Here is a 576716-nt window from a genome sequence, read left to right on the forward strand (position 1 = left end):
ACAAATTAACATCAACAATTTTATAAGATTGCCTACGAACAGACGTACCATTTCTTTCCTCTGTAACAGTAGTGTTTTTGGTTATTTCTCTCCTTGTCTGTATTCATCCAATCAGAAGGTACCTTACCTTTACCTAATGCTAATTCTACTGCTCGACAGTATATTAAAAAAACATTTATTCCCTCCTTGATAGTATAATTCGTTATTCTGGGTAACTTCGACTGTATTGTACAATGCAATTTATTTGCCATTCTATTTACTTTCTCTAACACATTTTTTACAAAAGTACGTGTTTCAAAATCTAATTAAGTAGGGTCCTCTTCAACAATCGGTAGGTTTTCGAAATATTTTCTCCACCTATTTAAGAGGTAAACTCGCAAAAGTTACGAATTCGAAGATATGGATTAGCTCTGGTCTCGAACACAAAACCATCCAGTTATTTAATCACTTCACCAAAGAGATTATCCCAAAGTGAGCACCTAACAAGTTGTGAGTGTACAGGACATTCAAGTGACAAATTAGACCACCACCTCTCGGCTCCGAACCATGTGGAACCTCGTAGGAAATTCATTACGATGCAGCGCACTATTTGTGCACTACGTTATGGGTCCCAACACATCAGCGCCTTGCAGCCGTTGACCTAATCGAGTAATGCATTGCTTGAACATGTGCAGCAACATCCGTGTGTACCTCATCCTAATCTCATGTTACCAGTGAGAAGTCATTGTTTCTGTCATTTATAGCAGGGCTAACATCTGGAGACAATATTTGGTCTCATTCATAAGTACGTAATTTATACAACATATCGTGTTAATATCAACTAATAGACTTGTACATATTATAATAAGGGTATTCCACCTTTGTGGTTTGCTCCTCTCTTCCCGACTGTCTGTACAGTCCCCGTCAGTTTCCAGATAGCTCCTCAGCACCCGTTATTATTTCGGAACTCTTGTGAAAGACGTATATAACACAAATGAGTGATGAATTTGAACTGTCATGTTCTAATATTGTGAAAACATTCTTATCAAGGAATGTTTTCACTTATTATTGCCAAGCTGATATTATCGTTTCGTAGAATGATCTTATTTCGGACAAAACTTATTATTTGGCGATACGGGCTGCCACTCTAGGTCCTACGATGCCGATATGTGAAAGATCTCGAGCAGCACATTCAGGTTTATGGAGTAACATTAATTAAATGCTCAGCAACTGGCCACCCAATAGAGTTTTGGTTTGTCTGCCATTTCCTACAACAAAATGGAACGTCGAAATTGACAAGCACCGGGCGAGTTGGCCGTGCGGTTAGGGGCGCGTAGCAGTGAGCTTGCATCCTGGAGATAGTTGAATCCCACTGTCGGCAGCCCTGTATATGGTCTTCCGTGGTTTCCATTTCCACGCCAGGCCTTAATTAAGGACACGGCCGCCTCCTTCCCACTCCCAGGTTTATCCCATACCTTCATCGCCGTAAGACCTACTTGTGTCGGTGCGACATAAAGTAACCTAATTGGCGTCAAATTAAAATGCCTGCATGTAATAAAAGGCGTCATACTGGCAGAACGTGCCCGTCGTTACGATGGCGCAATACACTTGCATTTGTTCTTCGTACTCCCAAGAATTGGGCTCAATAAAAGTTCCTTATAATTAAAGAAAATGATAACCATGTTATCAGCTTTATGTTCCACAAAATACTTTTACGATTTTCGGAGACACCGAGGTACCGGAATTTAGTCCCTCAGGAATTCTTTTTACGTGCCAGTAAATCTATCGACACGAGGCTGATGCATTTGAGCACCTTCAAATACCACCGGACTGAGCCAGGATCGAACCTGCCACGTTTGGGTCAGAAGGCCAGCGCTTCAACCGTCTGAGCTACCCAGCCCGGCCTTTAGAATTACACGAAATCATTTTAATTCTATAAGATGTCTTCGTAAATCCAATAGCAATAGAGATATATGGAAATATGTGTTCATAAAAAATGTTATTGGTTTTATAACACACATACTACCTTTTCATACCAAGCGAGTTGGCTTTGTGGTTTGGGTCACATAGCTGTGAGCTTGCAGTAGGGAGATGGCGGTCTCAAACCCCATTGTCGGTAGCCCTGAAAATGGTATTCCGTGGTTTCCCATTTTCGCGCCATTTAAATGCTGGGGATATACGTTAATTACGTCCATGGTAGTTTTCTTCACAATCCTAGACTTATACTATCCCTTCGCCGCCATAAGACCTGCCTGGGTCCTTGTGACGTAAAACAAAAAACGAAGGAAGAAAACGGGTTTCTAATATTTTTAGAGAAGCTGACTTGCAGAATTTTTGTCCTGTATGAGTTCTGCTTACATCTTCAAGTACCACCGAACTGAGCTGAGATCGACCCGCCAAGTAGGGCGCAGAATCCAGCGCTTTTCTCTCCGAGCCACTCAACCTGGTAAATTCTTGTCCCAAGCTTCCTGCAAATCCCCAGAACATACAGTTTTCCTCCTTTAAGCGTACGCCGGACGGGGCCTTAAAACAGTGGGAAACGTACAAAAATCGCCAAATGTGGAGTGAAACCTCCACTCCCAGAAAACAGATAAACTTTGAATTGTATACTTTGTATGTAATGACTAGTAGCTAGCCCTCGACCGCTGTTTGTAGCATTATAATTGCGAATGTTAAAAAGTTGCATTCGCTGAACAAAAGACCCTTCAAATATGACTGTGCATTCAACAGCTCATTTGAACGGCGAAAAATCGGTCATTTTCCAAAGGAAAATTACTTACAGGACAAAGTTAGAAGGGATAAGGGAGAAGTGATTTTTTTTTTAGATAGATATGACTGTAGTGTAATGAAGCACTCTATAGCAAAACTGCGTTATATCTGAGAAGAAATATCATTCTGACCTTACATCAAATATGACGAGATGAGGACTACAGCGGAAAGTTCTTTTGGCTCGTGCTTGGTGTATGGACAACTGTAACCATCATTTCCTCCTCCCCAGGAAGTCTGGCAGAAGCACGACTGTCCCAATCCCCAGCAGTCCCGCTGTTAATGCGTACCCAACCCCATTCCCTACAAAGCCAATAATGTAATTTAGTACTAAGCCTAAATGTTTGCATTACTATGGCCCGTCAATTCGCGGACAGATGACTTAGCAAGTGATTAAACCATTTTAGAAGAGCCCTGAAAATTAAATTAAATTAAATTAAACAATATCTTACGAGATGTTATACATTAGAGTATAGGGTATTATAGTATTAGAGTGCTTCATTACACTACGGTCATATCTATCTACAAAAGCAATTCAAATATTTGGGGGAAACAATCCCAGGAAATGATTTGGAAAAATCTGCTATAGAGGCAAGGATTCACAAAATGGGAAGAGCATATCGTCGGCTTACTTCTAAAACCTCGTATGTCCCAATGGTCTTTCTACCCATTATATTCCTTAAGACTGGTCACGCCTCCCAGCCACACATTTATATGCAGTCCATCAGAATGATTTTCGTTGTGTTCATTTTCCTTTGCTGATGTGTAAAGGAAAATAGACCTTATCATACCGTACTGTAGGGATGTTGTTTGCAAGCGAATTTATGCACTCCGACAGTATTCTGTATTTAAGGTTCATTTTCCTTTACAAACGACCATAGGAAAATGAACACAACGAAAATTGTTCTGATGGGCTGATTATCCACATGTGGCTGGAAGGCGTGATCGGTCTTAAGGGATATAAAGTATAGGCAGAATATTGAGACATACGAGGTTTTAGAAGTAAGCCATCGATATGGTATAACAAAAAATATATACAATAAAAAATGTTTATCTAAAAATCTTTAAAAAATAGTACAACACAGTTGTGAAACCAGTGAATGCTTAGTACTCAATTATAAACTTGAAAGTTTGGAAGTACTACAAAGAAGAATTATAAGAAAAATATTAGGCCCTCTAAAAAACTACAGAAGTTTTGAAATGATGAAGTAATAACGAAATTTATCAGAACATAGGAAGCATATCTATAACATTACGGAAGAGAAGACTGCTATTTTTGGACATATTTACAGAATGGATGACAATAGACTAACCAAAAAGATCTTCACTTATCTTTGGAAGAAAGAGTCTACAAACACCTGGATTCAAGAGATCAAAAATGACTCGGAAAGAAACAACTTCAGAGAAGAAGAAGTAATGGAAAGAGAAATTTTCAGGAAGAAGCTTCTAAAGATGGAAGGATTCCAAGGGAGGGAAGCAAAGAAAACCGGCACAAAGTGGCCTGAAGAAAGAAAAAGGAAACATGGTGAAACAATGAAGGAATATTGGAATAAAAGGGAGGAACAACAACAAAGGATGAACAATTGAAATTGGAACGTGGTCCCTAGTAGGCCCGAACGCAAGAAGAAGAACTTTTTTCTATTGGCTTTACGTCGCACAGACACAGATATGCCTTATGGCGACGATGGGACAGGAAAGGGCTAGGAGTGTGAAGGAAGCGGCCGTGGCCTTAATTAAGGTACAGCCCCAGCATTTGCCTGGTGTGAAAATGGGAAACCACGGAAAACCATCTTCAGGGCTGCCGACAGTGGGATTCGAACCTACTATCTCCCGAATACTGGATACTGGCCGCACTTAAGCGACTGCAGCTATCGAGCTCGGTAAGAATAAGAGTAAGAAGAATAAGATATCTCTTCATAGTCGACTCGTTGGCTGAATGGTCAGCGTATTGCCATTCGGTTCAAAGGGTTCGGAGTTCGATACCCGGCCGGGTTGGGGACTTTAATCACTTGTAATGAATTCTTCTAGCTTGGGGTATGGGAATTTGTGTCTGTCCCAACACTCTTCACTTCCTAATAAAACAACGCACCATACTACCAACCCCCACAGAAACACGCAATAGTGATTACATCCCTCCTTATAGGGTTGGCGTCAGGAACGGCATCCGTTGCGTAAAACAGGACCAAATCCACATATGCCACGCAGTTCGCACGCGCGATCCCACAGGTGAGGGAAAAGCATTAGAGGAAAAATAATATTTCTTCATAACGTTTCGCCCCCCCCCCCCCCCCCCCCCACAAGAACACATTCTTCAAAATATCAAAAAATTGTGTACATATTTGAAATACAACCAGAAAAGAAATGACCACATACAAATTAAATTTACTTTCTTGTTATTGGCTTTCTGCTTATGGAGTGAGTCTAATACTTCGGAAAGTGATTCACAGAACTACAAGTACATCCTTTCTGAAAACTCAGAATTCACAAATTAGTTCAAACCAGGAAGGAGTTTCTCTCTTGTTATAGGACAGTTGTAATAGTCATCGAACTGATGACTCGAATACGCTATGCAGCTATACTCTTTTGTAGCCTTCTCTGTAAGGGTCATCGGCTCGAAAGGGATTGCGGATGATTGTGAAATGGAAAATTGTCTACGATGAAACTCGACGTTGAGCACTGGAAAATGCAAACCGTGAGAGTAGTTTCCCTCTCAATTTCTCTTCTACAAAGATGTTTCTTTTTTACCGGGCGAGTTGGCCGTGTGGTTAGGAGCACGCAGATGTGAGCTCGCACCCGGGAGATAGGGGGTTCGAATCTCACTGTCGGCAGCCCTGAAGATGGTTTTCCGTTGTTTTCCATTCTCACACCAGGCAAATGCTGGGGCTGTACGTTAATTAAAGCCACGGCCGCTTCCTTCCCATTCATAGGCCTTTCCTGTCCCATCGTCGCCATAAGACCTGTCTGTGTCGGTGCGACGTAAAGCAAAGTAGCAAAAAAGTGATGTTTTTTCAAAGGAAATGCTTGTCATTTCATAATAATTAATAATAATAATAATAATAATAATAATAATAATAATAATAGGCCTAATAATAATTTTGCTGTTTGCGGATACTCCGAGATGCCGGAAATTGTGTTCCGCAAGAACAGATCCTATATTTGCCGGTAAAACTATATAGCTAAATGTAAGTCATATGAAATGGGTCACCCGCCAAAAGTTATAGTAGAACATTTCGTACCTCAAAAGTAATCACCAAAACTTTTAAGATATTTATCCTAATGGGTCATGAATGATACAGTCAATTCCATTCTTGTAAAAGCTTTTTGAAGAATGCGATTGAGCGTCTCGTCGCCCAGGGCGATAAATGTCTTAAAATTCTGGCGATAAATTACTTTTGAGGTACGAAATTGTGAAATTTTCCCCTGTAATACTTGGCAGGTGACCTGTTTTCATTAGACTCTTATGAATGTCCTGCGATAATATTGCGTCTACTTCTGTTGTCCTAAATGAGCCGGCTCTTGTTCTCCGCCCTGCTTTGGATAGCTGTTGACGTTTCGTCGTCTTTCAAGTACACTTCGGGTTGATGATCTCGATGTTTATCCCTCAAAACAGTATTCCTTATCGCTATTTGTTGATGCAAACTGGTTATTTTCTAACGAGCGTACGTATCCCATGGTGTCAAAATATTTTTAGATTGTTTGTGACGGATATCTTCAAAATAAGATTACTGGTGGTTTTGTTAGTTATTTTGGGGAATTCGTGCAGTCTATAAATATATTTCCCAACTTAGTGAATGTGTGAATTTTGTTCAAAGATCTGTGTTGTTTCAACTGTTCTGATTTGCGGAAAAGTTTCTAATCGCGTATTGTTTTGGAAATGAAGTGACCGTGGCGTTAAGTGTGCCACTATCTGAATATTCTCCTTCTGAACTCCTTGGCTGAATGATCTGTTGTAACGGTTCAAATCCCGTTACAAGCATTCATCTGTGTTATTATTATTATTATTATTATTATTATTATTATTATTATTATTATGCTAGGGGCTTTACGTCGCACCGACACAGATAGGTCTTATGGCGACGATGGGATAGGAAAGGACAAGGAGTTGGAAGGAAGCGGTCGTGGCCTTAATTAAGGTACAGCCCCAGCATTTGCCTGGTGTGAAAATGGGAAACCATGGAAAACCATTTTCAGGGCTGCCGATAGTGGGATTCGAACCTACTATCTCCCGGATGCAAGCTCACAGCCGCGCGCCTGTACGCGCACGGCCAACTCGCCCGGTATTTTGATTATGATGATGATGATTATTATTATTATTATTATTATTATTATTATTATTATTATTATTATTATTATTATTATTATTCTTGTTCGATTCAATTCTATAATCTGATTTCGCTATGTATTAATTAATTATCGCTTGATTTGTTGTATTGAATTTATTGTATATATATATATATATATATATACTAGCAAGATACCCGTGCTTCGCTACGGTATTATACTGAAATGTATAATTGAATGCTTATTGTTTTATATATAATCCGCCGAAATTCGCGATCTGACTCGTTCTCTGAGAGAATCCGCCAAAATTCGCGATCTGACTCGTTTTCTAATAGATTACGGCAAGTTTCCTCCCATCCTTCAATCTTTCTTTCCAGCAATCGATTTCGTACTTCCCGGGCTAGGTCCAGGTATTCCACCCGGCCAGTTGGGTCCCTAAATCTTTTCCATCTTTTCCTATAAGCATTTTTGATATATATCAAATCCTTCAGCAGATACGGGGTGGTGTCGTCTTGGGTGCCTTGGCGGTACTGAACCCGCGGTCGGACTGCATTCTTAGTCATTACCCATCCAGGACCCGTTTCCAGCGCGGTCCGCACATTTGACGACGGCCCAGAACATTATTATTATTATTATTATTATTATTATTATTATTATTATTATTATTATTATTATTATTATTATTATGTTCTGGACCCCACAGCAAGATGCAAGACCGCTACTTGGCGGTAAATTACATGTGCTGCCATTGTCATTGTTGAGAATATGACCGGCACCATTGTCGCGCGTAGGCAAGTGTGCGGGATTTCTGGCGATACGAATGACATACTTCCGTGCATTATTGACCTTATTATAGAGGTGAACAATAGGACGGTCAATCTCATTCCTATCGTTTATTTCAAATGTGTTTAATTTTTATTTATATGCCAGGAGAATCTACTGTAATCTAAGAACGTTCTCCGAAGGAAAAGATGGCTCTTGAAAACGAACCCAGGAAACATTAATAATGATCAGTTTATAATCAGAATAAGTACATCGAAAATCTACAGCCTGTTTCCAGTCATTCCACAGGGTCAGGAAAGGAATGAATAAAGCCCCCATCTAGCGGCGACAGTTGGAATTGTGCCGGCTGCCGAAACCTGTCGCACTCCTCTGGGGCAATGATTAATGAATGACAAATGAAATGAAATGATATTGGACAGTGTTGCTGGAATGAATGGTAACAGGAAAAACATGTCCCGCTTCCGTTTTGTCCAGCACGAATGTCACATGTAGAGACCAGGATTTCAACCACGGAACCCAGCTGTGAGAGGCCGGCGCGATGCCGCCTGAGCAACGGAGGCTCCTCATAAATACATTATGAACAGTAAAATCACTTGGTCTCACCTCCGTTTACACCCCACCGCCGTTAAGTTTATTTACACCCCCCTCCCAAAAAAAACTAAATGAAGGCGTGTTTCTTTATGTTTAAAGGAGATTCCAAACACCAATGTTCACGTCTATTAACTTTAGTTTTCAGATAAAAATAATTCACATTTTTCAATTTCACACTCCCCCCCCCCCCCAAGTGAATTTTCCGGCAAAAAATACTTGTTTCTTTAATAGAAAAGGATCGTCTAAATACCAATTATCACGACCCTAACTTCTTCAGTTTTTGATTTATGTGTCCTCATGAAAGGAATTCAATTCCTTTTCACTCCCGCCCCCCAAGATGATTCCCCCCACCCTAAACGGGTTTTTCTTTTTTTTAAAGGAGAACCAAATATCAATTTTCACGTCTGTAGACCATAACAACTTTAGTTTTATTAGATGTTAGTATTCTCATACAATTAAGTCAATTAATTTTACATTCTTTCACCTCCCTCCCCCCCCGCATTCATTGGATTTTCCGACAATAGGTGTTTTTTTTACTTTTAAAGCATATGCCAAATATCAAATTTCACGTCTGTAACAACTTCATTTTTGAGATAACAGTAGCCTAATTAAAATAATTCAACACCATTTTCAGTCCCTTTTACCCCCCCCCCCCTCCACCCAAGTGGTATTTCCGAAAACTAAAAATACACGTTTCTTTATTTTTAACAGAGATAAAAATACCATTTTTCACTTCTGTAACATGTTAAGTTTTTGAGATATACTGTATAAAAATTAACCCCCTTTGTCATCCCCCATTAATTGGATTTTCCCAAAGAAAAATAATGTTTCTTTTATTTTGAAAGGAGATCCCAAATACCAATTTTCAGGTCTGTAATATCTTCAGTTTCTGAGATTTAAGTATCCTCATTAAAGGCATTCAACCCCTGTTTCACCCCTCCTATTGGGATTTTCCGAAAACAAAAAAAATTAGTGTTCCTTTCTTTTTAAAGCAGATTCTAAATACCAATTTTTACATCTGTAAACTTTTAAATTTTTAAGATATAGACACACTCATTTTAAAAATTCACCCCCCTTTTCACCCCCCCCCCCATTATTTGGATTTTCCAAGAACGAAAAAATACGTGTTTCCTTATTTTTAAAGTGGATCCCCAATACCAATTTTCAGGTCTGAAATATCTTCAGGTTCTGAAATATAAGTAGCCTCATTAAAGGCATTCAACCCTTTTTTCACCCTTTTCCACCCTTCCTATCGGGATTTTCCGAAAACAAAAAAATACGTGTTTCTTTATTTTTAAAGGAGATTCTAAATACCAATTTTCACATCTATAACTTTTAAAAGTTTTGAGATATAGATACACTCATTTTAAAATTTTCCCCCCTTTTCACCCCCCCTTATTTGGATTTTCCAGAAATAAAAAAATACGTGCTTCTTTATTTTTAAAGGAGATCCCAAACACCAATTTTCAGGTCTGTAATATCTTCAGTTTCTGAGATATAAGTAGCCTCATTAAGGGCATTCAACCCCTTTTTCACCCCTTTCCACTCCTCCTATTGCGATTTTCCGAAAACAAAAAAATACGTGTTTCCTTATTTTTAAAGAAGATTCTAAATACCAATTTTTACATCTGCAAACTTTAAAAGTTTGGCGATATAGATTCACTCATTTTAAAAATTCACCCACTTTTCACCCTCCCATTATTTGATTTTTCCAAAAACAAAAAAATACGTGTTTCTTTATTTTTCACAGCGATCAAAAGTACCAATTTTGAGGTCTGTAATATCTTCAGTTTCTGAGATATACGTAGCGCATCCGGATTAAAGGCATTCAACCCCTTTTTCACCCTTTTTCACCCCTCCTATTGGGATTGTCTGAAAACAAAAAAAATACGTGTTTCCTTATTTTTAAAGAAGATTCTAAATACCAATTTTCATATCTGTAAACTTTTAAAGTTTTGAGATATAGACACACTCATTTTAAAATTTCACCCCCCTTTTCACCCCCTTAGCGACGGAATATCAATAAATCCTCTCTTAGCGAGCACCTACATCTTAATATGAATCTATGCCCAAAATTTCATTTCTTTATGTCCAGTACTTTTGGCTCGGCGATGATGAATCTGTCAGTCAGTCAGGACAAGCTACTTTATATATATATAGATATGTATGTGTGTGTGTGTTAGCATTCAAGTCATGTAAAGTGAGGCTAATTGCCTAATATCAGATATGGATATGTTTTGTGAAACGTTCTGACATTGCAACATATGGTGTAATACTGCTACCGTAACTGTCGAGTCATCGCTCTGTCATTGTATGCATTTAGCGATGAGATCAGGTTTAGGAAACTCCAAATGTGCCTTAGGCTATTTCAACATTATATGTAGCATTTTTAGCTGGGTGGGAGTGATATCACATCTATTCTGAGCTCTGTCGTGGGTGTTATACCATGTGACAACTAATGGCTATATGTATGGACTGTATCCTAGAGCGGCAGTCATTTGGATGGTGAGGCATCAGTCGGTCAGATGAGTTGGAAGGAAAGTGAGGCCACAGATGATCAGTGAGTTCAGTTGGAGGAGTGAGTTGGATAGTTCAGTTGGCTGGAAGCAGTTGGTTGGAAGGAGATGAATGGAGAGACTTGCCATGAAGTCCATTTGAGTCAATTGGAAGGAGAAGAATGAGAAACAGTGATATGGATACGTAATCGTCAGTGACGGATTATATGTTCGGTGTGTGTTTCGTGCATCTGTTTGGTCGAGTTTTGTGTCAGTTCGGTGACAGCGGAATATTGAGTCGTCGTAATGCAGGCTAACAGTTATCAGTGAATTACTCGTAAAGTTCATTGTGAAGTGTGAATATAATTTCAAGCCATCCTATATCTCGTTTGTGAAACTAAAAGGATATATCACCAAATTAGACTTGAGATACCTAGAGCTGATACCAACTCAAAGAAATACTTCGCAATATCACTCAAAGTGTTGAAGGTACTGTTACGTAAACAAGTGGTGAATAAATTTCTTGTACAACTTTTAAATGTCCGGTCAAGAGGATTTCAAATTTTATGCCTAGAGTTTCCTTCAGGTATGATATCAGAGTTTTATATTATCTTTTGAATTATGGCAGTAAATCTCACTCGTTAAAGTCAATCAATCAATGCAGATCAGTATCGATTGATTGATTGATTGATTGATTGATTGATTGATTGATTGATTGATTGATTGATTGATTGATTGATTGATTGATTGATTGATTGATTGATTGATTGATTGATTGATTGATTGATTGATTGATTGATTGATTGATTGATTGATTGATTGATTAAGATACCTACAGCTGATACCAACTCAAAAGAACACTTCGTAATAACACTCAATGTGTTGAAGGTACTGTTACGTAAACCAGTGAGGGATAAATTTCTTGTACAACTTTTAAATGTCCGGTCAAGAGGATTTTAAAGTTTATACCTAGAGTTTCCGTCAGTTATAATGTCAGAGTTTTATATCATCTTTTGAATTATCGCAGTAAATCTCACTCGTTTACGTTAATTTTTAAAGAATATATATTTCGTTTAGTATCACATACAATTGTTTGTTTCAATTCTATAGTAGCTTAGATTACCTCAAGTTTTAATGGGGAAACCGAACGCCAATCTCCTTTTCCCAGTACCTATATGTTATGCTGTCAAAGTAAGCTTATTACCTCACACCCTAGAGATATGCAAGACTCTGATTCTATTATCACTACATCTATTTGTAGCTGGCGCCCATCAACTATTGTGTGTGTAAGCCCTGACGTAGCCAAGGGGGGGCAGCCCCCCCCCCAAAGGAAAATGTTTCGAGGAACTAGGGCGAGGATCAGCCATTGTTTTACGTACGGCGGGGCCGACGACCTTCGATATTAGGCACCTTAAAACAACAAGCATCATCATTATCATTTACATACGGTACATACAACTTAAAAACTTACGCTGAAATGTTAAATTAACGTAGCGACAAAGAATCTACTAACAAGGCTCAGTAGGTCATACATAATAATAATTCTCCATATTTGTACTGGTTAAATGAAAGGAAACCATTTAGGATCGTGATGCGCAGGGGTATTTCCCTGTAGAGGCCTCAGTACTGGGAATATAACCGTGTGTTGACAAATGGTAAGAGGTGAGGAAAGGGCAATTAGCAAGGGATTACTCAGTAGGGGACCGGAACGTAACCACCGAGAAAACGAGGGCCACGGCCAGAATCAGTTGCATGCTTACAACATCGCATCAGCTTTTTTGCATCGGTTCCAGGAAACAATATTCTGGAAATCCTGGGGTTGTACCGTGGTTGAGAGATGTTCTGTGTTTAAGTTGCAGCGTTGGGAAGACTGTGACAGGACTGCGAGCTACACGTTAGTTCCTCATCTTGTGTCATGTAAGTAACTATTTTTGAAGATGGACCGTTTTGTCATAAAGAAGGCAAACTATATGCATCCTCGGTAAGTTATGAATTTTTTTATTCTAACAGATCGTGGATGCGTGCCGAAGTTCTATAGGTAGACCTATATATGCCCGGGGACTGATTGGAACCTCAAATGGCACCATCAAACGTTATAACTATTTTGTTATTAGCAGGCGTGATAACCCAGTTCCAATGGTTCTGTCTTTTCATCAAGACGACCGAAGCTTGAATCGCAGTCGATGCATAAAACATTTCTAAAATGGGAAGTCACGTTTTATTGATTCGGATTCTACTTAAAACACTAGATCCCGTCCCTTACTTTTCTTTAGTACTTTTGAACCATAACCGCATCATTTATGGTGGTGTATTTTTAGTATCCAACCATTCTTCGGGCTTACCTTGTACCTTAAATGGTGAGTGGATGCAGTGGCGTACCCACAAAATAATTTCAGAACAGTAGCCTGGATACAACTATCCTTGGAAGAGGTTGTGAAAAGGTTTTTTATTTTTTATTTAGAATTTGCTTCACGTCACACCGTAGATCTTATAGCGACGATGGGAAAGGAAAGGGCTAGTAGTAGGAAGGAAGCGGCCGTGGCCTTAAGGCGACACTACGGAGATAACCCCACGTAGCATATGTTGTGACGTGTATTTTTCTTTACCAACTAACAAAATATCTATAACCTACCCCTTACATACTATATATATATGTTGTGTGTGTATTTCTTCACCGCATTATTTGTATAAAATACACTTCTTTATAGCTTATCACATGACCATTATTATAATAATATTACTGTATTTAATGTCCGACTCGTTGGCTGAATGGTCAGCGTACTGGTCTTCGATTCGGAGGGCCCCGAATTCTATTCCCGGCCGGGTAGGGAATTTTAACCTTAATTGGTTAATACCAGTAGCCGGAGGCTAGGTGTTTGTGTTGTCCCCAACATTCCTGCAACTCACACACCACACATAACACTATGGCAGATGCCGCCCATCATCATTGGAGGGTATGCCTTACAAGAGTTGCACTCTGCTATAAATAGCCACACGAAATTATTACTAGCGTATTTATTCTAAACCAGAATATTGCATATTTACTCGAACTATTTATTCCTGCACTCATTTCACTTATACTCGGAATAAATAATAATATACAGTTATGTTGGGATGGGAATAATAGAGGCTGGCGGGGGTCGTCCAAGGAGTCCAGACACCCCAGAAGTTTTAACTAACATACTTTTATGAAGCCCTTTATATATAACTAGCAAGATACCCGTGCTTCGCTACGGTATTATACTGAAATGTATAATTGAATGCTTATTGTTTTATATATAATCCGCCGAAATTCGCGATCTGACTCGTTCTCTGAGAGAATCCGCCAAAATTCGCGATCTGACTCGTTTTCTAATAGATTACGGCAAGTTTCCTCCCATCCTTCAATCTTTCTTTCCAGCAATCGATTTCGTACTTCCCGGGCTAGGTCCAGGTATTCCACCCGGCCAGTTGGGTCCCTAAATCTTTTCCATCTTTTCCTATAAGCATTTTTGATATATATCAAATCCTTCAGCAGATACGGGGTGGTGTCGTCTTGGGTGCCTTGGCGGTACTGAACCCGCGGTCGGACTGCATTCTTAGTCATTACCCATCCAGGACCCGTTTCCAGCGCGGTCCGCACATTTGACGACGGCCCAGAACATTATTATTATTATTATTATTATTATTATTATTATTATTATTATTATTATTATTATTATTATTATTATGTTCTGGACCCCACAGCAAGATGCAAGACCGCTACTTGGCGGTAAATTACATGTGCTGCCATTGTCATTGTTGAGAATATGACCGGCACCATTGTCGCGCGTAGGCAAGTGTGCGGGATTTCTGGCGATACGAATGACATACTTCCGTGCATTATTGACCTTATTATAGAGGTGAACAATAGGACGGTCAATCTCATTCCTATCGTTTATTTCAAATGTGTTTAATTTTTATTTATATGCCAGGAGAATCTACTGTAATCTAAGAACGTTCTCCGAAGGAAAAGATGGCTCTTGAAAACGAACCCAGGAAACATTAATAATGATCAGTTTATAATCAGAATAAGTACATCGAAAATCTACAGCCTGTTTCCAGTCATTCCACAGGGTCAGGAAAGGAATGAATAAAGCCCCCATCTAGCGGCGACAGTTGGAATTGTGCCGGCTGCCGAAACCTGTCGCACTCCTCTGGGGCAATGATTAATGAATGACAAATGAAATGAAATGATATTGGACAGTGTTGCTGGAATGAATGGTAACAGGAAAAACATGTCCCGCTTCCGTTTTGTCCAGCACGAATGTCACATGTAGAGACCAGGATTTCAACCACGGAACCCAGCTGTGAGAGGCCGGCGCGATGCCGCCTGAGCAACGGAGGCTCCTCATAAATACATTATGAACAGTAAAATCACTTGGTCTCACCTCCGTTTACACCCCACCGCCGTTAAGTTTATTTACACCCCCCTCCCAAAAAAAACTAAATGAAGGCGTGTTTCTTTATGTTTAAAGGAGATTCCAAACACCAATGTTCACGTCTATTAACTTTAGTTTTCAGATAAAAATAATTCACATTTTTCAATTTCACACCCCCCCCCCCCCAAGTGAATTTTCCGGCAAAAAATACTTGTTTCTTTAATAGAAAAGGATCGTCTAAATACCAATTATCACGACCCTAACTTCTTCAGTTTTTGATTTATGTGTCCTCATGAAAGGAATTCAATTCCTTTTCACTCCCGCCCCCCAAGATGATTCCCCCCACCCTAAACGGGTTTTTCTTTTTTTTAAAGGAGAACCAAATATCAATTTTCACGTCTATAGACCATAACAACTTTAGTTTTTATTAGATGTTAGTATTCTCATACAATTAAGTCAATTAATTTTAAATTCTTTCACCTCCCCCCCCCCCCCCGCATTCATTGAATTTTCCGACAATAGGTGTTCTTTTTACTTTTAAAGCATATGCCAAATATCAAATTTCACGTCTGTAACAACTTCATTTTTGAGATAACAGTAGCCTAATTAAAATAATTCAACACCATTTTCAGTCCCTTTTACCCCCCCCCCTCCACCCAAGTGGTATTTCCGAAAACTAAAAATACACGTTTCTTTATTTTTAACAGAGATAAAAATACCATTTTTCACTTCTGTAACATGTTAAGTTTTTGAGATATACTGTATAAAAATTAACCCCCTTTGTCATCCCCCATTAATTGGATTTTCCCAAAGAAAAAATAATGTTTCTTTTATTTTGAAAGGAGATCCCAAATACCAATTTTCAGGTCTGTAATATCTTCAGTTTCTGAGATTTAAGTATCCTCATTAAAGGCATTCAACCCCTGTTTCACCCCTCCTATTGGGATTTTCCGAAAACAAAAAAAATTAGTGTTCCTTTCTTTTTAAAGCAGATTCTAAATACCAATTTTTACATCTGTAAACTTTTAAATTTTTAAGATATAGACACACTCATTTTAAAAATTCACCCCCCATGTCACCCCCCCCCCCATTATTTGGATTTTCCAAGAACGAAAAAATACGTGTTTCCTTATTTTTAAAGTGGATCCCCAATACCAATTTTCAGGTCTGAAATATCTTCAGGTTCTGAAATATAAGTAGCCACATTAAAGGCATTCAACCCTTTTTTCACCCTTTTCCACCCTTCCTATCGGGATTTTCCGAAAACAAAAAAATACGTGTTTCTTTATTTTTAAAGGAGATTCTAAATACCAATTTTCACATCTATAACTTTTAAAAGTTTTGAGATATAGATACACTCATTTTAAAATTTTCCCCCCTTTTCACCCCCCCTTATTTGGATTTTCCAGAAATAAAAAAATACGTGCTTCTTTATTTTTAAAGGAGATCCCAAACACCAATTTTCAGGTCTGTAATATCTTCAGTTTCTGAGATATAAGTAGCCTCATTAAAGGCATTCAACCCCTTTTTCACCCCTTTCCACTCCTCCTATTGTGATTTTCTGAAAACAAAAAAAAATGCGTGTTTCTTTATTTTTAATGAAGATTCTAAATACCAATTTTTACATCTGCAAACTTTAAAAGTTTGGAGATATAGATTCAATCATTTTAAAAATTCACCCCCTTTTCACCCTCCCATTAATTGGATTTTCCAAAAACAAAAAAATACGTGTTTCTTTATTTTTAAAAGAGATCAAAAGTACCAATTTTCAGGTCTGTAATATCTTCAGTTTCTGAGATATAAGTACCGGTATCCTGATTGAAGGCATTCAAGCCATTTTTCTCCATTTTCACCCCTCTTATTGGGGTTTTCAGAAAACAAAAAAATACGTGTATCTCTATTTTAAAAGAAGATTCTAAATACCAATTTTTACATCTGTAAACTTGGAAATCTATATATATATAAAATAACTTGTCCTGACTGACTGATTCATCATCGCCGAGCCAAAACTACTGGACATAAAGAGATGAAATTTTGGGGATATATTCATATTAAGACGTAGGTGCTCGCTAAGAGAGGATTTTGGGATATTCCTTCGCTAAGGGGGTGAAAACGGGGGTGAAATTTTAAAATGAGTTGCTCTATATCTCAAAACTTTAAAAGTTTACAGATGTAAAAATTGGTATTTAGAATCGTCTTTAAAAATAAGGAAACACGTATTTTTTTGTTTTCAGAAAATCCCAATAGGAGGGGTGAAAAAGGGTGAAAATGGGGAAAATGGGTTGAATGCCTTTAATCAGGATACCGGTACCTATATCTCAGAAACTGAAGATATTACAGACCTGAAAATTGGTACGTTTGATCTCTTTTAAAAATAAAGAAACACGTATTTTTTTGTTTTTGTAAAATCCAATTAATGGGAGGGTGAAAAGGGGGTGAATTTTTAAAATGAGTGAATCTATATCTCCAAACTTTTAAAGTTTGCAGCTGTAAAAATTGGTATTTAGAATCTTCATTAAAAATAAAGGAACACGTATTTTTTTGTTTTCGGAAAATCACAATAGGAGGAGTGAAAAGGGGCTAAAAAGTGGTTGAATGCCTTTAATGAGGGTACTTATATATCAGAAACTGAAGATATTACAGACCTGAAAATTGGTGTTTGGGATCTCCGTTAAAAATAAAGAAACACGTATTTTTTGTTTCTGGAAAATCCAATTTAGGGGGGGGGTGAAAAGGGAGTAATATTCTAAAATGAGTGTATCTATCTCAAAATTTTTAAAGGTTATATATGTGAAAATTGGTATTTAGAATCTCCTTTAAAAATAAATAAACACACGCATTTTTTCGTTTTTGGAAAATCCAAATATTGGGGGGTAAAAAGGGGGGAGGGTAAATTTTTTAAAATGAGTGTGTATACATCTTAAAACTTTAAAATTTACAGATGTAAAAATTGGTAGTTAGAATCTCCTCTAAAAATAAAGGAAAACGTATTTTTTTGTTTCCTGTAAATCCCAATAGGAGGGGTGTAAAAGGGTGAAAAATGGGTTGAATGCCTTTAATGAGGATACATATATCTCAGAAACGAAAGATATTACAGAACTGAAAATTTGTATATGGGATCTCCTTTAAAAATAAAGAAACACGTATTTTTTAGTTTTGGAAAATCCAATTAATGGCGGTTAAACAGGAGTGACAAATTTTGAAAGACTATATCTACAGAATATCTTGGAAACGTAAAATGTTACAGACGTAAAAAGTGGGTGTTGGTAATCTCCTGTAAATCTAAAGAAACATAGGTGATTTGTGTTTGGAAACTCCACTTAAGGGGAACTCAAAAGTGGTGAAATTTTAAAATAGGAATTTTTACAGTTTATCTCAAAAAACTTAACATGTTACAGAAGTGAAAAATGATATTTTTTTATCTCTATTAAACATAAAGAAACGTGTATTTTTAGCTTTCGGAAATACCACTTGGGTGAAGGGGGGGGGGTAAAAGTGACTGAAAATGGTGTTGAATTCTTTTAATTAGGCTACTGATATCTTAAAAATGAAGATGTTACAGACGTGAAATTTGATATTTGCAATCTGCTTTAAAAATAAAGAAATACGTATTCTCGGAAAATCCAATGAATGGGGAGAGGGGGGTGAAAGAATTGAAAAATTAATTGAATTAATTGAATGAGAATACATACATCTAATAAAAACTAAAGTTGTTACAGACGTGAAAATTCGTATTTGGATCTCCTTTAAAAACAAGGAAAAACGCGTTTTGGGGGGAAACCATCTTGGACGGCGGGAGTGTAAAGGAGTTGAATTCCTTTCATGAGGACACATAAATCAAAAACTGAAGAAGTTAGACTCGTGATAATTGGTATTTAGAAGATCCTTTACTATTAAAGAAACAAGTATTTTTTTGCGGGAAAATTCACTTAGAGGGGGGGGGGGAGTAGTGTGAAATGAAGTGAACAAAGTAAATTATTTTTATGGGGATACTTATATCTCAAAACTGAAGGTAAGGTAGTAGACCGTAACATTGGTGTTTGAAATCTTCTTTAAACATAAGAAACAAGCCTTCTTTTAATTTTTTTTGTGGGGGGGGGGCCGGCAAATAAACTTAACGGCGGTGGGGTGTAGAAGGAGGTGAGACCAATTGATTTTACTGTTCTTAATGTACTTATAAGGATCCTCGGCAGCGCGCCGGCCTCTCACAACTGGGTTCCGTGGTTCAAATCCCGTTCACTCCATGTGACATTCGTGCTGGACAAAACGGAGGCGGGACAGGTTTTTCTCCGGATACTCCGGTTTTCCTGTCATCATCCATTCCAGCAACACATAATAATAATAATAATAATAATAATAATAATAATAATAATAATAATAATAATAATAATAATAATAATAATGTTCCGGACCGTCGTCAAATGTGCGGACCGCGCTGGAAACGGCTCCTGGACGGGTAATGACTAAGAATGCAGTCCGGCCGCGGGTTCAGTGCCTTCTAGGCACCCAATATGACACCACGCCGGATCTCCTGAAGGATTTTATCCATATTAAAAATGATTATAGGAAAAGATGGCAAATATTTACGGACCCAACTGACCGGGAGGAATACCTGAGCCTAGCCCGGGAAGTACGAAATCGATTGCTGGAAGAGAAGATTGAAAAATGGGAGGAAACGTGCCGTAATCTAATGGAAAACGAGTCAGATCGGGAATTTTGGTGGGTTCTCGCAGAAAACGAGTCAGACCGCGAATTTCGGCGGATTATATATCTAAAACAATAAGCATTCAATTCTAAATTTCAGTATAATACCGTAGCGAAGCACGGGTATCTTGCTAGTTTTGAGATATAGATACACTCTTTTTAAAATTTCACCCCCCTTTTCACCCCGTTAGCGACGAAATATCCAAAAATCCTCTCTTAGCGAGCACCTACATCTTAATATGAATATATCCCCAAAATTTCATTTCTTTATGTCCAGTAGTTTTGGCTCGGCGATGATGAATCAGTCAGTCAGTCAGGACAAGTTATTTTATATATATATAGATGTATATTATTAATTAGCTTCTGGAATCCGTACGAATCCACCATTCTTACTTGGATCCAAGGACACTAATTTTCTTTTTAGTTATTCTATACCACCTAAACTCCTGAAGTCTGGACACCTATCAAAATGAAATTCTGGAAGAGTGACCCCCCCCCCAAAAAAAACTGAAATCCTAGCTACGCTACTGTGTGTAAGTAATCAGGTAAGTACTAAGTGTGAGTACATAGTCCGACGATTGAGCATTTTATTTTCATAAATATTTTAATATTGTTTCATTCATTAGAAGTCACACTGTGTAGCGGCATTTGGTTCAGGAAATCCTGGGTTTGATTCTTGGAAATGTAGGGAATTTTAGCCGCGTCTAGTTAATGCCTCTGGTTTGGGGTCAGGATGTTCGAGTTTGTTTCTATGCACACCTCTTCATAAGATCCATGTGTGGATGAACCAGCCTCTGGAAACCACGGTGGCAGATTCAAATCTGGTAGGAGTAATTGGAGTTTTGAAACGCGGGAAAAATGCAATTTGTAATCCATGTTGTGCGATGTCGACATGCGAAAGATCTCTGGTGACACGTTTCGTATTAAGACGCAAAAGAAATATTAAAACTCAAGCACAGATCACCCAAGAGCCTCCGTGGCTCAGGCGGCAGCGCGCCGGCGTCTCACCGCTGGGTTCCGTGGTTCAAATCCCGGTCACTCCATGTAAGATTTGTGCTGGACAAAGCGGAGGTGGGACAGGCTTTTCTCCGCGTACTCCGGTTTTCCCTGTCATATTTCATTCCAGCAACAATCTCCAATATCATTTATTTCATCTGTCATTCATTAATCATTGCCCCAGAAGAGTGCAATAGGCGTCGGCAGCCGGCACAATTCCTATCCTCGCCGCTATATGGGGCTTCATTCATTCCATCCCTGACCCGGTCGAATGACTGGAAACAGGCTGTAGATCTTTTTTTTCTTCTGATACATCACCCAAGGAAAATCTGCTTTGCTCCGCAGTCTGGTAAAGTGAAACGGAACGCTAGAAATGCCAGATCAAAATGTCAGATCAAAATGCCTAGATACAATACCTGAGGACATACGTTCTTTTTCTTCTCGTCTTCTTCGTATTATTATTATTATTATTATTATTATTATTATTATTATTATTATTATTATTATTATTATTATTATTATTATTGTTATAATTTACGGGCTGATTAGCTTAGGCGGTAGAGTGCTGGCCTTCTGAGCCCAACTTGGCAGGTTCGAACCTGTGTCAGTCCGATGATAGGCTACTTGAAGGTGACCAAATATGTCAGCCTAGTGTCGTTAAACTTAATGACTAGTAAACTAACTCCCTGCGGGACAATATTCCAGCACCTCGACTTCTCCGAAATACACGGAGAAGTAGATACTTAATGGGATATAAAACTAACAGTATTATTATTATTATTATTATTATTATTATTATTATTATTATTATTATTATTAATATTAGCTGTTCATATACACATGACACCACGACACCACAGAAACATGCAATAGTGAATACATTGTACAGTACATAATTCGCTGGTGACAACTGGGGCTTCCAGGCGTAAAACAGGGTCATGTCCACATGTACGACATTGTTTTCATCCACGAACTCACCAACGTGTGAAGAGAGCGGCGGAAGAGGAGAATTAGAATTTTAGCATTCTCCTGAAGTTGGACTGAGACAGTATAGAAAGGATTATATGTAAGGATATTAACCAGCCTTTCTCCAGTGTACGTGGATACACGCTACCTAACGAACTGAGCTACCCTGGTCAGGCCGAGAATGACAAAATCTCTCTTGGCAGTATTAGCAAGAATTATCTCGCGTTTTGTGTTGTGTATGATATTTTAGATAGCACTTCCCCTGGAACACATTCACGAGCTTATTAATTGTTGCTTCCCCCCACCCTCCTTTTATTCATATCCTTGTTATGGGCATAATTCTCGAGCGAGAGTGCCTACGAGACGTTCTGATCCCCCATCTCGCGTCACGAGCAAGGCGGGGTGGAGGTGATGAGGTGATAAGAGTGAAAGTACGGCACACCCTGATCGACTGATTGCTAAAGTTTATCTCACTATAGGAATCAAGAGAATTATTTCACTCGATTTCTCAATAGTTTATGGGATGATTCTGTAGTAGATTTATTACTTTCTTACTGGGCCGCTTTGGTAACGCGTTGACCCAAGTGCTTAGTTTCCCTACTCAAGGTAAGACACCGCATCGTCGTTTGACATTTATATCTACGTTTGGAAGATATGCATCAGTAGATAGTTCTGGTGCCTTTAGGAACCACTTTAAGGGCACAATTCAAGCATTACAGTGTCTACGAAGGTCAGTGGTAGTTTAAGATATTGTCGTTGAAGATACAACACCTTGTATGTCAAAATGCTCTCCCTATTCATTATTTTCCTCAAAACTGGTCACGCCTCACACCCACATACGGATATGCAGTCCATCAGAACAATTTTCATTGTGCTCATTTTCCTATGCATACTTTTAAAGGAAAATGAATCTTACCATCCCGTACTGTTAGAATTTATGTTTGCGTGACGTATTTGCGCACTCCTACGGTATAATGTCGTCGCTTCACCGGTAAAACGTTGTATCCCACAATACTCTTCCTATCCATAATTCTCCTTAAGACTGGTCACGCCTCCCAGCCACATACGGATACGCAGTCCATCAGAACAATGTCCGTTGTGTTCGTTTTCGTATGTCGACAATTAAACGAAAATGAACCTTACATGCATTGTACACTAGGAGTGCGTAAATACGGAATGCAAACGTACATTCCTACAGTACGGTACGGTAAGGTTCATTTTCCTTTACACGTGGGCATAGGAAAATGAACACAACAAAATTTGTTCTGATGGACTGCATATCCATACTTGGCTGGGAGGCGTGACCAGTCTTAAGGAGAATAATTGATAGGAAGAGCTTTGTGGAATACAACCTTTTACCGGTCGAGCGAAGATGTATTTAAGGTTAATTTTCCATTACACCTCCGCATAAGAAAATGGACACAACGAAATTTGTTCTGATGGACTGCATATTCATATGTGGCTGGAAGGCGTGAACATTCATTAGGAAATTGATAGGACGAGCATTGCTACACACGAGGTTTAGTTTCTTCAACAATGATATGTGGCTGGGAGCCTGACCACTCTTAAGGAAAATAATGGCTATGTATATTATTGTCAGATACGCGGTAATGCTTCTTATGCAACGATATTCCTACACTACGGCACGGTAAGTTTAATTTTCGATTACGCGTAAGCATATAAAAATTAATACGACGAGCATTATGCTGGTGGATTGCATATCAATGTGTGGATTGGAGGCGTGACCAATCTTAAGGAAAAACATGGATAGGAAGAGCATTGTCAAATACTCGCTGTTGTTTCCGCAGCGACGATATGATTATCGGGTGGTTTACGAGAAACAAATAGAGAACCAAACAAATTGATTCGTATAGGCTATGGGGCTTGTAACTATACTAGAATTTCTCCCAGGAAAGGTTTTAAGGCGTATAATTAATATGTACAAAAGAATCCCTTTTTGAGTTTGTTGGGTAACTTATTTCTACAATTTGTAGTCAATGTTACCGCTGTTTTTAAGTCGCGTAAACATAGGCCGGTCTTATGGCTAGGATGGAATATTAAAGATCTGGGACAGGGAAGAAAATGGTCGTAACTTTAATAATATAAATGAAATGAAATGAAATGGCGTATGGCTTTTAGTGCCGAGAGTGTCCGAGGACATGTTCGGATAGCCGGGTGCAGTTCTTTCGAGTTGACACCCGTAGGCGACCTGTGCGTCGTGATGAGGATGAAATGATGATAAAGACGACACATACACCCAGCCCCTGTGCCAGAGAAGTTAACCAATGATGGTTAAAATTCCCGGCCCTACCGGGAATTGTACTCGGGGCCCCTGTGACCAAAGGCCAGCACGCTAATCATTTAGCCATGGAGCCGGGTACTTTTATAATGATACAGCCTGATGCGAAAATGGGGAATCCTCAGAAAACAATATTCGGAGCTGCTGACAGTTTGTTTTTTGTTTTTGGTTTTTCGTTTCCTTTTTCTTTTTAAATATTTTAACTGATATTTTCTTATTTTCTTCATTCTTTCCTTGTTTTCGTTCCATTTTCTGCTTAAGGACGACACACACACCCAGTCCCCGAGCCACGTTTCGAACCCTCTGTCTCTCGAATTCAAGCTGACAGCTACATGACGCAAGCCGCGTTGCCAAATAGCTTGGTGTAATACACAAGTTAAATTGGAACTTGCAAACCCACGAGGGAATGGGTCATTCGTGCTGATATTTGAAATATGGAATATTTGCCGGATTAGTGAGTTAAAAGATACCGTTTTCATGACAATTGGATTGTCCATTTGGCCCTTCCCATCTGATTGGTCACAGATGAACCACCTTCTGCAGGCGAAGTCCAGGAAAACATAGTTGGTGAGCAGTCTGTGACGTGCTGTGACGTGAAGTGTTTGCCTGTGAAACATAGCCTACCTCGTACGAGCACCATATCAACAATGTATTTGATTGTCTCCTGCCGAGAGGGCCCGGATAATTTGTATGCGTGAGAGTGGGTTACCCGTAGCTGTATATATTGGCTAAAAGGCATCTACTGTACAACGTATATAGAAAAAGTGATGAAATGAGGGGACACGTACTCGGAGACCAGGGATGGATAAACCGGACAGGCATAAGTGCTGTATTATTATAACTGCTGTATTATTCGGATGTTCCGGACAAGCCTTCGAGCAACAATTCAAACTGCTGTGGGACCACGCCGATCTTACTACCGAGAGGCAAGGGTCAATCCCAAGTAATACACTCTAGGGAGCTATTGACTTTCATGCAAATTCGCCATTACTGATTGTTGAGGGTGAACGACTGCTCGACGGTACGTGGACAGGATTGCTAATTCAGTGGATGTCTTTTAGATGGCGATCGTCGTAAACGGGATGTCATAGCAGCGACCACCCACACATTACAGGCATATCCGACGAAGTTCTCCAAGACATAACGCTTGCACAGTGACCCATCAGGTCCACAAACGTAAGCCCCATTGAACATGTATGCGACATGATGGGTCGACGCCTGCACAACTCTCCGGTGCCATTCCAAATCATGGACGAATGGACCCTCGTGGTGCAGCAAACATAGAATGTAATTCAGCAGAACGTTATCAATGGCCGTAGTAACCCCACACCACAAAGGATACAGCAAGGTATCACCGTTCACCTGTACTGACCTGTGTCCACGTGTGTGCACTATCTCATTCACGTTGTAATATTTCACATAGCGGTATTTTTTAGCCACAAGGAGAATACCTCATCACCGAAAAGATACAGGACAGTAGACTGAGATGATATGGACCTGTTATGAGGAAGGATAAAACAGAGAATGTAAACAGAAGATGGAATATACCAGTCGAAGGTAAGGCGTCCAGGGGTACACACAAGATGCGATGGGAGAACAGGATTGGAAAGGACCTAAAGGAGAAAGGACTTCGTAATATAGACAAAGGACAAACAAAAGTGAAAATGAAGCAATATTGCAGCAGATTCCTAAACTGGGATAAGGTGGTGAAGAAGGAGACAATACAACATTGTATTTTGTCCTATAATTATACAGAGTGATGCAGAATGTATGCGACAACGCTTAGCATGTTGTATCGTACGGCAAATTGATGACATTATAAGAGGGATCCCACCTCCGGTATTACACATCGTGGCTGTTATGTCAAAACCACGAATGTAACAATGCTCTCCCTATCCACTATTTCCCTTAAGACCAGTAACGCCTCCCAGCCACATATTGATATCGTCACTCCTACGCCCAAACCGCGAATATGCCATGGCTCTTCTTATCCATTATTTCCGTTAAGACAGGTAACGCCACCCAGCCACATATTGAATGCAGTCCATCAGAACAGGTTTCATTGAGTTCATTTTCCTACGCACATGTGTGAAAATGGGAAACCGCAGAAAACAATCTTCAAGGCTGCCGACAGTGGGGTTCGAACCTACAGTCTCCCGAATGGCATAGAAGTGACCACGTTGTAATGTTATTGGTTGTACGACCCATGAACTAAAGTTTTATGTTTTCGGAGACACCGAGGTACTGGAATTTTGGCCTCCATGAGTTATTTTACTAACCAGTAAATCCACCAAAACATGGCTGACGAACAGTACGTGAGCACATTTAAATATCACCGGACTTTCCAAGTTGAGCTCTACCACCTTAGCTACTCAGCCCAGCACTGTAGGCTACATAGTTTACAAGATTGTGTCATCTTAATTATGTATTCGGGTGCTATATGGTGTCCAAGTTTGGAAACGCTTCGGATATCGTCGCTTCACCGGTAAAACGTTGTATCCCACAATACTCTTCCTATCCATTATTCTCCTTAAGACTGGTCACGCCTCCCAGCCACATATGGATACGCAGTCCATGAGAACAATGCCCGTTGTGTTCGTTTTCCTATGTCAACGATTAAACGAAAATGAACCTTACATGCATTGTACACCAGGAGTGCGTAAATACGTAATTCAATCGTACATTCCTACAGTACGGTACTGTAAGGTACATTTTCCTTTACACTTGGGCATAGGAAAATGAACACAACAAAATTTGTTCTGATGGACTGCATATTCATACGTAGCTGGGAGGCGTGACCAGTCTTAAGGAGAATAACTGATAGGAAGAGCTTTGTGGAATACAACCTTTTACCGGTCGAGCGACGACATGATGATCGGTGTATGTACTTCGATTTGTCAAAAATCTCCACCAACCTAACCAGAGCATCACTTCGTAAATTAAATTGTCGACCTACAGTTTGATTACAGATTGGAGGTTGGGGTACATGATCTAAGACATTACTGCTTGTGGTAGTATTAAGTGTATAACGTATGAGACCCCTGTATCTTAAAAATGGACATCACTGCAAGAATCCAAGCAGGACTGAAGTCCTGTGCACACACCCACACGTCCTTGACCATGAACACCACTCCCTGGACCAACGATGAAGGCCCTGTAATCAAGTTGGAGCTCGACAATTCGAACAAATTTTGTAATTTAATGCACTTATGATGCTGTTGTTAAGTTGGTGGAGGTTCCTTGAAAAAATATTGAACACTCACTAATTGCCATACCCGAAGCGTTATCAAAGGTTGACTCCCTACACTAAAAGAACCATGCATTTTCGGACGTGGGTCCCCGGTTAAAATTCACCGGTTAACCTTCCTTCGCTAAATGCTAATCGTTGTAGCATTCATTCTGAACCACCCTGTTTAAGTTAACAGATGTCCATCTCCATGGCTAAATGGTTAACGTGCTGGCCTTTGATCACAGGGGTCCCGGGTTCGTTTCCCGACAGGGTCGGGAGTATTAACCACAATTGGTTAATTTTCCTGACACGGTGACTGGGTGAATGTGTCGTCTTCATCATCATTTCATCCTCATCACGACGCGCAGGTTGCCTTTATTATTATTATTATTATTATTATTATTATTATTATTATTATTATTATTATTATTATTATTATTATTATTATTATTTACAGTTAACAGATATGTTGTTCGGAGCCTACGGAGCAGTATACAAGATTATGTCGTCATATAGGCCTACAGTCGTATAAGTCGGTATTATTTTCATAATGAAAATAGTGAGTATTGAACTAGGCCTATATAATAATCACCCATAGTTTGAAAAAGCGACTTGAATGCATGTACAGAAACCAAACCGTGCCTTTACGAGGGTCGGACTGAGTGGCACAGGCAAAACAGAACTGGATTTCTGAGACAAAGACGATTGGTTCGATTCCGACTAAGTCCGGTGATATTTGAAGGTGCCCAAATTCGTCAGCCACGAGTCTGTAGACTCAACAGCAGGAACCCCTGCGCGACAAAATTTACGACACCTCGATGTCTCTGAAAACCGAAATATGTTTTTGGTGGGGCGTAAAATATTATTATTATTATTATTATTATTATTATTATTATTATTATTATTATTAAAACATTTACAATGTACAGTAATGTGTTTGATATTTTTACATGGATGTCAAGATAGTCACTGAAATCGGTTACTAAAAGACCTCCTATCAATCCGATTCTTTCGGGATCAATTAATTGCCCAGATCTTCACCGAGTCGTCATCGTAATATTCGATCTGCACATTTGCGTAAATATCCTTTATGATTATCTCAGAATACGTGGTTCGACAAGACGCTTTGGCGAGTGTTTGTTAGACTAAATGTATTTTACGTCAAATCCGTTTTGGATTCAATATTTTTCCTGGCACAACATTTCCACTGGTAATGGCTGAGATGTTTTTGTAATGCAGAGTTTGTTAATAATAATAATGGTAATAATAACATACATACATACATACATACATACATACATACATACATACATACATACATAGCCTACATACATACATTATCATTATAGAATGTTATGCCTTTCAGCGTTCAGTCTGCAAGCCTCTGTGAATTTACTAAACGTCGCCACAATCCTCGATTTGCAACTAGTGTTGTGGCCACATTTAGTTCTATACCTCTTATCTTTAAATTGTTAGAAACCGAGTCTAACCATCGTCGTCTTGGTCTACCTCTTCTTCTCTTACCCTCCATAGCAGAGTCCATTATTCTCCTAGGTAACCTATCCTCCTCCATTCGCCTCACATGACCCCACCACCGAAGCCGGTTTATGCGTACAGCTTCATCCATCGAGTTCATTCCTAAATTAGCCTTTATCTCCTAATTCCGAGTTCCTCCTGCCATTGCTCCCACCGTTTTAACCAGCAATCATTCTTGCTACTATCATGTCTGTTACTTCTAATTCATGAATACGATATCCTGAGTCTACCCAGCTTTCGCTCCCGTAATGCAAAGTTGGTCTGAAAACAGACCGATGTAAAGATAGTTTCGTCTGGGAGCTGACTTCCTTCTTACAGAATACTGTTGATCGCAACTGCGAGCTCACTGCATTAGCTTTACGACACCTTGATTCAATCTCACTTACCATATTACCATCCTTGGGGAACACACAACCTAAACACTTGAAATTATCGACCTGTTCTAGCTTTGTATCACCAATCTGACATTCAATTCTGTTGGATTTCTTACCTACTGACATCAATTTAGTCTTCGAGAGGCTAATTTTCATACCATATTCATTGCACCTATTTTCAAGTTCCAAGATATTAGACTGCGGGCTTTCGGCACAATCTGCCATAAGACCAAGTCGTCAGCATAGGCCAGGCTGCTTACTACATTTCCACCTAACTGAATCCCTCCCTGCCATTTTATACCTTTCAGCAGATGATTCATGTAAACTACGAACAGCAAAGGTGAAAGATTACAGCCTTGTCTTAACCCTGTAAGTACCCTGAACCAGGAACTCATTCTACCATCGATTCTCACAGAAGCCCAATTGTCAACTTAAATGCCTTTGATTGATTTTAATAATCTACCTTTAATTCCATAGTCCCCCAGTATGACGAACATCTTTTCCCTCGGTACCCTGTCATATGCTTTCTCTAGATCTACGAAACATAAACACAACTGCCTATTCCTCTCGTAGCATTTAATAATAATAATAATAATAATAATAATAATAATAATAATAATAATAATAATAATAATAATAATAATAATTTCACACCAGGCAAATATTGGGGGTGTGCCTTAAATAAGGCCACGGCTTCTTCTTTCCTAACCCTAGGCTTTTCATAAATATGATTGTTAATAAAGGGTACAGATCTCTGTACATGGTTATGAGAGTATTTAGGACTTGTAGTAAGGATGTAAAGGAGAGGGCATATAAGTCTCTGGTAAGACCCCAACTAGAGTATGGTTCCAGTGCATGGGACGCTCACCAGAATTACTTGATTCAAGAAACCGGAAAAATCCAATGAAAAGCAGCTCGATTTGTTCTGGGTGATTTCCGACAAAAGAGTAGCGTTACAAAAATGTTGCAAAGTTTGGGCTGGGAAGACATGGGAGAAAGGAGACGAGCTGCTCGATTAAGTGGTAGCCTATGTTCCGAGCTGTCAGTGGACAGATGGCGTAAGAGGACATCAGTAGACGAATAATTTTGTGTGGTTTCTTTAAAAGTAGAGAAGATCACGATATGAAGATAAAGTTGGAATTCAAAAGGACAAATGGGGGCAAATATTCGTTTATAGGAAGGTTAGTTAGGGATTGGAATAGCTTACCAAGGGAGATGTTCAATAATTTTCCAATTTCGTTGCAATCATTTAAGAAAGGCTAGGAAAACGAGAGATAGGGAATCTGCCACCTGGGCGAATGCCCTCAATGCAGATCAGTAGTGATTGATTGATCGTCGTCATAAGACCTGTCTGTGCCGGTGCGACGTAAAGCAAGTTTAAAATAATAATAATAATAATAATAATAATAATAATAATAATAATAATAATAATAATAATAATAATAATAATAATACAAGAGCAAGAAAACCTATTAAATGTAAGTGACATTGCCAAACATGATTAATTCGTGATGTTAAGTCTTAGGCCGACTTTGCTGTACAGGAGAAACTACTGGATGAATTCGGAATATCTTAGCTACGTAAGTTTCAGGTAGACCGTAACAGTAGCGATTGTGATTATTGGCATCAAGAGATGGGAAGATGGTAGGATATTATTCGTAACGATGAGATAAAGGTTTAGTTATTAGGCCTAATTAACTTGTAGAGAGAAAATGTACGATGTGATGTGAATTTATCCATGAGGTTAATAGACGCGGTCATGGAGGATCTGTCTTTCTGACCCCAGATTAGCAGGTTCGATCCTGGCTTAGTCTGGTGGTATTTGAAGGTAATCAACTACGTCAGCCTCGTGTCAGTAGATTTACTGGCTCGTAAAATAACTCCTGCGGGACTGAATTGCGGCATATCGGCATCTCGGAAACCCGTACAAGTAGTTGGTGGGGCGTAAAAACAAATGAAATTATTATTATCATCATAAAATATATTTCTTTTCTTGCGGATTCCTTGTACAGAACTCAAATATTGATACAATGCATTACAGACTTGTGAACTACCAGGCGTAACATCATGATTCAATGTAGGCCTATATAGAAACAGCTGGGATATCAGACACTGAGGAACCAATCAGGATTAGGTTATCCCAATCGTTAATACAGGCGATACAAGACTTTTAGTAACATAACACTACGTGACGTATGAATGTCCATTAAATAACCTATGTTAAAGTAAAATATTAAAAATCAATATTTACTGCCTTTTTGAAAGAAGCTCTTCAGTTATTTCTGCGTGTGTTCAGATCTAGTTTGCGGGGCAGCTTGACAAATCGTGCTTCAGTGGCACAGATAAACAGTCATCAGGACTACAATTTATGACGCTGTAAGTTTCACAGCGTGGTTTGAAAAGAAAGGTTTTTTTTATATTTTATGAATGCAACACTGTCATTCCATCTACTGCAGTTCTATCAACAGAAAAGTCCTCAATCTGGATTTGAAGAAATGATAAAGCTGCAACACGGACCCTTTCGATGCTTGAGGCTAGATTTCTTAGTCTATATCCTCTTGTAAATAAACACAAATCTTACAGGAAACCCTAAACTTTTAGTCAAGAGTCAGTGTCATTTAATGTCTATTGTTAGTCTACATTACGGTTAAGTTAGACACTGAAATCGGTCGTTGACAAGTTCAAGTCCTTCTATATTTCCGACTTCTTCAGGATCTCTTAATAGACCAGATTTTCACTGAGTCATCATCGCGAGGTTCGTACTCAACTTTCGAGCTAACAGTATGATATTTCTTTACCTTTTCCACTATACATCTCTACCAGCCACCAACACACGGTATAATCCATGCAATTACTAAACTCGGTTAGTGTTACTTTGCAGGTCTCATCGGATTGGGCGGTTGGTTACGTCCCCACTGTGTCACCCACCCAAGTCTCTAAAATGTTGGCCGTTTCTTACTTTTTATACATTAATTGTTGCTAATTGTGCTAATCGTAGGCTAACCCTACTTGTTTAGTAGTATGATACATCTTGTAAACGGGGGACGTTCGAAGAACTTCGAGTTCGTCAAGTTAAGCACTATACTACACTGCACTCCGGTGGAAGGGTAGTGAGTCATCGTGCCATTGGGAAAGGGATTATTTATCGGGCTGTATTATGTTATTGACTTACGAGTTCCTCTTAGTGGTGCCTGGACTTCACAAACAAAGCTGATGATAACAGTAATGTCACTTGTTACGTCCCTTCAATTGTCTCGGATTTTGAGTGACTTCAGAAGGACTGAATTTTGTTCCAGTTCTTGATCGTGCCGGAGATCAACGATACGTAGTTCTGGCATTTTAACTCTACCGATATGGACTGGGATTGAAAAAGGATTAAAGAATATCCGACTACGCCAGTGAGGCTGGCTTAATTCATTAGTTTAACACAGCGTCTATTATATGCTCAGTATTCATGACCAATAAATTATTGAAATATGTACATGTACCTTGGTACATGAGTGACTCATTAATACATAATTTTATTGACTTTTAAGTCCCACTAACTACATTTCACGGTTTTCGGAGACGCCGAGGTGTCGAAATGTTGTCCCGCAGGAGTTCTTTTATGTGCCAGTAAATCTACCGACACGAGGCTGACGTATTTGAGTACCTTCAAAGTACAACCGGACTGAGCCAGGATCGAAACTCCCACGTTGGGATCAGAAGGACAGCGCCTCAACCGTTTGAGCCACTCAGCCCAGCGTAAGTTACTTATCTGGATGTTTTCTCTATTAGGAATCATCCGCACGAACTTAAGGGAGGTGTCCGTTCAGATATGAACAAAGAAGAGGAATTTAGTTTGTTACGCATTGACAGTCTGCAGAGGAACTTTGCCATTTAAAAGGAATGAGTGTGAGAGTCCTTTTAAACTTACTTTATTCTTAATTTAGAAATTATATTGTAGCAAATGATATTTACAGAATTCATCAACAGGTAATTCTCGGACATCGTGAATGAGCGAGATCTCGGGAGAAGACCTCGGCGTGAATGAGCGATAGGTGCTGAAGCGCGCTCTTCCTGCCACCTGTTGGCAGCAGAAGTAATCCAGGTGAGAGTGCTCATGCAGGGCCCTGCTGATTGGCTAGCAGTGACATCATGGCTTATCTGCCAGGCTTCGATGTGGTGCGACGTTTGTGGCGGGCGGGCCCTCCACTTAGAAAGAGGGAGGTCCATACCGGAGACTGGAGTTAGCGTAGTCTCGTAAGGTGGTTCATGAAGAGAGGTGGGGGATATTGGTAGGGTTTCAAACAAGAGGTAAAATGTTTTTTCCATACCCTTTCCCTTCCTTCGCATCACGGAACATCTCCCATAGTCTATGGTGGTAAGACATACACCAGTCGTATGTTAACATCTGGACACTGTTTACTAGCAGTTTTCAGACCTCGTGTTGGGCATGTTTGAGGGCGTGCCATCAGGGTTAAAGAGAACCCCTTCCTTAAACTGAAAAAGAAGTGGCATTTTGAGTAACTTTAGTATACAAGAGAATCTTCAAGGAAAATGAACATCTGCCGTGAACAGTGAAGTGACAGTGTGTCTGTTAGCGCTCAAAATTTAGTACAAAGTTGGTGCTGAAATTCGCCAATTTCTTGCTTCTGTTATTGTTGTCGTCAACTACTGGTCATGTGTCTACGTCTCCTGGAGGTTCTAGGCCGTTGTTAACCAAGATCCTTGTGACGGGCGCCGCGTCCATGTCGTCGGGAGCTACACTTTTGCCGCCGTCCCTGAAGCCAGCATTGGCCCTGCCGTTGCCTCTCACCAGAGTTCGACACACCATGTCCGATTTTACGGATGTAAGTGATCTACATTTCTCTACTTCTACTCACGCAAGCACGAGCACACTTATAGCACATGCACCTACATTATTACATCTTTTCACTACCTTGCGGAGCTGAGACTGCGAATTATTTATTATTCATATAATTTTATTTCAGGATTATTCATTTTCAGAGAAAATTAAAGCACTTTAGACCACCAATGCAGTAGGACAGTAAAAATTCATTAGACTTTATCGATTAAGAAATAGAGGTCCCAGCACTTCTGAAAGAGTAAAAACGTAAAACAGTTACCGCTAGTATTGAATATAATTGAATAGTTATAATGAATCATCGAAAAATAAGAAGTAGGCTACTTGAACAATGTGAAAGATGGTACTCGAAATAACGAATAAATGTAATGATGAAATTCCTCCTCCAATAATAATAGTAATAATATGAGAGAACTGAAGTGTTCTGGTGACGGCGCTGAACCTACCCTTCTCCGTGAGTATACAAACACTATGCACTCAGAGAAGGCGGTTCTTTAAATATGACGGGCGACTCATACCATGACATATGATCAGGAGGCTGGACAGGGAGAGTTAAAAGTAGGCTACTCATGACGGTGATACATAAAAAACTAGAGAGTTGAGGGTCTACATAACATGAACATCTTCCTTATATTACCTTTATGTTTCGTCAAACAACTGTAAAAGCTTTTTATATATACCTACTTATGAAATGTATGGAGAATAATAATAAACTGGGACTTCAGTTTCTTCGTCCTGTGTTTGACGAGTGTTGTTCATCCAGTCTTAGCGGACGAATTGTAAAGTTTATATAGAGTAATATTTTAGAAATCTGGTTAAAAATATATACATCCATATTACTTCATTGACGATATGAAGATTACGTTGATCATACTTTTTTAAGTTTCAGCTATATCCAAATCTATTACTCTCAGTAAACTCCGGGTAATAAATGTGATGCGCTAGAGGCTTGTAAGCAGATGTCTTTACTCGGTAGTACTTTTTTAATAACCTCTTACTTTTTTGACAACGCTCTTTAATTTAATTGCTGTGTTAGTGATGGAATGAAATTAGGATTGAGAAGCTTTGTTCTCTAATTGAACCAAAAAGTTTTCTTGAAAAATCGCGCGAGAACGAATAAGTTATTATAATAGACAGGACCGGCATAATTCATGTTCCAGTTACCCTTACTTCTCTTAAAGAATGAATGGTGCATTGAGCTACTGGGTGTCATTGCGAAACGATGCCTAACGTATCTGCAAGCATGCTTTAATACCACAACACTTCTTCTGCTTTAAAATTTTACTGACTTAAAATGTGCTTTCTAACACTGCACTATGTAGCCTGTCTAATAAATATGTTTTGAGTGCTCTCATTGAAACGCGAATATCAATTTCAGTTAAGCTGCTGATATAAGCGTACTTAATGCATAATGAAGGAAATTTTTCACATTAGTGGTGTGAAGCATTGCATTCTGATATTTCTTCCTTCTTGTATTAATCAATAAGTTTTCACCTACTAGTAAACTAAGAATAAAAATAAGGGCCTGGTGCATACAATTTGTAATAGCTGGAATGTCAGAAAGTCCGACATACGAGGGGGAGAGGGGGGGGGGGAATGTTTCATCTCGAAAGGGTTGTCATGTTGCCTAGGCAGAAGTTGAAATAAATCTCCAGATGTGCGTATCCTGTTCTATTATGACTGAGAACATTTAGGACATAAGGGAATTTCGTTACTATTCCATGTGCATTCTCATGTGATTTGTTAAAGAAAATTATAATCTTTTCATAATATTGCAGATAAATTTCTGGCAGAAATAATACCTCACACATCTCTACTGTGACCAAATGACACTGACTGCAAAGAAGGGACTTCCAAGTCCACTACCAAGATATTTGAAATCAATTCACAATCCAAAGTAGACTACGCCTTCTGAGGCTAAAATGTGCACAGACGATTTGCGAGGAAAGATTAGGAACTTTAAGTATAAATTTAGAAAATTATGCCGAGTTAGTGATGAATTATTTTATAACAAATTAGTAGATTAATGCACCGTGTGAGGAATATTTGTGTACATTACTTGCGAGCTTGCGGAATAAATTATGTTGATGATGATGTTTGGTTTTTAAAGGGGCCAAACAGCTAGGTCATCAGCCCCTAAGAGGAATAAATTATCATTGAAATATGATACTATAAACTCTGATATATTATTATTATTATTATTATTATTATTATTATTATTATTATTATTATTATTATTATTATTATTATTATTATTATTATTATTATTATTTTGCTAGGGGCTTTACGTCGCATTATTATTATTATTATTATTATTATTAATCTATAAACGTACCAATACCAGAAACCCATGCTCATTTTTTAGATTATAATTTTCTTTCATATTATAATATTTTTCATTGCCATCTTTATCATAATATTCCTGAAGGTCCTAGCCAGTCTTGCGTCTATCATTCACGTGAACATGCCTTAAGTTTGATTAGCAGACTACGCTTTGTTTTCCCCAGAGAACATTCTCTCTCTAGATTCGGATACTGGATAATGAGGTTAGCTTTTGCGAGTTTGGAGTAAAGAAACGCATGACACGGATGAATGGTGATGAAATGATCAAAATTATACCGTCTATAGTCCGATCACCCGTCTGATTGCACCCGGCACTGAGTGCTTTGCCTGCCGCTAAACAAGTGACGAGCGGACGCGCGCGTCACAACCACCTTGAGACACGACCGTTGGCGCGAAGACTACGTGCTGGCTAGCTCCTTGATAGCAATCTGACAGCCAGGTATCACATCCAGCCCATTCATTAAACACACCAAGTCCACGACATTAGTTAAGAAGTGAGAAAGAAGGTAGATGCACAGGAGTGTAACAGAACTGAAAAACAGTACCCCCAGTAATTTAACAGAGAAGCAAATCGGTTTTTCGTTTCAGAGAAATTAGGTTAATAATGTTTGTAGCGTTGATCTTTTAAGTCAAGGTATGTTTGTAACTTCCCTTCCAATAATTAAATATCCCTTGCTCGGTGTCTATGCCACTAGTTGAAAAAGATACCACGATGCTGACAGTTTCCTTGCTACATAACCAGAGCCCTGCACGGACAGGAATTTCCGAAGTTGGTGTCTTGGCGGATGCAAACTGTATGGCAGTGCGGATAATTTTGCTGATAATGTCTAAAGAATTGTATTCATTGATTTTCATTCAGGTACGCTATACTCTAGCAATCTCAACAAGTCCGTCTTCCATACATCCCATGCAGTCATTTTTGCTTGTGGTGAGACGAACCTTGAACGGGAGAATGCTGACATATAAAAAGCCGTGAAAAGCCGTAAATCTGACCTAAGCCTAACTTGCTCCTACCCGCAATTAGTGGAAGGAAGGAACAAAGGTTCCGAAAGAGGACCGCTCAATATGTCGGTAGCTGTCGCAAGAGGAAATTCCTCATAAACCTGTCACTATGGGGTTTATAATGCCAGGTATGAGGCGTATTGCATTATGTTAACATATCAATCGGTTCCAATACCTTGGGTGTAATACAGTTAAATAGTTGCAATATCCACGGATAAACATTCCTAGATGCGAATGCGGATAATATATTGTATATCCACGCAGGGCTCTATACATAATATAAGTTAAACGTGACGTAAAAATGCAAGACCAAAGGAAGATAAAAATCACTCTTCCCTAGAATCAGAGAATTCGGATAATCATACATAAAATAAACCTTTATAGTTACTCTTCTCACAACATACACAATTGTATATCGATGGCTTACTTCTAAAACCTCGCATGTCCCGATGCTCTTTCTATCAATTATATTCCTTAAGACTGGTCACGCCTCCCAGCTACATACGAATATGAAGTCCATCAGAATAATATTTGTTGTGTTCACTTTCCTATGCCTGCGTGTAAAGAAAAATTGACCTTATCATACCGTGTTGTAGGGATATTGTTCGCAAGGCAAATTTACACATTCCTACAATATAATGTATTTGAGGTCCACTTTCCTTTACACGTTAGCATAGGAAAATTATCACAACGAAAATTGTTCTCATGGGCTGCATATCCATTTGTGGCTGGGAGGTGTGACCACTCGTAAGGAAAATATTGGATAGGAAGAACATAAGGAGATACGAGGTTTTAGAAGTAAGGCGTAGATATATTCTAGTTGAAAATTAGTTCTGGTTGTAAACACTTGCAAAATAATTTATATCTCCAATACTATGAAAAGGAAGTCATGAGGTTATTCTTGTGAACTGGCGGAAATTTGAGATAAATTTCATTATTGATACATTCTTATAGATTTTACCCTATAATTTACATCAAACTAAAAAAAAAAAAATCAAGAGCAATTCTCGTTGAAACGGTACGGAATGTAGACTATTCCAGATAAGCATTTTGAAATTGTTACGAATTAATCTTTCAACAACATGTTTTAAAATACAGCAGCCTACATATCGAATCATTTTTCATACACAAAAAACTGGACGGTAAATTGTCGACAGTAATAATACTATTAAGTGTTGCGGCCTTTCAGAAGTGCCTGGTTTCTCCATCTTATTCGTTTGAGTGATAAAAATACCGTATAACTTAAAGGGTTTTAATATTATTCGACCAGCGGTGTGTTAAGGGTTAGTCTGTGACGAGTGGCAGCACTTTAAATTAACACTTGATATCGACGGCTTACTTCTAAAACCTCGTATCTCCCTATGTTCTTCCTATCCAATATTTTCCTTAAGAGTGGTCACGCCTCCCAGCCACAAATGGATATGCAGCCCATCAGAACAATTTTCGTTATGATCATTTTCCTATGCTAACGTGTAAAGGAAAATGGACCTTAAATACATTATACTGTAGGAATGTGTAAATTTGCCTTGCGAACAATATCCCTACAACGCGGTATGATAAGGTCCATTTTCCTTTACACGCAAGCATAGGAAAATGAACACAACGAAAATTATTCTGATGGACTTCATATTCGTATGTGGCTGGGAGGCGTGACCAGTCTTTAGGAATATAAAGGGTAGAAAGAGCATTGGGACATACGAGGTTTTAGAAGTAAGCCATCGATATATTGCATAGAATTATCATCGCTACAATTCCAAAACCGCGAATGTGGCAAAGCTTTTCCTATCCATTATTTCCCTTAAGACTGGTCACGCCTCCCAGCCATAGGCCGGTATTTATATGCAGTCCATCAGAATAATTTTCTTTGAGTTAATTTTCCTATTTGCTCGTGAAACTTAAATACGTCATTATCTAGGAGTGAGTGAATACGTCATGCAAACATTCATTCCTACAGTACGGTACGATAAGGTTCATTTTCCTTTACACATGTGCATAGGAAAATGAACTCAACGAAATTTTTTTTCATGGACTGCATATCAATACATGGCTGCGAGGTTTGACCAGTCATAAGGTAAATAATGGACAGGAAGAACGTTGTCACATTCGAGGTTTTGGCATTTTACCGACGATGTGGAGTCATTTATGAATTTGACAGGTATTTACTTTGTATTGGGAAAGGCCCTATAACAGGTTGAATTATCATAGTTAACAAAATGGTAAATTTATGTGATGGAAACCCCCTGTTATAACTTGCTTTGCTTTGGAGTCTGTAGCCTTGAGTGTAAGTCTAGTTGTGTTTGGCGTAGGAGTTGGATAGATACCCTGGGACTCAAAGTATTTTATTAACCCTGTGCCACTTCGTGTTATATTAAGTAATTATTGCATAAGTGTCTATGTCTAACAGATTCAGCGCTTCGATTTAGGAAAGAGGTTCGGTGATTTTTGAAAAGTAATCATTTAATTTATCCTGTCCGATCCTACTTTAGATGGAAGATTTGTTACATTTTCCTGCGTCGCGTCGCGAAAGAAAGTTCATGTTTTCGCCAAATTTCAACCAACTTACAAACAAAATAAAACCATTATAACGGAAGCAAATTATAATCTTCCATTATGGTAGTCAATAACATAGTAGACTATTGTTAGTCTGAAATGTTAAATATTTTATTATTAAAAATTACAATATACATACGTTTGTACTGTCAGTTATAAACATTAGCCACTGAAACGGAGTAGACAACAAAATCACGAGATGTTCTATAGTAAAATTCTGTGTGGTTTAATGTAAGTGACATGTTGTAAATCAAATCTATGAACATATTCACAGAGTGTATCAATTAAAACCAAAACGAGACAGTCAAATACCTATATGGTTAAATATTACTTTTCGTTGTTTCACCTTATTCCTGTTGCTGTTCTTGATAACATATGACAGGAACATCCAAACCATCAGCGTAGTATATGTTGTCCATACGCAGTCAAATAATCTGTAGGATCTCAATGCGATAATTTGATGCTGGAACTTTTCACATTACTCAAGAACTAGAGATGAGCTTCCACAGCAGTAATTTCCAAGAAAAACATCCAGAGAATATTCACCCTCTGTGCGAACATCGTATGTCTCTGTAGTACGGATTGGATCTGCTCACGTCTGGTTTCCAAGTACTCTCAGCAGTTAATGGATGACAGATTTTTCCAGAAATTGTGAATCGTAATTAACTTAAAATTAACTTCGTGTTATATTAAGTAATTATTGCATAAGTGTCTATGTCTAACATAAAATTAACTTAGATCTCACCTCATTAATATAACACAAATACAAACTTATTCTGGTCGAGAATAACTGTATCAGCACTCGTCTTTTTAGCCGTCTAGATAAGACCGATGCTAATGCCAACTATAGAAAAACTTGGCGCATTCGTATAATCTCGGTAATGAAGACGGCATGAAGTTTCTTTCGCATGTATTCAAAAACCACTAGTTTATCGAATTGAAATATTACCAACAGGCCTACCAATAATCAGGTAATTGCTGTCGAGAAATTTGCGCTTCAGTTATTAACTTTTTTTTGGTTTTATTTCGTCGTTACGCCTGCAGCAACTCACAACTCTGGCCAGAAAGCCCCAATCACTTACCAATGAGTAATGTAAAAGTTCCAGCAAAGGAACTTCATCCTGAATGATATATTTGCCGTGGGTGTGTATATCCCAGACAAGAAAGCATAGCCGGTTTTTCTAACGTATCAACGACTAAATCTATATATAAAATTACAATCCAGGACACAATATGATAGACACATTACTCAAGAACTAGAGATGAGCTTCCATAACAGTAATTTCCAAGAAAACCATGTATTAATGTATTAATGTATTAATTTCATTAGGCCTATGGATGTTTTATCTGTACAATTGGAGTGCTCGTGCCTGAAAATAAGGGGAAATGTTCGTTTAAATTCAAACTAATTGCCGAAAAGCTATTCTCTCTAGATATCAACGAACATCCGATGAATTCAAACATTCCAAATGAAAGTGACTTAGATTATAAAACTATTGAACGAAGCGAGGTAAAATCAACGTCCTGTTTTCCACGCAAACGTGATTACAAAGTTAAATTATTTATCTTGCTTGAGTATTACTTGATTTCCGAAGAGCTGTAGTTTTAGTGATATAGAGTTCTCTGTTGATGTTTCCATGTTCAGCACCAGTAGTCACCTGTCCACTGGCAAGATGACGTGATAATTATACCCGTCTACCGTTTGAGGTAATCAGGTAATCAGAGTCGAGAAGTTGGTGCTTCAGAGAGTCTCATTTACCTTGGCTTTCATAACTGGCCTTCTGCCGCCAAGTTTCATGAATACGAGACTTTACTTCAAGGAGGATGGGTGTTGACAACTTTCTGGGTGAATGAATTGCGATACATTGCCCAAGACATATTCTCGTCGCTTCCATCCCGAAACCGCGAATGTAACAATGTCCTCTCTGTCCATTATTTCCTTTGAGACTGGTCACGCCTCACAGACACATATTGATATTCAGTCCATCAGAACAACTTTCATGGAGTAAATTTTCCTGTGGGGGTGTGTAGAGGAAAATTAACCATACTCTACTGTACTGCAGGAATGTATGTTTGCATGACATATTTACCGGCTCCTAGAGTTTGATGTATTTCAGTTTCATTTTCCTTTACAGGTGCACATAGGACTGAATATCTATATGTGGCAGGGATGCGTGACCAGTCTTAAGGGAAATAACTGCCAGGCAGAACATGATCACATTCGTGGTTTCGGAATACGAGCGACGATGTAATAGCCAGCTTTCTAACTTTTGCAAACGGCACTCGGTTAGTTCGAGGCATTATCACATGGAATAGTCTTCATTGACGATGTCTTTAACACATAATTAATTACATTTATGTTATACAATTTATTTATATTTTCTCTACCACAATAAGCGACAGTAAGAGGATATTTTCTATTGTTCGTAACTTCAAATCTGTGCTAATTTACCAAGTGAAAGCAATGCAATACGTAATTAAAAGTTTCCCTTGAACAACGTTCACATCCAATGTGTAATCTAGTTAATTACAAGTGAAGTTTGTGGTGGAAAAATCAGAGGTCACACTGGTATCTACCGTTGTCTCTGATTTCTCCTCCTTACAGTAAATGCCAAATAATTGTTCACCTATCAATCGGCAAAGAGGCGTCTTACCGACATCCGTATCTGATATCTTATTATATTTCGATGCTGGTCAGGATTTCACCCTCTTACGAACAGATCTGTATGCACCGATGATATACCTCAAATGATAGTGTCATACTGAAACCGAGGAACGAAGTTCAAATCCTACTCAACAGAGTGGACATTTTATCGCGTTCGTTAAGGTAATTACATAAAGAATACTTTCCAGATTCCCTCCCATGTAAACACTTACTTGGGCTATTATATATTTCATTTTCATATTTATATGAAAAATAAATAACATTATACATACTCTATATCTTTCACTGGAAAATTATTTTCAAGCAGCACATATCTACCTACTTATGCCCACATTTTAGAGCCTATGTTAGAACTATCATAAGGGAAACCCAAAGGTTTTTAAAAGGAACCAAGGAAGTTGCATGCGCGTTGCGGGTTTTGTAGCCATAAAGCAGCATTCGGAAAATGGTCGCCAGAAATGAAGCTCGTTTGTCGCTACCTACCCCTTCCCTATCCAACGTTGTGTCGCCTAAAACCTGTGTGTAAGTGCGACGTTAAACACATAGCAAAAACGAAATGTTTTAAACAGAGGTACTCTATTAGCTGGGAGAATATCATAGGCCTATACTAAATTTTGTATTATTATTATTATTATTTTCGTTATTACTTCCTCCCTTAAGTATATTTTAATCGTTCAAAATTCCTGAAAGTTTTGCCTTTAGTTTGCAATGCGTCAGTCTTTATATAGACGAACTGCGGTTCATACGTTTATGACCGCTAGTTTTTCCGAAGTGGGTACTCGAAAGTAGCCTACCTAAGAACATTTAATTAACAATTATACGGAACTTTTAAATTACATGTTGCTAGTTCATCATGAACAGACTGCATTTTCTCACAAAGAAATCGTTATTATACAATTAATGTTTGTTGTGTAAGACTTACGCATTCTCCCAAAATAGTTGTACCTTATAGGTCTCCGGAGTAGATTACTCCTGTCAATTACTAGCTACTTCTCATCTTTTTAAGTTTGCCGCATTCAAAGGCTATAGGTCATACCTAGGTCTTTCACAAAACAAGAGGGATAGAATGGTAGATAATTGGGGAACCAAATATCAGAATGAACAAGACGAATTTTATGGATTAGAAATTCAGTCAAACTGTGCATCTTCTTAGTTGTTCATTGAAATTTCAGTGTGAAAAACTATATTTGGATTCTTAAATGATAACTCACAGGTTACTTGTGAAACTGAATTTAGATCTAATACACCGCGGTGCGTATTACTGTTCCCACAGTATGTTGTATGCTAACAAGTATTTGGTGCTCACAACCGTATGGAAACTATTGAAAGGAATCCAGTGAAGTCCGGTATGAATGTACGTATTATTAAGCAGTTGCAAATGTGCACCTTATCTGTCTATATAAATTAACATGCCCAAATTGACTGACTGACTAACTGACTGACTGACAGACAGATTCATCATCGCCGAGTCGAAACTACTGGACATAAAGAAATGAAATATTGGGGGTATCTTTATAATTAGAGTGTAAGTGCTCACTAAGGGAGGAATTTTGGATATTCCATCGTTAAGGGGGTGAAAAGAGGGGTTAATTGTTAGAACGAGTTTGCAGACGTATTAGCAATCTCTTTTAAAAATAAAGAAAGACGTATTTTTGTTTTCGGAAAATGGCATTAACGGGGGGGGGGGGTGAAGAAAGGTGAAAAAGTGGTTGAATACCTTTTATGAAGACACTTATATCTCAAAAACTGAAGATGTACAGACATGAAAATTGGTATTTGGAAAATCCTCTAAAAGTAAAGAAACATGTATTGGTTTGTTTTTGGAAAATCATATTAGTGGGGGATGAACAGGATTGTCAATGGGGTGAATTTTATAAAGAATATATCGACGGCTTACTTCTAAAACCTCGTATCTCCCAATGCTCTTCCTATCCAATATTTTCCTTAAGAGTAGTCACGCCTCCCAGCCACAAATGGATATGCAGCCCATCAGAACAATTTTCGTTGTGTTCATTTTCCAATGCTAAAGTGTAAAGGAAAATGGACCTTAAATACATTATACTGTAGGAATGAGTAAATTTGCCATGTAAAGAATATCCCTCCAACACGGTATGATAAGGTCTATTTTCCTTTACACGTCAGCATAGGAAAATGTTCACAACGAAAATTATTCTGATGGACTGCATATTCGTATGTGGCTGGGAGGCGTGACCAGTCTTAAGGAATATAATGGGTAGAAAGAGTATTGGGACATACGAGGTTTTAGGAGTAAACCATGGATATCTACAGTATATCTCAGAAACTTAACATGTTACAGACGTGAAAATTGGTATTTGGAATGTCCTGTAAAAGTAAAGGAACACGTACTGTTTTGTTTTCGGAAAATTCAAATAAGGGGAATGAAAGAACTGAAAAATTAATTTAATTATTTGTATGGGGATACTTACATGTAAAAAACTAAAGATGTTACAGACGTTAAAATTGGCATTTGGAATCTCCTTTACAAATAAAGAAACACGCATGTTCGTGGAAAAATCAACTGGGGGATAGGGTGTCAAAAAGGTGTTGAATTATTTTTATGAGGATACATATTTCTCAAAACTAAAGATGTTACAGGCGTGATGTTTGATATTCGGATGCTCCTTTATAAATATAGAAAATCTCTTAGTTTCCGGAAAATTCACTTAAAGGGGGAGGGTGAAAGGAAGTGAAAAAATTCGCTGTATGAGGACACTTATATCTCAATAAGTATAAATTTTACATACGTGAAAATTGGTATTTGGAATGGCCTTTAAAAATAAATAAACATGTACTTTTTTTTTCGGAAAATCCATTTAGGTGGGGTCGGGTCGGGGAAGGACTGATAAAGAGGTTGAATTCTTTTTATGAGGATTCTTCGAATATATCTCAAAAACTGAAGTCGTTATAGACGTTGAAATAGGTATCTGGAATCTCCTATAAAATAAATAGACATGTTTTGTCCTTGTTCTTTTTATTTTTTCCGACTTAAGAGAAGACTGTTTCTCACATGTACAGTTCTATGTCGCATGATCATCTTAGCCCCAAAAGGCAACACCACAAATATGGTTAACAAATAGTTTCTGGTGTAAATGAAACTCAATTTTCTGGTGAATGTTTATACTTTAGGGATTTTCAGATAACGCCTTGGTACAGTACCGAGGAACGATATGATTACTTTTATAAAATTACGAAATCCACGCCTGCGAAGCCGCGGGTAACTGTTAGTAATGAATATTGAAGTAAGCAGAATAGTAGAACAATGATCGATATCAGTTTTATGTCGCACTGAATCTATCGAGTATTTACTACATATACTCAAAATATTCCTCTCTAAGGAATGAAGTGAGCGGGTAGGTCCATATAAATTAGAAATATAGCGATTGCAGATCTGAAAAACCACTGGCCGGCAGAACTGAGATATTTTCGGAAATTATCTAAAAGGAACACTGCATATTAATGTAAAAACAAAAACGTGCAGATATAGTTTGATTCATAGACATTCATAGAGATATCAAATCGAGTTGTAAATAGTTGTGCTTCATTTTAAAAACATTTTAAAGTATATTCCAGTCCATGACCCATGATTTTACGATTTTGTACCATTTAACTTACATCTTAACTCTAGCAATGCGGTACTTTATGCCCAAAAATGAAATCATTGATTAATTTTAATTGTTTCCATTACACGCCAAAACTTCATAATTTCCGTGGTCGATGTCAAATAGAGCTCTCGTTAAAGTGTTCATGAATTATTTATCAAGTTCCTGTTCCCGTCTCACACTTCCGGTAGGAATGCTTAGGCATGGAACAGAGGCATGCGTCAGAAATCGATTTACAGGTATGTGCTTCACTTTGCACAGAAACAGGTATTTGAAGCACTATGGCACATGGCAGGGTCGATGTTCGCTACAACTGATCTGTATTATTATTATTATTATTATTATTATTATTATTATTATTATTATTATTATTATTATTATTATTATTATTATTATTATTATCGTCGTCACTGAATGTAGATCAAGTCCAGTTCCATGGCAGGATGCTTTTCTCGACGCCAACCCCATGTGCAGGGGTATATTGACTATTGCTTAAATATGTGGTGGCTGGTATAATGGTTTGTAAGACGAAAACAAACACTCCATCCCCGATCTAGAGGAATTAACCTGCTGCGCCTAAAATCCTGGAACGGTTGGTAATTGAACCTAGACTGTAAGGCTCTACGCTGACCAATCAGCCAAGGAGCTTGACTATAATTATTGATCCTTGTACCTGGGGAACAAAATCTTTGCAACATGACACTAGCCAAAAGTGTGAAGATAAGTGATATTTCATTTCCCTTTTCTTTCAACGAAGTGAAGTGAGAAGTGTTAAAATCATATTCCCAAAGTTCCAAAGAAATGCCAATGAAAACATAGTAAACACCCGAAAATTGATATTTTCAAAATTTAATTTCGTTTGGCTACTTCTAGCTTGGTACAGCCTTTGTAAGGCAGACCCACCAAAGATCGTGGGCTGCATCTCCCGTGTATAGGATGCTACGTATTATTGTAGTGGAGGATTGTGTTGGGTGCGGTGTGTGAGTTGCGAGGATGTTGGGAACAGTACAAACACCCAGTCCCCGGGCCAATGGAATTAACCATTTAAGGTCAAGGAATCGAACCCGGGCCCTCTGAACGGAAGAGTACTGCGCTGACCATCCAGCCAAAGGGCATGAAATACTTTGATATAATAAAATCTGTTAAACCATACTTTATGTAAAATTCATCTCCTTTACTGAAAATGTTTTGTTTACAGTTTTAATTTTATAAATTGAGTCCGGCTCCATAGCTAAATGGTTAGCGTGCTGGCCTTTGGTCACAGAGGTCCCGGGTTCGATTCCCGGCTGGGCCGGGAATTTTAACCATCATTGGTAAATTTCGCCGGCAGGGGGGCTGGGTGTATGTGTCGTCTTCATCATCATTTCATCCTCATCATGACGCGCAGGTCGCCTACGGGTGTCAAATCAAAAAAGACCTGCACCTGGTGAGCCGAACATGTCTTCGGACACTCCCGGCACTAAAATCCATACGCCATTTCATTTCATTTATAAATTGAACCACGTGGCAAGTTCGATGCACATCATGACACCTGTAGGCACACCTCGAATCAAATAATGAAGATACGCCTATTGAAGGAGAACATGTGACATCGCCTCCCTTCCTTATCCCGGACAGTTTCTATCAAGTTATGTCATGCTGGCAGTAGGGAACTGTGATGTTTGTCTGAAGACACTTCTTTATTGATATCTTCCTGTCGCTTAAGTGCGGCCAGTATCCAGTAATCGGGAGATAGTGGGTTCGAGCCCCACTGTCGGCAGCCCTGAAGATGGTTTTCCGTGGTTTCCCATTTCCACACCAGGCAAATGCCGGGGCTGTACCTTAATTAAGGCCACGGCCGCTTCCATCCAATTCCTAGGCCTTTCCTATCCCATCGTCGCCACAAGACATATCTGTGTCGGTGCGACGTAAAGCAAATAGCAAAAAAAAAAAAAAAAAAAAAAGATATCTTCCTGAAGCTCCAGAGCAGTACAGAGTAGATTTCTACGTATTCCTTGGAAATACGGAACATTTAGTGAACTGGAGAAGTGCTGTTCTCTGAATGCAGATACAACACTGGTCAGGATCAAAATGTAAAATGATTGATTTCACTTACTCCAGAATATTGTCGCTCCGCCAGCAATACCGCGTATCTGACAATGCTCTCCCTGGTCACGCCTCCCAGCCACATACGGATATGCAGTCCATCAGAACTGTAGGAATGTATGTTTGTATGACGTATTTCCGCACTCCTACAGCATAATAACACGTGGAGTTAATTTCTCTGCGAAATGTTAATAACTTCACCTTGTTTTCTTGATACGGCAAAAGCCCAAAAGCTTATTACCATGTCTACAATTATGGACCGTGACAGGATCAATATAAATTATATACTAAATAGTTATAAAACTAATATTAATATAAATGATTTACATTTTCTGAGCTAGGTTTCGAAAATAGACAAAACGAAAGCAAACGCTTTATTTCTCAACGCCACCTTCTTCAATGGGTGGAGTTTCCAGTCTCAGTTTACTCCTAAACTTCCCAAATTCGCTTGGTTATGCGCACGAGAAACTCAGTTCATCACCCTCACGCAACCACCACTGATCTGTATTTATGGCAGCCTCCCAGGTGGAAGATACTCTATAAGTTGTTTACCTGGTCTTTTCTTGTAATTTAAGAATGTTTGGAAATTCATCGAATATCTCACTTAGTAAATGCTACCAATCTCTAATTGAAAATCCCACCGTAATGTGCTCTTGAATTCAAACTTTATCTTCATATTGTGATCTTTCCCACTTTTCAAAATACCACTACTAATGTCATTTAACGCCATCTCTAAGCTACTTTGACTACGCGAACCTTCCAGGCATAGTTTTGTTCAATGTCCTTCCGGTTGCCTCTCGCTGGTTTTATTAAAAATTCTCATCGAAACTCCCTAGGTTTACAGTAGGTACGGAACACAGGCATGCGTCAGAAATCGACTTATGAGCTTCATTTTACAGGCAAGCAGGTTAGTGAAGCATTCTGGCACGTGGCATGGACGATGGTTGTTATAACTGACTTTTACGTCTTCTTCTTCTTCTTCTCCTTCTTCTGTATTACTCGTTGCCTTCTTCTTCTTCTTTATCTCTTTATCCACCAGGGTCGATTTTTCCCTCGGACTCAGTGAGGGATCCCACATCTACCGCCTCAAGGGCAGTGTCCTGGAGCTTCAGACTCTTAGTCGGGGGATACAACTGGGGAGGATGACCAGTACCTCGCCAGTCGGCCTCACCTGCTATGCTGAACAGAGGCCTTGCGGGGGATGGGAAGATTGGAAGGGATAGACAAGGAAGAGGGAAGGAAGCGGCCGTGGCCTGAAGTTAAGTACCATCCCGGCTTTTGCCTGGAGGAGAAGTGGGAAACCACGGAAAGCCACTTCCAGGATGGCTGAGGTGGGAATCGAACCCACCTCTGCTCAGCTGACCTCCCGAGACTGAGTGTATCCCGTTCCAGTCCTCGTACCACTTTTCAGATTTCGTGGCAGAGCAGGGAATCGAACCCAGGCCTACGGGGGTGGCAGCTAATCACAGTATCCACCACACCACAGAAGCGGACTTGTTGCCGTCACTGAAAGTATGTTAAGCCAAGTTTTACAGCAGGATGCCTTTCTTGACGCCAGCACTCTGTGGAGGGAAATATTCACTATTGTGTGCTTTATGCGGTGGTTTACAGATTGGTGAGATCCCGGGACCTCTGTGAACAAAGGCCCGCACGCTAACCATTTAGCCATGGAGTCGGACAGTGTAAAGGAAAATGGACCTTAAATACATTATACTGTAGGAATGTGTAAATTTGCCATGCAAGCAATATCCCTACAACACGGTATGATAAGGTCCATTTTCCTCACAGTAAGTTTAAAAGTGGATATTTTCGGATATTAAGCTTCAAGTACACTAAGCTAACAATACATTGTATCTGTATAAGATGACAAAGAAATAAAGATAAATATTTCGTGTTTTGAAATTTAGGAACTATAATGTCATAGTCCAGGAAATTGAACAGACTTGTACGGATTTCACTTTTCATAAATCAAGCCACTTTTCCTATCCAATTGCACCTCACCATTCTGCCCTGTCTACATCCGTGTGGACTAAAAGTTAATTGGTTATTGATAGAACTGAGCAATCAAACTTTTAGAGTTCGATCCTTAGGCACATAAATTTCCGTTGACTATATCCCAGATATTCCGCTGTCGATAGACGCTATCAGCGTATTCATTAACACAGAACTACGTCACTTATTTAGTGTCAGTATATGTAGAGTATATTTTAAAGGGTTATGGTAGGTTTTCTTCTTCACACTGAAAATTATTTAGTGTGTACGACAATTAGCTACTCAAAAACGGCTAACAAAAATCTGCAAAATATCGTGAACGTCGTATTTTAAATTTGTTTATCGTACATCGTTTGATAGTCCTATAGTATAGGATGACACATTTTTCTAAACTTTGTTCCGAAGTAGTCTTTAATAACTAATTTACAGAACTCGTCTCCGCATTCCTCTTCCTTGAGAACATATCATGAGTACGATTACTTTCTTGCAATTTGAAACCTTGGATCATTTCAAAATGTTGCAATATTGCTATTATTCGTTTTGTAAATTATATATCGTGCGGTATATCAGTGGAAGGAGATGACGTCAGTATTTGTCTGAACGACTTTTGTCTAGCAGATTGCGAATGAAACATATCGATGGCTTACTTCTAAAACCTCGTATCTCCCAATGCACTTCCTAACAATTTTCTTCCTTAAGACTGGTCACGCCTCCCAGCCACATAGTCTATGGATGTAGAGTCCATCAGAACAACTTTCGTTGTGCTCATTTTCCTATGTCGACGTGTAAAGGAAAATGAACCTTAAATACATTAAACTGTAGGAATGCTTAAATTCGCCATGAAAACAACATCCCTACTATACGGTATGATAAGGTCCATTTTCCTTTACACGCTTGCACAGGAAAATAAGCACTACGAAAAAGGTTCTGATGGATTGCATATAAATATGTGGCTGGGAGGCGTGACCGGTCTTAAGGAACATAATGGGTAGGAAGAACCTTGTAACATACGAGGTTTTAGAAGTAAGCCGGCGATATATATAATTTTCATACCGCCATTACATATTGCATTATCGGGTACACAATGGGTGCTTTGAGACAAACATTCAATTTCATGATTTTTTTTTTTTTTTTGACTCTATGAAAACAAGAGGTTACTCTGAATATCTAAATTCTACAATACTATAGTTAAGAGAAGTCATACCGCAAATTCCATGCATGTTGTCGACAGCTGTAATATTAGCCTAGTTTTATATTCTTCCAATTCTAATCATAATATGTCTCATCTTTCCCGAAAGAAAAGTCATCATAAAGAGTTTTCAGTTTTTTCTCTAGTAAAAACTAACAACATTCGCTCGGGAATAAATAGCTTGTGTGTGAAGGTAAAATAAGGATTACTACAAGTTCATCTAAACTCCTTATCATTCAGAGTTTTATTCTTAAGTGCATGTGTTTCTTGCAGTTGAACGGCATTAGATATACGTTATTTTGTATTTAAAAATGCTGTTTATTCGGGGCGTCGACCTAAGAAGATCTTTTTGCCCCTACTTTGCACCATATGTTATGAACCTGCATGTATTTGGAAATTGCGGAAGTGTAAAGTGTTGAATGTGAGGAGAGGAACATTAAGAACGACACAAACACCCAGTACCCAGGCCAGGGATATTAATCATGTACAATTGAAAACTCCTGACCCGGCCAGGAATCGAACCCGGGACCGCCGGGTGACAGGTGGACGCGTTGCCCCTTACACCTCGGGGCCGAACTTAGGTATACACTGTACATACTCATCTCTTGGTTTGTGGTAGTATGGACGTTGGAATTAGCCTGTGTTTTCGAATTTTTTCGAACATTTTACTGGGAGTATTTCAATTGGTGGTGTTGCTGGGACTTGGGATGCAATCGGACGTAGGTATAATGGGGAAAATAAGGTGCGCCCCGCCTTCTTTATGATCCCCTATCACATATGTATGTACACTGATAAAATCCATATAAGTGTATATACTTAAAAAAACCTCTTTGAATTAATTCTTCAGACCCGAATGTGACATGGAAAGTGTTCTGGAAGCTATGTCTATGCCCAAATGATTTGCTAGAACCAATCGGCTACAAGAAGTCAAAGGAGAGTTGCTACTACTGGGTGAGTTGGCCGTGCGATTAGAGGCGCCCGACTGTAAGCTTGCATCCAGGAGAGAGTGGTTTCGAACCCCACTGTCGGCAGCCCTGATGATGGTTTTCCGTGGTTTCCCATTTTTACACCAGGCGGATGCTTGGTCTGTACCTCAATTACGGACACGGCCGCTTCCTTCCCACGCATAGCCCTTCCATATTTCCTATCCCGTAGTCGCCGTAAGACCTATCTGTGTCGGTGAGACGTAAAACAAAATGTAATAAGAACTGCTACTTTGATATTCATATTGGGAAAATACCTGTTAAGAAAGGCCAGTTTAATTTTCCGAAATTCATCTTAATGTAAAAATTATTCTTAAAGTCGACGTTTCTAGTGACAAACACGCTATGACAGGTTTGTGGGGAAAATTTAAATACTATCCTGGCCCACCTCAACAGCACATTAAATGTGTTCTAGGTCCGCCACTGGATATAATGTTCAAAATTCACATGTCCTTACGGAGAGTGAAATATATGTGTACGTTGTGCTCCTGACTAGTGCGTATATTTGTAACTTACAGGAACTAGGAAGTGACCGTAGGCCACGCCTTGGTGCCATCTCTGCACTCATCCAATGGCTAAAGAAGAAAGTCGTGGTAGAATTTTAACCCACTTACCTACTTCTTCAGATTAGGTAAGACTGAACACACCCCATTCTAGTTCCTCAAATCAATCCTATATTCGTGACAAAACTGGGAAAACAACCATGCTAATATCTAGATTCCACGCAGGTGGATACGAGGATTTCGAACGTTCACTCTGATCACAGGGCACAGAAGACCGAAATATACCAGGTCTCATTGAATCCATTTACTCTCTTACTATAAGGTAACTCACTGCTGTTCCATTTAAACGTTGGATATTGCGTTCACTCTCTGTGCATACTTACGTGAGCGTTTGTGAGGTTCATATTATTCCGCACGGTGCCAAATACTCAGGATAACCTATGGATTTAAGGCTTCTATATCGAAGTATGCATTTTAAACTAACAGTTGTTGGAAATAGTTCAAATAGGAAGCCTTAAGACGCTAAGAATGGCCAATATTGTAGTTATTCACATAATCTCACATAATAATAATAATAATAATAATAATAATAATAATAATATATTATATATTATACATAATATATTATATAATATACAATTATATTATAATAATAATAACTATTATTATTATTACTCAGACCGACAACAATGACTGAATATCAAAACATGCCTTGGCTCAATGTTAAGTATTAGGAAAGTCATCACATTATCTTCGTACATTTGGCTGTGGATATATATCTTTAAGAGGTGTGTCCGACTCGTTGGCTGAACGGTCAGCGTACTGGCCTTCGGTTCAGAGGGTCCCGGGTTCGATTCCCGGCCGGGTCGGGGATTTTAACCTTCATTGGTTAATTCTAATGACACGGGGGCTGGGTGTATGTGTTGTCTCCATCATCATTTCATCCTCATCACGACGCGCAGGTCGCCTACGGGAGTCATTTAGAAAGGCCTGCACCTGGCCAGCCGAACCCGTCCTGGGATATCCCGGCACTAAAAGCCATACGACATTTCATTTCATTTTTAAGAGGTGTCCTTCCAGGGACGACTAAAAGTACTGCCAAATGTGATAATCAATAGCCATGAGCTCGGCACTGTTGTCTACGGTCAGCATATTAGCTTCATACATAGTCAGATTGGCTTCGATTCTCGGCTATACCATGGATAATTTAAGTCCTCGTGCGTAAGACACGGACACGTTAAGCTATGTTTTGTGAAGACGACTGAGTAAACAAGGGTTATACCTGATTTTTGGCTACGGCTGCCCCATTCCCAATCTTAACCTGACTTACTAACAAATACACTCACCAGTAGAGATGCCATAACCAAAATGGTCATCAGAAAGTCTTGTCTCTCACTCATTACAGGAGAATCATGGACACGATGACTCAACTCCTACAGTAAAGCAAAATCATTCACGAAGACATCTTCAGAACTTTCATATATCTACACATATACACATTAATTGAGCATAATTATATTATACATAAGCTTAAAACCCTATTTTTTTAGATTCATTTCTGCTGGCTGAAAAATTGTCACATTCTAACTGGCAAACAATTTAGATAAACATGAGAGTGGGGCTTAGGCCTAAGGGAGATCTGGAGGTGTTCTACGACGCCTAGATGAGTACCGTGAAGTAGTACTAAAGTAATGGCGTGCAGAGGAGGGTGACTTAATTTGTGTGAAGGCTAATTTTCTTCATGTTAAACTGAGGGGAAACGTTTCTCCTATTTGTTTAAGCCGTGTTCCCTACCTTAGCTGCACAAGCGTGTCCTTGCTTAGCCAGCTGTAGCGGACAATTTCCGACACGTCTTACAGTAGTCATAGGTTTTAAAAGGAGTTGTGCTGTTACCGAGCGAAGATCGCTGATCATCTAAATCTTAAAAACGTAACATGTTACAGACGTTAACATTAGTATTTGGAATATCCTCTAAAAGTAAAGGGACACGCATAATTTGTTTTCTGAAGTGTTAAAGGGGGTAAATTTTTAAAATGAGCGTATCTGTAGTATATATCAAAAACTTAACATATTCCAGACGTGAAAATTGGTATTTTAATTTCTTTTAAAAATAAAGTTACACGTACTTTTTGTTTTGGAAATAAACACTTAAGAGGGGGTAGAAAAGACTGAAAAAGGGGTTTAATTATTTTTATTAGAATGCTGGTATCTCCAAAACTGAGTATATTACAGACGTAAAAATTGACATGGAAAATGATTTGCTAGAACCAATCGGATACAAGAAGTCAAAGGAGAGCTGCTACTACTGGGTGAGATGAAATGAAATGTCGTATGGCTTTTAGTGCCGGGATATCCCAGGACGGGTTCGGCTCGCCAGGTGCAGGTCTTTCAATTTGACTCCTGTAGGCGACCTGCGTGTCGTAATGAGGATGAAATGATGACGAAGACAACACATACACCCAGCCCCCGTGCCATTGGAATTAACCAATTAAGGTTAAAATCCCCGACCCGGCCGGGAATCGAACCCGGGACCCTCTGAACCAAAGGCCAGTACGCTAACCGTTCAGGCAACGAGTCACTGGGTGAGATGTCCGTGCGGTTTAACATACGAAGACAAAATTCCAAATAGCAGTATATATTTTAAATCCTGGAAGGTGAAAAAAGAAATATTCTTTTAACGTTCCGCCCCTAAATTGTTAAATGAGGTTAGCTCCGTAACCGAAATTATTCATCCCTCGAAAACACGTTTAACGTACAAAGTTGTAATTTTACAAGGTGGGTGTTCTTTTATGTCCTAGGTGTAAAATATCGTATATTTCAAAACATTTCTGCCCTAAGGGGTTTAGATGGTGGTTGACTCTCAAAAACATAATATCCATTTTTCTCAAAACCGTTTCAGGCAAAAACCTATTTTTTATGAAGGGTGGTCTTCTATATCCTAGATGTTATTAAATATTTGAAAATATTCACCATTAAAATATATTCATTCCTCCATTACTGTTTGACGTACAAAATCTAAATTACACAGGTAAGTTGCTTTCACATCCTAGATTTTAAATCAAATAGGGTATGAACTTCAAATTCTTCCGTACGGTGTTAAAATGAGTGTTAGATCAGAAAATACATAATCATTCCCCCAAAACCGTTTCAGGTACGAACTTAGGGCGTATTTTACAGGCTCAGATGACAGTGGAGTCTCCAAAAGGTAAATCTTTCAATAATAATGTTCAGTTTAAAACCGTAGCGAAGCACGGGTATCTTGCTAGTATTTATATAGACCTCACCATACCGTATTGCAGGGATGTTGTTTGCAAGCCAATTTACGCACTCCTACAGTTTAATGTATTTAAGGTTCATTTTCCTTTACATTCAAACATAGGAAAGTGAACACATCGCAAATTGTTCTGACGGGCTGCATATCCACATGTGGCTGGGAGGCTTGACCAGTCTTAAGGAATAAATCTATAATGTATAGGAAGAGCATTGAGGCATACGAGGTTTTAGAAGTAAGCCATCGAAATGTTACTCCTTCCATTGCACGCGCATTCTGTAAATGAAGATCAATAAGTTGCTCGACACTGACGAATAGTTGCACTCGGATTATCCTTAACTGGAGCGAGAATATGTGAAGTTTTCTATTGCACAGCGGGAAGAGAAGAAGAAGAATGATGTTTTACTTAATTCATTCCATTAGTGTTTAGGTAGAAAATAGCTAAGGGAGGTAAGATGCTATGCCTTTTTGTGGTTAGTGCCCAGCGGAGAGTTAATTCTGGTGGGCGGATAAGCAGTTTCCTGCTCCTTTAGGAGCTGCAACTACCTTGTCACCCGCTGAGCGTATATAACGTCGACATCTTTGGGGAAAGAGGAAAATGAGATTTGGTTAAGAGCCCATTGTGGCCTGGTAGATAGTTCTTGAGACGGAATGGCGTAGAAATGTCATTTGTATTCATCGTTTGAGTCTAACCTGAAGCTCGGTCAGAGTAGGGATAGGTTGTCCTTTACAGGGAAGACTTCCCAGCATCGGCGCAGGAAATCATACTCAGCAGGCGATAGGTTTCTGTTTTTTATTATTGGCAACAACGGAAGAAAATTGTAGATGAATATGGAGAAGAATTCGTGTCGTAGATTCGTTTCGAATTCAAAATTTCAACTAAACGTTCATAAGCCACTCTCCACAATAATCCATACATTTTCATTCTCCATATTCACCTCCTGCTTCCCCATAATATGGTGGGTTCGCGATAACAGGTAATATCGTACATGTGGATTTTGGCCATATTTAGTGGAGAATGCCTTTTCTGAAGTCAACTTTCAGTGGAAGAATATATTCATGTATTACGTGTTCATGTTAGTGTGTTGCATTGTGTGTATACCAAAGGGTAGATATTGACACTAATACAAACACCTAGTACCGAGCTAAAGGATAGGCTAGAATAGACGCAGCTGAAACCTACGACCTGGTCGGGAATCGAACCCAGGGCTGTCTGAATCGAAAGCCGTCTCCCTGACATTTGAGCAAATGGGTCATCTATAAATTCCATCATTTACTGTTATATCTCTCAGCATTTAGTATAAAAATATTTGAGGATGAAATAAGCACAGCCCTTCGTATTTGAATATCGAATTCAATCGTCGTCTCGATGGCTTACTTCTAAAACATCGTACGTCACAATGCTCTTTCTACCCATTATATTCTTTAAGATTGGTCACGCCCCCCAGCCACATACGAATATGCAGTCCATTTTCGTTGTGTTCATTTTGCTATGCTGATATGTAAAGGAAAATGGGCGTTATCATACCGTATTGTAGGGATATTGTTCGCATGGCAAATTTACACATTCCTACAGTATAATGTAGTTGATAAAGAACAATGGGAAAGTCTTAATACACTTCAGATATATACAAAAGAGATACATTTAAAACTGAAACACATTAATGCTAAAAAGAACCTATATGCAAGTAGACAAAAACCTATTTTCAGAATGAAATATTTGAAAACATGAATAAAATGATTCAGAAATTTAACATAGGTGTGTATGTTCTATTCATAATAATTACATTTCTGTTTCTGCACCCGCACAATCACTGTGTGTTCAAATACTATACTCGAAACACATTACCAGTAGTTCTCCCTTTGAGTCTTCAGAGAAAGTCCTTTTTCACAAATCATACAGATAGCACCCTTGAGATATTTCAAGCTCGCTTTTCTCCCCAGTTAGAGAAGGTTCGAACAGTTATAAATTAACTGAATCGAAATAGAAAAGGGATGGCTTCAAATATATAATAGTAGCAAGATACCCGTGATTCGCTACGGTATTATACTGGAATTTATAATTGAATGCTTATCGTTTTATATATAACCCGCAGATTTTCGCGATCTGACTCGTTTATTGAGAGATTCCGCCAAAATTCGCGATATGACTCATTTTCTGAGGGATTACGGCAACGATCCTCCCATTTTTCAATCTTCTTTCCAACAATCGATTTCGTACCTCCCGGGCTTGGTCCAGGTATTCCACCCGGTTAGTTGGGTCCCTAAATCTTTGCCATTTTTTTAATAAACATTTTTATTGTGGATCAAATCCTTGAGGGGATCCGGGGTGCTGTCGTCTTGGGTGCCTTGACGGTACTGAACCCGCGGCCGGACTGCATTCGTAGTCATTACCCGTCCAGGACCCATTTCCAGCGCGGTCCGCACATTTTGACGACGGTCCAGAACATTATTATTATTATTATTATTATTATTATTATTATTATTATTATTATTATTATTATTATTATTATTATTATTATTGTTCTGGACCCCACAGCAAGATGCAAGACCGCTACTTGGCGGTAAATTGCATCTGCTGCCATTGTTATTGCTGACAGTATGACCAGCACCATTGTCGCCCGTAGGCAAGTGCGCATGATTTCTGGCGATACGAATGATATACTTCCGTGCATTATTGACCTTATTATAGAGGTGAACAATTGCACGGTCAATCTCATTCTTATCGTTTATTTCAAATGGGTTTAAAATTTTATTTATATGCCAGGAGAATCTACTGTAATCTAAGAAGGTTCTCCAAAGGAAAAGATGGCTCTTGAAAACGAACCAAGGAAAGATTAAAAATGATCGGTTTATGATCAGAATAAGTACATTGAAAATCCACAGCCTGTTTTCAGTCATTCAACCGGGTCAGGAATGGAATTAATAAGCCCCAGCTAGCGGTGAGGATAGGAATTGTGCCGGTTGCCGAAGCCTGTCGCACTCCTCTGGGGCAATGATTAATGAATGGCAAGTGAAATGACATGATATTGGAGAGAGTTGCTGGAATGAATGATGACGGGGAAAACCGGAATACCCGGAGAAAAAACCGTCCCGCCTCCGCTTTGGCCAGCACAAATCGCACATGGAGTGACCGGGATTTGAACTACGGAACCCAGCGGTGAGAGGCCGGCGCGCTGCCGCCTGAGACACGGAGGCTCCTTATAAGTACATTATGAACAGTAAAATCAAGTGGCCTCACCTCCTTTTTCACCCCACCGCGGTTAAGTTGATTTACCCCCCCCCCCCAAAAAAAATAAGAAGGCGTGTTTCTTTATGTTTTAAGGAGATTTCAAATACTAATGTTCACGTGTGTTACCTTCAGTTTTGAGATATAAGTATTCCCATAAATATAATTCGCTTCTTTTCACTTACTTTTCTAACTTCCTCCACCCCCCCCCCCGCCGTTAAGTAAACTTTCCGGCAAAAAATATGTGTTTCTTTAATAGTAAAGGATCTTCTAAATACCGATTATCTTCAGTTTTTGAGATATGTGTCCTCATGAAACGAATTCAACTCCCTTTCACACCCGCCCCAAAGATGATTCGCCCCCCCGCCCAAACGCCTCGTTTTATTTCTAATAAGACCTAAATACCGATTTTCACGTCCGTAAAAACTTTAGTTTTTATCAGATATAAGTATCCTCATACAATTAATTCAATTAATTTTTCAACTTTTTCACCTCCCCCCACGCTTCATTGGATTTTCCGCGAATACCTGTTTCTTTACTTTAACAGGAGATTCCAAATACCAGTTTTTAAGTCTGTAACATTTTACGTTTCTGAGATATACTGTAGATAGTGTCTTTCTAAAAATTCACCCCAATTTGTCACTCCTGTTTAATCCCCATTAGTTAGATTTTCCAAAAACAAAAAAAAATGATGTTTCTCTATTTTAAAATGAGATCGCGTATACTAATTGTTCGGTCTGTAATATCTTCAGTTTCTGAGATATATGAATCCTCATTAACATTCAACCCCTTATTCACACTTTTCACCCCGCCTATTGGGATTTACAGAAAACAAATAAATTCGTGTTCTTTTGTTTTTAAAGGAGATTCTAAATATCAATTTTTACATCTGCAAACTTCTAAAGTTTTGAGATATAGATACACTCATTTTAAAAATTCACCCCCCATTCAACCCTCCACTATTTGGATTTTCAAAAAACAAAAAGTGTATGTTTCTTTATTTTTAAATGAGATCCCAAATACCTTTCTTCAGCTCTGTAATATCTTCAGTTTCTGAGATATAAGTATCCTCATTAAAGGCGTTCAACTAATTTTTCACTCCTTTTCACCCCTCCTATTGGAATTTTCTGAAAACAAAAATAGGTGTTTCTTTATTTTTAAGGGAGATTCAAAATACCAATTTCTACGTCTGTAAACTTTTACAGTTTCGAGATATAGATACACTCATTTATAAAATTCACCTCCCTTTTTACCCCCATTATTTTGATTTTACAAAAACCAAAAATACGCCTTTCTTCACTTTTAACGGATGTTCCAAATTTAAATTTTCTTCAGTTTTTGAGATATATAAATCTCCTCATAAAAGGTGTTCAACCACTTGCCCCCCATTTTTCACACCCCTTCATGGGATTTTCCGGAAAAAGAAATACGTTTTCTTTATTTTTAAAGGAGATTCTAAATACCAATTTTTGTTACTCTAAACCTTTAAGTTTTTGAGATATAAATATCGACATTTTAAAAATTAACCCGCATTTTCACCCCCTTATCGACGGAATATCCAACAATTCCCCCTTAGCGACCACCTAAATGTTAATATGAATGTATCCCCAAAATTTCATTTCTCTATGTCCAGTAGTTTGGGCTCGGTGATGAAGAATCAGTCAGTCAGTCAGTCAGTCAGTCAGTCAGTCAGTCAGTCAGGACAAGTTATTTTATATGTCGTCGCCTTACTTCTAAAACCTCGTATGTTACAATGTTCTTCCTACCCATTATATTCCTTAAGATTTGTCACGCCTCGCATCCACATATTTATATGCAATACATCAGAACCTTTTTCGTAGTGTTCATTTTCCTATACTAAAGTGTAAAGAAAAATGGACCTCACCACACTGTATTGTAGGGATGTTGTTTTCATGGCGAATTTAAGCACTCCTACAGTTCAATGTATTTAAGGTTCATTTTCCTTTATACACTCCCATAGGAAAATGAACACAACGAAAATTGTTCTGATGAACTGTACATCCATATGTGGCAAGAGGGCGTGACCAGTCTTAAGGAAGAAATAGATATGAAGTGCATGTGGAGATACGAGGTTTTAGAACTAAGCCATCGATATATCGATATATATAGGCCAATATATCGATGGTGCGTGAGCAATACCTCGTATCAATCAATGCTCTTCCTGTCTATTATCCTCCTTAAGTCCGATTTCATGGCTAAATTTTTAGCGCGCTGGCGTAAGGTCAAACGGATCCCAGGGTCGATTCCTGGCAGGGTCGGGAATTTTAACCATAAATGGTTAATACCCCTGGCAGGGGGCTGGGTGTATGTGCCGTCGATAAAGACGACCCTCATCATGGCGCGCATGTCGCCTACGGGACTCAAATCAAAAGACCTTCACCAGGCCTCTCCGGAGACCACACGCCATTTATTTATTCATCCTCCTGGGAGGCGTGACCAGTCTTAAGGAAGCTAATGGATAGGATGAGCATTGTGAGATGTGATCTTCTGCCCGAATAGCGACGATATAATGTACAGGAAGAGCATTGAGACATACGAGGTTTTATAAGCCATCGATTTGCTACGTTTGTCTTACTATATCAAGTATGTGGTGTAAACTTCAAAGTAGTACCTACATCAGCTGATACATGCACATAAAAGGAAATAAACATGCTCTCAAAAATATTAAGCGCAGTGAATCAATGAAAAAAATACGTTATAATGCACTACTTGCTTGTTAGTGACCAACTGCTCCTGTGTATTTTCTTTGTTCAGAGTAACTATTTAACGTTATTTACTCCATGCTACCACACCAACCGATACGGTACGTTCCCTAGACATTATTTAGACTTTTGCCGATATTTGGACCTTAATTATTTCACTACGCTGCTGAAACATTTTCCCCATGTCTTTATTTTGAATAATGTTCTTTAATAATTTTGGGACACTGAAAGCGAATATGTTATCTGTTTCACCAACACGTCACATTTTCGTGGAAATAGGAACATCATATTTTTTTGTTTTTATGTATCTTTTCATTGTACATCCGTGTTATAATTCATACTATTGCTTACAGACTGGCTACGAACTGTCAATAATTTGAAAGAAAGAAGTCACTAATGAACTCCGGTTCTCTGTGAAGGAACGAAGCACAGTCCTACTGCGAATTCCTAAAAATAAATCAAATGTTTATTAGTGGGAAACGTGACGATATAGGAAGAAAACGGATAGAAATTTTCATCTGTACCTGAAAAGATCGTTTAGGAACATTTATTCAATGCTAGACATAGAAATCCATGCAAATACAGCTTACAGCGATATTCCCGAAAATTATATAGGCCTATTTGGAATTACTGGACAACGTGACGTTGTGAGAATAAACGAATTGCACTTTTGGATGCTACGCAAAATTACGTTTAGAAACAATAATCCATTGTTAGACATAATAATCAATGCAGAGCAGTGTAATAATAATAACGATAATAATAATATTGTTTTTACGTCCTGTTGACAACTTATGCAGTTTACAGAAGTGCTGATGTGCCAGAATCTTGTGTCGGTAAATCTACCAGATTGCGTATTTGTACATCTTCAAATACCAACGAACTGAATCGGGATTGGACCGGCCAATTTAGTCTCAGAAGACCAGTGCACAGCCGTCTGAACCATTCAGCTCAGAACACCGACAAGTAGGCCTACTTGTTAAGGTTTTCACACTGGTAAATAAGTAAGCTACAGTGAAATTGCCGGTACTACGTTAATCAAGGCCAAAGCCACTACGTTCCATGTACTATATTTTTGATGCATAGCAATGGCTTTCTTTTAAAACCTCCTATGTCCCAATGCTCTTCCTACCGATTATATTCCTTGACTGGCCACGCTTCCCAGCCATATACTTACATGCAGTCCATCAGAATAATTCGTCGCTATTATGGCAAAAGTCATGTCGCACAATATTCTACCTACCCATTATTTTCTTTAAGACTGGTCACGCCTAACAGCCACATACAGTATGGATATGCAGTCCATCAGAACAAATTTTCATTGTCTTCATTTTCCTATGCTTTTGTGCAAAGGAAAATGAACTTTAAGTACATTGGACTCCAGGAGCGCGTAAATAAGTCATGCAAACATACATTCCTAGAGTACTGTACGATAAGGTTCATTTTCCTTTACAACTGAGCAAGGTAAATGAACACAACGAATATTGTTCTGATGGACTGCATATCCATATGTGGCTCGGAGACGTGACCAGTCTTAATGAAAATAATGGATAGGGAGATCATTGTGAGATATGACCTTTTGCCCGAACAGCGACGAATTTTCGTTGTGTTCATTTTACACAGCTAGCGTCTAATGGAAAATGGACGTTACCATACGTACTGTAGGGATGTTATTTGCGTGGCACTACTGTAACATGAAGAATTTTAATAGGCCTCAGAAGTCTAGGAAGCTCCGTTCTTGTCCATGCTAAGATTTTAAAATAATTTCTCTGTGAGGAAAAGAGCGTTGCCTTCTCGAGATGTAGCATATTCTTGTAACGAACGCGGTAATCAACTTGATTTCTACACTATACCAATTATAATCCTTGCTTATATTAAGTGAACAAAAAGGAAAATACGGCCTAAACTGAAAGGACATGAGCAGAAGAACAGCAACCAAGTCAAGAAGGGACACCTCAGAATTACGGTGAGCATACTGATCATTGTTAATGAAACGCTTCAGGGGTTCGATGGTGCTGTATTTCACATAATTCGACGGGCTGTATTAACTTTGTTACCCAGCGTGGTAAATCATCCGTCAAAATCAGACAGAGAAGTGACACCATTCCCTGATGTGAATTTCGAATGGCGGCGATCACACCGAATATCGCTGCAGACTCACTCTTCAGTATCCTATTTCAACTTCCTGCACTTCTCCCAAATCTAATTCCAAAGAAGAACACAATTGAATAAGTTATCAGAAAGTTCCTACAAATACGAATGGACGGGTTGGGGGTGGGGGTGAAGACTGAAGTCTTGTTGTGAATAAGCACCAAAATATTAACCTTAGAACGGATTTTTTTGTGTGTATATGCACACTTCTTCGTTTGTGATATCTGAACCATCTCTTTTCAGTTTTGACTCAGGTAATTTATAACTGTCAGGCTCCTCAGTTTGCCGAAACTAACTTTGATTAAATCAAATTTATAATCTACCTGAAAGAGAAAACATATCGTCACTGCTATGCCAAAACTGCGAATGTGACAATGATTTTCCTATCCATTGCTTTCCTGAGACTGGTCACGCATCTCAGTCACATATTAATATGCATTCCAACAGAGCAATTTTCGTTGAGTTCATTTTCCTATGCGTGCATGTAAAGTAAAATGAACCTTAAATACATCATACTCAACGAGTGGGTAAATATATCATGTAAACATGCATTCCTACAGTACAGTAAGGTTCATTTTCCTTTAGACACCCACAGAGGAAAACGAACTCAACGAAAATTGTTCTGATGGACTGCATATAAACATATAGCTGAGAGGCGTGACCAGTCTTAAATGAAGTAATGGATAGGAAGAGCATCGTCAAATTCGTGGTTTTAGCACAGGAGCGACGATATGGTAACATAATTACACCTGAAAATGAATCAACTTAGTTTTAACAACAGTTATACATTTGCATACTTACACGGCAATTCGTGAATAGAGTCAGACTACCTACTTCATTTCAGAATATGTAGCTCAAAGAAAGGTATTTTCCTTAATTATTATTTTAGTTTTTAAAAGACAACACAAAATAATTGACACAACCCGTTTCAATCATCAATGATCTGCATTTAGAACTGCCTCCCAGGTTGCAGATTCCCTATCAGTTGCATTAAACGTTTTCAGGGAACTTCGAAATTTATCGAACATTTCCCTTGATAATTTATTCCAATCCCTTACTCCTCGTTATATAATTGTGTATTTTACTAACCCCAAGAACAATGCATTCGTGAGATTTATAAACGAAGCTAGAGGGACGATTACCTCTTTCATTGCCGACTTCAGCAACGGATTCAGAATCAGTAACGGTTTAATCTCTCATTGGATAATGAGAGACCATTTACACTCATCCTCTTGTTATTACGTTCAATGTGTCGCAAATGAAAAACATATATTTTTTGTTCTAATATTTCATTCCTTATATCCATAACTGTAGGCTATTAATTTTTAAATTTGTCACAGTAATCAGGATTCTGGCATATAGATAAATAACATTTCATCTTATAAAAATTAAATTCATATTATTAAAACATGCAGTCCAACACATGCGATTTCTCCTCCTGGGATAACAAGTACATTATTGACATGGATTAAGAAATATCATTCATCCTCTTTTAAAAATTTCTTTATTGGATAACGGATGTATATGATAGTATGGCGATTACAAAAAATGTTGTTAAAGAACTGGAAATAAGTATAAGCCTATATTTACTTTAATTTCGTGTCCTCTACTAGTATTTGTGAAATGATTTGAAAATTAAACGTGTGATATTTAAATCATACTAATTCCTTACACTTCAAATATTTAAAAATTTATTACGAGCACGTTCACAATATTAACCATCGGAATAAGCCAGGAATGAACCTGTATATAGTCTACGGTAGGAGTACGTAAATACTATGACACACAAACATACGTTCCCACAGTACGGTACGGTAATGTTCATTTTTCTTTACCTACACCGCCGCATAGGAAAATGAACCCAACAATGTGACATACAAAGTGTTTTTTCTTCAACGATGATTTCAATTTTCAATTTAACAAAGAAAAGAATGCGAGAGGGTTACTTCGAGATTTCCAGTTTCCTTTGCCAATTTAATTCCACTTCCTAGTATATATTTGAAATTCCTCTCGAGGACTGAGACAGAAATCACCACGTGACACGTCCCAATACCTTGGTTCTAGATGGGGATTCATCAACTGACACGACACTTGGTTGGAAGCGGATTCATTCCATTATCTGTAGGCTAATCGATGAAATTCACCTTAATTTAGAATCGAATCGTATAGCCTTGGTGAGTCTTCCATAACATTCCTTAAACCCTCAGCTGTAGAGGTCGATAACGTTAAAAATGCATCGACTTGATGCGTAAAGTCAGTCAGTTTCTGACCGTCCATCCCCATGATTGGAGGCATTGAGGTAGTCGATTGTTTTCCAGCATGTTAAAGACCTCTTGCAAGACAGAATTCCAATACCACGACGACTCATAAGACAATTAACTCTTTCACAAATAACATTTCCTTAAACTGAAGCAGGTACCGGTCATGTGAACTTGACTGGAAATGAGGTCGAACTACAATGACTGGAAATAAAGAAAAGCAAGCTTTTTGGTTGAACCTGACTGTTCATATCGTGATCGGAGAACAACATAAATATTTGTACAATTGTAATTACTCGAAAATACTTCCAAGAAAATAATATGTAGATTGTTTTGGTCATTACTTCTTAGCTTGAAATACAGTCGTATTAGGTCCTAGAGACATTATGATCATCAGCCTTGTGTGCATACAGTAGATGTAGGACCTACTTGATAACCTGGGTTGCTGTTGAACCTTTGCTGGTGATTATGCCAATATTTAAACTCAAAGTTGTAAGGTAGTGGCAATAGTTTAAGAAAACATATCATCTCATCACTTGTCTGGAATGAAATTCACAGACACCAACAATCTAGTTTCAATTTACGAATAGTAGCATCAACACTCCGAGTTATCATGTTTCTCCTCAATTAAAATTCTACATTGGCGAGATGAGTTGCTCAGACGGTAAAGGAATAGGCTAATCAACCAAAATTCACCGTGATTTGGAATCGAATCATACATGTTTGCCATCCGAGTCTTTCTATAAAACTCCTAGCGATAATGTTAAAAATGCGTCGAACTCAATCGCGGAGTCAGATAGTTGTTGACCGTCCATCCCCAAGACAGTGCGTTCTGTCAGATTCATGATTACCTCTTCTGATTTTGTTTGAAGAGAGTTCGTCAATATATCGATGGCTTACTTCTAAAACCTCGTATGTCCCAATGCTCTTTCTACCCTTTATATTCCTTAAGACTGGTCACGCCCCCCAGCCACATACGAATATGCAGTCCATCAGAATAATTTTCGTTGTGTTCACTTTCCTATGCTGGTGTGTAAAGAAAAATGGACCTTATCATACCATATTGTAGGGATATTGTTCGCAAGGCAAATTTACACATTCCTACAATATAATGTATTTAAGGTCCATTTTCCTTTACAGATTAGCGTAGGAAAATGATCACAACGAAAATTGTTCCGATGGGCTGCATATCGATTTGTGGCTGGGAGGTGTGACCACTCGTAAGGAAAATATTGGATAGGAAGAACATAGGGAGATACAAGGTTTTAGAAGTAAGCCGTCGATATATCGTCGCTCTTATGTCAAAACTGCGAATGTGACAATGCTCTTCCTATCCATTATTTCCCTTAAGATTAGTCACGCCTCCGAGCAATCCATCAGAATAGATTTCGTTGAGTTCATTTTCCGATGCCAGCATGTAAAGGAAAATGAGTCATACTGTATCGTACTGTAGGAAAGTAAGTTTGCATGACATATTTACCTGCTCCTTGAGTATGATGTATTTAAGGTCCATGTTCGTTTACACGTGCGCATAGGAAAATGAACACAACGAAAATTGGTCTGAATGGACTCTATATCAATATGTGACTGGGAGGCATGACCAGTCTAAACGGAAATAATGGATGGGAAGAGCATTAATTTGCGGTTTTGGCATAGGAGTGACGATATGTCTGCCAATTAACATCTACGAAAGTTCATGTAACCGTTACAGTTTGTTTACAATCATGTCACAAATTTTTGTAGTTGCAGATTCGTAACTGACGTTTCGGATGTTAGGGTAAACATTGGTAATTTCGTGATAAGTGTTTGAAATTACCTCTCGAAGTAATCCTTCGTATTAGAAGTACAAATCGATGGCTTACATATAAAACCGCGTATGTCCCAATGCTCTTCCTACCCATTATATTCCGTAAGACTGGTCACGCCTCCCAAGCACATATTCATATGCAGTCCACTGGAATAATTTTCGTTGTGTTCATTTTCCTGTGCTGAAGTGTAAAGGGAAATAGACCTTACCGTATCGTATTGTACCGATATTGCTTGCAATCTAATTTACGCACTCCTACAGTATAATGTATTTAAGGTTCATTTTCCATTACACGCAACCATAGGAATATGAACACAATGAATCATGTTCTGATGGGCTGTAAATACACATGTGTCTAGCAGGCGTGACCAGTCTTGAAGAATATAATGTATAGGAAGAGCATTGGGACATACGAGGTTTTAAAAGTAAGCCATCGAAATATTCGTTCACAGAGTGCGCTGTATGTATTGTTTATGGAAACACCCCCGTAGGATTCGTAGCGTGGGTCACTGAGGATTATTACCACGTGGAGGAAGTTTGCTGTTGTCTTTTGTGCTGTGAAATGTTTCCGTTATTTTAACAAGAGATATCTACAAAGAGAAGAAAGACAAGAAGTTATAATTTAGTATACGGGTACATTCAACAATATCGTATTTTTTGAACACTTTTCAATATTATTGTGAAAATCGGTTTGTATTAATATCCTTAGCTTTTAAGACTGAAATTTTGGCATTTTGTGGAAATTTTTTAACCAGCATGGCGTTGATAAAATGTGATTCGTTTTACGCTTATTTAATACCATATATTTGCTCTGTTTGACACGTTCATACATAATAGTGTCAATATGCTATGTTTTCAACATAATATCTATTTAAATTAACATATCACGTATTAACCAATGTATCACGAACCTACCACACTCTTTTTTTCTCTGCCATGTTAGATGCCTCCGATATACCGACAATACAAAAAACAACCATTTGTTTAAATCAGTAAAACTAGTAAAGGATCAAAACTACTTGTCTTATGAAGAGTGTGAAGTGCCATGGTTCACTCTAAAACATATTTTTTGAACGGACCGCAGATGATGACGATGTCAGGCACTGCGTCTATAAACTAGGCAAACGGTTTGCTTTATCGGTGGGGATCGAACAAAGAATATATTCTCTGGGTGCAGGAATTGGGATTCAGTTTGACAATTTTGCAAATATGAAAGTTTCCTCTTGTTTATTTGATGAACATACAGGATGCTGTGACATGATGTTTATAACGGGTAGTAGCACCGGGCGAATTGGCCGTGCAGTTAGAGGCGCGCGGCTGTGAGCTTGCATCCTGGAGATACTGGGTTCGAATCTCACTGTCGTCAGCCCTGAAGATGGTTTTCCGTGGTTTCCCATCTTCACACCAGGAAAATGCTGGGACTGTACTTTAATTAAGGCCACGGCCGCTTTCTTCCAACTCCTAGGCCTTCCCTATCCCATCGTCGCCATAAGACCTATCTGTGTCGGTGCGACGTAAAGCCACTAACAAAAAAAGTGTAAATGGTAGTTGCTTTATCGTTGTTAATTGCATCCTGCCACGCAAATTGTATTTTTCTGTTGACGTCTTTGAAATGCTTGTTTGATAAAATAAGGGATATTTTAATTTTACAGAATAAATAACGGTGATATTGTAATTTTAATAGATTTATTTAAGCTATCACGAACTTACCAAGGTACTACCACGGAATTACCAAATATATCACGAAATAACTAACGGTAGTCAGATATGACAAAAGTCTCAATTTGCATAGAACAATTAAGTTAAACTATTATTTTATCCACAAATATTAACGACCGAAATATCAGTCTAATGTAATATAACTTGCAAATTTTTAAATATGTGCACGATTTTATGATATTTAAATAATTTTCAAATTATCATGAAATAACCAGTGTTTACCTTATTTCACGACAGCTCGCAAATGTATAACTCTTTCAATTAAAATCCATGAAAGTTCGTGTAGCCGTTACTGTTTGTACCAAGGGTTGGTGTATATTGTCGCTGCGCGTGTAATACCGCGTATCTGACAATGCTCTCCTTAGGCATTATTTTCCTTAAGACTGGCCAAGCCTTCCAGCCACATATTGATATGTAGTCCATCAGAACAATGTTCGTTGTGTTCATTTTCTTATGCGTAGGTGTAAAGGAAAATTAACCTTACCGTACCGCACTCTAGGAATAGGCCAATATGTTTACTTGACGTTTATACGCACTCCTATAGTCTATATAAATAAAATTGTAGGGGGTCCGCTGTCTGTAATTTCTTTTGTTTTGCCAATTTTTTAGATATTTATCCGTTTTAGGTCAACTCAAGACCGAATCGGTGGTTTTTACGTTTCGTGTCTGTTTGTTTGTCTGTTTGTCTGTTCCACCATCACGTCGAAACGGCTGGATAGATCTCAACCAAACTTCATAGTTAGAGTAAACTCATCCCGGGGATGGTTTCGATATGCATATCATTTTAAAATCTTTCAATACTCGGGGGGTTTATAGGAAAACCAGAATGGTTTTTCCACCATCACGTTGAAACGGCTGGATAGATCTCAACCAAACTTCATATTTAGAGCATACTCATCCCGGGGAAGGCTTCCATATGCATATCATTTTAAAATCTTTGAATAGACGGGGGGTTTATAGGAAAACCTGAATAGTTTTTCCACCATCACTTCGAAACGGCTGGATAGATCTCAACCAAACTTCATATTTAGAGTATACTCATCTCGGGGAAGGTTTCTATATGCATATTATTTTAAAATCTTTGAATAGACGGGTGGTTTATAGGAAAACCAGAATGGTTTAGGAAAACCAGAATGGTTTTCCTCCATTTTCTCTTATACTATTGATTTTCTGTAAACTTCGTTTACCGTACGTGAAACGTCTCTTCATTATAAACAACTTTCGTTATGTTCATAATTTACCTTTCTCTTCACATGACGGAGAAATTTACAATTTTCCGCTGGTATCATGCTCTGCATTGAGTGACCGACAGACCGACAACGAACCTACAGGTTACCATGGCAACGTCTCTGACTGCATGCCAGCAGGGAAGTAACGTATTGCCATTTTCCTCATCATGCTTTTAAATTCGTGGTTGTTCCTTGGGTAGAAGGCAAGAGAGGCGTCAATCGGCCTATCTGCGGGATATTGGCGGAATATCGTTGGATATTATAACCGCCCTCGAATAGATTAAGTAATAACACCATTAGTCATCTTCTTATTATTTGTTTACCTAAGAATCACTGACCTAAATTTCTCCTCTGTTACCGCTTTATTATATCCAGTACTCACACTAGCATAATTTATTGAGGGGCATTTGATTTTCCAATACATTCACTTGGCATTTACATATTTGTCGTTATCCGGCTGTCCTCAGTTATAATCCATTTTCTATTAATTTCAACTTTCTTAACTGTATTATTTCTTCCTTAATTACGCCGTATGTACGCGAGTGCTACAAACTACTGGATGTATTTCCACCAAGACTCATATTTAGAATACACCTGTCCTTGATAGGTTTTAGGGCAAATATTGTTTCTAAATCCCTGAATTGACTGGGGGTTTATACGAAACCGAAACAGTGATTTTGCACTTTCACAAAATATACACAACCAAACTTAATGGAAATCTACCTACCTTGGTAGATAATAATTTCTAAACCTTTTTTCTCATGTGCATCATTTCGATACGAGGATTAATAAGGGAGATATCATTAACGGACCGTTTTTCTGTACAAGTCCCATCGGACTTAACTCCCGAGCGGGTGCGTGTAAAGCGTACTCCTTACAATTGGAAAACTACTGAAGACATTCGAACCAAAATTTATATTTAGCATCCACCTGTCCAAAGGTAGGTTTTAAACGTAAATAACATTTCATGTTCCGGAATGGACTGGCGGTTTATAGGGAACCGAAATGGTGATTTTACTATTCCACAACATATACAGAACTAGACCAACCTGACTGGAAATCGACCAAACGTGATGGAATTCCACCTCTAAACCTTTTTTTCATGTGCATTCTTTCGTCAGGAGGATTACTAAGGGAGATATAATGAATGGTCACTTTTGCAGGTTAAGTCCAGCGGACATAGCCCAAAAGGTGATTTACATGGAGCAGATTCCTTATCTACATAAATCAAATCGTAACGACTGTGTGCCTCTACACTGACTATTTTGGCAAAATTTTCGTACAGCTTTCCGTTTAAGGGGTAATAATGACCATCTCCATAATTTTTGGTTTAGTTTCCTGAAAGTACTAATTTTTACCCGCCACGCCCAAAATCCAAATTGCGCCATAATCTGCCAGAAGAAAAAGAAGATAATTGAAATTTGACAAAATTATACGTTTTAGCCTGTAACGAACGGAAAACATCCTAGATCATTAAATTTTTCACTTTTTATCCCCGAAGAATATCGAAATATGCAGGCAATTGTAATGATGGTGCAGACCTTCGGAAATTCCTATCACATAACGGATTGCACCATCTCCGTTCAATTTGGAATGATCTACAACCGTGGTCTTATGACTTTTTGCCGTATATGTATCCCTTTTACGTTTGATTTTTCTCTATTAATCGATGTTAAGTCAATTTGGAATTTTCACATGCATAATTCATACTTTCAATTACTTATATGAAATACAGAATCATTAAACTCTTCACGAAAATTGGCCCACCCAGTAGCCATATGTGAGCCAAATGCTATGTATGTATCCGAAAAGTAATGTAATGTGAGATAATCTTACAAAACCTTTACCCTGTTCCACGTTTCTCACTCAATCTGACCCAAGAATAGATGACTTATCATAGGACCAGCCATTTAGGCCACTAAATCCGGCGTGTCTTATGGTATAATCCTTTGTCGATATGACGTACGTTTAGTAGCAGTTAATCTGTAAATGAAGGTCTTCAATATTGTAAACACGCATATACTTTCGTATGTCGATCTATATATATTCACTGATGTCGATTTGTAGCGATCGAGAAAGGGTGGGTCTGCTATTGTAATCAGTACTCCCCACACCGACTTTTTAGACTGGCAGTAGGAAAGGGTTCCTTCTCCAACTCCTGTGTAACTGTCATTAGTAAGGAAAGCCTACAATTGTAATGAATAGTTCCCTTCTCGATTTGACTTGCAGAAGGCAAGTGAGCATGCAGTTTTGTTTAAAAATCCCCTACCCGATTGTGTTTGGCAGTAGGCAAGGGTGCCTATCATTATAAAGAAATGTCCTCATCTAAAATGTGACTGGCATTAGGCATAGTGGCCTGCTATTTTGATGGAAACTCACCAAATTGGTGTGACTGGCAGTAAGCTGGCTGGCAGTAGGAAAATGGGCCTGGCATTATAATGATAACTGCACAACTCAATTTCGAGTGATATTAGGGTAATTGCCTGCCATTAAAATAGAAACTCCTCAACTGTAATCTGTCTGGAAGTAGGAAAGGGGGCTGCCATATTAACGAAAACTCCCCAAATCGATTCTGTCCGCGTAGTAGGCAATGGGGCCTGCAATTATAACGTAATCATCCCAACTCGATTGTGAATGGCAGTAGGCAAGTGAGCCTGCCGTTATATCACAAATCCGTAACAAACACTTTACATTGGAAACAACGTACGGGGAAATTCCCATGCTCTTTCTCGGATAACGCTAAGAGACATGCAATTTTAAAACAATCTTATTTACTGCATGTACACTATTTACTTCGATAAACGAATACAATGTGGAATACCGTAGCGAAGCACGGGTACATTCGCTAGTATAATATATTTTTCATTTTCATTTTCACAGAGCGTAGGAAAAATGAAACAACGTATTAGTGCCGGGAATGTCAGAGGTCAAGTTCGGTTCGCCACATGCAGGTCATTTGATTTGACTCCCATAGGTGACCTGCGCGTCGTGATGGGGATGAAATTATCATGAAGACGCCACATACACCCAGCCCCCGTGCTAGCGAAATTAACAAATGATGGTTAAAATTCCAGGCTCTGCCGGGAATCGAGCACGGGACCCCTGCGACCGAAGACCAGAATGCTAACCTTTTAGCCATGGAACCGGACAGAGCGTAGAAAAATAACACAATGAAAATAATGGATCAGAAAAGTATTGTCAGATAAGCAGTATTGCTCGCGCAGATCTTATATCGTCGGCTTACTTCTAAAACTTCGTATGTTACAATGTCCTTCCTACCCGTTATGTTCCTTAAGACTGTTCACGCCTCCCAGTCACATGTTTATATGCAATCCATCAGAACCTTTTTCCTAGTGCTTATTTTCCTGCGCAGACGTGTAAAGGAAAATGGACCTTACCATACCGTATAGTAGGGATGTTGTTCTCATGGCGAATTTAAGCATTCTCAAAGTTTAATATATTTAAGGTTCATTTTCCTCTACACGTCAGCATAGGAAAATGAGTACAATGGAAATTGTTATGATGGACTGTACATGAATATGTGGCTGGGAGGCGTGACCAGCCTTAAGGTAGAAAATGGATAAAAGTGCATTGGGAGATACGAGGTTTTAGAAGTAAGCCATGGATATGCTTCGGGACTTCAAATTGGAGAGTATTCCAATGTTTATGTGCAGTGATTACGTACAAAACCGACACCATTGTTAGCGCCGTGATTTAAATCTGTACGATGTACCTTCACAGCCATATTGTGATGTGTGAGTTAAAGTGCTCGTCTACGCTGATGGGTGGTTGTTATAAGCTCTGCGTTTTTTTCAAGATGATCCTGGGTAAAAATGATTAGTAGTCTTTGCCTTTTGACGTACTAGCCAGGCGGCATTTATTATTGAATGACAAGTAGAGTTAAATTATGGCTATTGAACTTAAATTTGGACTTTGTTCCTTGATCTTGTTAGTGAATATTTAATAACTGTAGCGTAATGAAGCAGTTCTGAAATCTTAGCAGTTAGAACATTTGTTCAAAATGTTTAGAAGTTTTATAACTTGAATAATTACTGATAAAATATACTCTTTTGATACATATTCAAATATACATATCGCGGGTTGACGAAACTGATGCAATGTACCAGATACTTTCTTGACCAAATGTTTGGCACTGAAGGACCAGTACAGTATATTTTCTGTAAGAACACCTACTTTTTCTTAACATATTTCTGATGCTTGACTACATGAAGAATGTCCCAATTGAAAGTGTACGTTAACTTTTGTTTTCATTGAATAGAAAATTATTACATAGTGTATACCACGTGTCAGACAATGCTGTTCATACCAACTATTTTCCTTAGGACTGTTCACGCCTCCCAGCGACATATGTGTATGCAGTCCATCATAATAACTTTCGTAGTTCATTTTCCTATGCGTGAGTGTAAAGGAAAATGAACCTTACCGTACTGCACTGTAGGAATGTATATTGCTTGACGTATATTCGCACTCCTGCAGTATAACGTATTTAAGGTTCATTTTCCTTTTCACATTAGCAGAAGAAAATTAACTCAATGAAAATCGCTCTGATGGACTGCATATCAATATGTGACTGGGAGGCGAGACCAGTCTTATGGGCAATAATGGATGGGAAGAGTATTGTCACATTCGAAGTTTTGGCACAGCAGCGACAGTATTTGTGTACAAATGTCCTATAATGAAGATGAATTCAAATAAATTATACCAATCCATCAGCAGCGTTTTCTTAGACTAAATCATTCAAAACATTGATGCAATAGGAACACTAATCTTCAGGGAATCTTACTTCAGTTCTGGTTTATGAAAACCTGTACTCTACGATTGTAGGATTTATATTTGGTACCACTTGTAGGTTGTGTATAGAGGTTTATTAGTTGTTTGTGTCAGGGTATGCAAATTACAAGAAATTACATATTCATGATTTTGTGTATAAGAGATGAAGTAGCGATGCGATGTAGAAATATAATTTTTGGAATAATCTTTGTTGATGCGTCGTTATTCAAGGTGATTCATCTAATGTAGAGAATTCTATGACTGTTTTCTCCAAATATTCCAGGATTGCAGAAGTGTTCTGTATTTCATTGGACAGGTCTCCCAAACTGAACACTATCGAAATATTTTCAAAATAGCGTAAACTAACAAAATGATTTCGTTTCTAGTGAAATCAGTTTGAGAGTTTTCCTTGTAATGGGCCCCTTGTCTTGTATTTCAATGACTGAGTGGCCCTTACACTTGTTAACGATCCGGTTTCTGCGCTACTTGCTGGCTGTTCTGAAGTTTATTTCCTCGATCTGTTAAATATAGCAGCATATACTACGTAGTGTTGTGAACGCCTACAGAAAGCTGAAGAAAGATTTATCGCAAGTTGTTTTCTAACTCAGAGAACTATTAGTTCTGCCAAGTGCGTAGGGTGCACCGTACTGAGCGATTGTATTATTTCTCCTCCGTATGTTTTAATATAAGAATAAAGAGCCTGTTGTTTATTACTAGTACACTAGAGATAAATTTATGTATTTCTATTTGAAACCTGTGAGGAATATCATAATATAGAATAATACCTATTATTTTACATTTCTAAGAATATAAAGAAATAAGGTTTGACAGTGCGCACACGAGTACAAAACGACAAAAACATCCATAATTCTCATTTGGTAGAAGTCAAAACTTGTATACATTGCACTGAACGAGTAAAAGGGTAATAGATAACAGAATGAAAAATAGTAGGAATAATAGGAAAATGTATGATTCTTTCTAGGCTATATTTTGTTTGTCATATTCAAGGATCCTGTCTCATTACTGGGTTATTTAGCAGAAAATTAAGGATATCTTATAGCATGAAATTGCTATTCATGGTCCATAGGTACACCGGATTTTCCGCTAAAAACCTGAGCATTTGACTACGGACTTTGCGTTCTATTACGAATTCATTAAGGATCTGTTTATACTTCTCTGCTTCATTTAATGAACTTTCTTCCTTTTGATTTTTTATTACTTCATTTTCTTTTTTTCCTAGTTGTTTTACGTCGCACCGACACAGATAGGTCTTACGGCGACGATAGGATAGGAAAGGGCTAGGAGTGGGAAGGAAGCGGCCGTGGCCTTAATTAAGGTACAGCCCCAGCATTTACCTGGTGTGAAAATGGGAAACTACGGAAAACCATTTTCAGGGCTGCCGACAGTGGGGTTCGAACCTACTATCTCCCGAATACTGGATACTGGCCGCACTTAAGCGACTGCAGCTATCGAGACTTCATTTTCTTAGTTCTTGACTTTTCAACCCTCGTACACATGCCAGGAACTTGATGTATCATTCTGGTAGAAGAGCTGTCCTTCTTAGCTCAAGTTGGCTAGATATTGTTAGTCCGTGATAACTGAATGTGCTCAAATACGCCAGTCTCTTATTGGTAGAACTCCAGGTGGACATAACTCTGGCATCTCGATGCCTCCAAAAACTTTCATGTAGATCTAATAGCGTCATTGTTGTGAAGTCTCTCAAATACATGTGCCATATTTCGTGGGTTACATTTAATTCACCCATATTTATTTCTGTAGAGGTCACCCTGTCCCCAGAGTATCGATTAATGTATAATTTTATTTTACTCATATTTGATTGTATGAATGTCGAATGTCAAGTATGTCTTTCCTGTGAGTGTCACGCTACTTCTTTCAGTGTGTGTAGATTCCAAAGTTTGCACATTCCTTTTTATGAATGGTGCACTTAAGTAAATTGATCAGAGGTTTTATTCCTATCCAGGAAATGAGAAATGTTACGGTGACCAAATCTTGAGATTCGTGATGAAGTGTGATATAAGAGTTTCCTTGTGAGCTGTAACGTACTCTAAATCTGCACAAGTGTGGAACGTTTTACCTGTTCTGTAGTTTTAGAGCCATAAATCTTTCTTCTGGAAACATAAATACTACTGTAAGTGTACATGTCCTTACTAGACGAAATTAGCAGCTTTACAATTGTGTTGTTCGTTTTACAATCTCGTATACGAAAGGAGGAAAACAAATTATGGTGACATAACTTTTGAAATATTCAAAGTAGGGTATTGGAGATCGTTACAAAGACATGGGTAAAGTACTGAAGGCTTACCGGCTCTAGATATTGTTAGTCATATTTCTTATTCCGTATCATTCTCGTCTTACAAGAGATGTTATCACTTGTGTCGTATATCATTACATGGATCTTAAGATAACTCATATAAAATCTTGCTCTCTGAGGTTGTTGCTCCTTATGTTCCTGCAGATCAACAGCATACATCATCTTCACATAGATCAGTTAATACTAATAATACACAATATTTTCCAATCGGATACCTTCGTTGTATGTACCTGCCGCCGACGAATTTAAAAATTCAGCCTTGTCATTGACGAGACAGAGTTTTATAAGTGCGTAGAATATAAATGCTCAATTTTACGTTGCTTGTATAACTAATCTCAGAAACAAGGTCAACCTAACTACTATATTACTTTATTTGAATTGCATCTGACAAAATTTTAACTGTAAAGTAGGCTACATTGTGAAGGGTTGCCACCTATTTATTTCCTGGTAGTAGTCCATTTCTGTGTCTAACTGGTTAGGATACTGATATTCTTCAAGAGGTCACGGGTTTGACTCTCAGCTGGGTTGTGGATTTTAACCGTCATTAGTTAGTTTGTTTGGCTCAGAGACTGGGTGTTTGTACCATCTTCGTCATCAAATTTCATCCTAGATAAGGTCGCATCCTCATAGATGCGCTCCAGAGGCCATATGCAATTATGCTATATTATATTTGATGATGTTCGTCGTGGTGGTGATTGTCTCAGTTTATGCGTACTAATAGGGAGATACAACAATCAGGAAGCACAGCTATGAATCGATTTCATAGGTACTGACGGCCTTAAGCGATTATTATACCAAGCAATGAATGTTATAACTATTGAGAGATAGTTGTTTTGAAAATTAGGCTTTGGTGAGAATAGATGTAATGTGAGGCTCAGTCAGGCGTAAATCGGTTTTGTAGTAAATGATTGTGCCGACGACTTCGTTATTATCGCAGTCTCTATTGAGTGCTTACAGTCTAACAGATCGAAGCCTTAGCATCCTGCAGTATAAATATGAAATATTACTTGGGATCTACTGCCTTATGAAGGAAGATACTATACTGAACTAGACATACAATTTTCTGTATTCGGACTGGTACTGCCGTATGTGAGCGAAAGCGGGATAGCCTCTGTTTATTGTTAATGCGAAATGCTACTCACTTATTACGTTATCAAAGGAACTAGCTAACCGAAGAGAGTGAAACTTGAGATAGAGGTTCCGCATAGGTCATAAGGAACAATTGAGAAAACATTTTGGAAAATGTAATTCGAGAGGGATAAAAAATGGAGGAAAACACACAAAATGGGTAATGTTTTGGAGCCATAATACGCAGACCGCTATAATAATTAATATTTTTACTTTGTAGCGTTAATACGTAGAGAGCTGCAATAATAACTTACTGTTTTGCCGTTAGATAGCACTCATACCTCTTCCCGTGGCTTTCTCTGTATAATGGTAAGAATATCTTATTTAGAGTTGGAGCAACTGGCCACTTCTTATATTATTGTGTTGGCTGTAAATTAAGGAATTTTACTTGTTTGATGTCGCAGATATACCTGTGTGTTACGCATTTATTGACGGGTAGCAGTTCCTCACTGCAATATAAATCGTCCCTGCTGTGTAAAAACCGCGAATGTGACAATGCTCTTCCTATCCATTATGTTCCTTAAGAGTGGTCTCGCCTCCAGCCACAAATAGCTATGCAGTCCATCAAAACAATTTTCGTTGAGTACATATTCATATGCTAATGTGTAAAGGAAAATGAACATTAAATACATTATAATGTAGGAGTGCGAAATACGTCTGCAAACATACATTCCTACGGTGTGGTACGGTAAGGTATTTTTACACATAAGCATAGGAAAATGAACACAATGGAAATTTCTGTGATGGGACTACATATCCGCGTTTGGCTGGGAGGCTTAACCAGTCTTAACGAAAACAATAGAAATGAAGAGAATTGTTACATTCATGGTTTTAGCACAGCAGTGACGTAATGTACTTATTCAAAGTTAATTACATGTAGAACCATGTATTCTTTGCCTGTGACTAACTGACACTGCAACTTAAAATTATAATTTAATATACAAAAATCTAGTAACAAGGAAGATAACAGATAAAAGACCGAAAGCTATTGTCACTCCTGGCCCACAACCGCGAATGTGACAATGTTTTTCCTATTCATTATTTTCCTTAAGACTGGTCACACCTCCCAGTCATATTGATATGCAGTCCATCACAACAATTTTCGTTGAGTTCATTTTCCTACGTGCGCGTGTAAAGGAAAATGAACCTTACTGTACCATTCTGTATGAATGTATCTTTGCATGACATTTACCCAATCCTATAGGTTGATGTATTTGAGGTTCATTTTGGCACAGCAGCGACGATGCAGGTGCATACTGAGGATAAGTTAAGATTAAACCTGAACATATAAAACATATCTACGTAAACGTTAAGGGTGTATTCTGCCCGAAGGCAGGTCTTAACCACCGCGGAGGTGTGCCTCAGCCGGAGTTTACGTACGGTAGGGTGGTCAGTTCCTTTCCGCTCCTCCATTCCCTTACCCCCCACCAACAGTGCGTGGCCATCCATACAAATCTTGACCATGCCCAATGTTGCTTAACCTCGGAGATCTCACGAGGTCCGGTGTTGCAACACGGCTATGGCCGTTGGGATATATCTAGGAGGTTATAATATTTATTTTAATATTCTAGAAACAGATTGTAATAGAAACAAGGAGAACACATAAAATGACCTGAGAAATATTTTAATGCAGGGGATAAATTAAGATTAAAGCTAAGCATCTAAAATATATCTAGGAGGTTATAACCTTTCCTTTCACGTTTCAGAAACATTGATCAAAATTCAGTTACACGGCTTAGTAAGAGGAAAGGTAACGGTATTTAAGATTTTTTCAGAGTTTTGACACTACTTAGCTATATTTCATGTCCGACTCGTTGGCTGAATGGTCAGCGTACTGGCCTTCGGTTCAGAGGGTCCCGGGTTCGATTCCCGGCCGGGTCGGGGATTTTAACCTTCATTGGTTAATTCCAATGGCCCGGGGGCTGGGTGTTTGTGCTGTCCCCAACATCCCTGCAACTCACACACCACACATAACACTATCCTCTACCACAATAACACGCAGTTACCTACACATGGCAGATGCCGCCCACCCTCATCGGAGGGTCTGCCTTACAAGGGCTGCACTCGGCTAGAAATAGCCACACGAAATTATTATTATTTAGCTATATTTCATATAGACCTAGCTTAATGTCACCGTATAACTAAGAGGCAGTGACAATAAACTACTTATTTCAACTTACTGCACTTTACTCATAATATTAACTTGGCCAAATATGAGGGAGCATTAGATTTTAAAATTCTCAGCAGTAACCAAGAAGTCGAGTATAATCGTCTATCCCGCAGCTTCAACGACTCTGACGCCTTGTAGTTAGATGTTACATTACCATCTTTACGAATATAGAAGACAAAACGCACACAGTCATTCTGAACTCGCTGGAGCTTGTATTATATTTCTCTGAGATATCGTTGTAAATTACAGCACAGTAATCCAAAATAGGAAATACTATGGTTAGGATCAATATATTTTTTACCGAAAAACAAATATACGGCAAGTTTCGACGAAACTGATGCAATGTACCAGATACTTTCTTGACCAAATGTTTGGCACTGAAGGACCAGTACAGTATATTTTCTGTAAGAACACCTACTTTTTCTTAACACATTTCTGATGCTTGACTACATGCAGAATGTCCCAATTGAAAGTGTACGTTAACTTTTGTTTTCATTGAATAGAAAATTATTAAATAGTGTATGTTGATGTAGTCTTTCTATCTCTAGCTATATTTTACTAATATTGTCATTACCACGATTCACAGGAAAATGGTAATAGGTCTGTAACCATCACTTAAAAACAATACCACGTATAGTCAATGCTCTTCCAATGCATAATTTTTTAAGACTTCTCGCGATTCCCAGCCACAAATGGATATGAAGTCCACGAGACCAATTTTCGTTGTGTTCATTTTCCTACGCTGCCCTGTGAAGAAATATCAGCCTTAAATACATTTCACTCTAAGAGTGCGTAAATATGTCACACAAACATACATTTCTACAGTACGGTAAGTTTCATTTTCATTCATATGTAAAGATAAGAAAATCATTACAAAGAAAACTGCTCCGATGTACTGAACATCAGTACGGGGCTGGGAAACGTGACAAGTCCTAAGTAAAATTATGGATAGGAAGAGCACTGTAAGATTCGCGGTATTTTTTCCGCACGACGATATGTCGTCTCGTGTGGTACAAAACTACTGTGAAAATGAAAGAGGGCGCAACACGGGACCCTAAGGTACTCTGTGAGGTGGCGGTCGCGGTCTAGAGAGCTAAGAATAACGGCCGTGAGGATTCGTCGTGCTCACCACACGACTTCTCGTAATCTGCAGGCCTTCGGGCTGAACAGCGGTAACTTGGTAGGCCAAGGCCTTTCGGGGCTGTTGCGCCATGGGGCTTGGTTTGGTTTTTACCAGAAGTGTTAGCTTCTTGCTGTCCTTTGCAAACTTCATATCAACGGCCACTTAAAGAAGTGCCGTCATAGCACAATGGCTTCTTCAAAAAACATACTGGAACGTTTTAAGAATAGAATGAGTATTTAATACGAAGTGAATTGTTGATAAACAATCTTCTCTAACCCTTTATCGTAGACAAAACACTGATGGGTCTGAAATCATCATTTTTTTAGAGAAGGAACTTTAGGTACGCCTATGGGTCGGATATTGGACATTTTGCAGACAGCTGAAAAGACCAATGATTGTAACCAGGAACTATACTGGAGAGGTATGACCGGAGTGATTATTTCCAAACAGTTCATTGGGATAGAGAGTGTGATACCAGCTGGTCCAACAGCCTTGGTATACACTTTGATTATATCCTCAGAGTAAATATATGAAAAGTGAAATAGATTGTGATTTTGTTTAGGTTCATATTAATGTCTATGTAACTGAATATTTCGGGATATTCTGTGAGAATTGTTCCTCCTGGTGAAATTTTTAACGAAGAATATCAAAGGAAACGATAATTCTTCTTTTCTCTTTTTCTTGTTCAATATACGGCACATACAAGCGCAACCAAGATGCTAATGTGGGTGTAGAAAACTATGTAAATTCCTCCTGGTGCAAGTTCATGTCATATTCTACAGAGACCACCAAGCAAGAGTTTACAGCAAACTCATTCGAGGCGTGCATAGCGAGTTGACGGGGAGGAAAGGCTGTATTTCCCCACTCAAGTGCTACTTACTGGGGGAAAACAGTGTTTGTCCCATCCTCTGTCGTGTAAGGCTTGATCATTAGCCTTTTCACTCCCAAGTTCCTTTCAGCCTTATGCATGCCCCATACCAGATTCTTCTGGACGTTTCGACAGTGGTTGTAGTAGGCCATGAATACTTTGTATTTGCACAGCTACTGAAAAGTCATGGAACGACAATATTAGCAATAGCTTTCTCCTAACACTTTTCCCAAAACTTGAAAGAACTTGGCGTGATAAATGTCGACAGCTTGTTTCACTGAATCTTATCTCCACTATATTCATAAAAAATCAGACTCATCATCATTGCCAAAAATTTCTAAGATATAATCTTTCGTTAAGCTTTCTTTACACTCCCGTGCACCCATCTCAGAAGATAGCAGTGAAAGAAAAACACAAGGCACATAATTATCGTGAAAAGACGGTAAGGCGATTTATGAATCGTCCGTCGTCTGAACAAAGCATGTCAACAGCGTTGGACTGAACTCGGAAGTGAACAAGAGCGCATTGCTTTAAATCCGAATTAACTCGTGTTTGGGACAGCGGGGGAAATGTTGACATCCGAGTTAACTCGGGCATGGGATGGAGAAGGTTAGTAGAGCTCTGTACTTGTGCTACTGAGACAACGTTAGTTACTTCACGCGCTCAGTGATTGTGATTAATATGTCCACAATAACAATTGTCCATCATGGTAAAATACACCATTGAGCAACGAGTGTTTACTGTTGAAACATACTTCTTTTTAAGAATTCGTATGAAAGGTGTGTGCGAAAGCATTGAAAGCAATTGCTTGAAAGTTCTGTACCACCAAAACCATATGTCCGTGTTCTGTTTGAAAAGTTGCGCGCAACTGGATTCGTCTCAAACAGAAAATTGAGTTCTATAAACAGATTCTTAACTGACGAAAACCTTGAAGATATGCAAGCCAGGTTTCAGGTTAGCGCTCGTAAACTGTCTAGCCGTTTAGTACAGGAGTGTGGCATCTCGCCCATCTCATTGCTGTGAGGGCTTAAAATTCTGCACAATTTTCCCTACAAGGTTTCCGTAGTGCAGTGGCTTGCGGTGAACGTATTTGTTACCCCAGCTGCAAAATTGCTTTTAAAAATAACCCCAACACACACTGTAAATTCAACAGTACCATTTAATAAATTCACTTGGTAACTAAACGGAATTATAACAAACAAACAAATCAGAAAATACATAAATAAATACATACATCAATAAATAAATAAATAATAAATAAATAAATAAATAAGATATTTTAGGTATTAAAAGAACTTATGAAATTATAACTCACATGCATGTTTATGGAGTTGAACTCGGCAGCGTATTTGCCCAGTAGCTTCTACTCTGCAGACGGCAAGTGGGTTCAAATCCAGTCGAGGTTCGTAATGTGTAAGAGAGTTTGATGCACCTTGAAGAATTCCTCCGAGATGATATTTTGCCATTCTGCCAACCTCTTTTCCACTAAGGTAGTGAGCAGTAAATAACGATAACATTAATTTCATGCAAATTAGTAACAAAGTGGTCATTAGAAAACGCTATCCTGGACCATGTCGACAACGTTGATATTCTTATTTAAATGTGAACTCCATTCTTCTCTTCTACGGAGCAAAGTAGCCAACAGTTTTTTCGAAAAGTCAATCTTTCTGGCGAACGTCTTTCGGTAATACTGCTTCAGCGGAAAGCAGTGACAATTCTTTCTTCTCCCGTCCTGTCCCTTGAGTTTCTTTTTATTATTTTTAAATTTGAGAAGACCCTAAACACTGTCGCAGTAGACAGTGGTATGGTACAAATGATCGCAATCAACTTAGATAGTTGTGAGAAACAAGAACTTAATGATTTTTCTGAAAAGAGGCTCATTGATTTAAACGGACTCTTTTCATCAAACTTCTCGCAACTGTAGAACACCGTTAGTTCACTTCTCAACCTAATTTCGTCAAAATTGTCAGGGTATGAATTTAGAAGGTTAGAAATTTCAGCTACAGGGATATTTTCTGATAAGCTTCATACATTCCCTTCTCCTCAGATATTAGTCCTAAGAAGTTACATTTCCCATAGTCCTGAAAACTTATTACAAGTCGACTGTCAACATTATCAAATATTTCACAGTAAATTTGTTTCTTAAAAGGACTGTTTTTTTTTGTTGGCTCACCTATATCTTGTGCTGTTTCTGCATAGATGGAGCCAAGTTCGTCCCTTAATGAATTAAAGACCTTCCGAATTTCATCAGTTTACTTCCGGCAGAAACTTTTCTTCTGGGGGATATCGTACAGAACATCATTGAAATGTCCTAAGGAGAAATCAAAATGTGAAATCATTCAACGTGGGAAGGTGACCTTTCACTGGAATAAAAATTTCATTCTAAATTTCGAGAGGATTGCGTAGCATTGAGTTAAACATTTCATACAAATCATTTCTGTGTACGAACACTATGCTGACTAATCCCTTTGTATAGTTTCACCAGGTAGGTGAAATACTAGGAAGTCTTCTCTGAAAGTACTCTTCCAGATCTTAGACCGTTTAGGTGAACGCGAAAAGAAATCAGCGATACTAGTAAGAGTAATAAGAAATATTTTGCGTTCAGACAACATCGCAGTATGGGACTAAACTTGATTAAAAAAGTGCGAACAGCAATGAATGAATAGTGCTTTAGGATGTGTTCTTTTAATTAAAGCTTGCACTCCATTCATATGTCCGGCCATTGAAGCGTTAATAACTTTTTATTACAGTCAAACTCAGTCAAATATTTTCTTACTATTTCTGAAAATAATGCCTAAAGGTGTTCTATTTTCACTGACCTCGCTGTATCCGACAAATCTTTCCTTTTTTTCGCATTGTAAATGAAACGTAGTACAACAGAGAGTTGTGCAGTGTTGGAAACATCAGTCGTCTCGTCCACTAAAGTGAAACAAACTTGGCTTCTTTCTATTCAGACTTTAATTCTTCCAGTAACGAGTTTGACACTGCATCAATTAAATCATTCTGAATTACACTTCATACATCTCTGAAAACTGTGAAAGTCTCCAAGTGGATTTTCAAGAGAGGGTCATATTCAGCAGGGTATATTAACAGCTCGATATCGTTGCCCCGATTAACTGAGGTTCCACACTCGTCATGCCCACGGAAAGATAGTTCTTGCTTGCATAAAAAGCATACAGAATTAATGAAACCCTTCAAAAGTTCCCTGTTATATTTTACCCTCTCATTAAGAAATGATATTTCCTGTTTAAGCTGGTCGTCTAGTTGAGTGTCCATCCCAACTTTGCCAAAAGACACTGAAATATAAGATGCTGGGATGTGTCCTATAGACTGTTTGTGAGAAACAGCTGCTTTGGTAAAATTTCCCAGATTGATAGAGGCCTACCCCGTTTTAGTAAAGTTTGTGTTTCTGTCTTGACCAAACAGAAGGCAAGGCCAACAGAACAAATCAATCATTGAGTTTGGTGCATCCTGCCAATCAAACATAGTTTTCGTACGAAGAAGCAATGCAGTGCTTAGTGAACGTTTTCCTTGTTTTGTTAATCCTGGTAAATCTGGAGTCGGCCTACCTTCTTTTATAAGGTAGTTCTCCTTCGTGGAAAGGTCTACCTGAGAGACCACACACTCGAAAGTAATATTCACAGCAGTGACGGTGCTATCATAACTTAAGCTACAACAGATTTTAAACAAGGTGACGCTTTGTAATAGTACAGTCATGGTTTTCACAAAAATACACTGGGACTAACTATTTGTTTTTAACTTAAAAAGACTAACCTAAATGAATGAGCAAAGTTTAGCAGGTAGTTTACAGTCACCGAAGTTTTACAGTTTCACTCGCTTACTGAGTGTAGGTGCAGCAACGACAAACGAGGGAAAATAAACCTCATGACGTATAATACAGATATATTTACGAAGAATGCAACAGAACTCACGAAAACTTCGCGTATAATCCAAGATGAACCATATACAAATTTACAATATACCGCCATTACAGGGAACAAAATACAAAATTCTTTTATTTCGCGCTTGTCTCTGTGTTCATCCTGGGCAACCTAAATATTTTTCCGCGCGTATCGGAAAACATACACTACACGTGCCATCAATGAATTGCTCCCAAAATATTTCTTCTTCTTTTGCTATCGCATTTTCCTACACACCTGTGGCCTGTTTTACGGCCGGATGCCCTTCCTGACGTCAACCCTATATGGTTGGATGTAATCACTATTGCGTGTTTCTGTGGTGGTTGGTAGTGTGGTATGTTGTCTGTATATGATGAAGAGAGTGTTGAGAAGGAACACATCCACCCAGTCCCCGAGCCAGGAGAGTTAATCAGAAGCGATTAAAATCCCCGAACCGGACGGGAATCGAACCCGGGACCCTCTGAACCGAAGGACAGTACGCTGACCTTTCAGCCAACGAGTCGGACTGCTCCCAAAATATTTATATATGCCGAAATCCAAAAATAAAGTAATTACCTTCATTACAATTGATTTCATAAAATGGTGCTATTTTTATTTGCAAGACGATGTGCAAATGGCTATGCTGTTAACATGATATTTTTCCTGTAGCCTCAGGTGTGCGGCGCTGAACAATTCGAGTGTTAACTATTGCAACATATTTTACTCAAACTAGCTGGTCTCTCGCCGTAAGATGCTGTGAAACTTGAGGGAGGCCCACAGCACCACCCCGCTTCACAGGACAAGGAGGCTTCAAGCGCATGCGTCAATGCTGCGATTTATATTTCGCTAGGGTAGCTCTTTTTTCGCGCCGGCAAAGAACCCCGACTCACTGCAGAGAGCTGAACTGAGGTAGTGCGAGCGGATTGTCGAGACAGCTGTACTTGGCTTATCATACCTGTTTGCAATTTTTTTAAACTTGATGAAAAGCGTTGTAAAGAATAATAAGGAAATGGAAATAGAAAATTCTTTGTCCAGGCAGCACTGGGGTGGATGGAGTTCAGTGCACAAGTTAAATGTTGCAGATCCTGTCGCTTCGTTAAGTGAAATAACGTCGCTGCGCGAGCAAAACCGCGTGTCCCACTACGCTCTTCCTATCCGTTATTTCCCTTAACACTGTTCACGCCTCCCAGTCACATATCGATACGTAGCCCATCAGAGCAATTTTCGTTGTGTTCATTCACCTTTGTTTATGTGTAAAGGGAAATGAACGTTACAGTACCGTACTGTATTGTATGTTTGCATGACGCATTTAGGCACTTCTACAGTATAATGAATTTAAGGTTCATTTTCCTTCACACATAAGCATAGGAAAATGAACACAACGAAACTTGTAATGACGGTCTTCACATCCATATGTGGCGGGAAGGCGTCAGCAGTCTTGAGGAAAATATGGATAGGAAAACATTGTCAGATACGTGGTATTAATCGCTCAGTGATCAGAATGAAATTGGTCTATTTGTCTGATTTAGTAAGTTTATATGAGACCAAATAAACGTAAAATTCTCAGTCATGTTTTATCACAAAATGTGTCACATAGCTTCGTAAATACAGTGTACTGTATTGTCAGAGATTATAAATGCAACATCGCAGGTATTTACTAGCACGTCTCGGTCATCCCATAAGACACATTAACATAGGAAAATGAACACAACAAAAATTTTTCTGATGGGCTGCATCTCCATTTGTGGCTAGGAGGCGTGACGACTCTTAAGGAAAATATTGGAGAAGAAGAGCATTGGGAGATAAGAGGTTTTAGAAGTAAGCCGTCGATATACAGGTGAATGATAAATTTTGTGGTCGTTACATAGTCTTGATATTAGGATACCTGTTTCATATTATGTACGATACACACATTTATCACTAAATAACTACCTATAATGATGTCAGAAGTATTGTGCTGAACTATAACTATTTTGGTCGGTTATAGGAAGAAATTACCCAGTATTCTCGGTGTTTACCCAGTGTGAGTGAGGAAAATGCCCGGAATGATTTATATCATTGCTGGAATAAGCAACTTTATTCTAGGATGGTTACAACTCCCTTGTCTGCAGTTGAATAATGGCACTGAATGGTCAGTGTTGAATGATAAACTTAGGTCGTTGGTCGTTGGTCACAAAGACAACCATCCCAGCTCATAGCCTACCTTACGAGATATTGCGCCCATACATATTGGCTTCGTAAGCAGAGACACTATGCAGCTTGTCATTTAGCTTCCCAAGTGTCCTAAAGTGGAAACGTCATTGCTGCTCGAGATTAACAGAAAACCTTAAAACTTGAATAGTTGCCCTAATCATCCATAATCCTACCTGCAATAGCTCAAGTATCAGTGAACACAAACCACTTGATCACGGTAGCAAAGTTCTCAGATGTTTTGTCTCTACATTACGTTACTTGCTTCACATAAATAAATTTGCGTCGGAACATTTTACGCATGACCGTAGATCTTATAGTTCATAAATAAAATAACAAGTCTCGTTCTCCCTCACTGTTAAAATAAAAATAAATGCTCCTCTAGGTAATTCTTCAAGAAAGACGTTTATTTTAATTTTGTTAATCAGACAATATTTGAACCATGTTGCGTAGGACAGTGTCACGTTTGAAGCAGCACATATTCAGAAATCTATTCAAGGTGGCTAAATTTGCATGCATGAAGAGAAACGACATCTACATCTTGAATCCAGTCAAGTCTTCTCTTGCTGGCTACATAATATATTAACGTATTCCTAGTAACTACTCTTAATTCAAAACGTTTCCAATTCCAAAACTTTGTCCATAGGAATTCTCTCATATTCGAACACACGTTTTCAATCAATCAATCAATCAATCAATCAATCAATCAATCAATCAATCAATCAATCAATCAATCAATCAATCAATCAATCAATCAATCAATCAATCAAACAATCAATCAATCAATCAATCAATCAATCAATCAATCTTTTTTTGCTAGTTGCTTTACGTCGCACCGACACAGATAGGTCTTATGGCGACGATGGGACAGGAAAGGGCTAGGAGTGGGAAGGAAGCGGCCGTGGCCTTAATTAAGGTACAGCCCCAGCATTTGCCTGGTGTGAAAATGGGAAACCACGGAAAACCATTTTCAGGGCTGCCGACAGTGGGGTTCGAACCTACTATCTCCCGAATACTGGATACTGGCCGCATTTAAGCGACTGCAGCTATCGAGATCGGTAATCAATCAATCAATCAATCAATCAATCAATCAATCAATCAATCAATCAATCAATCAATCAATCAATCAATCAATCTATCAATCAATCAATCACCACTGATCTGCATTTAGGGCAGTAGTCCTATGGCAGGTTGCCTATCAGTTGTTTATCTAGTCTTCTTTTAAATAATGTCAAAGTTGGGAATGTACCATTATTTTCCTTAAGACTGGTCACGCCTCCCAGCCACATATGGGTATAAAGTCCATTGGAACTATATTCGTTGAGTTCATTTTCCTATGCTGAGTTGTAAAGGAAAATGAACCTTACCGTACCACACTTTAGGAATGTATGTTTGCATGATTTACTTACGAACTCCTACAGTATAATTCACTTAAGGTTAATTTTTCTTTACACGCTGGCATACGAAAATGAGCACAACGAAAATTGTTCTGATGGACTGCATATCCACATGTGGCTGGAAGGTGTGACCAGTCTTAAGGAAAATAATGGATAGGGAGAGCATTGTGAGATATGACCTTTTACCCGAACAGCGACGAATTCTTCTAATCTCTCACTCCCTCTTCCTATGAATGGTCATTTAAGCCAATTCTTCAATTACAATTACAACCTTACATTCATATTGTGATCTTTCATTATTTTAAAATCTGCCCTCAAATTCATTCGTCTCTGCTGACAGTTCCATACATACCGCTTTGTCGGAAATCACCCAGTACAAATCGTGCTGCTATTATTTGAATTTTTTCCAGTTATCGAATCAAGTAATCCTGGCGAGAGTGTCATACACTATTATGGTCTTACCAGTGACTAATATGCCCGACTTTTTACATCATTACTACTACCCCTAAAAATCCTCATAACCATATGAAGAGATCTGTAACCGTTATTTACAATCACGTTGATGTGTTTAACCCAATGGATATCTTTCCTTATATTTTTACCTAGGTACTTGCGGTGATCCCCATGAGATACTCTCACCCCATCAACACAGTAATTAAGACTAAGAGGACTTTTATTCTTGGTGAAATACAAAATCTGACTTTTCACCCGTTTACTATAACACCATTGTTTTCTGTCCATCTCAAGATATTTTCGAGATCTTTTTGTAGTCAGTCACAAACTTGTAATAGATATACTACTCTATACAGTACAACTTCGCTGCGCTAGGTATACCGCGTATCTGACGATGCTCTTCCTATCTATTATGAACATTACAAATATATTATACTGTAGGAGTGTGCAAATACGTCATGCAAGTATATATTCCTACCATACGGCGCGGGTAGATTTATTTTCCTTTAGACGTACGCATAGGCAAATTTTTTTTTTTTTTTTGCTATGGGCTTTACGTCGCACCGACACAGAAAGGTCTTATGGCGACGATGGGATAGGAAAGGCCTAGGAGTTGGAAGGAAGCGGCCGTGGCCTTAATTAAGGTACAGCCCCAGCATTTGCCTGGTGTGAAAATGGGAAACCACGGAAAACCATTTTCAGGGCTGCCGATAGTGGGATTCGAACCTACTATCTCCCGGATGCAAGCTCACAGCCGCGCGCCTCTACGCGCACGGCCAACTCGCCCGGTCATAGGCAAATTAACACAACGAACATTGTTCTGATGGACTTCATATACAAATATGGCTTGGCGGCGTGACAAGACTTACTCACATAACATAACGGATTGGAAGAACATTGGGAGACAAGAGGTATTGTTTCTTAAGTGACGATATAAGGCATATTTATGGTAATTTAATTTTCTCATAGGGAAATTTGACATCATTTTTGTGTTTGTCTTTCTTTGGTGTATTTGTGCAGTTGGTGTGTTTCTCATTGTAAGTCTTCTGTGTTATTTTAGTGAGCCAGCCGACGCTCATTCTCTAAATGTTTCCGAAGAATTTTAATCCTTCGTTTTCCTATGACGTCTGATATCCTGCCGCACACACAGATTTTTCTCTTTTCCTTGCTGTGTGATCGGTGAGTGTAAGCACATTTAATGGGTCTCATAATTTTCTTAGGATTTTTCCTTCCTTTCTTCCCGATTTTTCCGATATCTTTTCTGGTTGTTAATCCTAGGCATTCTGAAGAGGATAGGCACTCTGGTTGGTTAACTGTCTGATAGTATTTTAGGTTCGTCTTAACTGAGAACGTTTTCTTGTTGTACATGTCCTTCGTAAGGTGAAATGCAAGTTCCATATTTCCGGCTCTTTCATGGTTTACATTTTTATGGAGTTTGTTTGTATGCATGATCTCACCAAGGTATTTGAATTTAGCAATTTTATGTTTTTCTATCAATTTTTTATTATAATTTGTTTCGGCGATTCCTTAATGCTGGTCATAAATTTCTTCTTCTCAAAGGAAATCTGCAGGCCGTTTTGCTCTGATATCTCTTCCAAGATTTTACCTTACATTATAGCCAATTCGATGTTCTCTAATAACAGTACGAGATCGTCAAAGAATGTTAAGCAGTTAATAGCGATGTTTTCTTTCTTGTAACCTATTCTTACCTGTCCTTAATGCCTTCCACTGCAATTAATTTTCTCATTCTGTCTTGTTCAGGATGAAACTGAACAACAATGGGATTATTATTATTATTATTATTATTATTATTATTATTATTATTATTATTATTATTATTATTATTATTTGTAGTAGTAGTAGTAGTAGTAGTAGTAGTAGTAGGAGTATTGAATGAGAACAGGAGCGGAAGCAGAGGAATTGACAGTAATAACCACGGAAGGGTGATTTCGTACGTTTTTAGTAAATTAACGGAGGCTTTCTGACTGAAATGAGAATGAATATTTTTAATACGTAGGACTCTTTATGTATGTACAATGAATGAATTTATTCCTTACTTGAGGTGAGTGGTTGAAGACATTCGAGATTTAATTCAAGTTGGGCTTACCTGTATTACCATTTAGCAAGCTTCAAATATACTGCTGAATAGTAATAATATTATTTGTCTCCGTGATGTTCGCGGAGCAGAGAGAGAAAGAAGCGTGAAGGGTGAATAGATGAACAAAGCATGAATCAAAGTTTAAGTTTTATCAAGAATATCTAGTGAAAAATGTATTTTCTGTCTTTCATTATCTTTTCAAGCAAGAACAACAAAGATTAGACAATATGGAGACCTTGATAATAAATGTAGGGGGCTTATGAGCTCAGAACATCTACAATATGGGGAGAAGAACCCCCTTCTGGTTTTTAAATTTCGTGTGGCTATTTCTAGCCGAGTGCAGGCCCTTGTAAGGCTGACCCTCCATGGTGGGTGGGCGGCATCTGCCATGTGTAGCTAACTGCGTGTTATTGTGGTGGAGGATAGTGTCATGTGTGGTATGTGAGTTGCGGGGATGTTGGGGACAGCACAAACACCCAGCCCCCGGGACATTGGAAGTAACCAATGAAGGTTAAAATCCCCGACCTGGCCGGGAATCGAACCCGGGATCCTTTCAACCGAAGGCCAGTACGCTGACCATTCAGCCAACGAGTCGGAATCCCCTTCTGGCATAAGTCAGAGACCAATAGGTCTTATGAATTTACAAAGTCACAGAGACAGGCTAGCCTTTGCATAGCAGAGAAAAAACAGAGTCAATTCTAGTATAAAGTTACATAGGACTTGTCTTGAAGCACAGTTTACAATTTATACCTTATATTATTGGGTCAGGAGGTTACATTCCTGTTTATAGTCAAACACGACTGACATTTGTGGCAGCAAATATATTTTGCTTTAAGAATTTAAGAAGGCCATACCGTACTCTAGGAAGGTATGTTTACATGCCGTACAGACACTCCTAGAGTATGATGAATTTAAGGTTAACTTTCTTTTACACGTTAGCATAGGAAAATGGACTGAACGAAAAATGTACTGATGAACAATATGTGACTGGGAGGCGTGAATTTTGCATTCAGTTTATTAGTGGCGACTTAGTGGTGATTGGAAATTAACGGTTCGTTTCATGAAACAGTGTCGTTCAGCGTAGTATGTTTTGTAATTCCATACGCACTCAGAACTATTGATCAGTTCATCGTACAGGTAACCACGAATGCACTGCAGTGAATGATTCGCTTCATTGAGCTATCAGTCTTAGCAAGACGGCCATGATACGTTGTAGGTCAAAGTTGTAATTAACTTCTTCTACATCTTCTCCTTCTGCAAGTAGTACCCATTTGGCAACGTAGCCTATGGTAGCACCTACTGTTAGGTTCATCTTTAAGAAGGTGCTTAATACACCGTTTCCCTCAAGACAATACAGGCCTATATCATTAATTTTGAAAATCGGTCATCATGTTGTATTCATTGTAGGTAGCCCTACCAACAAGGCTTTTTATCGTACACTTCTTCCGTGCTCTAGTTTTAATCCCCATCAATGCCTTAAAGAAAATTTACTTCTCTACCAATTTTCTTTTGCTTCTCTATTTATCATATTCTGTACCTTTAATTCGCATGTAGTCCACATCGTAATATCATTGTTATATAAAACAAACTTTGTATACCTTAAGCAAAAAAAAAAAAAAAAAGAATTCCTTCATACTGGTCCAATTCGTTGAGTGAATGTCAGTGTAGTGACTTCCCATTCACAAATTCCATGTTCGATTCCTAACCGGGCCGAAGACTTTTGAAACGTTTAGCCAATTCCTCTAGCGTGGGGCCTACATGTTTAAGTTCCTTTTAATATATCGATGGCTTACTTCTAAAACCTCGTATGTCCCAATGCTCTTTCTACGCATTATATTCCTTACGACTGGTCACGTCTCCCAGCCACACATTTATATGTAGTCCAACAGAATGATTTTCGTTGTGTTCATTTTCCTTTGGTGACGTGTAAAGGAAAATAGACCTTATCATACCGTATAGTAGGGATGTTGTTAGAAAGCGAATTTACGCACTCCGACAGTATAATGTATTTAAGGTTCATTTTTCTTTACATAGGACCATAGGAAAATGAACACAACGAAAATTGTTCTGATGGGCTAAGTTATCCACATGTGGGTGGGAGGCGTGATCGGTCTTAAGGGATATAATGTATAGGCAGAAAATTGAGACATACGAGGTTTCAGAAGTAAGCCATCGATATATCGTCGGCTTACTTCTAAAACCTCGTATGTTACAATGTTCTTCCTACCTATTATATTCCTTAAGACCGTCACGCCTCCCAGCCACATATTTATATGCAATCCATCAGAACATTTTTCGTAGTGTTCATTTTCCTGTGCAGGCGTATAAAGGAAAATGGACCTTACCCTACCGTATTGTAGGGATGCTGTTTTCATGGCGAATTTAAGCATTCCTACAGTTTGATGTATTTAAAGTTTATTTCCTTTACACTCCAGCATAGGAAAATGAGCACAACGAAAATTGTTCTGATGGACTGTACATCCGCATGTGGCTGGGAGGCGTGACCAGCCTTAAGGAAGAAAATTGTTAGGAAGTGCATTGGGAGATACGAGGTTTTAGAAGTAAGCCATCGATATATCTTCGCTTATACACAATAAACTTTCAATCTATATATATAAAATAAGAGTTTTGTCTGTACATTGCTCAGAATTTGAAAAGAATGCTATTTCTGTATCGGTCATGTCCACAGTAACAAGAAAATGCATTTTTTACTTTTCCGTAATTTCTGTCTGTCTGTCTGTCTGTCTGTCTGTCTGTCTGTCTGTATGTATGTACACGCATCACGAGAAAACGGCTGAAGAGAATTTAATGAAAATTGGTATGTAAAGTCGGGGGATGAGCCGCTACAATCTAGGCTATGAATAATTTTATTCATGCCGAGTGAAATGGTAGTTTAGGGGAAGGCCTTAAATTTAATTATCGAATATATATATTATTAGCGGTCCTATCGATAAATACTATATAACTAAAGTTATATAGAATTAAATTTCCAATCAGTTATGTCTTATACATTTTTACCGTACGGGCTCTGATAACACAGATATTCATGAATTTGTAGTTTTGTTGCTAAGTCCATATCAACGCCTAGCCACGAGAAAATGGTTTAACAGAATTTAATGAAAACCGCTATATAGAGCTGGGGAATAAGGAACTACAGTCTAGGCTGTAAATAATTTTATTCGCCCGAGGTGAAATGGTAGTTTAGGGGAAGGCGCCTAAAATTTAATTTTTAAATACCGGTACCTATGTTATTGGTGCTATCGAAAAGTACTACACATCAAAAGTTATAGACAATACAATTTCCGATCATTTATGTTTCATTCAGTTTTACTGTACCGACTATGATAAGAGTGGTATTTCAGAACGCCTACAATATCGAAAGCGCATAACACTGATCAACAATTACTTTACATTGACCATTGTTTGTTACTGATCAACAATAACTTTACATTGACCATTGTTTGTTGTCATGTTCTCCGTTTCTTATGGTCCCGCTCAACTCCGATAGATGGGATTACTAATGCGTACCGAGTATAACAGCCCGACTGAACATTGGCGGGAAATAGCTGGGGAGTTGGAAAACTTTCTTCTTTAGCATGCCATTCCTCTGGTTCATGTAGCCTCCGTGGTTCAGAAGGCAGCGTGTCGGCCTCTCACCGCTGGCTACCGTGGTTCAAATCCCGGTCACTCCATGTGAGATTTGTGCTGGACAAAGCGGAGGCGGACAGGTTTTTCTCCAGGTACTCCGGTTTTCCCTGTCATCTTTCATTCCAGCAACACTCTCCATTCTCATTTCATAGCATCTATCAGTCATTAACATATCACTGGGAGTGGCGACCCCATCGTACTAACAGCCTATATATATGCTTCAGTTATTACATCCCTGACCCGGTCAATGACTGGAAAACAGGTTGTAGGTTTTCATTTTCCTCTGGTTCATACATTTTCTGATACTGCAGGTTCGTAACACACTGGTTCATCATAGTATTCCAGTTATTCGATCCCTACTCTGACGCGCTGTTTTGAATGAGCTGTATGCACACTTACGGCAGAGGCTCACTTAATAGTAGTAGTAGTAGTATGACCTGGTCTAGAATTACAATTTAAGCCTATTTCAAATTATAGCACAACAATTCACTAAATAACTCAAAAGTCAACCCTGAAAAGAGCCGTTTCTTAAGAAAAGCTTCTTCCTCTTCACTTTTATTAAATTCTACATTAATTTAATTCCAAATTACCTGTGAATTCCAAATTACCTCCTCTGGCTTGGAGGGAAAAATTGCCTCCAAATCAGATAGGTTTTTCCGTTGCCATTGTAGTGAATTGAGATTTTCCGACTCATCGGGTACTCCTCGGAAACAGATTAGTAAAAGGGCATAGTTTTTGCTCTGCGACTCTACTATTCGCCTTCCCTCCCCCTTCCCCCCGCACCGCCGAAAAAGGACGAAGAGTGTTCACGGATCAGAGCTGTTTGCGACTTGGTCATTCCAGCTCTGGAATTCCAGCATAGTACTGTTCGTTAAAAGTGAGAAGGTGTGTGGTCTTTCATTTGATGGAGTATTTCATATGAAAGCATTGCTTTTAATCGCGCCATTCCTACTGACGTCATTGCAATGACCTATGTTCATTTCAGTTGGAAAAACCACTAAGATAGTCTTTCTGAGGATGTGAAATGGCTGGTAGAGAGTGAGTGTCTGCCATTATAATGAAAACTCCCCTAACCTGGTGGTGACTGATGGTAGGTAAGCGGGCCTGTCATTACAATGAAAATTCCCTAACACAGTCATCATAAGAGAAAAGACGTTTGGTGACTTCCCCGTCGCGTTTCTAGGGTAACGTTAAGAGCTATGCAATTTAATACAATCTTGCTCACAACGTGTACACTACCTAGCCTAGAATTCTGTATACAATGCAGAATTCCGTAGCGAAGCACGGGTACATCAGCTAGTCACCAAATAAATACGAAACTGTTCAGTACATCCATACACGTGAGTTTGGCATCAAGGAGGGCATCTCACCGTAATACTGGTCAAAGTTAATATTTTGGACATACCCGCAATTCCACCAGGTTATGGGAAGAAGGACACAAGAAGGATAGCTGCTTCATACGTTTTCGCCTTCTTCTACTGATTTTTCACGCACCTGTGGGGTCATGGGTGCGAATTTTGTCGCACATGTGGATTTGGCCCTGTTTTACGGCCGGATGTCCTTCCTGATGCAAACCGTATGGAAGTATGTAATCTCTATTGCGTGTTTCTGTGGTGATTGGTAGTGTGGTGTGTTGTCTGAATATGAAGAATGAAGTATTTGGCAAACACAAACACCCATTCCCCGAACCAGAAGAATTATTGAGATGAGATTAAAATCCCCGACCCAGTCGGGATCGAACCCAGGACCCTCTGAACCGAAGGCTTCAACCCTAATCATTCGGCTAAGGAGTCGGACAACTGGTTAATAAGTATTATTAATTAATTTTTGTGTAATGGTGTAGGAGCTCGACTTCGAACCAAAGGGTGCAGTGATTATGTTTTTCTTACCATTTCAACAACTGGGAGACGAAGAAGCCGTTGTCTTAAGGTATATCCCCAGACTTTTGTGGTGTGAAAATGGGAAACCAGGGAAAACATATTCAGGACTTCCGGTGGTGGAGCTCGAGCCTGCCATCTCCCGAATGCAAGCGTATACCTACGTGGTTCCTACCTCGCAGCCAAATCGACATGCAGGTGTGTAATAGCCGAGTAATATTGTCACCAACTCCTAACTAAGACGACCACAGTTCGAGTCCAGGCAAATAAACTAGGGGTCTTTGAAATGAAAAAGCATACCAATATGGTTCGCATTCACGTAAAACTGAGGATTGCATGACTATGACTATGACATCAGCAGTCACACAAAACTACAAGCCAGCTTGACATATTTTTGTTGTTCGACTTTGGAACCGAGTGTCCCCTATTCAAATTACTTCGGGTGTTGCTTTTAACACGACCGGTGTGTTCGGCTGACTCCGTACAAACATAATAAAAATGATATGGTAAAGAACAAGTAATTGCTAATGGCGTGGTTCTGTTCCGAATATAGTCTATGTGTCTCCCTGAAGCAAACCTTGTTCTGGCGAAGTATGGGGGTGAGCAGGCCTGTTCTTGAATGATGAATGCAGCTACGAGATGCATCGTATTGAAACTGAGAATTGATAACTGACCTTCTCAAGAAACAAAGCGCCGAAACGGGGAAAGGAACAGGTACGCAAGTGGAGGGAAAGGACCACCTGAACATGCTGTCACTAATGGTATTCTCCAACTGTACGCGGTCGAAATATCTTGACAGCCGAACTAGAAGAAAGGTAACAGACACAGAGCAAAAAATATCAGACCGTGTTAGGCTTAGTGTTAGGAATTTAACGACCGGGTCGAAGCCTAGCCCAGCCACATCTTTAGATCGTATCATTAAATACTACAAGTACCATCCAAACTAATTGCTTATTCTGTTTGTGAAGGCACGGTAATTTATATCGTATTAACCAACAGTGGTCTGAATTTCGCAGAACACTGCGGATTAACTTATATTTATAAGCTAAACTGCATTTCACCCAGATGATCAATTGGGTATTTTTCCTCAACGTCGCTGTAAAACACACACACACACACACACACACACACACACACACACACACACACACACACACACCTGGGATGCAAACTTTATGGGAAGAAAAATGCAATATTGTGTTCAATAACTTCGTTTATTTCATCTCTGGAAAGTTTATCTCACATTCATACTGAAGTTATCATTGTCAGAAAACCTAATATTTTCTAGTAGTCTACGTTTTGTTGTACTCACTGACTGAAAATCAATGGAAAGCTTTAAAACACGTAAAGGACCGTCATATCTCTCCCTAAAAAAGCAGAATGTCCTCGCCTAGGGCAATTTCGTGTAGTTGACGAATAACGTGGCAAAGGATGTTACACAATTCCTTCAAGAGTTGGAGCGTGGGACCGTGTATTTACTGAAGAGCCAAAGCCTTCAGCCAGCAGTGTCATCCATAATGAGCATCAAACGTACTTCCTGAAGCCAACCCTATCTGGAGGGATGAATTCAACATTGTGTATTTCTTTGGTGGTTTGTAGGGCGTTGTGTTGTATGTAAATTATGATGTGTAGTAAGACAAATACAAACACTCAGCCATCGAGCTAGGGGAATTGGGGAATTAACCAGACGTAGTTAAAAATCCCCGCCCAAGACGGGAAACGAATCCGGGACTCTCTCAACCAATGGCTACTACGCTAACCGTTCAGCCGAAGAGACGGACGCATGTATAACGTACAAAATATTGAATATAGTTATTTGAAGCTAAGTTTAGGATTATTTCTTTCTTTCTTTCTTTCTTTCTTTCTTTCTTTCCTTCTTTTTTCGTTCTTTTTCCATTGACGCTGAATACCACATAGTATTATAAATGCGTGCCTCCATTGTTTAATGCTTCGTTTCTGGAGTATTCTAGTGTTTCAAACATAGCAAATTCAAGGACATCCTTAGTGCTTGTCAGCAAACATGGGCCCCTATGTTTTATGATCAGTGAATTTGGCAACATTTTGTCAGTACCCCTATATGGAGAACGGGAAATTTGCCTTCAAGTTCCTAGGGGGACATATTTTCAGCTCCAGAAACAGCTGGTTTAAGATAAACTATATTCTAAGTACAATTCAGAGAGTCATAGACCTACCGTGTCAGCTTAAGGGATAGATTCTCTGAATGTAGTTGCACGGACAAGGGAAATACAATTTTGATCTTTTGTCTCAGAGCCTGCTCCACAAGCAGCTACTCAACATCTAGAAGTTGAAAGAATGAGCTGTGCAGGCCAAAATCTAGTGTACTGTATACAAAGATTATTTGCAAGATGAGAGAGCGTTCTATTTCCGCTCCCGAATGCAATTAAAACACTTGATCTCGTCTAGAATGACAATGTGGCTTACTTCAACGTCACACTAACACACACGATTTCAGTGACGCTGAGATGGTAGAGGGATACGACTTGGGTGGAATTGGTTATGAAGTAAATTATTACATAGCTACGAACTTGCCTGGTGTAAAAATGAGAAAATACGGAAGAACTTTTTCGGGACTGTCGACAGTCGGACTAGAACCTACACGTTCCGCGAAGCCAAATGATTTGGTCAAATTTCGTCTGGTATATTCCATACACATACCGTCGATACTGTGCCAAAACCCCGGATGAGACATTATCTTTCTATCCACTAATTCCCTTAAGACTGGTCACGCCTCCCAGCCACATATAGGTATGCAGTCCATCAAAACAAATTTCGTTGAGTTCATTTTCCTGTGCACGTTTGTAACGAAGAATGAACAATATATACATCGTACTCTACGAGTAGGTAAATATATCATACTGTAGAAATGCCAAAATACGTCATGCAAATACACACTGACTGAGCAAATGTCATGGGATAGCGGAGCACTGATGCGCAGTTGTGTTGTCTGCTCACCACACGCCCCCTGTGCCAGCGGCAGTTGTATAAGAGACCGATGTGCATGTGACAGATGTAACATGGAACGTCGTCGTGAGCTGACACCGTTCGAACTGGGTATGGTGGTCGGTGCCCGACGGATGGGAAGTGCGATTTCGGACCTGGTGCGGGAATTCGGCTTCACACGATCAACCGTGTCCAGAGTGTATCGTGAATTGTTGAATGCGGGTGTCGCCATCCACAACAGACGAATGACCGACCGTCCAACCTCCCTCGATGACCATGACCGGCGACATCTGAGACGGATTGTCAATAGTGACAGACGGGCAACCGTGCAACAAATCACGGCTCAATTTAACACAGGCCGTGCTAGACACGTATCCCAGTAGACAATCCGTAGGAACATGGGTTCTATGGGGTATGGGTGCCGGCGCCGCGCACGAGTGCCACTGTTAACCGAACGTCATCGGGCACAACGACGCGCATTCGTCGCCAATCACCAGGGATGGACACTGGAACAATGTTCTGGAAGAGACTTTGAATGGTACGCGGTATGTTGAACTGCTCGGAGACCATCTCCACCGATTTTTGGCCTTCCAGCGCCAAGACGGGTCTGCGGTGTTTCAAGATGATAACGCGCCGCCACATCGCTCCCATGTCGCCCGGGAATGGTTCCAGGAACATGCAGCGGAGGTTCAATGACTGCCATGGCCACCCAGGAGACCCGATATGAACCCAATTGAGCATATCTGGGATGTCGTGGAACGCAGGCTCCGTTTCATGGATCCTGCACCCACGAACAGACCAGCATTGGCGGCCGCTCTGCAAACGATTTGGTGTCAGCTGCGTCCAGAGGACTACCAGGGACTTGTCGACTCTATTCCACGGCGTCTCACTGCAGTTCGCATGGCCAGAGGAGGCCCCACACGCTATTAGGTGACTACCCCATGACATTTGTTAAGTCAGTGTACATTCCGACAGTACGGAACAGCGAGGCTCATTTTCCTTTACACATGCACATAGGAAAATTAACTCAGCGGAAATTGTTCTGATGGACTGCACTTCCATATGTAGCTGGGAGGCGTGACCAGTCTCAAGGAAAATAATGGACAGAAAGCGTATTGTCAGACGCGCGTTAATCCTCGCGCAGCGATGAAATGGGTATGCAAGCCATAAGAACAATTTTCTTTGTGTTCATTTTCCTATGCAGTATTGTGAAGGAAAATGAACCATATCGAACTCTACTGTAGGAACTTAAGTTTACATGACGTATTTACGCACACCTATAGTTTAGAACAGTGTACGGTATAAGATTCGTTTCCCTTTAGACGGAAACATAGGAAAATGAACACAACGGAAATTGTTCTGATGAACTGAATATCCATATGTGGTTGGAACAGTCTTGAGGAAAGCAATGGACGATAAATATCACTGACCTTGTACTCGTATTTTTTCAATATTTATATCGTTATTTGCTAATGTCTAGGTTAATACGTACTCTGCAAAAGTGTAACAAAGTGGTTCATTTGATCTTTTCTGTCAGCCGTTTCACATCAAGTTAACATATCTCAATTATATTTTGCCAAATTCGGAATTGAATTTCAATGTTACAGACGCAGCAGATTAAGCTACCAGTTATGTGATTTGTGTGGAGTAGATAGATAGTTTTAAACATGGTCCAAAATGAGTGCCCAATCTTAATATTAGTCGTATTAACAACTTACAAGCAAAAGTCGAAAAGCATATTGTTATTTACACTACGTGCGATACCAAATGTTTTAAAAATATAACTGGATTAATTGCACAATAAACTATAAGAAGAATAGTAGATGTATTATACTAGTATTTGTCCACAGAACGAGAAGACAAAATAGTTTATCATATCGTCGTTGCTAGAGCAGTGCCGCGTATCTGACAATACTTCTTCCATCCATTACTTTCCTTAAGACAGGTCAAGTCTTCAATATATACTGTAGGAATAGGAAAATACGTCCTGCAAACCTGCATTCCTACAGTACGGTAAGGTTCATTTTCATTTACACCTCCGCATAGGAAAAAGAACACAATGGAAATTGTTTTGATGGACTGCGTGTCCGTATGTGGCTGAGGCGTGACTAGTATTAAGCAGGGTAATGGATAGGAAAAACATTGACAGATACAAGGTACTGCTGTAGGGATGGCGAATTTACGCACTGTATACAGTATAATGTACTTAAGGTTCATTTTCATTTACACTTTAGCATAGGAAATTTGACACAAACAAAATTCGGTGCTCTTCGGGCAAAAGTTTATATCTCACAATGCTCTTCCCATCCATTATTTTCCTTAAGACAGGTCACGCCTCCCAGTCACATATGGATACTTATTCTGTCAGAACAATAACCGTTGTGTTCATTTTCCTTTGCTTTCGTATAGGCCTAAAGGAAAATGAACCTTACCGTACCGCATGTAACATACCAAATTCCCCGCAGCTACTTCCTGCGAAAACGTGCAGCTCCTACAACTCTGTATTCACGACGAGAGCGAAGGTTCTCGCTTCGTAAAGTTACTGATGTGTTACAGGCTTATGACCCTCTTTTATGACTTTATTCAACGCTGTAACGGTAGTAATTACTTGGCGTAAGCTATCACATCATTTGCGTCCATGGATTATTAAAAAATATGAAAAATACGTTTCTATCAATTTCGATGTGATAATACTGTACAAAAGGGCGGTGAATTGACATATCTGTAATTGGTCCTAAACTATCACGTTTTCTATGATACCGTGACCACCCATTTCTATCAAAAGTGAATGGCCTCTTGAACCAATCAGGTAGGCAATTCTCTACCGACAACTAAAGGAGTGCCTGTGGTTTGTACTGTACAGTACAGGAACATTTCGTAAATATGACTGGAATATTAGACTCCGCTCTATATAAAATGTTAGCCTACAGCGTTTTTGAGATGGGCCTCACTTACTGCCTCTTGTACTCATTTTGCATTGTGCGGGGAAGTCTATATCGGGCTAGCTGCACATAAAATTTCTGTAAGATGTTGCGCAAGTTAGGACTAAGAGACATTTAATTCGTATTTGGTTGCATATGTTCGGGAAAAGTAGGGGCAGCTGTAACACCCGGTATATTCCTACAGTACGTTACATTAAGGTTTATTTTCCATTAAAGAGATGCACAGGAAATTGAACACAACTAACATTGTTCCGATGGAATGCATATCCACATGTGACTTGGAGGCGTGAGTTACGAGGTATTGCATCTTCAGCGAAGATAGGCCTATGCCGGGCTGAGTAGCTGAGAGAGTAGAGCCTTATGAGCTCAAATAGGTGGTTCGAACGTGGCTGCTTTCGGTGATTTTTGAAGGTGTACAAACACGTCACTTTCGTGTCCGTGGATTTACGGGTACGTACAGAATCTCTGTAGGACAAAATTCCCGCACCTTGGTGTCTTCAAAAACCGTAAAAGAATACTTTCTTCAGATTTTTCGTCTTCTTCCAGTCCATTTTCCCAACTTACGGGGATCAGCACATCATCTCAATTTGAACCATTTTGACGGCAAGATACCCTTTCTGACGAAAATCCTATGTGGAGGGATGTACTGTAATCTCCATTGTGTGTCTGTGTAGTTTTAATAGTATGGTTTATTCTGTGTAGACGAAGAGAAACGTATTACGATGAACACAACCCCGAACCTGTGAAATTAACCATATGCAGTTAAATTCCTCACCCGGCGGGGAGTCTAGCTGAGGTCCTGTAAACGCTGACAAGGAGCCGGAAAATATCAACCATTTTTCAGTCCTTCTCACGTATTTCAGGGTCGCTGAGACACCTGGCTCAATTTGGGTTTACAACGGGCGCCCTTCTTGACGCTACATAACTTTTCAGGAGAAAATTCCAACACAGGATCGACCAGTAATCCAACCTCAGCCGTTATCGTAGACCGCAAGCGGCTAAGTCACTACGCTAATCCGCCCCCTCTGTGGGCCACGGATTTGTTCCTTGTTTTCATCAACATATTATATTATTAATATTTTCATCAGAATTAATCCACGTATAGGTAATATTTCGTATTTGATGTTAAGGAATGGGTCACGACACACTATCTTCCTTCTCTACGTTCCTATTCCTTCTATGCAATTTTCCTATTTATCACGATGTAGTTCACGTCGCCAAGGCAGGTCGTCAAAGGAAAGGTATTATATTTAATTTGGAGATAATGCTAATTTACTGACATTCGCTGCGATGTTAAGGTAATTTGTATCAACGTCGATAATATAGGATGTACGCAAGCTAATTATGTTTCTCCAAACGGAATCGCAGCCCGGTCTGTCAAGCCTTAGAGGATTAGTTTCGTAAGCCGAGATATGAACAAGGAGCAGGGGAACAATATCCTTGCTCCTCGTCTCACACTACTTCTCGATGTTATCTTTTAAAACCAGTGTACATATTGGAGGAACTGCTCAAGTATAGCTTTACAGACCTTCCTCTGTAACGTGAGGTGAAGGTTTGACAACCATGACGCTTACCTGTTTGATCCTTACACATTGCCGCCTCATTTGACTCGTCACAACCACAATATTTACATTCTTAAGCCGTGAACAAATATTACTTTTAATTCTTTCGGCTTTTCACCGATGATAAAAATGGTATTGAAGGTTGTTGTTGCTATGTGCACGTGCAATTATGGACAGGCGCGCTTGGCTTTTGTTCCTCGAAATGGTAGAGGTAAGTGTCCAATGTAAAATGGCACGACTGTAAGAAACGTTTCTTGGGTTGTTAAGCAGCTGAAGCGTGATGAGAACCTGTCTTTCATATTTCCTTTTAACATCTGTGTTTCCTTTTTGATGGTATTTGCAAAACACAAGGTAGGCTCTATTTAGTAAAGCGGAAATGCTCTTCCAAGTGATGTAAGAACCTTATCAATGCTAATAGCCCTAACTGACTCCACTGAAACATGTAAACACACGCCGAGAGTAATTTGAGAAGATAAAAATCGAATTTTGTTCGCAAAATTGTACATTTACACATTTTCTTGGTTATATTCAACTGCCGTGTATATTTTTATCTCCAGGCAAATGTTGAGACAGTTTCTATTCAAGGGTCACAGCTGATTCCTTCCACCTCCTTACCCTATTTCGTTCACCATAATTTATTTCTTCTTCATTAGCTCCTCAATTGAGATTGGCGTCAGGAAGGGCATCTGGCCGTAAAACATGGCATATAATTTCATATTACTTACAGTATATAGCTATTCCGTTCGTACGGGCTGTTTGCTTCAGTATCTCAACGCACTGCCAGAAAATAATAAACTGTAAAGGATTTTTTTTTCAGTGAACATATACTCAACAAAGCCTTCAGAAAACATGTATCTACTATATCTGTTTGCAACCATGTTACCAAAATATACAACTTCTAATAAGAAAAGCGTGCCCATAATCCTGTATCGTTCCTACTCGTCCAAGCGAATTTAACACCCAACATAAACAAACAATAAAGGGTTCCTTCAACAGCTTAGTATCTAGTGGAATGTCCACTAGCCTTTATAACTGCCCGACATCGTCGCCGCAAGAATTCACTAATTTCTTGCACAAGTCCGAGCTGATTTTCTGCCATTCCTGGAGAATCGCACGTTGTTCCTCCTTCGTACGCACACTGTATTACGAGGTGCTGTTTCTATAATTAAATGAACCCGTACCCATTCATTAAATTAAACATCACTTCTTTCTTCCTTTCCTGTCCGGCTCAATGGCTATATGGTTAGCGTGCTGGCCTATGGTCACAGTGGTCCCGGGTTCAATTCCCGGCAGAGTTAGGAAATTTAACCATCATTGGTTAATTTCGTTGTCACGGGGGGCTGTGTGTATGTATTGTCTTCATTATTATTTCATCCTCATCACGACGCGCACGTCGTCTACGGGTGTCAAATCGAAAGACCTGCACCTGGCGAACCGAACTTGTCCTCGGACACTCCCGGCAATAAAAGCCATACGCCATTTCACTTCACTTTTCTTCCTTTCTTAATCCGTTTACCCTCAAGGGCAGTGTCCTGCAGCGTGAGATTTTTGGGTTGGTGTTACCACTGGGGAGGTGGACCGGTACCTCGTCCAGGCGGCCTCACTTTATATGCTGAACAGGGGCTTTGTGGCGGGGATGGGAGGATCGGAAGGGAGAGGGAAGGAAGCGGCCATGGCCTTAAGTCAGCATTTGCTTGGGCAAGAAGTGGGAAGCCACCGAAAACCACTTCGACGTGGAAATAAAACCTCCTATACTCAGTTGACGTCCCGAGGCTGAGTGGATCCCGTTCTAGCCCTCGTACCGATTTTCAAATTTCGTTGCAGAGCAGGGAATCGAACTCGGGCCTCCGGGGGTGGACGCTATTCACACTAACCACTACACCACAGATGCTGACATTAACTATAACAATTATTATATCGACGGCTTACTTCTAAAGCCTCGTATCTCCCTATGTTCTTCCTATCCAATATTTTCCTCAAGAGTGGTCGCGCCTCCCGGCCACAAATATATATGCAGCCCATCAGAACAATTTTCACTGTGTTCATTTTCCTATGCTAACGTGTAAGGGAAAATGGTCCTTAAATACATTATACTGTAGGAATATGTAAATTTGCCATGCGAACAATATCCCTACAATACGGTATGATAAGATCCATTTTCCTTTACACGTTAGCAGAGGAAAATGAACACAACGAAAATTGTTCTGATGGGCTGCAAATCGATGGCTTATTCAACAACCTCGTATCTCCCAATGCACTTCTTATCCATTTTCTTCCTTAAGACTGGTCACCCCTCCCAGCCACATATGCATGTATAGTCCATCAGAACAATTTTCACTGTGTTCATTTTCCTATGCTAACGTGTAAGGGAAAATGGTCCTTAAATACATTAAACTGTAGGAATGCTTAAATTCGCCATGAGAACAACATCCCTACAATACGGTGTGGCAAGGTCCATTTTGCTTTACACGTCTGCACGGGAAAGTGAACACTACGAAAAATGTTCTGATGGATTGCATATAAATATGTGGCTGGGAGCCGTGACCGGTCTTAAGGAACATAATGGCTAGTGAGAGCGTTGTAACGTACGAGGTTTTAGAAGTAAGCCGACGATATCCATTTGTGTGAAAAGTAGATTTTGTGGTCAAATTAAAAAGTAACATTCATTCAGAAGTGCTTAAACATTTTTTATGATAACATGGTAAGACCTGTAAATGAAGCTCTGTGGAAATATTTGCCACTGCATAATGAACTTTCGGTAACATAGGGAACGCAACTCGAAACAATGTAAACAGGCCTATAGTAAAATTAAGAACAGAATAACGCTATGGAAATGAAGGAACATTTACCGTTCCAACTGGCGTTTAATTAATTTACTAAAATTTCAAGGATATGTGGATGATGCTGAAATTAATTCGAATTTTAGTCGTGAATAGTTTTACAAAAATAGACATTCAAATATATTTGTACAAATATATTTCTGTCAATGTCATTATAGCTAAATTGTTGTGTAATACTAAGGACACAAAGTCTTGTATGTTTTATGTTTTGTCATACTAGTAATCCATATACTGGGAAGCGATTAAATACGCACAACCGAGCTAGTTCGCCGTGTGGTTAAGGTCACGCAACTGTGAGCTTTCGTTCGGGAGATGGTGGTTCGAACCCGACTGTCGGTAGCCCTGAGGATGTTATTTCGTGGTTTCCCATTTTTACACCAGGTAATGCTGGGGCTGTACCCTAGTTAAGGCCACAGTCGATTCCTTTCTTTTCCTATCCCATCGCCGCCATAAGACCTATCTGTGTCGGTGCGACGTAAAGTCAGTTGTAAAAGTAAATACGCCTAGTCCTTTAGGTTAGTAGAAACAGAACAAAGCACACAACTGAGCTCAAGACTGATAACCTTTTTAAAAAACAAATATATTTGAAGAGGCATGGAGGATGCAGTAGCTTCAATGCAGGTGACATGCTTTATCATACAAGTTGCGAATGGTCCATTTCTTGAGCTCTGACCACTGTGTTCGCCTAACATTCAGATCACAAAATCCCCACACTAGCGCACCATAAACAAACTGTAGACGAACAGTTCTTCCTCTTGATAGAATAATGTAGAGTACAAACACAACTCTACTTGCAAATATGCCATATTGGATTGAGGGAAATGAAATTGCATATGCAGTTACCATTACCACACTTTGGTTGAATGATTAAGTTGTCATATAAATCGTAACTCAAGCACCGCCTTTGTCCCCTCCCTGGAAGACTTATCACCTCTATAGTTCAATTTTTCTACGCAGGTGACTTCTATAGACGTGACATTTTCAGTTTACCTCCAATACAACATGACCTCTGAATTTCTCCGCCTTAAAGTTTTCCTTAATAATTTTTTTTAAAATTCGAAGTGGGGTTGATCTCCACCATTGGCTGTCTTGTGAATGGTTCCCACTTACACTTTCTGTCAACTGCCGGGACAATTCCTTCCTATTCATAGCTCACAGCTGATTCCTCCCACCTACATACCCCATTTCATTCACCATTATTCATTTCATCTTAATAAGTTCCCCACGTGAGGTTGGTGTCAGGAAGGGCATCCGGCCGTAAAACATGCCACATAAATCCATATCACCTCATCCCCAAGCCCGTATCAAGAAACGGGACTCAGGTTAAGACGTACAATTTCGAAATCATGTAGGTGACAATCAATAAAAGCGCAGCTCATTTTACGTATATTTCTAAAAGGCAACTTCAAATAATATCTTAGCTAATAGTACAAGGATTATCACACTTCTTCTCCCTATGAACTGGGGTCTAGACCTATGTTGCCTACTAGCACGTTTTTACTTGATTATCAAAGCAGATCCACGAAGGTGACCCAGCTAACCTGGACATACATTTGTGGGTTTTGTATAAAATAAGCTGATCTATTTCTCGTTCTGATTTATCAAAAGAAAAATAAATGTAGTTGTAAGATTGTGAAATAAATAGTCTAGACATATGTTATTCTGCAAAATAAATTGTTAAATAATTCAAGTGTTTTTGTGAAACCACGATGTGGACATTGCGTGGACGTAACATACAGCGTCGGCCCTATATAACCGATATTATGAAATATATTTCTGAGAATATTAGCAAATTGTTACTGCCTGGCTCTGGGTAGTCATAATTCATTTGAGAATAAACAGCGAAAATCCACTTAAGGTAATAAGGAAAACACAATTTAACAGAGGGACACATATTTACACTTAATTTCAGAACCACCCACGCAATATATTTTTTTCATTCATACTCATATAGACATTTCTCGGGCTTGCTTTCAAATCTCCAATATTTCTTACTTTCTAAACGACATTATGACCTATTCGTCCCAATGCAGGTCTGCATATTTGAGCGTGCTTACTTCTCAGCAAGCTATTTACGTTCTATTGTTCCTAAATACCCGCATGTTTTGTGGCCATTGTTTGTTTCCGTGGATGAGTGATTTAATAGCTAACGTGCCTCCATATCTATAGTGCTCAGACGAAACTCCACGTCATGCAGAACAATTTCATATTTTATTTGTATTTCTCACACCTTAACGGTCATTACATCCTTCTACACTTATTTTCCAAGTTAAAAAACTGCAGCGTGATATTTACATCAGTCTCACGGTACGAACAAAACTGCTTTCTCCTATAGGCCTAGTTTCTAAATATTAAACCCTAAATCACATGCTTTTCAGTCAACCAATATGTTAATTTTAACGCTCAATCTCCTTGAGGACAAAGGTGAGTTAGCAAATTATTATCATCGTTCTACAGCCTTTTTGTGTTCCAGAAGGAGAAAATTGTAGAGGCTTCTGCTATCCTTAAACTCAGTAGTAACAATAAATCTAGGTAATTAATTCCATCCTATTTTAAGGAAACTTTGAATAACAGTAAAATTATGGCAAATGTCTTCTTTATAGTGCAATGCTATGGGTGGATACTACCCCTTTTTATGTAGGTGGAATTTATTGAGCATAAAATAAATCAATGGGTTTTGAAATCAGCGAGATTAAAAGTACAAACTTCAAAATGGCGTATCCTATAGAGTGATCCAATAGTTGGCCGTGCGGTTATAGACGCGCACCTGTGAGATTGCATTCGGGAGAACCTCACTGGCGGCAGCCCTGAAGATTTTTTCCCGTTTATCCCATTTTCTCACCTTAATTAAGGCTACGGCAGCTTTCTCTATACTCCTAGCTCTTTCCTATCCCATCGTCGTCATAAAGCTTATCTGTGTCTGTCCGACGTAAAGCTAATTTAAAAAAAAAAGATCCGATAAGGTCGTCGCTGCTGTGCCAAAACCGTGAATGTGACAATGTTCTTCCTAACCTTACCGTACCGTTCTGTAGGAATGTACTGTTCGTTTTCATGACATATTTATCCACTCCTACAGCACGATCTATTTAAGGTTAATTTTCCTTCACACACCTGCGTAGGAAAGTGAACTGTACGAAAATTGTTCTGATGGACTGCCTATAAATATGTTGATGGGAGGCGTGACCAGTCCTAAGGGAAATAATGGACGGGAAGAGCACTATCACATTCATGGTTTTTGCATAGCAGCGACGATGTATTCAATGTAGGTCTATCCACTGATGCATGCTGCCAGGTGAATATCATTAAATAATTGTAATGAAAAATCCAAAAGGAAGTGAATGAAGCCCCATCTAGTGGCGAGGATAGGAATTACACCGGCTGCCAATACTTGTCGCACTCCTCTGAGCCAGTTATTAATGATAGACAGATGAACTTATATTGGTGAGTGTTGCTGAAATGAAAGATGATAGGGAAAATCGGAGTACCCGTAGAAAATCCTGTCCCGACTCCCCTTTGTCCAGCACAAATCCCACATGGAGTGATCGGGAATTGAACCACGGAACCCAACGACGAGAGGCCGGTGCGCTGCCGCCTGAGACATGGAGACTTCATTAAATAATAATATTAATAATAATAGAAACACAAAAATATAAAAGTAAAAAATAATATAAAATATAAAAAAAGTTAAAAAACAGCACCTAAAAGTAAACTTACTAACCAGCTCGAGTCACGCCAACGACAGAGTACCGGTGTTACACCAACTTGCATTCTATGCTAGAGTGGGGGTAAGTGAGGACTTAATTAAGTTTCAAATTTCAAGTTTTTAAGGATTTAAACAAAATGTTTAATCATTTCTAAATGTACATGAAAGTTATTTGATAGAATCTGGTGATGTCCTTTCAAGAACGAAACGTGTCATACTGTTTTATTTTTTTTCTATTGGCTTTACGTCGCACAGACACAGATAGGTCTTATGGCGACGAAGGGGCAGGAAAGGTCTAGGAGTGGGAAGGAAGCGGCCGTGGCCTTAATTAAGGTACAGCCCCAGCATTTGCCTGGTGTGAAAATGGGAAACCACGGAAAACCATTTTCAGGGCTGCCGACAGTGGGGTTCGAACCTACTATCTCCCGAATACTGGGTACTGGCCGCACTTAAGCGACTGCAGCTACGGAGCTCGGTAAACTGTTTTAATTAAGTTGCTGCTTTTTCAGATATAATCTTTCACCATACTTATATTTTCTTCTTCATGTAGTTATAAACGTATTTATAAAATCAGTTTCGGAAGGCTGAAAAACCTAACAGTTATAAATTTAGTAGAAAATGAAAAGAGATGGCTTCGGACATCACAAACCAACTGAGATTCGAACCGCTGCCGCATTGGTTAGAAGCCAGTGACGATGTCATTCGGCTGCCATCTACTTCAGGTATGATGACAGGCAGAGAGAGCGACAGAAGAAATAGTGTTGAATGATAAGACATCACTTAACAGATAAGCATCGTCCCCTTAAAAGTACTGAGAATTATGCGTACCTCTGTCACCAATCTTGTAATCCTAAGCCAATTGTACTTTATACGAAAAAATTTCGAAGAACCCTCAGGACGATATTACAATAAGAATCTGGTCAATGTTTAAGAATGTAACAAAGCAGATTTTGCTTTGCGCAGAAGGAGGTTCTATGAAGTTCTTCTGATATAGAGGTAGAATCTTACATGAGGGCTTCTGTTGTTGTTATGGGTCTGAGGTTGAGAACAGTTCCCTCAGCCTCGTCAGGTCAAAATGAAGAGCTCTCTATACAGGTTGGTCCGAAACAACGTGAACAGATTATATGAGCTTTAGTGCGTTGGTCATACTGTTATGTATTTTGAAAAAAATAAGCCGATATCTCGCACTCTTCTCAGTTATCAGCTGCTGCAATTAGCCGTTGAGATTGCTTCGCGGGCGAATTCAAAAGGTCTTTACATGGCCTTATTGCTAAGTCTGCAAGAGGCTTGGTCGGGCTTGAGTGCCATAGCGATAAGTGAGCATCAAATACTAACACACCGTTGTTTTCAGCCAATACTACAGTAGCGTGCTTGCTGTGGGTCGAGGATGATGTCGGCAGCGAGGTCCTTCTTAAGTCCCTCCCTTGGAGAAGTTTATTTCTTCTATTGGCGCTCTCAAGCCGGTCATAAGCCAAGTGTAGACTCAGCAACATCGCTTCTCAAAGCCCAACTGAAATCACCCGCGAAGCTATCTGTTTGGCTGACTTCAGTAGCAGATAAAATGAAAACGGGGCGAGCTATCTAATTATTATTTTCAAATTACCTATCATTATGACCAACACTCGAATGTCCATATACCCTGTTCACGCATTTTCCGATCATCCTGTATAACAGCCATCGAACTTGTTCAAGAATGCCAAGTAATATACAGGGACATTATTTTATCTATTCGGGAGATTCTCACTCTCCCGGTCGCCTGCGCTGCGAGACTGTCTCCCGTCAATCAATTTGCCATTATGTGCTTCTCGGCGCCACAAGCTCCTCTCCCATATAGTTTGCTAAGATATTTATCAGCTTAAGGTTCAGTTTGTGTGTTGTTCCAATACAATTTTCATTGCGTGAGCGTGAGTATATACATAATACCTTCATAAAGTACAGGAAATCTTGTGTGAAAACTCGCGCTGGCAGCATTACGGCCAAATGCTTGGCGGGAGACAGACTCGCAGCGCAGGCAACCGGGCGAGTGAGCATCCCCCGAATAAATCAAATAATGTCCCTCTAGCTGAGTAAGTTATAATGCTGACACCTGAAACCAATAACTAGAGGCCATCCAGCTGGCCCAGAGTCGCCTCGGCGGGTCCAGGAAATTTAATAGGCTGTAGAGATCACTCATTTAGTTCTTTTTAAAGTTATATCAGTGTTTGGGGCTTACAGTCAGCGATTGCTCTTATTCTCCCTTAAGGTTCATTGTTCAGGAATATTGTTGTTAAGGGTATTACATCCACTGAACGACATTTTACAATAAAAAAACAAGACAAGTAATGACGAAGCAGCATAAGTGTAGTTGTTCTACGTTTTACATGCACCCAGGAACCACGTGAAATGAAATATTTTCAGAATAGGATTTCACCAAAGTTGGTCAAACGCTTCGGACATAATACGAACTGATCCGTGCAAAATAGTAATATAAAATTAGATTAGATAATATTAGATTTATTTTATGTTGCATGATTAGAGTCATTCAGCACTGTCGTTCGTCTAAGCAGATTACGAGATACAATGTATATACTGTACAACTATAATCGGAAATAGCAATTACAACTATTAACTAAATAGAATGCAACTGCAAATGATGATAGTAATGAAGCGATGGGTGATGATGATGAGGAGGAGGAGGAGGAGGATGATCCTAGTCATAAAACAGTAATTACGTCAGTTACGAAACTTTATTGTTACTGAAAGAAATTAATGCTTATACAATTATTATTGTATATTATAGATACACACGTATGCATAATGACAGTTTTTCTTGATTGCTTGTTTGCTGCTTGAAGCGGCCTAACATCTAGGTCATCGGCCCTTTTTCATGTTTAGTGTTCCTTTACGTCTTCACCGAGATATTGCTCCATCATCGTAATATAACCGAGCTCAGTTTGTCCGCCGGACTAAATAGCTCAGACGGTAGAGAGCTGACATTTTTTGCTCAAGTTGGCGTGTTCAATCCCTGCTCAGCCCGGTGATATTTCAAGGTACGTCAGGCTCGTATAAATAGATTTATTGGTACGTTAAAGAACTCTTTCGGGACAACGTTCCGGCACTTCGGCGTCTCCGAAAAAGGTAAAAGTAATTAGTGGGACGTAAAACCAATAGCATTACTATTATTACTCAGTTTTTCCAGTGTTGTCGTAAGCGAATGTGGCCGAATTTTCAGAATAACCAACATAAGAATGCAATGAACTTCCGTTGTACACAGCGTAACAAAATATGCCCGTGTATACAGCACGGTTTGCTCCGGGGGTAGATAAAATACGATGTTGCCTATTAGGCACTGGGTCCTCCATGGACACTGATAACATGTTCCATACGTGATGGCATCGACGCGTATCAGGCGTGAATGTCATCCATAGTCATCCATGCTGCATTCACCTGGTTCCACAGTTCATTTTTGGTGGTTGGCATTAGGTCACAGCGCCCCACACGTCGTTTCACAATATCCCACATTATTTTCGATTGGCGACAAGTCCGGTGATCGGGTGGGCCAGGGCAACAGTCTGACATCCTTTGACAACAAGAAGGCACGTGGTCGTGCAGCAACATGTGGTTGGGCACTGTCCAGCTAAAATATGGCGTCTGGGGTGTCGTGCAGAAACAGTATGGCTGCGGGTCGCAGGATGTCGTTCACGTATGACGAACTGGTCACAGTGCCCTGGACACGCAGCAGCTGTGACTTGTGGTGGTACCCAATAGCACCCCACACCATAAGGCCTTGAGTTGGCACTGTATGTTTTGAGCGAATACAGTTAATGTGATGCCTTTCCCCCTGTCTGAGGTGAACCAAAATGTGACCATCGTTTTTAAACACACAGAACCTGGATTCGTCCGAAAACACTATCTGCTGCCATTCTTGTCCTCAGTGACGTCGTTTCATACATCATTGCAGTCCAGCATGTTTATGCACATTAGTCAGACCGTAATAATCGGCGACGGACTGTCACTGCTGATAGTGTACGATGTGTTACAGTTACAGTGTTCCACTGTTGCGCCAGAGCCGAGGAGGACGCAGACCTTTCCTGCAATGCCATTGGAATGAGGTGTTGATCTTCTGGAGGGGTGGGCGGGATGGTGCGACCAGGCTCATCTCGTCGTGTTCTATGGCCTTATGTAAACCACTCTGTACACACCCGTTGCACTGCCGACACACTTCGTCACACACTAGCTGCAATTTCCCGGATGGATGCATCACATTCTCTCATGCCAATAATGCGCCCTCTTTCAGACTCACTCATTTGACGGTACGGTTCTCGCATACGTCTAAGTGGCATCCTACACATCTGCTCAAGTCGCAGGTTTATAGCGACAACGGGAGCCGCAGACACATTTTACCAATCGGTGGCGGTACGCCGAGATATCGATGTTGGTTTTGAATCCGAGGGCCGACATAGTTCAAATGCTAATAATTTCCTCAGAGCATACTAATGCATATGTCCTGTGAATGTGAACTTCCTATCTCTAGTCCTTCAAAGTGTTCTGTTTTTTATGAACATGAGTGTATTTAAGACATTCCTTCAGAAAATACTTTTTGTTAATACTTACCTTTCATATCAATTATCAACATTTTTTACAATCGCCTTTAAAGTTAAATTACTCATGTCAAATTAAATAGACCAGAGTATGGCGTTTATGTGAGTAAAATGTACAGTTCTACCGTGAACAGTTCAACATAATATTCCTTAACAGCTTTCTAATAACGTTGTATGACGAAAACCATGTTTAAAAAGGAAAGTTAGGGAATATGAGCAAGAAACACATGATAGAATAGGACAGACAAAATGACTTACATGGACATCTATCAATATACAGGGTAATTCACCTAACATGTTACACGCAAGTAACTTCTAAACCATTAAGGATATCAGCATTCAGTTTTCATATTCATGAATGGTACGTGGGGTCTTGTAAAATAACATGCCACTTACTCTCATGGGGTGATTAACAACCGAGATATTGATACTAACTCAATATTTTTAAATGGAACGGCACAAATTTATACACCTGATTTAAAAGTTCATCTGCGGACAAGTTCAAATATGTAAGTATTTTCAAAATCGGACAATTACTTTTTGAGATATAAATAAGAACAGCATGCGCGGTTTTGCATGCCGCATCAGACGGCGTGAAGTCGGGCAAGGACATATTGAGGAGCAAGCTGCTTCCTGGCCTTGATTCCAGCCACAGAACGGATACCAGGCATGTACTGTAAACATAATGTGATGTACCGTAACATACCCTGGGTGTGCAACGTTATTGTATGACTGGCGAACACACAACGGGGAAGGGAGATTAAAGTTGTATTGTTTTGTTTTGGCATGTAATAGACTGCGCTCATTTTAGCGTTTTTTCTGGGAATGGGAAGGATTTGGAAAGAAAGTCGGCCGTGGCCTATCACAAAGTTAACTATCCGGTAATTGCCTGAGGTTGAAGATGGGACACCATGAAAATCAATGTCAGGTTGGGCGAGGCAGGACTCGAACCTACGCTCTCCCGAATGCACGCTACTACAGTCGCTGCGGAGATTAATGCGTGTAAAATAAAACATAAATAATAGTGTTGCTGCCATCTCACTACGATCAGCTCTGAACATTTGCATTTCCAGAAGGAGCTCTTCCAGTGTTTTGTGTTATTTCTCAACTCATAGAGTAGTATGAACCGTACACTAAAACCAGTATTACAAGTTGTCCATTTCATGACCGTATCGAGGAATATAATCAAGAAGTTATTAAAATAATCACCTAATCGATACTTTATTATTGCCTCAGGCAAAATTGAATATAAATTAGCACTTACAGGACATGTTTCGACCACTTAGAGGTCCTCTTCAGCTGTATAAAGGAAGAATTGAGAAGAAAAAACATTAGGGCAATAAGCACAAATAATGAAACATTAGGACAATAAGCACAAATAATTCTCAATTCTTTCTTTATACAGCTGAAGAGGACCACTAAGTGGTCGAAACATGTCCTGTAAGTGCTAATTTATATTCAATTTTGCCTGAGGCAATATTAAAGTATCGATTAGGTGGTTATTTTACTAACTTCTTGATTCACTAAAACCAGTGACAATTATAGCTTTTGTTATGTTCCTTTCAAGGCAAAGTACTTATTTTATTCGTTCTAACACAACCCTTTCCGTCCTGTCATGTGTTCGCCTGTCATACACACTTTGCAAACCCGTCACATGTGTACGAGGTGCTTACATGCCTTGTACCCATTCTGTGGCTGAACTCACTCCCAGGAAACTGCTTGCGCCTCAATATGTCCCGGCCCGTCTGATGCGGCATGCAAAACCGCGCATGTTGTTCTTACTTATACCTCAAAAAGTAATTGTCCGATTTTGAAAATACTTACATATTTGAACTTGTACGCAGATGAACTTTTAAATCAGCTGTATACATTTGTGCCGTTCCATTTAAAAATATGAAGTTGGTATCAATATCTCCGTTGTTAATCATCCCATGAGACTAAGGTGCACGTTATTTTACAATACCCTGCGTACTATTTACGAATATGAAAACAGAATGCTGATATATTTAATGGTTTAGAAGTTACTTGCGTGTAACATGTTAGGTGAATAACCCTGTATACATTGAAGTAGCGGAGAGAATTCAAAAAGCACTAGATTAAAGAATAAAGTAAGTAAAACATGTTTTAAACTAGTGAAGGTGTACTTCCAACTATCGACTTTCTTGAACACATGATCGACTCCAGCCTCATGGCTGAGCATAATGTGAGTTTTTGGTCATTTATGTGGTCCAAGGGATAGAGATAATTCTCAAGTCCTTAGATCCATGAAGTGGTACTGAAAGTAATTAAACACTACAGACCTGAAATTCCCATAACCATAAAGTAAATACATAATACTAGCAGTAACCCGCGGCTTCGCTCGCGTCGATTTCGTAATTTAATAAATGTAATCGTTCCTCGGCACTCTACTAAGACATTATCTGAAAATCCCTAAAGTATAAAAACTCACCGAAAAGAATTTCATTTACCCCAAAAACTCTTTGTAAATCACGATTGAGGTATTGCCTTTTGGGGCTAAGACGACGATGCGACACAGAACTGTACATGTGAGAAACAGTCTTGTCTCAAGTCGAAACGTTTCTTTATTTTTAAAGGAGATTCCAAATACCAATTTCCATGTCTGTAACATTTTCATTTTATGAGATGTAAGTATCCTCATAAAAAATAATTAAACTGTTTTTTTCTACTTCCTTTTAGATCCGTTAGGTGAAATTTCCGAAAACAAAAACGTACCTGTTCCTGCATTTTAAAAGGACATTCCAAATACCAAGTTTCTTGTCTCTAACATGTTAAGTTCTTGACATATATACTGTAGATATACCGGTAATAATTTTAAAAATTCACTCGATTTTAAAATTCATTTCAGCCCCTGAAATGGATTTTTCCGAAAGCAAAAAATCACGTGTTTCATTATATTTAAAGGATATTCCAAATACCAGTTTTCATGTCTGTGCGTCTGTAACACCTTCAGTTTTTGAGATATAACTATTCTCATAAAAAGTATTCAAATTCGTCTTCACTTCTTTCCACCCCTCTATCCCCTTAAGTGGACTTTCCAAAAACAACGAGTACGTGTTTCTTTTTGTTTAAAGGAAATTCAAAATACCAACTATCACGTCTGTGACAGCTTCAGTTCTTAAGATATTAGTATACTCATGCACGGAATTCAACTCAATCTTTACCTATTTTCGAACCCCCTTAAGTCGATTTTCCAAAAACAAAAACGGTGTTCTTTTTTTAAAAAAGGAGATTCCAAATGCCAATTTTCACGTCTGTAACACCGTTACATTTTGAGATATAAGTATCCTCATACAAGTAAATCAACTACTTTTTTAATTCATTCCTTCCAACTCCTAGCCCTTTCCTGTCCCATCGTCGCCATAAGACCTATCTGTGTCGGTGCGACGTAAAGCAACTAGCAAAAAAAAAAGAAACATGTTAAGTGGCTGAGATATATTGTAGGCCTAGACATATTTCTTTAAAATTCCACCCCGCTTGTCACATCCGTTCACCCCCCCCCCCTGTTCTTTGGAATTTTCAAAAACAAAAAGTACGTGTTTCTTTATTTTTAAGGGAGATTTCAAATGCCAATTTTCATGTCTGTAACATCAGTTTTTGAGACACAAGTATCCTCATAAAAGGTATTCAAGCACATTTCCCCTTTTATCACCCCCCCCCCCTCCATTAGTGAGATTCTGCAAAAACAAAAAACACACGTGTTTCTTCGTATTTCAAGGAGATTACAAATACCAATTTTTACGTCTGTAAACTTTGAAGTTTTTGAGATAGGCCTATAGATATCCTCATTTCAAAATCTCAACCCGCTTTTCATCCTCTTAGGAACAGAATACCCGAAAACCCTTCCTTATTGAACACCTGTACCCTAATATAAATGTAACCTCAAAATTTCATTTCTTTATGTCCAGTATTTTTGGCTCGGTGATGATGAATCAGTCAGTCAGTCAGTCAGTCAGTCAGTCAGTCAGTCAGTCAGTCAGTCAGTCAGTCAGTCAGTCAGTCAGTCAGTCAGTCAGTCAGTCAGAGCAAGTTATTATATACTTATAGGTTAATGGTACGTACCTCAGAAGAAACTAGAAAGAAGGAAGGGAACTTCGACGTTTACTGAATGTTGATATATTGATCACAAGCCAAACGATTAAGAGATTTAAAAAAACAAAACACTAACAAGACGTGTCAAATCATTTGAAAAATCACACAGGTATTGGCTCGAAATCATACAGTGACACATTGATGAGAAATTTGCGATTTATCAAGCCCACCGCAAGAAAAGACAAGAAGTAATAATCTATCGTACTCCTTCAGTACTGGTTACGACAGAAAATAACGGAAAGATGAAGGCTACAAAACCCATTACTGAAAACTTAAGTGATTCCAAAATATGGAAAATTGACCTTCAATCACTGCCGCGTATCACTATACAACTTTCACTAACCAAAAGCACGGTGTTTCCAGCTGTTCTTAAACATTATTTAATTTCAGGGCTCTCTGAAACTGAGTTTCTAGAGTTAAAAGTTCTACAATATGACGTATCTTTATTTAAACTTACTGAAGGTTGTTTGAACGATGCCAATCGTTTTCTCCCGTAACGGCTCTAACAGACAGCATTTCTCAAACTTAGAACCGAAGATTTTACAGCGCCTAAAACGTTGAGTGCCTGCAAAATCAATTCGTGCCTGTAAACGAACAAATTCATTAAGTACAAAGGGAAAGGTTTTGAATTATCCGCAACCAAATGAAGATCGATGGGAAAATAATTCATCTGCATTGATCCGCTTTATAATGTGAAAAGAACGTAATTAAACTCCATTGACATAAATCAGCGAGAATAGATGAAATTAGACCAGAAATGGTGAAATATAATGGGAAAGCAGGGATGAAAAGGTTTCATAGAATACTAAAATTAGTATGCAATATTAGTAAGGTACCTTATGATTGGACAAAAGCGGTCATTTCACCCATCTATAAGCAAGGGAACAGGAAGGATTGCAACAGGTAACTGCAATGTATTCGAAACGTCAGAAAACCGTACGTAATGTACAGATAACAACAACATGGTTCAACCTGGAAAATAAACTAAATAAGGTAACAAGGAATTTCACTGATCAGTTGGCCCATAACAGTAAGGTGTCCACTGACATTTTGGAAGGGAGGATGCGATCAGTGGTTAAGAGTAAGTTGGATGAAAACCATTGTAGTTTCAGACCACAGAGAGGCTGTCAGGATAAGATTTTCAGCATGCCCCAGGCAATTTAAGAACACTAAGTGAGGAATAGACAGTTATGCTTCTGTTTCGGAGATCTAGATAAGGCATATGGCAGAGTATAAATGGGAAATGTGTTCGCCGTACTGGGGAACTAACGGATTAAGGTATAATATTAAAAGCAATGTCCCGCTCCTTGGCTAAATGCCGTTCTGGTCTTTGGTCACAGGGGCCCCAGGTTCGATTCTCGGCGGGGTCGGGAATTTTATCCATCATTGGTTAATTTCTCTGGCATGGGAGCTGGGAATATGTGTCGTCTTCATCACCATTTATTCCTCATCACGACGCGCAGGTTGCCTACGGGAGTAAAATCAAAAGACCAGCACCTGGCGAACCGAACATGTCCTCGGACACTTCCACCACTAAAATCCATACACCATTTCATTTCATTAAAAGCAATCACAGGCATATATTGGCAACTGGGCTGCGGTGAGGATTTATGGTAGAATGAGTTATTGCTCAAGGTACTTACATGAGTTAGACAACCCTTTAATCGTTCACCTCCGTTATGTATAGTTTACATTGATCATCTACTGAAAGGTGTGAAGTGGCAGGGAAGGATTCAGTCAGCTGAAAAAGTAGTAAGCAGTTTGGCGTATGCCAACGACTAGGTCTTGGAGCTTGAAAAAAGGTGCAATGAGTATGATATGAAAATTAACCTTTCCAAGGCAAAGTGATGTTAGTAGCTAAGAAACCTAAGAGAATTGAATGTCAGGTTAGTAATAAAAAATTACAAGTATTTATACTGTGTATTATCCGAGAAGTGAGAAGTGAGATTGAAAGTAGGCGCAGCAAAGCTATTCGATGGCTTACTTCTAAAACTCGTATCGATGGCTTTCTTTTAAAACCTCGTATGTCCAAATGTTCTTCCTACCCATTATATTCCTTAAGACTGGTCACGCCTCCCGGTCATGTATTTGTATGCAGTCCATCAGAATAATTTTCGTTGTGTTCATTTTCCTTTGCTAACGTCTAAAGGAAAATGGAACTTAACGTACCGTATTGTAGGGATGTTGATTGCATGGCAAATTTACACACTCCTACAGTATAATGTATTTAAGGTTCATTTTCCTTTACAAATCGGCAGAGGAGAATGACCATAACGAAAATTATTCTTTAGGACTGCATATAAATATGAGACTGGGAGGCGTGAACAGTCTTAAGGAATATAATGGATAGGAAGATTATTCGGACTTACGAGGTTTTTAAAGAAAGCCATCGGTATGTTCCAATGCTCTTTCTACCCTTTATATTCCTTAAGACTGGCCACGCCTTCCAGACACATACGAATATGAAGTCCATCAGAATAATTTTCGTTGTGTTCATTTTCCTATGCCTGCGTGTAAAAGAAAATGGACCTTATCATACCGTGTTGCAGGAATATTGTTCGCAAGGCAAATTTACACATTCCTACAATATAATGTATTTAAGTTCCATTTTCCTTGACACATTAGCATAGGAAAATGATCATAACGAAAATTGTTCTGATGGGCTGCATATCCATTTGTGGCTGGGAGGTGTGACCACTCTTAAGGAAATTTTGGATAGGAAGAACATAGGGAGATACGAGGTTTTAGAAGTAAGCCGTCGTAATGCAGTGAGCTCGCAGTTACAGTCAACAGAAAGAAGATAGCTCCCGCACGGAACTAAATTTACACCTGTCTGTTTTCAGCCAACATTGAATTACGGTAGTGAAAGCTGGGTAGACTCAGGATATCTGACTCATAAATAGAACTGGAGGAGGATAGGCTACCTGGGAGAATAATGGACTCAATCAAGGAGGGTAAGAGAAGTAGAGGGAGACCAAGATGACGATGATTACACTCACTTTCTAATGATTTAAATTTAAGATAGATTATAACGGTTTTTTTTTGCTAGTTGCTTTACGTCGCATCGACACAGATAGGTCTTACGGCGGCGATTGGACAGGGAAGGGCTAGGAGTGGGAAGAAAGCGACCGTTGCCTTAATTAAGGTACAGCCCCAGCATTTGCCTGGTGTGAAAATGGGAAACCACGGAAAACCATTTTCAGGGCTGCCGACAGTGGGGTTCGAACCTACTATCTCCCGAATACTGGATACTGGCTGCACTTAAGCGACTGCAGCTATCGAGCTCGGTATGATTATAACGGTTAGGTTGTTCAGTCGGCTTAAAGCAATTTTAAATAACTACATTTATAAACTTCCTGAATAAACCAACATATGGTAACAGAATTGTATCTGAAAAGAAGCAAGTTACAGTAATTGAAATAGAATTACATGTTTCATTCTTCAAGGAATATCATCATATTCTATATCACATTCAGAAATATTTAGAAATGTATAACCAGTTTTGTTTATTTCTGTTTAAATTTTCTGCAAGGAAGAAATCAGCTCGCGGGCGAAACTATCTATGCTAGAATGGAAAGATTTGAAGACTTCCATTAAGATAATTTCCGAAGTTCAAATCTTTAAGGATGTAAACAGAATTTAGACCTTAGACCACATACAGTAGGTCTGGCAACTTTTGATAGTAATGTAATTTTATTGTTCAAATGATAAATTCCGTCGATCTACCCAGTACTGTGATAATTGAAACATCAAATCGTCGCTGCGGAAACAATACGGTGTATCCGCCAATGCTCTTTCTGTCCATTATTTTCCTTAAGAATGGTCATGCCTCCCAGCCACATATGAATATGCAGTCCATCAGAGCTAGAAGGCTGTACATATGATGAAACTAATCACATTCATTCATATTATTGTTATTGTTAGTATAAGTATTATTTTTTAATGATATTTGTTCGGGGCGTCTTCCTCTGTAGATCTTTTGTCACTACATTCACCATATGATAGGAACCTGGGTGTAAGTGGAGTTGCGGAAGTGTAGAGTGTTGAACGTGAGGAAAGGAACGTTAAAGACGACACAAACACCCAGTCTCCAGGCCAGCGATATTAATCATTTACAATTAAAAACCCCTGACCCGGCAGGGAACCGAATCCGGGGCCGCCGGTTGACAGGCGGACTCGTTGCCCCCTACACCGCGGGGCGGACCGTATTCTTATTATTACTATTTAGTAAGAAAATAGTCTCTTACACCTCATCATACAAGGTAAGATTGAAGATTGAGGATTGAAGAACATCTTGACTAAGGAATATAGTAGGAAAAGTCTACCTTCGAACTCTTTCGAGCAGCAGTCGATGAAAAATGATTAGCTTTTGCTAACCGGATACTTCACTTGTTAATTTAACAACTTTCTGTTGTTGGTTACATGGGATTAGTGAAGACAGTTCGCCGTGAAATGACCTAGACGTTGACAAGGGACGCGTATTTAATAGGTTAATCAAATGTATCTAGATTATCATTAAACGTGGCGTATTTCACACATTGTATGGATTGAAATAAATGAAATATTGCACTATTAGTGGCAACGATATCACTTTTGAAAGATTTAAGAAGTGTTCTCTTACGATATATATTTAGACTCTTGTCAAAATAACTTCTGTGTGAGTCGTCTTAGCAGAAAGGACTGTACTAAAGACGTCCATTTTAGTGGCACATTAGATAGACTTACCAATGTAAAGTTTATATAAATGGTGGTTTTTATTGGAGTCTCTCTTGAACAAGGATAATATTTAAGGAGGTCGGCGGACAAACAAAAAAGGGCGGTACAAGAGGTGTTATTGGAGGGCCTGAGGCCGTATCTTCGTGTTAAGACCATTAAGCCACAGGCAAGTGTACGGCAATAATATTAGGAGTGCTGAACTGTATAATTCAGTCCTCTATAAGCACATTTCAATATACTATACTGTAATCGGTGCACCAGTCGAAGTAGCCATTGTGGATTGTAACTCTACAGTGCGGTGATGCAAGCGCATCATTAAGTACAGGAAACGCTTTTATTCCAAAACTGAAACAGAACCATTGTAATAGGCCTATATCTACTGAGAAGAAAATAATTCCAATGTGCGACAAATTTCCAATTTAATCTCATCTCGGGGCCGATGACCTCGATGTTAGGCCCCTTTAAACAACAAACAAGCAATCTCATCTCAGAGGTAGAATGAAATAAATTTCATTTGAATCACACATAAGATAATCAGACACATTCACATTGTTTATAATATTCTCTTAAATTGTAAAACTAATTTTATTTATTTCCTTTATTTATGCATTTCTTTGTTTATTATTTTTGTTCATTTCTGTTGATTTATTTACGTTTTTAGATTTTTGTAAATAAACCTATGGAATATTTAATTAAACTACACAAAAATTTCAGTAGCAACCCATAGTTCCTACAGATAATATTTGCAATCTGTATGCAATAATATGCATTCAACGCCTCTTTCACTTTGTAAGTTGTAAGAAATGTTGGCTGTGAGAAATGTCTGAGTATAGATACTTGCCCCAAAAATATTCACTGAGGTACTAATAAATCTGTTCACTCGGATCTCTCACACTTCAACCGCCGCTCTGGGTCGGTGGTAGAGTAGATCCGCACATCACAGATTCAAATTCAACAGGGGGAGCTCTGCAATCTTGAAAGGCGATGGAAGGTCCACTCGACACTGCAGGTCGTACGATATCGGCACGCAAAATATATCTAGTGACATATTTTATGTTTACTCGAAAAAATTAATTTCATCTCAGCCGGTGATACCCAAGAGAAATCCGGTTTACTCTGTGGTAGAGTAAAACGGAATGTCCAAATAGACTCACAAGAAGCATATTAAAATGTTTGCACACAGCAGCCGAGGCCACGCCATTATTATTAGTAGTAATAGTAGTAGTATTCTCACATTTAAGGCATATTGAGAGCCGACCGACTGTGTCAATATTATTTTACCCCACTACCTGGGCAAATGAAACTCGTATTAAACCAGTTGGGACCATATATTGATAGTTTGTCACGAACACATTATCAGATATTAACAGAGCATAATCGATACTATGACTAGTTACTCGAAAAGCTTGTAAAACAGAATAATATAATGCAATATGTTTATGTACCCACGAGGACAAAGGTCGTCGTGGAAATGTTGCTCGGTTAGACACAGCCTGCGCAGATGGAATCTGCTTTTGTAAGTCAGGCACTCACCCTGTTACACATAAACAATAGGATGGGAACGAAGGGATTACGAAACTAGAATTTATACTTAGCAGTGTTGTTTAATGTGTGATAGCAAGAAACGTAATAAAGCCGAGTGTTTATTTCTTATTCATAAATTCGTATTTTCCGATAACAAAAATGTATATTCCTATGAAAATGTATGTATTTTGCACCGACGATTAGATCTTATTTCTTTGCTTGATGAATGAGCACGTGATGGCTATAACTATAGAAATAAGCTTATCAACCGTCCGTCTTGGCCGTGCGGTTCGATTCGCGCACGTGTGAGCTTGCATTCGGGAGATATTGGGTTCGAATCCTACCGGCGGCAGCGCTGAGAATGGTTTTCCATGGTTTCACATTTTCACATCAGACAAATGCTGGGGCTGTACGTTAATAAAGGACACGGCCACTACCTTCCTAATCCTAGCACTTTCCTATCCTTCCGCCGCCGAATACCTTCGGTGTGTTCGTGCGACTTTAAAAGAATTAACAACAACAACAACAAAAATGTTTATGACTCATGCGAAGTTCATTTAAAAATAGAAAACAAATACGAGAGCTAGAAAGAAAAGTGGTGGCAACATATGCTTATGTACGAAACAATTTATTGTACGTCTACAGGCACCGAATATAATTTCTTCTGCAACGTGTGGCACTCATTGCCAGATACACCGGCGGAAAAATGAAATCCATTGCCAAGAAGGTTTTGTACTAGATAAACGAAATCTGAAAGACGACGCCCATTCGAATTTGTGCTTTATTCGACGAAGAGTCGTGCTAGTAGCGCCACTATGACATTGGAGAACAAGTCTGTTTAAAAACGCGGTGTACACTTCGTAAGGGTTAGTCGTCGTCCGGTGTTGACGTTGTGAGGTAGGTGTGAGTCAAGCATGGCTTTAAGGAGACGAAGAAGGGAGTACCAGCAGCTTACTGAGTATGTACAAGGCCATGTAATTGGGCTACGAAAATGTAGATGTTCTTTCCGGGATATTATAGAAAGACTATGCAGTGATGTATCCACAGTGCATCGGTGTAGAAAACAAGGGTCAGGAGAGGTCACTGTCTAAAGAAGACCGGGGTCCGGCCTCGCACGGGGGGCTACTGAGAGGGAAGACCGCCGTATTCGCCGCATGGCTGTGGTGGATCGTACTGAACCTGCAGCAGCCATTAGAGCTTCAGTTGGCACCAGAGTGACACAGCAAACTGTAAGGAATAAATTACTTGAGGGACAGCTCCAAGCCAGAAGTCCTGTAGCGTCCATACCATTAACTCCGAATCACTGTCACCTGTGACTTCAGTGGTTTCAAGCTAGAGCTCATTCGAGGGCAGAGTGGTGATCTGTTGTGCTCTCAGATTACAGTCGTCGTTTCTGTCTTGGTGCCAGTGATGGCCGTAGATTGGTAAGAAGAAGGCCAGGTGAGCGCTTGGAACCATGCTGTCGGCACACTGGACCTACACCAGGAGTTATAGTCTGGGGAGCGCTTTCGTCGTTATCCCACTTATCTTCACAGAATATTTGTACGTCAGACTGATGATTGAACCGGTTGTGCTGCCATTTATTCGCAGTATTCAAGGAGGTATTTTCCATCAGGTTGAAGCTCGTCATCATACCACTGATGTCCCGCAACGTGCTTTACAGTGTGTCAACCAGCTGCATTGGCCTGCGAGATCACCAGACATTTCGCCCATTGAACACGTATGGGGAATTATGGGATGATAAATCCAGCGTCATCCAATACCAGCATTAACCGTTGGTGATTTGACTGACCAAGTGAAACAGGCGTGAGCCTCCATCACACTAAATTTCATACGGCACCTCTACGAAACAATGCTTGCACGTTTGCATTCTTGTGTTCAAAATCGTGGTGACTACGGTGCTTCTCAATGTACCAACATGCCACATGTCTTTTCACATCAACTTGAACGTGTGATCTGGAAACTTTAATCAAATAAATATGTCACCTAGCCAATTGAAATTCCACAGCCTGTTTCCAGTCACTAGCCCGGGTCGGGAATAGGAATTGCGGCGAGGATAGGAATTGTACCGGCTGCCGAAGACTGTCGCACTCCTCTGGGGCAATGATTAATAACTGAGAGATGGAATGGTATTGGAGAGTGTTTACTGGAATGAAAAATGGCAGGTAATACCGGAGTACACGGAGAAAGATCTATCCCGCTTCCGCTTTGTCGAGTTCAAATCCCGCATGGAGTGACAGCGATTTGAACCACGGAACCCAGTGGTGAGAGACCAGCGCACTGCCGCCTGACTCACGGAGGCTCACCTTGACAACTGCCTAGACTAAATTGCATTCTTCTGAAGTAATGTCTTCTTGGTGTTGTGAATTTTCAGCGTATGTGGATGGTACTAGATACCAGTAACAATGCCGCCACTCACCACTTGAATTATGGCGTCTCATGTATGAAACGCTTCCTTCGAAGTGGTTCATTTAGTTTGGAGAGCAGATCGAAGTCATAGAGACTCATGTCCGGTACAAAGGGTGGATGCTCCGGAACTCCCAGCTCCACCATGCTAACAACTCCCTCACTGGAGCAGCATTGTAAGAGCCGGCATGGCCGTGCAGGGCAATGGGCAGATGGGTTTAGAAATAGGGCGACTTCCTGGGTAGGGCAGGACGAAGATTATGAGTCCCTGTGAATTCGATCTGTTCCCCAAACTAAAGAGAGTACTTTGAAGGAAGTGTTTCCATACACGAGGTGCCATACTTCAAGCAGTAGGGCGCTCCTTCGTGCATATAAAAAAGAGGTGGCACTGCAAATGGTGTCTTGCTTCTTCCACAAATCTGACGAAGGAAAGTGTGCAATATATTCTAGAATCTAGGGGATTACATTAAAGGCCGGTAGAAGTATCATGGTTCTTCAATAATATTGTTTATATATCGTCGCTACAATACAAAAACCGAGAATGTGACAATGCTCTTCCTATCAATTATTTCCCTTAAGACTGGTCACGCCTACCAGCCACATACTGATATGCAGTCCATCAGAACAATTTTCGTTCAGTTCATTTTCCTATGCACGTGTGTAAAGGAAAATGAATCTTACCGCACCGTACTGTGGGAATGGATATTTGCATGACGTATTTACCCACTCTTGGAGTATGATGTAGCCTATTTAAGTTTCACAAAATAGTGAAAATAATATATCTTTCAAGTCGGCCCAACGAAGTGGGGGTAGTATGCCTGCATCTTACCAGGAGGACCCGGGTTCGATTCCCGGCCAGGTCAGGGATTTTTCCCTGGTCCTGAGGGCTGGTACAAGGTTCACGAAGCATGTGTGATTACAATTGAGGAGCTATCTGGCGGTGAGATGGCGGCCCCAGGCTAGAAAGCCAAGAATAACGGCCGAGAGGATTCGTCGTGCTGACCAAATACGCCTCATAATCTGCAGGCTTTCGGGCTGAGCAGCGGTCGCTTCGTAGACCATGGCTCTTTGAGGCTGTTGCGCCATGGGGTTTGGTTAGGTTTATATCATTCATACTTTTCTCAACCCAGACATACACTCGCCGATGCAGGGAGAGGCAGACAGAAGGAATCGAAAGTCCATATTAAACGACCAGAAATCCCTTCACTGCGGAGAAGTGAGTATTTTTTCTTTATCCGTCATTGCAAGCAATGGCATTTTTTAAATCTATTCATAAATAAAGTCACTTTGTATATACTACAAGGTTTTAATTCATTTAATCAAAGAGAATTACTATTTTTACTTAACGCCGCCGGAATTACGGCAGATGTGGTAGGTATCTGTAGAAATCTCAAGAGAATTACCGGTATAGTAAAAGCACAATGTCGCATTATGAAAATGGTACTCTTTTTAACAGTGGGAATTCTTACTGCCCAATCCTAACTACACTTCTGACCATTAAACTTATTACCGACATTGTTTTTTTGTAATCAAATTGTGTTTTCTAACCGCATTGTATGAGAATTTACTGAGGGTAATGTGAAGTAATATATCGATGGCTTACTTCTAAAATCTCGTATCTCCCAATGCACTTCTTATCCATTTTCTTCCTTAAGGCTGGTCACGCCTACCAGCCACATATGCATCTACAGTCCATCAGAACAATTTCCATTGTACTCATTTTCCTATGCTGACGTGTAAAGGAAAATGAACCTTAAATACATTAAACTGTAGGAATGCTTAAATTCGCCATGAAAACAACATCCCTACTATACGGTACGGCAAGGCCCATTTTCCTTTACACGTATGTGCAGGAAAATAAGCACTACGAAAAAGGTTCTGTTGGATTGCATATAAATATGTGACTGGGAGGCGTGACCGGTCTTAAGGAACATAATGGGTAGGAAGAACATTGTAGCCTACGAGGTTTTAGAAGTAAGCCGACGATATCGTCGTTGCCGGGACAAAACAACCTATGTGATAATATTTTTTGGAGATATTCGAGAATTCCTTGACAATATTCACACAATATTGCACCTTTAGATGACAGAACCTTAACGGCCAAAGTTCTAAGCTAAAATATGTCACACGGGAGGTTTTGTCACGGCGGCGACGATATGCTGAGAGCTCACCGTGCAGAATTTTCAACTTGCCCAAGAATAGCGTAGCACATCGCATTCATGTCATGTATTGTGCCATGAGTGAATGATCAGCGGATTTCACGTTCATCGTTGGGCCCCTGGTTCGATTGGTTCGCTTTCCGACTGCAGCTATGAATTGTAATCTTAAATGATTAATTCACTTGGCTCGGGGACTGGGTGCTTGTGCTGTCCCCAACAATCCTGCTACACACACAATATATAAGACCATTTTCCACCACACTAACACACAGACATTACCCTATACATTTTAGACACCATTTACCCTCATCGGAGCCTCTGCCTTATAAGGGCTGCACCAAAATAAAAAAGCCTAATGAAATTACTACTATTGCTATTATTATTATTGTTACGGAGTTATGCGTGGAAGTCAGAGGTGAAAGAAGGTGCGGGCTGGAATGGGTCTAACTTCAAGTCCGAAAGATGAATTAACATTTCAATAAAGGTTATATTTTCAAAACTTAACAATGGTGATATAGAATTTTGAGCGTACAACAAATAACAACAAGTTAAATCAGGTACACAATCAAAAAGTCCAAACTTAAACCAGTTTCCACTAGGGGAAATAACAAAATCAGGTACCAGAGTAGATTTACAAGAAAAGCCCGAGTTTCGGGTTCTTAAAAGTTTTGGGCTTCGAGCCCCAAGTTTAATTTCTGAGCTCTCAGCTCACAATCACAAAATAACAAAGGGCAGAAAACCCTTAATTACATGGAGCATTAGCTCCCGACTTTACCCCTCAAGCCTCTCTAAAGCACTTTTACCACAACACCATAAAGAGCTGATCCGCTCTCGATCTTTCAAGCCTATAAAGGCACTAACAGACTTTTACACAAACTGCCATCAAGGCATAATAAAGAAACAGGGGGTATCTCGTACCCAATCTACTGGGCCTTAGTGTGCAAAACTAGGTTAATTTAAATGGCCCAAAACAAAAGGATGGAGGCGTGTATTTGCACTCCTAAATCTACATTTTAAAACCTAAGTGGCTCTAGGCCGATACACAGGGGCTAATCCCAAGCTAGGGAGGTGACTCGTATGAGAAAACTTTAATACATTAAGGAAGAGAAGAAACGGTTATGAAAACGTAGTCACCTCAATTTCAAATATGAAGGGGAGCTCGAGAGGGTAAAGCACTCTCTATCCCCGACTTAAAGTTCAAGAAAACTGAAGTTTACCAGGAAAGGGGATTACATGTTTAATAGTTTACATATTAAAGGCATCGAACCCTCCCCGAGAGTTAAACTGCTGAGCTAGCAAGAAATAAAGATGTTAAAATGCCATTACCTTGTTGAAGAACTGCTGTCCGAAGAAAGAGGCGCTTCCCACCCCCTGCTACATATTCACACACTACGCTAGATGTTACTGAAGTGGCGCGTAGACAAGAAAATCAGCAGTTTTTATACCATCGTGGAAAATTCGAGACCTTTCAGGAATGAGTAGACACACCCTCTTAACTTTATTGGATAGCTTAGAGCTACATATCCATATCGAAGAAGACATACATGATTGGCTGAGAATTAATTAAAGAAATTCGGGATTGGCTAAGTTCAAACCTGGCGGAAGGAAGGATTAATATTGCCAACCCAAAAATAAAAGAACAAAATTTAGTAAAGACAACAACTTTTGAATACAAAATTTCTTCAAGAAGGTTCATTCCTTTGCACCAGAGTGCATGATCATAGTTTTTTTGTAGAGACATCTGGTAGAGAACGTCCACACTTCTTGATCAATGACAAACAAAAACACATCAAAATTCACAGAGAGCCATCTTCTGAGAAACTGTTGAGTTAATACAGTTTTTTAAAGTTCAGGCTTTCTCCTGTATAGGAGTTTCAATTGGCGCAAGATTTGAACTTACGTCGTAGAGGTGTGCCGCCCGTTACAATTATTATTATTATTATTATTATTATTATTATTATTATTATTATTATTATTATTATTATTATTATTATTATTATTATTATTATTATTATTATTATTATTATTATTATTATTCCACCTATCCCACACCTCTGGTGTCGCGGGCGCGAACTGCGTAGCACAAGCGAATTTGGCCCTGTTTTAAGGCCGGATGCCCTTCCTGACGGTAACTATATATTGATGAATGTAATTACTTTTGCGTGTTTATACGGTGGTTGGTAGTGTGGTGTGTTGTGTTGTCTGAATTTGAAGAGGAGAGTATTGGCACAAACACAAACACCCAATCCCCAAGTCAGAAGAATTAATCCGAAGCGGTTACGTACAATCCCCGACCCGGACAGGAATCAAACCAAATTCCCTCTGATCAGCTGGGCAGTAGATGCCCTTGTATGTCAGTAGTCAAAAATTCCTTAAATACGTAAGCATTATAAGACCAAGCAAGAAAGGGGTAAGGGCGTTCTCGGTTCGATTCCCTGTGAGGAAGCCAAAATATCTAGGCATGTGGCTTCCATGGAAAGACATGGATTGGGGAGGTCACATGTAGATATCGTCGCTGTTCGGCAAAAGGCCGTACCTCCCAATGCTCTTCCTATCCATTATTTTCCTTAAAACTAGTCACGCCTCCCAGCCACAGATGAATATTTAGTCCGTCAGAACAATATTCGTTGTGTTCATTTTCGTATGCCAGCGTTAATGGAAAACCAACCTTGAGTACATCATACTGCAGGAGTGCGTAAATAAGTCATTCAAACATACAGGTACATTCCTAGAGAAATGCACGTTAAGATTCATTTTCCTTTACACGTAAGCGTAGGAAAATATACACAACGAATGTGTACTGATGGACTAAATATCTGTTATGTGGCTGGGAGGCGTAACCAGGTTTAAGGAAAATAATGGATGGGAAGAGCATTGTGAGATATGACCTTTTTCGAGAACACTGACGATATTATCTACAAACTGACAGGGAAATATATTCACGTCGCGATGTATTCATCTCTGACAACAGAACATTTACTTTATTTCGCCGATTATGAATTTAAAGGTAAGAAGTTTAATGATCAACTTCCTTAACTGCATCTAAAACAGTACATGCGATGTTATTATTATTATTGTTATCATTATTATGATTATTAGTTATTACAACAGTTCTCAATATGATATTATCAGGAAGTTGATTTAAAATTTATTGGGGATAACATATCGACGGCTTACTTCTAAAACCTCGTATCTCTCAATGCTCCCCCTACTCATTATTTTCCTTGATAGTGGTCACGCCTCCCAGCCACAAATAGATATACATTATACTGTAGGAATGTGTAAATTCGTCATGCAAACAATTTCCCTACAACACTGTATGATAAAGTCCATTTTCCTTTACACACCAGCATAGGAAAATGAACACAACGAAAATTATTCTGATGGACTGCATATTTGTATCTGGCTGGGAGGTGTGAGGAGTCTTAAGGAATATAATGGGTAGGAAGAGCATTGGGACATACGAGGTTTTAGAAGTAAGCCATCGATATATTCCTTTTGTAATTAAGAGACACCGTGGGAGTTGACAACATGATACGGGCCGTGGATATGGTTTTCCGTGGTTTCTCATTTTATCACCAGGTAAATACCAAGACTGCGCCTAATTAAAGCTCTGACCACTACTTCCCTGGTCCCAGCGCTTTTCTATCTCATCGTCATCGACTACAACAAAACATTGTTCGACGTATATCCAGACAATGATCATTAAGGTACGGTACACTCAGGTCTTCCGCCGTTCCTTACTCCTGCGTCTTCGTGACTAGGTTCTGGTACTTTCTAACACATTTCTCTAATTCACTGTACTTGACGTCCTCCATATTCATATGCCATTCATAACTTGGAAACAACATCAGATTTTTATCCAAACTGTTCTCTCATATAAAACCAAGAATGTAACACCTGCCTTGAAGTTCCTCAAGCATGAAACAACAAATCGTTAGCACTGATTTTTTTTTATTTCACAAGATGCTCGTGTAGGCGTTTTGGTTGTTGCTATTATTAGCAGGTTGCACACCTGGGTGACGAGGCGTGCGTTTGGCTGTAGGGCCTGGCAAGCCAGAGCAAGGCTAAGCGAGGCAAGTTCGTCGGCCGGCTGTGGCGTGTGGGCAGCTCGGACACATGGTCACCTGGTCCGCGCCGCACCTAGCGCCTGCCCTGCGCACGGCCAGCCGCAGCCGCGGGACGAAAGGGAGGAAGGTCATGGTAAGGAACCGGGTCCCTGCCCATTCACTGCTCGCTGGCTGGACGCGCGCGCGCGCGCGTGCATGTGTGAGTGTCAGCATTCTTTCACTCGAAGAAGTTATTCCCGAGCGGAAGGACCTAACTAAACCCGGACTTGCCTGAGGATATTCCCTTAGCCTATGCTGGTCACTAAAACAAGAAGATATGAATGAACCATTTCCAATCCCGGCGACAATTCTTAACAAGCTTTGTACAAAACGAGTTCTAATCATTCATTTTGAAAAAATCTCTTCGAATATGTTTCAAATCATTGTTAAAGAAAACAATGCTAGAGGTTGAAATCGACCTTGCGACCTCTGACAACGGAGGCTCGTGTTTGATCTATTTATTTACTAAAACAGTTTGCTATCAAGCGCTCCAGTAAACAAGGAGAATTTAACTGACATGAGGATACTCACTTACTGGATGCAGTAGATGACACGTGATTATATTCATTTATCAGACGAAGGTACGCTGTGTGAATTTTATAAATTCTGCTCGTAACGGGTAGCCCTGCCATCACAGACTCGTAGTTTGAAAAAGAAAACTCTCTTTCTTGTAGTTCGAATGTCACGTGAAATTGGAGCTCTTGCTGCTTCGATCAAAATATTAACGGTCACATAAAGCTGCTGGCTCACTTACTTTTTACTGATAGGTATCTGTTTTGGGAAGTGCTAGTCGGGGTGTGGCGGATTAAAACCTCACCATCGGCAGCCCTGGAGATGGTTTCCGTGGTCTTCTATTCTTACACGGGGCAAATGCTGGGGTTGTAGCATAATTCAGGCCATGGTTGTTAACATCCCAATGCAACGCCTTTCCATCTTTGCGTAGCCAAAAACTTTATGCTCATATGTATTACTGTGACGTTAAAACACCAGCAAGGTAAGAAATCAAAGTACCATACATGTAATCGTTTATAAACCTTAAGTATGAAGGGTGGATGGAACAGTTATTCTCAAAGAATAGGCCAAACTAGTTATATCGGAAGTACACTAACATTAATAGGCCTACTTTCTACCTATAAACTTACACTAAGGAAATGATTGAAAGATGTATTTTGAAATAATCAGTAAATAATTTAACTCATCCTTTGAGTTAAAAAGGTGTCCTCCCGAAACACGTCCTTCGAGTGGAGTAGGGATTATCAAACACTGCATGAAGAGACTTGGGCTTGCCAAGACAACTGGTGAACAACCAGATGTCCCCGCAGTTATTGCAGTGTCACAGGGTTAGTGAATGACTTCCTCAGCTGCGTAATTTGGCTTGCTCCACCTGGTTCGTATCCTCTCAAGTCACACCGCTCCTCATTTCGGGAAGGCGGCTGACTGATCCCCGTTTCAAACTTCACGTGTAGATTAAAATTCTTGGACGGGGTGGGAATCAAAGTCGGGTTCTCCAATTAAAAGGCTAAGCCACCACTTCTCTTCAAACAAATAAGATACTAACGCAGATAACAAACACTGTAAATTGACTTTTGAATACATTGTCAAGAAATGTATTATTTCGATCATTGTGCTTGGCGGTTCATTTAACACTCATAGTATCAATCGAATGGTCTCTTCACAACGCAAATTATTTCAGGTATTTGATTTAAAAATGTGGTGTCGTGCTGTTTTCCAGAAATGTCCATCCAATCATTTCCTTCTGTCGACTTATACACACGGTTTATGATCAAACATTGGAATTGTTACTGCGGGTAAATTTTTATGTATTTACTGGCGTATTTCCACAGGGAGTTTACCCTTGTCTTCAGCCCCCACACTTGGCTTCCTTAACGTTCCTCCCCACGGCCATTCACTTCTCATTAGCCAACAGCCAAAATAAAGACGGAATTCAGACATTTAATCGTTCTTTTCTGTTGAACCCAATTTAGTAGCACCCAGTGCATACATATATACATACAAATATATATATCGCACTCTTCGGCTAACCGACCGAGTGGCTGAGCGGTTTTTTAATCAATCAATCAATCAATCAATCAATCAATCAATCAATCAATCAATCAATCAATCAATCAATCAATCAATCAATCAATCAATACTGATCTGCATTTAGGGCAGTCGCCCAGGTGGCAGATTTCCTACTTTTTGGTTACGTAACTGTTAGCTTTCATTCGGGAGATAGTGAGTTCGAACACAAGTGTTAGCAGCGAGCTCCAAGGATGGTTTTCCGTTGTTTTCCTTCTTTACACAAGGCAAATGGTGGGGGACTTAATGAAGTCCACGGTCGCTTCCATCCCATTTCAAGCCCTTTCCTATCCCATCCTCGACGTAAGAACTATTTGTATCTGAGTCGATGCGACGTAAAGCAAATTGTATAAAAAATGAAATTAAAAATATCCGGCTAGTTGGTCACGGTTTGACAAGCAAGATACTTGCCTCTCTTCTGATCTGAGGGGTGTACGGTACTTCTTCAACGTTGGCAGAAAACAATTGAGGGAAATTTTGGTAAGAAAGATGTAGAGTCCCTTACTGTATGAATTTATTAAGCGAAAACAAGTTTATTTGATTCATTGAAAAAAAAAATGGAATCTGTTGGGTAAACATTAGTTAGAGTTTGATCCAGATCCACATTCAATCTGGAGTTTGATTTTCATAATACACGTCAAGGAATGTTGGTGTTAGTAATTGTGGAAATTTTAGGGGTTTGTAGATTGAGTTGAGTTATATTTCCAACACCTTCTATGGTATATTTAACAAGTGGATTGAAGTTACTGGCTTAGGTTGTAAGAGTGTTAGGAGGTTGATTAGGATACGAAATTTTCTAAGTTTTCTTTATCTTATAATATATTGTTGTTGAGGATATGTTATCTAACCTTTTAGTTTCTATGTGATTTGTACCTTTTATTAGAACATATGGAGTAAGTTATTTACCTTTATTTTTTGGGAAGAAAATTTATAAAGCGATGAAAACCCAACGGCAGGTAATACTCAAACCGGGTTCAAGCGTTTCATGAACTCTTCACATTTGATAATTGTAAAAGAAAATAATTCAATAGCATCTGGTGATTTAATTAATTATCCTTCTTCATTTTTGTGTAACGTAACGCGTAAGTTAGAACCTCCATGGATCAGGTGGCAGCTCGCCGGCCTCACATCACTGGGTTCCGTGGTTCAAATACCGGTCACTCCGTGTGAGGTTTGTGCTTGACAAAACGGAGACGGGTCAGGATTTTCTCCGGGTACTGCGGTTTTTCCTGTCACCTTTCATTGCAGAAACACTCTCTACTATCATTTCATTTCATCCGTCAGTCATTAATCATTACCCCAGTGGAGTGTGACAGGCTTCGGCAGCCGACACAATTCCCATCCTCCATTCCTGACCCGGTCGAATGACTGGAAACAGACTGTGGATTTTTAAAAAGTGTGAGTATGTCTTACAGTTGTTAAACTAAAATTTAAATTATTTAATCATGCACCATTTGCATGATGATCGTAATAAGGTGAGTAGGCCTCTCATTACATGTAGACCTCTCACATGAACAACGGCGAATAGTCAGGCCCCGCGGTGTAGGGGGCAACACGTCCGCCTGTCACCCGGCGGCCCCAGGTTCGATTCACGGCCGGTTCAGGGGTTTTTAATTGTAAATGATTAATATCCCTGGCCGGGGAACGGGGTGTTTGTGTCGTCCTTAACTTTCCATTCCTCATAGTCAACACGCTACACTTCCGCAATTCCACTTACACGCAGGTTCCTATCATATGGTGAAAGTAGTGGCAAAAGATCTGCAGAGGTCGACGCCACGAACAAATATCATATAAATAAACGGAGAATAAGTCAGTACCCAATATCGCACGTATCGCACTTCCTCAACAGATGCATAGCACTGAAAATCCAAGACTCCGCACATTAATTACCATATTTTGACCCTAACGTGATTTTATGATGATGATTATTATTAATAATCATAATATACACTGGGAATCGATCTACTTGTCTAGCAATCTGTCAGAAAAAACTACTTACACAAGTCTACTTCAACCTCAGCTTACAAAATTGGCGAAACAGCGTAACCAAATCACTACACTGAGCAGTTGATCTCAGGTCATTGACACACAAACGTTTGCACTGATCCACACTACCAGTGCTGGTATAGAAAATAAAACCTTATAAATATGAATAAAATCATCATTCTTCATCTTTAATTTAAGTACAAATTGGTTTACGTCGCAATAACACAGATAGGCTTCATTGCGACGATGAGATAGGAAAGGGCTAGGAATGGGATGGTAGCGGCCGTGGCCTTAATTATGGTACAGCCCCAGCATTTGCCTGGTGTGAAAATGGGGAAAAAAACTATCTTCAGGGCTGCCGACAGAGGGGTTAGAAGCATCTATCTCCCGAGTGTTGGATACTGGCCCTGCTAAAGCGTTTGCATCTACCGAGCTCGGTATCAGGGAGTTAAGATTTGAAATATATGGGCACCATTATACTGTATAACTGAATGGCACTAACATTGGGTGGTTCATGAGCATCTTCACATAAACGCTTCCAAGGAAGGGCCGATGACCTAGATGTTAGGCCGCTTTAAACAACAAGCATCATCTTCATGATCATCATCATCAAGCTTCCCAGGTATGACACAACACATGGTCGCTGCTGTGCCAAAACGCGAATGTGACAATGCTCTTCCTATGCATTATTTCCATGAAGACTGGTCACGACTCCCAACCACATACAGTAAGTATTAATATGCAGTCCATCAAAACAATTTTCGTTGAGTTCAATTTCCTGTCCGCACGTGTAAAGGAAAATGAACTTTAATGTACCGCACTGTAGAAATGTACGTTTGTATGACATATTTTCCTACTTCTCGATTATGACGTATTTAAGGTTAATTTTCCTTTACACACGCGCATATGAAAATGAACTCAATGAAAATTATTCAGATGGACTGCGTATGAATATGTGGCTGAGATGCGTAACCAGTCTTTGGGGAAATAATGGATAGTAAGAGCATTGACACATTCGCGGTTTTAGCACAGCAGCGACGACATCGGGTGACTAGGATCTCTGAATGATTTGAAAGGAATAACTGACATTGAACTTGCACATAAAAAGTCTCTAGCTTTATTAACTAGATATTTTCAAAGAAAACTAGCTCCTGCTCTGATTGCTTAATAATAGCATACCATAACCGTATTAAGTGGTGATACAGGTCTCGCTTCAGATATTCATACTATTTCCAACATCCATCAGGGCAATGCATCTATTAAACGACATAAAACTATGCCTCAATCTACAAATATGGGCTATAGACTCTATACCATTTTCCTCACGACTACTCACAAACAGTGCCTCAAATCTCAGCAAATATTTATCAATAGTTCTCCTCCACTACTCAACGAAATGTTGATTGGAGTAAGGTAGATATCGATGGCTTACTTCTAAAACCTCGTATGTCCCAATGCTCTTTCTGCCCATTATATTCCTTAAGACTGGTCACGCCTCCCAGCCACATACGAATATGCATTCCATCAGAATAATTTTCGTTGCGTTCATTTTCCTATGCTGATGTGTAAAGGAAAATGGACCTTATCATACCGTGTTGTAGGGATATTGTTCGCATGGCAAATGTACACATTCCTAATTTAAGGTTAATTTTCCTTTACACATCAGCATAGGAAAATGAACACGACGAAAATTTTTCTGACGGACTGCTTATCCATTTGTGGCCGGGAGGCGTGACCACTCTTAAGGAGAATATTGGATAGAAAGAGCATTGGGAGATACGAGGTTTTAGAAGTAAGCCGTCGATATGTAAAATAGTTAATAATTGCAAGAAAACCGACCTGTATAAGTTATTCCGGTTTGATTTATATTGCGCTTGATATAAACAGACAGTTTTATTTTTCTTATATTTATACATTCAAAGAAAACAGAGACGTTAACATATTTGTGTTGCAATTTACGAATATACAGGGTTTAAATATACACACAACGATTTATAATCCCTTGAATGGGAATGACAGTATTTCCATTTTAAAAAGTAAAATCCCTGTTATTCATTCAGCAAAACGTAATATATTTACATATTTCAACAAGTTTACTGCTTGATTTTGCACAGTGTTTTTGTGTTATATGAATTCCCCTGTTGACTGATGTTCTTAAAATAGTATTTAACACTTATCAGACGTCCGATGATGGCGAGGGAGTTTCAACACGAGTGAGGACATAGGTATTTACTATCCAAGATTAAAGTACAACAATGTAAACTCATCTACCTTATAGGTATACAGTATGTCTTTAAACAAAAACTCGCGAAATCGGGAGGTTGTGGGTTCGGATCCCACTGGTGTCTGGTTGGCCATTTTTGTTCTGTACATAACATCTCTTCAACACGTACTAAATGTACGTAACACGACCTAATAGGTTGAAAGTTGGTTTCGTATCCAAATGATGTTATTCCCAGTAAGCATAGTTGGATTGATGGTCAGTTCATCAGATAATTTAGTCCCAAGCAACCATAAGCCACAGCTTACATATCTTAACTCCGTATTATATTAGAAAATTTTCTAAATCATCTCTTAAAATATAATATTGAAAAATGTAATTCATTACGTACAGTACTAAAATATTTGAGGTAGTAGGCCTAACTCTGTACTCTATCCGGTCAAAATACATGAACTGCAATGCACAGAAATAACTTATTTCCTACAAGAGAATTTGAAAATGACGTAGATTTCTGCCTTCTTCCCTTCATTATTTACTGCATCCAATTTAAACTTGATATCACCGCAGTGATCAAGAGTGTCTGGGAGAAATTCGCACAAACTTCACGGCCTGTAGCGTACCCACAACGTCACTGTGGCTGAGGAGCGTTCGTTCTTCGTGTGCCCGCCCGCCCGCTTACAGTGATCTGCGTCTGCGGGTCGAAATGCCCAGCGTGAGCACCTCTGTAGTAAATGATCTCAAAGGTCAGCCCATCGAGGGTCGATTTTACTTCGAAGGACTCCGAAAAACTCATTATCCAAAGAACTCTCTTGTAGAAAGGTGCTACAAAAACGTGGCAAGCAATTTTACGTCAAATTGCTGGACTTTAATTCTACGCTTAGTTCTTGGATTAATCAATGCGATCTCATTTAAGTGTCAATGAGTCTATTTTGTTAATGTAACATTTTTCACTCAGCCGACACAATTACCAAACTGTCAAATTGTCAATTTTCCGTGTTATATAGAGCAGCTGAATAAGATGTTACAGTATGTATATCAGCATTTCTTTAACAGATTAATCAGTCGCTTCAAATGTCAAAAATTCTATTATTCAAAAATTTCAAGAATTCCCCAATTCCAGACATCCAACCAAACGCCAACACAGTTTTACACTTAAACACCATTCCCTGTGTAGCAATAAGGCAACAATTTTGCAACAGAATTTCGACAATGTTAACACTTCACACTTCGATGTCTCTTCCATTTGCATTTTTACAAGTAAACACCCTTCAAATATAACAAATTCCAACATTCGATACATTCCAAATTTCGTCAGACAACACTCGTCAAATCAGGTAAACACTCCAAACACCCAAACATCCAACCCTACACATCCCAAAAGTGTTAAAAAATCCAAAATTCACTAAACACGTGTAAAATCATGTAAAACTTACAAATAATTCAAGCATCGAACCCTTCAAACGCCAACAATTCCAAACATTGCACATTGCACATTTCCATTCGACATGCACATTTACCCCCGCCCTTTTCCTACTACTCAAATGCATTGCAGTAAATTAAATTGCCTGACATACGACAATAATATTTTTTTGTAGGAACGTAGACAAAAATCAGAAAATAAACCATAAAACATGGTGGCAAACTCACATGTCATGTTGTTTAGGGATTTATCTGGTAGAAGACATCATTGCTCCCAGGATCACGAACAGCGAGCATTTCTCTATACATTAGTAAGCTGTAAGGTTTCTTCTTGAGGTCATCATTTCTTGAGCACGTATCTCACAAACACTTAGGGACTATCCACGACATTACACTCAATTCACATGGCTGGCCACTGAAATAGTCACTGCGATTGTCAAGTTGACAACAAAATGATTTATATTTCACAAACAGAAAATACCGTTATCAGATTAAACAACACAGTTGGCACACTTAACTATACACATTATTGTTAGTTTACGCACTCAGCGTGTTGTTGTTGTTCTATTGTAAAATTTTATGGTCTCTAGTTCACTCCTCGGCAATGATGCATCATTTACTTTCGACACAATACACAAGATGCTTTCATACCACTGGAAATGAATACTCTTGTGTCCTTCAAGTTAACATGTAGTCAGTTGCCTGAAAATGTACAAGTCCCTTTGCGGCTCACAGGGAAATTTTTCAAAATTTTACTGGACCGGACACAAAATTATCCAAGTCATATTATCGATGACTGGAACATATTCTAAGTCCTTTGTATGACTTCGCAGTTTAATGTGACGTGAAGAGCTCCTCGTTCAGGCCTACAGAATGACAAAATTGTGAGGGAAAAGGGGCAGTTTATGCGTTCACCCTTGACGCGCTACTCTGTGATACAAATCCTAACCTATTCTCGTTGTTTAAAGACCCTTTAAACAACAAGCATTATTATCAACATCATCATCAAGCTTCCCAGGGATAACACATTGTCGCTGCTGTTTCAAAACGGCGAATGTGGCAGAGCTCTTCCTATCCGTTATTTCCCTCAGGACTGGTCACGCCTCCCAGCCTCATATTAAAATACAGTCCATCAGAAAAAATTTCGTTGAGTTCATTTCCCTGCGCGCGTGTGTAAAGGAAAATTAAAATATATCATACTATAGGAGTGGGAAAAAATTTCATGCAAACATGCATTCCTAGAGTAGGGTCATACTTCTTCATATAAATACACCACACTATCAGCCACCACAGAAATGCTCGGTAGTGAATACATCGCTCCACATAGGATTGGCACAATATTATTATTATTATTATTATTATTATTATTATTATTATTATTATTATTATTATTATTATTATTATTATTATTATTATTATTATTATTATTATTATTATTATGTTCTACGTCGCACTATACACTTAATTGTGGTGTTCGAAAACACCCATGTGCCGGAATTGTGTGCCGTAGGGATACTTTCGCTTGCAGGTAAGTCCTGCGGCTAGAGTCTTGCATACATTCATATACCATCGGAGTGATACGGGATCGAATCCACAAGCTTAACAGAAGACCAATGGCGTCTCCGATAAAAGATTGTAAAATAGTTAGTGGGACGTAAAACCCATTATGTTTTACGTATATACACTCACAAAAATTGAACAATATATATGTTTATTTCAGACTCCGAGAGACAGCGTAACTTCTAACCACATGACTATTGATTTAGCCTGTATCGGTTGGCCTAGGATGCTGTGGTGTGTGATATATTTGTACAACCTTTCTTCAGTCCGCACTGCTCGCAGCTCCATATAGACTCCAGCCGACCGGTTTCCTGGCCCACACGAGAGGTGAACATGGCTGATCTCGAAGTGACAAACCGTGGACATTTCAGGACAAGCATTTACGGACGTGAAAAAACAATAAGCACATAGACACTGATAGTAGGATTCATTATTTGACAGTAAAAGTGAACAGTCATTAAAAAGTCAAAAAAGCTATGAAGTTCATTTCTAGTTCAAATATCATAATGTACCCCAAAGGTGGAAATATTTAATTTGTTCATACGGATTAGTCGTCTATAAATCCTAAATGTCTCATTCTCATGAAGAAGGTACGTCCAGGTTGATGGTGCAGGATTCAAACATTTATTGACCGAATGAATGACATAAATGTAATACCTAGGAAATACCGGTGGTCATCAAGGATGGAATAAGTAAGTTAAATTTTGTAATATGCAGAAAATCAATACAATACTGTAAGCCTGGTACTTGGTTAGCTTCTTGATTTTTCGATAATGCTGGTCTAATTTTCTGATAGATCTCGTTTTTTCAGCCAGCATTTCGTCGCTGCCGGGACAAAACCTCCTATGTGAAATATTTTAGCTTAGAACTTTGGCCGGTAAGGTTCTGTCATCTAAGGTGCAATATTGTGTGAATGTGGTCAAGGAATTCTCGCTCTTCATAATGCATGTGCTGCGGGTCAGTATTATCACATAGGAGGTTTTGTCCCGGCAACGACGATTTGCTAGTTAATTGTTGTGTTAGACCGTCGAAGACGACTTAATATTAAAATTTTCGTGTGAATTTCAGTTACTCACTGAATAACTTAACTTTTTATTTTAGTGACAGGTGCAATTGCCCTAAATCATTTTCATAACTGAGCGAGTTAAACCCACTCACCAAGATAGTACGTAGAAACTGTTGACTGTTGCTATTCAAATGTTCTGTCATGGTGTTAACAACAGCTTTCCTGAAAGTGATCTTCGCCAGCTCCAACATATTCTGTCGCAGAACAATACTTAAGGCCCTGCTTACATATATTATTTAAGGTACGTACGTACAAAATAAATTACATAGCAAACCGTAAAATATACAAAATATTAACGTTATACCGCAAGAATTTGATTCATAAATATTATATCGGGTGTTTCAAAAGGATACGCGGGAACTGAAAAAGGACATAGAGGGATTATTTGCCTTATGTCCTTCAGCGCCTGATCTAATGCCTCTACCACCTTTGTAATTGCCATGGTGCACTCATACCAGAATATCAAATTGCATTCTCTCATAACCTGAGAAATCCCACTGTTTCTTCATAGACGTTTCATTCCGGTAAAATCTACTGGAATTTTGAACATAATAGCTCGAATATTATGATCATACAGTGTGACAGGTACCAGTTTTTATCATAATATGATGATCCCGAAGATTGGCAAGGTAAAAGAGAAAGTTATGAAAGTCCTGAGGACTTCGAAGAGAAATAAAAAATATAAATACAAAATAATATTCCTTTATTACTCGTCATAGAATCAATTATTACACTGCACGAGGTCGAAAATTGCAGTTTATACAACGCTTGCCAAGTGCATATTTTGGTTAAAAATTTTATTTGCGGATATATTTGGAAGTTTGAGAAAAGTACAATAGTCACGAATACCTTCGTTATTATATCTCGAGGGATAAAATTGCGTGAAACATAAAAGAGTTAGGTATTATTTTATGTACAGTACAAGGTTTGACCCCTTAATATTGTCACGCCACTGTATAGTACTAAAAACGTAAAGCATAGAGAACAAACATTGTAGTGAACCCATTTTCAACGTCTGTGTGTTCAATTCGAGATAAAGACGAAGCGAAGAGAAATGAAAATTTTATTTCTGCTTATAAAGCACAATTTCTGCCTGCTGTCATTCTTGATGGATATAGTACGTTTGCATCCATCTCATGATGCAGGCCACAGCAAAGTGTAGCTTTCACCCAAGTCCCAGCCTCATCCATGGCTGTGACAACATGGAAGCTGCGGGGGTATGGGTGGTTCTGAGTAATGATAATAGAGCACAACCAGTGTGTCTGAGTGTTATGAAAGGTGTAGCTTATAGGGTTAGTCGTGCTGCAATAGCACTTTCTGACCCATTGCGGAAAGCAATGGCAAACTACCTTAGTCCTCACCTTGCCTAGTACGCTTCATTTTGGTGCTGCCATTGGTTTTTGTGGTTTTCCTATAACTACATAGCCTTTGGTGGTTCTATTTGAGGATCCAATCAGCATCTGGGCGGATGATCTAACATACATAAAAAAGCACAATTTTTAATCTGAACATGTCATTTAATGATGTATGCATAATAAATTAAGTTAGATATTATAAAGAGAAGCTAGGTAACAAAACAGATGAAGTGTAATGTGGGAAAATAATTAGTTATGAAAATGAATAGGTTTGTGATAGGCCTACATTCGTGTGGGCTAACATACTCACAAGCTGTTACCTGGGAAGTCGCTGAAGATAGTGTTAGCCGTTTGGTAACGACTTCATTGGCCTTCAGCCAGTTCAAGTATGTGTATGCTGTGTTGTCTTTTTCTTTAGATACCTAACTATTTAAATACACGTCTGAAATTGCATATTAATGCAGGCGTATATGCTCCTTTAATTCGGACTATTAACATATTACGATCACGGGCCTTAATTAGATTACGTTCCCTTGTCCACTCATTTAAAATACACAATTATACGGCACGACACGTCCAAAAGTGGACGGTATCAAAGTGTTGTGGGTCCAAATCAAACTTGTTTCGCTAAGCCACATCGTGCTCGTGGGATTTACTGATCTGTAGAGTATTCAGGAGTTGTGTCATGAATGTCATATATTTGTCGTTTATTCCAATTCATAAATTGATTTAGAAAATATTTGATGTAACCTGCCCATGATAGATTTTAAAGATACGCCTGCATTGATTAACCCAATTTGAAGAGAGACTTTAAGAAACAACGGATAATTAATTCGTTATCATTAATTCTTCTCGGCACCTATGTAGGCAGAGAGCTTGAAACTCTTCGAGAAATCCGGGAGAAGCTTCACATTTTCCTTTCCTTTGTGAGTTTCGCAAGCATAATACATGTTGGTTACCTGTTGCCATCTTAGAAAAGATCGAGTATTATTTTTTTCCATTACATTTTGTCCATTGACTGAGTCCTGAACAAAATGTGGCTTCCACTGATACCTGCCATACTTGCAACTGTAGTAACATTGAAGTTTCTGAGAAATTGATGATAATGAATAAGTAACTGCAGTGTGGATTCAAGCAATGTCTGTGAATTTTGTGACCTTTAGGTCGTGTGACATTTTCTTGCTAATGGTTTAATGTCGCAAAAACACATTGAACGTTTTCGTCGACGCAAGGATGGGAAAGAGCTAGAATTGGGAAGGGAGCGACCGTAGCCTTAATTAAGGTACAGCCCCCAGCATTTTCCTGCTGTGAATATGGGAAACCACGGAAAACTATCTTCAGCGCTGCCGACAGTGGGATTCGAACCTGATATCTCCTGAATGCAAGCTCACATCTACGCTATCCAAACCGCACGGCCAACACGCTCGTTAGGGCCAGTGGAGCTGCAAAAGTACTGCCTAAATTAGTCTAGATGAAAGTAGGAAGAAACTACCGATCTTCTCTCTAGTATGCCTCATTATAACCTAAGCTTGAGGTGCAAGAATTTGATTCCCTGTTCAACCATGAATGTACTGTATGTTTGGTTTGAGTACCGGGGCGCATTTAACAGTTAGTAAGGGCAACTGAGAGAAGAAGTGAGTTGAAACCTGCTCTCTATCTTACTAGAAGTGTTCTCCCGTGGTTTTTCACGTTAAATACAAGAGAATGCAGCCGATTTCTTCTCAGTCCTAGTCCCAATTAATTACTGACATACAGACTAGTACAGACGCAATTATTCATGGTGTCTGACTTACCTCATATACTTTCAGAATTCGTGGCTATTGTCCGTGACATCCTAGAGTCCCTCATTTGAAGAAAGAATGTAAAGACACATGCTTATTTTATCTCTCGATTTGGATGCAGGTTAAATAAGTACCGTTTTATATTGTCGAAGTTCGTATGTTCATCTGCAAGGAAACATTTATAAGCCAGCGTTTACATTAAATATAGCAAATATATTATGTTCTCTTATCATTTCCCCTAGATTTCGTATTTCTCTACCACAGTATGAGATAGGACCATTGACCTTCAGCATTGGATGTGAGCCTCGACGAGAGTGGCCGGCAGACGGTTTGGTAAATCAAATCTAAACGAGCAACAGACCCTCTTCCGAACGGCGAATCACAGATAACTGAGTGTAGAATAGGATATTAACGAGTAAAATAATTACATTATTTATCATGTGAAGGAGGTCATCTTCTAAATTAATTTAATCGCTATTCGCTAATCGTATTGTGAACTACTATAAATCAGTATATAGTCACACATACATTATGGAGTGATATTCAGGTGTATATTTTCGAATATTTTGACTATTTTTAATAATAATAATAATAATAATAATAATAATAATAATAATAATAATAATAATAATAATAATAATGTTATCGGCTTTAGGCACCACTAACTACTTCTTTACGGTTTTCTGAGACGCCGAGATGCCGGAAATTAGTCCCGCAGATGTTCCTTTACGTGCCAGTAAATCAACAAACACGAGGCTGATGTATTTGAGGACCTTCAAATAGCACCGGGCCAAGTCAGGATCGAACCTGCCAAGTTGGAGTCAGGAAGCAGCACCTCATCCGTCTGAGCCACTACGGCCGGCTTGACTATTTTTTACCTACAAGTGAAATAAATACCCTTTAGATTGTCTGGAGGATTTTACATCAGTTACTTGATTGGGTTATGGGCTGTTACAGCTGGAATGAATGCATGCTTTTCCTGTATGATGTACCGGTAATTTAAATTTTATTGGGTTAATTGTTCAGAAATGAGACAAAATGAATCCTGAAATAAAAATTTATTTCACATTCCACACTCTGTTAATCGATAACAATATAGCTTTGTTGAGTTATGAAGTATCAACTAATATAAGATTTACTATTGTATATATTGTGCACCGTATTATGCTGAGTATTAAAAAACTTTTAGAAATCTTAACAAGATATTATTCACGCCGAATTGATTGGCGCAATCGGTTAGCCGTTGTCCTTCAGTTCCCGGCAGAGGTCAGTGGTGCTCGGGGTGTCAAATGTGACAACTCCGTGTCATTGGCTTCCAGTACGTTAAAGAACTCTCGGGTACACGTTTTTGACACCCTTATTTAAGGAATATTAAATTGTGATTATTATTATTATTATTATTATTGTTATTATTATTATTATTATTATTATTATTATTATTATTATTATTATTATTATTATTATTCGTTTTACGTCCCACTAACTGCGTTTTAGGTTTTCGGATGCTGAGGGGCCGGAATTTTTTTCCACAGGAGTTTTTACATGCCAGTAAATCTACCGACACGGGAATGATATTTTTGAGCACCTTCAAATACCACCGGACTGACCCAGGATCGAACGTGCCAAATTGTGCTCAGAAGACTCAATTATTCATCGTTTCTAGTACGATGCAATCACTTTTGTATCCAATTCCTAAGAGAAGCATTTAAGAGAACGTGTGACAGGATACTCTACTGCACCAAATTGGAAAGACTATGTCTGTAAGTAGGGTTTACAGGACCTGTCTTCGGTTCGACTTGTCGGCTGAATGGTCAGCGTACTGGCGTTCGGTTCAGAGGGTCCCGGGTTTGATTCCCGGTCTGGTCGGGGATTTTAACCTTCATTGGTTAACTCCAGTGTCTCGGGGGCTGGGCGTTTGTGCTGTCCCCAGCATTCCTACAATTCACACACCGCACATAACAATATCCTCCGCCACAATAACACGCAGTTACCTACACATGGCAGATGCCGCCCACCCTCATCGGAGGGTCTGCCTTACAAGGGCGCGCCCGGCTAGAAATAGCCACACGAAGTTTAATTTATTTTTAGTACCTTCCTTAGGGTGATTGGCTTCATATTTTTCTTTCCTAGGGCATGCAGCATAATATCGTCGCTGTCTATCCATTATTTTCCTTAAGACTGGTCACGCCTCCCAGCCACATACGGATATGCAGTTCATGAGAACAATTATCGTTGCTTTCTTGTTCCTATGTTCATCATTTTCTTCTTCCTGGCTTTCTCCTGAATTTCTTGGGGTCAGCATTTTATGTGAATTTGGTCCTGTTTTAAGCCGGATACCCTTCCCTACGCCAAACCTACACTGAGGAATATATTGACTATTGTGTGTGTCAGTGGTGGTTGGCAATGTGCTGTGATATATGAAGATGAAGGTGTGTACTGAGACGAATAGAAAATCCCAGTCCCCGACGTAGAAGCATTAACCACCCGCAGTTAAAACCTTGACTTGGCGGGAAAGCGAACGCGAAATCCTCTTAGTCGAAGGCTACTACGCAGGCAATATAACAATTCATTTTCTGTACATTCAAATTTGTTATCGACAAGGGCCATGTACTCTATCTGGCCAACTTAGTTTCAGTTACGTAAATGCGAAGGTCTTCCGTTCATCCACTATTGTATGTTACTGTAAGTCAATATTGAAAGATCCCGCTCTTTCGTGGTACATACTGGCCATTAAACTCTTTGGACTGCCAGGTGACTACTGCTCTATTTCCTTCCTCTTTTCCTTCTAATTGGCCTCTTCGGAATTTATTAGGGTCGACATTTAGTGTGAGTTCGGTCCACATTTACAGCTGGATGCCAACCCACTGTGGGCGGGGTGGGATTTATTCGTACATGCATACATATATCTTCATTATAGGCTGTTATGCATTTCAGCGTTCGGTCTGCAAGCCTCTCAGTCCTAACTTAGCCTTTATCTCCTCTTTCCGAGTAACCTCCTGGCATTGTTCTCACCTGTTTTTACTAGCAATTATTCCCGTTACTTCCAAGTCTGTTACGTCTAACTTGAAAAACTCTGTGGAATAAGGATGTAACCACCAAATTTTTGAAAAGTGGGATTTCAGTGGAAGTAGAGTGTATCATTACGCCTATATGCTGCGGCGTCATTTTATGTCTTATAATAATATTGAATCCCAAGCTGGTTTACAGTCAGCAGAACGTTGTCCTCCGTGGTAAAATGAAATGGCGTATGGTTTTTAGTGCCGGGAGTGTCCGAGGACAAGTTCGGCTTCCCAGATGCATGTCTTTTGATTTGAAGCCCGTAGGCGAACTGCGCCTGGTGATGAGGATGAAATGGTAATGAATAAGGTCTTCCGTTTATCCACTATTGTATGTTACTGTAAGTCTATATTGAAGGATCCCGCTCTTCCGTGGTACATACTGTCCATTAAAGTCTTTGGACTACCAGGTGGCCACTGCTCTATTTTCTTCCTCTTCCCTGCCGGGAATCGAACCCGCGACCCCTGTGACCAAAGGCCAAGACGCTGACCATTTAGCCATGGAGCCGGACTCCTCCGTGGTGTAAGGATGGAACATCAGTCAAGGTAGTGAACAGTGCTTGTGTTGGTTCATCACCGAGTGCAATAGGTTACTTAGGCCTAAATAAAGGCCATAGACGAAATCACCTCTATATTTGGAAATATTTTCTTGCATTCTTTATTGTTACTGTTGTTGCTGTTATCATTACACTAATATTATTTGCTGTAATTTGTGTTCCAAGTACAAGTGACAGATTTCTCTTCTGTTATATAAAAATGTAAAATATACCTTCAGATAATTTTCAATTGTAGGCCTATAACTTCCTATTCACATATTAATTTTAAAACTTTAAGTTATAGCAACAACATATTGTTTTTCTTCTTTCTTTCTTTCTTTCTTTCTTTCTTTCTTAATCTGCTTACCCTCCAGGGTTGGCTTTTCCCTCTGGCTCAGCTAGGGATCCCAACTCTACCGCCTCAAGGGCAGTGTCCTGGAGCTTCAGACTCTGGGTTGGGGATACAACTGGGGAGGATGACCAGTACCTCGCCCAGGTGGCCTCACCTGCTACGCTGAACAGGAGCCTTGCAGGTGGATGGGAAGATTGAAAGGGATAGACAAGGAAGAGGGAAGGAAGCGGCCGTGGCCTTAAGTTAGGTACCATCCCGGCATTTGCCTGGAAGAGAAGTGGGAAACCACGGAAAACCACTTCCAGGATGGCTGAGATGGGAATCGAACACACCTCTACTCAGTTGACCTCCCGAGGCTGAGTGGACCCCCTTCCAGTCCTCGTATCACTTTTCAAATTTCGTGGCAGAGCCGGGAATCGAACCCGGACCTCTGGGGGTTGCCGCTAATCACACTAACCACTACACCACAGAGGCGGACACATATTGTTTTTAATAGGTAAAATCACTTGTACACTTACATACGCAATTGGTTCAAGAAGTGTATACCATAAAATAAACCCCCGAAAATAATTTTCCTCTCTCTTGAAAATTACTGCTTTGTTGGTTACATCATTATTCCTGGGAGATCTTGATTCCACCGAGCTTTCACTCCCTTAAATTAAAGTTGGTCTGAAAACAGACCGGTGTAAAGGAAATTTTGACAAGGAGCTGAATTCCTTCTTACAGAACACTGTTGAACGCAAGTGTGCACTCACCGCATTAACTTTTTGCTCCTTTATTCAATCTCACTCACTATACTACCATTCCGGGAGAATATGCATCCAAAATTATCAACCTGATAAGCTTCGTATTTCCAACCTGACATTCATTTCTCTTAGATTACTTACCTACTGACAGCAATGTGGTCTTCCTAATGCTAATTTTCATATCATACCCATTGGACATATTTTAAAGTTCCAAGTCCGGCTCCATGGCCACAGGGGTCCCGGGTTCGATTCCCGCCAGGGTCGTCAATTTTAACCATCATTGGTTAATTTCGTTGCACAGGGGCTGGGTGTATGTGTCGTCTTTATCATCCTCTCATCCTCATAACGAAACGCAGGTCGTCTACGGTAGTCAAATAACAAGACCTGTACCTGGCGAGCTGAACATGTCCTCGGACACTCCCGGCTCTAATAGCCATACGCCATTTCATTTCATTTCATTTCATTTCAAGTTCCAAGATATTAGCCTGCACGCTTTCGGCACAATCTACCATTAAGACCAAGTCGTAGGCATAGGGCAAACTGCTTACTACATTCTCACCTAACTAAATTCCTTCCTACCACTTAATACATTTCAGTAGATGAAAACCTACAGTCTGTTTTCCAGTCATTGACCGGGTCAGGGATAGAATGAATGAAGCCCCTCTCTTGTGGCGAGGATAGGAATTGCCCCGACTGCCGAGGCCTGTCGCACTCCTCTGGGGCAATGATTAATGACTGACAGATGAAATGATATTGGAGAGTGTCACTGGAATGAAAGATGACAGGGAAAGTCGGAGTACCCGGAGAAAAACTTGTCCCGCCTCCGCTTTGTCCAGCACACGTCTCACATGGAGTGACCGGGATTTGAACCACGGAACCCAGCGGTAAGAGGCCGACGCGCTGCCGCCTGAGTTATGGAGGCTCCACATTTCAGTAGGCGATCCATGTAAATTGTGAACAACAGAGGTGAAAGATTACAGTCCTGTTTTAATCAAGGCTACCTTGAACCAATAGCTCATTATACCATCCATTCTCATTGCAGCCCAATTGACTACATAAATGCAGTTGACTGCTTTTAATAATCCAAATTTGAATCCCATAATCCCCCAGTACGCCTAATACCTTTTCTCTCGATGCTCTTTCACATGTCTACTCTAGATGTACGAAACGTAAACATGACTGTCTATTCCTCTAGTAGCACTTTTCAGTTATCTGGCGCGTACTGGAAATCTCATCGTGATAGCCCCTCTGTGGTTTGAAACCACACTGATTTTATCCAACATACTCTCAGCCGCTGATTGTACCCTCCCGTTCAAAATGCCACTAAACACCTAGTGAAATAACACGATAATTGTCGCAATCCTATCTCTTCCCTTGCTTATAAATAGGAGCTATTGCTGCTTTTAGTCCAATCAGAAGGGAACTTACTACCATACCATGCTAATCTTATTACTCTATAAAGCCATTTTATTCCTGACTGTCCACTATTTTTCACCATTTCATGTCTAATTTCAACTATTCGTGGTGCTAGGCTGCTCGCGACGTCACCAGGAAGATTTCCTTTTGCGTTGAGAAAATTTTCATAACATTCCTTCCACCTCTCCAGTAGATCAATTTCTATTATGTGTTCACCTGATTTACCCAAAACACTTTTCATTTCTTATTTGCTTTCCTTTCTAAGATTCTTTGTTATTGTCCAGAAACGTTTCCCTGTTGCTTGATCTACCTTTTCCATGTTATTACCGAGATCTTCCCAAGACTTCTTCTTGGATTCAACAAGTATTTGTTTCACACTGTTTCTTTCCCTTGTGTTTTTCATGGTGGTTGGTAGTGTGTTGTATTATGACGAACGCAAATACTCAGTCAGCGAGCCACAGGAATTAATCGCACGGAGTTAAAATCCCGCCCCAGCTGGGAATCAAATCTGGGGCCTTTGAACCGTAAGCCAGTACGGTGATCAGTCAAGTGATCGAACGACCGCTGCTCTTTCCCCTATTAAAAGTCACAGCCACCTACGTAACTTACTTTCCGTTACTGCTGTAGATGAATATTCACGGGATCAGTTCGGGGTTAAGACATTTTGAGGACACGTCAGCGGTATAAGTAAAGAAATGAAATATGCCTAAATATCACGATAGAGTAACCACGATGATATTAAACACTTTCAATTCTTCAGCATAATTAATGACTATGAAAACAACTCGGAGACTTGATCATGATCGGTACTCCCCCATTCATCGCTGATCAGGCCGTAACGTTTCATTTCCACTTGTAAGACATTATACATCCTTGTGAAATCTTCCACACATGTTCTCGACTTTGATAAAGGGAAGAATCTTTCTTCCTGTGTCAGAGAAGACATGTTTGTGCGAAGTGCGATAGAGTTTTATGGTACATATTATAATGCTACAGTAAGCAAACAGAAAGATTTCGTCACATGTGCTCTTTAAAGCCTTGCCGCCCATTCTAAGATATGCCTCGATGTCAGTGGGTGTTCTTTTTCTATTCTTATCAGTTTACTCCGCGACATATTGACGTACCGGTGTGTGAATCATGCTCACTTTCTTCTTTTAACGTCTGAACGAAATTCATTTGATGTTGAAATTACTTTACTGAAATTATAAAGATGGGGTTTTACCGAGTTTTAATTCATGAATAATGTTGTGTTTAAGGATCGTTTATTATTTGTTCGGATACCTATTTTGTACATAAAAATCCTTAACTGAGACTTGATGTCAACACGATATTGGAAAAATGCAGACTTCGTTCTATGTGTAGGTAGACTTCTATAAATTATTGAATTAATAGCTAAACTTCTGTACAGTAGAAACCTGAATGTTTGAGGTATAGTAGATCACTGTCACATGAGATGATGAATACTCAAGTAATATCGATAATCATTGCTACTTTTCATATATTTTATGAATGTAAACGTATTTGTTTCTTTCCGGTTCGTCCGGCTCATTGGTTGAATGGTCACCCTGCTGACCAGGCTATTTTTCTTCGATTCAGAAGGCAACGGGTTCAATTCCCAGCCTGGACCGAAAGTTTAACTCAGTATCACTGTTGCGCGAACAATACCGCGTATGTGTCCATGCCCTTCCTGTCCATTACTTTCCTTAAGACTGGTCAAGCCCCACAGCCACATACGGATATGCAGTCTATCAGAACAATTTCCGTTGTGTTCATTTTTCTATGCTCAGGTGTAAAGGAAAATGAACCTTCCCGTACCTCACTGGTTCGTCAGAAATTAATTAAGTGTATAGGAAAATGAACCTTAAATACATTCTATATTTTTGGAGTCCGTAAATATGTCATGCAAGCATAAATCCCTACAGTACGGTATAGGAAGATCCATTTTCCTTTACACAACAGCATAGGAAATTGAAGACAACCAAAGTTGTTCTGATGTATGCTTGCATGTCGTATTTTCTCATCCCTAAAGCGTAACGTATTTAACGTTCATTTTCATGTACAGAACGTATGCTGCACAGAACGTATTAACAATCTCTCTTAAAATATTAAAAAAGAAACGAAGGCGTCAGAAATGAATTAATTGTAAAGGAAAATGAACCTTAAATACATTATACTCTAGGAGTGCGTAGCCGGCCCCGTGGTGTAGGGGTAGCGTGCCAGCAGATTACGAGGTGTCGTGTGGTCGACGCGACGGATCCTCTCGGTCTTTATTCTTGGCTTTCTAGACCGGGGCCACTATCTCACCGTCAGATAGCTCCTCAATTCTAATTACGTAGGCTGAGTGGACCTCGAAGCAGCCCTCAGGTCCAGGAAAATGAACCTGAATGTACCGTAGTGTAAGAATGTATGTTTGCATGACAAATTTATCCACTCCAATAGTGTGATGTATTTAAGTTTCATTTTCCTTTGCACATGCGCATAGGAACCTTAACTCAACGAAAATTGTTCTGATGAACTGCATATCAATGTATGACTGGGAGGCATGACCAGTCTTAAGAGCAATAATGGATTGGAAGAGCATTGTCACATTGGCGGTTTTTGTTCAGCAGCGATGTTATTACCATGCACATTTGCAAAGGGTACCGGTAAAATTCTCAGCCTTATTTAACCGATGTATTAGAAATAGCTTTTAACTGGTTGATTAATTCATTGAATAGATGTTTTGTGTTTTCAGGTACATAACGTATGCTGCACGGAACTTAACGATCTATCTTAAAATGAAAAATCTAATGTGTCAGAAATAAAATATTTTAATTAGTATATTATGAGAAACACGCTAAATTCTGTTTTGATTTAAATATTCACCCAAAATGTAATAAAGATAACACAAATGACATTTCTTAAGCTATGGTGATGATTATGATGCTTGTTGTTTAAAGAGGCCTAACATCTATGGTCATCTGCCCAACCTGTCTATGACAAATATAATTCTGAACACTACAATAGAGTGAGTAGCTCAGTCGTGTATAACCGGTGCACTGTACACTTCATTTAACTGTTTCATTGTTAGTGCCTTAAAAATTGCATTATTAAATGCATGTACGTCACATAGTATCAATTATTAAATAATTAAAACATCGAAACTGCTCTATTATATACACTACCTGGTTGAATTTTTAATTACTGTTAATCCTAAACCATGACACTGTTTTATATAGAATCCATCCTACTGGGACTTAAATATCGATTTCAAAAATAGCTCTTATATCTTGATGTGAAACCAGTGACTTACTCAACTAACACACCTCAGAAAGTTGAGAAAACTTTATTTCACACGACACTCGTGAACATAAGCAGTGCTCATGATAAAAATGACCTGTAACATCTTGATCGACAACCTCGTGTACCTTACTTGGGTGTGACGCCTGAATAGCTGTGGTGTCTATATCCAGGTGTGCATTAGATATACACTGACTGACAGAGCAAATGCAACACCAAGAAGGAGTGGTTCGAAAGGGATGAAAGTTGGGGAAAAAACAGAGACGGCACGGACGAATAATTGATGTTTATTTCAAACTGATATGCAGGTTACACAATGCGCACGGCATCGACTCAGTAGGATGTAGGACCACCGCGAGCGGCGATGCACGCAGAAACACGTCGAGGTACAGAGTCAATAAGAGTGCGGATAGTGTCCTGAGGGATGGTTCTCCATTATCTGTCAACCATTTGCCACAGTTAGTCGTCCGTACGAGGCTGGGGCAGAGTTTGCAAACGGCGTCCAATGAGATCCCACACGTGTTCGATTGGTGAGAGATGCGGAGAGTACGCTGGCCACGGAAGCATCTGTACACCTCGTATAGCCTGTTGGGAGATGCGAGCAGTGTGTGGGTGGGCATTATCCTGCTGAAACAGAGCATTGGGCAGCCCCTGAAGGTACGGGATTGCCACCGGCCGCAGCACATGCTGCACGTAGCGGTGGGCATTTAACGTGCCCTGAATACGCACTAGAGGTGACGTGGAATCATACGCAATAGCGCCCCAAACCATGATGCCGCGTTGTCTAGCGGTAGGGCGCTCCACAGTTACTGCCGGATTTGACCTTTCTCCATGCCGACGCCACACTCGTCTGCGGTGACTATCACTGACAGAACAGAAGCGTGACTCATCGGAGAACACGACGTTCCGCCATTCCCTCATCCCAGTCGCTCTAGCTCGGCACCATGCCAGGCGTGCACGTCTATGCTGTGGAGTCAATGGTAGTCTTCTGAGCGGACGCCGGGAGTGCAGGCCTCCTTCAACCAATCGACGGGAAATTGTTCTGGTCGATATTGGAACAGCCAGGGTGTCTTGCACATGCTGAAGAATGGCGGTTGACGTGGCGTGCGGGGCTGCCACCGCTTGGTGGCGGATGCGCCGATCCTCGCGTGCTGACGTCACTCGGGCTGCGCCTGGACCCCTCGCACGTGCCACATGTCCCTGCGCCAACCATCTTCGCCACAGGCGCTGCACCGTGGACACATCCCTATGGGTATCGGCTGCGATTTGACGAAGCGACCAACCTGCCCTTCTCAGCCCGATCACCATACCCCTCGTAAAGTCGTCTGTCTGCTGGAAATGCCTCCGTTGACGGCGGCCTGGCATTCTTAGCTATACACGTGTCCTGTGGCACACGACAACACGTTATACAATGACTGTCGGCTGAGAAATCACGGTACGAAGTGGGCCATTCGCCAACGCCGTGTCCCGTGTCAGTGTAAAATGGTGCTACAAATTCCAAGGAAGCTTCCGTCGTTTATATGCTATATAATAATAAGAGAAATGCTTTTACGTGCTGGTAGGTCTACAGACTCATGGTTGGAGTACTTGATCACTTTCAAATCGATGGCTTACTTCTAAAACCTCGTATGCCCCATTATATTCCTTAATCCTTGTCACGCCTCTCAGTCACATTTGTATATGCAGCCCATCAGAACAATTTTCGTTGTTTTGATTTTCCTATGGTTACGTGTCAAGGAAAATTAACCTTAAATTATACGGTATGAGTGCGTAAATTCGCTTGCAAACAACATCCCTACAATACGGTATCGTAAGGTCTATTTTCCTTTACACACCGGCAAAGGAAAGTGAACACAACGAAAATTATTCTGATGGACTGCATATAAATGTGTGGCTGGGAGGCGTGACCAGTATTAAGGAATATAATGGGTAGGAAGAGCACTGGGACATACGAGGGTTTAGAAGTAAGCCTTCGAAATACTGCTGGACTGAGCCGAGATAGAAAACTGCCAACTTCATCCCAGAAAGTCAGTGTTATACTGTCTGAGCCACTCAGCCCGGCACACAAATTATGATCACTGTTACATTATTATTATTATTATTATTATTATTATTATTATTATTATTATTATTATTATTATTATTATTAAATTAATTATTTGTTTCTTCGTTATCCCTGACTAAGGAGCGCAATCTAACTTCTTTGTCTAATGTCGTTGCCTTTTTCTTCTCCTAAAATCTCTTCATCTTCTCGCTGTGGCTTTCCTTGCGATCTTCTGTCAAGGTATTTTTGGTGGAAGTGCTATGATGGTATGTACAGCGGTGATTGTCTACTAATTTCCTGAACTTAGACATGTCTAACACAATGAAATCGGTGATGCCTATTTCCTAAAGATGTTTTCCAACTTCGAGCAGCCATTTTTTTTTTTTTTTAACTTTCTCGATGGGGCAAGGCTCAGAATTCTTTTGATCCTTCTCTGATTACTCATTCTGAGAATATGTCCGTAATATTTCAAACGACTTTTCCTAAATTTTATATGAGGTTTCTCTGAGTGTTGGTATATGTCATGAGATTTCCTTATCATCCAGATTTTCCCTGTAGAGACCGATCCAAAAATTTTCCTTAAGATTTTTCTTTCCTGCTTCTCTACAACTTTAATCAATGATCTTCCCCAATAATTAGTGTTTCAGATGTATATAGTGCTTCAGGCTTGATAACAGTGTTGTAATGCCTTACTTTTGCATTTCGACATATGGACTTTTTATTACATCTGTTCCAAGTGAGTCTGTATGCTCTTTGTATTTAGAGATCCGTTCTTTGTTTCCTTCACGATTCAATTATTATTATTAATGCAGCACAATTAATTTAGTAATATCATTTAGTACTGCTAGTATCATTACGGTTTGTCCAAAACATATAGCGTTCATTATCGCTACCGCATACATAATCGCAAGGCTTGGACTGGCTAACCTTGCATTGCTCAGGTTAATTTGAATTACTCTTCACTTGTCTGAATAGCGTTACATGGAGATACTTAATTTATATTAACAGCAAACACTTCAGTGGGGTCCTAATACGTACTTGGCACCACAGACTGATAATATAACAATTTAGTGTGGCCGTTACTTGGCTGGTGCAGCCCTTGCAAGGCAGACCCTCCGACGAGGGTGGGCGGCATCTGCCATGTATAGGAAACTGCGTGTTATTGTAGTGGAGGAGAGTGTTGTGAGTGATGTGTGAGCTGCAGGAATATTGGGGATGTTATAAACACCCAGTCCCAGTGCCAGAGAAATCAACCAGTGAACGTTAAATTCTCCGGCCCGGCCGGGAATCAAATCTGGAGGCCTCTGAACCGAACTACACTGACCATTCAGCCAAGGAGCTGGACACCACGAACTGCTAGAGTGGTACAATTTCAAAAAGATTTGACACCCTTGGTTTTAAGAGTGACGTAACTGTATAAGCTATCATCTCTGCGCGAGCAATACCACGTATCTGATAATGCACTTCCATGGCATTATTTACCTTAAGACTGGTTACGCCTCCCAGCCACATATGGATACGCAGTCCACCAGAACACTTTTCATTGAGTTCATTTTCCTATGCTTACGCTTTAAGGAAAATTAGCCTTACCGTACCTTACTGTAGGAATATGTTTTCAAGACGTATTTGCCTACTCCTACATTAAAATGTACTTAGGTTCATTTTCCTTCCTTTACATGGAAGCTTAGAACAGGGAACACTGCGCAAAATTGTTGAGATGAACTGCATATCTATATATGGGTAGGAGGCTTGACCAGTGGATAGGAAGAGTACTGTCAGATAGCGCGTACTGCTCGCGCAGCGACGTTATTTAGCATCGAGAAACGGATGAAGATTCCTTTAATTGTCAATGTGAGTGGAAAAGGCATGTTTCTTAGCTAATGGCCACCGATATCTGCAACACAGGTGCTATTTCCTCCGGTTTTGGGAACAGATGACTCGCCACCCATTGTTATAATAGTTTTGCAGGTACTTTTAAAGACCGGTCTTAAAGAGCAGTATTCTCTTTCCTAAATGTTGAAAGATGTATATGTCCAAAATCTCCAGATCATTAAAAAATAAGTGACTTTGTCTCTGACATTTACTGTTGTTTTGGGGTCATCAGTCCAGAGACTGGCTAGATGCAGAGCTCTCCATGCCTCGTTGTCCTGTGCTAAGCTTTCCATTTCTACGTGTCTACAGCTACTCCAATCTGTTCGTCATATTCAGGCTTTGGTATTGCTCTGCAATTCTTACAGCCTGCAGTTCCCTCAAAAACTAATTGAACAAGTCCTGGGTGTCTTAAGATGGGTCGTATCATTCTATCTATTCTTATGGATAAGTTTCGCAAATTTTTCCTCACTTCAATTTTATTCGTGATCCCTTCATTCCTGATTCGATGTACCCATTTCACCTATAGAATTCTTTTGTAACACCACATTTCAAAATATTATATTCTCCTTCTTTCTGATACAGTTATTGTCTATGTTACACTTCCATGCAGTGTGACTCCCCAGCCGAATGTTTTCAAGAACATCTTTCGAATTTCTATATCAGTGTTTGAAGTGAGCAAATATTTTTTGTTAAGAAAGGCCTTCCTTGCCTGTAGTAGTCCGCATTTACTGTTCTCGTTTAGATTTTAAAATTTAGAGTTTAGAGACGACCTGGTCTACCCGTGCCGTCCTTACTGCCTTTCAGTTCCTCCAAAAACTAATCGAACAAGTCCTCGGTGTCTTAAGATGTGTCCTATCATTCTATCTATTCTTCTGGTCAGATTTCGTCAAATCTTCTCCCCTCACCAGGAAAATAACCTTACTGTACCGTACTGTAGGAATGCATGTTTGCATGGCGTATTTAACTACTCCCACAGTATGATGGATTTAAGGTTAATTTTCCTTTACGCACGTGCATAATGAAATGAACTCAACGAAAATTGTTTTGATGGACTGCATATCAGTATGTGGCTGGGAGGCGTGACCAGTCCTAAGTTTTTTTTTCGTGTGGCTATTTCTAGCCGAGTGCAGCCCTTGTGAGGCAGGGCCTCTGATGAGGCTGGGCAGCATCTGCCATGTGTAGGTAACTGCGTGTTATTGTGGTGGAGAATAGTGTTATGTGTGGTGTGTGAGTTGCAGGGATGTTGAGGACTGCACAAACACCCAGCCCCCGAGCCATTGGAATTAACCAATGAAGGTTAAAACCCCGACCCGGCCGGGAATCGAACCCGGGACCCTCTGAACCGAAGGCCAGTACGCTGACCATTCAGCCAACGAGTTGGACCAGTCCTAAGTGAAATAATAGATAGGAAGTGTATTGTCATGTTCTCGGTTTTGGCACAGCAGCGACGATAAGTATTCGTGAAAATGCTTAGAAAAGTAAAATGACCAATTCCGTGGAATATCTGACGGCTCGGTGTAAGTGATGCTAGTGATACAATTATATTTTATTCTTTTTCTTTCTGCTGCAGTATGTTACACTTCTATACAATGTCACACTCTTCGCAGATATCTTCAGAAAGTAGAAGGCATTTAATCACATATTTCATACCAGCGATTATAACTACCTGTACTTATAATTATTTAAATGAACAAGTACATCAAATATCTTGTAACGCATGTGGTCTGTTAATTATAACATAAAGTATTGGCGTAGAGCTTCAGTTATTTCATATCTTTATTTAATCTCAATTCCTACTTAAAAGGAACAATGAAATGTTTTATTCTAGTATCAACACTCGTGAACTGAAATCCGGATTACATTAGCTACTGAAAACATGAATGTTGAAATACATTCCTTTTATGTATTATGCGTGGGTTCAGTAGGAAAATGTGTCATATTCTACGTGTTCCAATTCTCATTCAAGACTTGATCAGTTGGTCGCTCAAACGTTTAAGTTTTCGTTGGCGGAATGATGCTGAGGTCAATGCCACCTTTTACTACCGTGTGGTTATTCTGGCAGGGTGCCGAGGAGTAACGACGGTGGCAAAATGTTGACTGATTTTGAAAGACAGATTTCCTCATAAATTATCAGCAAATCATATTCCTACTTAAAAGAAACAATGAAATGTTTTACTCTAGTATCAACACTCGTGAACTGAAATCTGGATTACATTAGCTACTGAAAACATGAATGCTGAAATACACTCCTTTTATGTATTATGTGTGGGTTCAGTAGGAAAATATGTCATATTTAATTGAAGAAATGTCGAAATGGCTTCTAAGATACGTGTTATCTTAATACTTGTTTCCAACTGGTTGAATTCAACCCGTAACGCAACCCCATTCCCCTCACACACACATACTAAAAATGAATTGAAATTGTGAAGGAATACCTCACGATCCATTAAGTTCAACTTGAGGAATGATGGTGAAATGTGGAAGCTTTTTCATGAACATCTGGAAGCCTTCAAGACTACTGGTTTGAATCTTTATGGTAATCAATACAGGTTTCGTGTGTGACTTCCATTGTGCTCAGAATTCTTCTGTCCGATATTTATTGGCTAAGCTTCATTAGTAAGTGAAAATATATTAAATTTATGATAATCAACTGGTCCGAAAGTGCTGTTCGTGGAGTCAAGATAATCCAAATCATGCGAAGCATGAAATACATTAATCTTTTCGTCTTAATCCTATGACTCACAGGCAGAAAATAAAAAAGTAAAAAAATGAAATAGAGCGTAGAATTAACTGAGTTGCTATCCATCACTGTTTCATACTTGAGCATTTGTTGGTATAAAATATGTGATTCAATGTCTTCTATTATTCTGAAGATCTGTGAAGAATGTGACATACTATTGAAGTGTAAGAAAGATAAAATGTTATTGCCTTATACGTTACTCTAATCCCGCACAGATGTTTTCAGAAATTTTCAGAAATATCTGACGAATTCAGTGACTTTTTTCTTGGCTGAATGGCCAATGAAGTGATTTTCGATCAGAGGACCCAGGTTCAATTCGCAGCTAGGTAGAGCATTTAAGCGACTTCTGGTTAATTTCTCTAGCACAGGGTCTGGGTTTTTGTGTTCGTCTCAATGCACATCATACTACTAAATACCACAGAAAAATGTAACAGTGACTACATCCCTCGGTATGGAATTGGTTCGACCGTAACACTAGGCTTAATCCACATCGTCGTTGAAGAAACAAAACCTCGTATGTCACAATGCTCTTCTTAACCATTGTATTTCTTAAGACTGGTAACGTCCGCCTCTGTGGTGTAGTGGTTAGTGTGATTAGCTGCCACCCCCGAAGGCCCGCGTTCGATTCCCGGCTCTGCCACGAAATTCGAAAAGTGGTACGAGGGCTGGAACGGGGCCCACTCATCCTCGGGAGGTCAACTGAGTAGAGGTGAATTCGATTCCCACCTCAGCCATCCTGAAAGTGGTTTTCCGAGGTTTTTCACTTCTCCTCAAGGCAAATGCCGGGATGGTACCTAACTTAAAGTCACGGCCGCTTCCTTCCCTCTTCTTTGTCTATCCTTTCCAACCTTCCCATCCTCCACCAAGGCCCCTGTTCAGCGTAGCAGGCCAGGTCGCCTGGGCGAGGTACTGGTCATCCTCCCCAGTTGTATGCCCCGACCCAATTTCTCACGCTTCGGGACACTGCCCTTGAGGCGGTAGAGGTCTGATCCCTCGCTGAGTCCGTGGGAGAAACCAACCCTGGAGGGTAAACAGATTAAGAAAGAAAGAAAAGAAGACTGGTAACGCCTGCCAGTCACATATGGATATGCAGCCCGTACGAACAATTTTCATTGTGTTCGTTTTGCTATGCATAAGGGAAAATGAAACTTACCGAACAGTACCCGAGGAATGTATGTTTGCGTCACCTACTTACGTACTCCTACTGAATACTGCATTTAAGGTTCATTTTCCTTTACACCTTCGCATAAGAAAATGAACACAACGCACATTGTTCTGATGACTGCATATCCATGTGTGGTTGGGAAGCGTAACCATCCTTAAGGAAAATAATGGATACGAGACATTCGAGGACATACGAGGACACACAAGTTATTGTTTCTTCACCGACGACAAGTAGTACCAACACCCATTAATTAGAAAAAGTCTAAGTTGAAGAAGAAGCAGAGGGTCAGGAGAAGAAGACGAAGAGGAAGAAGAAGAAGAAGAAGAAGAAGAAGAAGAAGAAGAAGAAGAAGAAGAAGAAGAAGCATTTGAAGAAGGAAAAGAAAAGAAATTCTGATGAACTCAGTTTTACCACTTGTATTAATGTTATCAGTGCATGCATATACAAAATGTGTTCATGCGAACGGTCCAACATTGTGTTTTCAGAAATTCGTAAAGGGGTGGTACAATTGCAGAATAGCAATTAACTAATTACTTCCGTCAGGTATGTGATACTTTATCCATCTAAGAGTGTGTCAATGGGTATATTAAACCCATGGATTTTGTTAAACATCCTACTAAATAGTACAATATGCAAACTAGATTGAAAAGAAAAAATACTGTTATAAAAAGCAAGCTTGCATTTTTATGTAATTGTTACTATAGTGATCGCAACCACGGAATCTCGAGTTTTGCATGGTATCATAATTAGGGGGACACTATTTTATATTTTTAAAATCCGAAGGATATTGATCGGGATTCGAAACGCAGTCGCTATGGCGAGAAGCGAATAACGGTGCCACTCGGCTATCACGCACTATTCTAATACTTGTAAATTATATATCGTAGTTGCGCCGGCTAAAACCTCTATGTGACAACGTTGTAAGGGGAATTCTGACCCACCAAACCAAAAACCAAACCCCATGGCACTACAGCCCTTGAAGGGCCTGGGCCTACCTAGCGACCGCTGCTCAGCCCGAAGGCCTGCAGATTACGAGGTGTCGTGTGGTCAGCACGACGAATCCTCTCGGCCGTTATTCTTGGCTTTCGAGACCGGGGCCGCTATCTCACCGTCAGATAGCTCCTCAATTCCAATCACGTAGGCTGAGTGGACCTCGAACCAGCCCTCAGGTCCAGGTAAAAATCCCTGACCTGGCCGGGAATCGAACCCGGGGCCTCCGTGTAAGAGGCAAGCACGCTACCCCTACATCACGGGGCCGGTTTTCTAAAATATTATCTGCGTTTAATCGTATAATCCACTGTCAACTGGTAGGATAGACATGGCAATTTCCTTGCGAAACCTAGCTCGGTTATTTCCAATTTAACTCACTAAAGCAACACGTACGTACGGCAAATTTCATGTGAGTAATAAGTACATGAATTCAATTACCATGATATCACCGTCTCCTAAACGATTGAGAAAACATTACTTAGTTGTTCATTGAGATGAATACATCAATGCGTCGCCATAAGACCTATCTGTGTCGGTGCAACGTAAAGCCCCTAGCAAAAAAAAAAAAAAAAAAAAATACATCAATGCGCTCTAGATGTTAAGTGGAGTGATGACAAATACTTAGTAACTACGGATGTTACTCTCAGGGTGGACAATTATACGACTTCCAGCATTTCATACATTGAAAATAAATAACTCAAGGCCAAGAATTGGCAGTACTTTCATGCTGTGGCGGTGAAATACAAGAGTATTGGTATCTTGAAAGGAAAGCCAACAGTTATTTGCGCTGTACACAAATAAGAGCGGATTTGCATGAACGATGCTTAAACAGAGAGAGCTAAAGAGAGGGACAACATCCAGAAGCATAACATCCGTCCTTTTTGTGTCGTGTTCCGTTGGAATGGCAAGCAGGCATTTCCTGGCTCCACTCACTGCCAATCTGACTGGAGTCACGGTAGTTGGTCTCATAGCCCTAGTTCCGAGGCTCCAGGTCACAACCCTTGACTACATGAGACTTTTCCTTTCCTCTACTGTTCATCATCGCGCTTTGGACTGTCAGGTTTCATTACATCTCACATTTTCAGATGGGGATAACACTCAGACCTAGGCAAGACGACACTGGATCAGAAAAGGCTACGAAGGCCCTCGATTAGATAGGAGTGACAAGCAACAATTCATATATTTGCTGGGAAACAATAAAATTATATTTTTCTCCTCCTTCATCCACCCAGCCCTTTTCCAAATAATTGGGCTCGTTACTAAATACAGATTTCACGCTCTTTTAAACAACAACTATCATAATCATCATCCATGTATGTTTTGTGATGGTTGGTGGGGTCGTGTGTTGTACGTATATGAAGAGGATTATTTCAAGGCGAACAGAAACACCCAATTGCCAAGACCGAGGAATTAATCAAACGCAGTCAAAATGATTGGTCAACCGTAAATCGAAACAGAGAATCCTCTGAACCAGAAACCACTATGCTGACCATATATCCAAGGAGATGGGTAAAAATTTTATTGGTTTTACGTCCCACTAACTACGTGTATGGTTTTCGAACACGCCGGAAATTTTGTCCCGCAGGAATTTATTTCCGCGCCAGTAATCTGTTGAGACGAGTTGGCTTATTTGCGCACCGTCAAATACCACCGCAGTCGTAGCTTCACATCAGAAAGCATGTGCTTTACGATCTGAGCAACTTAGCTCGGTTATGGAATCTTATCTTGAGGGTGGTCGACGTAAAGCCAATAGTGTTCCGAATGCAGGCCTCCAGCGCTAACTCGACAGGCTGAGTTAAGCAGGACGGTGTACATTAGAATTACCGCAGTATTCATTGTGCTTAGTCGACATAAATCTGACAGGGACCTGGTAGGTCAGCGTAACAGCAGCTGACCTTCAAGCCTGCCAACCGAGATTTGAATTCTAGCGACTTGTGAATGGAACAATTCACTACTTAAATTACCTTATGTCAGAGGGGAACGGGGTTTATCTATATGTAAAGATAAGTTTGATTCATCCAACGGTACGCATGTTTGATTCCCTGTCAGGCAGTCTAAATATTTGGAAAGGATAGTTCGTCTTCTAGTAAGGATTCATTCAACCTGCGTCAGAAATGAGAACCAGAATAATTTCTGGAGTAGAACAGACCGTCCTGCACCCATTTAGCGTCGAAGTTGCGGATCGGAGCCTTTACATTCCACTCAAGCTAGGTGTCCCTTTTTTGTACAGAAATGGTTTTACTTTTGTGTCAGAAAAGGAATTCTATCTTAAACCTGCAGCCAAAATCAGTATTCCTCAGATAAGCTTAAGTGACCTCAGACATATTCGAGACAAGTAACGTGTGCCAACCGTTCGTAATGTTTTCTAAAACGTACCTTTCTTAGGCTTTCCCTGCTGAGTGTCAATATGTGATTGATTCGTGATCATACCTTTGCATCGTCGTGGAAGCCACCATAAATAATATAGCATACATGAAACTATGTTACCGGACTGCGAAAAGCCGAATGTCATCTTTGCCCATTTTGTCACCACTTTAAAGTACTTATTTTCCTCTGAGTTTCTGATATAACCAGTGAATATATACATATTATTATTGAACACAAGTGGGCATTGTGCGACCAAGAACAACCTTTTCTGGAGACAACAGTTCAGTCATAAAGAATCAAAACACATTCTTATCGAGACTTAGGTACTCAACGGATCTCATTTTGAAGAACGTTTCTTAGTATAAGATTTAATTTGTTATGCGAAAGACCTTAAAAACCTTGACGTTGAATAAGGGATGATCCATTCATCGTATCCATTGTTATATTGGAAAGGGAGAATTCAGAATTCAGTGAGAATTCTCGCCCGAAAATCGCTCGAATACCGAGATGAAAAGACCACTCCTTCGCCAGCTAGGTCTCCACAGCAGTCCACAATGTACTGCAAAACGTTATGGAGTGGCCGCGTCGATCAGTTGGCTGTAGAATTGAATTCGCATATAAGAGTGTTTAAAGTACTCTTTAGTCTTTTCGGCCGATGGTAGTTAAACGATTATAAGCAGAATAACAATGTATAATAATAATAACAATAATGTCCGACTCGTTGGCTGAATGGTCAGCGTACTGGCCTTCGGTTCAGAGGGTCCCGGGTTCGATTCACGGCCGGGTCGGGGATTTTAACCTTCATTGGTTAATTCCAATGGCCCGGGGGCTGGGTGTTTGTGCTGTCCCCAACATCCCTGCAACTCACACACCACACATAACACTATCCTCCACCACAATAACACGCAGTTACCTACACATGGCAGATGCCGCCCACCCTCATCGGAGGGTCTGCCTTACAAGGGCTGCACTCGACTAGAAATAGCCACACGAAATTATTATTATAACAATAATAATAATAATAATAATAATAATAATAATAAACCTTATATATATTATTATGTAGGAGTGCGTAAATTCGCCTTGCAAACAATATCCCTCCAACACGGTATGGTAAGGTCCATTTTTCATTACACACTGGCGTAGGAAAATGAACAGATCGAAAATTATTCTCTTGGACAGCAGTAATACTCTCTCTGGTTCCTCCCTTTCTATTCCTGTTCACCGATCCTCTATGTACAACAATTCCTTTGTTGTGGCAGGTTCTAGACTTTGGAACTCCCTGCCAGTCAGTGTCAGAAATTCCACCTCATTACCTAAATTTAAGACTGCTTGCCGAGACTACCTGCTAAATGCAGCTGACTAACTTGTGTATGACTGGAAGATAGAATGAATGTGAGTTAGAAAAGTGTAATGTATTTTTGTGTAGGTTAGTATTTACTATATAATATTATGTACTCGAACTCTGCTCCCAATGATGTATAACTACAGTGGTTAAGTGTGAGAGAGGGTCAAGAGTCCTAACTTCGCCGCCTACAAAGGCATAAATAAATAAATAAATAAATAAATAAATAAATAAATAAATAAATAAATAAATAAATAAATAAATAAATAAATAAATAAATATGTGGCTTGGGTACATGACCAGTCTTAAGGAATATAATGGGTAGGAACAGCATTGGGACATACGACGTTTTAAAAGAAAGCCAAAGGCGGAGAAACCAGTTTGGTCAACGGCATTATGATGCAGAAGGCAACGGGAAACCAATGCATTCAAGATCCTGAGAGATATTCCAATAAATCCACATGGCATGGCTGCAACGTCAATATCAGTGCTGGCCGTGTGGTTCGTCTACCTCCGTTTGGAGACGACGTCTTAAGAAGAAGAAGATACGTTCCTACATTGTGATATGACAAAGTTCATTTTCCTTTGCACGTAAGCAAAAGAAAATTAACACAACAAGAAAAAAATGGATTGGAAGAGCATTGTCGGATACCCGTCACTGCTCCTGCAGCGACGATACACCTGTAATGTGATACGTATGACTGAATTTAAAATCACATCTCGCCACAAATTGTTGTTGGAGATGGAGCGAAATGAAGGCAATTGGAAATATTTCCCCTTTAAAAAACTGACTTTTTAATGTATCATTTCAAATGTGTTGTTAACATAATGATGCTTTACTACATTTAATTTGTGATTATACCGAGCAAGTGGCCGCGTGGTTTGAGTCACGAAGCAATCAGTTTGCATTCGGGAGATAGTGGGTTCGAACCCCACTGCCGGCAGCCCTGTAGATGGTTTTCCGTGGTTTACCATTTTTATACCAGGCAAATGCTGGGGCTGGACCTTCATTAATGAAAAGGCCGCTTCCTTCCAACTCCTGGCCTTTTCCTCTCCCATTGTCGCCATAAGACCTATCTTAGTTGGAGCGACGTAAACAGATTGTAAAAAATATGTTATCATATTCATCTGATGAAGTCCTCATAAAGTACCATTCATTTCAATATATTAAAGAGAAACATATTGAACGTAAGTCACTGTAACATCTAAGTTTTCTTATCGTGACCTAAAAACGCAAATCAACCACCATACCGTGGAGATTTGAGACCTCTAGAAATCCAAGTCCTGCAAAGACAACTCCTATCCATCTAGATGACCTGCAGGTAATATAGCGTCACATGGTCAGCATTATGACTTTTGAGCCGTACGAATTGACTTCCATGACCGGATTCACTGTCTCTCTTCTCAGACAGTTCATTGGCTGATCTCTTGTGGGTCAGTGAACTATGCTACTAAATACCACACCCTAGGACAAGGTGAGAAGAGACAGAGGCTGTACCACTTGGTTCACCTTTTCGAGACTTACTTTTCGACAATTTTAATGAAAATGTCCTTTATCATACACCTTTCACCGGGAGTTTTGGACCGGATACACTTCCTGTCAACACGTGATTTTTTTCAGGTGAAAATTCCTGCGTGGGACCCGTCGGGATTCGAGCACCTGTTGCCGGGCTGAGTAGCTCAGATTGTAGAGCTCTGGCCTACTGAGTTCAAGTTGGCGGGTTCGATGTCGGTTCAGTCCCGTGGTATCTGAAGGACTTCAGATACGTCAGCCTCATGTCGATAGATTTACCTGCACTCTCAAGAACTCCTGTGCTGCAAATTTCCGGCAGCTCGACGTCTCCTGAAACCGTAAAAGAAGTAGTTAGTAGGACGTAAAACCACAACATTACTCTCAAACACCGGGTGACCATGTGGAAGGCAAGCAGCTAATTAGCTGCACAAATCATTCCATAATAATAATAATAATAATAATAATAATAATAATAATAATAATAATAATAATAATAATAATAATAATAATAATTTCAAGCACGTAAGCAACAGAAAATGAACACAACAAGAAAAATGGATTGGAAGAGCATTGTTGGATACCCGGCACTGCTCCCGCAGCGACGATATAGTGTGATACGTATGACTGAATTTTATTATTATTATTATTATTATTATTATTATTATTATTATTATTATTATTATTATTATTCGAGCTTAACTTTCCTCCAACTACTATCGACCCTATACACACTTATACGTCAAGCGATATTGCTGGAATTCAAACCTTTGACCTTGAGCTCATGAGGTGAGTACCTAACCAAGTACGTTACTCAGTCGGCCTACTGTATGTTACCTCGAGAATGATCTCAGCCTGTCCTTTGATTTTCTTAGAAGACCATTGCTCGGTGTTACACTAGCATGAGAAAGTGTTGCAGCATTTCATAACACCGTCTCTACTATCCTTTGTTATTTACTAACTGTCGAACCCATCGTTGACGTGGTAGTTCTGTATAATTGCGCCAGTAATTGCATCTAGCGGTGATGAACGGCTACAGAAGAGAAAGAGCGCACCTCAACTAGCAATAATAGTCAGTGCAATGTTATTGTTGATAAGTTTTAGGGACTTAGGACATTGCAGACCTTCGAATTGTGTTTTGTTCCGGTCCAGTAGCTTTCCAACAATTTTTTTATGATTCCTTTTTTTCCTCATTCTTCGATTGATATTTCCCGCTTGTTTTTCTTCCCGTTTCTTTATGAACTTCCTGATCAATAAGGGTTAATGACCACGTTGCTTATCATCTTATAAAAAACCATCACAATAACCACCACCATCGCCAGCTTGTTCTTTACTATGATGTCTGGAAAGTATTCCTACGTCAGCGACGCTCTCCGGTGATGGACTTGGCAAAATATCTTAAGTTTTATATATTCTCATTGTTGTAGCTCTAACAATGAAGAATTCAAACAATATACTTTATACATTTGTTATCATGTACCCTTTTAAGATTCAACTAATATTTCCGGAGATATTTTGAAATTCGCAAAAATGGTAAATATCGCAATTATTATTATTATTATTATTATTATTATTATTATTATTATTATTATTATTATTATTATTATTATTCGTATGCTAAAAGTGCATAAAAAACAAGACTGGAATTTACACAAGTTTTACAATGCAGGGTTTTTCGATAAAGCAAATATTAATGGACAAATGGACATTTTATGTCATGGTCCCCTTAATATTGATACGCCACTGCACACAAATGAAATAATATTTAGCCTAATGTACTCTCCGGGTATCCTTAAACTTAAATACAAAGATTCAGGAGATTCCGTACAGCCGTTTTCCCGTGATGTTGAGACAGACAGATAATCAGACGGACAGACAGAATGGCTGATAAAAATTGAATGGAATATTCTTTCAAATTTTGTATACCCAGTCGGAGATATACGAAGTATCAGGCCAAAATCTGAAGTATACAGAAAAAAAAATATTTTATTTGTATAGTTAACCAGGATGTAGTAGGTATCATTCACTTTTGAACATGATACAGATAATACGAGTGGTTCCTAGATTTATCAAAAAACAACAGATTCTTCATAAAGAGACGAGTCATAATAGCAGTAATAGCAGGAGACCAGTAATACAGGGATAGTGGTACTAGCTCATCCAAGTACTGATATATTTTGAAAAGGAAAATCACATCCCATGTTTCAGATTCCACGTAATACTGTAGGTCCCCGGTCATAGCAAGCAGCAAGCACGCGGCATTACGTGAATATTGATTTAGTGATAGCATTTCTAGTTGTATGTGGCATATGATATTATAGGATGTGACCTTTCATTTCAGAAATCCCAAATGTATTGGCCGTGATTTGAACCACAAATATTCGAGAGAGTCCAGTGCCTTCACACCCCGGTAGGCCCCGTGACTTATAATCACAATATTATAAATATCGTAATATGATGCAGGCCATTCCGATATTCATGCCTGGTTTTAAATTCTTTATAATAAAATTGGGAGTCAAAGCCAGGTCAGCAGGATGAAGTATCTCTGGTAGAAAGTGTCTGATGATGTATTTTAATCTCAGGCGATATTACTTTGCTTAACTATCATCATTTTGTGTGTCCGACTCGTTGGCTGAATGGTCAGCGTACTGGCCTTCGGTTCGATTCCCGGCCGGGTCTGGGATTTTTTTCATTCCTTGGTTAATTCCAATGGCCCGGGGCTGGGTGATTGTGCTGTCCCGAACATCCCTGCAACTCACACACCACACATAACACTGTCCTCCACCACAATAACACGCAGTTTTGTATACATGGCAGATGCCGCCCACCCTCATCGGAGGGTCTGCCTTACAAGGGCTGCACTGGGCTAGAAATAGCCACACGAAATTAAAAAATCATTTGGTGTGGAATAGTGAAAGGAATGATAGAATTAGAATTAAGGAATTATCCCAATCCATATCTGAAGAGAGTGTGAAAGAAAAAATCCACGATATATATTCTATATTACCACTGTAAGCACAAGGATGCGAAACTCGTCTCCCTGAATGGTTCGATTCCTCCCATTGTATCATCATACTGTTCGGATAGGATGGCGAATCGTAAGAGTTTTTTGTTTGTTGCTAACTTTATAAATATTTTGTTAAAAATGAAGCCATGTTTTCTAGTGTTGACTTAGTTAAATGTAACAAAGTTTTTTCAGTCTGTCAAACACACAGCAAATACAATGTAAATTAAAACACTATAAACATATCTGTAAAACACACACTAACATACAAAGAATGACATGTTTCGTTCTACAAGAACATCCTCAGATTCTATCAAATCACTTAAAAACAAGCTTGTATATGTACAGTATTGTACTTTATAAATATACAAAACTGCACTTAAAATGAAAATTATGAAAATTAATATTCATTAAATAAAATACACAATCGTCGGACCTTGTACTCACACTTGGTTCGTACCTGATTACTTACACATACGTTATTTGACGGGCGCCAGCTACAACTCAGTGCAGCAATAATAGAATGAGAATCTTGAATATCTCTAGGGTGTAGGGTAATTAGCTTACCTTTGACAACATACCATATCGTCGCTGGAAAGGTAAAAGGTTGTATTCCACAAAGCTCTTCCTATCAATTATTCTCCGTAAGACTGGTCACGCCTCCCAGCCACGTATGGATATGCAGTCCATCAGAACAAATTTTGTTGTGTTCATTTTCCTATGCCCATGTGTAAAGGAAAATGAACCTTACAGTACCGTACTGTAGGAATGTACGTTTGCATTACGTATTTACGCACTCCTAGTGTACAATGCATGTAAGGTTCATTTTCGTTTAATCGTCGACATAGGAAAACGAACACAACGGACATTGTTCTGATGGACTGCGTATCCATATGTGGCTGGGAGGCGTGACCAGTCTTAAGGAGAATAATTGATAGGAAGAGCTTTGTGGAATACAACCTTTTACCTTTCCAGCGACGATATACGTTCTGGGAAAAGGAGATTGGCGTTCGGTTTCCCCACTAAATTTGAGGTTATGAAATTCTACTCTTGAAATAAAACGAAAAATTAATTTGATAGAACAAAAAATCTTCTTGAAATAATTTCACTAAAATAGTAAAAACTGCTGCGATAAAATAGGTGAGAATATAAAATTATGACATTGCAACTGAAATAAACTCGGCATTAAATTTGAATTCATCTTGACCGGACATTTAACAATTATACACGAAATTTATCCCTCATTGTTTCACTTGATTGTACCTTCAACAATTTGAGTGTAATTACGACGTATTCCTTTGAATTGGTATTTGCTGTAGATGTATCAAGCCTAAGTTGGTGATGTTTCACTGACGACTAAGTATCCATGTGACTACTTCTTATCCATCCAGATGACTTCTTGGTAAGTCTGTAGTATGTGACTTCATGGCAATCCTATCCTTCTATGACTTCGTGGCAAACCTTTCCTTCCAACTGCACTGACCGACCAACTGTGGCCTCACTCTCTCAATGACCAATTACTAATGACTCACTGAGGCCTCTCCATCCTTTCGACTTCTTCACTGTTCACCTTCCGTTGGCTTAATGACTGACGCTACAATATACAACCACCTTATATAGACATTAGTTGACACACTTACTCAATATCCAGAAATAACTATGATCTACTCCCACCCTGCTCCAAATGTTACATATGATGGTGAAATTGTCTGGGGCACTCTGGTTTTCTCAAACAAAGTGAGCTCACCGCTAAATACGCACGATAACAGAGCGATGGCTCGGCAGTTACGCTAACAGTACTGCAACATGTGCGTTGCAATGTCAAAACTTATTACACAGCATATCCATATATGATATTATGCAGCGAGTCTTACTTTACATGGTTAAATGCTAGTATTCACACACATATATACACAATTTAACTACAATCACGCAAGCGACAATCATTGCAGAATTGAATGGAATAATAATAATAATAATAATAATAATAATAATAATAATAATAATAATAATAATAATAACATAATAATAGTAGTAATAATACGGATATAATAATAATAATAATAATAATAATAATAATAATAATAATAATAATAATAATAATACAGATATCATCTTGTAACGGGATTTGAACCGTTACAGAATACGATTGTTTTCGTCAAGCAGACTCTAAAATTCCACCCCAGGCAATCAGATGCAGTAATTTCCGTCAATAATTGTAGACCCGGTATATGTAAACAAGGTTTTCTACAACTTTGACCTGGCCGGAACCTCTCCCTGCACTGACATCATGGAGACATTTCTTTACTTCTTGTTCCTTCAAACACAGGAACGAGCATCATTTATCTTGTACAATTGGTTTTCACATTTAAAACCAGAATTTTACCACTTTCCACGTAGTATATTATACCTCTCGAAGGTGAGGTATGGACTTTCTAATGATCCAGGATTTGGAAGTAATGAAGTGTGGCTTCCGAGGAGGTCTGGTGCAGGTCTTTCGAGTCGACGCCGTATAGGCGACCTGCGCCTTGATGAATTCTAATCACACTCAGCCTCGAGCCATCATAATTAACCAATGAAGGTTAAAATCACCTACCCGTCCCGAAATCGAACCCAGGACCGCCTGGACCAAAGACCAGCATGCTAACCATTTAGCCATGGAGCCGGACGATTTAGAGGTAACATGTACGAACATTAACCTCTTTGCTTTCAAAAGAACTATGGGCTTCTGTGAAATTTCATGGTTAGATTCTATAATATACTGAATGAAGAATGAATACATTCGTTCTGAAACTACTGGACAGACTCGCTCACTATATTTTGAATGTCATTTCATGCAAGTAAGCTGCGTTTGTCACCATTCAGTAAATGTGTGGGTACTGGTTCCTTACAGAGCACTGTAAACTATCACACAAATTCAGAGTCATAGTTATGCTGTACGGGTTGGATTCCTGAGAGCAGTTACTCCCACAGATCCATCAGAAGCCGAAGATACAGCAATAACACTTGTTCAGCCAGTTGCACCTACGATTTTTCAGTAGCTCCACAAGAATATCTGCTTTTCAGACTCTAGAAAAGCTATTAAGCAAGCCATTTAAGAATGAATTTGCATACAGACTTCTTATATTTTAAGCATGAAGAACGATTCAAATATTTATTTTACTGCCGTGTGTCCCATTCACTTGTAGGTAGTTGATGTAAGACCAGCGTTGCAAATTCAAACTAGAAGAGTGTTGGGTGTCCTTTGAACGTCGCTAATAAACACTCTTTTGTGAAGTCTAGTGAGAGGAGAATTGTATTACTTCCTAGGTAAACGACAAAATTTTGTCACGCCTGTTTCATCGTATGGAACTGCTGTGCCATATCGTTCGATCTTACCTCAGTATCGCAAGAAACTGGGCTCATTAGAACTTATGGAAGACATTACGCTTTAGTTGTTACTTCATTTAAGGGTGAAGGGAATCCTATGAATCAGCTTTCTGTATTTACTTAGTGATTGGAATCTAATGCCCTGTATTATTGTGACTGCCGTATTAGCAGTAGAATCTGAAACTAACTGGGCTAGTAATGGAAATATTACCCCCAGTATTCAAATAGCCCGGCTCCTTGTCTGCATGATCAGAAATTGTAGGCTCCGGTTCGATTCCCTGGCGGGTCGAAGGATTCTAACCGCGTCTGGTCAATTCCTCCATCTCTGAGGCTAGATGTTCGTTCGTATTAAAACACATCATAATTTTCGATACATACAACACATCACACTACAACCCATTACAGAAGCACTCAACAGTGAATATATCCCGTCAAATGGGGTTCGCAACATGAAAGGCATTTTGTCTTAAAACTGGGCTAAATAGTTACTAAGTGTCAACCTTCAGATAATGGGAAAAGGCCAGAAAGGAGAAGGACCCCTAGACTGAAAATGAAGGATTTCTACAATCATTTTTCGGAGTAAATATGTAGGAAACCCGCAGAAGACCCCTTCTCAGGATGACCGTAAGACGTTCTCCGTGATCTGGGATCAACGTTTCATAAAAGAACAGAGAATATGAAGTGAAACTATATCTTCATTCTATTTACTTTGATTGGCCACAATGCTAAAACATGGAGAGGAGACTTGTAAGCACGATGGTTCCAGAGGTAAGACGTTTGTTTCACATTGGGAAGATCGAGGTAAGAACGTATAAGCAGTAGAATCTGTAACTAACTGGACTAGTAATGGAAATATTACCCCCAGTATTCAAATAGCTCGGCTCCTTGGCTGAATGATCAGAAATTGTGGGCCCCGATTCGATTCCCTGGCGGGTGAAAGGATTTTAACCGCGAATTTAAGAACTATTTTCCAGTAGGTTCGGAGCTCTCAGTCCTTTCAGGTACCCAAGGAATTATCCAGGAATTGCCTTTACCGGCGAACTCTTAATGAGAATAAAACGATATCGGGACCCAGTGTCTTAATCTCTCAGAATGGAGGTCAATGTTATGTGGCCCTTTATACTCCTCATCTCTCATCTCATCTGCTTGAATTAGGAATAGGCTGTTTTATTTCAGAGAAATTGTTATCTATGATCGTCCTTACAAGCCTGGAGTTATTTTTAAACTTATAATTCAGTAATTAGTTAAGGAGCTGTGTTTAATGAAAATCAGTCGTCCAGCTTCATGCCTGAATTGTCAGCGTTGTGGCCTTCGGTTCTGAGGGCCACGGGTTCGATTCTCTCCAGGGTATGGGATTTTAACCGTACCTAGTTAATTCCTCCAGATATTTTTGCGTTCGTATGAATACACACATTCATTACATACAACACGTTACAATACAGGCCAGCGCAGAAACACGCCATAGTGTATAGATCCGTCCACAAAGGGTTGGCTTCAAAAGAAACCCGGCCATAAACCTGGGATAAATCCGTACAAACTGCTGACCACAGATAACTGGAAACAGGTTAGGAAGAATACCATTTAATGGGAAAGAAGCATATAAAAAAATCATGTAGGCCTATGTTGTATGTTGGGTATTCAGCCCGATGGCTGGTTTTATCCTCAACACAGCTCTGCCAGCAGCTGTTATAGGTAGCCTAGGCACCACTGAAAAGATACACTAGGGATATCGTTTCGAGTTGCTTTCCCTACCGAACCAGAATTTGCTATTACATTTCAATATGCCAGGCGTACAGAAATGCACGTACCAACCGACCTCATGAGCGACTTTCTTCACACCATTCACAAAGGGACTGGCTTCATTAAGCAATGACATTACAAGCATCGCTCATACCTCAGTCACTTTCATATAGTCAAAGCCAAGGATGGTACTGAGACAGGTCAATGAAAGTAACAACAATTTAATCTAGCCCATGCACTACTCCATCTCACCAGAAAAGGCAACTGTTATTCATATCGCTGCTAAGTGACTTAATGATGTAAAATTAGGATAAAATGACCGAAGAATTTCACCAGAAGAGCTAACTCAGGAGTTCGCATCAGTTATTGCGAAATGCTATGTTTTTAGGCTGAAGATTTGATTCTGTGACATACTTATACTACGTTTTTTCTTATATGGATTATATTCATAATCTTTGTCTGGAGAACATAAATACAAAGTTTTATACCGTAATGAAATATCGCGTTTAACTGCTAAATGTTTTAAGGGATTTTTATTTATTATAAAAACGAACTACCCGGATCTAATACAGTGGTGGGCTGGCAGTACGAATGTAAAGAGCGAGAAATTTATTCTGAAACCAGATTCCACGCAAGAGAAGGATGAATAAAATAACGAATCAATTAATAAAAGTTTTCTTTTGTTCAAACAGTCTTGAGGGCAATGTATCGGTAACGGAGTAGTGTATGATGGACTTAATAAATACTGTGTGTTCAGTGTTACAGTAAGCCTATAACATACTATGAACTATACTATGAACAGAAACTGTTCTTGAAATACCTATGCTAAAAAGGCATAAAATGACATTATGAAATATTCCTAGACAATGGTACAAAATTATCGTTTCTGATCTCAGCAGTAGCCTACGTCGTATATCTTCCACATACGGTATATAAAAATTCATTACCACTTTGTTCATATCTCGGAAAAAGTGTACATTGACTGTTCTTTTGTTACATTTTGTCCGTTTGTGGAATAATTACCACGTTACTGGATCTACGTTTCACTGTTTCCTTTAAATGTTTTTTGAACGCCAGAGTACCAGAAATTTTGTACAGTGGGAGTTATTTTCTTGCCAGTAAATATACTGACACGAGGCTGGAGTACCTTCAAATATCACGGGATTGAGCCAAGGTTGACCGGCCACCTTGATCGTAGAAAGCCAGCGCTCTACCGACTCAACCACGGATTCCAAAATAATAATAATAATAATAATAATAATAACATTAATAATAATAATAATAATAATAATAATAATAATAATAATAATAATAATAATAATAATAATAATAATAATAATAATAATAATAACTTTTAATAAACGACATTTTTGTTGACCATTAAATACTGTATAATATCATCGCTTGATAAATAATACCGCGTATCTCACAATGCTCTTCCTATCCATTACTTTCCTTCATTCTGGTCACGCCTCCCAGCTATGTACAGTCCATCAGAACATTTATCGTTGTGAACATTTCCCTATGCTTCTCTGTAAAGGAAAATGAACCTTACGGGACCGCATTCTATGAATGCATGTTTGAGTGGCGTATTCACACACACCTACAGTATAATGTTCTTAAGTACTGTACCGTACTGCAGGAATGTATGTTTGCATAATATATTTATCCACTCCTAGAGTATGATGTATTTAAGGTTCATTTTCCTTTCTACACGTGAACTCACCGAAAATTATTCTGATGGGCTGTTTATTAATATGTTGCTTGGAAGCATGACCAGTCTTAAGGGAAGTAATGGATAGGAAAAGCATTTTCACGTTCGCGGTTTTGGCACAGCAGCGACGATACTTTCTGAATTCTATGCTACAAACCCGTCAATGAGTTTTCGATAACGAAATCGATCATTCTTCACCAAAACTACTTAACTTCTGCTTCAACAGAAAAATCATCGACACTAAGTTAAACCGACGTTCCGACGTCGCCTATAGATCCTTGCCGTCCAGAGTACTCGCTGTGGCAGATCTGTTCTCACTGTAGATTCCAACAAAACATTTTCTACGGGATCTGCTGTACAGCGGTTCTTGTCTTAATCAGAATGTTGGGGCATTGTTATAATTATCCTCCATGTGCATGTGAGAAGCATAATAAATTACCGGTTTTACCTAGATGTAGGTGTAAGTGTAATTGCACCTATAATTGCAACTATACCTGTGTTGGAAGTGGTCATGACCGTCTTATACTTGTCCGACGTTGAATTGGAAGAGGGTGAGAATTAAAACCACATGTCCGCTCAGCCAATTGGTAACCGCCTTCCTCTCACTAAGGGCTTAAATTCCCAGTACTGTTAGAGATTTAAGAATGGCAAGAGGGCTGTATGTGATTAGAATGGTTCATGTAGCTTACCTCCATTTTGGGTGAGCCTGAAAGGAGCTGTACTACTCAGAACACCAACTGTATATCCAGCACCGTCCTCAGTTAGCAGAAGAAGTTTTGTACATTCAGAAAGTAGCATGGCATACATTGGAATACTTATTGAAGGATGCGCAAGAATAAGCTGAAAAAAGTTTAGCCCTTGTTGCTGACAGCAGACAGCACCAACTAAATTGAAAAGGAATTTCTGAGAAGAACTATAGCAACACCTCGGTCACTCAAAGTTTCATTGAAATTAGAATCGACAGTCGTACTTACTGGAACACATGCAAATTGATTCTGATGCTATTGGTGATAACACTGAAATAAACGAAAGCTGTACAAGTTGATATCCGTGAAAGTTACCTTTCCTTGCTAGTTATTTAAAACCACTCTGTGAGAATCAGGTTTTGGAGATGCTGAGAATGGAAATAGCTGGGTCTGACGAAGTGGCCCCGGCCTCAATAATGGTACAATTGCGTTCAGAAAATCTGGCCTATACTCGTTGATCGCAATAGTAGTTCTCCTTCTGTAAGCTTTCTACGTTTACATGACCGTTACTTGACTAAACCCAAGTACAGTAAATACTTCCCTGTATGGCTGGCTTGATGCCAATCCGGAGAAACAAATATGAAGCAATGAGAGATGTCACATTCGGTATAAAATGAAGCGTGGGTTAGAAATAGAAATATGATGGGAGTGAATAAAGAGAGGTGGGATTAAACCAATGTAATATAATTAGAAGCTCAACTTTTCAGAAGGCGGGAGTGAGTGTTATCCTCCGCTAACCTTTCGGGGATAGGTAAGTAACCTGTCAAACGAGCAGTTTGAAGCATGCTAGGAGGGTAAAGATGTGGACACTAGAGAAGTGGGGGCTATAAGACGCTTCATAACGCACCTAAATCACCGTTCCTACATGGGTCACTTACTTCGCTCACGAGTGTGCCTTCTCAGCATTTACCTTATATGAAAATTAAGACGACACGGAAAACCATTTTCAGAGCTGCCGAAGGTGGAGTTCGAAACCACCATCTCCCGAACGCATGATTGCAGCTACACGACTTGTACCTCATTCGGTATGAATTATTACTAACACTATACCAGGAATGAACTGTCCATCTCCGTAGTTCTGTGGTTAACGCTATTAGTTGCCGTCTTCGGAGGCGCGTGTACGATTCCCGGTACTGTTAGAGATTTAAGAATGGCGGGACAGCTGTAAGTCATTAGAACGGTTTATGCAGCTTACTTCTATTTTGGGTGTGCCTGAAAAGAGCTGTACAACCTCAGGATGATGACACGAATTTATATTAGTCCGGCTCCATGGCTAAATCGTTAGCGTGTTGGCCTTTGGTCCAGGGGTTCCCGGGTTTGATTCCCGGCCGGTTCAGGGATATTAACTTTCATTAGTTAATTCCGATAACTCTGGGGCTGGTGAGCGTGCCATTACATTTATAATTCATCATTAGTAGGGCTCCATATTCACAGAAGCGCAGGTCGCCTGTAAGGCCTCAAATTGAAAGTCCTGCACTAGGCCTCTTCGGACGCCACACGCCATAGATAAGAATTAGTTAAAATAAACCATTCTGTCTGAAAAGAATCCAATAACTATCCCCACACAGAGCTTGAAGGCCCGTGGATGATATCGCCACTCCTATGCCAAAACCTCGAGTATGACAATGCTCTTCCTACCTATTACTTCCCTGAAGACGGGTCAACCTTCCCAGCCATATATATATATCTTCGTTGAGTTCATTTTCCTTTCCACGTGTGTCAAGGAAAGCGGACCATACTGTAGGAATGTATGTTTGCATGACATATTTCCCCATTCCTAGTGTCTGATATACACTGAATAAAATGGAAATTGCAACACCCAGAATGAGTGGTGCTAAATTGCTGCAATTAAACATGCAGGGTGAGTGTTCGGTTGTGATTCGATGATTACACTTTCAGGTTCCTCTGACCGCAAGTTTGGACAACAATCAATACAGGATGTGCCCACCACGAGCTGCAATACATTGATGAATTCGTAGAGGCATGGAGTCAATAAGGCCCTGGATCGCTTCCTGAGGAATTGTGGCCCATGCTTGCTGCACTGCACTGGTCAGTTGTTCCAGAGTTGTGGGTGGCTGAGGTCGGTTGGCCAGTTGTCGACCCATCATGTCCCACACATCCACAATGGGACTGAGGTCCGGGCAAAACTGCCGGGCCATTCTAAGGTTGTGATGTCGTGGAGAGCTTCTCTGGAGATGCGTGCAGTGTGAACCCGTGCATTGTCCTGCTGAAACATCCCATTAGCAATGTTCGCCATCATAGGGACAACCACTGGATTGAGTACCCTATCAATGTACTGTCGAGCAGTCATAGACCCTCAACAATCGCTAATTGTGATTTCACATTAAAGCCAATAGCTCCCCAGATCATAATGCTTGGTGTTGGCCCTGTGTGCCTCTCGACAACAAGATCTGGGCGGCTCCTCTCCCCGGTACGTCGGCGCACACGATTCTGGCGATCACTGTGGGCGAGACAGAAGCGCGATTAATCACTAAAGTCGATCCTATGCCATTCGTCGACCCATGTCGATCTTTCTCGACACCAGGCCACCCTTACACGTCGCTGTTGTGGGGTCAATGGACCACCTTCTGCAGGGACACGGGCTCGTAAGCCAGCTGCACGCAGGCGATTACCAACTGTTTGTTGTGTAACGTGGGGTGCCACAGCTGCTCGAATTTGCGCTGCTGTTGCATGGGGTTCCATCCGGGCCATCCGAATGATGCGGCGATCCTCTCTCACAGTTTTCCGTCGCGCTGGGCCTCTGCCAGGTCTACGAGTGTGGGTACCTTCATTTGACCACTGCTGCCATACCCGTTGTACCGTAGACGCCTGTCGGCCAACACGTGCAGCGACAGTCCTTAGCGATAATCCAGCCTCACACAGCCCAATTATCCGTGCCCTCTCAAACGGCGACAGTAGTTGATAGCGTGCTCTTCCCTGTCGTCGAGGCATGTTTGACGGGGAAGACTTCACTGCACAGACTGCAAGTCAATTCCGCTCCACCAGAGTCCGTATACTGGAGTTGATTCCTCCGCGACCAATCACGTGGGGCGACCTGTAGCAACAATCCAATGGGTCTGAAACTTTGATAGTTTACATACCTACATGGCATCGTTCCATATCTTGAAAATCAACACAAACGACCAATGCCTTCATGGTGTTGCAAGTTCCATTTTCTTAAGTGTATTTAAAGTTCATTTTCCACATAGCAAGATGAACTCAACGAAGATTGTTCTGATGGACTGCATATCCATATGTGGTTAGGAGGAGTGACCAGTCTCAAAGAACTTAATAGACAGGAAGAACATAGTCACATTCGCGGTTTTGGCATAGGAGTGACGATATGCAGGGTGTAGTCTCTCACTGCCGTTAAACTCGTCCGGGCGCCCTGTAGGCTGAGTGGATTTTAGCTCATATGTCTATGCTGATGAGGAAGCCTGGTTTTAGAACATTTCGATTTGCTAGTGGAGAATATAACTCGTGTCCTTCTTCATGAACCGATCACTCCTTTACTGCATCGGCTGGGCAGCTCCTGTCTGAAAGGAAAGTTTGCTGAAAGAGTTCCTCGGGCTATTTGCAAATAATAGCACTAAACCAGTCGTAGTGGCAAAAAATACACATACGAAGGCAACATTATCTTCATACAAATAGAAATACGAAATATTATTAATATTCATACACATAGAAGGAATTCATAACACTACTTCCGATGTTTTGGAACGTGGGTAAAAATTTCGCATAATACTGAACATGGCGTTAGTACATATTACAAATGTTTTCATTCTACTTTTGTATTCAGTTGGTTAGGAGCAGTCCGTTAATCAATTCTTTCAAACTACGGAAAGTAAATATTTGTTGTGTAGTAAATTGCTGCCTCACAACTTAATTTCTTTCTTTCATAGATTGCTCATTGAGGGAAATAATAAGATGACATCAAAATGAAATTTTTCTCACCAAACTAACATCAGTAGGTACTTTCGCAATCAAGTAACAAAAAGTTCCCTAAAGTTTACGATTGTACTATTGACCAAATACTCAGTATCCTAGTATAGTTGACGATAACAGTGGTCGGCTATTGATTGTTTCACTATCACCATATCACATTCACCTGCCAAGCTCGCTTTCACTTCTGATTGTGCTCCACCGTGCTATCTTGTTATTGCCACCTCCAAGCCGTTAGGTTTTACAAGACAATCACTCATGCTGGATTACAAGTAGATTGTTCAATAGGTCATAGACCAAGTAGAACATGTAGATCCAATGAATGACTTGGAAAATCGCAAAATATTAGACCTCTTAATGGCATAATTTTACAGCTTCTAGTCTTCTTCTTCTTTTCCTACCAATTTTTCCCATACGCCTGTGGGGTCACGGATGCGAACTGCGTCACACATATGTTGATTGGGCCCTGTTTTACGGCTGATGCAACCCTATTTGGAGGGATGTATTCACTATTACGTGTTTCTGTGGTGGTTGGTATTCTGAAATGTTGTCTCAATATAATGAAGAGATTGTTGGGACAGACAAATATACCCAGTCCCCGAGCCAGAAGAATTAATCAGAAGCAATTAAAAATCCCCGACCCGGCCGGGAATGGAAACCGGGACCCTCTTAACCGAAGGCTAGTACACTGACCATTCAGTCAGAAAATTCAACAGCTTTTAGTCTTAAGTATAAAATATTTTGCTGATGTAATCCAATGGATGCAGCGATAAGAACGTTATGATGTCCGGCTCCATGGCTAAATGGTTAGAGTGCTGGCCTTTGGTCACGAGGGTCCCGGGTTCGATTCCCGACTGGGTCGGGAATTTTAACCTTAATTGGTTAATTTCGCTGGCACTGGGGCTGGGTGTATGTGTCATCTTCATCATCATTTCATCCTCATCACGGCGCGCAGGTCGCCTACGGGAGTCAAATAAAAAGACCTGCACCTGGCGAGCCGAACTTGTCCTCGGACACTCCCGGCACTAAAAGCCATACGCCATTTCATTTTTCATTACCCTTATGATGATAATGGTGATTATTATTATTATTATTATTATTATTATTATTATTATTATTATTATTATTATTATTATTATTATTATTATTATTAATACTAATAATATAGTGTGGTTCCATGGCTGAATGGTCAGCAATGATATCTGGGCTTCAGAGGCTTCTGGGCTCGATTCCCGGTAGGGCCGTCGATTTAGATCGCGTCTAATTAATTCCTCTGATTCGGGAACTGGGTATTTGTCTTTGTCCCAACATACTCTTTATCATCTACACACAACCCACCACACTACTAACCACCACAGAATCACGCAATGGTAAATTCATCCCTCTATATAGGGTTGGCGTCAGAAGGGCATTCGGCCATAAAACAGGAGCAAGTCCACACATATGAAACAGTTCGTACCCGAACCCCATTATGATGTTGGAAATGTAGTGGAACAAGAATATTATTACCAAGCCAACTTCCACTTATAGTTGAGTGTTACTTCGCACTATCTCATACGAGGGCTTACTGTTAGCAAGATGAAAACGGAATGAAGGTATGGATGCTAAATAGAATCATTCTGCTTTTTTTAAGCTCTTCCCAAAAACTTGTACCAATTTAGAGGAAACTTTTCTTTCAGATTGGCTGAAGAGCGCAGACGGTGGAAGCGCTGGCCTTCTGAGCTCAAATTGGACGATTCAATCCCTGGTCAGGCCGCTGGTATTTGATAGTATTCAAATACATGCTTCGTGTTGGTAGATAGGGGACGCAGAACCAACAACACAATGATTTATGTTCCTTCAGTCATATATTATAGGGAGTCGATAAAGATTTAACTTACATTTTGGAAGTTCATATCGTAGCTTAAGAGACAATACCTCGTACTGGCCTTCGGTTCAGAGGGTCCCGGGTTCAATTCCCGGCCGGGTAGGGGATTTTAACCTTCATTTGTTAATTCCAATGGCCCGGGGGCTGGGTGTTTGTGCTGCCCCCAACATCCCTGCAACTCACGCACCACACATAAGACTATCCTCCACCACAATAACACGCATTTACGTACACATGGCAGATGGCACCCTACCTCATCGGAGGGTCTGCCTTACAAGGGCTGCACTCGGCTATAAATAGCCATACGAGATTATAAATTATTATCTAACAATGCTCTTTCTATCCATTATTCTCCTTAAGACTGGTCACGCCTCCCAGCCACATATGGATATGTAGTCCACCAGAACAATTTTCATTGTGTTCATTTTCTTATGTTGCATTGTAAATGAAAATTAACCTACATGAAAATACAATGCATTGTAGGAGTGCGTAAATATGTCATGCAAACATACATTCCTACCGTACGGTAAGGTTCATTTTCTATACACGTCAGCATAGGAAAGTGAACACAACGATAATTGTTCTGATGGACTGCATATTCATGTGTTACTGGAAGGCGTGACCAGTTTTAATGAAAATAATGGATAGGAAATCATTGTCAGATACGCGTTATTGTTGCTAAAGTGACAATATGCAGTTTCGGTACAATTCCACAAATAATAGAGAATTACTTTTGCAGTCTAATTTTACGCTTCCCAGAAACCAAACTCAAAAGACAAGGGCAAGCAAGGTGTTGCCGAACTGGCTCTCCACATACTCATACGTAATTACTGATATCAAAATTCAGTGTTTTTGTGCTTTCTGTTAACACAAAACGTATTGTTATGAGAACACTTCGGAATGGTTTGAAATTGTGAAATTGGGAGAAATTCCTTCATTTCACACGAAGATATCGGGCAAAAGTGACCAGTCTGTGTTGGGGACGAAAAAAAGGGACCCTGCAGTAAATTCAGTGTCATTTTCAATCACTGCTTCTGCCACCAACAGCACTTGCACGCAAACAGGGACCTTTTCGCGATTCTCAAATATTTGTATCTCATTGTTTCTCAAGTACTGCCTTGTACTTCTTTGGAAATAATTACTACTTCCTTCATAACTTACACGGAAGTGTGGAATGGAATATTCATTGCTTCCCGGTTTGTTATGTCGATAAACGATGATGCAACTTTTAGGCATATATAGGTAAATAAGCATTTATTAGTCAAATAGACAATTATACGCATTGTGGAATTTACATCATACTCCTGATACATTAAAACAAATAATTAATCCAAAATATCACTTTTCAATTCAAAGATTAAGACAAGCATTTACGCATAAATCCTCAGCCTATATGCAAGTTTAATTTTCTTGATTGTTACGTGAACTGAAGAGTATTGGAGGGACAGGAAATTATGATTGCAAGAGGAAAATAATTATGGGTCACGAAAAAGACTGTAGGTTGTAAAACATTGCTTTATTAGCTCAGAGTGACACTTGAGTATTTGATTAAACTTTTGGAATTCTTTGAAACTGCTTCTGTTGCCCCTGTACTTCTAATCTTCGGCTATGTGGTTGGTTTGAATGAAATAATAGTGCACAAACAATTTCCATTCTCTGATGAAAGGTATCGATATCGCCATTTTCTATTCTCTTTGAGTACCTACCATCATTAAAATTGGGTAATGTATTTTGACATATGTGGATGTTGTATATTTTACTTACGTAACTTACACTTTCGAGTACGATTCCCAGCACTCAACTAACTGCAATATTATAGATCATCTGTTCTGGAAAGCTGTTAACATGTTTCTACGTCCTATGGGACTCTTTAAATATCATTTCTTCTCACTGACTAGCAAGTGAGGCTGCAGGTGGCACTAACTAAAGTACTGCATAAATTCTAGGATTTTTCACAATCCCTTAACCATGACATGCATCTCTTTGCGTTGCGTATTGCTTTCCTTCCGCATGATTTAATTTTGTCTCTGAATTATGTTTAGTTATGAAACAATGCATCTCAAGATATACAACATCTGAACATTACCTTTCCTCACTACTCCGTGTTCATTAACTTCGTATGGCAACACGTCAAATTTTAAAATTAATTTTCAGATAATATGAATGATTCTAACTTTTGAATTAAATATGATTTGTATGTGATACTAAATCTCCCCTACCCTAAAGAAACTGAAACTTGTAGTCAGGTGTTTAAAGATTCTTGTCTCTTAGATAGCATATATTAGGAGTGGCGGGTCCCTTGAAATCATAATTCAAAACGACCTACCACTCCGACAGCTGGGGAGAGAACTAACAAAATTAACTGAGAAGTATATGTCTCTCCTAAGCTAATATATCGTACATCAACGTACGGTATATACAAGCTCCCACATGGACTCCCCTGATTCAATAGCAAAGGATGGTTGTGTTGTTGGTGGTCCCAGAAGAGTCTTTAGCTTTTAAAGGCATGTCTTCACAACTAATTACAACGGTTTCTAAGTAACTACGCGTGACGTGAAACCCATAGGTGGGGGGGGGGGTGGAGGCATTGATCTGCGGATACTCTTTTGCTAAAGGAGTAATAACTTATTGCCAATTCGACGTAAGCCACTTTGAACACACAATAATTCCTTGAAAATAGTCACTTATATGAAAAACAATTTTATATTTTCTCGGAAAAATGAAATGGCGCATGGCTCTTAGTGACGGGATTGTCCGAGGACAAGTTCGGCTCGCCAGATGCAGGTCTTTTGATTTGACTCCCTTAGGCGACCTGCGCGTCGTGATGAGGATGAAATGATGATGAAGGAGACATACACACCCAGCCCCGTGCCAGCGAAATTAACCAATTATGGTTTAAATTCCCGACCCCGCCGGGAATCGAACCGAGGACCCCTGTGACCAAAGGCCAGCACGATAAACATTTAGCTATGGGGCCGGATTCTCGGAGGGAATATCCATGTGAAGTACACTTCGTCTTGGGCAGAGGTGGGCGTAAGGTACCGATAATTAATGAGCTAAAATTAATGTCCTTAAATAATATTTTGCAGTATATAAAACGTGTAAATTAACAAATGAATGAATTCCGAAGGTATTCCAAAATAAAGAAAATATAATTTCGTGTTAGTCTTTCGTGACTTTAATACCGTAATCATAGCCACAGATCCTCCATTTTACGTGGAAGTCGACTCACAAGGATGTGAAGATTCATTTCAAAACACCATATATATTGCCCGCTATTCCGACCACGACCAATTTGAGAAGCCATGGATGTCATTTTATGCAACGCTATCTCTTTCCTCTACTGGATCTCTAAAAAAGGAAACATAATTCCTTACATTTTGTTCTGTACCAGGTCCACTCCATGTCGCCCTTTGAGGAAAATTTCATTGAGATTGTACAGTCTTGAAATATCTTTCGACCGAGCGACTTGGCTGTGCAGTACGGGCCACATAGCTGTAAGCTTGCATGTAAGAGATGGTGGGTTCGAATCTCACCACCGGCAGCTCTGAAGATGGTTATTAATGGCTTCCCATTTTCACACCTTAGTTAGGCCCCGGCCGCTTCCTTCCTAGTTGTAGCCTATCCCAGCGTCCCCGGAAACCCAGTATGTTAAAATCACTAAGAAAGGAAAGAAAAAAAAAATACATCGAAGACATGTATGTGGTTCCGAGTGAGTTAGCTGTGTAGTACTAGTCATGCAGTTATGAGCTTACGTCCGAGAGATAATTCATTCTAATCCTTTAGCCGAAAGCCTTGATGACAGTGTTTGTGGTTTTCCATTTTAATATCGAAGAACTATCTGGGCTATATCTTAATTAATATAAATAAAGACGCCTGGCCCTTTCCCCTCCCAGTGTCACAGAAAATCTACCTAGCCCATTCAGTGACGTTAGACAGCTACTACTACTACTACTACTACTAATACTACTACTACTATAACTAATAATAATAATAATAATAATAATAATAATAATAATAATAATAATAATAATAATAATAATAATAGAAATACCGAGCTCGATAGCTGCAGTCGCTTAAGTGCCGCCAGTGTCCAGTATTCGGGAGATAGTGGGTTCGAACCCCACTGCCGGCAGTCCTGAAGATGGTCATCCGTGGTTTCCCATTTTCACACCAGACAAATGCCGGGGCTGTACCTTAATTAACGCCACGGCCACTTCCTTCCCACTCCTGGTCCCTTCCTGTCCCATCGTCGCCACAGGACCTCTCTGTGACGGTGCGACGTAAAGCAACTTGCAATAATAATAATAATAATAATAATAATAATAATAATAATAATAATAATAATAATAATAATAATAATACACGAATTAACAAACCGATGGCCTAGTTCTAATACCACGTATCTGACAATGCTCTTCCTATCCATTATTTCCTTAAGTCTGATAACGCTTCCCAGACACATGTGGATGGGCTGCCCACCAGAAAAATTTTCGCTGTGTTCATTTTCCTATTCGAATGTGTAAAGCAAAATAAACGTTACCATATCGTACTGTAGGAATGTATGTTTGCATGATACATTTACGCACTCCTACAGTGTGATATATTTATCACTCATAACATTTTGTCCCGCAGGAGTTCTTTTACGTTCCAGTAAATATACCGACACGAGGCTGAACTGAGCCAGGATCGAACCTGCCAAGTTGGGCACAGAAGTCGATCGCTCGAACGTCCGAGCTATTCAGCCTGCCTTGAGTTATGCCAATGAAAAGAATAGCTGAATTAATGGTACATGCAGTCTCTGCCAGGTCGTCATCAAGTAGTGTCAAGCAGCCAGCTTCTAGATTGTCTCATAAGAAACGTGTTTGAACCGTGCTCAGATACGCCAACTTCATGTCGGTAGATTTACTGGCACGTAAAAGAGCTCCTTCCGGACTAAATTCCGGCACCTAGGCGTCTCCGAAAACAGTAAAAAATGTAGTTAGTGGGACGTAAAGCAAATAATATTATTAGGAAACATGTTGTTGAGCTGAACTCGGATCACAAAACCTCGTCAAAGATGAAGTTAAAAGCAAGATTAAATGATTTCGGGGACAATGGCCAACTTGTGGCACTCCACATCGAACAGCTATCTTTTCGGAGTATTGATTTTAAATTACCAGGTGTATGCCAAAGTCATTTCCGGTTTCACTAAGAAATGGCGCCAGCAAACAGTACGCAGCGTATGAATTAAACACATACGTCAGTTTATTCGTCTGACATTAACCTACCAACACACACAAGTTGAGTCAGCCAAACACTAGCGTCTGTGTTGTATCGTTCAATGATCAGGTCGAGGTTTGTGCCTGAAAAAAATTTGCTGCAAGGCATAGCTTTTCTTATTTAATCAAAAGAAAAAGGCTGTGGGAAGTCCTCGTTTTCTGGCAGGAACATACGGTGAACACTCTCCATCTATTAGAACATGTGAGACATGGTTTCGACGTGGTCGAAAGTTCGAAGACGAGCATTTGCAGGCGTTATTGGAAGATAACTCAACTCAAACTTAACAGCAATTGGCGCAAGCATTAAATGTGTCACAAGAAACAATCAGCAGACGTGTACGAGCAATGTTCTTTTTGTTTATCAACTGAAGATGCCTTGTGATAAGTGAATAGTTAACCACGCGCGCTGTTTTGAAGCTTACACCACATAGGGGCAACTGCTACTCCTTAAAGCAATTAGTTGACAATTCAGCAACATCCGCTGTTACTGTCTATTGCGAAGCGTTGCAACATATTACTCTATATGAATATTTATTCCCCTCTTGGTAAAGCAGTTTCCGCAAATAACAAAAGTTACCAATGCAATTCCACCAGTAGACGTAGAAGGAACCTTTCTTAACATCACTCAAGTATGGACGTTTTTGTCCGCCTCTGTAGCGTAACGGTTAGTGTTATTAGCTGCCATCCTCGGAGGCCTGGGTTCGATTCACGGTACTGCCAGAAATTTAAGAATAACAGGAGGGCTGGTATGTGGTTGAAATGTTACATGCAGCTCACCTCCATTGGGGATGTGTCTAAAAAGAGCTGCACCACCTCGGGATGAGGACATTATTCCCGGCTGGTTTGGGGATTTTAACACTTATTCGTTAATTCCTTTGGCTTGGGGTCTGGGTGTTGGTGTCGTCTTCGGTATTAGAATTCATTTTAGTTAGGGCCCCATCATCGCAGATACATTGGTCGCCGATACGGCGTCAAATCGAAAGACCTGCACCAGGCTTGTACAGAGGCCACACGACCTTTATAAAAAGAGGGTTGACTGTAAAACTTGCCAAAATTATTCTGAAAAGTACTAAAAAATAGCATCTAACTCTTCATGTGACGTAAACTGATTTTGACATTTACGTAATTGTACTTAAGAAGTATTTCATTGGCAACCATAGAAACAAATAAGAAATTACTTAACAACGGAGGAGATGGATGAAAAATAATTATCTTTTGTAGAATATATTAAGTCTACCTCTGTGGTGTAGTGATTAGTGTGATTATCTGCTACCCCCAGAGGCCACGAAGTTTGAAAAGTGCTACGAGGGTTGGAACGGGGTCCACTCACCGAGCTCGACCTGAAGATGCTTTTCAATGGTTTCCCATTTTCACACCAGGCAAATACTGGGGCTGTACCTTAAATAAGGCCACGGCAGCTTCCTTCCCACTTCTAGCCCTTCCCTTTCCCATCGTCGCCATAAGAACTACCTGTGTCGGTGCGACGTAAAGCAACATGCAAAAAAATTAAAAAATAAAAGGATCCAATCAGACTCGTGAGGTCAAATGAGTAGAGGTAGGTTCAATTCCCACCTCAGCCATCCTGTAAGTGTTTTTTCATGGTTTTCCACTTCTCCTCCAGGTAAATACCGGGATGGAACCTAACTTAAAGCCACGGCCGCTTCCTTCCCTCGTCCTTGTTTATCCCTTCCGATCTTCCCATACCCTCACAAGGCCCTAGCTCAGCATAGCAGGTGAGGCCGCCTGGTCGAGGTACTGGTCATTTCCCCAGTTGTATCCCCCGACCCAATGTCTCACGCTCCAGAAGATTGCCCTTGAGACGGTAGAGGTGGGATCCCTAACTGAGTCCGAGAGTGAAACTAACACTGGAGTGTAAATAGATTAAGGAGAAGAAGGTGTTTATAAAGATAACACCTCACAATCTGAATTTGCTGTACGTCGAACAGACAAATATAGGCCTTATGGCGACGATGGGATAGGAAAGGGCTAGTAGGAGGAAACAAGCTGCAGAGGTCTTAAAAGTACAGCCCCGCCATTCACCAGGTGCGAAAATGGGGAATTCACGAAAAATCGTTTTTAGGGTGGCTGACAGTGGGGTTCCAACCCACTGCCTTCCGAATGCAAACAGGTAGCTACGTGACTTAAACCACGCAGCCATTCGCTCGATGCCTCACAGTCAAAATATCGTATAAAGCTAATAAACAAAGCAAACGCATTATAATTGGATGTTGAACTTTACATGCATATATCGTCAGTGAAGAAACAATACCTCGTATGTCACAGTATTCTCTTCCTAACCATTATTTTCCTCAATACTTGTCACGCCTCACAGCCACGTATGGAGATGCAGTCCATCAGAACCATGTTCCTTGGGTTCATTTTCCCATGCGATGGTGTTTCTTCCTTTCTATCTTTCTCTACTTGTTTAAAGTCGCACTAACACATCAAATGTTTTCGGTGACGGAAGAAGGGGAAAGGTTTAGGATTGTAAAGGTAGCGGCCGTGGCCCCATGATTTTGCCTGATGTGAAAATAGGAAACTACGGAAAACAATCTTCAGGGCTGCCGACGGTGGTGTTCGAACTCACTATTACCCAAATGCAAACTCACAGACACGAAGGTCTATAGGAAAATGAACCTTAAATACCCCTTTGTACGGTAAACTGTAGGAGTGCGTAAATATGTCACGCAGACATACATTCCTACAGTACAGTACGGTAAGGTTCGTTTTCCCTGATACACATGCATAGGGAAATGAACACAACGAAAATTGTTCTTATGGACTGAATTGGCTCCATAGCTAAATGCTTAGCGTGCTGGTCTTTGGTCACAAGAGTCCCGGGTTCAGTTCCCAGCAGTGTCTGGAATTTTAGCCATCACTGGTTAATTCCCCTGGCACGAGGGCTGGGTCAACCAAATCAAAACACCCGCACCTGGCGAGTCGAACAGGTCCTCGGACACTCCCGGCACTAATAGCCATGCGCCATTTTATGGACTGAATATCCATATATGGCTGGGAGGCGTGACCAGTCTTAAGGAAAATAATGGGTAGGAAAAGCGTTGTGACATAAGAGGTTTTGTTTCTTCAGTGACGATATATAAGAGCAGGTCCGTACCAGAAAGCAAGATTCAATTCACTGCCTTTTGTTCATAAAATGTATGTAGAACATTCTGTAGAACGCTGAGAGTCAGAAAACATACATTCAGCATTAAATGTATGGAAATAAGGGAGGTGATGCTGAGGAGAAATTAGTACCTCCAACTACTATATTTTTCTAAGATATTATTTCATAATTTAAAATTTGACCCATATGTTTGCTGCTTGATTTCGCATGGAATGTGCTATACGACAGTTTCTCAAAAGGCATATCACAGACGCAGCTGATTTCAATATTCACTCCTGAAGTCTGGAAGATTAATCCAAAATCTGGGTAAAACTTCGAAGCCCATTTTTTCTTAAGATACTTAAGGTAATGCGATTACAGGGAAGGCTTAATATAACAAACTGTATTTATTGTGTCTGTGTCCTGCAGCTTGTCAGTGCTAATGTGAAAGTTATCACCACCAGCCGGTCAAGGAAGGATTTAGGCTGGGTGCGCCTGCAAAGAAAGTGAGGACAATCAGAGGTCGGAGGGCAGCATGGTCCACCAGATCTAGATTGTGTGGAGCCACACATCATTCAAGATTCCTCACGCAGCGTTGTCATTTACACTCACTTTTAAATTGGATTTAGGCCTTTGTTAAGCATGAATGTTATTCTAAGTTATAGGTGGCAGGCCAGTTACTATGAATGAAAACTTCTAAACGTATGTGTCGCGTAGTGGGCGGTTAGGAAGGGACAGGTAGGGGACGTGGTAAGGAACAGGAATAGCAAGAGCTACGATGAGTCCAGAATAATAAATAAGTGATTGCGTAGACGAGAAGGGGAGGCATGTATCTAAACAAACCAACGAAAAATAAAGTCAACAGTTTAAATGGATGTCAGATGACATTTGAGAGACGGTAGTTGCGGAAGAGCCCATGTGTTCAAACTTCAATTCAGGTGACTAGTGACTGAGTGGAAGGTACTTGAACTATGTAATACTCAACTGCATTGCATTTTCCTTTGAAAATTATCATTAGAGGGAAAGACTGAAGGAAGCAAATTCGTGACTACTATTAATGGACTTAATTCGCCTCCATAGTGTAACGGGTAGCACTATTAGTTGTCGTACTCGGTGGCACGGGTTCGATTCCCGGTACTGCCAGATATTTAAGAATGGCAGGAGGGCTAGTATGTGGTTGAAATGGTACATGCAGATCACCTCCATTGGGGTGTGCCTGAAAAGAGCTGCACCATCGCAAGGTGAGGACACGAGTTTCCTTTATTTGTAATGGATTAAATACTCAACAATTACTTTCCTTATTTGAAAAGAAAATAGAAACAATTAGACATTGTTACTGGAGATGGAGGGATAAATGTCGTGATGATACAGGGTCAGCATTTCGCGCACTGCAGAGCTGAGTGACTCACAATGTAAAGTGCTGGTTTTCTGAGTTTATATTTGGGGGGTTCGATCCCCTTTCAGTCCGGTGTTATTTGAATATGCACAAATACGCGAACTTCGTATCGGTAAATTTATAGTCTTGTAAAAGAACTTCTAATGAACCTTATCGTACTGCAGGAATGTGTTTGCGTAACGCTTTTACGCACCGCTAAAGTATACTGTTTTTAAGGTTCTTTTTTCTTTACACCTTCGCATAGTATAGTGATCATATCGAACATTTTTCTGATGGACTACATATCCATATGTGGCAGGGAGACGTGAGAAGTCTTAAGGAGAATGACGGATAAGAAGAGCACTGAGACTTACGAGGCATTGTTTCTTAACCGACAATATGCAATGTGCTTCTGTCCTAACAATACCTCGGTCTCTAAGGTACCCTATGAGGTCTCCCGTGAACGACGACATTAACCTCACTGTACACGAATTTTGCAATATGACCAAATTCAAACCCTGCATTTAAAGATAATGTCGACTTTCACGCTAGTTGCTTGTATTTGAACTGTGTGTTTTAAAGAATGAAGGGTCACATTAGGTGAAGTTATGCGTATGAATCTGGTTAGACTGTGGGTTTGCATGGTGGGAATTAAAGGGGTAAATATATGAAGAGTAATGGATTCGATCTTAGAGGTTAAACGAAATAGCGGGAGACTCAGGTAATGAAGGAACGAACGGAACATTCCAATATTTCAAACCAAGATCTATCGAATGTTTTATGGTTGCGAGCCCAAGCTAAAATATCTTCTTGGCTCCACTTTATTTTCTGTATGATTGGGCTCTTGTCTGTAAGGTTACTGTTCTAAAAGCGAATTTCTTACTAGAATAGCCCTTGATGGATTGATTTATTAATTGAATGCATGATTTATAATAAGCGGAGAAGTATTGGCAATACGGGCAACTTCTTCTTTTACCGCTTTTTCCACACATGTGGAGTTGTGGGTGTGACTCTGTCACTGATGTGACTTTGGCCCTGTTTAACTTGCGGGTTCCCTTCCTGATACCAACCCTATGAGGAAGGAGGTTATTACTATTGCGTATTTCAGTGGTGGTTGGTAGTGTGGTGTCTGAATATGAAAAGGACTGTGTTCGGACAAACACTAACCCTAGTCCTCGAGCGAGAATTAATCGCACGCGATTAACATCACCGACCAGGCTGGGATTCTACCCCGGGACCCCTCTGTTCCGAAATCTTCAGCACTGAACATTCGGCTAAGGAGTCGGACTATAAGCAATACGTGCAATTATTCCTTTGAAAGGGAAAGCCGCCATTATGAACCGAGGATAAAGGGGCCTATGTGATTAGTTTGGGAGAGCAACGGCATTCTAATTAATCTGAAAGTAGAAGCACCCCTACGCTATACAATACTACAAGTAAAATAAACAATAAGTTTCCGACATATTCTTCCCGTTTTAGTATTATATTGAACAAAATTTGGGATTTTCACGGATCCGGGTGTTAGAGGCACCTACATTTTGCTTTATAATTGTTTTATAAGTCGCTGTATAGGCAGTGCATTTTCGGACATAAATCTTGATAAGTGCTTGTGTGAGGATAAATCGAGGATGTAGGAACTAAAATTTCATGGTGTTTTAAAGCCACAAATATTGGAGAAATTATTGAAGAGGCCAATATCAAGTCTCTCCCAGTATTTGTTTTTTTTTGCTAGTTGTTTTACGTCGCACCGACGCAGATATGTCTTATTGCGACAATGGGACAGGGAAGGGCTAGGAGTTGGAAGGAAGCGGCCGTGGCCTTAATTAAGGTACAGCCCCAGCATTTGCCTGGTGTGAAAATGGGAAACCACAGAAAACCATCTTCAGGGCTGCCAACAGTGGGATTCGAACCTACTATCTCCCGAATACTGGATACTGGCGGCACTTAAGCGACTGCAGCTATCGAGCTCGGTCTCCCAATAATTGCCCTCAAAAGAAAAGCCTTTCTATTTGTCATCGTTATTGCTGCTGTAGTAGTTTTCATTGATGTGTTGTGGGGCCAGCAGAGCTAATTCAGGAGAGCAGCACTATTTTATATGAATGAACATAGCCTTCAGTTACAAAAGATTTAAACTGAAGTGACTATGGGGCATTAAGGTTTTCATTTCCTTACACTCGGATGACAGACTGGTAGCCTGTTCCATTATTGAGCGGGTGAAAATGTAGACCCTACTTGTCTGTTGTTATAGAGAGATAGGTATTCCAAAGCTCAACAAAACTATTTTTCTTGAAATTTAGAAGGAAACTACACTCAGAATGCCACAGGCAGGTTATGTAATCATACCTAGAATATTAAGAAATATACAGCAAACAGACAGGTCTGATTAATCACGCCCTTTTAGTTGTTCTATTGAATAGTTACATTCTCCCTTACAACAAGGTAACTGACAAGATAAAGGCCCAGCATGATTTAAGCATCGAAGTAGTAAGACAGCTCACGAAATATCACGCTACCACACCTTATTGTATCAAGAAGCTTAAAAGTTGCAAGTGCGTGGTATTTCTGTTGGTTGCTTACAGGAGAATTGTTGAAAGTATGTCATCATTCAAAGCGTCCGGCTCCATGGCTAAATGGTTAGCGTGCTGGCCTTTGGTCACAGGGGTCCCGGGTTCGATTCCCGGCAGGGTCGGGAATTTTAACCATCATTGGTTAATTTCGCTGACACGGGGGCTGGGTGTATGTGTCGTCTTCATCATCATTTCATCCTCATCACGACGCGCAGGTCGCCTACGGGAGTCGAATCGGAAGACCTGCACTTGGCGAGCCGAACTTGTCCTCGGACACTCCCGGCACTAAAAGCCATACGCCATTTCATTTCATTTTTTCATCATTGAAAGCATTAGTTGTAAACGCAGTTAAGAATCAGGTTATTTAGAAGTTTGAAAAATAATAATAAGCTGATATTCTCACGGACAGAAAATAATTTTACGGCAGGTTTATTGAAAGTTGCTAGAGGATCAACGGTTATGACACCCATACCTTATATATTTAAACATATACCACCAATAGAGACATCCTCTACTTACAGGTGGCTTTTATACAACATACGTATTCCATTTTATTAAGAATCAGAAGAAATAAATACAGTGAAAACAAACAAAAATGGAGAGAAATATTAACACCTTAAATATTTAATAATATAAAAAGTATTTCCTCTTATGGAAAATATTTAGACAGAAGGATTATTAACTTATTGCGGTGCTTCACTGCCGAACACCAGTGTTCAGTATCTTGGTGTGTTGTTCCATTCCACTGATAATAATAATAATTTCGTGTGGGTATTTCTAGCCGAATGCAGCCCTTGTGAGGCAGACCCTCCGGCGAGGGTGGGCGGCATCTGCCATGTGTAGGTAACTGCGTGTTATTGTGGTGTAGGATAGTGTTGTATGTCGTGTGTGAGTTGTAGGGATGTTGGGGACAGCACAAACACCCAGCCCCTGAGCCATTGGAATTAACCAATGAAGGTTCAAATCCCCGACACTGCCGGGAATCGAACCCGGGACCCTCTGAACCGAAGGCCAGTACGCTGACCATTCAGCCAACGAGTCGGACATTCCACTGATGATAACACGTTTTGCTAATTGTTTTACGTCACCGACACAAGCAGGTCTTTTGGGGATAGTGGAATAGAACAGGGTTAGGATTAGGATGATAGCGACCATGGCTTTCGGTATGAAAATAGGGGACCACAGAGGAGACCCACAGTGGGGGTGCAAACCCACTATCTCCCGAATGCAGGTTAAGAGCTACGTGACCAAAACCACGTAGCCAGCTCGCTCGGTCAATGAAAATATAGGTCCAACCCTAGGTTACAGTCATCACTTAATAATCTAGCTTCAGAAACCGTTCACTCGAGGTAAAGCAAGAGTTGTGCTGTTACTTGTTCAACGTCACTCTCCATGGCTAAATGGTTAGCATGCTGACCTTTGGTCCAAGGGTACTGGGTTAGATTCCCGGCAGGGTCGGGGATTTTAACTTCCATTAGTTCATTCCTCTGGTTTAGCGGCTGGATGTTTGTGCCGTCTCCAGCATTAAAAATAGATCTTGAGTAGGGCCCCATCCTCATAGACGGGCAGGTCACCTATTTGGCGTCAAATGGAGAAAACTGCATCTGGCCCCTCCAGAGGCCACACGCCATTAAAGAAACTCGTTTAAATTCCTTTCAATTCCTATAGGATTTATGAGACCTCAGGGGTCCGAACTTTGTCCCGTAGGAGCTCTTTAACTAGCAGGAAGTGAACGACGTGGAGTTGTCACATCTGAATAATCTGAAAGAAAACTATTGCACCACGGAGTTCGACAAATAAATAGTCTAAGCAAATAAATAAATGAACACATAACTAAATAATGCCCATTACATGGTCTTTTCAAGGCAGGTAATAGTTTTAAAACTTTAAACGATGATTAACAGAGAAGATGTGTTCAAAATCCATTTAAGATTTTATCGTCCCATCGCAATTAGAATATATAATTGTGTACTTCCTATTCAGCGACAGCTGGCAGTTATGTTACACTCAAGTTAGCGGGGAACACAACTATGGTCATATTTACCTATCTACAAAGTCGTTTGAGCTAAGGCAAGACAATCTGAGTTGCACAATTGGTTTGGTGATCGCTTTGTGTGCAGAATTCTAGCGTGGTTGGCTGTCATTTGAGGTTCCTTAAATACGAAAGAGCTGTGTCAATAGCTTTACTGACACATAAAGAACCCCTCTTTTCAGATTAAATTTCTGGAACTCTAAAGTGTCTAAGGAAACATGAACGTATAAGAGTACATACATACATAATGTACATACATACATACATACATACATACATACATACATACATACATACATACATATATACATACCGATGGCTTACTTCTAAAACCTCGTATGTCCCAATGCTCTTTCTACCCTTTATATTCCTTAAGACTCGTCACGCCCCCCAGCCACATTCGAATATGCAGTCCATCAGAATAATTTTCGTTGTGTTCATTTTTCTATGCTGCTGTGTAAAGGAAAATGGACCTTATCATACCGCGTTGTAGGGATATTGTTCGCATGGCAAATTTACACATTCCTACAGTAAAATGTGTTTAAGGTCCATTTTCCTTTACACGTTAGCATAGAAAAATGAACACAACGAAAATTTTTCTGATGGGCTGCATATCCATTTGTGGCTGGGAAGCGTGACCAATCTTAAGGAAAATACTGGATAGGAAGAGCATTGGGAAATACGAGGTTTAGAAGTAAGCCGTCGATACATATATATTCATTATAGACTGTTACGCCTTCCAGGGTTCAGTTCACAAGCCTCTATGAATTTACTGAACGCCTAGAAATGTATAACTAGCTGTGTGTCCTCGTTAAGTTTCATATCCTTTATCTTCAAATATTTTACAACTGAATCTAATCATCGACGTCTTGGTCTCCCCTATTTATCTTACCCACCATGACCGAGACCATTATTCTGTTCGGTAACCTATCTTCCTTGAGTTTCCTCGCATAACCCCACCGCGGAAGCCGGCTAATGAGTACAGCTACATTAATCGAGTTCATTCCTAACTTAGACTTTATCTCCTCATTGAGTGTGTCCTCCTGCCGTTGTTCCCAGTCGTATTTACCATCAATCATTCTCTCTAATTTCATGTCTGTTACTTCTGACTTATGAAAAATATACCCAGAGCCCACCCAGATTTCATTCCAACAAAGCAGAGTTGTTCTGAAAACAGGCCGGTGTATATGTAGTTTCGACCAGGAGCTGATTTCTTTCTTACGAAATTCTGTTGATCGCAGATGCGAGCTTACTGCATTAGCTTTGCTGCACCTTAATTCAATCTCACTTACTCTACTAGCATCCTGGAAAATCATCCTAAATACTTGAAATGATCCACCTATTCCAGGTTTGTATTCCCAAACTGACATTCAGTTCTCCTACTGACATCATTTAAGTCATTGAAAGTCTAATTTTCTTATTATACTTATTGCACTTATTTTCAAGTTCCAAGATATTAGATTGCAGGCTTTCAGCACAGTCTGCCATAACTGATTGCTATGCTACATTTCTACTCAACTGAATTCCTCCCTACCACATTATATCGTTCGCTACATAATCCATGTAAACTATTGACAACAAATGTGAAAGATTACAGCCTTATCTAACACCTTTACTTACCTAGAACAAAGGACTCATTCTACTCTCTATTCTTACCGCAGCCTAATTTTCAACGTAAATGCCTTTGATTGCATTTAATAACCAATCCTTAATCGCAAAATCCACAGCCCCCCTGTTACACTGCCATAAGCCTTATAGATCTACGAAACATACCTGTCTATTCCTCTCGCAGCATTTTTCAATTAGCCGCTTTCACGCAGGCAGAATTTACCTTACTAACACTCCATGCTAATCTTATAAATAACGCATATCATCCCTGCCTTTCTATTATATTTCATAATTTGAAATCTAATTTAATCAATTACAGCTTCTTTATGACAGTCTAGTTTATTAACCGTCCCTTCCACTTCCTCAAGCTTTATTTCAATGACCCCAGAGAGGTCGGTTGGTCGAAACGTCACCAGAAAGATTTCCTTTCAGGTTGAGAAGATTTTTAAAATATTCCTTCCACCTGTCCAGTGATTTCATGCGATCTGCTATGAGTTCACCTGATTTTCCCTAACACTCACAGTGCAGTTTATTATTCTACTCCCTTTCGAAGATTATTACTGTCCAGAAACGTTTCCCTGCCGCTTGACCAAGGCTTTCCAGGTTATTTTCTAAATCTTCCCACGACTTCTTGGTTTCAGCAATTATGTGTTTTGCTCTGGCACATCAGTCTTCGTTTGGAGCCAGTTATGATATGTCTTCCCTTTAAAATTACAAGCTGCCCTCATGTCATCATTCGAAAAAATGTTCGTTTTCACCCATCTTTAAACACAGTTGTTCCCTGATTTCCCCTTCTTCGTATTTCTAACGCTCGCATCCAAATCGCCCATTAACAATATCCAATCCTTGCTGTTGACCCTGACTACTTCATTCTCATATAAACCCTACCATGGTGAGTAGACTGAGACAATTTTCGTCCTAATTCCTCCAACACCAGTTAATAATATTTTACAATGACCTTCTATGTCTTTCTCGGTATCTTACTTGACCTGAATAACATTAACTCCTAACACATCCAGACGCATCCTCTTAGCTGACTCCACCAGTTCTACTTTATTTCTCCCACAAGCCCCATTAATATTGATGATTTCCCATCGAAATCTATTTCGTTCCTCAAATTTTTTCAAAGTAGTCCCTCCCTGTGAAATGGAAATGGGAATCCGTTACTCCCACAGGACCGAGGCTTGCTTAAAATGCTCTGAGTTCGGTAAATTCTGTGAAAAAGTATGTTACCTGATTTACACGGGTTAGGGATAAACAATGCATTGTAAAGTCTTAGCCGCCTGAGCACAAGGAGGGCCATGACTCAGAATATGTCCGAGATGCCAACTCCTATTTCATTGCAGCTGGTATCCCGACTCTCAGGGCCACTTATTACCCCACTCATTCGTCGCCCAGTACGTAGGACGTGACTCTAGGAGTGCGTAGCTAAGTCATGCACACAAACATTACTAGAGTGCGGTACGGTAAGGTTCATTTTCCTTTATATGCACTCATAGGAATATGAACTCAACGAATCTTGTTCTGATAGACTAAATATCCACATGTAGCTGGTAGGAGTGACCAGTCTTAAGAATATGATAGATAGGAAGAGCAGTGGGAGATATAACCTTTAGCCCAAACAGCATCGAATTGAAGTGAAACTGGCAGAGATCTCAGAGAAAACCTGTTTTCCCTTGGCTTTGTCCCGCACGAATTACGCACGGAGTTAAAATTAAATCATTACTATAGTCCTAATTTCAACTTCCTGGTGTCATATACCAATTTTCAATAGAATTAATCTCTGAACTTGTTAAATTCTTCTTGATCTTTCTATTGAGATTAGTCCGCAAGGAAGAGTTGTACCAACCGCTCCAACTCCCTGATTTGTATGAAACATTTAAACTGTTCCCTACTTCATAGAGTTATTTAGACGTGGTGTTAGAAGAGTGCTTGTTTACCCGATAGGATTTGTGTTCAGTTTCTCTTCAGCAAGCCCAGACATTTAGAAGTGAGTCTCTAGTTTTGTGGACAAATATGGCAGCAAGCTTCCAATACTTTGTAGTCTTGTAAGTAACTTAAATTCTTGTTCAGCGATGACTTCCATTTCTTCAGCTGTTGCGTAATGGATGTTGTGAAAACGTTTCTTCCCTGCAGAGGCACTGTAAGATTTAGAACATGAATTACTTGTCCCCAAAGCTAGAATAACGTTTCTAAATTTCTTGGCTTTCCTTGTGGGTAAACCATGCGCTCCTCTACCACCCCGTCTACATAACTCAATGGAATAGACAAAAAGTTAAACATTTCACATAAATCAGGGGTTAGGATCAGAGAGTACACCTCTCATTTCTAGACTATTCTCAAGAGAAATTTCAGAAAATATTAAACAAGTCGTGGACACAAGTCATAAAGCTTTCCCATAGCCTCATATTCACTGAAATAGCCTGAAGCTTGGAGAAGTTCAAATTTACTTCATTATGAAAACATATTTGTGAAAATAAATGACGTATTCAATAAGCAGAGGCACAAGATAATGTTTCATTCCGACAAAAGCTATCAATTAAAGGAAACACTCTGGAATACCTTGAGTTACTAGCGCCAAAACCTTAGTTTGCGAAATAGAGTTACAATCGTAACGTTAATAAAATAATTATTCGTATAGATAATTCTTGAAAAGTTTTAAAGTGTTTTTAGCGTGCAAAATTTGGAAAAATGTAATTCTTTATTTGCCCTTGTAAAGCAGACCCTCTGACGAGGGTAGACATGTTATTAATGTGGAAACCGTATACCGGGTGGTACAGCTGCCTCTATTTTTCCCGATCATATGCAACCAGCTAGGAGGTAAATGTCTCTTAGTCCTATCTTGCGCAATATCTTACAGCAATTTTATGGACTTCCCCGCACAATGCAAAAACGGTACAAAAGGCAGTAAGTGAGGCCCATCTCAAAAACTCTGTAGCATTTTATGTAGAGCGGAATCCAATGAAAATTCAAATGCACAGACTGTTTCCAGTCGTTTGACCGGGTCAGGAATGGAACGAATGAACCCCCTTGTCCAGCACAAATCTCACATGGAGTGACCGGGATTTGAACCACGGAACCACGCGGTGGGAGGACGGCGCGCTGCCGCCTGAGCCACGGAGGCTCACCGGAATCCAATAATCCTGTCATTTTTATGAAATGTTACCGTACTCAACAAATAAAAGCCACTCCTTTACCTGTCGGTAAAGAATTGCGCACCTGATTTGTTCAAGAGGCGATTTTCTTTGAGAGAAAGTGTGTGGTTACGGTATCGCAGAAAACGTGATAGGTTAGGACCAATTACAGGCATGTCAATTCACCAATATTTTGTATAGTATCATCACATCGAAGTTGAGAGAAACGTGTTTTTCACAGTGTTTTATAATCTACGGCACGCAAACGCTGTACAGCAGATGCGATAACATACGCCATGTAATTACTACCGTTACAGCGTTCAAAAAAGTCATAAAATTGGACCACAAGGCTGTAACACACCAGTAACTTTACGAAGCGAAAAGTACAGAGTTGTATGACATCGATATTCGAGCTGGAAGTAGCTGCGCGGAATCGGGCCTGTTAGATTTATCTGGAAAAGATACATGGTGCAGGGAGGGTTCGAAACGATATTGAGTCGTGCACTTTTAAATTTCATTTCGTACTCTTCTAGGCATCCTTTACGAAGACGTGACTTTTCTGAAGTCTCAGATATTCTTCTAAGGAAGTTATAATCAACAGACCTAATAATTATCGTCCGCCTCTGTGGTGCAGTGGTTAGCGTGATTAGCTGCCACCCCCGGAGGCCCGGGTTCGATTCCCGGCTCTGCCACGAAATTTGAAAAGTGGTACGAGGGCTGGAACGGGGTCCACTCAGCCTCGGGAGGTCAACTGAGTAGAGGTGGGTTCGATTCCCACCTCAGCCATCCTGGAAGTGGTTTTCCGTGGTTTCCCACTTCTCCTCCAGGCGAATGCCGGGATGGTACCTAACTTAAGGCCACGGCCGCTTCCTTCCCTCTTCCTTGCCTATCCCTTCCAATCTTCCCATCCCTCCACAAGGCCCCTGTTCAGCATAGCAGGTGAGGCCGCCTGGGCGAGGTACTGTTCATACTCCCCAGTTGTATCCCCGACCAAGAGAGTCTGAAGCTCCAGGACACTGCCCTTGAGGCGGTAGAGGTGGGATCCCTCGCTAAGTCCGAGGGAAAAACCGAACCTGGAGGGTAAACAGATGATGATGATGAATAATTATCGCCGTCCGCCTCTGTGGTGCAGTGGTTAGTGTGATTAGCTGCCACCCCCGGTGGCCCGGCTCCGATTCCCGGCTCTGCCACGAAATTTGAAAATGGTACGAGGGCTAGAACGGGGTCCACTCAGCCTCGGGAAGTCAGCTGAGTCGAGGTGGGTTCGATTCCCACCTCAGCCATCCTGGAAGTGGATTTCCGTGGTTTCCCACTTATCCTCCAGGCACATGCTGGGATGATACCTAACTTAAGGCCACGGCCGCTTCCTTCCCTCTTCCTTGTCCATCCCTTCCAATCTTTCCATACCCCCACAAGGCCCCTGTTTAGTATAGCAGGTAAGGTCGCCTGGGTGAGGTACTGGTCATCCTCCCCAGTTGTATACCACGACGCAGAGTATGAAGCTCTAGGACACTGCCCTTGAGGCGGTAGTGGTGGGATCCCTCGCTGAGTCTGAGGGAAAAACCGACCCTGGAGGGTAAGCAGATTAAGAAAGACAGAAGAATAATTATCGCCACGCAAGCACCGACTACGGACAAATTCATTGTGAATACCAGCTGATACGTAATGCTTGACTCATTTGACCAAGTAATACGTACATACTCTAATTGTATGGAATGGTTGCAACTATCTGGGCTTAAGAAAGACATGATTCTTTTATCATGGGGTTTGCAGCAATATAAACCTGTCTGCATATTCGAGTTCAGAACTTCTAATATACAAGATCAGTTTCGAGGAGATAGAGTAGATTATTCCACTAGTACAGAGATACGAGACGTACTCCTCGCCGCATGGAGTGGCTACATAGTACTAATCGCAGCCAGCATGTGATTTTTCTTACGGATGCAGAGTTCGAATCTACCTACGGGCTTTTCATTTTTTATTTTGATACTCTTAAGGTATTCGTAGTTAAGGTTTAACTTATTAAGATTCAATTTCCTTAAGTCTCAAAAGTCACTTTTCACATTTAGAAAGGCGTCGATGAACTTCGATATATGGCCCCATAAAACAACAAGCAACATCATCATCAGCAGCACATATAGAAAGAAAGCATACATCAGAAATGAGTAATAACATGCGACTTTTATATGGCAAACGGCTACAACGAATTAAGCGCACTGCACTTATTGTCAGCATTATGACACACCCATTCAACCAAGTAACTGCATACGCTCGACTCGAAGAACGACTGGATTTCATACGTAGGGCGCATGAAACAGCACATAGTAATCTTTACAGCAAAGTGCAGGCATGATCCACTACATATGTTGCAGCAAGTAAGAATGACTCACCTCTACCTTACTCAGATATGCATTAACTAAGGAGGTGGTCATTTTGAACATTTTCTTCATTAATGGAATGGCCATACACAAGCCCATTGCACCTCTGTCGGTAATAGCTTATTTTACTGCAAATAGCTCATTTAAGAGCTGCTTGGAAATGAACATAACAGAGTACCTGCAACACAAGAACTGATCATGATTTAGATTTGTCGTCAACAATGCGACTCACACGAACATTTAACAACTAAATAAAAAGTCGTCCTATATCGGACTCGAACCAACAACTAACGAGTACAGCTTTCCTGTTCTAACTTCAAGCACTCTCGGCATTACGAGGTGTCATTTGCGTGCGTTATATCAACACTACTTCTAGTCATTCAGCCATCATGTTTTATATGAATTTTCTGTGATACAGAATTTTCACGATATTTTACAATCATACGGTATTTTATAGTTAATGCTGATTTCGTCAACACGAGTAAACGAATTATAGAAAGTGTAGTAAAAAAGACCGCTGTTGAGTAGCCAAGGTCAATGTTTTTAGGTTAGGCTATTATCTGGGGGTTGCATAAAACTGATTGAATAGGGACAGCTGTACCATTCGTTATTTCAATTTCAGTAATATTCTGCATAGGAAAGTAAAAGTCCGCCTCTGTGGTGTAGTGGTTAGTGTGATTAGGTGCCACGCCACGAAGGCCCGGGTTCGATTCCCGGCTCTGCCACGAAATTTGAAAAGTGGTACGAGGGCTGGAACGGAGTCCACTCAGCCTCGGGAGGTCAACTGAGTAGAGGTGGGTTCGATTCCCACCTCATCCATCCTGGAAGTGTTTTTCCGTGGTTTCCCAATTCTCCTCCAGGCAAATGCCGGTATGGTACTTAACTTAAAGCCACGGCCGCTTCCTTCCCTCTTCTTTGTCTATCACTTCCAATATTTCCATCCCCCACCAAGGCCCATGTTCAGCATAGCAGGTGCGGCCGCCTAGGAGAGGCACTGGTCATTCTCCCCAGTTGTATCCACCGACCTAATGTCTCATGCTCCAGGACACTGCCCTTGAGGCAGTAGAGGTGGGATCCCTCGCTGTTTCCTAGGGAAAAGCCAACCCTGGAAGGTAAATAGATTAAGAAGCAGAAAAAGAAGAAGAAAAATAGATCGAACTGTGTGCTTTAGTCTCACGATTTGATACGAAAGTCACATTAGCAGAAATTATTTTGCATTCAACAATATTGTAAGTGAATTTGTGAACAAACATATGTATAGTTGATATGAACGTGGATGTCCGTAAGGATTCTAAATAGAAATAAAGTAACTGGACTCTTGATTGTTGTTCTAAATACTCATTCTTATGAATCACTGAACTAGACTTATACAGACCACCACGTTTATGTTCCTTAAAATATATACTCTTAACATGTCTCGTACGTTACACTTAAGAGCAGGCGAGCAGCCGCTACAAAACATTGCAGTGTTTAGAGCTATGAACATGACTAATTTACATGGTAACAACTCAACTGCAGTGCGACCCTTGTTACACAGGAGTGTCTAGCAAACGGCGTAACTTTATACAAACACAATATGCTGTATGTACGAACAAAGGGCTGGATAATAGCAACAAACCTCAAACCTGAAGGCATGTTTATTCAAAGAGCTGGCGTCCTGTTGAAAGTTAAGTTACACAACTCTCGGTCACTATTCCCATAATTTTTTTGAGATTGAAGTTCGCTTTTTTTCTAATTTTTTTAACGTCGCACCGACACAGCTAGGTCTTATGGCGATGATGTTATTGGAAAAGGCTAGGAATGGGAAGGAAGGGATCGTGTCCTTAATTAAGGTAGGCCCACAGCCTACTTGGTGTAGAAATAGGAATCAATGGATAATTAACTTCAGGACTGCCGACAGTGGAGTTCGAAGTCCCTAACCCCCAAATGAAAGCTGACAGCTGTGTGACTCAAACCTCGTAGTCAACTTACTTAATAGGGGAGTTCGATTATGACTTTTATATTTCATTTCTCTGATAATTTGTTGAGTAAGCTTGGAATAGATTAATATTGTGTACTGATTATATTGAGAATAGTATTTCACTAACTAGATAGGTCAGTTCAAAATTGTTCTTATTGTATAAATTACGCTGTAATTCGGGTTGACTCTAGACAATCAAAAGAGAATGAGTTTCCCCTAATATACGATGGTGTAGGCGTAGCGTGCCTCGGGAGGTACGAGGCTGGATGTCCAATTTCCAAACAGTCCACGTATTTTAATTCTGGCCTGAGGGCTGGAACAGGATACTGCCAGCCTCCTTAATTCCAACTGAGCAGCTGCACGACAGGAGAGGCAGTGAGAGGCCATGCGGGTGAAGATGTCGTAACGCTGACCACGGTCTACACCAACATCTGCAGGCCACCTAGCAGTTCAGTTAACTACTCAGTATACTATGGCAATGAACTATTCAACTAACAAGGGACGCCATTGACCTCCTAAGTCATGGGCAACACAAGGTTGCACTACTGTAATATTGTGTTCGCTCATCCCTGTCTGTTAGACGCTGAGTAACTTGAATGCAGACTCCATCCAGTTATTTAAGTATCCGCGTACAGTCCTATCACTCAAACCGAGTTTCAGCGATGTTCTGTAGTAGTCTAGGCTCTGTGGACTCTAAGATATTTCGGAGATGACGCACATGGTTCTCGATTGTGGTGGCAGTGCTTGGGCACCCTCTTGCCTCCTTTCGTTGAAATAAGACCGACCTCGTTCGATGGAACTTGTCAACGGCAGCTAACATTGTTCTGTTATTTGGTGCCTCCTTGTACTGTTCCTTAATGTGAAGCAAATTCGGCCAGTACTGACCCCCAATTCCGTATGACTGGAAATTAATAGAAAGAAGTAAATGGAATGTATTACGGCTTTTAATGCCGGGAGTGTCCGAGGAAACGTTCGGCTCGCCAGTTGCAGTTTTCTTGATTTGACGCACGTGGGTGGCACGCGCTTCGTGGTGAGGATGAAATGATGATCAAGATGGCACATACACCCAGCCCTAGTGCCAGCGGAATCAACCAGTAATTTTAAAATTTCCGAACACTGCCGGGAATCGAACCCGGGAACGCTGTTACCAAAGACCAGCACATGGAGCCAGACTTTCCGGAAACAGTGTTGGTCAACAAACACCTTCTCCTCTGTTATGGAACCATAAATGCAGAAGTCAGCACAACACTGAATTCACATCATGTCAAACTAGTCAAAGTACTACATCGTCATTTAAGAAAAAATACCACATATCTGACAGTGCCATTCCTATCCATTATTTTCCTGTAAGAATTGTCAAGCCTATCAGTCACATATGGATATGCAGCCCATCGGAAGAATCGTCCTGTTCATTTACCTATGCTACACTGTAAAGGTAAAACAACCTTAAAACCTTCATACTGTAGGAGTGCGTAAGTACGTCATGCAAACATCGCTCCTACAGTACGGTAAGATAACGTAACCTTAGGAAAATTAACACAACGAAAATTGTTCTGATCGACTGCATATCGCGGGTTGGAAGACAATACCACTTATCTGGCAATGTCCTTCCTATCCATTATTTTCCTTAAGTCTGGCCACACCTACCAATCACGTAGAGATATGCAGTCTATCAAAACAATATTCGTTGTGTTCATTTTCCTATGCTTACGTGTAAAGAAAATTCAACCTTACCGCACCGTACTGTAGGAATGATCATTTGTATGACGTATTTACGAACTCGTACTGTATAATATGTTTAACGTTCATTTCCCTTTACATACAAGCATAGAAAATGAACACAGCGAAGTTTTTTTCTGTTGGACTGCATACCCATACGTGGCTGGGAGGCGTGACCAGTCTTAACGAAAATAATGTATAAAAAGAACGTTGTCAGATACGTGGTATTGTTCCTCAACGCGTTGGAAGGCGTGACCCGTCTTAAGGAAAAAATAATGGATATTAAGTTCATTGTCAGGTACGCGGTATTATTTCTTAAGTGACGATATACGGTAAATACTTGGTTGTTAGGGAAGCGTGGGTAGCAGATAAGCACTAACTTCAGTATAGCTTGTTTTACCTCATACGTCATAATGGATAAAGGGAAACAGAAATCTTTGGATAAGTATCATGTGTCCGCTGGAGCTATAAAGACCAATGCAAGTAGCTAGAGGCATGTGTTGAGAACTCAGGGAACTAGTAGTAATGTTGAAATGCTTAGCCTGACATAGGGAAGTTTACGATACATATTAAAATATTTATGACGAACTTACTTGTATCGCGAATATACCCCTCCTTACCCTATTCATATTTCTTCCAGCGCTTATGCTTTAACCATCTATTCATATTATGAATTATTCGGGTGCTGGTCCTTGGCTTTCTTCATAAATTTATTAAGCACATAAGATACACGTAAGTGATAAGTCAATCATAAACAGTATATTCTCCTTCACTATCTACAACCGTCTGCCAGCGCTGGAGTAGTCGATATCTTGTGGTTTTGAGGTAAAACGTCGTCAAACCATGTTCGAAGCGTACTTCCATTCGAAAAGGAAGTGCCTTGAACGTTATTCTATACAGAGTGGAAAATATGAAAAAATGCGAGCAGATGGCCAAGTGTATAACGTGGGTGTGGAATGACGTCCCAACCAAACTCTAGGATCGTGCTGTTTGTCAGTTTAGCAGAGCGCGGACGAGTGTTATCATGCAGTAGCTTCAGTTAAGTTGACTTCTTGGACGTTTTTCTTGGATTGCGTCTCCAAGACGTCTTAGTTTGTGGCAATAAATGACGGCAGTGATGGTTGCACCTTGGGGACGCAATTCGTAGAATAGCACATCTTCTTTGCCCTACAAGATGCAGAACATAATCTTTTCTGGATGCAAATTGTCCTTTGCATAGGAAGTTACTCTCTTGTTAGAGCTCATCCATTCCTTTATGTTCCTTAGGTTATCAGAAAAGATATTGGATAGGAATGGCCGATGTTGTTTATGAACCAATTAAAGACGAGCAATCACAGATGCACAGATGGGCGCCCCGCTGATTTTAGTGGTTTTGGCTCAGAGCATGCGGTAGACATACACCCCGTTTTTGAACCTTAAGTACATTATGTAGGAGTGCCTATATAAGTCATGCATACATTCCTAGAGTGCGGTACTGTAAGGTTAATTTTCCTTTACACGTAAGCATAGGAAAATGAAAACAACGAATATTGTTCTAATGGACTGAATACCCACATGTGAGTGGGAGGCGTGACCAGTCTTAAAGAAAATAGTGGATAGGAAGAACATTGTGAGATATGATCTTTCGCCCGAACGGTGACGACATGGTTTTCATCAAACTTTGGAATTCTCCCTGAACGTCGAGTGTCACTCATGTCTAAACGATCCTCCTTAAAACGAGAAAACCCGTGGCATTGTCCCCGTACACGGCGTAAATGTTCCTATCCGCCTCCGCTATCTTCGCCTCCATATTGAATTCAAAGAGAAGAATATATCGGAAATATTCCACTTCCTTCATTTGACATTCCATTTTCTGAGGTCCACAGCAACACACTGTCTGCAGGAATGAAAAATTCAATACCTAACCAGAAGCACAAAACTTGCACTTCGAAACAAAAAAGACAATCGATAAATAAACCCATAGCAACCAGAGTAGCTACTCGCAAAACAAAAACGCTACGTACTTATGCACCAAACGTTCGATTGAATTAAATTTCCCTGTTAAAAAGTCAACATTTAAAGGCATGAGCGGATGCCTAGCTGAGGCAGAAGAGATGTGTTCAGTTCAACCGGAAGTACGTGGATTCGATTGCCAGTCAGGCAGTCGAAATATTTTTAAATGAGATTTCTACTTGTAGAGAGGTATGTGGCTTCAGGTGTACGCATCCTACTCCAAAAATGAGTATCAGTTTAATTTATAGGAGCAAAGGTACCTGGGCATAATTCTAACCACTCCAACCGACCTAATGCCGAGGTCCGCGTCCCCATGAGCATTCATGATCTTGCGTTGTTTGATACAAATCATGGCTTCTTTCCAGTGAGATTGTACTTTATTTTCTTTCCCATCCGTTTACATTCCAAGTTGACCTGCTTTGTTGCCTGTTGGTGACTTAATTGTTTCCCTGATGATATTCTAACCACAAATTTAGACTAAGAGGTTCTTATTTAGTTCAGATTGAACGCTTAGGTGGTCTTAACTGATATAAGCACTCACTGATGTTGACATGTTATGATTTTTATATGAAGCACCCAAAAATGTATTTATACTATGTGTGGTTAATCACGATTTCTGTAATGATATCGAAGATGACATTCAATCAGCTTCTCTAAGGAATATTTACCGAAGGTTGGTTAAACTAATTTTGAAAGAGGTCCACGTTATTTTAGAATGATAGAGAAGATAATATCGATAAGTTCTTTTATCGTGTAGCATACAGTGATTCCAAATGACCCATTCACTTACATCTGATGGTTCGAGTTCAAACAAATCTTTCTCACCTATAATTGACGGGTAACAAGAAGCCTTTCGTAAACGAAGTAGCTATGATAACATATGGTACCTGAATAGATTTTTAAACTTAAGTTGACTTAGAAATATATTTATTTAACAAGATTATCTGTAGTTATAAACCTAAAACAGGGGTGAGGCTGGATAAACAACACGAGCACACAGAGCATGAAATGACAAGCTGCTGCAAAGACAGAAGGAACGTTCAGAGGACACGAAATTCTAAATATGGACAATCCATTTTTTATATTTTAACAGTTGGCCTATGTGTGTGTATTTAAAAAAAATTAAATGCAAAAGTACACATTTCCATTGAAGTATAAGGAACAAGTCAAACTGAAATCTACTCAAGATTGTTTACACAGTTAAAAATTATTTGGACAAAGAAACTATATCTCACTCTGTCTTACGCTAAGAATTCCTTTCTTTCTTGTTTTCCTATCACCTATTCAAATAGGCAGCAGCACTGTCTCTGTTGCTCTTTCATTCATTGACTCGCCCATTTGCCACCGCCCTTCACAAAAGCCTCTGTTCTTCCTCCCCATTCCTTAAGTCTTGCCTACCCACACCTTCCTCAGAGAGCAGCCCACCTGGGCTAAACTTAGCCTGCGTAATACCATTGTGTGGTTCCTGGACCACTAAAAGAGTGACTAAGCAAAATCAAGTAGCGCATCGCTTATTGCTGATGTCGTATCTCAACCGCACTTGAACATTTGTTATCTTCAATTGAAGCATAATATGGAATTGGCTTAATTCATTCAGCTCGATGCAGTTTATGCAGTCGATATCAACATACAGTACTGTTTATTTTTCTTTCTGTGTTCAGATAAATTTCAAGGAAAGACGCGGAAGTTAGGGTTGTATGATTCGATCATAGGTCTTATTGGTGTAAATCCCGTTTATAGTGTCTCAGGAGACCCCCGGTGTAGTATAATATACCTTAGGTTGGAGGCATGATGTGGCCTCTTGTATTGTCACTTGCTGCATTTCTAGCACATGCTGACATCTGTGGGAACTAGAGAGAACTATCAGTGCAGAAAAAATCAGAATATGCTTTAACTCTTTCCTTAACCCCAGAACCTAATTTAAGTAAAATCTTGCAAAAATCGAAGTCCAGGGTCTCAAGAGGTTAAAGACACTATAAACGGGATTTACTTCCATAGGCACTCAACTCAAATACGGTGGATGATGATACCATCATTTCTGCCCTGCCACTCCCAAATCAGTTTTAGGCCTACGCACTAATGTAGGCACCACAATAACTCAGATTATTTACCGGTACCCATTCGCACAAGTAGAGACGGACAATTACATCTCCATACCTTAACTATTACATAAATAACAAAAACTATTTAATATTGAAACATATCGACAGATTTCTTTTGAAAACCTCGTTTTTCTCAATGCTCATCCTACCCATTACATTAATTATGACTGATCACGCCGCATTTTCATTTAATTTTCATGTTCATTCTCCAATGCTAATGTGTAAAATAAAATTAACCTTAAATACATTAGACTGTAGGGGCGCGTCTCTCAATGCTCTTCCTACGCATTATATTAACTATGACTGATCACGCCGCATTTTCATTTAATTTTCATGTTCAATTTCCAATGCTAATATGTAAAGGAAAATTAACCTTAAATACACTACACTGTAGGGGCGCGTAAATTCGCCGTGCAAAAAACATCCCTACAATACGGTATGATGATGTCCATATCAGAGATGGAAAACAAAGCTACAACGTATTTATAATTTATATCAGTACATAGAAACGCATATGAAATAGGTAACTGCATTCAAGTTCTTGCATTAACGATCTTCGTTATTGAGTAATTGCTGACGTAATGTTTTTAAACCATTGGATCTACGATATTAGGCGACCTTTAGATATCGTCAAGGCCATCATCATGAACTGTGAGTTAAACCTCAATTTTTATTCTGCATAGATTATAACGTCCCTGCGGGAGCAAACGTCAGATGCACAGTATTGTTTCCGCAGTGACGATAACAAAACTGTAAAAAGAAGTAAGTAGCATTTTGAAATGGTATTTCATTGTAAGGTTCGCTGTAAGTGTCAAAAAAAGGTTTTCAAATGAAAAGTTTAATGCTGGAATTATCTCCTCTCCGAAATTCTTGTAGTCTACCTTCCGGACAACTACGAAAATACCTCCAAGGCACGTTTCACGACGGGACAAAATTTCATCCCGGCCCCTAACATCTTTCGTGATTATTTTTGAGAGTGGATTCTCCGCGAATAATTTCACACTCACTGGGGTAAAATGCTGAAAGAGAAGAGAGTCTGTTCAAAAGGTGCTATTTCCATTCCAAAAATTAAGTCAGTATTTCGTCCAGTAGTTGAATGTTATCTATTGACATGAATAATTCAGACCAGGAAGACGCAATTCCTTAAAATTTCAGCTAAACCAGATCGTGGGTACTTTGCATATGCCTTTTATTTTACGTCCCTTGCGGTTTTCTCACAATATCCTTTAGGCTGAAATAGCACCTTTTGAACAGACACTCCTGGGATGTAGTACGCACTTCCTAAAATATCGTAACTGTCCTCGTGATGAAAATATGCGTACAGATACTAAAGTTATATCAATTTCACCTGTTAGTTGTAGTGACAAACTATTAGACCAGCAAAAAACTTTTGGGGATGCTATAATTGAAAATATAGTTAATCCTGTAAAAGAAAAGCTAAAGCTAGTGTGAAATTTTTACCTTTCCATCAAATAACATTACAGTAGACTGTAAGCTAATGAATCTGAATTTCGCCTCTCTGCCACCTACGGATATGCAGTCCATTTCAACAATTTTCATTGTGTTCATTTTCCTTTGCTCACGTGTAAAGGAAAATGAACCTTAAATACATGATATTGTAGGAGTGCGTAAATATGTCGTACAAACACTCGTTCCTACAGTTCGGTACGTAAGGTTAATTTTCCATTACGCATGAGCATAGGAAAATGAATACCATGATAATAGTTCGGTTGGACTGCCTATTCGCGTGTGGTTAGGATGTATAGAAAGAGCATTGTTAGATACACGATACTGCTATCGCAGCGACGATATACAAATTTTACCAATGAAAATTGACGATATTTCTTACGAATCAGATCAGCCCTTATGCGTTTTCTTTTGCATTTACTTTCAACCTTTGTAATGGGTCGTTACTCACTCTCACAGTTTGCTGCATCTTTGAGTGGTTTAGAAGCATCGAGTCCTGAAACCACTGAGATGTCCTTGGTTCGACCTCCTTATGAGAACATGTCCAACGAACTCATACCGTGTAACGCTAGCCTTTATATCACCATCCTCTTGTGTGTAGTTGAGGGTGCTGCTTTTCTAGACCTGATAGGTACGGTAACTACTGACGTGTAGTGCCGTGTAACCTGACGCATTTGATGAAAATTGTCAAGCTATTACCATACAGTCCAATAAACTGTGCAATAATCCTAATACTATGACCGAATCATGACAAAATCCACACTTCATCCTGCACTTATTCTATGAATAAATATCACTGGCAACATGACCGTTTTACAACAGTTCGTACCTACTGGCACAATGAAAAATAATAACTCAGACTTCACAAATACAGTATATGATTGACAGCATGACACACTGACAGCATTTATGATCTTGAACACAAAGAGTGTTCAGGAATCGGTGAGTCCAGAGTACAACTGAGTAAAAATGAATCCACTGATAGGGTAGGGGGAGCCAAGCTCGCCCCCCCCCCCCTGCGTGGCAATCGACACTGATCTACATTGCCTCCGACATGCTATTAATTTCTAAGGAGAAAAGAGATAACAAGGAGGAATGGGAAATGGTACTACAGGAGTACCTGCCGTTTTGCACCTCAGACGCGTTACCAGGCAACGTTTATGTTGGAAAGGTGGTGTGGAACCGTGGTATAAAGGGTCAGGGAAAAGCACATAGGCGGAAAAGAAAGAGCCTACATGTAAAACCTGACACATTTTGATAGCACATGCAAGTTTGTGGTTTCTGGATAGGTCCAGGTTTTAATGTTAGTTGAGAAAAGGTATCATGCACAAGTCATGAGCCATATTCTAGCCAGTCCAGTTATCAGGGGATCATTCCATCTGGACACTGCTGTGACTAGCGTGGAACCGTGTGTCAATAATCACTGAGGGCTGTCGCACCGCTTCGTCCCCTTGGGGTCCCTCGTACCTAGTCTCCGATCCCGGAGAGTGAGGCCAAGCCCGCAAAGACGGGGGCCTTCAGGATAGGGGTGGGACATGACGCCGGGCATCCTTCCTCTCTGCCCGCGCCATGGCTCGATAAACAGGGCAAATGCGATGAGAGGTCGGGTGGCCCCCCGAGCAGTTGGCGCACACCGGCGCCTCCTTAAGTGCTGCGAAGGCCGTGTGGTGATGATCACCCCCACAACGGCTGCAACTCACTAGGAGCCCACACCTATCCTGACAGTGGCCCCCACGTCAAACAGCAGAAACACTGCAAGAGCTGCTGAACGTGACGATTCGAACTCACCTGACTACCGCTACCCGCTGAGGTACTTTCCTGATTCGCTCTTCGGTGGATTGCTGTCCTCGGAGCAGTCCTGGGCTGCGTCTGGGTTGCCCTCTCCTGGCGGGCCGGAGTCTCCTTTTCCTGATCCGGGGGCGGCGCCTGATTCCTGGCGGTGGCGATCCCCACTGCAAAGGGTGGGCCTGCTACAGAGCCGGCTTTTCCCTTTTTAAGGCTGGTGGCAGCGGGGGTGTCAGTCGCTGACGACACCTGATTGCGTTCCATGTCCTGAGGGGGCACACATCGATGTCTGCATGTCTGCAACATGACAGACTAGCTGGCATACCGGGCCCGTGTAGCAGCCTCGGAAGGCCAGGGGGCATCCACCTCTACTGCCGTGCTGCCGTCCGCAATCTGGAGCACCTTCCTGGATTGCGCCCTGTTAGTAGGCTCTTCCTGGTAAGCCTTGGTCTGCGTCCACTTCGCAGAGCCGAGCCGCTCGGCCTTGGTCTTGCAGTCGCGGTGCTAGAGGGGGGCGTGCTCTACCTCCGTGGTGGCGTCGCTGGTCACCGGCGTGGACGGCAGGACTAAGTCGGTATTAAGCGCATTTTTCCTCATCCATCTGTCCTTCCTGGCCGTTTGAGTGGCAGCTGATCTAGTCTCCGTCCTTAGGGCACCGGCGTTAACCCCTGGTGCGCCGTCCCTTTCTGGTAGTCGGACGACCTTCAACCTGACAGAAAGCTCCTTCGCGATGCTTTAGAGGTGCTCCGCCCTGTAGTGTTGAACGATCAGCCATCCCGGGAGGAAGCTCTCGATGTACCGAGAAGGGGATACATTTGGTACCCCGGTAGAGGGGTTGCGCATTATATACAGGAATATGTCCCTTTCTATTAATGCTTCGCACTCCTTCTTGTAGTAAACGAGAAGAGCCTGGTTCTCCGAAGTCGCTCTGGTGTCCCGGAACTCGAAGCCATAAGGGGTGTCAGATCCGTCCCTGTAGGCGTCCCACTCCGTCTCGTTGTCCGCTGTTGACATCCTGGTCCTCCTGAGATAAAGCTCCTGAAAGAGAATTTGAACATTGATAGGTGCTTCAGCCTATGCTGGTAGTGTGTACTGAAAAGTACGCACTGTAGACATAGCTCTTTCAGAAATGTACTAACAAGTACTCGTACCGGACTAGTACCTGGAAATTACAGATAGCTTGGCGAGGAGAGTGATTCAGCGTGAAGCACGTACGTCCTCTCGCTGTGACTGCCAAACTCATCCTCATCCACTGAATTCTTTTTTCGGGGAGGCCCCAAGAGCCGCTCCCCCCGCGTGGCAATCGTTACTATTGTGCATTGCCTCCAGACTGCTGTTAGTTCTAAGAAGGGAAAAATAGCAGGGAGGAGTGGGAGTGTGATACTACAGAAGTATCTGCCTGTCCCCATGCTCAGCATGTTACCACGCTAGATGTGGTGATGGGTATTAATAGGGGTGTAATCGGGCAATAAGGGTCAGGAAAAACACGTAGTCGGAAATAGAAAGGTGCGAACATGTAAAATCTAACATTTTTAAATAGCGCATGAAAGGATGTGGTTCTGAAGATGTACAGGTAATTACGTTAGTTGGGAATAGGTATCACGCACAAGTCCTAATCCTATTCCTCGCCAGTCCAGTTACTCAAGGGATCAGTTCTTATGGGCACTGCTGTGGCTAGCGCGGGCCTTGCCGGTTGCGGAATCATGCTCCAATAACCACTAAGGCCTGTCGCACCACTCCGATCCCTTGGGGTCCCTCGTACTCAGTCTCTGATCCCGGAGAATGAGGCCAAGCCCGCAAAGACTGAGACCTTCAGGATGTGGGTGGGACATGACACCGGGCCTCCTTCCTCTCTGCCCGCGCCATTGTCCGGTATATAGGGCAACTGCGATGAGAGGCCGGGTGGTCCCCTCGGAATTGGGGCATACCGGCACATCCCTAAGTGCAACCGTGTAATGGTGATCACCATCACAGCGGTTGCACATCACTTGGAACCCACAGCTAACCTGACGGTAGACCCACCTCAAACAGCGGAAAGACTACAAGAGATGCTGATGGGGACGTTCTGTTCTCACCTGACTGCCGTTACCCGCTGAGGTCCACTCTTGTTTGGCTACTCGCTCGACTGCCTTCCTGGGAGCAGTCCTGTGTTGCGGTTGGGTAGCCCTCTCCTGGTGGACCGGCGTCGTCGCCTTCGTCTTCCCCCTGATCCGGGGTCGGCGTCTGCTTCCTGGCGGTGGCGATCTATTTGTGGCGAGGGATGAGGCCAAATCCTGGTAGCCCTAAGCCCGGCCTGGTGACCGTGGTATGGCGGATGGCCCCACTGCAGTGCCTCTTCTCCCCTCCTGGCTGGCGGTGGCGGCGGCGGCGTTGCTCGTTACTGGCATCTCTGTGCATTTTCTGTTCTGTATGGCGCACATGGATGTCTGGATTGTAATCGAGGCGTTAGCATGCCTTCCGTGGATAGCAGCCTCTGGTGGCGCAGGGGAGTCCGTGTCCATGCCGAATTCCGCCGTCCCGGTCGCCTTCCTGGTCTGCGCCCGGGTCGTAGGCTTTCCCTGGGTGGCCCTGGCAGGAGGTGGATGATCCTGGTTGGCGGCCTTGTCGGTCTGCGTGTACTTCGTGAAGTACAGCAATTCGACTTGTGTCGCGCCCCCGTGGCGCTCGAGAGCGGTGCAGTCTTCCTGCTTGGTCCTCAGCTCCGGAGGAGCCAAGAAGCGTGGGTCCGTGCCCACCTCCTTGTTCCTCTGCCTCCTTGCTGTCTGCGTCTCGACTGTAGATGAGCTCTGTGACGTCTGGGTGGCTGCCTCTTGACTGCCGGTGCCACCAGGGCAGCTTCTCCTTCCTGGTATCCGGATGACCTGAAAGTAAGCAGAAAAGCTCCTCTCATACTGGAAGTTCTGGCCTGGGTCCATGGGGCGAATGATTATCGCTCAGTTCAGGATATTATCGATGGCGTCGGTTGAGAGATACTTCCATGCTGCCCTCTCTAGGCTGGTGGGGAGTTCAAAGATGACGTAGACCTCCCTGTAGCCTTCGTATCCCGGTCGATATTACACCATTAGAGCAGGGAGGGCCAGGTTCAGCGGGACGGTCCTCCCACCCTCCCATCCACTGAATATTATTCGGTGGGGAGGTGCGAATCCCACTCCCCCGTGTGGCAATTGACTCAATCTACATTGCCTCCGACATGCTGTTAATTATAAGAAGAAATATATAGCAGGAAAGATTGGGAACTGATACAAGGAGTATCTGCCGTTTTCCAAGTTAGACTCGCTACCACGTCAGCCTGTTTGTACGTTAGACGCATTACCAGGCAAGGTTTGTGTTGGTAAGGTGGTGTTGAGGCGTGGTATTAAAGGTTCATGGGAATACCAAATAGGCAGAAAGAGTAAGAGCCTACATGTAAAGCCTGACAAATTTTGATAGCACATGCAAGGATGTGGTTTCTGGATAGGTCCAGGTGTTTGTGTTAGTTGAGAATAGGTATCATGCACCAGCCATGGACCGTAGTCTCGCCATTCCAGTCGTTAGGAGATCAGTCCGTCTGGGCACTGCCGTGACTAGCGCGGGCCTTGCTGGTTGCGGAGCCAAGCTACGAGTACCACTAGGGCCAACCGCACAGCGCCACCTCCTTGGGGTCCCTCGTACCCAGTCTCCGATCCCGGAGAATGAGGCCAAGTCCGCCTTGGCGGGGGCCTCCTGGATGGGGGTGGGTCATGACGCAGGGCCTCCTTCCTCTCTGCTCGCCCCGTGGCCCGGTGTACAGGGCAACAGCGTTGGGAGGGTGGGTGCCTCCCCCCGCGCAGTTGGCGTACACCGGCGCCTCTTTTACGTGCTGCGTAAGCCGTGTAGTGGTGATCACCCCCCACAGTGGTTGCAGCTCATTAAGAGCCCTCACCTCTCCTGCCGGTGGCCCCACCTCAGACAGCGGAAACACTGCAAGATATGTTGAGGGGAACGCTTCAATCTCATCTGACTGACTACCTGCTGAGGTCCTCTGCTTATTGGATCGTCGGTAGGCTGGTGTCCTTGGTGCAGTCCTGGGTTGCGACTGGGCGGCCCTCTAGTGAGGGCTGGCGGCGTCTTCTGCCTCCTGGTCCGGGGGCAGCGTCTTCTTCCCGGGGGTGGCGGTCTCTTATCGCTAGGGGAGAATTCCTCGTCCTGGTGGCCCTCCTCCCGGCCTGGTGACCCTGGGGTCGCTGGTGCTCCCGCTGTAGAGAGGGCGTCTTCCTACACCTGGCTGGCGGCGGTGGCGTCGGTCGGTACCGGCACATGACTGCGTTCCCTGTCCTGTGGGGCGCACGTCGATATCTGCAGCTCGACGGACACTCTGGCAGTCTGGCCTGAATAGCAGCTTCCGAACGCCAGGGGGCGTCCTCCTCTACTGTCGTGCTACTGTCCGCCGTCTGGAGCACCTTCCTGGATTGCACCCTAGTGATAGTCCCTTCCTGGAAGGACTTCGTCTGCGTCCACTTCGCGAAGGTGGTCCATGGAGGAGCGGTCTGCGTCCACTTCGCAGTGCCGGGCCGCTCAGCCTGGGCCACGCAGTCGCGGCGCCAAGGGGCTTCATGCACCACGTCCGTGGTGGCGTCGCTGGTCTCCGGCTGGGTGGCTTGGACTACGTCGGCGTTAACCGCCCTATGCCTTAGCATCCTCTGCGTCTGTGTAGTGGCCTCCCTCTCGGCCCTTCTCCTGAGGGCGCCGGCGTTCATCCCTGGCACGCCGTCCCCCCTGGTAGACGGATTACCTGGAACAGAGTAGAGAGCTCCTTCTCTGCGTAGCGCACCCACTCTTGGTCGTGATACTTGATGATGAGGCCTCCTGGTAGGAAGCTCTCTACGGGCAAGGTCATGTAGATGATCCTGCCTCCGTATCGAGGGCACCGCATTCTGTCCATGACTAGGCCCCGTTCAGATGATACAGGGCGCTCCGGCCTGTAGTAGACAAGCAGTGCCACTCACTCCGGGTCTGGGTAGCCCCCGGAGAAGAAAAAGCCGTTAGGGAGGTCCAACCCGTCCCTGTACGGCTCTGTCTCCACCTCGATCTCCGGCGATTCCTGCTCCAGCTCCGGCTCTGGTGCTGGCGTTTCCGGCTCCATATTGTTCTACGGCGCCGGTGGCACTCGGCTGAATAGGTTACGGAGCATGAGCCCGAACTCCTTCGCACATTTTCGGGCGTCTTCGTTTCCATCTGGTTGCCCTAGTCGTTGTCCGCCGTAGTCCACCGGAAATAAATCTCCTGAAAGAGAAGGAGAACACTGAGAAGTGCTTTAGCTCAGACAAAAGCTCCTTCAGACGTGTATCAACTGTCTGTCTAGTACATAGAAAGTACAGATCGCTTGGCGAGGAGAGAGAGTGCGAGTGAGAGGAACACGTCCTTCCTCTACGACAGTCAAGCTCGTCCTCATCCACTGAATAGTACTCCCCAGGTTTATATATTCTGGCATATTTTCCGTTTATTGTCTTTTCGACATGATTTCAGTATAAATTTCGTTCCGTTCCATCGCAAGCACGTTTTGCTAACCAGTTGTTTGGATAAACCCAGGCTTACAACTTCCCCTTCTGCAGTTTTCACATTTTCCAAAACTACTTTGAATCTCAGGCCACACGCAATTCAGTGCATTCCCAGGATATTCCTGATCATGGTTTTACCTAAGATTAGAGTCTCTCTTTTGCACACAAGTAGGCTGAGTTGAAATTTCCCAAAAAATGGCTGCCTGATTCTTACCATGTGCGTACATAGTTCTAACGTATAAATACATGCAACTCTTTACTTAATTAATATAATTAAATGTACTTTACGATACTAGAAATTAATTATGCTATAACAATAACGTAATTGCGGCGATGTATAATAAAATAATGATAAAATAGTATAATAAAATTATTTTGACTTACATCCCACTAACTACTTTTACGGTTTTCGGAGACGCCGAGATGCCGTAATTTAGTCCTGCAGGAGTTCCTTAACGTGCCACTAAATATACCTACACGAGGCCTTCAGCACCTTCAAATACCCCAGGAATGAACCAGGATCAAACCAACCAACTTGGGGTCAGAAGGCCAGCGCCTTAAACGCCTGAGCCACTCAGCCCGGCCGATATTTACTCACATATTATAATGTTACATATTAATAATGTACCTGAATTGCAGTACTCTTAATATGGTACATATTACACAACTGAGCTTGCAATTGAATTGTGTAGAGTTATTGTTGCAGATTCAAACTCATTTCACTTCAATTCTTCCTCCACTGCTTAGATTACCGTATATCCCGATGTAATAAAGTAATGCTACGTAGTGTACATTCAACATTAAGAAGTACATTTTCTGAATTACTTTCTCTTTGGAAATGAGACAAATTCATTTCTATAATAATGATAATAATACAGTAGTAATCGAAGTAATTAAACAATGCATTGAGCACTTTAATTATTGTTGAGATTTTAGGCACTACTATATTTTCATGGATATTGGAAAGCGGAATTTTTTTTGCGTTTTGCTTTACGTCGCACCGACACAGATAGGTCTTACGGCGACGATGGGATAGGAAATGCCTAGAATGGCAAGGAAGCGGCCGTTGCCTTCACTAAGGTACAGCCTTGTCTGTTGTGAAAATGGGATACCACGGAAAACCAACTTCAGGGCTGCCGACAGTGGGGTTCAAACCCACTATCTCCCCGATGCAAGCTCACTGCTGTGCCCCCCTAACTGTACGGCCAACTCGCCCTGTAATACGAAAATTTGACCCTGAAATAGGTACATTAATATTCCAATAAGCCTACTGATGTCAGTTTCTTGGATTTAAGTACTCTAAAGGTCGACTGACAATATCTGGACACGATCCTGTAAATTTGGAAGTGAATGTCTAAACAGTTACATCACACTCCCATTTCCTTCTCATTCTGTTATGACGTACTTGCTCGGAAAATCTGCTGAAGGAAGAGTAATGTCGATATATTCATCAATCACTCCTGAATGTGATATTTTAATAAGAAGATCTACATTCTCATCATTGGGCATCTTGGATGAAAAGTGAGCAATGGAAATATTGGCCCTAATATTACTTATCCTACCTTAATAATAATAATAATAATAATAATAATAATAATAATAATAATAATAATAATAATAATATATGTATACACAAAAGCAATGTAGTGAGTTTCAATTCTGCCAGGCATGTAGTCCTTTGAAAACGTCCTCGTGGGGCCACAGTGGTGGTTTCGCTAAGCTCACTTCTTGTTCTTCTTACTAGCTTTTCCCAATTATCTGAGATCGGCACGTTGTATGGATTTAACCCATTTTTACGGCGGATGCATTTCCTGATGCCAAACCTACGTGGAGGTATTTATTCACTATTGCGTGTCTCTGTGATGGTATGTATTGTGATGTGTTGTTTGTAAACTAAGATATGTTACAACATGAATACAAACACTCATCCCCCAAGCTATAAGAATTAACCAGACGATGTTAAATCACCGACACGGCCGGGAATTTTCGTTGTGTTCATTTTGGTATGCTAATGTGTACAGGAAAATTAAGCTTACATACCTTGCAGCATAGGCCTGCTGCAGAAATGTTTGCATGATTCCCTCCTACAGTATAATGCATGTAAGTTTCATTTTCCTGTACACATTGGCATAGGAATATGAACACAAGGGCAATAGTTCTGACGGACTGCATATCCGTACGTGGCTGAGAGGCGTGACCAGTCTTAAAGAAAATCTGTAACGACTGTGAAAAACCGGGTAAGTGACAATGCACTTCCTAACCATTATTTTCCTTAAGACTTGTCACACCTCTCAGCCACGTACGGATATGCAGTCCGTCAGAACAACTGTCGTTGTGTTCATTTTGATATGCTAATGTGTACAGGAAAATGAACCTTACGTACCTTGTAGCATAGACCTGCTGCAGAAATGTATGCATGATTCCCTCCTACAGTATAATGCATGTAAGTTACCCGGTTTTTCACAATCGTTACAGATCTGTTTTGTGACTATGACACAAGAAGAGATTACACCAGTGTCAACCACCTGGCCCACGTGTGACTTCGGAGAGCCCATGTGACTTAATTTACCAGATATCAGTTGCGAAGGAAATGCGAACGACAGGAAGCATGACCAACAAATGGCAAATAAGTTAATATGGGAAGGACAGCTGATTCAGAAAGTGATGGAACCAACCAGAGGGAAAAATATACTTGATGTGACGCTGATAAAACCAGATGAGCTCTATAGAGAAACTGAAGTAATAGATGGTATTAGTGATCATGAAGCTGTTTTTTGTTGTAGTTAAAAATAAATGTGATAGAAAGGAAGGTTTTAAAAGTAGGACTATTAGGCAGTACCGTATGGCTGATAAAGCAGGCATGAGTCAGTTTCTAAAAATTAACTATGATCGGTGGAAAACGGTACATAAAAATGTAAACAGACTCTGGGATGGGTTTAAAGAAATTGTTGAGGAATGCGAAAACAGGTTTGTACCTTTAAGGGAGGTAAGGAATGGTAAAGACCCACCTTATTATAATAAAGAAATAAAGAGACTAAGAAGGAGGTGCAGACTGGAAAGAAATAGAGTTAGAAATGGCTGTGGAAGTAAGGAGAAATTGAAGGAACTTACTAGAAAATTTAATCTAGCAAAGAAGGCAGCTAAGGATAACATGATGGCAAGCATAATTGGCAGACATACAAATTTTAGTGAAAAATGGAAGGGTATGTATAGGTATTTTAAGGCAGAAACAGGTTCCAAGAAGGACATTCCAGGAATAATTAATGAACAAGGGGAGTGTGTATTTGAGGATCTTCAAAAGGTAGAAGTATTCAGTCAGCAGTATGTAAAGAATGTTGGTTACAAGGATAATGTCCAGATAGAGGAGGAGACTAAGGCTAAAGAAGTATTAACATTTACATATGATAACAATGACATCTACAATAAGATACAAAAGTTGAAAACTAGAAAATCGGCTGGAATTGATAAGATTTCTGGGGATATACTGAAGACAATGGGTTGGGATATAGTACAATATCTGAAGTATTATTTGATTATTGTTTGGTCGGAGGAGCTATACCAGAAAAATGGAGAGTTGCTACAGTAGCCCGTGTGTATAAAGGAAAGGGTGATAGACATAAAGTTGAAAATTACAGGCCGGTAAGTTTGACATGCATTGTATGTAAGCTTTGGGAAGGCATTCTTTCTGATTATATTAGACATGATTGTGAAATTAATAACTCGTTTGATAGAAGGCACTTCGGTTTTAGGAAAGGTTATTCCACTGAAGCTCAACTTGTAGGATTCCAGCAAGATATAGCAGATATCTTGGATTCAGGAGGTCAAATGGACTGCACCGTGATTGACCTGTCTAAAGCATTTGATAGGGTGGATCATGGGAGGCTACTGGCAAAAATGTGTGCAATTGGACTAGACTATATATAAATGACTAGCAAGATACCCGTGCTTCGCTACGGTATTATACTGAAATTTATAATTGAATGCTTAACGTTTTATATATAATCCTCCGAAATTCGCGATTTGACTCGTTTTCTGAGAGATTACGGCAGCAATCTATTTCGTACTTCCCGGGGTAGGTCTAGGTATTCCACGCGGTCAGTTGGGTACCTAAATCTTTGCCACCTTTTCCTATAAGCATTTTTAGTATGGATCAAATCCTGAAGGAGATCCGGCGTGGTGTCGTCTTGAGTGCCTTGGCGGTACTGAACCCGCGGCTGGACTGTATTCGTAGTCATTACCAGGCCAGGACCCGTTTCCAGCGCGGTCCGCACAATTTGACGACGGTCCAGAACATTATTATTATTATTATTATTATTATTATTATTATTATTATTATTATTATTATTAGATGTTCTGGACACCACAGCAAGATGCAAGACCGCTACTTGGCGATAAATTGCATCTGCTGGCATTGTCATTGTTGACGATGTGACCAGCACCATTGTCGCGCGTAGGCAAGTGTGCGGGATTTCTGGCTACACGAATGACATACTTCCGTGCATTATTGACCTTATTATAGAGGTGAACAATTTGACGGGCAATCTCATTCCTATCGTTTATTTCAAATGTGTTTAAATTTTTATTTATATGCCAGGAGATTCTACTGTAATCTAAGAACGTTCTCCGAAGGAAAAGATGGCTGTTGAAATCGAACCCAGGAAAGATTAAAAATGATCGGTTTATGATCAGAATAAGTACATCGAAAATCTACAGCCTGTTTCCAGTCATTGGACAGGGTCAGGAATGGAATGAATGAAGCCCCATCCTGCGGCGACAGTAGGAATTGTGCTGGCTGCCGAAGCACTCCCCTGGGGCAATGAGCGATGAATGACAAATGAAATTAAATTTTGGACAGTATTGCTGGAATGAATGATGACAGGGTAAACCGGAGTATCCGGAGAAAAACCTGTCCCGCCTCCGATTTGTCCAGCACGAATATCACATGGAGTGACCGGGATTTGAACCACGGAACCCAGCTGTGAGAAGCCGGCGCGCTGCCGCCTGAGCAACGGAGGCTCCTTAAAAGTACATTATGAACAGTAAAATCAATTGGTCTCACCTCCTTTTACATACGAACAGTAAAATCAATTGGTCTCCCCTCCTTTTACACCCCACCGCCGTTAAAATTACTTACCCCCCCCCCAAAGAAAAATTAAAAGAAGGCGTGTTTCTTTATGTTTAAAGGAGATTCCAAACACAAATGTTCACGGCTATTACCTTCAGTTTTGAGATATAAGTATACCCATAAAAATAATTAACTTTTTTTCAATTCCTTTCAACCCCCCCCCCCCCCCCAAGTGAATATTCCGGCAAAAAATTACTTGTTTCTTGAATAGTAAAGGATCTTCTAAATACCAGTTATCACGACTCTAACTATTTCAGTTTTTGATTTATGTGTCCTCGTGAAAGGAATTCAACTCCTTTTCACTCCCGCCCCGCAAGATGATTCCCCCCTAAACGCGTTTTTAAAGGAAATCCAAATACCAATTTTCACGTCTGTAACAACTTTATATGTATTAGATGTATGTATTCTCATACAATTAAGTCAATTAATTTTTCAATTCTTTCACCCCCCCCCCTTCATTGGATTTTCCGAAAATAGGTGTTTCTTTACTTTTATTGCAGATTCCAAATATCAAATTTCACGTCTGTAACATCTTCATTTTTGAGATATCAGTAGCCTAATTAAAAGAAATCAACACCGTTTTCACTCACTTTTACCCCCCTCCACCAAAGTGGTTTTTCCGAAAACTAAAAATACATGTTTCTTTATTTTTAATAGAGATAAGAAATACCATTTTCACTTGTGTAACATGTTAAGTTTTTTGATATATACTGTAGAAATTCTCATTTTAAAATTTCACCTCTTCTTATTTCCCCTTAAGGGGAGTTTCAAAAAACAAATCACCTATGTTTCTATAATTTACAGGAAATTACAAATACCCAATGTTTACGTCTGTAAGATTTTCCTTTTCTCAGATATTCTGAAGATATAGTCTTTCGAAAAATTCACCCCAATTTGTCACTCCAGTTTAACCGCCATTAATTGTATTTTCCAAAAACAAAAAAATACGTGTTCCTTTATTTTAAAAGTAGATACTAAATACCAATTTTTACATCTGTAAACTTTTAATGTTTTGACATATAGATACATTCATTTTAAAAATTCACCCCCTTTTCAACCCCATTATATGGATTTTCCAAAAACAAAAAAATATCTGCTTCTTTATTTTTAAAGTAGATCCCAAATACCAATTTTCAGGTCTTTAATATCTTCAGGTTCTGAAATATAAGTAGCCTCATTGAAGGCTTTCAACACATTTTCACCCTTTTCCACGCTTCCTATTGGAATTTTCCGAAAACAAAAAATACGTGTTTCTTTATTTTTAAAGGAGATTCTAAATACCAATTTCTACATCTATAAACTTTAAAAGTTTTGAGATATAGATACTCTCATTTTAAAAATTCACCCCCTTCCCCCCATTAATTAGATTTTCAAAAAACAAAAAAATACGTGTTTCTTTATTTTTAAAGGAGATCCCAAACACCAATTTTCAGGTCTGTAATAACTTCAGTTTCTGAGATATAAGTATCCTCATTAAAGGCATTCAACCCATTTTTCACCACTTTTCACCCCTCTTATTGGGATTTTCCGAAAACAAAAACATACGTGTTTCTTTATTTTTACTGAAGATTCTAAATACCAATTTTTACATCTGTAAACTTTAAAAGTTTTGAGATATAGATGCACTCATTTTAAAAATCCACCCCCTTTTTTACCCTTCCATTAATTGGATATTCCAAAAACAAAAAACACGTGTTTCTTTATTTTTAAAAGAGATAAAAAGTACCAATTTTCAGGTCTGTAATACCTTCAGTTTCTGAGATATAAGTATTCTTATTAAAGGCATTCAACCCATTTTTCGCCCCCTTTCACCCCTCCTAATGGGATTTTCATAAAACAAAAAAAGTGTTTCTTTATTTTTAATGAAGATTTGAAATACCAATTTTTACATCTGTAAACTTTAAAAGTCTTGAGATATAGATGCACTAATTTTAAAAATTCTACCCCCCTTTTTACCCTCCCATTAATTGGATTTTCAAAAAACAAAAAAAATACGTGTTTCTTTATTTTTAAAAGAGATCAAAAGTACCAATTTTCAGGTCTGCAATATCTACAGTTTCTGAGATATGAGTACCGGTATCCTGATTAAAGGCATTCAACCCCTTTTTCACCCTTTTTCACCCCTCCTATCGGCATTTTATGAAAACAAAAAGTACATGTTTCCTTATTTTTAAAGAAGATTCTAAATACCAATTTTTACGCTTGTAAACTTTTAAAGTTTTGAGATATAGATACACTCATTTTAAAATTTCAACCCCCTTTTCACCCCCTTAGCAAAGGAATATCCAAAAATCCTCTCTTAGCGAGCACCTACATCTTAATATGAATCTATGCCCGAAATTTCACTTCTTTATGTCCAGCAGTCTTGGCTCGGCGATGATGAATCAGTCAGTCAGTCAGTCAGTCAGTCAGTCAGTCAGTCAGTCAGTCAGTCAGTCAGTCAGTCAGTCAGTCAGTCAGTCAGTCAGTCATTCAGTCAGTCAGTCAGTCAGTCAGGACAAGTTATTTTATATATATAGATATGAGTAAAGGAGTGGAATCAGAAGAAAGGCTTTTTGCGGATGATGTTATTCTCTATAGAGTAATAGATAAGTTACAAGATTGTGAGCAACTGCAAAGTGACCTCGAAAATGTTGTGAGATGGACAGCAGGCAATGGTATGTTGATAAGCGGGGTTAAAAGTCAGGTTGTGAGTTTCACAAATAGGAGAAGTCCTCTCAGTTTTAATTACTGCGTTGATGGGGTGAAAGTTCCTTTTGGGGATCATTTTATTTTTTGCTAGGGGCTTTACGTCGCACCGACACAGATAGGTCTTATGTCGACGACGGGATAGGAAAGGCCTAGGAGTTGGAAGGAAGCGGCCGTGGCCTTAATTAAGGTACAGCCCCAGCATTTGCGTGGTGTGAAAATGGGAAACCACGTAAAACCATCTTCAGGGCTGCCGATAGTGGGATTCGAACCTACTATCTCCCGGATGCAAGCTCACAGCCGCGCGCCTCTACGCGCACGGCCAACTCGCCTGGTTTTGGGGATCATTGTAAGTATCTAGGTGTTAATATAAGGAAAGATCTTCATTGGGGTAATCTCATAAATGGGATTGTAAAAAAGGGTACAGATCTCAGCACATGGTTTTGAGGGTGCTTAGTTGTTGTAGTAAGGATGTAAAGGAGAGGGCATATAAGTCTCTGGTATGACCCCAACTAGCGTATGGTTCCAGTGTATGGGACCCTCACCACGATTACCTGATTCAAGAACGGAAAAAAAAAAGAAAGCAAAGAAAAGCAGCTCGATTTGTTCTGGGTGATTTCCGACAAAAGAGTAGCGTTACAAAAAAGTTGCAAAATTTGGGCTGGGAAGAATTGAGAGAAAGAAGGACAGCTGCTCGACTAAGTGGTATGTTCAGAGCTGTCAGCGGAGAGATGGCGTGGAATGACATTAGTAGACGAATAAGTTTGAGTGGCGTTTATAAAAGTAGGAGATATCACAGTATGAAGATAAAGTTGGAATTCAAGAGGACAAACTGGAGCAAATATTCATTTACAGGAAGGGGAGTTAGGGATTGGAATAACTTACCAAGGGAGATGTTCAATAAATTTCCAATTTCTTTGAACTAATTTAGGAAAAGGGTAGGAAAACAACAGATAGGGGATCTGCCACCTGGGCGACTGCCCTAAATGCAGATCAGGATTGATTGATTGATTGATTGATTGATTGATTGATTGATTGATTGATTGATTGATTGATTGATTGATTGATTGATTGATTGATTGAACGCAGAGTGGTCAGGCGTTTCAGTTAGAGAGAGGGACAAAGGGACTGTCTCCCTTTGTAGTAGGCACATGCTTTCCTGTACATAGTAATGCTAGTAGTTGTATAGTACAGTACTCGTCACCGCTAGAATTAAACATTCCTTCATGAATATTTACCATCACTGAACGGTTACGTTTCTTTGCAATTAGATATGGAATTTTAAAACTCAATCGAACTGTTAACTGAATGATCCAATGCTCGACAGGGTTACTTAATTTACCTTTCAATTCTGCAATTACACGTACCTGTTGTTCGCCTTGATACTGATTATAATCTGTAGCGTGACATAAACTGTAGTGGCGTTGTAAATGTTATACTTTTACATACTCTAGCTCTTCTCTACAAACTAAATATTTAGTTGTAGCATTCCTATCTTTTTTCAACGAATAAATACAGATCATCCCATAAAGATAAAAGGATCGGAGGCATAGATAGCTTGCCACACTGTGATGTGCTCGGTTCATTCATGTTTATGTAGTGTTCTGTACAAATACTAACAGCACTATGTACAGTGCAGCATGTGCCTACTAGAAAGCGAGGCAGTCCCTTGGTCCCTCTCTACGACTGAAGCGCCTGACTACTCTGCGCTCTTACGTCACAGGGCTCTCCGACGTCACACGTCAGCCAGTTGGTTTAGACTGGATTACACTTTGCGTCTTGATTTGGACGACTGACATTCGACTAGAGCAGGGCCTCTCAAACGCCCAAAAACTCACGCATGCAAACCGAGGCGCAGAGGATCCCTACACTGTGCATCGGTCCAACTTGCCTCGGTTCAGACCAGCGTTTTGACTCGGGGAGACTCGGCTAAGCTCGACTCAAATCGGCTCGGATTATGGAGCGCTGCAGTGCATGGGAGGAAGGGGGAGACAGGTGGAGCGAGCGAGATAGGCGTAGAGAAAGAGCGAGGCAGCGCTATTGCTCAAAATCGAGGAGTGGGAGTCTGCACACTCTGGTCGACCTAGCAAAGTCATCTTTTGCACCTTACACCACGCAATGCACCGGCGCATGCACACTGAGAGGCCCTGGAGTAGAGTAGCTTCCAAATTCTATCATCGTGAAGTGTCTCTGAGTGTGTTCAGTTTCGAAACTGTGAAGGCAGGGAATCCGTTTGACGTCGTTCCACAGTATTTTATATTGATTTTACCGCCTGTTACAGTTTTAAGAATTTTCATCTAGCACGCTTCTTGGAAAGTATACTACTGTACAAGCAATGAAGCCGGTATCCATTTCTGATAAGACATAGTTTTTACAGTGCTCCATGTCTTGTAATATGGACGAGAACAAATTTGATACTTTCATTGAACTGTCTCAGTCTCAGGCTTGGCTTTGACAACATGAAAGTGATTGAAGTATGAGCATATTCACATTCCATTCCTTATATAGCTAATCTCTGTGATGGATGGTGCGAAAATGTTGCTCATAGTGTCTGTTATTGTCCTTTTTGCAGTGTGTTTGACAGACTGATCCGTAATTGTACCTTCCAGTTCAGTGGAGGAAACAACTGAAATTTCTCCCTTCCTTTTTTCCCTAATACGCCCCACAGTAATGTGTAAGCTTTCTGTGACAGCTAATAGTTGAACTGTTGGGAAGCCAAGCAGCGCTCGCATTGAGGACTCTACTCAACATATACAAACCACAAACACTTAATTCATAGGCTCTTTAGAATAAAACATACCGAAACTAGTTCTTTAGAAGGAGGCTGTCAAGTTACGTCTGATATAGCTCGTGATTGGAAAGCATACTTAGATAGTCTTTGTTCGCATTTATTCCGTGAAGCACTCAAATTGTATATTAGTAGGCCTGGCACGGCACTTTCTATCAATACATACGATTTTATTAGGAGATAGTTTTCTTAGTTAATATGCACGCTCCTCTCGCGTTATTGTTCCTCCACCTGTCAGCACAACGTGCAGCTCAAGGCAAGGATGTTCGTCCCAATCAATCACCCCAGGAGATCATTTATCAACGCTGCTGGGAAAGCCATTCATTCGTAGAGACTGGGAGCTGGCAGCAAGGAGTGTCTTCTTGTCTGGCAACTTACCTGACTTCCTTCGTACTCACCGTACTCCAGTCAAAACTATCTAACGACTACGTCATTGGATGTATATTTGGCTTACATAAATGTGAGAATGTAAGGGATGTCTCCAAGCATCCAGAGGGCATGACTTTATACTAAGCTATCTTATGAATTATATCGAATTTTAGAAATTCATTTTATTTCAAACAGTATAAATACAATAACAATTTTGTCCGTACTTTGGTCAGAATTTAACAAAAATGGTATTTGTGTGCCAGTCATGTTCGGAATAAGAAAGAAATTCAGTTTGGACATTTCCACCATGTCTGTCTGTATGTTTGGATGTACGTCCGCATTCGCATCACGAGGATTCAGCTGAACGACTCTAATGAAAATTGGTATTTAAAGTCAGGGGATGAAGACTACAATCAAGACATTAAATAATCGTACCCCGGCTGCTGAAGTAGCAGTTTAAGGGAAGGGTTAAAAATCAATTAGAATAAAACCCACCGAAACCAGTTTTATAGAAGATGGCTGCCAAGTTACGACTGATATAGCTCGTGATTCGAAAGCATACTCAGATAGTCTTTGTTCGCATTTATTCTGTCAAGCACTGGAATTTTTCATTAGTAGGGCTTGCACGGCACTTTCCACCGACACATACGAGGAATGGGGAGTTCAGACACTGAACAGAAGGCAGCAGCGCAGTCTTCACCGTTGTCTCGGCCAGGTCATTCTAGCCCTAGTGGCCAAGTGCACGATCCCTGTCCAGCTCCATGGCTAAATGGTTAGCGTGCTGACCTGTTGTTAAAGGGGCCCCGGGTTCGATTCCCTGCCGGGTCGGCGATTATAACTTTAATTGGTTATTTCCACTGGCCCGGGGACTGGGTGTTTGAGTCGTCCTTAAACAGGAAATACAAGGAAAACAAAGAGAGAATTACAAAAATAAAAAATATATATCAATAAAATGTCTAAAAATGTATAACCGTTCAAGTTAAGCAGTAACGTTCGAGCTGTTACCAAACATAAACTCTGATTATGGAAGATTAAATTTACAACATTATATGCACTGAAAATTGATTCTGCGACGATATAATGACGGAAATATTTAAGCATTTGAAATTTATTTCCTGCGTCCTACCATTGTTAATGTTAATTTTACCCAAGAATCCTTTGTAACAGAGATGAGAAATAATAAATTCTAATACTCGATGGTTCACATATTTTTATCGTAGTAGAAAGGTTACCCGATAATCGAATATATTGTCTGTCCCAAAGCGGTCCGTGAGCGTATGATGTAGCGCGATCTAAGAGTACTGTCTTGCCAAGTGGAACAGCCTGTCTCAACAATATTGGGGAAGAGGAGCTGGGCAATTATACATGAGGTTTGTAAAATCTTTTCTTTTCTCTAAATCATACCTATTTCGATAACTGCTGGTGCTTGGCACACTAGTCCATCATAGTATTCTAGCTCTGGAGGCGCTGGTAGGAATTGGGAGTTCAGATACTGAACAGAACGCAGCAGCACAATTTTCACCGTTGTCTGGGCCAGGTCATTCCAGCACTAGTGGCCAAGTGCACCAACCACGTTTAACGTACGGTAATCAGCGTTTAAGATCCTTCCTCAACCTTGTTAATAAAGTTGCGGAGCATTATTCCCGATTATTATTTACATTACTGATTATTGTCTGTTGAAGTTAAACAGTCAAGTTCGAGCGGTTACCAAACATTAACACTGATTAGCAGTTAATATAAAGTGGCTACCAGATTTGGAGATAATTTCGAAATTTACCTGCAATACCTGGAGCAGAAATGAAATGAGAGCAAGGGTATAATGTTGGAGAGAGGCAATCCTTTTTAAGAACTAAGTGATAGAATATTTGTGATAAGATTTCGTTTATCTAAAGAAAGGAAAAAATAAGAAAGGGAGAGTCATTTCTTCTGGAAATGGTGTAAAACAATGTAAATTTTCTAAGCCAAAGAAATCATCCTATTTCTGATATAAATAGATTTGAATTATTCTGACCGGGCGAGTTGGCCGTGCGTTTAGGAGCGCGCGGCTGTGAGTTTGCATCCGGGAGAGAGTCGGTTCGAGCCCCACTGTCGGCAGCCCTGAAGATCGTTTTCCGTGATTTCCCATTTTCACACCAGGCAAATGCTGGGGCTGTACGTTAATTAAGGCCACGGCCGCTTCTTTCCCAATCCTAGGCCTTCCCTATCCCTTCGTCGCCATAAGACCTATCTGTGTCGGTGCGACGTAAAGCCATTACAAAAAAATGAATTCTTATGCAAGTTTGTTTAACGTTCCTTCTTTCTGCATTATGGTGACTCCACCTGTCTTTTTAGTTTTAATGACGTCTGTGTGTCTGATAACTATAATAATTCTGCTACAATATCGGTTTTAAAATCGGAAACTTTTGATGACCTTTTCCTCTTTTGATCTTCCATGTTGTTAATAAGTACTTTCAGCAATGAAGAAATGGCTATTCTTACCTCTAACAAAAGAAACATGAAAATACCGGAGCGCGTATATTATTATCCGTTTGCAACCAAATTTCAGGTAGTGTTAAATTCTACTACCAGATAAACATGCCGAAACAATAAATTATTCGAATGGTGCTCCAAGATTCATTGTAACCAGTCGAAATTTTTTTAAAAATTTACGTACAGACTGGTTAGCCGAATCTTAAACAACGTTGAAGCACGTCGCCATATAACTGTAGTACTGTTCGTGAAAAGTGAAAATCTGTGCCACTTTTTATTTGATCGAACATTTTATACGACAATAAACCAAACCGAACCAACCAAACCAAATGGCACTACAGCCCTTGAAGGGCCTTAGCCTACCAAGCGACCGCTGCTCAGCTCGAAGGCCTGCAGATTACGAGGTGTCGTGTGGTCAGTACGACTAATCTTCCTGGCCTTATTCTTGGCTTTCTAGAACGGGGCCGCTATCTCACCTTCAGATAGCTCCTCAATTCTAAACACGTAGGCTTAGTGGACCTCGAACAAGCCCTCGGGCCTAGGTAAATATCCCTGACCTGGCCGGGAATCGAACCCAGGGACCTCCGTGTATGAGGCAGGCACGCTACCCCTATACCACGGGGCCGGCTATATGCGACAATGCTTCTTTTAACTACACATTCGACTTGTTTTATGACTACTTTGCTCATGGGACTACATGGGACTACTGGACTGAAGGAGGGCAATTCAAATTCAGATTCCACGGATCAGTCTTTCAAAGTGATTTTCATGTCAAAACACCACATTTAAATGTATTTAGATTCATCGAACACCACGTCCAGCTTCGCGGCTAAATGTTTATTTTTCTAGCCTTTGGTGCAGGAGGTCCCGGGTTCTATTCCAGGCTGGGTTGGCGTCAACTCGAAAGTTCTGCACCAGGCCTCTTCGAAGGCCACACGCTATTATTATTATTATTATTATTATTATTATTATTATTATTATTATTATTATTATTATCATCATCATTGGACACCATCCATTTATGTGAATCAGTGGAAGAGTCTTTGCTTCCGGGCAGATTCATGCACGATAGAGATAGATAGCTTTATGAAGGGTGAAAAGGGAAAAGTCCATTCGGCCCTTCATGTCGGCAGGTGGTATTTACATTAATTTTAAAAACCCGCCAGTAGGTCGTACAATACAGGTGCGGTTTTCTGCCATCTCGTACAGTGGAAGTTCGAAATTCATTCGCAAACGGCCTAAAAGACATCAGATCAAAATGTCTGCACGCAGTAGCACAACTCATACGAATATTAGTCCATTATTCTTCTGCTTCTTCTTCTTCTTATTATTATTATTATCGTCATCAACTCATACACCACATAACACACAATCCTCCACTGTAATAGCACGCAGTTTCCTATAAACGGCAGATACCACCTACCCTCGTCGGAGGGTCTACCCTACAAAGGCTGCACCAGGCTAGCAATAGCTACAATAAATTCTTATTATTATCATCCCCATCATCAACATAATGAGGACTGAAAGAATTACAAGAGACACGTATTCTACACAAGTCATTTATAGTGACGCTGGAATAAGGCTGGAAAATTAGCTGCCATGGCCTTAATTAAGCCTCAAAATTTGCTTGCTGTAAAAGTGGGAAAGCATCGTCAGGATTATTAACGGTACCCTCCGAACCTGCCATCTCCCGCACAAAAGATCAACGCTCATGAGTTTGTTATAATATATTGAAATTACGTTAGACCCCACATATCATTCCGTACACTGATAGCTTTTATCCATGACAATTTATATTACGTGTATACTTAATTCCTGAATAAATTCCATTCATTCCATTCCTTTCCATTCGGTCCTTGCCGAAAAGCCAACTCTATATTTGACAAATCTCAGTAAGGTTTATTTGTAAAAGTGTAATTTATGATATTTATTGATAATGAACTCCATTGAGGCGTTGAGATAGAAAAAATGGCCACATCATTTCATGCAAAATTTCTTAAACTAAACGCTTATTATTATTTCCCTAAGAATATTCGTGGCACAAGAGAAGACATTGATCCCGTAAGCGGCCACATAGAAGCAGGGCTAGTTATGAATTAAATGGTCGTTAACAACACGTTAACTAGAATTGCGGTCACACTGGGATCTCTTGATAAAGAATAATGCGGCGATGTAAGAATCGAATCATGACTAATGATCATACTTCCGACCTCCTTGTTGATATACCGACATCGACTTTGTGTGATCAAGGTATTCATCAAGCAATTGTGTTCTTTATGATAGCACGACGGGTTTGTTGCGGTCTCTTGCCGCATCCGTGTCTTTCTTGCCACTTCTGGATGTGCAACCGTAATCGCTTCACTATAAACAATAAAATTCAGTTCTTCTGATCAATCACAACCAATGGTTTACAAAAATTATAGCATGGTATGTAAGGAGCAATTACGCTTTCACTAACATTGAAACATTTATGGGCTGATTTGAACATTGCCTTACTCCTTGGGTATTTGAAAATATTTAAAAATCGAAACCAATATAATCCATTTGTGCAAGGTGGAGATTCACGCTTTTGAGGTCTCTACGTAGCGTCCTTTTCCAGAAAACATCAGGTAACAGTCTTTTTCGAGATGGTGTCTACTCCTGATCGCATCACATGCCCACACCATCGATTAGTGCAACACCACATCGTTTTGCTTATTCTTTTATTGAAGAAGCTATTCAACCTGGTGTTGACAGTTGCCCATCTGAATATTTTTGCCTCTATGACGCCTAGACGTCGTTATGCATCTCTTGTGGTCGGCCAGCATTCAGTACCGTACAACGCAACGGGACGAAAGATAGTACGGTGTTTCTTCGATTTTAGGTGATCTTTCATCTGACGATCGCACGTGACGCCCGTCAGCGTTCGCCACTTCATCCATGCAGCATGCATTCTTGCGAATACCTCAGTGACCGTAGACACCATTTACTTAAATTTCGTCATTCAGGCAAGTTCTCACCATCATCATGGATTGTTTCAAATTCACAGCGATATGACGTCGTATATTCCGTCTCCCTTCTACTAAGACTCGCCCCATACTGGCCTAGCCTGTCATTCCATTTCTGCGTTTGGAGTTGAAGGTTTAGCTTGTTTCCGACGACTAAAATGAGGACGCCGGAGTAGGAAATTGTCCAAGGTAAAGGTAAGTGAAGGTCAACCATAAACAGCCCATCACAGGGTATAATAATAATAATAATAATAATAATAATAATAATAATAATAATAATAATAATAATAATCATAATAATCATAATAATCATAATAATTGTTCCGTGGTATTTCGTGGATCGCAGACGTGAAAGAAGTTGCCGGAGTGAATGGGTCTAACTAAAATGTCAAAAATTGAATTTAAAACTTAAACTGAATGTTATATTTCATCGGCTTACTTCTAAAACCTCGTATGTTACAATGTTCTTCCTACCCATTATGTTCCTTAAGACTGGTCACGCCTCCCTGTCACATATTTATATGCAATCCATCAGAACCTTTTTCGTAGTGCTTATTTTCCTGTGCAGACGTGTCAAGGAAAATGGACCTTACCATACCGTATAGTAGGGATGTTGTTCTCATGGCGAATTTAAGCATTCCTACAGTTTAATGTATTTAAGGTTCATTTTCCTTTACACGTCAGCATAGGAAAATGAGTACAACAAAAATTGTTCTGATGGACTCTACATGCATATGTGGCTGGGAGGCGTAACCAGCTTTAAGGAAGAAAATGGATAAGAAGTGCATTGGGAGATACGAGGTTTCAGAAGTAAGCCATCGATTTTCAGAACTTCACACATGACAAGATTTTATGACAATATTGCAGGTACAAGAAGCAATCATTGAACAATATTGGGAAAAATCCAATATTAGTGGTTTTAACAGATCATGGACTTGTAGCCCTCGCTTCGCTTTTCCTGAGCTCCTAGCTCAAATTTACAAAGAGCACAAATTTACTCAAGGGCAGAAATCCAACAATACATGGAGCACTTGCTCCCATAAATTACAATGACAGGCTTCGCAGAGGCACTTTTACAACACTTGAAAAAGAGCTAACGTGCTCTCAGTTTTCCAAGCCTACTCAAGGCAACATGGCATGAAACTCTTGCTAGCGGCTTTACGTCGCACCGACACAGATAGGTCGTATGGCGACGATGGGATAGGGAAGGCCTAGGAGTTGGAAGGAAGCGGCCGTGGCCTTAATTAAGGTACAGCCCCAGCATTTGCCTGGTGTGAAAATGGGAAACCACGGAAAACCATCTTCAGGGCTGCCGATAGTGGGATTCGAACCTACTATCTCCCGGATGCAAGCTCACAGCCGCGCGCCTCTACGCGCACGGCCAACTCGCCCGGTATGAAACTCTTATAATCTCTGGCCTTACCAGGCACAATTGAAAAAAAGAAAACCTATTACACAGAGGTATCTAGTACCCAACATACAGGGCCTTAGTGAAGAGGAAACAGGTTAAATAAATGGCCCGAGTACAATTTGAATGGAGTCGAAGACTGAGTTCCAAAAACTTAAAACCTATATGGCGCTTGGCGGACGAAACAGGGGCTATTCTCAAACTACTGAGGTTGCACGCATGGAAATAACTTTAATACATTGCAGAAACAAAACATGGCACCTCAAACCAAGATGAAGGGGAGCTCGAAAGGGTACATCACTCTCCATCCCTGATTTACGGTTGAAGATTTTATGAAGTTATTACATTAGCCGGCAGAAAGTTACATTTTTAGAAAAGAAGGTTACATAATTATTGATGCGGACCTTTCCCTCTGGTTAAACTGCGTAGCTAGCAAGAAAGAAAGAAAGATGTTATGTGGCCATTACCTGGTAGAAGTTCTAGCAGCTGATGAAGAAGCCTCCCGCGTCCTGCTTGACACACACACTCAGTAAGATGACGATCAATTGCCCAAGAGACGTGAAAATCCGCAGTTTATAAACCCTTGGGGAAAGTTCGAGACCATTCAAGATTAAACTAGCCACACCCTCTCAATTTTATTGGTTAATTTAAAAGTTACACTCACAATCGAAAAATAAGACTGTGATTGGTAGAACATTAATTACAGAAATTATTGATTGGTTGGATTCAAAACTGGCGGAAAGAAAATATAAATATTGCCAACCCAAAAATAAATGAACATTAATCAGTAAAAAAGAAACCTTTTGAATACAAAACTTCTTTAAATCAAAAGTTCTTTCACTTCGCACCAGGGTGCAAGATCATTGTTTTTAGTACTGACTTCTATGGAAGAATGTCCAAACTTCTTGATGAATGGCAAACAAAACAAGTAGAAATACAGTCAGTTCAGGAAACTTCACAATAACAAAATTACGTCATATTTTAGTGGTGACTTCTTCTGAGTAAATTTATAAGTTGGTGCAGGTTCAGTTTCACTGTTTCACCAGTAGAGGAGTTCTTTTAGGCGCTAGATGTAAATGCGTGGCGTTAGGGTGTACCTCCCGGTATAATAATAATAATAATAATAATAATAATAATAATAATAATAATAATAATAATAATAATAATAATAATAATAATAATAATAATAATAATAATAATCAAAGTCATCTTCATAATAGTGGTTCATCGTATGCGTTATTATTGTCACGTCCTAGTACGTGAGCCGTAGGGCAATGGCTAAATGACCTAGCAAGCGGTCCTGAGACCCGAGCTCCTGAGCTCAGACAGCTAGGGCTATGCAATCCATCGAGGTCCCTAACCCATTAGAGGAGAGATTCTTAATGTGACTACTGTATGTGCAAGTTTCACTCTTCTTCACAAAATTTCCACCGAGCACACTCAGAACGTTTTAAGCACGCCTCTGACGTATGGGAGTAACGGAGTCCCACTATCATTTGACAGACGAGGGACTCCTTGGAAACAGCTTGGCGAACGAAATGATAGTCAGTGGGGAATTATCAATATTAATGGGGCTTAAGGAATAAATAACGTAGAACTGGCTGAGTCAGAAAAGAGGATGCGTTTGAACGTGTTAGGTGTTAATGATATTCGGGTAAAGGGAGATAACGAGGAAGAGGTTGGAGATTATAACATATACTTTGCTCTTCAGCAATACAATTGCACACATAATACTTTGTGTTAGACACGTACATGAACGAATGATGTGGGAAGAGTTGGCTATTGGAGGAATTAGGGAAAGAATTGTCTCAGTGTGTCCACCATGCGAGGGTGCAGATGAGGATGATGTTGGCATGTTTTATGAAGCACTCAGTGACCTTATAGCCGCGGTCAACAGCAAGGATTGGGTAGTATTCATGGACGATTTCAGTGCAGGAGTTGGAAATAAAACTCTAGGCTACGAAAAGGTGATGGGTGAATGTGGGGAAGATTCGAAGCTTAATATGGAACGTTGAGCGACTTCTATACTAGTATGGGATTAACAGTAACGAATACATTTTTCAAGCATAAAGCTATTCGCTGAAACAAATTGGAGTGGTAGGGACACCAGATCCATAACAGACTGTATCGTAATCAAATTTGAACTCAGGGCTCTGTAGGAATGTGTCATATTCCGTAGACTTTCTGATGACAGAGACCACCAAGTGAACTAAGTATCTTTAGGCCTAGAACAGAAGACAAGAAATCTTTCTGCTGACGAATAAGGGTAGAAAACCTCCAGAACGAGGAAATTGGACAGAAGTACTTCGATATGATTAGTGACAAGTTTAAAAACAATAGACAGGAAGCAGGTTCAGGAAATGGAAAAAGAATGGGTGGCATACTGATTTACTGTAGTAGAAACAGCAACGGATATCGGGGTGCAATAGTGTGTAAAGATGGAAAACGTGAACATCTTGGTGGAATGGGGAGCTAGTAAACTTAAAAGGAGGGCGAATCAGAAATGGCTCCAAACAACGTCTGATGCAGACGGGTATTGTACGTAGGTAAAAGAAACGCAGCGAAATAAATTATTTTTGATTCCAAGAAGAAGTCGTGGGGCGTGGCGTGCGTTAGGGAGGGACTCAGTTAGGCGGAAAATCAGTAAGCAGTTTGGCTTAAGCAGACGACTTCGTCATGGCAGATTGTGCTGAAAGCCTGCAGTATAATAACTTGGAAATTGGAAATTGTTGGAAAGGGTACAGCCTCTCGAAGACTGAAGTGATGTCAATAGGTAAGAAACCTAAGAAATTTGAATGTCAAGAATGAAATACAAAGCTGGAAGAGGCAGATCATTTTAACTATTTACGTTCTGTATTGCAAGAGAAATTGAATAAAGGTGGAGCAAAGCTAATGCAGCGAGCCCGCATCTGCGATCAACAATATTCTGTAAGGAAGAGTTGAGCTCTAGGACGAAACTTATCTTTACACCGGTCTGTTTTCAGGCCAACTTTGGTTTACAGGAGTAAAAGCGGGGTGGACTCAGGAAATCTTATTCATAAGTTAGAAGTAACGGACACGAAATTAGCCAGGATGATCGTTGGTACAAACAGGTGGAAACGATTGCATCAGGGTACTCGGAGTCAGGATAAACAGGCTAATTTGGGAATGAACTCGAAGAGTGAAGCTGTACGCATAAACCGGCCTTAGTGGTGGTGTCATGTGGGAGAATAGTCAATGCAGTTTAACAAAGGATGGAAGGTTTTGTTACATATGCGAATTTAAGGATTTATTTTATTTTATTGACTAGCATGAATCTGCATCTTTTCATGACCTAGGACAGAAAGAAATGGAAACAGCCGTCCCACATAGCCGTCCCTGCCACTAGACGGGACAAATCCTAAAGCTGTTTGATAGACCAAGATATTTAGAATGCGTAATATTGCATTACAATTATAGAAATACCTATAAATGTAACAATGACTGGAATAGCAAAAATGTGTCACGTGTGAGGCAGGTTACTCAGAGCTGCAAAACTACCAGCGTTGGTCAAGCCGAGAGTCACCGTAAGAAGTACAATGTTTCTTGTTTACGTCCCAATAACTACTTTTACGATTTTCGGGGAAGCCGAGGAGCCGGAATTTAGACCCACAGGAGTTATTTTACGTGCCAGTAAAACTACCGACACTAGGCTGACGTATTTGAACACCTTCAAATTCCACCGAACTCAGCAACGATCGAACGTGCCAAGTTGGGGTCAGAAGGCTACCGCCTCAACCATCTGAGGCACTCAGCTAGGTAGGTAGGAAGTACAGGAATGCCATCTAGCAGGAAAACAGAAGGCCAGATCGAACTTACTTCGTTCTCCACGTAGAGAGCAGCATTCACACGAATTGCTTAAAAACTCTAATCAATTATTTGACTACAATACGACGTTATTAGATGGTAGGATAAGCAGTGCGAAGCGATGATTAAAATAAGTTGGTCTGTTTCGATTACTTCGGGACAATTTTAATTTATATAATTATATTACCTGTAAAAAATATACACCCCATACGAGACAAACTTTTTAGAATAAAATAGGGAAATCAGATCGTTAGATGCAGAGGGGGTCTCGGCCCGTAAATATCCAGAGCTGGTCGGTGGTCCAAGAGCTCTGCACTCTGACCGACCAACCGAGCAAAGGAGGGGGTGTCCACGGTTCTATCGTGCCTCTACACCTCTGCATTCGGGAGCCGGAACAGTGCTGGACCTCACGGCTGTCTCCAACTGTCGGCTGTCCTGAGAATGGTTTCCGTGGTTTCCCATTCTCCTGCAATAAGGCGAATGCCGGGACAGTTCCTCGTATCGGCCACGGCCGCCAAACCCCTCACCTTCTACGAGCACCTTCTTCACCGTCATAAATCTCCCGGCCTGAGAGACGTCGTCACCGTCTATGAAGCCAGCCTCCGCCTTCAGGAGAGGAATGAAAATATTTTAGTAGTGGTAGTAGTATAAGGGAATCATGGAGGAGCTTTATATCAAACACTAATGCATCTACAGCGCCACGTGATATTTGGCCAGCAATATGATCTATCAGTAACACTAGAAGCTACCATAATTTAGAACATCTGCATCCAGAAAGTCTACAGCGATTTTATGAAGCACCACTCCTGATTTTTCGATACCAAATTTTATAGTAAATTCAGGAAAATTATACAATTTTCCAGGTACTTATTCAACCTATTAGCTTTCAAGAATTCGAAGCACCAGGCGAGTTGGCCGTGCGGTTAGGAGCGCGCAGCTGTGAACTCGCATCCGGGAGATAGTGGGTTCGAACCCCACTGTCGGCAGCCCTGAAGGTGGTCTTCCGTGGTTTCCCACTTTCACACCAGGCAAATGCTTGGGCTGTACCTTAATTAAGGCCACGGCCGCTTCCTACCCATTCCTAGGCCCTTCCTGTCCCATCGTCGCCATAAGACCTATCTGTGCCTGAGCGACGTAAAGCAACTAGCAAAGAAAAAAGGAAGAATTCGAGGCCACGGCACATAGGGAAATCACAACCTCCCCTGGTTCTAATAATATTAGCTACATGATGATACGCTACTTTCCATATAAAAACAAAAAATTATGAATCGACTATTATATAATAGTATATTTGCCCTTCTTAAAACTCACAATAAAGGAATAATTTTGACCTCACTACAATTTTTAAAAAGAAGAAGTAACCTAAAATCTTTCATAATTATCGTGGAATAACCTTGGTATCGTGTATCCGTAAGGCCTTTCTTCGAATAGTCCTTAACAGTCTACTTTGAGCGTTGACTACTACAACTTACTCCCTAAATACCAATTTGCTTTAATAAAGGGAGGTAGTACCTCTGAGGTAATTAGCATATTTATGACATACCTTCTTTTAGAATTTAAGAAAACACGATGCAATAGCAGTATCTCTAGATATTAAAGGCTCATATGATATCATCGATATTCATATGCTTTTGCGAAAACTTCAACGAATGCATCTTCTGAGCCTATTTATAAATATTATGGGACAGCTGCCACTGAATATACGAGTTCGGTTCAAGATTCATTGGCAACACGAAACCGTCAGGTATGCCTTTAACGGCCTCGCTCAAGGAGATATCATAAGTACACTTCTTTTTGCATTGTATTTAATGGATCTAGAAACAATAATTATTCGGGATGCAAGGATTATCCCATATACCAATGATATTTGAACTTATAATAATAACAGTAATTTGAATGAGCGTCGACAGTGCCTCCCGTCTTTCCAAACATTGCCACATACTTACCATTAGAAAATTACTATATGATATGGACCAATCGAGCAAAAACATAACCTTCGTTTCGATGCCTGGACACTCCAATACTGCAGGCAATTTACTTTGAAGAAAAGCATATCACATTGAATTACGCTGCCAAATCAAAACACAAGAAAGTAGTTTTTCGTTTATTGCGATCAAATCCAAACCAATTAATACGTTCATAAAAAAATTTGAAATTCATCAGCGAGGAGTAGAAACTGGGTAAAGTGCATCGCAGAGTCCAACAAATCACGTAAAAGGAGAAAAAGTAGATGAAACATCTAAATCAACTGGTTCGTGGCTTACACTCAAAACTTCTGTGGAATTCTTTCTGATATATCATTGTTACGGTTGACTTTGTGGTAGAGAATTAATCTACAAACTTCCTACAAAAGAAAGTAAAATGAAATGGCGTATGGCTTTTAGTGAAGGGGGTGCTCGAGGACAAGTTCGCCTCACCAGATGCAGGTCTTTTGAGTTGAATTCCGCAGGCGACCTGCACGTCGTGATGAGGATGAAATGATGATGAAGCGACACATATATTGACCCCGTGCCAGCGGAATTAACCAATTATGGTAAAAAATTCCCAACCCTACCGGGAATCGGACCTGGGACCCTGGTGACCAAAGGCCAGTACGCTATCCACTTAGCCATGGAGCGGGACACAAAAGGAAGTGTGTAAATGTTATTCATTAAGTATGGCTGTTATCTCACATGTATCTCGGAAACATTAATTTACGAATACTTAGTACAGAAATACTGAAAGTTAGAAGTGTTCGTAGACTCCGTCGACTTCATATGCGAGGGCAAAACTTCACTATGACCTTTTCAACATTAATACCAGTAGTTATCACTTGCAGCGCAAACATGCAGGCGCGGTTGAGTGTTCTTAGTTTGTATCCCTCGCAGACGATGTGGCAGTGCACTGCACATGGCTGCCTACTTAAGAAATACGGAAAAACATTGGACTACATTGTTAGGTCCAGTTGGTGACAAAAGCATTGTACTTGTGGCAAGCAAGGGGGGGGGTGTATTGGGGGCGTAAGCCCCCTTATGACCGATAGTATTTCCTTTATTGGTTTGCGTACATTCTAGCTAGTGACAAAAGAAACGATTGGTCTAACGCGTGGGACATGCTAAGAGAAAACCCCTCGAAAGGAGCAAGCCCCCGCGTGGTGGACACTGTTTCGTATCAACCATAAGCCCGTAGGTTGTGTTTGGGGCAACGGAAGCTGATCTTTGATCTTTGGTCATAAAACGATTGGCCTAACACGTCGGGGTTTTTAAAATTAAAATGTCCCATTGTATACGCACATTTACGAGCTATTAACGAGCAGATGCTAGGTGACAGAGGGAATTCTACGTCTCATAGTGGCGGACAGCTTAATTAATGGAGTATGGAGTAAGCTGGAGTTTCGTAGCAAAATATTGTTGTCCTGTATTCCACATTGTTTCCTGTATAGCTTTTATATACACGTGTTCTTATTCTCTGCGGGTTGGTAGTCTATCGGAATCTGTGAGTTTAATTTTGGTAACTACGTCATTTCCCATTATATATCAGCCAATGGCAGTTCTCAACTAATGAATAATGGCACGTGCAAGATTTCATAGGTTAGGCTATGAAAGTACTTCTTGGAGTGGGCTCTATTGGTCCCTGGCTATCGCAATGAGCACATCTCTCCTCTAAAAGCACTTGCAGGTAACATTTCCATCATTTAAACTTCCTTATTATGTATTAAGGATGATGAGCACATAGTGGAATTTCTACTGTCCAGAGGCTATGCCACTCAGCTTTCACTTCCCATCATCATCACCAACATCATCATCGTCGTCGTCATCGTCATTATCATCATCGTTATTATCATTAAACACTCGGGAACACAAGTAAGCGAACTGTGCATATTTCTCTTTTCCCTTCTGGTTCATAGTCTGCTTGTGACCGAGACCCTCTCATTACAGAAGGCCACTTCTCTAAGAAAGGTAGGAAAAGGCAACGTTGGGAGACCATGTTCAAAAGTCTGTTGTACGGTCATATGTGAAAGGACCTGACATATATGATTTTACGTTCTACTCTGAAGCCAGATTTTGCACCTTCTTCATGAGCTTAAAACCAGCGTCCTTTGTGTAACGTATTCAGAAGTGAAACCGAAGTAATAAATGGCATTAGTGATCACGAAGCTGTTTTTGTCGTAATTAAAAATAAATGTGAAAGAAAGGAAGGTATTAAAATTAGGACTATTAGGCAGTACCATATGGCTGATAAAACAGGCATGAGGGAGTTTAAAAAAAGTAACTATGATCGGTGGAAAATGGTAAATAAAAACGTAAACAGACTCTGGGATGGTTAAAAGAAATTGTTGAGGAATGTGAAAATAGGTTTGTACCTTTAAAGGTGGTAAGGAATGGTAAAGATGCACTATATCATATCAGAGAAGTAAAGAGACTAAGAACTAGGTGCAGGTTGGAACGAAATAGAGTTAGACATGGTTATGGAAGAAAGGGGAAATTGAAGGATGAAGGAAATTACTAGGAAATTGAATCTAGCAAAGAAGTCAGCTAAGGATAACATGATGGCAAGCATAATTGGTAGTCATACACATTTTAGTGAAAAATGGAAGGGTATGTATAGGTACTTTAAGGCAGCAGCAGGTTCCAGGAATCGTTAATGAACGAGGGAAGTGTGTATGCGAGGATCTTCAAAAGGCAGAAGTACTCAGTCAGCAGTATGTAAAGATTGTTTGTTATAAGGATAATGTCCAGATAGGGGATATGAGTAATACTAAAGAAGTATTAAAATTTACCTATGATAACAGTGACATTTACAGTATGATACAAAAGTTGAAAACTAGAAAAGCAGCTGGAATTGGTAAGATTTCTGGGGATATACTAAAGGCAATGGGTTGGGATATAGTACCATATCTATTATTGTTTGCATGAAGGAGCTATACCAAATGAATGGAGAGTTGCTATAGCAGCCCCTGTGTATAAAGGAAAGGGTGATAGACCTAAAGCTGAAAATTACAGGCCAGTCAGTTTGACATGCATTGCATGTAAGCTTTGGGAAAGCATTCTTTCTGATTATGTCAGACATGTTTGCGAAATTAATAACTGGTTTGACAGAAGGCAGTTTGGGTTTGGGAAAGGTTATTCCACTGGAGCTCAGCTTGTAGTATTTCAGCAAAGTATAGCAGATATCCTGGATTCAGGAGGCCAAATGGTCTGATTGCTATTGACCTATCTAAGGCATTTGATAGGGTAGATCATGGAAGACTACTGTCAAAAATGAGTGCTAATGGACTAGAAAAAAGAGTGACTGAATGGGTGGCTATATTTCTAGAAAATAGAACTCAAAGAATAGGCGGAGTTTTATCTGACCCTGTAATAAATAAGAGGGGAATTATTCAAGGCAGTATTATTGGACCTTTATGTTTTCTTATATATATCAATGATATGTGTAAGGAAGTGGAATCAGAGATAAAGCTGTTTGCAGATGATGTTATTTTGTACAGATAATAAATAAATTACAAGATTGTGAGCGGCTGCAGGGTGACCTCGATAGTGTAGTGAGATGGACCGGTGGGCAATGGTATGATGATAAACGGGGTTAAAAGTCAGGTTGTGAGTTTCACAAATAGGAAAAGTCCTCTCAGTTTTAATTACTGTGTTGATGGGGTGAAAGTTCCTTTTGGGTACCTAGGTGTTAATATAAGAAAAGACCTACATTGTGGTAATCACATAAGTATGATTGTTAATAAAGGGTACAGATCTCTGCACATGGTTATGAGGATGCTTAGGGGATGTAGTAAGGATGTAAATGAGAGGGCATATGGGTCTCTGGTAAGACCCCAACTAGGGTATGGTTCCAGTGTATGGGACCCTCACCAGGATTACTTGATTCAAGAACTGGAAAAAAATCAAAGAAAAGCAGCTCGGTTTGTTCTGGGTGATTTCCGACAAAAGAGTAGCGTTACAAAAATGTTGCAAAGTTTGGGCTGGGAAAACTTGGGAGAAAGGAGACGAGCTGCTCGTTTAAGTGGTATGTTCCAAGCTGTCAGTGGAGAGATGGCGTGGGAGGACATCAGTAAATGAATAATTTTGATTGTTGTCTTTAAAAGTAGGAAATATCACAATATGAAGATAAACTTGGAATTCCAGAGGACAAATTGGGGCAAATATTCGTTTATAGGAAGGGGAGTTAGGGATTGGAATTACTTACCAAGGGAAATGTTCAATAATTATCCAATTTCTTTGCGATCATTTAAGAAAAATGCTAGGAAAACAACAGATAGCGAATCTGCCACCTGGGCGTCTGATCTAAATGCAGATCAGTAGTGATTGATTGATTTTGAAAGTGAAAATAATAATGCATAGTGTGATAGCATGTGAATCCGTGATCTTTTGGGTCGATCGGCTCTGAAATACTCCCAAAAATATGACTCAGAATCTCCAATACTCGTTTCGATTCAACTACCACAAACTGAAGAAAAATAACTCGTTACAAACTCTATCTCAAGCTTCACATTACTGATTGTCTGGTACACATGGTTAATAGCCAAAGATTTCTGAATCCATTATACTGCATTCAAAATATAGCAATACCTATAAAAGATGCAACAACTAGAACAGCAGGAAGTATATCACATATGGGACAAGTTACTTGGAGCTGCAAGAGTAGAAGCGTTAGTCACACGGAGAGTCACGGTAGGAAGTACAGGAATGCCATCTAGCGGGAAAATTGAAGACTGCATCAAACTTCCTCCGTGCTTCACATAGAGAGCAGCACTCGCACGAGTTGCGTAGAAACTCCAAAGAATATAAATCAACTGGTTCCTGGCCTAGACTCAAATCTTCACTCTACGTTTTCCTAGTTTATTATTGTTACGGTTGATATGGTGGTAGTGAATTAAACTGTAAAGTGAAATGTATACATATATTATTCATAAATTATGGCTGTTATCTCACATGGATCTTGGATTTTTGAATGCTTGGTCCAGGAATACTAAAATGTAGAAGACCGAGCTCGATAGCTGCAGTCACTGAAGTGCGGCCAGTATCCAGTATTCGGGAGATAGTAGGTTCGAATCCCAGTGTCGGCAGCCCTGAAAATGTTTTTTCCGTGGTTTCCCATTTTCACACCAGGCAAATGCTGGGGCTGCACCTTAATTAAGGCCACGGCCGCTTCCTTCCCACTCCTAGCCCTTTCTTGTCCCACCGTCGCCATAAGACCTATCTGTGTCGATGCGACGTAAAGCAAGTAGCAAAAAAAAAAAAAAAAAAAAAGGGTAGAAATGTGCATATATTCCATTGACGTCAAATATGAATTCATTCTTGAAATATTACTCTTTGGGCCAATCACCTTAGATGTTAGACCCCTTTAAACAACAAGCATCATCTCATCATCAAAATATTACTCATTTTGTAGAAGGAATAATAATAGTAATAATAATAATAAAAATAATCATAATAATAAACTAATCGAAGTTAGCTTCTAGCTTTCTGTGACTGATGATACAGTGATGAGAGCCATCTACAGCTTTATCCCGAATTGGAACCACAGGCAGGTAAATTTTCATGTCAGTAATCCCACATGCATTACCTCGAATTTCAACCACAGCCGTATTGACGAGATGCCCAGGTTGTGCCAATTTGCTTTCGGGTTCCATACCGAGCGGAGGGACCACACGTGTTAACGCGGTAAGTCTAAGAAATCAATCTCAGCATTCAGGGCACGCCTGGTTTCGAACCCTACCGTCGGCTATCCTGAGAATGGCGAGAAGGACGTCCGGCCGTAAAACTGGACCGAGTCCAGAGGTGCTATACAACTCCCACCCACAAGCCTGCCAAAGTCAAAGAAAAATCAGACGAAGTAGAGAAAGAGGAACATTATTTTTTTTAGAAAGCAAGTGATATTAGGTCCTAGCCTCACAATCTCGAACCACATTACCTGTCACGTTCCTCACCCGATATCAAACTCGCAATACTGGGAACAGTTGGACATGTAATCGAAGACTCCACAGAGCCCGACTGATAAAATTGCAATAACGTTTACATTTATACTTGATTGCATTTCATAACTGGATTATTTTTTCTTGGAAAATATATCCCAGTATATTATGCACAATTTCTTCTTCACAATCGCGCCGGGCCTTGATCGTGTATTTCAGTTTCTCAGACAATTCTCCCAGTTTTCGAGATTGATTTGCCCATGTCATTATTCGTTCAGTTTACTGTAGTACGCCGGAATAGTGCCAAGTTGACATGAAGAATTTTAATCAGTTTAAGGCTTTGTGCATTAATCAAAGAGACAAGCGATATCGTGGATTCCTATTAAATCAAGTACCATCATTTTATGCAGCAAAATATAATTCCGGAAAATACATTATGTTCCAACATCTACATAAACGGAATCAGGAATGGTTTCCATTCGAAAAGTTTATTTCTTAGTTATTTTACAAAGGCCCTTCGAATATGGTAGTCCTATTCAGACTGTGAGGTGCAAATTCTTGGGGGAACTCTATGTTGCGTAGGGGAGGCGCGAGAACTTTGTACTAATTCAGCAAGATCATTATTTCTTGAGTTAATAAAAGCGATTTATCAAGTTGTAAGTGAAATTCATTAGTAACAAATATAAAAGGCTAGGGGGAGGAAGACTCAGGCTATGAAACTTGATGTTCTGCCCGACAGGCATTTCCTAGCCATGCTGCGGCGAGCTCTCCATGAGCAGATATGGTTTCCGGTTCACGATAGATGGATACAAAACACATCTGCCACTGACTGAATTCACATCAGCTAATAATATTCAAAAAAAGTATTTTACCTACAGTATATTCAACGCATAATTTTATGTGTATCAATATGAGTAGATAATAAATTACACCTGGTAAATCAGCCGTTCACAATGATTTTCGTATTTATGCAACCCACAGTTTATAACCTAGTGTGGAGACATCTCTCCTGTAGTCTTCTTGTGTAGGTACCTGGCTTGAAATGCCAGTAATCGTAACTGAAAGACCAGCAGTAAGGAGATGAAAATGAAAGAACGCTTAGAATCATGCTACGCGTGAAAATGGAACGCCCTGTTTTCAACAGAAACTGAGTTGAAAAGAAGATGTAACGATATTAGCTTAACTGCTAAAGAGTTTTCTGGGGCCGCTGTACTTAACAACCAACGCTGTGTGTTTTGTTCAGAGAAACTGGCCCCGTGACGGCAAAATATGCATTTATTTCTATCTAATGCGAGCTTAAAGACCAATAGTAAGTATTCACGCATCACATTGTCCGACTCGTTGGCTGAATGGTCAGCGTACTGGCCTTCGGTTCAGAGGGTCCTGGGTTCGATTCCCTGCGGGGTCGGGATTTTAACCTTAATTGGTTAATTCCAGTGGCACGGGGGCTAGGTGTTTGTGCTGTCCCAACATCCCTGCAACTCACACACCACACATAACACTATCCTACACCACAATAACACTCAGTTACCTACACATGGCAGATGCGGCCCACCCTCATCGGAGGGTCTGCCTTACAAGGGCTGCACTCGCCTAGAAATAGCCACACGAAATAAAAAAAATAAACGCATCACATTCGACGCACTCTAATATGTCTGCATAATAGATTACGCTTCAAGAGCTCACGAACTGCTTACCTGGACAATGTTAATATCACCACTTTTACTTACGATTGGATTAAAAGTACTTAAAACTTTAGGTTTCAAACTGTGCTACTGGGATCTGCAGTCAATAATCTTCGTCAAGGAGATCGTTCTTTGTATGGACGTCGTGGTTATACATTACTACATTTCGGTTTGAGATTCTTTGAAATTTGATATTTGTGAATTTTTATCTGAGTTGTCAAAATGCTTCACACAACATAATGACATTTTTAGGCAAACGTTTCCAAATTACATTTCTGTAAGTCTCTTTAACATGTTGAGTTTTTCCATGTAAGGACTTTTTCCAGTAAATGAGGGTGGGCAAGACTTCATATGAAACGTAACTCCTTTAAGTGTTTCAAGGTGTTTATAGGTTTCCTTATTTCTGTTGTATTTGCACCATGAAGCACGCAAATAGCCCTGGGATCTGCAGTCGATAATCTTCGTCCAGAAAATCGTTCTTGGTATGACTGTCGTTCTTTTCATGCATTACGGGTACCTCATGCTTCTCATATGCATGGTTGTCTGTACGAGGTTTATTTTGCATCGAAGACCACAGTTAGCTGAGTCATGTCCATTTAAGCCCAGATAGTTGTAACCTTTCACAATCAGAAGAGTATGAAAGTCAAATGAGTTAGGCATAATGCTAACAATGCCATATATCGTATGTTACAATGTTGTTCCTACCCATCATGTTTCTTAACACCGGTCACGCCTCCCAGCCACATATTTATATGCAATTCATCAGAACCTATTTCGTAGTGCTTATTTTCCTGTGCAGACGTGTAAGGGAAAATGGACCTTACCATACCGTATTGTAGGGATGTTGTTTTCATGGCGAATTTAAGCAGTCCTACAGTTTAATGTATTTAAGGTTCATTTTCCTTTACGCGTCAGCGTAGGAAAATGAGCACAACGAAAATTGTTTTGATCGACTGTACATCCATGTGTGGCTGGGAGGAGTGACTAGTCTTAAAGAAGAAAATGAATAGGAATAGATACGAGGGTTTAGAAGTAAGCCACCGATATAATGCTTTTTCCGTAGTCGATATTAAAGTGGCGATATTTTTTATGTCATTCTTATTTATTAAAAAGCAATATTACAGATATCTGAGACTTCAGAAAAGTAAAATCTTCATGAAGGACGCCTACCCGAGAATAAAATCAAAATTAAAAGAAATGCATGGTTAAAGGAGTTCTGGACACCCACTGCCTTAAGTAGTCAGTTGTGTTCGTGTCAGTACACATTTCCATTTAGGCCTACATAAAACGCATCACTATACTATCCATCACAGACACATGCAATAGTGAATACATCCTTCCTAATAGGGTTGGTATCAGAAAGGGCATACCCGCTGTAATATTAGGCTTAATCCACACATAATGCCGACACCAAGTGATTGGAAAAATGCCCCGGAGAAGAATGAATACCATTTTCTTTACGGTACGCTTGCTGAAACAATGAGCTAATAATACTATTTTCATCCTATGTAAGAAAGATCAAGAATAAACAGTAACTTAGGACATATCGATGGCTTGCTCCTAAAACCTAGCACTAGCACAGGGAAATGAACACATCGAAATTTATTCTGATATGTGGCTGGGAGGCGTAACCAGTCATAACTAATATAATGGTTAGGAAGAGCATTGGGACATGCAAGGGTTCAGAAGTAACCCATCAATATCCTTTTAATCCACCTTTTGAAATTCAAGAAACATTGTTAGTAAGTACTCTGGCAAGTTCACGAAACTACTGCAAGGTACCTCGACTTCTTTTAAAATCTACTATAGTACTTGAAGGAATGTTAAATAAATATGATTGAAAACCTACAACCTGTTTTCCAGTCATTGACCGGTTCAGGGATGGAATGAATGAAGCAGATATAGGCTATTAGTACAATGGGGTCGCCACTCCCAAAGTGATTCATTAATGGCTGATAGATGCTATGAAATGAGAATGGAGAGTGTTGCTGGAATGAAAGATGACAGGGAAAACCGGAGTACCCGAAGAAAAACCTGTCCCGCCTCCGCTTTGTCCAGCACAAATCTCACATGGAGTGACCTGGATTTGAACCATGGTATCCAGCGGTGAGAGGCCGACGCGCTGCCGTCTGAGCCACGGAGGATCAAATAAATATGAATATGATTATTATTAATATTAATTTGTTAACCAGGAATGTGACTGGACTAGAATATATTTAAACCATGATTATTACAATGACTAGCATTGCCTGCAGGCTTAATTGCTAGATATAGATTCCTGTCGTGTAATGTTGTGATCTAAATATAATCAAAAACCACTGCTGCTGATTGTTTCCAGACCTAAATCCGCCAGCACGGCTTCGTGATGTGGAACGTGACTTGTCAGGTTCGTGACTGTATGAGATACATCCACTGGATCCAGTGCTTCAAAATCAGACACGAAAACTGGAACCGGTTGTGAAGATGAAAAGATAACATGTACTTTACCTTGAATATCTTCTCATTTGAATATTTTTTGTATATTTTCTAAGTTTTGTATGTTTACTAAATTTACAAAGTTGATTTAAATATCTAGGAGTACTTCATTTTTTAATATATTGCATGCGTGCATCTATCAACTGCGTTCACACTGAAACAGTCATTGCACCGAACGGTTTCGTTCATTGTAGACTGCAGAATTCATGACTGGTGCTTTGATTTTGTGATGGTATCCTATTTTCTTAACATTCCTGCCATGAGGCTTTATGTTTCGTAATTATTGGAATGCCTAAAGCGACGAAATTGTTTCAAACCCACAAATCGGTTAAATGAATGAGGTAGAATGATACCTGTAAAAAGGTAGGTAGGGCCTACCTGATAAAATAATAATAATAATAATAATAATAATAATAATAATAATAATAATAATAGTAATAATAATTATAATATTTTTCAACATTTTTGGTTCAATAATGATGATGATGAAGGTGATGATGGCGAATAGATAGATGAAGAATTCAAAGAAAGAAAAATATGGAAATAGATGGATAGTTTATCAAATTGGTAAATAAATTTTATTATTATTATTATTATTATTATTATTATTATTATTATTATTATTATTATTATTATTATTATTATATTTTCGTAGTAAAGGTTAGTCCGATTAGCTGCCCTCCTCGGGGCTCCAGCATACATTCCTGACATTATATCGTCGCTGTTCGGGCAAAAGTTCATATCTCATAATGTTCTTCCTATCCATTATTTTCCTTATGACTGGCCACGCCTCCTAGCCACATATGGATATCCATCCGAAGTTCATTTTTTTTTACACTTAAGCATAGGAAAATGAACACAACGAATATTATTCTGATGGACTGCATATCCACATGTGACTGGGAGGCGTGACCAGTTTTAAGGAAAATAATGGATAGGGAGAGCATTGTGAGATATATCCTTCTGCCCGAACGGCGACGATATATCGATGGCTGTCTTTCAAAACCTCATATGCACCAATGCTTTCCTACCCTTTATATTCCTTACGACTGGTCATGCCACCCAGCCACATATTTATATGCAGTCCATTAGAATAATTTTCGTTGTGTTCATTTTCCTATGCGAACGTGTAAAGGAAAATGGACCTTACCACACCGTATTATAGGGATGTTGTTTGTACGGCGAATTTACGCATTCCTACAGTAAAATGCATTTAAGGTTCATTTTTTCTTTGCACGTGAGCACAGGAAAATGAACTCAACAAAAATTATTCTGATTGACTGCACGTAAATATGTGGCTGGGAGGCGTTACCATTCTTAAGGAATATTATGGGTAGGAAGAGCATTTTGACATACGAGGTTTTAGAAGTAACCCGTTACAGTGACAGTGTGGCCAATGAGTGCTTCGCCATGTTTTAGCCAAAAGCCCCGTCAGCTGTTTTAAAAGTATGCATTCCGCACAGGGTAAGATCACTTTTTATGCAATTTCAGAGAAGTACAGGCTACATATTTTAACTTTAATATTACCGAAAATATATTTTTATTAAATACGGGGGATTATTTGGTATTATCAGTTTCGAAATGTGTGTGAATTTACGTATTTGTGAGATCTGAGGTTTGAAGAAAATTACGCCAGGCTGTTGTGCTTAAGAATGCAAAAACTGCTCCGGAAAGTGTTTTAAAATTAAAGTGGACTATTGCTTGTTTTCAGCTTTCAATGTAGCACGTTATAAGATGCTCCCAGCAACGAGTAGAGTTGCCTCATGCATTATAATGGTAGCAATAATAACAAAATGGGTTCGTAATTGTATGAAGGCCAAGGCAGTCTATTTCAGATTTCTGCGTTAGTACTCGTTGTATTGAAAACCTGTACACAACGAAAGATATTTAGAGTATAATTTCCGATCTTTTACTTTTTGTGCGATTTTATCGTGTAAGGAAGAACAACAGATTTTCACGATTATTTTCACGATTATTTTTCATAAATTTCCATATATCCCAGAAAATATCTGTTTCGTCTGAAAATTGTGCATAACAAAAGTTTTAATTGAAACGTGTACATAACCAAAGTTACAGGAACGGTCACGCCCGATAATTTATATCCCATTTATTTTCACCGTATGAGCTATTATCTTTCTTTGTTAACCTTTCTACCCTCCAGGGTTTTCCCTCGGACTAAGCGAGGAATCTCACCTCTACCACCTGAATGGTAGGGTCCTGGAGCGTGAGAATTTTTTTCGGCGTGATAAAACTGAGGACGAGGACTAGTACCTCGTCCAGGCTGCATCACCTGCTATGCTGAACAGGGGCCTTGTGGAAGGATGGAAAGTTTGGAAGGTACAGATAAGGAAGAGGAAAGAAAGGCCGTGGCCTTAAGTTAGGTACCATCCCGGCAGAGTGGGAAACCACTAACAACCACTTCGAGGATGGCTGAGGTAGGAATCGGACCCACCTCTACTCAATTGACCTCCCGAGGCTGAGTGGAACCGGTTCCAGCCCTCGTACCTCTTTTAAAATTTCGTGACAAAGCCAGGAATCGAACCCTGGCCTCAGGCGGTGACAGCTAATCACCCTAACAACTACACCACTGAGGCGGACATGATCTATCATGATGGATATATTCTCGAATTCAAGCCCTTATGGCTATTCATCTCTTAAAGGACGTGGTTATAAATGCCGCCTATCATCAAGTTGAATTTTCCCATACATTATAATGGTAACAATAATAGTACAACTCCATGGCTGATTGGTCAGCGCACTTCCCTTCGGTTCAGGGGGTCCCGGTTCGATTCTCGGCTGGGTGAGGTATTTAAATTACTCGGCCTTGGGGACTCAGAGCTTGTGTTTGTCCCAACTCTCTCGTTTTCATATTCATATTCACACCATACTGCAAACCACCACAGAAAACGCAATACTGATTACATCCCTCAATATAGGATTGGCGTCAAGAAGGGATATCTACCAGTACTAACCGACTCGGGGCACAGAATTAGTCGCACATCCCGCGGATCGAACCGCGTGTGGTCGGTAACACAGTCCTGAATACATGTACTCCGGGACCAGGATAACTGCTTGTTTTTACCGAGCAACAAGTAGTCTTTTCTCAAACTATATTTTATAGTGATGCCAATATTCAATTGCTAATTGCGGGGATCAAACCGTAGCTGTACCGTACCGGGAGACCATGACAGTTACTTGGTTTCGCTACTAAAGAGTAGCAGGTTTTCGTCATTATTTATATTAGTATCATGAGTAGAATGGTATAATATACACAGTTCAAAAAATTAGGGGAACATGTTTCGTAACGTCTGATAAGTGAACGTTAATTAGGTAGATGGGGTTCCAATGGTCGTACAGCATACCTTGAGATCATAGCTACTCAGGGTATGTCAAATTGAAGTAATACTCCATCTGTGGGCGTAGCCATGCATTAAACTGTCAGGTGACCCTCAAAACAAAGTGAATAGCGGTGCGTCCGTGTGTCGTTGTCAGGTACACAGACTACTGCGGTCGTTTGAGCACGTTGTACGTCAACCAGCGCATCCCATGAGGCATCTTAACGAGGTTCAAGTCACAAGGACCGTCAGTTTGATAAAGGAAGGATGGACTTTTCGTCGTGTTGCTGTGGATCTCAATGTCTCTCCGTCAGTTATTCACCGCTTGTGGAATCGCTACACTGAGACAGGCCATTTCACAAGGAGGGTTGGACAAGGTCGTGGACGCATGACAACCCCACAGGATGACCGATATCTGACCATCTGTGCGTTGCGGCGTCGTTCAGCAACTGCCAGAGAACTGCAACAAGACCTCAGGAGGTTCACTGGAGTCGTGGCGTCTGACTAGAAAGTTATCAACCTGTTAAGAGAAGTGTCCTTACGACACAGACGTCCTGTTCGAGTGCCCCATTTAGCGCAGCAACATCGCGCAGCTCACCTTCCGTTTGTCCGTACCCACGTCAGCTGGGAACTCCGCCAATGAAGACCTATGTTGTTCACAGACGAGTCCAGATTTCCCCTGACACAGCGTGATGGACGTCAACGTTTATGGTGACTACGTGGTGAGCAGTACATGCCAAATGTTGTCCAGGAAGGCGACCGATTCGGACAAGGTTCTGTGATCGTGTGGGATGGCATCAGTATTGATGGCCGTACGGATCTTGTCGTTGTCCGTGGTAATCTTACTGCTGCGGGGTACATCGAGCAGATACTGCTACAGCATGTCGATGGCTTAATTCTAAAACCTCGTATCTCCCAACGCACTTCCTATCCATTTTTTTCCTTAAGACAGGTCACGCCTGCCAGCCACATATGGATGTACAGTCCATCAGATCAATATTCGTTGGGTTCATTTTCCTATGGTAGAGTGTAAAGGAAAATAAACCTTAAATACATTAAACTGTAGGAGTGCTTAGATTTGCCATGAAAACAACATCCCTACAATACGGTGTGGCAAGGTCCATTTTCCTTTACACGTTTGCATAGGAAAATGAACACTATGTAAAAGGTTCTGATGGATTGCATATTCGTATGTGGCTGGGAGGCGTGACCAGTCTTAAGGAATATAATGGGTAGGAAGAACATACGAGGTTTTAGAAGTAAGCCGACGATGTGTTGGTTGCTGCATTCGGTGATGGCCCTGAATTCGTACTCATTCACGGCTCGTATAGCATACATCACCAGAGCTGTCTTGCGAGAACTGGACATTCAAGAGATGCAATGGCGATCAGTGAGTCCCGACCTTAATCCCATCGAGCATGTGTGGGATAGGCTCGACAGAAGTGTTCGTGCCCGTCTTGTTCCACCACAGACTCTCCAAGACCTCGATCAGGCCCTCGTTAAAGAATGAGACCTGATACCGCAATGTGACATCCGACGACTCATACGGAGCATGCCACGTAGGTGCCAAGCTGTGATAAATGATCGTGAAGGACATACATACTGAAGGTCTCCAACTGTGATAAAAATCCACCCTGGAGGACTGTTATCACTTTGGTTTCGCTCCTATTTGGACATTTCCGTTTGTGTTCTGAAAATGAACGCGAATCCATCGATGTTCTTTTGTATACTTCAACGGTAAAGAATAAAGGTTTAGTTGGTAATATACCTGGGTGTGAGGTATTGTTTTGTGGAGCATAGCATACATTCAAAAATATGTTCCCCTAATAGTTTTGAACTGTGTATGATGTTAAATTGTATTATGTTAAGACAAAACCTGCAATATGGTAAGGTTATTTTTTAAATTTAAATTTAGGCTAACTTTACAGTCATCACATACAATATTCAAGACAATGAATATACAATTTTAAGCCACACGTATTATGATGTAAGTTTGTTACTATAGGCCTAGCCGCCAAACCAGAACTTCTAACCTCTTAAATAATTGCGATTTGTATACCACATATATATCTAAAGTTTTACATAAGGTAGTCAGGTAGTCAGGCTCTGAATATAAGGAATACAGATAGGTCTGTATACACACAGTATAAACAAAATAAATAACATCTTAAAATATTGAGCTAGTCTATTCTTTATTGAAACAATAACAATATCACTCTCCTTCATCTATCAGCTGACTGAGTACTTGGCTAAAACATGAACTGGACTTGGCCACACTGTACATATAGAATCACTGTACTACCCATTATATTCCTTACGAAAGGTCACGACTCCTAGCCACATATTTACATCATACGCTGTCCATCAAAATAATTTTCGTTGTGCTCATTTTCCTGTGTTAGCATGTAAAGGAAAATAGACCTTACCGCACAGTATTGTAGGGATGTCGTTTGCAAGCGAATTTACGCACTCCTACAGGATCATGCATTTAAGGTTCATTTTCCTTTACACCTTAGCATAGGAAAATGAACACAACGAAAAAATTGTTCTGATGGGCTGCATATCCACATGTGGCTGCGAGGTGTAACCAGTCTTAAGGAATATAGGAAGAGCATTGGGACATACGAGGTTTTATAAGTAAGCCATCGATATATATGACTTACCGATTGGAGGGGCTAATATGTGCTACGAGAGGTACATTCGAAATCTTTAGTATCTCGTTGCGAGAAATGAGTACAGCCCTGCTTACCTGCTTACACGCTCTCTCTCATTGTTCACATCTATTAGACGCGTTAACACATGCACACATCTGAAGAGTGATGGGGTGGTGGAAAAAACGAAGTACGCGGATATCTTGCATGAACGAAACACACCCGGAGGGGAAGGAACTTGCTTCACCACCTACCCACATGTCCCGCATGCTTGACAATGAAAGGAGAGGGCAATGAAGGGAGGAACCACACCCCTCCTTCAAGGCAACAGACGTAATGTGAATGTCAACTCATTGAGGGTCAAATTCTCCAGTTTCTTCGTAATTCTTGTGTATGAGGTCTGGCTGAAATGTTAGCGGCCTCGACTATGACTTAATTATCAAATGGCATCGCGCTCAACCACTGTAAGAAAGAATGACCCTTATTTTTGTCAATATAGGCCCTGTTAAATACTACTACTAGCAATAATAATAATAATAATAATGGTTATCCTCAAAAACCGAAATAAAAATAACCTCCCATTAAGTAATTATGATTATCAGAGACCCAAGGGCATTTGGAAAACCGTTCCTATGAAGTTATTTTCTGCACTGATCAAACAATTAAACGCCATATATTGGGATGGGATTACATAGTGTACACTTCATCGCAATTACATTATAGTTATTAAATTGTTTTCCGTGATTAGAGAAAGCTAGTATGGCCAGAATGTTTAACCATAGCAACACGTTAATCAGTTCCCTAAAAAATGGACTTGGGAGTGGCCTCGGAGTGCGCAACGTCGCAAACCACACCTCCTGCAAAACGAACACATGTGACGTTGTCTTGGTTACTTCTCCTTCATCCTCAGGGTTGGCCAAAATCTTCGCCCAAACCTTACCTGTTTCCTTTCCCACCCGGAATTCTTGTGATCGTGATTGTACATATAGGCCACCTGCATTGGAGCTGAACTTGAACATTTTTTTTCAACTCGGTGCTTGGTTCTCCTGTAAGGTCCGGCTCCATGGCTAAATGGTTAGCGTGCTGGCCTTTGGCCACAGGGTCCCGGGTTCGATTCCTGGTAGGGTCGGGAGTTTTAACCATAATCGGTTAATTCCGCTGGCTCGGGGCCTGGGTGTATGTGTCGTCTTCATCATCATTTCATCCTCATCACGACGCGCAGGTCGCCTACGGGAGTCAAATCGAAATACCTGCATCTGGCGAGCCGAACTTGTGCTCAGACACTCGCGGCACTGAAAGCCATACGCCATTTCATTTTTCTCCTGGAAGGACGTACATTTTTCTACCGTCAAGACATTCCGAAATTCCGAAACGAGACTTCTACTCCTGGAGGGGCCTAGAGTTCTGGAGTTCGCTCAGCCTACAACAAAAATAAGTGTCTGGTAGTCATGCATAAGGCTAACGACTCTATCACACCTGTGGGAATATGGACGCCTCTACGTTAGGCCTATGTTTCGCTGTGGGCCTTCGTTGCTCTCCATGGATTATTAAGATTTGCTTTACGTCGCACGGACACAGATACGTCTTATGAAAACATTGGGATAAGAAATGCTACGAGTCGAAAGGAAGCAACCAGAATTTTGCTGCTGTGAAAATAGGAAACCACAGAAAATGATCTTCAGGGCTGCCGGAAGTAGTGTTTTAACCCACTTTCTCCGAATGTAGGATGACAGTTAAGAGACAAACCGCGTAGCCACTAGCTCGGTAAGCCTCTATGGAGAACGTTTCCTTTGTTATATTCTATGCTTTAGATATAACTCTGAAAACCGAGTCCACTGTACTTGCTAAAATATTATTGAACTGCAAGAGCTATTTTGGTACAAACTGCTAACAAATATCGTCAATTAGAACAATATATTTTTTATAAACTTTGTATTAAAACACAGCTATTTTAATGAAGTGCACTGAATACCATTATATGTTTCCATCTGAATGACACTAACAAGCAAAATAATTCCGACAGTTGGCAGGTATTGGAAAAGAAAAGTGGTGTTTGCTTCTCAAAAAATTGAAACCATATGTACTCCACAAAAATTGAAGAATAAATGAGTATCGACTGATTACCAGTTCCCGGTGACAGTAATAAACACGCAAAATGAAGACAATGTCTTTTTCACGTGGCTGACGGGCATTTCAAGAGTGAGGGTTGCAAGGAACAAAAAACCGAATTGAAAAATGGAGAATACAAACAAAAATAGTGAAATAGGGGGATGATTTACTAGTTGGTGAAATGCATTGGATGGAAAATAAAAGTGTTGGTTGTCAAATATGGAAGAATGGCAGAGAAAACAACTTAATTTTACAACCAAGTGCGATAAAATTTCCCATGGATTTGAAACAGCTATGAGGAGCCTGAATAGTCTCTCGTGTTCATATACCGGCCTTCGTAACGGTTTTCACATACACTCGATTTTTGACAATGTCTTCCCTACGTACATTGAGTATAAGAGACCACTTCCTTAAGCATCAGTACAATACACTGTTTATGATACTTGGGGAACGATGAAGGTTCCTCGGCTGCAAATTTATCAGGTATATTGTTAGAAACCATGAATAAAAGACAATAATTTATGTGAACGAGATTATTTAGAATCCATATACGGCTCGCGTTAATAACCATAGATCCCGTTTGACTCTTCATTCTGCAGTTCCATATCTAAAGAAATTTAACACCTACTGAGGTATATTGAGATTCTCTGCTGATGTTCGAGGATTCATGACCTTAAGTCAATTCACGAGAGGTGAATACAATAGAATAAGCGGTCTTCTCAAAATCATCCTCCAGGATTCTATTGTAACAGATGTGGAAATTTCATCACTTCACATTCCATCACGTTCGTTATTTACTTGTTCATTTACTATAGTTAGTTAGTTAATTAGTTATTCTATCTGGTTTAAAGTGCAAGTTTTAGTATACGGTATTTTAATGCATCTGTTCTCGCGCAATGAAAAACCTTGTTAAACGAAGCAGTTATGCAGTGTTAAATAAAGAAGGAAATGTTTAGGCCTATGCATTTGATGAATAAGTAAAGAATGACACGCTATATTTAGAATACGGAGAGAGTTAGCTTGAATTAGGGAGAGAGTCGATTCGTATCCCACAGTCAACAACCATGAAGATGAATTTCCGTTGTTTCTCATTTTTTACACCAGGTAAGTGCTGGGGCTGTAGTCTACCTTTATCAATACCACGGGCGCTTCCTTCCCTGTCTTAGCCATGTTCTATTCCATCGTCAATGTAAGACCAGTCTATGTTGGTGTGACGTAAAACAAATAGCAAAAGTATCTCCAGGATAAGCCTCCGTGGCTCAGGTTGCAGCGTGCCAGCCTTCGCCGCTGAATCCCGGTCGCTCCATGTGAGATTTGTGCTGGACAAAGCGGAGGCGGGACAGAATTTTCTCCGGGTACTCCTGTTTTCCCTGTCATGTTTCATTCCAGCAACACTCTCCAATATCATTTCATTGCATCTGTCATTCATTAATCATTGCCACAGAGGAGTGCGACAGGCTTTGTCAGCCGGCACAATTCCTATCCTCGCCGCCAGATGGGGGCTTCATTCATTCCATTCCTGACCCTGTCAAATGACTGGAAACAGGCTGTGGATTTGCATTTTCATCTTCAGGATACATCAGTATATCAAAATTGGCTTTTATTCAGTTCCTTAGACGTTCGGGCAATGGTGATCAGAATCTAGAATTTCAGCAGTACACATTTCTCAGGAACTGTGTATATTACTCTCATGACTTGTGGCAAATGCTTGGCCTCTACTTTGATTATGACCACGGTCGCTTCCTTCTTATTCCTAGACCTGACCTATCCAATCGTCGACATCGTCACTGCCCTCTCGCCATGACAAAATATGTATGGTATTCCCAAATTTCCACTTAAATCAATGTTGTACACACCGTATCGCTGCGGCGAAGCGAACATTACTCGTTAATAACAGTAATGTGTTGGTTAGCATGTTGCTCGTGAGTAGCGTAAGACGGGAGCGGCTCGCGGCACGCGGACGACGGGAATACCTCGGCGGGTGGCGTGCCGGGGTGAAAGTTCATACATCAGGTAGCCGTTAACACTATCATCTTCCTGCCATGAGTTATTCATACCGCACGTGTTGCTTGGCCAGCTGCTTCTAGCCTAGACAGGAACACCCAACTTCTGTTTTTTAAATATACCATAAAACTCGGAGGTTTCCATATGATATTCTCATAACGTCGGTGAAGAAAATGTACCTCGTATGTCACAATGCTCTTCCTATACAATATTTCCCTTAAGACTGGTCACGCCTCCAAGCCACATATGGATATGTAGTCCATCAGAACAATTTTCGTTAAGTTCATTTTCCTATTTCGCCGTAAGACCTATCTGTGTCGGTGCGAGGTAAAACATATAGCATTTTCCTATCCAGGTGTGTAAAGGAAAATGAACCTTGCCGTACCATACTGTACGAATGTATGTTTGATGACGTACAGTATATACGCACTCCTACACTATTATGTTTTTGAGGTTCATTTTCCTTTACACGTTCACATATGAAAATGAACACAACAAAAAAATTTCTGGTGGACTACATATCCATATGTGGCTGGGAGGCGTGACCAGTCTTAGGAAATATAATGGATAGGAAGAGCGTTCTTAACACGAGAGTTCTTAACAGGTCTTTAACACCCGCGCATAGGAAAATGAACTCAAAGAAAATTCTGATGGACTGTATAGGCCCTATCAGTATGTGGCTGGGATGTGTGACCAGCCTTAAGGCAAATAACAGATGAGAAGGGCATTGTCACATTAGTGATTTTGGCACAGCAATGACGATATCCTTTGGGTGTAATAATAATAATAATAATAATAATAATAATAAGAAGAAGAAGAAGAATACATTATCATTATGGACTGTTATGCCTTTCAGCGTTCAGTCTGCATGCCTCTGAAAATTTACTAAACGTCGCCACAATCCTCGATTTGCAACTAGTGTTGTGGCTTCATTTAGTTCTATACCTCTATCTTTAAATCGTTAGAAACCGAGTCTAACCATCGTCGTCTTGGTCTCCCTCTACTTCTCTTACCCTCCATAACAGAGTCCATTATTCTCCTAGGTAACCTATCCTCCTCCATTCGCCTCACATGACCCCACCACCGAAGCCGGTTTATGCGTACAGCTTCATCCATCGAGTTCATTCCTAAATTAGCCTTTATCTCCTCATTCCGAGTACCCTCCTGCCATTGTTCCCACCTGTTTGTACCAACAATCATTCTTGCTACTTTCATGTCTGTTACTTCTAACTTATGAATAAGATATCCCGAGTCCACCCAGCTTTCGCTCCCGTAAAGCAAAGTTGGTCTGAAAACAGACCGATGTAAAGATAGTTTCGTCTGGGAGCTCACTTCCTTCTTACAGAATACTGCTGATCGCAACTGCGAGCTCACTGCATTAGCTTTACTACACCTTGATTCAATCTCACTTAGTATATTACCATCCTGGGAGAACACACAACCTAAATACTTGAAATTATCGACCTGTTCTAGCTTTGTATCACCAATCTGACATTCAATTCCGTTGAATTTCTTACCTACTGACATCAATTTAGTCTTCGAGAGGCTAATTTTCATACCATACTCATTGCACCTATTTTCAAGTTCCAAGATATTAGATTGCAGGCTTTCGGCACAGTCTGCCATTAAGACCAAGTCGTCAGCATAGGTCAAACTGCTTACTACATTTCCACCTAACTGAATCCCTCCCTGCCATTTTATACCTTTCAGCAGATGATCCATGTAAACTACGAACAGCAAAGGTGAAAGATTACAGCCTTGTCTAACTCCTGTAAGTACCCTGAACCAAGAACTCATTCTACCATCAATTCTCACTGAAGCCCAATTGTCAACATAAATGCCTTTGATTGTTTTTAATAATCTACCTTTAATTCCATAGTCCCCCAGTATGGCGAACATCTTTTCCCTCTGTACCTTGTCATATGCTTTCTCTAGATCTACGAAACATAAACACAACTTCCTATTCCTCTCGTAGCATTTTTCAATTACCTGGCGCATACTGAAAATCTGATCCTGACAGCCTCTGTGTGGTCTGAAACCACACTGGTTTTCCTCCAACTTCCTCTCAACCACTGATCGCACCCTCCCTTCCAAGATGCCAGTGAATACTTTGCCTGGTATACTAATCAATGAGATACCTCGATAGTTGTTGCAATCCTTCCTGTTCCCTTGCTTATAGATAGGTGCAATTACTGCTTTTGTCCAATCTGAAGGTACCTTACCAACAGTCCGTATTAATCTTGCTACTCTATGAAGCCATTTCATCTCTGCCTTCCCACTATACTTAACCATTTCAGGTCTAATTTCATCTATTCCTGCTGCTTTATGACAATGGAGTTTATTTACTATCCTTTCCACTTCCTCAAGCATAATTTCACCAACATCATTTTCCTCCTCCCCATGAGCTTGGTTGTTTGCAACACCACCAGGATGATTTCCTTTCACATTGAGAAGATGTTCAAAATATTCCCTCCACCTCTCCAGTGATTCCCTGGGATCTATTATGAGTTCACCTGAATTACTCAAACACTGTTCATTTCCTTTTTCCCTCCCTTCCTAAGATTCTTTATTACTGTCCAGAAAGGTTTCCCTGCTGCTTGACCTAGCCTTTCCAGGTTATTACCAAAATCTTCTCATGACTTCTTTTTGGATCAACAACTATTTGTTTCGCTCTGTTTCTTTCATCTACGTACAAATCCCTGTCTGCCTCGGTCCTTGTTTGGAGCCATTTCTGATAAGCCTTCTTTTTACGTTTACAGGCTGCTCTCACTTCATCATTCCACCAAGATGTTCGCCTTTTCCCATCTTTACACACAGTTGTTCCTAGGCATTCCCTTGCTGTTTCTACTACAGCATCCCTGTATGCCACCCATTCACTTTCTATATCCTGAACCTGCTTACTGTCTACTGTTCGAAACTTCTCACTAATCATATCCATGTACTTCTGTCTAATTTCCTCGTCCTGGAGATTTTCTACTCTTATTCGTTTGCAGACAGATTTCACTTTCTCTACCCTAGGCCTAGAGATACTTAGTTCACTACAGATCAGATAGTGGCCTGTATCATCGAAAAATCCCCGGAAAACTCGTACATTCCTAACAGATTTCCTGAATTCAAAGTCCGTTAAGATATAGTCTATTATTGATCTGGTGCCCCTAGCCTCCCATGTGTAGCCTTATGCTTGAAGAATGTATTCGTAACAGCTAATCCATACTAGCACAGAAGTCCAGCAAACGCTTCCCATTCCCATTAGCTTCCATATCTTCCCCACATTTACCAATCACCCTTTCGTATCCTTCAGTTCTATTCCCAACTCTCGCATTGAAATCGCCCATTAGAACTATTCTATCCTTGCTGTTCACCCTGACCACGATGTCACTCAATGCTTCATAAAACTTGTCAACTTCATCCTCATCTGCACCCTCACATGGTGAATACACGGACACAATTCTTGTCCTAATTCCTCCCACTGACAAATCTACCCACATCATTCGCTCATTTACGTGCCTAACCGAAACTATGTTGCGTGCAATGGTATTCCTGATAAAGAGCCCTACCCCAGACTCTGCCCTTCCCTTTCTAACACCCGTCAAGTACACTTTATAATCTCCTATCTCTTCCTCATTATCTCCCCTTACCCGAATATCACTTACTCCTAGCACATCCAGATGCATCCTCTTTGCTGACTCAGCCAGTTCTACCTTCTTTCTTCCATAAGTCCCATTAATATTGATAGCTCCCCATCGAATTCCATTTCGTTCGCCAAGTTGTTTCCAAGGAGTCCCTCGCCTGTCAAATGGGAGTGGGACTCCATTACTCCCATAGGTCCGAGGCTTGCTTAAAGTGTTCTGAGCTCGGTTAATTCATGAAGCAGGATGCTGCCCTTCTTGCACATAGTCCAAGTGAGGATCTCTCCTCTAACGGGTTATGGACCACCGGTGAATTGTATAGTCCTAGCCGCCTGAGCACAAGGAGGGCCACGACTCAGAATATGTCCGAGATGCCCACTCCCATTCCATAGCAACTGGTATCCCGACTCTCAGGACCACTTACTAGGCCACTCAGCCGTTGCCCATGGTCCACGAACTAGGACGTGACTACAGTAACCCACAAACATGAACCATTAATAATATTATTAGTAATAATAATAATAATAATAATAATAATAATAATAATAATAATAATAATAATAATAATGGTTTTACGTACCACTAACAACATTTTCGGCACAAGAGAGGTTTCTCAAGTGTAAAATCACGTCATAATAGTTCAGTTTCCACAGAAAGATTTAGGTCCAGTAGTTTATTGGTTACGTAAGTTTAGTGAAATTTCAAGCAAGTCTTCTTACGTTTGGGATGGTTTTTGCCAATATAATTTGTTAGCACGATTTGTAGGAGGGGAGAGAGTATACAGGTTACACGGTAGACATGTTATATAATTACAAAGACATCCACCAGCACATGTTATCAGGTAGACTTCACACGCGCTCAGTGGTACAGCCGATTAGTCGCTGACCATCCGTAACGGGTTCGATCAGGGCATAAACGTGTTTAAATGTGACAGCTCAGTAGCGTTGGCCTCCGACAGGTTCGAGAACTCTTGCGGGACACAAATCCGATGCCTTGGCGTCACTTAAGTTATGTATTATGGATGAAGGGACGTCAAACAATATGCCCAGCATCCTGAGTGAATGGTCAGTGTAGGAGCATTCAGTTCAGAGGGTCCCGGATTTGATCCTTCTCGGGCCGCGTCTGATCAATTATTCTGGCTCGAGGATTGGCTGTTTGCATTCGTTTATATACACATCACTCCATGCTATCTACCACCAAGTGTAAAATCACGTCCTAGCAGTTCAGTTTCCACAGTTTCCATACAAATTATAACATAAAAGAAAAAGTGTTCCGGTCTGTTTCCTTTTAATTTTAAGGGCACCCGGGGTAAAAATGTTCCAAATCCACAAGTAGTGCCGGTTTGGAAAAGACCAAGTAGAAAGAGGAAAGCGAAGGAGTGATATAAAATAACGTTATTTGTATAGAATTCAAACGGACTAAGTTCATGGAACTGTTGACCATGTTACACAAGGTCCTTTACACAAAGCAACAATAACAATAAAGCCATTCATTCACATGCAGTTGTGTAACTCTCTTATCAGACAATAACACTTGACTGCAGAGGAAGATCGGATGTAGATAACTTATTTACCATTTAGGGTTAACACTGGCCTCAGCCTTACCTTATGTGTAAAAATGAGGAATTCTTCAGTCAGTGGATACAATTGACAACATAAAAGAAAAAGTATTCCGGTCTGTTTTCCTTTCATTTCAAAGTGTGTTTACTGACAAGACTTAAAACCAATCTAAATGATGAGCGATAACCGGAGGTCCGCCTTTCTGAGCCCAACGTGACGGACTCGATTGCAGCTCTATCCAGTGGTTTTATGAAGATGCTGGTCAGCCTCGTGTCGATATTTACTGGCATTTAAAAGAACTCCCCCGGGACAATATTTCTGGTATAAGAACTAGGCCATCGATATACGTCTGTCTCGTGCCGGTAGATTCACCGGCACGGTAAAGAACATCCCCAGGCCAAAACTCGGCCATATCTCCATCTCCAAAGACAGTAAAGAGCTTGCATTCGGGAGAGAATGGTTTCGAGCCCCACTGTGGTAGTTCGGAAGATCGTTTTGGATGGTTTCGCATTCCATGAGCATGCTGGGGCTATAATGTATTAAAGCCACGGTCGCTTCCTTCCTAATCCTAGACCTTTCCTATCCCATCGTCAGAATAAGGCCAGTCTGTGACGGTCTGACGTAAAGCAAATATCAAAGTAATAATACTAATAGAGGAGAAGGTCCATGGGCTAGTGTTGATACTGGGGCTGCACGATGCTGTAGCCTGGCAGGGAGTATTGGAGCTTATAAGGCGGAAAGTCACAAAGCAGGAATGTAAGCGACGTCAATCTGGTGGAGGAAGGGTTTCTTTCCTACATTTCCTGCTATATTGCATAGAGTCAGCCGAGGCGCTGATAAAAGTTTTAGAGGTAAGAGTGCAACATTCTTTTGCTTTTCATTCATCGTAAAAAGAGATATCGAGTTCGGGAAATACATGAGTCTGTATATAATAACTGTAGACCACCTCAAATGCTCAAACGTCATTGACGTCATGATCTAAATTTGGGCTACCGTGCGTGGTCCGAATATGAGTTAGTGAGGGAAGTGGTTTAAGGAGGCTAAAGAGATTGCGTAGTGAGTACTTTTGACATTGTATCACATTCTACATTATCGATGAAAACTGGTAACCGAGGACCTAAAGCGCCTGGTTCTTCCATAATATCCGCAAATCCTTACAAATCGCGACTGTCCGAATTAGTTGGGAAGCTGACAGCCAAACCTCAAAGAAAGATGAGCAGCAGGATGCTAGATTTTGATCCAGGAACAGAAGGTGAAAGAAGAAAATTGTTGGTCAAAACGATAAAAAGGTTGAGGGTAGGGAAAAGCATACCTGCAAACGGCGGAGGCACATTCCAAAGAAACGTAAAATGGAAACTTAGAGAACGCAGTTGAGATACTGATTCGAAAGAGTCTGTAGACATATCGATGAAATTGCATGATGGTGGAGATAGTTTTATGGATTATCCTCTGGGAGATGCATGGCCGCGAGATGGATGTTTTGCGAGGGAATTTTTTCCGACGACTCTTCCGGTGAATTGTTGATAATGTGTTTAATGTGCTGCATGTGGGCACAGAGTGACTGTTCTGGTGCAGAAAAGGAACAATACATTTGTGATTTTTGTAAATAGCGTTCCCAGTATTACTCGTATATTTTACGTGTATTTATTAATAATTGTCTTCGGGATCATTACTACGACTTTTCATTATCTTGTGCTTAATGACTTGATTTCAAGTTTTTTCTAATTAATTTTAAATATAGCCCATATTTAGACTACTGAATAAAACACTAATAAAGTGACACATTTGATTAAATCTTGATGTGTACTTAGATCATTCCTGCATTTCAAATGTTCATGTTTGTATGCTATGGCTAATAGATCCATTTAAAATTTGCAGTCATTTCTTAACTTGTGTCTACAATGGTTTCCAGTAATTTCACAGAAAGAAATTGGTACCGGACAAGTTGGCCTTGCGCGTAGAGGCGCGCGGCTGTGAGCTTGTATCCGGGAGATAGTAGGTTCGAATCCCACTATCGGCAGCCCTAAAGATGGTTTTTCGTGGTTTCCCATTTTCACACCAGGCAAATGCTGGGGCTGTACCTTAATTAAGGCCACGGCCGCTTCCTTCCAACTCCTAGGCCTTTCCTATCCCATCGTCGCCATAAGACCTATCTGTGTCGGTGCGACGTAAAGCCCCTAGCAAAAAAAGAAAGAATGAAATTGGTAGCTCATATTATGACCTTCTCCATAATAATAATAATAATAATAATAATAATAATAATAATGATAAAATAAACTGGTTTAATGACCAGTGAATTTAAGCACGTAATTCATATATTAACCAAGGCCCCTGTTCAGCATAACAGGTGAGGCCACCTGGACTAGTTACTGGTCATCCTCCCCCGTTGTACCACCGACCCAGTGTCTCACGCTATAGGACACTGCCCTTGAGGTGGTAAAGGTGGGATCCCTCGCTGAGTCCCTGGAGGGTAAGCAGATTAAGAAAGAAAGAAATATATTATATTTTCTTGAGATGGGTTTAACACCACACCAACTCAGATAGGTTTTTGTAAACGAAAGGATAAGAGAGGAATAGGTCTGGCAAATATCTAGCCGTAGGCTGAATTGAGGTAAAGCCCAAGAATTTGCTAGCGTGCAAGGGGGAAACCACGGAAAACCATCTGCAAAGCTTATAATAGTGGGGTTCGAACCCATCATCTTCCGAATGTAAGCTCACAGCTGCATGGCTTGTGCCACGTGGCCAACTTGCTCCGTAAGCACATAACTGTCGAGATAATGTTAAGTAATTCAGTGTAGGTAATAAACACTATGAATGGTAAACTAGAATATTACTCTAGTTATCCTGTACTTTCGTTTAAATGTACTGGCATGCTGTACACTAACAGAAGAACTAGGGCGATTTGCAAACTGGCTTACATAACTTTTGTGTCCAATGTAACCTTTTGAAATTTCAGACCTAAAGTGATATTTGACGGAGTGTTTGTATTTGAGGAGTAAAACTGTACTGGGTCCCTTACACTAGTTCCTAAATATGTTTGTTATAGAAATTGGAATATTAATGAAACGTAGAGTATAACAGTTTTGCACCATTACTGTGGTTATAATAGAGTACGGAAATGTACGAAAATAATCTATATATTTGCTTTACGTCTCACCGACACAGATAGGTCTTAAGGTTGACGATGGAATAGGAGAGGCCTAGGAGTGGAAAGGAAGCGACCGTGGCCTTAATTAAGATAAAATTAAGGTAAGATGAAAATGGGAAACCACGGAAAACCATCTTCAGGGCTGCCGACAGTCGGGTCTGTATCTCCCGGATGCAAGCTCACAGTTGCGCTACTCTAACCGCACGGCCAACTCGCCCGGTGCGAAAGTAATTATTTCAATACGTGCTGTATGCGTATATTTTGCTTGCGGTTAAACTTTCCACTAACCCAGAAAGGTTTCCGACAAAGGTAGAATGGATAGGGGTAGAACTGAGAAGATAGTAATTCAGCCGCAGCACTTGACTGCTGTTCTATACAGTACAGAGATCCGGTATTGTTTCATCTAATTTTATTATAATTCATACCTACATTTTCTCGGACGCATGTTGTTGTTTGTGTCATCGGTCCATAAGCTAGAGTCTTGCAGCTGCCGTAACACCCTATCCAGTACTAAGCATTTAATTTCTACCTAACTACTATATCCTAGGCTACATATATTATAATTTGTCCTATTCATGCTTTAGTCGATCTCTGTAGTTCTTGCCCATTTACTAACCTCAGACAACCACTAATAGGCGTTCGGTGCCAAGGGAATGGAAAAGACTAGGAGATGTGAAAATTGGAAACCACTCAAAACTCTCCTCAAGTCTACCAATGGTGTGGGATTTCGAACCCACCATGTCCTGAATGCAGCCAACTGGCACGCAAAACCAACTCTGCTAGGTATCTCAAGTTATCCCCTCTACCTGTCGAATTTCGACGAATCGTTCTCCTTTTTCCACATTGATACAGGATCTCTTGATTTGTGACCCGACCTACGCTCTCACCTCCAGCATTCTTCTATAACACCACATTTCAAAAGCTTCTATTCCATTTATTTCCCAGTTAGTAATTTTCCTTGTTTCGCTTCATTACACTGCCATGCGCCACGAAAGAATTCTTCGAAAACATCTTCCCATTATACAGTGGAATATGAAGTTAAAAATGTGTTGTTTATTTTCTTAAGGGCTAGTGGTTTTACGTCGCATTTTCTTAAGAAAGATCATCCTTGCTTGCGCTAGTCTGCATTTTATGTCCTCATTATATTTGACACCTCCTGCTCTGCGGTCTAAGTGTAGACAGCCTTCCTCTCACCGGGATGCCCCGGACTCAATTTCTGGCCAGGTCAAGGATTCTTACCTGATTCTGAGGGCTAGTTCGGCATCCACTCTGTCTAAGTGGGAACAATTGAGGAGCTAACTGGTGGCGAGATAACGAACCCGGTCTAGGAAGCGAAGAATAACGGCCCAGAGGATTAGTTGCATTGACCACGCGTAACCTCGCAATCTTCAGGCCTTCGGTTGAGAATAAGTCGCTTGGTAAGCTAAGGGTCACTAGGGCTGTGACGTCATGGAAGAGATGGCTGGGGTTTCATTTGCCACGTTGGTTATTCCATTACCCATGTAATAATTGTCGTGAATTCTCTTAAAGCTCTCATTTCCTGAAGTTGAACTACATTATTTTACTTCAATTTGTACGTGTGGCGAAATGCATGTGTACCGCGAATTGCCCCTGGAAATGTATTATGTTATGACGAGAATTTAAGGGAATATTTCTAAATGTTAATGTATCTACGAATGTAGTAAAAAAATTTGTCACAGGTTTAACGTCGCACTATTACATCGAAGGGTTTCGGCGACGGAAGGATGGGAAAAAAGGCTAGAACTGTTGACGTTAGCGGCCTTATGTAAGGTAAACACTCAGCATTTGCTTAGTGTGAAATCGGAAACCATGGGAAACCATGCTCAGGTCTGAAGACGGTGGGAATCAAACTCATCTTCTCCTGCATGCAAGCTCACAGCTGCGCGACCATAACCGCACGGCCAACTCGGTCGGTGAATATAGTAATGTTCTTCAGGCTGTGATAGATAACATGCTCACACCACTGTACATACTTTAAATGATTCGAATTCATCTTTTGGGTACTTACAGTTTTATCATTCCTGTTCTCTAAAGCCCAGGAGGGGTAAGTAGTGAGGTGGCCAAAGATTCCTAGTTCTGTAACGGAGCCTGACTTTACAAGAGATATAGAACAAACGAGCGAGTTGACTACTCCATACTAAACAGCTCTTGATATGGTTCTGGATGGTTTCCCATTTTCACACCAGGTAAAGAACTGAACTGTACCTTAATTAAGATCACGGTCGTTAATTTCTCGACCTTAGTCCTTTCGGATCCTTGCCTCGCCAAAATCCTTCAATGTCACATGATCTCGTCCCACTTTCATATAACAGGCAAAGGACTCTCGATTGGAAGTTATCGATATTAATGGCGCTTATGCAAGAACAATGCTCTGGCTGATGACCCAAAGGACAGACAGAAGAAAAAAGTAAAACTGGCTGAGTCTAGCAAAGATATGTTAGAAGTCAATGTTGTTGTTTGAGTCATCAGTCCATAGACTGGTTTGATCCAGCTCTCCATGCTACCCTATCCTGTGCTAACCTTTTCATTTCTACGTAATTATTGCATCTTAAATCTGCTCTGACTTGTTTGTGATATTCATATCTTAGTCTACCCCTACCATTCATACCGCCTACACTTCCTTCAAAAACCAACTGGACAAGTCCTGGTTGTCTTAAGATGTGTCCTTTCATTCTATCTCTTCTTCTAGTCAAATTTAGCCAAATCGATCTCCACTCACCTATTCGATTCGGTATCTCTTCGATCTATCCATCTCACCTTCAGCATTCTTCTGTAATACCATATTTCAAAAGCTCCTATTCTCTTTCTTTCTGAGCTGATTATCGTCCATGTTTCGACTTCCATACTATGCCACGCTCCAGAAGAATTTCTTCGGAAGCATCTTTCTATTTCCTACATCAATGTTTGAAGTGAGCGAATTTCTTTTCTTAAGAAAGCCCTTCCTTGCTTGTGCTAGTATGCATTTTAAGTCGTCCTTACATCTGCCATCGTTATCTATTTTACTACCCAAGTAACAATATACATGTACTCCCTTTAAGACTTAATTTCCTAATCTAATATTTCCTGCATCACCTGCCTTCGTTCGACTGCACTCTATTACTTTTGTTTTGAACTTATTTATTTTCATCTTGTACTCCTTACCCAAGACTTCGTCCATACCATTCAGCAACTTCTCGATATCTTCTGCAGTCTCAGATAAAATAACAATATCATCTGCAAATTTCAAGGATTTGATTACCTCTCCTTGGATTGTCATTCCCTTTCCAAATTCCTCTTTGATTTCCTTTACTGCCTGTTTTATGTAAATATTGAAATGAGGGGTGAAAAACTGCAGCCTTGCTGCTCTCTTTTCTGAATTGATACTTCGTTTCCAAAGCCCTCGATTCTTATCACTATAGACTGATATTTATACAGATTGTAGCTCACTCTTCGTTTTCGGTATCTGATGGCAATCACCTTCAGAATCTTAAATAGCTAGGTCCAATTAACATTATCGAATGTCTTTTCTAGATCTACGAACGCATGTACGTGGGCTTGTCCTTCTTAATTCGAACCTCTAAGATCAGACGTAGAGTTAGGATTGCTTCACGTGTTCCTACATTTTTCTGAAGTCTAATTGATCGTCTCCTAATTCAGCTTCAACTTGTCTTTCCATTCTTCTGTAAATAACACGTGTTAAAATTTTACAGGGATGAGATACTAAACTAAAGGTTCGGTAGTTTTCACACTTGTCAGCACCGGCTTTCTTGGGAATAGATTTTAGGAACATCCTGCCAAATATCGGATGGCACTCCTCCTGTCCCATACATCTTACACACTAAATGGAATAACCTTGCCATTCTGGTTTCTCCTAAGGCAGTAAGTAATTCAGAGGGAATATCATCAATTCCAGGTACCTGGTTCCTATTTAGGTCTCTCACAGCTCTCTCTAACTCTGACTTCAAAATTGGGTCTCCCATATCATAAGCATGAAGAGCCTCTAAGGTACAATGATATTCTGATAATGGGGGATAACCAGGCAGAGGTAGGAGATTATAAAGTAATCTTAACAGGTGTTAAAAATGGAACGGTAGAGTGTGGGTTGGGACTGGTGATCAGTAACACTAATGCAGACAAAATGGTTTCTGTAATACACGTAAATGAGCGAATAATGTGGGTAGATTTAGCTGCTGAAGGAATTAGGACAAAAATTGTCCCAGTTTTTATTCAGCATGTGAGGATGCGGATGAGGATGAAGTTGACATTTTGTAAACACTGAGTGACATCGTAGTCCGGGTCAATAGCAAGGATGGGATAGTACTATGGGGGATTTCAATACGTGGGTTGGAAATAACGCTGAAGAATGCGGAACGGTGATGAGTAAGTGTGGTTAAGATCTGGAAGCTAATAGGAATGTGAATCGTTTAACAGATTCCTGTGCTAGTATGGGGTTAGCAGCTACGAATACATTCTTCCTGCATATGGGTATTAACCGATACATGTGGGAGTCTAAGGGCACCAGATCCGTAACAGACTATATAATAACCGAATTTGAATTCAGGAAATCTGTTAGGAAAGTGCGAGTGTCTATGGGAGTTTTGATGATACAGGCCACTATCTGATCTGTAATGAACCAGGTATCTCTAGGTCTAGGATAGAGAACGTGAAATCTCTCTGCATGCGAATAAGTGTAGTAAATCTTCAGGACGAGTAAATTAGAAGTACATAGATAATAGCAGTTAAACGTTCCAAACAATAGACAGTAAGCAGGTTAAGGGTATAGAAATAGAATGGTTGGCATACAGGGATGCTGTAGTAGAAACATCAAGGGAATACCTAGAAACAACTGTATGCAAAGGTGGGAAATTAAGCCAATCACATGATTTGAGTTTATATTTTCTGATATGACTATCATGAAGTTACGGAAGCTGCGCTTCATCATAGTGAGAATATGGAAGATGCATTTTACAACATATCAATTGAGCAGTTGTGGTTACTCCTCCAGCAGAAACAGTTGAGGTCATTAAATTTATTAAGAGATGAAGGTTGAACTTTGAGTTTATTTTAAAGGTGAAACATACATCTCAGTTGTTCAGTAAGATTTACTGCAAGGTCCATAACTCAAAACGATATTGTATATTTATTACAGCCCTCATCTGCAATCAATGATAATATCCTAAATTCACCTGTTGAGCTCCGTACGTTTAATGGAGCACAGGGAACTGTGTCATGTTTCAAGATAAGACAAGTAGAAATTGGATGAGATTTACATTTCGGTATTTAACCGAGATACATTCAAACACGGTTTCAAACCATTTCTACTTCGACGACTGGTCTTCACTGAACCGCCATGGCTGATGGCTTAGAAAGTCCTGCCCATTCCCAAACTGTTTTTGTTACGGCATGTTACGAGCTGGTTAAAAGTAGCCTTCCGGATCGTGAAAATAAATTGGTGGTCTGACTTCTTCACTCCATGTCCCCTGAAGCAATGTATTCTATTTTGCACTTAGTTAACTGCTACACTGCGCCAAATTTGGTGCTGTTGTGTAGATGTTAACTGATTTTATTCCCATTATTGTGTACCCAGACATCAAAATTTAGAATAAAACCGTCAATAATGTGTGAATTATTTATGTTCATTTCATTATTTTCTCTCGTTCGTATGGCTCATCCAGAATTGTAAAGTGAGGTAACAAATTCTGTTGTCAAGTCGTTAAAACTCAACTCGTTACATTTTTCACAGTGTAAATATTTTATTAAGTGTACGACCGCGATATACAATATAATATCCATAAGTCGTAGCGATGTCTTGCTCTCATATCTATGCATAAAACAATCTTCTGGCACTCCATCAAAAATAAACCAATTATTATAAACTATAGCATGAAGAGATCGAATATATATACTGGCGTTTATGAAACTGGACCATAAATCACTTGAGTTATGTATTGAATAAAAAGGAGTAAGGCAACTAGTGAGTGCTACAACACAATAGTGGTCGTGACATGCACCTTCCACTCATACATCATCCTAGTGATTGATTAATTCTAATTCAATACAATAGCAATGATGAGATGAGGAATGAAGACAAGCGAGGTCGATCCATTGCAACTTAACATTCTGGTCCATGGTGACAGCACGGAAACCAGCGTCGCACCGCACCACTGAGCCTTCCTGTCTGCACAGGGACGACAGGAATCAGTGATGAAGTATTAGCTTACGTTCCTATGCACAGTGGACACTACAACATTAACGACCTGAGCATACAAAGTAAATACACGGCAATAATGATTAAAACTAGAGTTTCCAGCGCTACAACAGAGCAACGCTACTGTATACCATAATCACAGAATGAGTGGGTATCAACAAGCGAAATAAATTGGATATTCATGAACAGATAATTGGAGTGCAAAATGTGTGCCGACGAGAGGCTTTGGACTAAGGTACAATGACTGTGGTACCGCAGCGATCATTCCCCCCTCTGAAGGCGAGAGGAAAGAGAAGTCAGTGAAGGTAGGTGTCGTCACACCGACGTGATTGAGTTACATTATCTTCCTGTCGTTGTTTAGCACTATTGTAGCATGAGAAATCAAACGTGCACATAACGTCGAGAAAGTAAATTGCAGTTCACCATTTTCCAGACTCATCTCTAGGGACTACTTGAGAAGCATCGTACAGTTTGGTTACATTGCTGTACATGGGTAAGTACGTTTGAGAATACGTATTTCTCGTGCAATGAACTTCTGTTAAAATTGTTTATTAGTCTACCCTACTCACTGTGCTGTGGAATAGAAACTATGGTGATTCTAGTTATCTATATATATAAAATAGCTTGTCCTGACTGACTGACTGACTGACTGACTGACTGATTCATCATCGCCGAGCCAAAACTACTGGACATTATGAAATGAAATTTTGGGGATACATTCATATTAAGATGTAGGTGCTCGCTAAGAGAGGATATTTGGATATTCCGTTGCTAAGGGGGTGAAAAGGGGGGGTGAAGTTTTAAAATGAGTGCACTTATATCTCAAAACTTTAAAAGATTATAAATGTAAAAATTGGTATTTATAATCTTCTTTGAAAATAAGGAAACACGTATTTTTTTGTTTTCAAAAAATCCCAATAGGACGGGTGAAACAGGGTGAAAAAGGGGTTGAATGCCTTTGATCGGGATACCGGTACTTATATCTCAGAAATTGAAGATATTACAGACCTGAAAATTGGTACTTTTGATCTATTTTAAAAATAAAGACGCACATATTTTTGTTTTTGGAAAATTCAATTAATGGGAGGGGGAAAAGGGGGGTGAATTTTCAAAATGAGTGTATCTATATCTCAAAACTTTGAAAGTTTACAAATGTAAAAATTGGTATTTAGAATCTTCATTAAAAATAAGGAAACACGTATTTTTTTGATTTCGGAAAATCCCAATAGGAGGGGTGGAAAGGGGTGAAAAATTGTTGAACGCATTTAATGAGGATACTTATATCTCAGAAACTGAAGATATTACAGGCCTGAAAATTGGTGTTTTGGATCTCCTTTTAAAATAAAGAAACACGTATTTTTTGTTCTTGGAAAATCCAATTAATCGGGGGGGGGGGTGGGGTGAAAAGGACGTGAATGTTTAAAAGGAGTGTATCTATATCTCCAAACTTTGAAAGTTTACAGATGTAAAATTTGGTATTTAGAATCATCATTAAACATAAAGAAACACGTATTTTTTGTTTTTGTTTTCTGAAAATCCCAATAGGACGGGTGAAAAGGGGTGAAGAAAAGGGGTTGAATGTCTTTAATCAGGATACCGGTACTTATATCTCAGAAACTGTAGAAATTAAAGACCTGAAAATTGGTAGTTTTGATCTCTTTTAAAAATAAAGAAACACGTATTTTTGTGTTTTTGGAAAATCCAATTAATGGGAGGGGGAAAAGGGGGCGAATTTTTAAAATGAGTGTATCTATATATCAAAACTTTAAAAGTTTGCACATGTAAAAATTGATATTTAGAATCTCCTTTACAAATAAAGGAACACGTATTTTTGTTTTCTGTAAATCCGAATAGGAGGTGTGTAAAAGGGTGAATAATGGGTTGAATGCCTTTAATGAGGATACATATATCTCAGAAACTGAGGATATTACAGAACTGAAAATTTGTATATGGGATCTCCTTAAAAAATAAAGAAACGCGTATTTTTTTGTTTTTGAAAATTCCATTTATTGGCGGTTAAACAGGAGTGACATATTGGGGTGAATTGTTTGAAAGATTATGTCTACAGAATATCAGAAAAACGTAGAATGTTACAGACGTAAAAAGTGGTATTCGGAATCTCCTGTAAATGTAAAGAAACATAAGTGATTTGTTTTTGGAAACTCCTCTTAAGGGGAACTAAAAAGTGGGTGAAATTTTAAAATGAGAATTTATACAGTATATCTCAAAAAACTGAACATGTTACAGAAGTGAAAATGGTATTTTTTATCTCTATTAAAAATAAAGAAACGTGTATTTTTAGCTTTCCGGAATACCACTTGGGTGGAAAGGGGGGGGGGGGGAGTGACTGAAAATGGTGTTGAATTATTTTAATTAGGCTACAGTTATCTCAAAAATGAAGATGTTACAGACGTGAAATTTGATATTTGGAATCTGCTTTAAAAGTAGAGAAACACGTATTCTCGGAAAATCCAATGAAGGAGGGGGGTGGGGGAGAGGTGAAAGAACTGAAAAATTAATTGACTTAATTGTACGAGAATACTTACATCTATTAAAGTTGTTAGGGCCTACAGACGTGAAAATTGGTATTTGGATCTCCTTTAAAAACGAAGAAAAACGTGTTTTGGGGTGCAAATCATCTTGGGGGCCGGGAGTGAAAAGGAGTTGAATTCCTTTCATGAGGACACATAAATCAATAACTGACGAAGTTACAGAGTGACAGTCGTGATGGTTGGTATTTAGAAGATTCTTTACTATTAAAGGAACAAGTATTTTTTTCCGGAAAATTCACTTGCGCGGGGGGGGGGGGGGGGGGGGGGGGAGTGAGGGAGGAGGGTGAAAGTGAAAAAAGTGAATTATTTTAATCTCAAAACTGAAGGTAATAGACGTAAACAATGGTGTTTGGAATCTCCTTTAAACATAAAGAAACACGCCTTCTTTTAGTTTTTTTTTCGGGGGGGGGGAGGTAAATAAACTTTACGGCGGTGGGGTGTAAAAGGAGGTTAGACCAATTGATTTTACTGTTCATAATGTATTTATAAGGAGCCTCCGTTGCTCAGGCGGCAGCGCGCCGGCCTCTCACAGCTGGGTTCCATGGTTCAAATCCCGGTCTCTCCATGTGACATTCGTGCTGGACAAACCGGAGGCGGGACAGGTTTTTCTCCGGATACTCCGGTTTTCCCTGTCATCATTCATTCCAGCAACACTGTCCAATATCATTTCATTGTATTTGTCATCCACTAATCATTGCCGCAGGAGAGTGCGACAGGTTTCGGCTGCCGGCACAATTCCTGTTGTCGCCGTTAGATGGGGGCTTTATTCATTCCATTCCTGATCCTGTCGAATGACTGGAAACAGGCTGTAGATTTTCGATGTACTTATTCTGATCATGAACCGATCATTTTTAATCTTTCCTGGGTTCGTTTTCAAGAGCCATCTTTTCCTTCGGAGAACGTTCTTAGATTACAGTAGATTCTCCTGGCATATAAAATAAAAATTTAAACACATTTGAAATAAATGATAGGAATGAGATTGACCGTCCAATTTTTCGCCTCCATAATAAGGTCAATAATGCACGGAAGTATGTCATTCGTATGGCCAGATATCCCGCACACTTGCCTATGCGCGTCAATGGTGCTGGTCACATTCTCAACAATGACAATGGCAGCAGATGTAATTTACCCGCAAGTAGCGGTCTTGCATCTTGCTGTGGGGTCCAGATCATCTATAATAATAATAATAATAATAATAATAATAATAATAATAATAATAATAATAATAATAATAATAATGTTCTGGACCGTCGTCAAATGTGCGGACCGCGCTGGAAACGGGTCCTGGACGCGTAATGACTATCATTGCAGTCCGGCCGCGTGTTCACTATCGCCAAGGCACCCAAGACGACACCACGCTGGATCTCCTGAAGGATTTGATCCATATTAACACGTTGAGTGCCAGGCCGAATTTCATAGGACTGCCGTCTAGTGCCGTGAGCTAATAACATCGAGTTACTCCCTGGTGCCAAAACGTTCACAGGCTTAACCAAGCAAATGATCGCTGAAATGAGGATGTATTTATGATATATTACGTCAACTTATTATGTATATTAGGTAAAATATTGCGACCCCATATGGGGTCGTATTGGTCATTACGAATTGTATACGAACACGCGCCCCCATATGGGGTCGTACTTATACAGTAGTTACTGTCCCGACGCTCGGTCATACTTACCTTTTCCTTTGCAGGGGCGCGTTATACGCTGTTGATTATGAGAGATGTGTTAGCTTGTTCATACTGGGGCCGTAAAAAAGTAGGATCCCCGATTTTAGGTCAGGAAATGTTTGTAAATGGCGATCTTCCATTTTAGGTTAGGAAATTTTCGTATAAAATGTTGTTATATAAAGTAGTGAAAATCATGTAAATTTGGTTAATTAGAATGTAACAGAATATTATTATAAAAAGAATTAGTAGTAACGGAATATTGAATAAGTATATAATTTTATTTGTATAACATTTAATTTGAGTGAGAGAACCCAGCAGCGATGATCGTGCAACATGGGAAACCAGTGACTATATTGTTGAAGACGGTCATAATTGTTGCAAGAGCTGGCTTGGAAACCCGGAATACAGCGGCGGTGTGTTTGCTGAAGACTGTAATTTATCAATATGGATGAACATGCGAGATCGCTATTTGCTCTGTACTGAGTTCAAAATTAATATAACTATATACTACGTTTGCATCATTGTCTGACTTGTTCGATATATCGTCCAGACTATTTGCACTAAGTATTTTACTGCTCGATTTGCTAGTAACGACTTAAAAAAGAAAAGGAAACTCGCAGCACTGCACAATTACATAAACGATCCGTGCGCGGGATAGACAATGAATTATTCACCCTACATAGCACTCTTGACGTACCCATATGGGGTCGCGCCAAAACAGGAATTGAAGAATGGAAGGTGGACTATGCACGTACATAAATAGACGACCAGCAGATGGCAGGAAAAGAACTTATACAGCTTCGAATCACATACTTACTGCGCACCCAAATGGGTTCGCACAGTTCTCGATTTAGAACGAACGTACGACCCCATATGGGGACGTGAAGTTCAAAAACTTGACTACTCTCACGTACCCATATGGGGTCGCTTGGCACTCAACGTGTTAAAAATGCTTATAGGAAAAGATGGCAAAGATTTAGGGACCCAACTGACCGGGTGAAATACCTCTACTTAGCTCGGAAAGTACGAAATCGATTGCTGGAAAGAAAGATTTAAAAATGGGAGGAAACTTGCCATAATCTATTAGAAAACGAGTCAAATCACGAATTTTGGCGGATTCTCTCAGAAAACGAGTCAGATCGCGAATTTCGGCGGATTATATATAAAACAATAATCATTCAATTATAAATTTCAGTATAATACCGTAGCGAAGCACGGGTATCTTGCTAGTATTTAATATAATTTCTGCAAATCTTAATGCCGCTTTAGCACAATTTCACATCTCTCCTTGATACAGTCGGAGATAAATGAGAGTTGTCTATTGATAAATATTTCTGGGAAATAACGAAACTACATGAAGTTATTTTTGGAGAAATGCAATGTCTTGCCACTTTGTGCACTTCTCTCCTTTCTTACAAACAAACAGAACATCTTACTGTAAGTATATACTTAATGATTGGGAATCATCTCATTGAACACACGGTAACCAGTCCCTCATTATGGAAGATGGTCGTCAGTATATAAGACCAGACAGAAAAGAACTGAAGTTCTAAGTTCTTTGACATTCTGTGTAATTTAAGGAACTACATTTATCCCGTCAAGAGTAACCTAACTCCGAAACTGGTAATCTTGAAGTGCTTACCAGTCCTTTACTGTTAGCCGGGCTGAGTGGCTTAGACGGTTGAGGGCATGGCCTTCTGCCCCAATTTGGCAGGTTTGATACTGGCTCAGTCCGGTGGTATTTGAAGGCCCTCAGATACCCCAGCCTCCTGTCGGTAGATTTACTAGCATGTGAAAGAACTCATGTGGGACTCAATTCCGGCACCTCGAAGTCAGTGAAAACCGTAAAAGTATTTGGAGCGACGTAAAGCGAATTTCTGTTTGCTAGTTGCTTTACGTCGCACCGATACAGATAGGTCTTATGGCGACGACGGGACAGGAAAAGCCTAGGAGTTGGAAGGATGCGGCCGTGGCGTTAATTAAGGTACAGCCCCAGCATTTGCCTGGTGTGGAAATGCGAAACCACGGAAAACCATCTGCAGGGCTGCCGACAGTGGGGTTCGAACCCACTATCTCCCGGATGCGAGCACACAGCTGCGCGCTCCTAACCACACGGCCAACTCGCCCGGTCGTAAAGCAAATGACATTAATATTATTATATATACTACTACGCCAATGACGAGTCGTAAACAGAAAACCACTGGTTTGGCTGCAAAATAATATACTATTGGTTATTATCAGGCAAATTCACGAACAGAAAGATAAAGTATTTTCTGAATCAACTTCCATTAAAATTGTTCCTCATGCGATGTTGTTCTCTGGTTTACACTCGATCAGAATATAGTACCGTTTGTTACTTTGTAAAACATTCTGGTAAAATGAAACTTCCAAAGTGAACTCTTCAAATCTGTGCGTTATTCAGAACTGCCGTAGGTCTGCCATCCTGATGTAAGGTACATTATTTTAACTGTATGAAGGGCTAAATCCTGTGTTGAGATTTTCTGCCAAGGACGTCATGTTCGTCTGTTTTGTAATTAAGTACGAATTACTCAGATGTTCCGTGAATATCCGGTAGTCTATTGCTGTCCTTGCTGTTCGCTGTTTGAACTGTGGGATATATTGTTTGCTTCAGTGTGTTTCATTATGATTTGTGTTAGGCTTGAAGTAGACAATATGACTTGAGATTTTGCTCTAACTTTCACCCCAATATTTGCTAATGTTAATAAATAAAATTACGGTGAAATTCATCAAATGGTAATTGTGTAGCTTTTCTGACCCTATATTAAGCTGTCACTGCTTACCCAACCAACGTTTTCCCAATCGAAACATACCAGTAAGATTTTTTTCAAATTAGCTTTTTTAAGATAATGTACAAATTTTGGTCAACACTAGCGTTTACTTAATTTGTATGTGGTCCGTTTGGAAATCTGGGCTACTATTATGTTAGTACTGGTGTGTGTACTTGAAATTGCCTGGATGGGGATTGGAGAGGGACCTCTCGTGAACTATATTTTAAGTGTTATCTCAGCATTTAGCTGGAGTTGAAGTGCAAAGATGTCAAAGACAATTTCTAGGACAGCCTATAATGGGATTTTAACCCACTCGAGGACAAAGGGTCTCCATTCCAACTCGCCAACTAGACGAAAAGCATACTGTCACTCTTAAATGGCACTAGATACCAGAAATTTGCCGTGTTGTGATAAGAAACTTGAACTTTCTTCTTGGAAACAGTACAAAGTGTATCGCTCAATGTTCAATGCAGATCTGAATTAGATGATTATTTTTAGATTGGCTAAGCAGGTATGTTTAATGTTAAATGGTACATATGATATAGTGCGTGCATGTTAAGCCATGGAAAATATATTCGAGTGGCATTATCATCGGCTTCTCATGAAGGTAGCCGTAGTTTGAATTGAGGCCAATGCATATGGGATTTTTGAATTGAAATGCCACATCCCTGTGGTACGGATTCCACATAAAAGTGGAGGTTCCAGGCTATGATAACGATATCAACATTCACATAAAACTACAAGCTTGCTTGGTCGCTTGCTCACATGTTTGGTAGACAGCAGCTGAAGTGTTTTCTTTTGGGATTTCGAGACTCATCGTGGGTAGACATATTCTGTGATTGTTTTCCCGTGTTCTTCCACACTCATCACAGACAAACAATTGAAGAGAAGTGTAATTTGTTTGATTGTTGGAACATTCATAGAACACTTCTCTTAGCGATGCTACAAACAATAAAATACGACTACTTGATGTTTCGTTTCCAGAGGACACTGTGATCAGTAAGTAAATCCGTCATACCCATTGTGTGCGAAAATTCAATCTGATGACCTATACTGCTGCGGTGTGTTGTAATTAATCGGGGTTAGGATGAGAAAGGTAGCGAACTTATATTGAGTATTTCTTTGGAAATGTAGTTGGAAGCTCTGCAGAACAGTGGTGGAATTCGAAGAACGTCAAACCCCTTAGTAGTTTTTCCTTCCAATGGCTTAAATTCGCACCTACGTTTTGGCGACGATTGAATGGGGAAAGGTCAGAACTGGGAAGAAAGTAACCTGACTGGATTAAGGTAAAGCCAGGACACTTGGTGTCTCCATAGCCTATGGCTTCTGTATACACTGATGAACGTTTTCAAACTGTGGGCTACAACAAACAAATATACAGAACAAACATATAAGTATACAAACATACGGATGGTAGAACGAGAAGTTAAGTGCACAGAAAACAAAACAAAGCTAATTCCCAATAATAATAATAATATTTACAAGAATAATAAGAATAATGACATTTCTCAAATTGTCATAGAGTTTAAGAGACATGCTGTCATATGAAACACTTGCTGACGTTACGCATAATGGCATCGCGTTCGAGGCCCTCAGCAATAAGTACATGTGAATTCTGTTTAATGACCTGACACGGTAGGCTGTGTGCGCTGGCACTTAGTTTCAATTAATTGGGCTTAGGATTGAATATTCCCCTAGAGTTGAACTGGGAAAGCTACAGCTAGGAATATTACTCCCTTCTCTACTCATTTCGTTTGTCTGAGACAGTGCAGTAGGTTACAAAACAGAATGTCATTCCTAAATTCGTGGTTAAACTATGAATTGAACCCGGGCCTGAAAGTTGAGAAAATAATATTTTATGCCAGTCATGGTAAACTCAAATGTCAACAGAACGAAGAACGTGCAAGCGTGATAGTTCAGGGCAGATGAAGCAACGACAGTAACTTCAGCCAGTAGAGATGAAATATAGCAGTGTAGCACTGTTTATGTTGGCGACCACATGGCTTTGTCCGAATGTAAAACTTTATCACCTCCTGAGGTATATATTCAATAAATGCAATCACAGGACAAAGAGATGCAGGGCAAAAGCAAGTATTTTATATACTTAAGCATATGATATTTTAACAGTTCAAAAGTAATTCTGATTAATGGTTCGAAGAAGTGTTGTGGGTGTGCCTCGGCTTTTTCTCAAAGGAGATCCATGAACATCCACTCGCGGGCGTGCAGGTTCATTTGACTACCGGTTACGGGTCATAGCGTTCATCATCAAGTTTTTGTCGTCACCATGAGTATTTGCATCATATGAGTATTCGAGGCTATACTAATCTACAAATGAAAATACAGAAAAATTTATTTTATTTGGAAGGAGGTTCCGATTTAATGAAATCAATTCTAAGATGAAATATAATTAACAATAACAATCGAAGCGTGACAACATGATTGGATGAACAAAAATATAATATGATAATTAACACAGTTAAAATAAATATTAATATGCTTTGGTTGGTTGTTATATCTTTCGCAAATAAAGCGCTACAATATTTTATAATAAATTGACTTGTTGGCAATCAATCTAACATGAAATTAACAGACCAAATAATTCGTTAATTTCAGCATGAAAATTGCTGAAAGCTTAACTATTTAATTCACAATGTGATTATATACATTATTCATTTATGTACGCCGACAAGAAAATAAAGAAAAGATTTGTTCGTTCACATCTAATCATTTGTTGATCAAAACCTTGTCCTCATATATTCTATTAAAGTAATGTCGAAATCGTCGCGTAAATCAGCGAAACCCTAATTAACAACTTGAGTGTTCATCAATACAATGTATACAACGCCGTGGAACCTAAGAATGAAATAATCATGGATATTCAAAACAAAATTCGTAGTTGGTCACTAATAAATATTAGCCAAAACTGTAGAGTAGGAACAGCATAATTATAGAATCCTCAAATCGAAATAAAACAAACATCAGACTACATAATACCACTGAAAACGGTCAAGATTTAGGATTGTCATGACACCACAGGACTTGGAACCGCCTGTAGATTCTCCTTCAAAAACCTGCAATTCTCATAATATCTACAAGACATGTGCAATAAAACAACTACTTAATAGGAAATGCTATGTTGTACATTAGACAATATGACTCTAATTCCATTCCCAGTCATAATATGTTTCGCATATCTCGTTAATATCACTTGATGTCGAAAATCTTCCTGCCGCAGTTACCTATTCAACTAAGTAACATTCGTTTCACCATCGTATCTCGGATTAATACTGCTGATGACAATTCACGTGTCCAATGTGCAAGAATATTTTCTTTGAACATACAATTATCAACCTTCAAGTGCTTGTCTATATCTTTTTTTTTGCTAGGGGCTTTACGTCGCACCGACACAGATAGGTCTTATGGCGACGACGTCTATATCTTAATACCATTTCAATATATTAGCATGATGATAGCTTATTTCAATTCCTTCATCATTAACATCGTTAGGATCCTTTCAAAACTACATTACATTGCTGGTAATGCTTATTCCCCAACAAAATTACATATACCATAAACATTGCACATACTATCATTTCCATTATCTCTAAGACCCTATCATTCAATATATCCCATCATTTCGCACACGCATCATCCTTAAATTTTAAATCTTTCATTTAAAATATACAAGCTTAAAATCACCGAAGAAGACTACCCTCGCTCCTAAAAACATATGAAATTCACCATTATATCAACGCGAATGAATCAAGTATTTCTCTTATGAAGACTTATTCGCATAACATGAACTATTATTTCATAAGAAAATCTCAGATCTCTACATATAACGATTGCTTGATAATTACTCCGATAAGAATTATCCAGGTAACGATTGGTATGTAAAATCCATTATGAAGACGGTACTTCCGTAAATATAGTAGATAGATTCATAGTAAAATTCTTATACAATAACTCATAGTTGAGTGCTCGAAATTAGATGAATAGCACATGATAATTAATGGTTCCAATTACGCCATTATTTAAGAGGATAACTACCTTTCCACGGATATCATGAATTGCTTATCGATGATCTTACGAGGTCGCTCAAGTTATATTTTATAAACACGTCACATTAAAAAAATGTGAAGTAAAATCTACAGTAATGTAATGTACACACTTAATAATATAAAGTAAAGGGGCAGGTTTTTGCGTACTCATCGTGTTTGACGGACTCTTGAAGACAGCTCCATCGTCTGGTCGTTGGAATATCATGAACATTACTCGAATTAATTCATATATTATTTACAAGCATGCGAAAGGTAACTGTAACATTCAAAGGAGTAATTATTTGAAAGAACTAAACCAACAGCTATGCGTGAGATATTTGCAAGAACGGTATTCAAACTCTCCCAACGGGGCACAAAAAGGAACATTTGCTAAATGTTACGATTGTCTGAAGAAGAGCAGCCCTGTGCAATACACCTACTGCAATAGAAAAAATATCCAACAGAAGAAACCAAGACTAGATGCCATGTATGCCAGTGACATATCTACAAAGAACACTCGGCAGTGACATGGGTTTGGTGCAGTACGGAAATTCAAGAATCTAGTGATGACGCAGAATGAACGTCAATTGTTTAACATCCGACTTTTATATTGCCGAAATACCTTTGAACATTATTTACAAGTTCGTGCAAAATTATTTACTAGTTTTGAAACATTAAACATAGTTTTTGCTTAATTTGCGCTATTTTTTCATGACCCGGTCTAAAACACCGAGTGAGCCTTCTCACGGGATTATTTTTACGCGCCCTCTCCACGGTTAATAGAACATAATTCTATTCTATAATATCAATCATATGCTGGCACGCGTTTTTATAATTAATAACAAATCATTGCCATATAACCTCCTTTTATATATTTTTGACGTTAGAGGAACATTCTCTTTGACGTAAGTCACTCTCACAATCGGGAACTCTGATAAAGGAACACGCTTAACAATTTCACGTCATCCTCTTCTTCAACTACGTTCATAAGCGAATTCTGGAACACTCGTAGATTTCTATAATAGTTAGATAATGCATAACCAGCGCAGATGAAGTTGAACTTGACATGTATCATTTATTCCATTCCATGGCCTCAGTAGTATAGACCGTCATTGGAACTAAACGTCACATATAAAGGATCAATTTACTCTCCCGTCGAATATAACATTGTTATTTAACATTAATGGTTTGTACTTCGATATCACATTTCTGGACGTAGGGTTAATTACTTAGTTACCACGGGGTTCTGAGCTTATGAGTTCCTACCTATTCCGTTTTTATTAATCTTATCACTCAGTTGAGCGAGTTATTTCGAGTCATCTATGTGTCTGGACGTAAACCGACTGGACGTTCGCTTTCGCATGATTTCCGTTAACTTCTTTACCATCATAACCTTCAATGGTTCCTTTATCTTCGATCCGGAATTAATTGAAAGGTTATAATACTTTCATGTAATAATAATAATAATAATAATAATAATAATAATAATAATAATAATAATAAAAATAATAATAATAATAATAATAAAATGGCTGGACGAATTCATGAAGCAGCTTGAATGTTTATAATGCTTGCCAAAATGATGAATCACCCGTGGTGGAACGGCGATTTTAACGTAGCCCTGCAGAAATGGCCCAAGCCATGGAATTCGTGGTGTTCTGACCATTCAAGTGTCGAAGAGATCAAGGAACAAAGGAAAACAAATGGCAAAAATAATTAGGAACACGAAGACAAGGTACGAGGAAGAACAACTACTCCACATAAAGGAACATTTCAAGAAAGAAAACACGAGAGATTTCTACCCAATATTCAAGAACAAAATCGAAGGATTCATCCCCGGAAATCTGTGTTTTAAAAATGAACAAGGCAAACTCGTCCTTGTTGACTAGAAAATCTGTGAACTCTTGGATAACTGTTTCCAAAAACTTCTAAAATGTGAACCTTACGAGGAAGGATTGTTCTTTGGAATGAAGGAATTCACTCCCACCGTATATAGAAGATTTTTCTTTCTTTTGCTAGTTGCTTTACGTCACACGGACACAGATAGGTCTTATGGCGACGATGGGATAGGAAAGGTCTAGGAGAAGGAAGAAAGCGGCTGTGGTATTAATTAAAGTACAGCCTCAGCATTTGGCTGGTGTGAAAATGGGAAACCACGGAAAAATATCTTCAGGGCTGCCTACAGTGGGATTCGAACCCCCTAACTCCCGGATGCAAGCTCACAGCCACGCGCCTCTAATCACACGGCCAACTCACCTTGTATACATAGAAGAAGTTAAAGATATCATTAATGAACTAGGAAAACAAACAATGTTCGAGGAAAAGGCCCGATTACTGCAGAGGTATTCAAATGTGCTTGTGTGAAAATGTTTCGAATAAACTACAGGAACTATTCTTCCATATTTGGGAGATAGAATAAATTCCAAGTGAGTGGAAGAATGCACTAATTCTCACTTTGTACAAAGATGGGGACCGAGCCAATGTCAGCAACTACATAGGTATCTCCCTACTTCCAATAGCATACAAAATCATCTTACAAGCCTTGCAACGTAGGCTTGAAATACATCTATACAAACAGATAGCTGAATATTAGGCTGTGTTGAGGAAAGGGCATCCGTGTGCGGAGTAAATATATACCCCAAAACATTAATCAAAATAAGATCAGTGAGAAACCAGAAGAGGACCATCTTAACCTTTGTAGATATCAAGAAGGCGTCTGATTCGGTAGATCATGGAGTGCTCATGAACGTTCTCCGGGAGTATGGAGCTGATCAAGAATTCTCGGCTACAATTAGGCGAACCCTCACAGACACCTTTGGGCAAGCTAATTTTATGGGTGAAGACTCTAGTCCATTTGAGATAAAAGACGGGGATAGACTTTCTCCACTCCTAGTCAATTGTATCCTAGGAACGGACATCAGGGAAAGGAACTTGAGAATGACTGAAAGTGAAACTCGGAGTGGGATTAAGATAGGTTGTGGGAAGTATGCCCTCATGTCTTATTGCCTGACTACCCTCACAGAGGCAAGAGGCAAGTGGAAGAACTTCTTGCTTCTTTGAAATGAACAACATTCATAGACTCAGACAACGCGGATCACACGGACAGAATTGGAACTCTATTTTGGGCATCCATCGCGTTCATAAATTGAAGTACCTGGCAAAAATTCTCACTCGCAATGAAAAGGAGACATTAAAGGAGTGGTTGAGGAGTATGGACCCACAAGTCCAAGTCCCTCTCCATTCAACCCAAATTGAAACATTACTGCACAGTGGTCAGAACGGAGTGCCATTATGGAGCGGAAACACTGACAAGGGTTGCGGACTCAGACCTTGAAAAAGAGAAGAAGATTCCTCCAAAAATCTTGGTTCCAAAGAATTCACAAAATGACCAACATACCTTCCGGTGGAGATTGAACCATGAACTCTATAAAACCATCGAAAAAACTACGAGGACGATGGGGAAAAGGAGAATGACCTTTAATGATGAATCAAGAGAGGTTGGCCATCAGAATACTTCCACAAGGGAAGTGGAAAATACAGCCTGGGTGGCTTATTCAGGTGCACAAAGACCTAGCAGATGTGGGTGTCAAGGATAAAAAGATACAAGACAGAGCAACATTTGTTTTCCAATTTGCTTTACGTGGCACCAACACAGATTGGTTTTATGGTAATGGAGAATGGGAGTGGCAAGGAAGCCATCGTGGTCTCAGTTAAGTTATAGTCCGAGCTTTTTCCTGGGAAATGATGGAAAACCACCTTCAAGGTTGCTAGCAGTGTGTCTCGAACTCACCATCTCCCTAATGCAAGCTGACACCAATGCAATCCAACCGCGCAGACACACGCTCTGTCAGAACAAGATTCACTGGCCAAGTCACGGAACATCTCAGCGGAGAGCGAGAAAGGGGCAGCCAATGACTTAAAGATAATTTGCGAAAGAGCAAAGAGAAAGGCATTAGTCTGCTTTACAGAAGGGCAGGTAGATTGTGTAAACGTAGCCCAAAGATGGCCTAATCGATGGATGATATAATAATAATAATAATAATAATAATAATAAAAATAATAATAATAATAATAATAATAATAATAATAATAATAATAATAATAATAATGTGTATGTTGGGTATTCAGCCCGAGGGCTGGTTGGATCCTCAACAGGTTCACCATTAGCTGTCACAGATGGCCTAGGTGTCACTGAAGATGCGTACTAGGGAAATGAGGAGTGAGGTAGTTTCCCGTTGCTTTCCTCACCGAGCCGAAAGTTGCTAATGCACATCAGTCTGCCAAGCCCAGTGACATGCCTGCACCAACCGCCCCTATGAACGACATATTCACACCATTGATAGCAGGGACTGGCTGCATAAGGAATGGCATTACTAGCATCACTCATACCTCAGCCAATTTCATATTGTCAAAGCCAAGGAAGAGACTGAGACAGGTCAATGAAAGTAACAATTTTATTCTAGCCCATACCAGAAGACACAGCACACTGTAAATACTACATCTTACCAGCAAAGGCATAATAATAATAATAATAATAATAATAATAATAATAATAATAATAATAATAATAATAATAATAATAATAAACGCAATCTCTTTAGCACGTGAAACCTAACTGCAGAAACACACACTGGCCACGCGTATTAAAATGGAAAGGAAATAGAACAGATGTTAATCTCATTGCTACCAGAGACATGGCACTGTCGTCGAGCTTAGAGCAGCAAGTCGAGCACAAGAACGACGAATACCAGGGTGGCTTCCGGAAAAGGTGATCGAGCACGGAACAAATCTGGAACTTCAAGGCAATACTAAAGGATAGTGTTGCCAGATGGAAACAATACGTAGTAGTTTTCTTGTACTTCCGTAAACATTATGACTCATTTCGCAGAAGTACACTTTATGCCTTCCTTACAAAAATGGGAAGTGATAAGAAGACATTACAATTAATAAAGGAAACTCTAACTAGCACACACTCAAAAGTTAAGTTCATGGGGAAAATATCGGAGCCCTTCGAAATGAAAACAGGAAATAGGCAAGGAGATGGCCTACCCCCATTGATGTTCAACTGAGTCCTTGGCAATGTTATCAAAGAACGGAAAAAGCACTTGTAGAGGAAGGCATTAAGAACTAGCCAAGAATAGATCACAAGAATGGAAATATCGTCATTAACTGCTTAGCATTCGCTGACGATCTTCTGCTGTTATCAGAGAACGTCGAATCGGTTCTCATACAAGTTAACACCTTGAAAGGGAAAGCATACTACAATAATAATGTTATTGTATTTACGTCACACTAAGTACTTTTGATGGTTTTTGATGACGCCGAGGTGCCGCAACTTTGTCTCGCAGGAGTTCTTATACGTGCCAGTAAATCTACCGACACGAGGCTGGCGTATACAAGCACCTTCAAATACCATCGGACGCAGCCAGGATCGAACATGCCAAGTTTGGGTCAGAAGGACAGTTTCTGAACCGACTGAGCCACTCAGCCCGGTCGCATTCTACAAGACAGCGATCTCAATTAAATTAAGACTAAGCTAAGTCATTATGAGACAGTCAGTGCCTACAAGGTTGAGAATGCTTGGGATTAAAAACCAGAAACTTCATCGAGGAAATCGAGAAAAAATAAACCCTAAGAAAAATCCTAGGACCCAGAAAATTCGCTGGCATTGAGGTTGCTGATTGCACAGCAACAAAGAAGTGTACAAAGCATGCGGCAGAATATAGGGCGTCATACGAAAACGAAGTATTAAATTCTTCGGATAAATTTTGAGAGTGTGGGACGATAGGCTCACAGAAAATTTCAACCATTTTACAAAGTCCAATAGAAAAGGCAACTCGTTTGAAAAAAATGATTTAATGACACCACTATGAATCTGCAAGAAATGAAAATCATGGAACAAGGCATCCACGCAGAACCACATTCAGAAACATGATACTAAAATTTGAGGGGTTCCAGTAGCCAGAAACAGCGAAGTAGAAGAAGCAACACTGGACTAATAAAAGGAAAGAAACTATAATAAAGAGGATGAAGGAAAGCTTTTCGTGCGTTTATGCCATTATTCCAGCAGTATAAGCCACCAATATCTGCCGTCTAACAAGTGGCGTGATAAAAGAATGGCCTTCGAACTTGGGGCACGAAGTGCTTTGGTCATAAAATTCTTGCAAGACGAGTCCGAAAGACCCCAATGGCCGTTTTTGACAACGCTGTGTAATGCTAACTGTGGACTCTATTTAAAAATGATTTATAGAATGTTATCATTTGCGTTTCAGTGTCAGTGAGATCAATATGCATTTAACAATTACAAGCTGGTCCGGTTCCTGGGCTGAACAGGTCTTCACTTTCGAGGGCTCCAGGTTCGATTCCCAACTGGGACGGGAATTTTAACGAGGCATGATTCAATTCCTGTCGTTCGGGGACTGAGTATTTATGGTCTCAGTAAATTTAACTTTATTTACGCAACATCACTCTACCAATCACCACTGATACACGCAAGAGCGTAAATCTGCGCCAAATCCACATCACGTGCTTAAGCCATTAAATTGGAAGAAATGTTAAGGAAGGACATGTGATTCAAAACCAGTGGCATTTTTGAACGATTCACCATTGCTTTATCGTCTCAGTGAGACTTTCATTTATCATGTTTTACACTGCAGTATTGTATAAGACTATCTAGAAGAGTGTCTACCACCCAAGGTACATAACGATTAACAACATTAGCTGCCGTCCTCCGAGGTACAGATTCGATTCCCAGCCCTGTCAGAGAATATGATTGGTGGAGACTTATAAATCTAGATTACCTCCTTGAAGTTGTATGTTATAACAGCTGCAGCATATCAGCTGACTCTGAGGACACAGAGCAAGAATGGGTGATTTCCGAACATAATTATATTAGAAGATTTACATAACTATCTGAATAGGTGAAACAAAACGCAAGCACACTTTTATTTTACGTGACTTTTGATATAGTGATAATAGATACAGGAACCTCAGTAAGCACAAGAATGCCAGTTAATAAATACCACTTTCGCGTTTTTTAATGTATTTATAGGACGAGAATACATATTTTTGTTTACACTCAACCACACAAAAAATGGTCAGAATATAAATATTTGATTTTACACATTATCGAAAGCGAGGATATTCGTAAACTGTGACCGAAGAGATGATACTTGAATTACTACCACCTCCACAATATATTCATCCTGTTTCAAACAAGAGCATTTTTAGAGAAAGTCACCTTCTGCGGCGGCCAAAGTTTTGAGCGGTTGAGTGTACATGCGGATCATTTCTGACGAATTGTGTCATTGCGTAAATCGATCCGATGTTAAACTTTAATCAGTAACACTTACGACATAGCGTGTTCAAAATATAAATCAGTACCCCCTTCACCTCATTAAGGGACTTCGGCTTTCCACGACAATTTCTGCGCAGCTACATAGCCAGCATAATTGTCGCTGCGCGAGCAATACCGCGTATCTGACAATAGTCTTCCTAGACTTTATGTTACTTAAGACTGGTCACTCCTCCCGGCCATATATGGATATATAGTCCATCAGAACAATTTTCTTTTTATTAATTTTCCTATTATTATCTGTAAAATAAGACGAACCTTACCTTACCGCACTGTAGGAATGTATGTTTGCATGACGTATTTACACACTCCTACAGTAAAATGTATTTAAGCCCCTGGACCTTAAATTAAAACTTAGGCAACACTTCTGTTTCCAATCTTTGACTACAGTGACAGTATACTGATTGATCTAATCAACGAACAAGCAACAATACAACGATGTGTACAGAACTCTTGCATTCTATATGCCTTCCAGCTTCGACATGGTGCTCATATAACACCATACTACAGAACGTTAGCATGATCACGTTTAAACGACCGTAGAAATACCGACCAAATTATCCCCGTCTACCAGTTGCTTTCTACATACAGTCCCACCTATCTATCGTCCTATTTTAGACTTCTTCCTTCATTCCATGAAATTAATACTCGTACTGGAAGACTACTTGAAATAGCACCCCATCGAACAAATACCTACAACGAATCATTCCTGGTCACTGCTTCGATGTTATGGAATACGATCCCGGTAGATATTTAAAAGTCTTGCTCGTCTAGGAAATTGAAAACAGCCTAACGTAAATTCCTAAAAAGTATATACAGTTGACTTCAATCAATGTAACTGGAAATGAAACCAAATATTACCCACGGTATTTAGTTTTAAATATCTTAGGCTGACCTATTTAATATTTTACTCTTCTCATTCAAGAATATGCACCGTTCCCAGAAATAGATAACCTATTGACATAGTTTTTATTGAACGCAGAATGAAAGAGTAATATTAAGTTCATTTCATTTTGTCTCATATTGGAATAAGTTTTACTTTAATCTAGTTAGTAGATATATTATTGAGTTATTAATTTGACATTTTTTCTGTTACTGTCTGATTGCTATTCATCCTATACTTTTGTCAACAATAGCAATTCTAATGAATAGTACTATTGTTATTCCTTATCTGATTTACTCTTCTCATCTCATGAACTCTAGTTGATTTTCATGATATTTTAATTAATGCTGCAAAAATCTTAAAAAGGTGGTTAAGTGTAACAGAGGGCCAAGAGTCTTAACTTCACCAATAAATAAATAAATAAATAAATAAATAAATAAATAAATAAATAAATAAATAAATAAATAAATAAATTAAGGTTCATTTTCCTTTACTCCTAAGAATATGAAAATGAACGCAATGTCAATTTCCTGATGGACTGCATATCCATATGTGCTGGGAGGCGTGACCAGTCTTAAGGCAAATGATGGACAGGGAGAGTATTATCCGATACTAGGTATTGTCCGCGCAGTGACGAAATAGTCCAGTGTTTGGTGCTCAGCGTGCCAACTTCCTTACGTTGGGGAATCTTGGCTTTGACTGTGAGGAAGAGGAGGGGGTTACGATGGCCGAGTCGTATATTCACTAGACTTCCCCTGAGGTTGCAGTAGTTCGAATGTCGACCAATGCATGTGACATACACTGAGTGGACAAACGTCACGGTGAGGGGTGTCTCATTAGAAAATATGCCGTGTATGACCCCAGAGCATTGAGGCGTAGCTGAGTAGTCTGTCACAGGCACCCGTGTCGTGAAGTTGGCAACACGTCGCGAGTTAACCGACTTGGAATATGGGATGATCATAGGGGCACGGCACATGGGTCATAGCATTGCGGAGATTACACGCGAATTCGGGTTTCCGAGGTCAACAGTGTCGAGGGATTCTTTTCAATATCGCAGAGAAAATGTTACTACCCGCGCAAGGGAAGACCAGAGGTGCTGAACGAACGGGCATCACGTCGCCTCCTCAGAACCATACAGGGCGCTCGACGGGCTACCGTGAGTCAGATCACCGCCCAGTTGAATGTTGACAGTCAGGAACCCATTTCTTCCAGGGCTGTAAGGAGGCACTGCACCGCATTGGCTTCACCAGACGACTACCAATTCATGTCCTTTTGCTGACACCTCGACACAGAGCTCAACGACGTGCATGAGCCAGCGAACATCGGCAATGGACCATGGAACAGTCGCGGCGTGTGGTATGGTCCGATGGATCCCAGTTCCAGTTGTATCGAGCTGATAGGCGGGTCAAAGTGTGGCGTATGCCCATGAAGCTATGGATTCTGCGTGTCAACAAGGTTGTGTCCAGGCGGGAGGTGACTCAGTTCTGGTCTGGGCAGGCGTTCTCATGGTCTCAATCAGGCCCCATTGACCGACTGCAGGGAGCGCTGACATGTGCACTTTATGTGGCCATACTTTCAGACCATCTGCATCCCTTTCTGGCCCTAGAGTACCCTGATGGAGATGCCATGTTTCAACAGGAAAATGGACCATGTCACCGCTCTGTGGTGGCACGCAGGTGGTTGGAGGAGCACTCCAGTGAAGTTACGGCCATGGATTGGCCCTTCAGATCCCACGACCTTAATTCAATAGAACGTTTATGGGATGCTGGCAATGCTGGTGAACACTCCATAAACCCCGCACAAACTACACAAGACCAATTATGGGTAGCAGTGCAAAATGCGAGGGTGCAGATCCTCCAGAACGATTCCAACATCTTGCAGAGTCGGTGCCTAGCCGTATTTCTGCCTTTTTTGTGGGCTCGCGGTGGAGCAACTCTTTATTAACATAACATCAGTGTCTTCCCATGGCTTTTGTCCACTCAGTGTATGTAAAATGTATTGGACTGGGTTTATTTTACTATTTCCCTATTTTCACCTTTTATAGAATAAACAAGTGTTTTTGTATTAAAATGAAGATCATGTTATGAACGTCAGTCTGGAGAATCATGGTGTAAACAAGTATGAAGAATAGCACCGAAAGTCATGATAGTCCATGAAAAGTAATTTATTCACGGTGCTTGAATACATTTTGAAATACGTCTAATATCATCAGATCATTTCATGTTTTTTATTCTTCAGAGGTTTCTACTTCATTCACTACAGATAATATTGGTTAATAACTTGCCATAACGTTTATTTACGCAATTCTTCTCTCATTTAACGAGAGACACACCCATCACCACAGGCTCCCCAAGTACATCAAGATAGCCCTTAGTTATTTATGTCTTCTTGAATAGAAATAGAACCAATGTTAACAAGAAATTTGGAGTGTATTTATCATTGGCAGGGATATAAACCCGCTTACCGATCGAACCTATAAAACATTATGCAGATTTGGCAACACTGGAAGGCATAGTCAAGAGGCCGTAAGCAGCCACACTACCCGTATATAACGGGGCTGGCTCTAGGTGACGTGTAAATAAAGACGTGAAAACCGACACGTGCTTTACCAAATAGGAGTTGTTCACTCCTTCTAATTGTTTTTGTACATAATGAAACAAAGGAAAGAAGTCATTTAAACGTTGGGATTAAAAAAAAAGTTTCCCACAGTAGGATTCGATTATTTAGACTAGGTGCCTCTTGAATTGGTGGAAAGGGATCGAAAGGATGTCTCCGATGGTTAGATGAGGTGTCATATGACGTCACTGGCCCGGATGTAAATGCAGCTTTACCCAGTGTACTCAAGCTTGTGTGTGTCTTATTTCTCCTCTTCCTAAACTGCATACTAATTAATAATTACCCAATCTTGCGGTGTGGTGGAATGTAAGAAAGAACACGTTGTCTGCGAGTAGCCATTCGTTAACAAATGTTCTCCCAGCCCAGGCCACTGAACAATGTGGCTCATAGTTCCCTTTGCAGGTGTTGCTTTCTCAGTCTGGATACCTCCGTCTTAAAATAAATATTTGCTAGAATTACAATATGAAGTCAATTCTTTTGAAAGTTTCTGCTAATCATGTCACCCACGTGATGTTGCCGCTGAGTACGATGCCGGCTGTGGCCAAGAAGTTCGTTGTCACATCTGAAATACTAGTTTCGAACTAGATACTAGAGTCCAGAGAAACGAGAATGAATTTAACCTTGATGAAAGTACATTGGAAGCGCCGTACAGTATTATGTTAGCACTTATTAAGTTAACCCGTTATTACTAATTTCAGAAGTATTAAATGTACAAGAATTTGCTATCGAGTTTAAGGACAATTAAAGCCATCTCTTTAGAGGCAATAAGGGCTGCCGGGCAGGAAGAGGTAAAGACTTCCAGTAACCTCCGCGAGCTCACATCTAAGTCACTAGGTAGAGTATCAGTATGTCCGAACGCCTTTGCCGCTACGAAGTACCTTGGTACTTAATATCAGTTCATCAGAATTTGTCGATATAATTCGTAGTAGAATAACATTAGTACGTGTTTCATTGCTATAATGCAATATTCATGAGATATACAATGATGTATTAATTATAAGACGTTCCAAATAACGATACCCAGACATAATTTAAAGTTCAAGCTCTTCCATTCTCCGTCTTTAAAACCTTACAAAAACTTAAATTGAATTGTATTTATTTAATGTTAATTACAGGTAGGATAATAAGGTCCCTTTAGCTGTAACGCACTGCAATTACAACTTGAATTACTAAAGTAGTATGGGACAATGAAATACCCAGGATAAATGCACTTGAAATAACTTACGATGCAATTAAATAAATATTAAAACTGAAAGCCAAAAATAAGTACCCTGAAGTTAGTAGTTTTTGGCAGAGCTCGATAGCTGCAGTCGCTTAAGTGCGGCCAGTATCAGTATTCGGGTGATGGTGGGTTCAAATCCCACTGTCGGTAGCCCTGAGGATGGTTTTCTGTGGTTCCCCATTTTCATACCAGGCAAATGTTGGGGCTGTACCTAACTTAAGGACACGGCCGCTTCCTTCCCACTCCTAGCCCTTTCCTCTCCCATCGTCGCCGTGAGACCTATCTGTGTCGGTGCGACGTAAAGCAAATTGTAAAATAAGGTGATTTTTGAACATGAAACCTGAATCAGATTAGTAAAATTCACTTTGATAGCTGAATATTTAATGAGATATGCGTATTAGAGACATGGGATTGTCTGTTAAAAAGCAGAATCATGATACTGAGAGAAGATTCTTCGAAAAATCTTAAGCCATTTGAGATGTGGTGTTATTTCCGTATGCTCCTGATCAGCTGGGTAGATCGGATTCGAAATCAAGACATTTTTCCATGAAAGAGAAAGGACCGGGAGATTATCAACATCATCAAGACCCGGAAACACTCGTACTTCGATTATGTGATGCGACACCCGAGAAGTAGATTATGCTCCATCTCAACGTGAAGGGAAAGATGTGCGGAAGACGCAGCTCGGGCAAAAGAACGATTTCGTGGCTCGGTAACCTGCGTCTGTGGTTCGGCCTTTCAGTAACAGCTCTCTTCAAATCAGCCATCATTAAGATGACGTGGTCTAAATGATTATCAACGTACGGTTACGAATATGGCCCTTCAAGAAGAAGATTTCAGACAACTTTTCAAGGAATCAATTGGCAGCTACAGCAAATGGCTTGCCGTGTTTCATTATTCTATGCTAAGAAACCTGAAGAGACTTACCTGGACTCATGTGATAATAGATATAACCAAACCTTCCCAGTACAGTAGTAAGCAAGCTGCAAATTAGGATAGTCCGTCCCTGAGTTTCAAAAACTCTGTGGTTTTTAGTATGTTGTTTGAAGATAATCAAGATATTCTTTAAGAATATTGAGCAATGGATTCATCCACCTTAATCCAAAATAGGAAATATCACTATATGCACCATCATCTCCCTCAGAGGGAATGGAATATACCAGAAATGTCGATGGAACTGATTCATTATACCAGACACATACTTAATCAAATGTTTAGAATGGTAGAACTAACAGGCAGTATTATCCAAAAGAGTTTCTAAACTCTAAATTTTCCTGATAGGTCATTACCCCGAAAGACTTCAGGGGAATGGAATAGGTGGGAAAGAGAAGCGTACAGTGGTAGAAAGTGGTACTGGGTGGATTTCATAGGCTGAAATAATAATGTTATATTGACTGAAGGTGAAACAAGGAAAATTCAAGCTAGAAGCAACGCTGTTTATAGGACTTGGCAGAACTTACGGAACATTATTAGAATAAGTAGATCTAAATATTATCGATCACGACGCAGAAAATTCCAACAAATTGCATTATTGCATTTCAAGATTGAAGCCTATATGTCTCTCACGAATGCATTTACGTGTGTAAAAGCTGGGCTGAGCGCTGCTTATTTAAGCCCAAGCTGGCGAGTTCGATCGTGACTCGGTCCGGTGGTATTGGAAGGTGTACAGAGTAGCCAGCCTCATGTAGGTAGATTTTCCAGCACCTGAAAGAACTGCTTGAGAAGCAAATGTCTAGTACTTCGGTGTCTCCAAAGAGCACATAAGTAGTTTGTGGGGCATGAAATTGATAGGATGATGATGATGATGATAATGATTATTATTGTTATTATTATTATTATTATTATTATTATTATTATTATTATTATTATTATTATTATTATTATTATTATTATTATTATTATTACTGTTAATGTAACCAAAGGTGCAAAGTGTTGTGTGTAGAGGTCAGATGAGCTAAGCGACCTCTAACGCGAACTTTTTTGTTGCTATTTTGCTTTACGTCGCACCGACACAGATAGGTCTTATGGCGACGATGGGATAGGAAAGGCCTAGGAATGGGAAGGAAGTGGCTGTGGCCTTAAATAAGGTACAGCCCCAGCATTTGCCTGGTGTGAAAATAGGAAACCACGGAAATCCATCTTCAGGGCTGCCGAAAATGGGGTTCGAACCCACTATCTCCCGGATGCGAGCTCACAGCTGCGCGCTCCTAACCGCACGGCCAACTCACCCGGTCTAACGTGAACTACACATTTATTGTTACATATTTCATAAAGAGTAGAGCATTGTCTTCTGACTCCAAATTGGCAGATTCGATCGTGGCTCAGACCGACGTTCTTTGAAGATGATCAAATACGCCAGCCTCATGCCAGTAGTTTACTGGCAAGCAAAATAACTCCTGTTGGACGAAATAATACAAGCACATTATCCCAGAGATTTCTCTACTAGTGAATAATAATAATAATAATAATAATAATAATAATAATACCGGGCGAGTTGGCCGTGCGGTTAGGGGCGTGCAGCTGTGAGCTTGCAACCGGGTGATAGTGGGTTCGAACCCCAGTGCCGGCAAACCTGACGATAGTTTTCCGTGGTTTCCCACTTTCAAACCAGGCGAATGCTGGGGCTGTAGATTAATTAGGGCAACGTCCACTTCCTTTTCAAGCGTAGGCCTTTCCTAACCCATCGTCGCATTAAGACCTATCTGTGTCGTAAAGCAAATAGTAAAAAACAATAAATAAAAATAAGAATAATGTTTCTTTCTTAATTTCTTATCTTCTTTGTTTCTTTCTTAATCCATTTACCCTTCAGGGTTGGTTTTTCCCTCGGACTTAGTGAGGGATCCAATCTCTACCGCCTCAAGGGCAGTGTCGCGGAGCGTCAGTGGACCCCGTTCCAGCCCTCGTACCACTGTTCAAATTTCGTGGCAGAGCCGGGAACAGTGTAGTGTCTAGGAGCGTCAGTGGACCCCGTTCCAGCCCTCGTACCACTATTCAAATTTCGTGGCAGAGCTGGGAACAGAACCCGGGGCTCCAGGAGTGGCAGCTAATCACACTAACTACTACACCACAGTGGCGGACAACAACAACAACAACAACAACAACAACAATAATAATAATAATAATAATAATAATAATAATAATAATAATAATAATAATAATAATAATAATAATAATAATAATAATAATAATACTGGCGTATGACCTTTGAAGAGGCCTGGTGCTGGTCTTTCGAACTGACGCCTATAGGCGACCTACGCGTTTGTGAGGATAGGGCCCTGCCTGTGGTGAATTCTAATGGCCTAGAGGGCACACACGCCCAGTTCCTGAGCCAGACGAATTAAACAATTAAAGTTGAAATCCCCGACCCAGCTGGGAATAGAACCCAGGGACCCTGGGACCCTGGGACCAAAGGTCAGCATGCTAACTATTTAGCCATGGCGCCGGACCTATCGTAGTTAATAGTGTATTATATTTTGCCGATCAAAGTGAGCAGTTTGCTAAAAATTGGCTTAAAAACTGGTTGTCACTTTTCAACAAAATAGAATTATACACGTTCCTTGTGTACTAGATATTGTGCCTGTCTTCGACAGGACGACCATGTAGGTGATTTAGTTGAAACGACGTCAATATTATTGTCGGAATATAATTCCAAGTTGAATGTTGGGGTTAAAAACGAAGCTACCAGATGAAATGCCGCACAGATTCCCACTTTTGACAACTAGCACTACTCTTGTGATCTACCAGTGGCAAGTTCTAGTGCTAAAATGACTTGGATGCAGTCAATGTGTGAATATTGCTCTGTCGTGCTTCGGTCAGTGTGAAAATTCCCCATTCCTATCAGCACCTCTATAGCACGGATCGAAAAGCTGGAATACCATGATGGACCCGTGTGTGAATTTCCAGCAGTTATCGGAATAGGCCTGTATTTGATCCGGAGGAATGAAAAGATAAAAAAGGCAGTTATCTAACTCCCCAACTCATTCCCGCCAATATTCAAACAGTCTGTTCCACTTGACAGGGTAGCACACCTAGACCACGCGTCTAGCTCACGGCCCATATAGGGACATAAAATACATTTAACTATCGGGACAAGATACCTGTGCACAACGATACAAATTAAGGGGCATTACTATTCCTCCTCCCATTGTAACAAAGCAAAGCAAAGTCACCTCCGTACAGGCCATGAAGTCCCTTGGAGGAGTGGAAGGTAAAAGCTTCCACCGTTGTTAACCTCGGCACATGATGGGGGTACAGTTGTTAGCTTTACGCCCGGCCGCCTTTGCCCCAGGAATTAACCTGGTACTCATTTTTGGAGTAGGCTGAGTGAACCTCAGGGCAATATGTACCTCCAGAAGTGCAAATCTCTTTTCTTAAATTTTACGACTTCCTGACGGGGATTCGAACCCACGTCCTTCCGGGCGAACGGAGCACGCCTTTACCGCCTCGGCCAGGCAGCCCCTAATTGTAACAAAGGATTATTAATTAATCCGTAAGATTAGCATTAACAACGGAAGGATGCTGGAATTAAAAATAACAATGGTAAATGTTCCCTCCTTCTTCTTCTTCTTCTTCTTCTTCTTCTTCTTCTTCTTCTTCTTCTTCTTCTGATGATTAGTATTATTGGTATCAATTTGTACTATGCATACGATCGGTAATTCCTCTACAACTTTTCATGTGTAAGACGACTATTAACGAAGATACCCGAATTACATTTTTGGATCTTTCACTGAACTACTGTTTCTCTGAGCGTGAACAAAAAACTATTTATATTTTGTTCAGTCGTTTTCTTGTGGTGAGCGTACTTACGTACAAACAGAAGGACGGCAGACATGACGGAATTTAAAAAATGCATTTACTTCTAATTACGGACATTAAACACAAGGAACACATTTAAAAAATTCTCACTATGGCACAGACAAACAAAATATGTCGTCTGGAAACATGTATATTAAAGAGTGAAAACCTACAACCTGTTTTCAAGTCAGTGACCGGGTCAGGGGTGGAATGAGTGAAGCTCCCATCTTGCTGCGAGGATAGGAATTGTGCCAGCTGCCGAGGCCTGTCGCACTCGTCTGGGGCAATGATTAATGACTGACGGATGAAATGAAATGATAGTGAAGAGTGTTGCTATAATGAAAGATGACAGGGAAAACTGGAGTAACCGGAGAGAAAACCTGTCCCTCCTCCGCTTTGTCCAGCACAATCTCACATGGAGTGACCGGGATTCGAACCCCGGAACCCAGAGGTGAGAGGCCGGCGCGCTGCCGCCTGAGCCACTGAGGCTCTATATTAAAGAGTAAGAAAGGAAATATTTTATTACAAACGACTGTGGCTCTGTACGAGGTGACGCTGATTCTTCAGTTAAAATGTCTACTCAATTTTGTGTCAGGAAGTGTACAGAACAACGGCACTGTACAACCCAGACGAAGAACGTAGTTTATTTCAACAAACCGAGGAAGCATCAACTCTAATTTTTTTGAAAGAATGTTAGATCAGTTTTCAATCTTCCTCACGAGTTCGAAATACAATGGTACTGTTCCAACGTTAAATAATGCCACACCATGTTTCGTTTAATATTACAGACATACAGTACTTTACTATAGTATAATAACAACATCACAATAACTGACGATTTTGTTCTTGTTAACGTGTTATAAAATGTAGAACACTTCTTACAAAAATCTGAATCCTCTTTGAATTTTGAAAAGGTAATGGCACATGAAGGAAGGAACTATATAGATTTTACCCTAATTACTTCATGAATCTGAACACGTCGATCTATCAGTTATTGTACATTAGCAATGTGCATCTAACACTAGGAAGCACCACATAGCCTACTTACAGGGAACAAACTTAGCCTTCAGTCACACCTAATCAGAGTCGTCATGGCGACGATGGTATATGACTGGGATGGAGGTGGCCGTGCCCGTAATTGAGGTACACCGTCACCATTTGCCTTGCGTGTAAAAGGGAAACAAAGGAAACCCATTTTCAAGGTTGCCGATAGTGAGGTTCGAACCCACTAACTTCCGAATTAAATCAAACAGCTACACCAGGTTGACCACATAGCCAACTCGCTCGGTGTCTGTCATTTACTCTGCTGGGGAAGACGTAGCCCAAGACGACTTAAGTACTTCACCGAGTACATGATCATTTTACTTTAGATCGTTCATGCATATCGTAATGCGTATTATAAATGCGAGTTCGATTCAGCTGAGGCGAAACAGGTTAATATTGACAATTCACGATTTCACATAAGTGGTGAAGTCTCCCCCTAACTTCTGTTAGCATTATGCCTTGGGACGTAATCAAACAGCTGACACCTTTCAAGTTTCCTCTTGGGCTCATCAATCGAAGAAGCCACATTTTAAAGAATGATCCACCGAATTCGATAGCTACAGTCGCTTAAGTGCGGCCAGTATCCAGTATTCGGGAGATAGAGGGTTCGAATCCCACTGACGGCAGCCCTGAAGATGGTTTTCCGTAGTTTCCCATTTTCACACCAGGAAAATGCCGGGGCTGTGCCTTAATTAATGCCACGGCCGCTTCCTTCCCATTCCTAGCCCTTTCCTCTCCCATCGTCGCCATAAGACCTATCTGTGTCGGTGCGACGTAAAGCCAATAGCGAAAAAAAAAGAATGATCCAATGGAAGAACATTAAAAAAGTAACGTAGGAGAAGGTTGTTATTGATCCATTACAGGGGCTAGGATCAGCTTTCGTAATTTTCACCGTAAGTAAGTAGCATGTCTGACACACATATCTTGATTCGGTCCAATAGATTTACGCTCTAAGAATTAGTAAAACACTTTAAGTTCTACGTAAGTAATCGTAGGCTGTACATATAAAGTACATCTTCCCACGAATGAGACTACTGGAAGTATACTGCTAGAAATTTGCTTTAATGATCGACGCTATAGGTGCAGATTACGAGATATGAAGTGGAAGGCAACTGTTAAGAAATGCGCTATTACACACGTATATTATCTCAGCCATTTCTGCAAGACATTTGGATTGAAACGTATCATATTTGAGACACTGCTCTGTCAGTAATAAAGGGCTCATAGAGCATATTCAAGAACCACATATTTGGTTCGTAAAATATCTCTTTTGTCACAAATCTTCAATAAAAGTTTATATTGTACTGGTGCTATTAGCCCTTGCGGCAACTTTCCTTTTGTAAGCAACAAGAAGTTGTATATATGCCAGATATCGCGAGTTAGGAAGACATCGAAAAATATACAAGCATCTAAGTTCAATTTTGAGTTATTATTAACCATATTTAGCCTCCGTGGCTCAGGCGGCAGCGCGCCGGCCTTTCACCGTTGCGTTCCGTGGTTCAAATCCCGGTCACCCCATGTGTGATTTCCCTGTCATCCTTCATTCCAGAAACAGAAACAGTCTCCAATATCAGTTCATTTCATCTGTCATTCATTAATCATTGCCCCAGAGGAGTGGACTGGCTTCGGGAGCGGGCACAATCCCTCTCCTCGCCGCTAGATGGGGCTTCATTCTTTCCATTACTGACCTGGTCGAATGACTGGAATCAGGCTGTGGATTTTCATTTTCATTAACCATATTCTGTGCTTAGATTATTTTAAATGGCGTACCTCGTACACATTGACTGCTAAAACTTATTTTTATGTCAAAGAGAATACACTAATTCATTCTTGTTTCATGTTGTGCATTCTGATTGTTGGATGCATTTCTTCTCAGTACTAGACCTAGGCCAACAATCCAGGAAGATCCAACAGCACGAAATTGTACCTTTCTATAAAGTTTCGGTAGCATACAGTGGTACGTTAGCACAATGTCTTAAATTTCTTGGCATGAACTGAAAATGACGTCTTGGAAATCGCTATCACATATCCGATAAGGATCTCCAAACGAAACATTGGAGAATTGTACACGTTCAGAGATAGTTCCTTCTCTCCGTAAAACCGTCATATGCTGATGATATCTCTAGGAAAATAGAAATAGAATGTTACTCAAACTTCAAAGGGCAGGGACGTCGTTATATTTACTATGCATTTTACCAGTTATTGTGGTACCATGGACGAAGGAGTGTTATTTTTTAGCAACGGGGAAAGTGGGCGGTATAAAACTTTGATACAACTATTTTAAGAACAAGGAACCTCGCATATCATTTTAATTTTTCAAATTGTAGCGCCAAATTAATCACTCTCTTCCTTCTGTCATGCAAATCGTAAAAATGGAATATACTGACTAGGCCATACCGAATAACATTCAACGCGATGAATAATGCAACATTGTTCTTTATTCAAAACTACTCAAATATTTTTGATATCCATTTAAATGAACAGATATTAGGATAAAATCTGAAAATAAGCCTTTCCGTAGCTTGGAATTATAGAGGGTCGCTCGCCCGTCCATTGCGATCTCTATTTATGCAATCCTCCGTGTTTACTAGAATTATGAAAAACATCAGTCCCTTTCCTCAATCCGCGGTTATATAACGAGATGTGTGGTTTCGGGCTAGACAACAGCAGGAATCGTGGGTGCCACTATTAATTCATTATGGATACCTCGAAGGAACCCGTAGAACGAGCACAGATACGAAGAAAATGTACTTGAACAAACAGACCAGGAGCAGGTATTGTATACGCCGGGAATTCTCTGCTGTACACGGTACGGATGCTCGAATCCCACGCGAGTAAAGTATTTTTCCTTTTTATCGCCAATCGCCGGGGATGATGCGAGTTTTCATACAGTACTTCATAGTTTACGAAGACTGATTTGTTTATGTCGCCCTGAAAAAGGCCGTTGTCTTCGTGGCATAGGGTATGGAGCATGGCTGGGTGAGGATAAGGCGGTTGATGAAATAAGACTAGGACACAAGCATCCAACATTCCAGTTAGCTACGTCGCACGTGTTCCAAGCTTCGTAGGACACAGGTAGGGTAAACTATGCCACTTTGGAACGATAAAAGCATTCGACAGCAGATAGCTATGTAGCTCCGCGAAATGCCCTCCTTCGAAACTGATTATAATAGAACAGAAAGCTTATTCACGCCCTGGTTATGTATTCCAGCGACGAGTATACGTGGATATGTTACTCATCTCTAGACAGAATGTATACCAGGCACAACGACTGTATCATGAACGATATCCGGGTAGACGAAAACCGACAGGCATTATACACTGACTGACAGAGCAAATGCAACACCAAGAAGGAGTAGTTCGAAAGGGATGAAAGTTGGGGAAAAAACAGAGACGGCACGGACGAATAATTGATGTTTATTTCAAACCGATATGCAGGTTACACAATGCGCACGGCATCGACTCAGTAGGATGTAGGACCACCGCGAGCGGCGATGCACGCAGAAACACGTCGAAATACAGAGTCAATAAGAGTACGGATGGTGTCCTGAGGGATGGTTCTCCATTCTCTGTCAACCATTTGCCACAGTTGGTCGTCCGTACGAGGCTGGGGCAGAGTTTACAAACGGCGTCCAATGAGATCCCACACGTGTTCGATTGGTGAGAGATCCGGAGAGTACGCTGGCCACGGAAGCATCTGTACACCTCGTAGAGCCTGTTGGGAGATGCGAGCAGTGTGTGGGCGGGCATTATCCTGCTGAAACAGAGCATTGGGCAGCCCCTGAAGGTACCGGAGTGCCACCGGCCGCAGCACATGCTGCACGTAGCGGTGGGCATTTAACGTGCCTTGAATACGCACTAGAGGTGACGTGGAATCATACGCAATAGCGCCCCAAACCATGATGCCGCGTTGTCTAGCGGTAGGGCGCTCCACAGTTACTGCCGGATTTGACCTTTCTCCACGCCGACGCCACACTCGTCTGCGGTGACTATCACTGACAGAACAGAAGCGTGACTCATCGGAGAACACGACGTTCCGCCATTCCCTCATCCAAGTCGCTCTAGCCAGGCACCATGCCAGGCGTGCACGTCTATGCTGTGGAGTCAATGGTAGTCTTCTGAGCGGACGCCGGGAGTGCAGGCCTCCTTCAACCAATCGACGGGAAATTGTTCTGGTCGATATTGGAACAGCCAGGGTGTCTTGCACATGCTGAAGAATGGCGGTTGACGTGGCGTGCGGGGCTGCCACCGCTTGGCGGCGGATGCGCCGATCCTCGCGTGCTGACGTCACTCGGGCTGCGCCTGGACCCCTCGCACGTGCCACATATCCCTGCGCCAACCATCTTCGCCACAGGCGCTGCACCGTGGACACATCCCTATGGGTATCGGCTGCGATTTGACGAAGCGACCAACCTGCCCTTCTCAGCCCGATCACCATACCCCTCGTAAAGTCGTCTGTCTGGTGGAAATGCCTCCGTTGACGGCGGCCTGGCATTCTTAGCTACACACGTGTCCTGTGGCACACGACAACACGTTCTACAATGACTGTCGGCTGAGAAATCACGGTACGAAGTGGGCCATTTCCCAACGCCGTGTCCCATTTATCGTTCGCTACGTGCGCAGCACAGCGGCGCATTTCACATCATGAGCATACCTCAGTGACGTCAGTCTACCCTGCAATTGGCATAAAGTTCTGACCACTCCTTCTTGGTGTTGCATTTGCTCTGTCAGTCAGTGTATTTCGGAGTGTGGGAAGACTGCTGCGTGCAAGTGCCTACCTGGGAAGGACATGGCCTTATCGAGATCATCCTGCGACGTCTGCTCACATTCAAGATATTGCGTTGGACACCATCCTGCATAACCCTCACACTAATAACAGCGTTCACGATTCCTGCCGTCATCTAGCTCGTAACTATACACCTCATTATATTGTCCAGGATTAGGGAGACGGACTGACGATTTTCAGAATTACGTTAAACACGGGGTGTTGCATAAAACTAGATCGCAAGGGGCGGGTGGGCCACCCGGTATGAACATACAGTATATACGTCTTCAATGTAGACTGTTATGTCTTTTAACGTTCAGTCTGCAAGCCTCTGTGAATTAACATTGCACCTCCTCAGTCCTCTACTTGCAAGTAGTTGCTTAACCTCGTTCAATTCTGTACCTCTTATTTCTAAATCATTAAAAATTGACTCTTTTTTTCTAGTGGCATAACGTCGCTTGGGCACAGATAGTTCTTTTTTTTTTTTTTTTTTGCTAGTTGCTTTACGTCGCACCAACACAGATAGGTCTTATGGCGACGCTGGGACAGGGAAGGGCTAGGAGTGGGAAGGAAGCGGCCGTGGCCTTAATTAAGGTACAGCCCCAGCATTTGCCTGGTGTGAAAATGGGAAACCACGGAAAACCATTTTCAGGGCTGCCGACAGTGGGGTTCGAACCTACTATCTCCCGAATACTGGATACTGGCCGCACTTAAGCGACTGCAGCTATCGAGCTCGGTACAGATAGTTCTTATGGGGACGATGGGATAGGAAAGGCCTAGCAGTTGGAAGGAAGCTGCCATTGCCTTTATTAAGGTACAGCTCCAGCATTTGCCAGGTGTGAAAATGGGAAACCACAGAAAACCTTCTTCAGGGCTGCCGACAGTGGGATTCGAATCCACTATCTCCCAGATGCAAGGTCACAGCCGCGGGCCCATAATCGCACGGCCAATTCGCCCTGTAAAACTGATCCTTAACATCCTTATCATGTTCTCCCTCGGCTTTATGGTCGATCCTGTATTCTCATTGTTAACGTATCCTCTTCCATTCACCTCACATGATCACACCATCAAAACCAATTTATCCTCACTGCTTCATCCGTAAAGTTAAATCTTAGCCTTTTCTTTATGTCCTCAATCCAAGTACCGTCCTGCCACTTTTCGCACCCATTTGTACCAGTAATCATTCTCACTACAATGTCTATTAGTGTGGATTAAATTATTTTTTAATATTTACTTTATTTATTTTATTTTTTTATCTCCAATTGCTTTTGAGATATTAGATTTTAATCATAAAATGATTTTCCATACTACGTTCGATACGATGATCTGTCATGAAATTTTCTCATCAAGTATGATAAAGCTAGAGATATTGGATAACGCTTCACATGGAATCAGTAGTTCTGTAAATTTAGCCTTGTGTACTTTTATTTCCGTGGAGCTCACTTATTGGCTTAGGTTTTTATTCTGTACTCCGTATTCTGTACACCAATTGTACGTTTCTGAGGATCTAGACTCAAGGGATCCTTTTCAAATTATATTAGTCTTTATTTCTCCTTTCATGAGGTGTTTCTTTGGTTTAGTCCTTCAATATCATCTAGATATAAGTTCACATTAAATTTTGTTGCTACAGTGCCTTTGAAGGTGGCCATTATTTTATAATAAAGGTATAGGCAATTTATTTTGAGTGATTTTTTAACCACTGATGTAACTGTAACTATTTAGCCTATAAGCTATTTTATTTTATTTCTTATTCAGTCAAAAGTGTTAATGACTTGTTATTAACTGATTACAGAGCACATTGTAAACGTGGAATTCACCCCCTCTACTAGTTACACACTCGGATAGATTTACTAGTTAGCACCAGAAGGCAACTCTCAGAATCGTAAGTAGTAACACAGCGGGACTGCGAGCGCAAAAGTCGACCAATTATAAAAATATCCTATGGACCATTTAACATGTTAATAGAACGAATTCATGTCAAGTATTTGAATGCACAGACTCCGGACAGATTTTAGGGCCTATGCACGCACTGATGTACAAAATTGGGCCAATTTCTTCAGTTCTGTGTCTTGTGAAGTGTTGGTCCACTTTTGTGCTCAGGGCTCCTTTATTGTGCTTATTTTATAACGTTTTAATTTATATGATTTTTGTTCATGATTTTCTCAAATTTTTAGCTCCTTCATGAAAATAGGTTGATTATCAAAACTCATTATGACTACCACATTAGTACAGTGTTGATTCTCCACGTCGTGTTTACTTTACCTGTAAGATATTCGAATGTACCCATAGGTACCTGGTGTCTACATTAACTGCAAGTTACAAAGAATTAATTCAAACGAACTTACTGGTACAAGAAATTCCATAAGCACGCAATCAAGTTCAGGTATAGTAAACGCAGTAATCAGAATGAAGTACGAAGTTTTCTTGATGTTCCTCAAATCATCGTAGACCGAATAAACCTGTGTGTATGTCTACCAATCACTCTTGTATCCTGATACGGGGTCGGAGATGGGATGATCTGAAATTAAAAGGAATGTTTTTACGACAGGATGCCCTTCGTAACACCAACCTCATTTTGAGGAACTAATGAAGATGAAAGTAATGATGGTGAATCAAACCGGAAAGGAGGTGATGGGAATTGGCTGTGACTTATGAATAGGAACTGCCCCGGCATTTGCCTGGAAGAGAAAATGGGAAACCACAGAAAATCATTCTTAGGACTGCCGGCGGGGTGGTTCGAACCCACTTGTCTCCCGAATGCAGAGCTTGGATCCACAGCCATATTGCGATCACATGCATGGCCACTCCGCTCGGTAGGTCCCTACCAACTAAACCTCTGTTAAGTGTCAGATTGCACTTTTCTGCTGAAAGATGCAACTCCCATGGCTAACAACTGTTGCCGTGAACATTAAGGTTCGCTAATTAATGCTGTTTGCTTTACCTCCCACTAACTACTTTTGCGTTTTCCTAGACGCCCGCGTGTTCCAATTTAGTCCCGGAAGAGTTCTTTTACGTACCAGTAAATATATCGACACTTTCAAATAGCAGCGGAATGAGCAGGATCGAACCTGCCAAGCTGAGGACAGAAGGCCAGCTCCTCAACCGCCTGAGGCACTCATTCCGGGATTAAGGTTCGCTGCACTCGTCAAAATACATCTCAAATAAATCCTTGACGCCACTAGATCCATAGTACCAAGCAAAATGGCAATGCAATGTGTGTCGTGTAGTTGTGAGCTGGCATTCAGGAGATGGTGAATTCGAGCCCCATCGTCGGTAGTCCTGAAGATGGTTTCCCATTTTCGAATGGGATAAATGTCGGTCCTGTAATTCAATTGACGCCTATTAAGGCCTGCCTTTCAATGACTGTGAAATTAAAAAACTTAAATCAAATCTTTGAAATCACAGAAATCAACTAAACTAGGCCCAATCTTTCCCGAATTCGTTATACTTGGGGATAATGGCTACGGAACTTTTACACAGATATCGTCAACAGGGTTTAAGTACCAGCCGATTTTAGAATTGAAACAAGGAAACTGAAATACGATCCACCTACCTACCGACCAACTGATCTTACAGCGTGTGCATCAAACTACTTGAAAAACTTACCTACAGCAAAGTGCCTTCCTGTCAATCAGGGTTCAGACAAAATCGCAACCTCAGCGAAAAGTCCTCAAGCTAATACCTTGTATTAAAGCAGGCTTCCAAAAGAGGCTGGAGACATCTGTTGCATTCATGTACCTAACTGCTGCTTACGACACGGTTAAGCTGGATGGACTGATGCAAACATTGAAGAGCACCACCCTCTACTCAAAACTAACCACACTGCTGCCAGGAATGTTGAATGACATGTATTTTCATGTGTGTATAGGTGACAAGATGAGTAAATCGTACTTGACCAAGAATGGTCTCCAGCAATGCTCTGTCTTAGTTCCGTTACCATCCAGTCTGTAGATTAGTGACATGTCAGAAACAAAATCTAAGATATTCTGCTATGCCAGTGATACTGTTATAGCAGTTCAAAATAGGCACTTCGAAGAAGGAGAACGTACTCTATCACAGGACTTGGTAAAAATCAATTGCTTTCAGAAGCAATGGAAATTATATCCAAACCTAGCAAAAACTTAGGTTAAAGATTTCCATCTCAATAACCACTTAGCGGTAAGACCATTAAGTGTGGCTTTATATGGTGAAGGGAGAGTAATCCTTGATAGTGCTTTAAAATATTAGAAACATCTCAAGAAATTTGAAGAAAAGCTGGAAACAGGGATAAAAACACGAGAAAACTATCAGATACTACTTGGGGTGTAAAAGCGTAACCTCTACGGACAACTTCACCTGGCACTGGTGTATTCTGCTGCAGAATAGAGCGCTCAAATTCGACACTAAACTCTTCACGTTAATGGATTCGACATTAACACAGTGAAACAATGAGGATACTTTTTGGTGTCCTAATACTTATCATTGCTTCATTCCATAACAAATATTGCTCCACGCTTTCCACATGTGATATTCCATCAAGAAGCAGTTTATGGGTGGAAGAAACTCAGTAACCAGCATTTTCGCAACATATACCCATCCAAGAAACCGTGAACAAAGTACCAGCTCTTGGGCTCAAGTCATTGAAGTCATTCTGGATTATTAGCCAGCACGATGGATTTAATAGATTATCAATGATGAGTGGAAGTCAATATGAAAGAGCATCCCAAAGTTCAACAACAAAACAAATTGACTATCCCACATATTTACCAGGACTTGAGTTACCTTGAGATATTTGGGGTCGATTGAACCATTTAAGGACTGGTCATGCCCGAACTAAGGCAACACAGCATAAATGGGGAATAACCGACTCTCAATGTGTGATTGTGTATTTGATAAACATGCTATCCTCATGTTATTGAAGAATGCACTAGTAGACGATCTGAAGGTAGCCGAAACGAACTGATGGCAGCCAGACCGAGTGCGGTAGATTATATCAAGACATCGTACTTCAACCTGCTCAGAGAAAAATGTGTATTAACGGCATATTTTGCATATATCTATTAATTATTCAATGCATTGTAGATATTTGTCATGTTACATAATAATACTACTACTACTACTACTACTACTACTAATAATAATAATAATAATAATAATAATTTGGATTTATTGAACCTCACAGACTTCCGCCCAATACATAGTTCAAATCCGAAATAGCCTAAGCAATACACAGAGAAAACCGACCAGTGGTACCAACTATACATACGTGCAATGACCAAATAACAGAATGCATAAAATAAAGTATAATAAAATTAACGTCAATCTGGCACAACAGGCACTGTCATATGGCCTATGATCAACTCCTTATCGATGGTCCAATGGCTATGGCTAAGCGGAAACAGAATAATAAAATAATAATATAATAAATCATAAAAGGGGTAAAATAAAAGGACATCGGCAGTCAGCAAGTGTGGTTTAAAAAAATCTTCGTATCCCTTCCGGCTGGGCTCGCAACCTAGCACAATCCAGACCGTACGCTGACCCCTCTGCTGACCAACTTAGGTTGCAAACCCAGCTTTATCGGTACGTCATCTGCCGTGCTGGTGTGCCACATTCTCCATACGTGTCATTTATAATATGCACTATTTCCTATTTACTAAGCACCCAGACCTAACTACAGCTCAAAATATATTAAATTCCCAACCGTACATAATCACGATACCAACATATTAAATATATTAAGACCATATTTACAACTTCTGCATACATACCAACACATCACCGAATCACGACCATTCTCCTCTTTAAATTATAGACTTCTTATTCTTTCACTAATTGCCGTACCATATCTATAACTTAATCACTCATAACTCAACCACAGTAATCACTTACATACAACACTACGAATCCTCCAAAATATTACTCACTCTTAGCCCCAACTACTCCTAACATATTTCATCTTATTATTTCACTACCTCTCTTATAATCACATATTAATTTCGACCCACCAATTAAATCACTATATACCATTTTACCTATTTTTACCTATTTCTCATCATCTCTCTAATCATTAACAAAGACACTTATCCACCATGAACTTGCTAACAAAGTCATCCATAATTACCAAGTATACTTCACTACCCCTCGTATCATTCAAATATAATAACTCAGATCACTCTATGACCGACCTCCAAACACCCCTCAGCACCATCAAGAAACATTTCATACATTCACTTGATTTACCATGCACATCTACTTAACCATATATCATATCAAGCTCACTTACATTTCAATTTCAATATACATACCGTTAGCAAAGGCACAGGTCCAACATTACACTCGGCATACAGTTACAAAAGCCACAGATCCACCATTAACTTAAATTATCATATCTGACTCTTAACCGTCAACTAGACTTCACTATCTCTCTTCTCATTCAAATATTCACTACTTATAACTCAAATCTACTAAACTATAATCACACCTCCAAATCACACTTTACCATTAAATTCACTATACAATTCGAAACCCAATTAACAAGCACACTACCGGGCGAGTTGGCCGTGCGCGTGCGCGTAGAGGCGCGCGGCTGTGAGCTTGCATCCGGGAGATAGTAGGTTCGAATCCCACTATCGGCACCCCTGAAGATGGTTTTCCGTGGTTTTCCATTTTCACACCAGGCAAATGCTGGGGCTGTACCTTAATTAAGGCCACGGCCGCTTCCTTCCAACTCCTAGGCCTTTCCTATCCCATCGTCGCCATAAGACCTATCTGTGTCGGTGCGACGTAAAGCCCCCTAGCAAAAAAAAAACAAGCACACTCCACCACCCACCAATTTCTACATACTCTTAACAAACCAGACCGTCTTTCCTTATTTACAATAAGTCAAAATATCACTCCAAATATCACCCCTCCAACTTCACTCTCCTTCCAGCTTAATCTTTAAATCTACTTAAATATAATCACTCCTAACGAAATCACACTTAACAACTAAATTCACTATACATTTCAAATCCAATTCATTCTGCATTTCAATTCCTCACAGCCACTACAGCTTCCTCATTCTTAACCATCCGAGACATCTTTCCTTATATTACCACCATGTCTTCATCCATTATTCCCTTACCTACTTACTAACTTTGACATTTTTGCTTCTTGTTACTATGCCCTCATCATTTGTTCATTCTCCACAGATCCCTTAAGCTCCTGCTCCACCCTTTGTCCATAAACAGTTCTATTCTCTCCCTGTCTGACCTTTCCTTTTCACTCTTCACGTCTTTTCCTTCACGGTGTTCACCTGTTTGCCTTTCCTCTTTCCTGGCTCTGTCCATAGCTGCTTACCTACACATTTATTTTCTCACCCTGTTGTCCACTGCTCTTTCCTTTTCACTATACACGACCAGTCTTTCACTATGTTCATCTCCCTGCCTTTCCTCACTCAACTTCCTGTTTCGCTTGGTTGTTTCCTTATCACCATTTCCGTGTTTTCCGACATTGCTTTCTATAACTTATCTTTTTGCACTCTCTTCCCCATCACCTCTTCTTGCTTTAAATTCTCTTCTAAATCCCGTTATTAAGTCACTGTCCAAAATTTGGTCCATTGGCCATTGGTTACCACTAATTCACTAATTCCTGACCCCAAATGTGTGCTCTTAATCCTTGAAGTCTGGCCCTCACTAAATGTTTCTTAAGGGTTTTTATATTCTTAATCCATTCTCTTCCCATGTCTCTCTTAATCCAAATTTTTGTGCTCAGTAGATTACCCGCGTTTCTTATCATTATTTCCGCCATCAGGGTGGAAAACAACTTCACCTTTATCGGCCTGTTACCCTATGCTTAACCTATCCTTTCCACATCGTCTAATAAACTTCACTGAAGTTAATTTTCATTCTGTTTTGGATGACTTCCACAACTTTGTAAATTGTCACCACTTTGTTCTCTTCTTTTTCTTCCGGCACTCCATATATAAGTATGCATTTTTTCCTGCGTTCATGGGTACTGTCTTCTATTCCTGCCTTCAGCTTCGCCACCTCTTCTTCCATATTTCTTATTTTCTCTTTGAGTGACACAATTTCTCTCTAGTTGTTTCACACTTTGGACATTATTTCGTCTGTTTTCCCCTGGATCCATTGTCTCATACTTTGGAACTCTTTCACTTGTTTCTGAGTCATACTTTTAATCTGTTCAAATGGGGGTACTTCTTCCACAAAATCCTTCAACACCCTCCTCATGACCTCCACATCTACTCAGCTCATTTTGCCACTGGAAGTCGGGCCGGGGTTTAATTCCATGCCCCCTATAATTTGCAGTTCAATAATCACCGCTACCGCCAATATCATCTCACCCTACAAACTTATTTCCACTTTATCTCCTTCTGTTTTCGCTGTTTCCTTCTTCCTTCTTCCCTTTCATCTTCCAAAAACTACCCGATATTGTTCCACACCAATCATCTCCCCCTTGACTCTCGTCTTCCCTCTTGCACTCACCGCTCATACTCCACTCCCGCTAGACAGGCACACCCGACCCAGCACGACTGCACTCGATGCTTGCTTAGGCTAACTGAATAATAATAATAATAATAATAATAATAATAATAATAATAATAATAATAATAATAATAATAATAATAATAATAATAATAATAATAATAATGCAACAGCAGCCCAGAAACAATTGAGCACATCATTAGCAACTGCAGATTACTAGCGTCAACATCGTATACTGATAGACATAATGATGTCTCCAAAGTTATACATCAAGAAATTGCCCTGACCCGATATTTGATCCAGAGCAGAATGCCTTACTAAAACATACTCCCCGCTGAGTGTACTGGAAAATGAAAATTTTAAACTCTACTGGGATAGAACTATACAAACAGACAAAACAACTCCGCACAATGGACCAGACATAATATTAACAGATAAAATATCTCATCGGCAACGCTCTCCCAAATGAGCACAATATGTAACAGAAATGCAGGGAGAAGGTCTATAAATAAACTCCTCTGTCTATGGAAGCAGTAAAGATCTGCAAACAAGACAGAGTGACAATTCTTCCTTCTCTCCTTTCTCCTACTGGACTCACACCAAAATCATTTCCAGAAAACTTAATGAAACTACAGCTCCCTCTCTTCTCTCGCAATGTGGCACAAAAGGCTGCAATTTTGAAGACCTGCATCATCGTCAGAACATTCCTGAATATTCAGTTCGGACCAACCTCTGCAAGGAAGAGAATAATGAAGGCGTACATTGTAAAGTTTATAAATTTTGATTGATGTCTACTTATTATATGTAAAATATCGAAATGCGTGCTATATTACCAACTATAAAGTTGTGAAATAATAATAATAATAATAATAATACCACAGGCACTTCTTTCCTTCGCTGCTGTAAGTATTCAATACAATATTAAATACTCCACAAAGAGGAATCTTGACAGAAATGTTGGAAGATACCTTCTGGTCTTCAAAATACCGTTCACTGAAGTTCTCCTTGTCCTTAACTCTTGCAAGATGTACAGAACATTTGAGACCATTGTAGCACTTTGTTTCGATGATTAATTCTGATCCATTATGTAGTTGTAGTCATAATGATTTCTGATCACCAGCGTATTGTTGCATTGTATAAATGAATGTGAGCAGATTAAAGATGTTACTGATTCATTTTGGGACTAGGGGCACCGTACGTCATTAGCCTCGTGTTCATGAGTGAGTGATGCCTGACAGATGGCCTGTACTATTGTCACATATAAAATAACGACCTGTTATTCTTATTTATTATTACGTGTGGTTCGTGGTGTGGGTTACCGCAGTCATTTCCTAGTTCGTGAATCAGGAGCAACGGCTGAGTATCCTAGTAAGTGGTCCAGAGAGTGAGGATACCAGTTGCTATAGAGTGGGAGTGGACCTCTCGGACATATTTCTGAGTCGTGGCCCTGCTTGTGCTCAGGCGGCTAGGACTATACATTCCACTGATGGTCCCTAACCCGTTAGAGGAGAGATCTTCGCTGGGACTATGTGTAAGTATGGTAGTATCCCGCTTCAAAGAATTTTCACAGAGCACGCTTAGAATTTTTAAGCATGCCTCGGATTTATGGAAGTAACGGAGTACTACTACCATTTGACAGGCGAGCGGCTCCTTGGAAACAAGTTGGCGAGCGAAATGGAATTCCATGGAGAGCTATCAATATAAACGGGGCTTGTGGAAGAAAGAAAATAGAACTGGCTGAGTCAACAAAGAGGATGCGTCTGGATGTGTTGTGTGCCAATGATATTAGGGTAAAGGGAAATAACGAGTAAGGAGAGGAAAAAGTGTTTTTGACGGGTATTCAAAAGGGAAGGGCAGAGTGTGGGTTAGGATTGTTCATCAGGAATACTATTGGTAATAACGTTATTGCCCTTAAGTCCCACTCAACGTTTACGGTTTTCGGAGACGCCAAGATGCCGGAATTTGGACCCGCAGGTGTTCTTTCATGTGCTAGTAAATCTACCGACAAGAGGCTGACGTATTTGGGCACCTTCGAATACCACCGGACTGAGTCTGGATCGAACCTGTCTTGTTGGGTTCACAAGGCAAGCGCCTCAATCTTCTGAGCCACTGAGCCCGGCGGAATACTATTGCAGGCAACATAGTTTCTGTTAGACACGTAAATTAGCAAGTGATATGTGTAGATTTGTCAGTTGTAGGAATTAGGACGATAATTGTCTCAGTGTGGGGGTGCGAGTGAGGAGAAATTTGGTATGTTTTGTGTTTTATGTCAGGTTCTAGAGCAAGGACAGGATAGTGCCCATGGGCGAATTCAATGCGATAGTTCGAAATAGAACTGAAGGATGTGAGAAAGTGATAGGTAAATATATGAAAGATATGGAAGCTAACAGGAATAGAAAGTGTTACTGGACTTCAATGCTAGGATGGAATTAGTATATACGAATATATGATGTTAGCATAAGGCTACTCACTGCCACATATGGAAGGATATGGACACCAAATCCATTAGAGACTAAATCATAACCGACCTTCAATTCAGGAAATCTGTTAGTAATGTGAAGGTACTCAGGAATATTTTGATGATTCACGCCACTAATTGGTCCGTAGTGAACTAAGTATATCTAGGCATAGGATATAGGACTGAAGTCTGTCTGCAGACAGATAAGTGTAGAAAATTGCCAGGATGTGGATATTAGGCATATGTACACGGATATGATTACAGAAAAGTTCCAAACATTAGACACTAAGCAGGCTCAGCGTATAGGAAGAGAACAGGGGGCATACGGGGACGCCGTAGTAGAAACAGCAAGGGAATGCCTAGGATGAACTATGTGTAAAGACGGAAACAACTGAATGTCTTGATGGAATTATGAAGTGAGAGCATTTTATAAACGGAACAAGAACAAATGGCTCCAAACAGGGACTGATTCAGATAGGTAGTTGTGTGTAGATGAAAGAAACAGAGTGAAACATAAATTATTGAATCCAAGAAGAAGTCATGGGATGATTTCGGAAAAAAATGATATGGCGTATGGCTTTTAGTACCGGGAGTGTCCGAGGACATGTTCGGCTCGCCAGATGCAGGTCTTTTGATTTGACTCCCTTTTGCGACCTGCGCGTCGTGATGAGAATGAAATGATGATGAAGACGACACAAACAACCAGTCCCCGTGCCAGATAAATAAACAAATTAAGGTTAAAATTCCCTACCCTGCCGGGAATCGAATCCGGTCCCCTGTGACCAAGGGCCAGCACGCTAACCATTTAGCCATGGAGCCGGACATGATTTCGGTAATAACCTGGAAAGGCTACGTCAAACAGCAGAGAAATCTTTCTGTACAGTAACAAAGAATCTAAAAAGGGAGGGAAGAAGGAAATGCATGTCGCATTGGCTAAATACGGTGAACTCTTTATACAGTAGATCCCATAGAATCACTGGACAGGTGGAAGGATTATTTTGAAAATATTCGCAACGTAAAAGGAAATCATTCTGGTGACGTCGCGAACAACCGAGCTCATGGGGAGGAGGACAATGATGTTGGTGAAATTGCACTTGAGAATGTGGAAGGGATTGTAAATTAACTCCATTGTCATAAAGTAGCAGAAATAGATGAAATCAGACCAGAAACGGTGAAACAATGTGGGAAGGCAGAGATAAAGTTATTTCATAGATTAACAAGATTAGCCTGGAATGTTAGTAAGGTAGCTTCTGGTTGGACGAAAGCAGTAAATGCACCTACCTACAAGCAAGGGTACAGGAAGGATTGCAATAACTATCGATGTATTTCATTAGTGAATATACTGGGCAAGGTTTTCACTGGTATTTTAGAAGAGAAGATGTGATCAGTGGTTGAGAGTAAGTTGGATGAAATCCATTTTGGTTTCAGACCACAGATGGGCTGTCAGGATCAGATATTCAGTGTGGACCAGGTAAGTGAAATATGCTACGAGAGGAATATATAGTTATGGTTATGTTTCGTAGATCTAGAGAACGCATATAGCAGTTTACCACGGGATGTTCGCCATATTGGGGGGCTATGTGTTTAAGGACAAATTATTGAAAGTAATCACAGGCATTTATGTTGACAATTGGCCTGCGGTGAGAATTGATGGTAGAATGAGTTCTTTGCTTCAGGTTACTTAACGGGGATAGTACAAGGCCGTAATCATTCACTTTTAGTGTTCGTAGTTTACCTAATTTGACATTGCGTTTGATCGCATACTTCAGTTAATCCACATATATTGTTGTTAATTACCCGACCTCATTATTATTCGATCGAAACCCAACTCTGTTGTTCAAGTACCCCAGTACAAACAGTTCCTTGTGCCTGAATAATATCCCTAAGTGAATCAAAATATTCTTCTTTATTTGTCAAGGTAGCATCCTTACAAGGAGCATACGTTGCTAATATAACCACTTCGCTATCAAACATACCAATCATCTCCTCTCAGTTCTTCATTATATCCTTTCATCTATTCTTCAGCAGAATGGACACCCTAGATTTGGTTCATGTACTCTTGTCAACACAACTCCATATATGCTGGTTTTGGCCAAGATTTTCATTTCTTCTGCTTTCTTCTCCGTCCCTGTCAATACCAGGGTAGCATCTGCTCGCTGTTTCTTAACCTCTGATATCTCTTCCTGATATTTATTGATCAGGCCTTGCATATTACACGTTCCAATTCCAATAATCCCCTTGCCAAGCTTTTGTCGTTTTCCGTGAGTTCCACGGCCGTCTTTCTTTCTCAGATCACTGCCATCACTGCACCTACGAAACCCCTCGTCCCATTTGAGTTGCTTCTTAGTCTGGTTCCTCACCACCAACCTATCCGGCAAGGGAGGCCCTGCCAGTAGCTACACCACCGCCGGCTTAGCTTTGTGATCATTAAAACACGCAAGCAACACAACCGCGTCAAGTTCATGCAACTCGTACGGAGAGACAAAATTCTCAGGACTAATTATATCCACTGCCTACACCACATTTTAAGTTATAAAAATTGTACTGTATTCCGTATTGATACTTCAATTACGGCTTTTGGAAAAGTTATTATGCTCTTAAACAATGGATTCGTGATCTCATGTGTAAATGGTGATAAAATATAATAAGAGTTACTGTTTGATATTTACTGTGTCTGTCAATATTGTTCAGATTTTTTTATTAATCTAATACTCTAATTCTGACCATTGGCATCGGAAACATTTTAGTCAAACTTCATGGTGTCCGAATAACTTTATATGAAAGCCGACGCTTTTGTAATACTCGATATTTCATTAAGACAAGGAAGTTCAGATACCAGATGAGAAATCGCAGAAAGCGTGTGTAGCACAGTGGCTTTGCTCTTAGCTCACCACTAGGACGGCTGAGGCTCGATTCTTGGTTTGTCCGGGATATTGTCATGAAACGTCGCGTGGCATTAGGAGGAATATCCGGGCTTAAATCCCTGGCTAAAACCCAAATGGTGTCAGATTGATCCACCATCTTGAGGAATGGCTGGAATTAGCTAAAGAAAGTTCGTTAGACCAGAAGATATATACAGAAGAAAACAAGACAGGTACACATACGTTAACAGAAGCTAACGATTTAGCTACATGTCTCCATTACCAGGAACCATGGCACTGAGCTAGATATAACTGGGATTTCAGGAAGATTTCACATGATTCACGTCTATGAAGAAATTAAGAAAACGTATGCTTGAGCATTCCTTATACAGTGGAACGGTTACAGAATATTGAACCCTTGGGCCACTATGAAGGATACCTACTTCTTTACTTATCAGCAATTTTCATGAGATCTGTCTCTTGGGTCGTTACGAGTTCTTCGTCACTTGCTGAGGTAAAAGGTAGGGTTCAGTAATCCTAATCCATCTACTTAAATGAAAGGTCTATTCACAAAATATTTGTATTTATTAATGAAATCACGATGAAAAATATTAAAAATCAATATAATTTGGATTCAATCTTGTCCACTTCACGCCACAACAATTTAACACAGAGTATCAGAATACTGGTTTGAGCCTTTGACTTAACTGCCTGATGGGCATCCTTACTAGAAACCATTGTTACAAATTATAAATGAAGAAACGAAAGTCTGGAAATCCTTAAATTCGGATTCCATGTGACACTGTATGTACCATCATAATCATTCTTGATGTCCGACTCGTTGGCTGAATGGTCAGCGTACTGGCCTTCGGTTCAGAGGGTCCCGGGTTCGATTCCAGGCCGGCTCGGGGATTTTTACCTTAATTGGTTAATTCCAATGGCCCGGGGGCTGGGGTTTGTGCTGTCCCCAACATCCCTGCAACTCACACATGACACATAACACTATCCTCCACCACAATAACACGCAGCTACCTACACATGGCAGATGCCGCCCACCCTCTCCGGAGGGTCTGCCTTACAAGGGCTGCACTCGGCTAGAAATAGCCACACGAAATTATTATAATATCATTCTTGATGGTCCAGCCCTCGTAACAGGAACTCTGGACTCTGGGTATAATTAAGGCAGTCCAATCGGTGTGTGCCACACAGTGGTTGTACGGCATGGACCCCTAATTGAATCGATGTGACCTGCGACTATGTCATGGACCGACATCTAAACTTCTAACTTACTTTAAAGTCATTGCGGATGATGACTGCAAGGAAAATGATGCTACAGTGGCATATGGCCTTAATCTAAGTCACTGAGGTTGATGACCCCATGAACATCCAAGTTTCTAAGCTGAAGGCTAAACACAAATTACATCGGTTTATGACCGAAGTTTCCACTTTATTAATCCCAGCACATTTAATGCTTAATTAATCAAAGTCAAATAATTCAACAACAAAAACGCTCACAATACTTCGTGGCTGTACGTTAACATTTGAAATTTACCAGAAGAATAAACTAAGATTTCCAGAATGCACCATCAAGTTATTCACTTAGTTTTATATTATTTAGCAAATACGATTTCCACTGAATTTACTATATTTACATGCTTTAATGAATCTTAATTAACAACAAATTATATCTCCGTAGAAGAATGGTTTCTTTAAGATGTCCCTACTCAAATTCTGACGTAGTTATATTTTATAATTGTTATAATAGTTTATCGTCGTTTTGAATCGCGCAGATGGAATTTTTTTTACATAATTTATTTCCAGTATTGTATCTGTTTCATGACATCACACTTTAAATCTAATCTAATTCTAGCCATTATTAACACTTGGATAACCCTAATAATTAAGTACAAATTAAATCTCTGCATAAGTAACCCGCCGTAAAAATGTAAGCCAATTACTACGTCATATCCCATCATGACATTTCCATAACGCTTTGTGCACCCCTCACAAATAAATCAATCATCACCACCACCACCACCACCATCACTCTATATTTTGGACAACCCTGGATTTGGCTAACTTCGCTCATTATACTCTATCTTCGTGGTTTCAAATATGCATTACGATCTCAATTAAACAAGATAATAGTATCTAATAACATACACGTTATACTCGGATGCAAATTCCAACTAGTTCGCGCACATTAATTATCTGCGTTCTAAAGAATGCAATCTCATTTTTAACACGTAACAAGCAGCACACTCGCGTTATCTCCGAACAGCGAGCTCGATCAGCTGTCGGTATCGGACCCTTCACAACCCTCGCTCTCAGCTTTGATAAAAAGCACCCGTCCTATGTCATGCGTAACTGGTCTACAAGAATTGAATATTCGACTTTGCAAATAGAATTAGAATACGATATTCCTGAAAAAACTGATATGCACATAGATTTACTTTTAAAAATATCATTCAATAATTGTGCACGTCGCAAATTAACACTTACGTGGATTTTCTCACACCTTTCCATCCCAAACATTATACAAATATCCTCCTCGGGCTCACATTAAATCCCGGCGATGGGGCGTTCTTGTCCGTGATGATCCTTCTGGGAGAGAACGGCACCGACGCCGTAATCTGGTGCGTCAGTAGCTAGCGTGATGAGCTTGCCAGGCTGAAAATAAGTGAGTTTAACAGCTTGAACAAGGCCTTTGTTGATCGTTTGCCAGGCCTGTTGGCATTGCGGAGACCATTGAAATTTAACACCTTTTTTGCGTAAGGCGTTTAATGGAGCTGCAACTGAAGCGAAGCGGGGAATGAACTTGTTATAGTAGTTCGCTTTGCCTAGGAAGGAATGGAGCTGCTTGATGTTCGGTGGTACAGGCTTGTTTACAATCGCCGAGACATTCTGTTCACTAGGTTGAATGCCGTTTTTATCGAGGATGTGTCCCAGGTAGTGAACTTGCGGCTGAAAGAAAGTGCATTTAGCGAGATTCGCTCGTAGGCCATTATCTTTCAACTTCGTGAGAAGGAGGCGCAGTTTATGGAGATGTTCTTGATGATCTGCGCCGGTCACAATAATATCATCAAGGTAGTTAGCACAACCGGGAATGGAGGCGGTGAGTTGAGCTAAATAGCGCTGAAAAATAGCCGCTGAAGAAGAGACGCCGAACGGGAGACGCTGGAGCTGGAGCAGTCCGATAGGAGTGTTGAGTGTGAGAAATTGCTTGGATTCTTCGTCTAAAAGTAGCTGTACATAGGCTTCTTTAAGATCCACTCTAGAGAAGAATTGTCCACCAGCGAGACGACGGAATAAGTCCTCTGGACGGGAAATTGGAAATATATCTGTGCGTTGATCGTAGATCGGAAATCACCACAAAGTCGTACATTGCCATCAGGTTTCTTGATTACAACTAGTGGAGTGGCCCATTGACTGGAATTGACTGGTACCACTATTCCAGCTTCTACCCATCTTTCTAACTCCTTAGTGACCTCGTCTTGAAGTGCCAGGGGTACTGGACGTGCTTTGAAAAAGCGCGGCTTAGCTCCTGATTTCAGCTGTATGTGAGTTGTATAGTTTTTTGGCGGTTCCGAGCGTAGAGTCAAAGACTTCAGGAAACTGCTCGAGGAGAGCCGTAATATCAGAAGTAGGTTGCAAAGTAGATACCACGTTGATATTGTCATGAATCTGGAAGCCGAAGAAATTAAAGAGATCCATGCCCATAATGTTCGATGCGGTGTAGTTGTTGACTACGAGGAGTGGAATGCCCTTCCGAATTCCTTTATAGCTGGCTGGAAGCGTGATTTGGCCTTTAATGTCAATCTTCCGTTTGTTAAATGTAACAAGCTGGATGTCAGCTGGAGAGCATGAAGGTGAACATAAGTCGTGATATGTAGCCAGGTTAATGATAGAGACAGATGATCCAGTGTCTAACTGAAAATCGACAGAGCGATCAGAGAATGATAGAGGAACGATGATCTTGTGAGAATACTTGGTGGGAAGAATAAGATATATCTGATCAACTTCCATGTCCTGTCGGGGCTGTATATGCTTCGGGCGCGCTGCAGGAGTCTTAGCAGGGCGGAGCGAACTCTGACATACAGTCTTGATGTGTCCTACTTTATTACATCGTTCACAAGCGGCTTTGAAAAAACTACAGGCACGACGTTCATGATGTTTGAAACATCCTCTGCGGGAAGGCAGGAGTTGCGACTTACTCTTAGAAGTGGGCTTCCTTGGAGAAGAACGAGAGGGAACCGGGCGAGAATGCTTGGCAGAGAGCGACTTGGCTGGGCGGTTCAAGGTAGCAGAGGACTGGCGGGCTGGAGTAGAGACTTGAGCGACTTCGTGTTTAGAAGCTTTTTCTGCCGCAGTCTTGGTAGTAAGTTCGTATACAGTAGCAATAGGCTGGACGTCTTCTAAAGAAGGGTTACTCTTCTTGACAGCGTCAAAATGAACTTTGTCCTCAGGTGTATGCAGAATGACCATATCCCGAATGAGGGAATCGGTATAGGGCGTACCACAACCGTCCTTGGAACATATAAACTGGCAGGGTTTAGCTAGACCTCGCAATTCCGCTATCCATTCAGCATGAGTCTGATGCAGTTGCTTCCTGCTCTGAAAAAAATTGTAGCGAGCGGCCACTATGTGCGGGGCTTTAGCATAGTTTTCATTGATACGGGCCAAGAGCTGTGCGAACGGCACTTCAGAGAGTTGCTCCTCTGGACTTAATTTTTGTAGTAATTCGCACGTAGCATTGCCAACCGAACTGAGAAATAGTGCACGTTGGCGCTTGTCATCCGTGACGGAATGGCATATGAAATGTTGCTGTAGGCGGGCGAAATAGACTGACCATTCTTCCTTAGCCGGATCAAAAGCAGAGAACGGAGGAATTGCTGAGGGCTGTGTAGAAACAGAAAGAGTTTGCATAGCTGTGAGCAAAGCCGCTTGTTGTTGTTGCATGAATTGCTGTTGTTGCTGCTGTAGAGCTTGCAATACGGCAGCTAGCTGCTCGGCTGTAGCCATGTTGAGGTGCGTGAGAGAAAAGAACTTGTCTAGCACCGTGTACTAAGCTGGATGTAGGCGAGACCTTTACCGGAACAGCTGGGAGTGTGTGAGAGAGCAAGCAAGCTGAAGCGTGCCGAACAGGTGCTGCGAGCGAGAGAGAGCCTTGGAATGTCGGCTGACTGTCCGTAGTTCGACGGAGGCTAATAGTTGCACTGTAGAAAAGGCTAACTGCTGGTAGAGGCCGTACAGGTTCCAATGTGGAGTGGTGATAGTTACGGAGTATAGTGTCACTGTGTCAATGAGTGGACGATATCCTGTAAGAGTTTGTTGCCCTGTCGCGAATGAGTTGACGACAGAATGTAATCAGTTTTGCACCTCGTTTCGAATGAGTGGGCGACACACTGACCACTGTTTGACTTCGTCGCCAATGTGTTGGTGGCAGATGGCACGTAGTTTTTTTTACCTCGTCGCCAATGAGTTGTGTTGTAAACAAGGTAAGGTTTACAAGAACACAACTTATTTATTTGCTTCACATAGAATTCTACAGTATGTACAGGAATAAAACATAAAATTGTCTTGAAGCAAAGTAGATGATTAATCTTGAGAGAGTTTCTGTTTCTATACACTATGTACACTCTGAATGTATTTACACTCACTGCTATCTTGAAATGATAGTTCGTGGGAAAGATATAGTTCGTGATAGTTGAAAACTATCATTTGCACTAGCATAGATTAGCTAAGAGAGTTCTTTCTAACTTGAAGTGTCTGAGTTCATAAGCTTGTACTAAATGAAAGCTATGTTCACAATTAGAGAATCTAATGTGTGTGTCGGAGCTTGAGTGAGCTTGGGGATGTGTGGCGTACAACATCGGGGCTCGACATGGATGAAGGAACGGGAAGGTGGAGTAGTGACCTGAGGTGAAACCTCATACTACCAGAATTCCGTCCACCTGGTCGAGACACATTTTAATGAGGAGTAGCCTCCGTGTTCGACGTTCAGTGTATTCTGGAGCAGGACACTGGGGAGAATCCTGATGAGTGACAGACAGGGAGCTCCTTATATACTGCACACGACGTAACAGACACGCGCACTGAAGACTGCGCGTCGAGTCTCGAATGATCCACGCTTGCGTGCGTGCGGCTGGCTGGCGCTGAGCGAAGAGAGCGGAGGACATACAACACTTACGTTCATCGTTTCTGTGCCCCTACAGTTTAGATGGCTGACATAGACTTTGTGGCGTGCTTTAATTTCGTGAATGTCAATCTTAACTAGACCTTCAACAGATTCCTTCGAGACAACCTTACCGTCAGAAAATTCGAAGCCGGTATAGATAAACCAGAGAACAGTCCTCTCACGATTATAGCTTGCAATTGTGAACTGGGGCCTATAATTTCATCCTTCATATTCGAAAGCACTTTTAACGCACATTTATTCAAACTGAAGGACTGGAATTTTCTTGAAGTCTTTATACGAGAGAGCAGCAATCTTCATCATACGCAGAATATCTTCCAGGATTTCACATCCCGTTCGCATGTCAATTTTTGGAGCCCATTTTCCAGCGATGAAAGTCCAGGCAGAGTGTAATGCAGTTTTTGTCTCATATAAATTAAGTTTTCTTCCCTAGATACCTTAATGTTAAAGCCGCTGATATGTCTTCATCAGTCAAATTAACGCATTTTTGCTGGTTTGTATCTTTATTTGCTTTTCAGTAAAAGTTCCTTTCAACCCGTTCGCCCGTTTTGTTTGGATGCTCAGAACAGAGTGGTTTAACCTCCTACATTTATTTAACTCCTTACACAAATTACTTACAGATACGCGGCTTTGATGTTATTTGATTTCTGCTGTCTCTAACTTCAGTTTAAGGACATCGTTAATTTTTCTTTCGTCATCTATTTTTTTCAATCTTTCAATTTCTTCAATAAGGGTCATATTATTATTACAGACTTGGGTAGGTGGAGTGGCTGGAGGAGGTGGTGAACTTGCAATAGTCGTGTTATGTTCTGAATCTTTTAACAATTCGTCAGTCACTTTCAGATTGCCCCCCCCCCCCCAACATTTCTTTCCTTCTTAATCTATCATGTGACACTTGTTCTATGCTACGCAAGACACCCACATTTCTAGAGGGACCAGCCTCTTTGTTAAGCACACGCTTGGGAGGAAGCCCTTACAATTCGCCCTTTAGATCCCTTTCAAAATCGCTATCAGAAGAATGTTCGGAACATACCCGTCACTAATATGCGTTCTACTTTCCATCACGCCTATATCCTTACATCCACTTCTTCGTTAGTTCATTATTTCTTCGGAAACTGAAGTATTTGGTATGAGTTTTGGAGGGATCTTTACTGGCTTCCACCCACCTGTTACTGCACACAGCAACCTTAGACCTTGCACCAGGCATGTTTATATGCAACCCGAGACAAATTCATTCACATCAAACACTAAATAACACTGGCATAAGAAAGCAGCTATTCACCACAAGGACTAATCATAGAAAGCACCATGAAACTATAAAACCAAAACTGCAAATCACTTGGACATATTAAAGTAATACGCACTACTCACATACACTATTACTGCATAGACTATTAGCGAGACAGGCGGTCAAGGTTACTAACCTCGGTGGTGGGTAACTGGATGACGTCATAACCTAACGTAGCCGAAGCCCTCCGAATGCAGAAACCCGTTTTCTGGGCAACCTGTTATATACGGATCCTGGGACGTTCTCATTATTCGGATGAAAAACCACTTGCTCTTGGAAGAAGGAAGAATTAAGAGGATATGGCCACCCCTCATGCAAGTAAACTTCTGTTAAACTTGGCAGATGTGTGGCTCCGCCACTTATTTGAGGGCACTGCCTAGATCGACAACGTCTAATCATATCTATATATCTTTTTGCATACTTATATATACATACACATTCGATTACAACAACTTTATGAAGATCTGAGGAAGCAATTATTATTATTATTATTATTATTATTATTATTATTATTATTATTATTATTATTATTATTATTATTATTATTAAATATTAATCCTTCAGGAGTTTTGTACGGAAAAGGGAACGGTGCATGTTAACAGGGCGTTGTATTCCACAGGAATTCAAATGCTGAAGGATACAAGGACATTTTGACAAGTTGCATGCTGTCTACTGTTCAATAGTGACGGTTAGGTACATCAGTAGTAAATTATCCCCCCCCCCCCCTCCCGTCTGTCGTAAAGCACTATCTGATCAAACGTGCGCTGACACTCCTCTGTATAAGTTAAACTGAAGATAGATTTGGCAACGACCGCAATTACGGGTATAAATGAAGGCAGAGAGCTGATTATTGATCATTAATAATGATTACCATCAGAATGGGTAGGTTGTCGAACGTCCAGTACTTCTTTTCCTTCTTCCTCACCCTTTTCCCTTTTATTAGAGGTCGCCACTTAAATGGATGTAGCCGATTTTAAGAACGGTTGCACCGAGCTCAATAGCTGCAGTCGCTTAAGTGCGGCCAGTATCCAGTATTCGGGAGATAGTAGGTTCGAACCCCACTGTCGGCAGCCCTGAAAATGGTTTTCCGTGGTTTCCCATTTTCACACCAGGCAAATGCTGGGGCTGTACCTTAATTAAGGCCACGGCCGCTTCCTTCCCACTCCCTGCCCTTCCCTGTCCCATCGTCGCCATAAGACCTATCTGTGTCGGCGCGACGTAAAGCAACTAGCAAAAAAAAAAGAACGGTTGCCTTTCCTGACTCCAACCATATGTGGAGGGATGTAACTATACTGCGTGTTTGTGCGGTGGTTTGTTGTGTGATGTGCTGTATGCAAATGTGTATTAGGACGAAGACAAATACCAAGTCTCATAGCCAGAGGAATTAACCAGACACTGTTTAAATCCCATGCCTGGCAGGGAATCGAACTCAGGTCTTTATGAACCGTACGCCACTACGCTGACCATTCAGCCAAATCGCAGCACTCGAACGTGAAGAACACTGACAATAAATTTGTGAAGGACATTTCAATACATTTCAAGTTGTCCAAGTCGACTGTTAGCGGCATAATTGGGAATCCAAACTTTAAGATACAATCCCAACAACACTTCTGCTAATTTGGCGCGTTGGAGCTTTAAAGAAGGCGATTCGTGAAAGTCGACACATATGGAACTAAACTATCATCCGTCAGTTCCACAGTACTACTAATTGTCCAGTTAGCACAATAACTGTGCATTGAAAATTAAGATGAATGGGAGTCCACGGTGGACCACTGACCCGTAAACCACATACTCGTATCGAAAGCTAAGAACCTCCTGATGTGGTATAAAGAGCTATACTACTGGACAGTAAACAACTGGAAACACGTGATTTGAAGGAATGAATCACGCTCTCGTTGCTTAAGAAACCATACCACGTATCTGACAATGCTCTTCCTAGGCACTGTTTTCCTTGAGACTGGTCACACATTTCAGCCATATGGTTATTTGCAGTCCATCAGAAGGATTTTTGTTGTGTTCATTTCCTTTATATCCTGTTATTGAAAATGAACCTTAAATGCAATATACTACAGAGGTGTTCAAATAAGCTATGCAAACCTACACTCCTAGAGTACAATGAGTTAAGGTTAATTTTCCTTTAAGGGAAAGCATAGGAAAATGAACACAAGGAATCACCTTCTTTAAAGCTCCGACGTGCCAAGCTAGCCGAAGTGTTTTTGCAGTTTTACCTTCAAGTTTCGACTCCCTATCACGGCACTAACAGTCGACTTGGACAACTTGAGATGGATTGAAATGTCCTTAACAAATATATTGTCGGTCTTCACGTTCGAATGCAGCTACTTGGCTGAATGGTCAGCGTAGTAGCCTCAGGTTCAGAGAGCCCTGGATACATGCGTTCATGTTGCATACATCATCTCTAGTTGGGAATGTATTGTGGATAGAGAGGTTCTGGATGTGGACTGGCCCACCCAGAATGCTGCCTCTAATCGCACAGAAAATCTCTGGAGAATTAAAAGACCGACTTCCCATTGGAACCAATGACTTACACAAGCGACCGTTCTAGCAACAGTTCTTCGAGAAGAATGGGATACCATTCTTGGAAGATGTTCAGATACCTGATGAAAGCATCCCGGCCAGTTAGAATTGTGGCAAAGGCCAGGGTTGATCCCGCCGCAATTAATGTTCACTGCTGGAAAATGTGCCACTAGGGCAGTCAGAACACAGATTCGAATAGGTGTCTGTGTTACGTTGGTAAAATGCAGTCTTAACACTTCCAATATATTCATAAACTATAGTAGGTTAAAACTATTGTATCGGGTTATTGGGGACCTTAAAGATAAAATTACTGCACAGGTAGGTAGCGTGCTTGACTCTCCACTGAATTTTTGAACTTCCAGTTACACTTAATCACAAGTTCACTCGCGTTTGAATTTTATACTCGACACAGTTTTTACTCGAGATCGTAACACAAAATAACCATACTCATCTGGCAATTACATTGTATACCCGGACGTTGAATTCCTCGTCCCCAACACGGTTTATCCCAGCGGGGTGTTGTTCCGGAACAGACTCGTTGAATTCCCCATAGCATCTGACGGACTCAGTTCAGATGAATGACTCTCAAGTCTCATACTTTCGCTCGCGACTGACGCGCACAAGACGGACTCACCTGTGACTGACTCCACACTGACGGGCATGTGCTGAATGCGCTCTTTATAAAAATCCCGTAGAATATTTTAATTGTTCCAGGTCATTCTGGTCACCTTCCGGTTCCATGGCTAAATGATTAGCGTGCTGGCTCTTGATTCAAGGGTTTGCGGGTTCGTTTCCTGGCCGGATCTTGGATTTTAATTTTGTAGGTTAATTCCGATGGCTCGGGGACTAGATGATTGTGCCCCCTTGAGCATTAGAATTCATCATACGTAGGGCCGCATGCTCATAAAGTAGCAAATCACCTGCAGGCGTCGACTCGAAAGACCTGCACCAAGCCTCACCGCAGGCCAGACGCAATTAAACATTCTGTGTGACTAGTCCATTGATAATCATCTTCCAGCATCATCTAGAAACTTCCTTATCATAGGCCTCCACACTTCGCCTGTGTTACTGTTTTATTCACTGAGGGCCGCGTTCACATTGTCGCAACTACACTGCAATCAGCATCTGTCGCTGGCATTATGTCCGGCTTCCCCGCATATAGCCTTGATTGTCACAATATAAAAGAGGATCTCAACCAACCTGACACAATTTTTTCAATGGGGAATAGTTGTGAATGATTACTGAATTGTCCGATCATGAAGTACTTAAATGTTCAGTTGGAGACGTTTCGCAAAAGTACGTCCCTTCTCTTTTTTACGAGATATCATGCCTTCGGTAGCGGAGAGTGAACTCCTGTATATTGTTATTGTAGTACATAAAGAACTCTATCACTATATATATCATATAAATTCCATTCACGACGTGATCATGCCCATAAAATTATCGTGGACATCAAATCTTGGCATTACATTATTTTCTGTAGCCATAAACGAAGTGCTGATGCCATCGTAACGGCAATGTCATAAATTTTAGGCCCCAAAACTACTTTAACTGAGAAATTGATGTTTATAAAGCCTATATCAATCATTAATTTTCTAAATGGTTGGCACTACTGGTACGTGAATTGTTAGTTTCCTATAATTTTATTGTCGTACGTTGAAATTGCTCTACTGTTGACTGATAAGTGTTCTGAACTGTTAGCAAGGTTTGCTTAAACTTCTCCTTCTTTTTGATTTCAGATGTGGCAGGACATCGAGAGCGTGCTGCTTGGGGAAGGTCACTCTGGGGAACAACGTACCGTTGCCCTGGGTTACTCACCATCATCTGCTCCTCCAGGAACAGCTAATAATAACAACGATATGCCAAAGTATAGTGGTAGTGTGCCAACTGCGGAATATTTGGATTATGGATACCACCATCATCATCACCACCACTTTAATCCTGCTATGCCTCATCATCAACAGCAACAACAGCATCTGCCCCACCTTGCCATCAAAAGTGAACCCCAGAATCACGTAGAGGATTCTATCACACAACAGGCGTCTCCAGACTACAGCAGTTATTCTATTGGCCATTCGGTACCAACATCTTCGTCGTCGTCATCATACTTGGGTTTACTAGATATGAAGGGCAGTGGAAATAATGTGAACAGCTTGTCGGACATCAAACATTCTCAGCTAAACCAACAACTATATCACCACTCGCTACAAGGCAGTAGTAGCGTAGGAAGTTATGTAAGTTACCAACAGCAAGCTCATCCTGAAGGCACTTCGGGATACAACGGGACCATGACAATTGTGCAAACTCCTGTTCCATACAGCCACGTTTCACCACCGGCCAGTCCAGATACTCATTTGCCAGCTCTGAGACATAATCAGTTTCCACCACCTGCCACACCCAGCCCAAATCATCCAGGTGACATGATGCAAGGATTGCCTCTAGGACACCATCAGTACCAGGCCAGTGCTCGGTTGGCTCATCATCATTACTCTAACATACGCGTGATGACACCACCGGCTTCACCACATCTTGCTAACCTCCTAACTAATAGCAGGCATCATCCACATCACCCCCATCACCATCATCCCCAACACCATTTACATCCCCCTCCTCCTCACGGCCAGCAACAACCTCCTCCCCCTAACTTTCTTCAAGAACAGCCTGCAGTACCTGTAAAGGCTAAACGAGGTCGTCGAAGATGGGGGAGAAAGAAAGTGACTACTCACACGTGCACTTACGCCGGTTGTACGAAGACGTATACCAAGTCGTCCCACCTGAAGGCTCACCTTAGGACCCACACCGGTGAGAAACCATACCAATGCAGCTGGAAGGGATGTGGCTGGAAATTCGCTCGCTCGGATGAGCTTACTCGTCACTACCGCAAACACACAGGCGATAGGCCGTTCCAATGTCGCCTCTGTGAACGGGCTTTCTCACGTTCCGACCATCTGGCATTACATATGAAGCGTCACATATCCGTATAGTAACAAGAGATAATATCCATATCAAAATATATACCAGTGTCACGAAACATACAGATGATCTCCTTTATTATTTTGGATAACGAATCTACAGTACATCGTGCAACTTATTACATTCCAGTGCTCTACAGACTGAAAGAAGCCATCGAATGTGTTCTTGTCCCACGCTGCTCGTGCTAGAATTGTACAAAATATATTTATACATTCTTCTTAAAAATGATTGTAAGACAGCTGGGATTGCGTTACTATGTGGTGCATAATACATAGCAGTGAACTGAACTTGAACCAGTCAGTACTTCTTTGTAACATATTGTAAAGTGGTATTTCCTGGTGCATATTTGTACATTATCGTGGCTTTTCAACAAATATCAAAATGGAAATTTACTTTCATGACATATCTATCAGCTGTAAATTTTGGGCATCCTACAGGAACAGTTTTAATCTCATTTCACAGTGCCTTAGAAATGAATCGTTGAATGTCTTCCTCTTGTACAATGCTGCAACCTGGCTATATGCTGGAAAAATATCATTCCTGTGATAGAAACAACAGCTGTCTACATTCAGCACTTTCATCCGCCTTTGTACATCATACATATCAGTGTTTCATGTATATTATATAATGCGCATTTCAATTTTATGTACATGGGATATGAACACACTCCGTAAAAATATAGGAAATATATTTGTTTTACTATATTATTTATATTTTCTTATATAAATCCTAATGTCCTTCCTCACTGAAGTCTCTCTCAATACAGATATCCAAAAATTCACTTAGAGTTTCAGATTATTTCTATTGAAGATCCGGGATGATATAGCTAGCATGTATATGTTCAGAATTAGTCCCTTCTATAACATTGGAGTTCTATTTTAAGTTCTTTCTGCGCAAATTTGGAATCAAAATGAAGACCTTTGTCCTATTCATTCTGAAACACCGTATGCCATTATGTTTCAGAAATTACTTTATATTGCGCATATTCGATCATGACCTTCGACATTTGAATGGGCGAATTCAAGATATGTGAAGCCATCTTCAAGTCGACTCTTGGTATTAAGGTCATTTTAGCGCTAACTGTCTTGACTGGGGACCACAAAGCAAGATTTTCCATGCTCAGCATTGTCTTAAGGAGGCTTATCAAAGTAATTTTGTAACACATGGCCTGCAAAAAAAACTAACAAGAGAATAAAATATGCAATGTATTTAAAAATGGATACGGATTTCAGTTATTCAGGATGTAAGCATGTTTTTGCATTTGTTAGTGGATATTATGTATAAAATATAACTATATCCGCATATTCCGTGTAAGGAAAGAAGTTTAATGTCATTTTTGGAACAGAAGTTGTCTTCAAATGGAAAGTACTCGTCATGGAATTTACTTTGCATTTTGGCAAATAATTTCAAGATATTGACTCAGGACACTATTGAAATCTACTACGTATAATGTAGGATATGGAAACAAATATCTCCCCGTCTATATATGAAAACCAACACTACAATAAGTTCAAGAGCAACGATTACGCTATGAATTAGGCAGTCTACTTTCTGAACTATGGTATGAAGTGGAACCGACTTTCAATGAACGTAGAAGAAGGGTAAAGTTGTACCACACCTATACTCTGTTCACAAGTGAATTTTAAAACCAGTAAACCGATGTACAAAGTTACGAGCAACGTTTCTAATCATCAGTCAAATGCCAGTTTCAACCAACCAGTTTCAACTTGGTAGAAATATGTCATGGTGTCAGTGTTCATTTTTAGAAAAGCTTTGAAACTTTTTTCTTTCAAGTAGCCTATATATTCTTATCATGCATCCCATAACGTAGTAGATATACAGTTCATCTTCCAAGATCCAAGCTTTATGCTCCGACGCTTTAAGAAACATTCTATGATATGAATGGAAACTAATTGGAATTCAGTGGTGCAACACAAGTATACTGTACTCAGGTGAATTTTCTCTAACAGTCTTCAACCCCTTCTCCGGGAATGTACTACGATACCACATTCCAGAAATCTGTGGCCACCTATTATAATTAAAAAACCTAGTGAACAAAATGTCACATGGTATTGCATATATAGGTTAAAAGGTGGATTCTCCACATCTGTGCAAAGGATGGATGACCCAGAATACTCGTGTTATAACATAAGTAAATAATAGATACTAACAATAATAGGCGAGGAAGGAAAGTAATACGAAACAGCGAACATCATGTGGAAATGTTGACTAAATAATGGACGGAGGGCGGCCTTAATTTGTCACAGAGATGGATTCGGTATGTTTAATGAACAAATTGTTCCACACCACAAACCTTCATTCATTATTAATTGTATTGAATATTTAACAAATTAGCGACTGGGTCATAAATCTTCAATCATATCTACGCGAAGCAACGGTACCTTTATTCTTTGAAGGGTAGATGATGCATAACACAGGAAAAACACGTAAAGAGGCAAAATATTTCATACTACAAACAGTAATGTAAATGCGTTAATGCGTGATTGCATTCGAAACAAGTTATATAATTGACCAGTGCATTTCACTGTAGTATGGTGCAGTCCCTTCAAATGGCTGAACATCTACATGACGATAATACAATAGAAATATATCGTCGCTGCGCAAGCAATGCCACGTATCTGACAATGCTCTTGCTATCCATTATATTCCTCAAGACTGATCACATCTCAAGCCACACACGGATATTTAGTCAATCAGAACAATTTCCGTTGTGTTTATTTTGGGACTCTGATGCGTACAGGAAAATGAACCATACTGTACCATACTGTAGAAAATTATGTTTGCATGACGTATTTTCGCATTCCCACAATTTTCCTGCATAGAGGGATGGAATAACAAATTCCTCGAAGAAACTATTTACTAGCATGCAATTTTACTAGAACAGCTACCAAAGACATCATGGCAATCGAGGAGCAACAACATAACTGAGTTCGTACCGATACTGAGTTAAAAACATGAAGATTTTGACAGTGAATTATTTTGTGGGACGCTTGATTATTCTCACTTAAAGATAATTTGACAAGAATGGTTCGCATGATAATTTGGAAAAGTCATCTTAAATGAAGAACATTACGATCATAAATTATGACTACCAATGACTGGAGAAGAGTAAACTATTGCACTGACACGAAGTACTGTACTGGTAACATTATGGTACGGAATTTTGAAATAATACTGGTATCAAGGAATCTCAGAAATTGATTCAGAGCTTTTAATTTAATTTCTGCACTTTTCTTACTTGTGTATCATAACAAGACTTGAAAAGTAAATTATGACTTCTTTAATAGAGAAAAAAGGAAACCAAACATGATTAACAGAAATGATTTAAGTGGCAACGCAAAAAAGTTAAATCTAGGGAAATACACCCTCCTCTCCATGAAGGTTCGTCTGATAACAGGTAAGTTCTTGTTTGAATTGGTACATGAAATATAACATTGTTATCAAATCGGGAATAAAGACTATTTAATTTGCTGTAGTTTTCCCCACTATAGTAAGAAATAATAATAATAATAATATGATACAAAAGTGATTCGTGTTCAGGATGTAAGTTCCCTGACTGTGATAAAATGAATCCTCAGTAATTATATTACTCCATGAGTGACCAATGCAGACATCATATTGAAAACAATGGAAATTACGTGAATTTCTTCAGGTATATTGGAATATTTGTTTAAATAAAGCTAAATTTTTTATTAACATCTGAAAAATTTTAAATGAATATTGAGATAAGTGTATAAGGAAATCTATTCTGATTTTGTACAACGAAGTTCATTAAAATGAACTAAAGAATTGTACTCCGATGAATACAAGTATAGGAGGTTGAAAGACATCGTTTGAAGATTATCAGAGACGAACAAGTTAATGTGCGTGTTCTTGCCATCAAGCTGGTGTGAAATCAAACGCTATGTCTCAATGGAATCGATGATGCTATACGGCTAAGAGCCATTAGGAGATCAGAGGAAAGCAAAAATCAAATCAGAGTGCAACGTGCCCTGCATTTCTAGAATCTGGAAGGGGTTCTTACTGAATGGAAATATAAGTCTGTCCTTCGGCAGTGCACGCCCAAGGAATACAAAAAGTGAAAATATTACTTGTCTCCACTTCCCAGATGACGAAGACCACGTTGTAAGGGACCTGAGGTTAGCCACAAGGATTATCACAATCATTATTACTTTATAGTTACGATTGCATCAAGTATGGCTATAATCCCAGTGTCCAGAAAGATACATTCCACAACACAGTCAAATGAGCGTGGTTCAGATAAATTTGAGATAGGGCAGGGGACGGTGGGGATGTACTACATACTACTTAAGTACGAGTCCAGTTTCAGTTGTCTGATTTCTGGCGTGAGTGTACATTGAACCAACGACGTATAATGTAACTAAAGCTGACCATTATATCCTTGCTGCAGGAATCATACCACGTATCTGACATTGCTCTTCCTATCCACTATTTTCCTAAATACAATTACGCTTACCAATCACAAATGGATTCGCAGTCCGTCAGGACAAGTTTCGCTGTGTTCATTTTGCTATGTTTACCTGTAAACGAAAATGGTTCTTGCCGTACCGTACTGTAAGAATGTACGTTTGCATGTTGTGTTTGCATACTCCTGCAATGTGATGTATTTAAGATTCATTTTTCTTCACACATTACCATAGGAGAATTTTTGTTTTGCTAGTTGCTTTACGTCGCACCGACACAGATAGGTCTTACGGCGACGATGGGACAGGGAAGGGCTAGGAGTGGGAAGGAAGCGGCCGTGGCCTTAATTAAGGTACAGCCCCAGCATTTGCCTGGTGTGAAAATGGGAAACCACGGAAAACCATTTTCAGGGCTGCCGACAGTGGGCTTCGAACCTACTATCTCCCGAATACTGGATACTGGCCCCACTTAAGCGACTGCAGCTATCGAGCTCGGTCATAGGAGAACTAGCACAATGAAATTTGTTCTGGTAGACTGCAAATCCAGGCGTGACCAGTCTGAAGGAAAATAATGAATAGGAAGACGATTGTCGGATACGCGGTACTGTTTCCTCAGCGACGATATAGGTGGTACTGTCTAGAGTTTACAACGGTGGACCCGTGCACAATAACAGTTCAGGTATGTAACACCTAGTAGAACAGTATATAAGACATTTCAAAAACTATAATGAGTATCCATCTCCTCTTTATGAATAAGAATGCTCCGTCTACATAGTGTTACATTGGCGGATGTCTAGCTGGAGATCAGGGATAAAATCTGTTTATTTGCCGACAAGTTTCTCATATCATCGCTATTGGGACGCACTCGGACGTTATACTGCCGAGCATCAGATACTAACTACTGAGAAGCTTGAGATGACCTTTCATTAGTGGGACAATATCGACGCTCGACTGGTAAAAGGTTGTATTCCACAAAGCTCTTCCTATCAATTATTCTGCTTAAGTCCGGCTCCATGGCTAAACGGTTAGCGTGCTGCCCTTTGGCCAGAGGGGTCCCGGGTTCGATTCCAGGCAGGGTCGGGAATTTTACCTTAATTTGTTAATTTCGCTGGCACGGGGACTGGGTGTATGTGTCGTCTTCATCATCATTTCATCCTCATCACGACGCGCAGGTCACCTACGGGTGTCAAATCAAAAGACCTGCACCTGGCGAGCCGAACTTGTCCTCGGACACTCCCGGCACTAAAAACCATTCGCCATTTCATTTCATTTTTTCTCCTTAAGACTGGTCACGCCTCCCAGCGACGTATGGATATGCAGTCCATCAGAACAAATTTTGTTGTGTTCATTTTCCTATGCCCACGTGTAAAGGAAAATGAACCTTACAGTACCGTACTGTAGGAATGTACGTTTGCATTACGTATTTACGCACTCCTAGTTTGCAATGCATGTAAGGTTCATTTTCGTTTAATCGTCGACATAGGAAAACGAACCCAACGAACATTGTTTTGATGGCCTGCGTATCCACATGTGGTGGGAGGCGTGACCAGTCTTAAGGAGAATAATGGATAGGAAGAGTATTGTGGGATACAACGTTTTACCGGTGAAGATACGATATACTGTAATTACTACATGACAATGTTATTCACTGCGTGCCTTGTTGTCCGCGGTGACAAAGCGTCGTAATGGGTCCTTACTACACTATTCCAAATCAGTAGTATGACGTACAGCATGCCATTCGTTATCATCAGGTACCTATTGAGAAAATAATGTTACCAATGTCTTAATAAGTACAGTTTAACTAATCTAACCTGATTAGTTCCCATCACATCTCGGTAAATGATGAAATCGACACTACGTGTTACTTTTGCACAAGAGTTTATTTAGTTCTTCTAAGATTAGCTCATACAAGTTCACGAGAGGAAGTATAGGGCACGTGGAAGTAATTATGCAGCTCATCGACATGACCTACAATTCACTTGTACTCAGTCAAAGGAAGTATGGCGCAAGAAGAGAGCAATGTAATTGTGAACAGCTTAAGATGACTATGTCATATTCTCGTTGCTCTAGTTGGTTAGAAGATGGAGCTGAACGCCTTAGAGTCTTAAGGGCATCATGGAGTGAACCAAATAAAATGATACTTTTTGACGACTTCAGAAAATTTAAGGCTGAAAACAGTTATCAGTAAAATAACTACTGGGGAGCTTAAATACTAGTCAAATAAAAGTAATCTCCACCTTGAAAGGAATAGAATAAAATAAATATGGCAGTACTTGATACAAGTATACGTGTTAAATAGACTGTATGAAAAAAATCTTTCATATTCCAGTTGCAAAACTGAGGAAGTCCATCGACAACCGTATTTCTATTTGTATGTATGTATGTTTAGTCCTCAGCCCGAAGGCTAGTTGGATCCTCAACAGCTCCGCCATCAGCTGTCATAAATGGCCTAGGCATCACTGAAGAGGCGTACTAGGGAAATGAGGAGTGAGGTAGTTTCCCGTTGTTTTCCTCACCGAGCCAGAAGTTGCTATTACATATCAGTCTGCCAAGCCCACTGAAATGCATGCACCAACTGACCCTATGAGCAACATTTTCACACCATTCATAGCAGGGACTGGCTGCATAAGGAATGGCATTACTAGCATCACTCATACCTCAGTCACTTTCATCTTGTCAAAGCCAAGGATAAAGCTGAGACAGGTCAATGAAAGTAACAATATTGCTCTAGCCCATACCAGAAGACATAGTGCACTGTAAACACTACGTCCTGCCAGCAAACGCCAATTTATAGCCGAACACTTTCTACATCTAATGGTAGAAATATACTGATACAATTCATAGTTTATCCCATTAACATTTAAATTCAAATATGTCGTCAAGGTGCAAATATAGTCAAAAATCGTTATATCCATGTTCAAAACTGATGCAAAACTTGGAATATGTACCAAAAACTGAGAATATCCAATAGTAACTTACGTCAACATAAGAAAATACTGTTTCGAAACAAGGTGATTCCTTTCTTCCTATTTATACTATGACTCACTCAGAGAGCTCTTGTAATATAAGGAAAATACAGGCAATTTTCCCACATGCCATGCATTCCTACATTCCCCTCCACAGTGCATTTCGGAGAATATAATAGGCTTTAAGGAAGGATACTATTACTGATCCTCAAGTGTACTTTGACATTTTTAGCCAGCATGGCAGGGTATTCCGTTTGGGTCATGGTATTGATAATGCCAGTTGGAAAGAGTCAATTTGACTGGTAATCAACCCTCCAGGAAAGTGGCATTAGTACATGCCCCTGCTAAAAGTGTCCTTGTTCAAAGGTCCAAGCTGAATAATGCCCTGGTTAAGGTAGACGTTCACTACACCTCCAGCATCTATATCAGACAAGGAAATGGTATCTGTCAACAGGGAAAGGACTACAACAACTTAAATGTTCAAAGACTAGATATTAGCAAACAACTAAACGCTGCCAAGGGGAATGATACTGTATCACTGTTACAGAAATATTTTAGGCCAAACTGGAGATAAAACAATTTCCCTAGACTTTACAAGCACCTAGTGGAAGAAAAGGGAAATGCAAATGGAGATGGTGGTGGTGACTGAGGCTTTGAAATACCCGATGAAGACACTGAACTACAGTTGTTGTGTGAAGTGAAGTTAAAAGATTGCTTGAAAAATATGGATAATGCCGGGCTGAGTGGCTCAGGCGGTTGAGTTCCTGGCCTTCTGACCCCAACTTGGCAGGTTCGATCCTCGCTCAGCCCGGTGGTATTTGAATGTGCTCAAATACGTCAGCTTCGTGTCAGTAGATTTACTGAGACGTAAATGAACTCATGCGGGACAAAATTCCGACACTTCGGCGTCTCAGAAAATAGTCAAATGTAGTTAGTGGGGTGTAAAAATAATATCATTTGTGTGAAATATGGACAATGAATGAGTCAGCTGGACTTCGGAAAACGGTAAGAGTTTAAGGATAGTATCCGTAATACAGTGCTTGTAATTACTAAATAAATATCTAAAAGTTTATTTCAGTCTCCCTACCTCCCAATTCAAGTCTAAACCTTTACTTTTAAACGAAATGCCCATCCTTCTCCTTCACACTGACGCAAAACTACGTATATCCAGAATACAGTGGTAAAACTCGGCATATCTGAATAACATGATGGAATTTGAACAGGATATTTTAGCTCAATATTTCAAAGAACTCCACGATTAACACTAGGCAGATATAGGACCTAAATTCTTAAATTTTATCGTCATCGCACAAGACAATAAGAAATTAGAAGTTTTTTCACTTCCTGAAGATTTTGCTTACGTGGACATTCTGTTTTGAAACTGGACGCCTCATATATATATACCAGGTGATAGAGCTGCCCCCGGTTTTGTGGAACTTATGCAACCTACAAGGAATCATATATTTTTAAGTCGTATCTTACGCAACATATTACAGAAATTTTACGTACTGGTAGCCCGGTATAGGCTTCCCCGCGCCCATGCAATGAACATACAAGAGGCAGTGAGGTCAACCTCCAAAATCACTGTAGACTTGTACCTAGAATGAGGCCCAATTCTCTACTAATTTTTACGAAATCTTACTGTTCTGTATAAACCATATCCACCCCTTTACGTCCATCATATAAAACGCGATAGGTTAGGATCAATTACAGACTTGTCGGTTCACAGCAGTTTTGTCTAGTCTCATCACATAGTGCATAGAAACATCATTTCACATTATAATATAATCTGTTGCACGCGAATACAGTACAGCAGATGTAACATCTTGTGTTGTGTTTGAGTCATCAGTCCATAGACTGGTTTGATGCAGCCCTCCATGCCACCCTATCCTGTGCTAACCTTTTCATTTCTACGTAACTATTGCATCCTACATCTGCTCTAATCTGCTTGTCATATTCATACCTTGGTCTACCCCTACCGTTCTTGCCACCTACACTTCCTTCAAAAACCAACTGAACAAGTCCTGGGTGTCTTAAGATGTGTCCTATCATTCTATCTCTTCTTCTCGTCAAATTTAGCCAAATCGATCTCCTCTCACCAATTTGATTCAGTATCTCTTCATTTGTGATTCGATCTATCCATCTCACCTTCAGCATTCTTCTGTAACACCACATTTCAAAAGCTTCTATTCTCTTTTTTTCTGAGCTAGTTATCGTCCATGTTTCACTTCCATACAATGCCACGCTCCACACAAAAGTCTTCAAAAACATCTTTCTAATTCCGATATCAATGTTTGAAGTGAGCAAATTTCTTTTCTTAAGAAAGCTCTTCCTTGCTTGTGCTAGTCTGCATTTTATGTCCACCTTACTTCTGCCATCGTTGGTTATTTTACTACCCAAGTAACAATATTCATCTACTTCCTTTAAGACTTCGTTTCCTAATCTAATATTTCCTACATCACCTGCCTTCGTTCGACTGCACTCCATTACTTTCGTTTTGGACTTATTTATTTTCATCTTGTACTCCTTACCTAAGACTTCATCCATACCATTCAGCAACTTCTCGAGATCTTCAGCAGTCTCAGATAAAATAACAATATCATCCGCAAATCTCAAGGTTTTGATTTCCTCTCCTTGGACTGTGATTCCCTTTCCAAATTTCTCTTTGATTTCCTTTACTGCCTGTTCTATGTAAACATTGAAAAGGAGAGGGGACAAACTGCAGCCTTGCCTCACTCCTTTCTGGATTGCTGCTTCTTTTTCAAAGCCCTCGATTCTTATCACTGCAGACTGATTTTTATACAGGTTGTAGATAATTCTTCGTTCTCGGTATCTGATCCCTATCATCTTCAGAATCATAAATAGCCTGGTCCAATCAACATTATCGAATGCCTTTTCTAGATCTACGAATGCCATGTACTTGGGCTTGTCCTTCTTGATTCGATCCTCTAAGATCAGACGTAAAGTCAGGATTGCTTCACGTGTTCCTACATTTCTTCTGAAGCCAAATTGATCTTCCCCCAACTCAGCTTCAACTTGTTTTTCCATTCTTCTGTAAATAATACGTGTTAAAATTTTGCAGGCATGAGATACTAAACTAATAGTTCGGTAGTTTTCACACCTGTCAGCACCGGCTTTCTTGGGAATAGGTATAACAACATTCTGCCGAAAATCGGATGGGACTTCTCCTGTCTCGTATATCTTGCACACTAAATGAAATAACCTTACCATGCTGGTTTCTCCTAAGGCAGTCAGTAATTCAGAGGGAATATCATCAATTCCAGGTGCCTTGTTCCTATTTAGGTCACTCACAGCTCTGTCAAACTCTGACCTCAAAATTCGGCCTCCCATTTCATCAGCATCAACAGCCCCTTCATGTTCCAGAACGAAATTATGTACATCGTTACCTTGATACAACTGTTGGATATGCTCCTGCCATCTTTCTGCTTTGTCTTCTTTCCCTAGAAGTGGCTTTCCATCTGAGCTCTTAATATTCATGCACCTAGATTTCCTTTCTCCAAAGGTTTCCTTGATTTTCCTGTATGCAGCATCTTCCTTTCCCAGGACCACACAGCCTTCGACATCCTTGCACTTCTCCTTCAGCCATTCTTCCTTAGCTACCTTGCACTTTCTATCCACTTCATTCTTTAATCGCCTGTATTCTTTTCTGCCCTCTTCATTTCTAGCATTCTTGTATTTTCGTCGTTCATCAATTAGGTCTAGTATCTCCTGAGTTATCCACTGATTCTTAGTTGATCTTTTCTTCCTTCCTAACATTTCTTCAGCAGCCCTACTGACTTCATTTTTCATGACTCTCCACTCTTCCTCTACTGTGTTTCCTTCGGCCTTTTCATTTAGTCCTTGTGCAACATGTTCCTTGAAACAATCCATCACACTCTTTTCTTTCAACTTGTCTAGATCCCATCTTTTTGCATTCTTTCCTTTCTTCAATTTCTTAAACTTCAGATGGCATTTCATGACCAACAAGTTGTGGTCAGAGTCCACGTCTGCTCCTGGGAAAGTTTTGCAATCCAACACCTGGTTTCTGAATCTCTGCCTAATCATAATGAAGTCTATTTGATACCTTCCAGTGTCTCCAGGTCTCGTCCACGTATACAGCCGTCGTTTGTGGTGTCTGAACCAAGTATTGGCGAGGACTAAATTATGGTCAGTGCAGAATTCAACCAGCCGACTTCCTCTCTCGTTCCTTTGTCCCAATCCAAATTCTCCTACTGTGCTACCTTCTCTTCCTTGGCCTGCCACTGCGTTCCAGTCTCCCATCACAATTAGATTCTCGTCACCTTTGACATATTGTATTAAATCTTCTATCTCCTCATATATTCTTTCAATTTCTTCATCATCCGCTGAACTAGTAGGCATATAGACCTGCACTATTGTGGTGGGCATTGGTTTGGTGTATATCTTGGCGACAATAATTCTTTCACTATGCTGGTCGTAGTAGCTTATCCGCTGCCCTATTTTCTTATTCATTATTAAACCAACTCCTGCATTACCCCCGTTTGATTTCGAGTTCATAATTCGGTAGTCGCCTGACCAAAAATCCTGTTCTTCCTGCCAACGTACTTCACTTATACCAACTACATCTAACTTTAGCCTATCCATCTCCCTTTTCAGATTCTCTAACCTACCACAACGATTCAAACTTCTAACATTCCACGCTCCGACTCGCAGAATGTCAGTATCCATCTTCCTGATGATCGCCCCCTCTCGTGTAGTCCCCACCCGGAGATCCGAATGGGGGACTAGTTTACCTCCGGAATATTTTACCCGGGAGGAAGCCATCATCAGTACATCATTCATACAGAGAGAGCTGCATGTCCTCGGGAGGTGGTTACGGCTGTAGTTTCCCGTGGCTTTCAGCCGTGTAGCAGTATCAACACAGCTAAGCCATGTTGAGTATTATTACAAGGCCGTATCAGTCAATCATCTAGACTGCCGCCCTTGCAACTACCGAAAGGCTGCTACCCCCCTTTCGATGAATCATTCGTTAGTCTGGTCTCTCAACAGATACCCATCCGATATGGTTGCACCTGCGGCTCGGCTATCTGCATCATTGGGACACGCAAGCCTCCCCACCACGGCAAGGTCACATGGTTCGTAGAGGAGCTTACGCCATATAATAACTACTGTTACAGTAATGTCAGATCGACCATTAAAGGCTTAAAAACCGGGCCATAAGGCTGTAATACGTCAGTAATTTTCGAAGCGATACCTTTCGTTCTCCTCGTGAATTCGGGATTATATACAGTATATATTCAGTCCTCAGCCCGAGGGGCGGCTGAATCCTCAACAGCTCAAATTTAGCTGTCATAGGACTCCTAGGCATCACGTAAGAGGCGTGCGAGGAAATTGAGGAGTGAGGTAGTTCCCGTTGCTTTCTTCACTGAGCCAGAAGTTGCTACTACTATATATCAGACTGCAAAACATAATTAAATTCAAGCACCAACCGACAGTATGGGCAACATTTTCACACTCTCCATAGCAGGGACTGGCTGCATAAAGAATAGCGTTACTAGGATCGCTCACACCTCTGTCACTTTCATATTGTGAAAGCCGAAGATAATACGGAGACATATCAATGAAAGTAGCAAAATTGTTCTAGCCCGTACCAGAAGACGTAGTGCACTGGGAACACTAGGTCTCGCCAGCAGGATGCTTGAAGTTATTTTTTGCTAGTGGTTTTACGTCGCACCAACACAGACAGGTCGATGGGCTAGGAAAGGCCTAGGAGTTGGAAGGAAGCATCCGTGGCCTTAATTAAGGTACATCCCCAGCATTTGCCTGGTGCTAAAAATGCTTGAAGTAGCTGCGTGGAATTATGCATGGTAGGTATACCTAGACACTCGGAGCAGTGAGAGTTGAAACCCTTCTTCACCCCTGCCTTTTCAGTTTCATTTCGTACTCGGCTAGGCATCATTTAGGAGGACTTCACTTTTCTGAAGTCTCAGATATTCTTATGATAAAGTTATAATGAATAGACAAAATAAAAATCGCCTCGTAACCACCAACTACGGAGAAACCCTCTGTGAATACCAGCCAAGACATTATGCTGGACTCATTCACCAAGAAATGGGTACATATACTTGTTACAAAAAGTATTGCCACACCATACGTTGTTGTACTATTAGGAGCAATGAACGACAAAGTAACATGCAAGATACACACGTAGACAGGGATACGGTAGATACATAATATTACGTATGATATTATGCAGAGGCACTAGCAACTAGCGATTTCGAAAGGAAAATATAGTATTAGAAGCACCTCGTACACTTCGGTGGTGGAAACAGCGTGGAACACAAGGTCATGTGCCTGTACGTCACTGAAGGCTTGTTTACCAGTCAGTCTGATGGTAGATGTGGTAGTGGTCAGTACTGTCAGCATGGGACCAAAGAAAGGAGAACATTCGTCCGCCGTTCGAGAGAACATTGTGTTACTGCACTCACAAGGCAGAAGTTACAGAGATATCGGTAGAATGCTTACTATAATCTTCTCCATTGTGCGATATGTCATACACAAATATACGGATAATGGATCTACAGGAAACGAAGCCAGATCAGGTCACCCACGAATACTCACACAACGAGGGAGACGGCGCATTGTACGTTTTAATCCAAAGAGATTCGACGAGACGTGCTGCCTTGTTAGCTGCGGATTTCGCCACATCATCTAACAAGACGGTAAGTGCAAAGACAGTACATAATGTCTTGTATAGTGCCGATATACATGGCAGATCCCCGCAAAAGAAACCATATATCTCGGAGGTAAATAAGAAGAAACGCATTGCGTTTGCCATGGAATGTTGAGGAGAACGGCTGAAATTCAGGGGCACTGTCGTATTCTCAGAAGAGTCGAAGTTCAACCTGTTTGGTTCTGAGGGACGAAAGGAAGAGTGGCGAAAGCAAACACCGAATTTCACCGACGACACACAGCGTCAACAGTAAAGCATGGTGGTGGAAATGTTATGGTTTGAGGGTACATGGCATCCTCGGGAGTTGGAAAGCTGGCCTTAATTGAAGGACATGTGGATCAGTAAAAATACATTGGTGTGTTGCGGGATAACTTATCCAACAGTGTACACATGCTCGGCCTGGATTGGGTCTTCTATTTCCAACAGGATGACGACCCCAAACAAAATTCTTTAAAAACTCGAGGGTGGGTACTCTAAAGTACCCCCAGACGACTTCTTACTCCACCACAGAGCTCCGATTTGAATCTCATCGAGCATTTGTGGGATCATCTTGGAGTAGAAAAGGCCAAGCGCTGCCCGTCTGGTAAAGAAGAACTGAAGAGGGTTCTGCAAGATGGCTGGTCGGCAATTGCACCTGAAACGACGAGGAAGTTTGTGCATTCAATGCCAAAACGTCTGTAGGCTGTGGTTCGTGCTAATGGCTTGCATAAACGATACTGAAACGTACACACGAACATCTACAGTCTGCGCCAGTACTTGTTTTGCAGTGTTAAAGCGGATGTCCTTGTGTAACTACATACTTCTTTAGTGTTAGTGTTGTGATGGCAGTGCATTTCAGTTTGGTTGTACATTATATTAAGGACTACACATGTTATTTTCTTTCACGCTTCCTGTATACACATATTTTGGGGAAACATAGGGTGTGCCAACACTTTTTGTAGCAAGTATACTCTACGTTTGAAGAATGGATGCAACTATTTGGTCTTAAGAGAGACATGATTCTTCAATACACTGTTGTGTTTACAGTGAGGTAAACCTGTCTGTACTTACGAGCTCAGAATTTGTAACATGCAAGATCAATTCCATGTGATAGACGAGATCATTCCGGAAGCATAAAATTACGAGACCTACCCTCTCATCTCGCCTGGCTAAATGGTACTACTGTAGTCGCAGTCAACATTTGGTATTTTCCACATATCACTTATTGTAAACTTTATGACACACCCATTCAACCATTTAACAACACGCGTTCTGTTCGACGAGCGGCTGACAGCTGTCTGGATCTCAGAGTGAATCTTGCAGACAGGCTCAACCATATATGTTGAAACGTGCAAGAATGTCTTTCCTCCACCGTGCTGAGATTTGCTTTAGCGAAGGAGGTGGTCACTTTGAACATGCGGTTCATTCAAAGAATGACTATACCCAAGCCCATTTCACCTTCGTAGGTTATAGCTTAAATTACAGCAAACAGCTCTATTAAGAGCTACCTAAGAAGTAACGTAACAGAGTACTTACAATATGGGACCTGACCATGATTTAGATTAGTCTCCAACACCGCGACACACACGAACATTAACAACGAAATGAAAATATTCGTCCTTCATGAGACTCCATCGTCTGACAAACTCGCCCCTGTTTCCTCCTGCAGCTTTACAGGTTTAAGCACGCTTGGCAGTCACGAGAATTCACGGAGCTCTGTTATAGCCTATCACTACTACAGTACATCTAGTCATTCAGCCTGTCATTCGATCCCTGTATAAGACGTTTATGTTTACGTGATGTGGGATTTTTCACGTTTCTGTACCATCATTCGATATTTTCTTCATTAACGCTGATTTGGTCAGCACGAATAAACGAATTATAGAAAGCGTAATGAGACCAGATATTATTTTGAGTAGTCAAGATTACTATTTGTATGTTAGGCTATAGTCTACGGGTTGAAGAAAACTTAGTAAATAGGCGCATCTGTACCACACGGTACAGAGAGAGAGAGAGAGGGAGAGAGAGAGCTTGGAGTTTACACTTTTAAAAAGGTTATTGGGGATGTGATTCAGCTTAGAGAGAAAAGCGGTATTTCCTACTTCAGCGAGTCAAGAAAGAAATGTCGTACGTTTAAATATTCCTATTACAAAAATGTTTCACTGCAAAAAAATCGCCGAAAGAAATATACAATTTAGTGGATCATTTTCTTAATAACAAGTTTCAAATATGAGACAAATTTAATGGTTTCCTTGAAAATTGTTGTTGAAGTCAGGAAATATCCTCATACGTTGAAAAGGGAAGAGTATCTGCAGTCAGTTCCCAAATGGTCTGAACTTATTTCATATTAACCCTCTATATAAAAAACCATCACACATTCTCTTGAAGGATTTCCTTTGATTACAAATTCTTTCAATTTACCAAACACTGTATCTTGTTCAACTAATGAATTACAGTGTCACTCAAACTTTATTTAGGAGGATACTTTGTTTATTTCACAGTTGAAGGCAAACGAATACATGAATGAAAAATTGATTGCAGCCAATGACCATTATGAATAATGAATTACACACAATATTAAAATTCCAATATAGCACAGAAGTAATACAATATTAAATTACACAATTCAACAGTCATCAGAACAGAATTTCTTCCAGGATTCATTCAGGAGTTTGCAGTACATTGCGTGGTATCATTAATAAAGATTTCCACAGCGATCACACACACAATCCTGTGCTGGCTCATGGAAGAATTCTGTTTCACACAGTTTATAATGAAAACCAAGGACGGCAAACTTAGTGACTATATGTCTTTAGTCGTTCCCTTTGCGCATCCAGTCTTTATAAACCAATGCATCAGTGGCATAAATGTCTCTCCACATGTTCTCCTCTTTTAATTGCAGTTCTTGCAATAGTTGTTCGTAACCTGGAGTGGACTGTCGAGGCATTTCGAGACGGAGTTCCTTAATGTAGAATAGTTCCCTCGTCAGCTCGTAAGCCAGTTGTGAAAGAGTTTTGCTTTGAAACAAATAAATCCTTCTTCAAGAAATTCTTTTAACATTTTTCTAATAGCGCTAAGTGTATCCGTGTTAATATGGCCAGACGTTTTTCAGGCCGTATGCCACAGCGGACATTACCTCCTCCTGAAACAATTTCGGAGCAGTCATTAAGGAGAGTCAGTTTGTTTGGGTGCTGGATGTCATTCATATCCTTGGTTGGCGCATTTACTCGGTCTCTAACGTGCAGTATAAAATCATTGCCAGAAATTTGGAATGTAACGCCCAGACACTTGAAGCTGTTTTCACTTCTTAGGGGTTCATTGCTTGCGCTGAAAACTATTCATCTTCCACCCTTCATAAACGTCATCGAGAATGTATTTTCTTTGTTTAGTTGAAGCTCATTCTTTTCCGCCCATTCCATCAACAGATCTAAAACTGATTACAGTTCTTGCTTTGTAGTGTTGGCTACTAATTGTATGATTCGAAGCAGTGTATCGATTCATTCAAGTGTCTGAGTGAAGCGATTCACAGGAACGGCGAGCTCACGGCACACGATTTAGCTGACTCGCAGCGGAGAGTGCTGTGTGGCGCACTCACGGTTCATAAGTTAGTGTACAAAATTTGAGTTATGTCAATTATTCAAATTCTTATTATTATTATTAACCCGTTCGCAATTTTTGTACCGTAACTTAAAGAGGAATTACTGGTGTACCGGCGAGGTAATTTGACATTCAATTCATATTTAGCGTTTGCTTTTTTGGTAATATGTAGGCTACTTATTGTAAACACAGATATTTTTACATCCAATTCTCTATATTTAGTGGAGTTGTTACTTTCTGAAAACTTTGAAAAATAGCAAGTCTGTGTAAAAAATTAGAGTTGTGTCGATTCTTCTTCCTCTTCTTCTTATTAATGTGTATTATTATTAACTACGTAAGTTTTGTGCAGTAATATCATAAGCATATAGAGTACTGCACAAGTACCAATTTTCCTTCTTTTCATTTTTTAACTTATTTATTTTGTATTATGTATTGACCGTGAATACAATTAAATTTTCAAGTTCTTTGAAATATTTTATGAAAAGACAACGAAAACAACTGTGAGGGAAACTCTCACCTGGGCGACAGTTCTAAATGCCGATCATTGATGATCATTGTGTGTACAGATATTTCTGCATCTAATTGTATATACTTATTTAATGGAGTTGTCACTGTGGGGAAAGGCTTTGTAACATCAAAACTTGATTCGAAGAGATGGCTGCAGGAGAGACCTGAATCTGAAACCTAGATACAGTTCATTGTATGAAGACCAGATGGCAGCAGCAAGCATAGAATGTTGTCAAGGAACTACACACTACACCCATGCAATAGGAACAGTGACTCTAATGTGCCGTGAATCGGATCACTGCATCGATTCAGTAACGTGAACGGGATCATATGAATTTATTCAGCAAAATGAACTCGAAGCCAACACCAAATCATATGCATACCGGTACATATACAAAGTAACTTGTTCTGGAAAGAATTCTGCAACATTAGCAGACGCAATGACAAACAATAACAGGCTCAGAGGATCACTCTGTAAGACGCCACTGGTTTGTTCATCATTTGGAAGGCTTAGTGCTAATTGTAGAGCTTCTAATGTGGATCTACGGGGCATGTAACAAACTTCACTGAACCATGGTTTTGACTGTCTTTTCAGACAAACCACGGGCAAAGTAGCACTATATCCAGCCTCGACACTGCCTCGTCCAGGTTGCCTCCTTGGATCACCTTAATGACATTAAGACTGTCCACCTCCCTCATTAGTTCGTGCTGTAACTTCCTCGATGTCTTGCGGCCTCGGGGTCCCTATGATCGCCAGTATATAAGATATGGAATTTTGTTTCCACTAGTAGGCGTTTTATAAAAAATTTCGAAATGATTCTCTGATTCTTGGGTATAATTTTTCCCAAATTTGTAAGTACCAAGTCTATAGTACTGGTACCGTTGCAACATATATATGTTATGCATTCTGCTCTGTTCACAAAGGTCAGACATTTCTCTTCCTGGCATACAAGTGCCTCACTTGTCTTCCGCATGCGCATATCAATCCCGCAGTTTAAGTCCCCTGTGATGATAATGCTGACGATCTGAGTTGACACAGTTAGGGCAGAGCCAATTTCATCAATAAATTTAGCAGTCGTAAACTCCGGCTAAAAGTATGTACATATACACATGCAGAGTTCTGTATCTATCTCCAAAACAGGGCTAGCTTTGTACATCACTTTGAAGGGTGCAAACATAGCTTTAATCAAGAATGTTATGCCACCTTTTGGCTTCCCCAATGGTCGTAGCTCCGCTAATTTGTAGACTGTGCAGTGGTCACTCGAAAATCGATCAGCCGTCAAAATGGTTTATACCATAATGACTGCGTTAAAAGTATCGAAGACAAATTCTGGAGCGGATTTCATGATACCTAAAAGCCCCTCAACATTCCATAATAGTACCTTCACTTCACTGATTTATATTGACGCCATACTCAGGTTAGAGTCAAAATGGCCGAAATGATATACCAGCCGCCCAGAAAGCAGTGTCTTGTGCTTCGTCCCTTCGTTCGAATGGAAATCCCAGTCTGGAAGCTTTATTGTCTTCCTTAGTCTAGAGTTCCTCACATTTTATATACTCTTCAAAATCTTTACCCTTCATGTACTCCACAGCATAATTAGGAGTAGTTCCAGGATACGCGCGACCACTGTTATAACAACGCAGTTTTATTTGCGGCAATATATATGAGAAACACAAACTTATGTAAATTGATTTAGCTCAATACTACTACAATAAATTATTCTCGAATGAAATAGGCCTATGTAACAGAAATTACTGTCGAATCACCAATAGATAATAATAAACATTCTCATGGATTGGAAGAAGGGGGTTAACAAAATGTGACTCAAATTCAATATCAAATTTTACATTTATTTTCTAAAATTTTAAAAGATATTTACCGCTATGCACAGCGCATTTGCTGCATATCGTTACTAGAGAAACATAAGCACCTACCTGAAAACGCTCTTTCTGTTCACCATTTTCCTTGAGTCTGAACATGCACCGCCGCCGCATACGGGTATGCAGTCCGTCAGATCAAGTTTCGTTGTGTTCATTTTCCTACGCTTCATGTAAAAGAAAGTAAAATTTGTATACAGTAGTATATGCCCTAGATGTGTGTAAATCCGTCATATAAACACACATTCCTACAGTACGGTAGGGTTCATTTTCCTTTACAACTACGCATAGGAAAATGAACACAATGAAAATTGTTCTGATCACCGTTGCTTAAGAAACAATTAAGCGTACCTGACAATTAAATTCCTACCTATTATTTTCCTTAAGACTGGAAGGAATGCATGTTTACATGACGCATTTACTCACACCTACAGCATATCGTCGCTTCACAGGTAAAAAGTTGTAATCCACAAAGCTCTTCCTATCGATTATTCTCCTTAAGACTGGTCACGCCTCCCAGCCACATATGGTTATGAAGTCCATCAGAACAAATTTTGTTGTGTTAATTTTCCTATGCCCATGCGTAAAGGGAAATTAACCTTACTGTACCGTACTATACTGTACCGTACCCAGGGGTAAATACCCTCTAGGACGATGCCTCCATTCCTGTATGAACATCCGATTAACTCAGGGTTGGGCAGAGAGTGGGTTGGTCGTCAATTGGGTCCGGATAAAAGTCGAATTTCTACACTTAAATATAAGTAAATGACAGGAAAATGGAGGTATAAATCGAATGAGAAACAATCGTATGGGGTAGGATGAATTTATTCATAAATATCCCCGAATCATTCTACTTGAAATCAATTAAATCAAATAATAAAATAGCATTATAAATTCTCAAAGTAACAGAAATAGCTGGACATTGACAACGTTAATTATTTCAAGAAACAAAGTGAATAAAGTATCAAGCACAACATTGAATACTTGCATACTTTCAGAAATGATCTTCTTCTATTTTGTCCATAGTTCATGTGATATGGTAATAAGTATACTCATACACTGATATGTAGTTATTTCGCATGGAGTCACACTAAAAAATATCGCAACGATACGGGTTACGAATTTAATTTAAATCGAAAGTCGCCAAAATTTTATCGTTAAAGAAAATTACAATATAAAGAAAAGTTACGATGAAAAACAAAAACTAAGACGCAATGCGATATGATCTGAATTATGTAAAATACTAGTGGCATTTCCTACGCTATATTTACAACAAATCAAATAAGCAACACTAAACACATCTATTTACATCAGATAAAGAGAAAAAGTCTTACATACTACACAGATTCTACGTGAATCGCGGTTCACCACAAAGGATCTAGTGAGAACTAGATTGACCATCAATAAAACTGAGCACTCGGGCTGTTCCCCATTAAAACAACGAGACTAGGTATTCAAACAACATGTAACAATATAAAACATCATCCTGTAAGGGAAAAGCATATAAATAACCACTAATAGTATGTACAAAGCAATGGGCAACATTGCCTCCTTCTGCTGCATTTGAGCGCTCAACGGCGCGGTCATCCGTCATGTATTTCCGGGTGGGCTGTGAGCAGAAAGGAAATGTTGAACTCAACACTGTACTAAGGCTTGGTTTCTGTCTTCCAAGATTGTGACACGGAAATATCATCTCATTCGCGCCGTCTAATAAAAAAACGGCCAATATATCAGCTTGCAATGAGATAACATCTTTCGTCGACTATACGGAAAGTCACGTATAATCATTCCTTCCTAGCATGCTTTTACAAATTAGCACACATCAGACTCCTTGGTCTGGAATCAATTCCGTCAATTCTGATAACAATATACTCTCAGAAGGCAATTGGCAGGTACATGTCCACTGCACATTATTCTTTTACATATCAGGCATGCAAACGGTCTGCATAACCACTTTATCATTCCGCATGCAATCTTATTTCTCATATCTCTTATCAATCACATTAGCTTTCTACATTATGAGACCCGGTTCGTTTCCTGTGCAAATCATTGGGCAAAAACAGATTCCAACCTAAATTCGAAGATCCTATTCTTTCAACGTCGTTATGCAGCTCCTTACGTACAGCTTCTGAAATAACATGCGCCATACAATTAGCTATAACTGTCTCTCTAAATGACCAAATTGAAATGACGTAGTAAGTATTTAACTTTGAACTTGGATGAACTTGTGAATCTAATCCTCCTAGCACTATTTTACAAGGAAAAATCGGAATACTCTACACTAAATAAACATGCATAAATGAACAACAATTTAATCCTAACAAATCCCTCATTATCCCAATTATTTAGTCATTCTAAACTGCACTAGTATTTTAACATAACCCATATAACATTCCATAATTAACACATGCGTCTTATCTTAATTTGTGGCGACTCTCTGGATACATGGTAGCAGCTCACATCTCTGCTATATTAGGGATTTACTCCATGTCGATCACAGCTTCAACACGTGGAAATGCACTTCCTTCTTCCATAGGCGAAGCCATTTTCTTGCTGAAAAGTTGTTTAACACTGGAACACAGAAAGCTTTGGATGAATATCTCTTCACCGCTCACTTCTATAAGTGCCGAATAACCCTTGGTTACAAATTCAGCTAAGCACACTAACACATTAATAATGCAAACTTTATATTTAAGGGTATATATACACAGTTTTTGAGAGCGGCACGCGGTAGGGATCGAGAGTTCCTCGCGAAACGCGACCGACACGAAAATGTGAGACAATGGCACGTCTCTCCTGCACTTGCTACACTGCGGCTAATTATCACAGTCTCTATATGTTGATAGTAAACTTTGCAATAATTTAATCTGCAATTAACTCTGAAATGGTTATTTTATCCAACTGCACAACTGAAACACTTGTTTAAAATCATATACTGTTACTGATATAACACTTCAGTATCCGCCATCACAATGACTTCTACTCTCTGCAAACTACCCGATAAGAATGACGCTCTCCTGAGCTTGGGGTGCTGAGGATGCTTCGGTAACGCCGTTTCAACTATGGGGTTCCCGCTTGTCTAGACAAACCACCAATCAGAAAGCTTGCCATGTATAATGTCACAATATTAATTTTAATACATTTATGAAACACAATTCAAACAATGGCAAATCCCTTACTATAATTTTTAGATCGTATTTCTGATCATATTTCACTTATAGACCTGTGGAAAACCGACAAATGACAGAATTAAACTCAAGCAACTGTACACGTTTGTCAACCTGGGATTATCACTTAGCGCGATGTAGACTCCATGGTTGCCGTATCCTCACGTTCTCATTGGTGGAATATATAGCTTGGTCAGCACCTTGTACACGTGCCGATCTTTACCAACGCTTAGTTACGCTAAGCTATTCTCACGGTCTCAAGGAAATGTTGGGCAATATCCAGCGACTTGATGTCTCCATAGATATCCGGTCTCAACTATCTTGGGATTCAATTCTCTACCATTTATGACTGTAATTTATATGAATAAAATTAATATATTATGTCAAATAATACTCTGAATATTTCTTATAGGCCGGCAGGATACGGATCAATACGAATGTATGCTTGCATTACGTATTTACGCACTTCTATTGTATAATGGATGTTAGGTTCATTTTCGGTTACTCGTCCGCATAGGAAAACGAACACAGCCGACATCGTTCTGATGGGCTGCATATTCATATGTGGCTGGGAGGCGTGACGAGTCTTAAGGAGAATAATGGATAGGAAGAGTTTTGTGGATTACAACGTTTTACCGGTGAAGCGAGGATATGAAACTGAATAAAATGTTAATTTTATTTTACATGAACGCATAGGAAAATGAACACAATGAAAAATGTTCTGGTGACCTGTAAATTCATATCGTTGCTTAAGAAACAATAATGCATATATGATAATGCACTTCCTATCCATTATTTTCCTTAAGACTGGTCACGCTTACCAGCCTCGTATGGATATGTAGTCCAACAAAACAATTTTCTATGTGTTCATTTTCCTGTGCTTACCTTTAAAGGGAAGTGAACTTTACCATATCATACTGTAGAAATGTTTGCATGACGTATTTAAGATTAACTTTCTGTTACATCTCCGCATATGAAATATGAACACAACGAATATATTTCTGATGGTCTGCATATCCATAAATGTAGCTGGGGAGCGTAACCAGTCTTAAGGAAAGTAATGGATACGAAGAACATTGTCAGATAAGCAGTATCGTTTTTCAGCGACCGTAAATGAACATATCGTCGGCTTACTTCTAAAACCTCGTATGTTACAATGTTCTTCCTGCCCATTATGTTCCTTAAGACTGGTCACGCCTCCCAGTCACATATTTATATGCAATCCATCAGAACCTTTTTCGTAGTGCTGATTTTCCTGCGCAGCCTGTAAAGGAAAATGGACCTTACCATACCGTATAGTAGGGATGTTGTTCTCATGGCGAATTTAAGCATTCCTAAAGTTTAATATATTTAAGGTTCATTTTCCTCTACACGTCAGCATAGAAAAATGAGTACAATGGAAATTGTTCTGATGGACTCTACATGCATATGTTCCTGGGAGGCGTGACCAGCCTTATGGAAGAAAATGGATAAGAAGTGCATTGGGAGATACGAGGTTTTAGAAGTAAGCCACAGATATGCGAACATATCTTTTGAAGTAATGGAGACAATTCCTTTCACCGAACTGAAGATAAAATATAAAGCGAAGGATGGAACTTGTTGACGTCAGTAGTAAATACTCTCAAAATTTACCTTGATAACTCTAAGTCCTTCACCACCAGAAGCTATCTTCATTCTAAATGATAGCATACATAAGATGAACGACAAACTGATTATTCCAAGAGATCAGAAGAAAAAAATGTGACTTCATCATTTATTTATTTATGCTTTCTCATACACTTCATCTCTTATGACTTTTGATGATGAGTATAATGTTGATGCTTGTTGTTTATGGGGTCCGGACGCTGGATCATCGGTCGATGATTCTTGAGATATTTACTGCACTATTTTAAAAATCGCTGTAGTCAACTACAAATCATGAAAATAATAACCTAAATTCAATAGGGAGTAAACAATAATAGAAAAGGATTTTTGCTAGTGGCTTTACGTCCCACCGACACAGATAGGTCTTATGGTGAGGATGGGATAGGAAAGGCCTAGGAATTGGAAGGAAGCGCCTTGACCTTAATTAAGGTACAGCCTGGTGTGAAAATGGGACATTACGGAAAACCAACTTCAGGGCTGCCGACAGTGGGATTCGAACCCACTATCGCCAAAATGCAAGCTCACAGCCGCGCGCATCTCTCCGCAAGGCCAACTCGCCTGGTGGATTAATAACTAAAGTATACCTAGTTAATACTACAGTATATCGTAAACAGCTTAAAATAAATTAACTAATGAATGTTAGGCATAAGGAATATAAATTGAACTGTACAGCGGTAAAGTGGAAAGGTATTCACTGAGTACCATTTGTTCAAAATTATTTTAAGTAAAGAGTTTAAATTTGAAAACATCAGTTAACATGTTAAACGCATGTACCTGGTGGCCCTTCAGCACCGCAATTTTTATGCGTAAGTATCCCACTTCCACTAATGGTGAATGGGTTGCCTAATCGCTGGTTTTCATAGGAGCGCTACAAAGTGTTATGTTTTACTACAGACATTATGTTACAGGGTGCAAGTGTGAATACGCCAAAGATGCACGGAATAATTAATTTCTACATACATTCCACTCTACCAAAGACTTGCTTATAAGAAACAAAAGCTTCAAAGATGAGAAAATAAACATGTGCCACTTTGATGTACCAAAACGTTTCCTTCAACAACTGTTCACAATAGATATACTGAAAAAGATGTCGCTGACGGTGCATGATGTGCTAAACACGTCCCGCAGTGTCTGCACGGACACGTCTTAATATTTTAGTACAGGCATCACGAATTCCTTGCTGTAATTGTTCAGAAAGTTTCAGGCCCTGTTTCGTACACTTTATATATGATATAGCCCCACAAAAATTCTAGGGGGTTAGATCAGGGGATCGTGATGGCTACTACGAAGGTCCACCACTGCCGATCCACTGTTCAGGATATCGTGTATCAATGTGTTCCCTAACGGCTCCAAGGTAGTGAAGTGGAGAACCACCATGCTGGAACCAATGTCGCAATACTAACTGCAGTGGAATATCTTCTAGGAGGTTCTCTAGAGACACCTTGGCCTCTAGAAATTTCACATAACGCCTATATGTGATCCGACGGGCTATAAAACAGGCCCAGTTACAGTATGTAGTCTCTCGGAATACCACACCACACATTAAGTTCTTACTGGAGTTACGTATCGTCCGTGGAGAAACAATACCTCTTATGTCACAATGCTCTTAATATCCATTATGTTCCTAAAGACTTGTCAGGCCTCTCAACCACACATGGATATGCAGTCCATCAGAACCATGTTCGTTGAGTTCACTTTCCTATACCAAGGTGTAAAGGAAAATGAACCTTAAATATGTTATAGGTGTGGGTAAATACGTCACGCAAACATACATTCCTGGAGTACGGTACCGTAAGGTTCATTTTCCCTTACACGCATGCATAGGAAAATGGGCAGAATGAAAATTGTTCTGATGGACTGCACACGAGTATGTGGCTGGGAGGCGTGACCAGTATAAGACCGAGCAGCTGGCAGTGCGGTTTGGGCCACGTAGCTGTTAGCTTGCATTCGGGAGATAGTGGTTTCGAACTCCACTGTAGGCAGCCCTGAAGATGGTATTCCGTGGTTTCTCATATTCACACCAGAAAGCACACTAATTAAGGCCACGGTCGCTTTCTTCCGACTCCCAGTCTTTTCCTATCCCATCGTCGTCATAAGACCTACGTGCGTCGGCGTGACGTAAAACAGACTGTAAAGAAAAGTAAGTCTCAATATATATAATGAATGGAAACTGCATTGTGGCATACGGGGTTTTGTTCCTTCACCGACGATATCCTATCCATTGCGGTTTAACTGGAGCCCGATATTGAGATTGTGAGGGTTGACGGTGGAATGCGTTGTAAAGTAAGAACCATCCCTCCACAGGATATTCCTGGTAAAATGTGGATCTTCCAGTAATGCAGCGGCTATTGTTCGGAAATATTTTACCCTGCGGTCAAAATCATCTTCATAAAGTTGTTGATGTAGGGCACCTTGTACGGTTGCCATTTTTTCTCCTGCAGGAGAGATATGGAGTATTCCTAGCTCACCTGTAGTTCATCTTTATCTTATGTAAAATTACAAATGTGCCACATTGTTATAATGATGACTTGCGTATTATTATTATTATTATTATTATTATTATTATTATTATTATTATTATTATTATTATTATTATTATTATTATTATTACAGTACTCTTATTTTACAATCACGATAAGTTGAACTTATCGTCTGAAGGGTTGCGTTCAAAGTACTTCAGTTCTCTTTGACAAAAGTAAAAAATAAATAAAAGTAGCTGGAACTGATAAGATTTCTGGGGATATTCTAAAGACAATGGGTTAGGATAAAGTACCATATCTGGAGTACTTATTTGATTATTGTTTGCATGAACGAGCTATACCAAATGAATGGAGAGTAGCTATAGTATCCCCTGTGTATAAAGGTAAGGGTGATAGACATAAAGCTGAAAAGTACACGCCAATCAGTTTGACATGCTCTACATGTACGCTTTGGGAAAGCATTATTTCTGATTATATTCGACATGTTTGTGAAACTAATAACTGTTTCGATGGAAGGCAATTCGGTTTAGGAAATGTTATACTTCTGAAGCTCCCGCAGTTGTTCCTAGGCATTCCCTTGCTGTTTGTACTACAGCATTCCTGTACGCCACCCATTCTCTTTCTAAATCCTGAACCTGCTTACTGTCCACTGTTCGAAACTTCTCACCAATCATATCCATGTACTTCTGTTTAATTTACTCGTCCTGGAGATTTTCTATCCTTATTCGTTTGCAGACAGATGTCACTTTCTCTAACCTAGGCCTAGAGATAGTTCACTACAGATAAGATATTGGACTGTATCATCGAAAAATCCCCGAAAAAACCCATACATTCCTATCACTTCCTGACTACGATGTCACTCAAAGCTTCATAAAACATATCAACTTCATTCTCATCTGCACTCTCACATGGTGAATACAAGGAGGCACTTCTCGTCCTAATTCCTCCAACTGCCAAATCTGCCCACATCATTCGCTTATTTACGTGCCTGACAGGAACTATGTTGCCTGCAATAGCATTCCTAATAAACAGCACTATCCCAGACTCTGCCCTTCCCTTTTCTACACCCGCCAAGTATACTTTATAAAACCTATCTCTTCCGCATTATCTCCCTTTACCGGGTTATCACTTACACCTAGCACATCGAGATGCATCCTTTTTGCTGAATCAGTCAGTTCTAATTTCTTTCTTCCGTAAGCCCCGTTAATATTGATAGATCCCCGTCGAATACCAATTCGTTCGCCAAGTTGTTTCCAAGGAGTCCCTCGCCTGTCAAATGGGAGTGGAACTCCGTTACTCCCATAGGTCCGAGGTTTTTTAAAATGGTCTGAGCTCGGTAAATTAATGAAGTAGGATGCTACCCTACTTACACATAGTCCAAGTGAGAATCTCTCCTATAACGGGACGGGGACCACCGGTGGGTTTAGCCAGTATCCAGTATTCGTGAGATAGTAGGTTCGAATTCCACTATCGGCAGCCTTGAAAATGGTTTTCCGTGGTTTCCCGTTTTCACACCAGGGAAATGCTGGGGCTGTACCTTAATTAAGGCCACGGCCGCTTCCTTCCCCCCATCGTCGCCATAAGACCTATCTGTGTCATTGCGACGTAAAGCAACTAGCAAAAAAAAAGACCGGTGTATTGTATAGTCCTAGCCGCCTGAGCACATGGAGGACCATGACTCAGAATACGTCCGAGATGCCCACTTTTAGTCCATAGCAACTGGTATCCCGACTCTCAGGACCACTTACTAGGCCAGTAAGCCGTTGCGCATGGTTCACGTACTAAAACATGACTACAGTAACCCACACCATGAACCATATTCCATACCTAGTTACAAAATTGTTTTGGGAGCTACTGTATGTCGCGGTCTCTATTCACAAAGAACCATGTCACTATGGTAGTATTTTACTATCTCTACTATTAGGATGTAATGCACCCGGCGAGTTGGCCGAACGGTGAGGTGCGCGCAGCTATGAGCTGGTATTCAGTAGATAGTGGGTTCGAAACCCACTGTAGGTAGCCTTAAAGGTATTTTCCGTGGCTTCCCATTCTTACACCAGGAAAATGCTGGGGATATCCCTAATTAAGGCCACTTCCTTCCCACTCCCAGCCCTTTCCTTTCCCATCGAAGCCATAAGACCTATATGTGTCAGTGCAACCTATAGCAACATGTGAAAAAAAGCAACTAAGGCATAACTTTAAACCACAATATTAAAACGAAAATCAGATAATTTCAGATATGTTTCACATAAAATATTTTAATTCATTCACCCAGGCATTCATTCAAGTCAACTGTATTCAGTCCGGAGAATTTACGGCAAGCTGTTTTAAATTTCCTGGATGATGAGGCATTCCATAGTCTCGAAGTAGTGAACAGGAAGGAATGGTTGTAGGTATTTGTTCCATGCGATGGTATTTCGAACAATGATTGAGAGCGAGCATTTTCATGAATCCGAAAGCTAAAACTAGGCGATAAGTAGGAGGGGTGGTTTGCAGAAAATAACTAGTAGATGGGGGCTATTTAGAGGTTTTCTCTCGGGTCATTTAAACCTAACCGTCCTATCTTTACGTACTGTGGCGTTATATGAACATCATGTCGGAGCTCCAGGTCCTTGAAATACTCCTTCTGGAAACAGATGCGTCTTGCAGTACATTCCCTCTCAGAATGCCCCTTCTCAGAAACGTATACGGAATAAAGAGCCATTTTTAGACCTAAATCTAAAATATCGTGATACCTTACAGCCAGATACATGCCTCGTAAATTTTTCCTCAGTATTATACTCAGATTCATGAATTCGTGGTAAGGTGAGTGAAAGTTTGAATTAATTGGTGAGGTAGTACTGAACTCGTCATACACACAGGCATGCACGCGTGGGACTACGTGTGGGAGAAGCAAGTCGACCTTGAGTACGACACTAGAACCATTCATTTGTTTGGTAAGAAAATTACGACACCTTGAAGAGGAATATTCAGTGAATGACAGTGTCGGGATTAGAACACGAGTGAAATATTGCAAATATTACTGTCCATTGAGTAATATATGATGAACGATATTAATTTCGGTATTTGCACTACCAATAATTGGAAAAGCAAATTTAATGTTGTTTTTGTTAGTCGTGGATTACCATCAATAAACTTACTGCATCAGTCAGGGATTTTCTCCGACAGAATCGCTCGCCAGTGTCTTTTGTTCTATCCCATGCTAGATTTATACTTCATTTCACATCATGCGGCTCCTCTCTAAAAATAGCACACGTTTAATTATGGTTACATAAAGTTTAACCAAACCAAACCACATGGCGTAAGAGTCCCGATGGGCCATGGCCTACCAAGCGACCGCTGCTCAGCCCGAAGACCTGCAGATTAAGAGGTGTCATGTGGTCAGCGCGACGAATCATCTCGGCCATTATTCTTGGCTTTCTAGGCCAGGGTATCCATCTCACCGTCAGATAGCTCCTCAATTGTAATCATGTAGGCTGAGTGGACCTCAAACCAGCCCCCAGATCCAGGTAAAAGTCCCTCACTTGGCCGGGAATCAAACCTGGGACCTCCGGGTAAGAGGCAGACACGATACTCCAACACCAAGGGGCCCACTATATACTGCAGACTATTGCAGAAATAACAAAGCATTATGTGGCTTGTTCAGAAGCATTAACTTCTAGTATTGCCTAGTTCAAATCATCAATTATTACAGGAAATCGTAAAGTTAGGCACACCACTTTTTCAGAAAACAAATAAACAAAAACTTTACATTTGTGAAAATGCTCCCACCTAATTCGGTTTGAAAATGAATACCATGTTGGCTTAATTAAATTCGAAGTTGTTACGTTAATTCCGTTTTTCTTACAACTTGCTTTACGTCGCACCGACACTGATAGTTCTTATGGCGACGATGGGACAGGAAAGGCCTAGAAGTCGGAAGAAATCGGCCGTGGCATTAATTAAGGTACAACCCCAACATTTTCCTTGAGTCAAAATGGGAAACCACGAAAAACAATATTCAGGGCTGCCGACAGTGGGATTCGAACCCACTACCACCCGGATGCTAGCTCACAGCTGCGCGCCAATAACCGCACGGTCAACTCGCCCGGTAATTAATTCCTTATTATCGTACATGTTCAAATACAGGTGCATGAAACTCATGACCAAATATTCTCCTATGCCTACAATAATTCAAATACAAGCAATACAATCCAAACACAAGCAGATGATGATTTAGTTTCAGATACAATTTGGCCATCAGCCACATGTTTCAAGATATCCAGAGAAAGTTTTTTATACTTTCATTATTATTCTACATCTCAAAAGAGAATACTGAATATTTTTCCGTCCTCGGGGTTAGATCAAGTTTAAGTTATAGATGTCAAGAAACGCAGTGCAATATAAATTAGCATTTGGAAGTGTTATACATCGTCTCTCCATGCCTGAAACCGTATCTGACAATAATCTCCCCATCCATTACTTTCTTTATGACTGGTCACGCCTCGCAGCCACATTATGTACATGTAGTCCATCAGAACAATATTCGTTGTGTTCATTTTCCTATGCCTGTTTGTAAAGGAAAATGAACCTTATCCCACTGCAATGTAGGAATGTATGTTTACATGACGTATTTACGCACTACTGCTGTATAATATATATTAGGTTCATTTTCCTTTACACGAAAGCATAGGAAAGTGAACACAACGAAAATTGTTCTGATAGACTGTACATCCATACGTAGCTAGGAGGCGTGACCACTTTTAAAGGAAAAAATAATAGATAGGAAGAGCATTGTCAAATTCGCGGTTTTGGAATAGGAGCTATGATATATAAGAAAACATAAAGATCCAACAATACTGCCTTGAGGAATTCCCCACTTAATAATTACAGGATCATATAAAGCTTCACCTACTCTAAGTCTCCGTGTTCTACTTTCTAGATATATAGCCACCCATACCTTCACTCTTTAGTCTAGTCCAATTGCTCTAATCTTTTCCAGTTGTCTCCCATGATCTGCCCTGTCAAATACCTTAGATAAGTCAATCGCGATACAGTCTATTTGATCTCTTGAATCCAAGTTATCCGCTATACTTGCTGCAATCCTACAAGTTGAGCTTCAGTGGAATAAACTTTCCTAAACTTGCATTGCCTTCTATCGAACCACTTATTAATTTCTAAAACATGTCTGATATAATCAAAAAGAATGCTTTCCCAAAGATTACATGCGACGCATATCAAACTTAATGGCCCGGAATTTTCAGCTTTATATCTATCACCTATTCCTTTATATACAGAGGTTGCTATAGCAACTCTCCATTCATTTGGTATAACTCCTTCATGCAAACTATAGTCAAATTAATACTTCAGATATGGCACTATATCCCAACCCATTGCCTTTAGTATATCCACAGAAATCTTATCAATTCCAGCTGCTATTCCAGTTTTCCACTTTTGTATCTTACTGTAAATGCCATTGTTTTCATAGGTAAATTTCACAACTTCCTTAGTATTAAACACCTCCTCTCTCTGGACATTATCCTTGTAACCAACAATCTTTACATATTGCTGACTGAATACTTCTGCCTTCTGAAATTCCTCGCATACACACTCCTCTTGTTTATTAATGATTCCTGGAATGTTTTCCTTGGAACCTGTTTGTGATTTAAAATACCTATACATACCCTTCCATTTTTCACTAAAATTTATATGATTGCCAATTATGCTTGCCATCATGTTATCCTTAGCTAACAAATGGCGTATGACTTTTAGTGACGGGAGTGTCCGAAGACAAGTTCGTAAGAGACCTTCGCGTCGTGATGACGATGAAATAATGATGATGAAGACGACACATACACCCAGCCCCGGTGCCAGCGAAATTAGCCAATGATGTTTAAAATTCCTGACCCTGCCGGAAATCGAACCCGGGACGCCTGTGACCAAAGTCCAGCACGCTAAACATTTAGCCACTGAGCCATTCTTAGCTGACTTCATTACTAGATTCATTTCCTAGTAAGGTAAGGGTTATTCTGCCCGAAGGCAGGTCCGAACCTCTGCAGAGGTGTTCCTGAGCCGGAGTTTACGTGCGGTAGGGTGGCCAGTTCCTTCCGCTCCTCCATTCCCTTACTCTCACACCAACAGCGTGTGGCAACCCATCCTAATCCTGACCACGCCCAATGTTGCTTAACTTCGGAGATCTCATGGGATCCGGTGTTACAACACGGCTACGTCCGTTGGCCATTTCCTACTAATTTCCTTCAATTTCCCCTTACTTCCACTGCCAACTCTATTAATTTCCACGTTTTGCTTCCATGTTCCCATGTTCCGTTCGTTCTTCTAGCCCGCGGACTGGGTGTCTGTGATCTTCTTGACACACATCTTCATTCACAAATAACATATTGTCGCTTAAGAAGCATTACCGGGTATCCCTTCCTATCCATTGTTTTCCTGCGTTTAATTACATGAAAATAATAATCTTAATACTTCAGTTTTTTGAATCATATAATACACAGAGTAAATTATAAGCATTTATACAAAAAATTGCACATAAATTTACACCATGTCTAATATTGAAGCCTACCTTTGTAAAAGGAAAAGAATATGAAAATCACAAATATGGTAGATACTCCATGCATCTACTTGTTCACATCTTCATGCACTGCACATACCTGTCTATCTCACTTCCTTTTTACCTTGACTTCACAGTCATAATTTTCAGCAACTGGAAACTATCTAATAGTCGCCGCGTGAGCAATGCAGCGTGTTTGACAAAGCTCCTCCCGTACTTTATTTCCGTTAAGACTTGTCACGCCTACCAGCCACGTATAGATATGCAGTCCATCAGATCAATTTTCGTTGTATTAACTTTATTACGCTTACTTGTAAAGGCAAATGGACTTTTCGTACCGCAATGTAGGGATGTATGTTTGCATGGTGTATTTACGCGCTCCTAGAGTATAATGTATCTAAGATTCATTTCCTTTACTTGTCAGCATAGGAAAATGAACACAACGAAATTTGTTCTAATGGACTGCATATCCATGTGTGGCTGAAAGGTGTGACCAGTCTTAAGGAAAATAATGGATGTGAAGTGTAATATCAGATACGCGCTACTACTCGAGCAGCGACGTAATGCTCAAATCAAAGTGTCATACTGTTTAAGTATCAAGAATAATGTTACTGGCTTTACGTCCCACTAACTACTATTACGGTGCCGGAATTTTGTCCCGCAGGAATACTTTTACGTGTCAGTAAATCTACCGACACGAGACTGACGTATTTGAGCACCCTCAAATACCACTGGACGGATCCAGGATCTAACCTGCCAAGTTGGTGTCAGAAGGCCAGCGCCTCAACCGTCTGAGCCACTCAGCGCGGCTGTTTAAGTAGCAGAGAGTGTAAACTAAACATGCATGATTATGCTGAAATAATTTGTAATATATTAAAGAGAAAAGAAATACATGGATTTAGTTCATATTTGTGTATCTAAGCTTCCTAAAGTCATGAAGGCTTGCCAGTAGTATATTCATTAATTAGTGGAGTGAAGTATTTATACACACTTACCTTGCCTTGAATACATTATAGTTTAGGAGTGCGTAAATAAGTCATGCAAACATACATTCCAATATTGCGGTACGGTAAGTTTCATTTTTCCTATACATATGATCGAAGGAATGTGAACACAACGAAAATTGCCCTGGAGGACTGCATATCCATATGTGATTTCGAGGCCTGACAGTCTTAAGGAAAATGGTGAGTAGGAAGGGCATTTCCAGATACGTGGTATTGTTTCTTGAGTGACGATGTAACAATACCGACACTATCGAGACATAATCATAATAATGAATACATCCCTCCTGAAAAGGTTGACGTCACGAAGGGCATCTGGGTGTAAAACTAGGATTTATCCACATTTGAGCATACCCAACACAACTGGAAAAAGGTCAAGAGATAAGAAGGAAATACGGAGGAACATTCAGTCTCGAAGTTAACGGCCACAGCTTTTCCCGCAAAGGTTTATAATTCAAATAATATATCACCTCATTCTCAGTGGGAGTGTGGTCTTTAGCCGTATTTAGTTCCTAGAATGTGATTTCCGCGAGTACAGATGTAATACGGTCCGGTCGTATAAAACATTTGATCTGAATTTAACGAAGGAAAATTGCTGCCTGTCAAGTTGAACTTCGATTTACCGTTGTATAAACGCTAATCTAAGATCATCTCTTCTTGATTCAAATTCAGATTTGACTGCCGAAGATTCGTCGGTTAATCTCCTTGCACATAGATCTTTATCATTCATGTTAAACATTGAACTAGACCTGAAGTCTTGAGAAGTATTTCCTTGTATCTTATCTGGGTAAGAATACCTTCATAATACCAAGGTGAGTTACGCATATCGATGGCTTACTTCTAAAACCTCTATCTCCCAATGCACTTCTTATCCATTTTCTTCCTTAAGGCTGGTCACGCCTCCCAGCCACATATGCATGTACAGTCCATCAGAACAATTTCCGTTGTACTCATTTTCCTATGCTGATGTGTAAAGGAAAATGAAACTTAAACACATTAAACTGTAGGAATGCTTAAATTCGTCAGGAGAACAACATCGCTACAATACGGTATGGTAAGGTCCATTTTCCTTTTCAGGTCTGCACAGGAAAATAAGCACTACGAAAAACGTTCTGATGGATTGCATATAAATATGTGACAGGCATGCGTGACCAGTCTTAAGGAACATAATGGGTAGGAACAACATTGTAACATACGAGGTTTTAGAAGTAAGCCGACGATATCTTGAATGCTGGTAGTTGAATAATATTGCTAACTAGCGAATGTACCCGTGCTTCGCTACGGTATTCTACATTGTATTCGAATATGGAAGTAAATAGTGTACATGCAGTAAATAAGATTGTTTTAAAATTGCATGTCTCTTAGCGTTATCCGAGAAAGAGCATGGGAGTTCACGGTACGTTGTTTCCAATGTAAAGTGTTTGTTACGGTTTTGTGATATAACGGCAGGCTCACTTGCCTACTGCCATTCACAATCGAGTTGGGAAGTTTACATTATAATTGCAGGCCCCATTGCCTACTACGCGGACAGAATCGATTTGGGGAGTTTTCGTTAAAATGGCAGCCCCCATTTCCTACTTCCAGACAGATTACAGTTGAGGAGTTTCTATCATAATGGTAGGCAATTACCCTACTATCACTCGAAATTGAGTTGTGCAGTTATCTTTATAATGCCAGGCCCATTTTCCTACTGCCAGCCAGCTTACTGCCAGTCACACCAAGTTGGTGAGTTTCCATCAAAATAGCAGGCCACTATGCCTAATGCCAGTCACATCTTAAATGAATACATTTGTTTATAATGGCGGGCAGCCTTGCCTACTGCCAAACACAATCGGGTAGAGGAGTTTTAAACAAAACTGCATGCTCACTTGCCTTCTGCAAGTCAAATCGAGAAGGGAACTATTCATTACAATTTTCGGCCTTCCTTACTAATGACAGTTACACAGGAGTTGGAGAAGGAACCCTTTCCTACTGCCAGTCAAAGTCGGTGTGGGGAGTACTGATTACAATATCAGACCCACCCTTTCTCGATCGCTAAAAATCGACATCAGTGAATATATATAGATCGACATAGGAAAGTATATGCGTGTTTACAATATTGAAGACCTTCATTTACAGATAAACTGCTACTAAACGTACGTCATATCGAAAAAGGATAATACCATAAGACACGCCGGATTTAGTGGCCTAAATGGCTGGTCCTATGATATGTCATCTATTCTTGGGTCAGACTGAGTTAGAAACGTGGAACAGGGTAAAGGTTTTGTAAGATTATCTCACATTACATTACTTTTCGGATAATTATGTGACAGCTACATACATAGGATTTAGCTCACATATGGCTACTGGATGTGCCTTTGCTGGCAAGACCTAGTGTTTACAGTGCACTGTGTCTTCTGGTATAGGCTAGAGCAATTTTGTTACTTTCATTGATCTGTCTCTGTCGTATACTTGGCTTTGACAATATGAAAGTGACTGAGGTATGAGCAATGCTAGTAATGCCATTCCTTGTGCAGCCAGTCCCTGCTATGAATGGTGTGAAACTATTGCTCATAGGGTCGATTGGCGCATGCATTTCAGTGAGCTTGGCAGACTGATATGTAATAGCAACTTCTGGCTCAGTGAGGAAAGCAACGGGAAACTACCTCACTCCTCATATCCCTAGTACGCCTCTTCAGTGATGCCTAGGCCATCTATGACAGCTGATGGCGGAGCTGTTGAGGATCCAACCAGCCTTCGGGCTGATGACTAAACATACATACATGGCTACTGGGTGGGCCAATTTTCGTGAAGAGGTTGATGATTCTGTATTTCATATAAGTAAATGAAAGTATGAATTATGCATGTGAAAATTCCAAATTGACTTAACGTCGATTAATAGAGAAAAATCAAACGTAAAAGGGATACAGATACGGCAAAAAGTCATAAGACCAAGGTTGTAGATCATTCCAAATTGAACGGAGATTGTGCAATCCGTTATGTGATAGGAATTTCCGAAGGTCTGCACCATCATTAAAATTGCCTGCATATTTCGATATTCTTCGGGGATAAAAAGTGAAAAATTTAATGATTTAGGATATTTTCCGTTCGTTACAGGCTAAAACGTATAATTTTGTCAAATTTCAATTATCTTCTTTTTCTTCTGGCAGATTATGCCGCAATCTGGATTTTGGGTGAGGCGGGTAAATATTAGGACTTTCAGGAAACTAAACCAAAAATTATGGAGATGGTCATTATTACCCCTTAAACGGAAAGCTGTACGAAAATTTCGCCAAAATAGTTAGTGTAGAGGCACACAGTCGTTACGATTTGATTTATATAGATAAGGAATCTGCTCCATGTAAAACACCTTTTGGGCTATGTCCGCTGGTCTTAACCTGCAAAAGTGACCGTTCATGATATCTCCCTTATTAATCCTCCTGACGAAAAAATGTACATGAAAAAAAAAGTTTTAGAGGTGGAATTCCATCACGTTTGGTCGATTTCCAGTCAGGTTGGTCTTGTTCTGTATATATTGTGGAAGAGTGAAATCACCATTTGTGTTCCCTATAAAACGCCAGTCCATTTCGGAACATGAAATGTTATTTACGTTCAAAACCTCCCTTTGGACAGGTGGATGCTAAATATAAATTTTGGTTCGAATGTCTTCATTAGTTTTCAAGTTGTAAGGAATACGCTTTACACCCACCCGCTCGTGAATCAAGTCCGATTGGACTTGTACAGAAAAACGTTCCGTTAGTGATATCTCCCTTATTCATCCTCGTATCGAAATGATGCACATGAGAAAAAAGGTTTAGAAATTAATTTCTACCGAGGTAGGTAGATTTCCATTAAGTTTGGTTGTGTATATTTTGTGGAAGTGCAAAATCACTGTTTCGGTTTCGTACAAACCTCCAGTCAGTTCAGGGATTTAGAAACAATATTCGCCCTAAAAGCCATCAAGGACAGGTGTATTCTAAATATGGGTCTTGGTGGAAATACATCCAGTAGTTTGTAGCACTCGCGTACATACGGCGTAATTAAGGAAGAAAATAATACAGTTAAGAAAGTTGAAAGTAATAGAAAATGGATTATAACTGAGGACAGCCGGATAACGACAAATATGTAAATGCCAAGTGAATGTATTGGAAAATCAAATGCCCCTCAATAAATTATGCTAGTGTGAGTTATGGATATAATAAAGCGGTAACAGAGGAGAAATTTAGGTCCATTGATTCTTAGGTAAACAAATAATAAGAAGATGACTAATGGTGTTATTACTTAATCTATTCGAGGGCGGTTATAACATCCAACGATATTCCGCCAATATCCCGCAGATAGGCCGATTGACGCCTCTCTTGCCTTCTACCCAAGGAACAACCACGAATTTAAAAGCAGGATGAGGAAAATGGCAATACGTTACTTCCCTGCTGGCATGCAGTCAGAGACGTTGCCATGGTAACCTGTAGGTTCGTTGTCGGTCTGTCGGTCACTCAATGCAGAGCATGATACCAGCGGAAAATTGTAAATTTCTCCGTCATGTGAAGAGTAAGGTAAATTATGAACATAACGAAAGTTGTTTATAATGAAGAGACGTCTCACGTACGGTAAACGAAGTTTACAGAAAATCAATAGTATAAGAGAAAATGGAGGAAAACCATTCTGATTTTCCTATAAACCCCCGTCTTTTCAAAGATTTTAAAATGATATGCATATGGAAACCTTCCCCAGGATGAGTGTACTCTAAATATGAAGTTTGGTATAGATATGTCCAGCCGTTTCGAAGTGATGGTGGAAAAACCATTCTGGTTTTCCTATAAACCCCGGTCTATTCAAATATTTTAAAATAATATGCATGTCAAAACTTTTCCAGAGATGAGTATACTCTATATATGAAGTTTAGTTGAGATATATCCAGCCGTTTCGACGAGATGGTGGAAAAACATTCTGGTTTTCCTATAAACCCCCCGTCTTTTCAAACATATAGAAACCTTCCCCGGGATGAGTATACTCTAAATATGAAGTTTGGTTGTGATCTATCCAGCCGTTTCGACGTGATGGTGGAAAAACCATTCTGGTTTTCCTATAAACCCCCCGAGTATTGAAAGATTTTAAAATGGTATGCATATCGAAACCTTCCCCGGGATGAATATACTCTAAGTATGAAGTTTGGTTGAGATCTATCCAGCCGTTTCGACGTGATGGTGGGACAGACAAACAGACAGACAAACAAACAGACACGAAACGTAAAAACCACCGATTCGGTCTTGAGTTGACCTAAAACGGATAAATATCTGAAAAATTGGCAAAACAAAAGAAATTACAGACAGCGGACCCCCTACAATTTTATTTATATAGATGATCGCTGGAACTTTTCAGAAGTGAAGTTATGTGAATATCATATAAACAATAGCCTACTGAAATACAAACACATTGCTATTACTTAGTTTTATAATATTGCTTCAATAATTAATTATTTTAAATAATTTTGCAAGTTTCATTTTGTTTGCTAGGGGCTTTTACGTCGTGCCGACACAGATAGGTCTTATGGCGGCGATGGGATAGGAAAGTCCTAGGAGTTGGAAGGAAGCGGCCGTGGCCTTAATTAAGGTACAGCCCCAGCATTTGCCTGGTGTAAAAATGGGAAACCACGGAAAACAATTTTCAGGGCTGCCGATAGTGGGATTCGAACCTACTATCTCCCGGATGCAAGCTCACAGCCGCGCGCCTCTACGCGCACGGCCAACTCGCCCGGTGCAAGTTTCAAAAAACAAAGCAATTTTGTAATATATATTTTCTTGAACAGGGATATCAGATTATTCCTACTTTCCGTCTGATGAAGACAAATTGATTTTACGACGAGATCCTCACGTCTTTCGGCATATACGGAATCGGATGATTGAAATGGATAATCAAAAGTTCAAAATGACATTTCGTTTATCGAAATATGTTGTGGAAGGATTGGAATTAAAGTTAAGGGACAGTCTACAAAAACCTAATCAAAGAAATTATCCCCTGTTACGTTACTAATAACTCTTTGGTTTTATGCCACAGGAAGTTTTCAAATGGTTGTTGGAGATCTCTTTAACATTGAATATTCAACGGCTTCCACAGAAATTCATAAAGTGAACAGGCAAAATGCTTCATGCAAACCGGATTTCATTACCATGCCTACCGAACGTCATGAAGCAGCTCAGGTAATGAGAGACTTTTACGAAATCGGCAATTTGTCCTGTATTATGGGGACAAAAGACTGTAGTCATATGGCCATAATATTTGCTGATGGTAATGATGCTGATTTTTTTTGGAATCGTCATGGGTGGTTTTCTTTAAACGTACAAGCCATTTGTGTCTCAAAGTTACGTTTCAGGAATGTGGTTTGGAGATGGCCAGGTTCGGCCCATGGTAGTAACATTTATAAGAATTCCAGAATTCATGCACAGTTTGAGGCTGGATAATTTCAACAGGGCCTACAGTTAGGCGATAGTGGATACTGTTGTTGTCGTAATCTACTGACTCCTGTTTTATATGAGGAAATAGATGGCAACCGTGCACGTAGAAGAACTAGATCCGCAATTGAAAGGGCTTTCGGAATTGTTAAGAGAATATTTTCATTCCTGAGGATGAAGATTTATGTCAAACTACCTCGATTTTCTCCAATTATTGCAGCTACATTTATATTAAGCAATGTTGCTATAAGTGAAAATGATGACTAGCCTCCTTACCTGATATCGATCACCATGCTGCAAGAGCAGAAATTACTTACATAGACCTCCCAGAAGTGGTTGCAAATGAAAGACAGAGGGAAGAAAATACTGCAGTGCGAACTGCAATTTTTAACAACTTATTCACGTAATACTATGTACACTCCTGATCAATCACTTCAATTCCACATGTTTCACTTCAAAGTTCACAAGCTTAAATGCTTAATTTGGAAGACTTTTTTTGCTAGTGGCTTTACGTCGCACCGACACAGATAGGTCTTAGGGCGACGGTAGGACAGGAAATGCCTAGGAGTTGGAAGGAAGCGACCGTGGCCTTAATTAAGGTACAGGCCCAGTATTTTCCTGGTCTAAAAAGGGGAAAACCATCTTCAGGGCTGCCGACAGTGGGATTCGAACCCACTATCTCCCGGATGCAAGCTCACAGATGCACGCCCCTAACCGCGCGGCCAACTCGCCCGGTTTGGAGACTTTTAACCTAAAGGTATTTATTTTGCAATCCATTTCTAAATTTGCAGTTATTAATAACTTATTCAGGTAATAGTGTGAATAATCTTGATCAAACATTTTAAATCCACATATTTCACTTTACACTTCACAAGCTTAAATGATTAATTTTGAAGACTTTTAAACTGAAGTTCTTTTATTTTGTAATCCATTCCTAAATTCCGTACATTAAGTTCATGTTCACGTTCTAAATATTTCAACCCTTTAAAATAAAATTCTTGTTTCAACTCGTACAAACTGTTGCCTCTCATCCTACCCGACGCTGAACTCGATGCTTCATGACGGGTCATACTTTTGTTTTCGAGGGAGCACACTTCTATCAATAAGAATTTCCTGTATCGCACCTTCCTCACCCACTTCCACATCCTCTACTACCCCTACTAACATTTCTGCCCGAGTCATTTACCGCAGGATGGAAATTCTCGTCGTCACCGAAAGGATTTGATAGTGGCAAAAATTGCTGCTGTAGCGCACCTATTAACTTTTCTTAAGTACTATTCAATGTGGAAATAACAGTACTGCCTCCGCCTGTTTTATGTAGTGCAGTCTGAAAACATTAAACGAGTTCGTTAAAATGAGTATCATATTACTGTAAACCGATTAGATTACATGAATATGAATTATTATAAACTCATCTTATTACAAAATAAAAAAAAGGATTTGACACTTACCTTCTTATTTGCGAGTGGTTTCTTTGTCCTCTTCTTGATGTTCTCGTAGCATAGCATAATCTGAGATTTTTCCTGTCCGTCTGAATGCCCATTACTACTAGAATTGAACTTAGCTTCAATTTCATTCCACGCCTTCTCTTTCAGTTTCGAAGTAACCATATCGGTTAGTTTATTTTCTATTATATATTTGTACCTTAATAGTACAATATCCACCAATTCGCAGAACGCTTCTTTGAAATTCCTTCCATGTTTACTTTGCGAGATCACTATAGTATCAACAGTCACGGACAGCTCAATTCACTGTGTATGTATTAGCCAAGAGGCAAAGCAATTTCGTCTTTCATTTGTTGACAGTCATGGCCATGTCAATCCCACCATTTAAGCATTATCCAACCGGCAAAGCTATTTCGTATTTCATTTGTTTTGCGGTGTTGCAATATCTACTTTTCTGAACTCCGATTACATTTTAACTACACAGGTGTAAACCGAGTTAAGTTTTGTACAACGCGACGAAGAAGTAATCTCAGTTATTTTGAGAACTAGGTTCTAAATTGATCTCCGGTCAGATGTCTCTATACAACCGGGTCTATATCTACTAAGTAGCAGGTATATGTGGATAAAATCCGAGTTCATCATTAGTAACACAAACTTTTCTGCATTTCATGGGTAAATAGTATCCTGTAATGAAGTCTACGGTAACCCCGCAGTAGTTAATAATTTCCAAATGATCTTAGAGTTTTGTTAAAATGTAATATACCCAATCGTCCAAAAGGCTTTGGAGGTATTTGCATCGCTTTGATTATATACGTTATCCTTTAAGTGGTAAAAACGGAAACGGCGTATGGCTTTTAGCGTAGGAAGTGTCCGAGGACTGTTCGGCTCGCCAGGTGCAGGTCTTTTTATTTGACTCTTGTAGACGAACTGCGCGTCGTGATGAGGATGAAATTAGGATGAAGAGGACACATACACCCAGCCACCGTGCCAGTGAAACTAACCAATGATGGTTAAAATTCGTGACACTGCCGGGAATCGAACCCGGGACCCCTGTGACCAAAGGCCAGCTCGCTAACCATTTAGTCATGGAGACGTACCTTTAAGTGGTAAAGTCATGTTACAAGAATTTGCTTAAGCGCTTGTCATATAACAGGTAATGTTTCTTCTTCCTGTAAGAGAATATTTTATGAACTTTTATGGATATAGACGACAAAGGGCCTTAATTTTGTCCAGAAAAATACACCGGTATTTTTGCTCATATGGTTAATTTTTTAACAATATGCTTTATGTCGCACCGACACAGATAAGTCTTATGGGGACGACGGGATAGGAAAGACCTAGAAGTGGAAGGGAAGTGCCGTGGCCTTAATTAAGGTAGCCTATTTGCCTGGTCTGAAAATGAGAAAATACAGAACATCATCTTCAGAGATGCCGACTGTGGGGGTCGAACCCAATATCTCCCGGATGCAAGCTCACAGCTGCGGACCCCTAACCGCACAGTCAACTCGCCCGGTGCTCATATGGTTCACTCAAATAAAGCGTTCTTAAATGCCAAACTGTTGCACCGGGATTCAGTTCAGCAAGCTCTTGCAGAGACGACAAGCGTTTCAACAAATTATGCTACGCAGTCGGCCTATTATTATTATTACTATTATTATTATTATTATTATTATTATTATTATTATTATTATTATTATTATTATTATTATTATTATTATTATTATTATTATTATTATTATTATTATTATTATTATTGCTGGCTCTACGGTGTAGTGATAGAGTCTGCGCGGAGACTACCAGTTCGATTACCGGGCAGGCTAGGGATTTTTATCTGTATCTGAAGGGCAGGTTCGAGGTCCACTCGATACCGCATGACGTCTTCCTTAACAAGTTAGCGCGTGCGGCTTTGACATCACAGTTTTGAAATGGATACGAGAACTCCTCAATGAAAGAACTCAGAGGGTACGCGTGGGAGAATCGCTATCTTCTCCAATAAGTGTTAAGTCTAATGTGGCTCGGGGTATCGTTATTGGGACAATTATTTTCATACTTTTCATGAATGATATGCCTGAATTGATAAAATCGGAAGTGCGCCTCTTTGCCGAAGATAGCGTCATATACCGGGAGGTAAAGACAGACGAGGACGAACTATTGCTTCAGCAGGATTTAGATACGAATGAAAAATGGGTGCGTGAAAATCGAATGAAAATCCACAGCGGGAAAAGCAAGAAGCTGAGCTTCAGTGAAAAGAAAATCAAAGGAAAGAGGGATTACGGAATTGGAGGAGAAAGTGTTGTTGAAGTTGTAAGTACTTAGGTGTTACTATTAGAAAAGACTTAAACTGGTGAGAGCAAGTGGAAAATGTAGTTAAGAAATCCTGGAGATCGTTACATTTTATTATGCGGATTACCAAGAAAGCTAATCCTGCTGATAAAAGTAAAGCTTATAAACGCTTGGTAGGACCGATTCTCGAATATGGATCTGCGTGCTGGGATCCGTACAGGGTGGGTTTAATAAATTACATAGAAAAAGTTCAAAGAAGAGCGATGCGTTTAGTAACGGGGAATAGTAGGGATACCATTAATTGGGAAAGTCTTGAATCTAGACGAAGTAGAGCTCGCCTGTGTGGTCTTTATAAGAGCTATACGGGAAGGGCTGCCTGGAGCAGTATTAGAAGTAAATTGGAACCTCCCTCATACATATCGAGAAATGATCATGAGCATAAAATTAGGGCCAGAAACCAGCATAGGGACGTGGGCAAGTTTTCTTTCGTTAACAGGACCATAAGGGATTGGAACAAATTGCCTGCAGCAGTCTTTGGTAAGATTCCCTTCCGGCATCAAGTCATTTAAGAAGACCACTAGTGCTTGTGTAAAGTGAAAGTTGTAAATTACGGACACTGAATTTGTGATTTTCTGCTTGGTTTAGATTGTGAAACTTGGAGTTTTTCCTTGTGGTATTCTCTTTCCAGGGAATTGCTTGTTATACTAATGTTGTTGTTGCTGTTGGCTAATTACCAATGTTTTCAACTTTAATTTATTATTACTTGTAATGTTGAGCTAGTAGTACGTTTAACTTATAGTAAAGTAAGCTGTAGTGTTAAGCACCGTGAAGTTTTGTGTGAATTTGTATGTGATGATGACGCATTTAGAATTTTAAACTTAATCTAGTAGTATTTCTTGTAATATTTTCTTTCCAGGGATTTGCTTGTTGTACTGTTGTAGTTCTTGTAGTGTAATTATGTTTTAACAATACTTTGTGAACATTGTAATGTTAAGCTAGTAATAAACTCAACCTATAGTACTGTTAGCCGCAGTGTTAAGCACTGGAAATACTTAAGTTGTGTATGAAATTTTATACGATAATGCTGGGTCTTGAATGTTAAACTAGTGGTATTACCTGTAATACTTGTATCCGTGGAATTGCTTGTTGTACTCTTGTTGTGTAGGTGTTGTTATTGGGTAATAATGTTTTAACCTTACTTTATTATAACTTGTATCGTTAAGCTAGTAGTAAGCTCAACCTACAGTTTTGGAAGCCATAGTGTTCATCATCATCATCATCATCATCTGTTTACCCTCCAGGGTCGGCTTTTCCCTCGGACACAGCGAGGGATCCCACCTCTACCGCCTCAAGGGCAGTGTTCTGGAGCTTCAGACTCTTGGTTGGGGATACAACTGGGGAGAATGACCAGTACCTCGCCCAGGCGGCCTCACCTGCTATGCTGAACAGGGGCCTTGTGGAGGGATGGGAAGATTGGAAGGGATAGGCAAGGAAGAGGGAAGGAAGCGGCCGTGGCCTTATGTTAGGTACCATCCTGGCATTCGTCTGGATAATAATAATAATAATTTCGTGTGGCTATTTCCAGCCGAGTGCAGCCCTTGTAAGGCAGACCCTCCGATGAGGGTGGGCGGCATCTGCCATTTGTAGGTAACTGCGTGTTATTGTGGTGGAGGATAGTGTTGTGTGTGGTGTGTGAGTTGCAGGAATGTTGGGGACAGCACAAACACCCAGCCCCCGGGCCACTGGAATTAACCAATTAAGGTTAAAATCCCCGACCCGGCCGGGAATCGAACCCGGGACCCTCTGAACAAAAGGCCAGTACGCTGACCATTCAGCCAACGAGTCGGACTTCGTCTGGATGAGAAGTGGGAAACCACGGAAAACCACTTCCAGGATGGCTGAGGTGGGAATCGATTTCACCTCTACTCAGTTGACCTCCCGAGGCTAAGTGGACCCCGTTCCAGCCCTCATACCACTTTTCAAATTTCGTGGCAGAGTCGGGAATAGAACCCGGGCCTCCGGGGGTAGCAGCTAATCACGCTAACCACTACACCACAGAGGCGGACAGTTATAGTGTTAAGTGTTGGAAATCATTAAGTTGAGTATGAAACTGTACATGATGCTGGATTTAAATTTTTACATTTGTATTTCTTGTAATATTTTTTTCCATGAAATAGCGTTTCGTACTCAAGTTGTTGAAGTTGTTGGGTAGTAGGTTTTTAACGTGAATTTATTATCACTTATATTGTTATGCCAGTAGTAAATTCAATCTATAGTATTATAATTCGTAGTGTTAAGTACTGGAAATACTTGAGTCGAGTGCTAATTTGTATTTAATGACGCTGGATTTAGAAAGTTAAACTAGTAGTATTTCTTGCTTATTGTACTGTTGTTGTTGTTGTAGGGTAATTACGGTTTAACTTAACTTTACTATCACTTATAATGTTAAGCTAGTAGTAAGGTCAACCTATAGTTTTGTAAGCTGTAGGGTTAAGCACTTGAAATTCTTCAGTTGTGTATGAATGTGTATATGATCATGCTGGATTTGGAATGTTAAACTAGTAGTAATTCTCGTAATATTTTCTTTACATATATTTTCTTGTTGTACTCTTGTTTACTTGTTTGTTTGTTTGTTTGTTTGTTTGTTGTTTTTGTTGGATATTTAAGTTAACTTTGTTATTACACTATTGTATGTGACCATTGCCACCGGGATATTTCCTACTTGCAATGTATTTGTTAATAATAATCGTAATAATAATAATAATTATTATTATTATATATTATATTATTATGTATTATTCTTTTACGTTCTAGTAAATCTACCGACATGAGGGTGACGTACTTGAGCACCTTCAAATACCACCGGACTGAGCCAGGATCGAACCTGTCAAGTTGGAGTCAAAAGGCCAGCGCCTCAACCGTTTGAGCCACTCTGCACTGAGCCTGGCATTACTATTATTTATTTATTTATTTATTTATTTATTTATTTATTTATTTATTTATTTATTTCTAGAGATGTTACCACCTATATGCCTGTGAAATGTATGGTTCTAGTAAGGTGATGCGGATTTACAGGCCTGTTCGTGTCTTAAAGTATTCTTCGCATTTTTCAACCGGAAATGCTCAACAGCCTGAACATCTGCCGCTATGATTTCGTCTTCGCATGGGAATGTTTGAAAGCATGCATCGCATTCGCGCTGTTTTCTTCGTTACACACACTCCACTGCACATCCGATCAAATTCGCTAGCAAGATAACGCCACAGGTATCAATATTTGTGCCTAATACTACAATGGTCAGTACGCTGGTCAAGTCTGTATGATACTCATACAGTACGTCTGTGCTTTTTGTGTCTCAGAATATTTTGTTCATACATACAGTGTCCTCTTTACAAACCGCAAGGTTAAGGCCACGCTGCTGTACTGTAGAGTTAATCTGACTAATAAATTTACTGTTCGAACATCCCACGTGAATTTATTTGTGTCATTGATTGATTTATTGATTGATTGGTGATAATAATGTTTCAAGTTATTTTTAAAACCATTTTGAGTGTACTTTCTCCTGTGGACACTCCAAGTTAATGTTGGCAAGGTAGCTTAATTCAAGTCCCGAGCTCTGCCCCAAGCATATTTTTCAGTGATGTGTAGACATGCATATTGTCGCTGCGGGAGCAATACTGCGTATCTGAAAATGCACTACTTATCCATTATTCTCCTTAAGACTGATCACGCCTCACAGCCACATATGGATATTCGGTCCATCAGAACAATTCTCGTTTTCGTCAATTCCTATGCACAAGTGTAAAAATGATGATTATGATTATGATGATGATGATACTCGTTGTTTAATGGGGCCTAACATCCAGATAATAGGCCCCTAATGGTACAAAATGAGACGAAATTTAATGACAATTTAAAAGTCCAGAATCATCCATTGACAAGAATTCAAAACGTGATGACGAAGAATGAATGGATGAATATAGATTTAAAACAATCAGTGGATCCGACCCTCAATGCCCCACATTCCCAGAAACTAGCGTAAAACAACAGTATTACTGACCAAGGGACTGCTTTTAAAGCAAAATGCTGAATTGATGATGCTTTTTTTCTAAAGGGGTGCAAAATCCAAGTCATCGGCCCCTCATAATGATACTTATCGACAGTAGAGTAGAACCAACCTATTTGTCATGTTGCGGTACTAATCAAAAGTGGCGTAGACTCGCTGTGTTCCACACATTGTGGTACTACTCATAGGTAATGTAATACGCACATGTAACGCAGACCTATGTTGTTTCTCACATTGCGGCGCCACTTACAGGAAACGCAAACCTATGGTGTTCCTCACATAGGTGTACTAATCACAGGGACTCGTACTATCCCGTGGAGTTCCTCACATAGTGGGTACAGACTGAAGGTGTCGCTCATATGGTGGTACTAATTGCAGACTACGCCCAGACCCGTGGTGTTTCTCACATGGTACCAATTACAAGCAACGTAAGCCCGCGGTGTTCGGCATGTAGTGGTACTAATCGCGCACACTGTAAAACCCATCCTGATTCACATACTGTTGCTACTAATCACAAACCTATTGTGTACCTAACATAATGGCACTATTCGCAAGTAAAGGCGACCCATAGTGCTCGCCGCGGGTGATGTTACTAATTACAAGTAGTCTCATGGTCCTTATTCGATCATCCGTTGGTCGCCCCATTTTGTTGCCTTTTACTACAGGCAGGGGATACCGTGGGTGTATTCTTCGTCTGCGTCCCCCAATCACAGGGGGTTGTGTGTTTGGGCCGCGAAAGCTATTTAATTTCTCTGAAGTCCGCCGGCAAGCCGGTTAGCCCCCCCCCCCCCCCCCTATCACCAACTTGGACGCGCCACGTGGGAGGATCGCCTCTCCCCCTGCTACGCCTGCGTAGTAGTTTTGTGGGGATTGTATAGAAAAAATAACTTTAAAATGCTGTACTTTAAGGGCTACCAGGGCGAGGTGATAAAGGCGTGCTCGGTTCGCCCGGAAGGACGTAGGTTTGAATCCCCGTCAGGAAGTCGTAAAATGAAAGAAACGAGATATCCACTTCCGGAGGTGCACATAGCCCTGAGGTTCACTCAGCCTACACCAAAAATGAGTACCAGGTTAATTTATGGGGCAAAGGCGGCCGGGCGTAGAGCTAACCACTCTACCCCATCAAGTTCCGAGGTTACGGATAGTGGAAGCCTTCCACTCCTCTAAGGGTCGTCGTTGCCTGTACGGAGATGATTTTTGTGCTGTACTTTGGAAATGTACGTTTGCATCACGTATTTAGTCATTCCTACAGTATAAATAATTGAAATTTCTTTCCCATCACACATAAACATAGGAAAATGAACGCTACGAAAATTGTCATGATGGACCGCATATCCATATGTGGCTGGGAAGCGTGACCAGTCTTATGGAAAAAAATGCCTAGGGAGAGCATGGTCAGATACGCGGTATTGCCCGCGCAGCGACGATATCAGCCCAGATAATAAAACAACGTAGTTTATCACCCAGACTTCAGCAAACACACGATACTGATGATTTTGAGAAATAAATACCTGAACATTGGTTTCCTTGATATAGTGATGTTAGGAATACAGTAAATTCACGGCAGAACAGTGCTCAAATTACGTCAAATATTTGCAGACCTATACAACACATGAAGTTGCACACTTATATCGTCACTTAAGAAACAATACCACGTATCTGACACTACTCTTCCTATTGATTATTCTCCTTAAGACTAGTGATGTTTCTCAGCCACATTTGGATATTTAGTCCATCACAACAATTTTCGCTGAGTTCGTTTTCCAATGCGTGAGTTTAAAGGAAAATAAACCTTATATACTGTACCATATACTCTAGGAGACGCGTAAATATGTCATGCAAAAATAGATCCCTACAGTACGGTACGATAAGGTTCGTTGTTATTCACAGGAAAATAAACAAAACGAATATTGTTCTGATGGGCTGCATATCCGTATGTGACTTGGAGGTGTGACCAATCCTAACGAAAATAATAGATAGGAAGAGCGTTATCAGATACATGGTAGTGTTTCTAAATGGACGATTTACTAAATTAGGTAGTAGTATAGTGTTGGTCAGCTTATGAAGCATAACTTAGACTGCGGAATTCTGCTTTGAACGAGACAAATTCGACAACTACCGAATGGTGGTGTCAAAAGCAAGCTTGATTTTTCACTTGCCTATTGATATCTTGAGTATCATCAGAGGATCTCGAGTTTTACTTGGAATCCGAACCACACAGACGTAGCATTTCAAAAAATACCACATGGATTGACCGAGTTTCGAAGCACGTCTGCATTCTTCAGAAGCCAGGGACAGTGCTACTCGGAAAGGCGGTGTCTTAAACGAGTCACCTACTAAAATCTGGTAACAGGAAGTTATACCTTCTGCGAAAATATTTTCCTCTTCTTGATCTCACAAAGTAACGAATTTTAAAATACTGCAGCCTATACATTCTGTCAGAGGCCTACTTCACTCCTACTCCTTTTGCTGTTGTAGCAGAAGCAAAAAAGTAAGTTAAGTTTGCCAGAGAAATATCTACCTTGTCGAAGAGCAACATTACCGGTTTTACTGGGTTTCCAACACGAACTGGGGACAGAAAAATCGTGAAGGAGAGGGAAGCAATTATGAGCAATTTATTTGTGGCTATGTTAGCTCATATAATAGCCGCCATCAATATGTAGCGGGGAGCTTCCTCAGCGGGCCCCTGGGGATGTGTGTAATCAACTTGTGTCCACACCGGTCGTGCGTCTGCCTTCCTCTCTTCATTAGTGTGCCACCCTCACGATCGATACACTAAGTGACACCCATTATTCTGTCGGAAGTACTATTTGCTAATGTCGAACTGCAATTAGCCCTGAAATTTCTTGATATACGACAGCTTTAGTCTTAAGTTAGCTAAAAGTCAGCGAGAACGGTTCGGAAACTTATCTCATATAATCTTTAAGCATTACAAAAGGATTTTTTCAACGGAGCTGAACCTACATTATTTGAAAGAATGGTACAATGATATTACATTGAGCTAAATTACTGAGTCTTGGTATACTGTAGCTGTTTGTTCACGTTCCGGCAGTGAGGTAAGAGCAGGGAAGCGCGGTGTCGCGAAAAGAGGGAAAACGTGAAGATAGAAGCTACATGTAAAGTAAGCGACCATGTTAAACACAAATATTCAACGAAAAAGAAAAGGACGTTCAGTGGTTGGGGGAACAGTAATAACGGAAAAGACATTCTAAACACTTTATAGATAATGTCAATGTAGATAACGGCTACCATTTAGGCGTGTTTAAAATCAATAAATTTCACCTGACGGCTTCGTTACATTTTGAGTTTTAATTTACTCCAACTTCTGGATGTAGGAGAGAGTGCGAAGACATGAACTTATTTTACCACATTATTCATACTTCTTGTTTGCTTTTCGATACACTTGTCAAGTTCCCTTTATTTGATTTTTGTTCTTTTCTTCGAGGTTTAATTCTATTCTCATGTACACTCACAATCACTAGGATTTCGGGTTTGAAGGGGATCAGGTAACATTCGCGTGTAGATTTCGACCAACCCTGATCATGTAGAAAGAACAAACAGTGAAACATTTTTACATTTTTTGGCAATGCTGGTTTTTTTCTAATCAAGAAACCAATTAACTAACTATAAATTCACTGTGAAGAAATGTGCACGATGTAGTCACGCCCCAATACGTATGGGATTTAAGTGTTTGATTAGCATTGAAAATCAAAGCTCCACAGGAACGGTTTTCCAATCACCCTTTAGTATCCGATGAACTTAACGCAAGGCTATTTTTACTTTGATCGTTGGCGACAAATATGCCATTTTGAAAAAAAATGCTTAAGAGTTATTTACAATTTATCGCTGTGTTTCTGTTACGTGTGTTGAGTTGTACGTTAGCAATCTCCGCCTGTTTTGGGCATTGTTATAAGGGAATATATCGACGGCTTACTTCTAAAAACTCGTATGTCCAAATGCTCTTTCTACCCATTATATTCCTTAAGACTGGTCACGCCCCCCAGCCCCATACGAATATCCAGTCCATCAGAATAATTTTCGTTGTGTTCATTTTCCTATGCTTCTCTGTAAAGGAAAATGGACCTTATCATACCGTGTTGTAAGGATATTGTTTGCATGGCAAAATTTACACATTCCCACAGTATAATGTATTTATGGTTCATTTTCCTTTACACGTTAGCATAGGAAAATGAACACAACGAAAATTGTTCTGATGGGCTATATATCCATTTGTGGCTGCGAGGCGTGACCACTCCTAAGGAAAATATTGGATAGGAAGAGCATTGGGAGATACGAGGTTTTAGAAGTAAGCCGTCGATATCACAGCCGATGTTGAAAGATAAGACGGGGAACGCCATTTTCTCCTTTAGAGCTCGGGGGACGTAATTTATTTCGTTACTGCCATGCTTCTATTACAAAATACGTATAGAATGGCTTTCAAGTGTGACTAACGTATTTCCGTTTGATCTGCACTGACCTGAAAACATGATTATATTTTACATGCAGTTTAAAATTTGTTATGTAAAATAGTATAAAATGAAATCGTCGCTTCACCGGTAAAAGGTTGTAATCCACAAAGCTCTTCCTATCGATTATTCTCCTTAAGACTGGTCAAGCCTCCCAGCACATATGGTTATGCAGTCCATCAGAACAAATTTTGTTGTGTTCATTTTCCTATGCCCGTGTGTAAAGGAAAATTAACCTTACTGTACCGTACTATACGAATGTATGCTTGCATTACGTATTTACGCACTCCTATTGTATAATGCATGTTAGGTTCATTTTCGGTTACTCATCCGCTTAGGAAAACGAACACAACGGATATTGTTCTGATGGGCTGCATATCCATATGTGGCTGGGAGGCGTGACCAGTCTTAAGGAGAATAATCGATAGGAAGGGCTTTGTGGATTATAAACTTTTACCGGTGAAGCGACGAAATGTTTTAAGTATTCCCCTACAATTTTTCCTCTTCCATAGCCTTATACAGACATATTTTCTGTCCATATATAGCCGGAATGCAAAATCAGAAATGTTACAAATACGTTTTGAAATAAGGAATTTAAGTTGGCGTATAATATTTTTAGACGTCTAAAATGAGAATCAGAACAATGCAGCGCCGGAGCTGGGATATAGAATGAAAGTGGAAAGCAGTATTTCGTCGGCTTACTTCTAAAACCTCGTATGTTACAATGTTCTTCCTACGCATTATATTCCTTAAGACTGGTCACGCTTCCTAGCCACATATTTATATGCAATCCATCAGAACCATTTTCGTAGTGTTCATTTTCCTATGCTAAACTGTAAAGGAAAGTGGAACTTACCACACCGTATTGTAGGGATGTTGTTTTCATGGCGAATTTATTCACTCCTACAGTATAATGTATTTAGGGTTCATTTTCCTTTACACTGTACCATAGGAAAATGAACACAACGAAAGTTGTTCTGATGGACTGTACATACTTATGTGGCTGGGAGGGGTGACCAGTCTTAAGGAAAAAGATGGATAGGAAATACATTGAGAGATACGAGGTTTTAGAAGTAAGCCATCGATATACTGTAAGACCCAGCCGACTGTATCCTTCAAAAGCCTCAAGGTCCTCTGATATTCCCCGGTCTACACTACGTAGGCAATGGATTGTGTCCTATACCCTCTAATACCAAGAAACTGGAATACGCGCAAAAGTCTTGTCGCGTTGATGGTTATAGAATGCTTGTCTACAACATTTTCTTTAAACCAAGATAGTTCATGTAGGAAGAAGTATGCAAAATGAAACCCCATCCAAAAACCTAAACGTTCATTATGGCATTGTGATTTTGTGTGTAAAATGCGTTCATAAGCAACATCTTTATTGGTGGCTCTATTAAAAATATTTACTCCAAAATGGCCTATTGAGTCCTGTTATATGAGGATTGCAGAAAAGCAAGAGTATTTGGCCCTCACTGAGTTGACGTACTTAGCTTCGCACTTCAGTTGTGTGCATGGCTCTACTCTGTCGAATGAAAGAGAGTGTATACCGGTACTGGTTGGTTCTGAGGGCTGTACGTAGTTCCTTGCCCGAAATGAATACTTCTGGCCATTAGTTCGGGAGTGTGTATTGACGGCTTACTTCTAAAACCTCGTATCTCCCAATGCTCTTCCTATCCAATATTTTCCTTAAGAGTGGGCACGCCTCCCAACCACAAATGGATATCATCGCTGCCGGGACAAAACTTCCTATGTGAAATATTTTCGCTTAGAACTTTGGCCGGTAAGGTTCTTTCATCTAAGGTGTAAATATTGTGTGAATATTGTCAAGGAATTCTCATAATGTATGTGCTGCGGATCAGTATATGTCAAAACATATTATCACATAGGAGGTTTTGACCCGCTAACGACTATATGCAGCCCATCTGAATAATTTTCGTTGTGTTCATTTTCCTGTGCTAATGTGTAAAGGTAAATGGACCTTAAACACTTTATACAGTAGGAATGTGTAAAATTGCCATGCGAATAATATCCCCACAAAACGTATGATAATGACCATTCTCCTTTACACGTCAGCATAGGAAAATTAACACGACGAAAATTATTCTGATGGACTGTATATACGTATGTGGCTGGGAGGCGTGACCAGTCTTAAGGCATATAATGGGTAGAAAGAGCATTGGGACATACGAGGTTTTAGAAGTAAGCCATCGATATGCAGGCTGAGCTTTTGGCTTAAATTTTCAAAAACTGGATCAGTTCTTTTATTGTGGGGTGTGGTCTTTGAAATAACTGTTTAACCTATTATTCCACACTTCAATTACGTTTGTGGTCCTACGTCATATATTGTGGTAGTTCAATAGCTGTATACGATATGACTAATTTTCCAACACACTCTTGGCGAAACAACCAAAGAACTCCTTTAGTATCCGTTTCTGAGATCTCCATCCATCTATCGCAGTTATCCTCAGGCAAGTGAAATGCAAGAGATTCATACTCTTTTATGAGAGTACGAACTTACTCATTTCCTTTGTAGTCACGCGTAAGACACAAGACTTAAACTGTTATTTACCGGCATTTTTTGACTTGAAATATCATCCGTTTATTTCTATTGCCGGGAAAATTTCAAAGCCTATATGGATGCCGCTTCAAAATGTACGTTGGCTCTTCCTGGTCCTCAGTGTGGTATATCAACAAGTAGTAATTGGAAAATCCTGTCGTACGCCTCTTCTTTTTATATTTAAACAACGCGAATATCACAGAGTACATCCTCCATAATCAGAATTAATTGAATTCATCTGGGAAAACTACTTGCCGGACCTCTCGAAAGTTCCAGCCATAAAATATTTCACAATATTTTAAGGCCTCTTTTCCTAAATTCCCACTGATTATAGTTCTCCGACAGGAGAAAACTGCTGCCTTCTTTCAACTTTAGCTAAACTTCGTCAGAAACTACAGTACGTCATAGTGCTTCTCGGGCTCTAATTGGTTTTTTTAGGTATACATCTTTGCTGGTAGAGAACTCGTCGTAAGCAGAGCTGTCGTCTCTGCGGCAAATACATATCGTCGTTGAAGAAACAAAAGCTCGTATGTCAAAATGCTTTTCCTATGCATTATTTTCCTTAAGACTGGTCTCGCCACCCATTCTCATAGGGATGTGCATTCCATGAGAAATATTTTCACTGTGTTCATTTTCTTATGCATTTGTGAAAGGGAAAATGAACCTTAGTGTAGCGTACTGTAGGAATGTATATCGTCGCTTCACCGGTAAGACGTTGTATCACACAATACTCTTCCTATCCATTATTCTCCTTCAGACTGGTCACGCCTCCGAGCCACATATGGATACGCAGTCCATCAGAACAATGTCCGTTGTGTTCGTTTTCCTATGTCGACGATTAAACGAAAATGAACCTTACATGCATTGTACACTAGGAATGCGTAAATACGTAATGCAAACGTACATTCCTACAGTACGGTACCGTAAGGTTCATTTTCCTTTACACACGGGCATAGGAAATTAAACACAACAAAATTTGTTCTGCTGGATTGCATATCCATACGTGGCTGGGAGGCGTGACCAGTCTTAAGGAGAATAACTGATAGGAAGAGCTTTGTGGAATACGACCTTTTACCGGTCGAGCGACGATATTTGCACGACATATTTACCCAGTCCTAGAGTATCATGTAGGCCTATTTAAGGTTCATTTTCCTTTACACCATTGCATAGGAAAATGAACTCAACGAAAATTGACCACATGAACTGCATATAAAAATATGTTGCTTGGAGGCGTTACCAATCTGAGGGGAAATAATAGATAGCAAAAGCTTTCGCACATTCGCGGCTTTGACATGACAAATAAACAAATTCTAACAAAGTTAAAACCATTAAAATAAACACAGCTAATGAATTCTCAACCAAATCCGGCATTGTTGACTCCCATATGTTTTGGAGGCTATACAGTGTCGAATGAAAATGAAACCGCGACAATGAATACCACAAATTTCGTCCCATAAATGATGTTACATGAATGTGTCATACGAACAAAGCTCAAATATCATTCGCACGTGTTGCACATGGAATAGTAATGCACTTCCAGGCCATAAACGATACCAGATCCTTCTTCTTATTGTTATTCCTCATTGTTTTCCCACATTCTGGTGGGGTCACAGGTTCAGACTGTGTATTAATTAAAGCGTATTATTTTTCACTGTGATTCTGATATCACCTAGGAAGATTTTCCACTGTACTGGCTTCATGTTTGTCATAAGTAAGTAAATTAAGTCCAAATCACAGACTAATGCCCTTCTGTTTGCATTCTCTCCAGAGATCCGAAAGCCTTTATCTTCTCCTTTACCGCTTTTCCACCAATATTTTCCGTGGCTTTGCCAGTGGCTTTTCGGGTGCATCGCACACTCCAGCAAACGTTTTCCTGAATGTTGTTCTGTCCTGTATCTCTTTCTCCTTGACACCCAATTCTGCTAAGTTTTTGTGCACCAGTGTAAACCACCGAGGCTGTATTTTCCACTTTTCTTGTATTTGTTGGCCAACCTCTCTTGATTCTTCCGTTTAATGTATCCATAAAAGGTAAGTGACCTTTTCTTCATCGTCGTCGTAATACTCGATAGTTTTAAAGAGTTCTTGGTTCGATTTCAAGCGGGAAGCATGTTGGTAATTTCGTGACTCCTTCAGACCCAAGATTATTCGAAGGAACTTTCCTTCTCTTTTTTCCTGGGTCTGAGTCTGCCATCTTTGTCAGTATTTCTGCTCTATAAGGGCACTCCGTTCTGACCAATGTGCAGCAATGTTTTAATTTGTCTTGAATGGAGATGGGCTAGATCTTGTAGGTATCATGGCATTCTGAAGGCCGTCTCCATCCTCCTCATCCTCTCTTTTTATGCCTCCATTATATTTCCATTGGGAGTGAATTTCTCCCAGGTATTTAAATTTATTAAAAATAATTGATGTTTTGTAATATTGTACTTAATGAATAATAATATTATTATTATTAATAATAATAATAATAATAATAATAATAATAATAATAATAATAATAATAATAATAATAATAATTGTACCGCGAGGGTACACCGCCCCGTTCATTTAAATCAAGCGCCTTGTGAAATGACATCTTTCACTTAAAACTTGAAACAACTAGAGCAAGAAGTTTGTACTTTGGTCAACAGATGTCGCTACTAAAGAGATAAAGTAATTTTTCTATTCTTAGGTTTACTACACTGAGTAGATTACCTTTTGCTTTTGGTATGTTAAAGTAATCAACACTTCGACCTCTTTCCTCCACCTTCAAAAGTGGCCAATAGAAAATTGTCTGTATTTAATTTTCAGCCAATCATAGTTTTCTTCTACATATTTTATTATCGAATACAAATCTGGGGGTGTGTTGTCTTAGTTCAGATATCTCTCCAACCTTGCTCTCGGGTATAAAAGCTGGCAAGTTTTCGAGCTACCTTGTCTTCTTGATCCTCCAGTTACTGAGAGAGTGTTAATAGTGGAGGCGGTGGCGTCTCGCCCTTCATCGAGCAGTCCAGCGCAGTAGGGTAATGGCAGCCATTTAATAACTAGGTGATAGCCTCTGAAAGCTAGCTAGATGGGAAGGTTTCCTATCTTCAATAAGGTAACTTTAAATTTCCAATGTAACTTTCTACTCTAAATTTCAAACAAGCCTAAAAGCACTTAGCTTAATTTCGGGAATAGAGAGTGTGACACCCTCTCGAGTTCCCCATCAACTTGTTTTTGAGGTGAATATATTTTGTAACCGTTTTCTGTCTGTAAATTTTTAACTTAAAAATTCTCCTGGTAGTCATCTCAGTAGAATGGTATTAGCCTCTGTAACTTCGGGCCAGAAGCCCACATAGTCTTTTAGATTTTAAGTGTCAGTTTCAAAGAGTGCAAGTGTCTGCCTTAGCATCATTTTGATTTTTGGGCCAGTAATTTTAACCTGTGTGTTTTTCTTCCCACCAAGGCTCGATAGATTGAGTATTCGATACTATTGTAACACTTAGTTATGTCTGTTAAGTGGTTAGACCGTGAGAGTTTTAGGACAATGAATTCTGTTTGCATTGTAAAATGTAGGTTGTGCCTTGGGAGGCCTGAAAAGTATCAATTTTCGTTAGCAAAGATGCACTGGTTGTTGAAGTTTGCCTCGATAAAGCAGTAATGGTATTAGGTTCGGAGATCAGTCTCCTAGACAATTCATAGAGCATAGATGCTCTCTCTTGTAGATATACTCTGTAAATGAAATGAGGTGACCCGTCTGCTGGACTTTTGAGTGTATGGAAAAATAGTGCTCAAATAACATTTGTAAAAGTTGGGAGCTTTAAGCTCAGATTTCTTACTTGTGAACTTTTCTGATTTCTGAAAACTTGTAACTAAACTCACAAACTAATTCCCTATCTTAAATATTGTACTGTTGCTGAGCGACTGGTTTTGTTGACAGTTGGCATTTAAAATAAAAATGCCCGAAAGAAATATAACTTTGACTTTTAAAGCTTTTAATTACTCTTCTGATTGTAGTAGATAGTTCCATTCATGCCTGTATCTTCTTTCACCTCTGTGATCCACAAAAACACCGTAATAATAATAATAATAGTAATAATAATAATAATAATAATAATAATAATAATAATAATAATAATAATAGACATGATATAGGCTTTTGGGCTTATGCCGTGTCAAGAAAATAAGGTGAAATTATTTACGTTCCGCAGAGGCAACAATAATAATAATATTGGTTTTACGTCCCATTAATTAATTTTACCGTTTTCAGAGCTACAGCATGTAGCGTGATGTCAAACACAACATAGCTGCCCACACTCTGACGTCAGAAATATGGCACTTAGTCAGATCACCCCCTAAAATGAGGGGCTTGTGGCCTAAGGGCTAATGCGCAAGATGGCTGCTAAACATGACGGCGTAGAGTGATGTCAACTGCTGACAAAACAGAAAGCTCGCTCCTATTCACCGACTCACCCACCCATCATGGCCGATTGCTGGAACCCTTTCGGCATTAACGTTACACGAGCAAATACCGGGGGCCTACATCCCTATCCATTAATCCCCCCACTCCCACACAGATGCTCAGATGGTGCTAAGCCACGTCCACTTTTCAAATCACACACCGGGTGACGTCGCACCTACATCGCACCGTACACTTTCCAAATCTCCCGCTCTCTGACGTCACACGCCCAACAGCCAATCGGAGCCCTCCTACTACTAGTGTATCCATAAGAAGGCATGACCAAAACAAGTCGATAGGATTAAAGAGACAAAATCGTTGCTTTCGTATTTAGGATAGTTTACATATGAAGTCCACAACGACGAAAAATAACTGGTAAAAAATGGTTCTACTATTATATTTACGCTCTTTGTTTTTATATAGAATATGATATTGGCTATTATTGAAGAATACCTCACAATACATCATTAATATTATGAACAATAACTCTTCAGAATGTGTCCTATTCTACTAGCTGCAGTGCCCGTCGTTGAGGGGTATGTCATATAGCATGTCGTCATTGCCGGGGCAAAATCTTCTATATGATAATACTTTTGGAGATATAATGACCAGCAGCACATACGTTATAAAGAGCGAGAATGGCTTGACAATGTTCACCCAATATTGCACCTTAGATGACAGAACCTTACCGGCCAAAGTTCTAAGCTAAAATATTTCACATAGGAGTTTTCGTCCCGGTAGTAACGATGCGCAAAGTGATCTAACTCCCAACTACTTTCCGCCAATATTCAAGCGGACGTTTTACTCGGGACGCAGCAGTAAGCTCAGGTATGGGAGATGAGTGGCAGCAGAAGAGACAAAGCAAATCACAGCAGTGGTCCATGTAATATTATTGTTGAAAAGTTTTATGAGCTTTCGATACTGTAGGACTTCACATGTAGTTTTTTCCGACTTTGTGATTGTGCGGCATCTAATGTAAAGTAAGTCCGTCCTTCCTGACTCCATCTTGTCTTAATTCTTCAAGCGATCGTTCCCTTACGATTTTTTTCTGATTTTCATTATGACAATTTCCCTTGGCGATATGGACCGATGACCACGCGGTTTTACACCTTAAGGCAAACGACGACAAAAACCATCGCGAGTTCACACGATTGAGCGCTATTTCCATGTTAGCAATGATTGGCGTTGTTATGGACTATGCAACAAAAGTAAAAATTCATCAATTCTATTATCATGGTCGTTACGGTAAAAGTGTATCAGACATAAATGATAAGAAATTGTATTTTCTATAACTTTTGTTATGTATTATTTTTCGATTGGATTAATAACATTGTTATTAAAAATGTTATTTTTAGGCGCCTTCCCCTAAACTACCATACCATTTAATGTGATTAAAATTAATTATAGCCTGGACGATAGTGCATTATTCCCTGACTTTACATACATATTTTCATTAAGTTCTCTTCACACATTTTCTCGTGGTTCGGCGTTGATATGGACTTAGCAAAAGAATTCGAAATTCTTGAATATCCCCGTTATCATAGCCGGTACAGTAAAAATGTATAAGACATGAATGGACGGAAATGTAATTCTATATAACTTTAGTTATGTAGTATTTATAGATAGGACCTATAAAAGCAGATATTTGAGAATTTCATTTGAGACCTCCCCCAAACTAGCATTTCACTTACGATGAATAAAATTATTTATAGCCTAGATCAGGGCCTCTCAAACGCCCAAAATCTCACGCGTGCAAATCGAGGTGCGGAGACTCCGTGCACAGTGCATCAGTCCGACTCGGTTCAACTCGGCTTAACGCGGATGGTGTAGTGTGCTGAGAGGGACGAAGCGCTCGGTGATAGACAGCTGTTTATCAGTGAAATATATAAGCGCAAGACAACAACATAATAATCGAGCAACCTGTTTTGAAGAAAGCAAAAACTTCCGAAAATCCATTTCAATCGAACTGGGAACTTTCGTATTTTCTTGTCAGTCGTAACGATAAAGGCAGATGCTTAATCCGTGGGACAATAATTATGTGATAAGTTGATCAAAAAGATCTATTTTCCAATACAAAGGCTTTGCTCAAATTCTATGTTTGGTTCCACATGCATATGTGAAAGGTAATTTTTCTTTTTTTTTTTTCCTGTTCTGACTTGTACGAAAACTAGATTGCGTGAGAGTAGCCCTATTTTGATTGTAATGTAAAGAAGGCTCTCAGAATTACTGTCAGCTGGTCCCTTGTCGAATAGAAGCGAGAGGTCTGCTCAAGGCTTTACGTCATCATCCCACGGACAAATAACCATCCACAGCGTTATATGCTCTCACTCCATATGAGCGGTGCGGAGAGGATTGGAATTTAATCAAGTCCTTTTTGGGGCGCACAGTCTAATAATTAGAAATTGTACACGACCACCTACCTTACCCTAGCAGGCTGAATGGCTCAGACGGTTGCGACGCTGACCTTCCGTCGCAAACTTTGCAGGTTCGATTATGGCTCAGCTGTGAGGGAGGGGGGAGGGGAGACATTTCAGCGCACTCAGTGGCGTCTTCGTGAGTTACTGTAAACAAATGTCCCGCTAGATAAATAACAGTGCGCCCTTACGACGACTTACCGAGGAAGTAGAATAAAAACAAGCGAACCTCTGATATAAGAAGAACTGATTGTTTCGTGAATAAGTATGTTAACGCATTTCCTGTAAAATCTATCTTTCTTGTGTAGGATAGAGCATGTTACAAGTAACCTTTTGTGAACATTTACCTCAGCTTGAGGCACACTCTGGCGGCGAGTTCGCAAGTTACTGTAAAACGGTTTATTCACACACTCTGTTAGCTGGGGGAGAAGGTTGGATTGCGGGGGCGCTATCTATTTAAAGAAATGATAAGCAGTTCTCCATCTTGCGGATAGGTGTCGCATGCACGTATGCTTGACGGATGTCATAGGGCGAATTTTGAACTTTTGTATGTGTGCCATTTCACCGTTCTATAGTTGCAGTATTTGGAACAAAAAAGCGCTCCAGCCATTAAGGAAATAAAATAAAGCAATTAGCAGCAGTACGAGCTGAAGAGACAATAAATTCAACCGGCAATTACGAAAAGAACCACTTTTAGAAGGCGGTGCGAAAGAATGACGAGAGCGGATTATTTAAATCGATTATTGAAAAAAAAGTCTTCCATTAGAACAAATCTCAATTGAGCACTGCATCGAAGAAAGACGGAATCGCGTAAAGAAACCAACTACTTATCGGATTCTTTAATCAACTATTGGAGATAAGATCAAATCTACGATAACCCGTTAAACATCAGCTGTGATTGACATATACGTGAGATTAAAGACCAGCTGTTAAGAAACGTCAAGTTGGATCTGTACTACGTCACGGTTGGGCTCGGAACATTGTATTTGCCCGATACTGCATAACGTTAAGAGAGCTGAATTAAAGGGAAAATAGAGTGCAATTCTAAAAGCACGTAAAATTCACTCCGTTTCGGCAAGCAAGGCAGAGGAAATAAGACGATATTTAGAGCCTTATAAGCAAATTAGACGGACCAAATTACAAATATATTTTTCGCATTAGCACTACTAAGCAGATTACCATGTATAAATCAACTAATGCCTTGTGTTATTCTGTCCTTGACGCAATGAAGACCACCATAATGTTCTAAGAAGCTGAGGCAAAGACTACTCTGGCTATGGTGACGCTTGACGAGATGGATGATCCAGGAGGGCAGTAATCAGCTGTGATGACGAGATGGACCCGATTACCTAAGCCGAACCATGGAGCGAGGCCTACCATCCCATGACGATCAACAGCGAGATGGAAGTCAATATCCAATAAGCAAAGATAAGTCCCCATTTGAGTCGTGTCGTAAGTAGAAAACCTTATTCTTTTGGTTAATATATAATGTGCATTATGACATTGTGTGTGCGTAGTTAATATACGAGTGTACTTACAAGGAAATAGGTATTCATCTGAAAATACCGTAAATCCCAGACATAGGCGTAAAAATACCAGTGAATGCCGTTCGTAAGTTTGTCAATATGGTAATGGAGAAGTGAGTGATATATTTCTTGATTCGTTGTCAGTGAAGTGTTAGAGTATTAAGAGGAAGCTAATATTTATATGCGTGAAGGCTTTAACAAATAACAAGCGAAAAGATCGTATTTAGGGAGTGTTACAATAACATATAGTGGCACAGTTTTAAGGCTACGATGTGCTGTTCTTTGATACTATGACAGTAATGATAATGATTTATATATGTGTAGGTTATGGCACATATGTTGCGCATTTTGATGAAACGAGTGCTTCGATTATAAATGCTACGCGATAATGGAAGTGTTAAATGGTGAATGTAATTAGCATATGAGTTGATAGTATATTTTGATGGTGATAGTTATTGTTATTTAGGAAGTTGGTCATAGTATTTCTTCGAGAGATGGTAGTATGTGTAGGTTGCACATGCTAAGGTATAGGTATTGAAACGTACTGTTTCCGATTGCTATTTTATTCCCTAATAAATATATAATACAGATTAGGATACGATCTCAATGCCATCACTATAGAATTAATTGAGTAAATAGGATCATCAGAAGAGCCGAGAGGCCACTTACATCAATATTTAGGCCTTCACTGACATATCTATGATTATTTTCATGTATTCTCACTTACGGCAATTCAACTTATGGTTTTATGGGAGCAGTATAAGACATCACTGGTAACTTAGTCTTTCATATGTGGATTTTAGATGAAGATAGAGTCTTCCTATGTGTCAATTTTTCCACCTATGGTATTATTCGTTGGAATATTAATTAAATACACTTGGTAATGTTATATCAAGTCATATACGCACTTTAACTGAATTTTAACCATGAATTAAAATAATAATTGAATGATTTAGCCACATAAGCCTTGCGATGAAATTAATTTGAGATTGCTTACGACTTAAAGTGGACTTAGATTTGCTTATATGGAGGTCAACTAGGTTGAAATATGAAACATTAAATAATTTGGAACCTCAAATAGAGAAAATCCCTAATGGACAGACATTAATCTTCTCACACAATTTTTTCTACTGTGCGTGGACATTGATGTGAAGTGTTCAACCGAGTGATATGCATTTCTGTAATTGCATGTGAATTTAGGTTCAGACGATTGAATTTTGGTGATTTTAAGAAGCAACCTAGCTTAATGTTGAAAGATTCCAGATCTTAATTAATTAATTAATTAATTGATTGATTAATTATTGACCATTTTCTTTGCGTTTTCCACATTTTCAATTGAAATTCAATTTGAACATTGTATATAGTAGGGAGTATAGCTTATTTTACTTAAATCTTTTGGATGCATCCAACTTTTACAATTATGTTGAATAATTTTACTTAATTATGTAATTTATTTATTTTCCTTTCATTTAATTCCCTTGGATACTACTTAATTATGATACAATCCTTTGACAGGCCAGGATTAGGACACAGATGAATGAGGCCTAATTTCATTTATTTATTAGAGGTTTTTCTAAACCTATTTTTTTAAGGCAACATAATTGCGTTATTTAGAGATGCTGATTGCATAGGGAATCAGCCACAGTGTATAAATAATTTTTCAAGATAATCTACGTTTCTTTCAACTCATACTTAGACCAATTTATTAATAAAAGCTGAGTAGTGAAAACATTAAATTCTTTCAATGTCTACTTAGAATAAGTATTAGATATAAGCTTATAATGAATATTTCGGATTGCGATTATGAAGATGACATGTACGGAATCTTTGACAAGCCATGATAAGCTGATTTTTACGATAAAATGCGGAATCATACAAATACGGTAACCGACTGATAGCGTGTTGAAGACGTTCATCTACGTAGGTTGGGATTTACCGTAAGCCATAGGTGTTCTTTCTCGCGCGGAACTCACAACCCAGGAATATTTGGCAGATGAAATTATTATTAAGAGCTAGTCTGGAAACTCGTGTATCCCACCTGGACGCGGGTTGGTGCATATGTATATGTTTAGAAGCAAGGGGATACTGTGCGATCGACATCGAAAGGAATAAGAGATGGCTAAAGGAGGTCGTATAGGAGCGTGGTAAGAGACGAACAACGGTTGTGATAAAAAGAGAACTAGAAGTTCTTCAGCCTACATTTTCATAAATATAAAATGGCGTCGACTAGGAATATATTGATAGGTGTGAGGAGGCAAAGGGAATGCAATCAGAAGAACATTTTAACCTTAATGAGACATGTATTGTGTAATTATTTAGAAAACTGAACAAACTACTACCGGTTATACTACAGTCTTTTTTATGCTGGCTGCAAGTCTGCTGTACCTCTTAACATCTCACTGTGAAGAGCTAGCATGCTTCCAGAATTGTAATGCCCCCTGCAACATTCAAATTAAAGAAAATATTTATTGACTATGAAATTAAGTTTTCAAAATGTATTATACTAAGCGTGTTATCTTTCGCGAAAGTGTTATTGCAGTTCTTACCTTGATGTCATCCATTGTTTAGTTCCTTTCTGAATCATTATCAGGTACTGTAAAGAAGGGAGAAAGTTCATCCATACACTGTCTACAGTTTACAATCTTCGGATAAGGTCCATCGCAGTAACATTCGATGTGATTTTCTCTTCGATGCTTGTAATGTCGTTGACAGCGTCTGCATGAAACTACATAGATTGACATCTTACTATGGAGAGACAGGATGTCCCAAAAAGCATCTACGAAGGGAGCAGCGTACGTAGATAAAATCCTGATGGTAAACAATGTATCAGATATTTTAGCATCTCATACAATATTCTATGTTTATAAAACATCTTCATAGCCTCATTTACTTGAGTAAGATAAATAATATGCAGCGTATTAGTTTCGCTTGTAGGCGAACAGGATGCACAATCACAGTTTTGTTTGTTATCATGACGATTTTCAGTAACCGCGTAGCATTTTTCTTCTAATGATCATGATGAATGTCTATCCTTATTTATATTCTTGTAACAATATTCGTTAGTGAATGGCAAGTGACATCACTCATATGAATAATAAGACAATAGGCAATTGTGTTAGCAGAAATATTTTCAGATGTTTCAAATTCTAAACAAATATCGATAGGAGATTATTTTATACATTACTCATGATAAGAATACTTTATAACTACAATCGGTGCTTGATTTTTAAATTCTTCTGGTGAAAAGAGCGGACGATCATTTTTTTTGATAATACGATGATAGGAATTTACAAAACATGTCATAGAGCAACCCAAATTTAGATTTCTCAAAATTAATGTCCATGTATTCGTAGGGATACGTAATTCCGTTGAGATATAGTCCAATATTTGTTAATTTACAGTGATTAAACTGTGAGCTACCTTTTTCATGGTTGAATTTACGATGAGTTTGAAATCTTCAAATAATATACAAAGGCTTTTCAGTAAAATGTGACGCTTTAACAGCCCAGCTATGCTTGTATGTAGGTGGTAACACAGAATACTCATGCAGCTCCCAACTTCGAAAACGTATAGGTATGAATGGCTTATCGTTTTCTACTATCTTGAGCAATCGAAGTTTTTCAGGATCAGATAATGTCGCATGTGGAATCCTCCATAATATACAATGAAGGGTAACATTGGAGTCTACTCGTGATCCTGCTGCTTTAAGAGAATTGTAATCACTTCGATCACGGTTCAGAATTAGCCCTTGTTTTGCGTTGCTTACAATACGTCTAAAAGCATCAGCAAAGCCGAGAATATGTTACAATGGTAACACACCAGAAAAAGTACAGCCCTGATTAATACTCCAGTTGTTATTAGCTTTCGGACACCATCCTGCCATCCGTAAATATTACTTTCTTCATCACTATAAGCAGGGTAGAGTTTCACTGCACTTGTAACACCAACATTCTCCGATCTATCTATTGCCACATTATTTACTTCATAACGCGCTTCAAAAAGGATAAAAGCTAGATCATGGTTATTTAGTTGGAATGTGTTTGGTCCACTTCCATCTGCCTTATCTATGCGTCCTTCAATATAGAGGTAGCTTTCGTGTGGTAGGGTGTATACATCTTGCTGATTAATGATAAAGCGAATTTCATCATTGTTATTGAGTCCAAACGTAAAATGTTGATAGGAATGAAGCTCGCTTCGTACTACACCTTCATGAGTTTCTACTGTGTTCATAACGTCCAGCATTCCTTCCATTTTGTTGTAGTAACGTATAACCTAAATGTTGGAGAATCTGCTTATTGTTATCTCATAACTCGTTGAGTCTTCGCAAACATGTGGTATGTCTCCTGAATGTATACCGTGTATAATATATCTTTTTCATACTGGTTTAAGATGAAATTTGTAAGCTACGTACGTGTGTCCATCTAAATAAATAACCTGATTATACTGGGTTTTTATAAGAAGATCAAAAGATTTGTTTTCAATTTTCCCTTACACTGTTGAAGATATCTAGATAAAACTACATATTTAGAGTCTACTCATCCAAGCACAGGTTGTGATATGCATATCATTTAAAAGTCACTGAACGGACTGGCGGTTTATACGAATAGCAGAGGATTTTTTCCTTTTTTCTTGCATTATTGATTATATCTCCACCAAAATTCACATTGGGAGCCTACTCACCCAGGATCAGGTTCTGATATGCATACCATTTATAAATCACTTTAAAAGCTATAGGTTTTGTACGAAGACCAGAAGAGTTTTTTACATTTTCTCTTACACTATTGGTCATATGTCGGCCAAACGTCATATCTAAAGTCTACTTATCCTGGGGCAGGCTTTGAAACGCGTATCGTTTAAAATTCGCTAATAGACTGGGAGTTCATAGGAAGACCAAAAGAGTTTTTTTCAATTTTCTCTTACACTATTAATTATATGTAATATCTGTAGCCTATATGTGAAGCGCCCCTTCATTTTAAATACTTCTTGTTATGTACATAATTAAGATTACTCTTCAAATGACGGAGAAAGTTACTATTTTCTACGGGGCTTCATGCTCTGCAGCCAGTGACGTACAGGATTGTGTTAGCAGCTGTATATGATGTCATGGTAATAACATGGAGTTGGTATTTATAGCAAGATTATTCTCACATATTTTCGTTAATATTAGGTGTCTCAAAAGACTGAATACAACAAAGGTTTAGAATATGTTATATCTGTTCCTTTATGCCATGTATGTATTAATCGTACGACGGATAATAACGCAAATGATTCATAAATACTGAATGTTTTGTCCAAGTCCCTGGGACATGTCGTGCATGTGACTTCCAGGTTAGCAACGGGGAAGCAGTAAAGAGCCATTTTACTGTTTTCGATAGGACAGATATTAATGGATGTATTATAAATGTCGCAGCTCCACAACAATGGGCAGGGATACAATATGAAGCCTGAACTTCGGATCAGGAACTGTACCATAATAAATTCAGAAATCGTCATCATTCCCTCTCAACTTTGTTCAGCTTCATCATATTTCAAGTTAGGTGACTGGTGGTTGAGGTAGTGCCGTATTAACCTAACCTCACTACGAGGAACGCTAACCTAATCTAAGACAGGTTCGCCTTGAAGGAGCCGAACTAGTGAGGTGACTTGTAGGTGTGGTTAACACGTGTGTTAACCTAACCATGGCCACTAACGGTAACCTAACCTCACACAGGCTCTTAGTCGTCTCCCCCCTGGAGTGGTGACTGAGATGTGAAGTAATAAGCGCGGAGGATTTAAAAATGCATGCTTATCTGTACATAACCGAACGCGCATGCCTTCTCCTGACAGAACTGTGATGTCACGGAGTGCCAGATTACTATCAGATACCGCTAGAGATATAACAGTGCACCCTCAATGCGACTTCGCGAGTTACTGTAAACAAATGACTGTTAGATCCCGCTAGAGACATAACAGGGTGGAATAGCTAGTGCGCATGTGCGTATGTATATCACCTTGAGGTACACTCTGTCGGTGAGTTTGTAAGTTGCTGTAAAACGGATTACTCACGCACTCACAGGCTCCTTGTCGTCTCCGCCTTGGAAATTCCGTTTCATCTGACAAACTATAGATACGTCAGATAAACCCTAATGATCTTTTCACTAAAAGTAGGTGAAACCCGTGAAGACATGGTGGTCATTGGGGTAAATATGTATATACGAAATTCCTTGCACTTTATTGTTCTAGAGTTTTCTTTACGTCGCATCGACACAGGTAGGTATTACGGCGACAATGTGATAGGGAATGGCTAGAAGTGGGAAGGAAGCAACTATGACCTTAATTAAGATACTGTGCAGACCTTCGTTTCGAGGTATTTGGAGGCTAAACGGCAAGTAGTATCACAAAACAGATGACACAATGGGACTCAGCATTTGCCTAGTGTGAAAATGAGAAACCACGGAAAGACATCTTATGGACTGCTGACAGCGGCTGTCGAAGCCTGTGGCACTCCTCTGGAGCAATGATTAATGACTGACAGATGAAACAAAATGATAGTGGAGAGTGTTGCTGGAATGACAGATGACAGGGAAAACCGGAGTACCCGGAGGAAAACCTGGCCCGCCACAGCTTTGTCCAGCACAAAGCTCACATGGAGTGACCGGGATTTGAACCACGGAATCCAGTGGCGAGAGGCCGACCCGCTGCCGCCTGAGCCACGGAGGCTTTTCTGTCCAGCTTATCTCAACTTATTATTTCCAAGTCTAAATCATGTTCGTACATACTTCTTACAATTAGGCATTGATCTGTTTCCGTTTAGGAGCAATTGGGCGACGTTCAGATTTTTCAGGAGGATAACTATGGCTCCAATCTATACATATATATATAAAATAACATGTCCTGACTAACTGACTGACTGACCGACTGAATGATTCATCATCGCCGAGCCAAAACTACTGAACGTAAGGAAATGAAGTTTTGAGGATACATATTTCATATACAATGTAGATGCTAACTAAGGGAGGATTTCTGGATATTCCGCAGCTAAGGGGGTGAAAAGGGGGTTGAATTTTTAAAATGAATTTATCTATATCTCAAAAACTTAAAAGTTTAAAGATGTGAAGACTGGTATTTGGAATCTCCTTTAGAAATAAGGAAACGCGTATTTTTTTGTTTTCGGAAAATCTTCTTAAGGGGGTTGCGAAAAGGTGAAAAGGGGGTTGAATACCTTTTATGAGGATACTTATATCTCAAAAACTGAAGATGTTACAGTCATGGAAATTGGTATTTGGAATCTACTTTAAAAATAAAGAAACTAGTACTTTTTTGGTTTTTGGAAAATCTACTTAAGATGTCACATGGGGGTGAATTTTTAAAACGAGTATATCTATAATACATCTCAAAAAACGAAAAACGTTACAGACGTGAAAATAGGTATTTGGAATCTCCTGTAAAAGTAAAGGAGCATGCATAATTCGTTTTCTGAAAAATCCAGTTAAGTGGAAGTGTTAAATGGGGTGATGTTTAAAATGAGCATATTTACAGCATATCTCAAAAACTTAACATATTACAGACGTGAACATTGGTATTCCTAATCTTTTAAAAATAAAGTTTAACGTATTGTTTTGTTTTCGGAAAACACACTTAAGGGGGTTGACAGCAAAAAGGGGGGTAGAATAATTTTTATTAGATGACTGGGATCTCCAAAGCTGAAGATATTACAGACGTGAGTAGATATAGTGGACAGTTCGGCCGCCGCCTCCGCATCCGGCTCTCCGCAGAGGGCTCCTCCCCCTCCTCCGGGGGCCCTCCCCAGGGGCCTCCTCCTCCGGGGGCCCTCCTCAGAAGCCTCTTCCTCTTCCCGAGGGAAATTTGAATTTTAGCGCGAGGTTTGAATTTGTAAACAAAGCCACGTGCTTTTTTGACAGCTGTCATCGACAACAACGCAGCGCTAACGTCAGTGCCGCCATCCCTTAGAACAAAGGTGTACCCCAGACATTTTGTATCATGTTCTAAACACATCAACCGATGTCCTGATCATATGTTGTATCGAGTACCGTGTTCGATTCTAGTCTTGATCACTTATTTAGTGTTTTGAACACATCAATTAATGTTCTGATCACATGTTGAGGTTAACAACATCGAGTGCAGTGTTCGATTCTAGTCCTGTTAGGTTTCAATCTAATTTAATGTTCTAATCACATGTTGAAGTTAACAACATCGTGTGCAGTGTTCGATTCTAGTCTTGTTATGTTTCAATCTGACTTTCCTAGAACAAAAGGTATCAACTGACATGTTCTAAACACACGTTGTATCGATTACCGTGTTCGATTCTAGTCTTGATCACTTATTTAGTGTTTTGAACACATCAATCAATGTTCTAACCACATGTCGAAGTTAACGGCATCGATTCTACTCTTGTTATGTTTTAATCTAATTTTCTTAGAACAAAGGTATTCCCTAACATGTTCTAAACATATGATGTGCAGTGTTCGATTCTAGTCTTGATCAATTATTTAGTGATCTGAACACATCAATCAATGTTCTGATCACATATTGAAGTTAACAACATCGAGTGCAGTGTTCGATTCTAGTCTTGTTATGTTTCAATCTGATTTTCTTAGAACCAAGGTATCCACTGACATGTTCTAAACACATGTTGTATCAAGTTTGATTCTAGTCTTGATCGCTTATTTAGTGTTTTGAACACACCAATCAATGTTCTGATCACATGTTAAAGTTAACGGCTTCGATTCTAGTCTTGTTATGTTTTAATCTAATCTTCTTAGAACAAAGGTATCCCCTGACATGTTGTACAGTGTTCGATTCTAGTCTTTATCACTTATTTAGTGTTTTGAACACACCAATCAATGTTCTAATCACATGTTAAGAACATCGAGTGCAGTGTTCGATTCTAGTCTTGTTATCTTTCTTTTGTAATCCACAAGTCTAAACATGCACAATGATGTTATCGCTGCACACTCTTGCCTTCGATAAAGCTATGCCTTGATAGAGGATGAGGAGGAGGTAGAGGAGGTGGAGGAAGTAGAGGAGGAGGTGGTGGAGGTGGAGGAGGTAGCCATAAGAGCCACCGCCATCTTGTGTAGAAACCTTTAAGTAGTAATTAGCGTGGAAAGGCCATCTTGTTGTATAGTCTCCTTCAAGATGCACTAACGTTTAATGGTGACAGCTAACGGATTCGTTTTTCAAATTATCCGCCACCACAATTCAAAGGTATGCAGCTAAAGATAGCAGCACGGTACTCAGTAGATTAAAGATGGCAGCTGGATAAAATTTCAAATTGCCGCCACCACATGTTAAATGTATGTAGGTAAAGATAGCAGCACGATGCTCTCTTGATTAAGATGGCGGATGGCAGCTGTCAAAAAAGCATGTAGATTTTAAATTTCCCACCACCATCACCTCCGCCACGATAAGGAAATTTCCTACCACCAAGACCACCACCACCACCACGATAAGGTTAAGTACCATAAAGATAGCAGCACTGAGGTAAGTGATGCAAGATGGCGGATAACAGCTGACGGAATTTTTCAAATTATCCGCCACCCACATTTCAAAGGTAAGTAGCTATAGAAGGCAGCACGGAGGTTTGCTATACAAGATGGAGGATGACAGCTGTACAGCCCAAAGGTAAGCGATGCAAGATATCAGATGAGAGCTGTCACGTGGAAATTACCACCACCACATTTCAAAGGTATGTAGCTAAAGAGGGAAGCACGGTGCTCTCTTGATTAAAGATGACTGCTGTCAAATGGAATTTTTAAAATTGCCGCCACCACATTTCAAGGGTAAGTAGCTAAAGATTGCAGCACTGAGGTTTGCGATGCAAGATGGCGGATGACAGCTGTCACGTAGAAATTGCCCACTACTACGATGAAGATAGCAGCACGGAGCTCTGTTGATTAAAGATGGCAGCTTGTCAATTAGAATTTTCCAAATTGCCCTCCACCACATTTCAAAGGTAAGTAGCTAAAGAGGGCAGCACGATGCTCCGTTGATTAAGGATGGCTCTTGTCAGCTGTCTGAAAAAAGCACGTGGGTTTGTTTCCAAACAAGAGCACATGGAAATTGCCACCACCACATTTCAAATGTAAGTAGCTAAAGAGTGCAGCACTGAGTTTTGCGATGCAAGATGACGGATGACAGCTGTCAAAAAAAGCACGTGGATTATAAATTTCTCACCACCACCACCACGATAAGGTTTAGTACTATAAAGAGGGCAGCACTGAGGTTAGCGATGCGTTGTTGTTGTTGAGGTTTTGTGTGTCGTTAAGATAGCAGCACTGAGGTTAGCGATGCAAGATGGCGGATGGCAGCTGTCAAAAAAAGCACGTGGATTTGTTTACAATTCATATCTCGCGCTAGTGAGGTTTAGTTGGCAGCACTGATGTTTAGTCCCGTCAAGATGGCAGCACTGAGGTTAGCGATGCGTTGTTGTCGATGACAACTGTCCAAAAAGCACGTGGCTGTCAAAAAACACGTGGCTTTGTTTACCATTTCAAATCTCGCGCTAGTGAGGTTTAGTTGGCAGCAATGTGGTTTAGGCCCATCAAGATGGCAGCAATGAGGTTAGCGATGCGTTGTTGTCGATGACAGCTGTCAAAAAGCACGTGGCTTTGTTCACAAATTCAAATCTCGCGCTAAAATTCAAATTTCCCTCGGGAGGAGGAAGAGGCCTCTGAGGAGGGCCCCCGGAGGAGGAGGAGGCTCCTGGGGAGGGCTTCCTGAGGAGGAGGAGGAGGAGCCTTCTGCGGAGAGCCGGAGGCGGAGGCGGCGGCCGAACTGTCCACTATATCTACTGACGTGAAAATTTGTATTTGGAATCTCCTTTAAAATTAAAGGAACACGAATTTTTAGTTTTCGGAAAAATCACTCAAGCGGGGTGTAAAGGACTGAAAATGGCTTTGAATTACTTTTATGAGGACGCTTATATCTCAAAAACTGAAGATGTTACAGACATGAAAATTTGTGTTAGGAATCATCTTTAAAAATAAAAAAAACACGTATATTTTGGTTTTGGGAAAATCCAGTTAACGGGGTGGGGTAGGTGAAAAGAATTGAAGAAAGTGTTGAATTCCTTTTATGAGGATACTTATATATCAAATACTTGAGATGTTACGGACGTGGAGACTGGTATTTGGAATCTCCTGTAAAGGTACATGCACATGCATTATTTGTTTTCTGAAAATCCACTTAAGGGAAACTGTTAAGGTAGGTGAATTTTTAAAATGAGCACATATATCTCAATAACTTAACATTTACAGACGTGAAAATTGGTACTTTAAATCTCTCTTAAGGATAAAGAAACACGAATTTTGGTTTTCAGAAAATTAACTAAAGGGTTATTTGCTTTAAAAATAAAGACACACGTATTTTATGGTTGGGGAGGAGGATTGGAATCAACTTAAGGGATGGTGTAAAAGTAGTTAAATTATTTTTTATATGGATACAAATAAGAAGTGGACTTAAAACAGTACAAATCTACGGGGAATTTGACTGGGGGGTGAGGAATGATGTCAAAAATATGCATTTAAATGAAACCGTTTGAATCATGAATTTAACATTTCAAATTATATACTAGATGTTGCATAACAGAATGTTTGAAACAAATTTAACCGCTTAGGGGGTTAAGATCCGAAAACAAGTACTGTATATTCATTGCATCCTCCGAAACGGTTTAACGTACCAAAATATAAATCTAAATAGCGGTATATAATTTTAAATCCCAGGTGTGAAATAGGAAATATTTTTTTTAACGTTCTATCAATAAAGTGTTAAATGAGATTAGCCCGTAAATGAAATTATGCATCCCTCCAAAACCCTTCGAAGTACAAAGTTGTAATTTTACGAGAGGGGTCTTCTTTTATGTCCTAAGTGTAAAATGTCGTACACTTCATAACATTTGTCCACTAAGGTGTTTAGATGGTGTATGACTCGCAAAAACACAATATCCATTCTTCCGAAACAGTTTCAGGCACGAATTTTTTATGAAGGGTTGTCTTCTATATCCTAGATGTTAATAAATATTTTAAAACATTCATCCTTAAAAATGTATTCATTCTTCCATTACTGTACGACGTACAAAATCAATATTTCACTGATTGGTTTAAAACATTCAAATTCTTCCCTATGGGGTTCAAATGAGCGTTAGATCTGAAAATAAATAATCATTCCCCAAAACCGTTTCAGGTAAGAACTGAGGGCGTGTTGTACAGGTTCAGCTGACAGTGGACTCTCCAAAGGTAAAACGTTGAATAATAATTTTCAGCTTTTAACCGTAGTGAAGCAAGGATATCTTGATAGTTTTTGAATAAGAATATATGTAGGCAAACCTTTAAATCCTAGGAATTCAAGAATTATGCAGGAAATTGAAGTATCTAATTTTCATCTCCAGTATTAATCTGTTGACGCTAGTGTACGGTTTTGAACTGTCGTGTATAAGCCATATAAATTTAAAATAAATAATTAATTAATTAGTAAATGTCCGCCTTTGTGGTGTAGTAGTTAGTGTGATTAGCTGCCATCCCCGGAGGCCTGGGTTCGATTCCCGGCTCTGCCAAGAAATTTGAAAAATGGTACGAGGGCTGGAACGAGGTCCATTCAGCCTCGGGAGGTCAACTGAGTATAGATGGGTTCGAGTCCCACCTCACCCATCCTGGAAGTGGTTTTCCGTCGTTTCCCACTTCTCCTCTAGGCAAATGCCGGGATGGTACCTAACTTAAGGCTACGGCCGCTTCCTTCCCTCTTCCTTGTCTATCCCTTCCAATCTTCCCGTCCCCATCCAAGGCCCCTGTTCAGCATAGCACGTGAGGCCGCCTGGGTGAAGTACTGGTCATCCTCCCCACTTGTATCCCCGACCCAATGGCTCACGCTACAGGACACTGTCCTTCAGGCGGTAGAGGTGGGATCCATCGCTGAGTCCGAGGGAAAAACCAAACCTGGAGGGTAAGCAGATAAATAAATAAATAAATAAATAAATAAATAAATAAATAAATAAATAAATTAAGAATGACAATTCTTGAGACAATGATTGCAACTTTCGCACATGTGAACATTTTGCTATAAATTTCAATCACGGTATCATCATGTGCAAGAATTCTGGCTGGTAGTTCAATAATATTTGATCCGTCACAATCTATAGAGGAATAGTCACTGTCACCGATTTCTTGCAAACATTTTCAGCGAATTCCATTTTTTGTGTGGTTTTTCCCGCGTAATTTTATGTCAGTGGCGTATTCTGAAGAAGGGCCAAAGAGGAGAGTATTTCATACATTTATTAATAAATGATTGTTTGGTAATAAACGCCGGTCTGTGGCTCACTCGGTTGAGGCGCTGGCTGACGAACCCAGCTTGGCAGGTTCCATCTTTGCTCAGTCCGGTGGTATTTTATGGTGATAAAATACGTCAGCTTCTTTCAGTAGATTTACTGGCACGTGCATGAATTCCTGCGGGACTAAATTCCGGCACCTCGGCGTCTCCAAAAATCCTAAATTTAGTTAGTGGAACGTAAAAATGAATAACATCATTATATATTGGCGATAAGCATGTGGAAGAACAGGCAAAACCTTTATGAAATCTCTCCCATGAACAATAATTTTCCCATCAGAAATATGAAATGTTCTTATATACGATAGCCGGGCTGAGTGGCTCAGACGGTTAGGGCGCTGGCCTTCTAACCCCAACTTGGCAGGTTCGATCCTGGCTCAGTCCGGTGGTATTTGAAGGTGCTCAAATACGACAGCCTCGTGTCGGTAGATTTATTGGCACGTAAAAGAACTCCTGCGGGACTAAATTCCGGCACCTCGGCGTCTCCGAAGACCTTAAAAAGTAGTTAGTGGGACGTAAAACAAATAACATTATTATTACTTATATACGATATATTTTCAGGACTTTTAACACGTATTAATGAATTGCTATTTACCATGGGGTTTTATCCCATACTGAACCGTGTTAATCGAATATTTTCAGCTGCTTTTGGAATTTAATTGTAATCGAGACACCGAACTCTCATTTAAATTTAGACGAATTTTTGGTGCAATGTGCACTGTTCAACCGCTGGGCAGCAAGAGAGCGGCTATTCCTGTCCACGAAGTACAGCTGACCACGAAAGCGCATGGCTGCGCGTGCATGCCTCCCACTTTGCTCCTCCCCTATCGTGCCTCCAACTCAGTGCTCACACGGTTCAGGTGGCCTTGAAGTACTATCTAGCACATTGGCCAATCAGAATGCTACATATTTCCTTAATAAGTTAAAAAATATAGGTCAAGAATTTATTATGCTTTTAAAAACACCCTGCAAATCTACAGCTTTCGTCAAAATGCTTTACGATGTTAATTGGTTCAGCAGTTCTCACAAACTCGCGGTCACAAAAATCTGAATGCACAGTGCAAACACTAACTGAGTGAACTAATGGAAAAGAGCATTCAAAAAAAAATTAAAGGTGATTTACTCTGTTTCACTACACATGTAAAATTTCGCCGTTGTGCTTAGCAGGGAGCTATGGTATACGAGGTGCAATGTTGATTTCTTTTCCTCGGTTTATATAATGGAGTCGATATGTAGTCACCCGGGAGACTGACTACCTCGGATTGAGTAGAGACATTTCTGTCACCACTACTAGGATAAAGGCAATGTGTTCCAAACGTACTGACAACCAGTACACAAGGTAGACTACGTTAAACTAAGGCAAGCTCCACTCGGACCTATCAGCTTGTGGAACCTTGCACACTGTAAATTTTTACATTTCTCGTAATTCTTTAACAACGAGTGGTGGAAACGGTTCCTTCATAAGTATATGTGTAGAAACTAATACTATAGTTACGTATAGTTACGTATCTTCTGAATATAAGAATAAAGACGACGCGATAGTGAACGTACAGGGTAACCAATGTGAGTACATGATATTTAACCTTCGGATTATCGAATAGAGCAGCTTCCTGAACCTATTGTGGAAAGTCACTTAAGAGAGGTTTAAACTAGAAGTACAATAATCAGTAAGCACGGAGACGCCGAGAATATGGGGGTGATGATCACTCACACCTTGCCATATTTCATGAAGTAGATGAACCTTTTGTCCTCTAGCTATAGGCCACACTCTGCTCGGTTCTCGATACTCTACTCACTGACTGCACGATGTACAGGGAGAGAGCCACACGATGAAAGCTCAACAAAGAGTGTTTGTTGACCTTCCGGTCGGCTACCAGGGAGACAGGGGAAGCTTTGCTCGGCGTCCTGCATGAAAAGCGTCCTAGCGTTAAATCACATCTTTCATATCAGCCAAATACATGGTCCATGGTAAATGGGTTCTCTCAATGATCTGTATGTTTATAGACTACGTTGATTCACATCTCATTAGAGAACTCGGGAGCTGAACTTGAATTGTTGGATTCGTAGGCATGACAACTTTTGGTGCTCTTACTATGAATTCCTACGAGTTTTTCCCATCACACCCCTTAACTTAACTACCAATATTTATATACAGTATATATGTATACAGTGTAGACTACATTAAACTAAGGCAAGCTCCACTCGGACCTATCAGCTTGCGGAAACTTGGACACTGTAAATTTTTACATTTCTCGTAATTCTTTAACAACGAGTGGTGGAAACTGTTCTTTCATAAGCTCCTTGGCTGAATGATCGGAGTACTAGCCTTCGACTCAGAGGTCACAGTGTTCAATTCCTAGCGAGACCGGAGATTTGAGCCACGGTTGGTTAATTTCAATAGCTCGGGCGATGAGTGTTGGTTATCGTCTTAGTACACACCTCCATTCATATGTAACATATCAGAATGCCAACTACCACAGAAACGCGCAATAGTGAATACATTCCTCCATATAATGTTGGCGTCAGGAAGAACACCCGGCCGTAAAACTACGCTTAACCTAAGGTAGTACCTACCCCAGATAATTGTTGAAAAGGTCAGGAAAAATGAACATTAAATGGCGTATGGCTTTTAGTGCCGGGAGTGTCCGAGGACATGTTCGACTCTCCAGGTGAAGGTCTTTCTATTTATCTCCCGTAGGCGACCTGCGCGTCCTGATGAGGATGAAATGATGATGAAGACGACACATACACCCAGACCCCATGCCAGAGAAATTAACCAATGCTGGTTAAAATTCTCGACTCTGTCGGAAATCGAACCCAGGACCCCTGTGACCAAAGGCCAGCACGCTAACCATTTAGACATGGAGCCGGACCAGGAATGAATAATAATAAATGGCAAATATGTCCAGTTTAAAATATTCCCGTTGGGAGTAACACCATTCATATTTACTTACTCGCATAGGGTATGATTTTAGTGCCGGGAATGTCCAAGTTAAGTTCAGCTCTCCTAGTGCTGGTGTTTCTATTTTATGTCCATGAGTGACCTTCGGGTCTGGTGTGAGATGATGACAAGGAGGAAAGGAGAAAGTGAAACCCTCACTTACTAAGAACACTGCGGACAAGTTTCGAATAGAACTCAGGCTTTTGGCACACAATCTAGTGATTAAAATGTGTATACAACAACATCAGTTGCCTTTCAGGACAATATTCTGATGGTGACATTTTTCCAACAACGGGCCGAACCGGCTAACCAATGTGTCAGACGCCTTAACAATCATTGTCACCAGACAAGCGTACTGTAAATTGAATTGCATTGAATTGAATTTATTGATGATTTACGTGCCACTGACGCTGGAAAGCCCCTTTATGTAGTGTCTTCATATAATACAACACAGGTTTATGAACACACTAACTGCATTCTTATAATATTAAAATATTAAAGTAAATGTTAAAAGAATGAAAATACATATACCAAATCCAGTAAAATTAAAACATACGTTATATAATAAGTATGAAAGTAAATCGTCCGCCTCTGTGGTGTAGTGGTTATTGTGATTAGCTGAAAACCCCGGAGGCCCGGGTTTGATTCCCAGCTCTGCCACGAAATTTGAAAAGTGGTACGAGGGCTGGAACGGGGTTCACTCGGCCTTGGGAGGTCAGCTGAGTAGAGGTGGGTTCGGTTCCCACCACAGCCATTATCGAAGTGGTTTTCCACGGTTTCCCACTTCTCCTCCGGGCAAGTGCCGGGATGGTACCTAACTCAAGGCCACGGCCACTTCCTTCCATCTTCCTTGTATAGCCCTTCCAATCTTCCCATCCCCCTGCAAGGCCCCTGTTCAGCATAGCAGGTGAGGCCACCTCGCCGAGGTACTGGTCATTCTCCACAGTTTCATCCCCCGACCCATAGTCTGAAGCTCCAGGACACTGCACTTGAGGCGGTAATGGTGGGATCCCTCGTTGAGTCCGAGGAAAAACCGACCCTGGAGGGTAAACAGATTAAGAAGAAGAAGAAGAAAGTACATCATTAAGCCCATTTGTTATTTTAGAAAGGAACGGTGAGTGTAACACTTCTAAAATCTCAAACGGAACACCACTAACACTTAGAAATTAAAACGGCAAATTGGAATGTAAAGGGTGTGGTATTCAGAACAGAACACGTGAAAAAAGCGGCCATTGGTTGTGATATAGGATAACTGTTCTTACAAAACTTTGACTTGAAGTGGAGCATAATGTAGGGTTTGTTGTTGTTTGGGTTATCAGTGCATACAGTGTTTTGATACAGTTCTCCGTGTCTCCTTATACTGTGCTAATTTTTCATTTCTACGTAACTACTAGATCATAAAAGGGGCTGCCTGGCCGAGATGGTAAAGGTTTGCTCGGTTAGCCCGTAAGGACATAGGTTCGAATCTCCGTCAGAAAGTCGTAAAATTAAGAAACGAGACTTCCACTTCCGGAGGTGCACATGGCACTCAGGTTTACACAGCCTGCAGCGAAAATGAGCACCAGGTTAATTCCTGGGGGCAAAGGCGGCCGGGCGTAGAGCTAACCACTCCACCCTATCAAGTGCTGAGGTTACGGGTAGTGGAAACCTTTACATTCCACCCCTCGAAGGGCCTTTATGGCCTGTACGGAGATAACTTTTCTTTGCTTTCTTTACTACATCTTACATCCGAACTAATATGTTTGTCATGTTCATACGTTCGTCTAACACTGCCATTTTACTGCCTAAAATTCCCTCAAAAACTAACGGAACAAGTCCTCGGTCTCTCAGGATGTGTTGCATCATTTTGTATTTTTTTACGTCTAATTTTTCCAGACACTTTTCCTCTCACCAATTCGATTCATTATCTCTTAATTTGTGATTCTATCCACCCATCTCACCATCAGCATTGTTCTGTAACAGCACATTTCAAAAGCTTCTATTCTCTTTCTTTCCGAACTAGTCATCGTCCATGTTTCACTTCCGTGCAATGTCTATCTCCAGACGAAAGTATTCAAAAACATATTCCTAATTCCTATATCAGTTATCGAAGTGAGCAAACTTATTCTGTTAGGAAATGCCTGCCTTGCATGCGCATTATGCATTTTATGTCCTCGTACTTCTGCCACTATTAGTTATTCTACTATCCAAATAACAATATTAATCTAATTCTCTTAAAACTTCAATTCCTAACTTCCTATTTCCTGCATCACCTGAATCATTCAACTACACTCCATTATTTTGATTTGGATTTATTTATTTTCTTCCCGTGCTCCTTCTACAAGACTGTGTCCATTACTGTGCCCATCCAGGCCATATCAGGGCATCAATTAAATAATCCGGCTTCACAAATAAATATACAAATGGAGCTCCTGGATGAGAACCATCGGAAATCACTTCCCGGGCTTGAAATCCGGCTAAAGTTCAGAAGCATACGCGTAATGGAATGTTCGCAAAATAAAAATAGGCATTACATTAAATATAACGAAAGTAGGGTTCTCTATAATGTAAGAGGATTACACTAACATTATTAAATGAGAAGAATTTTTGTTCCCAATATTTACTATAAATTTGATAAAACTGATGGAACCACACAATAAAATACATGAAATAATGACATTTATTACACATAAAAAATAAATAGTAAAGCAATCATTTGTATGCAGTGTTCCTCAACGTCTTTGTCAGTTCGAGCACTATTTCGGTTATCGCTTGGGATACATTAAATCACCTTATGAGCACGCACTAATACTATATACATTTTTCACAAACGGAAGTTTATTTATTTCGGAGCAATGATACTTGATGGTATCTATTATTTGAATGGAATGAACACAAGGTCAGGATGGCACTCTCTCATTAAATCATATTATTAGTTAGCTGTCATGGTTGTGGAATTTAGGCAGATTAAATTAGTATATTATTTTTCACGCACGAGATTGCATCGCCGCATATCGAACACATGTTCTATTTGACCACATCAGTTACATATTATACTGAACAAATACACGTATCCTGGGTTTACCCGCCCCTGATATATTCAAAGCGGATCAACACAATGTTGGTATCCTACCCATCACCATGAACACTTGAGAACAACAGAAATACATAAATACATTACACAGAGAAATATTAAGTGCATTAGCAAACAATACACCTTGAAGATATGGCCTAGTCAAGCCATATGGTATCTGGTTAAATACATCGTTCTGACACGGGTCGAACCCACGTTCTCCAGCTTCCAATGTGCAAAAATCTGAAACTCCTATCACGAACTAATTTGATAAATAAAAAGAGGGAGGAATACGTCCTTCGCAGATTCATAAAATTATGAACGCTACTCATAATATATCATTAGCACGGGACTATTAATGCAGTGGTAAGCGAACGGTACTTACTGAGACTAAATTCTAAAGCCTTTTAGAGACAACTCCGTCCGAACATGGGACCAGAAAAACCCCTCTCATCATAAATCTGTCCCTCTGGTTGTGGTCAGTGTCATACCTTTCTAATTTAATTATTTAATTTAACTATTTATTAATTCTTTCTTTCTTTCTTTCTTTCTTTCTTTCTTTCTTTCTTTCTTTCTTTCTTTCTTTCTTTCTTTCTTTCTTTCTTCTCATTTTGGCTTGTTTCCAAGTACACATTTATTTAAGGGCCGCCAATTCTTAATTATTAATATTCCGGCCATATACAGCCTAATTCAATACGTCGCGATAGGCATCATTATTCTAATTCCTTCTCATCCTGTCATCTCAAACATTTCACGAGTCTCATCTTCCCCATTGTCACGCAACTGCGTTTCAAAAATCCATTTTATTCATTTATATAGAAGACTCTATTCCCACAGGTTATTTAACTAATTCCATCTCACTCGCGTATCCATATAATTCACAAATTGCACCTCGGGCTTGAATAACTTCAATGATCATATTATTATTATTATTATTATTATTATTATTATTATTATTATTATTATTATTATTATTATTATTATTATTATTATGTGATTTATAAAATACATGCATTACCACGTGAAGCGAACATATAATCTATATTCAAATTATTATCTAGATCCTTACCAGTTAGTAACATTAGAAAGAAATTATACATTTAGCTGAAGTACCATTCTCCCTTGAAATATATGCTTCACACGTACTAAAAATTTATGGGACCTTATGCATTAATTCATGCAAATAAGCCCACTGAAATATTAGTGATTATCCTTAAATCACAGAAGAAGTACTAATTAAATAAATAAAATAATCTTTCCCACTCCCATGTTTATAGTGTTCCCTATATTTAATATTATTAATTACATAAAATAAACAAGACTTTTATTTACAATAAAAGTCGATATAAAAGTCGATATAGACGTGCAGATCTCATACTTTAGTATATAAAAATGTACTTATCTATACTGCGTGTGGTTTGCTGCCATCTCGAGGATACATGTGGGATTTTAGACCTCCATGACGACAGCTTCACTCTTAAATAGTCCTTGGTTCCTTTCCCTAGTGGTACTGTCCATGTCTTGAATTATGGTCTTCTACTGCTGGAAACTCTAGACGTTCCCTGACGAGATGAATGCAGGCACTAGGCGCGACTCTACTTGATTCCAATCCTGGGTTCGGCGATCACTCACGAACATACAGGTAAAAATGGGAAAATTGGTTAATGAACACTGTTTATGTGTTTTAGAAAACCTATCGGTTATTAGATCCACTTACTAATTCAAATGGACTAACCCAAATAGCGGTACGTTTGTATAAATCAATATTCATTTCCCCTTTTATAACACAACCTGACTAATTGTTACCACGAGTGTCCATGGAGTATGCAAACGTTTTTCCTATCACGAACACCATTCTTTAGTTTTACTGAGCATCACTCACTGTTTAATTGCTTTACAGTAAATCGGCCACTATTAATTACTGAATATAATCGGCTTTCTCACTGCTTCTGCCAACGGCCGTAGCCGTGTTGAAACACCGGATCCCGTGAGATCTCCGAAGTTAAGCAACAATGGGCGTGGTCAGGAGTTGGATGGGTTGCCACGCGCTGTTGGTGAGGTAAGGGAATGGAGGAGCGGAAAGGAACTGGCCACCCTACGGCACGTAAACTCCGGCTCAGGAACACCTCTGCGGAGGTTCGGACCTGCCTTCGGGCAGAATAACCCTTACATCACTGCTTCTAAACAACCTGATGCGTTTGCCCGTTCTGATGATTGCATCACAAGAGGTCATTGAAGTCACCAATATTAAGGATTAAATGTTGATACAACACCCCTATTAATCACTACTGTATTTTATCTCGTACCACACGGCTTATTTCGCGATATTTACACCGCGCTGATATGTTTTTCTTCGACACAGCTCTTGACACACTGAAATCCATAGTTCATTACTGACACATAAGTACTGCGGCTGCACAAATTACAATGGGATCCTGCATCTAGCTCCGGGTTTTATTTATTGTATTTGGGCTGAGTATTTGGAGAGTTGGTAAACCACGCCCCTAATCAAATTTCCGCTCCGCTAAACGTAATCTTTCAGCAACGTGACAGTAATCAAATTATATTTCATGACCCCTGTTTTATACTGATCTAGTTTTAAGTCTATCCGATCACCGGGTCGTTCACAATCTCTAAAGCATCCTTTTATAAATTCACGCGTCATGGATTATCTCGTAAGTACTCCCGCTTTTTTCCTCAGGTTGCCAAATCTTAGCACTCAGCTTCAGTCTGTGCACTGCTATAAGGCATGCGTCATTACCGATCCACTATTACAGTATTGCGTTTATATGCATCAGCCATTTGCATAAAATATGTCGGTTCGAATGAGACCTGACGTTTAAATTTCCCTAGATTCTCAGAAAAATGTATTCTTCTCCTTTTTCTTAGTTAAATATGGCGAATTGGCACCAATGAATGCGGTGTTGACTCCGTAAGGATTTTTATTTCTTGGGGGTTGACTCACCTTATTTCACCCCACTCCCTGAAAAAACACATTTTCACGCGTAGTGTCATCTCTCCTCCTCTATCGCACCGAGTGAGAGCACAATTTCAAGGTCCCACGGTAATATGCTATTCTTCTCTCGATACAGCACAGAGACCTGCTCCCTTCGAGCTTGCGTATCGCAACTCGTGTCCCGGTTTGGAACGTAAACTGCTAATTAAGACACTATATGTCGCAGAACGTTGCGGAGAATGGTATATATGGTTGACTAAAGCTCCTAACATGCCTAAAGCATGGTGATGAACGGTTACATCAACATTCAGCGATTTTTGATTTCCTCTCCTTGAATTGTGATTCCTGTTTCGAAATTCCTTTTTGATTTCCTTTATCGCCAGTTCTATATAAACATTAAAAAGGAGAGGGGACAAACTGCAGCCCTGCCTCACTGCTTTCTGAATTGCTACTTCTTACACTGACTGACAGAGCAAATGCAACACCAAGAAGGAGTGGTCAGAACTTTATGCCAATTGCAGGGTAGACTGACGTCACTGAGGTATGCTCATGGTGTGAAATGCGCCGCTGTGCTGCGCACGTAGCGAACGATAAATGGGACACGGCGTTGGCGAATGGCCCACTTCGTACCGTGATTTCTCAGCCGACAGTTATTGTAGAACGTGTTGTCGTGTGCCACAGGACACGTGTATAGCTAAGAATGCCAGGCCGCCGTCAACGGAGGCATTTCCAGCAGACAGACGACTTTACGAGGGGTATGGTGATTGGGCTGAGAAGGGCAGGTTGGTCGCTTCGTCAAATCGCAGCCGATACCCATAGGGATGTGTCCACGGTGCAGCGCCTGTGGCGAAGATGGTTGGCGCAGGGACATGTGGCACGTGCGAGGGGTCCAGGCGCAGCCCGAGTGACGTCAGCACGCGAGGATCGGCGCATCCGCCGCCAAGCGGTGGCAGCCCCGCACGCCACGTCAACCGCCATTCTTCAGCATGTGCAAGACACCCTGGCTGTTCCAATATCGACCAGAACAATTTCCCGTCGATTGGTTGAAGGAGGCCTGCACTCCCGGCGTCCGCTCAGAAGACTACCATTGACTCCACAGCATAGACGTACACGCCTGGCATGGTGCCGGGCTAGAGCGACTTGGATGAGGGAATGGCGGAACGTCGTGTTCTCCGATGAGTCACGCTTCTGTTCTGTCAGTGATAGTCACCGCAGACGAGTGTGGCGTCGGCGTGGAGAAAGGTCAAATCCGGCAGTAACTGTGGAGCGCCCTACCGATAGACAACGCGGCATCATAGTTTGGGGCGCTATTGCGTATGATTCCACGTCACCTCTAGTGCGTATTCAAGGCACGTTAAATGCCCACCGCTACGTGCAGCATGTGCTGCGGCCGGTGGCACCCCGTTCCTTCAGGGGCTGCCCAATGCTCTGTTTTAGCAGGACAATGCCCGCCCACACACTGCTCGCATCTCCCAACAGGCTCTACGTGGTGTACAGATGCTTCCATGGCCAGCGTACTCTCCGGATCTCTCACCAATCGAACACGTGTGGGATCTCATTGGACGCCGTTTGCAAACTCTGCCCCAGCCTCGTACGGACGACCAACTGTGGCAAATGGTTGACAGAGAATGGAGAACCATCCCTCAGGACACCATCCGCACTCTTATTGACTCTGTACCTCGACGTGTTTCTGCGTGCATCGCCGCTCGCGGTGGTCCTACATCCTACTGAGTCGATGCCGTGCGCATTGTGTAACCTGCATATCGGTTTGAAATAAACATCAATTATTCGTCCGTGCCGTCTCTGTTTTTTCCCCAACTTTCATCCCTTTCGAACCACTCCTTCTTGGTGTTGCGTTTGCTCTGTCAGTCAGTGTATTTATAGTCTTCAATTCTTATCACTACCGACTGATTCTTGTACAGGTTGTAGATAATCCTTCTTTCTCGCTATCCCATCGCGATCATCTTCAGAATCTCAAATAGTTTGGCCCAATCAACGTTATCGAATGCTGTTTCCAGATCTACGAATGCCATTTACGTAGGCTAGTCTTTACTAAAACGATCTCCCAAGATCATACGTAAAGTCATGGTTGCTTCACGTGTTTCTACACTTATTCTGAAGCCAAACCTATCTATTCCCAACTCATCTTCATCTTGTCTTTCCATTCTTCTGTAAATAATTCGTGTTAATATTTTTCAAGCATCAGATACTTAACTAATTGAACGATTGTTTTCACACTTGTCAGAACCTGATTTTTCGGGAAAAGGTATAACAATTTTTGTCTAAAAACGGATGGCAAATCTCCTGTATCATACATCTTACACAATGAATGGAATAGCCTCTCCACGCTGATTTTTCCTAAGGCGGGCAGTAATTCAGAGGATATCATCAATTCCATGTGCCTTGCTCCTAGTTTAATCTCTCAGTGCTCTGTCAAATTCTGCTCTCAAAATTGGGGCTCCAATTTTATCAGCATCTACAGACTATTCTCCTTCCAGAAACTTACCATCTAATTCTTTCACTGCATACACTTGTTCAATATGTTCCTGCCATCTTTCTATATTGCCGGCTCCGTGGTGTAGGAGTAGCGTGCCTACCTCTTATCCGGAGGCCCCAGGTTCTATTCCTGGCCAGGTCAGGGATTTTTACGTGGATCTGAGGGCTGGTTCGTGGTCCACTCAGCCTACGTGATTAGAATTGAGGAGCTATCTGGCGGTCAGATAGCGGCCCCGGTGTAGAAATTCAAGAATAACGGCCCAAGGGACTCGTCGTCCTGACCACAGGACACCTCTTAATCTGCAGGCCTTCGGGCTTTGCCGCTTTGTAGCCAAGGCCCCTCAGAGCTGTAGTGCCATGGGGTTAGGTTGGTTATCTTTCTATACTGTCTTTATTCTCCACGAAATTTTTAATTAATTTCGTGTGGCTATTTCTAGCTGAGTGCAGCCCTTTAAAGCAGACCCTCGGATGAGGGTGGGCGGCATCTGCCATGTGTAGGTAACGGCGTGTTATTGTTGTGGGGGATAGTGTTATGTGTGGTTTATGGATTGCAGGGATGTTGGGGCAGCACAAACACCCAGGCCCCGGGCCATTGGAATTAATCAACGTAGGTTAAAATCCCCGACCCGGCCGGGAATTTAACCCGGGATCCTCTGCCCCATACAAGTGATTTTCCATCTCAGCACTCAGTATTCATACACCTAGTTTTCCATTCTTCAAAGTTTTCCTTGATTTTTCCTATAAGCAAAGTCTACCTTTCTTGCAACTACGTATATACAACCTTCAACAATCTGGCACTTTCAGCCATTCTTCTTTAGCTGACATATACTTTCTATCTATTTCATTCTTTAATCACCTGTCTTCTTTTCAGCTATCCTCATTTTTTGCATTCTTGTATTTTGGCCGTTCATCGAAGTCTAATATCTAATATCAGTTATCCACTGATTCTTACTTGACCTTACCATTGTTCCTAACTTTTCTTCAGCAGCTCTACTGATCTTAATCTTCACGACTGTTCACTTTTCATGTATTGTGTTTCCTTCATCCTTTACACTTAATCCTTCTGCAACACGTCACCACCTCACACACGTGATGAGTAAAAGTAAAATGCTATTTGTGTTCAGTAATCCGCGCTTAAATCACCGAGTGGAGTGGCCGCGCGTATCAATGCGCTACTGCTATGGAGCCGAGCTCTGCATTCGTGAGACGCGTGTTTTAGAACCACACTGTCGGCTGTCCAGAGAGTTGTTTCCTGTTATTTCCCATTTTCACTTTAAATTTTTATCAATTGGTTTTACGTCGCACCGACACAGATTGTCATTTTCACTTCCAGGCAAATGCCGGGACAGTTCCTATTCATAGGCCACAGCCGGTTCCTTCCAACTCCTTATCCAATTTCCATCACCATCTTTCATTTCAACCCCATTAGCTCCTCAACTGAGGATGGAGTCAGGAAGGGCACCCGGCCGTAAGACCATCTCACCTCACCTCCGACCCTGGAACCAAGGCGACTGTAATAAAATCTGTGCTTAAACCCATAGTACTGCAGTGAAATCGACACTCAAGTTCAAAATTCTGAGAGAATAGATATATAAAATTAATGTTGATTGGAGCGCCTTGAAATTTTCACATAATTTGAAGAATGCTTTACACGATGTCTGAATAGCGATGATGGTCGCTATGGGACAAAGCCCTTTATGGATCTGACTTATTTCTAAGTGTTCCCCTCCGTAAATATGAGCTAATCTCTTGAAATTAACGTGTGAACGCCCCAGTGCTTCTCTCGGACTTTCTCACTCTGTGCCCTTCTTGTAGTAGTAGATATTAGTTTTCTTCACTGGCTGCACCATAAGCGATATGTAGTCCATAACAAAAAATAATAAAGTAATTTTGGAACTATACTTGACTATTGATGTCAATTTAAAGTTAAGAATTTCATTTTTAAGTCCGTATTGAGCTGAGCTAATTGCTTTACGTCGCACCGACACAGATAGGTCTTATGGCGACGATGGGACAGGAGAGGGCTAGGAGTGGGAAGGGAGCGGCCGTGGCCTTAATTAAGGTACAGCCCCAGCATTTGCCTGGTGTGAAAATGGGAAACCACGGAAAACCATCTTCAGGGCTGCCGACAGTGGGATTCGAACCTACTATCTCCCGAATACTGGATACTGCCCGCACTTAAGCGACTGCAGCTATCGAGCTTGGTGTATTGAGCTGAGAATAATAGATACGTAAAATTAAAAATCCACCTTTTCAACACTAATATTGAACTGAATAAGTTATAACATTTACTTGGAACTAGTTTCGACGCTGGTGAGTGTCATCTTTAGCCAAATATGAAGACAGGCAATCTTAAACATTGTCCCCTTCAAATTTGGCCTTCAATGAACATTTTATTGTGTAGGGAAATCACAGGCTATCATTCCTTTATTATGGGTGATATACTCGTATTTCAAGTTCAGTTTTACACAGTAGTGTTCGCATGGATGGAACCGGCTTTTACCAGCCTGGGGAGATGTATTGATTTTTCAATCGACCAGTCAGCTGTATCATGTGACCTACTTGGAACTTTCAAGGCCAAGCTATGTGCAGCGCGTGTGGATTATTCTGGAGAGTGTAATTTCTAGATTGCAGTAACTTATCAGGTGTAAGAACGACGTCCAATTAAGGGACGATATTGTGACACACCCACCTGGTGGAAGGATTAAATACTCGTGTTTTACGAAGAAACGCTCTCTTATACTTTGATAATTTGAGACGCTGGCAATTTGTCAATCTCACACTCTGATATTTGAACACTTTGAGACGCTGATACTACGATATTCCAACTATGATACTCTCCGACGTTATAGTATTCGATCAGCAAAGCAGATTTTCGAAGGCCAAGTTACGTACTGTTCTTAAATAAATTCAACGTGGTTGTGTGGGGAACACAGGCTGAAATTTTGTGTTAGTTTCAGCTTTCACCTTACCAAGAGAGAAGAGTACCGATACGTGTTCGTGAACTTCGCCACAATGTTTCAACTATCATCAGAAGGAGAAACCTAGAATTCTTCTGACCTGGACTTGGCTGTCATCATGATGAATTAAAATGTAGGCAACATCTAACATGGGCAGGTAACGACTGGAGCAGATGACCAGCAACATGTGAACGAGCAGTTCCAGAACATGGACGGAGATCCACTTCCATCAGACATTTGAGTACCAATTTAAAATATTTTTCCTGTTCATCTTTGTAGAAATAATACTTACTTATTCATTAGTGGTGGTATTTCTATTAGATTTGTAAATTTTGATGATATTTCCATGATTCTATCATATGGGTAATGGTATTGTTGTAAAGTTTAGAATGTACGAGTTATTGGATTCTATTAGAGTAGTTAGACTGTGTGTGTCTTCTAACATGACTCTAAATGTCCCAACCAACAGCTTAATGTACTATTTAAAAATCATTGTCCTCACCGATAAATCATAATTATTTTTGAGACGATTTTCAAATATTGAACTTATTTGGGACAGATTTACGGCATATTTAATATGTAGAATTTCAGTATAAAATTCCATCTCACCTATTTCGTAGGATGTCATGCGAGTTAGTATCATCTGATCTATTGTCGAACCCAGATTTATGTGGAAATAATATTCATCGCTGCTACTACTATTACTACTACTACTACTACTACTACTACTACTACTACTACTACTACTACTACTACTACTAATAATAATAATAATAATAATAATAATAATAATAAAATATTTAGAGCTCGGGTTAAATTAAAGATTAAGGGTCATGAGTTTAAATATTACTTGGTCTAATTGTGAAATGTTGATATGCGCTCAATTAAGTGGAATATGAGTCTGGAATACGCCGGAATCCTGAGGGATCAAATATTGAATTTATTTGGGATGTATGTGTTTGGTGAACCATGACTTCTGCAAATGTTAGAGCACGTGTTAAATGATGTGTGTAAGATATAAAGTAATAATAACTTTAATCGTGCCTCATGAACCAAGGGTTCGAGGTGTAAATGTTTGACATGTATATTGTGCGTGTTTGTAGTCGACAATTTTTCTAAATATTAAACCGCTGATTGCTTTGTGACCAACGTTGTGAGAACTTTATTATCACTGAATAAGTGATCGCCCATATTTAATCACATTTCCGTGAGGGTCGTGGGGTGATGTTCGACCCATACCGTCACCTTAAGATTCTATGAACAGATGATAATAATCAAAATTTAATATTCAACTTCTAGAATCCGCTTGTAATATATGTAAATAATATTCGAGTATCATTTGTGTGAATGTGGAATTAGTGTTATAGTGATTTACATTGTTCTGTGTTTTATTGAAATGTGGTTCTGACCTGGCCACGTGTTCACCATGTTGGGCCCAGGTTATGGTCAACGCTGTTTAAGATGATTTATTTTATGTGAATCTAAACCTTTAGTGAATTTTATTTTAAATTTAAGTTGAGGCAACACTGAGGTACCAGACACAAATGAATACGTCTGTACTATTTCGCAAGTGAGGGCAAAGATTCCCATATTTGTAGAGATTGTAAATTTCATTTTTTAAGGCGTCAAATGATAAGAATTAACTAGCATCACGTGCTATTCAGTGAAAAGAGTTCGTGGAAATAATAATTATGAGAATGTAATTTAATAATGTTAAGTCTGGAATAGACATGCTTTAATTAAAATATCTGTAATAAAATTTTTCGAAGTTCAATGGAACTCACCAGAGATTGTGATAATAATGTAAATGAGACTTGTCCACGAGGAGGACGACATTGTTATAAATTTTCTGACAGATTTTTGGGATGTCAATGACGCCTTAATTACTTAATATCTTGAGAGAAAGTGAAGTTTTCTTCATGTGAGTGTAGATGTTATCACAAAATACAGGATAGCCTAGGATGGCATAGGACCGTTTACGAGCCATGATAGCTCATTGAAATTTAATTTTCTTATGACTTGTAAATTATTTCACCATTATTAAGAGGAGGTTCTCCCAATATAAATTTAATATCTCTATTCAAGCCAGATGAAGGCTAATAACAATTTATTATACATTTCAGTTAAAATTCAGTTTCGGAAGGGTTGGAGATCGATAGTGTTATGTCTCAGGCAACTTCCTGAGAAGAGTTTTGAGTTAAAATCCATCAAGAGTTGATTGTTAAATTTTGTTAAAAATTGTGTTTTCAGTGCTAGTGTTTAAATAAATGTCAAACCTGTTGTTTTATGTGTCTTTTTGTGTTTGTCGCTAGTCCTTGTATCTTTCCTGCATTTTAAAGGCAAGCAAAGCCAGACAGCGAACAGTCCAAGTCTGGGATTTTCGCTCTCCAGCTGAGCATACCGGGAATAAAGGGGGCAATATACATATCATCATTAAATCAATGCACATATAAACACTCCTAATATGGGACTCATGACGCCCCTAAAAGTGTCTGGAGAATAAAACTTCAAATAATCACAATTTTATTTGTCGAAATTAGTTCCAAGTAAATGTTATAACTTATTTAGTTTAATATTAGTACTGAAAGGGTGTATTTTTAATTTTACTCATCTATTATTGATGTCAAGTCATAAGTTACCCGTACCACTAGGATGCCACTTTCTATTTCGAAAGTGTTACTTGATTTCAGCAAGATTCGAATCGCGACTACCTTACAATGTATAACATACACATACTAAGCATAATGTGTTCATATTAAATTATCACCATTTTCGATAAAATGTACATTCAGAAAAATCGAAGAATCAAAGCAAATTTAGAGTTTTACGTGACGATTGATGTGATCATTGCTATGGAAATCGAAGAATCCTTAATAGTTGTATGAATATTTTAAACTGCTTAAGGAAGCTGTGCAGAGGCGAAGGAGAGAAGGCATGCATATAGGAAGACACAAGAACTACCGTATATCAAGAAAATGAACTAGATAACCTCCTCTGAAGAACACTGTCATTGAAAATGAGACTGGAATTTGACACTTGACACAGTATCGAGATGTTAGCATGATGATGATAATGATGTTGATTGTTATGGTTTTGAGAAGGCTAATATCATGGTTCTGAATCCTTTTTACTTGATCTGGGTACCAGTATTCCTGATACACATTTAAGATTACTAACTGTCCTTGAAGAAGCAGCCCTGGAAGAAGTTGTTTCATTTACAGACTTTCAAAGACAAAGGCAAATTTCATGTACAGTTTAAGGTGTTTTAGAGAAAAGCTCCTTTAGCCGTCAATACTATTGGTGTTTTCTATAACTAAAGATGCTCTAGTTTTGATTTTTCCCTGACACCTAAGTTTTACCAACCACGGACAGTGTAAAACGAATATATTTTACGGTCAGTGGTGTAAGGGCGCTGTGTTGGTAACCAACAAAACATGAGTTGGAATTATTCCCTAGCAAGCATATACTGTCTTTATCTACCGTTTACTCAAGGATGTTTACTGGTGAATTAGTACATTAGTGCTCAGCTGCATAGCTAAATGGTTAGCATGCTGGCATTTGTCCCAAGGGGTCCCGGTTTGATTCCCGGACGAATCAGGGATTTTAACCTCAATTGGTAGGGAAATAGACACCATGTGTATACTTACCAACGTTTAGTTGAAATTTTTACAGATTATAGGAACATTTTTACTAAAGAGTGCGTTGCCCTTCATGTTGCGCTTTCGATGTAAGGAAGTCTCTTAAATTATCATCACACTGTAATGACACTATATCTAATATCATTCATGAATATGCATCATATGTGTCTAATATATATTTCGTGGCTATACTATTTTATGTCTGTCTCTTTCATAAACAACTTGCAGGCTGTTCGAATCCTCAAAAAGCACCACCAAATGTTACGTGATTATAAGTAAACCGTAAAAACCGATGGCAGTGTTATAATGATGAATTTAGGCAAAATGAGGTGTGACGTATTGCGTAACTGCTTTCATAATGAGGCAGAAAATGCTATTTGCTGCACGGCGGACCATATAAGTAACACTTCTCCTAACACTGAAATGCACTAGCCGAACTCAGCACCTCAGCAGCTTCCGTACCGTCACAGCCATAACTATGACTTCAGTTAAAGCTACAATTTGTTCTGGCCGATGTAAAGGGATGGATGCTCAAATATATAAATTATAATACTCTGGTGGGTTATCAGGGTCCTTGAAATTAAAATCACTACTGACACAAGTAGTGTGGTTTAGTATAAGGTAAATCCGGGACAGATGCCGCTCCGGTAGAGATGCCGCATACACTGTAGCTAAAGGTTCCCATCGTTACAGCTAGATGGCAATATGTGTGGCTTTTCAGTTTCTAAGAAAGAACTACTGTCTGCGAGTGTGACAAAATTTGCTCGTATATTACGCCAATTATAGCCGATATCTTGAGGCGAGTACATGTTTCCTCCTGGCAAAATTTTTCCGTGTGTTAATTTATTGTATATTAAGTTGGCTTCAAATGCTTAAATCAGACGTTTTTAGTAGAGTAGACGTCAGAAGCATAACTGTAGTTGAGAGTAAGCTAATTTTGGGCCATGATAGCCTTGAGGTATGGCAACAGGAGGGTGCGGCGTTTCTCCCTGATAGTTGGGAGAGTTGCTGCACAACAATCCGGCTGAGATGCCTCATTGCTATCAGATTCTACAAGCGATCTGGAAACATTCAATACTCTTCAGAGTGTACCGGTATTTTATACGAATATTTTATCGTCTCACGATTCTTAATATACATAATATATTTTTACTGATTTCATTGGTAACATTATTTTATTATATAAAATTATATTATTTTCAGAAATAAAAATTTGCGACATGCCTGCTCAGTATAAAAGTAAGGGCACTGTTAAAAGACCTCATTGGACAGAAGAAAATTTAAGAGAGGCTGTTAAAAGACTGAAAGCCAAGGAAATACTGATCAGGGAGGCAGAATGATACTACAGAATTCCGGAACGAACACTGAAACTTAGAATGCAGTCAGGAAATCTGGAAAAAGGCTGTCTGTGTCCAGCAGGTATAGCTACTTCAATAATCACCGAAGTCAAAATGATATTCAAAAAAGGATGACTGTATCCAGTGTTTGAATTACAAACAGTGACTGCATGAATCTTGCTCTACATATAACGACTGTTGCAGCAAAATTGCTAGAGAACAAAGTTTTAATAAACAATCTGTAAAAACTTGTAAGAGGATAAACATCAGTTTTTGATTCAAGAATCCTGCCTTAGATATGTTTCCAAATTACTGTGTCAGGACAGAATTATATTCATTATGATTTTGATGTTTCCTTTATATAACACGAGGGTCCCGTGGTGTAGGGATAGCGTGCCTGCCTCTCGCCCGGGGGCCCCGGGTTCGATTTCCGGCCAGGTCAGGGATATTTCTCTCGACCTGAGGGCTGGTTCGAGGTCCACTCAGCCTACGTGATTAGAATTGAGGAGCTATCTGACGGTGAGATGGCGGCCCCGGTCTCGGAAGCCCAGAATAACGGTCGAGAGGATGCGTCGTGCTGACCACACGACACCTCGTAATCTGCAGGCCTTCCGGCTGAGCAGCGATCGCTGGGCAGGCCAGAGCCCTTTCAAGGGCGTTAAGTGCCGTGGGGTTTTATATAACACAGTGAATAATCCATTGCACATGTACATTCATGGTAAATCGAAGTTAAAATATGATTATTTTAATGTTGTAAATTATCAGATAGATACTTTTACCATTGAATGATTATATTATATGGATATAATTGTCTTGTAGTACGTTCTAGTGTTCGGTTATATTAAAGTTGAAGAAATTGGCTTAAATTTGACTTTGTCATTAATTATTTTACTTGCGCCATCTCTCCCGAGCAAAGTCGGCATCTATACCGGGAACCAGGGAGAGACGCCGCTGATGCAACAATATCTTTGTTCCCTCCTTTTTCCCATTTACTTTCAATTAACAATATTTTGTTCATCTCTAATCAAATGTTCATTTTTTTCAAATTATGTTCGATGAATTTGCAACAATTTTTAAAGTAAATATACCGTATCGAGATATTACAAAAGACATAAAAAGTGCGGCAACTCTACCGGAATTACCTTACAATAAATTAATTGAACTACTAATTTACTGACAGTTATTTACAAATTAACTCGCGTCTCAGTATTTCAATCTTTACAGTTTTCACTAATACACCGCATAGCTTCGTTCGATAACATTTAACTTCACAACTTCAAGCCTGGTTGAACTACGCGTAGCAGTCTGACGTACTCCCTCGTCGAGAATGATTCTTCACGGACTCGCGACCGTCTCTTAACTGCCTGGGTTCAATCGACAATGATTCACTGACTGACTCCCACTGGTCCCGCTTTTTATACATACCAATGGAATATTCTAGTAGTTTCCTCTTCCAGATCATTCTGTGACTCTGCTGCATTGTTAATTAGCTTCCAGCTTCTTCTAGTAGCTTCCTTCTTGCGGCCCTCAATAATTCAGCGGCGGCATTGTTTTGCTCCCCTCTACCCGCACGCATTTACACCCTGAGTATATGGCCTTCATTGTCACAATACGTATTATAATTTCTTGAATGTAATAATGTCATAAACTTTGTAAGATAGTGGTTGCTATTTTATATAGGACAAGAACAGGAAGTGTTGAATACGGGTCAGTAGCGTAGCCAGGATTTCAGTTTGGGGGGGGGGCATTCATCCAGAATTTTATTTTGATAGGTGTCCAAACTTCCATAGTTTAGGTGGTGTAGAATACCGAAAAAGGAAATGAGTGTCCTTGGGTCCAAGTAAGTGTGGTGGATTCGTGTGGATAGTAATTTCCTTCTTCTTCTTCTTCCCCACTTTTCCCACATCTGTGCGGTGCGAAATGTGTCGCACATGTGGATTTGGCCCTGTTTTACGGCCGGATGTCCTTCCCGACGCCAACCCTATATAGAGGGATGTAATCAGTGTTGTGCGTTTATTTGGTGGTTGGTAATGTAGTATGTTGTCTGAATATGAATATGTTGGGACAAACACCCAGTCCCAAGCCAGAAGAATTATTCAGACGCGATTAAAATCCCCGGCCCAGCCGGGAATCGAACCCGGAACCATCTGAACCGAAGGCCTCAACACTGATCATTCAGCCAATGAGTCGGACTCCGGAAGCTAATATTAATGCACATTATATATAAAATGCTGAATAAAAGAACTTTCGTTAAAACTCCTGGGGTGTCTGGACTCCTTGGACAACCCCCCGTTCCCCCAGCTATCTCTGTTACTCCCATCCCAACATAACTGCAGCATTTCATATATTTCGCGTAGAAGTGAAATGAATGCAAGAATAAACACTTTGAGTAAGGATGCAATATTCTGGTTTAGAACAAATACGGTAATGTTATAATAATAATGGTCATGTGATAAGCAATAAAGAAGTGACATTTTATACAAATAATGCGGCAAAGATACACACACAAATACACACGCGCGCTTGCGTCGAATACAAGTTTCTCGTCCTTCTTGTCCATGGCTAGATGATGAAGGCAAGAGAATGATGGCCCACCGTGACTCGTTATTTCGACATTATAAACAAACCCTAGATGACAAAGACTTCGAATCTAACCGCATCTTAAGAAATCGCACAAAGCAGTTAATCAGAAATTTAAAAAATGCATATATTTTCGGATTTTAGCTAACTTAAATTCTAATCGCGCATGGGACCAACTTAGAGCTCTGGGAATAGGAAAACATCAACAGAGACAGACAACTCCTGACATTCCACTTGACGAACTGAACGATTACTTTAGTAGAATAAATATTCAACCTACCCAAATTAACTGCACCGACTCACCGCCCTCCCCTCCAGCCAATCCGCCATTCACATTTCACAGTGTCACAGAAAATCAGGTTAAAAGGCTTTGTACTCGATTAAATCAAAGACTACAGGTGTATATGATATTCCTATTACTTTTATACATAACATTATGGGTGCTATCTCGCCTATACTGACGCACATACTGAACTACTGTTTACTAAACGGAACTTTCCCTACTGTATGGAAAACTGCCAATATTATATCGGTACCTAAGAGTTTAGATCCACAATCACCCTCTGACTATCGTCATATATCCGTACTCCCTGCGCTTTCTAAAGACTTTGAACGTTTAGTATACGAGGAAGTTCTGGAATACCTAAATAAAAATGCTCTTTTGGACCCTTTGCAATCTGGATTTGAGAAGGGTCACAGTAACGCGACAGCACTTTTGAAGGTTACCGAAGACATTAGAAACGCTATGGACAAACGACTGCTCACTATACGTATCCTTCTTGACTTCAGTAGCGCCTTTGACACTGTACTAATTCCGACTATGATACAGAAAATGGAACTTCTAAATTTCGACCTGGCTGCGCTTAAGGTTTTTAGTTCTTATTTGAGTAACCGTCAACAGCGTGTAACAGTAAACGACAAGGCCTCTAAATGGAAAATGAAACTTAGTGTTGCCCCACAGGGCAGTATTCTACGGCCCCTAAGTTTCTGTATTTATATCAACGACATACCATCTGTGACAGGAAATAACACACATGACCTCTGTGCTGACGAACTTTAAATAGGCTATATCGACACTGCAAGACAAGATATTAACAGGGACCTCCGACGACTCAGTGTATATGCACAACGAAGCTCTCTTATACTAAACTGCAAAAAAACTCAGACAATTATAATTGGATCACGAAAATTACTGAGCTTCACAAACAATGTCGCAATCCCGCCTATCCTACTGAATGGTAACATTATTCCCTACAGTAAAACGGTTAAAAATCCCGGCGTAATGATGAATGTAACAGTTGATTTGTCTGATCAAACGAAAGAAATACGTAAAAAGATTTTTAGAGTTCTTCACCCTCTTAAACGACAGAGGAATGTATTTCCATTTGAGCTACAGGCCAAACTAATACAGACACTCATTCTCCCTATTCTTGATTATTGTGACGTTGTTTTAGTTGACATGAGGAGAGAAGAAACACTTAAACTTCAACGAGCACTGAATTCCTGCCTGCGATTTATTTACAATATCGGGTACGATGTTCATATCACCCCATACTATCAGGCTGTATCATGGCTGATGTCTGATAAACGTCGGCAGCTACACACTTTAACGATGGTGATCAGAGTGCTAGCTGAAAGTCAGCCAATTTATATTTCTTCTAAATTCATCCTTTTATCATCATTTCTCAACATTAATACACGTTCTAGATCCATTCTTTCTATTTCACCGCACAAATAAAATTATTAGATCATTTGTGGTGACTGTCGCCAAATTATGGAATTCCCTGCCAGTTCAGGTCAGAGAAACTAGCTTTTTTAAATCACGATTTAAGGTCACCTATCGAGACTACCTGCTGAGGACAGCTGACTGAATGGTTGAAGTATGAACGTGTGCGTTCTTGAGGATTAGCCATGTTTAAGAGATTTTAATATTAATTAGTTCTAATATTAATTTAGTACGTAATTTATTTAAAATTATTTTAAATTCTATTAATCTATGTAGTTTTAACTATTTTAAGAATCTCCGTATTTTATTTAAGATTCTGATTAGTATGTGGTTAAGTGTACAAGAGGGTCTGGAGCCCTAACTTCGCCACTGTACTGAAGGCACTAATAAACAGACAAATAAATAAATAAATAAATAAATAAATAAATAAATAAATAATGTAAAGGGTATGGGTATAGATATTTTGTTAGTTGGTAAAGAAAAATACACGTTACAACAAATGCTATGTAGGGTTTACCTTGTCCTGTTAGTTTCCAAAGCGGTTAGGGCCACGCAGCTGTGAACTTGCATCCGGGAGATAGTGGATTCGAACCCCACTGTCGGCAGCCCTGAAAATGTTTTCCCGTGGTTTCCCATTTTCACACCAAGAAAATGCTAGGGCCGTACCTTAATTAAGGTCACGGCCGCTTCCTTCCCACTCCTAGGCATTTCCTATCCCGACGTCGCCATAAGACCTATCTGTGTCGGTGTGACGTAAAGTAAATTGTTAATTACTTTTCCATGCAAGTCTGTGATACAGAATATAGTAGTATAAAGTTAGAGTTTCGTGACGCTAATATTCGTATCTATAATTTTTATTAACGTGCCAGAAATCAACGACACTGATCTGTTGCCATTTCAACACCGTTTTAAGGGTTACCGATCCAATCCGGGATTTGAATCTGCGAACTCAGACTCAGAAGGACAGCGACTCAACCAACTGAGCCACATGAAAAGGAGGCGTTTGTGATTATTGTTATAAATAGATGCAGCTAGTATTTTTAAACAGGTTTTATGAGGAGCATTTATTAAGGCGTATGTTTTTTAATGTCCTAAACGCACGAGGCCGGACAGAAGAACTAGCTGGAAGCTAAGGAGCCTTGCAGGGGTGTCGCTTCCTTCTCTGTTCACTTTTCCAAATCAAACTCCATGACGTAACAGCCCCGAAGCGCCATCGCCTACCAAGCGACGGTTGTTCAGCCCGGAGGCCTGCAGATTACGAGGTGTTGTGTGGTCAGCACGACGAATCCTCTCCGCTGTTATTCCTGGCTTTCTAGACCGGGGCCGCCATCTCACCGTCAGATAGCTCCTCAATTATAAACACGTGGGCTAAGTGTACCTCGAACCAGCCCTCAGATCCAGGTAAAAGTCCCTGACCTGGCCGGGAATAGAACCCGGGGCCTCCGGTAAGAGGCAGGCACGCTACCCGTACACTGTGGGGCCGGCTGGTACTTTTAGGTCTCCTTATTTTCGAATTTGACTTAAGACATCCTGCATTAGATTCCCGGCACTGACAGAGTTAAAAAAGGCATGGGATGGGGAGGATACAGCCTTGTTTTTGGGTGCAGTAGAGTTTTCCTTGAGTCTCTTGTAATCGAAATATATACGGTCTGGAAGGTAGTCACCTTCGCGGGGTGTAGTACCAAAGTGGTTCCTTTTTCTTTTAGAAGACAAATTAAATGAAGATTCTACTTCCTCACAAACGAAGAACGATATTATCAATTTTACGAACAGTTTCAATAATGCAGCCGGTTTATGTTAAGAGTACAAAAGTACATGGTAACAATCAAAACCAACAATATCTACTGAAGATCCGTCACCGCACTCGGTAGGACCGGCTTTCTTTTCATATTCACCGGGCGAGTTGACCGTGCAGTTAGGGGCGCATAGCTGTGCGCTTGCATCCGGGAGATAGTGGGTTCAAACACCTCTGTCGGCAGCCCTAAATATGGTTTTCTGTGGTTTCCCATTTTCACACCAGGCAAATGCTGGGGCTGTGCCTTAATTAAGGCCACGGCCGCTTCTTCCCACTCTCAGCCCTTTCCTTTCCCATCGTCGCCATTGAAGACCTACGGTGCGACGTTAAGCAAATTCTAATTAAAGAATAAAAAATATTTTCACAGCCCCTTCCAAGGAAAAGTTGTATCCACACTACTGGCCTGGACTTCACCCACTGAAATTATTCTGTGGGTACGCCACTGCATCCACTCACCATTTAAGGTACAAGGTAAGTCCGAAGAATGGTTGGATACTCAAAATACACCACCATAAATGATGCGGTTCTGGCTCAAAAGTATAAAGAAATGTAAGGGACGGGATCTAGTGTATGTAAGTAGAATCCGTATCAATAGAATGTGACTACCCGTTTTAAAAATATTTCATGCATCGACTGCGATTCAAGCCTGGGCCGTCCTGATGAGAAGATAGAAGCATTGGAACTGAGTTATCACGCCCGCCAATTACAAAGTATTTACCCGCACTTTTGATGGTGCCATTTGAGGTTCCAATCAGTCCCCGGGCATTTGACAAAATATATAGGCCTACCTATCGAACGTAGGCACGCATCCGCGATTGTCTTGGCACTGTAAGAATGAAAAAAAAAATACTTTTTCATAACTTACCGAGGATGCACATAGTGTTGGCTTTTCAGTGACAAAACGGTCCCTCTTGAAAAATGTTACTTATATAGGACAAAATGAGGAACTAACGTGCAGATCACAATCCTGTCACAGTCTTCCCAACGCTGCAACTCAAGCACAGCACATCTCTCAACCACGGTGCAACCCGAGGATCCCTAGGACATTGTTGTTTCCTGGAACCGATCTGCAAAAGCTGACACGATGTTGTAAGCTTGCAGCTGTTTCTGGACGTGGCCCCCGTTATCTCGGTGGTCACGTTCCGGCCCCCTACTGAGTAATCCCTTGCTAATTGGCCCTTTCTTCATGTCTTGAAATTTGTCAATACACGGTTTCATTCCCAATACTGAGGCCTCTACAGGGAAATATCCTCGCGCATCACAATTCTAAGTGTCTTCCTTTCATTCAAGCAGTACAAATATGGAGAATTATGTATGTCCCTATTGAGCCCTACTAATAGATTCTTGTCGCTACGTTAATTTACCATTTCGGCGTACGTTTTTAAGTTGTTCGTACCGTACGTAAAACAACGGCTAATCCTCGCTCTAGTTTCAGGAAATATTTTTTGTGGGGGGGGCCCGGCCCCCTGAGCCCCCACCCTGGCTACGCCAGTGATACGGGTAGCCCTTTTGTACTGGAAATCACTTGTGTGACGGGAGAAAAATGCACAACTGTCAGTTATTGGGAGGTTTAAAAATAGGATGGAGTGGGGTGTTAGGTGATTTATGCTTTATAAAGAGTTGTGAGTGCACCTAACCCAACCACTCCTGAATGTGTACGGACGTAGAGAGGTAATTTGAAGATGTACTTTCGTCATCGTTACTTGAGTATGGTTCTCTCATCTAATCTATTTATTATGTCTATACCTGGAAAACCCTCATCATGTGGATCATCAGATATGATCTCTACAGGTAATAACGACTTCTTTACATAATGAAGTATCCAAATATGCAAAGTGTTCGAAGTCAAGTGTAGGTTTATCATTACTTCTCATGTGTTGCTATTGAATGGACATAGGATCGTCCCTTTATAAGTTTTACGAGTTGAATAATTACGTGTGTTGAATGTGCAGAATGACACCAAAGCTGTAAGTTTAGTTCAAGAATTTTTTCGGAAGGAGATTCCTGTTACTCTGCGAATATCCAGGATATTTTAATTGAGGGTTAATTCATTCACTATAAATATTATATTATATTATATTATATTATACTAGCAAGGTACCCGTGCTTCGCTACGGTATTATACTGAAATTTATAATTGAATGCTTATTGTTTTAGATATATAATCCGCCGAAATTCGCGATCTGACACGTTTTCAGCGAGAATCCACCAAAATTCCCGATCTGACTCGTTTTCTATTAGATTACGGCACGTTTCCTCCCATTTTTCAATATTCCTTTCCAGCAATCGATTTCGTACTTCCCGGGCTAGGCTCAGGTATTCTTCCCGGTCGGTTGGGTCCGTAAATCTTTGCCATACCGTATTTTCCTATAATCATTTTTAATCTGGATAAAATCCTTCAGGAGATCCAGCGTGGTGTCATATTGGGTGCCTTGGCGGCACTGAACCCGCGGCCGGACTGCATTCTTAGTCATTACCCGTCCAGGAGCCGTTTCCAGCGCGGTCCGCATATTTGACGACGGTCCGGAACATCATTGTTATTATTATTATCATTAATGTTATTATTATTATTATTATTATTACTATTATGTGTTGCTGGGATGAATGATGACAGGGAAAACCGGAGTATCCGGAGAATAACCTGTCCCGCCTCCGTTTTGTCCAGCACGAATGTCACATGGAGTGAAAGGGATTTGAACCACGGAACCCAGCTGTGAGAGGCCGGCGCGCTGCCGCCTGAGCAACGGAGGATCCTTATAAGTACATTAAGAACAGTAAAATCAATTGGTCTCACCTCCTTTTACACCCCACCGCAGTTAGTTTTTACTGCCAACCCCCCCCCCCCCCAAATTAAAAAAAAGGCGTGTTTCTTTATGTTTAAGGGAGATTCCAAACACCAATGTTCACGTCTATTACCTTCAGTTTTGAGATATAAGTATCCCCATAAATATAATTTACTTCTGTCACTTCATTTCAAACTACTCCCCCCCCCCCCCCAAGTGAATTTTCCCGCAAAAAAATACTTGTTTCTTTAATAGTGAAGGATCTTCTAAATACCAATTATCACGACTCTAACTTCTTCACTTTTAGATTTATGTGTCCTCATGAAAGGAATTCAACTCCTTTACACTCCCGCCCCCCTAAGATGGTTTCCCCCCCAAAACGCGTTTTTCTTTGTTTTTAAAGGAGATCCAAATACGAATTTTCACGTCTGTAACAACTTTAGTTTTTATTAGATGTATATATTCTCATACAATTAAAGACAATTAATTTTTCAATTCTTTCACCCCCCTCCCCCCGCTTCATTGGATTTTCCGAGAATACGTGTTTCCTTACTTTTAAAGCAGATTGCAAATATCAAATTTCACGTCTGTAACATCTTCATTTTTAAGATATCAGTAGCCTAATTAAAAGAATTCAACACCATTTTCAGTCACTTTCACCCCCCCCCCCCCTCCACCCAAGTGGTATTTCCGAAAATTAAAAATACACGTTTCTTTATGTTTAATAGAGATAAAAATACCATTTTTCACTTCTGTAACATGTTAAGTTTTTTTAGATATACTGTAAAAATTCTCATTTTAAAATTTCACCCCTTTTGGGTTCCCCTTAAGTGGAGTTTCCAAAAACAAATTACCTATGTTTCTTTACTTTTCCAGGAGATTCCAAACACCCACCTTTTACGTCTGTAACATTTTACGTTTCCAAGATAATCTTTCAAAAATTTCACCCCAATTTGTCACTTCTGTTTAACCGCCATTAATAAGATTTTCCCAAAACTAAAAAAATACGTGTTTCTTTATTTTTAAAGGAGATCCCATGTACAAATTTTCAGTTCTGTAATATCTTCCGTTTCTGAGATATATGTATCCTCATTAAAGGCATTCAACCCATTTTTTACCCTTTTACACCCCTCCTATTGGGATTTACAGGAAACAAAAAAATACGTGTTCCTTTATTTTTAGAGAAGATTCTAACTACTAATTTTTACATCCGTAAATTTTAAAGTTTTAAGATGTAGACACATTCATTTTAAAAAATTCACCCCCCTTTTCACCCCTCAATATTTGGATTTTCCAAAAACGAAAAAATACGTGTTTCTTTACATTTAAAGTAGATCCCAAATACCAATTTTCAGGTCTGTAATATCTTCAGGTTCTGAAATATAAGTAGCCTCATTAAAGGCATTCAACCCATTATTCACCCTTTTACACCCTTCCTATTGGGATTTTCCGAAAACAAAAGAATACGTGTTTCTTTATTTTTAAAGGAGATTCTAAATACCAACTTTTACATCTATAAACTGTAACAGTTTTGAGATATAGATACACTCATTTTAAAAAATCGGCCCCTTTTCACCCCCCCATTAGTTGGATTTTCCAAAAACAAAAAAAAACGTGTTTCTTTATTTTTAAAGGAGATCCCAAACACCAATTTTCAGGTCTGTAATATCTTTAGTTTCTGAAATATATGGAGCCTCATCAAAGCCTTTTTCACCCCTTTTCACCCCTCCTATTGCGATTTTCCGAAAACAAAAAAATACGTGTTTCTTTATGTTTAATGAAGATTCTAAATACCAATTTTTACATCTGCAAACTTTAAAAGTTTGGAGATATAGATTCACTCATTTTAAAAATTCACCCCCTTTTCACCCTTCCATTAATTGGATTTTTCAAAAACAAAAAAATACGTGTTTCTTTATTTTTAAAAGAGATCAAAAGTACCAATTTTCAGGTCTGTAATATCTTCAGTTTCTGAGATATAAGTACTGGTATACTGATTAAGGGCATTCAACCCATTTTCCGCATTTTCACCCCTTTGCACCCCTCCTATTGGGATTTTCTGAAAACCAAAAAATACAGGTTTCCTTATTTTTAAAGAAGATTCTAAATACCAATTTTTACATCTGTAAACTTTTAAACTTTCGAGATATAGACACACTCATTTTAAAATTTCACCCCTCTTTTCACCCCCTTAGCGAGGGAATATCCAAAAATCCTCTCTTAGCGAGCACCTACATCTTAATATGAATATATCCCCAAAATTTCATTTCGTTACGTCCAGTAGTTTTGGCTCTGCGATGATGAATCAGTCAGTCAGTCAGTCAGTCAGTCAGTCAGTCAGTCAGTCAGTCAGTCAGTCAGTCAGGACAAGTTATTTTATATATATAGATTACCGTGCATATTTTATTACTGCGAAATATTTGGGTAGGTGGGCAAATAACTCTCTAGAAATTTAGCTCTTTCTGTAATTCTATTGTTGTAATTAGGAAAGGCTTCACGGTATTTCATAATTGTAGAATAATGTTCTCATTAGACAGAATTTTTCTTTTACTGTCTGCAAGTAATTATAATAATAGTTATTATAATCTCTCTATAACTGTACGTATTTTTTTTTGTAGCAATACATTTCCATAGCCCTTTATTCCTAATATTTCATAATCAGGATACGTTTAAGTAGAATAATTGTAGTGTAGTTATTATTTCAGCTAGTTTCCTCATTTCAATATTGTCGTGAAAACTTTGTGTAGTTTACATTATTTCCTCCGGCTGACATATATACGTACTTCTTTTCATAGAATACACTACTTTTTCTGTTGATATTTTCATATTATTTCACATTTGTCTGAAGAGAAGAAAGAATGGTTGAGAGAAGCGAGTGAAGGGATTGTGGGTGTGAATGAGAACTAGCGAAGATGAATGAAGAGAGAGTGAGTTTGAGGGAGAAAATTAGACTTGTAACGGAGGACAGGAATAAAGACAGGTCACCCTCCTACCGTCATTTTCGTCAATTATTTCCCATGATCTACCCTATCAATAGCCTTGTATAAGTCAATAGGGATACAGGCCATTTGACCTCCTGAATCTAAAATATCTGCTATACCTTGCTGGAATCCTAGAACTTGAGCCTAACCGGAATAACCTTTCCTAAATCCGAACTGCCTTCTATCAAACCAGTTAGTAATTTCTAAAACGTGTCCAACATAATCAGATAGAATGCTCTTCCAGAGCTTCCAGACAACACATGTCAAGCTGACTGGCCTGTAACTATTCGTTTTAAGTTTGTCACCCTTTCCTTTGCACATTGGTACTACAATAGCAACCCTCCGTTCACTTGTTTTAACTAGACAAAGCAGTGATTGAAAGGGATGGCTAAATCAATACAAGTAGAACTCAGAGAATTAGAGTAGGAAATGCATTATCTTCTCCTGTTATGATTGAAAGGTGGCTCCGGCCAGGCATTATTTTTGGAACTTAATATTTTCTTATTTGTATAAAGGGTATACATAAAGAATTGTAATCACAGATAAGGCTTTTATCACATGATGTTTTTCTGTACTGAATGATAAATCAATTACAGGAACGTGATTGACTACAAAAAGACCTCGACAACGTTGTGTGATGGACAGCAGAAATTGGTATGATGGTAAGCAGGATGAAAAGTGTTGTTGTAAGTTTCACGAGGAGGGAAAGTCCTCTCAGTTTTAATTACTGTTTTTATGGGGTGAATATTCCACACGGGAATCACTGTTAAATACATTGTTAATATAAGGAAAAATATTCATTGAGATAATCACATTAGCCTCCAAGTGGTGACGGTGTAGTGTGCCTACCTCTTACCCGGTGGCCCCTGGTTCAATTACCGGCCAGGTTAGGGAGTTTTACCAGGAACTGAGGGCTGGTTCGAGGTCCACTAAGCCTACGTGATTACAATTGAGGGGCTATCTGACGGTGTGATAGCGGCCCCGGTCTAGAAAGAAAAGAATAACGGCTGAGAGTATTCGTCGTGCTGACCATACGACACCTCGTAATCTACAGGCCTTCGGGCTGAGCAGCGCTCACTTGGTACGCCAAGGTCCTTTAAGGGCTGTAGTGCCATGGGGTTTGGTTTGGTTTGGTTTGGTTTGGTTTGGTTTTGGTAATCGCATTAACGATATTGTAAATAAAGGTTACAGACCTTTTCATTTGATTATGAGGGTATTTAGGGGTTGTAGTAAGGATGTAAAGGAGAGTGTGTATAAGTCTCTGATGAGAACCCAATTAGAGTGTGGTTACAGTGTATGAGAACTACACCAGGATTACGAGAGCAGAAAAATGTCCCAAGAAAATCAGAACGATTTGTTCTGGGTGATTTACGACAAAGGAATAGTGTTACAAATATGTTGCAAACCTTGGGCAGGGTAGACATGGGAGCAAGGAGACGAGCAGCTCGACTAAGCGGTATGTTCCGATTTTTCAGTAGAGAGTTGTAGTGGAAAGACGTTAGTAGAGCTTGAGTAGAGCTTTGAAAAGTGAGGAAGCAAATGTAAAGATAATGTTGAAGTTCAAGAGGCAAAAATGGAGAAAAATATATTTCTTGGAATGGAAATATAATTGGTATAATTTACAAAGGGAAACGTTCGATAAACGTCTCTTTGAATATTACAGCAACTGCAGTAAATACATCAGCCTATTCGAATTATTATTTTGGTAGAATATTAAACTATATCTCACTCTCTGTTCTTCAAATATATTTACAGAATTATTATATCATGTCACATATGTAGCATAATCATAGATACAGTTATGTGATATTAGAATCATACGGAATCAGACAAATTACCAGATGAACTGAGAGGTACAAACATGAGAGTGTTATAAAGGAGGTTCTTACTTACAAACACCAAACGAGAAGAATTTCTTTGGATTTGTTATGGTACACTAAAATATTTCTTTCTTAAGATCTACACATGCTGCATATGTCAGGGCATACGTGATTATTTCAATATTTATTTTCTGCTCAGAGAGGAAAAATTAATACTTTTGTTATGGTTTCTGAAAATTACGCTTCATTATTGTGTGGGATAATATAAAATATTAGTCACTGTACAGGAGGGCCCAGTATTCGGCTAGGAAGATAGTAAAAATCGTGTCTAATATATTTCAAGTCATACAATATTGACGGAGTTTGGCCGTTGATGAATCGTTTATTTCAAGGAATGTGGAAGTTCTTGAAACGTATTTTGTAGCGTATTTTGATTTCCGATTATTCTGACGTTTTACCCCAGTTGATTGCCCAACCTCTGTAAATTTCTTAGCTGTAGTAATTCAGAATTCGCGTTTCGTAACCTAAATGAACCTCACAAAGTCAATTAAATTCGTCCAATTCGTACAAATCAAATAAAGACAAGAAAAAATAAATTTTCCTCAATGGAATAAAATGATTGAAAACGTTTAACAACCACATCAACAATGTTCTGTGTCTGCAGAATTACAGTGTTTGATTTAAGCATAACGAAGGCTTACTTCTAAAACCTCGTATGTCCCAATGTTCTTCCTACCCATTATATTCCTTAAGTCCGGCTCCATGGCTAAGTGGTTAGCGTGCTGGCCTTTGGTCACAGGGGTCCCGAGTTTGATTCCCGGCAGTGTCGGCAATTTTAAACATAATTGGTTAATTCCGCTGGCTCCGGGGCTGGGTGTATGTGTCGTCTTCATCATCACTTCATCCTCATCATGACGAGTAGGTCGCCTACGGGCATCTAATCGAAAGGCCTGCAACTGGCGAGCCGAACTTGTCCTCGGACACTCCCGGCACTAAGAGCCATACGCCATTTCATTTTTATATTCCTTAAGACTGGTCAAGCCTCCCAGCCACATACGAATATGCAGTCCATCAGAATAATTTTCGTTGTGTTCATTTTCCTATGCCGACGTGTAAAGGAAAATGGACCTTACCACACCGTGTTGTAGGGATATTGTTTGCATGGCAAACTTACACATTCCCACAAAATAATGTAGTTAAGGTCCATCTTCCTTTACACGTTCGCATAGGAAAATGAACACAACGAAAATTGTTCTGATGGGCTATATATCCATTTGTGGCTGGGAGGCGTGACCACTCTTAAGGAAAATATTGGATAGGAAGTGCATTGGGAGATACGAGGCTTTAGAAGTAAGCCGTCGATAATAAAAATGGTGCTTCTGAATGCCCTTGTTCATCGCCAGGTTTTCACACCATGAGCAAGTTCTTTCACTTTGTTAGAAAAGTAAATTTTCCCTGTAGGACCATTTTGAAACACGTCGTTCAATTTCTTCATCACTATCATGTTTCAAGAATGGGGCTTGCAAAAATTAATCATCCATCTCGTATCCTCAGCGAGTGTAAAGTTTTGTTTGATTACCTATTCCGAGTTGGAGTTTTATAAGCATTTTTATTTATGTTTGAAATTAGCTACAACTAGGATTGGGAAGGTAGAGTGCCATAGTCTAGATTTCATGTATCATCTTGGTATTCACCTGAAGGTGTTGCGGAAAACCACAGAAACACTTTGCTGGGATGAGAGTTCAGTTCAATTTTGTACTCAAACATCTTGATTGAGACAGAGTGTATCCCTTTACAGTCTCTTAAACCAGTACTAAATGTGTTAGAGAGAATCGAACATCGAGTCTGACAAACAGATGGAAAACCATTTTGATAGTTATTTAGGTCTGGAATGTTTTCGGTTAATATTCCTATGCGAACCCAGCAACGCAATGACACTGTGATTGTGATATATAGCAGAGCGCTTAGAATCTCAAGTGATGACACCGGTAGCAGTTACTGCAGCTAGCTCTAGGAACAGGTCCATTGTGTTACATTGTGAGGTTATTATTGTATCTTCTGAGTGATGGCAGTGAGTACTAAAGCAGTAATGTAATCAGGGTCGATCAGCCCGATGACAGTGGCAGAGGGGTGGGTGTGGGGAGAGGTTAGCGGAAGTAAGGGTCATCTCTCTGAGGTCATGCACCCTGCAGGGTTTCCGGTACATTTCGACGTGAGAGAGGCCAAGTGAGTGAGGAGACAAACTGTTGAGCTGTCAGTTATGGTATGGTAGTTACACTTGGCCGGCTTCGAACACTGGTGGAAAGGTGGACACTGTAAGCGTCCAGTAAACTGCTTGATATTTATAGGACAGGAAGATTGAAATTCATTTATAAAACTTCCATAACAATCGTGTTCCACGTGCAAGCCCTACTAATGTAAGCAGTGGCGCGGGACAAGGGGAGTATGTGTGTAACTGAGCTGTTCCCCTTACTTTCTTTACACAGTATTATATCATCGTGTTGTGAATCACAAATAACTAGCCTCAGGCAACAGTCAGCTTTAATAAAGTAGTGCAAATCTTGTCTAATCTTCTGTGTTACTTTAGTGTCCGCACTATTATTACTGCACTGAACGAGTTGGCTGCACGGTTTGGTCCACGTAGCTGTCAGTTTGCATTCTGGAGATTGTGGGTTCCAGCCCCATTCTTGGCTACCACGAACATGGTTATCCGCGGATTCTCATTTTCACACCAGAAAATGGTGGGGCAGGATCTTAATTAAGGCCATGGCCGTTTCCTTTCCAGTCTCAGCCCTTTCCTACCCCAACGTCACCATAAAACTTGTCTGTGTCATTGCGATGCAGAACTAATAGTAAAATAAATATAGCTGTAGTCATTTTTGAAATGAAGTTCGAAAAGGAGCTATGGAGATTGTAATGAATGATGCAGCACCTTCGATGTCTCCATTGAATGTCAGCAGCAAACTTCATGTAAGTTGAATTGGTGTTCATTTATTGGTCATTTACAGTAGCGAGCTCGGTCTACACTTTGAGTGATTCAGTATCCCCTTGTTCTTCCAAAAACCCACTTATATTTTATTTAATATACTTTGATTACTTCCCATAAATATCAAATATTTTACAATTAGATAATTAATAACATGGAGGTGTATGACCCCCACAATCCTATACTTCAGTATGTACATTATCTGGAAAGTACACGTGTAATCGACCCCCTTATGGTTACACATGAATCAATCCCGATGTCAATTGAGAAGTTTCGCCATGACTACGGACTACTCAGGAAGTCTCCTAGATGACTTCGTCGCTTACCCTTAAGAGGTCACGTCAGAATTTATTTCACCATCTGATTGTGAGTGCTCTTGTCTCATGACATAAGTGTCCTAAAATTTTAGTATATTTAGACACTATTCTTATAATTATAAAGATATTATGGGAGAGTGCTTAAGGATAAATGTGTTGTGAAGCAGTAATAAAATAAATAAACATAAATTCACGAAAAAGCAAATAGTCAAGTAGGCCTACTGTATATTGAAAATCTTCAACATCAACATTAAAAGAAAATCACTGTGTGAAAGTTTTCTTTCTTTACACATTGAAATAACCGTCATCATTTCTCGAAATAAATAGTACACAGAGCAGTCAATTCAAAGATATTCCGATTTTTCAATGCCATTTCATTAGCGAGCAGTGCATTGTTGAACGCAAAGTTAATGCACAAAATTTCGTATTCAATTGTGGTTAAGACAATCCTTAGAGGAAACTTGAGGTCAATGGAACAAATATCATATAAAAACAACTACAGTAGTGTTATTTACCGTAGCTTATCCTTATTCACTTCAAGTGATATATTGGGATAGATTTTAAGAATAATAAGATTTAAGATAATAAGATTTAAGATTTGCGGAGACGCCGAAGTGCCGGAATTTAGTCCGGCAGGAGTTTTTTTACGTGCCAGTAAATCTACCGACACGAGGCTGACTTATTTGAGCCCCTTCAAATACCACCGGACTAAGCTAGAGTCGAACCTGGCAATTTGGGGTCAGAAGGCCAGCGCCTCAACCGTCTGAGACACTCAGCCCGGCCGGGATGGATTTTCAAGCCACAGGGAAAGTAGCCAAAACGAAGGCCTAATCATTATAGTTAGGCCTATTGCACGCGCAAATCCTCTAAGTGCTATTTACCCAGGCCTTTCTCCATTCACTTCAAATGCTACGCTGGGATGGATTTTCGAGCCACAGGGAAACTAGCCAAAAAAAAGGCCTAGTAATTATAGTTATTACACTCACAACTCGACAACACTGCAGATTTCATTTCTATAGATTGGAAAACACTCGGCTGGTGACGAAAGTTGTCTTTTTAATGATAAACTTTCTAGCTCGTACTGCAGATAATTGAATACACTCCAGCCTCGTCACTGATACAAATTGGAACAAGCAGTCTTTTATTTCACCATATGACACAGTCACGGAATTGGATGGCGCTACTTTCGTACATGGGAGACCAATGTTTAACCTGAATGTGAAATACAACATTGCATTCTTTGGATGTCTTAGGCCAGTCGTAGGTAATATTTCTCAGCGGATGGAGCCACCATTCATGTTAAAATAGGCGCGAGATTTCTATGTGGGTGGATGTTCCCGCTTGCGCTTGCTTCGTAACTTGAGGTAGATAAGGTAACAGAAGAAGCTATTCCATTACACAGATTTACTGGATAATGAAGATTTATATGTAATATAATAAAGCAAAAAATAACTAAATCCCATCCATGTTGGTTTTGGAGGAGAGATTGTTATCGGCACTCGGTAGAGGAATGTTAATTTGTGGCCGTGAGCTGTTGGGACAAGGTCAATGCAGATAACCCTGAGCCGAAAACATGAGGAGGGGGCACGAGTAAAACAGAACACACGCAGCGGATATTTGCTGAATGTCACTCGTGCCCCATTGTTTGCCATTTACTACGTGAGGAATAATCTGTTACTAACACTGTTCACTTTTCAAGAGGCAATTTTTCTTTTCACCAGTTTATTACGAAACATGTTGCAACACGTCAGATCAAGAATTAAGTGAGATATTGACGTAATCACGTGCCAGGTCTTGAACCCGGACTAAGTATTCAGCTTTGGGAAGCAACCACTACATTCTATTCTGTCATTTTAGCTTTCCTATCAAAAGAAATAGCAGCAGAAACAGACAGCACATGCCTATTATGTGATAGACGTAAATACCATGCTGTTTCTCTTCTTCACAAAATACTGCGAACAGGTAAACCACATTATCTGAGAATAGATTTCAACTACCTCTCTCCCTCAAGCAGAACACCCTCAAGGTCATCAGTACAAACCCTGCTGTCCATCCCCACTCATCACAGTAGTACGTTTAACAAGTCATTTGTACCGGGGACCATACGTTCCTGGAATTCTCTCCCGGCTGAAATTAGAGACATAAGCAACCTAAAGCTATTCAGAAGAATGTGCTGGAAATTTTACCTACACTCAGATTGATTTACTCTTAGAAGTACCCTTAAATTTTAGATTATTAAGTTAAATGAATAAAATATCAATGTAAGGTTAGAAACATTATAGTTTATATTTTTCGAGATATAGCTCTAATAATAGTAATTATTATAAATTAATTTTAAAATGTTAAAATGATTTTTATGATGCTTTTACATTTCATACAAATTACATTTCACATTAACTTTAAATTATAATTAACTTATTTTTTAAGTAGTTATAATGTTCAGTATATTATGTTTATACAGGTGCATAATTATATGGTTTGGCATAATAGCAGGCTTCATAGCCTGAGCCCCGCCATGTACAGAAAGACATTAATAAATAAATAAATAAATATTTGTAAGACCAGGATTGTTGACAAAAGATGCTTCATACACTTTGTAATTTCAGTATCAAGAGATAGCACTCGCTCTAGTGTTATTCATGTTAATCTCTACCGCGGGAGTTGTTTACGGGGTTTAGGTCACATAGCTGTGACCTTGCATTCGGGAGATGATGGGATCAAATCCTGTCGTCCGCAACCCTGAAGTTGATTCTTCGTGGTTTTCCATTTTCACATCAGGCAAATGTTGGGGATGTGCCTCATTTATGGCCACGGTGACACCTTTCTCAATCCTAACCCTTTTCCATCCTTGTGTCAGCGGAAACATTCCATGTGTTAGTCCGACGTTAAACTACTTGAACCTGTTTTAAACTGTAAATTAATCTATTGTACTTTTAACCTGTAAAATGTGTCTCAGTTCGCCTCTGTGGTGTAGTGGTTAGTGTGATTAGCTGCCACCCCCAGAGGCCCGGGTTCGATTCCCGGCTCTGCCACGAAATTTGAAAATTGGTACGAAGGTTGGAACGGGGTCCACTCAGCCTCGGGAGGTCAACTGAGTAGAGGGGGGTTCGATTCCCTTCTCAGCCATCCTGGAAGTGGTTTTTCGTAGTTTCCCACTTCTCCTCCAGGCAAATGCCGAGATGGTATCTCATTTAAGGCCACGGTCGCTTCCTTCCCTCTTCCTTGTCTATCCCTTCCAAACTTCCCATCCCCCCACAAGGCCATTGTTCAGCATAGCAGGTGAGGCCGCGTGGGCGGGGTACTGGTCATCCTCCCCATTTGTATCCCCCGACCCACAGAGTGAAGCTCCAGGACACTGCCCTTGAGGCGGGAGAGGTGAGATCCTTCGCTGAGTCCGAGGGAAAAACCAACCCTGGAGGGTAAGCAGATTACGAACGAACGAACAATGTGTCTCAAAGAATACACACACATTCCTCAAACATTAGCATAGCCATTCTTATTAACGCTTCAAGTTTTCTGAAATAGGAATACAACGAATTATTATAAAATTCATGCTTGGGCTGTACATTAATTAAAGCCACGGCCACTTCCTTTCCAATCCTAGCCATTTCGTATCTCACTGTCGCCGTAAGACGTACCTGTGTCTGTGCAACGTAAGGCAAATTGTATAAAATTCATTTCATTCACAGCGAATGTTTTTTCTAAAAATATATCATTAAGCAAAATATTATCCTAGTAGCATGTTAGTCAATATTATCCAGTGAATAGGACATTTTTATTTAATGTTATTCCTTGAATGAACTGTAGAATATATATATATTCCTTTGCTTTTATTGTTGTTTTTGCTTAATTTCCTGCACTGACACGATATTTTTATCTGACAGTCCGGCTCCATGGCTAAATGGTTAGCGTGCTGGCCTTTGGTCACAGGGGTTCTGGTTCGATTCTCGACAGGGTCGGGAATGTTAATCGTAATTGGTTAATTCCGCTGGCACGGGGGCTGGGAGTATGTGTCGTCTTCATAATCATTTCATCCTCATCAATACGCGTAGGTCACCTATGGGGGTCAAATCAAAAGACCCGCACCCGGCGAGCCAAACTTGTTCTCGGACACTCCCAGCACTAAAAGTCATACACCATTTTTATTTGTATCTGTCATTCACACCTATCATATGTATATGTATATGTATGTTTATACATAATAATACATAGGAGTTTATTATGTCAGAAAATGCATAATGTATATGTAACATCTGCATTGAACTATTGTAAAATTATAATAAGCTTTTATTCTGTAGCCTGGTGTATTGCTAAGGATAAGGACGGGAACTGTTTGGAAAGGTTATCACTTTGTCTAATAGCCTGCTAATGTTGGAAATAATGGGTGAAATGTGCGAAGTGTGGCAACATGCTATCTTCTGAAGAAAAGAACTATGTAGCTTCTCCTCAAAATAGGTGACTGGGTACACTCTCCCCGTAACGTTGCGTTGCATACACGAGGGCAAACTAAAGATACCTCACTGGAATACAATCCTGTAACCTGAAATAACCTAACTATGCAGGTCGCAAGGTTTGCTGTAGAGAGAAGGACCGTTCCTGTGCTTAGTGGAAGTGCAAGGGAGTATTTCTGTTCATGCCTTAGTTTACTAAACATTCTCGTATACCAATGTTAAACGGCACAAGTTCACCCATTTACAAGTTATAAAAATTCAACAATTACATGCGTTCAACGCGTTTTTTATCACCTTCAAGACAACGAGAATATCAGGTTAAAGAAGAACGGAAACTAAACTGTATGTACTCTAGAGAAACTTCTTCCATCTTCTTCAAGAATTTGAAAGCAGATTTTCTATTATTGCGAGACTAGCAGAGTACTATTAAAATTCATTTCATTCACTGAAAAAATTTCGCTAAGCAAAACGTTATATAGTGGCATGTTAGGTAATGGTATCGAGTGAACAGTGTATTTTTGTTTAATGTTATTCCTTGAATAAACTGTAGGTGACACATTTCTTTGTTTCTCACTCTTAGCAACCATTTTAAATATCTTCAAAAATATTTTCCCCTGTTGATGAGGTAAGGGCTACCATTGGAATTGGATTCGCGAATCATCGGACACGACCTGAGATGTATTAATTTCAACTGTGACATTTTTGAATTCATATTTATACGGAAGTTTTCCTCCTGGTATCCAATATTCGGTTTGCATGCTTGAACATTCACTATGTAGCCCTGTTGCGCTTCATATAGGCTATTTAAATTCTAACTTCTTATAGTCCTCTTAGTAGCCCTATGGAAGAATTACCATTTTTGGATTTTGTGCGAGTGACTTATTCACATCATTTGCAAATGGTGCGATGATATAAAAGGCCAATCTATAGTGAATATTTCAAAATAGTCAATAGGTAAACGGCTTAAAACGTTCCAGTGCTTGTTAATAAATACCAAATAGGAACTGATGGACTATTTCAAGTACTTAGTAGGGAAATGTAGTGAGTCTGTCTCCTGGAATAAATGGTCAGCGTAGTAGCGTACGTTTCACAGAGCCTGGGCGTTTTGGCGGCATTTGCTTAATTCTTCGAGGTCTGAGGCTGGGTGACCGTGATCGTCTTAATACACATCTTTAACTACATAAAACACATCAAACTAAAAACCACCACAGAAACAGGAAATAATGAATATATCCCTACTCATAGGGTTGGCGTCAGATAACTGGTCTTAATCCACATCAGTACTGGCAGCAGGTAGTAGGGGAAGAGCTAGTAAAATAGACTTGAAGATTAGTTAGAGGAATAAAGATACAGCGTAGCAAAAGGTACGGAACAATTTCATGGTCATAATGTTTCACAGAAGTGATTTTAGTACGCAGATCAAATCGTGCTACATCGCACAATGTTCAGGCCTTATACGTTACTGAAGATCCGCATCCAGCAAAATAATTTCACTACATCAACAAGCTTCAATATAATTATAATAGCAGAATTACCGGGTTTTCTCTGGTGGTTTTTCCTTTTCTAATACAGAAATTACTTCATATTGCTTTTGCATATATGGAAAACTAAAACGAAAGGCCATCGTTGGCTTCTAAGATGTCCAGAGAAAACGCACTATAATGTGGCCATGTCTTCCCTTTTTTTTTTAGTTGTCGTTATCTTCACATTCCCTCTGTTGTTCCAGTAACATATTCAGCCTCACTGTTATGAAAATTGCCAGTCGGTATTATGGAATACATCTTAGACATATTCCATCTCGATGATACGGCGATTGCTACACTCACATTAACCACTTGTATAAGTTTGTCTGTGGCGTATACTAAAAAGGAAAGCGCGGATAAAGATAAATATCGTCGCCTGTAACGACTTCACCCTGGCTCATTATCTTTCAGCATATCAGCTCCATGGACCTCCATCAGCTCGCCATAATACTATCCTTACGCAAGTCCACTCCAGACTTTCACAGAGCCGTCGTATGACTCAAGTTGCAACACCATCTTTTGACGTCACATTCTTCTAGTATGGGGACTGCGGATGCAGAGATGGGGTGGCCACGACTGGTCCCTGGCTTTACAACTCTGCATTCTCACCGACCATCGGAGCAGAGGACCGACGGCTATGGCTCTACCGTGGCTCTACACCTCTGCGTTCGGATGACGGAGAGGTTTTTCACGGTGATGATTAGTCTTTCCTTGTTAAAAATTTCCAATGGTAGAGGCACTAGTTGCATGGATTGTTAAAATTTGGTCCTTCGGACAACATGTCCGGTGTCTTGCCACTACGGAAAAAATTGCCAATAGCAGCACGGACATCGCACGATCCAGCAAACACATGGAGCCCTGATATCACTTATACGAGCTAGCTCAGCTCGGCGAGCTACAACTCGGCTCGCTGTTATGTGCTGCACGCGGCGCTTTGAGTTACATTCATGTTCGTAAAAATAGAACACCTTGAAATACTACAGATAGGAACTTCATATTCACAGGACATATTCATTGGTATGTTCTGCAGAAACGATTAGCATTTCAATCACCTAGGTTCAGCATGCGTCCCGTTGCCTTGTGGGCACTAAGTCTTCCATGGGCACTGACAACTTGTTCCTTGCGTGATGGCATCGAAGCGTATAAGGCGCGAGTGGCGTCCTGGGGTACAGCCATCCGTGTTGCATTCACCTGGTTCCACAGTTCATCGTTGGTGGTTGGCACTGGGTCACAGCGCCGCATCCGTCGTTTCAAAATATCCCACACATTTTCGATTGGCGACAAGTCCGGTGATAGGGCAAGCCAGGGTAACAGTCTGACATCCTGTGACAACAATAAGGCACGTGTTCGTGCAGCAACATGTGGTCGCGCATTGTCCTGGGGTATCGTGCAGAAAGGGTATGGCTACGAGTCGCAGGATGTCATTCACGTAGGTCACAGTGCTATGGACAAGCACCAACTGTGATTTGTGGTTGTACCCAATAGTACCCCACACCATAAGGCCTTGAGTAGGCACTGTATGTCGTGTGCGAATGCAGTCAATGTGATTCCTCTCCCCCTGCCTGCGGCAAACCAAAATGCGGGCATCATTTGCAAACAAATAGAACCTGGATTCGTCCGAAAACACTATCTGCTGCCATTCCTGCCCCAGTGACATCGTTCCATACACCATTTCAGTCTAGCCGGCTTGGCACATTAGTCAAACGTAAGCGGAGAAGTGGACGACCCGTCGGTAACCCAGACCGTAATAAACGGCGACGGACTGTCACCCCTGATAGTGTAAGATGTGTTCCACTGTTCCACTGTTGAGGCAGAACCGAGGACGACGTAGATATGCCCTGAAATACCATTCGGATGAAGTGTCGATCATCTCGAGGGGTGGTTTGGGTGGTGCGACCAGACCCATCTCGTCGTATTCTACGGCCTTCTGTGAACAATTCTGTGCACACCCGATGCACTGCCGACAAATTTCGTCCCACACGAGCAGCAATGTCCTGGATTAATGCTTCAAGTTCTCTCATGCCAATAATGCGCCCTCTTTCAAACTCACTCATTTGACAGTACGGTTATCGCATACGTCTGCGAGGCATCCTGCACGTCTGTTGAAGTACCGCGGATCCATTACCTCCGGTTTATAGCGACAACGAGAGCCGCAGGCACATTTTACCAGTGAGTGGTGGTGCGCGGAGATATCGATGTTGACCTTGAACCTGAGGGCCGACAGGGTTCAAATACTAATAATTGCTCTTGTGAATATGAACTTCCTATCTCTAGTCTTTCAAGATGGTCTGGTTTTTATGAACATGAGTGTATTATGACGAGCTAGCTCGCCTGAAACGAGCTGCAGGAGCGCGATGCATGCCAATGCTCTTCGCTTATATTTTGTATCCATACTGGGAACTTAATTTTTGACAAATGTTCTTTCCTAGCTCTCCTTGTGCTGTACGCCTAAGTTAGTCCTATCGTCCACGTTGTGCTTCTAACATACGAGTGTACAACCTTAAGGTATTGTACTGGACAGTGATAGTACTTTATATGGTTAACACAGATTAATGGGTTCCAATAGGTGAACAATTAGGAGGTGCAATAACATTTTCTCTGATGTCCCTACTCCATACCATAAAGAAAATAAGGGAAATAAGGGGAAATGTGATAAACAAGGGCGTTACGGAAGACCTCTGCGCTGTCACGTAGCGAAAGGAGCACAAATGTAGTTAATACTTGGCAGTTTTGAACTGTTGTTCTTCACATCTAGACTACTACTGTTGGCATCAAAATATATCATACTCTTGGGAAAATCTCGAGAATAATCACACAACGTCTCGACGAATCCTAAACATGTGTAGTCAGACAAAAAGCATAGAAGAGAAGAAAGGTGTCTTGTCCTAACAAAATTGACGCTACGCTGTGTTGAACAAGAAGTTCCCAGATTATGATTTCTGCCTCAGCTCCATCTGAAGATAAATTTCTAATTGGTAGTTCCTTCATTTCAGTACATTCAACACAAAGTCCTGATGGAAAACAATGGCTTAATCTATTCTCTCAAAATTATTCTCGACCTGTAATATTTTTGCGACTTCTCTACGCCTGCGCTAAGGAAACTGGTGAATTACTCCCCTGTCTTAAATACTTCTTCCATGCATACTTATTCATCAGAAGGAACTATTCTATTAAGTCATTTCCAAATACTTATTCCTTGTCAACTGTCAGCTTTTTAATGCAGGTGCTTCAAGTATGAATGGGAAAAAAGGCAACGCCAGGGGAGAGGAGTTTGGGAAAATGATAGATGAGGTTTAATTTTTGTCTGGCTGCAAGTTATTCATACTGAAGGGAAAAGGAACGTTGTATTTTTTATGATTGTTGACAAGATGATAGCCATGGAACCTCATATTTTAAGTATAATACGAACCTCAGCCATTGTTTTTAACTTACAAATACAGCAACGCATTGGATGGGATTCGAACTGAGGCCGCCTTGGTGAGAGATCATTGACTTTGTAAATAGGCTTTCATCCTGAAAGTCGCCCCTTACCCCTCCCCAAGTTATTCATATTGCATTTAAGGAATTAAATTACGTCAATTCATTACATATTACTGAACTGATAAAATATGCCCTATGTCACACAATCCTGATCTTTTAAAAATGTACCTATTGCTCTTTACAAGTGTTGACAGTGTTGGTACACTGACTTCAGTTCACCATACAATTTGAAATTGTGCATTATATACATGAAAATATGATTCGTTTTACAGATATAACTGGACAATATATAAAGTCCAGATGGAAAACGTTTTGGTCTGTGGGATATAGGCTAAATAACTTATGCACTGTATGATTGACAACTTTTAAGGAAATATTAAAGGAGGTTTTGACAATTTTAGCCACGGTAAGTAATATTATATTCCACAGTTCTATATGCACGTACGAGAGGATCACATTATCGTATTTTCCCCAGTTACTGTCGATGGTTTTAAGATTAGCTTAAGTGTTGTAATTTCATCCTGTAATCGTTCTTTAAGGAGTTTGTCAATCTACAAAGATATCTCATATTTAATAACACTTAGATTAGGCTCACAATCTTGCCAAATACGTAACACCACCTACTCTGTAACGAACAAGGTAAGTTATGATATCTTCTTATTTTCTGTTATGTCAACATAAGCTCAGTGTTATCAGTCCAGTGTTGTATTCTGTTAACTAGGCGGTGTTATGAATCAATTGCCAATCTTTAAACAATCTTGATTTTGTTGCCGCTTATTGCGCACAAGCACGAACTAAGTGTACGAAAGAATTCAGCACGATTCATTCAATCATTGTCTTAATAATAAGCGCCATATTTTGAGTTGAATATTCTTATATTGCAATAAACTCAGAAGCTGGGGAAACGGGTTTCACAATCCGTCGATATGTGGCAGCTGCAGCCTAGTAATTCCACCTAGACCGTGTACCCCTTGATTTTGGACCACAGTGTCACTGTGTCACTTATTAAAGTCGAGTGTACTGTACATAATATATCAATTTCTGGTTAGACTAGTGCTTATAGTACACTATTGCCCCTGGTATGGGATAGATCAAGTATTTTACTACAGCTGACCTGTCTCAGTCTCAAACTTGGCTTTGACTGTGTGCCGGGAGGTACACCCCAACGCCGCACATTTAAATCTAGTGCCTAAATGAACTCCTCTATTGGTGAAATAGTGAAATTGAAACTACACCAACTTAGAAATTTACTCAGAAGATGTCACCAATAAAATATGATGTAATTTTGTTATTGTGAATTTTCCTGAACTGACTGTATTTCTGCTAGTTTTGTTTGCTATCCGTCAAGAAATTTGGACATTCTCCCATAGATGACACTACCAAAAACTGTGATTATGCACACTGGTGCGAGGTATAAGAACCTATTATTCAAAGAAGTTTTGTATTCATAAGTTTTTTTTTACTGATTGATGTCCATTTATTTTTGGGTTGACAATATTTCCTTTTTATTTCCGCCAGTTTTGAATCTAGCCAATCCCTAATTTCTATAATGAATTTTCTACCAATCACAGTCTTCTTCTTCGATCCCGAAGTGTAACTTTGAATTTGACCAATTATCTTAAGAGGGTGTGGCTGGTTTATTCCTGAATGATCTCGAACCTTCCCCGAGGGTTTATAGACTGAGGATTTTCTCGTTTCTTGGCCAATTGATCGTCATCTTACTAAGTGTGTGTGTCAAAGCAGGAGGCGGGCAGCCTCTTTCATCAGGCAGCAGTACATCGACAAGGTAATGGCCACATAACATCTTTACTTCTTGCTAGCTCCGCAGTTTAACCTGAGGGAAAGGTCCGAACCATTAACTATGTAATCTAGTTTTCCTAAAAATGTAACTTTCTGCAGGCTGATGTAAAAACTTCATAAAATCCTTAACTGTAAATCGGGGATAGAGAGTGATGCCCCTCTCGAGCTCCCCTTCATATTGGTTTGAGGTGACCACGTTTTGTAACTGGTTTTCTTCCTGTCCGTAATGTTCTAATCTATTTTTATACGAGTCACCTCCATAGTTTGGGAATAGCCCCTGTTTCATCGGCTTAGTGCCTTTTAGGTTTTAAGTGTTCATATCTAGGAGTGCAAGTAATCGCCTTCATTCATTTTGCGTTTGGGCCATTTATTTAGCCGTTATTCTTGTTCCATGAAGGCCCAGTAGGTTGGATAATAAATACCCCTGTATAATCCAGCAATTGTAAGTTGATGTCGCCTTGAATATGCTTCGAAGACTGAGAGCCTGTTAGCTCTTTTTCAAAGTAAGATTAATGAATGCCTCTTGAAGGCTAGATGTTGTAATGTTGGGAGCAAGTGCTCTTCGAATTAGGAGATATCTGCCCTGGTATAAGTCTGTGCTCTTTAGTAAATTTGAGCTAGTGGCTCAGCAATTGTAAAGCTATGGGCTTAAAGCCCAAAGTGTTAATATTCTGTTTCTTGTATTTCTCCCCATCTTGTTTAATGATTGCTACTTGTACCTGTAAAAATTGTTAAGTTTGAAGTTTTTGAAAATATAACCTTCAGTTTAAGTTTTAAATTCAATTCTTGACTTCGTAGTTAGACCCATTCACCCCGGCACCTTCTCTGACATCTTTCTGCTCCACGGGTAACCACGTAACAGACTGCATGAAAGTGTCTAATGTATGAACAATGCTAGAAATACCATTCCTTATGCCTTCAGTCCCGGTGATTAATTGTGTGTAAGTGTTGTCGGTAGGATCATTTGGTGTTGGCCATTCAGTGATCGATATGTAACAGCACCCTCTGCCTTCGTGAGAAAATCAACGAGAAACATCCTCACTTAATAAACAACTTCAGAGACGCCTAGGCTATTTAGCACAACTGATGTTAGATCTGTTGAGGATCCAACAAGCATTTGTGCTGACAAATCCACATACACTATATATAAATTCTAGAATACTCCCATCCACTAGCTTAGAATTACCTGAAACTGGGGAGAGAGCATTCATTTATTGCAATTCATTTTGTACCTGCATTTGGTTTCCTTTATTACAATGTTTTGAGATCTATTGCTACATGCAATTATACTTAAACTCAATAGTGTTTATAGCGTATTCTACTAATTTGTACATTTTCCTTTTGTTCTGGATGTTATACAGAGTTATATATTCTAGGACAAGCATGTTTCCTACCCTTCAATAGTTCAGTTAATTATTATTTCATTTTCTCTAATTTTCATTTATCACATATATTTTAGAATACAAAAAGTGTTCTTATTCATCCCGGCGCAGTCCACTCTTTATCCAATAATTTTACTATCCTTCTCTCTTTCTATTTTTGCCTTATATTAACTACCCATATACTTAACCTTAAGTGATTCACTCTCCCTACATGCTCTCAATTGATGAGCCTCATCCATTAATTCTCCACTGAATTAACAATGATTTTCGTCAATTTTCTCTCTAAGAACATTATTCTTCCATATAGCCATAAACTACCACACCATACCTCATTACTATCTATTCATAAGCCTTTATTAATTAATTTATTGACTGACAAAAATTGGGTAATTTCACAAATATTAGAATCATGTCCTAATGGTCTTACATTCTGCCATTATGGTCTGCTTCTAAATATTCTTCACTCTAAAAGTTACTTTCATACTCATTACCTTCCCTCTTGATCTATTTATTCCAACAGACTCCCATTGCTATTCTGTCTAGCATCCTTCTTACTTTGGTTAGTCAGTAATCATCAATTAAATCTTTCATTTTATGTTGGTAAGATAAATGTAATATCCCCCCCTTTTTCCCATCTTAATCTTAATAAATATTGTGTTATCATTATAACATCTGCTGGTATTCTTATATCTACTCATGGTATTCCAACTTCACTATTATTTGTATATTCTCGTATAACCATTTTCATCTTAAACAATTATTACCTGTTACATCTGGTTCTTTACTGTTTTCTTCTACGCCCCTTACGTTTACTCCATACAATACCCGCGAATTTAGAATAGTTTTATACAGTTTATATTCAGTATTTGGCCTCTTCGTCTCCAAACATCTCGTGATAGTAGGTTCTAACCCCACTGTCGGCAGCCCTGAAAATGGTTTTCCGTGGTTTGGTAGAGCTGCCAGCCATTTAATTTTTGCTCGCCGAATTTGTTCATTCTGCTTGCCATTAGATGATAGTATAATTCCTAAATATGCTATTTTATTGGCTACTACTAATTCTACATCATATAAGCACCACCTTTCCTTTTTCTTTAGTTTATTTCTCTTTTGATCTTTTTTGTAAATGTTAATTCTTAAAGTCCATTTTCTGAAATATTCTGCAGTTCTTGTTATAAACATGATAATAACGGAGCCTGTAAAATGTGAGACTTTAACAGAGGAGGAAACTTTCCACACATTGTTGTAACGTGACTATATATATATATATATATGAAATCGATTTTCACAAACAAATCTATGTATACATTCTCAGGTTAGAACTGAAAATAATGTCATCAGTTGAGGGGTTATATCATAGTTAATTCAGAGGGATGTCTGGGACGATGTAATCCTTGAGAGAAACGTATTTGAAAATTGACATTAAATAATTGCCTTGATTTAGAAATAACCACGAGAATTTTTCTCTTCAAAAAACTAGTTCAGGTCCGGTAATTGTTTTTAAGGGTGAAGCTACTATGACTAGAAATTAAACTTATATCTCTCTAAACAGTTATAAAGCAATATGATACGGCTTACAAAAACATGGTAGGAGAACATGGTGTTTGGGGATCTTCCAAGTTTCTTGCGTTCAGATGAATATATTTTAATTTCAGATTGTAAATTGTTATTGCTGAATTCAGTACATATCACTGTTATGTAGAGAATGATTCACAATGTCTTTACACAGCCTAACTTTACCGTCTACTGCAGCTATAGTCGGCGTGTATACCTGAACTCAATTCCGAAATTCTGGACTGCGATTTTACTGAACTTACCCCTCTACAAACAATTAGAGGTGAAAGTAGTTATCTTGTATTATTTAATGTGCATGCATTACTGTTAGTGACCATCTAGAACCTAGCTCATAAGAGCCTTAGTTACATTATGCGTATCACAATATCGACAAGCAATATGTATTAATATATAAATGACTTCGTTTGATTCTCGAAATAAAAATGTTGACATTTTATTTCAAGTAAAACGTTGGCCGTGTAAATTAAATATTCACTATCTTCGTTTGCTAATTAATTGATGCATAACTCCTATCGAATCATTTACGTTTCCAATATGTGTTATGATTTGTAGCGCATGATACTGATTATAATAATTAATTTTATGAAAATTATGAGTGACATGAAATACTGTTGTAACTACACTACCAAGCCCTTTAGAATAAAATATAATTTGCAAGAATTCTTCAGTGCATCTGTCACTCTATTTTAGCCTCTTCCTGTCATTCAACCAAAAATATCAAATTTTCCTACGGATTTGACGCTTATGTAGTCCCTGACCTATTAAACCATTAAACTACCGGGCGAGTTGGCTGTGCGCGTAGAGGCGCGCGGCTGTGTGCTTGCATCCGGGAGATAGTAGGTTCGAATCCGACTATCGGCAGCCCTGAAAATGGTTTTCCGTGGTTTCCCATTTTCACACCAGGCAAATGCTGGGGCTGTACCTTAATTAAGGCCACGGCCGCTTCCTTCCAACTCCTAGGCCTTTCCTATCCCATCGTCGCCATAAGACCTGTCTGTGTCGGTGCGACGTAAAGCCCCTAGCAAAAAAAAAACATTAAACTCTGTAATTCGGCTTCTCGCTGTTTTGGTTTCCCAAGCAAATAAATAAAAATAAACAAATATCGGTTGGTGTATTTATTAATTAATTAATTGGTCAGAAAGCACACGGCAAATCACGAAACATGCTGTTAGACTGAGAGATAGAGAATTAAGTGAGAAGTTGCTTCACGGTTTAAGTAAAAGTATTGAAAGTAATACTGAGTTGTAAGCTGTATTGTTCAAAGGAAGGATTTTTTTAATAATTGAGGCTGGCTATGGGATTTTTAAAGCAAATTAAGCCGATGATGAAAACCATATAACTTTTAGTAGGAATTATTGCAAGTAAATGCTATCATAGTACTTCTCTGAAAACCATGCCCGTTTTCAGGGTCTTACACCTGTTGGCAAAAGACTGTTCCGGAAACTCTCTGACGAAACATCACTATCAATAGCCATCCAAGGATGAGCATAGCATCATTCACGGAGTTTTAAACTCTGTACTTATGCCTGCCTCTGAATTTTTATTTAGTCAGCCTAAAATTATTTTCACTGAAAATAATTATGTACTTCTTTATAGTACATGTGATTACGAAGATAAAGAATGCCTGCTATGAAGGAATTGCGTGAGTACAACTATTTTTGCCACAAAATATCGTCGTGGTTCTACATGAGTCCCATTTGCGTTCAAAGCACTCATTGATGCAGGACACCGAATAAGGCCTTAGTAGCAGGGTGAGCAGTGTGAGCCACAGAGTTAAGCTGAGTGAAGAAGCAGCATACTTCGGCGGCACATTCTACAATCATTTGACCAACAATGTGACTTTCAGTGAGGTGGCGCCGTCGGACTATTGGTGGCGGGAGTGCAGGTTAGATAAACCTTTCTTCCCGTTGCTAACACTTTAACCATTCTGACGGCACTGTATGTCGTCGTTGGACGTGGTGAGCAAATTATGGTACAAACACGTGTCAGGAAGGCTCGGGTCAATCCCAGCAGAAGGTCAGCATGGCGATAAGCTGGAAGTACGCCCATAGGTGTCACTTCTCACCATCTAGAGACATGTCATGGCAACTGGCGGAGCAGTATCTATCATCTCGGCGTTGATTACGTCTACCATTGCGACCTGAGCACCACCGAGCACACTTGAACTTCTAGGAAAGGGCAGAAGAGTTGCGGTGTTCTCCGACGAATCATGGTTCTGCCTGGACATAGATGACTCCCGAATCCGAATTTCTAGACGTCTTCGCCAGCACAGTAATCCACGTTTCATTGTAGAGCGACATATCACTTCATTGACAGACATAATGGCGATAAAGATTCTTAGAGGAGGAGGAGGAGGGGTCAGGAAATGTGTAGTGTTTAGAGTAAATCACGTTAACTCATTATAGATCAAAGAAAATCCACGGAAAAATGGAAGGAATATCTCGAAAATCTTCTCAACGAAGAAAGAAATCTTTCTGATCGCGGACAAGAACTAATGGGGAGGAGAAAATTGAGGTTAGTGAAATTACCGTCGAGGAAGGTGAAAAGATGGTAGTTAAGCTACAGAGGTATAAAGCAGCAGAAATAGATGAAATTAAACACAAAAAAGGGAAATATAGTGGGAAGACTGGGAATTCATACAATTATGAATTAATTTGTAGTGCCATTTAGGTACTTTCTGATCGGACAAAAGAAGTAATTTCACCTATCCGTAATCAAAGGAACAGGAAGGTCTGCAACAACTACCGAGGTATTTCATTGATTAGTATTCTGTACCAGGCAAGGTGTACATTGACATTTTAGAAAGGTCCGATCCCTAGCTGAAAGTGAGTTGGAGGAAATCAAGTGTGGTTTTGGACCACAGACGTGCTGTCAGAATAAGATTTCCAGTATGCACCAACTAACTGGAAAATGCTACGATAGGAATAGATACTTACTTTTATATTTCGTATATTTTCGTAAAGCTAGAGGAGGCATATGACTGAGTACAGAGGGAAAAGATGTCACGCGTTGTGGGGTAATATGGGATTAGGGATAAGTTATTGCAGGCAATCAAGAGCATTTATAATGATAACTGGACCGCAGTGAGAGCAGATTATGGAATGAGTTCTCGGTTCAAGGTAGTTGCAGGAATTTTGATTAGTCCAAGCTATTTGAGATTCTGAAGGTGATCGAGATCAGATACCGAGAAAGAAAATTATCTACAATCTGCATAAAAATCATTCTGCATAGGTACGATACGAAAGCTTTGGAAAAGAAGCAACAATCCAGAAATGAGTGAGGCAAGGTTGCAGGAGCAGGCGGTAAAGGAAATCAAAGAGGAATTTCGAAATAGAATCACAATCCAAGGAGAGGTAATAAAAAATCTGAGATTTAATAAATAATAATGATACTCCTTTTTACGTTCCACTAAATAATTTTGACGGTTTTCGGAGACGCCAAGGTGCTGGAATTTTGTCTCGCAGGAGTTATTTTATGTGCCAGTAAATCTACCGACTCGGGGCGGCCGTATTTGACCACCTTCCAATAACCCTTGACTGAGCCAGAATCGTACCCCTCACGTTGGGGTCAGAAGACCAGTTCCTCAACCGTCTGAGCCACTCTGTCCGCCACCGTGAGAATTGTTGATGATATTATTTTATGTGAATGTGCATAAGATCTGGAGGTATTGCTGAATGAAAAGGGCAGAGTTTTGGGGGAGAATGGCGTATGGCTTTTAGTGCCTGGAGTGTCCGAGGACAAATGTAGGTGCAGGTCTTTTGATTTGACACCCGTAGGTGACCTGCGCGTCGTGATGAGGATGAAATGATGATGAGGACAACACATAAACCCAGCCCCCGTGCCAGGGGAATTCACGAATTATGGTTAAAATTCCCGACCCTGCCGGGAATCGAACCAGGGACTCCTGTGACAAAAGGCCAGCACGCTAACCATTTAGCCATGGAGCCGGGCAGTTTTGGGGAAGGAGTACAAGATGAAGATAAGTTGAAAACCAAAGTAATGGAGCGAAGTCGAACGTAGTCAGGGGATGCAAGAAATATTAAATTAGGAAATTAAGTCTTAAAGGAAGTAGGTAATATTGTTACATGGGTAGTAAAATAACTAACGATGACAGAAGTAAAATGCTGACTAATAATAAAATAAAATAAATAATAAAAGAAATGTTCTCACTTCGAACATTGATATGGGAATTAGAAAGAAGATTTTGAAGTCTGTCGTCTGGAGCATGGCGTTGTACGGAAGTGAAACATTGACGATAACTAGCTCAGAAAGAAGAAGAATAGAGGCTTTTGAAATGTGGTGTTATACAAGAATGCTGAAGGTGAGTTAGGTAGATTTGGCACGAATAAAGAGAAGCTGAATCGAATTGGTGTGATGAGATCAATTTGGCTAAGTTGACGAGAAGAAGAGGTAGAATGATAGGACACGACTTATGACACTCGAGACTTGTTCAATTGGTTTATGAGGAAAGTGTAGGCGGTAAGAGTGGTAGGGGTAGACCATGGTACGAATATGACAAGCATATTCGAGCAGATATAGGATGTAGTAGTTACGTAGAAATGAAAAGATTAGCACAAGATAGGGGGCATGGACGACTGCATCAAAACAGTCTAATGAGTGACAGCTCCAAACAACAACAACAACAACAACATTTTGTTGTTCATAATTTATATGGATTGTTTACTGGAAAGTATATATTGGCAGGAATGGATTCTCTTCAGTTCAAAGGTAATAAGCAGTTTGACCTATGGCAATGACTTTGCTTTAATGGCAGATATCGTTGGTGGAATCATGTGCGACTAGAGAAGAATGATAAGTTACCTAGGAGAATAATGGACTCAGTTATGGAGTGTAAGTAGAGTAGAGCAACGCCTAGGCGAAGATGGTCAGTTTCTAACCATTTAGGGATACGTGACGGAACTAAATGAATCCAATGTGATAGTTAAAGATGGAGAATTGTGGAGGCATTTAATTAATTCCTAGAGACCTGCGAACTGAACGCTGAAAAGCAAATAAGTCGTTAATGAAGATGTACATATGCTGTAATCATTTTCAAATTAACATTCCTTACAGTTATGACATAATTTATTGGAAACAGTAAATTGATTTAAATAATCTGTAAAATCTATGTTTGAAAAGTATAAATGCCCAACAGTCAACTGAAAGTTTGGAATTCCCATTCGGCATAACCAAAAAAATAATACCTTGTCGCAATAATGATTTATATAAGGGAAAATCATCTAGCACCTTCAATATAACAAGGATAAGTTGTAAATGTAGGCCTCGTCGTCTTTCTTGAGTATTCCCTGGCCGATTACTTTCTTCTACGAACGACAAAAGGTGCTCCATGAATCATTCCATGTAAAAGCTAACAGCACGCGTAGACATATAACAGCGAAATCCTCACATCGCCTAATAGCATAACTCGAACAGACGTTTAAGTACTGAAAGGTATATTTGTGTTGAACGGCGGCTGCGGACCTCACGAAGTAAATCACATATTGGGAAATGCTGACTAGGAGGTATGTCGTAATATTTGGAGTGACCGACGACGCAGAGGTTACAGGTCTAGACAGGTGAATAATTTACACCACTACCTAAATCATATTCGGCTGAGAACGAAACAGCACAGCATATAAACCGAGATTTAGGGACGAGTTATGATCGTTATTATATCATAGTAATTTACAGCATCAACTTTCAAAATAAGGATTTTCAATCTGTGTAGTTCGGTTGAAAGTAATATCCGAGGTCTGAAGCTGTTCCTTCTTTATACAATGAACAAAGTATGCGCAGAGTTATGAAGTACTTGGTGTACAGCTTCAAATCAACATGTAGGCCGTAATAAATAAACACGCTGATGACCTTCATTTTTGAGAGTGTTAATTCCGTGTTATCTTCGTGTATTACTAAGACGTACTTCAAAGTTTACACCATTGTTAACATCAGTTACTGACAGTAATTAGACATGTTAATGAAACAGAAGGTTACACTTATTTATTTTATTAAAAGAAAGCAAAAGTTATAAAATGTATAAAAAATGCAACTCGGTGTCATTTCCGTGCAGGCCATAAATTACCTTGGAGGAGTGGAAAGAAAAGGCTTCCGCTCTTAGTAACCTCGGCGCTATAATGCCGTGCGGGTTCCGAAGTGGCGCTGAGTAGGAGGGAGAGGTGAACTATACGCCCGGCGGCTTGTGCTTCCAGGAAGTAACATCTTAGAAATTTTTGATGCAGGTTGATTATGTGCATCTCGGTATATTAGTAACATGTAATATTCTATTTGAACATGCTCTTTTCACTTATGAATTCTCATGTTTCTTCTCCCATAAAATATTGAGAATGCTGCAGTTTTTCTAGATGTGACAAGCAAACTAAATTCAGGATAATTTGTATGGTGGTTGTTAATTTAGTATGGTATGTGTCTTTAAAAAATAGAACTGTTTTAATTCTGAGTGAATTTGTTTGAAAATTTGGCAGTTAATAACAGTTTCATGAAGGACAATAAGAGTGAAAATAAGGACGCATAAGATCAAGGACTGTCAACTTGTATGATACTGTACGGGACAAAAATATTCATAAAAATAATTAATTATCCCTTGAAGAAGCGTGTGATGAATTAAAATCAATACAAGCGAACATTTCTGAAATCAATGAGAATCGGATGGTCGTTGAACCCGGGACCATTCTGAAACGAATATTTTGCGCTAGCCATTCAGTCAAGGAGTCGAACAAATTCTTGTCTCTGCTACAATTAAAATAATTCAAATGTTTCACCTATATACAAGGTAGTATGAATGCATTGTCACCTACAATACTAAAGCTGCCCGCAGCTCTCATCCGCTACAGGATAGACCGTGTTGATGAGACTACAATATGAACATGAAGCATGCACTAGGATACCCAATAAATGCGATACGTACATGGTTTCTCAAAAAAGCGGCTGCGGTTATAATCCCAGCAAATTATTGTGGGATCTTTAAAAGAAAATACACTTACCTGCAGTTCGAATTCGAAGTATAAAAGGGAGTCTCGGGTTTATAATCACTATGTATCAACAAGGCCTAAACTTACTTCTTAATGTCGTAGTAAGTTGAAATGAAAAAATACGCGTCCTCTGAGAGTCACAATAGAGATGTACAATAACAATAATATAAATAATAATATAATTGGTTTTACGTCACACTAGCTACTTTTGTAAGATATCTTCGTTATATTCCAATTTCCCACCTACTTCACATTCACCTCTGGAAAATGTTTGTACCAGATTGGTACCTTTATAAATCTGTGCCCCTATATTATTATTTTTCTACCGCTTTTCCCACACCCTAGTCGGGTCATGGGTGCGAACCGTGTTTCATACGTGGACTTGACCCACTTTTACGACCGGATGCCCTTTCTGACGCAACCCTACAGTATGTGGAAGCATATATTCACCATTACGTGTTTCTGTGGTGTTTGATAGTGTGGGGTGTTGAGTTGATATGATGAGGACAGTGTTGGGACAAACACATACACCAACCCCCGAAACTAAAGAATTAACTAGATGCGATTAAATTCTCCGACCCGGCTGGGAGTTAAACCCGGCACTTTTGAAACGAAGTCTTTAACGCTGGCCATTCAGAGAAGGAGTCGGATAAATCTTTGACCCTACAACAATTGAACAAGTAGTGCAGGCGATTGTCGCAGTGAAAAATGAAGATAATATTATGTTTGCAGGGGACTTCAACTGCAGAGTGGACAAACCACACCATAAATCAACGCTATTAATAGAACTCTTTCAAGAAGAAGGATTCACTCGAGGTAACAAAAGAGGAGTGGTAACTTACTTAGTGCCAAGTGGATCAAGCACCATAGACTTGGTCTCTTACAGAGGGAATAATTTATAAAACGTCAATGTAAAAATCTTGCAAAATCTAGTAGCCCCCTAAGGAAGCACCTACCAGTGTCCACAACAGCCCAACCGCAAAACAACAGAGAACGGGCAGAATTTCAGAAAAGCCAACTCCAAAATCTAGGAAACTGAACCAGGATATCCTGCAAGATAAAAAGCCTGCCTTAGTGTCGGCTAGAGAACTGATAGCAAAAAACAGAATAGATGAAGAACTAGAAATGATAACCGACTGTATAAAAGAAGCTCAGACAGAACGAACGACAAGAACAGCCAAACCATGTTTCGACACAGAATGCTACCAGCTCAGGAAAGAGGCTCTCGGACTACTAAGAATGGCGAAACGACTTCGCACAAAGGAAACCTTATTATCATTTTCGTTAAAGAGGAAAGAGTACCAAAAATGCTAAAAGAGAAGAAATCAATTTAAACCAATGAGCAAGTGAGGATTCAGGAGGAAGAACCAAGAAATAACCCGTTCCTTGTCTTGAAGAGAAAATCAAGAGATACAGCAGCTTCTATACCAATGGAGGAATGGGAACGACATTTCGCAAATCTATACAACGGACCTCAATCAGAGGACACAGAGGGAATGGCTAAGACAAATGAATTCTCCCCATCACTCCCATCACACCGATCACTGAGGGAGAACTGCAAGATGCAATCGATCGTTGCAAGAGGAGAAAGACAGTAGGCCCAGATGGTATCTTCAACGAGAACCTGAAGGACTCAGCAGACATCCTGATGGGAATTTGGGTAGAGTTATTCAACAAATGCCTCGCAATAGGATATATACGAGAAAGTTGGAAACTCTCGTCAATCAAGATGTTGTAGAAAGTGAAAGGAGAACTAGACGAAACAAACGCATACAGGGGGATAGCAATAGAGAGCAACATATACAAAATCTCTTACACAATAATAAACAAAAGACTGAGAATGGAAACAGAGCAACACATTCCGGAATAGCAATTCGGATTTAGGGAAGGAAGAGAAATCGTGCACGAGGTGAAAATTCTCCTAGAAAATATCAACGAAGCCCTCAGAAATGACAAGGGGAAATAAATGGCCGTATTCGTTGTCTATGAAAAGGCCTTCGACTCAGTAAACAGAGGGAAATTGCTGCAAAAGTTAAAAGATGATTGGAGAAGAGAATGAAATGACAAGAGTCATCAGAAGGATACTAAATGAAAACAAAGTAATGATCAAGGACGGTATAAGTGTCTCAAGACACTTATCACAAACGGTCGGCGTGTTACAAGGCGATCCAATGAGTCTGACGCTATTCAGCATTGTAACATCAGACATACAGTAAGCAACATTTTCCAAGGACTAAATGTATCATTACTAGTATATGCAGATGACATGGTCATTGCTTCATGGAAAAGAGGTGATCTACAGAAAGCAATGGATAGATTACAAATATGGGCTACAGAAAATGACATTAAGATAAATAAGAATAAGACAGTAATGACGATATTCAGAAAAGGGGGAAGGAGGGCCGCAGGAGACAAGATAACCTTCAAAGGGGAGGACATACAGACGGTGAACAGTTTCAGATATCTGGGTATCACGCTGCAAACTACGGGAATATCCTTCAGGATTCACATAAGGGAAAGGATTGCAGCAGCGATTAAAGCAATCTATGAAATAAAGGGACTCACCAGGCTTTCATTAGCAACTGCTATGACATTGTTCCGAGCGATAATAATGCCAACAGCTACCTACGGCATAGAACTGATTTGGGACCACCTAAAAGGATCAGAACTCGCAGCACTGGAGACGGAAGAGGACAGATTTTTAAAAGTAGCACTTGGGGCCTCAAAGGTAACACCTAATCGACTGGTCTATGAACTGGCGAGAGAGATATTCTTTACTGATTTTCACCTCGTGCAGGGTTCCTCTTCCTTCTCTAAATCCGAATTGTTCTTCCGGAATGTGTTGCTGTTTCATTTCTTGGTCTTTTGTTTATTATTGTGGAAAAGATTTTATATATGTTGATCTCTATTGCTATCTCCCTGTATGCGTTTGGCTCGTCTACTTCTCCTTCCCCTTTATACAACATCTTGATTGACGAGATTTTCCAACTTTCTGGTATATATCCTATTGCGAGGCATTTGTTGAATAACTCTGTCGCTATGCTTCTGCCTTCTACCCCGCAAGTGACAGAACACCTGAGGAGGAGAGAAGAGATAAGGAACGAAATTTCCGAAGATTTCTACACGACAGATGCTATGTTGTACAGAAGCTGGACAAGACCAAATGAAGAACTGCGAAATGCCGTAATACGCTTAGCAGTACACGGTTTTCACCATACATTCTGCAAATATACCTCCTTCCATCAACCAAATGGGAAATGGGTGTGCATCCTGTGTCTGAAAAGTTGTGGAAGATACCACTTTGATAAATGTGAAAAAAGATCCAAGTCACTTAGTGAGTACAATAAAGAAAAACAATGAGTCAGCTGTGCTAAACAGTCCTTACATGATGTAGCCTTAAAAAAATTCTGTGTATATTTTTTCCTCTTCTTTGCTATTTTCTTTCTTTATCTTTCCTTTTACTCTATATATGGCCATTGACTGCAATATAGTCTATGTATAATAAAAATATTTCACCTACCAATTGTACAAGGTAACCAAACAAGTTTTTGCTATTTCGATTGTGAAAATTAACAGGGTATACACCTCATGGCATCTACCGTTAGTCCTCAAAGTGATCGCCATTAGTATCCGGCACTTCTTGCCAACATGCCTCCATCTTTGCAATTCCATGGTGGTAAAAGTTGGGGATCTTGGACGCATTGGGTTTCGTGAATGCCTGCCGCACGTTTATCTCGTTAGTGGAGGATTTCCCACAAAACTGGATGTACAGGGAAGAGTTAGTACAAGTTCCAGGAATGAAGATGAGTGACATAGTGTCTTCCACTAAAGTCTCTGTATTATGTCCCTAACCGCCCGCACCAAATGGAGCCGTGCGTTGTCGTGCAGGTGCTGTCTTGTTCTGCCGCATAGGCAGTTGCTAGGAATGTCACTCGCTGTCGCTTGTTGGCTCCCAACACTGTGTGGGGCACCAACTTGCTCAAACTGAACACCTTCCCTATGCGGTATAGATGAATTCGGACTGTTTCATCAGATACCTGGAAGCGAAAGGCAAGATAACCACATGTTTGGCTACTCTTATTCTCCATGTCCCCGTCATTCAGAACCTGCAGCCGCACCCCGAAAGGTCAAATCACTCAATCGGAACTTTTGGGAGCAGTTTCGTCGGTGCGGTCATTCACAGCATTATCCCCAAAGGTGTGATATATTCAGTGACTTGATGCGACCGCGGATAAGCCATATAGTAGATAACGCCTCAGGAACACCTTTCACATCTCCATTTGTCTTCGCCACTGCTCGATCTATGACGGCTGTGAGTGCGCTACGAGCTGTATTAGACAAGATCACTTTATCCCTCCCTCTCCAAAGCACTCACGGCGTGTGCCATGTTCTATATAGTTTGCTTTTCTCTAAATGGAAAACGGCAAGAAATTATTTGATTACCTTGTACTGAACAGTTCACGATATTTAACACAAAAGTGGATGTGATTTACGTAAATGTAACATACCCACGCTAGCTGTTGTTCACGAGCAGACAAATAAGGAAATACCTTTTCAAGAGCAGAGCCTTTATTTTTAAGTTTGAACTATGTACAGCAAGCTCAATATATTTATTGCCCATATATCGTCCCCTTGCAGTGGTATGGCTGTATACACTTGGCATAGCATCCACCAGTTTATTGTTCGTCCAACTTGCTAGACGTTTTTCTTGCTGTACATAGTTCAAACTTAAAAATAAAGGCTCTGCTCTTGAAAAGGTATTTCCTTATTTGTCTGCTCGTGAACAACAGCTAGCGTGGGTATGTTACATTTACGTAAATCACATCCAATTTTGTGTTAAATATCGTGAGATATCTGTCAGGACGTCGTACGGATGTAGATACGGTTTCAGGATGGTGTTCTGGTTTTGACGTGGCTTGATGTTGCCCTGATTGATGAGAAGATGTGCACGGTGATCCCATTCAATATCACGCTGACCATCTCCGAGACTACAGATATTCGCGTTACTCAGTGTCTGAAACATGCTCATCTAAGGATCTTCTGTAAAAATGCCATAGATTGTCAGAGAGATATTTATCTGTAGCAATCCCTTGTTTTCCTTTTTTCTATTTGCTTTACGTCGCACCGACGCAGATAGGTCTTATGGCAACGATTGGATAGGAAAAGCCTAGGAGTGGAAAGGAAGCGGTCGTGGTATTAATTAAGGTACAGCCCCAGTATTTGCCTTGTGTGAAAATGAGAAACCACGGAAAACCATCTTCAGGACTGTGTTCGAACCCACTATCTCCCGGATGCAAGCTCACAGCTGCGCGATCCTAACGGCACTCGCCTGGTCAATCCCTTGTTAGGGTAATGAGTAGTCCATACTGAATTACGTGTTTCCCGTATGTAACGTGTGACAGGCTGCAGCCGAGGTTATCAGTCTCTTACAGTTAGGATAGATATAGACCTACGACGTCCTTTGGTCACCAACCATTGATCTTACGGCTCCCTCGAATCAAAAACTACGGAATGCAGACTTCGGCTTTAACTCTAGCCGTGGACGACCTGTGCAGGACTATTCCTTAGCATTAATTACCTATATTGATATGACTATTCCATGTCATAATTGAATCACTCTGATTCTTGCACTTCTGGTAACTACCCAAATCGATGCTCCTTTCTAAAGTTAAATGTCTATTTAGACATACCCAACATCAACACGGATATTCTCACGATGGCATAACTTCTGAACAGTGTACTCTACTTGATGGAAATACACTGTATGTCATCAAATCGCATTCTTTACGACCTTCCACATGGTTTTCGTTCCGAGGAGGTAAGTCTAACATATAACTAACAAATGGTACTCGGAAACATCGGATTACGACAATTTCGTTCCATGGCGAAGGTGTTAAGCACATTAAAACAACAATCTCATCATCAGTATTATTATCATCATCATCGTTCCTTGGAAAGTGTCTACAGTGCGTCAATTCCAACTTGAGTTTTGAAACTCTGCGCTCAACGAAGTTAAACGCGCAACAAATAATGCATAATGTATAGGCCTACAAGACTGACACAGTTGATCTGAGAAGCATCGTGTAAACATAATGCAAACGAGCCTTATAACATGATGTTTCTAGTTTTTACCGTAAATGAAAGCAATTACCAGCAAGCAAGCAAACAAATCAACAAGAAATGAACCGCACGGACATTGCATGGACAAGATTTGCACACCATCACACACGAATAACCGCATAACTACTGATGGCGCTATTTGAGGATCCAACCAGCTTCTAGGATGATAATATAACTGACAGAACCGTCTCAAATGAATATTCTTAAATGTAAAATCCTAAAATGAGAGACGTCAGCACTAATTGAATAGTACATATCTAAACGTGCTCTTAGTCGATCTTTATAAGGGGCTTAAAATATTGTGATGGTGATGATGACGACGATGGTAAATAATTCACCTAAGTTGAAATGTATGTTAACCTATTTTATTTCAGAGTGAAATGTTGAGGATATTTATGAAGCAGCTCGGAATTGAAACTATATTGGTCCTTAAAAATGCACAAGCCGATCATTTGACAGAGTTGAATTGAGATATCCCAGAGAAATTTCTGCTAGACGCTCTCCAGAGTCCATGGAATTCGCCACATTGACTTCCACTAAAGGAAATACTGTGGTTGCTAATGACTCCAAGAAAGCAATTTTCAAGCGAATACTATGTCATACATTAGCCCAAAGAGGACATGTCTTCCACGGGGACATTATCAACACTGGTCTATCGTCCCTCACATCAGGAGCTGAATTTTTTGTTTCTCTCCAGCGAGAGAGTGCTACCTTCCTTGCTAAAATTACAGGATTAAAACCTGGAAAAACCGTGGGGTTTGGAAATTTCTAGTCAAATTTATGGGACGTAAGGTAGTTTATATCACAATCAAATTCCAACAGCCCAAACACCGTTTTCTGTTAATGGGATGTTTAAACGCACAGCACTAGTGTTTACTCATATTCGAATGGAAAAAATGCTCTCAAAAGGAAATAGTGATTTAAAGAGCTGACAGATTATATTGATAGTCATGGTTCGATTTCTGAATGAAATCAGGCCGCAGGGTATTACGACGAAATAAAAGCATTATTATTATCTCCGTGATGGACAGGGAGATAATGAAATGCGTCCCTCTCTTCGCTGTGATAATTGGTTGGTCGATCGCCGGGCCGCATTTAACCGTGAAATTGTCTGCAAGACTCGCCCTTCTCCTGCGTCACATCCTCTTCCGGCCAGCCAATCAACGAAGACAAACGAGGGAAAGGGGTTTCCCCACTTCATATACATAACGCGAGCTTGAAGGAAGAGTTTATTACAGTGAGACAGATTTCATTCCACCAAGTACGAAACTTTGATGGAATCGTATTATTGTTACCATTATTATTATTACTCTAAAAGTTATTAATTTATTTCGTTTATGGCGGCCATATAGGCTACGCTATTATAATCAACATATCTCATTCTGGGTATATACGGGGTAAGATATAAATCCTCTCAGGGGAAATGTGGATTGCGGAGAAAATGTTCCTAAATTCTACTTTGTCCAGTATTAATTTAAGGGCTGGACTACGGGGGCCTAAATGTCTAAAAATATTCTCATGTTTAAAGGGTAAGTGATTTAGTATAATAACTCTGGCTTTCCCCATGTTCAGAGCGAGATTTGTTTCAATTAATTTATTTCAAGTGACTAATTTAAGCAATCAAATAAATCACACAAAAACGGCACGTGCCATTAGCATAGAAAAACATGCTAGGTTATGTATCGTACCCTGTAGTAATCCATATGGTATAATTTCGTTTCTTAACAATACTTTCCTATGTACGAACAGAACGAATACGTTAAGATGTACACTTCAAGTAACTCGGAAGCTGTTAAAGGTTACAAAAATCTGTTTCACTTGTAATTGCCTTACCAATGGGCCCCTAACTGAAAAAGCATTAATATTCTAGGGTGTCAATATTTGCGGATACAATAGTACTAACTTTATTTTTATATATCACTAGTCCTACACTGTTTTCCTACACCTAGTGTTAGAGTTACGTACTTCTCGAGAAAATGGAACGTCTTCACACGTGCTTCCTTCATCAGTCGTCGGCCACCCTACTCGAATGAATCACTAACTACGCATTCGCTACATATGGATCACGGTCTGTTGACATGGAGAATTTCTTTAATTATAGCGAAAGCCATTTCTTTTCAGTTTTGATCTAGTTAACCTATAACTGTGAGCCTCTTCAGTCTGTCGAAACTAATTCAGGATAAATAACATGAAAGAGTACCTGAAACACAAAACATTAATAAGAGTTTTACATGAAAAAATAACATTACTCATTTCAAAGCAAGGAGTTTTTCAAGTATTTTCTAACTTTATCTAAAACTGAATTAGTTTCGACAGATTGAAAAACCTCACATTCATAGATATAGTGTTCCTTCAATTTATCTTCTGACAGCTAGGTGTTCTCTTCGCTGTGTCCATAAATGCACTATGGTTACAGAGTAGGCTCTGATTTAAAAAGTTATAATGTTTTCGGTGTCCACACACGAGGGACTGGTTCTAGACAAGTTTGGTAGAGCATCAGGAAGGAGGACTGGGTGATTATCAGACAGACAAGAACGGATCCAGTAAATTCCCGTCCACATGAGACATGTGGCAGCTTCACTTGAGTTTCTTTACCAGAAGCATTTCCAGCTAACATGCAAAGACACATTTTTAGGATCTTTAGGGGATTTTCTTACCAAAATAGCATTGTTACCTTCCTTTCAAATTTTGTCAGCATAAGGCAACGACAAATCCTATGGTTTTGTAACGTATCGTATTTAGAACCAAATCACTACTTCTGCACAGCCCCCCACCCCTCCACCTCACCAGCCGGGCTGAATGACTCAGACGGTTGAGGCACTCGCCTTTTGACCCCAATGTGTCAGGTTCGATCATGGCTCAGTTCGGTGGTGTTTGAAGGTGCTAAAATACGTCCGTCAGCCTCATGTCGGTAGATTTACTGGCACGTAAAAGAACTCCTGCGGGACAAAATTCCGGCATCTCGGGGTCTTCGAAAACCGTAAGAGTAGTAGTTAGTGGGACGTAAAGCCAATAGAATTATTGTTAAGAGCCGGGTTGAGTGGCGCATATGGTTGAGGCGCTGACCTTCTGACATGCAGGTTCGAACCTGGTTCAGTCCGGTGGTATTTGAAGGTGCTGAAATAGGTCAGCCTCGTCTAGGTAGATTTATTGGCACGCAAAAGAAATCCTGCGTAAACGTAGTTAGTGGGATGAAAAGCAGATAACTTGATTAATAGTATTACTACTGCGCTTCGGAGCGTATGACAACCTTGACAGTGTTTTGAGGACCGCAGATAAACGTGACAATTTTTGCCTCATTTTATAGCCACACACACGCGCTACGACGAGCGAGATGGTCAGGGGGAACTATTCTATATGGTCGTCGTTCGTCACTGGCACTGATACGAGGCCCGTTGAATGCACAGCGATAGCCTAAAGAAATCCGGTGGCACCTGGCTGGATGATCAGGACATATTTGCCAACTGTTATGCTTGCCCGCACAACACAGTTCACGTTCTCCACATGTGTTGACACCATGTTTGAAGACACCGCACCGTTGGCCTGCACACTCTCGGGATTCGTCATACATGGAACATTTTCTAGAACCAGAGAGAAACGTTCCGCCATGTAGAAGTGTTATATATTAGGAGCATAATTCGCAATCCCTGTGAGAAAATCTGTCCCATGGTCGATCTTAAGTGTGTCTTTTCAGGCACAACGAAACACCAAAAGTGGTGTTGCTTTGTACCACAAGTAAGTGGAAAGTGTCCTGACTACTCCGTATTCACGTTTCCTTCCGTGTGGAGAGTCGTACGATTACAATTAATTTAAATCTGAAGGTTCGTCCTTTGTGCCCAAATATACTGCGTACGTCAATGAGTGTGATTAGGCCTACGTCGTGGTTTGATATATGCACCTAAAACAGTATCTGTGTGTGACTTGATGTATTTTTGAAAATTGTGTTGATGATATAACTGGCTAAATTTGATAAACGTATACTGGCGAGCTTAAGTCTATTAAGAAACAGCTGATCCAATGCGTGTTTGCCTGTACTTAACTTCGAAATAAATGCGAGAGAAGGTAAGTTTGTAAAAGTAGGACAATTAAGCAAGACCAAATGGTTGATAAGAGTGGCATCAGTTAGATCAATTAGATTTTAAAATGTAATTATATTCAGTGAAAATGGTAAACAAGAATGTAAAAGGAACCTATGAGACGATTTTCAAGCAGTTGTTGAGGAGTCTGAAACCAAGTATGCACCCTTTAAAGGTGTAAGAAATGGTGAAGACCCACCATATTATAACAGAGAAGTAAATATATTGCGGAGGAGGTGCGGGTTAGAAAGAAATAATTGAGAATGGTTGTGGATGTTAGGAGATATTGAAGGAACTTACTACGAATCTGGATTTAGCAAGTGCGTCTCCAAAAACCGGAAAATTAGTGGGACGTAGAACAATATGAAAATATTTATATGAATTTAGCAGAAACGTCAGTCAAGGATAACATGATGGCAAATATAATTGGCAGTCATTAGAGAAAAATGAAGGATATGCATAGTAGCTTTAAGGCAGAAACAGGTTCCAGGAAGGACATTCCAAGGATCATTAATAAGCGAAGGGAGTGCATATGCGAGGACATACAGATGGCAGAAGTATTTAGTCGGCTTAAGGCAGAAACAGGTTCCAGGAAGGACATTCCAAGGATCATTAATAAATGAGGGGAGTGCATATGCGAGGACATACAGATGGCAGAATTATTTAGTCATCAGTATGTAAAGATATTTGGTTATAAGGATAATGCCCAGGTTTCGGACGTTACTAATACTCGCGTAATACTAAAATTGACCTATTATAATGAGGACATTTCAAAAAAATACGAAAGTTGAAAACTATATAAACAGTTGAGATTGATGTAATTTATCATGTGTTCTGACATAGTGCTATATCTGAAGTATCTCTTTGATTACGGTCAAAGGGTGATACACAAAAAGTGGATAATTACATGCCAGCCAAATTGACGCGCATAGCTTGTAAGCTCTGGGAAAACATTGTTTCTGGTTATTAGACACGTTTGTGAAGTTACTAACGGGTTTGATGGAAGGAAATTCGGGTTTAGTAAAGGTTATTCCAGTGACCCTCAACTTGTAAGATCCCAGAAAGTTTTAGCTCATATTTTAGATTTAGGGGGTTAAATGGACTGCGTCGCTATTCTCCTACCCAAGGCTTTCGATAGAGTAGATTACGAGAGACTACCAACAAAAATGCGAGATATCTGGATAGACAAAAGAGTGTTTGAGTGGATGGCTACATTTCTAAGTAACAGAACTCAGAAAATTCGAGTAGCTGAAGCATTCACTGTTCTTGTAATGAATTGGGAAGGGGTTCCGAAAATCAGTATTATTGGACCTTTATTATATGTTATGTATGTCAATGAAATGAGTAAAATACAACCGGACGAGCTGGACGTGCAGTTAGGAGCGAGTAGCTATGAGCTTGCATCCGGCAGATAATGGGTTCGATCCCCATTGCCGGCAGCCCTGAATATGATTTTCCGTGGTTTCCCAGTTTCACGCCGGAAAAATGCTTGGGCTGTACCTTACTTAAGACCAAGGTCGCTTCCTTTCAATTCTAGCCCTTTCTTATCACATCGTCGCCATAATACCTATCTTTGAGGGTGCGACGTAAAGCAAATAAAAAAGTAAATTATTCGAATAAACATAAGGTTATTATAGGATTATTTTTTAATTTCGTGTGGCAATTTATAGCCTTGCGCAGCCCTTGTGTTTTTGCAGAGAAGGGTAGGATGTGTGTGGTGTGTGAGTTACAGAGAAGTTAGGGAGAGTACAAACACCCATTCTACGAGACAGGGAAATAACCATTTGAGGTTGAAACCTCCGATACGGCTGGGAATCGAACCCGGTGACCTCTGAACCGAAGGTGACTACACTCACCATTCAGCCAAGGAACCGGACTATTTTCGCTTATTCTATGTAGCGTAGTAAATAAATTAAAGGATGGTGAGCGACTACAAGAAGACCTCTTCCTTGTTGTAAGATGGACAGTAGACAATGGTATGATGCTAAACGGGAAAAAAAGTCAGGTTGTAAGTTTCATGAAGAGAAAAGTTTTCTCACGTTTAATTACTGAGTCGATGGGGTGATAGTGCGTCATGGGGATAACTGTGAATAGGACTACGTAGTTGTTAATATAAGAATAGGTCTTCATCGGGGTAATCACGTTAACGGGATTTTAAATAAGAGTTTCATAGCTCTTCACGTGGTAATGAGGGTATTTAGGGATTGTGGGGTAGTAAGGATTTAAAGACGCCAATTGGAATGTGGTTCCAGTATATGGGACCCACACCAGGATTACTTGATCCGAGATCTAGGGAAGTTCCAAAGGAAAGCAGCATCATTCGTTCTGGGTGTTTTCCTACAAAAGAGTAGCGTTACAAAAATGTTGCAAACTTTGTGCTGGGAAGACTTGGGAGTAAGGAGACGAGCCGTTCGACTAAGTGGTATGATCTGAGCTGTCAGTGGAGAGATAGCGTCGAATAGCGTTAGTAGATAAATTGGCTATTGAAGGTAGGAAAGAATATTCAATTATAGGAAGAGGAATTAGGGACTGGAATAATTTATCAATATAAATTTTCCATAAATTGTTATGTTCTTTGAAGTCGTTTAAGTAATGGCTACGTAAACTGTCGATAGGGAATCTGCCACAACGCTAAATTCAGACCAAAGGTGATTGATTGATTGATTGATTGATTGATTGATTGATTGATTGATTGATTGATTGATTGATTGATTGATTGATTGATTGATTGATTGATTGATTGATTGATTGATTGATTGATTGATTGATGGCAAAAGTAGTGGAACTGAAGTGCCTTCCAAATCTTATTTAACTTTATCGGGTATAAGTTACACGCTCTTTCTCCATGCCAGTCGGTTTGTCGTCATTCTGCTGTTTTCAAGAGAACGGGATCAATCCCCACGGAGTTCGATGGCTTTTGAGAGTATCGAAATGTGACAATGAGTGTCGTTAAGGAACTCCTGAGAGACCAGCGTCTCTTATCATCTGTAGGATTTGAAGGGAGGTTAATCAAATATTATTGTTATTGTTATCCACACAGCCACATTCACCCCACAAACGTTTTTTTATAAAGCCCAGGTTTTTTTTATCACTAGACTCTGCATTTCGTCCTGGCACCTTCTTTAAGTTTGTTAGATATCATTCGAAGTTTAGCCGGGCAGATTAAGCCTGAAAGTTTACGCGCTGGCTTTCTGGCCCCAACATGACAGGTTCGGTCCTGGCTCAGTCCAATGGTATTTAAAGGTGCTCAAATACGTCAGCTCCGTGTCAGTAAATTTTTTGCCACGTAATGGATCTCCTGCGGGAAACTTCCGGCCCCTCAGCGTCTCTGCAAACCTTAAAAGGTATTTGATGGGAAGTATTGCTAATAATATTATTCATATTCGACTCCTTCAACAATTTCAGTACTAATATGAAAGGAGAGTCTGGTTTCATTCGAGTTCTTGATATCTAATGATATACACAGCAAATGATACCGAGTAAATATAAGTAGCTCTCGAAGACCATTGATTTTCATCATTCCTCGTGCTTCCTTACTGTAAGAAGATCTTTCAGCAAAATGACCATCAGCTGTCACCGTTACTATCTCGATGTTAACAGAGTAGTATGTCACATCCTCTAGCCAAGTTACTCATCTCCTCGTCACGTTATCAGCCGTTTAGACCGGCCGCAAAACGAGACGCAGGTCCGTGAGGTGACGCAGAGTGCCTCACGTCGAATTGTCAAGGCGACAATCGTCGCAAGTTGGATCGCAGTTTCAGTACGCAGTTTACCACGAAACTTCAGCTCTGGCATAGATGGCGAATACTGCTGCTATGTTCAGAATCGGATTCCGATACCGAGTTTGTGTTCTAAACGGTATGTTACAGTGCTCTGATCAAACAAAAAGCAGGAAGAAGTTCATACATGAAAAAAAGACTAGAAAAGACTAGGCTATGGGGATTCGCTTTCAGCTTCGTTTTCAAGCAACAGAAATTCGCGAACAAGCACGGCGTCAATTAGTTTTTCTTCCATTTCGAACTACAAAACACAATATGAACAACCAAAATCACCGTGAGTCTTGCAGGAAACTGCGGAAGAGAGACTGCGTTCCGCAGGGTTATCAAGGGCAGCAACTGCGTCACGTCACCCTGCGCCGTAACTTGCACGGGTTCAGTCAGTTGTGTGGTTCGCAGAAACTCACAGTGAGTCACCCTGCGTCACCTCACGGACCTGCGTCTCATTTTGCGGCCGGCCTAAGGCAACAGGTAACACATGGTTCATTAGTACAATTGATTTGCCTCTCTCTTCTGGAATCGTGTTTCTAACACTATGTTAATTATATGTAATTTACCTTCTCGTCCAGCGAAATTTGAGTGCGTTTTCCATGAGCCTTAAACCTTAGCTTATCTAACATCACCCTATAAACCTCAGGGACGTAGTTTTTAAATCTAATTCTCATATTCGTATACTCCTGCTATGTCTGTCGGAATGAATATTTTACACATATATTCACTTAAATTTCTGAGCGTTGTTCAGGTTTAAGTATAACTGTGGTTGCAGGAGGCTGGTGTCTCTTTCAGGCTAATCTCTTTCAGTTTATTTGTTTAATTTTTACATCGTTTGTTGAATATAACAGCTTTCGTTAGGGTTACCCTTGTGTAACAGTACTGTTTTTAAAAATTCCAGAATATATAGGTGTATCAGCCCAGCATGGTAGACGAAAGTAAAATGTGTTCGTAATGTGGGCAGGTATCAACTCTGTTACGAGTATAATTCCAGGAATGAGTACATGCCTAATTGGGTTACAGAATTTGCTCAGTGTTCTCCACACTCAAAGCAAGTTCTAGAATAGTATCTTATTACAAGTACAGTGGATAATATTCTAATCAAAACATTCGTCCATATTGTTACAAACCATACAACAGAACCAGTTTATCGTTTCACATATGCACAGACGCCTGATAACCAAGAATTAGCCAAGTCTGTAAAAATGCATTATCAACTGCAGCAAAATATTGAGATGGAAGTACCTGACTTCGAACAGCCTATAGATGATAGACATTTCCGTTCTGTCTGTAGGCTACACTTATAAAATATTTGCCTCGGAAATAACAAAGGTGCTCATACTTAACAAAAGGATTACTTCGGTATTAACAGAATTATTCATACATTTCCAAACCACGTACTTCCTAAATAACAAAACTGCTAATACTTATCAAAATGTAATTGTTTTCAAAATAACAGAATTTCTCCTTCCATTCACGAGACATAATTTGTTATTTACTCAACATAGGCGATCTTAGAGCATTCTGTTAAGTAATAAACAAGGCAAGTGAGCTGTAACACTATGAGTGCCTTTTTAACTTGTCCGTCAGACGAGGGACTTGTTCTAAAGACCGTTTGTTCACTTGCACGCGTGTCTTCAGCTGAAGCTCGTGGCCCCAGGTCTCAAAGGTCCTCTAACAAGAGCTGCGCTTGCCGGCTACATTAATATGCTGATTTCACGCATGTTGTAGTGTGGCTTGGAATCTAATTGTCTTTAAGTGGAAAGCAGCGGAACAAACGTCACATACTAAGAGCCATAACTAACTACACTGTAGTCGTGCTTTGGAACGCCTTCAGTTTAATTACTTTCATGATCGGGTCATACTGTCACGATATGAATTTTATCCATCATAGACTTAGAAATAAAGGCAATGAGATCAGGAACTCCTCTCTCTCCATTTACGATCAGCATATTATATATTTTTCATGTAGATTTCCATCGCGGTACTTCAAAGTTCACTTTGAAATCTGTACTCAATAAAACACGATTCAAGTAATGGTGAATTCCGTATTCGGGATGTATCTTCACAAATACCTAATTTCAGACGTCATTTTGAAGAAATTTTACAGAAGAGTACAGAGTAGACATAACATGCCTGCTTGCTTATCCTGTCGCCTAGTTGATTTATATGGTGAGCTTAATAAGGAAACAACTAAATAATAGTGTCTGTTATTTTTCTTGCTTTTGCTGTTATTACAAGAATGTAACTTGATGAAGACCTGGTCACGGTATTGCTTCAATCATTTTGTTTTTGTTATCATACCTCAAATTAGGGGCTTCACAGGGGATCATCATTCAACAGCCTGACGTACATTTGTGTGAGGTGGGTATGGTTGAGGCTCTGGTCATGGGGGATTGCATTCTTAGACATATGGAAAAAGTGTGTGGAGGAAAGGGAACCAGGGTATGGTGTTATCCAGGAATTAGGTTGACGCAGATGTCGAGGAAATTAGGAGAGAATGAGGAGGGAAAGGAGAAGTTGATAGTGTTTCACGTTGGTGCCAACAATGTAAGGCAAGCAGTATAAGTACCAACATAGTTAGGGGTGTGTGGTGTCTGGTGAATGGAGAGGAGATCTTTACCAGTGTAATACAGTGTAGGAGGGATACTGACTGGAACGTGATTGAGGATTCACATGAGACTATGGAGTTGGTATGTGGGAAACTGAGTGTGAGATTTCTAGACCCTAATGGGTGGGTAGGATACAGGGATCTGGGCTCAGATGATCTTAATTTAAACGGCAGTGGCACGTGTAAGTTAAGAAATTAGTTTAGAAGGGTTATAGGGAAGTACATTCAGGTAAACGAGGTGTTCTAGGGAGGGGTGATAAGGGTACAGTGATATGGAAGTCAAGTAGGGATGAAATAAAAATATTAGTTTTGAACTGCAAAAGTATCAGAACGAAAGAAATACAATTAATTTAATATATATATACTTACCGGATATTTTAACATCAGTTGAATCATGGCTAAGAAATGATATAAGGGATGCAGGAATTTCCTCACTGGACTGGAGTGTGAATGGTAGAGATATCATAGGAATGGTAGGAGGGGAAGTATTCATTCTGGTGAAAGGAAAATTCGTAAGATACGAAAAAGTTAAGCACGACAAACATATAATTCTAGGTGGAAGGCTCATTTTAAAATAAAATAGGCAACTTGATGTCTTTGAGTGTACAGACCGGGAATGGGTAGTGCTGCCATGGATTCAGAAATATTTGATAAGATAATCAGCAATGTGGGAAACGACATGGAAAGGAATGTGATTGTAGCGGGGGATCTCAATTTACCAGTTGTCCATTGGGAAGGTAATGCGAACCACAAGATTTATGACCAACAAATGGAAAATAAGTTAATCTGGGGAGGACAGATGATTCAGGAAGTGATGGAACCAACTAGAGGGAAGAATATTCCGGACGTGGTGCTGGTAAGACCAGATGAGCTCTATAGAGAAACCGAAGTAATAGATGGTAGTAGTGACCACGAAGCTGTTTTTCTCGCAGTTAAAAATAAATGTGATAGGAGGGAAGGTCTTGAAAGTAGGACTATTAGACAGTACAATATGGCTGATAAAACAAGCATGAGGGAGATTTTAAAAAGTGAATATAATCGGTGAAAAACGGTAAATAAAAATCTAAAACAGAGTCTGGGATGAGTTTAAAGCAATTGCTGAGGAATGTGAAAAAAGGTTTGTACCCTTATAGGTGGTAAAGAATAATAAAGACGCACTATATTATAATAGAGAAATAAAGAAACTAAGAAGGAGATGCAGATTAGAAAGAAATATTGTTAGAAAAGGCTGTGGAAATAAGGAGAAATTGAAGAAACTTAGTAGGAAGTAGAACCTGTCAAAGAAGTCAGCTAAGCATAACATGATTGCAAGCATAACTGGCAGTCATGCAAATTTTAGTGAAAAGTGGATGGGTGTTTATAGGTACTTTAAGGCAGAAACCGGTTCCATGAAGGATATTCCCAAAATCATTAATGAACAAGAGGAGTGTGTACGTGAGGATCTTCAAATGGTAGATGTAATCAGTCTGCAGTATTTAGGTCTAAAACTTGTTGGTTACAAGGATAATGACCAGAGAGAGGAAGCGACAAATACTAAAGAAATATTAAAATTAACCTATGATAACAACGACGTTTGCAGTAAGATACAAAAGTCGAAAACTTTCAAAGCGGCTGGAATTGATAAGATTTTTCGAGATATACTGAAGACAATTGGTTGGGATATAGTACCATATCTTAAGTACTTATTTGAGTGTGGTTTGTATGAAGGTGCTATACCATATGAATGGAGAGTTGCTATAGTAGCCCCTGTGAATAAAGGAAAAGGTAATAGGCATAAAGCTGAGAATTACAGGCCAGTCAGTTTGACATGAATTGCATGTAAGCACTGGGAAATCATTCTTTCTGATTATATTAGACATGTTCTCGAAATTAATATCTGGTACGATAGAAGACAGTTCAGGTTTAGGAGAGGTTATTTCGCTGGAACTCTACTTGTAGGAATCTAACAAGCTAAAGCAGATAGCTTGGATTCAGGAGGTCACATGGACTGTATCGCAAATGATCGCAAGTGTGCCTGAATGGCCGGATTTATTTCTAGAAACTATATCTCAGAATTAGAGTGGGCAAAGCTGTGTCTGGCCCTGTATTAATTAAGAGGGGAATTCCTCAAGGCAGTATTATTGGACCTTTATATTTTGTTTTATATATATATAAATTATATGAGTAAAGAATTGGAAGCAGAGATAAGGCTATTTGCGCTTTATGTTATTCTGTATGGAGTCATAAATAAGTGGCACGATTGTGAGCAAATGCAATACGACCTCTATAATGTTGTGAGATGGACATCGTGCATTGGTATTATGATAAACGGGGTTAAAGTGAGGTTGTGAGTTTCACAAGTAGGAAAACCCTCTCAGTTTTAATTACTGCGTTGATACGGTAAACGTTTTTAAGTACCTAGGTATTAATCTAAGGCAGGGCCTCTCAAACGCCCGAAATCTCACGCGTGCAAATCGAGGCGCAAGAGCTCCGTGCACTGTGCATCGCTCCCGCTCGGCTAGACTCGGACCAACGCTTCGTCTCTGGGCTACTCGGCTAAGCTCGGCTCAACTCGTCTCAACTCGGCTCGGATTTGGAACGCTACGGAGCAAGTGAGGAAGAGGGAGACAGGGAGAGCGAGCGAGACAGGCGTGGGGAAAGAGAGAGACAGCGCTATTGCTCCAAATCGAGGAGTGGGGGGCTGCACTCTGGTCAACCAAGCGCAGTTGTCTTTTGCACCGTGCACAGTGCATGCACCAAGCGCATGCACCCTGAGAGGCCCTGATCTAAGGAAAGATCTTCATTGGGTTAATCACATTAATGAGATTGTATACAAAGGGTACAGATCTCTGCACAAGATTATGAGGGTATTTATGGGTTGTAGAAAGGACGTAAAACAGAGGGTATATAAGTATATTGTAAGAACCCAAATAGAGTATGGTTCTAGTGAATGGGACACTCACCAGGATTACTCGATTCAAAAACTGCAAAACATCGAAAGAAAAGCAGCTCGATTTTCTCTGGGTGATTTCCGACAAAAGAGTAGCGTTACTAGAATGCTGCGAAGTTTGGGCTGGGAAGGCAAGGGAGAAGGAAGATGAGCTGATTGACTAAGTGGTATGTTCCGAGCCGTCAGTGGAGAGATCATAGCGTGGAATGACATTAGTAGACGAATAAGTTTGACTGGTGTCTTTAAAAATAGGAAAGATCACAATATGATAAAGTTGGAATTCAGGAGGACAATTTGGAGCAAATATTCATTTATAGGAAGGGGAGTTATGGACTGTAATAAATTACGAAGGGAGAAGTTCAATAAATTTCCAATTTCTTTGAAATCATTTAAGAAAAGGCTAGGAAAACAACAGATAGGGAATCGAGAATCTGCCCTAAATGTAGATCAGTAGTGATTGATTGATTGATTGATTGATTGATTGATTAATTGATTGATTGATTGATTGATTGATTGATTGATTGATTGATTGATTGATTGATTGATTGATTGATTGATTGATTGATTGATTGATTGATTGATTGATTGATTGATTGATTGATTGATTGATTGATTGATTGATTGATTGATTGATTGATTGATTGATTGATTGATTGATGTGTGAAACATGTCTTATGATCAGCATTAATGTGGTGTTCGTAATGTTTTGTATAATGATCATAAGTTATCTGGGTCTTTCTGTTAAATCGACGGCCCAGGGGCTCATTAGGTTCTCAAATATCTCCACTGAAGATTATATGATTGCAAGGCAAACACAAAAGCCCGTGGCTGTCCTATAAAGAGGTGCTCTGACCAAACTGAATAGTGATGTAGTTTGTTTTTCTCGCCGAGTCAGAAATTGCTACTGCAGCACGACTGATCGTCTGGGCTACATTTGCCATAACATACAGACGCAACAGTAGTGCACTGAACGTCATTAATGAACCTTAGCAGCTTCCACACTATCACAACAAAAAATAAGACAAAGACTTTAATGAAAGTTAGATATTGCTCTGGGCCTTGCTCTGTGACACGTGCAAAAGCTATTATATCCATTAGAAATAACCGCAGCAATAATCAGAGTCTACTATTTAAAGTGGACAAGGATTTTTGTTTCACGTGGGTGTCTCATTCGCGTTCATAGCCACAAAACTTCCAGTTTTAAATGTATGCCACTTAACATTTCAAAAATTCGAAATGCATTGGTCAGCGTTTTAACCAAGTCTGTATTGGTGAGAAACCAGTCACAGTATCACTTATATATGACGCTGCCACGTCAAAATTGAATTAGATGGGGGTAAAATTTCCAGTATTACCCTAAAGTCACTGTAAATTTTATTGAGCTCTGAATTGTCTCCGAAACTCGCTTTGGGCTGAGATCGATCAACTCTTCTAGTTGCCTGATTCTTTCACTGTACACGTATCAGAGTATGAAACTGTATAAGCATCCGTTTCTGTTGATTTAACTAGACAAAAAAGAATATAACCGTGAAAGCACTCGAAATACACTGGGGAGACAAATACACCAATTGGCCTTCTCAGCTGTTGCTTGTTTATTTTAGGAATATGTGTATTATTATCCGTCATTTTCGTATAGGCCTACTTGCCTGCATGGGAGATGATTGGGAACCTGTGCTATTTTGTGGTCTTTTACAATGGGTGTAATTCTACCTACTTAATTCGATACTGAATAAGGATATGTGTCACAGGACATAAAAACATATTATGAAAAGAATTATAACATACTTTTCTGGAGTTATAGCGGATAAATCGACAGGGAAAACCATAAATAGGATACGATGTGTCACTGCCTATATTCAAATTTCGGATAGCGGAACACTGCAGATTCGTTATCCAAAGTGAGGCGTAATTTTACTTGCTCAGTGGCATCTCTATAGTAGAAGTATGCTAAAACAGGAAATTTTATCTTTACATGTAGATAGTGTCTTTATTATACAACAGTTTGTATCGGTTTGTCAATGGCCTTGTCCTGATTCCTTCCTACGTCTTAGTAGCTGCTCTTCAACGAACATCTGTCGCTCAAGTGAACTGAAAAAAGAACTATACATGGAATAAGGATGAGCGAAGTGACGGTCGCTCAACACAGTGAACCGTTGCTCAAAAGATGGAAAAGGAGCGTGGTATTTTATATTGTACATTGAAACTGCAGAAGATCTTGAGAAGCTGCTGAATGGTATGGACGAAGTCTTGGGTAAGGAGTACAAGATGAAAATAAATAAGTCCAAAAAAAGTAATGGAGTGCAGTCGAACAAAGGCAGGTGATGCAGGAAACATTAAATTAGGAAATGAAGTCGTAAAGAAAGTAAATGAATATTTTTACTTGGGTAGTAAAGTAACTAACGATGGAAGAAGTAAGGAGGACACAAAATGCAGATTAGCACAAGCAAGGAAGAGCTTTCTTAAGAAAAGAAATTTGCTCACTTCAAACATTGATATTGGAATTAGAAATAGGTTTTTGAAGACTTTTGTGTGGAGCGTAACATTGTATGGAAGTGAAGCATGGACGATAACTAGCTCAGAAATAAAGAGAATAGAAACCTTTGAAATGTGGTGTTACAGAAGTATGCTGAAGGTGAGATGGATATATCGGATCACGAATGAAGAGATACTGAATCGAATTGGCGAGAGGAGATCGATTTGGCTAAATTTGACGCGAAGAAGAGATAGAATGATAGGACACATCTTAAGACAACCACGACTTGTTCAGCTGGTTATTGAAGGAAGTTTTGGTGGTGAGAATGGTAGGGGTAGACCAAGGTATGAATATGACAAGCAGATTGGAGCAGATGTAGGATGCAACTGTTACGCAGAAATGAAAAGGTTAGCACAGGATAGGGTGGCATGGGAAGCTGCATCAAACCAGTCTATGGACTGATGACTCAAACAACAACATTGTATAAATTCATCGTATTTCTCAAACACAATTGAAAATCATGTTCGTTGTGGGTATCCACAGAATTTGTACTACATGAGAAGTAATTTATATTTTGATATTAATTCAGATTAAGTCTGATAACATATTAAATGCCAGAAACATATAATTCCACGAGCTCATATCCTTTTGAGTGACTACAAATGTTGCGGCATGTTGCTGGGTTTGAAAATACCGAGGACAGTAGAAAACTGAGCTTGAGATATATATTTATTTAAGTCCAGCTGCACATTGACGTGCTGAACTGAGTCGGTCGATATAAAACTCTTTCCATTACCGACATTTTACATAGCAAATTTTTATTGCCATATGCTTCCTTCTTTATGCTGAATGATTATAGAAGAAAAGTAACAAATATCAGTGTATCAGAAAACATTCATCGGTTCAAAAATTATTGTTGTTCCCTTTGCATTTATGAGGATTTAGTACATGGTTTCAACACCATTACGCACTTGGTGTGTTATAGTATCCTAAATATTGAACAGCCTTCTTTCTACTACTTAAGTATAACGGATAATACACAATAATATAATGAAAACCCTCACAATGATCACTCTCTTGAACTCCTTAAGAATATACAATTTCTCAGTCAATTAATTCATTCTTAGCTGTCCGACTCGTTGGCTGAACGGTCAGCGTACTGGCCTTCTGTTCAGAGGGTCCTGGGTTCGATTCCGGGCCGGGTCGGGGATTTTCACCTTAATTGGTTAATTCCATTGGCACGGGGGCTGGGTGTATGTGTTGTCCTCATCATCATTTCATCCTCATCACGACGCGCAGGTCGCCTACGGGAATCAAATAGAAAGACCTGCACCTGGCGAGCCGAACCCGTCCTGGGATATCCCGGCACTAAAAGCCATACGACATTTCATTTCAATTCTTAGCTCGGATGCAGAAGGTTTCTTATTTTCCTTTCTTGGTTTCTATCTTCTCTCTTGTTTATCGCTGACGAACACAAGACAGACTGGCTGGCGGGAGAAGGTCGCTATTCACGGGTGAACTTATACTGTCTTGCCGCTCCACTAACTTAGCGGACTACTTAAGATAACAACTGAAGTTCTTCTCTCAAGAACTACACAACCTTAGAGGCAAGCACTGTTCTATTCCCGTTAACTATTCAATTAGCAAGCTCACGACGCACAGTAATTTGTTCTCTACCCTGCAGGCTTTCTGGCCGACGTTTCTCCCGAGTGATTTCCACACAATGACAAGATGGAAAGATCCGAGGCATGGCTAGTCCTCAGTTTGTATTATGCTTCCAAATGTTCTAGAATATTACATTCTGTTACAAAATACTGACACAGTTCCTCTCACATAACCGACGTGCAGGCCTCGTATTGTCTTACCCTCCGCAGGCACTACACACGTGTCCATCCCCGGACTTCTAGCTGCCGATTCCAGGGCGTTATGGAAGAAATTCATTTCCAAACAACGACATTCCATTTCGGTCCTAACATTTTTAAGTCTTGTCTACGTGACACGAGTCTGGTTTATTCCTATGAATGTTACCCGACTTGAGCCCCCAAAACTCCTTCAATGTGACGATGTTCCTTCTTATCGCACGCGTCTTAACAAACATACATATTGCCTCATAATGCTTCGCTACTGGACCTCAACATAGCTTCTTACTGAAACTTAAAATTTTTCTTACAGGTGTAAAATTCTTTGAGCCCTTGCATTTAGTATTATTATTATAAATATTCACTACACACACTGTATATCACCGCACTGAGGTCGCGAGTTCACTTATGTTTTCTTCCCTCAGATTGCACTAGACTAAGGGTTTTCTACCTTGCAGGTCGCTGATTAAATCCTATTCGATCCGTTCGATTCCCATTATACGCGGTAGGGCGCGTGGTGTGAGCCCATTCTCTTGATATTGTGAAGTGCATCCGATAACGAGTGCAGTCCTGTGTTTTAAATTACACTAACTGGTACAAGGTTTGGAAATACTGAAGGTATGGCCTGTAAGTTAAGTGATTTTCCGGCATTTGCGTGACGTTGAAGAAAGAACGCAGAAAATTACTTTTAGGGTGGTCGAAAGTGAAACTTTTACTACTCTCTTCCTCACTGAGTGCTGAACCCAACTCGTACCAACCACCATGCCACGATTTATAGTCGGCTGATTGGCTTGGATAGTAGACGATTGGAGTTACTAGCTACCCGCTGCGGTTTCGCACGACAGCAGTTATGCTTTTAAGGCGATAGGTTACTTTACACTGAGGGCTTAGAAGATTTTGTATAATCGTTTTTCCTCCAGTAATGAAGACGAAAAGATTTCGCTCTGATGTAATACGCGAGAGAGCAACCCTCGTAAAGCTGACCATGGGAAAAACGTTCTCCAATGAGATCAGCTACAGCCATGCTAAGCGTCAGACCCTGTGCTTTGTTTGTTGCCATACCAAAGCTCACTGTAACCAGGAACGGGACTGATTTGAAATAAAAAGCAAATCCGAAGGAATCATAGGAATTCTCAGTATTAAGACAGTTTCTCCTATGTCACAGCCACTTAAAATAGTAGCTTCATACAAACAGTGTTTCGAAGTTTTCACTACCAATAGCGTCCCATTGCATAATTTTGGGGGATGTCCGGCTCTCTGCCTAAATGGTTAACATGCTGTCCTTTGGTCACAGAGTTCCGGGGTTCAATTCCCGGCAGGGTCGGGAAATTTAACCATAATTGGTTAATTCCGCTGGCACGAGGGCGGGGTGTATTTGTCGTCTTCATCATCATTTCATCCCATTCATGACCCGCAAGTCGCCTACGGGCTTCAAATCAAAATATCTGCATCTGGCGAGCCGAACTTGTCATCGGACACACCTGGCACTAAAAGCCATACGCCATTTCATTTTACTTCGGAGGTTATACGTAGATAACGTAACATTATAATAGGCACCCCACTTTCAAAATCAGCTCGTTTCATGGCAAGCCGAAAGGATGTGAAGAAATGAGAAATTCTGTAGGATAATTAACAGCTTCTTCACTATCCACCACTGTATCTACTGAGTAATGAACTTGAGCCTGGGCAGTGAATATGGATAAATTGATGACATTAACTTTCTCAACTTGTTTGTTTGTCGACGATAATACTGCGCTTTGTTTAAACTATGAAAACTAATTTTTAGGTTGGTTGTGGATTGCAGGATGAACGCCATCAATTCTAGAAATTTTCTTATTATGACACATAAATTATTATTCAGGGTAATTTTTCCTTCAATGTTCCAAATTCTCCATAGGCTATCTGAACGAGGCAATTACTTCGTCAGTCCCGTTCCTACCGTACGACCTGGCTGAACAGCTGACATATTGTAAACGTCACCCTTATGTCGATGACGTACAACTGTACATCCATGCCAAAACCAACAGAGCTTTCGACAGCAATCGAACAATTTAACATGGATCTAGATGACGTAAGCAAATGGTCTTCCCAGCATGGACTTATTTTAAACCCGAAATTATCCCAGACAATGGCAATTACCAACCTAATGCTTATTTCCTGTAACTACTGGATGCCCATCCCTGATGTACGACTTCAAAACCAAGTTTTGTCCTTTTGGAAGAGCGTCAGATACATAGGAGTATATATTGAACAGCACCTCTTGTGCTCGGATTACACAATATCTGTGAGTAGACCATTTTTTGCCATGTTGCACACTTTAAACAATTGCAAACTTACTTTCCCGTTCAGTTTAAAGAAGAAACCAGTCAAAACCTTTGTTCCTCCAATATTCGACTATTGTGACGTAGTTTACAATGACGTAAAACCCAAACTTCTAGATAAACTACAAAGTGCTCAGAATGCCTGTGTAAAATTGATATGTAATTTGAAATTTTCAGATCATGTTACCCGGTCTTACGTCGACCTCGTGTGGCTATGTCTCGATGACAGACACAAGCTGTATACCCTGACTTCATTGCACCGAATCCATGCCTACAATCCGCAACTTATCTGTATGAATGAATTCATATCATTTCTGAACACCATCATAAAAACACCAGAGCGCTGAACGCGACATTGCTAGCTATCCCTAAGCTTAAATCCTCAACCTACAACAATTCATTCACTGTCGTGGTCAGCGGTAAAAGGAACGTCTTTCTGCAGGAGGTCAAAGCGATATCAAACCACGGAAAATTTAAAAGAGGGTGTTCACATTATCTCCATGATACGAGCTCGTAGTGTATCAGATTTCTTTTTCTCACTATTATTATTAATATTATTATTATTATTACTATTATTATTTCATTAATCGGTACTATTAGAGCAGTGGTAGCACTCGGCTGTGGTCCCTTGTATAGTTATTCATACCCCGATCCCACCTTTTAATGTTTTTCACCCACAGGCATAAAACGAAAACTGAAAGTTTCGTCAGTGCGAGAAATTTCTGAAACTGGACAGTAAATTGTAAGTAATTGTAGGTTCATCCATATTATTATTATTATTATTATTATTATTATTATTATTATTATTATTATTCATTGTATTTTAATTTATTCGTAGATATTATATCGTAGCTGTTCGGACAAAAGGCCATATCTCCCAATGTTCTTCCTATCCATTATTATTTTCCTTCAGACTGGTCACGCCTCTCAGCAACATATGGATATTTAGTCCATCAGAACAATATTCTTTGTGTTCATTTTCCTATGCTTAGGTGTAAAGGAAAATTAAACTTACCGTACCGCACCTTAGGAATGTATGTTTGCATGAATTATTTATGCACTCCTACAGTATAATGTACTTTGATGCGATAGTATCAACGTTATTTGAAGTATCTGAGGAACTCCTGTCTAGGAGAATATGGCTACGAAAGACTCTAGTCCTCCAATACCTATACATTGTATCTTGATTCTCAGAAGACCACATCATCTGCCTGGTGTAAGTTCTATTGAAAGATAGATAGATAGATAGATAGATAGATAGATAGATAGATAGATACATAGATAGATAGATAGATAGATAGATAGATAGATAGATAAGATAGATAGATAGATAGATAGATAGATAGATAGATAGATAGATAGATAGATAGATAGATAGATAGATAGATAGATAGACATATATGCTCTATTTTAACTGGCCCATTTAGGGACACGTGTCCGTGTCTTACACAACCAGTGAATAATATAAATAACATGAATTAAAATGACAAAATATTAAATAAATAAAAAGAGACAGAAAGGAATTACTATGCTACTATGCTGTCCTGCTTTACATAAAATATTTGTTACAGTAAACAGTACGAAAATATGGCTGAGAACGCGTTGCAGAAAAATGAAGAAATCCTAAAAGTCATGCAACAAGCTCTGAATGTGAGGAAAACCTGTTTGATGAATTATTCTATTTTCATTTACAATTATCTGTGTCTCCGTATGTTTGGTTAAGAAGTAAAGCATTGAGTCATTCGATTCAGTGGGCCAGGGGTTTGGTTCCTGGACGACTTGTGAAATTTAGCCTAGTCCTCTAGGTCGAGGACAGGCTGACAATGTTTGTTTAAATGCAGACACCCAACATATCACATTAACAACAATAACAGAAACACTTGAGAGTGAACAATGTCAGGAAGGGCATCCAGCAATAAAATATGGTCAGATTCACATGTGCGACTCGCATTGTAACTACAACCCCACCAGGGTGTTAGAAATGCGGTGAATAACGAAAATGTGCCTGAATTCCTGGACATGGTATACAATGTATGACTGAAATGCCAGTTCCCACTTGGTTTATTGCTAAAGCTGATTAGTAATACTTGATGTATCGAACAAGTTATGTGAGAACAGCTGTGTAGCGCCATCTAAACAACTATTTAATTACAAGATGTACAGTAAATTGGCCTGCGTTTTCTGCATTTTAACAGGTTTCTTTCCATAAAAAGGAATCCCCTGTGAGCTGTATTGGTTTACAACATTTTTGAAAATAATGAGCGAACAGCTGCAACCGTTCTCTAGCTGTTAGCAAACACCCTTCCCAAACTTGCCTGTCTTCCTACTTAGTTAACTTATGTCGGCTCTAAGCTAGATTCAACCTGTATATAATAATAATAATAATAATAATAATAATAATAATAATAATAATAATAATAATAATAATAATAATAATAATAATAATAATAATAATAATAATAATACCGAGCTCGATAGCTGCAGTCGCTTAAGTGCGGCCAGTATCCAGTATTCGAGAGATAGTAGGTTCGAACTCCACTGTCGGCAGCCCTGAAGATGGTTTTCCGTGGTTTCCCATTTTCACACCAGGCAAATGCTGGGGCTGTACCTTAATTAAGGCCATGGCCGCTTCCTTCGCACTCCCAGCCCTTCCCTGTCCCATCGTCGTTATAAGACCTATCTGTGTCGGTGCGACGTAAAGCAACTAGCAAAAGAATAATAATAATACACATGTCACTACCATTTTTTTAGAACCTGCTTTACATCGCACGGACACAGATAGGTCTTATGGTGACGATGGGATAGGCAGTGGCCTTAATTAATGTACAGCCCCAGCATTTGTTTGGTCTGAAAATGTGGAAACCACGGAGGACCATCTTCAGGCTGCCGACATTGGGGTTCGAACCCCACTATCTACCGGATGCAAGCTCACAGCTGCGCGCTCTTAACCGTGCGTCCAACTGGCCCGGTACCTTAGATTTTGAAGTGCACCTCGGGGTTTGGTATGTGAATGGTTCAGTTGAGAATGTTTGACACAAGAATGGTTTTATGTTCCACTAACTATCATTTAATGTTTTTGATGACGCAGAGGTGCTAGAATTTAATCCCGCGGGACTTATTTTAAGTGCTAGTAAATATGCTCACACGAGGTTGACGTATATGAAGTTCGAGTACCACCGAAGTGAGGCGAGATCGAACCCATCAAGATTTGGTTAGAAGGCCAGCGCCTCAATCGTCTGAGCCACTCATCGCGGCTATTGAAATCTGAAATAACAGTAATGACAATGATGATTCTTTGAAAAGAAGCCCTAATATGGAAGTCGTCGGCCCTAATCTGCGGTAAAATTTTCTTTATATCCCCTTTTCTTAACGAGAATTTAATTTTATATACTGAAATCACGAGGTACTAGAGAGATAACTACATGTTTCGTCACAATTGATTTAGATGCTATCCGTTACTGAAAGTAGCTAAATATTCCACATAAATCGCCGATAAATCTGAAGAAAACAAAAAATGGTAAGTTTTTAACAAATATGTTATAATTTAGTCAGTCTTTGTGGTGTAGTGGTCGTGCGATTAGCTGCCATCCCTGGAGGCCCGGGTTCGATTTCCGGGTCTGCCACGAAATCTAACAAGTGGTATAACTGCTGGAACGGGGTGCATTCAGCCTCAGGAGTTCAACTGAGTAATGGTGGGTTCGCTTCCGAACTCAGCCATCCTCGAAGTGGTTTTCCGTGGTTTTCTAATCCTCCTTCAGGCATGTGGCGGGATGGTACCTAACATAAGGCCACGGTCGCTTCCTTCCCGCTTCCTTGTCTATCCCTTTCAATCTTCCCATCCCTCCACTACGCTCCTGTTCAGCAAAGAAGGTGAGGCAACCTGAGGTAGGTACTGGTCCTCCTCGCCAGTTATATCCCCCGATCCTTAGTCTCCCGCTCCAGCACACTGCCCTTGTAGAGGTGGTATCCCTCGTTGAGTCCGAGGGAGAAACCAATCCTGGAGGGTAAACTGATTAAGAAGAAGAACTTATAATTTAAATGAATGAAAGTTTATAAAAGTTTCTACCGGTAGAGGTGTTTAATATTTCTCTATTTACTTGGTATTCCGCTGGCAGTATATCATAGTGATCGGTATTATTTAATGGCCCAGACCAAGGACGAAGCAAGCGAGTATACTAATTGTTTCCTTTTTTCAATTAAATTCAAATTTAATAAATAACTCCAATGCACTATTTAACGTTACCATGTAACTTTTTATAGGGTGTGTTTTAACTGGGGTTTATGGTAATATGAGGGTTTTTTGGTTTTGTTCATTATATCTTAAGGACTTATTTTGTTGAGTTTTTGAATTTGTGCCCTAATGGTTACTGGCGTGTGCTAAAAAGTAATGGACTTTCATAAACGTACCACGCAGTGACTCTCGCAGGGATATTAATGAAACCAAACCCCATGGCGCAAGAGCCCCGAAGGGCCATGGCGAACCAAGCGACCGCTGCTCAGAACGCTGGCTGCAGATTATGAGGTGTCGTGTGGCCAGCACAACGAATCTAGATATATATATATGCTTGAACATCTATCTATATATATATAAAGTAACTTGTCCTGACTGACTGACTGATTCATCATCGCCGAGCCAAACCTACTGGACATAATGAAATGAAATTTTGGGGATACATTCATATTAAGACGTAGGTGATCGCTAAGAGAGGATTTTTGGATATTCCGTTGCCAAGGGGGTGAAAAGGGGGGGTGAAGTTTTAAAATGAGTGCACCTATATCTCAAAACTTTAAAAGTTTACAAATGTAAAAATTGGTATTTAGAATCTTCTTTGAAAATAAGGAAACACGTATTTTTTTGTTTTCAGACAATCCCAATAGGAGGGGTGAAAAAGGGTGAAAAACGGGTTGAATGCCTTTAATCAGGATACCGCTACTTATATCTCAAAAACAGAAGATATTACAGACCTCAAAATTGGTACTTTCGATCGCTGTCAAAAATAAAGAAACATATATTTTTTGTTTTAGGAAAATCCGATTAATGCGAGGGTGAAAAGGGGGTGAATTTTTAAAATGAGTGAATCTATATCTCCAAACTTTTAAAGTTTGCAGATGTAAAAATTGGTATTTAGAATCTTCATTAAAAATAAAGAAACACGTATTTTTTTTGTTTTCGGAAAATCGCAATAGGAGGAGTGAAAAGGGGTGAAAAAGGGATTGAATGCCTTTAATGAGGCTACTTATATCTCAGAAACTGAAGATATTATAGACCTGAAAATTGGTGTTTGGGATCTTCTTTAAAAATAAAGAAACACGTATTTTTTTGTTTCTGGAAAACCCAATTAAGGGGGGTGAAAAGGGGGTAATATTTTAAAATGATTGTATCTATATCTCAAAACTTTTAAAAGTTATAGATGTAAAAATTGGTATTTAGAATCTCCATTAAAAATAAAGAAACACGTATATTTCGCTTTCGGAAAATCGTAATAGGAAAGGTGGTAAAGGTTGAAAAATGGGTCGAATGCATTTCATGAGTCTACTTATATTTCACAACCTGAAGATATTACAGACCTGAAAATTGGTGTTTGGGATCTCCTTTTAAAATAAAGAAACACGTATTTTTGTCTGTGGAAAATATTAATGGGGGGGGGGGTTGAAAAGGGGTGATTTTTTAAAATGAGTGTATCTATATCTCAAAACTTTTTAAGTTTATACATGTAAAAATTGGTGTTTAGAATCTCCTTTAAAAATAAAAAAACACGTATTCTTTTGTTTTCGGAAAATTCCAATAGGAAGGGTTTAAAAGGGTGAATAATGAGTTGAATGCCTTTCATGAGGCTACTTATATTTCAGAACCTGAAGATATTACAGACCTGAAAATTGGTATTTTGGATCTACTTTAAAAGTAAAGAAACACGCATTTTTTCGTTTTTGGAAAATGCAAATATTGGGGGTGAAAAGAGGGGGTGAATTTTTTAAAATGAGTGTGTCTACATCTTAAAACTTTAAAATTTACAGATGTAAAAATTGGTAGTTAGAATCTCCTCTAACAATAAAGGAACACGTATTTTTTTGTTTCCCGTAAATCCTAATGGGAGGGGTGTAAAAGGGTGAAAAATGGGTTGAATGCCTTTAATGAGGATACACATATCTCATAAACGAAAGATATTACAGAACTGATAATTTGCATATGGGATCTCCTTTAAAAATAAAGAAACACGTATATTTTAGTTTTTGGAAAAGCCAATTAATGGCGGTTAAACAGGAGTGACAAATTGGGGTGAATTTTTTGAAAGACTATCTATAGAATATCTTGGAAACGTAAAATGTTACAGACGTAAAGAGTGGGTGTAAATCTCCTGTAAATGTAAAAAAATATAGGTGATTTGTTTTTGGAAACTCCACTTAAAGGGAACTCAAAAGGGGTGAAATTTTAAAATGAGAATTTTTACAGTATATCTAAAAAAACTTAACATGTTACAGAAGAGAAAAATGGTATTTTTTTATCTCTATTAAACATAAAGAAACGTGTACTTTTAGTTTTCGGAAATACCACTTGGTTGGAGGGGGGGGGGTAAAAGTGACTGAAAATGGTGATGAATTCTTTTAATTAGGCTACTAATATCCCAAAAATGAAGATGTTACAGACGTGAAATTTGATATTTGCAATCTGCTTTAAAAGTAAAGAAACACGTATTCTCGGAAAATCCAAAGAAGGGGGGGGGGTGAAAGAATTGAAAAATTAATTGACTTAATTGTATGAGAATACATACATCTAATAAAAACTAAAGTTGTTACAGACGTGAAAATTCGTATTTGGACCTCCTTTAAAAACAAAGAAGAACGCGTTTTGGTGGGGAAACCATCTTGGAGGGCGGGAGTGTAAAGGAGTTGAATTCCTTTCATGAGGACACATAAATCAAAAACTGAAGAAGTCAGAGTCGTGATAATTGGTACTTAGAAGATCCTTTACTATTAAAGAAACAAGTACTTTTTGCGGGAAAATTCACCTAGGGGGGAGGGGGGGGGGGAGGAGTGTGAAAGGAAGTGAAAGAAATTGAATTATTTTTATGGGGATATTTACATCTCAAAACCGAAGGTAATAGACGTGAACATTGGTGTCTGAAATCTCCCTTAAACATAAAGAAACAAGCATTCTTTTAAATTTGTTGGAGGGGGGGGGGGCTGGCGGTAATTAAACTTAACGGCGGTGGGGGGTGGGGTGTAGAAGGAGGTGAGACCAATTGATTTTACTGTTATTAATGTACTTATCAGGATCCTCCGTTTCTCAGGCGGCAGCGCGCCGGCCTCTCACAGCTGGGTTCCGTGGTTCAAATCCCGGTCACTCCATGTGGCATTCGTGCCGGACAAAACGGAGGCGGGACAGGTTTTTCTCCGGATACTCCGGTTTTCCCTGTCATCAGCCATTCCAGCAACACATAATAATAATAATAATAATAATAATAATAATAATAATAATAATAATCCGGACCGTCGTCAAATGCGCGGACCGCGCTGGAAACGGCTCCTGGACGGGTAATGACTAAGAATGCAGTCCGGACGCGGGTTCAGTGCCACCAAGGCACCCAATATGACACCACGCCGGATCTCCTGAAGGATTTTATCCATATTAAAAATATTATAGGAAAAGATGGCAAAGATTTACGAACCCAACTGACCGGGAGGAATACCTGAGTCTAGCCCGGGAAGTACGAAATCGATTGCTGGAAAGGAAGATTTAAAAATGGGAGGAAACGTTCCGTAAAATCATAGAAAACCAGTCAGATCAGGAATTTTGGTGGATTCTCGCAGAAAACGAGTCAGATCGCGAATTTCGGCGGATTATATATCTAAAACAATAAGCATTCAATTATAAATTTCAGTATAATACCGTAGCGAAGCACGGGTATCTTGCTAGTATCTACATATATAAAATAGCTTGTCCTGACAGACTGACTGATTCATCATCGCCGAGCCAAAACTACTGGACATAATGAAATGAAATTTTGGGGATACATTCATATTAAGATGTAGGTGCTCGCTAAGAGAGGATTTTTGGATATTCCGTCGCTAAGGGGGTGAAAAGGGGGGTGAAATTTTAAAATGACTGAATCTATATCTCAAAACTTTGAAAGTTTACAAATGTAAAAATTTGTATTTAGAATCTTCATTAAAAATAAAGGAACACGTATTTTTTTGTTTTCAGAAAATCCCAATAGGAAAGGTGGAAAGGGGTGAAAAATGGGTTGAATGCATTTAATGAGGATACTTATACCTCAGAAACTGAATATATTACAGACCTGAAAATTTGTGTTTTGGATCTCCTTTAAGAATAAAGGAACACGTATTTTTTTGTTTTTGGAAAATCCAATTAATGGGGGGTGAGAGGGGGTGAATTTTTAAAATGAGTGTATCTATATCACAAAACTTTTAAAGTTTATAGATGTAAAAAGTTAGTATTTAGAATCTCCTTTAAAAATAAAGAAACACGTATATTTTTGTTTACGGAAAATCCCAATAGGAAGGGTGCAAAAGGGTTAAAATATGATGAATGCCTTTAATGAGGCTAATTATGTTTCAGAAGCTGAAGATATTACAGACCTGATAATTGGTATTTGGGATCTACTTTAAAATAATAAATAAACAGGTATTTTTCGTTTTTGGAAAATCCAAATAATGGGGGGTGAAAAGGGGAGTGAATTTTTAAAATGAGTGTATCTACATCCTAAAATTTTAAATGTATACAGATGTGAAAATTGGTATTTTGAATCTCATTTAAAAATAAAGAAACATGTATTTTTTGTTTTCGGAAAATCCCAATAGGAGGGGTGTAAAAGGGTGAATAATGGGCTGAATGCCTTTAATGAGGATACATATATCTCAGAAACTCAAGATATTACAGAACTGAAAATTTGTATATGGGAACTCCTTTAAAAATGAAGAAACACGTATTTTTTGTTTTTGGAAAATCCAATTAATGGCGGTTAAACGAGAGTGACATATTTGGGTGAATTTTTTGAAAGACAGTATCAACAGAATATCTGAGAAAAGTAGAATGTTACAGACGTAAAAAGTGATATTTGGAATCTCCTGTAAATGTAAAGAAACATAGGCGATTCGTTTTTGGAAACTCCTCTTAAGGGGAACTAACAAGGGGGATAAATTTTAAAATGAGAATTTATACAGAAAATCTCAAGAAACTTAACATGTGACAGAAGTGAAAAATGGTACTGTTATCTCTATAAGAATAAGGAAACGTGTATTTTTAGTTTTCTGATATAGCACTTGGGTGGAGGGGGGGGGGAAGTGACTGAAAATGGAGTTGAATTATTTTAATTAGGCTACTGTTATCTCAAAAAACGAAGATGTTACAGACGTGAAATTTGATAGTTGGAATCTGCTTTAAAAGTATAGAGGCACGAATTCTCGGAAAATCCAATGAATGGGGTGGGGGGGGGGGGATGTGACATACATACATACATTATCATTATAGATTGTTATGCCTTTCAGCGTTCAGTCTGCAAGCCTCTGAGAATTTACTAAACGTCGCCACAATCCTCGATTTGCAACTAGTGTTGTGGCCTCATTTAGTTCTATACCTCTTATCTTTAAATCGTTAGAAACAGAGTCTAACCATCGTCGTCTTGGTCTCCCTCTACTTCTCTTACCCTCCATAACAGAGTCCATTATTCTCCTAGGTAACCTATCCTCCTCCATTCGCCTCACATGACCCCACCACCGAAGCCGGTTTATGCGTACAGCTTCATCCACCGAGTTCATTCCTAAATTAGCCTTTATCTCCTCATTCCGAGTTCCCTCCTTCCATTGTTCCCACCTGTTTGTACCAGCAATCATTCTTGCTACTTTCATGTCTGTTACTTCTAACTTATGAATAAGATATCCTGAGTCCACCCAGCTTTCGCTCCCATAAAGCAAAGTTGGTCTGAAAACAGACCGATGTAAAGATAGTTTCGTCTGGGAGCTGACTTCCTTCTTACAGAATACTGCTGATCGCAACTGCGAGCTCACTGCATTAGCTTTACTACACCTTGATTCAATCTCATTTACTATATTACCATCCTGGGAAAACACACAACCTAAATACTTGAAATTATCGACCTGTTCTAGCTTTGTATCACCAATCTGACATTCAATGCTGTTGGATTTCTTACCTACTGACATCAATCTAGTCTTCGAGAGGCTAATTTTCATACCATACTCATTGCACCTATTTTCAAGTTCCAAGATGTTAGACTGCAGGCTTTCGGCACAGTCTGCCATTAAGACCAAGTCGTCAGCATAGGCCAGGCTGCTTACTACATTTCCACCTAACTGAATCCCTCCCTGCCATTTTATACCTTTCAGGATATGATCCATGTAAACTACGAACAGCAAAGGTGAAAGATTACAGCCTTGTCTAACTCCTGTAAGTACCCTGAACCAAGAACTCATTCTACCATCAATTCTCACTGAAGCCCAATTGTCAACATAAATGCCTTTGATTGATTTTAATAATCTACCTTTAATTCCATAGTTCCCCAGTATAGCGAACATCTTTTCCCTCGGTACCCTGTCATATGCTTTCTCTAGATCTACGAAACATAAACACAACTGCCTATTCCTCTCGTAGCATTTTTCAATTACCTGGCGCATACTGAAAATCTGATCCTGACAGCCTCTCTGTGGTCTGAAACCACACTGGTTTTCATCCAACTTCCTCTCAACGACTGATCGCACCCTCCCTTCCAAGATGCCTGTGAATACTTTGCCTGGTATACTAATCAATGAAATACCTCGATAGTTGTTGCAATCCTTCCTGTTCCCTTGCTTATAGATAGGTGCAATTACTGCTTTTGTCCAATCTGAAGGTACCTTACCAACACTCCACGCTAATTTTACTACTCTATGAAGCCATTTCATCCCTGCCTCCCCACTATACTTCACCATTTCAGGTCTAATTTCATCTATTCCTGCTGCCTTATGACAATGGAGTTTATTTACTATCCTTTCCACTTCCTCAAGCATAATTTCACCAACATCATTTTCCTCCTCCCCATGACCTTGACTGTTTGCAACACCACCATGATGATTTCCTATTACATTGAGAAGATGTTCAAAATATTCCCTCCACCTCTCCAGTGATTCCCTGGGATCTGTTATGAGTTCACCTGAATTACTCAAAACACTGTTCATTTCCTTTTTCCCTCCCTTCCTAAGATTCTTTATTACTGTCCAGAATGGTTTCCCTGCTGCTTGACCTAGCCTTTCCAGGTTATTACCAAAATCTTCCCATGACTTCTTTTTGGATTCAACAACTATTTGTTTCGCTCTGTTTCTTTCATCTACGTACAAATCCCTGTCTGCCTCGGCCCTTGTTTGGAGCCATTTCTGATAAGCCTTCTTTTTACGTTTACAGGCTGCTCTCACTTCATCATTCCACCAAGATGTTCGCCTTTTCCCATCTTTACACACAGTTGTTCCTAGGCATTCCCTTGCTGTTTCTGCTACAGCATCCCTGTATGCCACCCATTCACTTTCTATATCCTGAACCTGCTTACTGCCTACTGTTCGAAACTTCTCACTAATCATATCCATGTACTTCTGTCTAATTTCCTCATCCTGGAGATTTTCTACCCTTATTCGTTTGCAGACAGATTTCACTTTCTCTACCCTAGGCCTAGAGATACTTAGTTCACTACAGATCAGATAATGGTCTGTATCATCGAAAAATCCCCGAAAAACTCGTACATTCCTAACAGATTTCCTGAATTCAAAGTCTGTGAAGATATAGTCTATTATGGATCTGGTACCCCTAGCCTCCCATGTGTAGCGGTGAATAGCCTTATGCTTGAAGAATGTATTTGTAACAGCTAAACCCATACTAGCACAGAAGTCCAGCAAACGCTTCCCATTCCCATTAGCTTCCATATCTTCCCCACATTTACCAATCACCCTTTCGTATCCTTCAGTTCTATTCCCAACTCTCGCATTGAAATCGCCCATTAGCACTATTCTATCCTTGCTGTTGACCCTGACCACGATGTCACTCAATGCTTCATAAAACTTGTCAACTTCATCCTCATCTGCACCCTCACATGGTGAATACACGGACACAATTCTTGTCCTAATTCCTCCCACTGACAAATCTACCCACATCATTCGCTCACTTACGTGCCTAACAGAAACTATGTTGCGTGCAATGGTATTCCTGATAAAGAGCCCTACCCCAGACTCTGCCCTTCCCTTTCTAACACCCGTCAAGTACACTTTATAATCTCCTATCTCTTCCTCCTTATCTCCCCTTACCCGAATATCACTTACTCCTAGCACATCCAGATGCATCCTCTTTGCTGACTCAGCAAGTTCTACCTTCTTTCTTCCATAAGCCCCATTAATATTGATAGCTCCCCATCGAATTCCATTTCGTTCGCCAAGTTGTTTCCAAGGTGTCCCTCGCCTGTCAAATGGGAGTGGGACTCCATTACTCCCATAGGTCCGAGGCTTGCTTAAAGTGTTCTGAGCTCGGTAAATTCATGAAGCAGGATGCTGCCCTACTTGCACATAGTCCAAGTGAGGATCTCTCCTCTAACGGGTTATGGACCACCGGTGAATTGTGTAGTCCTAGCCGCCTGAGCACAAGGAGGGCCACGACTCAGAATATGTCCGAGATGCCCACTCCCATTCCATAGCAACTGGTATCCCGACTCTCAGGACCACTTACTAGGCCACTCAGCCGTTGCCCATGGTTCACGAACTAGGACGTGACTACAGTAACCCACAAACATGAACCATGGGGGATGTGAAAGAATTTAAAATTTAATTGACTTAATTGTATAAGAATATTTACATCTAATAAAATCTAAAGTTGTTTTTGCCTACAGACGTGAAAATTGGTATTTGGATCTCCTTTAAAGACAAAGAAAAGCCCGTTTTGTGGTGGGATCATCTTGGGAGGCGTGAGTGAAAAGGAGTTGAATTCCTTTCATGAGGACACATAAATCAAAAACTGAAGAAGTTACAGTCGTGATAATTGATATTTAGAAGATCCTTTACTATTAAAGAAACAAGTATTTTTTTGCAGGAAAGTTCACTAGACGGGTAGGGGGGGGGGAGGAGTGTGAAAGTGAAAAAAGTGAATTATTTTAATCTGAAAACTGAAGGTAATAGACTTAAACAATGGTGTTTGGAATCTCCTTTAAACATATAGAAACAAGCCTTCTTTTAGTAGTTTTGGGGGGGAGGGGTAAATAAACTTAACGGCGGTGGGGTGTAAAAGGAGTTGAGACCAATTGATTTTACTGTTCATAATGTATTTATAAGGAGCCTCCGTTGCTCAGGCAGCAGCGCGGCGGCCTCTCACAGCTGGGTTCCGTGGTTCAAATCCCGGTCTCTCCATGTGACATTCGTGCTGGACAAAACGGAGGTGGGACAGGTTTTTCTCCGGATACTCCGGTTTTCCCTGTCATCATTCATTCCAGCAACACTGTCCAATATAATTACATTTCATTTGTCATCCATTAATCATTGCCCCAGAGGAGTGCGACAGGTTTCGGCTGCCGGCACAATTCCTATTGTCGCCGCTAGATGGGGGCTTTATTCATTCCATTTCTGACCCTGTCGAATGACTGGAAACAGGCTGTAGATTTTCGATGTACTTATTCTGATCATAAACCGATCATTTTTAATCTTTCCTTGGTTCGTTTTCAAGAGCCATCTTTCCCTTCGGAGAACGTTCTTAGATTACAGTACCTTCTCCTGGCATATAAATAAAAATTTAAACACATTTGAAATAAACGATAGGAATGAGATTGATCGTCCAGTTTTTCACCTCTGTAATAAGGTCAATAATGCACGGAAGTACGTCATTCGTATCGCCAAAAATCCCCCACACTTGCCTACGCGCGACAATGGTGCTGGTCACATTCTCAACAATGACAATGGCAGCAGATGTAATTTACCGCCAAGTAGCGGTCTTGCATCTTGCTGTTGGGTCCAGAACATCTATTATAATAATACTAATAATAATAATAATAATAATAATAATAATAATAATAATAATAATAATAATAATAATAATAATAATAATAATAATGTTCTGGACCATCGTCAAATGTGCGGATCGCGCTGGAAACGGGTCCTGGACGGGTAATGACTAAGAATTCAGTCCGGCCGCGGGTTCAGAACCGCCAAGGCACCCAAGACGACACCACGCCGGATCTCCTGAAGGATTTGATCCATATTAAAAATGCTTATAGGAAAAGATGGCAAAGATTTAGGGACGCAACTGACCGGGTGGAATACCTGGACCTAGCCCGGGAAGTACTAAATCGATTGCTGGAAAGAAAGATTGAAAAATGGAGGGAGACTTGCCGTAATCTATTAGAAAACGTGTCAGATCGCGAATTTCGGCGGATTGTATATCCAAACAATAAGCATTCAATTATAAATTTCAGTATAATACCGTAGCGAAGCACGGGTATCTTGCTAGTTATGAGATATATGGAAAACAAGAAGCAATTCATGAGAAAACTCGGCATATTTTCAGTGCTCAGAAATACACACCAAGTACTTACGTTGAATAAAGCTGAAATTATTCGTTATCCCCATCTTTATTCATCTACGTGTAAGCTATCAGTTTCTTCATAAGTATGTAGGCCTACTTGATTATGGGTGTACATGATAGGTGATTACGAAGTGCTCATTAAATGAACTGAATGACATTAAGCCAAGAATTTCAAGTGTGTTCTCTTCGTGGAGCATCAAGCAATCCAGAGATATTCACATAGAGATTATCTCAACAATAGCTATGTAAAAACGACTGTTCATTCAGCTGTAAGGCTGCTGTATGTGGAATTGTTTGAGATCGTGATAACTTAGAGAATTGGAGCCGTACTCTGAGAATTTTAGTCTGTGATCATCCGAACTGCACGGGGTGCTCTGTCAATTTGAGTTGTAATTTATCATGGTGAACTAAGTTCGTGTCCTCATCCCGAAGTGGGGCGGATCTTGTCACGTACACCCCCGGTGGAGGTGAACTGCAGAACTGCAAGTACCTCTCCAACTACATACCAGCCCTCCTGCCAATCTTAAATTTCTGGCAATGGCGCGAATCGAACCCGGCCTCCGACGACGGCAGGTAACAGCGCTAACCATTACACTACGGAGGTGAATATAATTTCTCGCAAAACCTATATACACAAATTTCTTTATTGAATTGTGTGTTGCTCTGCCTGCATAGTAAGGAAACTGACAACACAACCCCTACTCTAGAAGATGAATCCATGCATTCTTTGGCCATTTCCATACGATTAGCGAATTGAAACGGGTGATTTATTTTATGCAGAAATGAATATAATTCTCACAGTAATATCATTAACACTGAATGTACATACGAAGATAATTCTTAGAAATTACTACTTTAGTTGAAACAGTCCATCAATGAAATTTTACGTAAGTCTTCTTCCTCTCCTATTTTTTGTATTATTATTATTATTATTATTATTATACAGAACTGTGACGTGGTTAAACGATTGTCGAACATAATATCAGCCGTTTAATGGAATGAGTATGCGAAGTAGACATCCCAGTAAAAGTGAGTAGGCAATGAATTAATCTATCGTAAGCGAACAAATACGTGTGGATCAGTGGTAGAGAGTAGGCCTACGGGTCATAAGACCGTGAGTTCAGACCCGGCGGACGTAGAAGTGTGGAAACAGTCCATTCGTCACCCCATGTCCTACGATATCGGTGCATAAAGGATCTCAAGTGATACATTTGCTACTTAACTAACAATATTAATAAAATCTCAACCATCTGTCGCCCAATAGGGATCTGGTTTACTCGGCGATCTGCTGGAGTAAAATCAAACGTCGAATTTGAGGCGCAGGAGACCTAAATGATGTAAATGTCTGCACACGGTAGCTGAGGACGTACGATAATTATTATTGTTAAAATTCTTCTTCTTCTTCTCCTTCTTGTTATTATTATTATTATTATTATTAGCATCATCATCGTCATCATCAGTTTATCCTCCAGGTTCGGCTTTTCCCTCGGACTCAGCGAGGGATCCCACCTCTACCGCCTCAAGGGCAGTGTCCTGGAGCTTCAGACTCTTAGTCGGGGGATACAACTGGGGAGAATGACCAGTACCTAGCCAAGGCGGCCTCACCTGCTATGCTGAACAGGGATCTTTTGGAAAGATGGGAAGCTTGGATGGGACAGGCAAGGAAGAGGGAAGGAAGCGGCCGTGGCCTTAATTTAGGTACCATCCCGGCATTCGCCTGGAGGAGAAGTGGGAAACCACGGAAAACCACTTCGAGGATGGCTGAGGTGGGAATCGAACCCGCCTCTACTCAGTTGACCTCCCGAGGCTGAGTGGACCCCGGTCCAGCCCTCGTACCATGTTTCAAATTTTCGTGGCAGAGCCGGGAATCGAACCCGGACCTCCGGGGGTGGCAGATAATCACGCTAACCACTACACCACAGAGGCGGACATTATTATTAGCAACCAAATGAAATGTGTATTTCAGACCGGAGTGTTTCCATATAGGCAAAGAAGTATATTTAGTCTCCTGAGTAGATGAAAAGTGCGCATTATCCATACAGAAAATACTTCCTTAACGTTATGTACAGTACATTTATAGAATGCCCATGTTCACGCACGAGACACAATGGAGGTTGTAACTGCCTATCATAACCATATATCGGGTGGCACAGCTGCCCCTGTTTCTCCTAAACATATGACACCAGCTAGGAATTAAATGTCTCTTAGTCCTATCTTGTGCAACATCTTACAGCAATTTTATGTGCATTTCGTCCGATATAGACTTCCCGCACAATGCAAAAACGGTACAAAATGCAGTAAGTAAGGCCCATCTCAAAAATTTTCTTTCTTTCTTAATCTGCTTACACTCCAGAGTCGGTTTTTCCCTCGGACTCAGCGAGGGATCCCATCTCAAACGCCTCAAGGGCAGTGTCCTGGAGCGTGAGACATTGGGTCGGCGGATACAACTGGGGAGAATGACCAATACCTGCCCAGGCGGCCTCACCTGCTATGCTGAACAGGGGCCTTGCGAGGGGATGGGATGATTGAAAGGGATAGACAAGGAAGAGGGAAGGAAGTTAGGTACTATCCAGGCATTTGCCTGGAGGAAAAGTAGGAAACCACGGAAAAAACACTTTCAGGATGGCTGAGGTGGGAATCGAACCCACCTCTACTCCGTTGACCTCCCGAGGCTGAGTGAACCCCGTTTCAGCCTTCGTACCACTTTTCAAATTTCGTGGCTGAGTCGGGAATCGAACCCGGGCCTCTGGGGGAGGCAGCTAATCACACTAACCACTACACAACAGAGGCGGACCCATCTCAAAAACACTGTGCCATTTTATGTAGAGCGGTATCCAATACTCCAGTCATTTTTATGAAATGTTACTGTACTGTACAAACCACAGTCAATCCTTTAGCTGTCGGTAAAGAAATGCGCACGTGATTAGTTCAAGAGGCCATTTTATTTTTACATAAAAGGTTGGTCACGGTATCACAGAAAACGTGTTAGGTTAGGACCAATTACAGGTATGTCAATTCACCGCCATTTTGTATAGTCTCATCATATCGAAATTGATAGAAACGCGTTTTTCACAGTATTTTATAATCTATGGCACGCAAATGCTGTACAGCAGATGTGATAGCTTCTTCTTCTTCTTCTCCTTAATCTGTTTACCCTCCAGGGTCGGTTTTTCCCTCGGACTCAGCGAGGGATCCCACCTCTACCGCCTCAAGGGCAGTGTCCTGGAGCTTCAGACTTTGGGTCGGGGATACAACTGGGGAGAATGACCAGTACCTAGCCAAGGCGGCCTCCCCTGCTATGCTGAACAGGGATCTTTTGGAAAGATGGGAAGCTTAGATGGGACAGGCAAGGAAGAGGGAAGGAAGCGGCCGTGGCCTTAATTTAGGTACCATCCCGGCATTTGCCTGAAGGAGAAGTAAGAATCCACGGAAAACCACTTCCACGATGGCTGAGGTGTGAATCGAACCCACCTCTACTCAGTTGACCTCCCGAGACTGAGTGGACCCCGTTCCAGCCCTCGTACCACTTTTCAGCTAATCACGCTAACCACTACACCGCAGAGACGGACTGTGATAGCTTACGCCATGAAATTACTACCGTTACAGCTTTCAATGAAGTCATAAAATTTTACCATAAGGCTGTAACGCATCAGTAAATTTATGAAGCGAGAACTTTCGCTCTCGTCGTGAATACAGTGTTGCAAGAGCTGGACGTTGGAGCAGGAAGTAGCTGTGCGGAATTAAGCATGTTAGATTTATCTGGATAAGCTACAGGGAGCAGTGAGGGTTCGAAGCCTTATTGAATCACGCCGTTTTAAATTTCGTTTAGTACACTTCTGGGCATCCTTTACGAAGAATTGACTTTTCTGAAGTCTCAGATATTCTTCTAAGGACGTTATAATAAACAGACATAATAATCATCGTCACGTAAGCACCGACTACGGAAAAATTAATTGTGAATACCACCTGAAACATAATGCTGGACTCATTTAAGCAAGTAATTGATACATACTCTAATCGTAGGGAATGGTTGCAACTATCTGGGCTTAAGAGAGACATGATTAATTAGCACGGTGTTTGCAACAAGGTAAAATTGTCTGCACATTCGAGTTCCGAACAGGTAACATTCAGGATCAGTTTTGAAGCGATAGCTTAGATTATTTCATTAGTGCAGAGATGCGGGACCTGCTGTTCGCCGCATGGAGTGGCTACATGGTACTCATGACAGCCAGCATGTGATATTTCGACAGATTCAGTGTTGGAATCTAGCTACGGGCTATTTTTATACTCTTCAGGCATTCGTATTTAAGGTTTCACTTATTAAGATTTAACTTCATTAAGTCTCAAAAGTCACTTTTCACCTTTAGCATACATCAGAAAGGAATAATAACATGCGACTTTTATATGGCAAACGGCTACAACAAATGAAGAGCACTGCACTTATTGTCAGCATTATAACACACCCATTCAACCAATAATTGCGCACGTATGACTCGAAGAAAGGCTGGACTTCATTCGTAGGGCGCATGAAATAGCACGTAGTAATATTTACAGCAATGTGCAGGCAAGTTCGACCACATACGTTGCAGCAAGTAAGAATGACTCACCTCTACCGTACTCGGATATGCATTAAGTAAGGAGGTGGTCATTTTGAACATTAACTTCATTAATCGAATTGCCATACACAAGCCAATTGAACCTTTGTCGGTAATACCTTATTTTACTGAAAATAGTTCATTTAAGAGCTACTTAGAAATGAACATGTCAACGCGACTCACATGAACATCTAACTACGAAATAAGAAAATCGTCCTATATCGCACTTGAAACTACGACTAACGAACACCGCACCCCTCCTCCAACTTCAAGCACTCTCGGCATCACGAGCTGCTGTTTGCCGGCGTTATATCAACACTACTTCTAGTCATTCAACCATCATATTCTCTGGACATGAACTTTCTGTGATATAGACTTTTCACGATCCTTTATAATCATTTGATGTTCTAAGAGTTAATGCTGATTTCTTTGACACGAATAAACGAATTATGGAAAGTGTGGTAAGACCAGACATCGCTGGGAGTAGCCAAGGTGAATGCTTTTAGGTTAGGATAATATCTGCGGGTTGCATAAAACTGAGTAAGTAGGGGCAGCTGTACCACTCGGAATAATCTTACGTTGTAGAAATGTGTGTGTCTGTTCTTTAATATTAAATGTCATTAGTTAACTCAAAAAATACACATGGAAGATATTGGTATTGCCTTCGATAGTGGATTCTCAATCACGTGTATGATTGGCCTTGGCCTAACAAGCAACGGCTGCTCGTCCCGAAGGTCTGCAGATTAGGAGGTGTCGAGTGATCAGAGTGACGAATCTGACGGCTGTTCTATTTGGTTTTTTTAACCGGGTCTGCCTCATCACCGTCGGATAGCCCCTCATTTGTTCTCAAGCAGGCAGAGCAGCTCTCAGATACAAGTAAAAATCTTTGGTCGGCCCGACAAACGAATCCGGGTCCTTCGAAAAGAGCAGGCTAACTACCTCTAACCTGTGGGGCTGACTTTGTTTATATTAAGCTGTTGTTGATTTATTCCTGTCCTTTCACGAAATCTCGATAGACAGCATTATGTTATCAGAAACAAAAGCAGTTAGGCCATTGAACACCTACAAGATATTTCAAACTGGGATGAATCATTACAAACAACTTACAAAATGCTGTGTTTATACAATGGACACTGCGTCCGAATTGGTTAACGTACATTACTTTTAACTGCGAACAAAATGCTGTATCTGAAATCTGTATATCTATATATATAAAATAACTTGTCCTGACTGACTGACTGACTGACTGACTGACTGACCGACTGACTGACTGACTGACTGACTGACTGATTCATCATCGCCGAGCCAAAACTACTTGATATAAAGAAATAAAATGTGGATATATTTATATTACAATGCAGGTGCTCGCTAAGGGAGGATTTTTGGATATTCCGTCGCCGAGGGGGTGAAAAGGGGGTGAATTTTTAAATGAGTGTATCTATATCTCAAAACTTTAAAAGTTTACACATCTAAAAATTGGTATTAAGAATCTCTTCTAAAAATAAAGAAACACGTATTATCTTGTTTTCGGAAGGGGTCAAAAAAGGGTGAAAAAGGGTTGAATGCCTTTAATGAGCATACTTATACCTCAGAAACTGAAGATATTACAGACCTGAAATTTGTACTTGGGATCACCTTTAAAATAAAAGAAACATGTATTCTTTTGTTTTTGGAAAATCCAATTAATATGGGTGAGAAGGGGAGTGAATTTTTAAAATGAGTGTATCTATATCTCAAAACTTTAAATGTTCACAGATGTAAAAATTGGTATTTAGAATCATCTTTAAAAATAAAGAAACAAGTATTTTTTGTTTTCGGAAAACCAGTAGGAGGGATGGAAAGGGAGAAAAAGTGGTTGAATGCCTTTAATCAGGATACTTAAATCTCGGAACCTGAAGATGTTACAGATCTGACAATTTGTATTTGGGATCTCCTATAAAAAAAAGAAACGTGTATTTTTTGTTTTTGGAAAATCCAATTAATGGGGGGGCTGAAGGGGGTAATTTTTTAAAATGTGCGTATCTTTATCCCAAAAATCTGAAAGTTTAGAGATGCAAAAAGTGGTATGTAGAATCTACTTTAAAAATAAAGAAGCACGTATTTTTTTGTTTTAGGAAAATCCCAATAGGAGGGGTGAGAGAGGGTGAATAAATGGTTGAATGCCTTTAATGAGGATAGTTATATCTCAGAAACTGAAGATATTACACACCTTAAAATTGGTAATTAGGATTCCATTTCAAAACAAAGGAACACGTACTGTATTTTCTGTTTTTGGAAAATCCAATTAATGAAGGTTAAACGGGAGCGACAAATCGTGGTGAAATTTTAGAAAGATTATAACTTTAACGTATCTCAGAAATGTAAAATGTTACAGACGTAAAAACTGGTATTTGGAATCTCCTGTAAAAGTAAAGAAATATGGATGATTTGTTTTTGGAAACTCCACTTAAGGGGAACTAAAAAAAGGGTGAAATTTTAAAATGAGCATTTCTACAGTATATCTCAAAAACTTTACATGTTACCGAAGTGAAAAACAGTACTTTTTATCTCTACTAAAAATAAAGAAGCATGCATGAATGAAAAAGGGGTTGAATTCTTTTAATCAGAATATTGATATCTCAAAAATTGAAGATGTTACAGACGTGAAATTTGATATTTGAAATCCCCTTTAAAGTAAAGAAATTCGTAAATTTTGTTTTCGGAAATCCACTTAAAGGGGGTCAGGGAAATTGAAAAATCAGTTGAAATATTTGTATGAAGATACTATTATCTCGAAAACGAAATATTTTTAGACGTGAAAATTGATATTTAGAATCTGCTTTAAAAGTAAAGAAACCCGTATTCTCGGATAATCCAATGAAGGGGGGGGGGCGGAGGTGAAAGAATTAAAAAATTAATTGAATTAATTGTATGTGGATACGTACATCTAATAAAAACTAAAGTTGTTAAAGACGTGAAAATTGGTATTTGTATCTCCTTTAAAAACAAAGAAAAACGCGTTTTGGGGGGGAAATCATCTTTGGAGGTGGAGGTGAAAAGAAGTTGAATTCGTTTTATGAGGACACATATCTCAAATGTGAAGATGTTAGAGCCGTGATAATTGGTGTTTAGTATATCATTTACTATTAAAGAAACAAGTCGAAGGCTTACTTCTAAAATCTCGTATCTCCCAATACACTTCGTAACAATTTTCTTCCTTAAGACTGGTCACGCCTCCCAGCCACATATGGATGTAGAGTCCAGCAGAACAATTTTCGTTGTGCTCATTTTCCTATGTCGGCGTGTAAAGGAAAATGAACCTTAAATACATTAAACTCTAGAAATGCTTAAATTCGGCATGAAAACAACATCCCTACAATACGGTATGGTAAGGTCCATTTTCCCTTACACGTCTGCACAGGAAAATAAGAACTACGAAATAGGTTCTGATGGATTCCATATGAAACTCTGGCTGGGAGGCGTGACCAGTCTTAAGGAACATAATGGGTAGGAAGAACGTTGTAACATACGAGGTTTTAGAAGTAAGCCGACAAAGTTTTTTTTTTTTTTTTGCCGGAAAATTCACTTCGGGGTTGGGGGCAGGGGGAATGTGAAAGGAAGTGAAAATAGTGAATTGTCTTTATGGGGCTACTCAAATCTGAACGTAACAGGCGTGAACATTGATATTTGGAATCCCATTTAAACATAAAGAAACACGGCTTCTTTATTCTTCTGCGTGTGTGTGTGGGGGGGGGGGGTGTAAATCAACTTAACGTCGGTGTCGGTAGGGTGAAAAAGTAGTTGAGACCAATTGATGTTATTGTTCACAATGTACTTATTCTGAACATAAACCGATCATTTTCAATCTTTCCTGGGTTCGTCTTCAAGAGCCATCTTTTCCATTGGAGAACTTAGAGCTAGATTACAGTAGATTCTCCTGGCATATAAATAAAAGTTTAAACATATTGGAAATAAACTATAGGAATGATATTGACTGTGGCATGCTTCACCTCTATAATAAGGTCAATAATGCACGGAAGTATATCTTTCGTATCGCCAGAAATCCTGCACACTTGCATGCGCGCGACAATGGTGCTGGTCACATTGTCAACAATGACATTGGGAGCAGATGTAATTTATCTCCATGCGGCGGTCTTGCATCTTGCTGTGGGCTCCTTAACATCAGTAATAATAATAATAATAATAATAATAATAATAATAATAATAATAATAATAATAATAATAATAATAATAATAATAATAATGTTCTGGACCGTCGTAAAAATGTGCGGACCGCGCTGAAAACGGGTCCTGGCCGGGTAATGACTACGAATGCAGTCCGGCCGCGGGTTCAGTACCGCCAAGGCACCCAAGACGTCACCACTCCGGATCCCTTCAAGGATTTGATCCATATTAAGAATGGTTACAGGAAAGGATGGCAGAGATTCAGGGACCCAACTGACCGAGTGGAATACATGGACCTAGCCCGGAAAGTACGAAATTGATTGCTGGAAGGAAAGATTGAAAATGGGAGGAAATTTGCCGTAATCTCTCAGAAAACGAGTCAGATCGCGAATGTCGGAGGATTAAATATAAAACATAAGGCATTTAATTATAAATTTCAGTATAATACCGTAGCGAAGCACTGGTATCTTGCTAGTATATATATAAGAACATGTCCTGAGTGACTGACTGACTGACTGACCGACTCATCTTCGCCGAACCAAAACTACTGGACATAAAGAAATGAAATTTTGAGGATACATTCATATTACAATGTAGGTGCTCGCTTAGGGAGGATTTTTTAATATTCCGTCGCTAAGGGGGTGAAAAGGAGGGGGTGAATTTTTAAAATGAGTGTATCTATATCTCAAAACTTTAAAAATTTATAGATATAAACATTGGAATTTACACTCTCCTTCAAAAATGAAAAAAACACGTAGTTTTTGTTTTCGGAAAGTTCCAATAGGAGGGATGAAAAAGGATGAAAAAGGGGTTGAATGCCTTTGATGAGGATACTTATATCTCAATTAAAATTAAAAATAAAGAGACACGTATTTTTTGTTTTCGGAAAATCCATTTAATGGGGGTTAAACAGGAGTGACAATTTGGGGTGTTTTAGAAAGACTTTATCTACAGTATATCTCAGAAACGTGAAATGTTAGACGTAAAAACTGGTATTTGGAATTTCCTGTAAAAGTAAAGAAACACAGGTGATTAGTTTTTGGAAACTCCACGTAGGGGGAACTAAAAATTGGGTGAAATTTTAAAATGATCATTTCCACTGTATATCTAAAAGAACTTACCATGTTACAGAAGTGAAAAATAGTATGTTTTTCTGTATTAAAATAAAGAAACATGTTTTTTTTGTTTTCGGTGAAACCACTTGGGAAGGGTTAAAAGTGAGTGAAAATGGGGTTCAATTATTTTAATTAACATACTGATATATCAAAAACTGAATATGTTACAGACGTGGAATTCGGTATTTGGAAACTCCTTTAAAAATGAAGAAATACGTATTTTGTGTTTTCGGAAATCCAAGTAAAGGGGGGGGGGGAATTGAAAAATTAGTAGAATTATTTGTATGAAGATACTATTATCTCAAAAACGGAAGATTTTGCAGACGTGATAATGGGTATTTGGAATCTGCTTTAAAAGTAAAGAAACACGTATTCTCGGAAAATTCAATAAAGGGGGGGGGGGCGTGAAAGAATTCAAGAAATAATTGAATTAATTGTATGAGGTGACGTACATCTAATAAAAACTAAAGTTTTTAAAGCGGCGTGGAAATCGGTACTGGGATAACCTTTAAAAACAAAGAAAAACGCGTTTTTTTTGGGGGGGGGGGCAAGTCATCTTGGGACGGGGGGTGAAAAGGAGTTGAACTCCTTTTATGAGGACACATATCTAAAAAACTGAAGATGTTATTGTCGTAATTGGTATTTAGAAGATCCTTCACTATTAAAGAAGCAAGTCTCCGAAAACCGTAAAAGAGTAGTTAGTGGGACGTAAAACAAATAGCATTACTAAGAAGCAAGTACCGAGCTCGATAGCTGCAGTCGCTTAAGTGCGGCCAGTTTCCAGTATTCAGGAGATAGTCTGTTCGAACCCCATTGTCGGCAGCCCTGAAGATGGTTTTCCGTGATTTCCCATTTTCACACCAGGCAAATGCTGGGGCTGTACCTTAATTAACGCCTCGGCCCGTTCCTTCCCACTCTTTGCCTCTTCCTCTCCCATCGTCACCATCAGATCTATCTGTGTCAGTGCGACGTAAAGCAACTTGCAAATAAAAAACAAGTATTTTAGCCGAAAAATTCACTAAAGGGGGTGAAAGAAAGTGAAGAAAAGTAATTCTTTTTATGGGGATACTTATAACTCAAAACTGAGAGTAACAGACGTGAACATTGGTATTTGGCATCTCATTTAAAAATAAAGGTTTCTTTTGTGTGCGAGGGGGGTGGGGGTGAAATCAACTTAATGGCGGCGGGGTGAAAAAGAAGTTGAGACCGATAATTTTACTGTTCATAATGTAATTATTCTGATCATAAGCCGATCATTTTTAATCTTTCCTGGGTTCGTTTTCAAGAGCCATCTTTTCCATTGGAGAACTTAGAGCTACATTACAGTAGATTCTCCTGGCATATAAATAAAAGTTTAAACATATTGGAAATAAACTATAGGAATGATATTGACTGTGGCATGCTTCACCTCTATAATAAGGTCGATAATGCACGGAAGTATATCATTCGTATCGCCAGAAATCCTGCGCACTTGCATGAGCGCGACAATGGTGCTGGTCACATTGTCAACAATGACATTGGGATCAGATGTAATTTACCTCCAAGCAGCGGTCTTGCATCTTGCTGTGGGCTCCAGAACATCAGTAATAATAATAATAATAATAATAATAATAATAATAATAATAATAATAATAATAATAATAATAATAATAATAATAATAATAATAATAATAATAATAAATCATTGATCTGGACCGTCATCAAATAGTGCGGACCGCGATGGAAACGGGTCCTAGCCGGGTAATGACTACGAAATCAGTCCGGGAGCGGGTTCAGTGCCGCCAAGGCACCCAAGACGGCTTTGCACCGGATCTCCTCAAGGATTTGATCCATATTAAAAGTACTTATAGGAAAAGATGGCAAGGATTTAGGGACCCAACTGACCGGGTTGAATACCTGGACCTAGCCTGGGAAGTACGAAATCGATTGCTGGAATGAAAGACCGAAAAATGTGAGGAACTTTGCCGTAATCTCTCAGAAAACGAGTCAGATCGCGAATTTTGTCAGATTTTTTCAGAAAACGAGTCAGATCTCGAATTTCGGCGGATTATATATAAAATGTTTAGCACTCAATTATAAATTTCTGTAGAATACCGTAGCGAAGCACGGGTATCTTGCTAGTACGCATGTAAAGAACGAAACCAAAGAAACCTATTATGCAGTGATAACACTTCCAATGTTATGTTTATGGAGGATTTCACGATCTTAATACCTGATATTGTCGTATGCCTGTAGGCTAAAAATAACTGAGCTCATAAGAGAATAGTATGCCGTCTAACTTCGTCATAGCTCACAAAAGGTAAGTCACGTAACTCGCTATACAAGTCTCCTCATTGTTTATTAGCAAAATATTTAGGTCCATCAGGAATATGTTGAATTTGGAAGAATAGGGTGACTGTAGGTATGAATCCCTGGAGAGCTGTGTGTCCTTTCATCTGGAAACGTCTTGTTTGTGCAGCTTTTGTGTAATCTAGGTCACGATTCTGAGAATTGACTTCGTAATCTCTATGAATGCTACTCTTCTTATCTCTTCACCTCGTAGAATAAAGGTTTTAATCGTACAACGCAATGAATGATGATAATGAAAATAATAATAATTTCTTTTTATGGCCTTGTAAGGCAGACCCTTCAACGACGGTGGCCAGCATCTGCCGTGCATTGGTCACTGCGGGTTTTTGTGGTGTGGGATCAGCAGGGACGTTGGTGAAAGCACGAACATCCAATCACCCAGCCAAGGGAATTAACCAATTAAAATGGTAATCCAAAACACACGAGGAAAAGAAAACAGGACCCACTTAACCAAAAGCCATCTTGTTGACCATTCAGCAAAGCAGCTGGACACTACATAATAATGAAATTACACATTTCTTATCTCATGAATTTTTGGTTAATTTTAAAATGTCTGCGATGAATATCAACTCAGAATAAAAGTTAGTGTTATTAATTCCTCTTGTATGGGAGTAAAATCTGGGTGGACTCAGGATAATATATTTTCATAAGTCAGAAATAACAGACATGAAAATAATGAATAGCTCAGACGGTTAGAGCTGTTTTTATGGCCTCAGGCTGGCAGATCTGATCCAGGCTCAGTCCGATTGTATTCACAGGTGTTCATATACGTCAAACTCGTGTCGATACATATATCGGCAGGGAAAAGGACTCCTGCGGGACAGTATTCCGGCACATAGATGTCTGCAGAAACTTTTAAAGTATTAAGTGGGACATGAAACCATTATTATTATTATTATTATTATTATTATTATTATTATTATTATTATTATTATTAGAACGAAAGTCGTGCGAATGATTGCTGGTAAAAACAAGTGGGATCAATGGAAGAGGGTACTCCAAATAAGGAGATAAATGATAGGTTATTATGAAACACAATGGATGAAGCTGTACGAATAAAAGTACTTCGGTTGTGTGGGCGTGTGAGGTGAATGGAGGATGCATTACCTAGGAGAATAATGGACTGTACCATGGAGGGTAAAAAAGTCGAGAAAGACCAACGTGACGACGGTTTATCACAGTTTTTTAAATTATTTGATAACCACAGAGCTAGTTACAAAGAGATGAGCGTGGCGGCGCTTAGTTAATTCACAGGAATTTGCAAAATGAACGCTGAAGAGCATAACAATCTGTAATAAGTTGTACAGTATGTATGTTGATTTTTTCATCCACATGTTCGTCACTCAGTTGGACATACTGTACTTCATTGCTTCTCTTATACCGTATGTTACTCACAGGAAATTTTATCGGAAATGGGTAGTTGAGATTCTTCCCATTTACAGAAAATGATGAACGTAACGGAAAATAATGTTTCCTCAATTAAAAAGTGAAAATAGGTCATAGATGTGAGCACAGTCATTATTTTCATAGTTGAGTGTACTATTTATATTTCATCTAAATCGTAAAATAACCAACCCAGACAACTTCCCTGTTTAATTTGTAGTTTGAGATTACCAACTTCTCTCAAATTACTGTGGCTTGATTCTAAAAGGACCAATGTCAAAAAAACCTGTTTTTGAGCTATGAGCATTTGAAGTTTTGCTTATTGTTTTCCAATTATTGTTTTCAACAACTAACTTTAAATAACTTTATACTTTCTTTGTGGAAGTCACCTTATTAAACGCTAATTTTTTCTAACGTATTCTTTAAAAAGTGCCAGGTCTCTAATCTTTATTGGTAATCTAACATTATTGGCAAGGGCTTATTTAATTAAACGTTAACTGTTCGTTTAGTACTTAACAGAGACATTGGCCCTTTTAAAAAGTTGCAAGCCAGGATAAAACGCGTTTGTATCAGTTAATATCTCAATTTAGATAAAAAAAGACATTGGCCCTTTTAGAACCAAGCCACAGATTAGAGGAGAGATGTGTTCAAATTACACCCGCAAACTAGTTGTTACCGTTTTCCGAAGTCTATCATTTCAGTTCTAAGGAAATTCTGCTATTTTTAATACTCAGAGGTCTGGCTCATTTCAACTCTAAATCTTCGTCCAAACTACTCAGCATCTCGAATCCATAGCCTATGAGCAAACCCCATCCAATGGATTAGTTTCAAGTGGCCTCCAATTGGCCCTTCAGTTGTTCTCCAGTGCACTGCTTGATGAAGACTGAAAATAATAATAATAATAATAATAATAATAATAATAATAATAATAATAATAATAATAATAATAATAATAATAATAATAACCAGCTGAAACACGTAAAGACTTGACGGTCAATGGGGTGAATATTCATTGAAGGATTTCCTTAAAATTAGACATTCCTTGTACTTTACTTTTTACAATTTTCTTTACGTCGCACGGACACAGGTAGTTCTTACGGCGACGATGTGATAGGAAAAGGCAATTGGAAAGGAAGTGACCGTGGCCTTAATTAAGGTACAGCCCCAGCATTTGCCTGGTGTGAAAATGGGAAACCACGGGAAACAATTTCAGGTCCCCGACAGTGGGGTTCGAACCCACTATCTCCGGAATGCAAGCTGATAGCTGCGTGACCTAAGCCACGCAGCTACTTGCTCGGTGTATTCCTTGTACAGTTAACTTTTGGCACTGTTGAAACTTCAAAATATCGCTCTCTTGACATTGTAGATTTAACTGGCTATGGATGAAAACCGGCTGAGGTAAATGGAGACCTTCACGCCCCTTGAGGTTAATTGATAGTGATAGAAAATGCCAAGCAAATAATTGGAAATTGATGCCTTTTTAAATGATCATGGAGATGTTTTTACCAGATGTTGTTAAGACAATTCGAGGGATTAGATCTCTCTGTCCAACTTTACCTCCAGTTATTATTTTCAAATCTAAACCGTAATGTGGGTTAGTATAGGAGCCGTTGGGAAACGGCCGATTTCTGAGAAGCATAACTATGGCTCCAAGTTTTATGATAAGAATTTGTGGAGGCAAACTGTTAATTCCAAGGAATTCAATAATTATTTATGGAAATAAAGTAGCTAACTTTCATTTTCAGTGTTAGTCTGTTGACGCTAATCTAAGGTTTTGAGCCACCGGATATAAGCCCAATGACTTCCAAATTAATTAAGAATGGCATATTTCGAGAAAATTATGACACCATTCACAGAAGTGAACATTTTGCTTAATTTCAATCACGATATCATCATTTGCTAAAATTCTGTTAGTTCAATAACATTTGATCCGTCACCATCTACAGAGGGGTTGTCACCGTTACGGTTTTCTTGCAAACAATCAGCTAATTCCATTTTGTTGTGGTTTTCCCAGTTTATTTATTTATGTATTTTTTGCTAGTGGCTTTACGTCGCACCGACACAAACAGGTCTTATGGCGACGATGGGATGGGAAAGGCCTAGGAGTTGGAAGGAAGCGGCCGTCGCCTTAATTAAGGTACAGCCCCAGCATTTTCCTGATGTGAAAATGGGAAACCACGGAAAACCATCTTCAAGGCTGCCGACAGTGGGATTCGAACCCACTATCTCCCGGATGCAAGCTTTCAGCCGCGCGCTCCTAACCGCACGGTCAACTCGCCCGGTATGTTTTTATGTATGTTTTGAAGAGGGGTCGAAGAGGAGAGTATTGAATATAATTATAAATATATAATTGTTTGGTGATAAGCATGTGGCAAAACAGGCAAACCCTTTTTTGAAAACTCACCCAAGAACAACAATTTTTTCACCAGGAGGAAAGGACTCTCGTTACCTATGACTTTGTCGCTGCTATATCAAAAACGCCCATGTGACAAAACTCTTCCTATCCATTATTTCGCTTAAGACTGGGCACGGCTCCCACCCACACACTGATTTGAAGTCCATCAGAACCATTTTCGTTGCCTTCATACTTCTACGCGCGTGCGTAAAGGAAAATGAACCTTAAATATGTCATATTGTGAGAGGAGGTAAGTATGCCATGCAAACATACGTTCCTACATCCAAATAAATGTATCATTACCACCAGACAAATAGTCTTCCAGTTATACATACTTTAAATGAGCAATTCCTAGGGAATAAGTCAAAACCCCGGACAGCCACATATGGAAAATTTTTTAATTAAGAAAACAATTTGTCTTATAGGCAATAGATTAACAGAGAAGGTTCATTTACAATTTCTAAGAAATAATTCCAGATAGACATTCTCCAATGCTTGAATCTTCAATTCTATAACGAATGATAACACTTGAAGAAAGTTTCAAACTAAATTTCATCACGGAATTGATTTCATTAAGCACTGTCGCTTCACAGAGAAATGCGTGTCTACTTTACATTAGTCGCCCCAGTCCGAGCTTCTTGATCACGTCGCACAGTAGCTGAGCATCCTAATCTAATAAAATACTCGGACAGGCCGCTATAACGTGTTGCATTAAGTACTCTACATTTGACAAAGTGAATCCCAAAGGCAATTCCTTTTGGGGTTCGATGTTTGGAATGCTGGTTGAAGCCATAACACTCCATCAGGCTGGCGTCCAGTCATGTCCGCAGGAGTCGGGAACCAGCGGGACCCCGTGGTTCCTTCCCATCCTCTCCGGTACAAGAAACAAAAAGAAAGAGAACACATTCAACTTACCGAAAGGAAATAGAGTGAAATGTTATATGGCTCAAGTGCTGTCGTAAACATCCAAAGACATTTATATTATTCGTTTTCGTGCGATAAAAACGGAAACTTGTAGAAATACTCTGAAGGTGAGCGTCGATTGACTTAATAGTTTAAAACACCAGGGGTCGGTGGTAGCCGGAGTACTAACTCCTGGAAATATCCCTTCAACTCGTGTGTATCACAGGCGGAGTTAGTAAGGGGAACTTGCTGAAATATAATATTTTTTGTCTGGTGTTCATTACATTCTCAAGCTGCCCCTGTTGCTTCATATATGTCAGTCATAAAACGCTTTTACCTGTGTGAGGTTGAAATCTGCCTGATTGTGATTGTAATATTATGTCTTCATAGTAGGCTCTACCCATGTTCGAAACAGTTAGCTTTGCCCTTTAGTCCTCTTGTTATGCGTAATGAAGCTACAGATCGCTATGGTGATTTATCAAAAGAAGAAAGATAAAATTAAATTAAATCCAACTTCGACCCTGTTTACGTAACCACGTCCCCCGCTAAACGCATCGTCCAGCGTACACACAAATCCCCTTGAATATTACTGCTTACAAGTTGGTATCGCACTGTACGGTTGCAGTGATTTTAGTTTCTGATAACAATGACTGAGAGCTTCAAAACAAGCCCAAGTTTATTGTTGTATGCTTATCCTAGACTGAGGAACTGTTACTTTATGAAAATGATGCGAACTTCTTTTTGGGTGACTGACAAAAGTTTTAACTTGAATGTTACACAGCTAATACATGTGATTAAATTGTATAAATGTTTCATTACCATCAGACAAATAGTTTTCCAGTGAGCAATTCCTAAAAAATAAGCCAAAAGCCCGGGCAAATTTTACTACAGCCGATCACAGAAATTTATTGAACTAAGAAAACAATATATCTTACATACGTAGATTAACACAGTATTAGACAAGAAAAATATTGGTATAACTCGTTTACAATAGGCATATTGGTTCGTGGGTGACTGAAGTCTTAACTCGAGTATCTTAATACAAAATTCGACAGTTTGCTTAAATTTTCCTTTCTTGCTCTTTCTGCTTTTGGTGTGCATTCCTTCTAAGAAAACACCTCAAAAGCTTATAGAAATCGATATCGTGGGTTTATATTTTATTATAATTTTAGATATATACACACTACCCTACGTGATTTTATGCGCTCTATTCTCTGGTTATATTTACTTAGTCGTACGAGATCATTCGGTTTCTGAGGTTTCGCATTTTCATTTTCTTACTAAGCCTCAGGAGAGAAATTTCATTGAGGTAAAATACATTAAGTGATTTAATGTGCATAATCAGAATTATTTGTGACCTGAATAGTGGCTTAATTGAACTTAGTGTGCTTCTTACGTTAGCATGTATTCATTTTTGTGAATTATTTGCATTATTAATTAACTTATGAGCACCTGTAGTCTTAACGGACTTGAATCAGTGAGAAATGCCATTGTTAGAACGTGTTTAAACATTGTTGGTAACTGTTGTTCTTAGTTGTGGGTGGTTTTACGTGTCATTTCTCGCATTTATTGTATTAACTTAATACGAGCGTAAATCATCTTCAGAATTAGCTAATAAGATTTACCTTAAGTGCTCTGAATGCTAAAGGCACAGAAAAATATATATGTAAAGTACGGCAAGTCTAAATTAGGCCAAGTTATGCATTTTTCTTGAATTGCTTATGGCATGTCGAATGTATTAAGTAAAGTATATCAGTGAAATATTTTGATAAGTCTGGTAGTTAAACTTTGTAAGCTATTTTAGCTGCACTCCGCTATTCTAACCACTCTAATAAACCAATCCATAATTTTAAAGAGAATTGTTCCCATTCTGAGAGCAGATATTAGCAATGAAAGAGTGAGTAAATTTTCAAACTTTTTTTCTAAAATGGAAATCTTTGACTTAATTTGTTTTACTTGTAAACCCACAATTTAACATATAGAAGCTAAATGAAAATTATAAGAGCCCGTAGAGACTTGTATAAGAAACATTTCTCTCCCTTGACATTTATATGAAACAGGACTGAGTGAAATCAGTCTCCTACCACGTGAAAGGTGGAATGTTCCTTAGAGAACTCAATTTTTCAAAGTCTAGATACAATTCAGTTTGAGTATAATTATTACTAGGAAATACAAACACTAGAGAATTGATAGTTGAAGAATAAATGTGAGATGTTAACTCCAATATCAGGTAGAGCTTCATAAATGTATCTTCGCTGCTGTGCCAAAACCGCGAATGCACTTCCTATCCATTATTTCCCTTAAGTCTAGTCACGCCTCCAAGCAATATACTGATATGCAGTCCATCAGAACATTTTTTGTTGAGTTCATATTCCTATGCGCGGGTGTAAAGAAAAACGTGTCTTAAATGCATCATACTCTAGGAGTGGATAAGTATGTCATGCAAACATATATTCCTAGCGTACGGTACATTTAGGTTCATTTTCCTATACACGTTAGCATAGGAAAATGAACTCAACGAAATTTGGTCTGTTGGACTGCGTATCAATATGTGGCTGGAAGGCGTGACGAGTCTTAAGGGAAATAATGGATTGGAAGAGCATTGTCTCATTCGTGGTTTTGGTATAGGAGAGAAGATATATTGTACCTCAAGGAAAGAAAGGCATATACTGTAAATTATAGTTATAAAGAAACAATCAGACTTTGATGTTACAGTGTATTGTTCGAACTCATTTTCGGCGTTGAAGGATAAACTAGGAAGAGTAAAAGAGAAAACTGTCATTTATATATAGTGAACATGAATGCAATGAACATTTCAGCTAGTTTGTCAAAATCCCTGGGAATTAGTGAAAGGTACTGTTCCTGAATTAGGTGCGAAGAACCTCGAGAGAGAGTTCCCCCATGATGGCAGCTGCCAACGTTGGAACACAAACCCCAGATCACTCACATCCACTAAAATATGCTAACGAGTTGAAGAACACATGCATGAAGCAGATATAAAACGCGGGGGAGGTATTAGTGGCACTTTTTAGAGTAGAACAGATTAGATAAGATTACACCAAAATTATTATTAAGAAGTCTTTAATACTACTATTGGCTTTACGTCGCACCGACACAGATAGGTCTTATGGCGACGATGGGACAGGAAAGGGCTAAGACTGGGAAGGAAGTGACCGTGGCCCAAATTAAGGTACAGCCCCAGCATTTGCCTGGTGTGAAAATGGGGAACCACGGAAAACCATCTTCAGGGCTGCCGACAGTGGGGTTCGAACCCACTATCTCCCGAATACTGGACACTGGCCGCACTTAAGCGACTGCAGCTATCGATCTCGTTAGTCTTTAATACAGGAACGCTATAAGTAGCCTTCCTTCTGAAATGTTCTATAGGAACTCGTCCGCTTATGTACAAGAACGGCGTTACTGGTACAGCTCACAGGGGGAATGGATGCATTTGAAGAATGTGGCCATCCTGTCGCAGTAATTTCTTTGAGCTTATGTGTTACCTTTTAATGGCATTTCTGAAAAAGCTATTTCAACGTCCACTCAGTAACACCAATACCTTTTTGTTGATAGTGGTTTAACGTCGCAATAACACATCGAAGGTTTCTAGTGACACAAGGATGGGAAAGGGAGGTAGCGGCCCTGAACTTAATTAAGGAGCAGCTTGATGTGAAAATGGAAATGAGAAAACACGGAAAACCATTTTCAGGGCTGCCGAAGGTGACATTCGAACCCACCATCATTACCGAGCTCGGTACCTGCAGTCGCTTAAGTGCGGCCAGTATCCAGTATTCGGGAGATAGTAGGGTCGAACCCCACTGTCGGCAGCCCTGAAAATGGTTTTCCGTGGTTTCCCATTTTCACACCAGGCAAATGCTGGGGCTGTACCTTAATTAAGGCCACGACCGCTTCCTTCCCACTCCTACCCCTTTCCTGTCCCATCGTCGCCATAAGACCTATCTGTGTCGGTGCGACGTAAAACAACTACCAAAAAAAGAACCCACCATCTCCCGAGTGCAATCTCACGGCTACGCGACTCTACCCGCGTGGCCAACTCACGCGATTAATATCAATACACCAGGATAACGTTTTTGTGTATTTATCTAACACCTGGATGTATTCATATCTTAGAAAAAAAATCTCAGACCTCTATATCCATTTGTAAGCAACTGCAACAGAAACAAGTGCACTGTAGAAGGTGAGTGTTCGATACCAAAATATTGTTAGGATTTATCAATGGCTGTTTCCGAAAACTCAATTTGAAATCGCTTTGACATTTACTTCATTGCACGCAATAACAACAGCTTTATACTGAAAGTAAATCAGACAGATTCAGATACACAGTTTAAGTTCTCGTTGACGGAAATATCTGGTCTCTCAGAAATAAAAGCTTTTTGCCATACAAAGCACTGAGAATTTCTAGACCGAAACTACATTCTCTAGACTAACTTTCATGTTGTTCGGAACTTCTGAGACGAAGATCCACTGAGTGATGAAATATCATGTCATTGCATCTTAGCATGACACTGTGTCCCTGTCCGGCTCCATGGCTAAATGGTTAGCGTGCTGGCCTTTGGTCACAGAGGTCCCGGGTTCGATTCCCGGCAGGGTCGGGAATTTTAACCATCATTGGTTAATTTCACTGGCTGGGTGTATGTGTCGTCTTCAACATCATTTCATCTTCATCACGACGAGCAGGTCACCTACGGGTGTCAAATCGAAAGACCTGCACCTGGCGAGCCGAACATGTCCTCGGACACTCCCGGCACTAAAAGCCATACGCCATTTCATTTACTGTGTCACTTGGATTCCATAATTCTTCAAGTAATTTTCTACAGCACCAGCTTGTAAAAGTCGGCATATTTCAAAATGAATATTCATAAAAGACTGTGTGTGCAGAGCGAAGAACGTTGTTTGCGCTATCTGTGGACTTGAAGGCCTACATTTGTTGTACTGCCGCTATCTGGATACACAATAGCAAACAGTCGCTTCATCCCTTCCCTTGGGCTCCCCTTTCCTGTGGCATCAGGCTGACTTCATAAATGTTATCAAACCATTATTTGACTCCCTCGTAATTCAACAGAAGGTGAGCGGTGCGGTTCCTTTCTACTCGCCTATATTTGCATAACACGTTTTAAAGTTGTTTGAAAAAAAATGCGCTTAAATTATGTCATATAATTCTGCAAAAGATACTGTACGCACGAAACTATCAGGAGACGTAACACGAGTGGATTTTTAACTAATGTCGCAGTGTCTGATTCTCAGAAATAAGAATTAATTGAATTCCATTAATCCGTACCAATGCAGGCACTGCTATTATAAGTATCTTCTTACCGGGCAGTTAGCCGTGCGGTTAGGAGCGCGCTGCTGTGAGTTGGCGTCCAGCAGATAGTGGGTTCGAACCCCACTGTCGCTTCCTTCCCATTCCTAGGCTTTTCCTGTCCCATTGTTGCCATAAGACCTATCTGTGTCGGAGCGGTGTAAAGCAACTAATAAAAATATCTCTTCTTTAGATCGCCATCTCAGTTTCCACATTGCATCCAGAAATTTCTGAAGTGAATTTCAAGACATGACTAAGAATTTTTTATAAACATAATAAGGGATCAAGGATTACTTCAAGCTAATTAAGCTTAATTTGTGGTTCGTGGTGGGGTCACTGCAGCAACGTCCTAGATTTTGAACCGCGGGTAACGACTGACTGGCCTAGTACGTGGTCCTGAGTGTCGGGATACCATTTGCAAAGAAACAGGAGCGGGCATCTCGGACATATTCTGAGTCATGGCGCTCCTTGTGCTACGACTATGCAATCTACCGATTGTCCCTGACCCGTTAGAGGAGCAATCCTCACTGCGACCATGCTTAAGTTGGGTAGCATTCTCCTTCACAGCATTTACCCGGCTCAGAACTTGTTTCTGACAGGCGAGGGACTACTTGGAAACAACATGGCAAACGAAATGAAATCCGATGGGGAACTTTCAATATTCATGGGGCTAATGGAAGGAAGTATATAGAATTAACTGAGTCGGCAAAGAGGATGCGTCTGGATGTGTTGGGACTTAATGATATTCGGGTAAAGAGACAAAAAGTGGAAGAGGTAGAATATTATAAAGTATCCTTAACAAGTGTTAAGAGGAGGAGGGCAGAATTTGAGTTACAACTGTTCATCAGTAATACTATTGCATTCAAAATACTTCCTTAGGCACCTATATGAGCTAATTATGTGGTCATCTTAGCTGTTGTAGGATTTACTACGAAAATTGTCTCAGTCTACTCACTATGAGAGAGTGCAGACTGGACTGAAGTTGACAAGCTTTACGAAGCACTGAGTGACATCGTAGTCAGGGTTAACAAGGGATGGATAGTGCTAATGGACGATATCATTACGATAGCTGGGAATAGAACTGTAGATATGGGAAGATGATGGATTAATGTTACGAAGATATAGAAGCTAATAGGAATGGGAAGCGTTCACTGGACTCCTTTGCTAGCATGGAATTGGCAGTTACGAATGCATTCTTCATGCATAATCCTCTTCACAGACACACATGGAAGGATAGGGGCAGAAGATCCAAAATGGAATATATCATAACCGATTTTCAATTCAGAAAATCTGTTCGGAATGTGCGGGTATTCTGGGGATGATCCAGACAACTAGCTGATCTGTAGTGAACTATGTATCCCTAAGCTAAGGATAGGAAAACTGAAAACATTCTGCAGCCGAATAAGGGTAGAAAATCTCCAGGACGAGAAAATTAGACAGAACATTGGATATGTTTAGTGAAAAATGTCAAATAATAGATCAATGGCATACTAATAAAACCACGTATGGCAAAATGCTATTCCTATGCATTATTTACTTTAAGACTGGTCACACCTCCCAGCCACATGTGGATATGCAGCCCATCAGTACAATTTTTGTTGTAAAATGAAATGTCTTATGGCTTTTAGTGCCGGGAAATCCCAGGACGGGTGCGGCTCGCCAGGTGCAGGTCTTTCTATTTGACACCCGAAGGCGACCTGCGCGTCGTGATGAGGATGAAGTGATGATGAAGACAACACATACACCCAGCCCCCGTGCCATTGGAATTAACCAATTAAGGTTAAAATCCCCGACCCGACCGGGAATCGAACCCGGGACCCTCTGAACCCAAGGCCAGTACGCTGACCGTTCAGCCAACGAGTCGGACAATTTTTGTTGTGCTAATTTTCCTATGGTTATGTGTAAAGGAAAGTGAACCTTAAATAGTGTAGGAGTGCGTAAATTAGCCTGCAAACAACTTTCCTAAAATACGGTGTCAGGTCTATTTTCACTTACATAATAGCAAAGGAAAATAAACGCAATGAAAATGATAATGATAGATTGCATATAAATGTAAATGACTGGGAGACGTGACAATTCTTAAGGAATATAATGGGTATGAAGTGCATTGGGATATACTGGGTTTTAGAAGTAAGCCATCGAGATAATAAGCAGGTTAAGGGTATAAAAAGGGAATGGGTGGCGAACTGGGATGCTGTAGTAGAAACGGCAAGGGAATGCCTAGGAACAACTGTGTGCAAAGATGGGAAAAAGCCAATATCTTTGTGGAATGATTAAGTGAGAGTAGCATTTAAACGTAAAAATGAGCCGTATCAGGAATGGCTCAACACAAAAGCTGATACAGGAAAGGAATAGTACGTAGATGAGAGACATAGGATGAATAATGACTGTTTGATCCAAGAAAAAGTTGTGAGGAGATTTCGGTAATAACCTAGAAAAGCTAGGTCATGCGGCAGGGAAACCTTTCTCGACAGCCACAAAGAATCCTAGAAAGGGAGGGTAAAAGTAAATGAACAGTGGTTTACGTAATAGATCCCAGGGAATAAATGGACAGGTGGAAATATTATATTGACAATCTCACTGTGGAAAGAAATATTTCTGGTTTTTGATGTCGCAAACAACCGAACTGATGCGTAGGACAATGGTGTTGATGAAATTACCCTTCAGAAAGCGCAAGGAACGGTAAATAAACTCCACCTTCATAAATCTGCAGGAATAGATGAAATTAGACCTGAAATGGTGAAATATAGAAGGAAGGCAGGGAGGGAATGGCTTCATAGGGTAGTAATAAGATTAGCATATGGTGTTGGTAAGGTACCTTCTGATTGGACAAATGCAGTAAATGCACCTATCTATTAGCAAGTGAACAGGAAGGATAATAACAACCATCGAGGTATTTCATTGATCAGTGTACGAGGCAAGCTGCTCACTGGCGTTTTGGAAGGAAGCGTGCCATCACTGGTTGAGTTTAAGGTGGATGAATACCAGTGTGGTTTCAGGTCGCTCAGAATCAGATTTCCAGTATGCGCCAGGTAAATGATAAATGCTACGAGAGGAAAAGACAGTTAAGTTCATGTTTCGCAGATCTACAAAAGGCTTGAGTATCGAGTGAAAATGTGTTAGCCGTACTCGGGGATTATGCTATTAAATGTAGATTTTTAAAAGCAACCAGAGACATTTATGCTAACAAGTGGGCTGGGGTGAGAATTGATGGTGGAATGAGTTCTTGGTTCAGGGTACTTACAAGGGTTATACAAGGCTCTAATCTTTCACCTTTGTTGTTCATCATATACTGAATGGTATAAACCTGCAGGGCGGGATTTATTTAGGTGAAAATGTCGTATGCAGTATGGCCTGTCGTGACGATTTAGTTTTACTGGCAGATTGTGCTGAACGTCTGCACTCTTGGTATTTGAAAAAAATGCAATGAGTGTGATATGCAAATTAGCCTTTCCAAGACTAAAGTGACGTCAGTAAGGTAGAAATCTAAGAGAATCGAAAGTCAGGTTGTGAGTACAAAGCAGGAACAGGTAGATCATTAAAAGTAATTATGATGTATTGAAACGGTAACGCCCTACGAGCATTCACGTTTCATTCTTTTATTAAGTGGAGCTCGCTAATACCCGGCCGTAAGCTTGCGCCGAGCGCACTGGCATAGTGGGAACTGCGAGCAAGTTCGCGACGTTCTAGAACACCGGCCAAGGACAAGCGACGTCACGCAGAAGGTTCCTTCGTGTTCCATAGTATTGCTGCATGAACGAAATATAATATCAATATTTCAATAGCGTCACCTTGCAGGCAGGAATAATGAACGCTGCTAGCCGAAATTTCGTGTCAATCGGTGTGAAGATGGCCAAGATAAAAAAAATTCTTGGGGCCCACATGTGTAGCCACGCCCACCGGCCTTCGGCAATATAAGCAAGTCGCCAGCCTGGGGTAAAGCAGAGAGAGAGAGAGAGTGTGCGGTATGCAGCGGCAGTGTGCTGAAGGCAGAGAGTGGAGTGAGTCGGCAGTAAGCCGTAAGTTCAGTGAGTGTGTGCAAATAAGCACGTCACGACATAATTCGTCTCTCGGTCCGGCTGTATATTTGAGTTCAGAATGTTCGTGTTTCTAGCCAGCCTTGATTTCATTTAAAGACTGTATTCTCGCATAAACTGTGCCCGCTTTGAGTTCATTTAAAGACTGTGTTCTCGCATAAACTGTGCCAGCTTTGAGTTCATTTAAAGACTGTGTTCTCGCATAAACTGCGCCAGCTTTGAGTTCATTTAAAGACTGTGTGAAAACAGCAGTAGTGTTTCTAGCCAGCTTTGATTTCATTTAAAGACTGTGTTCTCGCATAAACTGTGCCAGCTTTGAGTTCATTTAAAGACTGTGTTCTCGCATAAACTGTGCCAGCTTTGAGTTCATTTAAAGACTGTGTGAAAACAGCAGTAGTGTTTCTAGCCAGCCTTGATTTCATTTAAAGACTGTGTTCTCGCATAAACTGTGCCAGCTTTGAGTTCATTTAAAGACTGTGTGAAAACAGCAGTAGTGTTTCTAGCCAGCCTTGATTTCATTTAAAGACTGTGTTCTCGCATAAACTGTGCCAGCTTTGAGTTCATTTAAAGACTGTGTTCTCGCATAAACTGTGCCAGCTTTGAGTTCATTTAAAGACTGTGTGAAAACAGCAGTAGTGTTTCTAGCCAGCCTTGATTTCATTTAAAGACTGTGTTCTCGCATAAACTGTGCCAGCTTTGAGTTCATTTAAAGACTGTGTTCTCGCATAAACTGTGCCAGCTTTGAGTTCATTTAAAGACTGTGTGAAAACAGCAGTAGTGTTTCTAGCCAGCCTTGATTTCATTTAAAGACTGTGTTCTCGCATAAACTGTGCCAGCTTTGAGTTCATTTAAAGACTGTGTTCTCGCATAAACTGTGCCAGCTTTGAGTTCATTTAAAGACTGCGTGAAAACAGCAGTAGTGTTTCTAGCCAGCCTTGATTTCATTTAAAAACTGTGTTCTCGCATAAACTGTGCCAGCTTTGAGTTCATTTAAAGACTGTGTTCTCGCATAAACTGTGCCAGCTTTGAGTTCATTTAAAGACTGTGTGAAAACAGCAGTAGTGTTTCTAGCCAGCTTTGATTTCATTTAAAGACTGTGTCTATCCGTTGAACTGTGTTACGACATAATGGAACTTGGACTGTCATTTATTTCAACAAGTGTATTGTGCTGATGGAGTACAGTGCAGAGACTGTACCCGGTAAATTTAATTTTCTTTATAAAGTGCTTAATCACTGCACCTCGGAAGGTCCTAGATTATTTTCGTTTATTATTCCAAATACGATAATTCCTTCCATCTTATCCTCGTGGAACTGTGACTCTAACTTTATCCATGCTGCTAAAGTGCGTTCAACATCATTGACTGTGGGAACTATTTCGGCGTGCTTCGCCTTAGAGAAGTGTCACACCAGTGCCCCATGACGTCCAATGTGGAAGCTCCACATTTCCCCGTTCCTGCCTCAGGTTCGAGTCTTCAACACTAATACAGAGAAAACACCAACGACGGAAGACAACGCCGACGCCGACCGCAAGACGACGCAGCCGCCGCAGGACAACGTCCTCTCCACGCCGTCAGGAACAACCCCACGATTCAGCTGTAAAAGGTGACATAATTCTTTGCATATCTATTTGAATAAACTGAAGGATCCACTTAATCATGAAATTTTTTTTTCACTACCCTTCTCTCTCACTCTCTTAGCATGGGCCGTACACGCCTTGTCGTTCCTCATGCTCTCCGATAAACTGAAGTACGGGCGTTCCTGTTACAGAGAGAAGGTAGTGAATAGTGGCACCCATGACGTTGGGGCCCGATTAAAGAGAGTGAATAGTGGCACCCGTGACGTTGGGGCCAGATTAAAGAGAGTAAAGTGATAAAAATTAACTTTGAAATCAGTGATATCTTAACTTACCAATTCAAATAAAAGTTCATAGTACGTACGTTAATTCCAGTTCAGTGAATGTGTTAAAATTTTACGAAGTTCAATTCAATGACTTTGACGAAATTTTAAACTTTTGGCACAGAACTCTGATCAAGTTTATGGCACAAGTGATTATTTTTTTTTCTCTTTCTCTTGCTATGTAAAACATTTCAGGCATAATATTCATGCACAGTCTTATATAAATTTTGATATTTATGCCAGTGAAACATTGAACTTTACCATTGGACAATAATGGTGATATTTAATTTTATGCATAAGTGTTTGATATTTTGTGTTGGTGAAATTTTGAACTTTACCATTGGACAATAATGGTGATATTTAATTTTATGCATAAGTGTTTGATATTTTGTGTTGGTGAAATTTTGAACTTTACCATTGGACAATAATGGTGATTTTACGTATGAGGTGAATGATTGTATTTTCTGCATTTTGTGAAAATAACGACATTAATATGGAAAATATACTAGCTGCCATCGAGGCTTTAAAACTCAGTCTAAATGACAGGATTACGGAAAGTAACACTAATCTCGGGCGTAGGATTGCTGAATCTCATAACACTTTAGGAGCTCAACTTAAAGAATCTAACAATACTTTAGGAGCTCAACTTAAAGAATCTAACGCGACCCTGGAAGCCACTAAGGCTAGTATAGGTCAACTTAAGGAGTCTAATGAAGCATCTAATCGTAGTATCACTCAACTAAGGGAGGCTAATGAAGCAACTAATCGTAGTATCACTCAACTAAGAGAGGCTAATGAAGCAACTAATCGTAGTATCACTCAAGTAAGGGAGGCTAATGAAGCCAACATTGTAAAATTGACAGAATCTGTTGATCAAAAATTTGCAGAAGTTAATAATAATTTGGAACGTAGGCTCAATAGTGCGGGTGCCGAAATTGAAAAAAGATTTAAAGAGTCTAACAAAAGGATGGATTCTAAGTTTACGGAAATAAATGAAAGATTAACACGTGACTTAGAAACCATTAAGCAAGATATAAAATCACAAGTGGCGGAGGACTTAAGACTTGCTTTCCCGTCTTCTTCTCAGGAAGTCCTTAAGGAAGTAGAAAGCTTAAAGGAAGAATTTCAAGAGTCCCATGCTCAATTATCTCTTGCGCAAACTAAAATCGCGTCTATTCAAGACAAACTTCATGAATCTGTTAAAAATAATTTCATGAAGTTGGGAAACGAAATTACTCTTCTGAAAAGTCAGCAAGAGGAGGCCGATAAACGTGTTAAGACTCAGTTAGATAATGCTTACACGCAGATTACTCGTATCTGTCGCGACGTAGCAGAAGTCAAGACCGACATAGAAAAGGAGGTCAAGGAAATTGAGAATTCTGTACAGGGGAAAATTAAAACCCTAAAACTTGAACTCCAAGGAGGTATAGAAGCTCTCAACAGCAAAGTATCGCAAATCGAACAGGATGTTTCATCATCTAGCCTTCACAACACTAGTGGAGAATCCATGAATGTTTCCACAGTTTTTAAAATAACTGAGGAAAAACCAGCCAAATTTTCGGGGAAGGAGGAGTATACTGCTAAGGAGTTTCTCCTCAACCTCGAAGAGTTCTTTCAAGAAAATCACGTTAAGACCGACCGTCGTTTACGAATAGCATCTCGATTGTTAGAAGGCAAGGCGTTAATGTGGTTTACCGCTTTTAAATTCAGTATTAACACTTACGAAGAATTTAAGGAAGCCTTACTTAGACGATTTTGGAGTGCTGAGGCTCAGCACCTGATAAAACTTCAATTATACTCTAGAAAGTATAACACGTCCGTCAATTCCTCGCGATATTCGGATTATCTTATATCTCAGCTTAAAAAGATGCAGTTTTTCGATCATCCTTTACCGGAGCAAGAACTTATTCAGGTCATAACGCTGCAATTTCCACCAAATGTTCAGGAAATATTGGTGGCAGCAAACGTCCAGGACTTGGAGCAGCTCGATGACGTCCTGAGGAGACTCGATACTGCGCACACTCAGAGCGCAGCAAAAGCAGGTCGAACCAAAGAAACTACAACCAACTTTATGGAAATGAAGACTCCGGTTCAAGTAAATCCAGAACCGCGAGAAGAAAGAGAAACTCGCCGAGATATTCCGTTTCGGTACAGAAGATCTAGGAATCGTCCCTACGAAGGGAGGGCTAAGTTTCAACCTGGACCTTCATGGAGGCAGGCAGCTAACCAACCCAATGATAATAGGAACTCCCAGCGGGAAGAATTAGAGAAACGTTGGAGAGAGACTACGGAATATGTAAGGAATAAGAACAGGGAAGAGGGCTTACCTGGAGCAGCTTCTTTGGAATACCAGGCAGAGATGCAGAGAAGAAATGAGAGAACGGAAATGGATCCAAGAGCTACGGGTACCAAAAAAAAGAAACTTTGTCGAAGCAATAAAGAGATTGCCTGAAAACCCGGAGGGAGGAGAGGTAGTATGTAGCGCACTCATTAACCATTGGTATTTAGAGGATGCAGATTTACTATATGAGGATTCAACACCACGACAGCCTCAGATACAACGCGGCTTGCCGATCATTATCATTAAGTTAGGCAATATGATTGTCCACTCTTTAATGGACTCAGGATCGCAAGCCTCACTAATTTCGCAGAAATTAATAGATGTGGCGCAGGAGACGACCTATATCTCCATCTTGCCGGTTGCTCAAGTTAAGGTTAAAGGCATAGTTCCTGACAAAGCTATTAAATGCAAATTCCAAGCGTTTCTTGAGTTAGAAGTTGGTGGTGTTAAGTTCCAACATCTGTTTTTGATTTTGACGCAAATGAAATTTGACTTAATTCTTGGATCAGACTTTCTCATTCAACATGGGGGAATCATTGATTATCCCGCTAATGTAATTAAATTTTTTCACGTCGAATCTGTAGGGCTACAGTTGGTTACTTATAATGACGTGAAGAATCCGGAATGTGAGACCCCGGTGGACATAGTAGAAGGCAAGATGAGCGAGGCTCCGCCTGTCGAAGAAAGCGTCCACGAAGAGGGGCGACCGGAGGAAGTGGGACCCGTAGAGGACCAGATGGCGTCCATTATCGATGATGAGTTTAACGAGGACCACTACAACTTCACGCTTTACGCCAATGTAGCTGAAAGCCCAGATTACGATGATGATGAAGTAATAAAGGCAATCCAAGAGCTTTTCAAGAAGTTTCCAGATGTATTTTCCGAGAAACCTGGAGTCATAAAGGGTTTCAAGCACCACTTAGATGTTACTGACACATCACCTTATAAGAAACGGCCTTATCCGATACCCATGAAGTACTTGGAAGAAACACGGGTCATCATTAAACAGATGGAGAATGATGGAATCATATCAAAATGCGTCACACCTTACATTAATCCTCTGGATATAGTGAGAAGACTGTTCAAGTTTTTGAAATACTTTACTAGGAGATGAGCGAAAAGAAAATCGCCCAGCAATTTTCTTTTTCCCGAGCAGGGGGGGAGATGAAACGGTAACGCCCTACGAGCATTCACGTTTCATTCTTTTATTAAGTGGAGCTCGCTAATACCCGGCCGTAAGCTTGCGCCGAGCGCACTGGCATAGTGGGAACTGCGAGCAAGTTCGCGACGTTCTAGAACACCGGCCAAGGACAAGCGACGTCACGCAGAAGGTTCCTTCGTGTTCCATAGTATTGCTGCATGAACGAAATATAATATCAATATTTCAATAGCGTCACCTTGCAGGCAGGAATAATGAACGCTGCTAGCCGAAATTTCGTGTCAATCGGTGTGAAGATGGCCAAGATAAAAAAAATTCTTGGGGCCCACATGTGTAGCCACGCCCACCGGCCTTCGGCAATATAAGCAAGTCGCCAGCCTGGGGTAAAGCAGAGAGAGAGAGAGAGTGTGCGGTATGCAGCGGCAGTGTGCTGAAGGCAGAGAGTGGAGTGAGTCGGCAGTAAGCCGTAAGTTCAGTGAGTGTGTGCAAATAAGCACGTCACGACATAATTCGTCTCTCGGTCCGGCTGTATATTTGAGTTCAGAATGTTCGTGTTTCTAGCCAGCCTTGATTTCATTTAAAGACTGTATTCTCGCATAAACTGTGCCCGCTTTGAGTTCATTTAAAGACTGTGTTCTCGCATAAACTGTGCCAGCTTTGAGTTCATTTAAAGACTGTGTTCTCGCATAAACTGCGCCAGCTTTGAGTTCATTTAAAGACTGTGTGAAAACAGCAGTAGTGTTTCTAGCCAGCTTTGATTTCATTTAAAGACTGTGTTCTCGCATAAACTGTGCCAGCTTTGAGTTCATTTAAAGACTGTGTTCTCGCATGAAGTGTGCCAGCTTTGAGTTCATTTAAAGACTGTGTGAAAACAGCAGTAGTGTTTCTAGCCAGCCTTGATTTCATTTAAAGACTGTGTTCTCGCATAAACTGTGCCAGCTTTGAGTTCATTTAAAGACTGTGTTCTCGCATAAACTGTGCCAGCTTTGAGTTCATTTAAAGACTGTGTGAAAACAGCAGTAGTGTTTCTAGCCAGCCTTGATTTCATTTAAAGACTGTGTTCTCGCATAAACTGTGCCAGCTTTGAGTTCATTTAAAGACTGTGTTCTCGCATAAACTGTGCCAGCTTTGAGTTCATTTAAAGACTGTGTGAAAACAGCAGTAGTGTTTCTAGCCAGCCTTGATTTCATTTAAAGACTGTGTTCTCGCATAAACTGTGCCAGCTTTGAGTTCATTTAAGGACTGTGTTCTCGCATAAACGGTGCCAGCTTTGAGTTCATTTAAAGACTGCGTGAAAACAGCAGTAGTGTTTCTAGCCAGCCTTGATTTCATTTTAAAACTGTGTTCTCGCATAAACTGTGCCAGCTTTGAGTTCATTTAAAGACTGTGTTCTCGCATAAACTGTGCCAGCTTTGAGTTCATTTAAAGACTGTGTTCTCGCATAAACTGTGCCAGCTTTGAGTTCATTTAAAGACTGTGTGAAAACAGCAGTAGTGTTTCTAGCCAGCTTTGATTTCATTTAAAGACTGTGTCTATCCGTTGAACTGTGTTACGACATAATGGAACTTGGACTGTCATTTATTTCAACAAGTGTATTGTGCTGATGGAGTACAGTGCAGAGACTGTACCCGGTAAATTTAATTTTCTTTATAAAGTGCTTAATCACTGCACCTCGGAAGGTCCTAGATTATTTTCGTTTATTATTCCAAATACGATAATTCCTTCCATCTTATCCTCGTGGAACTGTGACTCTAACTTTATCCATGCTGCTAAAGTGCGTTCAACATCATTGACTGTGGGAACTATTTCGGCGTGCTTCGCCTTAGAGAAGTGTCACACCAGTGCCCCATGACGTCCAATGTGGAAGCTCCACATTTCCCCGTTCCTGCCTCAGGTTCGAGTCTTCAACACTAATACAGAGAAAACACCAACGACGGAAGACAACGCCGACGCCGACCGCAAGACGACGCAGCCGCCGCAGGACAACGTCCTCTCCACGCCGTCAGGAACAACCCCACGATTCAGCTGTAAAAGGTGACATAATTCTTTGCATATCTATTTGAATAAACTGAAGGATCCACTTAATCATGAAATTTTTTTTTCACTACCCTTCTCTCTCACTCTCTTAGCATGGGCCGTACACGCCTTGTCGTTCCTCATGCTCTCCGATAAACTGAAGTACGGGCGTTCCTGTTACAGTATATCTTCACAGAATTATGTATCGTATGTGAAATTGAATCACGGTGCAGCAATGCTAATGCAGAGAGCTCACAGTAGAGATCAAGAGTATTCCGTAAGGAGGAAGTCAGCTCCCGTACGAAACTTTGAGGACACTGGTCTGTTTTTCAGACCATTGTTGCTTTACGCGATTGAAAGCTGCCTGAACTCAGGCAATTGGCGAGAATGTTCTCTGGTACATGCAGGTGGGAAAATGGTAGGAGGAGATAAAGGTAAGGTAGGAAACCACTCGATTGATGAAACTGTATGCGTAGGACGGCTTCGGGTTTGGGTCATGTGACGCGAATGGAAGATGGTAGGTTATTTACGTACCACTAACTACATTTATGGTTTTTGAGACGCCGAGGAGCAGAAATGTAGTCACGCAGAAGTTGTTTTACGTGCCAGTAAATCTACCGACACGAGGCTGACATATTTCATAACTTCCAAATACCACCGGACTGAGCCAGGATCTAGCCCGCCAAGTTGATATCAGAAGGCATTTAATTTTTCAAGTTTAGAATTAACAAGAAATCTGAGCCATATTAGGCCTAACAGTGAGAAATATTTTTGATTAATGAACTCACATGATCACTATGTAATATTCCCACAGACGCTTGAGGAACTTTTCGCCATTGATCGAAGGTAGCAACTGAATAGTTGTCACTCCTGTGTATATCGGAAAGGAATTACATTATGACATAATCTGTAATAACATAGTGCTCTTTTTTCCATGTGAATACACCATTTTATTATACCTTCATCTATGACTTATGTTGTTGTTTTTGTTGTTGTTACTGCCGATCTAACTCCATGTTCTGTACCTGACTGTGAACTTCCCGTATTATGCTGACGGTGATAAGAGGGGTAGTTGTATTTATTCAGGCAAAAGTTTGGGAACTGTACTGCAGGTTTGAAGTAAGGTATGTCTTAGAGTGATAATGAGGGTAATCGTGTTAATTCTGAAGAATGGTCCAACATTGCTTCCTATTTCTCTCATTGAATCGTTCTCAGCTCCCTCAGTTACGGATGCATGTCATCCCTTCCAAATGCATATTCGTATGTAGAGTGAAATTATTTGAGGCTAGGGCTCGGAAATATACCCTGCCATCTGGCGGTCAGTATCACTGACAGATCCCATGCCATAATCTGTCACTATTCACCAGAGTAGAAGGTCTCAGACTTAGTAGTTTTGTTAGACTGACTTTGACTTAATATACCCACCTTACAGTGGTAATTAGGGAATGCGCCTCGTGGAACATTTATTTCAGTAGAGCTATTATTTATTAACAGTTATTACTACTTTTATATTCCCATTATCAGCTTCCATCCCCGTCTTCACATTTTCATTGATTCAATTCGGTCCGTTTAATTTTCTGTCATTGACAATGGGGGACTAACACTATATTTAAGAAGAGCTGGAACAAAGTTCAGGATTACGTAGAAAACAGAGAAATAAAAGAAATCAATGCAAATCTCTTATGTGACAGTAAACTGTCATATCTTAATGATGGCCCGGCTGGTGATTTAAAATAGTTAATGGCTCTGAAAGAGCTTGTAAAATGTCATAAAGATGGAACTTGTCTTGCCTGTTGACTTACAGCGAGAGCTCAGTTTTACTTTGTCGGCTGTACTTGTCTTCCAAGAAACGACGAGAAAGTTCGTTAGCTTTACGTATTACGGTTTATCTCATGTTACTTTTTCTTATATTGAACATTAGCCGCCAGAAGATAAGCTGAACGAGTTACATTGGTGATACAACAGCCGTGTTTGAAGTATGTTAGCACACAGCTCACATCCGGAGTCGTTAAAATCCTCTCCATTGTCTGGCCTTCGTATTACTTCAAAAAAGAAGGCAAATGTAAATAACGAAGAAGAAACAAAATACTCGTACAATTAAATAGTATGAAAGTGGAAAATATTTTGTGAAAGATAATAAGACGATTAATCTACACGTTTATATCAGTTTTCTTTATTCGAGCGAAAGGTTTCTACAAAATGTGAGCAGTCATATAGAGTGACATATGAGTAAATATGTACAGTATATGCAGAGTAATTATACCACTAATAATCAGCAATCGAAATGAAAATCCACAGCCTGTTTTTAGTCAATAGACCGAGTCATGAATGGAAGCCCCCATCTAGCGGGGAGGATAGGAACTGTGCCGGCTGTCGAAGGGTGGCGCACTCCTCTGGGGCAATCGTTAATGATTGACAGATGAAATGAAATGATATTGGAGAGTCTTGCTTGAATGAATGGAATGAAAGATGACGGGATAAAACGGAGTACCCGGAGAAATCCTGTCCCGCCTCCGATTTTGTCCAGCACAAATCTCACATGGAGTAACCGGGATTTCAACCACGGAACCCAGAGGTGAGAGGCCGACGCGCTGACTCCTGAGCCACGAAGACACTTAATAATCAGCAATAAGCAAAATTTTCATACTAAAATGATAAAAACAAGCACAGAAACAAACAGGATATCTTTGCTGTGGGAACAATATCGCGTATCTGAGTTCATTCTTCCTATCCTTTATTTCCCTTAAGAATGGTCACGCCCCCAAGCCATATATGATATGGATATGCAGCCTATCAGTACAATTATCGCAGTGTCAGTTATCCTATGCTATGTGTGAGGGAAAATGTTTGCATGGCGTATTTACACACCCCTAGAGTATGATATATTTAACATTAATTTTCCTTTACACTACAGCATAGGAAAATGAACACAACGAAGATTATTATGATGGACAGCATATCCATATGAGCCTGCAAAGCGTGACTAGTCTTAAGGAACATAATGGATATGAAAAGCACTGGCAGATCCGCGGTATTGTTTCCACAGCGATGGTATAGCGTCGCTGCTATGCCAAAACCACGAATGTAACAATACTCTTGCTATCCATTATTCTCCTTAAGACTGACCACGCCTACCAGCCACATATTGATATACAGTCCATCAGAAAATTTTCGTTTATTTCATTTTCCTACACGCGTGTTTAAATGAAAATGAATCTTAAATACATCATGCTCTAGGAGCGGGTAGATGTCACGGAAATACATTCCTACAGTACAGTGAGGTGGAACGGGGTCCACTCAACCTTCGTAGGTCAACTGAGAAGAGGTGGGTTCGATTCCCACCTCAGACATCCTCGAAGTGGTTTTCCGTTTTTTCCCACATCTCCTCCAGGCAAATGGTGCCTTACTAAAGGCCACGGCCGTTTCCTTCCCTCTTCCTTGACTATCACTTCCAATCATCCCATCCCCACTACAAGGACCCTCTTCAGCATAGCAGGTGAGGCCACCTGGGTGAGGTACTGGTCCTCCACACCAGTTGTATCTCCGATTCAAAACCAATCCTGAAGGTCAAATAGATTAATAACAATAACAATAATAATAATAATAATAATAATAATAATAATAATAATAATAATAATCTTGGTGATAAACTTCTTCTTCTTCTTCTTCTTCTTAATCTGCTTACACTCCATGGTCGGTTTTTCCCTCGGAGTCAGCGAGGAATCCCATCTCTACCGCCTCAAGGACAGTGTCCTGGAGCCTGAGACATTGGGTCGGGGGATACAACTGGGGAGAATGACCAGTACCTTGCCCAGGCGGCCTCACCTGCTATGCTGAAAAGGGGCCTTGGAGTGGGGAAGGGATGATTGGAAGTGATAGTCAAGGAAGAGGGAAGGAAACGGCCGTGGCCTTTAGTAAGGCACCATTTGCCTGGAGGAGATGTGGGAAAGAACGGAAAACCACTTCGAGGATATCTGAGGTAGGAATTGAATCCACCTCTACTCACTTGACCTCCCGAGGCTGAGTGGACCCGGTTCCAGCCCTTGTAGCACTTTTCAAATTTCGTGGCAGAGCAGGGAATCGAACCCGGGCCTAGGGGGTGGCAGCTAATCACACTAAATACTACACCACAGAGGCAGACGATGATAATATTAATAGTTAATGTGTTAAATACTGACAGTAAATTTGCTTGGCCCAACATAGAACAGTTCATCATTTCTTCGTGAAACTGGTACCGATCTAAAATTCACCAATTTATTATTATTTTTATCTCCGGCTCCAGAGCCGAATGTTTAACATGCTGGCCTTTGGCCCAAAGTGTCACGGGTTCGATTACCGGTCCATTCGGAGGTTTTAATCTTCATTAGTTAGTTCCTACGGCTCGGGAACTGGGTATTTGTGACGTCTTCAGCAAAATTTTTTATCTTATGTAGGGCCCCATCCTCACAGACCTGCAGGTCGTCTATAAGGCGTCAACTCAAAAGACCTGCACTTCGCGTCTCCGGAGGCCACACGCCATTATTATTATTATTATTATTATTATTATTATTATTATTATTATTATTATTATTATTATTATTATTATTATTACATCTCTATTATCTAGAAATACTATGCAGCGTGATTTAGCCGCCCTATCCATTGTAGTTTTATGCAGCCATCAATATTAATTCCGTCCTGAAAACATTTGCCCCGCCAGTATGCTCAGACAACACAGCCTGATATCGTGGTATTTACCGCCTCACCATGATACTACGCCGTAATGTTACACTCGTATTAAAAACTGGCAGACATGGGTGTTTCTTCTAGATCATATGAACCTGACACGCCGGCGAAACACTAAATTGATATTGTGACCGCAGTAAACCTAATACTTGCTATAAGCTGCCCGTTGCACGTACGGAACCGTAGTGTAGTTGGTAAAGGCATGTCGGAACGGGCGTGCATGCCAAGTGGGAGTTTCGAGTCCGGGGCGAAGATTCCAAATTTTCGAAATATTTGCCTTAATACGATCCGCACGCAACGTAAGTTCAATAACCGCTTTCATGCAAGTTGTGTGTGAATAAATGTGTTTCTGGCCCTAAGAAGGGCCGATTAGTTAACAGGCCGGACACATACAGACCAGAAATAATAGGAACAGAATTTTTCTGACAATATCTTATCGCAGCAAATGCTCGATGCGATGACCGTTATGGTCTATGCGCATTTGGGCCCGGCTCCCAATAGATCGTATTACGCTCTGAAGCATTCCAGGTATAATTGATCGGCAGGCGTCCGTGATAAGTTGCCGGAGCTGGTCGGGGTTTTCCGGCGCTTGAATGTAAACGACGTTCTTCAGATGTCCGCACAAGAAGTCTAACGGCGTTAAATCCGGTGATCTGGCCGGCCAAGAAACAGGGCCCCCCTCGCACAAACCATTTCGCTGGCAGTTCCTAGTTCAGATGGTTACGAACGGTTGAAGTTTAATGCGGTGGAGCTCCATCCTATTGCAACCACATCATCAAACGATCGTGCAAGGGCACATCCTCCAGCAGCAGTGGGAGTTCCTGACGCAGAAAGTGCAGGTAGCGTGGGCCCGTCCATTTGGCCTCAAAGAAATATGGTGCAATCAGGCGATCCCCAAGATTCCACACCAAACATTCACCCCTCATCGTACTTGATGGGCCCCCTATCACACCGAATGAGGATTGTCCGGACACCAATAGTGCATGATGTAGTGATTGACGTCCCCTTCCTCCGAGGTCAAGATATGCTATACGAATGCTGCGTCATTGTCCAGTCTGTCTAATGGCCACCGACAGAATTCCATTCGAGCTTCGAAAATCCCGGCCATGGATCTTTTGGTGTAGTTGAAGAAGCTGTGGATGAAATTTACGGTCACGCAATATTCGCCAGACGGACGGCTGGCTGGTTTTCAGCTGTCGTGCATCGCCTTTTTATTGATGTGTGAATTATTACCAGCTGCCTTCAGAAAGCCCTCTTCTATTTCACACGATGTAACGATCCTCTCTCGGACGGGTGGCTGATTGGAAATCACGCCTGTTGTCCTTAGACGTCTTTCAACACGGTGGAATGTCGTAGCAGCCGAGTGTCGCCTGTCGGGATACCGTTCCTGGTACAGATGTACTGCCTCGCATGCGTTTTGTCTTCCTCCCCCATACAAGAGGAGCATGTCAAAGTATTCCTCCGTAGAAAACATGCCGAATGACAGCAGAGATTACAGTACATTGTGGCTTTAACCGGCAGAGAATGCGTAGGGCACAAGATGAATAGCAGCATCATTATATTGTTTGAATGTGCCAATCTGGGCCAGTGTTTACGTCTTCAAACATCATACCGATGCAAAAGTACTTGAATGATGCACGATTCCAACCTCTGCTAGCGTATCCCGTCGATTGCTATACGAAAGCCTAACCACGTCCGCCACGCTACACTGCTGGAAACATGCTGGTAGTACGGCGAGAACAGCGTACATACGCCATCCTGTTCGGTGTTTAAGACTTCAGTTACTGCACTGTTACCTAGTTTTATGCATTGATTCCTCCTTCGTTACACCCGGTTACGAGGCACGACACATTAACATAATTACGTGGTAAAAGGACGTTTTTGCACGATTTCAAGGCGTAATGTTTTGCGAACGGATGATATAAGATTTCGTTAGGGTTCAGAATCGTATGTAAAATGTGCTCACTGAACAATAGTACCATAGAGTACGCCTGGAGGGAAATAGCACCCCTATAACCATGTGCACGTTAGATATTCTGCAGCCGGGCTGAGTGGCTCAGACGGTTAAGGCGCTGGCCTTCTAACCCCAACTTGGCAGGTTCGATCCTGGCTCAGTCCGGTGGTATTTGAAGGTGCCCAAATACGACAGCATCCTGTCGGTAGATTTACTGGCACGTAAAAGAACTCCTGCGAGACTAAATTCCGGCACCTCGGCGTCTCCGAAGACCATAAAAAGAAGTTAGTGGGACGTAAAACAAATAACATTATTATTAGATATTCTGCAGCAATGGTATTGGAAGGGGCTTCTGTATCACAGGAGAACGGCTATGCTCGTAAATGCCATCGTCGCCATAAGACCTATGCGTGTCGGTGAGAGGTAAAAAAAAAAAAAAAAAAAGAATTGCTCGTAAATGTAACAAGAAACACTGTCTTGATCCTGCTTTAAGTGTTTTTAAAATATAGTAGCTGTTTATAGGAAACAGCCGATTGTCAAACTCACACGTATAGGAATATCTTCTAAACAAAATTCAATCTTCGCTTTGGAGTTCCACGTTCAGGTGCATGCAAATTTTGCTACAAGTACTTCATTCAACATAGTGCTTGTGAAAGGAAAGATGATCGGAAAAGAATACTTCTTGAATCCGACATTCCACATCACCAACCTTAATCGGCTTATCCCTTCCTATCTGTAGATGCTGAAACAGCTAATCATAACCCCAATTTTGTATTTCTGTATATTGATCTACATATCGATCTACAACTCCTAATGTATAACACTCTGACGTGTTCTATCAACGACTGTATTCAAATGATAAATTCTGTATACATAATATGGGAAAAACAAAAGCCAGTTATGTGCTACTGCATGACATTTTGGGGAAGCGTGGATCCTCAGAAATCGCATCATGCATTCTAAAAATTACGTTATAGCAAATTTTACAAAACTGAAACCTGGCGGAACAGGACACTGATATTGCGCTCAGAACGACGTGTTGGTCGGATTAATAACTGGAAAAATGTATCACTTTATCACTACCCTGTTGATATAAATCAATTGCGCTATGTAATCAAAAGTTATTGGTCACTGGGCACAGCTTCTTTCCCTGGTGACCGCGATATTTTGATAATAGAGAAGTGTAAGCAAACACATTATTTTAATGTGCCATATACAGTAGCAACAATGTTGGCACATGCAACAGAAGTAAATCCGTTTGAAGTAAAGCTAATGAAAGGAGAGTTTATAGATTTTACGCCCACTGAGTCATAAATTCATAAACATCTTGAAGTAAAAAGTAAGTGAAGCAAGATGGATACAGATCACAGCTGATAACCTAGTAGAATTGCGAATGAGGACAACTTACAATGTGCTAGAAGCCTGGAATATTTATAACAAACTGAACAGATCAAGAGGACATGTAAGACTTCAGTTTGGGTCTTTGTACCAGAAGATTGAACCTAACTATCTATATATATAAAGTAACTTGTCCTGACTGACTGACTGACTGACTGACTGATTCATCATCGCCTAGCCAAAACTACTGGACATAAAGATATGAAATTTTGAGGATACATTCGTATTAACATGTAAGTGCTCGCTAAGAGAGGATTTTTGGATATTCCGTCGAAAAGGGGGTGAAAAGGGGGGTGAAATTTTGAAATGAGTGTATCTATATCTCAAAAGTTTAAAAGTTTACAGATGTAAAAATTGGTATTTAGAATCTTCTTTAAAAATAAGGCAATACGTATTTCTTTGTTTACGGAAAATCCCAATAGGAGGGGTGAAAAAGGGTGAAAAAGGGGTTGAATATCTTTAATGAGGATACTTATATCTCAGAAACTGAAGACATTACAGACCTGAAAATTGGTATTTGGGAACTCCTTTAAAAATAAAGAAACACGTATGTTGTTTTTTTTTGAAAAATCCAAATGATGGGAGGGTAAAGAGGGGGGTGAATTTTTAAAATGAGTGTATCTGTATCTTAAAACTTTGAAAGTTTACAGATGTAAAAATTCGTATTTAGAATCTCCTTTAAAAATAAAGAAACATGTATTTTTTTGTTTTCGGAAAATCCCACTAGGAGGGGTGAAAAAAGGTTGAAAAAGGGGTTGAATGCCTTTAATGAGGATACTTATATATCAGAAACTGAAGATGTTACAGGGCTGAAAATTGCTATCTGGGATCTCTTTTAAAAATAAAGAAACATGTATTTTTTTGTTTTTGGAAAATCCAATTAATGGGGTTAAACAGGAGTGACAAATTGGGGTGAATCTTTAGAAAGACTATATCCAGAGTATATTTCATAAACGTAAAATATTACAGACGTAAAAATTGGTATTTGGAATCTCCTGTAAAAGTAAAGAACCATAGGTGATTTATTTTTGCAAAATTCACTTAAGGGGAATTAAAAAAGGGGGTGAAATTTTGAAATGAGAATTTCTACAGTATATCTCAAAAACTGAACATTGTACAGAAGTGAAAAATGGTATTTTTATCTCCATTAAAAATAAAGAAACGTGTATTTTTGGTTTTCGGTAAAACTACTACTACTGCTGAAATTGGGGTTGGATTCTTTTAATTAGGATGCTGATTTCTCAAAATCTGAAGAAGTTACAGATGTGAAATTTGGTATTTGGAATCTGCTTCAAAAGAAAAGAAACGTAATCTCGGAAAATCCAATGAAGGTTGGGGGAGGGGTAGGTGAAATAATTGAAACATTAATTGAATTAATTGTATGAGGATACTTACATCTAATAAAAACTAAAGTTGCTATAGACGTGAAAATTGGCATTTGGATCTCCTTTAAAAACAAAGAAGAACGCGTTTGGGGGGAGGGGGCGGAAGTCATCTTGGGGGCGGGAGTGAAAAATAGCTGAATTCCTTTTATGAGGTCAAATATCTCAAAAAATTGAAGATGCTAGAGTCATGATAATTGGTATTTAGTAGATCCTTTACTATTAAAGAAACAAGCATTATTTGCCGAAAAATTCACTTTGGGGGTGGGGGGTTGTGAAAAGAAGCGAAAAAAAGTGAATTAGTTTTATGGGGTACTTACATCTCGAAATTGAAGGTAACAGACGTGAACATTGATATTTGGAATCTCCTTTAAACGTAAAGAAACACGCCCTACTTTTTGGGAGGGGGGGTTAAATCAACTTAACGGCGGTGGGGTGAAAAAGGAGTTGAGACCAATTGATTTTACTGTTCATAATGTACTTAATAGGAGCCTCTGTGGCTCAGGCAGCAGCGCGCCGGCCTCTCGCCGCTGGTTCCGTGGTTCAAATCCCGGTCTCTCCATGTGAGATTTGTGCTGGACAAAGCGGAGGCGGGACAGGTTTTACTCCGGGTACTCCGGTTTTCCCTGTCATCATTCACTCCAGCAACACTCTCCAATATCATTTCATTTCATTTGTCATTCATTAATCATTGCCCCAGAGGAGTGCGACAGGCTTCGGCAGCCGACACAATTCCTATCCTCGCCGCTAGATAGGGGCTTCATTCATTCCATTCCTGACGCGGTCGAACGATTGGAAACAGTCTGTGGATTTTCAATGTACTTATTTTGATCATAAACCGAACTTTTATCTTTTCTGGGTTCGTTTTCAAGAGCCATCTTTTGCTTTGGCGAACGTTCCTAGATTACAGTAGATTCTCCTGGCATATAAATAGAAATTTAAACACATTTGAAATAAACGATAGGAATGATATTGACGGTGCAATTGTTCACCTCTATAATAAGGTCAATAATGCACGCAAGTGTATCATTCGTATCGCCAGAAATCCCGCGCACTTGCACACGCGCGACAATGGTGCTGGTCACACAGTCAGCAATGGAAATGGCAGCAGATGTACTGTAATTTACCGCCAAGTAGCTGTGTTGCTTCTTGCTGTGGGGTCCTGAACATCAATAATAATAATAATAATAATAATAATAATAATAATAATAATAATAATAATAATAATAATAATAATAATAATAATAATAATAATAATAATAATAATAATAATAATAATAATAATAATAATAATAATAATAATAATAATAATAATAATAATAATAATAATAATAATAATATTGTTGTTGACCGTCGTCAAAATGTGCGGACCGCGCTGGAAACGGGTCCTGGACGGGTAATGACTACGAATACAGTCCGGCCACGGGTTTAGTATCGCCAAGGCACCCAAGACGACACCACGCCGGATCTCCTCAAGGATTTGATCCATATTAAAAATGCTTATAGGAAAAGATGGCAAAGATTTAGGGATCCAACTGACCGGGTGGAATACTTTGACCTAGGCTGGGAAGTACGAAATCGATTGCTGGAAAAAAAATTGAAACATGGGAGGAACTTCGCCGTAATCTGTCAGAGAACGAGTCAGATCGCGAATTTTGGCGGATTCTCTCAGAAAACGAGTCAGATCGCGAATTTCGGCGGATTATATATAAAACGTTAAGCATTCAGTTATGCATTTCAGTATAATCCCGTAGCGAAGCACGGGTATCTTGCTAGTCTACCTATATATATAAAATAGCTTGTCCTGACTGACTGACTGACTGATTCATCATCGCCGAGCCAAAACTGCTGGACATAAAGAAATGAAATTTTGGGGATATATTCATATTATGATGAAGGTGCTCGCTTAGAGAGGATATTTGGATATCCCTTTTGTAAGGGGGTGAAAATGGTGGTGAAATTTTAAAATGAGTGTATCTATATCTCAAAACTTTAAAAGTTTACAGATGTAAAAATTGGTATTTAGAATCTTCTTTAAAAATAAGGAAACACGTATATTTTTGTTTTCAAAAAATCCCAATATGAGGGATGAAAAAGGGTGAAAATGGGGGAAAATGGGTTGAATGCCTTTAATCAGGATACCGCTACTTATATCTCAGAAACTGAAGATATTACAGACCTGAAAATTGGTACATTTGATCTCTTTTACAAATAAAGAAGCACGTATTTTTTTGTTTTTGTAAAATCCAATTAATGGGAGGGTGAAAAGGGGGTGAATTTTTAAAATGAGTGAATCTATATCTCCAAACTTTTAAAGTTTGCAGATGTAAAAATTGGTATTTAGAATCTTCATTAAAAATTAAGAAACACGTATTTCTTTGTTTTCGGAAAATCGCAATAGGAGGAGTGAAAAGGGGTAAAAAATGGGTTGAATGCCTTTAGTGAGGCTACTTATTTCTCAGAAACTGAAGATATTATAGACCTGAAAAGTGGTGTTTGGGATCTCTTTTAAAAATAAAGAAACACGTATTTTTTGTTTTTCTGGAGAACCCAATTAAGGGGGTGAAAAGGGGGTAATATTTTAAAAAGACTGTATCTATATCACAAAACTTTAAAGGTTATAGATGTAAAAAATGGTATTTAGAATCTCCTTTAAAAATAAAGAAACACGTATATTTTGTTTTCGGAAAATCGTAATAGGAAGGGTGGTAAAGGTTGAAAAAGGGTCGAATGCATTTCATGAGTCTACTTATATTTCAGAACCTGAAGATATTACAGACCTGAAAATTGGTGTTTGGGATCTCCTTTAAAAATAAAGAAACACGTATTTTTCTTTTTGTGGAAAATCCAATTAATAGCGGGGGTGAAAAGGGGGTGATTTTTTAAAATGAGTGTATCTATATCTCAAAACTTTTAGAATTTATAGATGTAAAAATTGGTATTTAGAATCTCCTTTAAAAATAAAGAAAGACGTATTCTTTTGTTTTCGGAAAATCCCAATAGGAAGGGTGTAAAAGGGTGAATAATTGGTTGAATGCCTTTCATGAGTCTACTTATATTTCAGAACCTGAAGATATTACAGACCTAAAAATTGGTATTTTGGATCTACATTAAAAGTAAAGAAACACGTATTTTTTCGTTTTGGGAAAATCCAAATATTGTTGGGTGAAAAGGGGGGGGGTGAATTTTTTAAAATGAGTGTGTCTACATCTTAAAACATTAAAATTTACAGAGGTAAAAATTGGTAGTTAGAATCTCCTCTAAAAATAAAGGAACACGTTTTTTTTGTTTCCTGTAAATCTTAATAGGAGGGGTGTAAAATGTGAAAAATGGGTTGAATGGCTTAATTGAGGATTCACATATCTCAGAAACGAAAGATATTACAGAACTGATAATTTGTATATGGGATCTTCTTTAAAAATAAAGAAACACGTATTTTTTAGTTTTTGGAAAAGCCAATTAATGGCGGTTAAAGAGGAGTGACAAATTGGGGTGAATTTTTTGAAAGACTATATATACAGAATATCTTGGAAACGTAAAATGTTACAGACGTAAAGAGTGGGTGTAAATCGCCTGTAAATGTATAGAAATATAGGTGATTTGTTTTTGGAAACTCCACTTAAGGGGAACTCAAAAGGGGTGAAATTTTTAAATGAGAATTTTTACAGTATATCTAAAAAAAACTTAACATGTTACAGAAGTGAAAAATGGTATTTTTTATCTCTATTAAACATAAAGAAACGTGTACTTTTAGTTTTCGAAAATACCACTTGGGTGGAAGGGAGGGGGGGTAAAAGTGACTGAAAATGGTGATGAATTATTTTAATTAGGCTACTGATACTGATAAGAACTAAAGTTGTTACAGACGTGAAAATTCTTATTTGGACCTCCTTTAAAAACAAAAAAGAACGCGTTTTGGTGGGGAAACCATCTTGGGGGGAGGGAGTGTAAAGGAGTTGAATTCCTTTCATGAGGACACATAAATCGAACACTGAAGAAGTTAGAGTCGTGATAATTGGTATTTAGGAGATCCTTTACTATTAAAGAAACAAGTATTATTTGCGGGAAAATTCACTTAAGGGGGGGATTATTGTGAAATGAAGTGAAAAAAAGAGAATTATTTTTATGGGGATACTTATATCTCAAAACTGAAGGTAATAGACTTGAACATTGGTGTTTGGAATCTCCCTTAAACATAAAGAAACAAGCATTCTTTTAATTTTTATGGTGGGGGGGGGTGGCGTTGGCGGTAAATAAACTTAACTTCGATGGGGTGTAGAAGGAGGTGAGACCAATTGATTTTTTTGTTATTAATGTACTTATGAGGATCCTCCGTTGCTCAGGCAGCAGCGCGCCGTCCTCTCACAGCTGGGTTCCGTGGTTCAAATCCCGGTCACTCCATGTGGCATTCATGCTGGACAAAACGGAGGCGGGACAGGTTTTTCTCCGGATACTCCGGTTTTTCCTGTCATCAGCCATTCCAGCAACACATAATAATAATAATAATAATATTCCGGACAGTCGTCAAATGTGCGGACCGCGCTGGAAACGGCTCCTGGACGGGTAATGACTAAGAATGCAGTCCGGCCGCGGGTTCAGTGCCGCCAAGGCACCCAATATGGCACCACGCCGGATCTCCTGAAGGATTTTGTCCATATTAAAAATATTATAGGAAAAGATGGCAAAGATTTACGGACCCAACTGACCGGGAGGAATACCTGAGCCTAGCCCGGGGAGTACGAAATCGATTGCTGGAAAGGAAGGTTTAAAAGTGGGAGGAAACTTGCCGTAAAATCATAGAAAACCAGTCAGATCGGGAATTTTGGTGGATTCTCGCAGAAAACGAGTCAGATCGCGAATTTCGGCGGATTATATATCTAATACAATAAGCATTCAATTATACATTTCAGTATAATACCGTAGCGAAGCACGGGTATCTTGCTAGTCTACCAATAATTTAAAAAGGATTTCAACTAATAACATCAGCAAAGGAAATAGAACTCCTAAAAGTGCTGGAATACTTACCTCAAGAATGTTAACTTTTCTCTATGTAACTGCTTGCTTCTTAGAAGTTGTTTTGGCTGGTAAATATCGTTATTTGGATATTGTTTCAATGTATGTATAATTTAAATAACAACGTTATTAACATGTTGGTAAAAGCAAAGTAAAGTAAAGTCACCACCGTACAGGCCATGAAGGCCTCCACGATTGTTAACCGCGGCACGTGATGGGGTAGAGTGGTTAGCTCTACGTCCGGCCGCCTTTGTCCCCAGGAATTAACGTGGTACTCATTTTTGGTGGAGGCTGAGTGAACCTCAGGGTCATATGCACCTCCGGAAGTGGAAATCTCGTTTCTTAAATTTTACGACTTCCTGACGGGAATTCGAACCCACGTCCTTCTGGGCGAACCGATATGACGATATGAAGGAAGCCCATGTGCTTCATTACTATTTTAATGGCAAGATGCAACTACTTCAACATGAAAAATGTGCTTCGCTGTAAAGTAACTCTGTGACAGTTGCATCATGCTAAGTTCACTGTATGTCAGGTGTAAAAGGTGCTATGTGCATGTTGTTAATTTATATTGATAAAATTTTGTGTTTGTAATGACTATTCCATGATACCCAATTTCATTTTCTTTCATAGATTTTGCATTACTATGCAGTCCTCTTCCGGAGTGTGACGATTATCGCTATTGGCTGCCGTCCTTGGTAGTCAGGGTTCGATTCCGGGTATTGCCAGGAATTTGAGATTGGCAGGAATGCTGGAATGTGATGAAAATTGTACACCCAGCAAGCTTCCGTTCAGAGTGCAACCTGAAAAAGCAATACCACCTCGATACGAGGACATGATATTTATTTCAAACGGTTTCTATCATATCTGCTCTACGAGAAGTTCGTTCTCTAACGCAAGCTTGAGTAACTGCGTTGCCTACAAAACTAGGTTATAATAAATGATTTCTTCTTCTTCTTTTTCTTCTTAATCGATTTACCTCCATGTTCGGGTTTTCCCTCGGACTCAGCGAGGGATCCCACCTCTACCGCCTCGAGCGCAGTGTCTGGAGCTTCAGACTTTGGGTCGGAGGATACAACTGGGGAGAATGACCAGTAATTCACCCAGGCGGCCTCACCTGCTATGTTGAACAGGGGCCTTGTGGAGGGATGGAGAGATTGGATGGGACAGGCAAGGAAGAGGGAAGGAAGCTGCCGTGGCCTTAAGTTAGGTATCATCCCGGTATTTGCCTGGTTGAGAATTGTGGAACCACGGAAAACCACTTCCAGGATGGCTGAGGTGGGAATCGAACCCACCTGTACTCAGTTGACCTCCCGAGGCTGAGTGGACCCCGTTCCAGCCCTCGTACCACTTTTCAAATTTCGTCGCAGAGCCGGGAATCGAACCCGGACCTCCGGGGGTGGCAGCTAATCACACTAACCACTACACCACAGAGGCGGACATAAATGTTTTCAACGTATAAATTTCCAGTATCATGAATAAACCCATAAATCGGAATAGTCCACCCTTTCTTTCTTTCTTTCTTTCTTTCTTTCTTTCTTTCTTTCTTTCTTTCTTTCTTTCTTTCTTTCCTTTTTTCTGAAAATTACCCGTGTATATAAGTCTAGGAGCAAGTTTTGAGGGGCGCAGTGACTGGTGTAATTTCAGATTAGAATATATATGTGCCATGATAGAAAAAAGATACTAAATTCATTATTACGATGAAGATCTCGCTTGTTATTTAACACGAAGCTGAACGTGGTTAAGGTTATATTGCAAACGGAACCATTTTCTTCTCTGTCAAACCACAGCGGTGCTTTGATTTCTTAACCGAACCTGAATTGTTTGAAATAGATTGTTTGCGATGTATTGGATTCGTCTTATACGATGGAGTGCATTGTTTTGCCTTGAATGGGTTTCAAGGAACGAAAATTCTTACTGAAAGATTTGTAAATACGCGAGGAGTAGAAAAGAGACCAATACAGACCGGAATGCTTAAATGTTTAGGCATTCCTAGAAAAAGGAAATTGGGAAGAATAACATCCAAGAGATAATGAAGTATATCTAGAGTAAGAGTAGGCTATACTGTTCGCCTCTGTGGTGTAGTGGTCATTGTGATTAGCTGCCACCCCCGGAGGCCCGGGTTCCATTCCCGGCTCTGTCACAAAATTTGAAAAGTGGTACGAGAGCTGGAACGGGGTCCATTCAGCCTCGGGGGAGTCAACTGAGTAGGGGTGTGTTCGATTCCCACCTCAACCATTCTCGAAGTTGTTTCCCGTCGTTTCCCACTTCTCCTCCAGGCAAATGCCGGGATGGTACCTAACTTAAGGTCACGGCCGCTTCCTTCCCTCTTCCTTGTCTATCCATTCCAATCTTCAACCCCCCCCCACCTGAGCCCCTGTTCAGTACAGCAGGTGAGGCCGCCTGGGTGAGGTACTGGTCATCCTCCCCAGTTGTATCCCGAGACCCAATGTCTCACGCTCCAGGACACTGGCCTTGAGGCGGTAGAGGTGGGATCCCTCGCTGAGTCCAAGGGAGAAACCAACCCAGGAGGGTAAACAGATTAAGAAAGAAAGAAAGAAAGAAAGAAAGAAAGAGTATATTACAGAATGTGAAGAATGATGCTAATTTTATAACCGATCAGCGACCTGATAAACTAAGAGCTCCAGATAAGAAAATAATCTTACATAAAGTTTACTTTGAATTCTAGTTCATATACATGCTGTCATACAACTTATTATCGCGTCCTGAGTAAAGGGGAGACTTACATTATTATGTCAAAATTCAACCCCATCGTACTTGAACGGACACACCACAGAAAATTGGGTCGGTATGGCCGAGCATAAAGGAATCGATATATCTCTTAAATTGGTTGTGGGGGGGGGGGTTAGAAAAGGGTAGTTGTTTTTGTTAGTAATATAATTTCAGTTAATAGAACGGTCTCAGTTTCGTGAAATATTGAGAATCTAGTTCTCAAAGTTCTCACAATGGATTTTGAGAGGATGAGATAATAAAGCGGTATTATTCATCTCTGACGTCTATTACGTTGTGATGCTGAAAATGAACGAAGAATTATACTAACTTCCTTATTGTTTTAACGATAAATTTATCACCACATCGTTACACCTTCAGTCGTTCTGAACGCCTATCCTCACAAGCTGACATATCGGACAGAAATATTCTGTAGCTGCAGTCGCTTAAGTGTGGCCAGTATCCAGTATTCGGGAGATAGTAGGTTCGAACCCCACTGTCGGCAGCCCTGAAAATGGTTTTCCGTGGTTTCCCATTTTCACACCAGGCAAATGCTGGGGCTGTACCTTAATTAAGGCCACGGCCGCTTCCTTCCCACTCCTAGCCCTTTCCTGTCCCATCGTCGCCGTAAGACCTATCTGTGTCGGTGCGACGTAAAACAACTAGCAAAAAAAAAGGAAATATTCTGTTACCACCACTTCGCTAACAATGGTCTTTTTGTACTGGTGCTGGTATTAAAACTCTATTTATACATTGATAATGTGTTTTTCAGCATTTCGTATTCTAAAGGGAGTTTTCCTTACAGTTGACTTGGAAATTGTCCGTATCTTCGTTAATGTCTGCACTCCGATGTCGTGTACCAAATAAGCGCTTTAAAAATAAATATTCTAGGTCATACCTCCGCTACGATGTTTTGACGTTTCCACCGATATTTCAATGTGGAATTTGGGACATTTGCTGCACTTGAATTTGTGAACACCTGGGAATGTATACATGCCTCTGTGCTGGGTGGTGTTTTTAGATTTAAATCCTTATTAAATAAGGAACAAGTAAAACCAGATAATAACAAATTACCACAAAATGTATTAATCATTTGAAATAAAACCGAATTCCTTGGCCATATAAGCCCAGCCACTGCCGTCCATGGCACAAATCTTGTTGTCGGTAGATCCCCAGGGTGCCCATAAATATCAATCTGCGTTGCCGAAAACACTATCTATATACGATTAATAGACAGGAAGAGGTCCGCCTCTGTGGTTTAGTGGTTAGTGTGATTAGCTGCTATCCCCGGAGTTCCGGGTACGATTCCCGGTTCTGCCACGAAATTTGAAAAGTGGTAAGAGGGCTGGAACGGGGTCCACTCAGCATCGGGAGGTCAACTGAGTAGAGGGGCGTTCAATTCCCTCCTCAGCCATCCTGGAAGTTGTTTTCCGTGGTTTCCCAGTTCTCCTCCAAGCAAATGCCGGTATGGTAGTTAACCGCTTCCTTCCCTCTTTCTTGTCTATCCCTTCCAATCTTCCCATCCTCCCAAGGGGCCCCTGTTCAGCATAGCAGGTGAGGCCGATTAGGCGAGGTACTGGTCATCCCCCCAGTTGTATCCCCCTACCCAGAGTCTGAAGCTCCAGGACACTGCCCTTGAGGCGGTAGAGGTGGGATCCCTCGCTGAGTCTGAGGGAAAAACCGACCCTGGAGGGTAAAGAGATAAAGATGAGAAGAAGCAGAACAAGAAGAAGGAGAGTCAGTCGCGCCTGAAGTTTTATGCTGTTAGACATCCCACTGAACTTCACTCGTGTCGTTATGGTCTACTCTTCTTTGCCGTATACCAAGCAACAATCGTCTTAAGTCACTCTTTCATTCTTTCTTTCTTTCTTTCTTAATCTGCTTACCCTCCAGGGACGGCCATGGCCTTAATTAAGGTACATCTCCAGAATTTGCCTGGTGTGAAAATGGGAAACCATGGAAAACCATCTTCAGGGCTGCCGACAGTGGGATTCTAACCCACTATCTCCCGAATACTGGACACTGGCCGCACTTAAGCGACTGCAGCAATCGAGCTCGGTCCATGTGGTATCAACACGACGGAACTCCTCACATATCAGCAGATGTTCGCAACTACCTGAATGTTACACATCGCCCGATTTGACGCCACTGGACTTCTTCCTATGGGGCTATTTGAGGGATGTAATGTACGCTCAGCAGCCGGAAAATCCTGGAGGCCATCGAAACCTTATTACGGAACCCTGTGAATCCGTAACACCTACAATGCTACAAAGAACCCGAATCGTAGTTCAACGCCGTACTGATACGTGCATTACTGCAGAAGGCCATCTATTCGAAACTTACTACGCTAGCAGTAGAGATGGGCGTGACTGAAGCCTAGAATCGAGAGTATCCACTCCATTGACCCCTAAAACCGGGCTCGGTTCGCATGA

The 576716-nt window shown here is 40.1% G+C and overlaps 1 protein-coding gene across 2 annotated transcripts; it reads left to right on the top strand.

Annotated features, from left to right (window-relative positions):
- Positions 1 to 33731: 33731 nt before the first annotated feature.
- Positions 33732 to 347965, top strand: LOC136862923 (Krueppel-like factor luna). Of its 2 annotated transcripts, XM_067139208.2 has the most exons (3): positions 34118 to 34231; positions 322302 to 322391; positions 346052 to 347965. In XM_067139208.2, the coding sequence occupies exon 3, from the start codon at positions 346052 to 346054 to the stop codon at positions 347294 to 347296; it is 1245 nt and encodes a 414-aa protein (XP_066995309.1). In that variant the 5' UTR covers positions 34118 to 34231; positions 322302 to 322391; the 3' UTR covers positions 347297 to 347965. The 2 variants fall into 2 exon arrangements, with proteins under 2 accessions (XP_066995308.1, XP_066995309.1); XM_067139207.2 differs by lacking the exon at positions 322302 to 322391 and having other exon boundaries at positions 33732 to 34231.
- The last annotated feature ends 228751 nt before the right edge of the window (positions 347966 to 576716 follow it).

Source organism: Anabrus simplex, chromosome 2, assembly GCF_040414725.1.
Source record: "Anabrus simplex isolate iqAnaSimp1 chromosome 2, ASM4041472v1, whole genome shotgun sequence".
Lineage (NCBI taxonomy): Eukaryota > Metazoa > Arthropoda > Insecta > Orthoptera > Tettigoniidae > Anabrus > Anabrus simplex.

What these genes read in the sequence shown, in the direction of transcription:
- LOC136862923 (XM_067139207.2), top strand. Translation starts at nt 34,130, where the DNA reads ATGTCGTCGGGAGCTACACTTTTGCCGCCGTCCCTGAAGCCAGCATTG. An exon ending in CCATGTCCGATTTTACGGAT is followed by an intron (nt 34,232 to 346,051) that starts GTAAGTGATCTA and finishes TTTTGATTTCAG; the next exon opens with ATGTGGCAGGACATCGAGAG.